Source organism: Aptenodytes patagonicus, chromosome 15, assembly GCF_965638725.1.
Source record: "Aptenodytes patagonicus chromosome 15, bAptPat1.pri.cur, whole genome shotgun sequence".
NCBI classification, from domain to species: domain Eukaryota; kingdom Metazoa; phylum Chordata; class Aves; order Sphenisciformes; family Spheniscidae; genus Aptenodytes; species Aptenodytes patagonicus.
Genome location: NC_134963.1, coordinates 9,774,056 through 10,350,771, shown reverse-complemented (window position 1 = coordinate 10,350,771; position 576,716 = coordinate 9,774,056). Strand labels below are relative to the sequence as shown.

At 42.5% G+C, this 576,716-nt stretch overlaps 11 protein-coding genes and 2 long non-coding RNA genes across 29 annotated transcripts; 8 read left to right on the top strand and 5 right to left on the bottom strand.

The window, feature by feature from the left end:
* Positions 1-13,908: 13,908 nt before the first annotated feature.
* Positions 13,909-49,592, top strand: MAPK1 (mitogen-activated protein kinase 1). Its single transcript, XM_076353232.1, has 9 exons — positions 13,909-14,248; positions 31,470-31,652; positions 33,377-33,566; positions 39,487-39,603; positions 41,417-41,531; positions 42,123-42,254; positions 44,444-44,553; positions 45,275-45,402; positions 47,866-49,592. The coding sequence occupies exons 1-8, from the start codon at positions 14,106-14,108 to the stop codon at positions 45,389-45,391; spliced, it is 1,107 nt and encodes a 368-aa protein (XP_076209347.1). The 5' UTR covers positions 13,909-14,105; the 3' UTR covers positions 45,392-45,402; positions 47,866-49,592.
* A 3,735-nt stretch (positions 49,593-53,327) lies between these two features.
* Positions 53,328-71,649, bottom strand: LOC143167617 (uncharacterized). The gene is made up of 5 exons (XR_012996569.1): positions 71,002-71,649; positions 70,059-70,251; positions 65,424-65,712; positions 56,962-57,040; positions 53,328-54,144 (listed from the first exon to the last, which is right to left on the bottom strand). It is a non-coding gene; the product is annotated as an uncharacterized LOC143167617 (long non-coding RNA).
* Positions 71,650-76,465: 4,816 nt separating this feature from the next.
* LOC143167618 (uncharacterized) lies at positions 76,466-79,599 on the bottom strand. The gene is made up of 2 exons (XR_012996570.1): positions 79,138-79,599; positions 76,466-76,913 (listed from the first exon to the last, which is right to left on the bottom strand). It is a non-coding gene; the product is annotated as an uncharacterized LOC143167618 (long non-coding RNA).
* A 3,769-nt stretch (positions 79,600-83,368) lies between these two features.
* SUSD2 (sushi domain containing 2) lies at positions 83,369-110,920 on the top strand. Of its 2 annotated transcripts, none has more exons than XM_076353228.1 (15): positions 83,369-83,460; positions 85,850-86,054; positions 87,426-87,577; positions 88,079-88,246; positions 88,489-88,663; positions 90,539-90,740; positions 92,069-92,154; positions 92,773-93,041; positions 95,653-95,796; positions 97,294-97,449; positions 99,191-99,439; positions 100,550-100,822; positions 101,260-101,442; positions 107,280-107,370; positions 109,960-110,920. In XM_076353228.1, the coding sequence occupies exons 1-15, from the start codon at positions 83,394-83,396 to the stop codon at positions 109,976-109,978; spliced, it is 2,439 nt and encodes an 812-aa protein (XP_076209343.1). In that variant the 5' UTR covers positions 83,369-83,393; the 3' UTR covers positions 109,979-110,920. The 2 variants fall into 2 exon arrangements, with proteins under 2 accessions (XP_076209343.1, XP_076209344.1); XM_076353229.1 differs by lacking the exon at positions 109,960-110,920 and adding an exon at positions 109,596-109,662.
* A 4,404-nt stretch (positions 110,921-115,324) lies between these two features.
* On the top strand, positions 115,325-150,866 carry KREMEN1 (kringle containing transmembrane protein 1). Of its 2 annotated transcripts, XM_076353231.1 has the most exons (9): positions 115,479-115,616; positions 127,683-127,845; positions 131,855-131,946; positions 139,067-139,191; positions 139,662-139,815; positions 143,162-143,494; positions 144,111-144,269; positions 146,136-146,220; positions 147,219-150,866. In XM_076353231.1, exons 1-9 carry the CDS (start codon positions 115,538-115,540, stop codon positions 147,379-147,381), a joined length of 1,353 nt encoding a protein of 450 aa, XP_076209346.1. In that variant the 5' UTR covers positions 115,479-115,537; the 3' UTR covers positions 147,382-150,866. The 2 variants fall into 2 exon arrangements, with proteins under 2 accessions (XP_076209345.1, XP_076209346.1); XM_076353230.1 differs by lacking the exon at positions 127,683-127,845 and having other exon boundaries at positions 115,325-115,616.
* Positions 150,867-155,628: 4,762 nt separating this feature from the next.
* On the bottom strand, positions 155,629-273,213 carry ZNRF3 (zinc and ring finger 3). Of its 4 annotated transcripts, none has more exons than XM_076352799.1 (9): positions 273,005-273,213; positions 193,626-193,751; positions 170,467-170,541; positions 166,853-166,984; positions 165,796-165,906; positions 164,410-164,577; positions 162,289-162,391; positions 159,738-161,483; positions 155,629-158,638 (listed from the first exon to the last, which is right to left on the bottom strand). In XM_076352799.1, exons 2-9 carry the CDS (start codon positions 193,749-193,751, stop codon positions 158,595-158,597), a joined length of 2,505 nt encoding a protein of 834 aa, XP_076208914.1. In that variant the 5' UTR covers positions 273,005-273,213; the 3' UTR covers positions 155,629-158,594. The 4 variants fall into 4 exon arrangements, with proteins under 4 accessions (XP_076208914.1, XP_076208913.1, XP_076208915.1 ...); XM_076352798.1 differs by lacking the exon at positions 273,005-273,213 and adding an exon at positions 253,401-253,582; XM_076352800.1 differs by lacking the exon at positions 273,005-273,213 and adding an exon at positions 217,871-217,908.
* Positions 273,214-273,603: 390 nt separating this feature from the next.
* Positions 273,604-278,771, top strand: XBP1 (X-box binding protein 1). Its single transcript, XM_076352636.1, is given in 6 exon segments — positions 273,604-273,856; positions 273,924-274,020; positions 274,101-274,229; positions 274,839-274,916; positions 274,919-275,002; positions 275,835-278,771. Coding segments are annotated over 6 exon segments (1,146 nt in total). The 5' UTR covers positions 273,604-273,656; the 3' UTR covers positions 276,393-278,771.
* Positions 278,772-282,515: 3,744 nt separating this feature from the next.
* Positions 282,516-289,916, bottom strand: CCDC117 (coiled-coil domain containing 117). Of its 3 annotated transcripts, none has more exons than XM_076352789.1 (6): positions 289,834-289,916; positions 289,129-289,490; positions 288,349-288,399; positions 287,745-287,978; positions 286,155-286,292; positions 282,516-285,607 (listed from the first exon to the last, which is right to left on the bottom strand). In XM_076352789.1, exons 2-6 carry the CDS (start codon positions 289,482-289,484, stop codon positions 285,355-285,357), a joined length of 1,032 nt encoding a protein of 343 aa, XP_076208904.1. In that variant the 5' UTR covers positions 289,485-289,490; positions 289,834-289,916; the 3' UTR covers positions 282,516-285,354. The 3 variants fall into 3 exon arrangements, with proteins under 3 accessions (XP_076208904.1, XP_076208905.1, XP_076208906.1); XM_076352790.1 differs by having other exon boundaries at positions 289,129-289,487; positions 289,834-289,913; XM_076352791.1 differs by lacking the exon at positions 286,155-286,292.
* A 180-nt stretch (positions 289,917-290,096) lies between these two features.
* On the top strand, positions 290,097-303,374 carry LOC143167515 (solute carrier family 2, facilitated glucose transporter member 11-like). The gene is made up of 12 exons (XM_076353003.1): positions 290,097-290,395; positions 292,743-292,841; positions 294,489-294,649; positions 295,262-295,386; positions 295,652-295,781; positions 297,033-297,181; positions 299,225-299,412; positions 299,889-299,999; positions 300,113-300,214; positions 301,739-301,814; positions 302,088-302,215; positions 303,171-303,374. The coding sequence occupies exons 1-12, from the start codon at positions 290,378-290,380 to the stop codon at positions 303,372-303,374; spliced, it is 1,491 nt and encodes a 496-aa protein (XP_076209118.1). The 5' UTR covers positions 290,097-290,377.
* On the bottom strand, positions 303,038-308,687 carry HSCB (HscB mitochondrial iron-sulfur cluster cochaperone). 4 transcript variants are annotated; one of them, XM_076353006.1, is made up of 7 exons: positions 308,461-308,687; positions 308,295-308,391; positions 307,636-307,725; positions 306,960-307,104; positions 306,036-306,083; positions 305,513-305,595; positions 304,586-304,743 (listed from the first exon to the last, which is right to left on the bottom strand). In XM_076353006.1, exons 1-6 carry the CDS (start codon positions 308,685-308,687, stop codon positions 305,531-305,533), a joined length of 672 nt encoding a protein of 223 aa, XP_076209121.1. In that variant the 3' UTR covers positions 304,586-304,743; positions 305,513-305,530. The 4 variants fall into 4 exon arrangements, with proteins under 4 accessions (XP_076209120.1, XP_076209121.1, XP_076209119.1 ...); XM_076353005.1 differs by lacking the exon at positions 305,513-305,595 and having other exon boundaries at positions 303,038-304,743; XM_076353004.1 differs by lacking the exon at positions 304,586-304,743 and having other exon boundaries at positions 305,513-305,726.
* Positions 308,688-308,747: 60 nt separating this feature from the next.
* Positions 308,748-329,970, top strand: CHEK2 (checkpoint kinase 2). Of its 4 annotated transcripts, XR_012996557.1 has the most exons (16): positions 308,748-308,833; positions 310,673-310,927; positions 311,466-311,590; positions 311,871-312,018; positions 312,797-312,887; positions 313,846-313,954; positions 315,785-315,838; positions 316,630-316,691; positions 317,197-317,296; positions 318,965-319,051; positions 319,805-319,968; positions 320,186-320,301; positions 321,682-321,767; positions 325,318-325,472; positions 329,065-329,145; positions 329,748-329,760. XR_012996557.1 is itself a non-coding variant. In XM_076352999.1 (15 exons), exons 2-15 carry the CDS (start codon positions 310,678-310,680, stop codon positions 329,841-329,843), a joined length of 1,569 nt encoding a protein of 522 aa, XP_076209114.1. In that variant the 5' UTR covers positions 308,748-308,833; positions 310,673-310,677; the 3' UTR covers positions 329,844-329,970. The 4 variants fall into 4 exon arrangements, 3 of the variants coding, with proteins under 3 accessions (XP_076209114.1, XP_076209116.1, XP_076209115.1); XM_076352999.1 differs by lacking the exon at positions 325,318-325,472 and having other exon boundaries at positions 329,748-329,970; XM_076353000.1 differs by lacking the exons at positions 308,748-308,833; positions 325,318-325,472 and adding an exon at positions 309,640-309,805 and having other exon boundaries at positions 329,748-329,970.
* Positions 329,971-345,722: 15,752 nt separating this feature from the next.
* On the top strand, positions 345,723-529,063 carry TTC28 (tetratricopeptide repeat domain 28). 3 transcript variants are annotated; one of them, XM_076352750.1, is made up of 22 exons: positions 345,723-345,988; positions 450,313-450,460; positions 453,254-453,526; positions 454,569-454,699; positions 476,216-476,723; positions 486,335-487,676; positions 488,060-488,583; positions 490,216-490,325; positions 490,653-490,782; positions 491,215-491,433; positions 493,478-493,643; positions 501,243-501,383; positions 509,504-509,648; positions 514,128-514,307; positions 515,418-516,138; positions 518,022-518,146; positions 519,207-519,438; positions 519,879-519,955; positions 522,089-522,112; positions 522,923-523,052; positions 524,166-524,273; positions 524,806-529,063. In XM_076352750.1, the coding sequence occupies exons 1-22, from the start codon at positions 345,761-345,763 to the stop codon at positions 526,428-526,430; spliced, it is 7,287 nt and encodes a 2,428-aa protein (XP_076208865.1). In that variant the 5' UTR covers positions 345,723-345,760; the 3' UTR covers positions 526,431-529,063. The 3 variants fall into 3 exon arrangements, with proteins under 3 accessions (XP_076208865.1, XP_076208866.1, XP_076208867.1); XM_076352752.1 differs by lacking the exon at positions 345,723-345,988 and adding an exon at positions 399,741-399,827; XM_076352751.1 differs by lacking the exon at positions 522,089-522,112.
* Positions 529,064-536,729: 7,666 nt separating this feature from the next.
* Positions 536,730-572,475, top strand: PITPNB (phosphatidylinositol transfer protein beta). 2 transcript variants are annotated; one of them, XM_076352544.1, is made up of 12 exons: positions 536,730-536,809; positions 539,682-539,712; positions 540,617-540,762; positions 542,003-542,094; positions 542,692-542,699; positions 543,941-544,015; positions 545,209-545,292; positions 559,304-559,381; positions 563,865-563,975; positions 566,196-566,318; positions 569,510-569,594; positions 570,513-572,475. In XM_076352544.1, exons 1-11 carry the CDS (start codon positions 536,790-536,792, stop codon positions 569,555-569,557), a joined length of 816 nt encoding a protein of 271 aa, XP_076208659.1. In that variant the 5' UTR covers positions 536,730-536,789; the 3' UTR covers positions 569,558-569,594; positions 570,513-572,475. The 2 variants fall into 2 exon arrangements, with proteins under 2 accessions (XP_076208659.1, XP_076208657.1); XM_076352542.1 differs by lacking the exon at positions 569,510-569,594.
* The last annotated feature ends 4,241 nt before the right edge of the window (positions 572,476-576,716 follow it).

Sequence of the window (576,716 nt, the reverse complement as noted above, 5' to 3'; positions counted from 1 at the left end):
GCTGAGCTCTGTGGCACTCTAAAGCTTGTGTATAAGAAATTCTACAAATCAATAAGGAAAATAACCTGGAAAGGAGGATGGGTCTCTTATTACAGCACTAAGTGTCGATACTGTAGATGTCTTAAAGCTAGTTAATGACTGTCCCTAATGGTACTCAAACAACGTACATTAGCTTTTTTCCAAAGTCCAGATGAGCTGCTCAGAGCTCTCTTAATGATGCGAATTATTTAATGCTCATTTGTATGCAGTATGCTCCTGCTTTGAAAGTACTTCACAGAATTCAAGCCAAATTCAGCCTTGCAGCTCCACTGAAGTCAGTGCTTCTCTGTGCATTTGTTGGTCGCTTTTCATTTTGTTTCTGCTTGAAGAGTTAACTTCTTGTTGTGTTGATTTTATTTTTTTAAAGGTAATATCTGCAAAGGTTTTTAGTTGCCATTCTCTCCTCCCAGTGAAGTAGCTGTAAGTACAAATGCAGTTCTGTTGATTCTCACATCTCCCTCTTAATCCCTGTGAAAGGAGGACAGGCTAAGCAGAATATAATTTTTTTGTGTTCTTTTCTTTCCACTACTTTGCACCTCCTAAGCACAGTTTTGGTGATATCTGGCACTTCTCCTAAAAATCATCCTGCAAAGAATCTCTGCCGTCTGATGTATGCAAGTTACTGAGTTCCTCTCTGTGGCCCATTTCTGGATTAACACAACATGAACTGATGGAGGCCCAAGCTGTGTGCACTTCTGCAGGTTAGTTATGCTCAGTATAATGATGTCAGGATGCACTTTCTTACGGCTGAGAGCAATATGGCATGGGGGCCTGACCTGATATTTTGAATTCAAGTAGCTGCTGAAAGGTGGAACAGACATTCTTAGTTCAGGCATATACTACTTTTTTAGTGTTGGACTTCATAACCGCAGTATTCTTGTAATGTAATTTTTAACTCCATCCCAACTATGTTTTTAACACACACATTAAAAGAAAATAAAAAATCATCCGCTATCATATCATTCACTCCCCCTGGGTAGTGGGTAGGGGCGTGATTTTCAGCTTAGGGCATAGACTCACAACCATCTACTGCCTGCAGGGAGTAAGTGGGAGTAATGGAAAAGCATCCTTTCTAGATGTGCATGTCACTAGAATGGGAAGAGACGTTTCTTGTCAGCTGTTAGATGTTTGCTGGCAGCACAGGGATGAGTAGTGAGACGTTCATTTCCAAGCTCCACAGCAGATGAATCTAGATGCCCTGTTGCCCTATTTTATGTAATATTGTTATAGTATATGACTGCTTCCCGTCTCCCTTTCCTGCAGTACTGTCCTCTGGCTCCTGCCTATGTTCATCTTGATGTTCTCTACAGCATAGCTCCTTCCTCTCCCTCCCCCCAGCTCCTCCCTCCCCACTGCTTGCCAGTCCTTTGGGCCTGCATCTCTTCCCTCTCTCCTGCTGGGGATGGATGTAATCCCCAGAGGAATGTGGCCCACAGGCCTCTGCAGGACTTGGGCGTGTGACTCTGGAGAGCCTCTGATGGTGAATGCAAAGCAGGAAAAAGCAATCTCACGTCACCTGGCAGCACAGGGAGGGAAGAGCTGGGGGTTTGTGGGCTGTTCAGTGTGCCTGGCTGTCCAGCCAGCTTATGAGACGAAAAATAGAGGATAGACTTTTTGGCTGCATGTGCTATTTCCATATTCATTGTGTCTGGGTGATGTATTTCTCTGCCTGTGGTTTTAATAAATATCTTTCATAGCTACTTTCTGCTTCAGTCCCCCTTGGGATAGCTCTTTCCAACTCAGCTGCATCAGTGTGCTGAAGATGTTAAGTCCGAGCGTGTGGAACAAAGAGGAGAGAGAACTTCATGTAGAGCATCTAAGAAAGCTTTAACTTTAACCATATCTCTGTGAAGCTGCTGTATATTACACAAGCCTCACCTGCAGTTTAAGTTGCACAAAGCGCTCTCACTTAATCATACCAACCCTACTTCCCTTTCCCTTTCCTCTTTGTATTTATATGTCCACAGAGCACTCAAAAGTTTTGCAAGGAGAATCCCAAGCTACTGCTAGGACCCAGACTTGTGTTGGTTTTTAATAAGGCTTTGCATGTAGGATGTTGCTGTGTTTTAGAGAGTATCCTGGAAACTTCAACAGGGAAAAAAAAAAGATAAAGATCACAATTCTGTGTTTGGAAACTGAGTTTTGTCCTATGTAGTAAGTACCCATCTTAACCCTGCTAGAGCAGAACAAACCCCCTTTTCTAGCAGAAACCAGAGTTGTTGTTAACTAATGTCTTGCTGAAAACTAAGTCTTTGCCATCTGTTCCGCCCCCTCACTACGAATGCCACTCTCATTATGTTGATTATGTAATAAAAAATGAAAATATATTTTGGTAGAGTGCTGCATAGGCATCTGTGCTGATTCTTCTCCTGTTCCTATTTACCGTCCCCTGCCCCCCATCCCATAAGAAAAGGAAAAGGCGACAATTGTTTGACTGCTCAGTAGCTTTATCCTGGAGCTGCGGTACGGGCTGCCAAGCTGGTGCCATGTCGTGGGAGCAGCCACTTCAACTCTGCTGCGTTTGAGCCGCGAGTCCTTTGGAAACCCTGGCTATTAGGTTCATGAGAAATCCGTGGCAGGAAGCTGCCCCTTAAACTGAAGTTGCTTTAAGTTCTTGTGGGGGGTTAACTTGAATCCAGAAGAAGAAAAGTGAAAAGAAAGAGGCCTGGTTACTTCATAAGTGATAGCATGACCTCAGAGATCAGCCAGGCTGCTCCTGTTACAAACATGGCCTCTGTCTATCTAAGGGTGGAGGAAGAGAGAAAGAGGAGGGGTAGCTTTCCTGTAAGTGGGTTAGAGCAATTACTGAGGTCTTTTACAGCAAATGAAGCTGTCAGTGTGAGTCACATTCCCTTTTTTTTTCCTCACTGCCAAGTTTTAGGCAGTAACCAGACAGAGGGAGGGGAAAAAAGGGAAAAGCAACAATGGAGAAAAGTTGAACTGAAACAACCCTTCATTCGGGGTATTGTTTGACATTTTAGTTCTGATTGTACGTAGAGATAAAGGGTCTATAAATATCCTGTCTGCTGAAATTCCTTATCACAACATCGCCTGTCAGCTGAACAAATAGGTTAGGTTCTCCAAATAATACATAATTACGTATGTAAATACAAAATCACTGATTATATCCCTGCACCGCATGGAATGAAGGCCTGATCACTGGAAAGGACATTAACCTTTTCTGTTTTACTGAGAGGTGCCCCAGTCTCAGGAACGCAAATGGCACATACAGCTGTTACTGCTGAATCAGTGCGAGCTCCAAGACTGGGCTGAAATAAGCAAGGAGATATTTATCTGACTGACTAGACTAGATGAAAGCATCTTCTGACACTTTTTGAAAGTATCTTAGCATTTAGTTCTGTTTAACAAATGGCTGGAAGGTTTTCTGCTCTGCTTTAGAGCTTTTAATGAAGCATTGTGATTCCCATTGTGGTCAATTGTTTGACACTTTTATTATTACTGGTATGCATAGCGTTTTTTAATGTTTGACAGCTGGAGAAAGAAGTATTTTGTGCATTCAAACTTTTAGCACAAAGCTGCTGTCTTCCATTCTGCCTTTGTCTTTTATTCTTGCTGATGCAAATCAATGAAAGACAGAACTGATTAAATTACATTTGTTTACTTTTTCCTTGAAGATAATAAGACACAGCCTGCCTTTTATAAAAGACAGAGGATGTGAATGTTTGTACAGTATTTCTAGAAAGGTTTTTTTTTTCTTCCAATATAAAGGCATTTATTTGTTTCTTATATCTTGATTTAGCAGATAATGCGCACTTCCTAATGTATATGGATTAAGAATAGAGCAATGAACAACAGTTAGCAATGGATTCCATTTGGAAAGCTTCTATCTTGTTATTTTTATTAATTCAACAGTATAAATGATCAGACCACGTCACAAAACAAACACAGCAAGACGCTTCCATCCTTCACAGTAGGACTGCCTCTGATCATTACTATAGCTGTACAAAAAATTCCCCTCCAATGCAGGCTTTAGGTTTATACATACGCAGTTGTTATTGGGTCCTGGCTTCAGTACGATGGTACGATACTGGAAAGAAACAAGCACTGAGAGGCAGGGCTGCAGAAATAGGATACCCATGATTGTTTTGGTGAGTAATGCGCATGTCTTGTGGATTGTGTAATACTTTTTTTTTTGAACACTTGTCCTGAGAAAGGAGGCCTGCGTTTGTCTGTCTTTCTTGTGCAGTGTGCTTGCAAGGAAAAAGATCCTGGATCAGGAGTGCCTTTCTAGAGGTCAACAGCTGCTTGTGAGATGGTAGGACAAGGTCACCAGGAGCATGGAGGATTACAGCAGAAAGATTTTGGGAGGGGTAAATGGCAGAAACAGGAGAGGAAGAGGATGAGCAGAAAGGAGGTGGTAAGGAAGTAACTATAACACTGCCCTCATGATTGTTTTTTCCTGCATTTTTCCAGAAGAGAGAAAAGTGTGGGAAAGGATGGCAAAGGCAAAAGAACTGTCTGAAGACTTCTCAGCAGTGTAGTCAAACCTCCCTGTTTCACAGACGAAACTAGACTTAGGGAGCAATATCACATGGCAGCTGAGCCAAATCTAATGGACTGCTGGTATCAAAAAGGACACTTCTGCTCCCAGCCCTGCTGCTTTCTTTGTACAGGTCAGGTGCTTGTCAGGCCCTTGGATGAGCTCATGCAGCTCAATAAACTGTAAGAAAATGAATTCACCAAAAAATATACCAGCCCAGGAAAGGAGGAGAGTTGGACAATGTGAGAATGGAGACTAGAACTGCAATGAGTGGGAGAAGTACAGACGTCAGATTTTTGCTGCAGATTTGGGGTGTGCTGGGGGACGCCTCGCTGCTATTCTATGCCTAACCTCTCACTTCACCTCCTAGGTGATGCTTCCTTCAAAAGGCATGAGATGAACACAGCCTGATCAGGGAGGCCGACTGGATAGGTGAAGGGGGGCAATCCACACGGCAGAGAAGGGAATGAATGGGGACTGCAGGAGCCCAGGAGGATGTTGTCATGGGTAAGCGTAGTGGAAGAGGAACCAAGGAGGAAAGAGGACATGTTCAGAGTGACTACAGAAGGTTGCTGCAGCAAGCACCAGAAAAATGCTTGAATACAGAGCAATGATCCCATCTTCCTAATCTTAAAGGGTTTATTCTTGTGTATCCATGTAGATGTCCCTGAAGGAGGCGTCCTGCTATTGAAATTGAAAAAATGAAAAGCTGGACATGAGCCGACAATGTGCGCTCGCAGCCTAGGCGGCCAACCGTATCCTGGGCTGCATCACAAGCAGCGTGGCCAGCAGGGCGAGGGAGGTGATTCTCCCCCTCTACTCTACTCTGGTGAGACCCCACCTGGAGCCCTGCGTCCAGCTCTGGAGTCCTCAGCACAGGAAAGACACGGACCTGTTGGAGCGGGTCCAGAGGAGGGTCACGAAAATGATCAGGGGGATGGAACACTTCTCCTATGAAGAAAGGCTGAGGGAGTTGGGGTTATTCAGCCTGGAGAGAAGTCTTCGGGGAGACCTTATTGCAGCCTTTCAATACTTAAAGGGGGCTCATAAGAAAGATGGAGACAAACTTTTTAGCAGGGCCTGTTGTGACAGGACAAGGGGGAATCGTTTTAAACTAAAAGAGGGTGAATTCAGACTAGATATAAGGAAGAAATTTTTTACGCCAAGAGTGGTGAAACACTGGCACAGGTTGCCCAGAGAGGTGGTGGATGCCCCATCCCTGGAAACATTCAAGGTCAGGTTGGACGGGGCTCTGAGCCACCTGATCTAGTGGACGATGTCCCTGCTCATTGCAGGGGGGTTGGACTAGATGCCCTTTAAAGGTCCCTTCCAACCCAAACCATTCTATGATTCTATGAAATTGGGATTTGATAAGAGGACAGCTGCTGCATTTTTATTATCTGTGACAAGCAGCAGTAAAAGCTGTTCAGAGTTCATGATGGAAATGTATCTGTATATTGGCATTTATCCAGCTGCACTTCACAAAGGTAAATGGGACATGAGAGTGGTACGCTGCCCCCTTTCAAGCCATTTTCTATAGACGGAGGTACTTTGCCTCTCTGTGGGAAAGGCTGGCACAGCTACTGTGCTAATAAACACTAATTTCTCACTGCAGCATATGCACTTCCCAGACTCATAAATCCAGGCAACTTGTAGTTGAATAACAATTAAATATCCACATACATTTCCATACCACGGTCTGGTGCACAAAGCATAGGCCTAAGTGGCTGGACATCTGCTGTCTGCTCTCCCACACTTACTGTTTGGCAGAGCATAATCACTTCATCTTACCCTACCGTCATTAATGGCACCTGTAAAATTGGATGCAGAGCATCATCCTACAGATATTTTGCCATATCCTTTAAAAAGAGCAGTGTTCTCTCTCGGTCATCTTTTTTTGTTTGTGTTTGGTTTTTTTTTTTTAGCAGCCTTTATTGTAACAGTCAAGAATTCTTTTCACTGCTGTTGGTCTTTCTCTCGGGGATTTCCAGGGCAGGGATTCAGTTTGGCTCTGTTAACATCAGTGGGAAATGAGACATCATATTGAAAGGTTAGTTGAGACGCAGGACGCTGATAGATCCTCACAACAATTTTGTGTCACTTGTACAAAACCCAGAGACTCAGTAATGCAGTAAGATAAATGTAGCGCTTGATTACAATGGATGTATTGCAGTTAAAAAAGGCATTTCTTATCATTGGGCTCTGCACATCTGGAGTAGTAACCACCATGTGCCAGGTAAGACAACGATAATGTGAGCCGGGTAATTTTCACATTGTTAAAATTTTCAAAATCCAAAAAGCTACAAATGTCTTAATTACTAATTTAGCTAGATCTAGTGCTGATGGCTGGAGGGAACATCTTTCTGAAGTTCAGTCTTTCCCCTGGTCTAACTGATAACAGTCTATGTGGCAGAGTTTAAAATGTTATAGCCGTTTAAAGAAGTAAGAATTGTATACAGTCGTTTCCCATCTTGATATTCTGTGCAGCAGGGTTACCACACGGAACTGCGGTTCAGATCTTCCCATTTGTCCCTGAAAGCTTGAACAAACAGATAAGCCTTATAGTTTGCTCTGAACTTAGCGAGCCTCCCTCAGTGGTGAAGCTCTATGAAACTCAAGGCCGGTCTTTGCATTGCTGTTGTATAGTTACCTATCAAAATGCTTATTCCTGACAGAATTGGCAGAAACCTTGAATTTCCTCCCTGATCCCCACCCTGCGCGCCTGTCAGCTGCAGACCAAGTCCTAGCCATGATCACAAGAACATCCTGAATCAGTCTCAATAATTTGCATTTCCTTGCCAAAGATCTTACCTGCTGTGGGTGCAAATCGCACTATCAAGGTTGCTGGTGTTGAAAAATCTGCATCCTTCTGCTCCCCAGCTCTATGTTTTCAGGCTAGGTTAATTTATCCAGAATTAATTGAGACAACAAAGCTGTCAAGTGAGAAAGGCCACACAGCGAGACAGCACTGCTCTGAACATCTGCACAATTTGTGTATTTGATTAGGTACCTCAACACTTGCAGATTATTGTTGTTAGAAGCAAATCTTACTTTTGCCATTTTCATATAAGGCTCTGTGCTGTAATTCTGCAGATGTTTGTTCTCTGTATACCCACATTGTTTACAAAAATGACAAATGCTGATAGTAAAAATTACATTTGCTCATTCAAACATCTTGAATATTTACATATAAGAAAAATCTTATGCCAGGGGTCCAATGACCTAATGAGAGATGCAACATGGACTTCAGCAGGAGTTGGATGGGGCCCTCAAAACCTGCTTCTCTCACACAAATAGTCCCCTGATATATATATAATGAAAACCTTCTTCTGTTTATAATGATAGATGCCACAGGGGGTTGTATATTTGGATATTATTTTTTCTCTAGGAGTGTTTATTAACAAATGCTTGAAAGTTTTATGATGTGGTGAAAACTGTATCTCGCATGATAAACAGGAAGCGCTCAGAGGTATTGCATTACCCCTGTAACGCAACACAGATTCCAACTGCTTGGCTCTTTTTTTCAAAATACTGTGACACCACTTCCTTCAGGAAATCTCTCTCGTCTGCACAGCTCTTATCTACTATAGATATACAAAATTGCAGAAGAAATGGTTGTTTTAAAAATGAATGATGATTCATCAATTTCGGACCGTAGAAACAGATGTCTGTAATTTATATAACATCGATTAAAAAAATGCAGTACAGACTCTTTGGGCTCTCAGGTCAGTGGATTGAACAATGTGTGAGGAGAAGAGACTGATAACCTTCCTTCCCTCCCACAGCACAGGTGCAGCTTAGAGAGCAAAGATGAAGATTTCCCTGCAGGTGCTTGAAGTGTCTCAGCCATAAATCTGGCGGTGCCTCTTCTGCGATTCTGTCATTCAGTGTCAGCGTATATATATATATATATATATATATATGTAAAATAACAGGAGACAACTAGGAATTATACCTGTGCCATCACAAAATCATTAGTTACATGTTTATTTGTGATGAACATCACCCCAGCTGACAATGTCATATGAAAGCAAGTCCGGGTAAGCTCTTTTTAGAAGGTCTGGCACCATTCCCCAAACTGGTTCCCCACGAAGGGACTCACGTGTCTGCCAAGTGCTTCACTTGCACAAAGCCAGATGCAGGGGGTCTGGATACCACCCCTCCAACTATAACACTTCTATTCCCATAGCTCATTCCCACTACCTGTTCGTCTTACTTTTATTTTACGTTCTCCTCCCCCATATTCTATTTCTTTCCTTCATCATCCTTTCTCCTCTGCCCTCACATCAGCCAACCTCTTCATCACAAATGCTCCCTAAATTTTTAGCTATGAGAAGTATTAAAAACGGAGTTACTGCAATTTCTGGAAAACATAAACCCCTAATAATCCTGTTTCTACATTCTTTGACTTCTGCCTCTGTTGGAGGCATCACTTGTCCTGTCTACAGCTGAACCAAGAACAAGTGGAAACAGACTGCATATTTTAGTATTTGTAAATCATTAGACTTGTGAGGTTTTCTAATAATCTTACCTGCTTTTTGTATTTTCTTGTCTTTTCCTAGCAATCAATGATATCAGAAATACAGTGATCAAGAGACTGATACTATACACTAGCTAAATCTTTTTGTAAAAACTTAATAGCCTTCCAGTGCATAAAGCTTTGGCACAAGAAAACAATGGTCATATACTGGGACTTCAGAGGCATCCTCACGAGTCACTGTAACATTCTGTATAAATATTGACTATACATATGGGTTTTTTATCAGTCCTGTAAAATAACTTTTTATCTGGTAGTTCAATTCTCTTATCATCCATAGCTTGTTTACTGAATTTTAAGTCTTGGGTAAGATGAAGCAAGCTGATGAGGAGTAGCTGGTTTTCAAAAGATACAAGCTCCAGATAACTGAGGACAAGTAAAGCACACAACAATATTGAAATCACTCAGTTTTATTGCAGCTGACTGAGACAGAGTGTGCTTTGAGGCTGGGAAATTTCCATTACTGAAGTGCAGGACAGTGCCTGGATACTGCTGCTACTGCAGTTGAAAAATAAAAGCAACTTAATTTTATATAGACAGCAACAAAATGTCAGTGTATTAATTAAAATTGCTAGAATTATATAATAAGCTTTTAAGGTTGCTGTAAAATGGATCCCTTTTAAAATATTTAATTGTAAACTAGTTGTACAAAACTAAGGAACATAAAAATGACTTGAAATTGCAACTGTGTTTTCAAATCATATTTGTGAACAGCAAGCCTAACAAGAACATGATCGATAACACAAGACATCTCCTACAACAGTGACAGATTCTGAGAGTGACAGAATGATAACCCAGTGCAAGATCAAGGTTGTTACTGACAGTATAGTTCTGCAATTAATAATCTTTTGTGCTCCCCTTGGCATGCACAAAACAAACATAGCAATCTGTTTACTAGTTTTAACTCCATGGTGTATAAGCCACCATAAGCTTCATGCAAAGTCAGTCAGAACTCTGAATGGTGGAAAAAAGGAAATACTGGGGGGGGGGGAAGTAAATTTGGGCATCAGTTGCCCAGCAATTTGGGTGAAAGACTGTTTTTAACTTCCCAACAGCGTAAGATTACAGCGAGATCCTCATTTTCGCTGAGGTCACTTTACACTGTCAAAGCAGTGGTCGACATTTAAATGAAAATTAGTCTCAAGTGATTTCAGCTATATGTCACCAGTTAAATCAAACCCAGGTAGGTACTGACTAGAAGTTATTAGCATCTGATGCTCTTTATGAATCTTAGGATAGTTCCCTGTGGATCAGAGCTCATATCTAAGCAATTTAAGTTTGTGTCACATTCATCACCATGGTTCCTGAGTGCCTTAGAAGTTAAAATATATCTTTATAAAACATCTTACACGTCTTATTTCTCCCTCTCGTCACCCCCGCACAGAGGCTTGAGGTCTTTTTAAATAATGCTGGGAAAATTGTGTTATATACTTAATGCCTGCATTTTGGTGGGATGATGGGGAGGTTCAGGGTCATGCTGAGGTAACTCTGAAAGCAAATGCCGTACTCCTACAGCAGCTACCGAGAAAGCTGTGTCTTCAAAGTCCCCATGCAAATAATACAACTAATACGATGATGATGATTTGGGGAGATGTAGCTTTAGTTTTAAATTAGCACAAAAATTTGAAATCCCTCCCACCCCCAATACAGAGTGGCACTGTAGGGCAGCTACAGTGCGTTTGTCCTTTGCCTAAACCTGATCATGCTGTTTCCAGGACTCGTAGGGCCTTTCGTAGTACGACATTTACTTTTCAAGAGACCTATTTACAGAACACGAAATTAACAGTTAAAGTAGATACGTATAACAGTACAGAGAATTTCTAGACCCTGATTGTAGGATGAACTCATCCATGTGACTCCCGAACTTGATATGAAGATGGAGATAGTCCAAACCATGGCATATTTAAACTGACTGATTGTGTGGCTTAGCTGTTTCCTAATATAGCTTCCAAACTGAAGATACTGCGTTTCTGTTTGGACAAACTCTTCTTAGCAGTGCTTTTATTTCTGTTTGAAATAAAAGGGTGTTTTTTCCTCCCGCTTTGCATTATCTGCTATCATTTTTTAGTAAGTATCACCTCTTCTCCCCCAACATAACCCTTTATTTTGATCATGGAACTAATAATTTTCTTAAAACACATGTTCGTTCTTTCGAGAATTGAGGCTTTAATGTCACCTTGTTAAGGTAAAAGGCCCAACATTAAGTGCACATAATGGTAGTGTATTTAAATAGGCTGAAAAGCAATTGATAACACTTCCATCTGGTCTGCCTATCTCAGTAACTGTAGTGCTTCATTGAAATACACGCACCAAGTTCTGTCACAGGAGAAACTGTTGGGAAAGCATGCCATAGCCTTTTGACCGCTAATTTGGGTTTAACTGGTTTAGACATATATTTGAACACAGCACTCAAAGGAGCTGACAGTCTTTCCACAATTTTGTTGTCTGCCTGGTTGGTTTCCTTTTTGATCAGACACATCCCGGTGAAGGTAGAAAACAATCTAGATACACACCAGTTTTTAATTAAATTTGCTATGACAGGTTGTGTTTAAGCTAGATTCTCTGTAATCATTTATTTTGCATTTGCTGATAACAGATTTATTTATGTATGTAATCAGAACTGTAAGCGTAATTTCATTTTTAGAGTTAAGAGAACCTTTTAACTAATATTTTACTTGGTTTCAGAAAATTTAAACATTTACTCACATTTACTGTTGTCTAAAATTTCTGAGAAAAATAATGCTGTGTTTTTAAAGTGCAGAAGTGGAAAGGAAAGCAATATACAAGTAAAACTAAATACATCAGAAGCATTATCCCACTCAAATACATAAAAAACCAAGCTGTACAGTTGAGTGTCTGTTAAATACAGAGAGGAGTTTATTAGGTTATGTTGGTCATCCATGACAGCTTTCACTCCATCAAACTAGGCTGGGGCTGCATTTGAAGCCCAGACCCTGCTGGGTAGGTCTGCATCAAAGGGGAGTCCTCATGCTGCAGTTTGGCTAACCGGCTGCGCAACTGAAACCAGAAACTCTTGACTTCTGGTCAAACAGCAAGCCCAATGCTTTGGGGATGTTAAGTTGTAATCAGGAGATTGTACAGCATTTGGAAGCAGCTACGGAAAACTGCAATTGTTTGGTCGATGGCAAAGGAAGCTGGTTTGCAGCAAGTAGCGACAGAAGAAGATGGGATGCCAGAAATGACCCTGTGGCAGCTGGGAGAAGGAGGACAGAGAGTACGTTGGCAGGGACGCCTTCAAGGCAAAGACAGACATGAAGCAGCAGGATTGTCAGCAGAGACGTCAATAGTAAAAATGTCAATAGAAAGAGAGCAGAGCCGAGAGAGAAATGTTGAAAAAAGAGAGCAAAGTACAACCAGTGAGAACCTGAGAGCAACGGATTGTCATGTAACAGCTTCTGGCTGAGCGCTGTTAAACAGGAATGCAAATTTAATAACTACTTAGAAGAAAAAAGCTTTATAGTCAAGGGGTGATTGGATGATTCCACACTGGGGTCTTCTGACAGGCTGGGATGGGTATAAACGTGGAGACACAGGCATGCTAAGATGTATAAAGATATGTATTTGGATGAATTTTCAAAGGAACAGAAGATACAGCACATCTCAAGCAGCTGCGGCAACAGTAGTTAAAGCAAGCAGCAGTAGGATTTCAGATTGGGGTTAATACTTTTTGTCAAGATCATTAGAGAACTGCAGAAAAAAAATCAGAATTGGTGTTAAGATCCTTGTGCATAACTTTTGCAAACTTCCAGATCAAGCAAAAGCTCTTTTAGGAAAACTGAGCCTTGCAGGACAACAGAAAAGGCAAGACACTGTTGCAAGCAGCAACCATGGCATGATACAAACCATCATCAGCTCCATTTTCACCTCCTATTCAAAGCCTTGAGTTTATTTACATTTATATGGGAAACAACTAACAGGAAAATGTAATTCTATGTAAAAACAGTATGCTAACTCGAGGTTGCAAAACTACGCACTGAAGTTAGGAAATGTCAGAAATAAACTTGCCCTTATGACAGTAATTCAGCTTTTGCGGATAGTAACCTTGTGCCGCATGACATCAGAAGGTTGCAGCGCAGCCAAGGATGGCGCGCAGCCCTTCTGGGTCTCAGACCAACGCCTCAAACGCCAGAGCGGCCCTTTCTTTTCCTGCGGCTGACTCGCTGCCGGCCACCCTGCGCTCTGCATCCAGCGCAGCTCCTCGTAACGCGCAGCCAGCCGCACGCAGTCAGCGTGTGCCGTGGCAGGCACCGACAAGAGACCCGAGGCGGGCTGCAGGGGCCTGCGGGACGCCAGGCCTGCCGGCCCTGCTCTCGAGGCTTCCTTCGGGCTGGCGCCCGTCGGCCAGGAGTCGGAGCCTCGCACGGCACCACGCAGGCACCCCGAGCCGCCCGATGCCGGCAGGCAGCGGCGGCAGGGCCCGTCCTGCGGCCTCCCAGCGGGAGGGCGGCGACCGCAGAGGCCGCAGCGAGCGGGAGGCGGAGGCCTGGGCGCGGCGGCCAGACGCCGGGCCCTGCCCCGGCCCCGCCGCCGCGCGCGGGCTCCATTTCCTGCCTCCGGCCCGCCGTCACCTGACGCCTCTAATGGCGCCGGGCGGCCGCGCGCCCGCAGAGCCGGCACGCCCACCACGTGACCGGCCCGCCGCGCCCCCTCCCCAGCGGCTGCGGTTACCGCAGTCCCCGGCCCCGCCTCTGACCCCGCCCCCCGCCCCGCCCGACCCCGCCTCGCCGCCGCTCCCTCCGCGCGAGCCCCCACCCCCTCCTCCCCTCCCCCCGGCCCGGGTCGATGCGCGCGCGCGCGGCCGGCAGCGTCTCCTCACAGCGGCCGCGGCGGTGACGGCGCTGACGGGGCCTCGGAGCCGGCGGCAGCGGCCGGTGCTCAGGAGCGCGGCGGAGCGGGCGGCGCCTCTTTTCCTCCCTCCTGCATCCTTCTCCTCGTCCCCCTCCTTCCTCCTCCCCCCGCATCCGCCCCCCCCCGCACGCAGTCACCGCGGTTCCCGGCACGGACAACATGGCGGCGGTGTCGGGGGCCGGGGCTGCGGGCGGCTCTGCCAACGCCGGGGGCCCGGAGATGGTGCGGGGCCAAGTGTTCGACGTGGGGCCCCGCTACACCAACCTCTCCTACATCGGCGAGGGGGCCTACGGCATGGTGTGGTGAGTGCCGGCTGCCGAGCCCGGCTGGGGCAGCGCCCTTGCCCTGAACAACTCCCTCCTTTCCTCCCCGCCGCCCTGCCTGGCCGCAGATTCCCCGGGGCCCGGCCCTGGGCTCCGGCCCGCCCTTGCAGGGGGGAGAGGCCCGTGCCTTGCCCTCGGGGGAGGGGAAGCTGGGGCTCAAGCATCTCTGCCTCGCTCTCCTCAGCTCTGCTTTTCCCTTCGTGTTCCCGAGGTTGTCCCTCCGGCATCACCCCTCCCCTCCCTCGCTGCTCCCCCCCCCCCCCCCTCCAAAATTCCTCCATCGATGGGTGCAGCTGAACGTCTCGTTTCCTTTCAGTCGTGCGTTTATTTTCTTGAATATTTTTTGTCCCTGCCTCTAGAGTCGGTTGCTCTCTATTTTCTCCGCCTCTGTAGTGTGATTGCAGACGTTCAAAAAGGGGAAAAGGTCGTAAAAACCTGCTAGCAGCTCCGCGTTTCTCTTTGTGCCCGTGCGAAGGCTCACCTGGCTGCATGTCCCCGAGGTCACAGTTGATAAAAAAAGTGAATCTCTGCATACGAATTGCTGCCCCTACCTGGCTTTTCTTAGGACGTGCTGTCTGTGCTGCATAGCCTGCCAGATTGGGGTCTAAATTAACATGTATACAGGTGAAAGTTCTCAGCCGTTCTAGCTCTTGGTTATTTTGTATCATGAAGACTTGTACTAAGTCTCACTAAAAAGCGATCGTGTGTGTTTGCTTTGGTTAATATCGGCCTTAAAGAGGGAGGTGAATGAACTACAAAATACTGAAAATGTAAACTAACCGGGTTGAGAGCATGAGATGGGTTTTTTTAGCGATCTAAATGGGTTGGGATGATGCTCTCTGATGGTATATCTAGTGACTGTGTTCTAAATCTGGCATGCTCAGTGACCTTACTTAGGATTTCTTATTCTGTCTTATATTAGTAAAACAGGTTAAAAAAAAAATTACTTCTGAAATAATTTAAGGGGTGCAGATGCAAAACTTTTTTTGTTATCATTTTGTCATCATTTTGTCAACTTTCTTCCAACACTGGTTCTGTTTCTTCAGCATGTTTTTTGACCAGAGGTACTAAATGAGGTTTACAGGCTATGACTTCATGAAAGCTTTATCGGCATTAATTTCTCTCTCCGATGCTTAATCTTTTGTAAACTAGTGTATTTCTCAGTGAAGGCTCTTCACAGCCTTCAGCTGTATGTTACAGATTTTTATAGCTACAGGTTTTTGCGTATAGTAATTGAATTGTGCTGGCCTGTTAAGATGAAGTCATCCTGTATTTCAGGGTGGAAGCTTTCATCTAGGCCTGAACTTAGCTGGGAGATGAGCCTCTCTCACAAAGTTTTGAGTTGCAGCCTTCACTTCTTTTGCTGTGGGAAGAAGCTTCAAAATGTAAATCAGAAATCCTGTTTACGGTGTAAAAATATCCTTGTTATTGCTGTGATTTCTAACACTAAAACAATATATCCAGTCCAAAACTTGTTAATGTAGCTTATGGTACAAGCTGTATTTTATTATGGTGTACTTTATCACCTGAGCGAGGGCAAGTAAACCAGTGCAGATAATCTCGGTACTAACTGCACTGGTTTACGCTTGCAGTCTGACTTAGGAAGGTACTTGGGAATAGTACTTCCAAGATGTATGCTGTGTATAGTCCGGTTCATATCAGCGGGGTGTTAAAAGTGTGTTTAACAGACAACGTGTTAAAGCTAAAATATTTCACCACAGATCAGAGATTACAAGAAGCAGTATGATGGCAGTTGATGCCCTTTTTTGGCATCACTGTGCTAGTGAGCAGACATGGGGGAAACGAGGCCACTTTCTGCCCCTACAAATGTTATGTTATGGTTCAGTTCTGTACTGAAACTGTTTCCCCTTCCAAACTGTATAAGGTTATCTTTTATTTAAAAACTTATTCTAATACATTGTGTCTGCTATGATTGCTATGCAAAATTACTAACAAAAAAATCCAAATCTCTGGTTCAGTTGAAATATGTACTTGGCTCCTGTGTTTTCTACTCTAAAATTATTAATGTCAAATACTAAATTCGGTATGTTGTGCTCTTAATTATTGCTTTTCTGCCTTGGGTGTGAAATGACGGGGAACAAAGTCTCAGTTTATATTGTATTCTTGATAAGGAAAGTGTTGGATGCACTTCTTGTAGTTAAATGCCATAGCAACTGTAATGTTTTGTAGTGCCTAACATACAAGCTCTTATGATTAAATAAGATTACTTATCAATCAACGGAGGTATAGGTTATGCAGTTTAATACTACGTGTTTCTTGTCTTGCTTTGATTGCTAATGCAGTGAGGATCTGCAGAAGCTTCTCCCTTGGGGGGCGGGGTAGAGGGCAAGCTATGAGTGTGCAGATGGAGACGTTTCCCGCAACTGCAAAATCCATTTAAATTTGTACCCTTTAATGAAGCAAAGCAGAGCAGGCTCTGATGGTTTTGTTTTAGACCCACAGCTAATGTGTATGACTTGGGAGATACTAGTTACTTTGCAAGTGCATTGTACCATAAATCTTCTTATATGGAGAACAAGTGACTTACCTCTTAAAATCCTTCACTCTTTTCCTTGTTTTTCCTAATTCTTATATTTCTGGATTAGGGAGTTGAAAACAATAAAATTCTTTTAATTATATTACTGAATAAAAGGGCAAATGAAGTATTCTTAGGATAGTGCTGTTATGGTCAGTCTTCCATTTTAATTTTGCAGCAGAGGGAATAATGTTTGAGAAGTATTGATCACAACATAAAATAACAGCACAGGAAATAGAGGAAGATGTTGACTGAATAGACTGTACGCGAATGTTCTCTCATCTGGATTTGAAAACCCTTAAAGGCATTTAACTATTTTCCCTAGTGCAGTCATTTTTAACATAATTGGGTTTTGAGTAAAAATAAACTTAACAGAGCAGTATATTTGCTGCTGTGTTGTGGTTGCACTTTCTCAGCTTCGTAAGCAGAAAAGGCATGTTATCAGGCAAACTCCCGTCTTAACATCCTCCAGTTAAACTCCACCAAAAATGTTCATCCTTTGATACAGGCTTGCATCTTACTCAGAAATTTTGTTGCTGGGGGTGAAGTGGTTAATAAGTGAATATCCATGTCAGCATCCCTTTCTAACCTATTTTTTGTTTTCAGCATTTCTGCATGTAAAACTAGGGGATGACCACAGTGCAAACAAAGTTTTAGCCAAAATCCTCAGCACTTCCTAGGACTGCAGGACATTCTTTGAGCAATTTAGTCATACAGTCATGTTTGTTACTCTGAATTAATTTATCCAAATACATGCAAATGGTGTGTGTGTGTGTATGTGTTGGGTGGGGTTTTTTTTCCTTCCCCTTCTCTTTTGCTTAAGAGTTGTTTTGAGGGGTTTTGGTGTGAAGTTCTTTATGTGACTTTCCCTTTCTTTCAGTAATAGGGGATTATCAACCTCAGAGTCAGCTGGGACTGACTTTGAGACCAAGTCTGAAGTTTCAGAACTACCTTTCAGACACAATAAAGTGTGAAAGGTTTTTGAGATGGTCTCCTCCTTCCCAAATGTGTGGGTTAGTTGTTTTTTTTTTCCCCTTCTTTTGCAAAAAAACTCAAATCAACCTGTTAACAGGCCGTACTTTAAACACAGTGAAACAGCGATAAAAATATGATTGTGTTGAGCTTTAAATTTCCAGTGTGAATTGTTCTTCATCCAGTTGGTCAGTGGTAATTTGGCAAGGATGATCATTTGACAGTTTAAAATAAGTAATCTTTTTGGAAAGAAATGGTGAATGGGAATGTGATAGGGATGTTCTGGTTTATATTCTGTTTTTTGGAAGTCCTTTTTGTCATCAGGCTTATGTGAATGTGAAGTATTATCACTGCTGCAAATAACTGCATATAAATAATAAACATGAATGCAGTTGGAAGAAAACAGTCTTGAAGCTCAAATCTTGCATTTCTTGGCCCGAATTTGACTGGGTTGTTACAAAGATGTCTTTGTGTTACTGATGTGCTGTAGAAGAGTGATATTAGAAGTTAAGGTAGTCAATAGATGAATGTTAAAGTAATACTGAAAAGAACATTTGAAACATTTGGCAGTAGTTTTTTCAAAGTTCTGCTCCTTTCTACTGTCTCAAGGAAGAGCCCTACTTTTAGAGGTTGGATGATTTAAAATGAAATCTGAGAAGTATATGCATGAAGAGGCTTGAAACACACAAAAAGTCCAGGAATAGAGTGATCTGCAAGGTGTAGATATTTATATTAAAAGATGAAAATAGAAAACTTGATAGGATTGATGGCCATGTAATATTTTCTTTCAAGACAGTCCAACGTTACACAAAAAGGTAGCGTTTGCATCCCACGGTGAGGGTCAGATTGGTGATCTGGGGTGGACTGCTTGCTGGCAAGGATCAGAAACAGCCCATAATTTTTTTTTCTGTTAACTATTGTATTGATCTGGAGAGAGTAGCCGTTAATGATAAAGCAAGTATAGAGATTCATGTCCCTGTTTCTATGTGCTTTTAGGGAGCACAGGTTGGATATGGGTGTCGATACCTGGTAATTAACATGTTCTGGTCTGTGTGATAAGGAAAAGAGGGAGCTGATACAAGTTAGCCAACCCTACTTAGTGCAAGGATCAGCGTAGAGAATTAGGGAATGTAATTGGTGGCTAGTTATCAGCTGCTTCTCTCTGGGGAGAAGGCCGAGGTAAGCATTTCCCTTCAGTCACTCAGACTTCTAGCACTTGCTTAATGTGACATGGAAGCACGAAAGGAGCAATTAGAGCTGCTTTTCCTGCTCTCCCCTGTGATGAGACAGGTGGTCAGCAAGCTGTGCAGCAGGCGCCAGGGACAGGACAGCAGCTACTCGCTCTCTGTATCAGAGTTGTCTTTAAGATTTATGGAAGATGAGAGGTAGCAACTTCTCCTGTCTGCCCAAAGTAATGGGATACTGGCTTAACAGTAGAAGAGTGCAGCTCAGGGACACTTGCATTTTATAAATAAATACATATTTTCTTAACATAGCATGGTCCAGCCCATGGATAGAGATGGGATGGACATGGAAACAGATAGAGATAACTTGTGTTATTTTTTTTAAGCATGATTTATTAAGGAAATAAGGCTTATACGTTCACAGTATCTGTATGTGGTTGCATCAGTCCATCTCCTGTACCCCTGCATATGATTCTTGAACCTGTTGCCTGCCTTCCATCAAATTTGACAGATGGTAGAAGACTTAAAGATGGAAAGTTTCTGCAAGTTTCTTAAAAATAGGTATTTTGCTAGAGCGAAGAGATCCTATATGCTGCTCCACTGAGGAGGAGACTGCATCAGGAGGTCACGTATGAGAAGTCAGACTCCCCAAAGAGACATGACAGATGTCCCAGTTTCACGGATAGATTTATTGGTACTCTCGAGACCAGAAATGTGTATTTGTAGGACACCAGGATCTGTTAGTTCAGTGAGCTCCTTGTTTAGGAGTGGGGAACTACAGCCCACAGAAGAGTTAATACTTACCGAGTAGGTGTACATCTCAACTTGAGTTGAAAAGTAATACTTCGCCAACGTAGTAATTTTTTTAATGCTTTTTATGTTGATGCTTTGTCATAGCTTTCAACTGTGGTCTAGAAATGAAATTAACTGATCAATTTGGTATTTAATAAAAATATTTTATGACATCTTGCTGTGGAATATTTCACAGCATAATGTAGGTTGAAAGGGACTTCCTGAGGTCATGTAGTCCAACCTCCTACTCAAAGCAGGGCTGATGTCAAAATTAGATCAAGTTGCTCAACTTGTCCACTCAGTATTTCCCAAATCTCCAGGGATGGAGATTCCACAACATCTCTGGGCAGCTTCTGGTTCTAGTGTTAAAACAATTGTCCAGTGAAACTTTTGCCCTTAAAAACATGAGAGCTTCCATTGCCACAACTTGCGATCATTGCCTCTTGTCCTTTGTACTTTTTACCTCTGAGAAGAGTCTGGATCAGTTTTCTCTGTAATCCCCCTTTATGTAACTTCAAAGAGCAATTAGATGCTTCCCTCCCCCCCCCTTTTTTTTTTCCCCTCCTAGCCTATACAAATCCAGTTTCCTCAATTTTTTTCTTTTATGTTATGTCCTCCAGCCCCTTGTACATCCTGATGGCTTTCTGCTGGACTTGCTCCAGTACTGGGAGAGAGGAAAACTGGACGCAGTATTCCAGATGTGGCCTCACAACAGTAATCACTTTCCTTGACCTGCTGGCTACACACTTAATAACGCAGCCCAGTCCATGGTTAGCCTTCATCGCTGTGAGCAGGCGTTGCTAATGCATGAAGTTGGATGTTGTTCTGGTAATCTAGAAAATACTTTTACTTGCACTTAAAGTGAGGTGTTTTTAGAACTTTTCAAATAATGTCTGAAAAAAACCCCAAACCCCACAACATTTTATTAAGTGATTTCAATTGTATTTGATTTTGATTTCCAGATCACTCAAATGAAGTGTATGGAGCCATAAACGTATTTTAGAATATAACTTTTCTTTTACTGTGTTGTAAGGTAAATTAATAGTGTATGTGAAATGCAGCAAAGCGTAGTTTGCTTCAGGTGATTTATCTGTGTCAAACCTAGATTCTATTAATCGTTAGGTCAGTTATTAAAGAGAGTTGTTTGGTTGTGAATGAATCCCCTTTTCAGAAGGGAGCTTATTTTCCTTTGCTTTATTACAACTTTTGGACATACAAAGAAGCTATTCTCAAACTCATCTTTTTGCAAGGTACGTTAAAAGCCAAACATGCATTACTTCATTATCAGCTTTGACCAGGCAGATTAGTAAGATCCAAGTAGTAATAAATGTCTTTAATTCAGATGGGGTTATTTGATGAGATATTGGTAGATACTTTGGCAAGACGAGTTTTCTCGTACTCCATCAGCATGCAGTAGGTTGGTTTCTGTTTCAGAGAGCATTCCTGTCTCCACCCCTTTCTGCTGGGTTTCTGGTGGCTGGGTGAGAGCTAGAGCAGAGGCAGCCTCGCGTCCCCTGCAGAAGGGACTGCACCCCGGCTTCCACCCGGGCAGGCTTCTAGTGCCCTGGCTGCCTGCACGCTGGCTGGAGGAGGAGCTGTCTAAAGGTTGCTGTGTGCCTTCCCGGGCCTGGCTGCCTTTCAGTGGTGGATGAAATACTGATTTGTGTGTGTGTATATATACACATGGCTTGTAGAAAGGCTTTACTGGAAATATTGTTCTATTAGATTTGGGCAGAATCTTCCATGACAGTCCAGTTTTTAGCATAGTTGTGCACGTGTTTTTACTATCTATCTTGTTTAGCAATACCTAAGATCACAACAACCTAAGTTCTATTAAGGGAAAATCTCTTCTCTTGGAAGCTCTTCTTTTGTATTTTAAGAGAATTTTCATAAAATACTGAAATACTCTGTGGTGATTAGAATGCAAATGAGAGTTTTTGTTACATGGTAGAAAGTAATTTGTCTGTGTTGTGGGTATGTTTTAAGTACCAGCAACTTGCAATTAGACTTACAGTTTATAATATGCAATTACTTCATTTTACAGTTTTCCTTAAAATTAGCAGCTGTCACTGCAGTCAGTACCTTACTTCTCGCTTGTTTGTAGGGAAGGCTCTTTGCTCCACCAAATATTGCTGATGAGTCCTGAGTAAAACTTGAAGTCATTTGAGCACTGCAAATCAATACTCCCCAAACTGCTTCAGTCTGGAATTTGCCCAATGTTACTGGGATTTGGATGGTGCAGAGAACCTCAAATGATATTCAGGCTGACTTTTATATTGGATTTTTCTGAGTGTTTCATAATTGTGAAATGTCTTCCTTTTAGTTACAGTAGCCAACATGTCTTAATGCTGATACCCTGTCTGAACAAAACACAAAACTGTTAGTATATTGAGGGGCTAGGGTTTACTGTTGGCATGTCTTTTTAAAAAGATGGAAAAAACATGCAAAAAATGCCGTGTAAGCTGATACTGAAGGGAAGTAACTTCTGATAGTGGTGAGATGCACACTGGGTGCTAGCGGTTTGGTGGTTTTGTTTTGTTTTGTTTTGCAAGTGGAATACTGAACTAACCATGGCAGAGTGGACAGTAGCAATGAGCTTGCTGTCTCTAGTGCTTTGTGATAGTTTTCATTTTGCACTGATGTTTCTACAGGTTTAGGAAAACCTCTGCTTCTAAGTATGCATGAATGATTTTGTTCAGTGATTTCTTTCTTTATTTTCTGTTGGAGAGAAATTCTGTGAACTATCTCTTCTGAAGATTTATATTGTGTGGAATCAAATAAGCCAATTACTGAAAAATATAGTAAATGTCTGGATCTTGTGTGTTTTCCTTTTTCTAAAGCTGATTTTAGGAGGAGTATTTGGGATATAAGTCAAACTAGAACCTTATTAGACAAAAGAGTAAACGACATTGGGGGATTTGTTAATACTGTTATCACTCACAGCTCTCTGGTAGTGCTCTCCCCTCTCTCTAGGAAAGGGGAAGTATTTCCTACAAACGTTTATAGTGCCTGCTTTGCTGCTAGGGTGGCGGCCGTGGTTGTTTCCAGGCTCTGGAGTAACATTGGTTATGTAACTGACCTGCCGTCGCTGTCTCGGTGGCTTTTTGTTGCCTCTTGAGAAGCCATAAGCACAGGAGGAGGAAGTCAGCACTTCATCGGCTCATGTGTGGAGGTTTAGCTTTCATGACAGTCGGGCCTAGACACTTAAGCTGTGGTTTCCACGGCTGACTTGTGCTGATCTCAGGCTGTGCTGCTTCTAAAGGGGCAGCCTTTCCTTCTGTGCCTCAGGTCGCGTCATTCCTTCCTCCGCTCTTTGTGCTGGTGCTTACAGAGCTGTAGAGTTAGCTGTGTTGGAAAACTGATTTAGCTGAAAAGATACTTCATAAAAAATAAAATAAAATTTAAAGGTGGTAAGTTGATGTGACTGACACAAAACCCTGTAAGAGCTAGTGCTGACACAGGAAGGGAATAGGAATACGCAGGTAAAGACTCCTTTACTGTTCCTGTTCGTAAGCTGCTTTGAATTGGAGCTGCTTCAGTTCTCTGAACTGTCACAAAGAAAGCCACCGCTCCAACCAAAAAAGTGAGAAAGGGGAAGGGTTGTCAGGCACAAAAAGGAGAGTGAACCACAAGCACTCCTTTTAATTCACTGAGCCCTTAGGTTGTCTCAGATGTTGTCGAGCTCTTACAATTTTACCCTGAAATGGATTCCCACAGGAATTGTCTTTAAGTTTATATAGAGAGAAGAAAGATAGTGTGTTTAGTTTTATAATATCTTATCAAAAGCAGTGGGTGCTTTTGCCAACTTGAACAGAAGTGGCATAAAGTAGAGTGGGCATATATGATGATTTGAAGTCACAGTGCTTCACAGCTAAAGGTATAGGAAGAAAAATTCATATTAGAAGAGATTGAGAGAAGTGATCATTTTTATCGAACAACTAAGATTGATCAAAACACCATGAAGTTAAATGACATCTTTAGCCAAACAATATAGAACCTTGGGTGAAATAGCTAATATTTTTCTAATGCTAATGTTAAGGTGTAGTTCTAGAACTGCTGCTCTTCATAGTTCTGCTTAGTAGGTGCTAACAAAACACAAATCATCTGTTCTGCCACACCTGGGATTATGAATTGACTGAGCTGGCAAAAGTAATTTATTTAACAGACTCCATTTTGCATGACTAGCTATTTTTTTTCCAAAATACTAGGAGTGATCTAAGGAATTAAACTATTAAGTCATTATTATGTGCATAGTAAATAGTTTAAAACTGTAATGCTTTGGAAGGTTCCATCAGATTTTACTTTTCAAATTCTGAAAAATAAAATTGTGCCTTTGTAACCTGTTAGAATTATTTGAGTAGATATATGAAAACAAATCTCCTATAGGAGGTTACAAAAGTGCCTTAAGAATTTGTGGCATGAAGGGCGATAACCTGTAGTAGAACAGAAACTGCCAAAGAGTAAAATCACTTACGAGTAATTATTCACTTTTGTCATGGGAGGGAAGAGTTGGCATAATTGTGCCAGAAACCTTTAATGTTAGGATTGATTTTGAATGTTATGAGAAAGATGGCTGAAAAAGTAGGTGGTAAAGGTGAAGGTAATGCAGTTACATTTTGACCCCGTAAGCTTCAGAGGTTAACTAAAAGCATGATAGAGCAGTCTGCAGTGATTACTTGGGCATCTTGCTACGGACTTGTGATAAAATAAAGGACGCTGGTTTAGAAATGGTATTTATTTTCCCCCTTGCTGGGAAAGGAAAAAAAATAACTTTATAAGAAATACAAACAAAAATAGTTTGTTTAGGTATCTTCTATAATAAAAACAAAACAAAACCATAGCAGTGATCATTTGGTGATGAGCAACAGGCAAAAAGGGATTAGGAATATGGATAAACTCATGAGGCGTTTGTAAAGTATGACAGTTGCTTTGCAGAGGGCTCATGATAAAGCAATAATCTATCCACTGATACTAGAATCCTGACAAGTGAAAAACTGCTTAAAAAACCCCAAAACGATACCAAAACAAAACCAATATTTTTCAAATAGCATGCAATTAGGAATTTTCAGGTAGGGCCAGATTAATACTACTGCAAATTGGATCACATCTACTATATAGTTATTTTAATGTTCTCTTGTTGCTCAGTCTTCCTCTGCTGCCATTTTTGTAGCATGAGATGCAAGAAAATGGGGAGAAATTGTGAGTGAGTTTCAGTGTCTGCGGGCAGCCATATGTCACAGCAGTGCATATTCTTTTTCTTGACAAAAACAAGACTTAAGATAAATCTGAGGTCATCCTGTAATTTATAACTTGATGTAGTTTTTCAACACACTCGACAAATGGTGGAGAATTCAGCAATCGGATAATGGTAAGGTCCACTTCTTAAACACTCACACTTTTGGCAATTCAGTACGTAATTTTTGTATCTAAGCTTACTCTGAAGTATTCCAATTTTGAATTCAAGTTTTTTGGCCTCTTCTTTCATTATAAGCTATCAGTCCTTATGCATGTTTCCCAAAGACTGAGAAGATAATACAGCTGTCTTTTAATAATCAATGGGGAGTGTCTGTAGCATACCAATAGATAATTTGAGTGCTGAATTACAACTTATTTGACTTTTGTCCCTCAGAGTGGGATGAAAAAGTATGTGGTGCTTGTGTTCTTAAAGTTGTTATAATCTTTTTGTAGCTTGAAAAGCAACTAGAGCCTCAAGGCTGAGTTGGGTTTTGTTTTGGTTTTTTTTAAGAATCTAATATTTAGGTAGCTCTCCATTTTCATGGATCTACTAACTTTCCTACGTGGTAGGAATTAGTCTGTAAAACTAAATCTTTAATGGAGAAAAGTAGAAGCGTATTAAGATGCCCTTGTTTCTATAGTTTATTTCCTTAATTCACAGCTGAGAAGCCTGGGAGATGTTCTGTTATTGAGAACCTCTTCTAGAGAAAGCTAATAAATCAAAACAAAAACTCTGAGCGAGACATGGGTTGTCTTTTCATAAACTGAGGTCTGTTAAAACAAGGCAAATACATCTTAATATGAATAGGCACATATTCCTTTTAAAACCAGGTGCTGATTCTGTAAGTTAGCGCTAATAAAAAAGGTCTAATGAATAATATACTTATCTCCAAAAATATTATGAATAAATGGAACAAAGTAACAAATAAATGGAACAAAGTAACAGATATTTCTAGTAACCGTAGGTGTTTATAGTTGGGGACAAAAAGTATATTCAGTGGTATAAAAATGGCACATTACTGGATGTCCTCAAATCTGAAACTGTCTTTGACTACTTTTATCCTTTTTCCAGTCTTTTCTCTTTGGTAAAAGAGTAATACACTGTAGCTGCTCCCTGTATTGTAATAATCTAGAATCAGAAACTAATTATTCTGAAGAATCTGAAAGGGTTAATATCTGATTATAACCCCCCCCCCCCCCAACCAAACCCAACCAAACAAAAGACCAAATAGTCCCCTCCACAAATTTGCACCCATAACACCACCTTCCCCCACCCCCAAAAGTTGTAGCGAACAGTCTGTTATTGTACTGCTGGTTATTACTATATCATACTACTGCGTTATTTTTCTTACAGCAGTCTTAAAAATAAGTTTAAGCTATTTGCATTGTAACTTGATAAATGTCAGCATGTTGTAGAAATGTCTGTGATTGAGCTAAATGTAGACTGAACGAAAAGATTAAAGATCTTCATAGATCAGCTTGTTTGCTGGGAATTATTTTTGCCTTTCCTCTCCTGGTTGCAAGCAGAATTATTCAATATTTTAGAAAGATTCTTATCCCTGGATATGCCCTTGGAATCTTGTTTCCACAGCAACACAAAGCTACTGATAAAACATCCCTTTTAAACTTCAAATCAGTCTTTTATTTAGAGCTGTAATTAGGTTAGGATGTTTGCCGGTAGCATTGTGTATTTTTATGTGTATGTATGCATATGCTGAGAGCAGCCTGTAAAACAGCCATAAGGTGAATAATCCTAGAAGTGTTGGAAGAATATCCCATGATGGGGTAAGCCTTCAGGCAGCGTGGCAGAGGAGTCTACTGAGGATGGGGGTGCCGACAGAGTAGGCAGTTGTTTTTCAATGGTTGTATGAAGAAACAGCCCTCTGTGGGATGTAACTATTGCCAGGAGCTGGCTCTTTTCCTCCCAGCAGCTGCCGCATGCTCTCACTTGTTCCAGTTCTGCTCCGAAATGAAACATGTGAAGAATAGAAATGGGTGGAAGAACATGCAGCAGCCATTGTGGGTAGAAGGAGCTAAGCTTTGGCACTTGTCCCGATCTGTCTGGTGAAAAGCTTTTCTTCCCTGAGAAGGAATTAATGGGAGAGGGGCTACATGTCAGAGGTTCATCTGAGCAATTAGTATGCTGTTTTCTGTAGGCTGCTCAGATACCGCAGTGCACTTTCTGGTCGTTGCATTTGGAAGCAGCACCACACCGGACTACTTTTTAAAAAGGAAGTTGGTACCGTAGCAGTAGAAGGATAAAATGCTGGGTTTAAAAGTTGTGTGGTGCAACTTCTTGGGTTATAAATGCTCATTTGTTGTGTACAGCTGTGCAAGATTATTTACTTAGTCAAAATCTCATTATATATTTACATGATACTTAATATTAGGAATGATAAACTGTACTGTTAGGGCTTGTGTTGATTTTCACATGATGTCTTAAAAGTATATAAATAATGGTGCTATTGCAGGTTGTCACAGGATAGTAACCACAGCTTGAAATAGGAATAAAGTTGTGTATACTAGAGTTGGGCAGTTGCAAAATTTATATTTAAATTTATCACATTACAGATAAATAGCACTCAGAGCTGAATGGTTCCATCAGCTTGTGAAGCTGCACATCATTGGGGTGGAAATAAATCCTTCCTTCTGAATATTTAAAGTGTCAGTAACTAGATTCAACATAATGTGAATAACACAGACTGTTAAAGGGCAAGTTCTGTGTGCAGTGATTGGTACATGCGGTTAATGATTAGAAACTAAAAGCTATAAATTATTGCTCTAAAAGTTGTTAGTATGTGAACTGTTATTCCCACTTTACAGATTTTTATTTTCTCTGGAAAAAAGTCTAGATAATTGAAGGTTCTTTGCCTTTAGAAGGAGTCCCAGTTAACTGCTTCAGTGAAAATATAAACAGTTGTTGTGAGATTTAGTAGAAGCTGAAAGTCTAGACAACTAGGTTAGACTGTGCACACTGGGACAACACTTCCAGAATGCAAATAATCTAAATTTAGGACGTGCTGGGTGGTGGATGGGATGTATATGTGGAGCTATTCTTTTTTGGACTGTAGGGGGAGCACAGGTGATTATTAGTTGTAAAATTAGATCTCTAATTCTAGCTCAGGCTAAGCAAGATGAATCCTGTGTTAAGCGATAAGTAATCTGTTATTAACTGCAGCGAGTTAATGCATCAAGGGTTTGGATTTGCACTTTTTATAGTTGTTTCATTTGCAAACACTACAAATGGACACTGTGTGAGCAGCTATTTCTTCAGCAGTGTTCTGGAGAGTAGTGGGTAAATCTGGTGCTGATGGCAGGTAGCGGTTGGATGGAGATTGTGAGGAACAGGGAAAGCTATGGGAAATGGTTCAGTCTCACCTATAAAGGACTCAATTTTGTTAGTTTACGGTGTTTCCTAGGTTGTGAAATAGATATTGCTATATGGTTTCATAGGCCAAATAGGTGTCTGATTGTAGCATATGTGCATGAGAGAACACAAGACTCTTCAGTTCTGCTGAAGTTCAGTCTAATATGTAGCTTTTATAGTTTTCTATAGCACGTGTCAAATTGAAAAAGCACTGTTTTTTAAAGGGTCACAGAGTTTACTCAAGACCGTATTTACTTTGAGGGCTATGACTGAGAATGTGAAATGGTGTTAACTTTATAATACAGATTCCCTGTGTACCTGTGTTATGCATGATATTTAAAATATTATGCATAAGCAAGTGTACCTAATTACTTGTATGATTAGCTTCTTGCTTATAGGAATTGAGATAATCTTTGATACATTTAATCAAGTTACAGAAAAGCTCATATTTCAGGAAGTGTGACAACAGGAATAAATCCAGTGTCCCTTTTAATATTTCAACTAGGTAGTATTTCGGTTTTGCTCTCCTTAGCTGAGGCTTTGCAGTGGTAACAGCAATGCATGCGTAGCTACATTAGTGTGGTGAGATCTTCTGATACAAACAGAAAAATGACTGTATGCAGAATGTACACTGGAGAGGAAATTGATTGCATCTTTACTGCAAATAGTCAGCTTTTTTCCACACTGAATCATCTGTTTTATAGTTGAACCATCTGAAAGCAAAATTACCCATCCTTTTTTAAATTACAGCATAAATCTTTTGCTAAGAAAATGCTTCAAGAACTATAAGTGAAACAGCTACAAGAGAGGAAATCTTGGTATATTTAATTGATGGATTCAAGTTCATTGAATCTGTACAAGGAAAGATGCATGTTTTTCATCAATAACCAACCTTTGCTTGAGAAGCAATAACTTAGAGATTTATCAAATATTGTAAGAGATTAGGAGCTTTTATTTAAGCAGCATCAATTGGTAAATATTGGCATTTTGCCTTTTTCTGCTCTGCATAGTTGCTGCTGTCCAGTACTTTGAAAGGAAGTAAGATTCTGCATTGTGGGAGAAAAAAATATGCTTAAGTCAATACAAAGAAGGAGGTAGGAGGTTTGTTTATAGCGATAAAATGGTCCACAGGATTCTTTCATTTCTTTCCCAAATACAGGTTATTTATGCTTCAGAAATATTTCTAGTTTTGTTTTCTGCTTGTGACTTACCTTACTGGTACATTGTAAACACCGCAGGTGATTAACTGATTAACTAAGAAAATTACTGTAGATGAACTGCTTTTGAAGGGTATGCCAAGTTCCACTTATGGCACTTTGTTATTATCTATTTTGGGACTTATGAACTGCTAATGTGTTATCTATACATATGTAATAGCAACAGCTGTAATGAATACTTGCTTAGCATGTGGAATTTCAAAGCACCCTGTGGAGCATTTGAGTTCAGTGTTTCTAGAGGCAAATAAATTGTGCAGTCTGTCTGTGGTTATACACCAGAGCTATGGATGCAAACAGGTCAAAGTGATTCTGTGGAAAAATCATGCAAAAAAGATGTCACTACATGTACATGAGCTGTATGAAGATCCTACTGGCGTCACAAATTCTATGTCATTTTTAATAATGAAAGTGAGAAATGTTAAACACTTTTGCATAGAGCGGTAACAGTACTGTCTCAAAAACACCTTGTTGCACCATAAATCTGCTTAGTGGTAGAACCACCTTGACGTGGCCAGGCATTTGAGTTCCTTTTAGGTCTCCTTTTCCAATTGGATTTTCATATTTCATTCTGCTTTACCTGATCACCAGATACCTGGACATCTCAGCAGAGTAAGGCCAATTAAGAGAGTTTCAAAGAATGTTTTGGGACTCGATTATAGAAAATTGGTGGAATGTAAAGCCTGTTTAGCTAGTATGTTTATATTTTTATATGAATTAATTGAGGCTAACAGAAATGTTTATATGTAGGCTTGATTATTTTTCAATTTCCAAACAATGCAGTAGTGAGCAAGAAGAAATTTGAAAGGAACAAGAATCATTTTGGGACTTATGAACTGCTAATGTGTTGTCTGTACATATGTATAGATACACACATTTAAATTCTAATTAACTAAATTACCATATGCTTTTAATACAAAGAGAAGTTATTATAATGAGATGCTCTGTCATTCATATAAGCAAGACCATAGAAAACATCCTAAAATTTACAAGGATTCATAACATTTTTACTAAATAATAACCTGAGTCCAAATTTTAGAGAGTTATATATGTTTTACTGAGCCTTTTTACTAGGCTCAGGCTGTGACATTCTTCATAAATGCGTAGGCATTTTGAACAGAAATACCGAGACTGCTTTGTTGGTATAGCTAGGAATGCTGTTCTGAACTTCTGAAATCACAGTACTGTAAATGTAGCAGCCAGTGTGTTTGTTGATATGGGTCACAATCACTGTATTACCTCGTTGTACTGCTGCTTGGTTTTCTTCATGTGTGTAGTCTGATACATTCTTTCTCTTCTCGAACTCTGTCTTTGGAATTGAACTTGGAAAAGTGTTTTCACAAATTCTCCATCCCTTTTGTTCTTCCATGTTTGTTCTTCATGGAGGCGCCAACAGTGTAGCTCGATGGAGGAGTAAAAGGTTGTGGCAATTGGAGTTACTTGCAGGAGTTAGACGTAGGATGTGGAATTCTGCTGCTTGAAAGATGATTTCTGAAGGCTTTTCTGCGCCCCAGAGTGAATGGGTTAACTCAAGATGAACTTTTTCTCTCAAACTTCTTGATTACAGCATATAGAAAAAGACTCGAACTTGTTTGTTCCACAGGCTGATAAAGATGATGAATACTACTTTCTTTGTTCAGGTACCCGAGAATCAGCAGACTCTTAAGTCAGTTGGGAAAGCTAATGACTTGTAGATATCCAAATAGGCTGGTGACAGTACAACAGTATTTTGTCTGTTCATCAAACTAAAAGATACGTGCCGCTGTCGCCTCTCTTCATTTGATAAAAATAAATGTGAAATAATTGCATCGCCCCTATATTCAGTTGAATTTGCATTCTTGATTTCTGAATTGAATGAATTTAATATTCCTTATAACTAATGTTATTGATTGTCTTCTAGTTCTGCCTATGATAATGTCAACAAAGTTCGGGTTGCTATAAAGAAAATCAGTCCTTTTGAGCATCAAACGTACTGCCAGAGAACTCTGAGAGAGATTAAGATCCTACTGCGCTTCAGGCATGAGAATATTATTGGAATAAATGATATTATCAGAGCTCCGACTATTGAACAAATGAAAGATGTGTATCCTTTCAAAGTTTTAAGTTATTCTGCATAGTTAGTGATGGTGGTTGTCTCTGTTTTGATTATTTCTTCCTTTTCATCCTCTTCCTTACTAAGTTTTAATAAAAGTTGGCTTCTGTTATTGTAAATTGAAAGGGAAGTTCATAGTGTTTGATAGATTTGTAGATACATAGATAGATTTGATATGTAGGTGAGTACTAGTTTTGTTTGTTCTTTTTTCAGGAAAAGAAAAAAAAAGTTAATTTCTATTTTCCGAGGCAAAGAACTCAACATTGTAGAGATTTAGTTTAGTCACTTAATCCTAAAACTATATTTGCTCTTAATAGAGCTGCTGTTAGAACTGATTGCTTTGAGGAGAAAATAAAATGGCCACTCTGCTGTAATTGTCTAAAATTTTCTTAAAGAATAGAATGGATACATCTTGGGGGGGGGGGGGGGGGGGAATCAAAGCAAAACACAACCCCCAGTTTTGCAGTGCTTCCTGCATATGTGAAAAGTCTGAAACTGCACATGGGCAGGTAAACATACTTGATTAATATATGCAAATCTGGCCTTTTTGTTATACTAATTGTTCTTTCATGGGGAACTTGGCTTTGTGTAGATATGAATTCACATGGATATCTAACGTATGAAATAGTCTTAGCTGGGAGACTCTCCCTGAGATACAAGGCCTAGTTTAGAGTCAACCAGCTTAATTTCCCCAAGTCCGTGTGCATTGGTTCCTATTGGTTTTGCGGGTCTTTGCAGATGTCTGCCCAATAAAAGGTATAAGTGTATGCAGGCAGAAATTGAATTGAATCTAGGTCAAATGTTTTCACTTCATAAATTACCAATATATTATTTGAGTTCAATCAGTCTTATGTGGGGTTCTAAGGTTGCATTTCTGTGGCCATTTTGACTAATCTAAGTGCATGCTGCTTGTAAAAAGATGTCCTAGTTGTGTGATCTAATCTGAATACCCAGAGGAGAGGATGGGAACGCCTAACTGGAATGGCAATAGTAGTGTGTTTTCATGAAATCCTATTTCGGTGAAAAGTGATCATGGAACTACACCCCAAGGGTTTTGCAGCCAAATTGAATTAAGGGAGAGGAAAGTTTTACTTAACTCATTCCTCCCAAAGCAGGAAAAAAACACCCTTTTCTTTATGTTCATTCCAGTCTTAGAAAAAACATAATCTGACTTAAAATATTAGGATTTAATTTTGGTAAGCAGAGGACAGTTGTGTTCGATGTAACATAATAAATATATAGTAAAGGAGAACAACAGTTGTATTTTTGAAGTGGAGAGGTGGCAGAGAAGACTGATCAGAAATGATCAGATCTTCTACCTTCATGCTTTTATGCAACTGGAAGCAAGTATCTCAGAAGTTTATTACTCATTAAACTAAAAAACAGTCTTTATTTCTTGGCAAGCAGGATAGGAATCTGATCATATTAAGATTCCAATAAAAATCAGGCTGTAATATAAAGAAATAGAGGTTTATGATGATTAATTTGAGAGGATCACGTGCTGATGCCTCTTAATTCTGTAAAGGGCTGCATCATGTAACAGGATTGATTTAATTCAAAACTTGTAAAGCAAGAAGCAACTACATAGTTTCATAATTGTCATGAAACAGACAAATAAGAGAGAAAAATTGTTATGGAAGTTTCATCTGTTACTGTATGTTGATATCTAACATGACACCTGTTTGTTTTGCTGCCTTACATCTGATGCCTGACAGATACATTGTGCAAGATCTTATGGAGACAGATCTTTACAAGCTCTTAAAGACTCAACACCTCAGCAACGACCACATTTGTTATTTCCTTTACCAGATTCTGAGAGGGTTAAAATATATCCATTCAGCCAATGTGCTTCATCGTGACCTCAAACCTTCGAATTTGCTGCTTAACACCACTTGTGATCTCAAGGTTAGTCAAAATTTCTTATAAATTTTGCTCCCATGGTCTTCATAAACTACCTGCTATAACCATGAATTGGTTTTGTTACTAGGGATTAATGTGATTTTTATCCTGGAAAGATTGCTAAAACACTATTGGTTTTGATAAAATAATTATTAAGATTTGAGTGACTAAGAACTCACTGTTACCCTATTTTAATGAGTGCATCACTGTTTCCATCTGGAGGCTGACTTTGAAACAGCCTCTTTGAAAGCTAGGTGAAAATACTGAAGCAGAATTGTGTTTACCTAGAAAGTAAACTCAAGCTGTGTATATTTCAAGTCTTGGTTTCTCTGTGTTTAAACTGTTAATTGTTCAGTGTTGGAAAAGGACTTCGTATTAATGGCCAACTAAAATGGCATGTGAAATTCAGTGCTGATTAAATGCACAGCAATTACTTGGAGAGAGAATGTTCCTAATTTACATTTCCAGTGATGGGCTCTGTACTAGTTAATACTACAGAAGGCTGATCTTAGAGCTGTTACGATTCTTGGAAAATGTCAGCTCAATGCTTAGTGGCATTCAGTAAAGCAAACCAAGTGTGAAGAATTAGAACAGAAATAGAGAATAAAACAGAAAACATACCATTCTATAACTTTCTGTTGTTTTTGAGTCTTCAGTTCTGTGTAATCATAGTTATCACACTTCTCCCCAAGATATCCTTTTAAAATGAGGAGACTAGGACTTCAGAGTACTTCTCTCCATAGCAGGAAGAACTATTTAGCCTAGGTCTCCTCTGCTGGAAGATACTGCTTGAGGAAAAGAAAGAATACAATAGAATTTGATAAAATTGTTAGTGGCATAGGGAGGGTGAATAGAGAACAGTTGTTCACTGTCTTTACCTATTAAAAAGGCGGGGGGGGGCGGGAATGAAAGGAGCAGGTGGCATGCTCAGAGTGAAAGGACATAGTAGTTAACTTGCAGCATTGTTAAGCTGTGGAATTTGGTACCACAGAGCACTATAGATATTACAGATAATGTGATTTAAAAAAACACCAAGGAAGTTCGTAGAAGAAAAAGCTATTGGATGCTACCTCTGGTTTAGAGTCCCATGGTGGTAAACCCATGGAAGATGAGAGAGACTACTAGAGAAGCACTGGAGCATGTTCCCTTTTACACTTTATGTTATGTATTTGCTGTTGGCCGCTGATGGAGCGAGATTATGGAGTTTACATTACTTTGATCTGACGCGGTACAACTGTGTTTGTTGCTTACTGTGTTGCACCTAATTACACTTTGTTTTTTATAGTAGCTCTAGCTTTCTCATTTAAAAACAAACAAACAAAAATACCCTCTTCAAAATGTAAACCAGTTGCTGGCCATACAAGTTTGTCTCAATTCCAAGAAAAGTCCTTGCTGTTCATATGCTGGTCCATTCTAAATACTGGCTATACCATCAGTTTGCTGTACATTCCCCCTGCTGCTTGTCAGCTTTTGCTAATGCACGGTACTGCTGGACTGGTCACCTCTGACTCTTGCTATGGGATTTCAGCAGCTGTTACTACATCAGATCCCTTCAAGGCATTAACCCTTTCATGAAAGAAATGGAGTAAAATCTACGATGACTGTGCAATAGAAGCAGGAAAGAACAGTTTGAGTGTAGCTCTGTTATGTGCAATTAAAGGCAATAAAATAATAAAAGGCAATGTTTTAACACAAGATGGTCATGAAAAAGAAGGTAAGCTCACTGTATGGCAAAATAATACAATATGACCGTAGTGAGTACTGTTCCAGTTTCTTGATAAGATTTTAAAAACAGCATGCCACTGCAATATGCACTTCCTAGTGCAGACTATGGTAGTCTATATGGCAGAGCATATGCTTTTTCATAACCTAAAGGGAACTCTGGTGTTGTATTAATGCTGCATCTAAAGTTTAAACAACAATATTGGAGAGAAAACTAGTACGTGTTAGGCCTTGTCTGATGAATGCTGAACTTGTACTAACTTGTTTCTTTTAGGGCCGTTCTGCAAGTCTGCGTGTCAGCTGTGTACATGTGCATGCTTATAAAGTTGATTATTGTACATAAACTCAAAACACAGCATACTGTGAAAATGAACAACTTAAAACCACACTTTTGGAAGAAAGTTTGTTCATCTTTACTGGTAATGCTGTTAGCTTCTTTCTTTAATGGTGTTATGTGAGAGAGCTGTTGATCTCTTCTGGAGCTCAGAGTCCTACAGGTTGTAACAAGAGCTCCTTCTTTCTTCTCCCTCAAACATGATCTTGACTTCTGGATCATAGATTCCATTTCCAGGAAAGAAATATATGAGTCTCTATTGACACAATTTGTCTGTGAACCCTATAGCTTGTCCTAAGCAGCTGAAAGGCTCAGGCCAGAAGTGCAGAACCTAAAGCTGTTTCTGTTTCCTTGGGCTATGCTACAGGCTTAAATGAGACCATAAATATGACTTAACCACATAGCGAATGAAAGTTTGTGAAAGTACATAATTTGACTTAACTACAGTGTCTTGTTATATATTTTCAGTGAAAGATTAGATTTGAGAGTCCATGAAACCTGCTGCCTTGGAATCTCTCTCCAGTGAGAGTCCTGGGTAATAAAGATACTGGTCTTCTCTTTTGCAGCCTGGCATCTTTCCCATGAATGAGGTTAATGTATACTGACATGCTACAGGCTGGAATATACTCTAAAATAGTATCTAACATTTTTAGAAATGTTTTGACATGCTTTCATGATTATCTGCATCCAACAAGTTGACCTGTTCTGCAGTTTTGTAAAAGAAAGAAGTTACATAAAACCTGTCATGACCATATAATTTTCCTACGCCAGTGGCATTAATATTTCAGAAAATGAGGTCAAAGTTATTTTAAACAGATGCTCAACTAGTAAGTTGCAGTGTCTTCAGTGTACCAGTTTACTCTAGCTGAGAATCTACTTCTTTGACTTGGTTAAAACATTAACTCAATATTATTATAAGTTGTGCTTTTCTATGTACGTGGTGAATACTCTCAATTATTAAACATCCAAGAGGTGTTAGATACTTTGATAGGCTTGAAAGGAAGGTGATGAGAGGGAGTTTTTCTGAGGAAAACTGCAAGTTATTGTTTGTTTCAGGATTTTGCCAATTACTTTAGAGGTGCAACTGTTTCAACTACCATCTTATCATTAACTACTAAACTTTAATGGAAGCCTCTCCTTTTCCTTTTATACAAATATATACATATACACGCGCAGACTACTCGATACAACTTCAGATATTTCAGTGTATTAGTAGCACTTTTGGGTGTCATTTCATTTGCATAGTAAACGGTCATACGTACATGATCCTCATAAATCTTCCCATCTGCTTGATAGCTTCATCCAATTTTAAGCCATCTCTATTTATATAATAAGAAAAAAGAAAAGCATACCTGATACTGATTACAAGAACATTGTTTTCAAGAAGTGGAAGCTAAATATATAAATAGGATGCTGGCATTTTATTTATTTATTTCGTGGGGAAGCATTTTATTTATTTATTTAGTGGGGAAGTTATTCCTTCTCTCTTAGTAGCATCTCTCTGTCTCTCCAAGGCATGAAGCACTGACTGACATACCTGGGTCTTTCATTATGCAGCTTTTTATTCTCTGCTATGACTTAGTCAAAATGCCAAGAAAATTTTGCCTGTCATTATGTTGCTCTCACAGATTCGTTCTTCTTTTGTTTTAGTTCTGATTGAGAAGCCTACCTTCTGGTGCTTTGACTTTTACCAATTATTTGTTGAACAGGCATAGTGGACTTGGATTCCACCCCCACCCCACCCAAAATAGGATAGCTGCTTTGCTAAATGTGTTCTCTTGCCACAGGGCAAGAACTGTCTGCCCTCACCAGGGTACAGTCAGGCACTTTGCTTCGTCCCTTGCACCCGGGACTTCAGGCAGAATGCTGGCCTCTCCAGCTTCTCCTTTATTCTGCCCTGATAATGCTCCTGGTCAGCTCTGCAGCTGGTGAAAACACTACTAACAGCCAAAAGCCTCTTTCTTGCAGCTTCAACCTTGATGCCTTTCTCACTAATGGTGTTTCTTCTTTTCTGCTTAACCTGTTTCTGCTCTAGTCAGCAGGGGCTTTTTGTCATTTTAATGAGCTCTCTTTTGTCATTAATCTTCCGTTCCATCCCATGTGCATTTTTCTACTTGAGTTGAGAGATTCACAGACACCTTCTTTAATTCAGTTCTTTCTCCTCGCTGTGGACCAGAGAGTGTCTTTCTTCTTTTGTCTTAATAATAACAACAAATCATAGCACTTTGCTTATGTGTAATACTATAATTCTCCACAGGTCTCCTTGCCTATAGTCTTATCTAGCTTTTTTCTCAGGTTAGGAGGAAGAGGTTGCAATAATTTTGCCTGCCTGCATAATTATTTTCTGAAGTCCATAAAGCTGTCCTCTACAGTTTCTTCGCCTCTGTCTTTACAGGAGACTCTTTTGATTATTTGTACTGATTCTCTTTATGTAAGCTGCTAATTACACACAAGGCAGCTGCTCTGTTTCCATAGCCTGGGAAAACCTTGACGTGCTTAAAAGGGTTCTTTTTGGTTTTGTTTTCTAAGGATTCAGGGTTTTGGGGTTTTTTTAAGTACGTAGCTAAAGTCAGAGGAGTCATCCCATGCAGCCTGGCTTACGAATTTCATCATTGCCTTTTCTTCAGTCCCTCTGTTTAACAGTCAGCTGCTGAATCTTGTCTTTCAGATGTAGCTTTTAGTCGGCTGAATCACTTCTTCCTTAACTGATCTATCAATTGTTTCACAGGTTATCCCTCCAGGAAAATAAAGGAGTAGGTTGCCAGGGTACAATGAGGTTTTTGGTAGGATTATCCATTACAGTCTTTATTGACTACAACATATTATTACTTCACACTTTTAATATAATCAGTGTACACAATTAACTATCAAAGACTATTATAAAATGTATGCATCAGAGGAACCTCTGGTTTGCTACTCCTACATTTGATGCCTTGTTTTTCTGAGAGTACATATTCTTTCATGCAAATACACTTCGTGTGGAAATTGATCATTATCATAAACTGGTATTTGTTTGGTGGTAGCAAAAACATATGAATATGTTTAATGTGCCACTCAACAAGCTTGCCACTTACCTTTTGGAAGGTAAGAAAGGAACAGCTGCTGTACTCCAGAACAGTGTCTGTCTTCACATTTTCAATTTTCTTAATTTCTCTCTGGAGAGAGGACACCAAATAGCTCTGAACGCCATGGAGCCTCCTTACCAGAGTATAGATAAAAACACTTTTTCCTTTTTGCTGAACTCACTAGTCTAGATCAGAGTTTATTTTTCTTTTCATGGTTAGATAAAACTATTTTCCTGACACAGGGTTGAGAAATATTTTCTTGTGGGGTTTTTTTTAAGCTCATGTTTCCTTCAGCAACCTGTAACCTCTCCAGTCTACCATTATCTCATGATTGGATAGGATGTTTCTCGTGCAAAGATGCAGTTATGATGATAGCTTTTGTAAAAAAGGGTATTGAACTTTGTTACAAATGTGTTGGTTGGTAATTTTGTTTTCTGAAAATCTTAATCTCTTTTTGTTTTCTGGTAAATTTCTAATAAGAGGTTGGAGCAGTATATCTTGCCACCTGTCTGGCAGAGAAGGTGTTAAGTAAGTGCAACACAAATTGTGCACCAGGAACATCTCTTTTTCCCAAACTGTTTATTCTTACTGGCCCCTGCATGGCCTAATCGGATACTCTTTGTACTTACATCCAAAACATTTTTCTTTAACCTTTGTGCAATAATTTGTTTCTAAAAATACAGGTTACCATCCCTGTATTTGTAGGTGTTATATCATGGGTTGGGGAATGGTGAATTAGTAATGTTGTAGTATTGGTAGCTGTATGTCTAATAGGCTTTTTTTAATTTTATTTCTTTAAAACCAGATTTGTGACTTCGGACTGGCTCGTGTTGCAGATCCAGATCATGATCACACAGGATTCTTGACAGAATACGTGGCCACACGTTGGTACAGGGCTCCTGAAATCATGCTAAATTCTAAGGTAAGAACCATGGTGGACTGCTATGGTGCTTCTGTTGCTGGTTATTCACTTGTGAGTACCAGTTTTGCTCCCTCCCCCCTTCTGTGTTTTTAGGATCAGAATGCATGCATAGTCTTGAGGAAATGTGGTAATGGATTTGCAGTATAGCTACTGGCTTGCAATAAATTTGTGATTCCATATGCAATTATTGGATACTATAACTGAGTAAACATGTCCATGAGCTCCCATGTGTCCAGTTCCTTGCCAATCATGAAACTTCTTTCCATCAAATGCTTTTCCACAGAGCAGGACAGAAGTGCTAGCAATGACAGCATTTTACTACTGTCTTCATCAAGGCTTGCAAATGTTGCCTTAATATTATCTTGACGTTTTGATTTAGGTTTAGAATGTATAATGAGGGTGAATATGATTCTGAAGGCATGTGATCTTTGTTGTGTGTCAATCTTAATTGCATTCCCATAGTCTTAATGAAATCATCCCTTAGGTTTTTTTTATACTTGGAATTATTCTTATGTTCTTCTGTGGCTGTTTTAAGGTGTATCCAGTCCCTGTATGGTGTGAGTAATGGGTATCCTTCATAACCTTTGCATTAGTTTCTACAGCCATATGCTTGTTCGCAAAATACCTATGTGACATCTGTGTCTGTATTTTATATTCCTCAAAGACTTTGTTGTTTCTGTAGGATTATTGCTTCATTGGTTGTTGGGTTTGATTTGTTGTGGCAATAGTGTGTCTAACGCGCTTCTAGAAAATAGTCATCTGACCAATCGAGGTTTGTTGTTGGTTTTTTTTTTTTTTTCCTCCAGCTTCTTGTATTTTAAACTCACATTGAGGCTATAAACATAGGACGACTTAACCTTATTTCTGGATATCCACATACATTTATCAGCAGCTTTTACAAGAAAATATTTTGTGTGTTTCTTAAGAGGTGGTCAACTTACAATTTTCCTGGCCTACAGCCTGATTCTTTTTAGAATTACAGTGCCTTGAAAACTGTGTTGAGTGATCACATCCTGAGAAGCGGGTGCTGAGGTGGCTGTGGATTCAGTGAAGTTACTAGCTTTTGTTGGAAGCTCCCAGCTGATGGGAGAAGGAGTAGTGGGCAGCAGGCTATGGGAGAATAAGGCAAGGGAGCTTATGGGGCCAGAGGTTCTTGAGGTAAACTTGCCTCTGTGTTACCCAGGCACTAGTGTAGCTAGTGTGCTTCTGAATAAAAGCCTTTTCTTATGGATAACACAGGAAAATATGGCCATTTGTTCCATTCTTCTTATATCCCATTTACTGTTGTTGGCCTTCTCACATCATCTTTACTACTTACCTGTTGTGTTTTACAAATCAGCTAACCAACAATCTATTTTGCCCTCTCACCCTTTGATGCTAAAGGCTCCTTACTTGCATGGTATTTAGATCCTATTAGGAAGAAGGATGGCTTTTTCTCGCATGTGTTTAGCATAGTTAGGAGCTATAGAATTAAGAAGAATGGCTTGTTTCCAAAATTTGTTAGTGTAAATTTGCTATAAAATTAGGGAGTCTCAAAAATTTGCAGTTGGTAATTTGTTTAGCTAAACTTAGAGAATCCTTTTGGAAAACCCGTGTCTTGCATACTTCAGTTCTTGCTACCCCTTCTAAGTAGTGTTTTGATAGATAATTCTTAATTATTTCATTCTGTATAGAAAAATCAAACAGCATGAACAAGCATGACTTATCTAAAAAAAGATTTATTTGCGTGCACTTTCAAAATTTACTGAAGTAACATGTTCTGCAAATATGCAAAAATTTCTTTGACAAAAATGTGTTTTCGCTTTACTTGCAGGGTTACACCAAGTCTATTGACATCTGGTCAGTAGGCTGTATTCTGGCAGAGATGCTCTCCAACAGACCTATCTTTCCAGGAAAACACTACCTTGACCAACTTAACCATATCCTTGGTAAGCTTTATATAAAAGTAGCATTTCTACATCTGTCTGTCTCTCTCCACCTTTTCTACCGACTAAACTGGTCTCGATCACGCATTTCTTTCTCTTATTGGTCAGCGTATAACGTATGGATCCGTAGGTGTATCTTCTGTTCCCTGTAGTTATTTCTGCAGTGATTTCTACAAAAAATCATTGATTTGGGGGGCAACTAGAGGATACTTACCAATTTATTTACTACATCAGCAGAGATGTTTTTAAAATAAAAAAATTTAAAAAAAAACCCCAAAACCTCAAATATACTATTAGGTCCATGTCAAATTTTTTTAAAATTTCTATAGATACGCCACTTAATTGGCTCTTTTAAACAGATTACTCATCATTAGAAAGCTAAACTGCATTTGTTTGTTTACAAGAAAAAATAACTTAAACCTTTTTAGTAAAGGTTTCTAAAAAAATACTAACGTATTCTGTACTCTTAAAACATTTAGCCTGAAACCTTCTTCCCAGCAGTTTTAATATTGATTTTTAACAAATGTGATATAACCATTTTAATGTGCTTTTCATAGAATGCAGTACTGTTTGTATTTATTCTTTTTTTTTTAGGTATACTTGGATCCCCTTCCCAAGAAGATTTGAATTGTATAATAAATTTAAAGGCCAGAAACTACTTGCTTTCCCTACCACACAAAAATAAGGTACCATGGAACAGGCTGTTTCCAAATGCTGACCCCAAAGGTATTTTATGCTCTCTTACATTTTATCAGATCATAAAAAATGGAAATGAGCATCAAAAGTAACGGCAGGACAGGATTTTTAAAACCACCCTAAGAATTTATCTTTGTCTATATTGGAAATAGAACATGCAGGTCCCTTAAAACGGCAGTATAAATCTAATATAAAATCATAAACCAGCATGAAACCCTCATACTAGCTTATCTTTTTAAAGCAATTTTTTAGTATGTCTAAGATTATGCGTTGTGGTGTTTGATCTTTAACTTACATGTAAAATGTAAATCCTAACTCTTGTTATTGTCTTTGAAAGCATGATACATTACTCAAGTACTGAACATAGGCATTGGATTTTGACATAGGCATCAAACAAATCTTGAACTTTGTTTCTAAAATCAAATAGGAGGTAGCTGCTTATTGCTGAACTCAGTATAGTTTGTGCAGACTGCATGTCAGTTCTAGATCAAACAGGATAATTTCAATCAAAGTATGGGTCCTTTGGCAGTATGAAAGGTTAAAATTTAATGGGTTAAAGAATTCCAGTTATGATAAGTGGAGCAAGTTATAAAAGCAAGGAACTGTTGCCTTTCTTAACAAGGCTTTAGTAAAGGGTAATTATGATTTTGTTTTGCTAGATAGCTATTAACTTGCCCTTTAAATTCTACTTCATACAGTTTAAGGGTGGTTGTATTCACAGTACAGTGCTCTTTTACCTGCTCTGACACAATTAATAAGTCACTTTTTTTTTTTTTAAACAGATATGATAATTTACTCTTAGTGAATACGATCAGGTACTGAACTACCATGTAAAAGCTGATTTCTGCAGATGGAACTGTGTAGAGCTGATTACCCGTATCATTGAGAGAAACAGCAGTTGATTTATTCTGCTTTTATAATAGTGCTCATCAACGTGAGAATTTTTACCGTGGGCTTCTGACAGCTCAAATTGTAGCAATGCTGATATGCTTAGCTGCTAGGGGAACACGCAGTTTGCATGATTTCTGCAACACCTTTTCATCTAAATCTTCAGAGTAGCTTTGACAGAGCAGTTTTTCAAAAAGCTGTTTGTCAATCATTTCAGTAAAAAGCATTGTGCACGACATGCTTTAGCATGGAGTGAGCACGTGAGTTTCCAGTGTTGAGAAAACCGCATCAAAATATTTGATGTTAATTGCTGTGCAAGTTTGCAGCTTTTTCAAGCTGCCATTGAATGCACTGGTAAAGTTCTGTCTCTTGTGCAATGCTTGATATGCGTCTTATCCTGATGCAAAGCTACAACTACTTTGTTGCAGTAAGAAGCCTCTGTTTAAGTTCTGTGTCATAAATGATGTGATGAGGAGAAGAAATGGAATTTAGGATGCTGCAGATATCTTCGGGCTTCTTGCTACCATAACCATTCTGTTTTCTTTTCTTGGAGAAGGAAAATGTGTTACAATCAAAGTAGCTGAACAATTGCAGTAACTCTGACTTGTAACGTTTGTCCAGAATTTCATCAGACCTCACTCTCTGTCTTACTGGATCTTCAAGTTCTCTATGGATTCTTTACGAGTTGCCTTCAACAGATTTTACCTGAATCTCATGAATATGAATATATTTGCATCTTAGCTGGAAAGTAGCTTCTGGGCTCCTAGTTATGCTGAAATAGTTCACTGTGATGATCTAGAACTCCTAATGACTTCTGGATGACGTTTTCGTCATTAAACAGCCAAGTCTTCTTTCCAGAATAAGAACATATTCTTGATTACTTATTCATTCCAGAAAAACTCTCTCTTGGTTTGGATTTTTGGCACAAAAATCTAAGGCATCTTTTTGAGTGAAGAAAAAGCCTGATGTATTCAATTTCTGCTGTAGTTATAAACAGATTGTACCATAAGGTTCTATGCATTTCTTCCCTTGACATTCATTCTGACGCTGAAGAGCATTTGAAAGGGTATACCTCCATTAGACCAGATCGTGCCAAAGGCAACTGTAACCAGGGAATGCCGATAAGATGGGCAGACGAAGATACTCTGCCCAAGTCACAGGAAGCAATCAGCTGCTTCTGTTACTGCTACTACAGCTGGGAAATTCCAGCTGTAAATTGAAATTAGCACAAAACTTAGGGTAGCATGTATTTTCTATGTAATATCAGTGTTTATAACACTTCTGTACTTTGGAGTGTGTATTAAACTCTTGCTCACTTTTTTTCCTCTTAGCACTTGATTTGTTGGATAAAATGTTGACCTTTAATCCTCATAAGCGGATTGAAGTGGAGCAAGCTTTAGCCCATCCATATCTGGAGCAGTATTATGATCCAAGTGATGAGGTAAAGACATTGTTAAAATGTAAATGTTGATTAAATGATGCAACAGGTTATTTTCATTAGTTTAAGGACAGTGTTTCTACTGCTCTAATGGAGTTGAAGAATGAATTGCATCAATTTACCAAAACTTTGTATTTCTTGTTCTAGTATACATTTTGGAGGCGCAACACAATAGATGCTAAGGTGTACTCTTCTGAAAATGGAACTTCTCAGCTCGCTATTGGTCTTGTTTCATAATGTCTGAGATAATGGAGGAGAATAACTGAGTTTGCCACAAGATTGTGCACTTACAACCCCTGAATCTGAACTCGCTGTAGTTTAGTCCACAATTCTGATGAGATTTCACGTTAATTCTGGTGAAGAAGTAGGGGAGGAGGAAATAAGCTAGTTTTCCTTAAAGGACAGATATGTTTATTCCGAGAAATACAAATGTTTCAGATAATTTTTCTTCAGGTAGATACTAAGTTATGAGCCTTTAACAGATATTTTAACTTGTGGTCTAGATTTGAGTAGCTACTTACTATGGTTTGATTTAAAATTTGGTAAACTAATATATAAAGCGCACAAAGGACTAATAGAATGAGTTCTTCCTTGAAGACTGCACAGTATTAGATATTTTTGTGAAGCGCATTTTCAGATTTTTTTCCCCCCATACAGGGACTACATGAAATGCAACAGAACAGTAATACTAAAAAAAGTAATAATGTTTCTTTATATTATTAAGCCTGTAGCTGAAGCACCCTTCAAGTTTGATATGGAGTTGGATGACTTGCCGAAGGAAAAGCTGAAAGAATTGATTTTTGAGGAAACTGCTAGATTCCAGCCAGGATATCGATCTTAAATTGTGCATAGGTAAAGTCACAGCAATACGAAACCACTTGGGCAGGGGGAAGAATTTTGGAACTTTGTTACCACTAGTGAAATATAGAACTTAACTTTTCTGTTGATACGATAACTATCTGTTAAAGGATATCTTTATGCTTATTCATTTGACCTCAGTCCTGTTCTGTTGTTGAAGAAACAGTTTAGTTTTGCCTACAACATTCAAGTGTCTACAGGGAATCCAGGCAATTGCCTGAGATGTTTACCTAGTTTTTAGGTTACATTTAAGGAATAAGAACTACATTTAAATAGTGCTTCTCAGAATAAAAGCTATGGTAACACTTTGAAATGCAAATTTTATTCAAAAAACATTTTCAGGGGGCAATGTTCTTCATATATTGCAGACTATTTTGTCATATGGCTTCAAATGCTTTTAAAAAAAATTCTTCCTTAAATGTAACATACAGAGGAGAAATCCCTTAAATTATTTTAAAGGGAAAAAAAAACCCATGAAGCTTCAGTATGACTTAACTTCAGTTTTAAGTACCTCTGAAACAGTGTGAGTAAATAAGAATAGGTATCTACTTATTTATAAATTAGTTATGATTAATCTTCCTAATCTTTTGAAGATTACATTTTAAATTAAAATTTTAAATGTACTGATTATTCACTGTCTCTGACTTTTTTTTTCTTTAAAATCAATGAACTTAACTGGTCTTCATATACCATGAGGCTTGCAAGTCTCAGTCGGTGAAATTGGTCAAATACTGACTTGAATAATTTTTGTAATACTTAGAATCATAGAATCACAGAATGGTTTGGGTTGGAAGGGACCTTTAAAGGTCATCTAGTCCAACCCCCCTGCAATGAGCAAGGACATCGTCCACTAGATCAGGTTGCTCAGAGCCCCGTCCAACCTGACCTTGAACGTTTCCAGGGATGGGGCATCCACCACCTCTCTGGGCAACCTGTGCCAGTGTTTCACCACCCTCAGTGTAAAAAATTTCTTCCTTATATCTAGTCTTGTGAAACTTCTGTGATACTAATAGTTTAAAGTATCAAAGTTTTGTGACTGGAAAAGAAAAACAAAACAAAGATGACAGCCCTAATCTAGGTTGCCTGTTTCATGGTCTTAAAAGTAGTTTCTGTGCTATTCTCTGTCAACAGCAGCGTTCTCCAGTCACCATTTTTTGTTGGCAGTTCCAGCAGAAAGGTTACGTTTTGAGCCAGTGAACTTCCTTGCTGCAAGAAATCTATGAAAGAAAGAAGAAAAAAAAAAAAAAGAAAAAAGTGGAGGAAACTTTTGAAAATACAGTTTTTACTTAGAGTAACTTCTGTTGCCACTGGCTTCAATATTCAAATGTAAAGAAGTTCACAAACGAAGTAGTTTTGATCTTTAGAAATACTGTATTTTGTTAATTTAAGCTTACTAGCTAACACTTGAAACTATTTTAATAATTAAAAGCTAGGTAAATCTGAGGTTCACACATCTGGCTCTTATTATTAGCTGGGCATTGCCAATAGAATTAGACCTGGGACACAGTAACATGCGTGGTGCTTATTTCCCCGTCTGTGTTTTCTAAAGCTAATTCTGTATAAGAGGCACTAGCAGTACACGTACACATTCTGGAAGAAAATGACATAAATTTTTAGAAGTAAGATGAAACCTGTTACTAAGAGGCCGTAGTATGAAAGAAGGGAGAGCAAATAGCTAACATGTGGTAAATCATAGTTTATGATCTCTCCTGCTTGCCTCTTTGCCCAGACCATACTTACCTAGGTTGTATTAGGGATTAAGGGATAAAGGGATTAGGGATAAAGATATATCAGTGATCTGGTGCTAACGGAAATTTCTGGTTTGCTAAAAATGTTACCTTTAAATGCTATGATGAAGAGTTGATTTGGCTGACGTGATACTGCAATTTAAATACTGTACTCAGCTTGATAGTGATATACTGGTAATTTGTCCTAGTAATTTGTGGTTAGAATTCTTAGCTATTCCACATCACAACAGTGCAAACATAAGTAGTTGACATCCTAGTGAAGGCCAGTCCCCAGGAGCTGGCTTAAAATGGACAGTTAACGGTCTCATCCTGTGCATTTCTACTCTCCTTACACACCCTCTGTACTTTATCAGCTAGCTCTTCTCAGTGTGTTATTTCTTGAGATTCAAAATTTCCCCCGTGTCTGTAGTTTCTGGAATTGAGCAGCAGTGTGAAAATAACAGATTCTTCAGATGACCAAATAATGTACTTCATTCATTAGTTATGATTAATCTTCCTAATCTTTTGAAGATTTATAATTTTAACTTAAAATGTAATGTACTGATACTCACTGTCTCTGGCTTTTTTTTTTTAACATATATTGGTACTGCTGTCTCTGACTCATGGTAAACATAGTGTACATAAAGCATAGAAATAGGAAAGTATGCTTGTTTTAAAAGGCAATGTTAAAACTTTCTTCACTGAAATATGTCTCTGCTCTTTTTTGTAGGACAAGGACTTAAAGGACTGGGCATGCTCAAACGTTGCTGTTCCTCTTCCCAGTTCTTTATTGTTGGTCATGTCTTGTGGCCTCTCTCAGCTTATCCACTAACTCCTTTGAGCCATTCAGGAGGGCAGTTCCTGGTAGTTTTGGCTTTTCATGCTTTCAATGAATCTTTTAAGCCTGAAGAATTGTAATTGACACTCCTATGCGTAATGCCCATTGTTGACCTGTTGCAGTACTGTACTGTAAGTGCACCTACTGCTGGCCGTATTTTAACTGCTTGCTTTCTGGTTTGAAAGATGCAGTGGTTCCTTTCACTCCTGGATCAATATCCAAGAAGATAATTCATTAACCTGTAAGAAGTTTACACCATGAACTATGTTTTTCTGACTTTACTGAAGTCGCTGGCATTTTTTTTTTTTTTTTAGAAAAGCTACTATTCAGGGCACTTTAAGTCAGTGACATCCCAGATTTTTTTTTGCACTTCCTTTTTAAATAGAAATGGTTAGCATCCAATGGAGTTTATACCATTATGCTATAGATTACAGCATAAGTCATGTTCATGTTAATCTTGCTTATGCACTTGTTTGGGTGTCCTGTGCTGTACATACAGGTATTCTATACAGCGTAAGAGCCACATAGGAACCCAACTTAATTGAATTCATCTAAGAAACATTTTTTCCAGGTATTGACAAAATTTGTACCTTTTTCCCCCTGCCTTTTCTAAAAGAGATCATTTAAAGTTTAACCATGTCGGAGGCGTAGTACTTCCAAAGTTCATACCATGTAGTAATGTTTATAAGTCTTGTGCAAAGAGAATGAGTGGCAGCTCGCCAACTTAGTCACTCACCGTGTGGTGGAAGATTAACAAAGAACATAATGGCATGATGATCTAATGGTGAATGCTTTTCTCTGTGGAAGGCATCCATACGTGGTGGCAAGCGAGAAACCAAAATACGATGTTAATAAACTCAGTCTACATACTGCATACCAATGAAATGCTTCAAATGAGGATTGATATTTTTTACATTTGAATCTAATCACTGACATTCAGAATTTTTGCAGAGAGGAACACTGCATCTTTAAACGAGAAAGTTTGATTTTACTTTTGCTCCTACAGCATGTCAGCATCTCAAGTTCATTTCTTGCAACCTACACTATGGTGATTTGTAATCAAGCCTCCATGAGCTCGTGACATGAAGTACTGTTCTGTTGTCAAGTACTATCAAACTTTTCTGATAATGCTGAGTTAGGACAACCAAACAAAGCTAGCACTAAATAATGTTTAAAATTGTATACCTTTTAATGATCTTTTCAAGTATTTGTTACTGAAATTGTATAATGTGGAGTTTACTAGGTGTTATGTTCCAGTGCAGTGCCTCCTTTTCTTTCCCCACTGCTCTCTGTGGTGAGAAATTTGCCTTGTTTAAAATAATTACTGTGCCCTCGCATGACTGTTAAAGCTTTCTGTGCAAAGATGATTGTCTAAGTGCCACATGCCTATGATTGAGAAAAAAAATAATCTATTGTTACCTCCGAGTTGTGTTCAACTGAAATGCTATTCAACAAATAATTTAGGAAAAATAGTTCTATTTTTAGCTTTTCATATCTCTGCTGTCTTTTTCTCATTTTATTTTGGCAGCAGTGAAGAATGGATTGTATAAAGACTGCTTGCTAATATGAACAAAATGCACTTGTAATTCCTGGAAATAAATTTAAATCTTGTATCTTCACATTAACATTAAGAATTAGTTTTTGGTTTCCTCTTGGGTAATGTGTTTGAATGGAAATCATGTTCAATTGCTACTGTAGTATATAAGGATGCTTGCTGGTTAATAACTCCAGGCTTCCTCATACCATTTAGTCTGCTTTTCAAAGAAATCTAGAAAGCCATTAACTTAGACTTCAATAGATAAGGGTGCTTACAAGATTCCATTTCAAAATTTTCTTTTTCCTATAGTTTAAGTGTTAGTCTGCCAAAACTGTTTTTTAATAAGCAAGGGTTCATCATTAAAGGGCATTTTCTATTAGGAAGTTTCTGTGGTACATAAATCTCTGTTGCGGGGAACATATTAGGAGCATTGTCAGGACACTGCACAAGTGATCATTGAATTGTGGTATGGAACCTATGCTAAAAACATTTCTATAGAAATATGCACTTGACTGTTGATACTAGTGTAGAAATTTCTCTTGACATTTCTACACATCTTTACCAAAATGCTTTTCTCAGTTTTGAAAAGTTGAAATATTTCTAGAATCTCTGCTACTTGTACGATCATCATTACTACAAGAATCACTTTTGGCATGGTTGGAAAGAGACTGTTACTGAAATTAGTTTGTAACACCTCAGTTTTAATTTATTAAGGAAGAACTTTGGCAGCTTACTTCATCCTTCTCTTTCCCAATTCATTTTTTTAATACTTTAATTTTGGATTTTTGGGGAGGTGTAGACTTACCCTTGCATTCTGTCTCTCAGAATGAGAAGCCGAGGGTTTGCTTTACCTAACATCTGGTGCTTTCGGGCTTTCTTCCTTAGCTATTCTTGCTGAATCCAATTGGCATCCATTGGTATCAGTAACCACATTCATCAATCTTTTACTGAATTCAGTAAACATTGTTGGGTTGAATTTGTTGATGCGTCAAATGCAGAAGCATGATTTTTTTTTTTGTCAGATTTTGAAAATAGTTTAAAAGACGGTGCCTATAACAACACTGTGTTAGGTCAGTTATTTCATCATTTTACATTTTTTTTTCTTTATGTAGTTTTTGTATTTTAGAGCGGAGAACAGCAACTCTTAATCGAAGTAACATGCATATTTCATGGTAAAGATGTTTTGGGAATAAGGAATGTAAACAGTTCACTGTCAACAACATTCCAACCTTACAGCGGAAGAAAAATATGCAAACATAAAATTCTCATGGATGCTTTAGCAAATAAGCGTCTTGCTCTGCTGTCCTGACTGTCGCCAGACTCTTCCTCATCAGTATCACATGTTATATCAAATCTGAAGTGTACAACACACTACATGGGCTGAGCAGTGTGGTGCACTATGAGCTTTCAGGAGTAGCAGTGGTGACATAACTCAGCACTGGCCAAATGAAACCCAAGGAGTTGAGCATGGTTTTCCTTACAAAATGAGAAAAAGAAAAACCTGTTGTTGCTGCCCACTGTAATATGCTACGATATATTTATACCATGTCGAAGTTGTTTGCTGAGCAACTGTACTATAGATTTAAACTTTATTAATATATATTTGCTTATGTTAGTGTAGTTTATATAGTCCTTGGTTATTGATAAATTTATTGTGTTGTTACAGCACAGTGATATGGTATAAATATAGGTCTATACATAACACACCATATACTCATGAATTTGGTCCCTTGCATAGTACTTTTATATTTGTACAGCAATGTCTTCAAGCAATCCCAGATTTTAGGGGACATATTTTTGTAAATGCAGTGGTTTAAACAAAAAAGTCCAAACAATCCTTTTACTAAGTTTTAAATACATTTGTGGTTCAAAATGGTTTAGTTAACAATTGAAATCAAGACACTAAATTAGTGAAAGGTGCACATTAGTAAAGTGAAGCTTACAATGGTTTTTGTAGCATGTGCTGTGATCAAACTAAGTGAAACATTGGAGGAAATGTAAAAGTTGGACTACCTTTGTAAATCTAGAACAAATTTCTAAAGGTTGCAGCTGGTTTACTTACTATTGTTGCCTTTTCTTGTGTTGTATCAGTGTAGAGCACTCTTAAAATACTCAAACTGCTTTGTCTTTGCTTTGTACTGTTGGTGCCTTCTTAGTCATGTACCCCACAAGTCCTGCATAGCTAATTTAGTTAATGGTAAGTTTAAAATAAAAAGCAAAGGAAGATTTTATAAAAAAAAAAAAAAAAAAAATCATTTTCTGTATGTTCTTATTCATTGTAACAATTAAACGTTTATATTGTGACAGATTTGTGATTTGGTTAATCTGTATAGATTAATTGTAAGTAGCAAAGGTTTATATTTCGTCTTATTCTTTTGATGTTGTAAACGTATGTGATTTTTCTTTTTTAAATCAGGTAACTTAATGTTCTGTTTTGTTTTTGGCATCTGAATCTTGTAAAAACAAATGCAAAGAAAATCATTAAATTGTGTCCCTGTATTACCAAATCAGCATAGTACTGTGCATATATAGAATGATTGGAATTTTGCTTTAAAATGAACTGCTGTTTTATAAACCATAAATACACTGCTGTGTATATGTTAGCTTATCTAAAAAATTACTGTCACTTGAACACTGCAGTAGTGAGTAGCCTACATTTAATATTTGTAAATACTCATTCCACTATATGATTATACCAGCTTGAAATTAAATTAGGGAAGCCATCCAAAAAAACACAGGTGAAGTTTCTTTAAAGACAGGCAGAAATGTTTTATCTTTGGTGTAAGAAAGTTATGAAATCATCAGTATTTTGAACTGTTGAGCACAGAGTAATGCAAATAGATTCCAGTGCATCTGATGATTCACAGACTTTTTTTTGACACTTTTTATATTGATATTCATATAGCTATCACCCTGTTCCCATGAAATCTTGAAAATAATTACTTGAGAGATCCTTAGAGACCAGATGTTTTCATTTTATTGCAAAAACGTTTTTCTCAGGCCAAGGGTTTGAAACGTGATTTCTGGGAGCAATGCAAGTAAGCTTACATCACTGTAATGGGCTTTTAATGAATTTTTTTAGCCTAAAATCAGAGTGTGCCAAAGAACTGAACAGTCTGATTCTACACAGAAAAGGTGTAGTTGGATAATGGCAGCTAGAAACTTCTCTAATTAATATGAAAACATAGAAAATGTGACCTGAAACTAAAGAGAGCTTAGCTGTAACTGACAGGTCTGTAACAATGCTGAGAATTGGCTTGTTGAAACTCAGCTCTCCATCCCCTCTTTGGCTTTCACAGCAAAGTATGTAATTTTTTTTCCCCAGAATATTACAAACTTTGTTTTTGCCATAGATAGGTTTATGTGTGTGCTTACTTTTTCGTTGACTGTAGTTGGCTCTCGCTTTCTTTGTTCCCTCTGGCAGAACGCTGTATTTGCAATAGCATGTACTTCAGCGAGTTACTTCAAGGTATATAACTACACTGCATCTTGTCTCAGTGGAGGTTTTGACAAGCTACTGATTGACCTAACACTCTTGTAATCCTTGTTGAAGTAGGGTTAGTTCAAAATATCGTGCATATTTCCTGTATTTCACCAGAATTGGACGCTGATCTGCTCCATCTGTAAGCATCAAGTGTAATGGGCACTCTTTAAACTTGGAGTCAAAGACTGTAGAGATGGGCGCTTGGGTGTAAGCTTGTGGTTTGTGTGGGCTGGCCTGTTTCAGTAAGAGCCCCTGGATGCTCTGGAAGCTGAACTGCCTGCACTGGGGGAGGTGGTACACTCAAAGAAAGACTCATGAAGGCTTGTGAGGAACTACTGAGTACAAGCTCTGTTTATTTGAAGAAATACTAGTGTAGGTTTGATGACATCAAGCTTTGCAGCCCAGGACTTTCTCTGCAGACCAAATATGCCAGTTTGTGTTGTGTACGTTTCATTTTCTGATATTCTTTCTACTAAATTGCATATATGTAACACTTGACAAGCTTAAAAAATAAGAAAAACATTTGAGGCATGTAGAAGACTTATGAACTTCATTGCATCAATACATGCCATGTCTGTTGATGGTTATCTTGTTCTGATGTGTCTTTTCACCATGCATGAAACTCCAGCTAGCTTCAGAAGCGTGCTAGAGCTTAAACTCTGGTTCCAAAGGCGGCTTTGGTGAGTCTGCAAAACAACATCTGTGCTCTGGCAGGTGCTAGAGGTGGCCAGTGTTCACGTCCCCTGTCAGAAATGTGGCCCCACTCATGCAGTGTTTGTGTGAAGGCTAATCTTGGAAGTCAGATATGAGAATCATTCTGTAACCTCTCTGTCTTTCTCCTTTATAAACTGCTGATTACTTTCCATCAGGTGTTTTCCAGATGTCTGCCTGTTTTTTCAGTACATCTTGCTATTGACAATTTACATTTCTGTTTGTCTTCCTATTCAAAGTGAGTGTAAACAAGTCCCAGTTGTTCCAAAAAATCTTTCTTCTATAGGATTTGTGAACTTTGTGATGGAAAACAACAGCTTATTGGTTGTGTTAGTTAAACCGTAAATCCACTGAAGAGGTAAGCAAGAGAGCTGGAAGGTTTCCTGAGACTCTTCCTGTTGGAAGCACAGCATCGGATCTGGTAACTCTATGTGGATTTCTGGGAAGGCAATATGAAAACAGACATAAGGAACAGAAAGGAACAATGCATTTGGCTAAGATGCAGCATGCAACCCAGTTCCAGTGGGTTTCTTTGCTGCTGTTGGAAAGTTCTGCCTGAACTGGTCCCTGGTTCAAACTCTTTCCTTTTGGACTCTAAATCTTTAAATACCTTGTGAATAGCAAAAGCTTCCTGCTACTTCCCTAAAATTGCCTCATCTTCCTCTCAACACACACACAGAGCCCATTTTCCTTAAAGTTCCTTCCCTTTCCATCTAATTAATGTGTGGCAGAGATGCGTGTGTGATCCTTCTAGCTTTTCATTTTACTTGGTACAGAGGTAGCTTATGTTCGTACATGAAGGCTGAAAAAAGAAGCCCTAAAGTATTCTGTTTCTGATTTCCCAGAAAAGAGCAAGAAATACCTTGACAGCATGTTGGGTTTGCAGCATTTTCTCATGTAAAAATACAGAGTTAAAAAATACTTTCATTTATCTTGTGAGTCTTTCATCTTGTGAGTCTTTCCATGAGTTTGTGTGGCACTCAACTGTATTAGCTGTCAACTGAAATACTTCTGCTCCATGTCTCCTTCCATTGCTGCTGGGACTGGGCTGACCTTTGATCTTGCTGTCTTACTGTCTTCCAGCAAGGCTTCTTTTCCTCAGGGTTTTACACTTAACGTTGGTATTTTTCTCCAAAGTCCTTTGACTACTATGACTGGGTTGATGGCTTCACTTCTTTGTTCTTTCTTTACTTTATCTTGCATGGCTGTACATTACCTACAGTCTCACAGCTCAACTTTTGTTTGCTTTTTAAATTTTTTTTCTTCTGTAAAGCTGAGCCAAGGACAGAGCTGGGCCCTGGTTACAGGCAGCTGACTCCTGGGCCACCGGTTACAGCTGCTGGCTTTGGGGAAAAAACTTGCACAGCGCAGAGCAGCTCCTCGCCTGCAATCAGTCATTGCAGTGCCCGGGATGGTACTGACTAAGGCGTTGCACAGTATAGTAAGGTGGAATTAACAGATCATGATTTTAATGCTGACCTTGAATATATAACCAACCCAGAAATAACAATGGTATATTTTAGTCTCTCTAGCCATAATGTATGCTTCAGCACATCTGAAAACTATTTTAAAATTCAGGCTTTTCTAGCAAAAAAAATAATAAAACCCAAAGCTGTAAAAGAATACCATAGAAATTTTAAAAATTTGCTATTGTTAAAAGACTTGAGATGTACCTTTTAGGGTTTGGGGTTTTTTGTTACATCCAAGACTAAATGGCTTGTTCTGAAGATGTTTTTCTGCCTTAAAACCGCAAATGCAAAATGATGAATATTAAGAATTTTAGCTTGAGAGTCACTGAACTAATTATATCACAAGTGAGCCGAACAATTCAGGGGAAGTTTTTTTAGTCAAGCCTTTCTCCTAGTTCACCTTTAATTTCAATAGCTAGTACTTAAAAGGAAATTTTGACTAAAAACCCTTTCTATATTCCTGGAAGTGTTAAAACTCAAATATTCTAACTTGTAGTTAGTGTCATGTTTCTACGTGACAGGGGCTGGGGGCACAAACAGGACCTGGATGGAGAAACTCAAAGACCTGAGTAACATACAGTATAGTACACAGAGAACAAAACAAATGACACAGACTACCTGCTTACCTATAAAGCCCCTTAGGGAATTACAGCAGCAGTCGGCCGATGGAAAAACCACACTGGCATGACATGGTGACAAAGATCCAAAATGGACACCTTATGACTACAGAAACTGGTGCTAAAACCACAAAAGATGAACACAACTGCTATGACTGATACTAGAACAAACCTCACTGGACACTTACTTAAGGAAAGAGGCAAAACTGGAATAACAGAAAAAGCTTGCATGCCCGGGACTGCAATAAAAGACAGACCCCTGGCTGGAGATTGTTACGAGCGCAAGTAATACACACCCTCTTCTCCAAGGAATTTCAAGAAAGACAGTGACAAACCTGCACTGGAAATAAGTGCCTAGTCAATGCCTCTAAGTAACAATGGCTGTGACAGCTGGATGGATGGAAAAATTAAGTCTGAAATGAAGTAAGTAAAAGGCACAGAGAAGCAGAGACCTCAGAGTTCTGGAGGGTATATTTTAATGTACCTAATGCTTTCCAAGATGAGACTTGTTTGACATTCAGCCCTGCATATTGTGATACGGAGACCCGGATGGTTTATGCTGTGTCTCTGGTGACTTTGTCATACCTCCCATCAGCTGCAGAGAGACTACAACAGAACAGGCCTCATCGACACCCAAATGCAAAACCAATCTGAGAAAGGCTGGTGAACTCTCTTCCCTTTCCCAACCATCCCCCAGTCCCAAAACTTTAGAAACCCCTTCTCTTCTCCTGAACTGTCAGGGAAGGAACCCCACTCCTTCCCGACAGCTCCTGCCCTGTATTTGCAGCCCTGAATCCCCTGTGTCAGCCGCTCCTCAGGAGCTGCTCTTCCAAGCCGTGCCCTGCATTCTGTGGGCACCTCCTATCTTCTGTCTTCCCATGGACTCCAGGCTCTACTACAGACCCTCAAAACAAGTGAGGTCCTGATGCTTATAATCTGCGAGGGGCCTGCTGCAAGCTGCAAAGGTTCTAGGGACAACATGGTACTCTGTGGGTGATCAGGAAAGGCGATGAGCCGTCCCGTACCCCGAAAGATCATTATGTCTTATGTCCTCGCTACTTTCTTCAGAAATACTAAAACTCCATATACAGGTGCATACAAGATGCTCACCCTAACCCATGCTAGATAATCTCACCATCAGCCCTATTAAGAGAGATATCAGCAACTTACACAGTATACAGCAAAACTGGTGAAAAAGACAAGGTTCCATTGTCAATAACATCAGGAATTCCAGGAAAATGCAATGCACCTAGGGAAAAAAAAAACCAAAACACCATACTATCAAACCATCTTGCCACCCCTGAACAGTCGATACAAAATTACTGACCTGATTAAAAAAAAGCTGCGTACAAGTGTACTTTCTACTACGTATGCTGTTTAACCTTGGCTGGTCCTGAAGCCCTTACCCCAAACAGACACCTCCGCTTCTCTAAAAGCCAAACCACATCTGCCCAAACAGCTGAGCCGGCTCCAAAGCTGCCATCACCTGCAGGGACAGCAGGGCGCCGACCCCAGAGGAGCCCAGGAGCAGAGCCAGCTCCCTCAGGAGAGGCTGTGGCCAGGACAGCCCGGGCCCCGCCCACCGCCCTTCCCACAATCCCCTGGGAAAGGGGCGGGGCCAACCACCAGAAGGCATAAGGCCCAGCCAGGAGTTCTCGCATCACCTTCATTTACAGCGTGCGAAGCGCTGAACGGAGCGAGCGACCCGTACTGGAAACGGCGATATCGCCTCTTTTCCTACAACCGCATCTACTGCATCAGCAACGTGACCGGGTAGGGAATTAAACTTAATTTTTCTGGGGCGTACCTAGAAAAAGATACACGTCATACTAAGCTATGTAGGAAAGTAGTTCATGAAGTGGAGTAACAATATTATTATCAAAAATTATGTGCTTTAGTTTCCTATTAAAAAAACAAAATACTATGGGGTTACACTTCATTTCTAGCAAGTCCACCCATACTACTTCTACCAGAACTACGTGCTGGGTAGGACTGAACGACAAAGCAGAATTGGATCCCGTAAAAATCCCTCCTCAAAAATATCTCCGGTTGCAAAGTAAATTATTTACTGTAAATCACCAACCGTTCAGAGGCACCTCGATGGCTTCTCTGACTGACTCCCTTAACAGAACTAGATGAGTCCCAAAGGACAGAAAACACAAAAAAACCATGGAAATACAAGAAATGTATCAGAAGCTGTATGAAGCAGCCTAGTTAACACTTAAGTAGCTAGAACAGAAATGAATTGTAAAACACAACAAAAAACACGCCAGGAGCTGTGTCGATAAAAATAGATGAAGGCTATCACCTTCTCTGAAAAACTCAAGGGAAGATCTGAGCTGATGACAGACATCTTTGGGTACCAAATACCAAATAGAAACATACTCTAAGACAGATAACAAACAGACTGCTGTGGAGCACGAAGACGGCTTTGGAAATGGTTCTGACAGAACAAGAGGCATCGTCACATGGATTAGAGAGATCCCGAAGGGGCCAGAGAGACCAAAGAAGTCTCAAGGATGCAATGAGCTCAGAAGGGAATTGAACAAAGTACAGATGTCCTCAGGGGACCAGGGACCGAATGGAGGTGCACCGAATGGGTGAGAGGGCAGAAAGACCGACTGGGGTAACAGATGTGGACTCAGGAAGGATTCAGAGGGGAAAAGAGGCATGCAAAGTGCCCCCCCCAAGCTAGAACGGGGCTCTGGGGTATAGGGGATGTCTCATGAGAGCAAAGGGAGCAGAGGAGTCCCAGGGGGGCCTGAGAGACCAAAGAAGCCTCAGAGATAACAATGAGGAACTCTGAAGGGGATTTCAACAAAGTACAGATGTCGTCAGGGGGCCAGGGGCTGAATGGAGCCATCCTAAACAGCAAAGAGTAAGATAAGAATGCTCTGAAGAGCACAAAAAAAACCCCAAATTGAAAGGGCGCTAAAGCGCTACAAGAGTGCTGTGGAGTACAAGAAAGGACTCAGAAGACATTGTTATAGAGAGTAGAGAAATTATGAGGGGGCAGGGTAAGAAAAGAAGGCTTGGAGACACAGTGAGGGCCTTGGAGTCTCAGGAAGGCATCTAGGCAAACTACGGATGACAGAGAGGAACCAAAGGGAGACACCCTTGAAGTCAGAAAGAAAGATAAAGACCGCTGCGTAGCAAAGGAAGACAGGAGGCTCTAACAGAACAAGAAAGATGGAAAGGGAGATAAAGTGCTACAAGGTGCTGTGGAGAACGAGGAAGGTCTCGGGAGGCATTGTGACTGTGAGGAGAGGGGCTTTGGGGCGGGCTGACAGACAAGGCTTGGGGACAACAAGGAGGAACTCAGGTGATCATCTGAGCAGAGTACAGATGGTCCCAGGTGGCCGGGGACTGGACACAGGAATCCTAGATAGCATAGAGGAACAAATGAGTGCTCTATGGCTCAAAGTGCTACAAGATGGATGTGGAACACAAGGAAGGTCTCGGGATGTATTGTGACTGGGAGAAAAAAAATGTCCCGAGGGAGCCAGAGAGACAGCAAAAGGATTGGGGACATGACAATTAAATCCAGAGGGAATCTGAACTGAGCAAATGTGTCATCAGAGGGCTGGGGAACGAATAGAGGCACGGGTAGAGGGAAGAGAGGACAGAATGACTGGGCTGGATCACAGATACGGACTCAGGAAGTCTTCTGAGGGAACAAGAGGGGTGCAAGGTCAGCTACAAAGCTAAAAGTGTGCTAAGGGCAACCTCGAAGGCATCGTGACACCATTAGAGGGGTCCTGAATGGGCCAGAGAGACCAAAGGCGGCTCAGGGACACAAGGAGGAAGTCTGGAGGGGATTTGAACAGAGTACAGATGTCCTCAGGTGGCCAGGGACCAAATGGAGGCACCCTAGTCGGCAGAGAGGATAAGGGCACTCCAAGGCACAAACAAACCCAAGGATGGGGTTCAGAGGTAATGAGAGAGGATCGAAGTCTGCTACAGAGCTAAAACAGGGCTGTAGGATACAAAGAAGGTCTCAGGAGGCACGGTGACTGAGAGCAGAGGGGTCATGAAAGGCTCGGAGGGGTAAGAGAGACTGAAAGGGAGGTAAAGTGCTACCAAAATGCTGTGGAGCACAAGGAAGGTCTCAGGAAGCACCCTAGATGGCATAGAAAAGAATGCTCTTTTTTGGGAATGGAGATCTTAAGAGAGGTGTGATTGCAACAATACGAGTCCAAAGGCAGCTTACAGAACTAAAAGTGTGCTGCAGGGAACATCTAAGACCTCAGGAGGCATTGTGATGGTAGCCGAGGGGTTCTAAGAGGGATAGACAAATGAAGGCTCGAGGACATGATGAAGTCCAGAGGGGATTTGAACAGACTACAGATGTCCTCAGGGGACCAGGGACTGAACAGAGATATCCTAGCTAACACAGAGGACAACATGAGTGTTCTGGAGATGAAAGATGGCATCAGGAAAGGTTCTCAGGGAGCAAGAAGGGTGCGAAGTGCGCTACAGAGCCAAAAGAGGGCTGGGGGGCACAAGGATGGCCTCAGGAGGCATGATGACGGGAGAAGGGTGCTGAGAGTCAGAGACAAAAGAAAGCTCTTGGATACAATGCAAAACTCAAGAAGGTGTCCCAACAATGTACAGATGTCCTCAGCGGATGAGCGACTGAATGGAGACATCCTAGATGGCAGTGAATAAGGTAAGAGAGCTCTGGGGCATAGAGAAAGCCTGAGGAAGGGTTCTCTCTGAATAAGAGAGACACAAAGAGGGCTGCAGGCCTCGAAGGGTGCCGTGGGGCACAAGGACAGTCTCGGGAGGCATCGTGACAGGAGTGAGAGGGCTCCAGGGGGGCAGTGGGAATGTGGACATAGAGACAAACAAAGGATTGCTGACACAATGAGGTACTCAGCAGCAGATCTGAGCAGAGTACAGATGTCCTCAGGGGACCGGGGACCAAACGGAGGCGTCCGACATGGCGGAGGGAAGGTAAGAGTGCTCTGGGGCAAAATGAAAGCCTGAGGAAGAGTTGTCTCTGAATAAGAAAGATACGAAGCATGCTGCAGAGCTAAAGGATGCCCACAGAACACAAGGACGCTGGCAGGAAGCATCGTGACAGAAATAGAGGGGTGCTGAGGTTGCCAGCGAGATAGAAGAAGGCTCGAGGGCACAAAGGTACTCGGGAGGGGATTTGAACGGTGTACAGATGTCGTGAGGGAGACGCTGACCTATTGGAGGCAAGCGAGATGGAGGAGAGGACAAAAAAGACTGCTCTGAGGAAGAGGGATGACCTGAGGAGATGTTCTGACAAATCGAGAGGGGTACAAATTACGCTCCAGAGATAAAAGCATGCTGAGGAGACCCTCTAAAGCCTCGGGATGAACCGAGAGAAGAGAAGAGAAAAAAAAGACACAAAATATAAAAAGCAACAGGGTATGAGACAAACAAGAAAGAAATAAAAAATAAAAAAATCAAGACAGCTTGATAAAAGTAGACATAGAAAGAAAATTTAAAAAGCAAAAGGCTACAAGGCAGTGGAGAAAAAAAATTAAAAATAGGGACAGAAAACTAGATAAAAGTAGACATAGAAAAAAACCTGAAAAACGAAGGCATTAAAGGAGGAAAAAAATTAAAAAATAGGGACAGCAAACTAAATAAACAGAGTCATAGAAAGAAAATTGAAAAATTGAGAGAGTACCCAACAGACAAGAAAGAATTAAAAAATAGGGACAGGAACTAGACAAAAGTGGACATGGGGGGAAATAAATTAAAGAACGACAAGATTAAGGAAATAAAGGAAAAAATTAAAAAACAGGAACAGCAAACTAAATAAACAGACATAGAAACAAAATTTAAAAAGGGACAGGGTACGGCACAGACTAGAATGAAATAAAAAATAAAGACAGTGAACTGGATAAAAGTAGATATAGAAAAAAATTACAAGCAACGTGACACAGGAAAGAGGAAATAATAAAAAAATAGGGTTAGACATCTGGATAAAAGTAGACGGAAAGAAAATTTTTAAAGTGGCAATGTAGAGGACAGATAGGAAAAAAGGAAATAATAGAGACAGAAAAAATACATAAAAGTGAATATAGAAACAAAAATTCAAAAATGAAGACATTAAGAGAGGAAAAAGTTAAAAAATAGCGAAAAAAACTAAATAGACGGAGACATAGAAAGAAAATTTTAAAGGTGACTGGGTACAGGACAGACTAGAATGAATTAAAAAATAAAGATGGCAAACGATAAAAATAAACGAGGAAAGAAAATTTAAAAGCGACGGGGTACAGGACAGACAGGAAACAATTGAAAAACAAGGAGAGACATCTTGATAAAAGTAGACATAGAATGAAAATTTTAAAAGGTACAGGAAACAGGAAAAAATTAAAAAATAGAGACAGAAAATGAGATAAAAGTACACCTAGAAACAAAATTTCAAAATGAAAAGAATTATGAGAGTAAAATATTGAAAAATAGGGACAGTTAGCTAGATAAAAGTAGACGTAGAAAGAAAATTTAAAAAGCAATATGCTTCATGACAGACAGGAAAGAATTAAGAAATAGAAACAGGAACTGGATAAAAGTAGACATAGAACATTTTAAAAGTGACAGGATTAAGGAAGCAAAGGAAAAAATTAAAAAATAGGGACAGCGAACTAAAAGAGACTTAGAAAATTTTAAAAGCACCTGCACTAAGGAAAGACAAATAATTAAAAGAAAAGACAGCGAAAAAGACAGCAAACGAGATAAAAATAGAAAATTTAAAAAGTGACAGGGATTACAGAAATAAAGGAAAAAATTACGAAAATAGGGATAGCAAACTAAAAGAGATGGAGAAAGAAAATTTAAAAAGCGATGGCACTAAGGAAAGACAAGAAATAATTGAAAAATAAAGACAGCGAAATAAAGATAGTGAACGGGATAAAAGGAGAGAGAAAATTGTAAAAGCAATGGGAATTAAGGAAATAAGGAAAAATTTAAAAATAGCAACGGCAAACTAAAACAGAGACCTATAAAGAAAATGTAAAAGGAAAAATTATGGAATAGGGAGAGCGAACTAGAACAGATGTAGAAAGAAAATTTAAAAAGCGAGGGCACTAAGGAAAGAGAAGAAATAATTAAAAAATAAAGACATTAAAGGGAAGAAAGTAGACATAGAAAGAACATTTAAAAAGTGAGGGGGGTTAGAGAAATAAAGGGAAAAATTGAAAAATAGGGACAGCAAACTAAGACATAGAAAGAAAATTTAAAAAGCAACAGCACTTCAGAAAGACAAGAAATAATTTTAAAAACCAGCAAAGGGAATAAAAGTAGGCATAGAAAGAACACTTAAAAAGCAACTGGGATTAGGGAAATAAAGGGAAAAATTATGAAATAGGGACAGCAAACTAAAACGGAGACATAGAAACAATATCTAAAAAGCAAGGGCACTAAGGAAAGAGAAATAATTTAAAAATAAAGACAGTGACATAAAGACAGCAAATGGGATAAAAGGTGACAGAAAATTTTAAAAGCAATGGGGATTAAGGAAATAAGGAAAAATTTAAAAATAGCAACGGCAAACTAAAACAGAGACCTATAAAGAAAATGTAAAAAGCGAGGGCACAGAAGACAGACAAGAAATGATTTTTTAAAAACAGCAAAGGGAATAAAAGTAGGCATAGAAAGAACATTTTAAAAGTGAGGGGGATTTGGGAAATAAAGGGAAAAATTATGAAATAGGGACAGCAAACTAAGATGTAGGAAAATTTAAAAAGTGACCGTGCTAAGACAATTAAAAGAAAATACAGCGAAATAAAGACAGCGAATGAGATAAGAGTAGAACATTTGAAAAGCCAAAGTATTGAGAGGAATGAACTAACATTCGCAACAGCGAATTAAAATGCAGACATAGACAGAAATAATTAATTTAGAAGACAAGAAATAATTAAGACGACAAGAAATAATTAAAAAATTAAGACAGGGAATGGGATAAAAGTAGACAGAAAATTTTAAAAGCAATGGGGATTAAGGAAATAAGGAAAAATTTAAAAATAGCGACGGCAAACTAAAACAGAGGTGTAGAAAGAAAATTTAAAAAGCAAGGGCACTAAGGAAAGACAGTGAAATAAAGACAGCGAATGGGATAAAAGTAGACAGAAAATCTTAAAAGCATGGGTGATTAAGGAAATAAAAAATACCGACAGCAAACTAAAACGGAGACGTATAAAGAAAATTTAAAAAGTGAAGGCACAGAAGAAAGAGAAGAAATTATTTAGAAAAGACAGCGAAGGGAATAAAAGTGGGCATAGAAAGAACATTTAAAAAGTGAGGGGGGTTAGGGAAATAAAAGAAATATTAAAAAAATAGGAACAGAGAACTAAAACAGATATGGAAAGAAAATTTAAAATGTGTCAGCTTCAAGGAAAGAAGAATAAATTAAAAAGAATAGGGGAAAAAATAGAGACACAAAAGTAAATTTAAAAAGCAACGGGGTATATGACACAGGAAAGAATTAAAAAATGCGGGTAGGGAGCTTGATAAAAGTAGACATAGAAAGCAAATTGAAGAAGTGACAGCGTACAGGGCAGACAGGAGAGAATTAGAAAATAAAGACAGTGAACTGAATAAAAGCAGCCATAGAAACAAAATTTAAAATTGACTGAGTATAGTATAGGCAGGAAAAAATCAAAAAAGAAGGACGGGAAACTAAATAAATGGAGACATAGAAAGAAAATTTTTAAAGCAACTGGGTACAGGACAGAAAGGGAGGAATTAAAAAATAGGGACAGGGAATCGGATAGAGGGAGACATAGAAAGACATTTTAAAAAGTGACAGGCTACAAGCAGCACAGGAAAGAATTAAAAAAATAGGAACAGGGATGAGAATAGAAGGAAACATTGAAAGAAAATTTAAAAAGTGACAGGGAATACGGAAGAAAGGGAGGAATTAAGATTTAGGGAAAGGGAGCCAGATAAAGGGAATTGTTGAAAGAGAAATTAAATAGCGATGGGGTACAAGAAATATAGGGAAGAATTAAAAAGATTAAGAAAGGGAGCCAGATAGAGGGAGATGTAGAAGGAATTTTTAAAAGCAACTGAGTACAAGAAACATAGACAAAAATTAAAACATAGGGAGGTGGATAGGGGACAACGTAGAAAGAAAACTTAAACAGCGATCGGGTACAAGAAACACAGGAATATTAAAAAAAACAGGGACAGGGAGATGGATAGAAGGAACCATAATAAGAAAATTTTATAAGCAACAGGGTACAAGAAACACAGGAAATAATTAAAAAATAGGGACAGGGAGATTGATAGAAGGAAGCATAGAAAGAAAATTTTAAAAGCGATGGGGTACAGGACAGAGGGAGGAAATAAAAAATAGGGACAGAGCGCCAGAGATGGAAATGTAGAAAGAGAAATCAAAATGCAATGGGGTACAAGAAACACAGGAAAGCATTAAAAAATAGGGAGAGGGAGCCGCAGAGAGGGAACCTTAGAAAAACATTAATAGGTGCAGTGGTACAGGGCAGAGCTGGCGGAAGAGTAACAGGTTTTGGGGAGCCAGACAGGTAGGTGGGCCAGCGGAGAGGGAGACAGAAGCCGGGACAGGCAGGGAGGCAGGCAGAGATCTGGGGAAGGGCAGCAGAGATGGACATGTGAGAGAATGCGCAACTCACCACAGCTCCTGGCACCAGCAGGAGACCTTCACCGCCCCAACGCTTTTCTCTCCACTGCAAGGCTTCCCGGCGGCTCACACGTGCAGCCGATGGAGGCACCGAGCTCCCAGCACCGCGAGCTGGTGGTGCGCTCTGCCAGGGACGGCTCGGAGGGATCCTTCCTCGCCGCAGGGACTGGCCATTCCTTGCTGGAGGCAGCTGCCTGTGGGACCCCCGTGGATTCCCTCCTCAGGCAGTTCCCCTTCGTCAGCTCCCTCAGGCAGGCGTGCCTGGGCAGGCCCTTCCCCAGCTAAAGGGAGGAATTAAAAAATAGGGACAGTGAGCTGGATAGAGGGAGACATAGAAATAAAATGTAAAAAGTGATGGGGTACAGGACAGATAGGAAAACATTAAGAAATAAAGACAGGGAGACGAATAGGGGGATACATAGAAAGAGAGACTAGAAAGTGGCAGGGTACAGGAAACACAAGAAAGATAGAGGGAGAAGTAGAAAGAAAATTCAAAAAGCGGCAGAGTACAATTCGCACAGGCACGAATTAAAAAATAAGGCCAGGGAGCTGGAGAGAGACACGTATAAAGAAAATTTTAAAACCGACAGGGTAAAGGAAAGAGCGAGAAGAAATAAAAAATAGGAAAAGGGAACCAGAAAGAGGGAGGCATAGAAAGAAAGTTTGAAAAGTGATGGGGTACAGAGCAGAGGGAGGTATTAAAAAATAGGGTCAGGGAGCCAGATAGGGGGAGACACAGAAATGAAATTTCAAAAGTAATGGGGTACAAGGCCGTGCAGAAAAACTAGAAAAATAGGGAGAGGGAGCCGGTTAGAGAGAGACATAGAAAAAATTTGAAAGGCAACAGGGTACTGGGCAGAGGTGGCAGAAGAATAAATTTTTGGGAGCCATACAGGTAGGTGGGCGGGCAGAGAGGGAGATGGAGGAAGGGAGGCAGGCAGACATCTGGAGAAGGGTGGCAGAGATGGGCCAGGACGCAGAGGAGAGGACATGCGACTCACTGCTGCTCCTGGCGCCAGCAGGAGACCTTCACCACCTCAACGCTTCTCTCTCTGCCTCTGCCCCTTCCTCCTCCGCAGTGCTGCCTGCCCGACCCTCACCTGCATGCAGTGGACACCTCAATACTCCTCATCCACAAGGCTTCCTCAATACATGGCGGCTCACACACATAGCCAATGGAGGCACTGAGCTCCCAGCACCACACGCTGGTGGTCTGCTCTGTTGGGGACGGCTTCCTCGCCGCAGGGACTGGCCATTCCTTGCTGGAGGCAGCCACCTGTGGGACCCCCTTGGATTCACTCCTCAGGCAGTTTGCCTTCGTCAGCTCCCCCAGGCAGGCATGCCCAGGCAGCGCCCTTTACAGCTAGAGCCCCTTCACACAGCAGGGCCAGCCCCATCCTCAGCCTCACTGGCCACACCTGGGGCTGCCCCAGCCCCAGCTGGAGCCCATCAGGAACAGGGGCCATTGCCAAAGCCCCCCAGCACATCACCCCCTCCCCTGCACCTGTCCACAGGCAAGAGCTCTGCACCCAGGGGCTGCAAACACACCCAGGGGCACAGAGGAGGCAGGAAAAGTTTATTCATTAATGCACATAATAAACCCCGGCAGTGAGTTGGCTACAAGGCTCAGTGCCCAAATGCAGCAGGACAGAGGGAGAAAGGGGAGAGAAAAGCAAGAGGAAGGACAGAGGGACGTAGAGAAGAGGTGTGGGACAGGGAGCCAGAAAACGGGACGCTGTGAACAAGAGAGGGACGGGGAGCAGGACAACAGTGTAGAGAGAGTGGAGAGATTGAACCAAGAAAACAGGGACAGGGAAGTGGAGGAATAAATTAGAGACAGGGAACAGGAGAGAGAGGTGGAAGGGACCAGCAGGACAAGATAGGGACGGGACAAGACAAGGTACAGGGAAAAATTCTAAAGTGATAGGGGAGAAGAAACATAGGCAAGAAATAGAAACAGGGAGACAGACAGAGGTAGACGTAAAAAGAAAATTTCGAAAAGTGACAGGGTACAAGAAACATAGGCAAGAACTAACAAATAGGGACAGGGAGATAGAGGGAGATGTAGCAAGAAAATGTAAAAAGTGACGGGGTACAGGACAGAGAGGGAAGAATTAAGAATTAAAGACAGGGAGATGGATAGAGGGAGACGAAAGAAAATTTTGAAAGACAGAATATAAGAATCATAGACAAGAATTAAAAAATAGGTACATGGAACTGCATAGAGGGAGACGTAGGAAAAAAATTTGAAAAGCGACAGTACAAGGAACAGGCAAGAAATTAAAATTAGGTCAGGGAGACAGAGGGAAAGATAGCAAGAAAATTTAAAAAGCAACTGGGTTCAAGAAACGTACGCAAGAACTAAAAAAAATAGGGATGGAGAGGTAGAAAGCAAGCTTCAAAAGTGATGGGGTACAAGAAACAATAAGCAAGAATTAAAAAAATAGAGACAGGGAGCCTGATAGAAGGAAACTGTGGTGGGTTGACCTTGGCTGGCTGCTGGGTGCCCACCAAGCCGCTCTGTCACTCCCCACAAAAAAGCCTGTGGGTCAAGATAAGAACAAAGAGATCACTCACCAATTACTGTCACAGGCAAAACAGGCTTGACTTGGGGACATTAATTTAATTTATTGTCAATCAAAATCAGAGTAGGATAATGAGAAATAAGAACAAATCTAAAAAACACTTCCCCCCCACCCCTCTGTTTTCTCCTGGGCTCATCTTCGCTCCTGACTTCTCCACCTCCTCGCCCTGAGCAGCGCAGGGGACAGGGAGTGAGGGTTGCAGTCAGTTCATCACGTTGTCTCTGCTGCTCCTTCCTCCTCACGCTCTTCTTCTGCTCCAGTGTGGGGTCACTCCAACGGGGCCACAGGTCCTGCACAGCGCAGGCTCTCTACCAGGTCACAGCTTCCTTCAGGCACATCCACCTGCTCCGGCGTGGGGTCCTCCATGGGCTGCAAGTGTATGTCTGCTCCACCATGGACCTCCAGGGCAGGGGGGGACAGGGGGAATCTCTGCTCCGGCGCCTGGAGCACCTCCTCCCCCTCCTTCTTCACTGACCTGGGTATCTGCAGGCCTGTTTCACACTCACATGTTCTCTGTCACAGCTTCTGCGCAGCATTTTTTAGCCCTTCTTAAACAGGTCATCACAGAGGCACTACCAGTGTTGCTGACGGGCTCAGCTTTGACCAGCAGGAGATCCGTCTTGGAGCTGGAACTGGCTGTGCCCAACACAGGGGCAACTCCTGGTGTCTTCTCACAGAACCCACCCCTGCAGCCCCTGCCCCAGCTAACAAAACCTTGCCGTGTAAACCCAATACAACAGCAATCGGCTACAGGGCAGAGGAGGGGGATTGAAAAATAGGGAAAGGGAACCACGGGGAGAGAGGCAGAGGGGGGAAAAAAAATAGCGATGGGCTACAGGCCAGAGAGGAGGGACAGGGCACCAGACTGAGAGAGATGGAGAAAAACAAAGAATAGTGATGAGCCACGGGGCAGAGAGGGAGGAATTAAAAAAGGAGACAGTGAGGTGGAGAGAGAGAGACAGAAATACCAAAAAACCTCGATGAGCTAAAGGGGAGAGACAGAGGAATTAAAGAATAGGGACAGGGAGCCAGACAGAGAGAGAGGACGATAAAGACAAAAATGGGCTATGGAACAGAGAGGGAAGAAATTAAAACATAGGGACAGGGACCTGGAAGGAGAGAATATAAGAAAGAAGAAGTGTAACTAGAATACAGGGCAGAAGAGAGAGGAATTTAAAAATAGGGACATGGAGACAGACAGAGAGAGGTGGGGGGGTGGGAACTGCGAAGGGCTAAAGGGCAGATGGGGAGGAATTAAAAAAAAATTGGGATAGGAAGACAGATAGATGGAGAAAGACAAAAATAGTGATGGGCTGCAGGACAGAGAATGAAAAAAAGAGGGACAGGGAACAGGACAGAAGCACAGAAAGAAAAAGAAAACAGAGAGGTAGAACAACAGATAAAGAGGGGGACTTGAGAACAGGAGAGGGAGAGGTACAGGAAAGCAAAAAAATGACAGAAGTGAGAGAAAGAGAAGGGGGGGCAGGGAGAGACCAGGATGCAGAAGAGGGGTGTCACACCCTCAGGGGTCCAGGACTCACTGCAGCTCCTGCTCTTGGAGCTGCTGGGAGAATTTGACAGTTCGGACACATCTTTCTCTGTCTCTCTACCCCCCTCCCTTCCTCCTCTGTAGCTCAGGTCACTTGATTGTCATCCACCTAAAAGAACAGATTGGTGTCTTACAGCTCTTACAATATGAGGCTTCCCAGATACATAGCCTCACACGCGCACACACTACATGGCTGTACTGTGCTTTTGGTTACGCATGCAGACCCTGCCGTGCACATCGGTGATCGGATCTGCTGAGGACTGCACTAAGAAGGATCCTTCCTCACCCGGAGAGGCAGGCTGTCTCCTGTCTGCAGCTAGAGGCAGCTGCTGGCTGGATCCACTTTATTTTATTCTTCAGCTGCTTCACCTTTTTCTGGCCTCTGCAGCTTCAGCTGTGGCAGCTCCTGTCCATGCACAGCCCGTAAGTGCTCCAGCTATCCCTTTTCACCCATGCCACTAGGAGAATGAGGCCAAAGGCAACCTACACAAACCTGAGCCAGATGCAGTCAACAACATCCCTGGAGAGGAACCGACAACTGAGTCCTCAGTGCTGCCTCTGGGAGAGGGAAAGAACGAGCAACTGTTATCCACAGTCATTACTGGAGCTCTCCTCGGGCAGGAACCCCTCAATCTGCAGGTGCTTCTGGAGACGCCACTCTTTCCCCGAACTGATGCTAATGGTACCTGCATTTATGGAGAATAAAGCATATTCAAGGGCCAGCTTGCTGCCATGAGGACAGGGCTTGGGGGTAGTCTGTGGCTACAGGACAGGCTTCAGGGGAGGTGCTGGGGCTGGGGGCAGCTGCATAGGGTGAGCAGAGCTGGAAGAGTTCTGTTGAGTTGGGGAGGCACCCAGCACCTTTTTAAGGGGGTGGGAAGGCCTCCAGGTACCCAGAGGGGTGGGGGCAGCCATCTCCTGCACCTCTTCCTGCTTCCTCTCTGCCAGCTCTCAGAAAATCCCTGGGAGCTGCCCTGATGGGGCCTGACTCCAACTGTCAGTTGGAAACATCCTTGCAGCTTGTCAGTGCTCTCAGGCATGCCCCAGCAGCACCATCCCCTGGGGCTGCAGCCCTTTTACACAATCACCATCAGCCTCGTTGGCCCCTCCTTTTGGAGGGGCTGGCTCCTCCAGCCCCAGCCCACAGCTGCAGCCATGGCTCCTTACACCCACTATGTAAGCTGTTCCCCTGGACTCTCTGACAGCCACTCACCAAGTACAAAGGACTACAAACACATCTGTGAGTGCAAAGGAGACAGCAAGTGTTTATTTGTCAATGTATCTAAGTCCCAGGAGCGAGTCTGCTCTGGGGCTTGGTGCCTGTACACTCACCCTTCCCGGGACAACTCGGCAGTCGTTATTGGAGCAGCAGATACAGAGAACGAAAATACAGCTTCCTAGACACATAGCCTCGCTCGCGCACTACACGGCCGTACCTCGCTGTTGGTGACGCATACAGTCCCTGCGGTGCACATTGTCGGCCTGGCCTGCTGCGGACTACGAAGAGGGATCCTTCCTCACCCGGAGAGGCAGGCGCTCTCTTGCCTGCAGCGGGAGGCTGCTGCCAGCCCGATGGCCTTCGATTTCTTCTTTACCTTCCTCTGGCCTCTCCAGCTTCAGCTGCGGCAGCTCCTGTCGGCAGCCAGTAAGCGCTCCGCCTGTCCCTTTTCGCCGCCACGCTGTGAGGAGAGCGAGGCCGGGCACAGACAACCCAAGCCTGAGGCGGCTGCAGTCAACGGCATCCCCGACAACCGCGTCCTCAGCGCGGCCTCTGGGAGAGGGAAAGGAGCAGCGACCGCTATTGGCGTAGCTCGCCCCTGGCCGAATCCCCTCCTTCCGCAGGGGCTTCTGGAAACGCATCGAGGCCAGAGCTTGCCGCCGCCGCCGCGACAGGGCTTGGGGGTGACCTGGGGCTACAGGACTCCAGCGGACCGGGAGCCTGCCGCAGCGGACGGTTTGAAGCTTCCCGTCCCGCCACCCCCGGGTGGCCAGCCGGCAGGAGACACCCCCGCATCCGCCGAAGGGGCTCGCTCACCTCACCGGTGGCCCCGACCCTCACCCGCCGCCGCCGGGACCCGCGCCCGGCGCGTCGCCATGCTGCTCCTGGGCACCGCGCATGCGCCGGCCGCCGACGGCTCGCCTGAGGGGCCAGGGCCGGCGCGCGAACGCCGCGCTGCAGTACCGCATTTCGGCCACGAGGCGGCGGCAGCGGCGCTGCTGCGCACCTGTGCGGTGCCGGCCCTGCAGTACCGCGCTTCGGCCACCAGGCGGCGGCAGCAGCGAGCACCCGCCGGGCGGCGCGTGCCCGGGGGCGGCACCGGCGCCGCGCTTCTGCTCTTCGCGCCCGCCGACACCGCGCACGTGGGGCGGCAGCGGCGTTCCCTTACCGGGAGGCAGCAACGAGCGCGGCGGCACCGCCCCGCAGGCACCCCCAGCATCGCATCGCCGTTACCGGCAGACGGCGGCGTGGAGCGCGGGGGCGCCACCGCGCGCGCGCGGCGCCCGAGCTGCGCTACCGCATTTTGGTCGCCGGGCGGCAGCAGCGAGAGCGGCACCGCGCGCCACCGCGCATGCGCGGCTCCCGGGCTGCAGCACCGGCTGTTGGTCGGCGGGCGGCAGCGCCACCCGAAGGGCCCTTTTCTGCGGGCTGAGGGGCGAGTGGCAGCTCGGCCGCGTTTGCACCATCCACAGGCGGTAACGACCTACGGGGGTACAGGCCCTAAATTCCTCTGCCCTCTTCCCACAGGCGGCCCCGGCAGTAATATTCGTTGCCTCTGTACCAAAAAGCATCCACGTGGCTCGGGCTTTCCAGTCCTTTGCGTTTGGCTGCTTTAAAAGCCTGGCGGTTTTCTCTGGCCGTGCCCCCCACCCCATTACCTGGGGAGGAGACGCAGCACGGGGAACCTGCGGAACAGGTTTTCCCCACCACCACGGAGTAAGCCCCAGGGATTGCTGTATCGGTCTGCATGTGGCATCAGGGGTGTGGGAGTGACAGCAGCGAGTCAACAGATGCTGGAGATTTAAAAAAAATAAGGTGACACAGATGGCATCCTGCAGGCAGGAGAGAAGAGACTGAAAGCTGCTTTGTGTGAGAGGGGCAGCTCTGTTTAGCAGGGAACAGCACGCCCGAGCAGACCAGATGCAAGTGGCTGATCTGCGAATGAGCAATACGCTGGTGATCCTTGGGCTTCGGTGTGTTGTTTGCAACTTTCCTCACCTCCCTGCTGTCAGTACTCCGCCCTCCTAATCCTGCATACACACAAGGCTTCCTGTGCAGGGCTTGCCGCTCAGATAAGAGACGCTGCACGATGTTACTTACCACCCTGCCCTCCAGCGTGCAAAGTAATTAGACATGAAGCAGGGAAAGCGAAGAGGCTCATTGGTATATTAGATGTCCTCAGCAGATGACCGCAGCGCCCTGGAGGTTCCATCTTCGCTCTGTACAGGAGTGCAGCTCTGCACTCCTCGCCGCTCCTGCCAGCGAGTGTCGCAGTTGCACTCTGCTGCCTGCAACACACAGTACTTGGTAGGATGGCTGGGCTGTTCTGCCACTGCGTCGGGTGAGCAGCTCAGTTCCGTTGGCTGCCTAATTTGCCTCCTTAAAACAATCACTTCAACACTTGGTTTCTTTAATTCAGACCCCTCTAAATAGCTCCTTGCCTGCAAGCCATTTTCAGCTAGCAACACAGCTGAAATACCGTGCTGGTGGAAATCTAGGTGTCATCTTGCTTTGATGTCAAAAGGCTTTTGTAACTTGAACCCCTGATTGTTTTGGCATCAAGACTGCAAGGCAAGAAATATGCCTCTACTTGAACAAGCAAGACACCTGCCAAATAGCTGTGCACAGTGATACATGGCTGCCTGTGACTGACACCTTTTTCTGCTAAAACCAGAGCATGGTTCCCTTGCAAAGAGCCATTGGCAGTGCAGAATGTTCCTCAGCTTTCCCTGCACCAGGTCCCCAGAGAACAGCATCTTTGTCTGACTGGAGTGTGCAGCAGCCAGTTGTCATCCCGGCCCCTTGCCCTTGAGAAAGTGGCCGCCTGTAGCCGCAGCAGAACCGCTGCTGCCCAAAGGAGAAAGGAATGACTTGGTATAAAGCTCTCCAGGCTGCCTGCGTCCCGTGCAGAGTTGATGACCTTGGCAGCCTATGCATGTGGCAACACTAACAACCTGAGAAGGAGTCCCAGGGTGTAGCAGTTTCTGCAACAACCGTGCTTTCCAGCCTAGCTGGACAGAGTAAGAGGTGAGAGAAAGGGGCCTGCTGGGTGCCTTGAGAGGCAGAATTGCTGTAGATTGTGCCATGGCTGTTTTGCTCTTTGTCTTTGGCACAGTTACTTCCCAGAGGTTCGGAGACAGGTATGTTTGCACGACCTGAGTACTGCTGCTTACGGAGCAAACGGCTCTATAAAGCAGCAAGGAAGAACAAGGATGGCCTATCAAGATGGTAGGAATAACATGGAGAGCCTAAAGCATTAGCCAGGCAGAGCTTGCAACTAACCTTGTGTTGTGGTCTAACCCCAGCCAGCAACTAAGCACCACACAACCGCTCTCTCCCCCCCCCCCGGTGGGATGGGGGAGAGATTCAGAAGGGTGAAAGTGAGAAAACTCGTGGGTTGAGATAAACCCTCCAACCACCCCCTCCAACCACCACTCGTAAGGAAAAGAGGAAAACAAAAATAACAAAGAGAGAAAAATAAAACCCAAGACAGACAAGTGATACAAATGGAAACAATTGCTCACCACCAACCGACCGATACCCAGCCAGTCCCCGAGCAACAGCCCCCCCGCCAACCTCCCCCCTAGTTTTATTACTGAACATGACATCATATGGTATGGAGTATCCCTTTAGTCAGTTGGGGTCAGCTGTCCCGGCTGCGTCCCCTCCCAACTTTCTGTGCCCCCCCCAAGCCTGCTCGTTGGCAGGGCAGCGTGAGGAGCAGACCAGCCCTTGACGCTCTGCAAGCACTGCTCAGCAGCAACTAGCACATCCCTGTGTTATCAGCACTGTTCCCAGCACAAATCCAAAACGGAGGAGGGGGAGTGGGGTGGGAGTGGGGTGGAGGGAAGCAGGTGGGGGGCAATGGGCAGGTGGGGGGGTGCAGGCAGCACCCCGGGGGTCCTGAAGCAGAGTTGTTATGGGGGGTGGAGCAGGGAGGGAGGAGTGGGGGCACGAGATAGGAGGGCAGGGGATGCGGGGTGCATGTCACGGGAAAAAACTCACATGGGGGAAAACCTTGCTTAGGGGGATGTTTCGGCGGAAAGCATTTGGGAGGGCAGAGAGACACACAGAGGGGGACAGGGGGGAGGAGACGGACACGAGGTGGGGGACAAACGGACATGGGGGACGGAGATGGACGGAGGGTATGTGTGGGTAGAAATGTGCATGGGGTGACGTGTGGGGATGACCCACTCCAGCTAACTGCCCCACTCCAGCTAACTGCCAGCAATGCCCCTCAAACTGCCAGCGTTTCACCCCAAATGTGGTTTGTTGGTTTGTTTTTTTTTTTCCTTTCTCCATAATATAAAAATTGGGGTTTTTTGCTTTTCCAAAATATTAAATTCTGGTGTTTTTCAGCGCTTTTCTACAACATAAAAATTGGTGATTTTTGCCTTTGTGCATGAAAATGAGTTGTGGCTTTGGGGTTTTTTTGCTTTCCGGCTGCACAAATCCAGGTGGATGTGGCTTTCCCAGGAGCTCCAAATTGGTTCCCCCCCCAAATTGGGGTTTTCCCCATTGCAAACCCAGAAGCAGGGGGTTTGGGGTATTTTTGTGCTGTGGCAGCGGCTCCTGCTCTGCGTGCGCAGCCCCGCAGAGGAAAGTCCTTGTTTGGGGGAATTGGCCCCAAATGGGGATGGGAAAAGGGGGAAGGGGCAGCTTTTGAAAGCGCTTTTATATCTTCAATAGAGATTAGAGGGGGGGGTCAAGTTTTTAAATCCTTTCTATAAACAAGGTTTCTTTGCATTTTAAAAACCTTATATAGCATAGACTTTTACACTTATGTATCTATTTACACATATATATATTTAGGGAATATGTTTTATATATATATTATCTATTTACACTTATAATATCTGTTTAGACTTATAGTTACACTTTTATATATTTACACTTATATATTATATCTATTTAGACTAGATCTATTTACACTTATATATCTATTTACACTTATATCTAGACTTATATATTAACACTTATATAGAACATCTATTTAGACTAGCTATCTGTTTAGACTTCTCTATTTTGACACGAATATCTTTTTAGACTTTTCTATTTAGACTTAGATATCTACTTACAATTACAGCTATTTAGACTTAGCTATCTATTTACACTTATATATAATCTCCATTTAGATTACATATAATATCTACTTAGACCTACTATGTAACACACAGTAAGCGTAGCTAGCTCTATCTATTCAGACATTTTTCTATTTTAAATTCCTTCATATATTTTTTTATTTTAAAGTCCTTCATTTTTAATTTATATATATATACACGAGTTATTTTTGTATTTTAAAACCCTATATATGTCTATTTAGAATTTTTTTATATTTGAAAATCCTTTATATAATACAGTAGATATAGGTTTTTATTTTTAAATCCTTCTACATATATGAATATTATTTTTCTATATATATAAAAATGAGAGATTTTTCTCTATTTCAACACCTCACACCCATATTTACAGTTTTTAATTTTTTTTTTTAACCCCCCCATGAATTTTTAGGCATTTTGGGGCTGTGACCCCCCATCCCCCACTCACCTGTTCCTCTGCTGCATCATCGCCACCCCGGTGACATTGGGGTGCCCCAAATGACATCACCACCCCCACTCCCCCCCTCCTTTTTATTCATCCCCCAAAAAGGCACAAAATGAGGAAAACAGCCACGACCAGCAGCTCGTTACATTAATAATGCCATTTACATATGTACATCCCCCCCCCAAAAGGAGGGCTCTGCTAGAAAAAGAAAGGGGGGCAGTCCCCAAAAGGTTGCAGCCCCCCAGGCCCTGTCCCGCAGGCTGGTGGCTGCCCCACGACATAGGGGGAGTGTGCCAGAGGATGTGCCACGTCTCTTGCTCAGGCTCTGCTCTGCGATGTTCCCCCTCCGTTCCCGCGCTGGGACAGGCTTCCCCAGGGCCACACACGTCCCCGGTCCCCGTTGGCCCCGAATTCTCCCCACCAGACAGCCCTCGCCGCCGCACCTGCGGGGCACCCACTGGAGACAGAGCCAGGAGCCTCCAGACACAGGGCTTACCCCTTACCGTCAGTACGCTTCACAACCGGCAGGCAAAGCTGGGCTGGGGGGTATCTATTGCGCACCACGAGACGCTTACAACAAGACATCTGAAAAACAAAAATCCCAAATTATATTTCAGCATATTAAAAAAAAAGCACAGAAGAAAGTAGAGGAATTCAGCATAAGGGATAGGATAGTAGTTGAGCTAAAGGAAGATTCTAGGTAAACAGGTCAGCTTGAAATACAACACATACTTTAAAAGCTAGAGTGATTTGAACACTTAAAATCAGTATTAAGACTAACTGATATGATTTGGAACACATTCTTAGCATAAAAGTACCCACTCTTTGGTGTTAGAAAATGTCTCATCCCTTCCTTACAGCATCGCTGTAAGGGAGATAACCCTGTGAGGCTGCAGGACAAGGTTGTACCGTAATCAGAATCTACGCTTACAGATCCACCACAACAGCTACAGCCCTCGCGCTGCTGCTGCACATCTTGCTTGCTTGGTCAATAAAGCCGAAAGTCAAGTGTAAAACTTTAAAGAGTAACATGAAAAATAAAGAACAAATCTCAGTAATTCACTTTATGCTAAAAAGGTGTGCATATGTTTATATATATCCAATAAAAACACTATAAAAGTATTTGATTTTCCTTTTGCATTAATTTAACTTGCATAGCTGTGAATTGATACCATTAAATCATCTATCTCCAAAATACACAGTTATAATTTGACTAGGGGTTTTTGTGTGTTACATAATTAGGAGGGACATCTGGCCAGCTGCACTGCCAAAGAGAGATGCTACTGAACTGCCAGGGAAACGCGCCATTGAAAGCGAGACAGAAGTAAAGTTCTTCAGAGCACTCCGTCAAAATATTGGAAAAAAAACCCGTAACATTCAGTTGCCTCTCTTTTTAAAGATTTAGAACAAATACTTAACTGCTTAAATACACCTAATAAATTATATGCTACAGCCAGGTGGCAGTTACAGTTTAAACAATGCAAGTCAATTTGTAAATTATACAATTTTAAATTTTAAAGAGTTTCATTTATGATAGAAAAATCAGTGAGATAAAAGATCCCCCATATGGTTTTACTTTAAAAAAAAAAAAATCAAATCCCCAGTGCTTGAATACATAAGGCTACCAGAAAGGACCGGCAGATTTGCTAATGCTTTTGGCTGCACTGAAGCATGCAGAGGAACATGTTTTTATGATGTGTTGCCTGTTAGATACGTTAGATACATGTCCATGGCACTACAAGAGAAATCCCCTGCAGCCCTGTGAACAGCAGTGGGGTTGTCCTGGAACGCTCAGGAATCCTAAAGGGGTGCAAGAGCCCTTGGGACTGGTCCCCACCCCCTCAGACACAATGCGTAACCTCCTCCCTCCTGGAGCACTGTCTTGAGGCACATTTTACTGAGCATGAAGGGACATGAACATGAGTTGAAAGAATAAAGCAATTGTTTATTAATTAGTGCACATAAATAACACCTGGGAATGAGTGTACATGGTTCGGCGCCAGTATGCTCCCCCTTCCTGTGACACCTGCGGGGCCATTACTGGATCACCGTTTGTCAGTGCAGTAGGGAAGGGTCACCTCCTGCCCTTGACGTGGCAAGAAATTTAAGTAGCTGCCAGCTTCTCCCCTGCTTTTTCTCTCAGGGATAGGATTTGGCTCGGGTATTTGAGAGGAAAATCCCAGATTTCACCTGTCTGTACTTTTGCCCTACCTCTAGAATAGAGCCCCGCCAATTTTCACAGCTCTTAGCTGACTCATCACCTTAGCAGTCTGACGTAGCGGGAGGTGGCTGCACCATATCAAACCCAGACCTTAGATCAGAGCACAGAGCCAAACGCTGGTTGGCACAGGAGAAGGTTACATACCCCACAGAAGGGTTCACAGCCTAGCATTTAGGGTTCAGGACTTACAGTTGATTATCTTAGGATTTAGACATTACCATTTCTGTAAGTCGTCAATCCCGAATCTAAGTTACAAACTGGAAATCTTGCAACCAAAATGGTTGTTGGGGATTTAAAGTTTACAGACGATGTTACATTTTAAATCCTGACAAATAATGACCCCCACAAATAAAGTAATGAACTATAACGCCTGAGTAAGAAACCCTCAGCAACAAATTCTCAACAATAAACCGTAAGTGGAAGACTCTGAACCCTCAGTTTTAAGTAAGAAATACCAAAGCATGTATGAGCAGGAAAGCAGTAGAGAACCAGAGGAATTTTTGCCCACAGCTTTAAAAGTTGACCCTTCATTTGGAAGCGAGGCAGAACAGGACGACACACACCAGAATGCACATCCGCTGAACCTACCTTCAGCGCCATAAGCACGAATTTATCTGCATCAGGGCCAATCACCTTTTTCTGTTTGTTTGTTTCCTCAGCTCCACAAGCAAACATCCAGAGCCAGTGACACTTATTATCACCAACCAGCCTTTCCTTAAGGAAAGCGAAACCTCCCGAGAGAGAGAAGCATTTGTGATAATTGGTAATATTCCTCCTGCAGTCACTAACAGCACCTCAAAAACTTTTTCCTCTGGCCAGTAAATGCCACCCTGAAGACTAACCAGAAAATGCCTCACAGAACAAAGGTAAAATACTGCAGCTGGGGAAATGTTTCTTACGATGTAAAATAGACATTATTTTAGCCTGTTACTCACATAATGAACATTTGTAGTTCAAGCTGCTTAACCACTAGGCACACCACTCACATTCCCACTGCCTAGCAAATACACGTCCTGCCCAGTGCCCACAGTCATCTTCAGTCTCACAGAAACAAACTCCAGCTCCCTCCACCCAGCAGCACGCGGACTGCCACTCAAGTCTTCCCCATCCCCAACTAGGGCACAACCACCCTCCACCCGCCCAGCCTCCCCGGCGCGCAACGCTGCCCCAGGACTTAGCTACGCCCAAGGTGCAAGCCAGAGATCGTCCTCTGTGGCCGGCCTGAGGTCTCTGCAGGGTTCCCAACTGCGACGCTCCTCCAACTGCCAGGCTACACCTCAGCACCTGCAAGAGGCTGGAACAGTTACCGAGCGGCCGGGCAACTGCTCAGCCCTCCCAGAACTATCCCCTAGTTCAAAGACCGTAATTTTTCCTACAGTGAAGGCTGTCTCTACACTGCTTTGGTCCCCTTCCCTGGCTCTGTTTCATACCCCTAAACCTTGCCCTAACCCAACGCTAACCCCTAACCCAGTGCGGAAAGACCACTACTCCCATCGTGCCCCGCAGGCCAACATGGCCGACCGGAAGCCCGGTGCCAGAAGACTACCGCTCCCGGCATGCCGCGCAGACGCGGCCGGCAGCCTGGCGCCTCGGGGCAGAGCGGCATTTTACGCTTCTCGCCGTCGCACGCCGGGGCGCTTCGTTCCCCCGTGCGCCGCCGCAGAGCGGAGCTGCCGGATCCCGGCCGCTGCCCGGGGCTCCCCGGGACAGCCGCAACCTGATCCCGATTCAGCCGCTGCCCGCAAGCCGCCTCAGCTGCCCCTTCGGCTCCGTTTCTCGTGGCTCGCCCACGGCACCCCCGCTGCCTCTCTCAGGACGGTCCCGGGCACGCAGGGACCCTTCTCCTACGCGGGACACGCGGCCCCAGGCACAGACACACCCCCCCCCCCAAACTCCTCCACCCCCCCTCCCCTTACCTCCAGCTCACCTCCCCCACCTGCGGTCCCAACAGGTAGGGCTTGGCAGAAGCTCCGTCCTCCCTGCCTGACCTCAGCTCGCAGCAGCTGCAGGCGGCACAACGCCCCGCCCGCGGCTTTTACCCAGCCCTGCAGCGGAGCAACGCCCTGCAGCCGCAGCCCCTTGGAGAAAAGGGGGCCGTTAGTACCGACGGAGCACTCGTGCCTGTCGGCTGCGCCCAGCCGCCCTCAGCCTCCTTACCCACAGCTGCAGGCCGCGCCCGCGGGACTGGGGCGGGGTGGGCACGGCCGTCAGACCGTACCAGCGTGCCGGGGTCTGCAAGGGCAGCAGAGGTGCACCCAAGTACTTGAGAGCAGCTTGCTGAAAGCTAACTGCAGAGCCCTGGGCTGCCCAAAAAGGAGAGTCGTCGTGAGGGGACCAGAGAGCAAATGGAGGGCTCAGGGGCACCAAAAAAAGCAATTTGTGCGCCCTGGGGCAAAAGGAACAAAAAGGGGACAAATGAAGGGCCTTGGGGCACTGTTACTACTGAGGTTTGACGCTCACACTTTTAGATGGGAGACTTAGGAAGTAACTGATATAAACCGATTATGGTATTTATTGACTAGCGAACACATTATGAGGAATTTGGGAAAGCAAAAAAGAAAATAATAATTAGCTAGATAAATAATATTAATTCATAATTATATGATTATGCAAACTATTCCATGCAGCTATAAAGCTCTTAATTATTGGCCTTAAATCTAACAAATCACATATATTGCCTGTGGGTTGTCCCAGGGGTCTTCCTCTGCTGTCCCGGTGGACTTGGGATTCGCTGATCACCTTTACTATCACCTGTAGGCACCTTGCGTTCCTACCATCACAGGGGTCTCCTCTGTTGTTGTTTAGACCTAGACAGGCTGCAGGAATGGGCTAACAGGAACCTTAAGAAATTCAACAAGGACAAATGCATCCAGGAAGGAAAAAACCCTTGTGACAACACAGACTGGGAACTGACTGAGGGACTGGGGAGCAGCTCTGCAGAAAAGGACCCGAAGGTCATGGCAGACAACCTCCTGAAGTCCCTTCTGACCTGAATTATTCTGTGATCCTATACCCTATACTCCATTTTTTCTGAAGTTGGGCCCACTGCTGCCATTGCACATCCTTTTCTTTACCTGAATGCCTTTCAAATAAACTTCTAAGTTTAGCATTGTTTTCAGTATCCCCTAAAACCCCTCCATCATAAAGTTCCCGTTCTGCTATTGGAACAAATAGTTACACTGTGACTGTTACCGCCTCAGCTCTGCTCTACTTCCTTGCCAGAATGTCTTTGCGCTTCTGTCGAAAGCTTCTGTAGTCTGTTTCATTGCTCTAACATCATGTCACTGTTTTCATAGAACCATAGAATCATTAAGGTTGGAAAAGACCTCTAAGATCATTGAGTCCAACCATCAACCCAACACCACCATGCCCACTAAACCACGTCCCTAAGCGCCTCATCTACTCGTCTTTTAAATACCTCCAGGGATGGTGACTCAACCACCTCCCTGGGCAGCCTGGTCCAATGTTTAACCACTCTTTCAGTAAAGAAATTTTTCCTCATGTCCAATCTAAACCTCCCCTGGCGCAACTTGAGGCCATTTCCTCTCATCCTATCGCTTGTTACCTGGGAGAAGAGACCGACCCCCACCTCGCTACAACCTCCTTTCAGGTGGTTGTAGAGAGCGATGAGGTCTCCCCTCAGCCTCCTTTTCTCCAGGCTAAACAACCCCAGTTCCCTCAGCCGCTCCTCAGAGGACTTGTTCTCCAGACCCCTCACCAGCCTCGTTGCCCTTCTCTGGACACGCTCCAGCACCTCGACGTCCTTCTTGTAGTGAGGGGCCCAAAACTGAACACAGTATTCGAGGTGCGGCCTCACCAGTGCTGAGTACAGGGGCACGATCACTTCCCTACTCCTGCTGGCCACACTATTTCTGATACAGGCCAGGATGCCATTGGCCTTCTTGGCCGCCTGGGCACACTGCCGGCTCATGTTCAGCCGGCTGTCGACCAACACCCCCAGGTCCTTCTCTGCTGGGCAGCTTTCCAGCCACTCTTCCCCAAGCCTGTAGCGCTGCATGGGGTTGTTGTGGCCGAAGTGCAGGACCCGGCACTTGGCCTTGTTGAACCTCATACAGTTGGCCTCGGCCCATCGATCCAGCCTGTCCAGGTCCCTCTGCAGAGCCTTCCTACCCTCGAGCAGATCAACGCTCCCGCCCAACTTGGTGTCGTCTGCAAACTTACTGAGGGTGCACTCGATCCCCTCATCCAGATCATCGATAAAGATATTGAACAAGACCGGTCCCAAAACTGAGCCCTGGGGAACACCACTCGTGACCGGCCGCCGGCTGGATTTAGCTCCATTCACCGCAACTCTGGGCCCGGCCGTCCAATTATACCTTGGTCAGAATCTTTTTACCTCTCTCATTTACAACCCTCATGCCGGCACATACTGTGCAGTAAATGTGCTTTCTCAACATCTCATTATCTCCTGAACAAAACTGTACTGTCAGCATCTATTCTTTATTGTTGTTCTTACTGATAACTGTTTTTAGTTCCTTCAATAAAATTAAAACGTACACCTTGTGCCAATCACCCCATGGTCTTGAACTTTGGAGCAGAAATGCTTGTAAAAAAACCACACATCTTCCATTTCAGAAAAACTATTAAAATGATGTGTAGGAGTTCTACTGACTACCTCCCCCACCCCCTCCATCTTTTCCTGAATCGGAAATGACCTCTGAAGAGGAGCATCTCCTTCGATTTGTTTTGCTTCAGTAATTTACAACAAACCTTTGGACAGTGAAAATCTCGTTTATTTCTGGACACGTGTTTCTATAAAAGGCTTTTCCGGGACAGGCACAAAGGCTATCACAATCAGCCATCCTGAACCATCTGGGCAAAACATGAAATTCGTTGGCATAGATGTTTCTCTCTTCATTCTCTTCACCCTCACTGCTCTTTGGAATGCAGGTGAGTGACTTTCAAAAATTTTGCTGCTTTTAACTACAAACTTTTTTGACTTCTGAACTTCAGAATACACACCTCGGTAAGAAATTACTGATACCATTTGTACAAGCTAAAGCAAAGGCACACGAGCTGGCTTTTACCGGCACGGTGTCATTTTCAACCCCTTCCTCTGTAATTTCCAGTAGGACAGTGGATCTTTTCTGTAAGTAAACAGACAATCTGGAGAATGCAGTAAATATTTTTAAAGACACAGAACAACTTTCTAGCTCCCTATATTGAACAAGCATTTCTACCTCCATCACAGGCAGGTTTTCTGGTATAGAATGAAGGCTGACTTTTATTTCTGACTCGCTACCATTCCTGTTCTTTCCTGCCACACACCCACATATTATCCCAGGATAAAGGAGGACAGCCAGCAGAGAGAGAGAAAGAGAGAGAGAGATTTTACTACCTTTTCCTTTTTTTGATCTCTCCACCCTACAAAAAACCAAACAGCCCTCCCTGTCCCCCCACCCCATACACAAAACAACACTCAGTGACATTTTCTCCTCATTTTGACAGAAGCTGACATACCTGGAACTGCAAGCAATTGCTCCTAAGCTCCATGAGGGGCGACCGTAAATTCTTTCTTCCTCTCATAGTCTTGTTCATACATTGTTAACGACCTTGGAGGAGTAGGTGAATCCAGCAGCTTTTGGGATGCAGTAGATTTCTCCTTCCCAATCCACTAGAATCAGATCTGCTGTACTCTCAGATTCAGAAAATTCTTCCTGTCTCAGTCCCACAGATGTGGATACTGCTGATCCTGTTTGTAGGTCCAGCCAGTATGGAGGCTGAGCCTCTATTGCAAAGAGGCAGATACACATACTACACCCACCACATGAACACAGCCAGCCACGCAGGCGAACACAGAGCAGTGCTTTTACTGGCACCCAAATAAACACAGACAGCACTCCCACAGACCCGCACACCACCCAGTTCTGTTCCTCCTCTCCAGCTGATCACACTGGAAGGTCACTAGCAAAAACACAAACACACCCTTTCTCTCCAGATTCACAGACCCACCACATTCACAGGTATCTTGCATGCTAGCATAGGCTTTAAATTTGCCTATTAGCTAAGCCCAGATCCCAAGTCCCTTACATGGTCAACAGCTCAGACCTTGGGTCTTTCCAGGTGCAGGTCTTCTTCTGACTGGCTAGTTCATCCTGAAGTTCACTTACCACTACAACATGTGTGTGTGCACGCACACACGAGAGCAAGGTGATACAGAAAATAGCAACAGGATTTAATAAAATGGCTATGGTGATGAGGTGCAGGGCTCAGTCAGAGAAACGTACTGACCAGCAGCTTGTTTATGTGTGACTGGTTCCTTTTATGTTCCCTTCTCTCCATTTTCTCATGCTTGTTCTTCACCATCCACCTTGACCCCTCCCTTTCTTTTTGTTTGTGTCCTCCCGAATAAGCAACCCTCCCCTGATTACTTTTTCATCATTGGTCCCAATTTTGCTACATCCGTGTCCAAATTTAGAATTTCTGATACTTACCCAGGTCATCTCAGCTTTGCATGGTATTACTGATATAGTTACCCAAGCAGTGTTGCCCTTGCAAGATTCCACTCCCCAAAAGGTCCTCAGTGCTCCCAGTTGTCTGTGCAGCTTGTCCATCTCACTTAACTCCCCCTTAACTGTTTGTGAAATCCAGCTGTTCCTCACAGTGTTACTGTAACGTCTGTCAACTTCTCAGTGTTTTATTTGTGTTGAGCAATTTTTCATCTCATGTCCAGTAATTACTCATGGTCTGTTCAGCTAGACCTCAGCCAGACCTAAGCCAAGGGCCTAGTCATCTGACTGTGTGCCTAGTCATCTTACCAGCTACCTTGTTAAGGTTAGACTCAAATAAAATGCACAGAAGAAAGATATTTCAGTAGCTTTTCATAATCTCATATTGGAGCATGCTTTGTCGCTAACATTAGCTTTCCATTCATCCAAAAGCGCTAGCCTTCCGTCCTCATTGATTCCCGTACAGGGTTGACAGTGACGGGACCCCATTCTGGTTTGCTTAAGACCTACTCTCAGAAATAAACACAATTAGTGACACTCGCCGAGGGGCTTCTCTGGGGATTTATCTTTTTATTAGATGTAAAAATACCCATGGAGTTGGTGAAATTATGTACTGGCTGGGGGGTAAATAAGTATATTTTTCTATTCAAAATGGAGCAACCTTAACAGGCAGGTAATTACAGCCTTCACCTAAATACACTCCTAAACTAACACAACCAGCCTACTTCATTTATTTACAGTAGTCCTTTAGATGATGTACTTCTGTTTCAGAGAACATCTAGAAGAGTTCAATAACATTCCTGACTATGTTTTTTTCTTCCTTTAACAAGGAGCTCAAGACTCTTGCTCACACCGATGTGGGGAGCTGCTTGGTACCTGTTCTTGCCAGGTGACGTGCCAGTCCTTGGGGATTTGCTGTCCTGATTATAAAGAATTTTGTCTTCAAATTTCTCCATACTCAGGATCTCTGATGGGAGGCAAAGACTTTTTGATTGAAAATACAGCTTTTAATGCCTCTTCTGTGCTAACGTGCAGGTGGGCCATGATTTTATATTCTTCTGCCAAAGGGAGGTGAATCTTTCTAATCTCACTTTCCGACAACAGGTAATTACCACAAAACAAGACTTGTCTATACAGGAGTGAAAACTTACTTTGTAAAGTTGTCAGAATCCTGAAACACAGAAAGGTTCTGCTAACCCTCACCCTCAAGGATACATGTTGTCTGTATTTCTACACAAGATCATTTCATTTAGGTCGAGTTATTGTGCGATACAATCATTACTCTGCTAGTTCTTCCCTTAACATATCAAACCAGTGACTTTTCTAAAAGAGCTTCCTTTCAGGGCTCTTTGTTGTCAATATTTTTTTAGCATTTCCATTTTGTGAAAAAGTATTCATTTCTTAATCTGAATGAGAAAGCAACAAGAAAGAAACGTAGGTAGGACACCTTATCTTTTTCCTGTAAGACAAAGCTGTGATCCTAAGCGCGTCAGCCTGTGTCACACTTAGGTACATGTGTCACACGTGCAATACATACGGTACACTGAATTTTACTGACCCCGATGTCCTGACATTCTTTCCACAAAAGGCTCTGAGTGAGATTTTGGAGTCCTTCCCATCTGGGTAGCAGCACCTGAAAAGGTTTTTAGTTCTTCATCGGAAAAACCTTTGACCAAGGCATTCATTCTGTAGAACCCAACTGTGTACTTGAAATTACCTGCACAGTTGCATTATCATAGCCAATACAAACGTCAGTGCAGACAAGCAAAGGTACTGCTTCCTGGCAGGCCCCAGCTCCCTGTGGTACTCGGAGTAGCTATGCAGTCACCATGCATCAATCCTGAAGAGTCATGGGTGTGATTACACTTTAGCGCACCGGGCAAGAGCCCTAACTAGAAGCAGATAGTTAAATCATGAGCAATGAGTTCTGAGTTAATCTTTGCAACAGAAATTTGAGAACAGCATGAAATTACTTTTGTTGTATTCACAGGACTTACCAGCAAAAAAACCCCCACAAAACCAGAAATTTGCAATGCCTGCATGTCATGGTCAATGCTAGCCACCCTGTAATCCTATTAATCCTATAACATCACCTTTGTCTTCCTGCTGTCCCTTTGCTATTTGTTGCTAATTTAACATGCCCCTCTCCCCCAGTAATTAAACAGTGAATCTAAGGCTTGCAGGTTGCTGTGTATTTGTGCAGTGCACAGCAGAATCCACACTGGTGTAATAAGCACAAAGTACACATGAATTTTTCCAGTTTATATTCACTGCTACAAGCAAAACAGCCACGGGACTTGGAATGATCTACACATGACACAAGGTTGCTTAATGAAACACAACTGAGACATTCAGAATTTTCCTTCTCTCAATGGTGACACTGAAAAGTGTTTTCAACATCAACAGGTTCAAGAAGAAAATCAATACCAGTGGCTATGTTGCTACGGATGGAAAAGCCCACTGCATCTCCCCATTGCTGTATGAGACTGGTTTCATCCCTTTTGAAGTTTCTACAGATGCTGGGCTGACATTTCCATACTCTGGAACTTGGTTATCAGGTTACTTACCTAAATCTACAGTATCCCTCTTCTTTCTATATTCTTGCTCCAGGGATGCAAGATTATATAAGCCTTTCCCTTTTGATCATTTCTTCTTCCTTAACAGGCTGTTTGACCTCAGAAAAGTCATTCTTGCTGCCCTCGTGTTAATTCATATTTTGAGAGATGAACTTTCCAGCAATTGAGTTCTGCTGCTATACAGCAGCAGCAGCATTAACTCATAAAAAGTCCTGCTTAAAAATTAGGTTGACCAAAACAGTTCCCTTCTCGTAGCTACTCCTATCGGAAAATAACTGCATCATGGTGTTGTAATCTAAGGACTACAGACATTAGTAAGGGTTGCGTTGTCTCAGCTTCAGCTTACTCTTTTCATATCACGCATCCTGTTAGAAAACATACACAGGGGAAATACTGCTAAATCTTCAGTAATATAGTGGCACCTGTTCAGGGCTATGCAAAGCAGAAATGTCATTAATCTTTTTTTTCTGTTCTGTAATGCAGTACATCACAGCAAAGTTTCGGATGGAGAAAAATGCACGTTGGTAAATGAGACAAAATGGCAATACTATGGCACCCCCAACACTGATGGAAACTTAACCCTTACCTGGGCACACCAGGCACTTGCAGTAACCAGCATCAACATAGAAGTCTGGGGATACCAGGAAACAGGTAAAGTGACACTTTTCCTACCTGTGCACAAGCAGTCATCACGTGTAACAGGCGCAGAGCTCTGCACATCATGCGATCACTTTCACTGAGCCCTCAAGAAGAGATCTGCAAGTATAAATAAATCATTACAATAATGTCAGCTTTTCCTCTTCATTTACGTATGGGTGGAGACATCTAATGTCAGTCTTGTGGTAACGGTCCTTTTCCAGCGTCCGAAATGATTTTCTTCCTCTATGTGACAGGTGATAGTTACTCGGAAAACTGGTTGGCCCAATGGAAATATCTTTATACTTTGGCAAAAGAAATCCCCAATACTGGGAATTTTTCTTTCATTCCTGTACCTGCTAAAGGAAATTACAGTACGTGGGACTTTGGAATTTTGAGAATTACACCCAGCAACTATTGTGACGGGCAGAGGCAAGTACATCACAACATTCATTTATCATAGGTACCTTATTATTGCTTCCTGTATTAAAGCTGCTGTCTCCTTTGATGTTTAAAACTGGGACTCAGGCTATATTTCACATGAAAAAATGGGGAGAGAATTGGAACGGCAAAAGTGAGAAAAACTCATGGGTCGAGATAAAGACAGTTTACTAAGTAAAGAGGGGCATGGGCACGGAGGAAGTAATGCAAAGGCAATGGTTCACCACCTCCCACAAGCAGACCGATGCCCAGTCAGTCACCCAGTAAGGGCTGCTTTGGAAAAATTCCCCCGCGGTTTTATCGCTGAGCACAATGGTCTATGGCATGGAATATACCTTTGGTCAATTTGGGTCGGGTGTCACAGCTGGGTTCCCTCCTAGCTTCTTGCCAACCCCTATCCTACTCCCTGGGGGCCAGTGTGAGAAACAGAGAAGGCCTCGATGCTGTGCAAGCACTGTTTGGGAATAGCTAAAACGTTGGTGTGTTATCAGCACTGTTTTGGTCACAAATCTAAAACATGGCACCATGGGCTGCTATGGAGAAAATTACCCCACCCCAGGCAAACCCAGTACCCTTGGCAAGCTAGGACCTGCTGATTTCTTTTGTCACAACTGTGGAGGAGGCCTTAATTGTGGACCTTTTGTCACTGCAGCCACAAGCCTTCCTCTGCATTTAATTTTTTTTCTATTTTGTATGCAGGTCTTTGCATTCCTACAGATTTTATGCCCACTTCCTTTTATTTCATTGTATATTTCCCCATGATTTTTGGTGATTTACCTCTGTAAGTGCTCCATACATATTCTGAGCTTGGGTAGATGTTCCTTCATTATTCTCCCACACGTCTGCAGTTTTTGATGTAGATGGCATAACCCCTGTGAATGTATAAATGCCACCTCTTCAGTGTTAGAACATATTACTAATACATCAGAACCTTTTTTAGCATTTAGGAGTGGCTACCCATAGAAGGGTAACCTTTTATCTTTCTAGAGGGGTTTTTTATTACACTTCGTGTATGGTATTTTTTCACGGGTGGAAAGCAGAGTAGCCTTGGAACACTTCAAGGATTCTGAATGCTTTCTCCCTATCTATTACCATCAGGCCTGATACTACTGGGGCACAGGGTTAGGTTTTTGTTAGAGAATCCAGACATTCTTCATTCTGGCCTAAATGTTTTGGGGTTTAAGCAGCATGGACTCTGGCAAGCATCAGCCAAAGACCTTAATTGCTCTTTGATCGCATCTTTCATGGCAAGCAGAAGTGTACACGCGCTATCTGCAGCTTGCAGATCAGTTATAGCCTTGCATTCAGGTGCATCTATGCTCTAGCAGCTTGGCCCATTCTTCCTTCTCCTTCATTAGTTGCAAAATGCCTTCATGGCCTTTATCTTGTTTTCTCCTTCCAGCTGCAGCACGTTCCTTTTCCTCCTTTCAGCTGCAGCATATTGCTTCCTCCGTTGTTTATGTGCCTTCTCATGCCAGGTGGTACAATGTTTGCTCATTAAAATCAAACTCAGGAGATGTCCGTTAGTGAGATTCCCATCCCCACATAAATGGAACTACGATGTGAAAAGGCATGAATAGAAAACCTGTCTCTAAAAAGATCCATGTAAGCTAGAATCACAAGTGCTAAAATGTATTCTGATTATTGCATACTCGCTGCATGCTGTCATGTCACCATCTAAATTAGGAAAATTTTGTTTTACTGTAACTTTTTGCAGGAAAAAGAAAGCAGTGGCCTTTGTAATGAAATAACAACTCGCAAGTTGAAAGATTCTTTGTAGTTATAGTTAGTGATTAAGATACAGTGTTACTGTCTAAACAGTGCTTGTTCAGCTATCAGATCTATTTTTTGACTCTTTTTTTCCAGCAACGTTCCATCAATCTGGAGCTCAGAGCATGCATTGGCTTGGCACCTTGGGAAAGACTTCAGAAATGACCCAAATGCATGGGCAACTGCGAAGTGTATAGAATGGGACAGAAAGGAGGAGAAGCTTCCAAGCTTCATGGAAGAAATTATAGATTGCCCTTGCACCTTGGCACAGGCAAGAGCTGACACTGGCAGGTTCCATGTAAGTTATTAATCGATCCTCTGGCTTATTAAGGTTCCAAGTAGAAGCTTAGGGAATGCCATACTCCCCTCACACCCCTGTTCCCTCTCTAAAAGTCATTACAAGGAAATGAAATTATATTTAAATTTGCACAAGCAGCGTGTCAAATGGCAGAGGCAGATACAGCTTATCCAGGTAGTATGAATAAAAAAAGTGCCTGTAGGATAGCAGATGGAAATCACCTTCAACAGGGAATTAAGACGGTAGTTCCAGTGGTAGACAGAAAACACTCAGGGAGGGCAGTGAGCTCTGTGGCGCTGGGAGCAGGGATGACTTCTTCGAGATCCTACAAGACGGCAGTCTGTGTTTGTAGGCAATATCCCATGCCGGAAGAAGCAGGCCACATTTCTGCCTAGTATATCATAATTTGCTGCAAACCCTTCCACCTTGTACTTCAGAGCTCAAGTCCACAGCTGTAATCCAGTATTTTCTGTCTCCTGCTTCCTTCCCAGCTTCACTGTTAACAAGGAACTGACAAAAGCTAAGAAATCAATTGCCATTTAGCCTACGCTTTCACTTACAGTGCTGATCTGAGGACTAGATAGGGTAACTTCCTCTCCTATTTATGATACCAAATGATAGCAGTGTGTTTATGCATATTAAAAAAAAAAAAAAGTTATGCAGTTTTGTTACTATCCTTTCCTGGTTATGAAGCTCCAAACATGATATGAGGAAATGAGGACATGAGGAAAAATTTCTTTACTGAAAGAGTGGTTAAACGTTGGAACAGGCTGCCCAGGGAAGTGGTGGAGTCCCCATCCCTGGAAGTATTTAAAAGACGAGTAGATGAGGTGCTTAGGGACACGGTTTAGTGGGCATGGTGGTGTTGGGTCGACGGTTGGACTCGATGATCTTAGAGGTCTTTTCCAACCTTAATGATTCTATGATTCTATATGTATTTTAAATGATAGTTAAAAGCACATGAAGAAAAAAAATTAGATCTACTGCACTGCCTCTGTCTAAGAACATAGGACAAAAGTTAAGTTTAGCCTGGCATGATCTGTATTTGTTATGCACTTACAGTTGAATTCCGCATCTAGCTGCATCCGTTCTTCAAGGTCTGTTGTGATAGACTGCAAAATGCTCAGGTTAGACTAACATGTTGCTCCAATCACTTCAGTATTAAATTCACTGTTTTTCCTATCATCCCTTGCTACTCAACACACAGCCGCAGCCAGTTCATTTAGACTTTACACATATGTCGGAGACAAAGGGTGGGGAGAGGACATGAAAATAGAAAGGACAATGGGGAAAGAACCCCATTAGGCATGAGCATTGATCTTTTTCAGACAGATTATGGCTGTGACATTGAAAAGGGGAGTGTGTGTACTTACCACCCTGGCGCTGTGCATTGTGTGAGAGCCGTTCAAGCCAGGTAAAAAAAATTTTTAAAACTGCATTTTTTTTTTATGACTTGTTCTACCTCAGAGATGGCAGTGTCACAGAAGTCACAGAGGTCTCTGGACTGTCAACTCTCAGGTTCATAGCAACCATTGTTTCCCTCTTATTCATGTATTGGCCTTCATTGCTGAGATGAAGTTAAGGCCTTAGATTTAGTAAACAATTAATTGCACTGTGCTAAACCTTAGGATACCTAAACAAGCGCTAATGTCTAAAAGAGATTTGATTAGGCCTAATTAAGCCTTTCCTGTATTGGTCTACTTAAGTTCAACAAGTTATTTTTTGCACTCTTTCTGTCAGAACAATTTTAAAGAGTGCTGTGTTCGCGTAGCTATAAGGCCTACAGAACTTCCTTACTGCCCTGGTTAAAAACCCCTCCCGCCCTATCCCTAATCTGGTCTAATTTATAAGAACAGAGGGGAGGCGGGGGGGGGGGAAGTCTAACTGGGAGGTATCATCTCTGGACATCATATAAAGCTTGGCAACCAAAACATTTAGCTATATCCATAAAAAGGCAATAGGTAACCTCTAAATATGAATGGACTTCACGGAGCTGAACGATGACTTTCTTCTCACTGCCTTTCTCAACCAGTCCCCGGTACGCGGCAGGACAGCAGTGTTGCTATGACTCCACAGGGACCCAAATCCTCACGCGTGACTCCACAGGAGGCAGCACACCTGATCGAGGCCATGACTGGGGTTCACCACCTTTCATGAAGCCTCCCCGGATACCTGGCTTTTCCCATTGGCTTTACGACGTCATCAGCTTCTATTACTGCTGCCTGTGGTCTGATAATTGTCACTTCTATATGAAAAAGCGGCCCTCCAGCGACTGCAGGACGTATCGCCCACCTCGAGCTGGTAAGGGCTTTGGAATTCCATTATGGAGTATAACTTTTTGATACAGTGTTGGCTTTTAGAATATTTGCGTATGTATGTATGTATGTCAGTTGACAATGGTGAGGGTACAATGTCCTGTGGAAAATTTCCATGGAAGGTTTCTATTGGTCTATCCATGGCAAAATCTGTATGTGGTTTTTAATTGTCCTGCAAGGTTTTCTGCTGTTGAGTATCTCATTAACCTCTGGAACCTAAATAACCGAAGTTTAGTAGTCAATGTCCATGACTTCCTATCATCAGTGGGCACTTTCTCAGAAAGAAGAGGTTTAGGGATGGTTAATGACAGCTTGGCAGTAGCTAGAAAAGCTGTTGTGCTGAAAAATGCTACTTTTATAAAATATGGAAGTTTTACCATTTACAAGTATGTCTATTGTTCTTGCCCCTTGCTTTTAAGTAGTCCTCAAGTCTTGCCATATCTCTATTGCTGCCACGTGTCTTGCCTTCTCCTATGCTGCCGGGGTACTGAGGTGTCCAGCAGGATTGTGGCCTCCTGTAAAGAAGGAAAGTGCAAAGATGCAGCAGTTTGCTTCAGGCAAAAAGGAGAAAACTGCAGAGGGCACTGAAGGAGGTAGCTAGGATGTGATGTGACACAACATGAGACTCTCCCAGGACTAGCAATAGCAGAGAGTGAAAGTCTTTCCTGATTTCCCCCATGAAATTTTCCTGTCTGGAAGCAACAAAGGAATAGGGAGCTGGGAGCCGAGTGTGATAATGAGGTTGGAAGGGCAAGGTCCTCGCCAGCCCATGGTCCAGTCCTGAGCAAGGCGAGCAGGGCGGACACGGTGATGACAGCAGCAGTCAGCCGAGAGTCCAGATCTCCAGATGAGTTTGTGGTAACGAGGCAGGTCCGAAGGAAAGCTGAGAAGTCAGTCTGCTGGACAGGGTCAAAGATCTGGTCCAGTAATGGTAACCAGGGTGAGACACAGTCCAGCAATTGTTGGGCAAGTCCACAGTGACAAGGCATGTCCAAGGACAAGCCAGAAGGTCAGTTGCAGGTCTGTGTGCAGATCAGCAGGGTTCATGGCCAGGCGCAGGCATGGCTGTGTTGGAGATGGAGCCAGGTGCACCTATGACATAGCTCAGGCAGGGACTGAAGGCCTGGGCCTGAGCTTAGATAGAGCCCCTGGGCAGAGGGTATAGGTAGAGGGCCCGGTGGGACTGGTCAGTGCAATTAAGGCCTATGAGTGTGCCCAGGGCCCTGACAGTTCCACTACAGGAAAGAAAGGCTACAACATGCCTCTCTTAAGCAAAGACATATTGATGAGGGATGTGAAGCACATGGTCTTGCAAAAAGATTCCCAAATGTGCTTATGCCATTACATCCATCTCTCAAACATGACAAAAGTCCATCATGCAGCTCTCACTAAACACTGCAGATGCTCGTCTTTCTCCTAGAAAGTATATGCCAAACCGCCTGTGCTACCGCAGAGCCAGGAGAGTGTTCGTTAACCTTGTGCAAGCCTAAGCGTCTGAGAAAACTAACCCTCAAACGCCACAGAACCTTCTGCAAAGATCTCAATGCTAAAAGCTTCTCAAAGTATGCCAAGGATGGATGGGGTGCAAAATCAGCTCAAACAAAAAAAGTCATCTACCTTGGTACTTACAGAACTCGCCTGGAACACGGGATGCTGGGCTTAAACACCTCATCTGCCCGATGTGAAGAAATTACTTGAACCTATCACTCAGGGGCAGGCCTTCTTTACTGTGATTTTCTGTTGTGAGTGTTCGTTTGCTACGTGCATTTTGGTCTGAAAATCCCAAGTGAATGCACTAACTGCTGAGGAGGAAAAAAAAAGGCCCTTCCCTTGGTCTAATGAACCTGATTTATGGAGGGGACTCTTGCTCTAGGGAAAGATTGAGAGAGACAACGATCCCAAAATACTAATACTTAACAATCAAGCAGTTAAGGACCTACCTGTTACATGGATGTCCTTAGTTGTTGAGAGTCATACCTCAGATAAGATGACACAACTTCAATTTTTTTTTTGCTGGAGGGGAGAGGGGCCTTCTGACCTCTTACTGATATAAAAGGCAAAACCAAGGATATCTGCTGAACTCCAGAGAGGCTTTGGGGCTGGGGATCACATCTATCTCTGTTCAGGCCAGATGAGCCTTCAAAGCCCCATCCCATTTCTCTGACTGTCACTTCCAGCTACATTTGGAAGCTCCATGGTGAGCTGCTTCTGGAATAGCCCTTGTGTTCATGTTCATATCTCCCCATACATTGCATGCAAATCAGGCTTCTAGCCTGACAGCGAGTATTCTGGTAGGGGGTCTACCAGGTAAGCATTGCTGCCCATAACAGCCTTTTAAAGTGCAGCCCTAAATGTTGGCCAATGAAGATGAGAGTAACTGGAATGACATTTCTCACTGTTCCCACAGTGCTGTTCAAGGTTGTAATGGCTGTTCCTCATGTCACATTTACCATGGATCAGCCTCGCATTTTTTCCTTTGTTTAAATGCCATTCTTTGGATCGCCACAATGAGATTTTTTTTCTCGTCAACCTAAGGAGAGGAGTAATGAGTTGTGGTTTTTGCTTGTTTTTATTTCTCTTTTTGCTTTTAAAAACAGCATCTGCTTTTGGGGATCCTCACTTCGTCACATTTGATGGTCTGAACTTCACCTTCAAAGGCCAAGGAGAATACACGTTGGTAGAATCTGATCTCACATCCCTAAGAGTGCAAGGGAGGACACAGCAAGTACACTTTCCCAATGGTAAGTTGTTAAGAGAGAAAGCAGTGATGACAAGGAATAGCTTCTGATGTTGCTTGATTTGCACTTTACAGCAGTCCTCCTATCTTCTCTAGTCTTCTCCTTTTTTGGCCATTTGTGAAAGGTCAACGTTTTGAAGCTAATCAGAAGGCAGACAAATGTTCAGGAAAAAAATAACTTCCTAATCAAAGATTATTTTCTAGTTTTATTGGGTATGAGTAATGGAAGTGTAAGGTTTTCTGTTGTGTTTAAGAGTTCAAGAAAACAATTCTCATTTCTCTCCATGCCCATTCCCATCTGTAAGGAAACATAAGGTCAGTTCTAGGAACCAGTCAACAGCCGTAGCTCCCAGCTGATGCATTGTGATAGTATTGTAGCTGAAAATTAATAGAAAGCAGGTAAGCGTATGCCCCGCTTTATTTTCTTTCTGTGTTATGTGTATATGCATGCATGTGTTGACAGAGCAAAAATGTCCCAGAAGGAGCTGAGAAAACATAGATGGGGAAAAAACTCTTTCTGAGCACCTCAAGCTAGCAGAAAAGTACAGAATGTCTGGTGAGAAGCTGGTTAAGGGGGTCATTTTTTTATTCAAAGGGCCTGATTGTCCTGGTCTCTTGGCTTGTTTGTAAAATGAAACCTAGGGCAGAATAAGCTTTCTGGAGGTACCTGTGGCCTTCATCATTTGAATGGGAAGACTGCAAACCAGCCTGTAAGAAGGAGATTGCCATATACCTGCATTTTAAAATGAGGGAAAAATAGAGTATGAAACAGCAGAATGGGATCATGCTTCTCATGACAACCTGAAAAGCCTTATGTCAGATACTTCTGTTTATGCTTTTCCTGTATCTAGTGCTTGCCTCAGGAAAGAATATTTCAGCTGGCCTCAGGGATGTACTTCAAGGATTTGGTACTTCTGGTAGAATTATAAGGATGGATTAAAAATTGTCTGTGTGTTTTGGCACCCACGTAGACATGAATGCTTGTACTGAATATCACATTGGATAGGATGGAGATTATCAAGGAAATATTTTGCCCTTGATAGATTTTACTGTGTTTGTGGTTGAAGTAGCATGAGTCACTGAGCAGTTCACTCTGAAGATCAGTTTCTTAAATTTTTGTTCACTCTGTTTCCTTTTTCTGTCATGCCCTCCCTGAAACTATCTTCGATTTTCCCAGGCCTTACTCACAGGACTGAATGTGCAAGAAGGAGATCAACCGGTCTTCTTACATAGTTCAGCCGCTGCCATTGGGATGAAGAATTTAGAATTTCCAGACTTTTTTAACATTAAACATTCTGCTTTCAATATACTATACTGGTAGGAGACTTATACTGTGGGGTTTTATGTGACTTACATGCTTAGCAATTCCCTCAAATATAAATAATGATATTTAATTATTTTTAGGAGATGTCTGAGGGTTTTTTGCCTGTATCATTATGACCTTCCATATTTACTTTATATCATGTTGGGTGTTTTGTGGTGGTGTTCTTTTATTTGGAAGGAACTGGGGCTCAGGTGACAGGCTTGTCTGCAGTGGCCATGCGGGAGAACAACTCTGATGTGATCGAAGTACGCTATTCGGAGGATTTGAATCTGGAGGTCCTGTTGAACCAGAAGGTAGTCAACTTCTCTGAGCAAAGTTGGATGGACCTGAAAGGTTAGTTACAAATATCAGCCTTGTAAGCTATTGTATTCCAATGGAGCCCATGTATAGTTAAAAATATCTCTAGATGCATGCGTTTCGACTCTCTTTTCAGTGTTCATTTGTGAAACAGGCTGCAGGACACTCCAAAAATTATGTAAGGAGTGAAACAAAGGACAGGCAATGTCCCAGCTCATTAGAATTTATTTCATTATTATATGACTTCTTCAGTTCAGTTGCTGCCAGTCTGAGGCAGAATCAGTGGTAGTGCACAGTTGGCATGGGCCTTGGTGAAAGAACTAAAACTGAGAACACGGGGGAGAATGCCCTTTCCATCCAATTTGCCTACCTGGCCCTGTCTTTATACTAGCCCAGTGCATGGATTCCTCTGGCCTTTGAGACTGATGACAGCTACAATATGGGCAGGAATATAGCCACCAGAATTATGGGCTACACATCTCCTTCCAAATAGCCACAGATCAAGCGTGCTACAGAGAAGCACACCGTGGCTATCTGTGTTCCCGTGGAGAAGTGTAGCAGGGAGTCATGGTTAGGGTGAGCACCTCAGAACCTGCAACCTTCCTACTACTACTCAGCATTACTGGCAGTTAGCCTAGCTGTAACTGGAAGCACCTATGCTGTGTCCAGGAAGAGCCAGAGTCATCTGATTTGCCAGTAGGCTGGACTGTGGCACGTTCTCCTCTCCCAGAATGTCCAAATAACATAAATGACAACCTTTACCAACACCTGGTGCTTGCCTGAACTTTCTGGGATGTGAGAGGAGTATGAAGGGATGGCATGCAGTCCTGGCAATGACAGTGAAGTGTTTTAACAGGTGGCTTCAATGCCCATGTCTTCTATGTCCTCTTTCAGTGGCTTGTAGAGCAATGGTTTTCCTTCTCATCCCGTGGAGGGTGAATGGAATTAAAAACTCCTTACTCTACATTCTGCTTTGAGCTTACTGCATTTAATGCAATGAAACCTACAAGCAAAATGAAATATAGTAAAATATAACCAAAATATATACTAAAATATAACTGAATTTCACATTCACCTATCAGGAGCTCGCTTGATTGGTCAGATGTTATTCCTCTATTCTTCTGCTGAAAAGACTATGAAAAGTTGACTTTTTTCCTCCAGGGGTGTGATCATTTGATTAGTCTTCACAATAATTTGACAAATACTCTAAACTTTACTAGAATTTAAACAGTAAGCCTCCTATCCAGCAGAGGAAGTTTTCTGTGGCTAGCAATTAGTATTCCTCAAATGGCTGGAAAATATAATGAAAAGCAGAGGGAAGGCTACATTGACAAGGAGCTGCAGAAGCAGAGAGATGCAGGAAGGAAAAAAAAATGGAAGGGACAGTGGTGGGGCTTGGAGAAGAAGCCATATTAGGGAGGTCTTGACAAGACAATCAAGAAGCAGAGGAAACCTGTGACCACTGAGAGCGGTGCTTCCAGCTCACAGCCGCTCTCTGATGTAATCATCTCATATCTTAAAGCTTCTGCCCTGAGACACCGTCAGAAGGCAGTGCAGCTTATATCAACCATGGGCCTTTTTTTGCTACTACTCTGTAGAGCCATCTTACCACAGTTGTAGGTATGAAGGTGTGGCCTCCCTTTAAATGCTTCTCAGAATGTATCCCAGAGTGGAAGGGAGGAAAAGCTTTATAAAAAAAATGGTTAAAACTGATGACACAACAATCTGTTCACTATGGTTGATTAGCTATTTTGTCCTCTTCCTCTCCTTGTTATAGGTCTCTTTCTCCATTCTACAGCTGATCAGAACATCACAGTGATGTTCTCTTCTGGGTCTGGAGTAGAAATAAGGGGAAGCGGAGGATTTCTGACCCTGACAGTTCTGCTCCCAGAGAATTTTATGAATCACACACAGGGTCTCTTTGGGGTAATGAATGGCAATATAGAGGATGAGTATACCTTCAGGAATAAAACCACCATGTCAGTTCATGCAAGTCCCCAGCAGCTGTTTGAGTTTGGAGCTAACTGTAAGTCATTTCTCTGGTCTATTATTGCATTTTCTTCACAAATTCAAAACAGCTTGTGATTTACAGACTAGCAAATGAAGTCTGTGCTAAGCAACCTATACTGGGGAAAGAGAAGGGATTAAGAGAAGTATGCCCTCCTCTACCCAAGTGGGTAACATACCTAGTGGAATGATTGAAGACAGAACCACGATGGAGTGTCCTGCACTTTGTTCCATCAAGAGTCAGAGCTCATATTTCACAGCTTATACTTTCAGAATTCCATCTACTATGGTCAGCTAAACACAGCATCACCAGACTAAAGTGTTACAGAAGTATAGCAATAGCCAGGGTCAGCTATCTTTTTCCAGAATATTAGCAATGTTTTCGTCAAGTACCATGCTGACAATTTAAAAATCATTTATTAAATCACAATTTAATAATTGTCCCTTTAAAAAAGAGGGGGGGGGGTGTATGTGTGTAAAAGAATGGCTGCTTTCAGTTAATGAAAGTGATTAAGCTGCTATATCTAGCCTGAAGCATTAGACTGGTCAGCATTCCTCCTGACATCAGGTTAGGAGATGGGCCAGAAACATGATGCAAAATACCCTCTGGCTACCAGTTGATCTCTGTATCAAGCACAGTGTAGCCGTACTCCAAGATTCAGATGATACAGAAAAGTCTCACTGCTCCTACTTCAGGAAGTTTCTGATTCAGCAGAGTGAAAGCAAAAAGCAGGGCCATGGCAGACATGATAAATTTAGGGACATGCAGGGTTAGGATTTGTGTTGCTTGTAATGTTTGGTTTAGCTAGCTCTGTCTGAAGTAATTCTTTATCACCATTTTGCCAGCAGGCATCTAAAACCATCTTTATGTAAAATCATAGCTACACAGTTATTTGGATCTAGTTTTAAGTAATTGATCAAACACTAGGTTAATCAAACACTAACTTTAGTGCTAAGTTAAGATGCTGCATATGAAAAGCATATGAGTGGAAGGAAGCTGTAGCGCTTTGTAGATCTCTTCCAGCTCTAGCTACATTTGCATAAATAAGCACTTGGATTAGTAGCAGAAGGTGGTATAGGTCTGTAGGCAATGTTACATATGAATCTCTCTCTCTTTTTGTCTCCCAAGGGGCTGTTGAAAATGGAACTTCTCTCTTTACTTATGACACAGAGTTTTTACTGAACAATTTCTTTTATGGGGAAAAGCACAATGCTTCCTTTCTGCCCGTGTTCTTTCCTTATGAAGACCCAGCTGATCCCCTGATCAAAGAGATGGTCTTGCTCTGTGACTCTGACCCGTTCTGCAGATTCGATGTCCTGACAACAAGCAGCCTTCATGTGGGAATTTCCACAAGACAATCTCATCAGAGTCACAAGCTGCTGGTAGAAAATCTAAAGCCAGGTGATACAACATTTCACAAAGCATCCATCACTACAGTTCTTTCTGCAGGGCATCTAAATAGGTAACACTGTTTGAGGAGGCTTTGCTCAACTGTAGGTTCACACACCTGTAAACACTCTCATCGGGAGGAATTATCCTTGTACCAGGAAAACTTGGCACTGGTAGGATACTTAGACAAACACAAAATAAATTTCTTTCCATTTCTTCCACTACTACCCCACTGTGTAGACCCTTATCTTCATTTTCTATGCCTTCACCTGTCTTCCTCGGACTTAAAAATAAAAAATTTAAACAAAGTCAGAAAGTATTGTCTTTCAGTTAGCCTAAAAATCTTCGTCTTTCCATGATTTGCCACTAAAATGCCATTTGAAGCATTGTGATGAAGATTAGCTGGTCCAAATCCAAAATACTTTAACCAGATATGTCTCTTTTACTAGTGATCTCTTGTGGCTGGCTGGATCATCCAACCAACGGAAGAAAGAATGGAACTGCCTACCTGCTGGGCTCAACCATCCATTTCATCTGCAATCAGGGCTATGAACTCATTGGGTCGAAGGAAAGAATTTGCCAAGTGACGGGGGCCTGGTCTGGAGACACGCCCAGTTGCATCCCGGGAACAGGTCTGTTTCCTTTTAAATGTTACAAATTGACATTAAAAAATCATTATCACAAACAAGACAATCTCAGTATATGATGATGGCACTTGACAAAAGCAACTTCTCTTACTTGGGAAGACATTGCACATGAGATCCCTGGGTTTCTAGAAAGACTAATATTCAAATCTAAATAACAGGTGGTTTATGGTGGGTTTTTATTTATTTATTTATTTAATGTATCTACTGTTTCTAAGGGTTTAGGGCTACATGCTTCCCTTTCTTTAGGTTTGGCTGAAAGGCACTGGTAGGCATGCTTCTTGAGTGGACAACCTAAAATAAATTTCAAACTCAGTCTTAGAAAAACAGGAAAGCATAGTACTTAGTTAAAAATGATTCCGTAACACAAAAATACAAAGGCTACAAAAAGAATCCTTATTTACAGCACTGTTTTCATGTAATTTTCTTACGTAAATTTAATGTTCTTTTAGCAGCTTTATAAATATATAATCTATGCATACATGCATACACAGAGAACTGGAGATTACTGAAATCCTTTAGTATCCACATAATTTGAGCTATTTTTCAAGTATAAATGATGGCAGGACCCCCAACCATTTGTTGTCATGCTTCGTTCTGTCATCACTAATACAGTTTTAACTTTCTTTGCAACTGACTGGGGCAAACGTATATCCAGTCTGAGCCATCTGAGGGGTGGGTTATGAAGTTACATATTATAAAATGAGTGCCTTAAGAGTAACTTTGCAGAAAAGGACCTGGGGGCCCTGTGGACACCTAGTTGAACACGAGCCAGCAGTGTGCCCTTGCAGCAAAGAAGGTTCATGGTGTCCCAGGTTGCATTAGGCAAAGTATTGCCAGCAGGTTGAGGGAGGTGATCCTTCCCCTCTGCTCAGCACTGGTGAGGCTACACCTGCAGCACTGTGACCAGTGCTGTGTTCCTCAGCACAAGAGAGATGTGGACATGCTGGAGAGAGTCCAACGAAGGGCCAGGAAGGTGATTAGGGGACTGGTGCATCTCTCCTATGAGGAAAGGCTGAGAGAGCTGGAAGCTGTTCAGCCTGGAGAAGAGAAGGCTGGGGCGGCGAGGGGATCTTATCAATGTGTACAAATACCTGAAGGGAGGGTGCAAAGAGGACGGAGCCAGGCTCTTTTCAGTGGTGCCCAGGGACGGGACCAGAGGCAATGGGCACAAACTGAAACACAGGAGGTTCCCTCTGAACATCAGGAAACACTTTTTCACTGTGAAGTGTGACTGAGCACTGGGACAGGTTGCCCAGGGTGGTGGTGCAGTCTCCCTCCCTGGAGATATTCAAAAGCCATCAGGACATGGTCCTGGGCAACTGACTCTGGGTGGCCCTGCTTGAACAGGGGAGTTGGACAAGATGATCTCCAGAGGTCCTTCCCACCTCAACCATTCTGCGACTCTGTGATTCGAGAGCAGACGCAGCCCACGCTTGTTGAAGGCTTCCACTCTTTTGTTCTAAAGGCTTATGTTATCTCAAAACATAATGTATTATTCTACAGCGGTAAAATTATTGTGAATGATGTAATAGTATTTAGTATAAATAACATAAATTTATTACCCCTCTTGTGTCACTACTATTAGATTATCAATTAGCCTGGGATTGTTGGATTTATTAGCAGTTAGGCTGTCTCTACGATTTACAGGAAACTGCCCAATATTTTCTAGCAGTTTTAACTTTGTTTTATTCATATGCCACATACACTCCAAATGTCCTCAAGATGGCGATGCTTCAAAGCACCAGGGTGATGTAAGGCCACATGGCATGTTGAAGCAGTTTTAATGCTGAGTTAATTGTTCCCGAAAGTACTCATCAAATAATTCATATCAACAGATTCTCCATTCTGAGCACCTTCTAAAGAAATGTGGAAAGTGCACTACACATCAGCAATGAATTCTTGGCCAGCTGACACGTTTCATCAGCCTCTGCAGGCCTGCACTAATTGCTTGTTCATTTCCAACACAGTTCTGCACTTTTAGTGATATTTGTGAGATGAACTGCAATGAGTTTGGGCAGCAGCCTGTGGACTTTAGCATAAGAAATAATTATTGAACATTTGCACATAGAAAACAGGGAATGTTGCTTAATTTTAAATGGATGAGTGAACTTCTACGGAATGTTTTCTTGAACCAGCCATTGTTAGTAATCAATATGCAACTGATTGTGTTCACAGGGGCCAATCTCAGTAATGATACTATTTTGGAAGGAGTGAAACTAGAGGTATTTCAAAACATTTCTGTTTAATATGATAGGCCAGAGCATATGGAGTACTTTAGTTAAACTGTTGAAAATATGAGAGATTCAGATGTTTAGCAGATAATTTAGTATGCTTCACAGTTCACAGTAATAATAGATCGTCTGTCAAAAGTCTGAGAAGAATGAAATCTTTACAGAGTAAGGCCAGATCTTAAAAGTCAGTGGCAAAACATTTTGCCAAGCTGAAAGCTAAGAACATTTTTCCATTGCTGCCATCAACCGCATACATACTGGATAGGAGCCAGCCCGCCTCAATAAGCAAACTGGTTGCTGACATTTACACTAGAGAAAGGGGGGCAAAAAGCCAGCCCTGAGAGATTGGAGGGAAAGAATTGGAAGATACGCAGAGATTAACTGCATTCAGAATGATGGAGACTTGCCGCGGCTTTATGGATAAGCAAACAAAAACTCCAATGTTTTCCAGCACATGGTTTCCTGAAAGATGACAAAGAACAACAAGGTGTGAAAGAATTTTATTGATCCAATTGTAACAAAGACCTTCCTTATTATTTGATATTTGGGGTTATAGTTCATTTGTAATGTGAGCCAAAAATGATGATTTTTATCAGCCTCAGGAAGTTGGAGTATGGCAATGCTGCCCATAGCAGCAGGATACTGACAATACTGACAACTGATCGAGACAATATAAAATACAAATTGCATACAAGTTCTTAAATCTTTTTTTTTTTTTACTGCTGTGCCCTAATAATGGCATTCAAATCTAGGCTTGTTCCTCCTTTTGCATCATAAGATATGCTGCTGGATGTAAGTCTCTGTCTGAGAAGGTTATTTTATTGACAGGTCCAAGTCTCTCCAGAGAAGACAGGCAAACCAGTCCAAAGTTCCTCTCACTTATGTCTAAACATCTAGTGTTTTTATAGCATGGACAGCTAGTACTTGCTTTCCACTAAATACATTTTTGCCTCTGGTCTAAGACACAGCTGAAATCCAGTGCCAGTTTTCCTTGCGTTGATTCTGAATTCAACAGAAATACAGAAAAAGTCTTCATGTTGTCAAAATCTGTTGTTACCGAGACCAGTTTTCTTCACTGTTTTCCTCTTTACACAGCAACATGCTGCTGTTTCACCAGCATCCTTTTTATCAAGCCCTGTGACAGAGGGCCTTCGTGATGCCAGGAAAATGCTGACAAAATGAACGGACAGCACTTCCACATTTCTGGGCGCCTGAATGGGTGACCACTGACCTAGCCACTGTGATTAGTGGTCACATTTTTACTTCCAGCATGAACTATTAAAACACACTTTTTCAAATTATTTCTTTCATGCTGGTCAAGAACACAGGGCCCAGCCCTCTATTATTCTCAGCTTCCAGGGGTACTTCACAGTGCTGTGCCCATTACACTTGCTGCAGTTTTGTGGCACATCAAATTCAAGCTCTGTATTGCAAATCACCAAGGTTTTTTAGTTGTTATATGCTTCTGTTTTTCAAAAGCTAGAACAGTTAAAATAAAGGCATGAGGACTATGAAAACTGCATAGGAAGAGAGACAGAAACAAGAAAATTGAACGCCAGTTATTTTGCAAAATCCATTTCTGTGTTTGAAATTTCAAATACAAATTATGCTCTTGAGCCTGCATGTTGTTGCTTTTGAGTTTTGCTTCCTTGAATTAAAGTTTCCATGGAAATCCTCTGCTAATAATTATTTTGCTATGCTTCTAATTACAATCCCACTGCAAGTCTTGCCAGTACCACAGCAACCTCCCTTCACAGAATATCACATAGAGGAAGAAAAAGAAACCATTCAGCAAATGCAAAAAGGAGAATCTAGTAAAATCAGAAGTAAAATGCAGCTAAAAATTATGAAATCTTAGCAATATATATACATCCAGTCTGTTTGTGACAGACAATAATTTGGTGTTGTTAAGGGCAATCTGGTTTTGTCTGTCTTTTTTTTTTCTTTTTTTTTTTCCCCCCTCCTCTTCTCACTTTTAGGTTTCATTTTCCAGGCTCAGGCTCTGTGTAAATACAGTTCTCTTTGGAAAGTTGTCAGAAGTCTCATTAGTCTTCTGCGCTTTTTTTCAGATGAGGATGCCAAAAAACATTAGGTCTTCTTATTATGGAATTGTCTGTCTATCGTTTCCAGGAGACTGGCTGCAAAACATATTAAAATAAAGAAATATAACCTGAGATTATAAATTAAATACAAAGATTTCACAATAGAGGCAAATCACCACTGGACCAAACTACCGAGGGCAATGGTGGGTTCTCATCCCTTGGCAGAGACAGGGTACCTGCCGGTAAGGCGTGTGTAAGCCAAACAGGTTTTGAGCCTTGTACAGAAGTTACTGGATGAAGGACCAATGCCTGTGAAACAGTTTCTGTATCCCACTTCTTTCTTTAAACTTCAATATAAACCAAATTAGAAACCAAATTATCTATTCTAGGATCACGGCAGCGTCTGTTACATCACTCTGCCATCACTGTATGCCAGGCTGTGCTTTGGGCAGTTCTTCCTGCAGGCGTGGAAGGAAGGGCTGGCAAAAACACAGCCCAGATGTGTTAAAGCTCAGACGCACCACTGCTCACCTATCTCTAAATAGGCTACGTGCTCCCTGGTACATGCATATAGTGCTATCACTAGGTGCAGAAAAAGGGCAGAGCATTGAATCTACTTCGACCTTAGGACACCACAGTGTCTCAGAGCCAAGGAACTACACCTCAGTTTGACTCTCTGACACTGAACCTCGGACAAAGATTGCTCACACTGGGACTTGCAGTTTTTCAACGGTGGTACTCCAGCAGGTATTTTCCTTAAAGGATACAAAATTCAGGAAGCATTGTTTCTCCCAGACAGTTCACTCCAGATGCTGCATCTCCTAAATTTTTACCAGTCTTCTTATGCGTCATGAAAAATTTACCTGCCTGATATCTTTAGCTTCCGTTGCTCACCGCAGCCATACAGCATCCTGCTGGCCCTGTCCCACATCAGTAGGAAAGTGACAGAACTGGTAACCTGCAACTCTTGTAGAATAAGAAAACAAGAGGAGATTCGTTATTCAAAATTTGTGTCATATCTGGTTTCTTTCTATCTTTCACATGTCCTTATTACGCAGTCGCAGAATTAAATTGACACTTTTAGCGTGTTCATACTGTCTGACGCTGTTCACCATACCCACATCAGAACAGTCACTTTTGCTCTCTTTTACGTAGAGCATTAAGCAGCAGAGGCAGTTTCAAAATTTTAATGCCAAAATAGGGGCAATTTTTAAAGCAATCAAACGGTATGGAAAAAGGATTGAAAAATTGTCAGTTGTTGGGATTGGCAGTTCTACAAAAATATTGTACATTCATGATGTTGACTACATACTAACCACTAGCCATCCTTTCTTTGTGTTAGAACAGCTTTTGCAGCCACCTGCCCTAACTGTCAAATGTAGGAATTACGTGAGTTCCTAGTCTTTACCAGTTCCATAAATACAAAGAACAGTAAAATTAACACTGTATGTACGATTTAAGATATTGTCACATGTGACTACATTCAAACAGATATGAAGAAATGTATCAATGTCTTCCTGTTTTCTTGTGGTTGGTCTCTGTTTTTCAGATATCAAACAAGTAATTCTTCTTGGCTGTGTATTTGGAATAGTCGGTCTTGCAGTCCTGGCACGTCTGACTTTCTTATGTAGAAAGGAGAGGTAAGACTCAATTGAACTGAAAACACAAATGAACCTGCTAAAGAAATAGCAAGTGTTATGACCTTTTTAATCATTTTTCTCAATGACAAAGAAAGCAAACATGGTATTTTCCTGCTACTATCTTTTATGAAAAACGTCAAGTCTGAATAGTCCTTGTGTCCTGCTGGAAGACTATGAAGCAAAGCTGGAATTGTATTATCAGGACACGCAAACATGTGATTGACTGATTGTTTGATTGAGAAGGAACAGGACTTTTTGGTCAAAATAATTTATTTGTTAAGTGATAAGGCTACCTGATTAAAAGTGTTCTGTTTCAGAACAGGTGTGCTCATGATACCAATAGCTAAATTTGATGTATCATCTAAGGAATGCATTGCATGATACTGTAACTTTCCAGATATCTTGGAACATATTCCCACTTTTAGGTATGCATGAATTTGCCTAGAGAATGCTTATATGTCTCTTGTGCCAAAGAGGTGAATAGAATTTTAAAGATATATCAGTTTGCTGTCCATTCTTGGAACCTTTCTACCACACAGAAATAAACTCGCTACAAAAACTATTACATTTTTTAAAGAAATCTCTACAAAATGTCATGTGACTAGTAAATTACTTCTTTGAGGTTTTAGCCCTTTGTTTTAAAAGGTTGTTATGATTTCATATATTCTGTATATAATTCATTCTCTTAGCCAGTGCTAACAACACACTTAAAAAAATATTTTTGGCTCCGTGCCTTTCTAACAGGTTCATCGTTGCAGAGACTCTTGAAACAGAACCCAGTATGATAGCCGTGTCCATCACTGAAAATACAGCCCACTGATTCTGAGCTCAGTCATCAATTAACCGTGTCTATCAGAGGGCCGGAGAGACTGCTAAATCTTGCCCCTTCCCTTTAAATCACATAAGCATTGTTTTCTACACTTCACAGAGAACACTCACACCCAAAACACTTTTTCTTCCTCCCCTGTACAAAAAAAAAAAAAGGATGCTCAACACAGGGCAGATAACTGCAGCAATTAATGTTTTTGCATACGTAAAAAAGCATGGGCAAAGGACACCTCCTGTATTTGCCAAATTTTACACACACCAGATTCCCACATATAAAACCAACTGGTTTAAAACATTACTATTACAGCTGCATAGACTTCTCACATTTGGGAGCAGCTACTAGAACTGCTACTCTAAACTCATCAAAAACTAATACAAAAAAATAGAATGAAGCCATCAACCCTTCTGAGCTCTTGTATATTTTGCAAATCTGTAGGTAATTTTCATATGCTACCAAAAGCTTATAGTTTATGAAAAAAATTTTGAGAGAGTTTAATAAAGTCCGTAGCACTCAGCGGGCTGTATATTTGGATAGCAATGGAGGATGCAGCCCTTTGTATAGCAGTAACAAATTTTGAATGGATAAATTTTAACTAGGGAAGGCTTGTTAGACAATTATTGAATCGTGAAAGTCTGTCATCTACTGTATACTCTTCTGGATCTCAGAGTAAATATAACTCTATGACAAGTCATATGTTTTATATAGGAAGGGAAAGAAGTAGTCCTACATACTGTAGGTCTTTGAAAACTTCTGCCTCTGCACCCAACGCTGACAATCATCCAGAAAAGGAGCTGCTCTTGGTGTTCACAGCTAGGACCATACTTACATAGTAAGATAGAGTCAAGTATCTTAAAAAGCAGCAAGGCCAATAGAAATATGCAAAAATCCTAATCATTGAATGCTATGTGCTTTTAGATTTCTTTCTCCTTTAACAAACAAACAGAAAAACAAGTAGGGGCTGTATTTTCAAGCTTTCCCCAGCCACCTTTCTATCCTAAAAGCGGAAGATAAGTTTCTCAGACAATCACATGATTCTATGAGCAGAGACTGAGGGGGGGGGGGGGCGGAATCACAGTATTTAGAATAAAAAGTGCAGGAAATCAAAATACCAAGGTGCTCAGTAAATTGGTTTATGCTTTTCCCTCTCAGTTAGTTGTGAGGGTTGCTAGGTAGTTGCAAATGTATCTATTAATATTTTGGTGATATGTTTCTCTTAGCAAAAAAAAAAAAAGCCAATGTAAGGTCCAGAATTTACCGCTGAATCCCAAGTTCCCTGCTCACTCAGACTTTTTTTCCTCTGTCTTTTTTGTACTCAAAACACAACCTTCTTTCCAGACCCTTCATTATCAGTGTTTTCAAACCAGTGACAGTTTCTCCTTTTGCTCCTATAATTTAGACCATTGTACTAGAAAACAGAAATTGAGCGTTGCACAGGGATAACAGCAAACCTTCAGTATTCTCTGACTTCATCAAATGTTGCTCAAATAGAAGGAGTGCTACAAATCCTTCAGTCACTACTTTTGGCAATTTAAATATTTTGAATCTTCAGTAGTGTATGACAGGGGAGGGATGTTGTTCCTTGGGGGAGGTATGTACTAGGATTACACAGAACTGGTACTTTAAAAATCGGTGCAACATTACTATTCCACCTAACCCAATATTCTCACCTTGATCTAAGCAATGACATTATGGTAACTACTTTAACAGTCACCTCTAGCCTTTTTTTTTGTTTAACTTTTTCTTTGTCTTTTCTTCCAAAGACGCAAAAGCAACCAGTAACTTGTTTCAGAGGTTCCAGTTGTATCTGAACAAGAAACAATGAAATTCCAGAGGAGCTTTTAATGAAATACAGAAGCAGCATAGCAGAGGATTAAATCGTCCACAGCAACAAAGATAGACTTTCCAAACACAAACAATGGTTTTATATAGTATGCTATCATTTGATTTCTGCTTTCAATATAATGAGTATTGAATTGTACGGGAAATGCTGACCAACTTCCTGGGATTATATCATGGCAGGCTCAGCCTACTGTGTATCACGAGCAAAGGATAATGCTTCTGAAAGCATCAGTCTCAAAGTTGCGGGCATTAGTTTCTTCTAACAGTCACATCTCTGCCAGCAGAACCAGAGTTCTGACAAAATCAAGAGTTCATCATATCTCTGCACTTTTCTTCTTTTACTTGAAAGCTGGTAAAATGAAAAGAATCCTAGCGTACTATGCTAGCCATTATCAGAGAAACATTTGCCTTCTCTGGGGCCATGTAAGGCTGATTTAGGTAGATGTGAAAGTGGATGCATAGTCAGATGGACTACTGGCAAGTTGAGTTGAATTTGCAGATTGTTGGGGTTTTTTTAGTAGGGAGAGAGAGATATCAAAGATATGTAGACGTTGCATTCTTACCTTTTGGCAAGTCTCTCATTTTTGTTTCAGTTCTGACCTAATTTTAAAAGGATACAATTGGGGGGGAGGAGGGGAATTACTCAGAAAATAACCTTTCCTTCCAGGTTAACTTATAATGATTTTTTTTTATATCCATCTTTATTCAACTGTCCAGTTAGAGTCCATCTTCAAAACAAAAAATGTGTTACCTGCACTGGAAATGTTTTGCAAAACTTGCAATATTTTCCTTGAATAATTGCAACATGCATACTGTTTCTTTAATATCTAGCTGTATTACAGTGTGTTTCATTATCTTCATTAAAAAGTGATTTCTGAACTACTACCTTGTACAGAATCCTTTTACCAAAAAAAATCACTGTTTGCTTTTGCCTACATCCCAAAGGGTTTGTGAAGTCAGCTCTGTATTGTGCAACTCTTTTCAATAGTGAAAGAATTACTAACTTTTGCAGGTCGTTGGGTCTGGTTTTCTAAGGTCTTTAATTCATAAACTACTGGAAAATCATGGTGGTTTCAAAAAACAAGGACAAACTATGTACCAAATATACAGGAAAACTAAATGAGTGAAACAGTACAGATTTTACATTATAATAGGAACGAGACAAATTGAAAGAAATGCCTCAGACCATGTATTATGAAGTATAAAATTATTCATTACTTATTAGCTGCCGTTGCTGTTGCCATTGTTGTTGATTGTACACGGAGACCACAAACCACAAGCAGAAAATTACAAAACGAGAATGAGTGATCTTGAATACAGTAAGTTGAAATACAAACAATTCTGTACAACAGAAAGAAAAAATCTTGTAAAAAATGAACTTTGAAAGAAGACTGGGCAATGATCATTAGCAACAAACTGGCTGTCCATTGCCAGTGTGCTACAGTTTAATAAAAAAAAAGTGCAACTGATGTATACAGACATATCAACTGTGTGTGCAGCTGATTAGTGGAGAAAGTGGGCAGCAGAATGAACAAAGGTGATTTTGCCTAGGAGTGCTGGAAGACTGAACTGGCCTTTTGGAGACATATAAGGTTGATTTTGTGAACTTCGTTATCAATACAGTCTTAAAAATTTGTAAGCCTTCTCTCTTCCAGTGTCCTTAAGGAACAGAATGCCAGGTAAAACGGAATCGAAATTGGGTGAATGGGTAACACAGTGGGGTCCCAGTCCTTGGAGAGGAGAATTTTGTGGGTCATTAAATCACAAAGTAGTAATGTCTCATATGCTGTTAGACAGCACGTACCACAAGGAAGTGCTGCGTGCACACACAATGACTTGTAAAGGAATGCTAGCAGCACTTGATGTCAGTAGCTGTATTGGATTTGCATGGCAAGGTTTTGGTAGCCAAGCGGCTACAGGGGTGGCTTCTGTGAGAAGCTGCTAGAAGCTTCCCCCATGTCCGATAGAGCCAATGCCAGCCGGCTCCGAGACGGACCCGCCGCTGGCCAAGGCCGAGCCCATCAGCAACAGTGGTAGCGCCTCTGTGATAATGTATTTAAGACGGGGAAAAAAAACCCCGCGCAATTGCAGCCGGAGAGAGGAGTGAGAATATGTGGGAGAAACAACTCTGCAGACACCCAGGTCAGTGAAGAAGGAGGGGGAGGAGGTGCTCCAGGCGCCGGAGCAGAGATTCCCCTGCAGCCCGTGGTGAAGACCATGGTGAGGCAGGCTGTCCCCCTGCAGCCCATGGAGGTCCACGGTGGAGCAGATATCCACCTGCAGCCCATGGAGGACCCCACGCCGGAGCGGGTGGATGTGCCCAAAGGAGGCTGTGACCCCGTGGGAAGCCCACGCTGGAGCAGGCTCCTGGCAGGACTTGTGACCCCATGGAGAGAGGAGCCCACGCTGGAGCAGGTTTGCTGGCAGGACTTGTGACCCCGTGGGGGACCCACGCTGGAGCAGTCTGTTCCTGAAGGTCTGCACCCTGTGGAAAGGACCCACGCTGGAGCAGTTCGTGAAGAACTGCAGCCCGTGGGAAGGACTCACGTTGGAGAAGTTCATGGAGAACTGTCCCCTGTGGGAGGGACCCCACGCTGGAGCAGGGGAAGAGCGGGAGGAGTCCTCCCCCTGAGGAGGAAGGAGTGGCAGAGACAATGTGTGATGAACTGACCACAACCCCATTCCTCGTCCCCCTGCGCCACAGGGGGGGAGGAGGCAGAGAAAATCGGAAGTAAAGTTGAGCCCGGGAAGAAGGGAGGGGTGGGAGGGAAGGCATTTTTAAGATTTAGGTTTATTTCTCATTATCCTACTCTGATTTGATCGGTAATAAATTAAACTAATTTCCCCAAGTCGAGTCTGTTTTGCCCGTGATGGTAACTGGTGAGTGATCTCCCTCTCCTTATCTTGACCCATGAGCCTTTCGTTATATTTTCTCTCCCCTGTCCCGCTGAGGAGGGGAGTGACAGAGCAGCTTTGGTGGGCACCTGGCGTCCAGCCAGGGTCAACCCACCACAGTAGCTCAGACTGGGAAGGGAATATGTGGAATGAATTAGAACTCCGGTCCTCCTAAAAAATGTGTACGTTAACCTGAGAACGCAGTCGATTTCTATGAATCACAATTATTCGGCTTAGCCCATCGTAAACAAAGCAGTGGTAAAAACGAGCACCCACCACCACCGCAAGCTGTTCCTTCTGGTCGGTCTTGGTAACTCTCCCATCACAGCGATCTCTAACTCCCTAGTTTATACATATACACACACATACATACCCACACACATATATTCAGTGGCAACAAAATCACGTCTGCTCGCAGTCTCTTGTGCAATCAAAGTTCAGGATCAGGAACTTTAGCAGAATTTGTGAGCCAAATAACTGAACATACTTATATGTGTTAGGAGGAACTAAATATTTCCGCATTTACCATTTAAAAAAAACCCCAAAACACATGACACCAAGCTAACAGAACACTGCTATTGTTTTTCAATATTTAATCAGCTTAAAAATTCTACATTCACTAGGAATTCAGTTCAAAGAAATAAGAATGTAGCACATTATTACGCTGTGATACTAAAATAGACACGTAAAGCCACACTAATATGTAATCCTTTTTCTGCTTTTTATATATATCGTAAAGGCCAAAAGAAATTTAAGCACATTTTTCACCTCAAAATCAACCTTACAGCTTTGTATGATAGGTTTCTGCATGCTAAAAGTGCGACGTACCATAGTGCGTATTGACACAATAGTTAAAGCCTACAAACTGTATTTTGTTGCTTCCTCTTTCAGAGCAGCAAAATTGCTCTCTCCCTTTTAGATGTTTGAAGGTGCCACCCCATCACACAGCGGTGGTGTAAGGTGCTACAGGAACGTTTGCCCTCCTCCTCCTCCTCCTCCTCCTGACAAAGCAAGTGCAACTTTCTGTATGTTTTTTGCTGTTGGTAGCTTGGGGTTTTTTTCTGTTGTTTTTTTTTTTTTAAGCAAAGAAGCCCCGCCACTGCTAAAACGTCTCGCAGGTCAGCTAATAAGCCTTTGTAGAAGTTTAGACAATAGCTTTATCATGGACCACCTTTTTTTTGTCCTTCGCTGTCTGCATGTAGACGGGGGGGGGGGAGGCAGCTATCGTTCTGCACGTGCATTCCCCGTTCCCAGAAGCAAGGCTGCTCTTCTGCTTTCGGCCCCGCGCTCCGTTAGCCGCGGCGCGTTTCTCTGCTCGTCTCGTTGCACGTTCGTATCGCTGGGGGGGGGAGCGGGGGGGGGGGGGCGCGCGTCTCCTCGTGGCCACGTGCGGGCCCGCACGCTCGGGTGTGTGCGCGCGCGCGCGTCCTTGTGTCCCTGTGTGTCCGTGTCCGCCCGCGAACGCCTTCTGCGTGGGCGTGGGCGCCCGCGTGCCCGCCTCTGCGTGTCCGGGCGTTACCCGTGCGAGACCCTCTGCCGCTCCCCGTGCCCGCGCCAGGCGCCTCCGCCCGGCCGCCGGCTCCGCCCCCCGTCGGGACGCGGCCCGCGCTGCTGGGGGCGAGGGGCGGGCGGGGGCTCTGCAGCGCGGCGGCCGAGCGGCTGCGCCCGCGGTGCTCTCTCCCGGCGCGCTCTCTGCCCGGGCCGCGCCGACGCGGCTCCGCCGTCCAGTCGTTTCCGTTGGGCGGGTGGTGCCTTTCCACCGTTTCAGAACGACGCCCTAAGTCGCAGCGCGCGGAGCCGGCACCTCGCCGCCCGCGGAGCCGCTCACGGCCGCGTCCCTCAGAACGGCGCAGCCCTCTGGCGCGCACCCGCCGCCCCACCGCGCCCGCGCAGGGCGGCCGTGCGCGGGCGGCAGCTGCTCGGCTCCAGTACGAAGTTTGTGGCGTTCTTTCCCTCTCCCCCGTCCCGTCCCCCCCCGCTTCAAGGGATGAGAGACGTGCTGCACCTGCGCGCTCCCATCTGCTGGCAGACAACCCCCGTGGGACCCCGGCCCGGCGGAGGGCGAGCGCGGGGCCGGGGCAGCGGCTGGCCGCGGGCTCTAGGCCGCGGGGCTGACGGGCTCCTGCCCGGCCTCTTCCGCGGCCACAGCGGGGGACCGGGTGCGAGAGGGCAGAGGGGAGTGACGAGAGCGAGCCGTGGGTCGCTGCTGGGGCGGAGGAGTGGGGGTGGAGGGTCGCCGGGCCGCTGCCTCGCTGACGGCGGGGCGGCCCTGCCCGCGAGGAGGGCTCCGCGGAGCCGCGGTGCCGGCCCCGGAGCGAGCACCGGCAGCCCAAACCTGTCGGTGTCAAACGTAAAAGCAGCAGTTGTAGAGTCCCGCGCTGCAGCAGGTTGGGATGTTGGTCTCTATCCTTTCCTGTCACATGGCTGGTAATAGGATCCCTCATCTGCCACTCGGCACCTCGCCGGGGCGCAGTTACAGGACACATGCTGTAGGGCCTCCGCTTCCCGCACTTTGCGCTCTTCCCGGCCGTCCGCGACCACCTCTGTCCGCGGAGCGCTGGGGCTGCCGCCCGCGAGCGCGGTGCGGCCCGGCGGCCGCTGCCCATGGAGCCCCCCGCCCTCGCCGCCGTCCTGGCCTTCTCGGGGCTGGCGCTGAGCTGCTGCCGCGAGCCCGTTCTCTCCGGTGAGTGACGCGTCGCGGGGAGCCGGGAGGGGGGCGCGTTGGGGGCCGCTCCCCGATCTCCTCCTCGCAGGGCTGAGCGGCGAGGGAGCCGGGCAGTCTCTCCTCGAACTCCGCAGAGTTGCGGCTGGCGCGCAGCCTCCCGCGGAAGGGCTCTGCCGCCCGGCAGCACCTCTTCGAGGTCGCGACGACGTCCCTTCCTGCTCGCCAGGTCGGTCGCAGCTACGAAGCTGCTCGTGCGAACATGCAGGGGGTATTTTCGTGCGCAGTTTGCAGCGTGTGGGTATTTGAGGATCTCCCTGTGCTCGCTGAGCTGGGAGCTCGGAAAACTGTACGAAAGCGTGAGGTGAGAGGACGAAGAGCGGCACGTTTCTCTATCAAAGTGGTTTGGTAGCTAGATCTACAGAACGGAGGCATCTGCAGGGAGAGGGGAGTGTGGGGTGTGGGTACACTTACTCACTGGGAAATGAAATAACCAGTGGCAGCAGGGCAGAATCGGGGCTGCGGAGCCAGAGCTTGGAGGGTGGCCATCTCGCCTGTCTGCAGCGTGCTGCCCCAGCTCCCTGTCGAGCATGGGCTCCTCAGGCCATTCAGGTTCTCGTTCAGCCAAGGAGTCTGGGAAGCTTGAAGCTTTGCTACCTGTTAGTGGGATTTTTCACTTAAATTTTCTCTGCACCCTTTTGTCCTCATCTCAGTTGTTACTGATGATTTCAAGTACCACGGTTCTCCTCTGATAAACGTTGACCCTGCTTCGCAAGATCTGAAGTGGCTGTTCCAGATGATCACAGTGTCACAGCCATCAGATGCATGGCCCTCCTGGATACATTTTGCATATCCTAACTGTTGTTATTCTTTATAACATAGAATTTGCTCAACTTCCTTTTGCCATGAACAGATACTTGCTCATCAAGTTTTTGTAGATGCACTTAATTAGATTTGGAAAATACTTACATAGACTTTCTTGGGGGAAAAAAAGCCGTTTACCAGAAAGAGAACTCAGGCGGTAAACTTTACAACTTCTCAGAAGTTACCTGAAGTGAGTAAAGCATGAGAGTATTTTCAGATAAGCATGTAGAGAGCTGCCTAGACAGGGACGTATCTAGACCATGTCTAACAGTCTGTTCCCAGTACGTGCCATTAGGGCATGTTTGGTGCACACTGTAGGTACTCCTTGCTTTGCTTAAGTTGAAGAATGTCTTGTAAGGTTTCTGAGCAGCACTGCGGACCGAACACTCCATATGTGACCATGTCCCTCACAGCAGGCTGCATGACAGAAAGTGGAGGATATATCCCAGTGTGAATGTTTGGTTCATAGGCTATTGAGAGGATTCTATCCGTTTCCGCACCTGCACTTCCATCCTCTAGCCAACTTCTAACTGCATGCACTGGCAGCCACTAAAGGGGACAGAGATGCCTGAGCACAAGCAGCTGGGGCGGGGGGAGGGGGGAAGAATATATAATGCCTCTGAGTGAGGGGGTAGCAAAGGAGAATGGATCTAGAAAGCACTGCTACCTATGTGTCTTCTGCTGAAGAACCTGGAACCAGTGCAAATCTACATTTAACAAAGACCTGTAATTTGTATGGCATGTACAGAATCTGCAGAGTCGCTGATCTGCACAAAGCATACCTCAGGATCTTCTTCTTGACCCTTAATCCCACAGGACCAAAACGGGATCAGCTGGGTCAGGTTGCACTTGAAGCTAGCAGAATTCTGAAATGACAAACACTAATATTTCTTTTGCAAGACAGTTTGTCATATGGTATGTTTTTAATGCCTATTCATTTTTTATCAAATGCATGTCTTAATAAGTTTATTGTAAAATGCAGTCAAAATACAGACTGTGTCACACCATCATTTGCTAAGACAGGAGAGAAACTTTAACTTCTGGAATTGCCTTATGAAAAATGGCTCGAATTGTCAGAAATTAGACTGAGTTAACAATTGTTTTTGCACATAGTACCGTGCTACTTTTCACAGAATGTTTGTGCTTCGCTGTGTGATGTCCACCAGTTTCTATTAATCCAAACACGGACATTTGCAGCATTCAAACTTCAGTCATACCACATTTCTCAAGTGAATCAGAAATAAGAGATGGGTGAATAGATTGCCTAACATTAAAGGACTGTCTGAATTTGGTGAGTTTTGTATTACAAGGCCAAAGAGATGGAAATGCCTTCGGCAAATGTTAGTTTCAGTGAACAAATGTTATTTTATATACTCAGTGCAAGAAGTTCTCACTTCTAGTTCCTGTATTTATAGTGTTCATTTAATTTCCCAATCAGAAATGTGTATGATTGTCAGTCTCTTCTTCCTTTCTCTGTTTTCTTTCCATTTAGCAATACTGGGTCACAATGTCCTCGGTTTTCTTCCCAGCTGAGTCTTTCCTTTGAGCTGCTATTTCAGCCTTCTCTCACAAACCTTGTATCTCATCATCTTTTTCTGCCCATGTCTTGCTGATTCAGAGAAGCAGTTCTACTTGAGATGCCTTAAGCAATCATCATGGAAATACTTGAAAAAGCATTTCTAACCAGACAGATAGAAAACGAAATAGTCAGACTCTTCAGCATATCATGCTTGTACATGCATAGAGCGTAACTCAAAATCCAGAGTTATGTGAATGGATTTAGGCAGGATGGAGCCAAAGAAGTGGGAGGGAGGCAGGGATTACATGCTGCCAGCTGCAAAATTTGCATTCTTTGTCATATCACACCATAATGGTTGTGCAATTGACCAGTCCCTCCATGCACACAGTGGCTATGGCCCATCCTGATAAAATTTCCAAAGGGATTCAGTCTGCCACGCTTGACAATGGAACAACAGTTTTAAAACTTCACAAAGAAAAAAAACAAATGGGTGTATTAAGGAACAGAAATTCTTACGGGACCACATCATGCATTCTTACTTCCAGTGATAAAGAATCACAAGACAAGCAAGTGTGTTTGTGTCTTGTGGCTGAGGACCAGCCAGCAGCTGCAAAGCTGTGGCTAATATAGCATGTTTGTATTGTATGAATAAAAAGAAAAAAGGTACAAAATACATACTTTTAAGTGTTAGAAATAATGGTAACTACCTCTCATGCTCATACGCTAATTTGCCTGCTTCCAACATATTCTGGAAAGGGTCTGGCCAGTCAGATAGCATTTACCTTTTTTTTTTCCTAAAAACAAAAAAGGAAAAGTGGTGAAAAAGTTATTAGATTGAAGGTTAGTAATCCAAGTTTCACAAGAATAGCAAGTTCACATATATAACAACTCACACACTGCCAGGGAGCACAAGTATGGAACTCCACATGTCTGTACATTCCCAGGAATGTACATTCTTACAGGACAGACAGATGCTTAAGTCAAGGTTTGATCAAATGTCATTCACTGTGACTACTCTCTGGTTTGGACCAACGCTAAATAAGACTCTAGTTCTGACCAGCAAAAATGATTGCATTTGAGGACTATAAAAATTATATGTATATGTCTGTGTGTGTGTTTGTGTGTCTGCGCGGATACATAGAATGAGAGAGAGGTGATTTTTAAACTACACGCAGAGTGCCCCTATGCTGCAAGGGAGAAATGATCAGCTAACCAAGCGCCCTCATAGCGTCACATCAGAATTCAACTGGCTGATTTACCAAACGGGGAGTTATTTTCTAGCAATTTTGAGAATTGCGATTTTAAACAAAGATCATTCTTTCCTGAGTTTTTTTCTGTAGTTCGTATCAACTGTTGTGTTGTGGGGTTTTTTACTGTTACAGTATAGGCACCCAAGCCTGATAGTTTTGATAAGGGCTTTTGTTATATTAGTATTAATTGGAATAGTAAAGTTTCGAAATGTAAAAATGCTACACTAGTTTTTCACTTGGGGAGGTCTCAAACAGCCTTGTACTTCCCAAAAGCATTTATTTTGCATCATAACATAATATGGAATGAGATTATTTTTTCCTGACCAATCATATGACAGTATGCAAATGAACTTTTGGTTCCATCGATAAAACTGCATCTTCAAAGAAAACCATTGCACTGCTAAAAATATTTTTAATAATGACCACAGAAGCCATATTTGTCTCTTTGATCTCCTGAAGCTTCTTCTGGTTTTAATCAGTGTTCCCACATGAAGAACTGTGGCAACCTATGATAATAGAATCCCTATTCGCATCCATAGGGAAACAAAAATGTTCTCATCTGAAGAAGGTAATTTGGTGTTCTGCCCCTTCCATCCGTGGGCCCCTGCCTCTGTTGCTGCTGGGGTATCTTGGCATCAGTTAAGTGGTTTCTGTCCTTTCCTCTGTGCATTACTCTCTCATTGAAGTGTTTCTGCTGTCTAATTATACCCTTTCAATCAAATTAGAGACTGCAGCATCTGGTTAGTGCCTGTAACTGTTGCCATCTGCACCTAGATACAGTGCTTTCATTTAAGGAGGAGTGCTTAAATTGCAACCTCTAGCAAGAACTAGGAGAACAGTTTAGGTAGAATGGAAATGACTTAAAACTCTTCTTAGAACACTATGCGAGCACATGCATCAAGCAACTGACACCTAGTCATTGTCGGACCCGGCACCTTTGGTTCCATATTCTTATATTCTGCTTAAGCATTTTTCTCACTCTTCTGAAAGGCTGTAAGAAAAACAAGTGAGAACTGAGCAGGCAGTTGCAGCATGTGAATTCAAGGAACCTTTATTTCTTGCTCCAGCCTTACAGAACATTAAATGTTCTGGCTATCACACCACTGTAATGAAACCCAAGATTTAAATAGCAGCCACTTTCATTTACCTTCCATTAATCTGCAGATTTTTAAAAGAAAATCTTGCTTCTTGTTTGGCAGTAGCTGCCAGGATAATTTCTGGCCTGGGTAGGCTAGTTTCTGGTTGATAATTGTTGTCAACCTTTAATCTCTCTGACCACTAGTCAGCACTCCAAGTAGCTTCCAGAACTCAAAGCAAACAAATAAAGCAAGTAACTTTATTTTTTTCAGTGAAATAGTAACAAGTTTGTCATTTTGAATTTGCAGTCTCAAAAGCTACGTACATGCCCCAAACTTAGAAGAGTACTCTAAGAAGTCATTTAAACCATTCTGAAACCTCCATCTCTTCAGTCTGCAATTTGTATTGTCAGTAAATATGTCTTCGAGGAAATACGGACTTTGAAGAATGCTCAGAAGATTTATAAGATTTCCCACTTGTCAGCCAGAAAAGGAAGAGTGTTTGAGAAGTAGATAGCTGTTTGCTTTGCTTTTCATTTCATTTGTACAGAAAAGACTGCAGATGAAATTCAAATGTATTATTTCTGTCTGTGGTAATGTGGCACAAAGTCAGAGTTTCTCAGGTAACCGGGCCTCTTGCCATTAAGGACTTCAGAGATTAAAACCAGTATTTGGAAGTCCATCTTAGAAAATCATTGGAAGCCAATGCAGACTCTGAAATGTTGGTGTTTTATCATCAGTGCTTCATTCAGTAAAAAAGTCAGTCTGTTATATTCTGCACTACCTTAATTTTTCAAATGATCCTAAAGTGGCGTCCATGTGGAGTGCAGGCAGCCATACAGTCCCAAAGTAACAAAGGCATAAATGATCATTGTAAGGTCCCTACATCGAAGAAGAAACCGAGACAGATGGAAAAAATTTCTACTACAGCTGCTGTTTGATCTTCCAAATGTTGATCTGGCTCTAATAAAACTAATTGTGAACCTGTATCACACACTGAGCATTCACTCATAGTGGACAACCATCCCCAGGCTTATTTTCTGCTTTTTCTTTCTAGCAGTTGCTACTCAATATGTACTTATCTAGTCTCAGTATTAATTTAAAAAAAAGAGTTATTTTTCTGTCAACCATGGCACCTGATGTGTTGAAAACAAAACAGCCCTGACAACACACTGCTGTCCGTGTTTTCTCACGAAGGCTCATAGGCATTATGCTGAACAGGACCTGTTGGAACCTTCCAGCTTTTCATGACTATAACCACTGCAATGGTTCTCTCTCTGATTAATTCTGTTTGCAAACATCCCCACGAAACAGTAGGAGCAACAGGGTCATTAGGCAGTTAATAGAGTGAAATCATCACAGGCATTGATTTAAATCATGGATTTGACACAAGCCTCTACTTCAGACTATGTCTGAAACCCAGCTGACTGAGATCTTAGAAATATGAGGAGGTCGGAGACTTCGAGATTTGAATGGTCACAGCTTTCTCCGTGTACTGTCTAAAACCCCAGTGATTTAATGTAGGTTTATGGCTGACGGGACAGTTTAAACTGACCCTTCGTTGCATGAACAGAAACCACGTGACAAATCTATCAAGCACAGTGGCGCTCTGATGCCTTCTAGGAAGCTGTCAGCTTTAGCCTCCACAAAGTGCCTGTTCTTCCCTTGCTGTCTTTGCCACCCGGAGAGGACTTGGATACAGCGCAAGTTCTGTCATAGTATACCATAGTCTTACAAAACTTTAAGGAATAAGGCTTGCTGAAATTCATAGAACTGGTATTAATTTCCTTGAGTCACTGTTCTGATGTTAGATTCCAAGCGAAGGGCTTCGTAGCCTAAGTAACATGGAAGCATCAACCAACATAAGGCAGTTGGATCCAGTGGGTGCCAGAACAGTAAAGGAGAGGTGGTTGTTGTTGATTGTTATATTTTTTTTCCCCTCCCTTCTACATGACCATAATCTACCAAAGAGAAATCAGGTAATTTGAGTAAGCCCAAGAGTTTTACCAATAGTGTTCAGTCCACTCTTTTCTGACTATTTAGATGACCTCTTCTGAATTAGTTTTGTGCAGACAAATCTGGCTGACCTTTTTTAAGCTCATCTTTTCACAGAATTATTGTACCAGTGATGCAAGACGAAAAGAAAGACGGAGGTTCTAACCTCCTCATCTCCAGAATCTCTTAGGACTTTTGTCTTTAAAGTGCAGCCTACGGATTTGAAATGGAGAGGACAGTGGTCTGTCTGCAGATGAAACAGTCACTTTGCACCTTCAACACATTGGGAATATTAATTTCATAGTGAGGTTGCTAAGGTAGTGTCTTGGCTGTCATGCAGCAAAATATGGCGAAATCACTATGTGTGATAAATAGAAGAATTCAGCTGTTTACTGCCAAGATATTGAATATGCTGAGAGATCTGTATCCATGTTACTAGGAATTTTATAGGAAACTGTACAAAACATATCTCAGCAGATCTCAAAGCTGATTGTTCAAGGTAAAAGAATGTAGGACTGAGGACCTGATTTTTAAATGCCAATATTTACTTGAAAAGATTGCACTCCAATGCTATGGCAAAATTATTATTAATCATTAACAAAATGAAAATTTCCTAGCAAATTCCCTGTAACACAAAAAGGTATGTATTTCATTTGATAACAGCAGCTGCTAAATTCCATAACTTAAAGTTTTCATTTCAGTTTTTCTGGGATAATCAATGATTTTATGTGGTATCTCACTGCCTCCCCCTTCCACATCTAGATGCTAACAAAGCCAGGGGAGCTTCACTACAACTCAGCTGGCACATTTTTCCCAAATCTCTTGGTAGTGCAAAAGAACACAGGAGGCACTGTTACAGCTACCTATTGTCTTGGGAACAAAAAACTGCAGCTAAGAGGAATGAAGAGAGCCCTGACTCTTCCTTTTGTGCAGTGTCCTTAAAGTACTAGTGCAATGAAGTTTGAAGAAAATCTATTAAAAAAAAAAAGCTGACATGAAAATGAAAGGCAGTCGCTACTGCAAATTAAAGCATGGGCCAGTCTTAGCAGATCCTAAAATGGGCTGATGTTAACTTCAGTTTAGTCTGTGCGCCAGATTACATTCAGGTATTGTAGCATTCCTTGCATTTCTGAGTAGATGTTAGTACATATTGCTTCTCATTTAGAAGTGAGAAGCAAAAAAAGTAATAGCACTAAGCTGAAGTAGACTTCTTTTTGGATGTGTTTGTCACTGCTCACAACTGCTTCTTTATACTGTACGTTATTTTGTTTACCCAGTTTGATTATGTTTTCCTCTCTTTTCTGCCAAATTCATCAGCTTATATTTTTCAGCTATGACATAGAAAAACTTTTACATTAATTGCAAAGCAAGAGAGGTATTGAAGAAAGTTGCAACACTGGTGACTTTAAAGTGGGGTTTTTTCATATGTTTATGCAAATATCTGTGGTGGCCTGAATACTGGAAACTCAGATTGGCATTTTCAAGTAAATGTATGTAGCTCACCTGCATGGCAAAGGCAGTCAGGTAAATTACAGTAAGGAGGAGTATTGACTTGAAGCTTGTTTTTGTTAAATTAGACAGCTTTCTGTCCATAGATGATAGCCGTATACATTAATGGCTATGCAGACACCTCTTCTGTGTGCCTTCAGCAACAAAATTCCATTTAATAGAAATCCTAACTTGCCTAGGCATGAAAATGCGCAGTGAAGGCACAAAAACATCAGCTTTCATCTGCTGTGTAATAAAAACTGTGAAATAATCATTATAATTGCACCGTTCTGATATTTGTGGGCCTAGACTAAACTAATTTCAAAGGCATGGTTTTCATAACACGTTTTCCCTTCTCCCACAGTATTTCTAAATACAAAAAAAGGTGGACTGTTAATATCAGGATTAAGCTGGGAGTGGGTTTTTTTGCCTCTTCCAACTGCAGCCACACAGGTCTTTCTAGCCTTGTTTTGTAAAGTACATCTTATGAGGGACACCTGAGCTCAGCATACTCCACTTCAGAGCACTCTCCCTTTCCCTCAGGGCAGTAGAACATCTCTGCAGCTGTTACATGGCTTCTACAGAGAATACTATCAGATAAAACAGAAGGTTGCACAGCCTGCAGTTAGTAGGAAGCATTTGTGACTTTCCCCAGCTATGCTACTCAGTACAAAGAAATGTTTGCAGCAGTTTTAATTCTGTTAGGGACTGTTGTATTTTAATACTATTTTTAAATAAATGCGTGGATGATAAATGTTACCAAGTATTAATAATAAACAGGATGGACTTATTTATGGTACACTAATGATAATGACTATTTCTGGAAGATGATCACAGAATCACAGAATGTTTGAGGCTGGAAGTGACCTCTGGAGGTCATCTTGTTCAAGCCCTCTGCTCAAGCACAGTCACCTAAAGCAGGTTGCCCAGACGGCTTTTGAATGTCTCCAAGGATGGAGATTCCACAACCTCTCTGGGCAAACTGTTCCCATGCTCTGTCACCCTCACAGTGCATAATTTAATCAAAAATGTTTTGCATTTTTAGTAAAGGTAAAATTGTTCATGCATATGAATATTTATTTGATCAGAAGATGTCATTAATGGCCTGGCTGAACAGAGAGCTTTGGCTGGAACTCAGGAAAAAAAGGAGAGTTTATGACCATTGGAAGATGGGGCAGGCAACTCAGGCGGACTACAAGGATGTCCTGAGGTTATGCAGGGAGAAAATTAGAAGGGCCAAAGCCCAACTAGAACTTAATATGGCTACTGCCGTAAAAGCAATAAAAAATGTCTCTATAAATACATTAGCAACAACAGGAGGGCTAAGGAGAATTTCCATCCTACATTGGTTGCGGGGGGAAACATAGTGACAAAGGCTGAGGAAAAGGCTGAGGTACTTAACACCTTCTTTGCCTCAGTCTTTAATAGTAAGACCAGTTGTTCTCAGGGTACCCAGCCCCCTGAGCTGGAAGACAGGGACAGGGAGCAGAATGAAGCCCCCATAATCCAAGCAGAAATGGTTAGCGACCTGCTACACCACTTGGACACACACAAGTCTATGGGGCCGGATGGGTTCCACCCAAGGGTGCTGGGGGAGCTGGCGGAAGTGCTCACCAAGCCACTTCCAATCATTTATCAGCAGTCCTGGCTAACTGGGGAGGTCCCAGTTGACTGGAAGTTAGCAAATGTGACGCCCATCTACAAGAAGGGCCAGAAGGAGGATCCGGGGAACTACAGACCTGTCAGTCTGACCTCGGTGCCGGGGAAGGGTATGGAGCAGATCATCTTGAGTGCCATCATGCGACGAGCAGGTGATCAGGCCCAGTCAACATGGGTTTATGAAAGGCAGGTCCTGCTTGACTAACCTGGTCTCCTTCTATGACAAGGTGACCTGCTTGGTCATCACCTTGGATGAGGGAAAGGATATGGATTTTGTCTACCTAGACTTTAGTAAAGCCTTTGACACCATTTCCCACAGCATACCTCTGGAGAAACTGGCTGCTCATGGCTTGGACGGGCGTACGCTTCGCTGGGTAAAAAACTGGCTGGATGGCCGGGCCCAAAGAGTTGTGGTGAATGGAATTAAATCCAGTTGGCGGCCGGTCACAAGTGGTGTTCCCCAGGGCTCAGTATTGGGGCCAGTTCTGTTTAATATCTTTATCAGATAATGATCTGGATGAGGGCGTCGAGAGCACCCTCAGTAAGTTTGCAGATGACACCAAGTTGGGCAGGAGTGTTGATCTGCTCGAGGGTAGGAAGGCTCTACAGAGGGATCCGGACAGGCTGGATCAATGGGCTGAGGCCAACTGTATGAGGTTCAACAAGGACAAGTGCCGGGTCCTGCACTTGGCTCACAACAACCCCATGCAATGCTACAGGCTTGGGGAAGAGGGGCTGGAAAGCTGCCTGTCGGAAAAGGACCTGGGGGTGCTGGTCGATAACTGGCTGAATATGAGCCAGCAGTGTGCCCAGGTGGCCAAGAAGGCCAATGGCATCCTGGCCTGTATCAGAAATGGTGTGGCCAGCAGGAGCAGGGAAGTGATTGCCCCCCTGTACTCGGCACTGGTGAGGCCGCACCTTGAATACTGTGTTCAGTTTTGGGCTCCTTACTACAAGAAAGACATTGAGGTGCTGGAGCGTGTCCAGAGAAGGGCAACGAAGCTGCTGAAGGCTCTAGAGCACAAGTCCTCTGAGGAGCGGCTGAGGGAACTGGGGTTGTTTAGCCTGGAGAAAAGGAGGCTGAGGGGAGACCTTATTGCTCTCTGCAACCACCTGAAAGGAGGTTGTAGCGAGGTGGGGGTCGGTCTCTTCTCCCAGGTAACAAGCGATAGGACGAGAGGAAATGGCCTCAAGTTGCGCCAGGGGAGGTTTAGATTGGACATGAGGAAAAATTTATTCACTGAAAGGGTTGTCAAGCATTGAAACAGGCTGCCCAGGGAAGTGGTTGAGTCACCATCCCTGGAAGTATTTAAAGACATGTAGATGTGGTGCTTAGGGACATGGTTTAGTGGTGGACTTGGCAGTGCTAGGTTAACGGTTGGACTCAATGATCTTAAAGGTCTTTTCCAACCTAAATGATTCCATGATTCTAATAAGACACAGCAAAGCCAGGCAGCATGAGATTTGTAGTTCAGCTGAGAAGGGGATAGTGTATTTAATGACTAGAGAAATCATTCTCTGCTTTGATTTCTAAGTTGCTGAGTATTAGGAAGCTAGGAAAACAAACATAAATGGGAGAAAATATGAGCGAGGCAGAAGAATACTGACCTGTAAGTTTTAATCTGAAAGTATAAATGCTTTAGTAGCAAATCGCAGTATCATGATTATACTCTACCAAAGGAGGTACCTTTCTAAGGCAATTCAGGCCAGAGAAAAAAATGCCTAAGAATTTTTCTAAATCAGGATGTAAATGTTTGCAAGATCCATGCCTACAAAATCTTTCACTTTATAAAGTGCAGATATTCACAACTTTAGTTAAACTGGCATGAGATTTTGGGCGGTATGCTGATAAGTGGCAGACTGATAACATAATCTAATTTCATTTTTGCAAAATTAACAAGTTACAGATTCATCCTAATGAGTAAAACATGGGGAAAACAGTAAAAAATATAGTATGCTTATTCAGAAAATGCATGTTAATTGTATTAACCACTATTTAGACCTGTCTTATACATTGTTTAGTAAAGTAATGAAATCATAATCTCTTCAATAGATGTTTGACTCTGAGAGAAAACTTAAATCCCAGACAGCATCTTTAGTTGCCTAAACAGTGCAGGAAACACGTTAGTGAAAGGAAACATGGTCTCTTGGGGATGGGGTGGAGGGCGAGGGAAGAACAACCAAACACTAAACCTACATACATTCTTTCTCTTTTTCCATTTCCATTTCTTCCCAGAATGTTATACAGCAAATGGGGCTGACTATCGTGGCACTCAGAACCAGACCTCCCAATATGCAGGGAAACCTTGTCTTTTTTGGAATGAGACCTTTGAGCATCCTTATAATACTTTGAAATATCCCAATGGGGAGGGAGGGCTTGGAGAGCATAACTACTGCAGGTAAGAAATATCTCATTGCTACTAACATTGCCTGTATACCCAGTGTTACTTTAAACAGTTGACACAAAATTAGGAAACTTCCTGTCATACAGTGAAGAATGTCAGAACCGTGGATATCAACAGGTTTTGTTTCATCCTGTAATCAGTACCCTGGATCTACAAGCACCATTACTAGAATAACTTTTTTAACCCAGCTCTCACCCAAAGTCCATATCATATATCCAATCTATAATTTGGCATGACGGAGAAAGACTAGAGATTACTTAATGAAAAGGTGGAGATAATAAAAAAATTGATCCAGGTCAGAAGTACAGAAGCACTAGTGAATGTCTGTAGGAGTCTCCGGAATGTTATGGTTTTTATCCTCACCCACAAGCCTGGTTCTGTTGTACGCTATGTTTCCGAGTTTTGTGCTAATGAAAGTTATGTAGTCAGTAAAAATTCTCAGTGAGCATAAGCTGTTCAGTGACTTAGAGTTGTTATTTGAATTCAGAAGCTCAACTGCCAGTGGTTACAATACCAGCTCAAACCATGGCAGATCCACTTTCATTTCCTTGCCTTCTAGAGAAGTCCTCCATAACTATGGATAGAACTTGGAACGAAACCTAAATAAGAACTTCAGAACTTAGGAGCCAAATAAGAACCTCAGTTCAGAGATGTTTAGGCTCTGCAGGCTCTTTCAGCCTGCAACATTTAACTTCCTGATGTTGTGCATCAGAAAGTTACACGCACTTCTGCCTTTGCAGGACTGACCAGCTAAGTTTTTATGCCCATCTATACTTGCTATGGAAATAAGTGGGGAATAACCTGATAGATACATTCCTTAAACAGTGATAATCATCAGCTCATCTAGGATGCATATAAAGTCTCTTACTCACTGGATAATGGGGACAGGGATGTTTAAACCAACAGTTTAAGAATTTCGTTACCTGGGGCATAGCAAGACAAGCTCTAATGTCTCCTTCATGAGAAGGTTCAAACCATATCTCAATTCTCCTGGAAGATGCCTTTACTTAGCAGGTTATAGGCTTTCTAGGGTAGAGCCTATACACTTGCCACCTTCATGTTGAAATCATTTCACTGTAAGCAATATAAGTCAGGATAAATGAGGCAAAATTAGTATGCAGGAGTTCAGCACAATTGCTGTGTCACGAACATAGGGTCCTGGTTCTTGATCCAAGAACTTTTTCATCTTAATCAGAAATAGACATTCAAGAAAATATGACGGAGACAAAGCCAGCCAGTTAATGGAGAGTAAGTAAGAACGTACATAAAAGAGGTCTTGTGACATGCAGCAGACAGATGAGCACATTGATGAAAGGAGTCAATCACATTTCTAGAGTATTTGATGACTCAGGAGGCTATTTCTCATTGAAGAACATTGGTGAAGGACAAGGGAAGAAAAAGACTTACTCGGGATCTTTTCCAGTGGCTGCAGCAGTGCTTCAAAATAACACTGTTCAATGTGTTGCACCAGTGGACTCTGTTCTCAGCCGTAGAAGGAGAAAGCATTATTGCCAAGTGCTGAATTGACTCTTTTTTGAATCAGTTCAGCATCTTACAGGAGCAAAGAAAAGTACACCACCTACAAGAGCAACTCCATAGAAGTTGGGCATTCTCTTTAGAAAATGGCCTGGAAACCAAATAAACCCATCAAGCTGTCTAGTATCAGATCGGCATGTGAGCACTGGAAGGACTGTCTTCCCATCAAAAACATTTCACACCAACTTCACAGCCTCGCTCAGCCGAACACCACCAAATGCATAACAATTCTCATGACATGTAGAGAGCTGTGTCTCTCAGTGTGCATGCTAATACGGAGCTATAAAAAGGCTAGTGGCCACTGGATTATCTCTGATACAAATAGCAGAATCAAGAACGTAATTTTGATTGTTGCTGTGTGGCAATATGCTAGATAGACCGTATCTACAGGGTCTTACTTTTGGCAGTCAGCTCTGGCTAATACTTAGGTTAGTACAAAACAAAACATGTACAAGCTATGCAAAAATTTGCATAACGAACTGAATGTTTATCCAGGTATTCAAGTAATCCTTACTACAGTCTCACTTTACTTAGCAAATGAGAATTTGGTGTTAGAAGGAGCAAGAAGCCTATAATCTGGTATGTAAGCCTGAGAAATGACTTGATTACCAAACAGAGCTTTTTAACCTCAGTCTGCTGGGTGTTAGGTTATCCTCTTTGAGATGGAGTTTGACTGGAAGGTTAGTCATTTCCTTCCTATGTATCACTCGGCCCAGGAGTATTCTCACAGGTGTATGGAATGATGATTGTAACTAACAGATGCTTTTTAACTTCACGTTCTGTTGAAAACAAGCCTGGAAAGTCACTGTTTTAAGTGTCAGAGCATATCTTTAGCATTCAAATCTTGTCGAGGCCTTGTGAGTGAAGATACTGCTGTTTTAGCTCTTTCTCTGCCATTCATTTGCTTGGTGACAATGGACAAGCTGATCTTCCCTTCTCTGAGGCAACACATATCTCACAAGGCTTTTTTAAGGCATAATACATTGCTTTGAGGCTCAATTTTAGGGACAACATTTGAATAATCTAATTTTACACTTAAAGCATTAATCAGAAGCATGTTATCTCTCCATGGGTGGTCCACTGCAAGACACCCTGTTAAGATGGAACTGCCTCATAATGTTCCACTGAACCTCATTTCAGCCATAACAAAATTATGCAGACTGAAGTTTTTGGAGATTTTGAAAGACACTCAATTGTTTTCTAACAGTATGCACTTTTGAGGTTCAAGGCAAAGATTTCTAAAGACATTAATCACATTTCTCTGCAATTTCCTTGCATTTTAAGGCATTTATATGTGGAGTGCCATTACCATGATTCAATTACAGACATCTGATTTCTGTCATGCAGGTGTAAACCCAAAATTTCCTGTAACTGAAAAAAAGGAAAATTGTGTTATTTCAAGTACAAGCTTTCCTTGATTTTAGTCTTCTACTTTCTTTAGCCACTGGAAGCTCTGCCATTACACCTAAATTCCTAGCACACTAGTCTTAGGCTTTCCTCATCCACTACTTTTACTAGTCTGTTTGAAAGCCTAGCTAGCAGCATTTTAGTCAGTTAAATTGAACTCAACTCACCAATTGTCTTCAGCATTCTGTTATTTGACCAAAAAACATCCCCAGCAGTTCTAAAATTGGATCTCCCACAAAGACTTGTTAATATGTCCAAATGACAATGCGCAGCTGAACTGACACTTCAGTGTAGGGGCATCTCATTAATAGAATTCATGCCAAAGTACATGATAAAAAGATTGCAGTTGGCCCTAGTTACAAGAAAAGGTCATACTTCAACCTGGCTGTCCAAAATAACAATTTATTCTCTTAAATTGATCTTTTCAATGTGAATAGTTTTTCAAAGTGTACATAGAAAAAACTTTAAATAACCTAATGACTAATTAGTTATGCATTTGTAAATGATGCTATGCAACAGCAAAGAATAATCATGGACACATAAGGAATTATCTCATCCATCAATATATCAGATCACTGGAACAGATTTACTCAGCTTTACTGAAGGGGAAGAAAAGACCTCAGTCTTTCTCAGAAGACTTTATTGGATAAATGTTTTTGTCATCATACATACAGAAGGTTGGAGTCTGGACTATTTTGTACCAAGGCAAAAATCAAGTTTAGGAGTCTAAGGAACCCGTACGCAGGATGTGGGGCTGAAAATCTTCCTCTCTCTCAGTACTGTCCAGAAATAGCTCTGCACTTTTTAGACTTAAAGAAAAAAGTTATTTTTTAGACATTACTAGCATTTTATGCTTGCTGTGTACTGTAATAACCAAAGTTATCTGAACTTCCTGACCACTTTAGCATTTTCCTTGGTATGTAAGTCCAATGCGTTAAATATTCAATAGGTATTAGAGCAAAAATAGTGATGACACTGAAGCTTAATAAGATTTATTTTTATGTGGTTTTTGAAAATATTTGATGACTTTTCACTCACTGTCTTTATTTTTCTCTTTCAGGAACCCTGATGGAGATGTCAGCCCATGGTGCTACATTGCAGAGCATGAGGATGGAATATATTGGAAATACTGTGAGATTCCATCCTGCCGAAGTAAGAGCACCATGCAATTTTTTTTAGGCCTGCATCCCTGTTGAACAGAGATTGGCAGTTATACAACAGTGGGTAGTGATTTTCAAACAGAAACTAGGATAAGGCCGATCAGCTTATTTTCATTTGCAGACTAAGCAATATTTTAAACGGGTCTCTAGAGTTAATGACAAGCTTACTGAATCGTTCCTCCATTGCTATCCTTTTCATCTCATCTCATCTCAGAATTACTGGATTATATTATTTACAAATAATACCAGACAGAGAATCACTCAAAACTTATGAAGTACTGCTAGTTTTTTGAATCCACAGAAATACGTCATTCATTTATTAAAATCTTGGAGACAAAAATGAATAGGAAATTATTAATTAATTTTTTTACAAGGTATGTATGTGTCCATGATTTGCAATTAGCTTGTAAAATGGATGGCATTAGTTTAATGTGTATAACACATCATACACAGAATTGTTTGGAAGAAATAAAGACAGTGTGAGAGGACATAGGGAAAAGGTGGCTATTTGTTAGGTATGTGGGAGCTCTGGGCTAGAATTCTATTCCTTGCAGGTGCATATACCTGCATTGGCGCATTTCACACCTTCATTGGTGTGAAACCACAAACTGGACTTTGTTCAATTTTTTTTAACAGATAATTCACAAGCTATTCACCTGAAGCTTCCTTGCAGTATTTAATATTTTTAATGTATTATATTATTTACCTTGTCCAAAATGTGGAGATTTTGTCATGATTCGTGTCAATATGTTCCAAGATTTTCATTCCTGAATGCTCCAGGATAAACTCCTAAGAATCACATTCTTTAAAATATGCCTAGGTATTAAAAAGAGATTCCAGTTTTGCATGGTAACAAGCAACCATAACTACACACTTTCTGAAGTCTAATCATTAATGCCTTTACTTGCTTACCTAACTTCTTCTATGCAAGTACTCTATTTCGAAGGGATAACTTATGTGAATACTGTTAAGCATCAGAGCAGTTGTCCTTACGTAGGCATACTTTCGATCAGAAGAAGTACATTTCTTACTTGAAGTTCAGAAAACAAAACCAAATGAAAAATGGATCTAAAGTGATTTTTTACTTTGTCCACAGTTTTCTTTTTTTATGAATGTGAACGAGTGATTCACATCTTCAAGCTAGGCAAACAAATACGTAAGTGTGGCCTTAAGTCGGGTGACTTTTACCTAGGCTTAAATACAGATTAAGGAGTCTAATTTAAATAACACAAAATCATTCAACGCTGCGATACTCATTGTTCAGAGGACATCTTACTCTTATTTTTCTAATATACGAGGTCCTATTTAGGAAACATGACCCTCCTAATTAAGGAATTTATCTTGGTCTAAAATGAAAGAATTTGCATTTTCTTTAAAGACCACAGATGTTAACAAATTCTCTGGATACGGCACCAGTAAAAAAGCTGAAAGGCAAATTCTCTCCACTCCATTTGTTCTACACAAAGGATCCTTTTAAAACCAGCCTCACTCATTTTCTCTGTGGTGGGGAGCAGAGGATTTAAACTTGGACACTTACTTGCACAGATAATCCAGACTTACATTTACAAAATGTCCTTTTGACCAGTAGCAGCTGCTTCAAGCATTGCACTGAAACTGGATACTAGAAAAAGGAATTGCAGCAATTTAGAACAAACTGTACATTGCAAGCCCATCCAAGTCTTAATACAAACCTCATGGTTTATGAAGCTGTGTAAGTAAAAAAAACTATTCTTTACCAGATTTTCTGTTTTCAGTAAGCATGATGCTAAATCATAGGACCATGAAAACTGACTTGTGAAGTGCATAATACAAAACTGAGTTTTGTGATGGAGCAAGAAAGCAATTGTGTAAAGAAATCCTATTTGAAATTTTTAGAGAATTAAAAAAATTGTCTTTTATAAACTTCCATAATTATATTTACTACTAGAAAAGACAAGTATCTGGAGCATAATTTACCTATAAACTATATCCACATAATACTACTACAATGCTAACAGCATGAAGCGTCTTGATTGCCTAGAGAGATTTGCATGCAATCATTCACTGTAACAGTAATTAATAATTAATAATTAAGAATCTACAGTTAAGAATTTTTCATTATGATGATGATTTCACATGATAGTATCATGTGTCTCTCATGTTCACTAATATTTATACGTAACACTAAATGTTTCATTCAGAAATGTGTTCTGGCATTCTGCGTGTGTAAACACACTATACAGAATTTAGCAATGTTAGACGAGGATGGATGGGCATAATCACAGAAGACAGTGGTAGTTACCCCAGTAGAAGCTTAGTCTTTCCTTTTCTTCCTCTCCTCTTCTTAATGACTTGTCTGCTAAGCAGAAAGGAATGGACGTAAACAAAATAAAAGGCAAGAAGGCAGCACTGTGTCCTGAGAGAACATGTGCATCTCACATGGAGAATTCGGAACTGAATGCTTTAGATGGTTTGTTTGCAATGTTGCAGCTATTCCTTACTTTTTCGATCTCTTTGTTAATGAGGTTAGGTTGAAATTCAAAGGAAATAACAACTTACGTTCCCAAAAGGTAAAAGAAAGAAAGGCTTGCTGCCCCACTTAATTGCATCTCCATGTTTACGGCCCACATGAGTCTCTTACCGTAAACAGATTTCATTACTGGAATCATATTTCCCGTGTGCATGTATGTCATGTAATAAATCTATTTATTACTGAAATATTGATGAAGTGTTAAATGGCAGAGCCAGGTAAGTTACACAGAGCTGTATTGATCACTCTGTAAGATTGACCTGTATACATTTTAACACAAGAACAAAGAGTAGCTTGCACAATTTGAGACAGTATACTCATGCATACTACTACTGCAAAAAGCTAGGAAGCTCCTGAAAGACAGCTAGATGAGCATAGCTGGAACATGGTTTTGAGCTCAAAAGGATTAATTCCATGTTTTAATACATGTGCCTTAACGTGTAATATGCAGAAGCTCTGGTGTTTGCCAGGACTGCACTATGTCAGATGCTGCTTAAAAGAAAAATAGCGTGCTTGCACAAAAGAGGTGACCTTTTAAGCACAAGAGAATAAATAGATACAAATGGGTGAAGACAGTGTAACAGTAAGACATCACTGAGAAGCATGAACAGTAATTGCAGAACATTGACTACCTAATTTTTGCCAAGCTTCTTTAGTAAGCTAAACATTAAGAGCAAATTAAGGCAAAAGATTATGCTGGAAATTTTTAAAGGTCAGAGTAACTAAACACTACCTATCTAGAAATACTTTTGATTCTTCATTGCTTTATATATATATATATATATATATATATATAGTTTTATACCTACACATAGGGTTGTAGGATACCCTAGGTTGGAAGGGACCTCAGGCCGTCATCTAGTCCAACCCCCTGCTCAAAGCAGGGCCAGCTCTGAGATCAGACCAAGTTACGCAGTTTGTCAGGTTAGCCAAGTTTATCCAGTCAGGCCATGACAACCTCCAGGGACGCGGAGTGCACTCCCTTGTTCTCTGGGCCCTTGTTCCTGCGCTTGACTGCCAGCGTGGTGAAAAGATTTTCCTTATATCCAGTCTGAACGTCTCACGTTTCAACTTAAGCTCCTCGCCTCTTGTCCAAAAGGCATCACTGTGAAGACCCTGGCTCCACTGTTGTGACAACCTCCATGTAGGTATAGCAAAGCTGCTAGGGGGTGCCCCCGAAGCCTTCTCTTCTGCAGGCTGAACAAGCTCCAATCCCCCAGCCTCTTCTCACAGGGCAAGTGCTCCAGCCCTCTGAGCATCTTGGCTCTCTGCTGAACTTGCTTCAGACAATTAATGTTTTTCTTGGACTGGTGGTCCCAAAACTGGACATAGTAGTCTCGGTGTGGTCCAAACAAGTGCTGAGTAGAGGAACAATCAATTCCCTTGATCTCTGGCTGTGCCAGATCTTAATACAGGCCTGTTGGCTGCCTTTGCTGCCTGGCACACTCCTGGCTCATATTCAGCTCCCTGTCTATCAGGACCTTCAGGGCCTTTTCTGCAGAGCTGCTCCACATCCATAAATGTGCACTGTCTTGTTTTAGATTTATGTTGAGTGGCTTCCTATGCATACGTCCTGATTCAGTTTAATATGGTATGAATGAGGAGCATGTTATCCTAATATACTAAAAATATTGTTGAAAAAGCAATAATTTGTGATCATAGAATCATAGAATGGTTTGGGTTGGAAGGGACCTTAAAGATCATCTAGTTCCAACCCCCCTGCCATGGGCAGGGATACCTTCCACTAGATCAGGTTGCTCAAAGCCCCGTCCAACCCGGCCTTGAATGCTTCCAGGGAGGGGGCATCCACAACCTGTTCCAGTGTCTCACCACCTTCACAGTAAAGAATTTCTAATCTAAATCTACCCTCTTTCAGTTTAAAACCATTACCCCTTGCCCTGTCAGTACACTCCCCTCTACTATTATGCTTATACTATGTACTCTGATTACCCTTCAATAGCAACTCAGTGGTGTCTCAGGTTTAGGACCAGCCCATCAGTAGCCATAGGAAGAACTGGCATATCAAAATCAAATATGCATGTACAGGAGTCATTTTTTGTGTGTGTTGTCCCAGTTCAGAAGAGTGTTTAATCATATATTTGATGTGGGACTACTAAAGTGCTTTTAGCTGAGCATATATCCTTGGGCTCATGTAGTTTGTTGATTTGATATCAAAGTAATTTGAAGAGGTGGGCACTGGCATGGAAATTACCGTTCACTATTGGGCTAGATTGATGCTTCTCCTGTGTATTCCCACTCACATGACACTAATTTTGTTTGCTAGATACAAGAATGTTAAAATACTGCTGGGACACCAAAGAGACTAATTAGCTTTAGGAGGTACCCAAATGGTATGCTTGATTTAGTTACAAAACGTAAGAAGTTTTCAAATTACTCAGTCTGGTTTCTTAGCATGGAACATATTGAAGTACTAATCCTCTGGAGACAAGGTTGAAGGGTCTCACCAATAAAGCTACTTAGAAAAAATATATAAAATATGTGTTTTTAGGAAATCCCAGGTCTCCTAGGAAAATCAGCTAGGTTGGTTAACTAGGAAGCTTTTTCAGGGCAATGAAATCATGCACGGTACAAAAAACTGAGCTCTCTGAAAGTTATCTGCCCAGCTGTACTCAGCTGGGGTGGGGCCGCAAATGGGGATTTCCAAGGGTATGTTAAATCAGGCTGTAACTTGAAGTCTCAGTGCTTAATATGCATGTTGCTGCAGGGCATAGCAAAGCCATAACTCCATGCAAGCATTTGTAATTGAAATTGTATCATTCTTAGAAAACGAAATTATTTTATGAACAATATTTAAAGCAACATTATCTAATTATTCAAAAAATATGCATACTTGAATTTTCTTCCCAACTTCATTCATTCTTCTTTATAATACTATAATCATCCACCTGAAGAGTATAATTATATACACACCAGTGTATTTGCTGGTCACTAATAGATATGCTAACCCTCTTCCTCAAAATAAGGAAGCTGCCTTAGGCAACATAGCCTAAGTCTGGGAGCAAGTTCTCAGACAGACCTGTTAACTGTTCCAGATGTCAGGATGATTCAGATTTTAACGGTAAGCTGACATCAGTTAGATGTCATCCAAAAGAATAGGGACAAGACCATCTTTGTTAGAATTAGACAAATAGAAGTTCTGAATTCAAGGCATTATTTCAATGGCTGCTGCACATGGACATGTATAAGAAATCCCAGAAATGGGCCTTCCAGAATCCAATGAAGAGATACTTTCAGGACTACTGTACAAGACTGCTCAGTACAAAAAGCATTATTGCATTCCTATTGTAATTACGTGTAAGTACAATAATACAAAAACAGTTTACTAACACACAGGTTATCTGATAGAGAAAAGGGCCACCTGTACAAGAGATGGCTAGTTCAAAAGGAGCACCAAAACAGCTAATCCACATGCTATCAGGCATCTGAGGCTGCAAACCCCAAAGCCAGGATTTTCCCCCCAAAAAACCCTATTGGTAAGTCAAAAACCTGAAACAGTGCTGTGGCACAAGATGTTAGCAAGAGAGAGTTCAGAGTTTACTGGGTACTGAAATAACAAATGACTGAGTAAGTAAAACTCTCATACAGTTCTCTGACCGCACCACATGTTATACAGAGCTGTGGAGGTTCAGTGGACAAAAAATAATCCTTGTCAATCTGGCACAGGGATAAAAATTACCTGACAACAGAGCTGGTAATAGATTTAATTCCAAGTATGTGAGCAGGTATGACAAGTAGGCAAGGGATAATTTTATGCCATTAGCACAGCACTATATTGTGCCCCACATCCTCTCTCGTAGTCATGGCTAAATTCCAGTGCTTTGATGAAAAGTGCAAAACCAAACCAAAACAAAACCAGGACAAATTATGCACTGAAGGGGGAAAACTCTTTCTGACCTCCCATAGTGACCAAGGAGCCTTGAAATGTTGTATTAATACAGGATAAATAGATGTTTCTTTAAAAAAGTAATATTGCTCGCTCTTTGTACATACCATAAAATATGATACTTTGAATTCATACCAGAATTTGAGTTTTAAATATTAGGAAATTCCCCTATATAAGTATATAGTCCCTCCCATAAAACTTGCCAAACTCCATCCTAAACAGTTTAGGTTCCCTTCCTCAAATATCCTGTTTAGAAAACTTCCAGAACTTCATTGTTTTGAAGATCAGACATAAATCACATTGTTTAATTTACATTGTTAGAATGTGCATGATCATAGCCAAAAAAACCCACAAAACCTCTGAATCCACTTAATGCCTTTTTTTTTAAATTGTCTCTATCAGGAGAAATGAACCAGGGATTTATCTTGTCTATATTACTGCAGCTTACAGAAATCAACTACAGAGTATTGCAGGTATATTGCTAAGAAGTTACAATGCTATTTCACCACCTGTCATTTATCCCTGGGCATGTTTGGAAAATATGACAAGCATCTAGCATAGAGTAACATTTCCCATACTGCGAAATCAAGACAAGAACATATAGAGAGCTGCTTAGTAACCAGCTAGTGCATAAAGTGGTCTGTCTTGGGTGTTTCCAGGCACACCTTTAGAATGACACTTGTCTCTTATTCTTGCCAGTGCCGGGGAATCTAGGGTGTTACAAGGACCATGGAGAGCCACCACCTTTGACTGGCACCAGCGAGACCTCCAATAAACTTACTATCCAAACATGCATCAGTTCCTGCCGAAGTCAACAATTTAAGGTGATTTCTTTGACATACATTTACAAAATGTTTTCAAAGACAAAAGATGGCAGTAGGCCTAGAGCTCTCTATTGTATTTCTCCCCCCCTGCATTTTTTTTTACCTGTAAGAGGTCTAAGGTCTCACTCCCACTCCAGGGGACCTAGCCCTCTCTCTGCATCCAGAGCAATCTGGGCAAAAGACCGATTAATAACGCCAGGATGCCAGGAGAAAGTATGCTCGCTTACTGCAGTTATGAGTGATAGGGTGCCCTAACTTCCCTCCGCTCCATCTTTCTCGCTAGTCTTAAGTAGCATCCTGACAAAAGTAGCTCAAACAAAAACAGTTTGTGGTGGGGCCTCTGACCTCTGACTAATCATACTTCTCCAAAACACACATATTCTGCTGCCAGCTTTCTTGCTCATACAACCTCCTGCTGTCACTCCCTTAAATATTATCCCTCCCTTCCTTATGCATCTTTGTTGTCAAAGTTTGCAGGCATGGAATCAGGTTATGCTTGTTTCTGTGGAAATAATCCTGACTACTGGAGATATGGGGAGGCAGCCAGTACGGAATGCAACAGTGTTTGCTTTGGAGACCATACTCAGCCTTGCGGTGGGGATGGCAGAGTCATTCTTTTTGACAGTAAGTATTGAAACAGGCTCAGTTTTTCCCAAAGGAGAGGCCTCAAATGTTCAGCAAATTAGGGAAAAGGGTTTAAATGCAATGAGAACTGTTGCACACAAAATGGCAAAACACCTAAATTCAGTATAAAATAAAGCTGCTTTCCATTTCTGCATAAAATTCACATCCACTAATAATGTGAAATAGCTCTTCCAAGAAACGATGCCTGCTCAGGCAACTGACTCATGCTCCGGGGATTGTCTCTTACTTCCCCACAAGTGGTACAACTCAGCTATCACAAACAGCATGTCACGGAAAGACTCCTTCAGAATTGATCTTACCACAGAGCAGATACATGATTAAGTGAGGCACCTCAAATAAAATTTCAATCTACACCAACTTGGGTTTTTTATTAAACCAGACGAGACTTGCTATAACCCAGTTAACACAACACAAAGCAGTGTAGTAGAATTGGGGCAGGGAAGGAGTGTACTGCAAAAGTACAAACAAGTTAGGTGGCTATTATGACCATTGCTGATTTCATAATTTCTTATACATAGAAATGCTCCTTTCTACTCTTCAGTATACATACCAGTGCCAGCTGTGTAACTTCACAGGTTGACGGTATGAGTACCCAGTTGTCTGGCTGCAGTACAGGCTCCCAGTATAGCCGGGAGTACTGGAAAAGTTCACAGTATGCACCAAAACATCGTTGCTTCTCAGATCTCAACTGCCTCTGATGTAGAAGCTGCCTTTTAAGTCGAGTTATAAACTTTCTGGAACTAAAAGCAGCATTGTTTTCCACTTTCTGAACACACAACCAAACTTCCCATCTCCTTACTCTAAAACTCTGGTTCCCAGCTAGCGAGACAGAAAGACATTTCAGTTGAGACAGGAATCAGTCACTCTGCTCACTTCCAAATTCTCCCCAAGATACAAAAAGAAGCACTGGAGTTGCATGTTGCTTTCAATGTTGAGATAGCATGTAGCTTCACACTGCAGCATCCTCTGTTTCCTTCTGCTCTTGGCCTCCAAAATCCTCGATGGGTAAAGACTTCCTTTGTAGCTTTCCTTTTCTGGAATGACCGAGGGCTCAGCAAGATGTTACCCTGAGGACCTGCACTGTCTTTTCTGGTAAACGGCAAGGGAGAGAGCTATGGCCAGGTAAGAGAAGTCATCCTAGTAACTGCCACCTATTTTCTTTTGCCGATGAGGAAAATTTGCTCCCCTCATTCCTCTTTTCCTGATTAAGTCATATCCCCAGAGCCTTCACCCCGATCCCTGTACACCCGCGCACACGCACAACCCCCCCATTAACCTTATGTGTTTATGTGCTACTATCATGGCCTAAAGCTGTAACGTTCAGACCCACAACACAGAACTCTGCCAGCTCTAGAAGGAAATGAGAGAGGGACAGCATTTCCATTCCATACGGGGCAATGCTGTACTTTTTGTTAGGCATCTGTGGAGCACTAGTCATTGGCATTTTTAGTTAACATTGCTGGTTTGAAGAACATCTTGTGATTCAGTAATTACAAACAACACAGCCAAATGTAACAATACCCACGAGCCATTTGCAAAGAGGAAATTTGATATCTCAATGACAAATGTCAATTCTATCAATTCAATCTATTCTATTGAAACAATTCTATCTATTCGATTAAATCACCAGCTCTGTTAGCATGGAGTGAGTGCCAAACACAAATTCCTCTATTGGGGAGGATACCTCTGTGGGGTCTTTCACATTCTTTCTATTCTTCTTCTTTCATATTCTTTCAGTTCCTCTACGAGGTCTTTCGTAGTGCGGCACTGAAGTGAGAGGTTTGCTCAGGCCGTGATCAGGCCTTGCTCCAGAAAAAGAGATGATTTTTCTGGCAGAGATACGCTACTTCTTGTTCTCGTTTCCCCAGCTCCCATTTAATTTGTATCTATTAAAGCTCTTTTTCAGAGGCCTGTGAAAACTGAGACACTTCAAAACACTTCCTTTATTTGCATTCTCACAGGCCTCTATTACAGGACTTTAATTAAGCTTTCAGAGAAAATAATTCTACTTTGATTCTTCAGTCCTTCAGCTTATGATATGGGGGAGTGATAACTCTGATCCAAACAGTTTTGTCATGAAATACATTATTATATAATACATATTAAATGTGTATTTAGGGGATATATAAAAATACACATATATGCATTTATACCTATATACAATACATTTTAAAAATTATATATTCATATATATAGATATGCATCAAGTCAGTTGGCTGGCATTTGAGTTTCTCTCTGGATTCATTGGTAAATAAGCTTGCGCTGGGAATCTGGATAGTTGTCAAGGAATATAAAGATTTACTGGTTGTGTACTTGTTTTGAATGTAAAAGGTAGCAACAAATCTAAAAGATTTTCTTTAGACTTCATAACAGGATCTTTTTCAAGTTACTTCGTGAAGGTAAGGTCAAACATTAATTGGACAAGATCAAAAGACGGGATGCTTAAAAAGCACATATAAACGGCCACAAAGGCGATTAAGGGATTTCAGCATCATTCATACAAGGAGAGGCTGAGAGATCTTGGATTGTTTAGCCTTGAGAAAAGAAGGCTCAGGGAGGAATCTTTTCAATTTGTATAAATAACTGATGGGAGGGTATAAAGATGAAGCCAGACTCTCCTCAGTCTTATCTAGTCTTGTCTAAGAGGCAACAGGCACAAATTGAAATACAGGAAAATCCATTTAAACGTAAGGAAAACCTTTTTTTATGGTGAGGGTGACACTGGAACAGGTTGCCCAGAGAGGCTGTGGAGTCTCCATCCTTGGAGACTCAAAACACAACTAGACCATGTCTCCTGCTTTGAGCAGGGGATTGGACTAGACAATCTGCAGGGGTCCCCTCCAACCTCAGCTATCCTGTGAAGATTTGTTTTTTCAGTTTGATAAGGCTGTGAAGGAATTTCAATAATTCAACAGTGAGAGTTACAGTCACTGATCCACTTGCCTGCCTGCCTGATAGGGATGGAGTAGAAGTCCCGGAATCACTGATTTAGCTTTCATCCTGTTCCTGCAGGGATGCGGGAGGGGGTAACATGGTTACATACAAGGACAAAGGATAGCTGCAGTGTTCAAGATTGGTACGTAGGTCTCAGAGTAATGAGACAGAATGAGTGTATCCCAAGCAAATGCAACATAATAGCTGTGCTCCAGTGCTGTGGAAGGTAAAGACGACCAATCTGAGAGACAGTGCATCCTGCTGGGGTAGCAAGTCTGTACCTTCAAGTCACATTTGAGTATTAGAATCTACAGAGTGCTAAAGCTGTGCATAATGGATGTATAACCTCTTTTTTTTTTTTCATTTTTCTCCCTCTCCTCTTCTTTCACAGCCCTTATTGGTGCCTGTGGAGGGAATTACACTTCTGCTACAGCTGTGATCTATTCCCCCGATTTTCCCGACACATACGGCACAGGCAAAGTCTGTTACTGGACCATACAAGTTCCAGGAGCATCTCGAATCCACTTCAGCTTTGCCCTTTTTGAAATCAAAGATGCTACAGATATGGTGGAATTGCTGGATGGCTATACCTATCATGTTCTAGCTCGTTTTAATGGCAAGAACCGGCCTCCCCACACCTTTAACATCTCTCTGGATTTTGTCATTTTGTACTTTTTCTCAGATGAAATCAATCAAGCCCAGGGATTTGCTATCAGATATAGAGGTAAGAGGCTAACTTCGCTGTTTCTACCTTTCAATGAGCCGTTAAAGCATTTAATTCACACAGGAGATTTCTGAAGTGGCAAAAAAAGAGCAAATATTTTAACTCTCATGTCTACAGGTGTTTCATCTATCTTGTTGCCACTGCTCAGTGGGTAAAAGCTTCACTAAAATTTCTCTCAATTTGGAACAGTCCAGTCAGCTTTGTCATAAATAGCAAAATTTAAATTTTCAACGTTTCAATCCTATACATACCTGCCTTTCAAAACAGATTGGAAAATGACAAAGCTGAAACAAAACAAAAAAACCCAGTAGTCCATCTGCATCTTGGTTCATCTTGGCTCTTCCCAACAGTCTATTCCACTCAGATCGAAAGTCATCAGGAGAAAACGTTTTAGTCCGTGACTTGTACCTACTGTTATGATGAACAGTTAGCTTCCAGAAAAATTCTGAGAACCCCAACTTGGTGAAGTACAGGCTTTTTCTGGTATCAGACATAATTTGATTATTGGAGTTCTCTAAGTAAACCAGAGAGCAGCACGTCTGTTTACGAGCACAAAATAAAGTCCAATTACACCTGTTAAGAAATTGTTACTGTAATCATACTCTTGTGTTTTCAGCTGTGAAGGACAATGTGCATCAAAACAAGATTCCAATGAATCAGACCCTTTCAGAGAAGATAAATGAACAAGCAAATCTCAGCATCAATGCAGCCCGGTCATCAAAGATACTTTATGTCATCACAACCAGCCCAAGTCATCCTAGTAGTTCCATGCCTGGTAATATTACAAGAAAAAGTGGAAACAGGAAAAACGTTTTGCCAAGGCACAATCTAGAGTCACTATTTCCTTTCCCTCCGCCTCCACGTTATCTGATCCACTGTGCTTCTTACTAATAGATGAATTTTCATTTAGTCTAATTACCACTAACTGTGCTGCTCTCTACTTTTCAAAACTCACTTCTCAGCATAAATCAGTTAGAAATAGTGTGAAGATGGTGAGTCCTTGAGGATGAAAGCACATCAGAATAAGATGTGAGTCAGAGCAGCCTCCTTACTAGAATCAGCTTCAGTGACCAGTGCATACCATAGAGGTGGCAAAAGGTGCTGAAAAAAGAGCAAGCTTTTGTAGTCTGGAAGGGCCTGGATGCTGGATGCACCCCAGTTATCCCAGTTCACAAAAGCCACAGCAGTAATACACAGAGGGCTAGACAAGGATGAAGCAAGTTAATAGGTGCAGGGGAGATGCCACTGAGAACTGTCATGTGTCTAGAACTCCCCTTCAAGACATCACTTCATTGAGGAAATTGTTGAGTTGTAAATAATTGAAGACTGGAAATGCACTCTTGGTGAATATCACTATTGGTCTCTCCTATCTTTAAACTTCCCTGGGCATCTGCTTTTACGTGTCGTTGAAGCTGAGCCTCGGTCACACTATGGACACTCTAATAGTTCTGCAGTCCTGAAGCTGTCTGCATTCCAAACCTGAAGCGCGAGGACATGACTGCACATGAGCTGCATATACCCAAACTAGCCAGGCTGCAGAACACGCCCGGGATTCTGGGCAGATATTCTGGCACCAGGCCCAGGCTGGTACCTGACTTACCACGGCTACATTTTACCTTGCCTAGTGTTAAACTAGCTTGGGCATACCGACCTAAGATGAAACTGCACCCTTGGATTTTATGCAGTTATGAAAATACTGTTAAAATCATCATGAACAGTCAATGCTTTGAGGAAGGGACATTGGGTGGGAGGGAACTTACGGTTCCTTTTTTTGCTGCTTTGAGCTTCAGGAGTTCTGAAGGTGACGGCCTTTATTCAGTTATTCTAATAATTCAGGGTCCTTGCAAGGCTGTTCAGTGTGCTAAATATGTCAGAGTTACATTCTAGTGCCATCCCTTCTCCCATCTCGACATGCTGTAGCCTCCCACTGCAAGATTATGGAAATCCAAATGAAAAGGCGATCTAATAATTTAGAAATCAGCTCCCCTCGAGCCCCAATCTCTTAAGTAGTTCGAATGTTACAGTGTCTCAAGCTGTTCTTTAAGTCCTGCTTGATTTGCTGGTACAACCAGAACTAAATTGAAATGTAAAATATAGTGACCAAGAGCCTTCAGTGTAAGGTAATAAAATAGCAGACCACAAATACTGATCAGCTGTCTCAGTAGACTCTAGGAAGGAAAAAAACCCCATACTTAGTGATTACTTACATAATTACTGATATAAAACTAGGCCATCTCCTTGCAAACATAGAGTTACTACTGGTAGCATATGTTCTAGTATGTTGTTTAGTCTGCTTTTAAATTTTCCTCTGAGTGAGTTTTGATTCCTTTCCTAGATATTAGTTAGACAATTTTATCGGTATATGATTTGGATTTTCCCAACTCTCAATTTTATAGGGAGCAGTCCTGAATGGGGAAAAACAGTTCCGACTGAGAGTTACACAGTTTCTGCCAGTCTTTGCAGAAAATACTTAAAGGTTTAAGGCATCTTCAAATTACAGTTTTGAATAAAGCATCAGAAGGCTATGTGTTTCTTCTGTGCAATATTCTTACTTTAAAAATTGTAAGTAAATGAATGTACTAAGAGCCTCTCCTCTCCTCTCCTCTCCCTCTCTCCCTCTCTCTCCTCTTCTCTTTTACAGAGTGGACAATATATAGTCTCACAGCGCTGCTCATCCTAAGTGTTACAGCCATAATAGCAAAGATATTTCTCCACATAACCATGAGGTGAGTATGGAGCAAAACTGTCCCTGGAGAACTGACGTCTCAGCTCTGTACCAAACCTGGTACACTTCATTTCTCTGCCTTCTGATACTGTCAGACTGGTCATATTCAAAACCAAGTTATATATTACATATTTGTATCCTCATAAAAGATACTAAATAAGCACATTTTTTAACTTTCCAGTCTGTTAGGATAGCATTTGCTGCTAGAATATCCCTTTTGGTCTTGTTTTGACAAGATTTGTATTTTAAGGAATAAAAAGGATTCTCGTACTGAGTGATGTTATATAGCAAAGAGGAAAACGTTATCAGACATCTAGCATTGGTGGGAAGGGGTGAAATTATGATAATACTTTGCGGGAAAAAAATTAAAACCTCATCCCAGATGGGGGAACTGGGAAAAAAAGTTAGATATAGGCTAGTTAATACTTACTTTCTTCTACTGAAATATTGAAAATGGTTCAAAAAAGAATCACAAAAATGAACATCTGTATTTTGGTGTGACACTTAACCGGTATAATTTTTTTTTGCCTATTAAAACCAGCATAATTTTATTACTATATTTCTCTACACTTATACCAAGTAATTTTTGTGTCCTCTAGATGGACACTGATTGAATGAAATGATGGGTGAGTTATCAACAAATCATAAATGTTGAATATTGTATTTACGTACCACAAACAGGCTTAAATATACAAGGAAATTAATTTATATTAATAGCAATTAGTAATAGAATATGTACAGACTTCTTAGCTTAATGTCACCGCTTTCATTAGGGGAGCAACTATTCTAGCAACAGAATGGCTAACTTTTCATTTGGTCAAGAAACAACCAACAAACACTCCAAAACCCTCCATAACTGTGCAGCAGGTAGAAAGAAAAGGCGTCACAGAGGTAGTGGAAGCCGCTAGCATTACCAGGGTAGCAGTAATGCAGACATACTAACAGCAGCAGCTTCCCAAGCACCTTAACACTTGCAGTGAATTAACGCTTGTTTCCTAGGTCCCATCAGATACCATCTGCAACTGAAACAGAAGATTCCAGTGAGGTTACTACTGCTGGCGAGATCTGGAGTATATTTTACCAGCCATCCACATCGATATCCATCTTCAAGAAAAAGCTTCGAAGTCAACAAGATGATTGCAACCCACTAGTGGGAAACTGAAGTGTCGTCTATTTTACAAGAATCAATCATCTTCTTAAAATCCAGGTGACTTGGGAATAATCCTTTTTTTTTCTCCCAATCTCGTACTTGTTTTCCAAAAAGTCCATTTCAAAGGCCTTTGAGTGACTTTGCCGCTCTGCTGTTCTCTTGGGTATACTAATGACAACAGATTTAATTGCGGCAATAATTTTGAAATATTTGGTGCTCATCAAATCTGTAGTGCTGTTAATTACTGCCTTTAAACCAACGCACTTAAAATACATGTAAAAACCTGTAAAATTCAAAATGTCCTGTACCCCTGCCAAAAGTAATTGAATGAGTATCTGCAGGTTGAGGACTCAGGTTGAGGACTTCTTGTGTCCTACTCTCCTGTACCACTGTATTATATCAGGCTACTGTAGTTCCTTTATTCTCAAGGCTGAAGACAGAGGTAGATACCGATAACCCGTTCAGCTGCCACAGCAACCAGAGTTTATTGGCCTTAATGTAAACATGTCTAAATGGTACTGTACAGCGAAATGGGAGTCAAAGACTTTGAGAAACTATCAGCCTGGTTGCCCAGTGCTCTGCTGTTTCTACATTTTCTGCTTCTACAAGCAGAGATGAACAAATAAAAATCAAATTCAGGAGGCAAACACTCTGTGGAGTTTCAGCTGCAAATGTGAGTTTCGATGGAGTAATGCTCACCAGGTCAAGGTCCGCACGAGCAATGAAGACTTTAAACAACTATGTCTGACCCATCATTCACCGATGACGATGATAATTTTGTTTATATTCACAGCGATCCTTTAAAAAACTATTGTACTCCAGTCTGAAGTCCTGCACTCATTCTGGATGTAAGCTTAGGGCTTCTTAAAGGATTGTCCAAAGACATTGTAAATCCACTGAATGTTTAAACAGTGAGGCTGACTAACACAAATTCTTACTCTGAAGTTCAAGATACTGATCTCAGCAGCCTAAACTATTTACAAAGTTGTAGCCTGCTATCAACAACTCACCTACGCCAGGCTGTGCATCTGAACACATACGTAACAGTTGCCTTGATACTTACCTGTGAGAAGAAAAAGTGTCTCCTTGCCTGCAAAATTAAAACTGAACTGCGTTTTTAAGATTAATGCCCTTAAACGTCAAAGAACTAAAACATCAGTGGGGATCTGATCTGCGAAATAATTTCTGTTTGATTGCAACAGACAGCATTAACTGTTTTTTCTCTTTGGTAGAGTATCTGTCCACCCACAGTGCTCAGACTTCTCATCCCACCACTGGGGATCAACAGTAAGTCTTTTAGCCTCAGCAAGTCCAGATCTCCAAGATATTTAGGAAAAACTGACAATACAGAAGTCAGAAAAATTGACTGGAAAAGTTTACTGAGTGAGAAGCTCCTCAAACTAAGTTAGAGGAAATTCAGTGACAGCCATTAAAGTACAGTAATTCTGGTTAAGGCAAAAGGAATAAATATCAGTTTAAACATATCGCAATGGTCTGTGTATACCAGACCTGCAGTCAGAGAACAACCATTAAATGCATCCGCGAAAGATAACTAAGAAAAGTAAGAAAATTGTCAGAGTTTAAATTCCTTATAGTATCTGCCCTTCTGTTTTTAACAGATAACTCCCTCCCCTTTATGAGGTCTATAGATTTCCTTGAAAAAATAGGGTATCTAAGAATTAAACAATGAAATACTGTGCCTTACTTGCTGTTGTAGGTCTAGTCTTTTACCTGAATTGAACTCATTCCAGCTCCCTTTATGTACCACAGATGAGTGCCAGAGACGGCTGAACAATGCCACAATAAATGCTTAATAGAAACAAGACTTTACTAAGCCAGCAATTATGGAATTGTTTATATAAAAAAATGGAATATCATGGGAACATCTAGTACTTTCTTGCATGAGCTGCTGGAAAGAATACAGGAAAATATAATTACAGTATCGCCTAAAATCAAGACAGGACGAGTTGTAAAATACGCTGGTTATCTCTTACGTGTCATCAGGTTGGACCAAAAAAATTACAAGTTTCAGACCCAACAAAAATTTTTAAATTGCCCTTTTAGCAGTCAGGTTTTGCATCATGCTGTGTAGGGAAAGAGTCTACCTCACAGATTTGTAGCAAAACAAATCAGTTTGTTTCCTAAGCACGCTTAATATGGTTCACTAATGGAAAACCAGGAGGAGAGAGTGAGAGTGTAAAGCTAGATCCTTAAGAGTTAAGCTATGAGCACATTGTGATGAAGCTTTGTTTGCTTGCCTTATCAAATGTTCTTCAGCAGTTAAACATATACAGTCAAAGGGACGTTCATAAAATAGTTAGCTAATGCTGGTAAACTGAAAAAGCAGCAGGAGCACCCCATGACTGATTTCTACCTACTGGAGAAGGAAAAAATACAGAACTGTTAAGCTTCTCTTCTTCAGTTAAGAATTTAATTTCACTATAAAATTAGAGAAAGCCTATTACAAACAACAACAAAGACGACTGATGCTACTAATGCAATAGTAGCATTATTGTGCTACTAATCTATGCAAAATCTAGAGAATTTAGAACTGAGATTCTGCATCAGTCCCTTAGCTCCTCAACTGTTTTTTAAATAATAAAACCATATTTCATGGGCCTTTCTTAGGAAATGTTTATCCATGTTCTTTATGGAAGAGCCATAAACACAGCAGTTATAGCAGATTAACTGCTGTATGACTGCCATGGCAACAATGAACATGACTAAGCATAAGGTACTGGACAGTGCACAGGTAAACACACTGATAAAAGCGTAGAGGAAATGGTTACGCTCCCCTCAGATCTTTCCGATTGTCTGATTCTAGATACCTCTAATACTAGGAAACAGAGCAACAGATAGAAATGCGTGGGCAGGGTCCCTTAAATAGCACTTCGTACTATACAGGCCTGAGACCATACAGAGCAGGCAGGGCTCTGCTGTGGATTTTTTCAAAATGTGGTATGGTCACTCGCACTCCTAGTACAAACACTTCAGTGGTACGGTGGTGTATGGCCAACATATAAGGTATCCGTTAACATAGCACTTTATGATCTTTGCTGTAAGGGTTTGGGGAGAGAAAGAAGAAAAGTCTGACATGCACAACTGTTGTAATCCCCCATGATTCAGCATACAGAAACGCCCCGACGACACTAGCAGCTGAGTGCTGACAGCTGGAGGGCAGGGACACCTCAGGATGTTAGTGTTCACAGCATTTTCTTCAACAACTTGAAAATAACTGCAGAAGAAGAATTTGTTTGGAATCGTATCTGAATGGCCTTCTGACCTCCTGCCTAGCAGTTCCCTCAACAGGCTGGACAGGCTGCAAACGCGACATTGGCCACAATTTCAAAAGCAACTGTTTTGACAACAAAACCACCATGAGGAGCTGCCTCCTCATATACACGCATTCCAGCCCCTGCCTTGGCCCCCTCCTCGCTCTGTTGTGTTGGTATGACCGGCTGTGTGGTGGTGCAATAAACTGATCGGGTTAAAAATTACCATCGCTTTTTCTTCCCTGAGTTACTTTTAGCAGAGATGAGTTCTCTGATCTTGTTTGTTGGGTGGTTGCACAGAGAGGTGAGCGAACACACCTAAGTGGACAATAAGACCTAGGAAAAAGACAGCTGGCTGCCCCAGAAGCGGGGGCAGTAAGTACTTAGGCTGGCACTGCCACCGCAGCAATTTGTGAGACTGCCTCCTTACTTTACGCAGCGTCAGTTACAGCAGCCTACGGTGTGCGTGGGCCTCGGGTAGAAGGGGGCCAGCTGGACAAGTGGCCTCCCCAGTTCAAAGTCTTCGTTTCAAACTAGTTTAGTTTGTTGACTAAATGGTTTTATATGTACTTTTGTCTTAATATTGTTATGTCGGGGGGGGAATAGAGACTGTGTTATTTAAAAATGTGTGATATGTTATCATAGTAATATATATATTTATATATGTATAGGAAATGCATTATTTAATACAGCATATTATGCTTGTATCTTGCTAACATTTTATAGGAAGAAAAGATGTTAGTTTACACTCTGGGAAAAATAAATTTTCTATACACTGTAACCATAGAAAAAAATCAAAGATAATTCATTGGTATATATGATAGAACAACACTGAGAAGAGGGTAACTCAGACGCAGTTTTGTGGCAGAATAGCTGGTGATGAAACAATTGCTTTAAGACACGCTTTCCTGCTTTGAATCTCATTTCTAGCTTGTAATTATATTAGGCTGTTCATCAGATTCTGCAAATTCATGTGCCTATACTCTCAGGACCATTTTAACATCAAACATGTCATCTGCTTTTTCAATCAAGCATTACCATCATCTTTTTTAGGGCTTGTTTCTGCCAGATTTTCTACAGCCAGTACAATGTTGAGGAGGTTTATCACATTGCTCATGCAGACAACCCAGTGGTATTGCAGAATTACAGTCTCTGTATTCCAAGCTCCCCTGGCAATAGTATAAATGGGAGATTTTTACTGATAGCCCTGGAAACTGTACTGAATCTGCAGCCGGTATGACTGCAGGCCAAACACGTCAGCAGACACTTGGCTGCCACTGAATGAGCATGACTAGCTATTCCAGTTTCATCTTCTGCTTAATAAGCCTTCTCAGGCAGTGGGAAGCGCTGCCAACAGATTTTTCTAGTGCACCACTTTGCCTAAAGGAAGGGTGAACTACAAAAACAACTCCTGACAAATACTTGTCCAGCTAGTTCTTAATACCTCGCAGCAGTATTTCACAACCTTCCAATGAAATGTAGTCCAGTGATGGTTTCACCTGAATATTCTTCTAGACATTTATGAACAACCTTATCATTCTGCTACCTTGAGATCTTGAGAGCGAAAAATAGAATTGCTTTCAGACCATACCATTTTTTCTGTAACAACACACCCCCGACACACATACATTTCATGCAGCTCATACTTTCTCAACTTCACTGAGCACCTGTGCTTTGGGATGAAGTTTGGCATTCTGAATTTCAGTTTCAAGACAACTTACTGTAAATCCAAAGGCTATCACATGAACCAAATAAGACTGACAAGAAAACAGAATAAATCAAACTTGAAATGACTCACCACTGAAATACGTGCTGCGTTTATACGTGGTCATCCTGCATTCAGCAAATGGCTGTAAGTAATAATTACAAAAAAATAAATACAGTGAATTTCTGCAGGAGTTCAGTTAGTATCGCTAAAGTGTAGACAAGCGTTGAATAAAGGAGGCAGAAACTGCTGCGGTTCGCCAGCAGATTACAGCAGGATTGTCCGCTGGGGAGGTTAGAAGAGAGTGTTTGAGCTGAAAATGCTGACAATGATTACATACGGAAAATATGTTATCGCTCCGAGAAGCCATTTCTGAGGTAACAGCAAATTGAAGTTTTCAGTTTACATGTTTTCAAACTGTTAGAAGTAACTGTAACAATTCTTTCAGTGTTTTCTCTACAAATTGCAGCAACCTGTAATGCTGTTTCCACTTTTCTTGCAAGATTCATCTTTTCTTTCATGAATTCCTCCTTCTGACCAAAACAACGCTACATTCTCTCAAAGAAGTCTTCAGCTACATTTATGTAAACGTCTGAGTGCCAGTGTCGGGTACCAAAACTGTCTCCAGCTTTTCATGTCAGGGCTCAAACTCTCATTTTCTTGTAGAAACACTACTGTCACAGGGGAGGGAGGGTACTCTGCTCTCCTTTCTTGCCATTCAGGTTACGAGACTCCTCTTACACTTCTGTTTATTCTGGGAACTGCTGCCTTTTTTTTGTTGCTCCCTAAGCAACAGTTTCATTCCCCATGAGGGAAATGGATTCTTTATTCTGAAAGAGATGCTTTTCTATGAAGCGTCTAAGTCACAGGAGCACAGCGCTTCCATTGCAAGATAAAATATCTGGTTTCAGGTATGCTGTTTTCTCCCTGGCCAAAGACTTAGGCCAGGCTGGCTCCACACAGTATGAGCACGGCCATCCTTTTAAGGACACTTTCCTCTTCACACCACACAAGTAACAACCAATGTTACCTAACAGCTGTCATAGGATTTGACAGATGCACCCAATATTGCTACAGCAAAAATGAGATAGTGTTACAGAAACACCAAGTGTTACCATAATGTACAATCTCATTAAGAATAGTTGGCTCCTGCTTTTCTTCTTTTACCATATGGAGGTTCCATGCTGGTTTATGGTGCCCACGGGACTCTAATTTTGCCACAAATTTGTTCCTTAAATATTGAACCTCAACAGTGAAAAGAACCTCCCCTTGCCAAATATCAAAATACTCATTTTTGATAGAAAATGTTTACATTTAGTTACTAAAAAAAAAGCCACAACAAAGAAGAGACAGAATAACACACACACACAACTAAGCACCACGTTCAAGTTCAGTCAACAGCCCACAACTGTCGTTCTCAAAGAGACAGAGTATGGGCTCACTGATTATTTTGTGGGACAGCAAGGGTAAAGGTATGTCCTGTCCTTAAAAGCACAATCACCTCACGGTTTTCTTCAGAACAAGAAATGAGACAACAAAACACTAGTCAGCAATAGCAAACTGGGGGGGTGGAGGGTGGGAAGAGGAAGGAGACTTCAGATGTGACCCGTCAACGCAGGCGTATCAGCCAAACACATATGGCAAACTTTATGCTATTTTTAAGAACAATTGTTTAATGAACTAATTTGCAAATAAAATGCGTATCTGTAATCATTGGCAATTGCCAAGGTTCTGTTCACCAAGCAAAAAAAGGGCACGTACTTTGATTGGGAAGCACCTGCTGGTGCTGCTTAACTCCCTTCTGCCTGTTGCTCTTCCATTATTGTGCCTGTCTTCTCATACAGACCAGGCTTTCCCATGGTACCGGAGATGAGGACGGTAACTGACCCTCATGCTAGAACGAGTCCCATGTAAAATGATACTCTTCAGCTCACGGCTGTCATCCCAAACATGGAGTTTTCATATACGAAACAGGGGGTTGGCAATGAGTAAGGCTCATTTCTTGGCAGAATTCTGAGGTGACTGAATTACAATGCACTTGAACATGGATGAGAGGGGGGGAAAGTCCAGGGGATTTCCAGGTGAAAATCTTTGGGAGAAGGAAGAAACTGGAGGAGAAGACTGGAAAGGATTATTTTGTGTCTGTGTGTGTATCACTGGATGGGAAATAAATAATGTACGGAGGCAAACTGTTTACACAATAACATATAAACATGTATTACATAAATACATACGTGTACACACACACACGCAGGTTGCTACCCACATACCGCCAAGCCGCTCTCTTTTTGATGTCTGCATAAATATATTTGGTCAAGTTATGCCCTCTGCCGACAAAAAGAGAGTAGGCACAGCACTGATTTTCACTGCAGCGGGACCAGTGATTTCATGGTCCGGGGTAAGGACTTGGATCTAGCTTGACTACTCAAGCTACCATTTATCCAGTTGCATCCACTTGCATCATGCTGGCTCAGGTCTCGAAAACAGTTTTATTTCAGGACGATAAATTATTTTACCTGAAATTAAACCAGAATTAAGTTCCCCTGCCACAAGGAACAGGCAGGTTCCAAACATAAATGAGGATGCCTTCCAGCAGATGAGTCACTCCTCATGTGCCTGAAGGATTCAGGGGCTTGTAAGACACCCCGTCGCCCCTCAAATAACCTGAGTACTGTGCAGATGCCCAAGTGCTGTCCTGCTAGTTATGGACTGCCACACTGCAGTCTCAGCTTCACTGCGCTTCCTCCCGTTTCCCCTGGCAGAGCTCTTCACCCCACCTCTTCCACTGCATACTCTGGTGCGCTATTTCCCTAACCCTTCACTTTTCCTTCTGCGCCCTACACCTTCTTCGCCTTCCTTCCTACGTAGTCTTTGTTTTCCCGCGATGAATATATCTAGCTTCCCCCCTCCTCAACAGCAACATCAGCCAGCTGTGACCAGGGACGCTGAAGCAACAGGCAGCTCTCATACAACACAGATCCTGGGCGAAACTAAAGCAACAGGCAGCCCTCATGCAACACAGATCCTGGACGAAACTACCTGGGGACGGTATTAGGAAGGCAGCTAAAACTGCCAAGTACTGGACTTACACCGCGCACACCACCAGCTAATGTCTGGTGGGTATTCAACTGTGGCACTTGCTGAAAGTGGAATGGTCCCGAGACAGAACGTTATGGGTTGCCTCCAGAAAAACACACTTCTGAACTTTTTATCATGATCATTTTTGTTAGGATCTGTATGTGTGTGTGTGTGTATACACATATCCACCGATCTATTATTTAGAAAAAGGAAAAAATATTGTTGTTTATTACAGTTCATCTCAGTATATCTAGGACTATACTTTGAGAAGCACAGCTATCCATGTCCTTTCCCCCAAAACAAGAAGGACAACTTCCACATGTATATGCAATAAAACTGTATTTTTGTGTGGTTTTGCCTTTTTTTTTTTTTTTAATACAGACATTTGTACACTTTCTTACAAAACTGCAGGTAACTACAACTTTTCTTAAATCATTTTTGGTCGGCAAGTACTGTAAAATCTTTGTGTGCAATTATCATGTATTTACAGGGCCTCATGTTAGTGATTTTCAATGATTATTACAATAATGTCACACACTCTCAACATAAGACATGGCTTAAGATAAATATATTAGTAAATAAATATTCTGAGAACATATTTCCATAAATGAAATGTGCTGCTATACATATACAGAATATATACAAGATGTTTTCTAGCTTTTAAAACATTTTAAAAAATGGTAATGAAGGAGAAAGAGCCCTTTGACCATATTACAAATCTTTACAGCAAATTTTATACAAAACAATTTTAAGTGCTATAACTTTAATTAAAAACATTTTAAATAGTGCCTCATGAGCCAAACACAATGACAACTGTTCATGTAAGTAGTAGAAAGGCATTTTGTTATAAAACCCATCTATCGCGGCCAGCTAGCCTGCAAGTCTGTATGGACATACAGGTAGCAGGGAATTAACTAAACGTTGAATATAAAACCAAACACAGAAAGCGAGCGTAGGGTACCTCTGTGGTAAGGCCTGCAGAGACTGTTGTACTGGCAGACATTTCCACACCGTGTGAATGAGACCAGTACATCCAGGAACACCATGAGCCAGAATATTCAAATTTCTTTTTTACAACCACATTTTACCACAACGTATGTCATAGAGTACAAAGCATCTTAGGTGGCCTTAGACAGTGCCTCACAAAACACCAAGCAGAATAACCAAGGCAGTATACCATAGCTTCTACAATGCATTTCTTTTGAGTGGAGGAAGGAGAACGGTAAGACTTAAAAAACCAACCAAACAAAAACCCCAAACCTTTAGAGTTTATTCTCCCAACACATACCACTTACTTCAGTCATTCAGAGAATGAGTAAGTTTTCAATAAGCTTTATACACAGAAAACGTGTTTATTGGAATTTTTCTTTTAATCTTATACCCAGATATTGCCTCGTATTAATTCTCTGAACAGCTGGATTTTGGTGTTTGTTCATTCATAGAGATTTAATGTGAATTCCTTTAAAAAGAATTATTTTTTCCTAACTTACTGAGTACAGAAAGTAAAAGTAAACAGATGAATGTATTTGTTATTTCTTAGATGTTTGCTTCTTTTAAAATATTTCATTTGGGACTATAAAGCAAACAAGTTAACTTTGCTGGTTCTCACAATTAGCCCAGTGCTGTCAAGGACATTACTTTGGCAGAAAATGTAACATGAAGTGTACATCTCTTTTTCATGTCTTTTAAGTATCTCCAAAGTGTACTGAACTTTGGACAAATCTTTTCAGAAGACTGGCACCCTGGGCATTAAATAATTAGTTTCCCTTTAGGAGAATTCCTGCTGTGAATACACCAGACAGGATGACACTGTGTCCTCAGGCACATGCAGCATGACAGGCAATTTAAACCATGCTATGGTAGCCTCTTACTCAGAAGCCGCTGTTTCCACAGGAAACAATTGCTATCAGAAGTGACGACATATATTATCTCATGATAACAAACATCCCCACTAGTACAAGAACAAGAACAAAAGTATGTGCCCAGGCTAATGGGGTACAGAGAGCACTCTGTACACAAGACAAAAATGAAGCACAACTGGCTGGGCCCAAGAAACCTTTAAAACAGATCGATCTATGGAAGCTACATCAACCACAGCAAAGAAGAAAACAATGATTAAACCAAGTCCCTCACTTTCCCACATGCACAAAAGGTGACAAGCACTGCTTCCCTTAGGCATGCTTGCAGTCTGTAAGGAAACGAGACACCTTCTGACCTGTTTCCAAAAGGAGCCAGCCAAGCTGCAAGCACCCTGCAAGCTCTGTTTTCCTGCATATGCCGGCATTCCTCACAGCCGTAACAGGGGCTACAGGTGCCTGAAAAACTTCCTATGGAAGGCAAGGTTCATTACCTACAAAGGTATTACCCTTTCTAAGCACTTTCTTCTAGCATCTGTTTGAGGGGGGGGTCCCCAGCATTCTTCACCAGTCAGAAGATACAATGAGGTCCATGGTTTAGCAGGAAGTGAGGATGAGAACATTCTGAGCTACCAGTTTCCTTACCCCCACTCTGTTAAAACTAGTCATGATGGCAGGAGACCCTTCCTAGCCAAATCATCCAAGCAGCATGAAAGGGGGAGGAGGGGAGAGGAGAAAGGAGACAGTCCAATGCTTCACCTCCCTCAAAATCGCTCATATAACTTGCTGGCTACTAGGATTTGCTACTAGGATTAGTCGGTATCTGAGAATCCATTCAGCAGCTGTATCCCTCTGGACTACTATATTTCAAGGTGCTATCTGGTTTCTAAGGCAGGTGTAGCCCTGAGCTTATCGAAGGCTGGACTCCTTTAAGTAGGAGATAACAGCATCTACACATAGCCTGGCTTATTTAACACACCGTGTTACCTCTCAGCAAGAGCTGACACGGTCACTTCTAAGAAGAAAATATAAATAACACTTTGTCATTAATATAGAAATGGCACTAGAGCTCAGAAATGCTCCACACCATGTCCCACATGGGCTTTGCACACAAATGGAGGCCTGAAGGCTTCAGGCAAGAGGGAGAAAGGAGACAATCAAGCTGATGTGGACACAGAGGAAGAGGAAGTGGGGGAGGGACTTCTCCACATTACCACTTTTGTGTGTTTGTCAAAGCTTAAAAAAAATTAAGTCCATGAGAATTTGGAGTCTCTGATAAGCTCCGCTTCTCCATCCGGGATCATCTGGACAGGTCTAGTCACCGATTTGGCTTCTCTCCAAGGGATGAGATCCAGCACCTGAAGGATAAAGAAAACTAAGGAACATTGCATCTAGAATATTGCATCCAGGTTTGGGGTCCCCAGAACAAGACATTGACTGACTGGAGCAAGTTCAGCAGAGAGCCAAGATGCTCAGAGGGCTGGAGCACTTGCCCTGTGAGAAGAGGCTGGGGGATTGGAGCTTGTTCAGCCTGCAGAAGAGAAGGCTTCGGGGGCACCCCCTAGCAGCTTTGCTATACCTACATGGAGGTTGTCACAACAGTGGAGCCAGGGTCTTCACAGTGATGCCTTTTGGACAAGAGGCGAGGAGCTTAAGTTGAAACGTGAGACGTTCAGACTGGATATAAGGAAAATCTTTTCACCACGCTGGCAGTCAAGCGCAGGAACAAGGGCCCAGAGAACAAGGGAGTGCACTCCGCGTCCCTGGAGGTTGTCATGGCCTGACTGGATAAACTTGGCTAACCTGACAAACTGCGTAACTTGGTCTGATCTCAGAGCTGGCCCTGCTTTGAGCAGGGGGTTGGACTAGATGATGGCCTGAGGTCCCTTCCAACCTAGGGTATCCTATGATTCTATGAACACCCTTAAAAACAGCCCTGGCAAGGCAGGTAAGGAATACCCCCTTCATTCTGCGAGTGGTTCTTTTTTCTGCTTGTGTATGTCCACAGCAGAGACTTTCCCACATATTCTTCTACAGCAATTCCAAGTCTTTCACTCATTTTTTTTAACCTTCAGCTTGTCTGTCCCCTCCCAGCACTCTGGCCCTGCCTACTTAGGTGGCTCGCCACAGCTGCCATGACTGGCACAGTGTCCCTGGCTGCGGGGGCTCTAATGGGGGCCTGGTACTAGCAGTCACTTTTTCCCCTCCCCACAAAGGATGGGTATGAAAGCTTTTATATGGGTAGATAGTAAGCTATCACCTTCTATTCCTCTAGCTACGACCAAATGAGCACAGGTAACAAGAGAGTAACACTTTCGGGCGAAGGATTCGTCAATAACCTGCTCTTATGCAAAGGACGGCAGTAACCTTTAGGGCTGCAGGTACCTAGGAAGCTGGCAGCATTTCATACGCTAGGACAGAAAGGTAGCGAGTAATCAGAAAAAGCACACGTATTACCTGTGGCCTTTGTGGTTGTCATCAGCTTCTGGGAGTTCAGAGTGGGACTGGGAAAGAGCATTCTGGCTTCCTCCTCCTGAGAGTAGTTCTGCCGCAGGAATGATGTTGCCTCATAGCACACCTCCCTCTCGTCCTGTACCTCTCCTATACCTTGGCAGTGCAGGTAAGTATCTAGCTCAGGTGTTCCATCCCAGGAACTACAGCCTCCTGCGTGGGTCCCTTGGCACTCTGTAGGTAGGATCAGCTCACAGTCTCTGTCTTCAGGAATTATGGGAATGCGTTGACCCAGATCACATACACCCTTACAGCAGCTTGGCAAGGTGTCATCAGGAAGCGTGTACTGCACATTCACTGCATAGTCTTCTGTATAGCAGCCACCACCTCCACTGCCACTGTTGCTACTACAGGCTACCTGCTTCTCTTCATAGAAGCAGCAGGGCAACCCCTCATATTTTACCCCATCTGTCCTATGCAAGTGGTCTGAGTTAATACTGTACAAGCCTGGGGTGTTCCCTGACTGTGGTTCTATTCCTGGGCCACACGTCCCCCACAGCGGAGAGCTAAGGAAGAGTGCACTACAGTCAGCTGTCCCATTGCTAGGCTCCAGGGCAGAGTGCTGGAGTTCAAAGCAGCATGCGCATGCTTGCTCCATAAGTGGCCCTGCTATCTCTGGATTCTTCCAGTTCCTTTTAACATCCAAGGCAGCACCAGGAGTGGCCTCATGTCCTCCCTCTGAGGTAGTGCCATTTGGATCCCTGTGCTCTAGTGAGGAATTACTGCTATAGTTCATATCCATGCTGCAATTAGACAGTTGGTCCCCTGAGGAAGAAACTGGCACAGGCCGGCAGTCAGCACCCACCAGACTGTGACCATGAGCTGGAAGCTCGTCCTGGTGGGGGCCCTCCAAGAGAACAATTGCACCCCTGTTTGCACCACCAACCTCACCCACTCGGCAAGGGCTCTTACTGCGGTAAACGTATGGGTCATAGTCACTGCTCAAAGAGCTGCGAAAGGTAGAGCAGCTCCCATAAACCCCTTGGTTGCTGACCTCAGTGCAGTCAACCATGGAATCACTAGAGGAGCAGTGGCACTGACCAGAACTGCTGCTGCTGCTGTCACTCCCAGGGCAGTCAGCCAAATATCCACTGCACACTGAACGATGACCATGATAGCAGCTAAAGCTGGAGGTACTGCCACTCTCCAAGCGGGATGAGGGCACTACATGTACCACAGGAGGGAAAAGCATGCTGCTACCAGGCTGAAAGGCACGGGAAGGACCCTTTGAGGAAATGCCAGCTGGAGGCTGTCCATCTTGCTCAGGGTAACTAAGGCCTTGGAAGTAGTAGTGCTGATACATGGTCTCATATTGGGAAAAGCACGCTGCTTTGGAAAAGTTGCGTCCACCAAACTTGGGTCTTCGGAAGTTGTGAGCTGGAGAGTAAGCCCTGTGTTCCAGGCTGCAGTGATGCGTGTTTAAAGCATGGTCCAAATGAATAGGCTGATAGCTTCGGATATAGGCTGGGGACTGGGCTTGGTAGAGGCTCTGTTCACCATGTCGCTCAACTGTAAGTACTGTGATAGGGTTTCCGTGAGGGTCCATGCTTGTCCGAGTGGGATATGCTGTTATCTGGTTTGCTCTGTGCACTCGGCCTGGGTAATGGACAGGCAGAATCACCCTCTGCTGCCGGCTGCGTGCTGGGTTGATGGATTCCAGACAGACTGGACCTGCATTTCCCTTCTTCTGTTCTGAATGAGAGAAATAAGAGTGGAGAAGTAGGAGGGAATAAAAAAGAATATACTTTATGCAAGAAAGAAGGATATTTTGTTCTGAATTTAGTTACATTACACACAAAACAGAGTTTTAAAAAAAAGCAGCATCAACTTTTTACACAGAAGGAAAAATAACAAAACAAACAAAATAAGTCAAGAGCATCTGCCTGGAAGCCTTTGAAACACTCAATTATATTTGCTTAAAAAGGAGAAGAAGTGAAGTGATTTCAGATACCGTTCTCATATATGCAAAACCTTCTGCTTACACAGCATTCCTGGTCTTGCAGGTTAAGAGCAAGGCTAGCAGTCATTGCTCGAGTCTTCGCTTTACACATTATTTTACAAAAATGCATATTAATAGCAAACTTTTTCAAGACAGAGGAAATGGAAGGGGGAGAGGGCAAGTAAGGGAAACCACATTCCAAGTTACACAACCACGGAAAAATAAAAAACAATACATTGTCTTTTCTTTATAATTACCAAGAGAAAGCACACCCATCTATCACATCTCTTTGTCCTCCTTGCATTCAGAAGCTGACCAACGCTGCCCTCTGCTGGGCATCGCACCCGGAACGAGGGAAAACCAGAAATGTGACCTGTTATTCCAGGGCACGCAATCATTTTCAAAGAACTTAGTCCTAACTGTATTTCTAGGGCTGCGTTACAATAAAGACTATGGGCTCTGTGGAGATTTACAAACAGGCACAATTTCTGTTTCATCTTGTAAGCTCTAAAGTCCGAAATAGATGACACAACAGAGCATCCATACTGCAGCACTTACCTATGATGTTATGGCGGCAGTGAGGGCAGGTATGATGCTGCAGTAGCCAAGGATCCACACATTTCTTGTGAAATCGGTGAGTGCAGGGAATGACACGCAGTTCCTACAGGAACAGATGAAGGAACATGAAAAAGTGCTCCTTCCTAATGAGTGAATTTTTCACAGCTTATTCCTAGTTTTTTCAACCTAGCTACTAAATGGATCAATTCCTAGTCTCGAAGTGGTAAGAAGGAAAAAAATGCCATCTGTTCCAACACAGCCAAAAGCACAACAGCTAGTGATCAGCTGTCACTAAAATAATAGTCTGCAGGCATGTTAGAACTCCATGCAGATATACTACATTTCTTTAGGACACTTTTTGCAGTGTGTCCCCATGACCTAACACCCTGAAGGAACCCATCATTGACGTTTTCCTTAATATAGTAAATGAACTTTAAAAAAAATAAATCAATAGACTCCATTTAATGATGCATCTTGCCTACAACTACTAGCAATGGAAAACACTCAGGGAAAAGCAAAACCAACACAGCGTATATGATACTTTTTCCCTTGCCCAGCACTCTCATCCTTCAGCTATTATCTGTTTACAGGATTTCCTGAGCCTGCTGGATCTACCAGTTCAGAAACCCGCGACAGATCTTTCTTCAAGTACTGCTGAAGTCTCCCCACGAGCTCAGGTTCTGAATTTGTAGCATGCTTTGGCAAGTTCCACAGGGCTACTACCTGCTGGTGGAGAAACACCACATTTTGATTCAGATTGGGTCCCAGCAGTTTCATTTAATACCCAATCTTGTATTGGAAAAAAATGAACGTCTGATTCCTGTTCATGCTCTCCATTCACGATTTTGTACTCCCTCCGCCCCCAAGTAATCTAGGACTAAACAGTCCTAGCCCACTCAGTCATTTTTTTGTACAGAAACCATTCCAAGTCTTTGATCACTTTGTGACCGCCCTTTTCTGAAGCACCTTCATTTCCAACATATCTTTTGTGAAATAAGATCAGAAGTGCACACAGTACTCAATGTGAGAGCATGACTGAACTTACACAGTGGTGTAATTATGTTTTCTGTTCAGTTCTCTAGACTCCCCCTTCTCGTTTCTAGTATCTGATTTGCCTTTTTGACTGCCACAAAGCACCTATCTGCTTTCACAAAGCTATCTAAACCAGCTTCAAGATCTTGCTCCTGGAACAGTAATGCTCACCTCACAACCCATCACTAATACATGTGAAGCTTGTCCCTATGTATATCACTTCATGCTGAAGTTCATGCATGAATTTCCTGTCCAGTCAGTTTTGTACAGCCCTTCTGAAGTTCTTGTCTGCCTTCATCCTTGCTACTCTGAATAATTTCCCATCAGCTAACTTCATTAACTTTCTATTTGTAGCTTGTAGCACTCAAATACTGCAGCTGGTATTTTCTATTGCCTTAAAAATGATGAACCTTTTATGAATAATTTCAAAATAAAATGTCCTCAATTTTTTATATGAAAGTTTAAAGCTGTGATTATTGACTGCCTGTATTCTAAGGAGCCTATTTTCTATTTCATCCTTTCATTGTTTCCCCTGGGTAGAACTGTGTCACAGAAGGCAAGCACTGCCATCAATGTAGCGATGGTAACTGAGGAGTCAAAAAACGGCTCCTGAAGCTTTTGGCATCTCCTCCTTCTCCTCCTCTGGTTTCCCACCAGTGCTGTGTACCTGACATTTTAAAGACAAGGTGCCATCAAAGGTTGAGAAGCAAAACACAAAATGTATCCCTCCAACAGAGCTTGCATGCATCATCACCTTAGCACACAATTTGTTAAAAATACCCAGAGAACTAAATGCTGAGGTAACCCTGACTTCTTTAAGAGTTCTTCCTCAGAAAAGCAACTTGGTGGAGGTAGCAACTTGCAGAATGAGATCCCTCACCTCTCACTTTGTCGTATGGGGAAAAGCCCTTGAGATTTCTTTGGGAGCCGCAGAATGCAGTTGAGGCTGAGTTGGCTACTCAATGCAATCAGTCTGGCAAGCAGCATAACCTCAGTACATAACGTACCCAACAGCCAGCCGCGTACCACAGTGCTAAAATAAACCAGCTACATTCTCAGCCCATGCTGAAGAAACCATTTGTCCTTTACCTCCCCATCAATGTACTTCTCCAAGCAGATGGCACAGTCAGAGGTGGAGCTGCTACTGAGTGTGTCCAGTGCTCCACAGCTACCTTCCCGGTGTCCCTTACTTTTGGACTTAAACTTCCTGGTCTCCATTTTTTCCAGTGCTTGCACTGCAAGCCTGTTCATGGAATTCTACAACAGAAGAAAGAAAAAAAAAAAGAAAAAAGAAAAAAAAAAGGCAACGCTGCTGCATAAGAGACTATAGTATAGTAGCAGAGAAACGCCACCATATCAAATTAATGTATCTTATCAAATCACGTCAGGCCCAGGCTAATGTACAATTTCATAAATTAAGCAGAGAGAAGGCTAATTAGAATTTAGATCAGAAGCCTCATGAAAAGAATGTATGCCACATGCAGTAGCGAAAATGAGAAGCTACTTTGAATTGAAACAGGGTGAAGGTGCTGACAATTGGGATACACTGCAACTGCTCAATTAATAGGCTGCAACTATTCAAGGCAACATGTAAGACTTGGTCAGGAACTTTTTTTGAACTGTCAATATTGACTGTAATGCCCCATTATGCTGTTACCACCATATTACCAGAAGCAATACTTGAGAGAGGGATTAGAATGAAACGTTACTGAATTAGCTGTATCATTTCTCCCTCCCCCCGAATTTAACCAACAGTAGAAGTTTAGGAAGGCAGTGGGTTGTTTTCGTATTACTGTAGAGTCTATCATCCCCCTTTTTAACACTGTTTTTTAACACTGCTGTTGGCCCGTAACAACTTTGGATTCCTACTCAATATGTCCAAAGCAGGAACCCTAAGCACCTACAGTTCTTTGCATTCCTTTTACATGTATATACTGGACAGTTTACAACTACAAACTTCAGAGTCCATTAGCTTCCATTTGCTTTTCCTTTCATGTTTGACAGGACAAACTTGAAGTATCTCACCTAGAATTTCTCCTAACCAAACTTTTTACGTTGCAAACCTCTCCCATTAAGAATCAATAGATGTTATTCTATTGAAAAGAGTTGCAATTTATTTTTAATCCTGAAATTCTCTCCACAATACAGCAACAAGAGCTTGGACTTCTTTAGTGCTACTGATAATCAACCTCTGAACAACCATAAATGTTCTTCCTTCCCAATGGCTAAATGGACTGCTTCCATACTCTTTTCATTTCAGGATTTAACTGAATGAACATCACAGGTCAATGTAGATCTCCTTTAAAGACACGTCCAAATTTTTCCAAAGCTCTACCTCCATGGATAAAACCCTTTCCACAAAGATGGCTATTCTAAGTCAGTGTCCGGCATTTCCAAAAGTAGTGAGCAAGTTCTAGGACAAAGTAAGAGAAGCTAACTTTCAGCATCCAGTGAATATCCCATTACTGCTCTTACCTGACTACGTCGCTGTTTCAGTTTGATCTTGACAAGAAGAATGAGGCAAACAAGAGACACAACCACAAAGAAGGCCAGGAAAATTCCCATATCAAAGTACTCGGTGGGTTGCTTAAAAATTAAAACAAAAATATTATTTTTCCTTTCTTTAGATCATACTCAAATCTGTTGTTCCTTTCTCTTCTCTATTTTCTCAGTGGTCATTGTCAAATGTACACAGTCACAATGGCAAAAGTCAAAGTACACACTGTTCTGTTCATTAACGAGGATTCTATGAGACAAAACCTGGGTTTCATATGTCACTGCAAGTGAATTAAATACATAGAATGCCAGTCACGAGATGTCAGATTTACAGCGTCCTTCAACCGATCGCACAAACCCCAGTTTTTTTAACTGGGTGAATCACACTAATACAAATTTTCATGATTTATTGGTTTGCTTGTATACTTAAGAGAGTGAAAATCAGTATTTGAATTTTCAGTGAATGGCCCACTTCTCAAATACATTTCTTAACAGAAGAATTCCACAAAAACACAACAAAACCAAAGTGGTAACTGGGACATGGACAACCTCTAGCTTTGTTCTTCTTCTGTAAACTACATGCAGAGAGTGTTCAAAAAAACCTCTAGAAAACTATTTCATATTACAATTACAAATATCAGATATCAAATAATTAACTCATGTTTAAAATATCACACAGAATTAGTAGTTAACACTGGGCAGACTACCTTACAAATCTGAACTACCAGGAGTGTGCAATAAATAAGTTATTTAATTAAGTAAAAGGAAAACTTCTATTATATAAAATTTTTAGCCATTTATATATTCAAAAGAATCCTTATGAAAGACAGCAGATGCCACATTGCGGATTCTATACTTACATCAAGTGTAGCTGCTTGTCCACAGTGCAGTTGCTCAATTTATTTAGGTGAACAGAATTTCACATGTATTAACACTCATGGGGAGCATCAAAACATCTTCACACTCAGTGCAGTTAGCAAGCACTGCATGAAGTAACAGCAGTGTAATACCTAGATAAAGTTTCTTAAAGTCTCACCCGTGGGGGGCGATGCTGAATCCTTGCTCGTGCCACTTTCTGCTTGTTAACTATGTTCATTAGCTTGACAGCATCAGCACCCTTCACATACACCACTGGTCTCTTCAGGGGGTCCTCTGAGCCCTGGTTCAGCTAGAACAAAAAAATAACCTGCTCAAAAGGCACATTTCAGGAAAACTACCTCTCTTTTGGACAATGGAGAGAAAAGTAAAGGAATATGAATGTGGAATTGATTAAAGCACCAATTGTTCTCTTCTAGCATAGACCTTCACTTAAGTATTCACAGAGTTAAACCTCAGTTAAACTTTTGACTTAAGCTGCCTTTTTTTTTACTGACCAAAACTAAGATTAAGGATAAGCAAACATTATTTCTGAACAGCAGCTTTAACTTAACTGCATTATGTGCCAGTGCCTATATTAATAAGTGTCAGTTAACATTCAATAAGTTAAACCTCATAATGAAGAAGAATAAAAATCTGAACATTCAAAAAAAACCTGGCCTTGCTACATTTTCTGAACCTTTTGTTATTTCAACTTTGTAGTTATATTATTCACATACAAATTTCTTTCACTTTCTGAACAATCTCATGTCAGAGTCCTGTCTTTCAGGCTCTTTGTACCTAGCCAATTTATTAAAGTCTGTAATTTCTGCTGTTTAACTCGGCAAACTCATTCAAACAGTTATTTGGGTTCTAGCAACCACTAGAGCTATTGATTGCAGGATGGGGGCCTCGAAGACTAAAGCATATGGGTAGATAGCTTAATTTACCCTTAAACTTCCTTCCAGGTCCAGCTAAGTTTTTTGAAAGGCCAAATCATAGATTCAAAAAATAATGTGGATGGGAAGGCACCCCACAAGTCCAACCTCCTGGTCAAGGCAGGGTCAACTATGACATCAGACCAGGCTGCTCAGGGCTTTATCCAGTCAGATGTTGAAAACCTTCAAGTGTGGAGACTGCATCACTTCTCTGGCCAACAAATCCAGAAAAACAATCTGCTAAACTATATACCACAGAGGGGAATAACAAGACAAGAGAATTGTTCTGTTACAAAATGGCACCAACATGATAAATTCATATAGCTTATCCTGACCCACAAGAAAAATCCTAGTATAGAGGCTGGTTGATACAAAATAAGCAACGCACTGACAAGCGGATGGAAATGGTACAGGGGAAAGGAATGAGATGACAGGAGTGTGAGCAAATTGAACAAGAGTAGCGTATAGAAGAGAGACCATTATCTACGTTGTTGATATCCTCCTGTTGTTTCTAGCTAAAACATGTAGAAATTACCAACTGACTGGTCTATCATCCTGCTTACAAAGTACTCTACTTAACCTGTCCAGATGATGGTGACAGATTTCATTCAGACTTTAAAACAGATTCTTCCTAGTATTTGACTGGGCTTCTGAGAACACTGATCAAACTATTTTTAAGACAGATGTCTTCTGAAGAGCTAAAAACTAGCTGAAGTACTGGAATCCAGCCCAGGGATTCTATGTGTCTACAAGGCTTGCTGGCCTAAGGCCAAATTCAATCACTGTCCCTATGTTCCCAGATACATATTCTCTCTTAAGCTTTCTTGTCTAAGAAAGAATTCACCTGATTCCTCAGTAGCTTTTACACGCTGCCAGACTTTTGCTAAACATGATGCTCTGGGTGCTGTTACTCCTCTTCAAACTATGCAAAACTAAGAAACAAATCAGACTTCACAGAGCATTTCTAAAAATAAAAGTTTCATTCTTAGTCTACAGCAAAAGACAGATCAATGGGAATAAACCCCACAAAATCTCTACGTAAAGCCCTTTCATTTGGTAGCAATTCTGCTACCGAATTGTCTGAGGACGATTCTTCTCCTGGTCAGGCCTGCTTCCTATTTCTGTTCATTAACTGGCAGGAAGGACTGCCTTTCATAATACTCCACTCCTCCCTTTCGAAGCACTCTCCCTTAGTTGTTCTATTGCTTGGTAACAAGCATACCTGAGAAAGCTTCCTCAACAGCTCCCCTCAGTGTCTTAGGATACTTCCATTTGAATCAAAGAGACTCCATATTAACCCATGTCAGTTTTTCCTCCGTTGTTATCCATCTGTCATTGTTTTCCACAATTCCATTGTGAGTGCCAAAATGGTATTTATTTTAAAGACAAATTAATTAGTATCCCCTGATGTCAAGGGTTCTGAAGATTTTGGCTGAGAATCAAAATGCATGAAACACAAGTGTCCAGAGCAGCATGAGAAGGGAGCCAATCGAGTAACTCTTATGCTTAGAGTATGAAAGCTAGGTCTAGTCATTCCTCTCCTGTTTGTGAGTGTTTGCACAGGCTGCTGCTCTGTCCTTTAACAGAGCCTACTTTGTCAGCTACTGCACTAAGCCGCTAACCTCCTTCCATTCTATTGGTACTCCCAAAATATTCAATCATCCACTAGACTAGTTTCCCAGCTACTGGGGACAGTTGCACCCAGTTTATTATCAAGAATCAAGGAAGGACAGCTGTTGCTGGTAGAGGGAAGAGAGCAAGAGGCAGTAACTCAGCTTCGCAAGTTCAGAGCAGGGTGGCTGAAAGTAACTGGAAGCTGTAATACAGAGAAAAAATTGGAAAAAGACAGATTACATCTTTGTGCAGATAATTTTTCTGTGCATAAAAAGGGGAAAAAATATCCCTGAGAATGTTTGCAAGATCAAGGCTATAGCCTTAATGCAATGCAGAGCACAGTTCTCAAAGCATCCATTGCACAGGGTCTGCATTCCTTTGTCCAACAGATGCTCATTTCAGAATTAAAGCCAGCTTTTTTAATGTAAACATTGACGGTCTCTCTTTTCCCCAAGAAATTCAGGCTGCACGTAAAAACATTCAGCTTCACTTGTTTCTGCTGTAGCAGAAACATCAGTTTTGTTTCAAGACAAAACAAAACTAAACCAAATACAGACTATTTTTGTGCTTGTCATGTTTCTTCTCTCTACTCAAATAACTTGGAATTGGCTGGAAGGATCTTGTCAAAGCATTTCACAGAGCTATTACCTCACCCACTTCAAATGAAAAGATAGAAGTTGTACCGAGACCCCCAAAAAAAGAAAACCCCTGCTTGTCCACAAAATATATAGGCCAGAAATCATCAGCTGCGAACAAGAAAGAAATGTTTATAAGTTTTGTAAGAAGCTTGTTTAGAACCAGGTTTGAAAGCCATTTTGCAACCTCAAAAATAGCAGCTGCTCAACAATGCTATCAATCACAAGCTGGGTAGGGCCAAACACTCTGTGTTTTGTACTCAGAGCTGGGCGAAGAAAACCTCCTTGACTAGATAATGGGCCACAAAAAATTTGCCTCCATCCTTTCTCAAAACCTCAATCCCAGATCTGGATTCTGGATTCTAGCAAAGGCTAGAAGAAAAATATAACTCCCCAAACTTCTCTTTCTACCACATTCTCAACACCTCCATTGTTTCTTGCCTGCCAGAAGATGAGCAGAAAAACCACAGCACCATGTTACCCAGGGTCAGTAGCCGCATGTCTTAAGGTGGGTGTGCTCCGAGACCTGTATGCTCTCAAGTCTTGCCTCAGCAACCCTAAAAGAACCCCACAGAGGCTGTAATAAAACTAGGCTCCCTTCTTCGTACCTGATCAATGGCATCTGGGTTTTCAGAAACATCAAAGATGACCGCTGTGGCTCCTCGCTGTACTGCTCGTTTTGCCTGCAATAAGAAAGACAGCATCCTCAGTCCTACCCCAAAAGATGACTTCTTACCTCAAAAATTACTCCCTCTCCTCATCTCCAGATAGCAAACTTAACATTTTGTGTTTCTGTGTAGTTAAAACAAATGACAGAGTGATTACAAACACAGGAGTTCCTGCACCAGCATGGAATGTAGTTAAACTTCACTATAGCTTCTACAATCTCTCTGCCCCTTCCTTCTCAAACTCGCCCTTCAACAAGCTTTGAAAGGAATTCAAATGTGATTTAGACCCTCTAAAGACTTAAAATACAAGAATTTTTTTTAAATTAAATTACGCTCTTTTTCTCCATGTTACTTGGAAGCACCATTAAAAAGAATCTTCCCTGTGATTTGGGGTGGAGAGACAAGCTCACTAGTGTAGAAAATAAAGGTGGACCAGGTTCTTTACACCTTTTCAGTGTCATTCTCACAGTCATGACAAACTCTAGCACATCACAATCCTTGCAGAAAGTGCCTCAGAGAATACTGCTCTTTCTGACCATTAGAGGTCAGAACTGTTGCATCCAACACTTCTTACGCAGATAAGGTCAGACCTATTTAAGTGCACAGCTTTTCATCAAATACGCGGTCCAAACCTGGAGTTACCAACAGCACAGAGGAGATATTAGAACATATTAAAATCCTCTGGGATAGAGAAAACAGTATTTTAACCACCGAGGCTAAGACAGGGTATTTTTACCAGCTTCTGCCACTGTGCCTCTGTACGTTCTGTTCAAATGTTGCTCAATGGCTCCACAGAGCAAACATTCCCAGTAACTTTTCAAAGCTGTTACTGCCTTTGTTGGATGCAGAGTGCAAGTAACTATTTCTCCAAGCAATGACAGCTATCACCATCACAGTACCGAATGAGAGGACACTGGCTCTTCATAGAGACTAGCAGAACCTGAACTTAAATTGAGATATAAAAGAAACATATGAAAGTGATAAATCGTGAAATATCACTCAGTGTTTCCCAAGAAGAATGCTGGCCAGTACAGAGGTGTTAGTTTGAACACCTACAGGTCACTGACTGCTCTATTTCTCTATTTTATTTTAAATCAGCCAAGCCCATCAGACAGCACATGAGGGAAACCAACTCCCAAATGGGGTCTCTTTCTCAGCCCAGCAGGTAGGTATTTGTCCCCTTTGAAGTCAGCACACCTGGCTAATCACTAATAGCTGTCGGGGAGGAAAAGTTAAAAGGAATCTACTGCACATTCTCCACTGCAGCGGCCCTGAGGTGAAAGCTCATCCGGGTTTCCCTCGGAGGCACCGTTTACAGACATGCAGTGCTTGTAGAACTGTTCAGGACATTTAGATTGTTCTTTCAGGATGGTCAGTCAACGAGCAAGGCACTTTGATCTCTGAAGATATTTTTAAAGAGGTTTTGCAGGTCGGTTCAGAAAAAAAAGCCCTTAATATTGTGAACACACTGAATGAGCAGTATACAGCGCAGCAATTCGTTAAGTTTCCACCACCAAGATGTAATCCGTATTCCTTACTTCGTGCTGCAAAATCAGATGTTAAGAGATGAGAGGTACCAACTGACTTCAAAAACGGTGCTGGAGAAGACAACGGCAAGCGGGGCGAACCGTCTGCCACCGCCCCCCTTCTGCAAACTTGCTGAGCTCGTTTAACTCCGGCCAGCTGCAGCCAGCAGCTCGTGCCAGGCCCCCAGCCAAGGCAGGCTCCGGCCGCCTGTCACCAGCAGCTACTCGCCGCTCGTGGCCGTTCTGCACCCTCGCCGTTCCCCTTCCCGTGCTACCGGTCACCCCAGCACCAGGCTCGCGGGGCTCACAAGCGCCCGGCCCGGCCCGGAGGCAGGAGCCGAAGCGCGGCCAAGCGCGAACCGCCCCGGCGGGGCACGCAGGCCCTGCCCGAAAACAGCCCCCTCGCCCCCGCCCCGTCCCCGGAAGTGACGTCCTGCGCGGGGGGCGAGGGGTGCTCGGCAGCCATTGGGAGAACTGGGACACGCGGATTATTTTTCCTTGCCGGGGTCCGAATCCTGACCCCAAAGCAGGAGGTGCTGTGCTCGCTCGCGGAACGCGCGCCCCAGCCTCTCACCGCAGTCGCTAGGGAGCCCGGCCCTGGGCAAGGCCCCGGGTGCCAAAGATACTTGTTCGCACCACGGGACCCCGGCAGCGGAGGCCGGTTACGAGGCGACCCCGCTCCCGAGCACCCTGCGCGGGAACCACCAGGCAGCCCGCGGCGGCACGGGAGCGACGGGCGGCGGGGAAGGTGGGTGCCGGGGCGGCGCGCTGCGCGGAGCCCGCTCCGGCGCTCCGGCTCCGCGGCTTGGCCACAGCCCGCCTGACCTTCCAGGTTTCGCTGGCGAGAGATCAGAGAGCAGCCGCGAACACAACACAGCCCGCCGCCGCCCCCCCCCCCCCCGCCTCCCCCCCCCGGGCTCGTTTTAAAAACCGCTGCACTTTGTTGAGGAGCAAACCGGCGCGAGCAGGCCGGGGCCTGAGCGCAGACGCTTCTTTCTTCGCCTGGTATTCACCTCCTTCCCTCCGGTTCAAGATGGCAGCCGGGGGGCGCGGGGCGCACCTGGGGCGGGCGGCCCCGCTGCCCGCCTCAGAAAGCCGGTCGCCTCTCGGGAGGCACCCCGGAGAGCCTGGCCGCCGCCGCGCCCCCTTCCTCGCCCCCCGAAAACTGTAGGATAACTGAAGCCGAAACGTCTTTGAAAGTACCCTGTCCGCTCCTGGGTAATCGGGACAGCTCAAAATAACACAGCAGTGTAAGTCCCACTTAAAATAATGCCAGTCTTTAACAGGCACGTGACTTCTTCATCTCGGGCTATTCAGCATTTAAAGACTGCCCCTACATCGTTTTTCTACGCAAAGTGGCCAAAACCTAGGTCAAAAATAAAGACACGCGTTGGATGAGGGGGGAGGAAAAAAAAGTTGTACTGGTACATGCTTTACCTTTACTATACCCACGGCAAAGAAACAGGCATTCCCTCAATTCACTTCCCCTGCAATTGACAGAAAGCAGTAAAGGTGCCAGGCATATCCCTTTCTGAGACTATGTCTTCTGCGGTTTAAAATAAATGACTATCACTACATAGCGGTATTCTTCCTTTTTTGTAGAGAGTAATAAAAACCAAACCAAAACAAATCGATAACTGCACTTTTAGTAATTCAAATGATCGCTCTTTGTTCATAGTGACAACAACCTCCCAGTCTTTCTTTGCATTCGGAGTCTGAAAGCCTACACTACTGCAGAGCCATGGACTCTGACCTGTTCGCTCTGCACGGACACTGTATGCAAGCGCCAGCATCATAACTTTTACTTGTTCTGTGAAGTGCTCCCACATCCCGATTGGAGCTCCAGGGAAGTTATACATGTTCTGTGTCGATCAGCAGCTAACTAAACGCCTGACATGCAGAAACATAGGGCCCAGTTGTGCAAAAACACTGATGTAGAGAGTACTCAGCACACCTTGGTCCTAGAAGCAGGACTGGAAATGACAACAATCTTCAGCAAGCCCTGTATTGGCAATTCAAAAATTCTTTTAAGTACCAACATAATAAAACACAAAATATAGGTTCGCTCTAAGTAGGTCTTTATAGGATAGAGGCAGGTCACCTGGATTCTTATTTGACAAGCACAACCTTAACTCATTGCCTGAAATTATTGTACTTTTTGTGGAAAGGAGATAACGTTTTTATTCAGGGAGCAACTGACTGTTATTGGCATTTCCCCCTTGTGTTATATGTAATGGTGGTATAAAAATAATGATGGTTTGCACTTGCAACCTATGCTACTATGTCTAAGTGCTGTGGTTGCGAACTGCCTTACTTAAAAAAAAAAACCTCTCAAACTATTTCTGGTAGAACACAGCTGGTCAGCAAGGGAGACCTAACAAAAATCTGGGAGTATACAGCTGAAAAAAAAAAGAGAAATCTCCTCAGTTTCTTCTTTCCTTTTTAGGAATGAAGTTCCAAATGTGGAAATTTGTTACAAAACCAAGGAGTCCTCCTGTATGCATCTCGTGGCATGATCATATGTGGTAATCCCTGCAATATGAAGAAGGTTCATGCCGTTCACACGGCAGCCCTCTTTTCCTATATGAGCTCTAACTAACTCCCTGACTGCGTGCTCCCCAGATGAGGAAACTGTGTAAGACAATCACAGCCTGAATCTCATATTGCTCATTGTATGAATTCAGAGATAGCTCTGATTGTTAAGTTTCTTTTTCCATGTATTAGCCCCACCTTTAGGGCCTGCCAATACTGATTACAGTGCAGTGGGAAGGCCCTCACAGGTCTGGACACTTACAGAAGGAGGAAAAAAATCTCCAGTTCTGGTCTTCAGATCTTCTGAGCAGTGGTAACTTTTGCAAATTCCTTTCACAGACCGGTTTCAGAGTGCCCCAATAAATGCAGCTACCATATTGCCAGAATCACAGGGGCCAAAGAGAAGACAGAGCAACAACAAGTGTTTTCAGTGGATGTAGGTAACAGACTGGCCATGCAGAAGTAGCCTATACTGCACTTAGAGGGGAAGAACAAATCTTCAGAATTGCTGAAAGGGCAAATAAACAGGAAGAGGTCCATTTACAGCATGGTAACATTATGGAGTGGTGATACAGGCAGAGCAAACCACCTGATGAGGAATAATATTTGTATTTAAAATTTATCCTAGCAATCTGGAGTAACAAAAGCAGTAAATGAAGCGCAGAGAATTTCAGTCCGTAACTGCACTGAACATTTTGCAGCACCGTATTGCAACTATCACAGCAGCAAATGCTAGAAGCTGTATTCCAGTATCCATTCTAACCTTTTCTTGTGTACTGATTTTACTTGTATACAGACTCAGACTCCATTTGAACAATGTTTTTGTGCATTGGTTTCAAGTTCTGTGATTTTTTTTTACCCCCTGAAAGTACATGCAAAATCAGCTTAGCTCAGAACTGCATATAAATCCCTATTCTTGTTGGTAACAGAATAAAGAGTAACTACCAGATTTTTTTTTTTTAATATTAGTGCCATTTAAAATTATTATTTTCAAATCTTTACAGCAGTTTCTATTGGATTTTTTCTTCTTTGTCTCTGACGTAGTATACAACAGCTTAAAAGCGGTTCAAAGACATTTCGGTTAATCATAAGCCAGGCATGGAACAATCAAGCAAGTTAGTAGCATTTCCCCCTAGAAAGCAAAAAAAAACCAAGCTTCAAAAATCTACTGTCTTGTGCATTAATGATACTACAAAACTAAACATAATAGCTAGTGTGAATAGGCTGAAAATAAAAAGGACAAGAAAGACAAGTGTCTAGGGGTTCTATTTAAACCTATTAGACCTCATATCGCAGCATGTCCAGAAGAATAAAAATCATTGTCTTGTCAACCTCACAGTCCATGTTCAATCTACAGATTTGATCAAAACAAGTAGACCAGAATAAAACGCAATAAAGCAATGAATGATTCTGACCTAAATGCACCAAGTCCAGGGCTGTATAATGGAACTGAATCTCTTAGGATGAAATAGTACCATCAAAGGATGGACAAAAGGTATCCTTGGTGCAGAGAGAAAGGAATATGTAACCTGAAACATACCCCCAGCTTCCTAGGTACGTGCAAGTTGGGCCTGGGGGGAGTCTAGTAGTGCTTACTGACACCAGTCATGACTAAGGGACTGCAGAGAAAACGCAAAAAGGTCTGTTTCTTTTGAATTGTTTATTTTGCTAACCCTTTACAGTAAACTTTATTATTTAAAATTATCATTTGGATTGTCATCTGTTCAGTAGGGGAGAAGATGACAACAGCAAATGAAGGCAATCAAGCTCATGAATAATGCTGTTAAAATAACCAGCAAACATTTGTACTTGTCTATATCATAAAATGTAGAGAATATGCACCTTGACTGTAACTATTGTTAAGAGTTTCGGCCACTTTAGGAATCTTTTCAAAGGAGACCTTAAGTTTTTCTTTGAAAATGAGCATTGAAAAGCAATCCACCATTTGCTAGACTTCATTCAAACACCTGGTAGACATTTGACTATATCTTCTCTAGTTGAATGTTGGATGTAGGCACCTCTAAAGTAACTAAAATGATCAGGGATACAAAACCCACCTTTCAATTTGACCTTCCTCTATTCCTTAAACATCACCAGCCTAGGACTTTATCAGAAGCCCTCTGCTGAAGAATACATTTGGCTACTTTATACTCAAAGAAAAATGTAAACAGAAGGATACGGTGTGTTTATTACACATTTTAAAAGGACTTTTATTACAAATACGTAATATTGGCTTCATCTATGTGTTTTGATTTGCACAGAGATTGTCATAGCTCACAGAGACGCTGATAAGTTATTTTAGAGTGTATTTTAGACACCTACTTGTTATGAACTCACTCTGTTGATAACCATTACCAATAAGATGCACCTTAAATACTGTCTCAGATTAAAATGTGGAAGAATTTACTAGACCCTGTAATGTAGAGAGGATGAGAAGAAACGCATATGACAGAAGTGTGAGGAAAGTATCTCTTCACAGCTCCAGGCCTGAGGAAATTTTAGTTATTACCTCAAAGAACACCAGAAAGATTTGAAAAGCTCTGCACTCCCTTCCTGTGGGCCAGACTAATACAATAAGGAAGCAACAACTTCCTTGATGAGACAAACTTTCAACCCGAGGGACCAGATGATTATTAAGCAGGTGCATTGCTTCCTCTCATTCATTCAAATCAGGTAGGACAGCAACAATCGAAACAGGAAGAAGGTCAGCCACTTGCTGACATCCAGAAGGACCTTACATGCCTGCAGATACGAACATTGCAAGCATCTCCCCCTCTGCTTTCTAGTATGGCCGCATTCCAATTAATATGTCAGTTATTATGCAACAGCGGAGAAACCAACATAAGAAGAAAAGCTGCTTAACGAGGTCCCCGTTCAAAAGAAAAATCATACCAACAACATTAGCCTTTATTCATTACATTTACTTCTTTGCCAGAGTTAGAATTCCCTCACAATATACAGCTGTATTTACATACGAGGACATGACACTAACCTAATGGGTTGCAGAGAGTGAATAAATTACAGACGAGAGAAGGACTGAGGCTTAGAACCATCGGTGGGGAAATCACAGTTCATTAATCACTTTTAGCTCTGCCATTTACATCAACATAGTAATGCATTACACATTTATTAAGATCGTAACTCAGTATCTTCTGTTGAAAATGGCTATTGGTAGAGCCAGATTACTATTTATAAATACACTTTTTTTTTTTTTAAAGTCAACATCCTAGATAAAACTGACCTACTAAAGGGAGAAGAAGATGCTTTAAACGTATTGCCTGCCTGTGTAAACCCACAGATATATCCTACTGTTCTAACACTATGTTCTCACAAATGCTTTTACATTAAGAACTACGTATCTGTCTTCCTGGATTAGCCTCCTGGATTAGTTGGATCGTTCATCCAACTCTAGGAATTCTCTTCTTGGAATTTAGTACACTGTAAATAACAAATATTAATTACAACTATGGTATGTGGTACTTGAGGGAGTTGATTTATTCTCTGGGTTAAGAAAATGATAAAGACGGGGAGGGGGAGATTGGGCAACGGTTTAGGTGGTAACCAGTACAGATGCCAGTAAACTGCTTTTAGCAAACTATCCCAACTCCATTCCATCAGGTGCCAGCACGTACTATTAGCTGGTCCTCCAAAATGAACAAGACAGGAAGCAGAAGAGTAAGGATACAGTAAGCAGAAGACAGTCCTATAGATCCCAAAAGCAAAACACTGCTTTCAGTCAGAACTGAGGGAAACAGCACAGCTCCAACAGGTATAACCGTGGCTTCTTCCTCTTCCCTTTCCTTCTCCTTTTCCTTTTTCCTTTTTTCAATACATCTCACGCTTTTTGGGGCAGAAAATATGATAACTGGGTTGCTCTAACTCTGTGCAGAGATTGTTGAACAGAGTAGTCAAGAAAATTGTTTTATACGTCCTTATTTAGCTGAGAGCTGAGCCAGCCTGACCAAACTTGCATTCCCTCTGTCAGTTTTTGAGGTTTTCCCCCTCAATTTCTCTATGAACTAAAAATCATTGAACTTGAGGCATATTTTCTGTTTAACCTAGCCCATCAGATCCAATATTCCATGTCAGAACTCTCCACATTGTGGAGTTAGTGGTCATTAATCTGCCAAAAGACTAGGATTATGCAAGCAGCGTGAAGTGGAATCTTTTTTATAGCTAATTCTTTCATCAACTGTCTTTGGTCCTCTGAAATAAGCGGTCAGCCTCTCACATAGCGTATTGGTAACATGTAAGCAACACTCGGTAGCAAGCAACTTGCATACTCTGTGACTCCAAGGAACATGATTTTCAATGAAAAGGTCCAGTGTCTTGCTTTATTGCTCTGGAAAGGCAGGTCAAGGATTTCAACAATCTTGACTAGTAGGGAATACAGCTGAAGGGATGAGGTTTCCATCTGCAATATTTCACCAAAATAAATGATGAATATAGCAATTCAGTGGTCACGGTCTTCTCTTGAGCAGACTCAAAGTAGCAAAATCTGTTCCAGTAATTTTTAGTGCTCACAAACCAACTGATTTGCACCTGTTTTCTCCATATCAAGATCAAGTGAGACCACAAAGATGTAGACAATATTACCAGAGCTATGATACAGAAAATGCAGTACCAGGTTCTAGACTATCGGCTTTTCTAGTTGCCTTCTGCAGACTTGCCCACATTTGATTTTGTTCTATTAGCAGAGGACAACTTTAGTGCTGAAATAAGCATCAGGAGCCTACATCATCAGGGTTTAACTTCTGCAGAGACTCTTGATTTTAAGGAGTCTTCAGTTAAGTATGGACAAACCCAGGAAGTTCTATAGATGAGAAAGAGACCACCGGTTCTTACATAAAATGCATGATGAATCTGCAGGTCTGGACAAGCAGATGTTGCTACAGCCAGTTTGCCATTTCAGTCAGCTGAACGGTGTTCTGACCCTGATGCTCTCAAAGCCTTCTTCAGAACAGAGGTATACCTTAAAGAACCCTATTAAACTGAGCAGTGGGTATGAACTGCACCCCCATTCTATGGATGGCAGCATTAGATTTTCAATATTACAGAAATGGCATCACATGAAGCTAGGCAATAAAATCCAAACCTGTTTTTTGATATGATTGTGACTTCTGCTTGGGATAAAGGTTCTCTCTTCAAGCCAAGTGTAATCTCCTATCAGGACCAAGACACACATGGATTTCACAAAGTTCTTTCCACCTTGATTCCGTATCACAGCACAACAGGCTTTACAGCACTATACTTACTACTCCAAAAAGGAAAGTACTCTTCACTGGAATTCTTTAGATGCTCCTCCCCATAATTGGGCACAAAAGAGACATCCCATTAAGGAAGAGGAAAAAAAAAACAAAAAACAGCTCAGCAAAATCTGTCAGTATGTTTAAGAACACCACTATATTGGCTGCTAAAACGTCAATGACAGTGGATATTGCTATTCAGATGATTTTGAAAATACATCTGGAACACTATCTGTGAAAGCAAGCAAGGATGTGTGTTTCCTATTGACATTTGACTATCCATAATATTCAGTTAGCAGCAGCTACTGTTGGGGAAAAGAAAATATAATGTTATCTCATTAGCAGAATAGAACCCATTTCTAGCGCAGACTCACAACTGTACTTGCAAAAGCATAGAACATCAGCCACAGGCAAAGACACTCCAGCGAAACTCTGCTGCACTCTGCTTACCATTGAGAATCTTGCACAAACCCCACAGCATCATGTCAAATACACATTTTCATTACAATTGTCAAACTGCAAAACCTCTTTTTCTCTCAGAGCTACAGAGACTACAGACAACAACATCTGAACAATACAGGCATCCCCTATCTCTCTCCTACACCGCTATCAGGCCCAGTCAATCACCAAAAATGCCTTGCCCCTTGAACCACCACTGGAGCTAGAAAGCCAGGCCACAGGCCAATTCTGCAGGGCAGGGGAGGAAGGAGAAAAGGACATCATCTACTTTGCAAACAGCAGAAGTTACAAATTAACCAACTGATGCCTCAGTCCTGTTAATGTACAATTCCCCAGTAATTCCAGAAACGAAGTTAAGCCAAGCATAAGCAGGATGCCGTATCAAACCTTTTCTGAGATAACGAAAAAGGAACTTTCAGATTTCTGTCTGAAAGCAAAGGCAGAGTATCACAAGAAGATAGTCAAATCCCCTGCGTATCACACCAGCATAAACCCCCTTCCTGACTGGAATACTCAACTCAACTTCTCTGGCACTTTGGGATATGTTTTATACATGTGCCCTATAGACACTGCATTATATGGCATTACGACAGTTGCTTTATCAATTAGGAAGTATAGAAAGTGCAAAGCAGTATTTTTAAATTTAAAAATATAATCACAATTAAAAACCAATGTACTTCTCTGTAAAAAAATTTAAAAACTTAAAAAACTATGTACTTCTAGTTTAAGAAAAATATCACCTCATGCAGTATGTAATCACATCAACAACACATACCAAGGTGATCCATACCACTCAGTACCGAGAGGCTCTCAGACAGTTAAAATGAGGAAGAAAAAACCAAGAGTATCTCTCTTTTCTGGGGTTAGGGAGAAACACTGTGATCAGTTCTGAGTCCAGACCAAGTAAAAACAACATGAAAAAGACATTTATTTAATCCTGAACACAGCGAAGCCTGCTGGTTACACATCTCCCGTGACACATTTCAGATTCATGGGACTCCATTCCCCAAAACCTGCCGCCTGCTGTCACAGACCATTCTGCAGGCCAGCAGTCTTGTTGCTATGAGAAGACACAGTCACAGAGAGAAGGGTGGGCACTGGAAGAGAACACAGGAGGGGACTGAGGTCTTGAACGTGATAACATATTCACAGAGAACCTAGCACACCCAGCAAGAAGTGGGTAGATGTATTCATGGCAATTGATGGTGTTACACAGAAATGCTGCTACGTTTTATAACCCTTCAAGCTTTTTCAGGGTTCCTATATACAGTTACCTCCAAAATATAATGGTCACAAGAAATTATGTACTAAAGAATCATATACTATAAAATATCACTACAGCCAACCCAGATAATTCTTAACTTTATCTTTGCATTGAAGGTGTACTGAAAGTAGATTAACTAGAAACAGCAAACTAGACTTAATTATGTAAACATACATACAAGCATGCTGTGGTGCTGAGAGAAGTCATTAAAAAATTGAGATATGGGAAAGTTTTGGAGGAGTTGTAAGTTAAAGGAACTATTAACCTAGACCACTGTAAGAAGCCATCCCTATAGTACCCAAACTGTGTAAATAGTTCCTCCTATCTCAGATACACAGGGCGTGTGCTCTAATAGAAAAATACCTTAAAATTATAAATTGGTATGTATATACATCAAAAGGGAAAACAAAGAATTATAAGAATTACATCTTGCATTTAGAATGGGAGATGGCAAAACTTTCAAAAATTTTAAGTCCTGCAGGAATTCCATCCAATCTCAGTCAATTCAACGGGGAAGTTCAATCCTCCTGAGAAACAAGCTTCACCTTATTGCAGAAAGTTCTTTACAACAGAACAACAGTTTTGGGCCATGGTTCCCAACTCACAGCTTTAGGTCAATATTTAAATATTTTAGGAAAGAGGAGAAATTTCAAACAGATTCAGCCTGTGTGAAATTATGTAAAGAGTATAGAACAGGTCTGAGGCATTTACAGTAGTCTATCCAAGATATACTGACACATCTAAATTAACCAAAAATTATTCAAAAGGCTGAAGAGCTTTGTGCTTATTAATAACATACTGCTATCCTCTATCTGGAAGGTAAGACAAAATATGAATATGATCACAGCCCACCAAAAGTGCTGAGAAGAAATGAAAGCAAGCATAACTAAACATGAAAAATTAGGAGTGATTCAGGCCAATTTTGGGTATGTACGTATTTTCAAATGTAAAAAACTGATAGGAAAGAAAATTCAGAGTGTCTTCTGCTTAGTATCATCTGTCTTGCTTAGCCTCATCCTCAAGCAGCTGGCCTTCATCCATAGGTTGAAATCTACTGTAAACAAGGACATTTTAGAGATAACACAATCATCATCTGAGGTGATGAAACAGCAGATCCAGGTCTCAGTAGTGACAGAAAGTGCAGTGCTCTTTGCAGGGCTATTAAGTGCCTGCATGCAGTCTGTGAGAGTATGTTCAGACAGACATATATACCAAGGTGAGTTGTCAAGCAGCAAATGTATTTTCACTTCTACACATATTGGAGTTAAAATGCTGTAGCACATTCCCCTGGAGGTTCTGTCCTCTCTGTCGGGGATGAGCATCTGCATCCAAGACTACAGAATATGCATGTTATCCCCGGTCAGGGACTTCAACCTTTCTGAATGAACAAAGGTGTGTAACATTCCCTTGGTATCTAGTAGAATACTACTGATTCAGTGAGAACCTCCCTCTCCCTCTCCCGCTCTCTTTCCCTCTCCCTCTCTACTAGAAGAATCAGCTTGGGTAATAAGTTCAGTAGTAGAAAGATGCATGGTGGGCCAGTACTCCAGTTTATCTAGCAACTTTCCATGGGCTGGCTAATACAAGATGACATGGACTTTCTTTCAAACAGTGATCCTTGCTTTTGGATTAGATTAGTTTCAAGGTCCCAAACTGTGGTGGGCCCTTGTTCTTAGTTTGTTGATCTTTTAAAAAAAAAAAAAAAAACCAACAGAAAAAAAAGGGGAAAAAAGACTAAAAAAGGTGGAGGATTTTTGTTACAAAGGGAAACTGGAAACTTCTCTGCACACAAGCAGAGACATGGCTGTATTGCAGAGGCCTCAGGGTAAGGATTAAAGAAAAACAAAATAGAAACCCTTCCATCTCTAATTAGGGTCTTCATTTGCCAAAGAGCCATTCCACAGCGGGAGGAATTACATTCAGGCCGTTGCTTGGATAACGTCTCCCAGCAGGTTGGCTCCTCAGAGCAGGCTACTCCGAGCCAACAATTTCTGGTTACTTGGAGGCAAGCAGCCTGCATATTGTTTTAACTGGCCTGGCTTTTGCAGCCAGTTTTGCTGAAGAACAATCTTCTATTCAGAATGCAGAGATAAAAGCTTCACTTGGTTTGAATTTGTCCCCAGTTTCTTTCTCCCTTTCTTTTTTTAAACATGGGAATTATAGGTTCTGGAGTTTGCATTATTTCTCTTGTAGACATCAATGTTTTTCCCCCTCTAGCCACTTGATTCTTTGCCAGTGAAGGCTGCTGTCTGGAGTCCAGCCATTCATCAGCCCCTACCTCATCATTAACACTGTGGTGCTGGCGGTCACAGCTCATTGCTGGCGACAGGAAATCCTAACTTGCAAGAGGTTAACCACAGCCCATAAACAGCCAGGCTGGCTCATTAGTCCCTTAGAGTCAGCTGAAGGGACCCTCTGGGAGTTTCAACACTGTTCATGGACTCAAGAGTCTATGCATTCTGTGCTCTTTGCAAATGCCTTCCCCCCCACCTCTTAAAAGCTCACTCTTTGGCTCCTCGGGGCTAAGGTCCATCTTTTTTCCTATCCAAAGGTGACCAAGTTCTTTAAGCATTTTGAAAACTCAAATGTCTGTGATGTATTCTCTTGGCTTACCAACTGAACAAAACACCAATGGGCCAACCACTGAGACATTAATGCACTAGAATACATACATGCTTTTGATATTTTTAATGGTTTTGGTGAGAGTTTCATATCCATATTGAGCAATTCTAAGGCAACAGCTATGCAAATGTTGATACCATATACCTAATCTGTCTAGAGAATTCATACCATAAATACGTCCAGCTCTAATCTGCAAGAAATAACCTGCTAGAATTGGTCATGTGCCCAAATGACTTGGTCAGTGCTCCCTACATTGACCAAAAAGTCCACTTCATACTCATTTTGAGTTCACAGTATGATCACTTGACTCATTTGGAGTTGATTCCTTGAACTTAGTACAAACATTAAATCATCATAGCATCCGAACAGGCACCTCTAGATAATATCCACCTGGCCACCATGAAGACAAAATGTTTAGAGCAGAAAAACAGCTTCTGGCAAATTATCTCAAAGGAGTAAGATATGAAGCACAATTTGTGTTATGTTTTCTCTTTCCTCCCTTTCAATCCCGTGAAAATCATTGCAAAACATTCCCACTTCATGTCTACAATTTCTTACGATCCACTATTTTCTACCACTGCTGATTGTATCTGCCCATCTTTTACTCTGAATATCGGAGTCCCTCTGATGCAGCTCTGGTTACATTCCCCAGTTCTCCAATTTCTTTCAAAGCCTTCTGTCTCTTAGTGCACCAAAATTAGGCGTGTCACTCATCTGTGAAGTCCTAAATAATTCCATTCCCTGCCTCCCTATCTGCTCTTTATTTTCTTCACTTTCTGATCCGTTTATCTGATTCTGCTTGCCAGCCTTCTTTTGTGCTCATTTCTATACTCCAACATAGCTGCACTTGCCCACTCACTTTTCTGCTTCAAACTCTATTTCTGTAGTTCTTCCAACGTCTGCCATTGTGCATTTCTCCTATTAGAGAAATAGGTAGATTCTGCATGTAAAATAAAAATCTCTCTCAATGTTTGAGAGGCTTACAAGGGACATAGAATCATGAGGGTCCAAAAACTTAAGAGACATAAATCATTTACATATGCAGCATATGTGTATATTTACATATTATTATTATTATTATTATTTGTCTGTGGGGCATATCTTAAAAAATTGTTCCTTAGTCTTTACTCAGTCTGGACTTCCACTAATTTCACTGGGAGTTCTGACCGAGCAAAGACTCCAGTAACACATGTTGTGCAACAACAGCTGCTTCTTCAGCTTAAGGGAGAAGCAGCTGTGTTCCACAGTTGGTTGGAAAGGAGTGAAGATGGTGGTGGGGACTGCTAAGGACTCAACTCTAAAAGTGGACATTTATTTAAAGTAATCAATCCAACAATAGCAAATCTAAGGAGTGCCTAGAGAGAGAAACATAAGAGACAGCCTTTCTTCATGAATAGCTGTTGCTTTTCATAACTGTGCAGTGAACACAAAAAGGAAGTTAGTAAAATAATACAATAACAGATTGCTGGCACTAGTTGCCAATGGAAAGGGCCCACCACCACCCATGAATTAAAACCTGATAGATCTACTTCTTCTGAACTGCATAACCTGATTCAGCCCTCGTTTGTCCATTCCTTCGAGCACTCCCCTCTTTGGCTTTGATCCAGCTCTGTTCTTTCCTTTTACATCTTTCACCATATGATCCGTACACAACACAAACCTTTCCTCTGTCTCCAGAATTTAACTGGCTTGCTTGTCAGTTCTCTTACCTGTGCTCAACCTTTCCCTTCTCTCCTCAAAGGAACTGCTGAAATTAAGGTGGAAAGTAGTCATGGAATGAGAGGATTTAAAGAGGAAAGACGGGAGAAGGGTACCTATGAACGCAAGACTTCAACTATAGTGACGAGACATGCCGCATCCCCATGTTCTGCAGCCAAACACTCTAACATGCAACATTTCTTCCTTTTTGTTTCCCATTCAAATCCCTTTTTTAATCTGTTAAAATAGCCTTGTTGTTAGAGTATGGTCTGTGGGGGATGGAAGAAGAGGCAAGGAGATGGGAAGCAGAAATACACTGAGCTTGTGGCAAAAGCATTTTGCCTTATGTGATTTATTATTTTTGTTCAAAAATACACACGTGTGTAAAATGCACAGACATCAGGAAGATTACGAGGACTGACTATTTCTGTCTGTCATTATGAAAATCCAGCTTCTTCCTGAAAAACCATATATTATCCCCTCTTCTCACCTCATCTATGCAATTTTGTTAGAACTCCAGAAATCATTATGTCTATATGCTGTAGAGGTCTGATCACACTGCTAGCACTGGGGAACTAACAAACGAGAATGTCAAAAGACGAATTACACCAAATATATTTGAATAAGTAACAGTATCACTTAAAATATCATTTTTTAAAGATGTTTTGTGGTTGTTTAAAATGGATGTTAACATTTCAGGTGTCCTGGACATTACAAATTATAGTGAAGTGGGGAATAACAAGAAACAATCAGTACGTTATTACAGCACTTATGTTCTTCTTTGGTGCTTCAGGAAAATGGCAGTTCTCTCTCTTGGTTTCTCAATATATTCTTTAGAACAAATACAGTAAGAAAAACACATGCATGGCAGGGACAATTATATATACTACTTCTTTTCACAGTTAACTCTAATTTTAGGCAGTGCTAAGACAACAGACCATGGAAATGAATAATTTAAATGCAAAGTTAATGGAGACTCTTAAAGAACATGACTGATTCAGAGTCTTTAACACTAGCCAGGATGCTATTTTTCCCCCTCAAAACACATACTCTTTTTTCATTACAAAACAATGGGATTGATAAACAACGTGGTTTGTGTTTTGATCAGAGTTTTGGCATGTTTGGCACGTGCAATGTAGATCTATCAACTAGTCCACAGCCAAAGCAGTCTAGTCTCATTCAAGAAACTTCTCTTCTGCTTCATAACAACTTCCGTCTTAACACAGAATGTCTGAGAGTTCAAAACAACCAATATTAAGTTTCTACTGCTGAATAACTTTTCTCAGTCTGTAGTGTGACGTGCATTTAGCCCAGCACTGCCATCAGAAAGAGCTGTCCCTTTACTGTCCTCCTCTTACTTGTTCCTACCTCCACCGGACACTACACTGCCAACACAAACCTTCATGTATCCACACAGTGAAACAAACAAACCAACCAACCAGCTTAAAAGTCACCCATACTATTACTTTTCAGCCAGACCAATTAAATTTTGCTGTAAATTTTGAGACTACTGCCTCAAAATGAATTCCAAATGCTTTTTAGATGCTGTTTACAGCATCTAAAGAAGAAACATGGGCTGACAAACAGAATGCAGCAAAGGTCCCCAAATTGTGGAATAGATACCACAAGTGGAACATCAACTACTTCAGTGGATGTAAGAAGCTCTCCTATAGTGACAGTATCTTCTGCATGTGGCACAGGACCCATCATAGGGTGGGTTGCTGCAGCTGTCACTACCAGTTGAAAGTATCTGAACAAGCAAAGTTTTGGAAACATTGATCAATGGTTTTAGACATGTCTCTCATTAATTTTAGATCTTAATCTACTGCATAGCTCAGTCCTAATTTCTGAAAAAGTTTAGCATGGAAGAGCATTTGCCTAAATTCCATATGCATTTCTACAACTGAACTGAATCAACTTCTACAGGAATTATCCAAACTGTATCTAAAACTATTAATGTTATACAGAAACAAAAGGTATGCTTATATAGTCACTGCAATTCTAATTTGTACATATAACTATGCTTAATTTAGGCTATTAATATAAAGGTGTAAGTTGATTTTGTTTAATTTGCCTTTCTTTTTTTATTACTTTCAGTAACTCCAAAAGAAAAGGATTAAAATTGACTCCCCACAGGCCATCTTGTTCCTAAAGTCTTAGAACAGATCACTCTTTATTCAGGAACTAAACTACCAACATAGCCTCATGATTTGTCATTTGACTACCTTGTAAGAATCTTTACTTTTAAACTAAATTGTTAGACAAAAGGTTAGGAATCCCAGTTAGACTATTTAATGGAGACTCAAGTTATGATGATTTTGGCCCCAACCTAAGTAGTATAATCACAATGATGACATGGCAAAACAAGAGATTCTTCTGGTTAGTATTTGTGTAAATGTTTTTGTAAATAAACTCTTAAAAGAGAGAAAAGAAGTGAATGGATACTGGAAGAACTGTTAGGAATTTCCTCATATTACAGATTCCTTTGATCTGAAGAAAACAGGAAGCTGTAGTAGCAGAGACATCCCCTTTGTTATGTTCTACTCAGATGCACATCCTCAAATACACACATCCTATTAATACAGAAGAGTCCCTTCAGCCGTCCCTGGAAGAGAAACAAGAACAAAATCCTTCCCCGTGGACTTTCAAGCCTGCAGAAAGGGAAGAAGTGCTACTTTAAAGCAAATCTTCAGCATTTTCTCACTATCTATCCTGTACTGAAAAAAACCCCCAATGGCATTGCTGGGTTGTATTTCACTGTCTTGACAGATGTCATTTGCTTCAAAAATGACTGGCGCAGGGGAAGAACAGGGGGCTGCATATTGGAATGTGCAGGACACGTGCAGGTACTGCCATCACAATACAGTGGATGCAGGCATGCAACAGGTGTTGCAGGCAGCACTGCTCTTCCCTTCCTCCAGAGCAAAGTTACACTGCTGGAGCACGTGCGCTGGCAGGCGAAGGAGTCTCATTGTGCTGTACGCAGAGAAGGCAGGAATTCCAGGAGGGGAAAGGTTCCCTTTGAAGCACATGGCACGAAGAGCTTCCCAGTGACCATGGCAACAGCTCAGTGGGTTCCCAGCCTGAGAACCAAGTTACTACAGCCATGCCTCAAAAACAAAAAAAGTCTGAAAGAAGGAAAGAGAGAGGGGGAGGTGGGGTCGGGGGTGTGGGGGAGAGAAGTTGGAGCAGAATTAGCCTGGCAGAAACTGAGCGGCTCCCTGGTAGGCAAATCCAGCCAATAATGCTGGTCGGGTTCACGGGGTTTCCTTTTCATTTCCAAAGCTTTCTTCTTCCTCTGTCATTCCCCTTCTAGCCCTATTCAGGAGCTCATGAGATCAGTAAAACCCAGGCCTTTGCTTTGCCTGCATGCAGCATTGCCTCAAACAGGGCTGCACTGTGATCAAAGGCAATGTTAAATCACAGCTGCCACACAGACCCCTTTCCCAATCAGGGTCCAGTTTTCACGGGCACTCTAACAGGAGATACATTTTTTTAAACTCTTTCATTTCCATTACACCATATAAATCTGACTAAGAAGGATGAGCAATTAAAAAATCTATATGGAAATGGACACATTAAGTTCTGTACAGCTACCAATCCCATTTAGCACATGGATAAACAAGTGGAGTGAAGCTTCTGAAAACACAGAGCAGGGTTTTACTAAAAACAAAACAAAAAAACCCAAACCAAAACAAAACAAAAACCCCAAACCCCAAAACACCCCAAATCAAAAAAGACCACAACAACTAAAAACAACAATAAGAATAAAACCATACATCTTTGTACCAGATTTGTGTGTCATGGAATTTAGCTCTACGAACAGCTTTTAAGTAGTCTCTACATTCTACTTCGCAATATTCCGAGCTTTCCACAATATCATCTCTATTTTCTTTCTTTTCCTTTACTATTAAACTAAACAAAACCTCATAATTTATTCCTTCTTATATGCATGCATTCCACCATACAGACACAAGCAATAACCTTTCTGCTTCTACTACTATTATTACTCAACACAAATGTTCACCAGTTCTAGTGAAACGAGTTTAAATTGGCTCCCTTAAAAGAGGACTTACAAATCCTTTTGTGGTTTGAGTTAGTCTGAGCTTTTAAACACATTCGTTTATGATAGGCTGAAGCTGACAAGGTTATCCATTCCTTATGTACGTAAGAAAGATGGACAAAGTAATTGTCAGCTGAGCCAGGATAACTCTCCATGTGCATCCTCTTAGTTCATAGCATAGACGAGGATATCCAAACTAGCTTTCTCAGTGAAAAGTGTCCAAATGAAACAGAATTGCCCACACGTGCCATAGGCTGGAAAGGGAATTGCATACACAGACAAATGCCCTGGCAGAGGCTTTTTATTTCCCCCTAAATTGTTGAGGCAGACTTTCAATTATGCCCATGACAGTTTTGAAAGAAAGCAAGTCCTTAACTTCTCTCACTTTCCTGGCACCAACTTTATTCCTACTATCAAATCAATAGGTCAAATTGATCCAACCACATCACTTTCCCAACATACAAGATTTGGCTTTCATTTCACAGAATGGCTTCTAATGGAATTAAGATCTCAGAATAGATACTAGAAGATCCCAATGGCAATTCCAGCATTAGGGAATAAACGGGAACTGAAAAGGGAAGATGTATCTGCTTCCAGCAGGAGGTATAATTGATCACACAGTGAGACTTCACTAGACAAAGCAGAACTCCTGTGGTCTAGAAGTGCAAATGCCCTATATACTCAATTTTATGCACTCTACTACATCTTTTAAGGAGGTAAGAATATTCGCATTCAGTGAAGTCTTACTGTTACCCACCTGAGTCATTCATGCAGATGTGTGTGTAACAAGGGGTTGCTTCACCATTTATCTCACTTGCATAATATCTGGATATCAGCAACACCAGTAAAGCTGACATGCAACATTTCATATGTCCAAGAGGCCAGTATGTTTCTGAAGTGTTGCACCAGCCCTGCATCTTGTAACATCCACATTATCTCCGCAATAGATGTTGCAGTTGGGCAGGCCTACTTTACAGAATTTTGGAAAAGCAAGAGCTTACCACAACTCGATGGAAAGGCAAACACACTATTTGATCAAATAGTGCAGGACAAGCCACCTTGGGGGCAGGATAAATCAAACTAAATGAGGAACAAACAGTAGGCTTGCACTCCTTGATTTCTTCCTCCTTTTCTAAATGGAAGAAGTTCCATTTCCCGTCCCTGTTCAAGGCCACCCCTCCCCCATTTTATTTTCTTTTCCTTTTTCTTTTCCTTTCCTTTTTCCTTTCCTTTCTCTTTTCCTTTCCCCTTTCCTTGCCTTGCCTTTTCTTTTTCCTTTTCATTCCATTTTTCCTCTCCTCTGCCCTCCCCTCCCTCCCTCCCTCGTCCTCTCTCCTCCCCTCCCTCCCCCTCTCCCCTCCCTTGTCCTCTCCTCCTCTCCTCTCCTCTCCTCTCCCTCTCTTCCCCCTCCCTTTCCCTTTCTCTTTCCCTTTCATGTTTTATTTTAAGTCAAACAGCTGCCAAATCCTAAAAACAACCAGAAGAAGACACATATACACATGCAGCATGTTTGATACTTACCCAGGCAAAACAGTTTACAGGCCAAACTGAACACTCGTGTAGCCATTTGCACCAAATTGCATGGAAACTGAACTTTTCAGAGACCCAGACAATCGCAATGCAATTTGTTCGCACTGGTAAGATAACCAGGCTGACTTAATTGACAGACCTGCAAGAAACTCATGGCTGATGCTCCTGCTGCTATCTGCACTCAGCAATATTTCAAGAATTCTGAGAAGTCCTTCTAAATCAGGACATAACTTGAGCATAGGGAGGACTGAGCAGAATGGTTGCAGAGAAAAGATGGAGAGGAGAAACTACAACAGCAAGCATGAAACAGGGAAGAAATATTTCAGGAAGAGAAGGATAAATGGCGACATGAAAACACAGAACGAGGAGCTGCGTTACATTTACTGAGAAGCAAGTATTGCCTAGAACCGTGGCCAGTCTTTTTTCACCGGTTAAAATTACTGCACATAAACTGACACACAGGAAACACTGTGCCCAAACTCTCTGGGCATACCCTATGCAGGATGCAGGAGTCACAGCACCGTCATTATGCATCAGAGTAGATGCTACAGAGCTCCTGAAGCAAAGCCAGGGTCTGCTGTTCAGCAGGCCAAGCTTCAGGAAGCTAGGATCAGCAGAGACTGAAGTGTACTCATTCTAGAGATCGATGAGGCTTCAGGGACATGGGGAGTATAGAGGACATGGCGGCATTTGGGTACACAGCAGTGGGTCAGGCAAGCAATGTCACTATGTCAGAAAATATTTATAACATTGTTTGTGCAGGGTATCTATGGTTTCCACTTTCTTCATCCATTTCGCAAACCTACTTCCTTACATGCTTTTCAAGAGCCTGACAGATGGGACTGAACAGATTCCTTCCTTAAATGGCTTTCCCCAAGACTCAACTTACTCCTGGAGTTTACTTATGGATTACTATGCATCTTTCAGTACCCAATCTTCTCTAATTCCCATCCTCATGAGACCTTATCCTCCTAAGAGCAAAGAAGCATCAGCTGGAATTTCTGTGAAACAAAAACAGTACTCCAAGTTAGAAAAAAAAAATGTATTATGCTGAAATTCAATAGAAAGGGCAGCCACTTCTTAGAGAGATGTTTCTCACCATGTACCACAAGCTAAACCTGCAGCAAATTTTAGACAAGCAGACCATTTCCCATTTCCTTTGAAATATGGGGTTTTTAGAAGTTTTGTTTATAAATATACAGAGACAAGTGTTACCTACAAAATGTCAAACTAGGATTTTATTTTCTGCCCGATATACTACATTTTCCCTGCTCACCTGAAGTCACCAACACTATCCTACCAAAGTCTCAGCAACTTGAGCCAGCTGGATTTTAGGATGAACCCCTCAGATTTTATGCATTTTCAACTACTCAGTTACTGGTAGAACTTGTGGCCTATGCTCTTTCACACACTTCCAACTACTCTAGACTTCAAATGTCAACATATAATAACCTCAATCCTCAAAAATTCTAAGCTGAGAACAAAAAAAAGGCTTTCCTTTTTAACATATCTGGCAGCAGTAATGATATCTTACTGACTTCACCCCACAAAACAAAGGGAAATGTTTTGCAAGGAATTTAGATTCCAGAGGCTGTATTCCACAGGGAAATTCCAGCAAGATGAAAATTTTTATTTCTTTGACCAGTACAGTAAAATTCACTTGTTATTAGAGATATCTATCCTGCAATTAAAGCAAAGAAATCTCTTCCAGGGTTGAAGACTCCTCTTCCCCCAAAAAAGGAAATTAATGTATGTCTTCTGAGGAAATTGTACCTAAGGAAAACCAGTAAAATGCTTTCATTTTGACTACTTTTGATAAGAAGCTTCCTTTGATCAAGTTAGCATCACACTTGCAGTTCACCCTATTTCTACTCCAATACTGATTCTGCTAAACAGCCATTTTTGCAGAAGTCTTTGTTAGGTTCCTACAGAGCTCAAAAAGGGAATGTGTGCACTCAGCTCCCCATCACCATCTCTACCAACTGAATTGTGACATTATCTTTCCCTGAAGCATCTTGTATGAAAACAGGCAAAACGGAGTATTTCGTGGAGTAAAGGGAGTTTTCTCTTGTTTTATTTCTTGCTGATTTTTCTCAGAAAGGAACTAACCCTTCCAAGAAACAGTTACATGCAGCATTTACCCCAAACTACCCCCTTACCTTTCCTAAGACAGTGAGGCATGGCTTAGGCTCCAACTCTGGCTGTTCCAGTTTCACCACTCCTACCCAGCCATATTCATATAGGTCTTCCTCATCATTGCTATTACACAGTCCGAGTGGATGCATCTGAAATAGAATCAGAAACAAACCTTGAGCCAATCAGTAGAATTCAAAAAACATACAGATTGCTTTTGAATACCTTAGTTTGTAACAAATACACTTTTATTTATTAAGGTACACCAGAAAAACTGAAACATTAGGCTGCATATATGAAGAATTCAGTACATTTCTGAAGCATGCTGTGAGTACAAAACCTTGGAACGATATGTGAGCTCACTGTCATCTTGCTTATGAAAAATCATTTAAGGCTCACAATTAAATGTGATTATAAGTCCTTTTCTCAGACATAAAATAATTAAATACAAAGCTCCATTTTGTATCACAAACCACCTTTCCTTGCAAACTCACAGAAATAATTTTGCGGAGCGACTCATAAAAGCTTTACATGTCATAAGATCCAGAACAAATGTTTGAGTGGCATTATCACTTTTTTTTTTTTTAAATATTTGCACAATATTAACTGTCTGTCATCCTTTGGAACATACCTATCATGTAGTTCAAAGTAAGGTACAAGAAACTTTCTAACTACTGTGGAACAGTCTCTAGTTTTTTCTGAACCTAAATGAGGGGGAGGTATCATGAAGTGAGAAACTTCAGTCTCCTTTTAGATATTTGTGTTTCTTACACAAGGCAAGAATACATATTTGCTTTAATTTCAGATATTCAATCTCTTCCTCTTTCCAACACTACGTAGTTACTCTAACTTTATTATGGCAAGGCGCTTCCTATGCAGCGATTTTATTAACTTTCTTTGTCTTTTCCAAGTTTGGTGTCCTTCATTAGGATAGTATCTTTGTGTATAAGCTAGGGTGTGAAACATTTAACTTCTTACACTATTTCCTATGTTCTCCTTGTTCCTCTCAACTAAAAATCTCAGATTTTTCACAGACCCTTGCCCAGGCTTTAACATATATGCAGAAAAAGTTCTTTCCAAAAGTGTCTGTACTTTATCCATCTTCATGCCTTTCCTTAAATCTTACCTTTGCCAAACTAGCTGAAGAAAACCACAAACCGGTATCAACACTATGACAATTCTGTTTTCTGGTAGCTGATTATAATAGGAGAAGATTATACTGCTCAATAATTTACATATATATCTATCTCACTAATCCATGCAAAGTAGCACCACGTAATGGTCACTAATCCTGCCATCTCTTCTGCATCACCAGCTTGTCGTTTTGTCCTTTTCTCCCATGTCTTGTACCTTGACTTTATTTTGCAAGTGATTCAATACAAGGAGAGCTATTTATATTATATTGTGGGGCCCTGACTGTCTGAATAACTTGAATGATTACTGCGAAATATGGGAAACGTGATGGTGATCTGACACAATACAGAGGTTTTCCTACCACTCATTATTTTTCAAGATTCATCACCAATCCAACCTGTATTTTGAGAAAAAAACAGGCCACCGCAATACTAGGCAGACAGAGTAGAATCCTCTGCCCAACTCTTAATTCATCCTTTCTCTTTTTTTTGTTATGAGTTACTATTACACACTACTGAGTTGTCTACAGTCTTACATGGATGAGCAGTGCAATAACTCTGTTTAAAAGCTTGGGACAGGTACTATCCCTGGAAGATGAACCACTCCTTAAACTCAGCATCTGATGGATAAACTATTCGGCACAGACATAAAAACAGGGAAGGGAGTCAAGCAGAGAGTGCTCTCTCCAAAATTGCCAGGGCATATATTCCAACATAATTAACCCAAAAGGAGTCTACGGGATCCTTTAAGTAAACACAAAGCTTTAATCTATATTAAATATCTAAAGAAACAGAGAACCATTCCCTTGATGTAATTCCCTTGACGTACACTGTATCAATTGAGCTTTGAAACCATAACCCATATCTAAGAAGTTTCTAGTTCAAAATCCTTAAAATGTGCTGGGGCACTTCCCACATGCCTGAAAGGGCAAAACTGAAACCACGACTCAGGTGCTTTTATCCAAGGTTACAAAATCTGTATACATTGCTGAGGGTTTAAAATAACTTCAAAAAGAGCCGCACAAATTGTAAGTGGATTAGTGTTACAGAGCAGACAAACAGTAAACCAACAGAGGAGGAACATTTTACTCTGTAAGTCGATCACCTCAAAAAAGTCCTGATGATTAAGAGAAAACTTCCACCCTTTTGTTCTTTTTTTTCTGTCTGCCAGGATAAGGCACTATAGTGTTACAAACCACCATATGAACAGCTCAGGATCTTTCTATACACTGTCTCGAAATGAAAAGTCTCGGTCTTTTTATCCCAACCGTACAAAAAATACCATCTCTACCCACTTTAGTCCAGAAAACATCTTGGAATAAGGCCAAGAGGAACAGAAAATTCTTTCCGCAGCCACTTTCCTCCAGAATACTGTTATTCCGTAACAGCTTCCAAGTGTGAATAGCCCTTTAGATCATAGTAACCAAGCACCTTCTGCAGTTATGTCCCTGGAAATCAGGATAAGTCCAAAGTTGAAAGAGCCTCCTCTCCTCCTTTTACAAAGCCTGTGCTTCCTTACCTTTAAAAACAAATTGGTAATTTTGTCCCCTTCTCAGTGACAATACTGGCTGACACCCTGTCTCCAACAACAATGCCACAAAGCTTGAGAAGACAGCCTTCCTATTTAGAGGCAAAAAAGCTGCAAATTACACACAATTCTAAAGACAGTTAAATATTTGCAGTGTAGAATATTAAAGGCCTCTGAATAGGGTTTTCAAGACAGTCAGGAATTTGCAACAGCCAAGCACTCCACATACCCTAGCTCAAACATCTCACCTTCATACATGCCACATGTATTCTATGTGGCACAGAGCTCCCAGGCATTTAGCAAAATCAAAGCTGCATTTCTGAACACTCCTGTCTTCTTCAAAAAGCTAGGTGGCCTGGAAAAGGACCTATGCACAGTTTAGTAGACAAAAATCATAGGCCTGGAAGCAGCAGAGCCCTCAAAACTCAAATAACCTCCATACTTCGTTCAAGAACTGACAAATCACTTGAACAAAAAGCTTTGCTAGACCTTTGGGGTGCCATAGCTAACAATTCCTTATGATTTTAGATTTTACTAAATAGAAAAAAAAAAAAAAAAAAGCTTTTCAACCATGATACCAATATTAACTCGATGCATTTTGGGAGGGGAAGGGCAAGACACAGGATTTAGCACTCCAAAGTTATCAGCAAACTAATGTTTATAGGGCTCAGGTGAGCTTCATGGTTAGACCCCCATGGAAAGAGTGTAACTGTCCAGAATAAATTCTCTTTCCTGTAATAAGAAGCATGACCAGAAGAAACTAACGTGAGAACTAGTCAGAGAGGAAGATGGGGAAACATAACATGGGGGAAACATAACATCCATTTTTAAAAAGGGAATAAAGGAAGACCCGGGGAACTACAGGCCAGTCAGTCTCACCTCTGTGCCCAGCAAGATCATGGAGGAGATCCTCCTGGAAACTACGATAAGGCACATGGAAAAGAGAGAGGTGATTGGTGACAGCCAGCAAGGCTTCACTAAGGGCAAATCGTGCCTGACAAACTTAGTGGCCTTCTACGATGGGGTTACAGCGCTGGTGGATAAGGGAAGAGTGACTGACATCATCTACCTGGAATTGTGCAAAGCATTTGATACTGCCCCGCACAACATCCTTGTCTCTAAAATGGAGACACATGGACTGGATGGGTGGACCACTCGGTGGACAAGGAATTGGCTAGATGGTCGCACTCAAAGAGTTGCGGTCAACAGCTCGATGTCCGGGTGGAGACCAGTGACGAGTGGTGTCCCTCAGGGGTCCGTATTGGGACCAGTATTATTTAACATCTTTGCTGGGGACATGGACGCTGGGATTGAGTGCGTCCTCAGCAAGTTTCCGGATGACACCAAGCTGAGTGGGGTGGCTGATACTCTAGAGGGAAGGGATGCCATCCAGAGGGGCCTTGGCAGGCTTAGAGAGGTGGGCCTGTGCGAACCTCATGAAGTTCAACAAGGCCAAGTGCAAGGTCCTGCACCTGGGTCACGGCAATCCCAAACATGGATACAGGCTGGGTGACAAGCGGATTGAGAGCAGCCCCGCAGAGAAAGACTTGGGGGTACTGGTGGATGAAAAATTGAGTATCAGCCGGCAATGTGCGCTTGCAGCCCACAAAGCCAACCGCGTCCTGGGCTGCATCAAAAGAAGTGTGGCCAGCAGGTCGAGGGAGGTGATTCTGCCCCTCTACTCCGCTCTCGTGAGACCACACCTGGAGTACTGCGTTCAGCTCTGGGGCCCCCAGCGTAAGAAAGACATGGACCTGCGCAAGCAGGTCCAGAGGAGGGCCAACAAGATGATCAGGGGGCTGGAGCCCCTCCCGTATGAGGACAGGCTGAGAGAATTGGGGTTGTTTAGCCCGAAGAAGAGAAGGCTCTGGGGAGACCTTCTAGCGGCCTTCCAGTACTTAAAGGGGGCCTACAGGAAAGATGGGGAGGGACTCTTTATCAGGGAGTGTGGTGACAGGACGAGGGGTAACAGTTTTAAACTGAAAGAGGGTAGATTTAGATTAGAAATTCTTTACTGTGAAGGTGGTGAGACACTGGGACAGGTTGTGGATGCCCCCTCCCTGGAAGTGTTCAAGGCCAGGTTGGACGGGGCTTTGAGCAACCTGATCTAGTGGAAGGTATCCCTGCCCATGGCAGGGGGGCTGGAACTAGATGATCTTTAAGGTCCCTTCCAACCCAAACCATTCTATGATTCTATATATGGCAGCAAAAATACAGGGCAATCAGGGACACAACAAGATACCAACTGGCCTATGGCTCCTGTAAGTCTCATTCCAGGTTCATATCATACACCAACAGCAGTGTTTTGCTGAAATAGAGACTGCCACATCATTTGATTCCTGCCTCCAGCAGACCATAAGCCAGCAGAAGCTGCCGAGGCTGAAATTACCGGATCATTTTGACTCTAGCTTCAACCCAAATGGAATAATGAGACCCCTAAAAAGGCACTCATCTCTTTCTGACGAACCGCTAACCACATTCATTGTCCCTATGGTTCTCCATGATAGAACTGCAGGACTCTGTCTCCTGTTGTATGAAAAAATTGATATGCAGCTTCCAGGATCACAAAGCATGGCCGCTCCTGCAGTGTAGCTTTGCAGAGCTCCTATCTTCCAGTCAGAAGAAGGCAGGAACAGACAGCATTTCCAGTACGTTCTCCCTTCCAGCAGAGGTATATGTTGTCCAAAGACTACAGGAAAATCTTAGAGGAAAACCCTCTCATCTCACTTCACCCCATCAGCCAAGAAATAAGACTGAGAAACTACATGCATTAAGAAGGATTTAGAGAGCGTCATGTGTTTACAGCTGCCTTGGACAAAATACGCAGGACAGTATTAGCTACTATCATCTGAGGCATATGTCTCATGCAGTAGGTACCAGGCACTAAGTTTGAAATCCAGAGACTGACTTTTGGAACACACACTAAAACCAAGACCAGTATGTGTAACTAAATGAGCTGTCTCTTTGAAAAGCTGCACGAGACTTCAAATTGAACATGGAATAGGAAGCCAGACTGGAGAACAGGTAAGAATGAAGAACTGTATGAGATCTGAGAAATATCAATTATTCTTCTGGCAAGAGGTGACTTCTCAGCATTTACTGACCACTATACGGCATTCTGAAACTCCTTTTCCAAATGCCAACAGCCCCTGCTTCTTGAACCAATCCAAAGAACTATGTTTCCTTGGAAGTTTCTGAACTCCATCCTGATGCAAGAACCTAAAAAAGGAATCCCTGGGAAGTTTGTCAATAAAGGGAAAAAAGTTAAGCAGGAACTCATCTCCTCAGTACAGGACTCATGCCATTCACACAGTTGTATTCACCCTGAGGGAAAGAAATTTTCAAATTCTTGTCCAAACCCATGAATTGAACCCACTTAGAACACACATTTTTACTCACAAAATATAGCAAGGTTGTACTATGAACTAGTTACTAGAAGAAAGCTGTGCTCTGGCTAGCAAACAAAAACAAACAGCTGTCACAGAAGAATTCTCCTCCAACATGGCCTTGCTGGCTACTACAATTGCTGTGCAAGGATAAACGTGACCACAGCAACTGGATTCCATTTTGTAGTTCAACAACCCAGGCACAGAATGTCTACCTTATATTTCCTACCAGTGCACAGAAGACTGAAGCAGGGAGAAGACCGAAATTTATTAAACCACCAAACAATGGCAAAACGATCTTGCACATGAGAAACCTCAAACCCAAATGCAAAACCCAGTGTAAGCAGTAAGCAAAACTAATAGGGTGCCGCAGGCTCTGTGCTGGCAAATGTAGAGAACTTACTAGGTACATCTGCAGGCTACAAACTCCCGAGGATTTTGTTGCATCACACTGGAATCTCACCAGAGTAATTAACAAAACAAATTATATTATGCCAGCAGTACTCCCTCAAAGTCTGTATGTTTCTGGAAGGGACAATTGACAAAAACATTGCACTGTTCAATTAAAAACATGTGCATTGCAAAGCTGAACTGTTCCTAGACTATTTGTTCCAGTGAATCTGAAGATCTACAGGACCAACACAAATACTCAACTAAGGGATAAGTCAGACACATTAGTCATCAGCTCTGTGTAACCATTAACACATCGAGGGAACTCATATTCAAGTACCCAGTGTCGGCTCTTTTAATAAAATGGCATTATGAAGTCAATGACAGGTTGTACAATCTACCAATTTACTAATCGTATCATGACCAGAACTTGGGTGCATGACCTCTGTCCCCACCCTCCAGCATCGCTTCCTCTGGGCTCCTCGTGGATTTCTCTGACAGTGCTCTTCTCATCTTCTCTTTGGGTGCTCTCATCTGTTCACATTGTGCAGATTTCAGGTTTTTAATGCAGATCATTTAAACCTCCACTCAAACCAGCTTCTCCATCAACCTCATCCTGATCTCATGCCTCATGGATAAATTACCAATGGCGATCTGATCACCTTCCTCAAAATTCTGTCCCTACCACAGCTGCCAAGAGAAGGCATTCAATTCCCCCACCTCAAAAAAACATTTGGGTATTTGCATAACATTTTTACAACACTTCCAAAAATCCCTTATTGTGTTTGTTTCCGCAGGGAATGCACATCTCTTCTTTATACATCAACTCATCAGTTTCCATCTTACCTACTGCAACTTTCTTCTCCCTGAACACACCAAGCCCTATAGTAACCTTTCTGACCAGCATTGTTAGAATCATGTTCGTAGTGCATCACTCTGAGCATGCAGTTTCCACCCACGAATCTCTTCTCTGCATAAATTTCTCTCTGGCTTCCCATCCCAGCCAACAGTATTTCATTCACACTTCATATTGAGACTCCAATAGCTAACAGGAAAGCCAGCTTCAGTGGTCCATTCATGGGGTTGGGTTTTTTTTTCAATTCACACTACAATTAAGGATCCCAAAGGGCCTAAACAAAAAAAAAAAAAAGACAAAGGGTACATTCACACCATGTGAAGATCACAAGTGAGCTTCAACCTCCAAGCCTTTAAATCCACATGGTATATCATGCCACCAAATATTTATTGGCTTGGGTGTGGAAGCAGCACAGTCACGTCCACACACATCAGGGTGATCCCATCATATTGCTTTGAGGCCTGTGCTAGCTTGGATAAAACCAGGCTGGCATTTCTGTATCTTACATAGTTCCAGTAGTTTGCAGAGAGGCAGAGCATGTCAACACTGTAAACAGATTCCCTAATTTCAGTTCCACTGAAAACAAAACAACACAACCCTAACAGATCCCAACTCTTCCCCTTTCCTGCGAAGACATCAGTTCTAATAAATACTAGCCAGGTCTGGATAACAAGACCTGGACAGTCTTAGAAAACTTCAATAACATGCCTTTGAGACTCAGCATTACCTTCCCAAACTTTCTTCTGGTTGAATTCTTTATTATAAATTCAATTCTTTAAACCCCACAAGCCACAAAACATCGTTCTTTCTCCTCCACCCTTTGGGCAAAAAACGGCTAAAAGATTGCCCATGTTATATGCATGCCTTCGCTGAGCCGCTGAGTAGCTTTAGTGGCATGACCTCTGCTCCCCTCTTGAAAGGCTTCCTGCGTATGGCAGTACAGAAACGTAGCAAGGCACATACAAAGTTTAGAATGTGTGCCCCGGTCACAGCATCAGGAGATCAGTAACAATCAAATTAAACAAGAACCTCTTCACTAAAATTACCTATTTATTCTTCGCATTCTTTTCTTAGTTAAATTTTAATCTTCCTCCCAGTCAAGGTGCCAATGTCTCCCTCTGTGCTTAATCCCCTATAACTAATCAGGTGTTTTATCGCCTGACAAATAATAAGGGAAGAGATACAAGGCATAGATATTTTTCATTCCTTTTTGGGTTTTGACCCCATATTTGAGGTTGACCTGATATTTTTTTTTTTAAAACAAAGCATCTCAGATTTAGTAAGTCTCCTAGATACCTATTCACCTTTTGCTTATTCTCATTGTTCCACTGAGCGTATCACAAGAGGTAGTCATATCTACTCACACGCAATGTGCACCACCAGAATCTGTGGCTGATTTTTATGGGTAATCCAGCATACAATGAATAAATGTACCTCTATGAAGCCAGGTAAAGATTTACCTATATGTCAGAGGGCCCTAAGTAACTCTCTGCATCGATCTGGAACTTCAGTTGGTAACATTGCTGTAAGGACACTCGTACTTTCTGTGGCAGAGGATTAATGTGCAGAGAAGCATTACATATAGTTCCCAGTTTATGAAACAAAGACCAGGGTACCAAGGCATCCTTTTCCAAAAAACTGAAGTATGACTTCCTCGTGGCCATGAAGGAGTCTGTGCTATAAAATTCTGAAGTATATGCTAGCAGAACCAGACTCAATATTGCCTGTCCAAACTAAAGTTACATCCCACCCTGGTAGGCATCTCTATTCTTTTAAGGTTCTCTCTTGCCTCTGACATACCAGCACATTTTGAAATACAAAATTGAAGTATTTTCCCTTTTGTTTAGCTATGTATTTGACAGAAAGATTTGGATAACCCAGGTATAACAAAATCTCATGGTTTTGCAACAGTAACCAGAAATGACACTGCTGCAGGGGCAGGGATTGGGTGAGGGACTGACGTTACTCTGAGCACCCACGTCCCATCCTCTGGGCAATTACCATCCCTCCAAGCATACAGAATTGATTTACTCACAGAAGTGAAAATGTACCAGGCAGGAGAAGAAAGGGCAAAAGTAACAAAAGAGAGATTTAAAAATGGCTCACAGATCCATGCCGGGAGCAGAGTGAAATATACTTTTGTAATGGCAAAGTTAGTACAAATTCTAGACCACCTAAGACCACAAAATAACACAGAAGGGCTCTGGGGACCTACCCCTGTACTAAAGACAGTAAAAGAGAGAATGAGAAGGCAGGCATGGCAGGTTTTTGTCTGTGTTCTCAAATAAAAAACAGTGTTATGTTTAAGGTACATATCAGAAGTATCAACCCAGTAGCACAATTCTGAAAAACATGTATTTAAGGTACAGAAAAATCCAGAAAGTCAACACCAAGGCCAGGAAGACATGGGCTGCATCGACAGAAAACGTTCTGTCCCCAGAAGCACTCCACCACAGGTAGGTGGTGGATTCCGCTCAGATTCCACATGCTTACATTGTAGTAGTCTCAGTAGATCATGACAGACAGAATATATTGTAATTTTCCAAAGCAGGGATATCAACTAAAAGTGCAACATGAGCTAGTGAATTTAAGAATTCAAGCTTAAAACACTGGTGTTACTTCTACTGATTAGGTGCCTAGATGCGGCAGAACACCACCCACTGGGGCAGATGGTGCTTACATAGGACTCATGCAGTACAAGTGCCTGTCACGTTTGTGACAGATGTAAACCATCTCTGGTTTACAAGTGAATTAACCCTGATTCTCAGACAAAGCAGTGATTTTCTTACTCTCCATCTTGGGGAGATGTTTGCACAATAAACACCAATAGGATCAGCTGTCTGACCAGACTTCACTGCATGGCTAGAAAAGTGTTAGGAAAGAAGATGGTGCTGTGGCATGAGGACTTAGACCACTGAAATGAACAGAAAATCAAAAATAAAACCAATGCTGAAATAGTAAGGATTTTTTCCAGCATGAACTTCCAGAAAACATCATCTAGAACTGGAACAACAGTGTGGAATTTTAATGTTTGAAAGGAGTTTTTCAGCTTGATAGAAAGTGGTGGTTTTGTTTGGTTTAACATGAAAAAAAATGCAGCCCTAGCACTTAATTGCACCTTAAACATTGGACACAATTCTGTAGCAGGTTCTCCAGTAGGCAGAAGACACACGCAGTGCATTAGTGTGCTAGAAAAAAAGGAAATTGAGATCTTGCTCAAGGGTCTGTATGGGCTATGCTTAAGCACTCCCTGAAATATGTATCAAAGTTACAAGTCAAAATTTACAATTTTCAAATAGAAACAGCAGCTCTGACCCCTCCTCTACCAACATCATTCGACTACCGAAGCTCACTTTCATCCTCACCAACCTACACACGCAATCCATTTGTTTGCTTATTCTGTTTTAAAGCCAAAGAAATTCTATGGAGATCAACATATTACTTTAATAAAAGATTAGAAAGGAGCTGAGTAGAGAAGAGAGTCGTTTCCCAGGGGGCCCTTCCATATCCCAGGAGACTGAAAAAAGGTTATAAGGACCCCTGACTCCTATCTTGCCAATAGCCTATTTCCTTGGTTAGCTTACTTGAAAAGTCAAGCTCTGCCAAGCTCACTAGTAAGTAACTTCCCTCCAGTTGGGAAGTCGAGCTCTGCAAATGCCACCTTTAGTGCCAGTTCCAAGTGTCAGTCTTGCTGTAAGAAATTATTAAAAATCCCTCCCTTCCAGTTTAAACGCTTCCCTGTCCTCTCACATACAAGACATCAGAGAATCCCCTCCCTGCACCGTCCATAGGTGGCTATGGTGTGACAGATAGGGACAGCATGGCAACACAGGTAACACGCTCCTTCTCATCGAGGGAGAAATTGCTACAGAGAAAGGGGACAGTGCCTTCTCTGAACTCCTGCAGCAGACACGTGCTGGAGGCACCACTTTATAAATGAAGACAAAGTTGAAAGAAAAGGCACCGACTTTCTTTTCTCTTGTGGAAGACAAACAAAGTGAAGGTATGCTGACTTCTTCAAAAAAGCTGGGTAAGCACCTCTCCATCCCACCTTCATGTCGAGCCCCTGACACGTCTTTTCTGAAGCACCTCAGCTGCAGACATCTTGCTTTGCCCTTTAGAAGAGAAAGCCAAGGGTCTGGGGCGTGGGGGCCAGGGTGTGACACAGGTTAAGGCCTCTTTCCACTTTAAAGCCTAAGTAGATCACAGGACGCAAAAGGGTAAGGCTGAATGAAAATATCTGGACAAAAATTCAGGCCCAGGGAGGATCCAGGTTGTTTCTGGATCACAGACATGTTTCACTTTAGACACATGAAACAAAAGATATCATGGACAAACTACAAAGGCGACAATAAAACTAATTATTTTCTATGAGGGGTGAAATTATCAGTAGTTTCAAATAGCTGCAGTAAAAAGCAAATTCAAAAAACTACACTGCACAAGCCTCTAAAATAGAGCAGAACTACTGAGTCTTTTTGTGAAGACTTGAATTCCTTATTGCTCTAGGGCCTGAAACAACAGATACATCATATAGCTTTCCCATCCAGAATGCACTTGGCGTGGATTCGTCTCCCTCCACATGAATTCACATTCCTTCACCAGACAGGCTTTTGAAATAAAATTTATGAGGTTTTGCAGTGTTAAAAAAAAAAAAACCACAACCAACCAAAACCAACCTGAATGGGAAGTCTATCATCAGGGAAATGTAGTTTTTTCTCAAAGCTTTCCCCCAAACCAGGTGTATGCGGAAGCAGCATCTGGTAGCTGAAGAGAAGTGAGCTCCCTTCCTAGCTTCCCCCAGGTGTACAGAAGCAGAGCCAGGTAACTTAGTGCAGACTTCAGATGCTTTTAGTTACCCAACCCCTCGGTGTCCAGCCACCACTTCCAAGCTCTAGGTCTCATTTCCTTCCTCCAACTCCATCCCGCATGGAAGCTTCTTCTAAGGGACCGATCCAAAGTCTGGAGCGTATCATGGCTCAAGTGAAATAAGGCAACCAAACAATGTGTTTTACAGCGAGGAGAAAAAAAAACATTAGTACGCTTCTTCTGGGGCTTCTGCAGTAAATATCTCCCCTGTCAAACCAGTCTTATTAAACACAAAAAATGGACTGAGTGTCCATGTTTTCTTCAAAATGCAATAAATATAAGCCACCAAACAGATTTCGAACAAACAACAACTTCTTCATTCACCATTGAAGTACTAGAGGACGCAGAGTGTCTTATTCAGAGACAATCCACTGTTTTGTTGCTAGAATTTCCACAAGGTGGATGGAAAGGAGAGATGGAAAAAGGGACACACTCCCAAAGACAAATATAGAAATATTGCTCGGAAATGCAGAGATTTAGTTAGGAAAGCATTAAGTTCAGTTGGAGCTCAAACTGGCAACAGATGTCAAGACTAATAAGTATATTAACAGCAAGAAGAATTACAAGCAATATATGTCTGCTACTGAATTGGGTTGACACAAAGCAATAATAAAGCAAGCAACAAACAGCTGATAGTAAAGGACGGTCGAGTTAGGGATCATCAATGCAAACCAGACATATAGGCGTCTATGGGATCTGAGAGGATGCATCCAAGTGTCCTATGAGAGTTGGCTGTCATAACTGCAGAGCCATTCTCTATTATCTTTCCAAGGTCATGGAGATCAGGGGACGGCCCCTGATGACTGGAAAGGGGCAAATACTACACTTATTTTTGCAAAAATGCAAAAAGACAGATCTAGGAAACCCCAGAGCAGTCAGCCTTACTTCAGTGCCTGAGAAAATTATGGAACAGATCCTTACAGAAGCTATTTCCAGGTACATGAAGGACAAGATGGTGACTGAAAAAGCCAGTTTGGATTTGCCAAGGATAAATCATGCTTGACCAATCTCAATACCTTTTCTGATGAAGCAACTTGCTCTGTGGATGAGAGGAGAGCCGTGGATGTCATCTACCTTTATTTTAGCGAAGCGTTTGACATCAGTCTCCTTCAACATCCTTGCTGACAAGCTGCTAAGATATGGACTAGACAGCTGGATCACAGGATCGTGGAAAACTGGTTAAACTGGCTCAAAGTCTTCAGTTACTGCAAAGAGGGGTGGTTAATGGCTCAAATTTGAAGTGGCGGCTGGTCACAAGTGGAGTTCCTCCAGAGTCGATACTTGGTCTGATACTATTCAATATCATTATAAACAACCCAGATGAGAGGACTGAATGCACTCTCATTGAAGTCTGCAGATGACAACAAAGTGGAAGGAGTGATAGATAGGCCAGGAGGAAGGGCCACAAGACACAGTCACTGTGGCAGGCTGGAAGACTAGGCCACCAAGAATTGCATTAGGTTTAATGAAGATAAATTTGAAGTCCTACATGTGGGATAGAGTAATACTGAGCAGCAGTACAGGCTGCAATATGGTCTGACTGGCTGCAGCGTAGCTCTGCTGAAAAAGACATGGGGCTTCTGATGGACAGCAAACTGAATGTGAGTCAATAGCTGAGGCTGCACGTGGAGCACGTGTATAGCCAGCAGATCCAGGAATGTGATTATTCCACTGTGCTTGGCACTTGTTAGACCACACCTGGAGTAATGTGTCCAGTTTTGGTTGGAGAAGGCCCAGCAAAAGGCAACCAAGATGATAAAAGGGTTGAAGAACTTGACATACGAAAAAGGTTGAAAGAATTCCATTCATTCAGCCTAGGGAAGTGAAGGCTCGGGGAGATCTAATCAGTCTTACAGGTAGCTATAGAGAAGACAGAGGTAGTCTTTTCGTGAGGGCGCATGATGACCAGACAAGAGGCAACAGGCACGAGGATACTTCAGGAAAATTCTGTTTGGATATATAGAAACAATTCTTCACCATAAGAACAATTAAACAGTGGAACAGGTTGCCCTGAGAAGTGGTGGAACATCCCCCACTGGAAATATTCAAGATTCAGCTTGACAAGGCCCTGGATAACAAGGATGCTAAGGACGTGCTTTCAGTGGAAAGCTGGATCAGATGATCTCCAGAAATCCCTTTGAGCCAGACTTTTCTATCGTTCTTTGATTCTAAGTTCCATCCTCCAAATCAAGGTAAAAATAGTTTGCAAAAGCTACAGACTTTCCATGCTGCAACTTCAGCAAGCTACTGTCCGGTACCTAAAAATGGTTCAATATACATATCCTATTAGACATGCAACTGTTTTATGAATAAGCATCCCATTAAAAAAAATTTATTTGTATTAAAGTTGGACTTGTTGGACTACCAGACTAAACAGCATATAGAAGGAAAACTCGGTAGGGTAAAAACTTCCAGTTCTCTGCAGAACTTCAATGCTCATCCACTGTCAATGGGAAGGAGTAAATAAAGAATCATAAAAGTGACAGGGGCAGGAGTGAGACTGAGTAAGAAAGTTTTAAATATTAAATTCAGCTTCAACAATAACCAAATTGTAAAGGCAGGGAAAAGAAAACCTCAGAGAACAGAATCGCCACTATCTGGTGTCTGCACCTTCCTCCAAGCTGGCTGATGCCAGCCAATTTCAGACCACCTACTGGACTGCAAACCAACTGTCCAATTCTGTACAGCTGTTCGCGTGTATTGCAGGTGGGGGTGGGAGAACAATAGGGTTGGTTCATTCACACTATTGATACAGCTGTCACAATGAACTGAAATAACATACACTCAGATTTGGAAAGTTATCTGCAAAGTCTACTTCCACAGGACACATACAAGAACTCTGGAATGAAAGTGATGGATTTCAAGTTTCCCTGGAAGATTCTGATCTAGATTTTACCTTTCGCTGGAATGATAATCTTTTCTTAGCATCAACAGCAAATTACCGTATTGGGTATAATACTGCTAAGACAGCTTCTTCCTACACCTAACAGAAGAGCTAATCTCTGCTCTAATTTTCCTCATCTATAGTCTTGGATGTACAAGATGTATGTTTAAGATTGCCAGCAATTATCATCAGTGTCAAAAATGTTTCTGATAGCCCAAAAGCAAGGTCTAAGGACAGAACCAGACACGTCAGTAAAGGCAAATATATACACATTCTGGAACACCAGCTTGCCAAAAATGCAGACTTTATGAAACTGTATGAAAAACAATTGCCTGAGCAAACAAAGTTAGGACAATGCATTCATTTTGTCCTTGTTCCTATTCCTACAGAACTAGACCTTTTCTGAAGAAGACCTTTCTTCCGATTCAGGTTGCCCCAAATTACTTGGGATTACATAACATTTTTTGTTTAGTACTTGGCTCTAGTCTGAATCTTTCAGTGCCCTCAGATGAGGAATCTGTGGGATATCATGCATGTAGTGATGCTTGAAGTAAGAAATGAAGTACGAACTTGTGGCAAGTTACCAGTTTCCCACTCAAAAAACATTAGGAAACAAGTGAAGGATGTTAAGTGAGATGTATTTTCACTATAGTGGTACAAGTCAGAACAAAGCTATTGATTCTTCCACTCATAAAGGGAAAAAAAAACCCAAAACACAGAGTACTAGCTCATATTCAGTGAGAAACATGGAAAATTCCTGTCAGAGCAATGATGAGAGCTCAGCTCATCACATACACTGCCTTGCACCAAGACAGCCTAGAAACTGGCCCAGTCCTGTGCAATAAAGCCAGCGCTTTGTCCCAGCAGGAACTACAGATTTGATAGCTCTATGACATGGAACAATTACCCATGCATTCATTAACTCCACTGAAAGACACCTAACTTGTCCGTTATCTCTCAAGCCTACTTTCCACCAGCATCAGAATACAGAAAGAATGTAGGAATTTGGAATTTACCCAACGGAGCCCAAATCACATAAGATGAGCACCTAAAGGAAGAAAACCTAGAGCTCACTAGCAGAATTGCTTCTGTCTTCAACCTACTTCAGTGACAAGATCAGACTTAACCGAACCTTTGCTACATACTGCCATAACTTTAAAAAAAAAAAAGTCTCCACTTTATTCATGTGAGAAGAAATTCAACTGTGACAAGGAACAGAGCACAGGGCCAAAAAGTGGCACTGGGTAGAGAGGAAAAAAGTAGTAATACAGAGGGGTTTCCATCAGGGCACAAAGTAAGCCTTTTTAGAGCAAAGGCAAGACACCTGGCTAACAGTCTCTAGTGAGAACAGTGAGTGTAAAAATAAAGTATAAATACTTGTATAAAGTATTCCAGTAGAGCTTTTATATTAAAATAATCAATATGAGACCCAGAAGGCTGTAAAACAGTCAAGTTAGTGTTAGCAACACTCATCTTTTGCATTTCCTCTGAAATTTTACCTTCTTACCTATTAAAAGAGAAACTGCTTCTTAACGACTACAAAAATTACTTTGCACTCATTCTCCAGGATAGACTTGAGTCATCTCAGCTGACAGAGACTTCCCACTGATTTTTGCCACTGCTGTGATTTTGATCTTCAACATAATGCAGCTACTAATACAACTGCATCACCACGAGACTGTATTTGTTCCTACTACTTACAAATACAGTGGAATGAAGAACTTAACTTTTCCATCTCCATTTACTCTTCTGTATTGGCAGAGCAACCTGTTGCCAAAAAAGTGATTTAAGGTTCTTGACTGCAAGATTCCAACCCAGCATTACTATAACCCCACCAGAAAGAAAAGGCTCAGGCTGCAGCTTCTCTGTATCAGTGCTTTTTGAAAAAGGCATCAGTAGAATGTGCCATTACAGATGAGCAATCCAAAACCATACAAATGGAAAAAAAAAATCTTTCAAGAACTAAAGAGTAGTTTTTTAAAAAAAAGTTAGGAGTTGCTATTGTCTCTGAAGCCTGATAAAACATGAGGTTTTTATGCTGGCTGCAGCTGGAACACAGCAGCCTTTTTAAAAAAGGTGAAAGCTGGAAGCATTTCCTCATCACCCTGTGCTCCTCTAGACCATGCAGCTTTGCTGTGCAGAGAGGAACGTTCGGCCTCCAGCGCAAGTACAAAACTCCATTAAAACACAGTTTCTTTTCGCTTTCAGACTTTTTTTTTCCATTTTGAAGAAGAACATCCTGCCAAAAACCAAATCACCACAAAATGTAACATTATAGGACCTGAGCATTTCAGCAGTGCACTTTTCTTGGCTATCAGTTGTGACCGTGCGGTTCAACCCAGCGGTTAGCATTGAACCCACAAGTGGCTTCCACCAAACTTTCTCTATAGCAAGAGCATCAAGCATTCCTGAAATCCTCTCACAGTCCACTTTACTCCAGGAAGTACGCCAAAAGGAATGATGAGAAATCCAGTCTATGCTGCAATTAAATGTAAAAACAGAGATATGCAGTTGAACACATCCACCATGCAGAAAAGACCAGTAAAATTCTACAACGCAGACAGGCCAGTACTATACACAGTCCACCAGATCCTGTGGAAAGGAGCAGTAAACTTTGAAGAGCAGCCAGAGTAGGTTTTGTTAACTAGGGAACCAGACCTTGGCACTGATCTAGTTGATCAGCACACTCATCACCTGAAGCAAGAAGCAGCATCATTCCCCTTACTCCTTTGACACAGGGATACCCAACCTGTGACTCACAGAGTATGGGAAGTGCTTGTGAGCAATTCACCTGTGCCATGGCCCAGCTTCAAATCCCTCAGGAGAGGAAGAAAACTGCCAGCTGAAAGACATAGCTGGCAGTAGCAGTGTGCTCTCAGACATCCTCCTGCTAGGACTGCCCCAAGTCAGAGAGACGCTGCAGATACCCACAGCACATGCACAGCAACAGATGTATACAAAACTGTAAATTCAGCACATCTGCATCAGATTTACTGCACAGGCAGAGATCAAGTGTACTGCCCACGCTATGCAGCTGAGCGATCTACTGCAACAAAGCAGCTGGACACTAATTATTCCAAACACTTTGCAAGGGAAGCTCCCAGCCCATTCAAACAGAAAGCTGGCCTCTCCTTCCTTCAAAGGGTTTCAAATGCAAAACTCCAAGAAAAGATGTGCATACCCCAGATAATTTGAGGGAAGATTTCTTCTCTCAAGAATTTAAGAGCTTTGATTACACTGAATTCTCCTACCACAGTATTGACAGAGCAAAGGGGAACAAAGTCATGTTTATAGTTGTGTTTTTTTTCCTCTTTAAATGGGTGGAAAGATGCTGGCAAAAGATACAGGCACAACGCCACTAAGGATGGGGGGAAACTGGAGGGAAAATGAGGAGTAAAATGATACCTTCGTAGATTACTTTGGCAGAAGGCGGCTGCCTGTAGCTATATAGTAAAACAAAAGGGTTCTGGCCCTATATAGAGCAAGACAGGCCCCAAAAATGCACTAATGGCCAGAACTTTAGACATAATCATAACTGGCTGGGAAAAACGGGATTACCTTACATCTCATGAACAACTACATTTGTCCCATAGCACTCAACTGGGGACTTAAAACTGGAAGTGTCAGGTCAGTGCCATATAATCTCCTCGGCTTAAGTAAAAGGCCTCATATGGAGTTACAAATACTTTGCAAGTAAGTTTTCTAGCAGAAAATGGAGTAGGAAGTATGAAGAGACCCTGACAAACATTGTACAACATAATGGGGTCTATTTGTTCAACCCCAGGGAATGTTTGGGGCCCAGAAAGAATGAATGTAACTATTCAACAGCCAAAAAAACCCCAGTCGATTGAAACTGTTCATATAAGGAACCCTAAAAGAAATTTCCATTTGCATTCCCTTGCCAAAAGCACACACGATGCACACTTAGAAAAGGAATGAATTTGGCTGGGTTGAAAATTCCAAGAGTGTTAGGAGGGAATTAAAAGACAACACACACATGTGCGCGCACCAGAGAAGGTAGTATTTTATTTTACAAAAGCACACAGCTCTGTGAAAAATCTCTGAGCTACTCGTTTGCAGATTGTATTTTAGCAAGAAAGTTTAGCAAGCAGACTGACAGATCTCATGCTGACCCAAAATTTCACAGTACTGTAAGTCTCCAGACTGATAGTGACTGTTCTTTACATGTGTAGACTGATTTGTGACTGATTTCCAAAGTCAGTACAGTCCATTTTTCTGACACGTAATCTGGTCTAGACCCTGGCTTTCCAGGAAGTTCTTGATGTTACATAGAGTTTAAGAGCTGACTTGCTTCTCCAGAGTCCTCTAGGGCCCTTGGCAAGAGAAGATACTATTCTGTGTGTTTTGGAATAAGCTGCTAACAAGCATAGCTGGTTTGCTTGCATTCAGAGTTGTGGGGAACTGTGCTAGATGAATGGAGAAGGGTAGGGAAGAAGAGAAAGATGAGTTAAAAATAACGCAAATTATTTCTGAGGCATCCTTTAAGTTTTAAAGAAAGAAACAAAGTAACCTCAATAGATGACATGCATCAAAAGAACATGCACACAACAGGACTTGCAGAACTACACCACCACTACCTGAACTTGTGCAAAGCATTTGATACTGCCCCGCACAACATCCTTGTCTCTAAAATGGAGACACATGGACTGGATGGGTGGACCACTCGGTGGACAAGGAATTGGCTAGATGGTCGCACTCAAAGAGTTGCAGTCAACAGCTCGATGTCCGGGTGGAGACCAGTGACGAGTGGTGTCCCTCAGGGGTCCGTATTGGGACCAGTATTATTTAACATCTTTGCCGGGGACATGGACAGTGGGATTGAGTGCGTCCTCAGCAAGTTTCCGGATGACACCAAGCTGAGTGGGGTGGCTGATACTCGAGGGAAGGGATGCCATCCAGAGGGGCCTTGGCAGGCTTAGAGAGGTGGGCCTGTGCGAACCTCATGAAGTTCAACAAGGCCAAGTGCAAGGTCCTGCACCTGGGTCACGGCAATCCCAAACATGGATACAGGCTGGGTGACAAGCGGATTGAGAGCAGCCCCGCAGAGAAAGACTTGGGGGTACTGGTGGATGAAAAATTGAGTATCAGCCGGCAATGTGCGCTCGCAGCCCACAAAGCCAACCGCGTCCTGGGCTGCATCAAAAGAAGTGTGGCCAGCAGGTCGAGGGAGGTGATTCTGCCCCTCTACTCCGCTCTCGTGAGACCACACCTGGAGTACTGCGTTCAGCTCTGGGGCCCCCAGCGTAAGAAAGACATGGACCTGCGCAAGCAGGTCCAGAGGAGGGCCAACAAGATGATCAGGGGGCTGGAGCCCCTCCCGTATGAGGACAGGCTGAGAGAATTGGGGTTGTTTAGCCCGAAGAAGAGAAGGCTCTGGGGAGACCTTCTAGCGGCCTTCCAGTACTTAAAGGGGGCCTACAGGAAAGATGGGGAGGGACTCCTTATCAGGGAGTGTGGTGACAGGACGAGGGGTAACGGTTTTAAACTGAAAGAGGGTAGATTTAGATTAGAAATTCTTTACTGTGAAGGTGGTGAGACACTGGGACAGGTTGTGGATGCCCCCTCCCTGGAAGTGTTCAAGGCCAGGTTGGACGGGGCTTTGAGCAACCTGATCTAGTGGAAGGTATCCCTGCCCATGGCAGGGGGGCTGGAACTAGATGATCTTTAAGGTCCCTTCCAACCCAAACCATTCTATGATTCTATGCCTAGACAAAAATCACCTCACTTAAAATAAACAAGTTATACTAGGAAATGAAGGAAGGGGGAGGGAAATGTTCTCGCACGGGCTGAAGGAAGACTACAAAATGAAATCCAGTAAATATCATACTTGTATTTCAGAGGAAAACTTAGGTATACAGCAATTGCCAAAATGGATTAGACTACAGCACCCACATTAGTAGCTCCTAGAATACAAAGTGCAGTTATAATCTGCATGGCCTACTTTTCCTTAGGTTGTATAAGAATAAACAAATTACATGAAGAAGGTAGGTACTGAAAAGTCATATCAATGTTGGATTTCCTTTAGAGATGTAGCAGAGGGAACACAAACTTATCCCTGCCTTGTCCCATGAAGTCTCTTATTTCCAAGGGAATAATATATTACTTTTACTAGCTTACATCTTTGTTTACTGTTTCTAGCTGGGGTGAAAGGAGAGAGGCTGGGTTTGCTGGTTGTTTTCCAAAGAGAAGATAATACTAGAAGATCCAATTGAAAAGCAATATTCCAGATAAGGTTGAACTAGTTACATGCAGAGATCACAGATACCTCCCACATCCTATTCTTCTAATTTTGGGCGGTATGCTGCACTGAGGCATTCCAACTGCATAAACAGGCACATCCAAGTTATTTTCTTCATATTTGCTGTAAAATACCCTGTAACATGTGTAACTCCTGACTTTATTCATCAATATTCAATGGTAATGTCAACTACCATTCTGCTCTCCACGCCCAGACTTCAATAAAGCCTGAAGAAACCTCAGACAGATTGAGTGCTGACACAGGTGGATTAAAGTGACTTCATCATTGAGAAAAAAAGTGAGAAAAGAGATGGTAAAATTTGTAAAAGTGTGTAAACACCGTTAGTTACAGTGCTCTTGTACTAAAACACCTCACCTGTTCACCTTTCACTGTAGTGAAAATTGGACGTTTATTCCTATGCTTTGTTTGATCCCTGATAATACCTTACTTCTTACCCTACAGCTACTGTTTCACTAGAAGTCTCTCATGAAGGATTTTGCCAGTATTTAGCAAAGCCTGGTTGTTTGGATTTCCAAAAGTAGTCAGTGTCTGCGCAAAATGCAACCCAGCCACAGGGCTCTAGTGCTTCCCTTTCCATTTCACACCATAGCCTTCGTTAACAAGGTGATATATTTTGTGCTGTCTCTGAGAGGGTGCATTCACTGGGGCCAGAGGGAGGGAAGAGGAGCACAGAACATGCACACAGAGAAAGGCTGCCCTATAACTAAGAACAATATTGTCCTTAAAAAGAGGGATGGGGGAAGGGAACTAATGCATGTAGATTGTTACAGGAAGAATGCAATGTCCTCACCACAAAGCTAATCAAACTTTCTTTGTCCTATATACAAATGCCAAGCAGAAACTGTGCATTTCTGCCAGAAACCATTTTCCATATGCAAGAAAACATTTTATCCATATAGAGAGGTAAAAGCCACAGAGAAAAAAAAAGTTGAGAATGCAGAAAGAAATGAGGCTTAAAACGCACAACACTCCATCCCATCCCCCTCCCCTCATGCCAACCTCTCATCTATAATCCAACACAAGAGAGACAACAGGCAAACAGCAAGAGGTCATCTTCAAAGGGCTGGTTGCCAAGGGAGGCCAGTGGAAAGAGCGCAGGCATGTCCCCATCAAAGTCCAGCAGCTGTGAGAGAGCCACAGAGGTGCAGCTTCCCCTGGGGCTGCAATGAAATTCAGAGATGGAGGATAGTGCTGGAGCTGCTCTAGCCAGCAATATAAAATGGGTAGCTTTGCACTTTGCAACAGGGAAAGCACATGAGAGATGGGTTATGATATTTTAATCCTTCTCTCCATCCATTTTTGCACTTCAGATACTTGAACTACTGTTTAAACTGATCAGGATACATCCTGTAGAATCACTGCAGCGGTAGGCAGAAGGCAGCACCAAGGATCAACTTTCTGCTCAGTTCAAAATTAAAACTTTGGCTCAGTGACTACACGCAGAACAGAGATGGAAAAGGTACAGCAGATAATGCGCAGCCAGCTGTAGTTTCATTATTTCTCACAGAAAATACAAATACATCTTCACAGTTGGAGCCTGGGAGACTGTCCCACAACAAAAACTGCCTGCAAATATTACCGAACAAAGCATGTATCATTTTTCTTGGAGAAAGTATGAGATAATAACACAGACTCCTAGCTACCTGCAACATTTGCAGAAAAAAATTAGAAGCCAATGTATGAACATCCACAGATTCTGGTTCTTGTAATTCTCAGAACTTTAGCTCTGTGTATTAAATGAACACATGATGATCGCATGTAAAAATTGAAGTCCTAGTCCTCAAATGCAGGAAAACAAGCTGCAAATGCAAGCAGTGAAATCTAACAGATTAAGTAAAATCAGAAAGGAAAGAGGAATCAAAATTGCTGTATTATGAACAAAAAATTAAAAATTAAAATTCCAACTTTTTTAGTTCCCAGAAGCTAAGGGCTACTCTGTTTTAGAAAAATGATTGTCAACCTCCCCTGACAAGTGGCTTAATTAGCCAACAGAACTTCAAAATACAGTTGTTGAATTATCAGGTAACAGTAGGATAGAAATAATTTCATTGTATTTACCTCCCACCTCATGCCTAGAATCTTCTCCAAAACACACAAAGAAAGGAAGCAGCTGGCATTTGCTATGGATGAGCAGCCACACTTCTTTACCATGTATTTTGGAGCATGAAGTTTCAGTTGATGTCAGCAGACAACGGTAGCTTGCGTGAAAATTCAAATGGCACAGAGTTACATGGTCTGAACAAATCTTCTGGGTTGCAATACAAAGGTCAACAGGAAGGAAGGTTTTAATATTTAGAAAGTTCTTGATTACCACCTCGACCGAAAGTCAGTCTGGAAGCACCACCAAGGAAGCAAAAGACACATCAGTGATACAGTATTAGACCTGCATTCCTGTTACTCAGCACAAAAAAAGTTTTTCAAGGCTGAAACATAATAGTTCATACCCTAAAGATGTACCCTATTTCTTAGGTCAGCATATGAACTAGTCTTTGAATATTTACATAAAGACTCCTTCAAGATTCTATAAACCATACAATCTCCGGCTAACAGAAGTTCCTTCAGCCTGTGCCTCAGAAGATGCTCTCAAAAGTTTTTGAATATGACGAAAATACTCATGCCCTCCACTACAGCCAGGCACATTAAACAGCCTAAAACAGAATACTAATTTTGTGTCTTTCAAAGTGATGTGCTAAAGTTGATTAAAAAAAGAAAGCCTGTTGTCAGCAGACTTAAATTCAGTACATAAGTGTCTGCATCACCACCAGAGCTTTTTAAGAGACTGAAACCAAGGACACGTTGAAAACCCTACATACTGGACATTTATTCAGAGTTTTATATCTCTTAAAAGCAGAGAAGAGAGTAAGGAGTTTGTGTGTGCACACACAGCAGAACTGACCTCCACCTATCCCACGCAATGCGATGACCAAATGCGGAGTTGCAGTGCTTACCTGGATATTTGTCACCTTGTCTTCAACATACTGAGTACCCCAGAGAAGAGCTTCCTTGAGAACTGAAGCACTGTATACCAGCTTTGTTTCCTTCTGTGAGCACTCCTAGCATGGCTTACTCTCTGGAAAAAAAAAAATCACCATCTCTTTGAGACTGTGCTTCAGAGATATGCTCTCAGCTTGGTGGTGGGAGTAACGATTTCTTAGTTCCCAGAGCAAGCAGCACGTCCCTGAAGCACAGGCCCAACAGAGGTCAGATTCTTGTATCTGCTCCACTCACCACCCAGACTAGACTTTCCAGCACCCAATCTTCTCCTCCACATTCTCTCTCAGTTGCTCCCCCTACGTTGCATTATTTCTAAGGAATCTTATTTATTCCTCTGTCTTGATATGAAACTACCTGTGCTGCATACTCTGTCCAGTCTTTCCTCATGCCTCGGCCACAAATCACTCCCTAGTCCCCTGTTCAGACGCAGTCTACTGCAAATCCCTTCACACATCTCTCCTATGACATAAGAGGAAGGCACATATTGAAATCAGCTATGGGTATTACGGGTCTTAACTACACGTTTTCCTTCATTATGCTGCTACAGAGTTAACTATTTTGGACACCTCCCTTTACTTCTTACCTTTGCATGCATTTCTCTGAAGCTTGACCTTTAAGTTGTCTAGATTTACAAATAGGTGACTCTCAAGTCACCTGTGATAACTATCATATCCTTGTATCGCATTTTATCATAAATTACAAAGCACTCTCCCTCCCTCTACATTTAACTTCAGGTTACATTGCAGCAACCAAAAAATGCTCAAGAAAATACCTGTGACAATTTTTACCATCTGAAGATAGAGAGTTCCATCTTAAATAATTTTTTGAAGTTTACCTTTTGGTCAGATTTGTGTTTACGTTTTATAAGCCACCCTGGAGCAATACACAAACAGGTAAAGTTTACAGAAGTTCCGTTTCAAACTCCAGCTGCCACATGCCTTCTCATATCCCAGTTTCCCCACTTTGTGCTCCAAATTTTCCTTAGCCCTCCTCTCCGAGACCTATCACTTGACCTCTTTTTCAGAGGCATTATGCCATGGTGGAGAGAACAGAATAGCCTGCTCGCCAAATCTCACCCTAACAGAGGATGGAGGTGGCTGCATTTCTGTTCCAGCGAAGTCATTTCCCTTTATGACTGTATGCAAATCATTCCTTTCTCCCTCTGCTTAAATCCCTCATACACAGTATAGGGAAAAGATGCCCCTGCCCAGAGAGGAACTGAGTACTTTAAAACAAAAGTAGTGGCCAGTATTATGGCATATAAATCAGGTGCAAAGAGTTGTTCCTGAACACAGATTAAGGTTTAATGGTTTTTTTTTCTGTAAAAGAAAATATCTGGTGTACTGGGTTCTCCATTTCAGATAAAGTAATGAGTAACTGCACTGTTTTCAAAGTCTTCTATTACAAGAATTCAGTGAATATTGAGACCTTCTATGTTATCAGATGGAAGAAACACTCAAATCCATTGGGGAAAAAATGCCCTTCTTAAGAACAGCCACCTGATGGCAGCCTGTGGCTTCAGTCCTATTGTTCCAAGTGGCAACTGGCAACCATTTTGAGTGAGATTAGCTCTACACTGAGTCACCACTGAAGAATGTTCTGTAGTAGGGAGAATGACTTCAAAATAAAAAGCTATTCTCAATTCTAATGTAGCCCATTGCTGAAATAGTCACTGCAAATATTCCCATTTCACACACTGTGAAATTCTTCTTCCCTCTTTCAGCCTCAATGTGTTTTATTTTGCACAGCAAGTAACCAACTTAGATGTAAACTGGTCTGCACAACTCAGTCCAGTGCACTACTCAAAACACTTTGTCAGCATACAAGGCTGACTGATGTACAGTTTCACTCACTGCTCACTCAGCATGTCTATGCTTTGACATCTTGAACCAGAACGCTATTCTGCACTCAAGAAATTATCAGTCCTTCGTTCTTTTCCATCTTTCAAAGGCATTTGTAGAAACTTAGCACTTGGTGCCTGAAGGATTCGTTTTCTATTATTTAAAGTCAAACTAACAATAATGAAAGCTTCTGAAATTCTGGAGAGCTCATGCACTCCCCTTTCATTACAAAGAGGTTAATTCCCTGATCTAAGAGCAAAATTCAACTTCATTGTGAGTACAGAACTGCAAAACTGAACTGTTTTGCAGAACTGTAAAACCAAACAGCTTTCCTCAGCTTCTTCTCTGACACCATATTAATGTACATGCTTATCATACTACAGCACCCTATATATGGGGGGGAAAAATCAAGGTACAGAAGTTTCTAAAATTTACCTAAGCTTTTTTGTCCAAATAATTTTCTCTGACATTGCTGTTATACATGTTCAGTTTTATCTGAATTGTATAGGAATGCTAAGGCTGGACTAGCAAGTGTTTCATACTTTAAGTGCGAGATTTAAGGTAGCCCAATTCAGCCTTAATTTTAGATACTTGTGCTGTATTTCAGGATACAACAACAGTTGTATCTTTTTTCCTCCTTCTTTCCCCATCTCTTTCTGGATTCCTCCTTCCTATGGCCACTAATCTATTGCCTCATCTCTCTCCTCTTCCAGACTACCCCTTCACTTCTTCCCTTCCACCCCACCCCCCTTTTTTCCCTTTTTTTTTTAAACCAACTCCTGTAGCACTGGCATACAGCCCATGCTAATAAGTCCAGCAAAGCTTATTGGCTTTGGTTTAGTGCTGTGTATCTACTGTTGGCACACCTCACCACTGAGGTATGCCTCACTGATTGGGAAATCAATGGTGTAAACTGTACTCCAAGAATGCAGCAGTGTGGGGCGAATGAGTGCTGTCTGCAGGACATTTCCCTCACGTGTCAGAAAATTGGACAGTGCAGTGAATGAGGTAAGATACTATGAGAAAAGAAAATATAGCATTGTGGTTAAAGCAGCTGAATGCTTCCCAAGAGACTGGATTGCTTCCTCTGCCACGGAGTTCCTATGCAATGTTGGGCAAGTCATAAAAACAGCCATACAGGGTGTGACCAAAAATCCAACCAGCACAGTATCCTATCTCCAACAGTGGCCAACTGCAGAAGTTTGGAGATTAGGAAAAGCAGAACAGATACAGAATGATTCTTCTTTTGATACAGCCTCTTAATTAAGGCTATCAGTGATTAAAAGAATTCCAGAGCTGAGACTTCACCCAGAACATTGTGTTCAATAGTAAGCAATGCCATCTACATTCCATGATTTTGCCTAACCCCTTTTGGATGACACCCATACTTTCGGCTTTTACACTATCCTACAGCAAGTAACACAACCTACTGTTTTAAAAATATACATTCTTTTGCTAACTTTAAAGCTGTTATGCGAATTTCACTGAGTACGCTCTGATAGTCCTCGTATTGCAAGGAACAGCCAACAATTGTTCCTTAGTCACTGTCTCCACATCAGACTTTACTCAAAAGTCTCTTGTCCACAGCCTCTTTTCCAAGCTGATAAAATTCAGCCTTTTCCAGTGAGCATCACTCCACTACATGACGAGGCTGATCCACAGCTTGTGGTCTACCCGTTCCTTTTTCTAGTCTCCCTTTCCAGTTTTACGATGCACTGACTTGAACTGCACACAACATTCAAGCTCTTGAAGCCCAATGGTGCCCATGAGGTCTTCCGCTTTGCTCTCTGGTCCTTTCCTAGTAATTGCAACACTCTCATGAAATATTCAGTGTTACTTCTACCAGGGTAAGGTTTTCAGAATACACTTTATTCTTAAGAAGGAAAAGAAATCTTAGCCACAACTTTGAGAAGCTTTTTATGATCCCTCTTTGTTCTTCCTGGTGCATGCCTCCAGCTTGCATCACAATTAACCACGATCCTTCCCAAGACCAGCACTGATACATAACCCGCTGTATATACAGCTGTGACTTGTTGGGGAGAATCGCTATAACCAAGGTCCTTACAGCCAGAGATAAACACAGAACAGGGTCTGCAGAAAATGTGACATATGCAAAAATAAAAACAAGGTCAATGGAATCTGTGCCCGATCACAAAAATAAACAGAAAAGGCTAGGCATTGTGAAAAGAACAACCGCACTCACAAACACATCTCTGCTAGGGAACTGCTAATTTCGTCCGTAATATTTAAATAATTTTTGGTGCTCATTTTTAAAAATACATCTAAAAGTCCCTTCATTTCATCAGGCATTTTGAAACTAGATTAGTTATATATCTGTAGAAAGCTAATATATATTGCAAGCACCAAAGGCCACATGAAAAAACTGCTGTGTTGGAAGAGCTGTGGTTAGGATGCTTCGGTGACCGTCATACCGTGTACGGCCTCTGCCAGGTAGCTGATAGTAGACAAAAGTATTTCTCATCAGTCTTCAGACAGACAATCTGGCTCAAACATCCTCTACCATATTTTGGCTTCATTCTAGTACCTAATATCACAAGATAGCATTGCCTTTTTTTTCAGAGCGCCTCAAACCATCATAGCTACGATAGTACTAAAATAATGTATTATTGACTTCAAATCTGCCTCTTACTGCCAGAACAGAGTAATTTCAGGCCCAGGAGCCTCAAGTGAGTTAAGTTTTCTTCACATTAAGGAGTCAGCCCCTTAACCCTGCCATTCTTCTTGGAGGGACGTCAGCCCAGTACTAGCATTCAACTCCCTGTTTAATACATTCACCCAGATTAACAAGTTTTCTGTGCAAGATCACATCACTCTTCAGTAACTAACTTTATAAACTAGTTTGCTATGCTGGAAATTAATACTGTGCACTGTGGACACATGTTTGCTGGTACTTCAGCTGATAAGTTCCTCTTGCTATCCTCTCCCAGTCCAGAAGAAAAAGGCCAAGACCTCCACCACATCTAATGCTGTTCACGTTAGGCTTTAAGGATGCATTTTGTCATCAGCCTAAAGTAGTACGCTTTAAAACATGTGTGTGGAGGAAGAGTTGGGGGGAAGAAGTTCTCCCTCTCTTCCTCCCCACCAATCACTGTCACCTGAGGCGCTGTAAGTTATCTTCCCCAGCATCTTTAGGACGAGTTTGAGTCTGGTTTGTCACAAACAGGACAACAAATGAGAGATCATCACCTCTAATCAAACATGACAGAACTCACGGTCCCAAAAATAAAAATACAGCCATTCAAGTAAACTTCTCTTCGCATGAAGAGGTGACAGACAGAATTCCTGGATTTGTATCTGCAATATTGTTGTTCAATAAAAAAAAGTTAGCACATTTTCTCCTAGATTAATATTCTTTTCCAGTTTACTTAAACAAAAGAAAATTTGAATGAACAAATCAGACATTATAGTTGACAGTGGTACAGCTCAGTTCCTACATAACTCCCTCAAGCTGGAGTATGAGTAAAACCTGTTCAGGATCAAACTCATCTGCTCACTGTCATCATCAGCTTCCTGTTCATTCATCAGTATATGAATGGTTACAATAGGGCCATCGAGACAAAAGATGGCTTCAGAGGGAATGTCTGACAGAGGAAGAAGTTACATCAGCCTAACGCTCCTTTGTTCAAAGAGCTCTGAACATTAATAGCAGCTAAAGACCAGGCAGCTGCTGCACAGAATTAGAAAGAGACAGAAAGAACAATTACTTCCTGGCAACGTTTTTCCCCCTGCAGCTCAAAAAAAAACCTCTACAGAACTTATGCTGAACAGTAAGAGAATGAGAAAAATTCTGGAGATTTAGTCGTCTTCCCTCCATTCCTGTTAGTGAGCAATTTAACTAGGTACCTACCAGTCATGCCAACGAAACAGTTGTTCTAGACCTCCTGCACCACACGCACCAACTCTGACTCCTTTGCTATCCAAAAATAAGGATAAGTACAATGTCACAGTATGCAGCAACCCTCACAAGGTCCTCAAAACCAAAACAGATCTTCCCTGTGCTCTCTCAAATTCAGACAAGCAAGCTATAGGTGAAGTAACGGACTGGAAAAAAATGTGGAAGAAAAAGCCATCAAGGGCTCTCATGTATCAGTTGATGCTAATAGGAGGTCCTAAGCCACAAGCTGGTAGAGGCTGGAAGCATGTACTGCAGAATTCTCACCATGTGCTTGCTCTAATCTTACATTCCTTCACAAGTATCTGCTACTGGCTTCTGCCAGAGAGAGTCACTGGAACAGAGGAATTTTTTGGTTAACTTGGCATGGCAGTTGTGTTAATTCACTTGGCTGCATGAATCAAAAGGCCATGGATACTGCCGACAGAAGTGGCCGCACAAACTCAGTAGAGCATACAGGAAATCAGTTAAAACCTCTTTTTTCATACTATTGCTCACTAGAAGCAAAAGCATGGGAATGCCATACTGATGGCAGAACCCTCCGATTCATCTTCTTCTATGGGTAGAGAAACCTCTGCTTTATTAACTGCTGTCTACTACAACAGACTGGAACAGCCTGTCCCGCACATATCTGGGTGGGATTCCCAAAAAGGAAATATTTTAAAGCGGATGCCTAAGTTCCCAGAAAGTCGTGGTAACTGCTAGGATTCCCACCCCAGAATTTTTCTCTAGCCTCTCTGTATCATGAGGGGAAAGTGCCTGCAGCAGTAACAAAAGTACATGTCAGAGCCCATCTCAGAGCTCTGTAAGATGTGCAAATTTCCTGGTGCCTGAAGGTTTGGTAACTAGAAACCAAAATCGGAGTATTTCAAGTGTATTGAAGCTCTTTCTACTAGTGTCAAGTATCAAATCAGACACATCTGTGGAAGGAGCATGGCAGAAGAGAGATTCAGGGGGGTGGAGGGAAGACGTTTTGATGCCGACCAGCAAAATGGAGAGATTTCCACATGAGACAACATAGGAATGCCAGTATCATCCCACATACTCCACAATAAAGAGGATGCATCCCTTTTTGAGCAGGGACCTCTTATTAAAGTAATAAACTGATTTAGCTACTATAAATGTAGCTTCAACCCCAGAATGAAGCATGAAAGTCAACAATATATGCAGTCACCTTTCCCTCATGACAGATTTTCAGACTTCAGAGTGCCACAATTTTGGGTACTAATCTGAACTGCACTGCAAATAGTCTCAGGGCTATGGGGGAAGGAAAGCTGGAGATTTTGCCAGATAGAAATAACCACTGTGGTTTCTGGCATCCTGGAATACATTTTGGGACTGAGATAATCCCATTAGATCTTTCTTCTAAAACAATCAGTAAGTGAAACAATGCAGAATGGTGAAGTCGTTTTGCTGTTTCGGAGTTAACAGCTTCCCAGAGACTAAGGGGCACAGCTCTCCCTCCCGCAGGGATTGGTTCAGGCCCCCTGTCACATAGACATACCAGTCTATACCAAGAGCAGATGCATGCAGACTTTGCTCACCATCCAAGCAGAAGAGCTTGTTCTGCCTGAGCTCCAAACATGTACAAAATCAGTGCAACTACATTAACTAATATATGTTGCCTCTCTGGTAACACTTATTCATTCAGGCTTTGCGTCATGCCCACAAGGTCACACAGTTTTTGGATATCAGACTGTACTAGCTCAGGTCATCTGCAATACACTGTACAGATACACCTTTGGGTGGAAAAGCTGCACTACCATGCTCTAGCTCACAATTTCACAAGGTTGCCTTTGACAAGCTGTTTTCTATCCCTCACCTTTATAATAAAAATGGAGGTTCAGAAACACACTTCTGCAGCTGCAGCATATAAAGAGAAGTGAGGTTTGTAAAGGAGAAGATTGGAAACTCTTTCCATCCCCTGCACATCTGTTCCAGAAAAGTCACACCTCTCCTTCCTCCTTTCCACATACACAAAGGGGGAGAACAACTGTTTCTTTCCCATTCACAGTTTGTGCCTGAACAAGCCTGCGCTTCTTGACAATGGATAAGGCTTATCACTTCCCCTCTAACTCCACCTTGCCTGTGCTCAACTTCTTTTCATACAAATCCCAGAAATTTTTAACTGGAGTTCTCAAGAGAAAACAAAATAGTTTCCATTTTAATAAGGAAGGCAGCCTGAAAACAAGCATTCCTTCCTTTGCCATTTTCCTACTTCATCCCACATGGACACCACAAGTGAGAGAATACCACATGCGGAAGTTGTGCAAAGTAAAATAAGGAAAACTGCAAGTTTGCAGTTACTTCAAAATGCTTGAGCTCCATGCTGTCCATGAAAACCTTCTATATACTCAGGTATCCCTGCTCTATCTCTGCGGCACACGCTTCACCTCTCTAAACAAACAAGGACTGTCTTTGTGTCTTTGTTTAAATTAAGAAAAAGAAAAAAAAAAAACCAACCTGTCTCACAGGCTGTGATTACATCAGCAAGAGCTTCTCCTTTTCTCTATCAATCCTGCCTTACTCAGGCTTTGAAGAGCCTCTGTGTGCTGCTGCCATGTGCTTTGATCTTTCTATTTTATGCCCCAGGGCCAGCGCTGATAATATCTGCTTTGCCTGCACAGTTTTGGGAAAGGCAGTAGCACCCATTCCTGTCCAAGAGCAGCTTTGTTAACACACTGAAACAGCATGTGCGCCCCTGTGACCCCAGAGAGGCAGACACATAAAAACACACAGTCAATGCACATATGCCACTATAACAACATTTGGACAGACTACATTTTCCCTCCTGTTAAGAAGTAGTTGAGTGTGATAACTTATTGTTAGTCTTTCAGCTATGCAAAGCAAAGTCACTGTATGCCAGCCACACAACCTAGACACTCAGAGTTCTGCGTTCTTGTTTCTCTAGACTCCATTTTGTTAAGGATATTTAATAATAATATGAAGGCCCATCAGCTTATGCCTCTTGTAACACAGAAGTGGGAAACATCCTCGGAATCAAACTGAAGTCTGTCAATTATCACAAATCATCCAACATGGCAAATGGACTGGAGGTTTTCTTTAACTCCTGCACTTGCAAAGCCATGCACAGCCAACACGTAAGGAGCCAGGCAACTCCCCTTTGAAACCAGAGATCTAACACGGGTAGCAGCTTCTTGAAAAAATAAAACAAAATACAATAGCCCAAAAATCCTGTTGTGGGGCCTTTTACTTTCACTTCTGTCATGGCACTAACCCTCACTTTCTAGAAAATGAATGTGTTGGGTGTAGATTATAAGCGAAGATTTTCAACAACAGCTCTGAGATGAAAGCAGATCATCTTTTCTGAGATTCTTAGGCCTACATTACTATACATTTTCCCTGGTACTTGAATTGTTAAATGGGAAAGCAACGTACTTCAGGTATTAATAAGCAAGCATTTCAAGGACAGAACCCTCTATATAACTCATACGACAGCAGAAACCCTAGAGGAAAATTCTGCTTATTTTAGCAACTTGACACTTTTTGTGTTCAGAAAAAAGACAGAGGTAGAAAGCTAAAGAGTGAGTGGCAGAGCAGCAGGGAAATAAACCTGGAGACCCTACCAACAGCTAAGTGTCGGACCCTTAAATGAGTAAAGATGAAGGGGAAGGATTATTAAGGGCAGTTAAGATAAATTTAACTTGAAATTTGGAGATCTGACATACAGCACTATCATCATCTGTTCAACAGATACAGCCAGGCATTTTAATGTTACCCCTCATTAGCTGGTGGTTAAACTGCTTTTGATTGTCCCTTCAGTGGCACTGATTGCTAAAAGGGAATTTCTTTTCCTCAGTTTCATATAATGGCAACAACAGTATCTCTCAGATTCAGACCTTCCCAAACATGCATACGAATATTGTCAAGAAATTATTACCAAGAGGCAAAGTATTACGCTAGAAAACCAGAGAGCAACTTCAGTTAGTCTAGATCCACTGCTGGTGGTGGCGGGAAACAGCAAGTGCACTGGAGCCCAGCTCGCATCAGGTTTCGTCTATGAAAAGATTTGCTTTTAAGAAGCCGTATCAAGCAATGTCATTCATAGTTATGTAGCGTGCTGTATACAATAGAGGAGAAGGCTTCCTGCTGTACAGCACTATAAACCTAGCGGCTTTTCTTACAAACATGATGTCTTCCAATTTGGTTTCAGCCATCCAGGGCAAGTGCCAGAACTGCCATCCTCCCATCAGCTGTTTTATTGCTAAACTGAGAGTTCAACATGTCTAAGGTATGGCATCAGGTCTGAGATTTCGCAGGTTCTAGCAAACTGGGAAAAAAAGGACTTCTGAAAGCTCTTTCTAGAAAATACATTGTTCAAAAGAGTTTGACCTCCTTCCTACGACTCAGTGGAGGTGAATCTTTCTCACCCCAGACAGCAGCAGCGTGTACTTCACTACCAGATCAAATCAGAAGCAGCCAAGGAACTTCCAGTAGGACCCCTATATTTGGCCTGCCTTTATGGGAAAGGATATTTTTAATCTATATTTCTTGCAACCTGTCCCAATCCAAGAATTTTCCAAGAACTAAATAGCATTTGAAGAATTTCAAAAAGAAAGCCTTCACCCTGAGACAGTGAAGGCGAGAGTGAAAGAAACCCTGACCTTCTCTGCCATCTCATACTGCAGTTGCAGGCAGCTGCCTGTTCCAAGCTAAGCCCACTACAAACTGTTAGCTGCAACCCCATTCCAGGTTTTACCCTTAGCCGCTCCTCCCAGTACTTCAAAGGAAAAGTATTTTTGTACAGCCCAGCAAGGAGTGTAAACTGCCCAGCTGCTTCCAAAGCAAGATGATTTAACCCTTAAGTACCCAATATGCTATACCCTCAGCAGGGGATGTGTGTGTAAAGAAAAAGAAAATTCACTAGGAGCCTAAAAATTGTTGTGTTAATGACTTAACTGAAAAGTGACATACCAATAGTCATCTTCCCACTTCCCCTCCCTCTTTTTTTGGAGGGGAGGAAGAGGGTAGAGAAACTAGAACTTCTAAAACAAATTTGAGGGTCACACGGATACCTTCCACAACACATCAGAATTTTGCTTAAATGGCTAGAAGACCCCATTTCTCTCAATAATGTAGAGACAGCTATAAATATCTAAATACCTTCTCAAGCTGGGCCCTCAAGGGATCCCACAAATTCAGCACTTTGCTGCAAACTTCAGTAAGTTAACTGCCCCCCTTGGCCTCCCACTCATTCTCACAGTAGCGGCAAGTTGGAGGTCAGGCTTCCTCACAAAAGAAACCTCAAATTACTCTTTGCAGAAGATATTAAAATGGCTTGGATGTCTTTATGCTAGGAGACAACTGGAAAGGTAGAGGAAGACACTAAATGATGCTCTTCTTACTGGAAAATGGGATCAATAAAACGTCTTTTATTCTGGGGTTCCTCCAGAAGTTTGAGTTTCTATGCTCTGCAGTTACTTTCCCACCACTTGGAGCACACAAGTGGATCACTGCCCACCACTTCGTGTGTCCCCCCCGCTCTCAATTTTGTTTCAGGCCAAGATGGTTCACAGCCAATTGTATACAAACACTTATAACTAGCCTTCCATCAAGACAGAGACCCAGGGAAAGGCACTCATCTTTATGTTAACTGGTGATGGGTAAACTTTGATGTCAAACAGGCCACTTCATTTTGTCTGACATCAGCATATACACTCAGGTATTTCAATTACAGAATCTGCAAAACCCATTAGGATTTACTGGATCCAAGCTTCTTTTTGCTTGGTTATTAAACAACAGAGGTTGTCTATTACTTACACACAAAACTCTTGCTTACAGTGAGGCTGTCCATGCCATTTTTCTAGTTATGCTTTTATTCCACACTTTATTTTTTGTACTGGAGCTTGTTTGACTTTTGTATTTGTACAATGTTACACTCAAACTAAAGCAGCATCTTCTTTACTAAGGCACATCTGTACCCAAAACATTCAAAACCTGGGTAGATATGCTGCCAAAGCCTTCATCCAGGTTACAACACAGTGTAGGATATCTCTGCATTTTTAGTTTGGGCATTTTACTTCTGAAATCAGTTTTTTCTCTCATAAACCTAGCTGATACTTCAAATAACTGCATCTCTGTTAACACCACATAGAATTAGAGCTCAGATACATTTAACTCCTCCTTGCTTTGTCAGTTGTTCCCCCATACCTGCAGCATGACAAAGGGGTTCATTTGGAGAATGCTGCAGGTACATAAAGCAGGTAAGTCCCTTCCTCCAAAGGATGAAATGAACACCCTGTGCTGCAGCACGAGCCCTGGTGGTGCATCGCCGTGGCTGCACCATTGCCAGGGAAGGGATGGATAAGTGGTTAGAGCACAGCGTTCATTTCTTATCATCCTCCAGACTGAATGCTACTTATTCAGAATGTATTATGAATAGTTTTAATAATAAGGACGCAGAATTTGCCACGGTAAATAACTGCACGCCAGTCAGCTTCCCACATTGCCTTTTGTCTGGTGGCATCAAAATTTCTCCTTTCCTCCCCCTCCTTTTCAGCAGCCTCACCTACTTGAAGTATAGTCCCAAAGTGAGAGCAGGACAGAACAATCATTAGGGAAGTTGGGGTGCACGTGTGGAAAGCACAAGCAATAAAACACCAAGGGGTGTGTGCATGTTAAATGCACACACTTTGGGTGTGCTAAGGAATGAAGTATAGCCGAGTGCTTTTGCCCCAGACCTGCATTTGCTGAATGGAGGCACAGTTTGGAGTTCTGCTCCTAAAACTATTAGAATCTTTAACATTCAGTCCACGAGCTGCCTCTTCCGATTTCTCTGGGTACGGAGTTAGTCTCCAATAACACTTCAGTAGCTAGTTCAGGCAATTGCTGTAGGGAGACTGATGTTCTGGCACTGTTCTCTGTGGGGGTCCTTGTGTCTGACGAGTTCAGAGGATGTCTTTAGACTCCCCAGGTTATCACTCTCTTTCCCACACTCCAGAGGTACAAGCAGCAATACATGTGGGGGAGCACTGAACTCTGAGCAACATCCCCATCTCTCCTGCTTCCCAAGCAGAATGTTGAGCACAGACAGCTCTCAAACTCAGTAATTTACAACTGAACAGATGAACTAGGCAGTGTAAGAAGCTTGTTCAGGAATCACGATCAGTAGTAAAAGGTTTTTTTTGTTTGGTTGGTTTTTTTCTTCTAGTTGTCCATAGATTTAGCACACAGTCTACTGAGATGCAAAAGACTTCATGACAGGATAGTTGCTAGATCCGTATCAAAATGGATTTTACTGTAAGGAAAAAAAACATGGTTTCAAAGTTAATAACAGTCAGAACTGAAGATAACCTGTAAAATTCTGACCTTCTGTGAATGTTTAATGTAATAAAGTCATGAATTTCATTACAATATTTTTCTACAAGACCTATCTCAGTACACAAGATGGATAGACAAAAGAAATGTGTTACAAATTTACAGAGGTTTCTGCCTAGAAGAACTTCTTCTTATTTGACTGCAAGTTGGAAAGTTACGTGTCAAACAATCCCATGCAAACCTGAAATTGGCTAAAGAGTATCCCTAATATATCTGAATCACAAGACTGTCAATAGCTCCTTCATCGATCTTCTCTACAAAAGATGGGCAAGCAATTCACACCAGAACATACAGAGATAACAGCCAGTTCTACGTTATTCATGTTTTTGAATCCCAACTCAAAATATTCAGTACTCCAGGTGCTGGATTACTTCACAACTACTGGCTAAAATTTGCAACAGCTGCACCACTCACTCACTGGCAGAGTCTGAAGAGCCAGCACAAACTCGACAGTTAGAAGACCCTAAAATTTTACTTCTTTCTACCAAAGACTACCGGAACAGCTTTGGGCAAATCACTACAGCAGGTTTCCCGTACAGATAAACCAGAGAGAACTCAGTTGAGCCGTACCGTGAAAACACAGTTGTGGCTGTTTGCGAAACTTTGGTGCTAAGACTGAGAGCTACAAGAGAAAGTAAGTCACAGGGAATTTGGATGTCATGCAGTAACGCCTGTGGCTGAATGTCCAACATGGTGCTGAAGACGGATTCTCATGCTCCCAGCCTTACCAGTGGTGAATTGGCAGACAGGACAGAATCCAAAATATTTGATAACAGGAGATCACCATTACCTGGAAGCAGGTTTACACAGGCAGTCTTTATGAACAGAATAATTATTACAGGTGTAAAAAAAAAAAAAAAGCAATACAGATTAACAGTTTTGCATGGGTGACTGAAGCAAGGGGATGAGTCAGGCCCAAAAAAGCCATTAAGTCATATTTTGAAAGTTAAAAGATTGTTTTAATATTTAATTGTGGGAAAATGAAGCTCTGGCTCTGTCAGTTTCGTTCTAGAAATGCCTTCAATCCAAGCAGCACCTTAAAATCTCATACTGCATTTTCAGAAACTTGGTTTGGGCAAATAGGCTGGGGGAAGGGAGCAGGCAAACCCTTCATATTACAAAATTTGCAATAAAATGAAAGTTGATGACAAAATTTCAGCACAGGATTCTATGATATGGACTACAAAAGTCGTATATTAACCTAACAGAATAGCACACTGATGCAACTATTTATGCATAAGACCCTGCCTTTGTGCAATACTAAAGCAAAAACGTAAATCCTGCTGTAACTTTGAGGCATGCATGCCTGAGTGGCTAATTTTTAGATCTGCTTTATTTGAACTTTAATTCTCTCTGTCAAATCCCTAATTTTGACTTTATGAAGGGCACACAACTGATTTCCAAAGCACTACTAATTAGCTTTAATAAAGAAAGGTAAGGTCTCTTGATAAGAGAAATACCAACCCTAGTTTCTCTGCCTGCAACCCATCTGGAAGTAACTTCATCATGAAATATCAAAACGTGACAGAAATAGTCCCACCTATAAAATCATCATTAAGGATAACCATGACACAGGCACCAGTGATTATTCTAACAGGCCCCGCAGGGCTGGACTGAGAATGCCAAGATTCTACGACACCTTGGCATTTCCCTTCAATGTCCTTTTAGACCTGGTCCATGTCAAAGGACCAGAGATAAGACGTTATACTAAAAATGCCACTTAAGGAGTATCACATATAAGAAATTCTCTCTCTTCTTAATTCTCTTTCACTGCACATCTGTGCCTAGATATAACAAAGGCAACTAGCTTTTATCAGGTACCTCCAACTGCATAGGACTAAAAGCATCACATTTCAAAACAAACCAAAGCTTCCTTCTCTACCCTCAAAGACAAAGGGGAAGAGAAACTCAACTACGCGAAGGTTAACTCTGAATTAGTTAGAGGTTATTATCATTTTTTCCTGTCTTCTACTCCACTGTTCAAGGGAAACACTTGCAAATATTGTTCTACAGAACCACAAATTTAAATGAAGAGTATAAGGTATCTGACTCCTTGATACTCTTCCTCGCTCTAGAACTATTGCCTGCTCTAGTACACCTTTGTATCAAGAATTTAAGTTAAGCGATTTACAGCTTAGATTCTTTCAAGTAAACAGAATCTTCTATATAAAAATATCCACATGTATATGGAAGATTGTCAGCACTGAAGAAATAAGACATTTATGCTGCCTGCTTACTCTCTCACACAAGTGAAGCCTAGAAAAACTGTCATCTTACATCAGAAACGAATCTTATCTCAGATCTTTTACAAAAATTTGATGCACTATTTCAGTGCTATGGCTCCAAGGGAAGACAAAAGACAGGACACCCAGTACTTATTCACCCTCTGGAAAGCTGGGCACCGGACCATTCCTTCAGAACATTCCCCTACATAGCATAGCACCTACTAATCTGTAATGACAGATACTGAAACCATAGAGTCCTCTTTAAATTAGGGCAAAGACCTCCACCACAGACCTGTTCAAGAAAGACCTCTGACATGGACTTTCTCCTTTGTATAGTTCATTTTAAAGTGTATTTTTAGAAGCAGATTGCTTGAAAACTCCAAGTTTGCATCTTCTCCAGCTTTCCACACCAGTGCAGATGGTAAGACAAATCACTTGGAAGGGTTTTGTTTTGTTTTATTAATATAAGCTTTATTTTCACACCATGTCACAATCACAAGAAGCCTAAGGTTAGAGTACTCCCACAATCTAAACAAACAATGCACCACGTACATATGAGCAGAAGCTTTATTTAGGAAGTTATGTTCTTCACTCATATAACAGGATTTAGTTCTGCATACTGCTGTCATACCAAGCTTGCTGTTTTTCACTTAGACACACTCTAACAACCCCTTGAAAAGGGGAAAAATTAAGATAGGTTTGAGGACATACCAACAGTGTTTGCTGCCCTGTGGAGAAGCTGCTTCAGAAACAGTGCATCCAAGTTTAGATAGTTCTTCAAGAGCAGCAACAGTCCCATCTCTTATCTGAGCATGACTGACAGAAGACCAAACATGGCTCAGAACAAACCACAGCATAGTTCTAGTACAGAAGACCACATCACTCTCACTTCTTCACCATATACTAATCACTATTACAAGCTTCCCATCTCCCTTTTCTCAGCATCCTGTACAATTTTCAGTTTTATCAGTTTTCCTTTCTTTTCAAACCTCTCTCACCTCTTGTCCACTTCATGTTGCATACCCACTCACTGCTTTGTTCCATGCTCTGTCACATCCCTTTTCAATCTCACCTATTTCAAGTCCACCTTGCTAACTTTCACTACAGGCCCATCCCACTATCAGAAGCACAGAAGGCAAGCCTTTATGTGGACCTTTCCCACTCCATGCCCGTCCCTTCTCCTAAAAGTCTACCATCATCTCTTGATGGCACCTACAGCTCTAGGACTCCACAGGAGATAGCATCATTTGCCTTCTCAACCTTTAGCATCTCTTCAAAAAAAATTTGTTCCGGTCCAACAATCCTGGCACTGCACTCCCTGCCAAATACTTCAAAGCACTGCTTACCAGCAAAGCTTGCCTCAACCTTTTCTCTAGCTTTTCTCTATGCTCCAGTCCTCTCCAAGCAAACATGGCACCATTATAATCTCTTGCTAGTCTCTCTCCACATGTGTAAAATCTGCAAGATGCAAGAGTACTTCCCCAGATTAAAGCTAGAAGAGCTTTAGATAGCTAGACAAACCTTTCTTTACACGCTACCCAGCCATCAAATCCTAGAGTCCTTCTGTTCATTCTTCATCATCCTTCAGTTTCCCAGTATTCCGTATTTTTCCCCAGTTCCCTTCAAGCTGCTAATCATGCATGTATAGTTCACAGAACACAGCGCAAGGACCCATTAAGTCACGTTATCACCTTAAGGCCCATCCTTGCCAGGACATCTACCTCACACATGTAACAAGAACCGTGGCTGAAAGGAGGTAACTCAGGGCACAATTCTTGTACTTACCCCACATCTTCAGCTAAGGTAACACTCTTCCTCATATCCAGTGGTCTACTGACATCCAGCAGTTGCCATGTCAGTCAGTCTTGCATACCTTTCCAACATGTAAGCTAAGAGAAAACTTTGGTCTTAACACTTTCACCTCAGATACAGAAAGTCATACCTCCTCCTTTGTTCCTCAACCATTCTCAACTGTTCCGCATTCAGTATCATCATCCTTTCTGGACAGCAAGAAAAGATCCCCATTTAGTCTAAGAACTACTGGATTTCTCAGCCTGTTTTCACTGCACAGTGGTGCCAATTTCCACTCCTTAACTTACACGGTTGAAGAGCTTTTGTTATTTGTTCCTAGTTTTTCAGCAATGTCCAAATCAGACACAGGATGAAAAACTCTAGGAGTCATGCTACGGCAGAGCTCATCCTATATACACCGTTGCTTATCCTCCTCCTCCCCTTTACCACATTCCTTGTAAGGGCAGTCTTGGCTTTTAATATCTTCGCTTAGTTAGTTATTCAACTAACTGAGACTAGTGCAAAGGCAGAATAGCAATCTGTATCATAGCAGTGCGGGGTCAAAATGTTGGGATCATGAACTTTTAATTAATTTTCTACCTTGCAAATCAGTTTCACCGCGGAGTTCAAAGACAGTAGTGTGTGTCCATGGTAATGCACTGAGAATTCATGCAGGAACGAGAAGGAATCACAAAGTGAGAAATCAAAGGCAAGAAAAACACCAGGAAAGAAATTGGAGGTCAAGCCTAGATTTTTTTTATCCCTTGCCCACACATCCTCATTTAACACCATTCACTCCTTATCCATCAGAGCTCTTGTAACCATGCTGCCAGCCCTGGAAACAACACATCCCAGCCTTTAACCAGCAACAGAGCCCCTCTTCGGAAAGCTGCTCTGCCCTCCCCCTCCGCAGGCAGTGCCAGCCACTTCCACCCCGGAGAGCAGGAACGTGGGCTTGGAAAAGCAATCTGGATCTCTGGAGGACAGCAGGGGAGCACCGCTGCTTTGCCAGGATTAGCTGCCAAGTTTTAAACAGCGTGAATGAAGTTTATTCACCCACTACCTGCCTCAGTAATAGAAATACGATCCTAGAATCTTAACATCAGAGATGCAATTCCCTACCAGCTAATGAGAGACAGGAACAGGCCAACATCAGAAGACGTATTACAAATATTTTCCTAAAACATGCATGATTTAAAAGCTATCCTTTCTAGCACTTCAGATAGACAGCATATGCTCACCTGTAGCAAAGCAGAGCATATGTTTTGTCCTAACCCATTTTGTTCATCCTTCCAATAATTCACCTCGTTTCACTGTTAACAGTCATCCCCCAGCATCCGCAAGGACATTTCACTGACAAGTTTCTAAATGGACAGTAAAAAAACCAAAACAAAACCACGGGTACCCATAAAGTCCAGTCAAACGGCACATTCTCAGTTGCCTTCCAAATTACTATACACTTATAAAGGTAGTCTGTATTCTTAAGAAGTAAGAAGCTGAAGGAGAAGCAGTGAAAATACCTGCAATTATTCTGAAAAATAACTATATTTTTAATGCAAATGTAAGTTACTTTATTTCTAAAGAGTTGTGGGTTTTTTTTTTAAAATTACTATATTCTTCTAGCAGCAGTCTCAGTTTGAAAAGGTAAATAAAACCAAGTCCTCCTCCCGGAGGCACAGTTTGTGGTGTTAATTACATATAACACGAAAATCTGTGAATTCACTTGCAGATTCTCTTCCAGACTAAGAAATGCTACTCTGCAGTGAGAAACGGAGCACTACAGTTGGGCATGGAAATGCCACATAACTGTACTGATACAAAGATTAAATTCCTCTATCATACAGTTCATGAACCATTCCTTAAAGCAGGGTAGCCATAACTACCACGCCTCTGAAGGCAGAAAAAGTGCTAAAGGGTATTCTCCAGCTGTTCAGTTTTTACAGTTTGTTATACGCCCAGCGACTGCTTTAGGATGGCTCTCTTCTACGGCTTGTTCAATTTCTCTCTATTCTTCTGAGCATCTTTTATTATTTTCTTTCTCACAAGAATGCTATAAAAAAGTGAAGTTCCCTGCCCCACAACCTTCCCTTGACAGATACTCAGGACTCCTACTACTTTTCTCAGCCTTTCCTAACTGAACTAGTCCTAACCTAGGTCAGAATTCTGCCGCCTTAAGAATATGTTTGGCATTAATCTCCAGAACAGATGCATCAGTTTGTGTATTCTGTTTTGAAGACTGCAGTGTCCATTTTATCTGGAATATGTTTATAAAGGTGAGATTTCAAAATTCAGCAGCACTTGGATAGTACAACTGCTAAAAAATATAATTCGGCTTCCTAGGCAGTGCAACCTAGTCTGACAAAGATCTTTATCTAGTAGGTTATTTGCTAGCAATATCCTTACCTGCAACACTATGTTATATCACTTACACAAGGAGCAAATACTTTCCTAGCTTCACCAATTCCAATTCAAAGACACCAACTGTAAGTTAAGGATTGAAAATAATTTGTATTTGATTTGCAACAATTCTCTTTGCAATAGGACTGAATTAAATGTATGCTGTCTGCTACTTCCTCCTGACACAAAAGCATGACGAGAGATGGAAATAGTGTTTGCAGAGCCTACTTAAAACTGTTTGAGAATACTAGGATCTACACCATCAGTCCTGACCCAAACATCCCAAAATATTCTAGTTTTGGGTCCCCACAGGGCCGCAACAACACACCTCAGTGCTGGCATAAGCATTTTTAAAATCCTAGCCAGACCCAGAAATAGGTATCAGTGTTGTCCCCCCTCATAGAGGTGGCACAGAACATCCTCATGGGAAGGCATGAACCTGCAGCTTGTGGATTACTTAAAAAGGATATATAAAAATTAATTAATAAAAGGAGGCCTATTGTAGATAAGCTTAAGATTGACACACTGGAGCCCGTGCCCTCGCTGGAAAAAATGTTAGAGAATCTGTAAATTTAAAAAAAAAAAAAAGTTTTAAATCTCTAATCTAAGGTAACAAGTTAGAAAACACCAAGGCAGCAAGTTTTTGATACCTTTTTGACCTATGCATGACAATGACACGGCAGGGAAAAAGGTGGAAGGAGATCATGTTATGTGAAAATAAGATCACACTAAATATGAAGAGAATAGTCTAAGCAGAGCTGACCAAATGCATTGGGTCAGAAAACACACAATTCTATCACTTAAGTCAAAAGCCCCATACAATCATACTTTAAAACAGTTTAAAGTTTAATAAGTTTAAAGCCCAGCAAAAAAAAAATCTCAAAAAACATCCTTTACACATGTAAACATTATGCTTTCCAAACTAACTTTTCTCTAGTCATAGGAGGTGCTCCATAGCCTTCATCAGATGGAAGTAACCTCTTCCAAAGTGGAAAAATTTTCTAAAGTCCATTCTTTCTCTAAACATAAGGCAGAACAACATTCGTCAAGCACAGCACACGCCATTTAGTTCACTTAAAGGGTACAACCATGCAAGTAACCTGAGAGGAAGAAGACTACAAAGCTGTACACTCAACCACTGTGGCTCCAGCTACTGCTTGCATATGTGTTTATCAATGACTTCAGACCACCAAATGTCACTGAAAAATATATTCGCCAGAGAAACAGATTTGGAAACTGTAAGAACAATTAAACGGCAAGAACACAAAGTTCTCATTTGTGCCAGCAGCTAAATATGAATGCTGAGAGGACCAAGGTCTCTGCTACTAGCACAAAAATGATTCTTCCCCAGCGTAACTCTGGACAATGAAAGCTGCACCTCGAGACAATATGGGCACAATCACAACACTCCTCTACAGAACATCCTGTTAGTGCATGACTTCGTTTAAGCCCATCCAACACTTGAACACTTGATACTGTTTCAAACCACTTTCAAAAAGGGCAGTTAAGGAGCAAGGAAAAACAGATTTTCTACACACAGAAACCCATTCCTTCTCCCCTCCTTTGTATCGTGGGATATCACCTGCCAGAAGCATTTGGGCCCTTTCAGCAACTTTCCCTTTGGTTTTGATGACTTCAGGCAAGATTGCTCAGCAGCAAGGAGGGACCAGCACGCACCTGAACAAGGATGAGGAGACATCCATCTCAGTTACAGAGCATTAACAACGATGCTGCTGTGACACCTGACCACAGGCAGTGGAAGCAACCTCTGAGAAGGGGCTCACTCATTTGCAAAAGAGGTGTCAGTGCAATCAGAGTTACTGCCACAAAACCACATTTTACACTCCCAAAGCCCTTTCTAGAGATGTGAGCTCAAGTAACCAAGTAAATACCAGGGGAAAAAAATGCGGTGGCTTCAAGATGACATTTTACTTTGCAGCTGGGGAAGGGGAAGAGTGAACATGTGACATGCTAACTTCCCAGCTCATGGATGGCAACTTAGTGCACAGTAGCTCACACTCTTTCATTTAGGTGGTCGTAATGCAACCGTTTATCCATGGGAAAGCCTGCAAAGTAGAAGCAGCTGTTAAGTGCACGGACACGTCAACAGCAGCCACCAGCCCTGTAAAACTGATCTTAAACCAGCAACAGTAAAGAAATTATAGAAATTAAAAACCTTGCTTTACACAGCTAAATAATCAGTAAGTTTTTGGGTTTTTATTTAATTTGACTTGCAGTTTCATCTTAGTATTGGATACTGACTGTTATTAACTTTGATGTTAAGCAGTGATAAGGAGCAAAATGACCCTCTCCTTTCTGTCTACTATGCTTTTAACTGAAATTTCAGTACTGGGCAATTTGGAATGGGAAGGGGCATACTTCAAAAGTTCTCGAGGACCTTATTTCAAAGGAAGCTCTACTCACAGCCTTGAAGAGGTATACCAGTTTTCAAATTACAACACACTTTCTGTTGACTAAGATATTCGAAAGTTAAACTTCAGATTGCGATGACGTTCCTGTTTGAGCCACAACCTTGGAACTACTTACTGCTCACTCCTAAGTGACAAGTTTAGAGCTGGTTCTTTAATCTTAATAAGTGGTTTTGCTGATATACTTTCTATCTAGGTTGTGCAAACATCCCCAAATGTTTCCAGAAGTTACTGAATCTAAACTCAAAGTAAGATGTGAATTCTACATGAACGGTAAAGCCTCAAAAAAACCCACACACTTGGGGGAATTCCACCCCCCCGAGGAAATGGTTGCAGAGCTGGTTAAAAATCTCACGCATGTACCACACACTGCTTGTATTTTGTTTCTTTTTGGTTTCCATAACTCTTTTGGACTAGCAATAGTACCACATGTCAGAGGCGGGACAGAGGGAAATTTAGTAAAGCACCGCCTTAGATCATTAGGACCAGCTTTCTACTACAGCTCTACCAAAGCTCTACCAAAACCGAACAAAAACTAAACTGTGATTCTTGGATAAATCCCTCCCAGAGACAGAAGCACTGAGTATTTCCATACTTCATAAATTTTCCTGTCTCACAAGGATATTGCAGGGTATGTAGGGAGAAGGAAAACTACCTTTGTCAACAACAATTTGGAGGAGGGAACTAAGGAAAAATGAAGTCACAATCACATCCACCCATCCCTAGATGCAAGCACTGAAACTGCACTCCAGCAGCCACACAGTTCAGACGACGACTTCACATCAGCATTAGCAGAACGCGTAAGAACACCGAATTCCTCAAGATACCACACAGCTGCTTCACTTTCTAAATAGGTCCCTTAAAATTAACTGTGAAACAGTGATGTTTAGATGCCACAGGCAGATTTTTTTTTCCTTCTGGAAGAAGCAGTATCAAGATCTTTCCCTACTTCTGTATGTTAGTAAAGTTCTGTTTACTGGCATATTTTAGAAACCCCCACTGCTACATTAGTAAGTTACAGGTCTCTATTTCCCTGCTGAATTTCCATAGCAAGAGAAGCCTTGCTCTTTGAGCAAACTATTTACATCAAATAGACAATCAAGCACTTTCCTCCTGTGGTTGCTTCCCAGCACTATTTAGCTATGTAGGCAGTGACATAATTGATTTCACTTGCTGAACTAGAAAAGGCTGTACCAACAAAGAAGTGCATCTATAGCAGGAATGTCTAAACCCACAAACCTTTTCCACTGTAGGCCATGCATTAAAACAAATTATCATCACTGAAAGACAAAATTTTTTACAAAGTAAAACCATTCAAATTAATACACCAAAAATCTGCTATTTCGATAACGGAGTTCCAAATAAGCCTAGGAGAAGACAATTCTACTTAGGAGATCATCATGTAACACGAAGCGTACAGAACTCCACAACAAAAACTAAGCACAGCAGAGCAGGATACGGAAATCTGCCTGAACTATCGGCATCCACACGGAAAAGTTCTAGGAAAAAATACCATAGCTTTGCTGTCCCAGTTGGCCATGACAAGGCTTCTCTGGGATGGAGCATCAGAGATAAGGTAGTCCACGCAAGATCCACAACAGAAAGCTGAGAGGATAAAGCAGAAGAGAAACATGGAAGAGAAAGGAGGAAAAGAGAAGTCTACCACAAAAGCTAGTCTGAGGAAACACTTTCATACGACATATACACTTCCTCCTGTGGCACAATCAAGGCAAAGATTCAAACCACAACCAGGCCTTTCTAAGACACCAAAACTAGTGAATTTAAAGCGGCAAACCCCCCCACATCTCTGTTTTTGAAAGGACATACAGTGCCAGCTCTGAGAGAGCCCACCTCCCGGGCTGCAGGCGCCCTAGGAGGCCTGGAGTCAGCGATGGTGTGTCTGACAAGCTGCTGAGGCAAAGCAAGATGAGATGACGTTAAAAACTTAGCTGAGAGCTGACCCATCAGGTATCTTTTTTAAGATTCCTGCCCAAGTTTGGTCAGAGTTTCATGTAAGTCAAACCATCCGAGTGGAACAATTTGTTTTAATAAACTGGCAAATTCCAACTAAAACTTTTTTCCATAATTTCTGATCAGCTCCCACTGAGAGCCTAACCTCAAGTTTTCAGTTCCTCTTTAAACCACAAACCATGACTATAACCTGCTCTTCCTCTAGGGTGTCTGTGAGATACTTCTGTGTCTTCCTGAGGGGGCCCATGACAGCTCCGACCCAAGTGGACCTCAGGTCTGATCCGCTGCGGGCACACCTGAGCTCCCGGAGACAGCGGGAGAAGGCTTCACCATAACTGCATTTTGCTCAAATTCTATTTCACTGCATCTGTCTCTTCTACAACCTAAGTGTCTGTAGTGAGGCTCAAACAAGGAGCAAAGATGCAGTAACTGGACTACCCCCAAGCTGCAGAAGCTAGAAAGGAAATCAAGTGGTTCCTCCCGCAAGTAAGTATTTCAGCAGTATTTTTGTAACATAAAACCACTCTGATGACTGCAAATCCAAAAGGGACCCAAGAGTAAACAGAGGGAAAGAAATTTTGTTGTGTGAGGAGGAAATTCTGCTCCAGTTAAAAAGAATACATACTGGAGTGATCTGAAGCTGCCTATAAATATTCGAGAACATCAAAGCCGGTCCTGTTAAATTAAAAATGCTGTCACACAGATAGGAACTAGCCTCTAGCACTGCCAGCTTCAACATGTGAGCCTCTGATCTGAGAGGCAGAGGCTCAGCTCTTCAAGAAATTTTATTCACCATAAGAAGGAAAAAAAAAGGCGAACCAGCAGTTGAGTTTAATAAGGATATTAAATACCTTATGAGTGAGCTAATTAGAGCTTAACTCTTTCAGGACACTTCAGCCCTTTTACTGACAAGGACAGTAGTTTCTTCCCATACTGCTTCCACAGCTGGGATGTGTCCAGGCTCCAGGAACGTTCCTATCCAAGCCCCTGAAACAAACGCTTACGCAGTCTTCAGAAACAGGGAAGATTTTGTTGGTTTCATCTTGGTGTAACTTTAATTTAATCATACTGCATACATCACACATACACACGTGTGCATACATTTTGGCTGACTATTCCACATCAGGGATCTACGTTTAATATTAAAGCTGTCCCAAGAGATTTCAAATCTTCTTCATCTTCACAGTTGCCTGAAGATAACAAGAGGGGTAGACAAAAGGAGACCAGACCACTTTGTTTAACTTCTGTTATTTGAGGAGATTCAGCTCCTGGTGACAACTGAATATAAACAAAATATGCACAGTTGAGAAATTTACCCCAATCTGCAACTGCAACCCTGTTATTTTACTACAGAAAAATCTCTGTAAATTCACAGTATCAAAATCTACAAAGATTATCACTGAACGTTACAAATGTGGTGGTGGAGGAGGAACTCTGGCAGTGCAGCTTTCTCAAGTAAAATAGCGAAAAACCCAAATAAGATCACACCTTGGGAGTTCTTTTGCATTAACTACTCCGCAATGTCTTTTCCTCAGACACATTTTTGGGATGCAAAAGATAATATCTTTTAAACAGGCAAAATACTGCCAGCTAGCAGACTGGGGATACCTTGCCTCTGAGCAAAAAGAGGTCTCCAGCCCTTGGCTCTTATTAAATACTGAACTCAGTAGCATCTCCTGGCTCTGTTTCATGGGCTCATTTCTCGCTCCCAGCCTTGCTACACATCATTCAGGACATCTGCCAGCTTGGCATCCAGACCATAAAGTGTTCATCTCCCTGTGCAAGGAGTCTCGTGTGCAAGACAGTATCTGCTCTAAAGGGCTTCTAAATAAATACAAAACAGGTATGAGAAAGTATGCTGGACCCTTGTAAAATACAACACTGCAATGGGAACCAATGCATTTTCCTGTTATAGCATACACACCCTTTAGAGACTGCCTTAGCAGAAATCCCAATCTGCCTAAGAAAAGGGCAGCAACTGCTACACTGCATATCTTCACCTCTATCCTCATCTCCAAAGCCAGCAAGGACAGGTAAAACTTCAGTGCAGCAAGAACAGGCAGCATTAGTGTGCACAACTGGCACACGGTATATATAATATTGATGTTTTATCTATGAGATACGGATATGATTATTATTGTTGTTGTTGTTAGTAAGGTAAAACCTACCAAGGCTCAACTGCGAGTGCCACCATTTAGCCAGGCCCAAACAAGAAGTCAAGTCTATAAATCTTCAAGGGCAGCCTCTGCGGGGGGGGGGGGGGAATAAAAAAAACCCACAGCCTTTAAAAGAGGTTCTTCTCCATGAACTACAGGGTTTCAGAACTGACCCATCCGTGTATAAAAATGAACAGAATACCTTCTACAATTCCAAGTCAGTCCTCCAAATCCACTTTTCTTAATCTGTCATCAAAGTGGACTGTTTAAGGCTGGAAACTTTCAGTTCCAAAGGTGAACTCAATGGAAAGTTTGGTTAGAGTCTCTTCTGTTTGGCAGCCGGGGGGGGAATGGATAAAGAGAGCAATAGAGGAGAAGGATTTTTCCCACCCACACTTAATACACTTTTTATTGTCTTTTTTTTAAAGCAGGCAAGCATCAAAAGCCTCAAAGTAGGAAAACAGATCTTGGCACAAACTAGGGTCTTTCCTGAATTAAAAGCAATTTTTCAAACACTACAATCAGAAGCATTTGAAAGTTGCTTACCAAGCACATGCAATAAATTCACAGTAGGAGGCACGTACTTGCAACATGCATGCCTGTACAGCTAATTAAACAGTTGTCCTCAAACCATGACTGCAGACTCTAAAATATGCCCCTTAGTTCTTTGTCAGGCCAGTCACCTCCTCACTGATTCTTCAGTTTGCTTTACTACTGAAAATGATGCAAAATAATAAAACAGCTTAAGCTCAAGAAAACCAACAGAAAGCTTAAGTTGGCCAGCAGCTTTAGAAAACAACTAAAATCCTTACATTAATGCACAGAATAACACGGGTCTGGGAAGCCTAGAGAGTCTGCATATATTAAGCTACATATTTAAGGGTGTACTTGTGTCTGGAACATAACAGGCACCTAATCAACCTTTGTAAACTGGCTTTTCATCTTAAAGCCAAGTGCAACAACAAAAGTCTTTTAAAGCAGCATGAAAAGGAAATTAAAAAAAATGAATGAAAGCAATTCGTCACTGTGAAGAGGACACCCTAAGCCACCAGAACCCTATTTTCCCGAGCACTACTACTCCATCCTAACATAAGCATAGCTCCACCAATGGGATAAGTGCAGTGAAGTGCAATTTTTGGCAGTCTCTACTGGGTATCCGCAAGATCACACTCCCCTGGTCACCTCTGGTTCAAGTGTCAAGCACTCAAGAAAAATGCAGAAAAAAATATTTTTTTTTTTTACATGAATCTTCTGTTGCTGTTGTAACAATTTCAAAACATGTCTTTGTTTAAAAACAATCTCTTTTCCTTTGCCAATCTCCTTTAATGTGAAGGGCTCTCCCTTCAAGCCAGGAAACATGAGAAATAAGGCCAAGCATTCAACTTGCATTCATTCTGTTTTCATATGTAGGCACCACAAGCTCTGGTCTGACCACATTTGAATACTGAAGTGCAGATGCCCAAAAGAAGAGATAGTATGTGCAAATTAATATTTAACACTTCCTAAATTGAGCACTTCTAATGTACTAAGTGTACTAATGCAAATACATGTACCACTTACATAACTGGGTAGAACATACAGCGGATTACTGCCTCCAGATCTTACCTTTCCTTAACCAGTAAGATGCTGGCCTCTTGAAAGCATTCACACTTTGAAAAACTATGTTTATGAAAGTTATTTTGGTCCAGAAGGGCCTCACTTTGAAATTCCAAAACAAGGACTAGAAGACTGTAATAAAAAAAAGGGAGCATTTCTAAATACACGCTCCACCACAAGATGGTATAAACTGGAAGAAAATTACTATGTATGCTAATCAATGGTTTTATACAACTACTCAAGATTTTCCTATAAGATCTGCTTGCAGCAAAGCTGCCTGCATTTCTTTCTCACCGAGTTGTGCCGCACCAAATCATGACCTCTACATGCTTCACCTGGAGTCATTTCAGAAGCCCTTCACTAGGCAAAGCAATTAAAATGAAGTTACCCTGTCCCATAATCACATCCACCAGTGGAGTGCTCAGGGACAGCAAGTGCCAATTCTATCCGTGGGGCACGGCTGGCCACAAGTGCTGGTAACACTACGAAGCAGGCTGTAATTATATCTAAACCATTATAGTCACATAGATCCAGTCTCAACATAAATATATATAAATGAAAAAAAGTTCTCCAAAGGGCTCCATGTTTAACAATTTTTGAGCACCACTCCTCTCTGGGATTTTTTCCTAGTTCCACCTCCCGAAGAAGCAATAGGAGTACATGGAAGAGGAAGTGGTCAGCATCCTGCCAAGCAAGGGCAAAGTTTTCAACAGTACAGACCTTAAACGTCTGTACGGAGGTTTAACTAAACTTATAGACTATGCGGAAAAGTTACCTGAACTCCCACAAACTATTTTTCCCCACTTGATTCCCCACCTTTATTTGAAACTGAACAGAAATTGCACTGGTTGGCCTGAGAACAAGACCCAGTGCTGCAAGCTTTCTGCTTCTATTTACTTTCTTAACCTACTTTATTCTTATTCCTCTAAATAGGTCACATTAGCGTTTTTTGCTCTTTCCATTGTACCTTCTCCTCCATACTTAGATATCTTTTACCTCATTTTCTTATACTGTGCCTCCCACCTTGTCCTCAAGGGACTGTCTCAGTCTTGCGTGCTGACGAGGCTCTGGTGGAAGGATTCTGCTATTGCTGCAACTGTGTGCAAATACCACAGACATTGGAGCTTCCTCCAAAACCAGTAACTCATCACTGAATTTGGTACCTTATCTTTTGAACAGCCCTCTCCCCTGTAGTAATGCCTAGAAACATTTATTATTGCCTTGGACTCATTTAGAAACAGTTTGCACAGGTGCCCTTAACTCTCCATTAATACATTATAATGTATTGTAATAGTCTAAAGCTTGAAAGTCCAAAGTTTTTAGCTAGGGAAATATGATTTACTAGCCCTTAAAATTCCATGATAATTTTGGGTTTATATTAACTATTTTCATAAGGTGTTTCTTTTTCCAGAAGATATGAAAGAAGACATGAAACTGTCCAATGGGAGGAGAAAGAAGGATGTTCTCGCAAAAGGTTTAAGCAGCCAAGTGCCCCTTCTCACCATGATCTCTGACCCCCTCCTCTTAAATTCTCTTACAGTGTTGCAGTGTACCTTAAGAGGATGGCACAAATACAGGATTCTCAAAGCAGAGCACTACAGCTGCAAGTAGACATCACACAACAGCCAGTAGCTAGCACAGAAGGAGTTACCAAGTCCTTTCACCACCATTCTAAGAGACATCTTGGATTTTGCAATATTGAAGAATTAATAAAGAATAAGGATCCTTATTTATGACACTGCATTTGGAAGCCAGTGAGAACAGGCAACTTCTTGTGAACCAAAGCAGCAATGATGCGACCGGGCTGGAGCTCACAGTGTGAAGACAGTGCCAGTGTCAAGACAAAACAGTACAAGAGGATGAACGACCTATGCAAAACACTTTGATGGGCTGTCTTCAACTCTCCCCGTGTACTACCCCACGCCACAGTACACGACGGACTAAAGCATGACTGAAACTTAAAAAAAAAGGAGGGGAGGAACAGAGGGAGGGATGGAAACTGGGAAACAGCTAGATTAATCTAATCTGAGATCAAGCCCAGGACAATACTTCTGCTGCAAGCAAGCTGCTTATGCATTACACGCTCTACAAAGGCTGTCCAGGTACAATAACTGTGCAAGTCTTTACCTTAACAACCTCTTATTTTAAATGTGAATTATGCTTCCTTTATCATCTTGGCCTTCCCCTGTAGAGGACCCAGACCTGTAGTCACCTGCTGCACTCCCATGAAAAACGCCTTCCTTTCACAGCACGAAAAGCTCAAGCAGTAGCCACAGAGTAGGGGACCCCAGCCCTGAAAGAAGCCAGGCAACTCTGGGCATGGGCAGTCTTCATTCTTCTGGCAGAAACTACTGAAGAATAAGCACCGATCAAGCTCAGATCAGGCACAGCACACTGCAGAAACTATAGAAGAGGTGCCTGCTGTCCACAAGACAAAACCTGCATTTTTCATCTTTTTTTCACCTATCTACTCTCTCCCGTAACAGAGAGGATTGACAACCCCTGCCAACTCATGGAACAAATTGAAACCTCCAGTTCAGGTTTCAAAACCTGCACACATGCTTTAAGGAACTGAGATTTCCGAAAATGCACAAGCAAAACTTGTAAAATATTTTGCTATTCCATGCATATATCAAGGCTGTAGTATAGAAGAGTCTTGTTCCCACCAGCTGGATAGTCAAGTCTTAATACAATGATAACCAGAAAACAAAAGAAAAACTGAAGCTTAGATTAGACAAGGTTTCTGATCCACAAAGCAGCAAAGCAACAGGTATAGAAATTACTCACTGCTCTGACTACATAACAACAGACACATACCTGATACTGTTATAACCAAAAAGGAGCTGTCGGTGACTTGCCGTTATTAATTTTAATAAACAAATAAATAAAATTAAAACAGGAAATAAGCACTGTGAAAGCTCAGAATGTTTTTTTTTAAAAGACAGCAGCAATTAAGTCTCTTCCATTCATGATTCAGCCTTGTTATCTGTTTAACACAAACTCCTTAACTTTTGGCAGGCCTTCAGAACGGTGATGGGACTCACGGTCCTGTCTGACGCAAGTTCAGATGAGAAGCTCAAGCAGTGCTTAGATTCAACAGCTGAAGATGGACATCTCAAAGATGACTATTCCCACTTGCCTCACAACATTTGCCAGTTGTGAGCCTCTGTTCATAACATCAAAGACTGAAGATCAGAGAGGACAAAACCTATAACCTAGTCCCACTTCTCATACAAGACAGAACAGATACATTCCAGGTCTCCTGTCTTAGTACCAAAACAGAGAAACATAGTAAATGCTGAACAGCCCTTCTCCTGATCCCATTCTCAGCATCCACAGGCTGTCAGCTCTTTGTTTTCCATCAGAATGAAAGTGCCACGTTCCAATGGCGGCTCAACTCCAAGATACTTCACTCCAAGGACACGATGACAAAGCAAACCTGAAGCCCCAAAAACTGGTACTAGGAACTCAGTTTTATCAGAGAAATGTATTATCCCTGATGTCCTCAGGATCATTACTGTAAGCCACAGCTTTACAGTTAAGGTATGGAAACTAACACAAACCCAATCACAGGTGTCTTCATATTCTAAGAGGATAACTAGCAAAGAAAACATCCAACAAGACAGTGACTCAAAGCCACAAATAATTCCACTTCCTCAATTTGAATGGCCTTCAGGCACTCAACTCAAACAAGAAGAAACTTAACCTGCCTGCTCACGAAACAACAACAAAAAAAACCCCAAAATACACATTTTTGTTTTCCATTCTCAAAGGACACAAACATTCCCTTGACTCAGCCTCCCCTGATCATTGCCAGACATCTATATATCTGCACAGTTGTTTCAAGTCACTGCTTTCAACGCCGTTAAAAACTCTGCCAATGCTTCAGAGTGCGAAACCTGCCTGACAGAAGGTGAGAGTCTTTAGCAACTTTTGCATTTTGAGAAAACAGAGGAAAGGTTCAAAACTATTCAAGTAATGGGAGGGAGACAGAAGGAAAGAACACACAGGCACATGGTCTTGCACTCCAGCTCTAAGCCTCCCCATCTTCTGCAAGAGAAAGAAGATGGGCAATAGCATTGCTACAAGGAACTGCCGTGCAAGAAGTTGGGAAGTGTCCCACTTCTGTTTTCTTCCTGGAGCTTAAAGCACTGACTTATGCTTGTTCTCCCCAAACCGTTACCTTTTGAGCACAAAAAATATCTGCAACTGGAGATTATTATGTAATCTACACATCACTCCAGTTCAATGGCTGCATAAAGTTCATTATTCCCCTGCTGAGGCTTCCAAGCAGAAATAAACCAACCGACACCCAAACTTTTATCGCACAAGAAAAACCAGGCATACTATTCCTAAATCTCTCCTCCATGCTGCTTCTCTTCAAGATTGTATATATTGGCAACCCACCTACATTACTGTATTCAGCAGTGCATCTAAGGCAGGAGTAGCAAAAAGAAAGACTAAGAGAGAGAATTAACAATGAGGAGTGTGTATCACTTAAAGTTTTTGATATGTCAGAGTTTTTAATGCAATCTAAAACAAACGCTAAATTCGATCCTCTTTTCCCAGCACCTCACCTGAGCAGTACTGTCACCACCACAACTTTGTAAGAAACACAGCATTGCTCCACACCTTAGCTATCAAGCAGAATAAGAAACTGGAACAGAATCTTGCCAAGTGCAAGTAGAATTAAGATACGTAGTCCCACTCTGAGCAAAAAAGCCACCGCTAATCAAATCAGTGATGCTCATTGTCCTAGCACTGTAAGTCTGTGGCCACGTAGCATCTAGTTTGACACAAAACTACATCTGAGCTTTTGGTCTGAATGCTACAAGAAGTTTCAACCATAAGGAGTTCACCATTCATAATTTGTTTTAAAGCAAAATATAATTTTAGAGGTTTCAACAAAGTCTTGTTTTCACAATCACTCTCTAATCAGACGTTTTCAATTTCCAATCTCAACCATACTAATGGCCAGGATATTGCCCCAAGAAACACATAATATTCCAGTATGCCAGATACCACCGAGACGGTTAGACCTTCGAGCAGTTTACGGACCAGCTGACACAGCAACCTAAGGATGAGTTTGCTGAATACAAACTGCGGCCACATGAAAGAAAACGTATGAACATTTCATCTCTCTGAAGAGTTATTCTGGTAGACGCTTGACCCTAATAAGACTTGTTCACAATAACATGAGAAACAATATAACAGCATACCACTGCTGGATAGGATCTGACCAATAACCAGTTTAGGAGTGAATGTATGACCTATCAAAAGCTGAAAGCGCATTGTTTCTTAAGGTGTTTTTTTTTTTTGTTCAGACTTTCAAGACCAATGAGTAATTGATGCTATTAACATAAACAAAAGTAAGTCTTTGTGTAGTCCCAAAACCACAATTCCTTTGATCCATTCTTTAATGTGTGCCTGATTTTCAAGAATTTCTAATATTTCATTTTAAAGAAAAATGCATCTTAATCTTGAAAGAGCTGTGTGCACTGACAAAGTGGTTGGAGCCAAGAAGAGCTTGCTTCCCTGACTGATGTACCACTAGCTACTGTTGAACGGGTTCTTAGTGGCACTAGCTTCATGATCCTTTTCTAAACCTCACCGTGAGCTTTAAATGATGATCCAGAACAGCAGATTCATATAGTTCCATAAATATATAGCCTAGCTGAAAAAGGGAGGCAAGACAATGCTGTGCAAATCTTTATAAATCTTGGCTCTGAAAAACTCACTTTCAGGAGGCGATGAAGGAAGCATGACACTGACGGGAGATGCTGTATGTAATCTAAAATCTCAACAGTGAAAATATGACTGATAGCATTCAGTCTAGCTGCTCTGGAGCAACGTCTGCCATATTCTCTTCTCTGAAAAAAAAACAGCACACACGGCGGCTCGGGAAAAAAAAATAGCCTGTTCCTGATGCATGTTATCTAGTATATGTACAGATGGATAAGCAAAAAAGCTTTTGAGTGATAAATGACTGTAAAAGATTTGCCACATGATTTGGCTTTCACGGTAGTCTTTCCTATTTGGGGGGCTGCCTATTCAGGTATTAGGAGGAAGCAGGCAGTTGATGTCATACATAATACGGCCTACAAAAGTCCCTTTAATACATTCGTTTCAAGTTATGCAAATCTGAGTCTTAACAAAACAGTATGCTTTTTCTCCACTTTCACTTACAATCTCAAGGAAAGTATGACCTCAGTAAATGGCCTCCATTCTGTTCTTAACACTAACACCTGACACAAAAGGAAACTTTAGAGTCTCCTGTTATCCCCAAAGACCCAGTGTTAAGTCTGACACGTATTGTTTGATAATGCACCAAAAGGTTGGAAAACGTCAATGTCTGCTTCAGCCCCTACCAGCACCACCTTTTTCAAAAATGTCAGAAGTATAAATTTATTGGTCCCTCCCTCTTTTCTCTGGAAGAGTAAATAAAAGCCCTTATATCAGCAGCTTGTCCTCACAACTCTTCTGCCTGCAAGAGAACTTTTCTAAGAAATCCTCCCGGTTGAAACTGTTTTGAAATAACAAGCACTCAAAAGCAGTACTCTTTACTTTAAAAGAAGGGAAGGAAAAAAAAAAAAAGGTTATTGTGATAGTAATGCATGTGTGCCTGTAGAGCTTTACCAGTTGTTTTTAGGGCTTACTCGCCACCAGTTGGCTTTTTAAAAATTTTATATATATGTTTACGTGTGTGTATGTATGTGCACATATATGGAACTCAAGCAAACAAACTCCGCAGCTGTTAATGAGAAATAAGGGTTGCTATTGGCAATTGCTTAAGAGTCAAACTTATTAAAACACCATTTAAGTCATTTTTCTTTACTTAGCCAAAGGGGGAAAAAAATAAAGTCAACAATTACAAGCGACTACAAAGGAACTAGATAAGCACTTCAGGAGTTTCAAACAGAGCAAAGAGTAGCCGCGTTCAGACAAATACAAAAATCATTTCTCCGGTGAGGAAGTCGAGAGCAGCTTTACGAGGAATTTTACGTTGTGAAGGAATCTCACTGAAAATGAGCTCCACGCGCAGGAGCAACAGGTATGCGATCGCAGCGGTCCACGTAAAACCAGGTGCCCCAACGGACGCGAGGATGACAAGCAAGGGCCCGCAGCGGCCCACGCGCGTGTCGCGGCGAACGCTTTCTGCCGCGTTCTCACACCGGGCTCCCCCGCGGGCGCGCCGCGGTGACGGCCGTCCCGGGGAGCGGGGAGGACCCGAGGCGAAGGAGGCGGCGCCCCGCACCTCCGCCGGCCGCCCCGGCCCGCCCCCCGCGCAGCCCCGCACAGCGCACCGCACCGCGCGGCCCCGCCCCCGCGGAGCGCGCGGCGGGCAGGCTCCCCGCCCCCGCCGCCGCCCCGCCGCGCGGGCACCGCGCCGCCCCGCGCCCGGCAGCCGCGGGAGGTGCGAGGGCGCGTGCGGAGCGGCGCGCAGCCCGCCGGGGCCCGCCGCGCGCGGAAGGCGGCCCTCGGCTCCGCGCTGCTCCGCGGCTCGGCCCGCTCCCGCTGCGCGCCCGGCTGTCAAACGGGGCGAGCGCGGCGGCGCCGCCGCCCGCCGTCCGCGGGGCTCCGCGCCGGCGCCGGCCCGGCAAGGTGAGGCCGGGGCTCGGCGGCCGCGCCGCCGGCGCGGGGCGCGTCGGGGCCTTTGTGCGCGGGCGCGCATCTGTCACCGCGGCCGCGGCGCCCCGCGCCCCCGGGCCGCGCGGCGCACGTGGGGCGGCGGGCCCGGCCCGGCGCGGGCTTTGTGCCGCCAGGTGACGGGCGGCCGGGCCCGCGGAGCCATCTTGGGGCAGGCGGCGCCCCCCGGCCGGCGCTCACCTGCACGATCTCGCCCTCGGCGCTCAGCGTGGCCCCCGCGCGGGAGAAGCGGCCCTGCAGCCCCGTGGTGTAGGTGGTGTAGTCGCCGCTGGGGCTGGACTCGAAGAGCACCACCTCCACGAACGCCGTCTCCTTGCCCAGCGCCGCGCCCGGCGCCGCGGCCAGCAGCAGCCCGAGCAGCAGCGGCGGCGGCACGGCCAGCCCCGCGCCGGCCCCGCAGCCCCTCATCGCGCGGCGGGGGGGAGCGGCGCCCCGCCGCCGCACATCGCTCCCGAGCGGCTCCAGCTCCGGGGCCGGGGTCCCGGGCGGGTCAGCGCCCCATGGCAGCAGCCCTCCCGCCGCGCTGCGCCCCGCTCCTCGCCGCCGCCTGCCCCGCGCTCCCCGTCCCTCGCCCCGGCTCCTCTCCGCCCTGCCAAGCCGCTTCCCTTTCATCTGCTCCACGTGACGGCCACCACGGGGTTATCCCCGCCCTCCGCGCGGCTCTGACCCGCTCCGTCCCTCCCTCGGCGCACACACGGCCCGCAGCCCCGCCGAGCCCGGCCGAGCGGAGCGGCGCCCGGCTCCGCGGCCGCGGGCCGCCCGCCCCGGCTCCGCGCGGGGCCCGAACGCCGCCGGAGACCCGAGAGCGGGCGGGGGAGACCCGCGCGGCGCGGCGCTCGGGCAGGCCCTGCCGGCAGTCGGCCTCCCACGCGGCCGGGCCTGCAGGGCCGGGCCGGGCGCGCCCGGGACGCGAGCGGCGGCCCCGGCGGCCTGTGGCGCGCGCCCGGGCCCGCGTCCGTCGGGGCCCTTCCCGCCGGTGGCGGGGCTGGCGGCCTGCCTGGCCCGCGGCCTGGCAGCCGTCGCGGAGCGGCGGCGGTCTGCGGCCCGGGGGGCTGGAGCGGGCCGGCCGGGGCCGCCTCCCGGCGCTGCCGCGGCTCGCAGCCGCCAGCCGCCCCTCGCCGGCGCCGGGGAATGGCCGAGTGCGTTAGGCGCGAAGCCCCGGGCGTGACCGCTGCACGGCCGCAGCCCCGCCGGTGGTACACGACCCCGGGTGGACGCGCCCCGAGCGGGCGGGAGCTGTGCCTCTATAACCACATGTACCAAAGTCACCGATTCTCTGGAGAGACGCTGCTCCGCTGTGGCATGTGCGTGGCGTTCCGCTAACGCCTGCCATTTCCAGCAGACTGCCAGCATCCAACAGGCTCCTCGTTTGTGTGTAGGGCAGGAATGGCTGATCCGGCTCCTTGAACTCAGTACTCTGCAATTGCGTCCGTTAGAGGAGACTAGGTAACCCGGGATCTTTGGCTTGTCTGTTAATGCAAGTCTATGAAACCTCCATGAATGGTGTGGAAAAGGTGTATGGGTGATTTTTATTTCAGTCTCGCACTACAAGAACTGGATGGCAGCCAATGGTACAGTTTTCCTTTAAAAGTATGTACAACTAAGTTGTGGAACTCGGTAACACAAGATGTTACAGAGCCTAAAAGTATAAATCAGTTACAAGGGGGATCAGACAAACTGATGCGAGATCCCTTGCTGGTTATGAAGCACAATGTTTTCCAGCTCTGGGGTGAGTCCCTAGCCCACTGGCAGAAGGAATAACACCACGCTCTACAAATTGCCAGCTCTTTTCCTAAATATACTTTGTTACAACTGAAGACAAGATAGTGGCATCCTTAGCGTGACACAGTGAGCAACATTAGCTTAACAAATCGTTGAAGATTTCCTCAGTGAAGAAGGGTCAAGAAGGGATCACAGGAACATACGCTCTGGGCTTCTGCCACAAGCCACAAAATACCCCCAGAAACCCAAGACTTCAGTGCAACGGATGAAAGGCTGCACAACTACGGCATGCATAGAAAGGGAGCTGGAAGGGGCATCGCTGTGGTGCTCTAGCCTGGTAACAACAGCGAATGCACTATGCAAACTCGGATGTGGTCAACACATGCGAATTTTAGATTATAGGTATGTTTCAGTACGATTTCAGAAATGCATAGCATCTAGTGTACTAAATAGAAGCATTTTAATCCCTTAGTGCAAACTACCTCTACTTGATTTTCCTTCACCTGTGAAGCAAATGGCTGATGCTTAGACAACACAGGGTTTCCTACATCATAATCAACACAGAACAGGTTAAACACTGACAACTCTAGGACATTTTTTCCCCGCTGAGTCAGCTAAATCATTTCACAATCTGTAGCAAAAGCAGAGATGTATGCAGGGGTTGCTGTTACGATGATGAGAGGTTCACTGTTAACCAGGACTCTGCATGTGTCATGAGGAGAAAGTCTCTTGACATTCAGCTAATTCTCTCTTCACTAACTTCAGTGGCTTAGGCAAATGTTATCCAGACTTTTTAACCCGCTGTCTTCTCATCCCTTCCAGAAGAGGCCACAGCAAGTCACTTCCAGTCATTGGCAGGTTTTTATGCCCTGCATGTCAGATTCAGGATGTCTTTTTTCACCGAGTATTTTTCTTCTTGCAAAGGTCCTTATGCCACTGTAATCAAGTTTTTTCAATGTTCTATTAATAAAGGTCAACAGCTTATGTCATAAGTTGCTGTAGGTCAAGGCCTCCCAACTGTCCTACACTCAATGGGTATGTCACCAGGGTATCGGCAGTAAGAAGAGTTGGAATTTCAGTGTCGGAGGACAATGGGGTGTGCGCAGGTTGTCACATGAAAGGTAGTGAAGGAATAGTGCCCCTTACAGAATGTCTTCCAGCAGGACACCATTGCGCAGCTTGGAGGAACCACCCAGCATCACGGTGTTTGTCCCCCTCTGTCCCAGGCACAGTCAGAGCCCGAGGACAGCCATAGCACTGGATGTGCCAACTGATGAGGTTTTTGCTGAGTATGACTTGCCATATTTGGCAGAAGTTTGCCTGTTTCGGGAGAAGTATTTAAAAACAGCTTTTCCCTTGCCACTTGTTTCATTTCTATGATTTCTCCATAATCATGCCAATGTAACTTTTGTGGAGCTGTGTGGCAAACTGGATCAGGGAAGAGACCAGGGCTAAAGGCAGCCCGGGGGGGGGGGGGGGGGGGGGCATGCAGGGACAGAGTGGAGAAGGTTATTTTTAAACTGAATCAGCAAGCTGAAATAGTATTGGGAAGAGCAGCTTTAGGAGTGGAGATGGGAATTGGGAATCTAGGAGTTCTAAGAGACCACGACAAGAGCTCAGCGTGTGTGGAACACACAAGTTTTAGTCCTAAAAAACTGGGAAGAACCTGAGATTCCGGATTCTTAGCTGTGAAACTGAAAAGTTAAGAATGCTGTGTCCTTCCCTGCTGGTCAACAAAGTGGATGTCAATTTACTTCAGCAGTGTAGGGGCTCAGATGTCTAGGCAACCGTCTAAGATTAATTGCATCAGACTTAAATGCCCCTCACGAGGCATCCGTGAACACTGCGTATTTAATTTTTCCTCTTTTTTCTATTTAATCTTTAAAAATTACATAAACATCATACCTTGAGATATTATTAGATTTCAAATTTAAATATCAAGAAAATAGGGATTATCTAGATTAGACAATTCAATTTTGTCCCCTGTCCACATGTACTGTGAAATTCTTCTGTTACATGGGTACTTTTTTCCCACAGGGTCTTGCTTCACAGGAGAATCCCACTTTAGATAAAAATCAATGAAGTATAGTGAAAAAATGTTCTAGATAAGACCCCTCTGTTAATGAAATAGAATCATCAGTACTTTTGAGATATTTCCTAGGAAATGGCCTAGAAGTAGGGCCTCTCCAGGTTAGGTTGAGAGTTAGGAATGCAGAAATGGCAGGCCAAATAAATCTGGAAACTAACTAGTGAAAAATATGGGAATGGGGCTCTACGTAACAAGTGGACAGCATCCTACCCCTAAAATAAAAGTTGCTGAAGATCTGATCCACCCCACTAAACTGTCCATGTCAGTGGGCTCCAGACACAGCAAAACTGCCTTTGCAGTAGCCTCATAGTCGAATACTGAGGAGTGACATGAGGCACTAGGTCTCAGGTCACCAAGTTCCCTCTACTTGGGCAGAAATCCAAGCAGGAGGTTGCAGGAAGAGAATGGGCTGTCTATCATTAAAGCAATCAAATATTTCTAATTGGCTTCCTTCCCAGCTGGCAGCATACAGTTCACAATTCAGTTATGCCATAATACTTCAGATATGTTTTCTTTTTTTCCCCTGCATAACAAACTGAGGCCCAGGGTCTGAAATACAGAAGTCTCAAGCATTTGTAACTGCAGCTGAGGACAGCAAGAGCTGTGATTTGAACATAATGAAATGATGTATAATGCCAAATGGTCTGAGAAAGCATGCCCTAGGCATCTCAGAAGAGGACAATCAACACTAGAGGATGCTTTTGACACAAAACTTCCTACATCTCATTTCCCTTGCAAACAAATGGATATTATAGAACCCTCCTCCCCCCACACTGCTCTTGAGAGAAAACAATGTTAGTGAAGTACCCACATACTACTGCGATGAATGTTCTAGAAAAAGGCCAAAACAAAATTAATTATTTTGTGCTGAGAGCAGAGCTGGAATATTGCGCAGGAAGTATAGCTCTGCACATCAGGCAAGAAGAAAACAACATTGAGTAGCCACTCAGCCATTCTCACCATTAAATGAGGCAGGAACCCAGCTTCCCTGGTCCTGCCATCCCTGTAATTGAAAATACATTTGGCTGAAGGCGTCTGAAAGCTGCTTTCTGTCACATCTGTGCAGTCAACCACAAATACAGCACACTGGAGAATCCCTTCTAGAGCCTCTTTTAGCCTCATTTCATAATGAAATTAAACATATGCTATCCGCCTGTCTGCCTTGCTGCTCTTCTGAACCTATTAGCTAATTTTAACCAAGCTTAAGGGCAGAACAGAGGTCTTAAGACAGTACATACTTGCAAATTTTGTGAAAATCGGAGGCTCTGGACTCTGGGTACTGCAGCAGTATCCAAAAAGGACATGGGGGAAGCTAGGGCAGCAGGAAAACATCTAACAAACTGAGCTTTTTCAATTCTACTGTCCAAAGAACAGTGTGTGGACTTCACATTTTTAAAATAAAAGAATCCATTCTAATTGTATCCCGTTTAATTAACATGAAGCTTTTGTAACTATATTTGCATTTTAAGGGGTTACTGCTACTGCAATGAAGTAAATGTGTGTGCATGTAAATGTTTGGTACAGAATAGTGTCCCTCAGTGGGCGGGGGGCAGAGGTTGGTGGAGTTCAGCTGTTACGCATTCTGCATGGCAGTAGACAGAAAAAAAACGTACGTGCACAGCAGCAGATTAGTCACAGCATATGTTGTCTTTTGCTTGATGAGGATGCTTAAGGAATGCGAAAGGAAGGGAAGAAGAACTCAGGTTATTGAAGGGAGGTGATAAGGGCAGGGGCCCAGAGATATTAAGAACAAATATCTTGGAAACAAAGCATCTTTAGCTCTGCTGTTTTGGCCCTAACTTGTTTGTCTTACAGTACTGAGGGGCCCACCCCGAAACCTAGTATCAGTTATTAGTATAGCAAAGAGCAGATGACATTTTCAATTGAGTGTTTTCTTAAGACGCATTACCAAAACCCAGCCTCCTGACAATCTACAATGCTGTGAGTCTCTGATGATCCATTTTGCGGTAAGTACAGCAATATCAGAACTCAAAAGACTTACCGAACTTTCAGCCCGTAATAATGTGAATTTTTAAATAAACTGTTTTTCCTCATATATTGTCTTAGATTCTAGCATAACAGAGGAAAACATGACCCTTTTTCAAAGAAATAAAGAAACTAACCAATGAGCATGGATTAAAAGTATTTCAGTTACTGTGAATTTCGAATTTCAATTCAATTGAGATTGTCTCCAGTATCAGCCAGACCTTGCTTAGAGCATAGTTTCATCCACTTTGTAAAGAAAAAAGAAAATCTCTTAAAAGGGGCTGCTCAGATATGTTAAATAGTAAGAAAAGGTGGTTCTTACTCCTATGATTTATTACAAGAAGTGATCTGATAACACTAGATAACCCAGCGTGGCTACATTTCAATGGGAAACCCATTTACAAGGTGAGGGCAACCTGTTGCTGCAGAGTCCAGTGACTAACTCCCCCCGCTGGTGAGCAATGACCTTTTCAGATTTAGGCTGTGAGTATTTGCAGGTAGTACTGTACCCACATAGAGAGGTCTGAGATTGTTTTTCCCTTTAACTACCAGGTATTCAATGTAAGTTTCACAAGCTGCCACTTAAAAAAACAAAACAAAACAACAAACACCCCCTCCAAAAAAAAAACCCAAAACCAAAAAAACCCCAACAAACCACCACTGCTGTCTCCAATTAACACAAGTGTTCTGAACATACAGGGACAAATGGGAACTGTGGCTGAGAATAAGCACTATGTGAAAAAATGGATTATATTTTGGTAGAACAACCTGGTCCTCATTTCCTTCTTTTCTTCACAATGACAACAGATGATCAGAAATTTTATTCCTGGAAAAACTGGTTTCCATCAATTCTCACCACTGTAGAAGTGCTGATGGAAAGGACGGCAGTTTAGCCTGCCAGTGCTTCACAGATTAATTCAGATCATACACAATTGCTTCTTATCCTCCTACCTATCTATTCTATAAAGGCAATTAAAGAATCAGTGATGACTACAAAACACCTCGTATCTTCCTCTCATCTTTGATAGTCACAAAAGCATCATCAGGCTTTTATATGCAGTAGAAAGGTTATGATCAGATCCAGTATGGATGGTAGGCAGATGAACAGGCGTAATGTCCTGGGAGAACTGTCAGCCGACACAGAGGACCAAGTGACAAGTCACCAAGGGAATTCCAGCTAAAGTGTTGAGCTATCAATGGTACTAAATAAGATGCTGAAAGAGCTGAGCATCGACATAATGAACATAAAAAGGATTATATACAAGTGGATACATCTTCAAGTTGTTAGACAACAATCAGGGTTCCAGGCTGCTGCTATAACTATGACAAAGTAAACAACTTGCAAAGGCAGCCCAGTTATCTCATTTAAAACAATAGTTAATCTTACAGTGTTGACAGCATTTCCTGAAAGCTGGGGCATATTACTAGTTTTCATGGCAATGCTGTGATGATACAGGAGAGATGCACTTCTGTAAGGAAATTCAGTGATTCCAAAATAGAAGACTTGAAGTTTCTCCAGGATAGTGGGCTGGAGTGAGATGGTATTTTGACCCAACTCTGAATAATTAAAATTGACTATGTTTGATAAATAACTGGTTTCATGATTTAAGAAAATTTATTCTTGATGCAATTTTATGAAGTACCCACATACTCTGTCGAGTCAATAAGATCAATTATTCCCTCAGTCACACCAAGGAACACAAGGTGCAATCTGAAAGAAGTCAGTGTAGTGGCAGCACAAATAAGAAAAACAAAACTAAAACAAAGTCCAGACATTTGATTCATACCAGGAACTACTTTAGTCTTGACTTATTACTAAGTAATCAAATCCATGATATTACAGTGCCAGTCAATACTGCATAAAAATAACCATGATTAGAAATGCAAATCTCATTAAATCTAATCATCACACTTGTCACCATATTCATTTAAACAATAAAAAGACTTACTTTGCAAAATTGCAAGGTAAGCAAAAGATCCCTAGAAAAGAGCATGTAGTCAAGCCATTCAAGGGATACTGAACTAGTCGTATTTAACAGAACACCAAGGCGCATTTTAGTTCCGTGGCCCGAGGAGCAGCCAAGTCCAGGAAGCTCAACCTACTCAGCTTATTCAAGTAAAACTAAAGTAGTAATCTGACCATGGTCCCATGGATTGTCTGTCCAGACAGGAAAAGCAGCCAAATGAATTTGGCTGAAAACTAAAGCTTTATAAATTCAAGCTGCAGATAGGGTCCATTTTAAACAAGGCAACAGGTTACTATTGCAGCTTAGCGAGCAATTATGGTAATTTTTTTATCATTTGAGTTATTAATAAACAAGTAAGACCATACTTTCTTTTAGTTCAAGACATGACATTTAGGCTTGATGAAAGAATCTTTTTTTGAAACTATATGTACCTGTATTATAAGAAACTTAGATAGCCACAGGAAATTCTTTCTGGCCTCATTCTGTGAGCAAAAGCCTTGCTCCACTAACTTTGAAACAATCAGAATTTCATCCCATTATTTCTATTAACCTTCTATTGTCCTATTTACTGCACTTCCTCGTTAAACAGACACACATCACTGAAGCACTTTATGGTATTTGAGACTAGGCAAGGAATTAGAGAAAGAACAAGTGTATAGAAATCTTAGTTCCTTATGTTAATACAGTTACTTTTAATCAACCAAACTAAAAGACTCATTAAAACACAGTCTGACTACGACGTATTTTCCATAAAAGTGCTTAACATATCCCTATGAAGCAGGAGAACATGAGCAGTGAAAAACAGTTTCAGTTTTTCTGTGCTTGAGTGTGCAATCTCACAGAGTAGTGGAATAAAATGAAAACTTTGTTTACATATGAACAGATTACAACCAGTAGCCGAAAGAAGGCCGGAAAGGCTACACCACTAAATATTTTATACTGCAGTCAATAATCTTTTGCAACCCGTGAAAAACTGCTTTTAAGCACACAATTCCGAGTCGCTCTGGGGTTAAAGAGCCCAGGCGTGACCATCCCACAGGCAGGTCTGCAGGTGGGTGGGAGTGCTATCCGGCTCATTGCAGCGCTGCCCGCCCTGGCCCTCCTGACAGAGTCGGGGGGAGATCTTCCCTTTGCTCTTTACACTTACCACAGAATTTGAGGGCTTCCTCTAACGGAGATATGCTGCTCTGTGTTCACGTAATCCCTGTGTTACAATGCGCTGTTTGAGTGCTGGGGAGAAAGTCTGTGGGAAGGAGGCTTAGGCCTGGTAAGAACCTGGGTCAACAAACCCAGATTTCTGTTATTATGGACACAAAATTTCAATCCTGGTTCTAAAGTAATCAAATTCCCCCTTAAAAGGGATCACCTTCACTACTGTGATTATTGAGGAACTTTACTGCTCTGACAGTTAGAAACAGTTGTGTAAGTAAGTGCCAGCTTGCACCTATCAGTAACCCATGTAATGCATTCGTTTTATACTAACGAGGTCCGTTAAGGAATCATCTCCTTCCTCCCTCAGTTAAGAACAATAATATCTCACTTCTGCGTTAGATTTCAAATACTAATTCTGAAACACATTTAATTGGAAAAATCAGGCTGTGCATGATGCCTGCAGACAGGCGTGCTAATTCCTAAGTGACGCCTATTGCTCCAAAGCACTTGGGGAAGGATTGAGAATGTGGGCACATGAGCAACTTACCATGAAATAACTGTGGGCATGAGATTACCTCACATTAACTAGAGAATAGAAACATACACACAGTTACCTCAAACACTTCTAGGTTATAAATTCACATGCCAGCTTGATCATAGTGATTCATTTGTTCACCCATGCTTAAGACACTGTCTTTCCTTTCAAAGTCCAGATGAGACACAAGAGAAACTGAGAAAAACATCACTGACTAATCAAGAAGAAACATGCGAATACACCTGGATTAAAATGGAAGAATTATGATAAACCATTATGTTTTAAACACCACCCAAATAAGAAAGTCTGGGTAGTACCAGTGGATTTGTTGATAACTCCTGTTTAAAAATTAGTCAAAGTATTCTAAGTATTCTTTATAATGGTTTATGAGTGTTATAAACGTTTGTTTTAACTGAGACTAGCAATTTCCCTTTGAAGCCAATTTGTGTTGAGATACAGTTCTATTTATATCTGTTCCACCTAAAGGTAGAAGTGTCTGCCTTTTGCTTCAATCAAACTGGTACACTGAAGTGAAGGAAAAAGGTCCCATTGTATAACTGTAAACTACTTCACTCAACATCTTCCTCCTACATTACAGATATTTATTTAGCATTTACCCTGGAATTCTGGGCTGTTATGACACTCGAGTTTAAGAAGCAGGTGCTGTGTCAGAGGTCCCTTTTTGTAGATTAAAGAACGTCATAGAGGGATTCAGGACATACCTTCATTGCACGGTGCAGTGTGGTGACATCTACGCTAGTTTTAAATGGGAATCAGAAGCAACCTCATACCAGAGAGTTCTGCACAACGAGAATGAGGTTTTGATGAACAGAGAGTTTTCATTAAAGCATTTCTTAAATCAAACTTGAGATCCTTCTTTTCACAGCAGGCTGTATCTGAGAAGTCCTCATAGCAGACCAAGTGTCCGCAGGAAGGATAAGGAGAGCTGTGTGTCTCATTCACACTCCCACATCTGCCTTTCCAGATGATTTCTGTAACTGGTAACTCTGACTACTGTCCACGTTCCCTACATGTTTTAACATCATGCTCTGCAGAGGCCTATACTACTACAGCTTACTTCATAAGCAAATGAAATTGCTGTACCTCCTAATAAGCAACAGAAACAAGAGATGTCCTTTTTCCAGTAAATTCAAGGCCTTGTACCTGCCTGCCCTTTTTCATCACCAAGTAAAATTGTTATTCTACGCCTCTGGAGACATGACTGCACAGCACAAACAAAGGCTTAGGACTGACTGAAAGCTTTACTCAAACGTATCTTGAGTGCTTGATGAGTTTCCATTCCTGAAGCAGCATCAACCGTTTCATCTTTTGATACGCGGAGATCCATCTCCAGCACTCCTTAGGTCATTTCTGATGTTGCACCTCAGGAGGAGATGTCGGGATGCACTGAGGCAGAGCAACCAGTAGGTGACCTCCTAGACTCAAAAAGCCAGGCGAGTTCCTTTGCCCTTCGGCAAAACACACCAAGTATGTGTAAAATGCCAAAATATCTCCCGAAACATTAGTTTGAATTAAAGATGTCTCCCATAGCTTTTCATTTTCATGCAGTCGAACTTTACTATTGCAATTGGGAACAGAAAGCCAACTGTAATGGACAAAATGTTTTTTTATTTATGAAACTATGTTTTCATCATTATCATCAATTATTCTAAATTTATGTAACAAACTATTGTAACTTGTCAGTTCAATTAAAGACTGAAAAAGAAAAGTCAGTGGAGATTTATGTTAAGAAAAAGTACCATGCAGCTGTGGCTTTGCCTCTTGCTATTTAAAGTTTGGAAACACAATTTAGCCAAGTAAACCAGCATTGAAGCAATCCAAATTAACCAACAGACTAGCCATGACAACTTTAATTATAAAAATTACTTGTGAACAAAATTCCCTGTTAATGTTTGAAAATTTAAGGTTTCCAGTGTCCTAAACAATGTGTAGTCTTTTAAATCTGTATGAAGGGGAAACATTCTGATTTGGGAACCCTTCACTCTCTCTGTACATGTAATTGTCTACTAGAAGGGAAAAGATAATAATGAATCAGGCCTGTAAAACTGAAATATGTTAAATTGCACTAAAAATACCTTTATTTAGATAACTGCAGCCTTTTCTTTTTGCAAACTATTGTCCAATATGCAGTACAAGTTTACATGAGAGTTGGAACACAGTACAGACATGCATGATGCACTCCTTCAGGGTCCTCACCAAGCATGCAGGCACAGCAGATCATGTTACCAAAGAAAGAAAAAAGAATACTAAGAAATAACCTTAGGAAATTGTTGCTATATGCTGTTTGATCATCCCCTCTGCAAGGACAGATGGGAACGGAATTAATCTAGAAAAAATTTGGAGCTATATTTTCCAAGATTCTCAATATCCATTCATTCTGCCAGAAGTACCCTCAAATGCATCTATGCAAATGTCTTTCACTGTGCTCTTGCCCCCCTGGTTGCTCTGTATCATCTCTACTCACTTCCAGTTACAACCCCACTAAATCCTAGATTACTGTTAATTTTACATGTTCATTATGTCAGTGCTTAGCAGTTCCTTCGCTCATAATATTGAAGAAGCATCCAATGTAAATAACGTGTAAATAACATACCCTACATATTTCTGGAAATCATATTTACATACAAGCTAAATATTGACACTTATGTATTTAATTCAACACTGTTATTAGTGTTTCTGGAGTAAATATATGGTACAAGTTGCTGTTCATGTGGCTCTACTTCAAGCATTACACTATTTAAAGTGAACGATAGGTAAACAACACAAAATAAATTTGAAGCACATGATTAAAGTGTATAATCTATCAGCTACTAATACGAATTGCAATGGATAAATCCTGCAATATGAAGTACTCCTATGATTAAAGCCAACAAACAGATTTCACCACTTCTGACTACCAAAAGCAAAAAACATTCTTAAAATGTGACTGGCTAAAATGAAGGAATTACTACAGTAACAACTGATTCATTCATGCAAAGGTGAGTTAAGCAACTATATACTCCATTTCATCTTAGGTTATCTATTGTATTAAAGACTCGGTTACAAGATCTGACTGGCACTTTTAATTAATCACCTTAAAGCACTGCATTTTCCACATTCAAGTACTAGCATATGATCTATTTAATTAGTATATAAAGGGCTTCAACTGTCCCTGACCATTTACATAAGAGTTATCATTGAAGTCAAGTGCTAACAGAGGAAATAAATGAGGCTACCAGAAAGGAAACATAATGGACTCGTCCTTCTGTGAACAGCAGCTGTTACCCTGTGCCCTCAGAGCATTCAGCAAATCAAAAATGTATGAGGCAGGAGACAGACGATTCTGACAACACCCCTCACATTTTGGGTCATGCTGAACCTATGTTGAGACAGAACTGATTCCTAACTTGACATTTCCCAGTAACTTTCCTCTGCCTCTTTTCACACCGCGTCTCTTACGACAGCTGGAGGCAGGCTTCTGCGTACAAAATGCAGAACTAGGTGAAGGCACCCAAACGGAAGAATATAAGGAAATCGTTTCAAAATTACAAAACAAGAAAGCTGCCAGGACTCGCAGGGGCTCGGAACTTCTAAAGGAATTTCAAAGCCTAGGGAATGACTAAGAAATAAGAGAAGGTATTTCCTTCCAAAAGCTGGCACTGCTCCAAAGAAGAGCTAGCTTCTGCCAATAGGAAGCAGACATCAAGTTTTCCTAAGCACAGTTGTTTACCTCCCAGAGTATCTTCCAAGAAGAGGTTCCAGTTCTGAACCAGGATGTGCAAACAAAGAAGAACTTACCGGAACAGGAGCTTTTAGGCATGTGAGATTTCAACAGTTGGCTGTTTTCCTCAGAGAGCTTGCTCAACATGTGAAATACTTACACAGAATCCAGGACGCAGGCTGTCAGTTCACTAGGACAGCACAACAGCAAGCTCAGCCTCTCTTGTATTGCCCAAGCACATTCTGCAACATCACCCCCAATGACACACTTGCTGCATTGTCTCAACTAAGTGTAGTACCTTTACCTTTCTTCTTTCACTTGTGACTACCACCACCGATGTATCACCATGCATCAATGTACAAAGGTGGACACAATACCTCTCAAGTTACACCACATCTAAAGACAGAACTCACAGTGTACAACTCTATCTTCTAGTTTAGCCAAGACCTTAATCACATTTGGAAATGATGTTACAATATGGCATCTTCCAGAACCTCCAAATCCTGCATAATCTGCACAACTCTCTGGTGCACATTTTCCCACCAGCACTATGAAGAGAACTTTGCAGGGGAACACTGCTTGGGACCAAGCTAGAAAGAAAATAGCCAGAGCTGAAGTAGGACTACGGCACGGAAATAGGTATTACAGTCAGACAAACCACAGCCAAGCACCAGAGATGCCAACAGCTAGACCTTTTAAAGGGAAAGGGAATCCATGCAATGAAGTAGAGTCAAGGATAGAGGAATGGTGTGGGAAGGGGATGGGCTCAACGTCAACCAAGTTGGTTGGAAACAGAAGCCAGAACAACAAAGCAAAGGGCCCAAAGTAAGACACTGAACAACCACAGCCTCCCCTTGACCTGTGGGATTTCTTCACGTATCAGCAAGCTGGGGCACACACCAAACAGATTCCCTGACCTGAGCCTGCTTCCCTGGCCAGCTGATCCAATGCTGCTTGATTCCCAGGTGGCATCTCTCAGGGACTGGCAGATGACATAAATCCTCCCAAGGGCATCCAGTCGCTATGTATAAAGATCTGTTTACATGACCAATGTTTGTAAAGCTTTCCAGTAATGTTTCATTTTTACAGAACTAGTAGCACAGGGTTGCCGGGAAGCAAGCCTTTCCATTTACTGTGGTGTGGATATCTTGTCTTCTTTTAAATTCCCATGAGTGGTGTGCTCCAGTCTCTGAATGTGCAAGAGAAATTTAGTTCTCAGTCTGACAGAACAAATCAAATCAAGAGATCGTTATCTCAAAATACTGGAATGTCCTTGTAGGCTTTCCCTTTATAATCAGCATTCTGTGACAGTGGGAGATCAACTTTCAGATGAGAGTGGGGATTAGCAGGCTGCCTCTACACTGAGACCTCTGCTGTTTAATAAGCATGTCAGTTTTCTGGAAAAAGTAGTAATTTGGCAAAAAATTGCAACTGCTACAGAATTATATATGTTAGTTAATTTCTGGTCTTGCCTGATACCAGAGAATTCTTGAGTTTCAGAGGAATCTAACAAAATTAAGCAAATGGGAATTAAAACGCAAGTGAAATTCAGGGAAAAGAAGATACTATGTAGATTCAAGGAACATTCTGAGCTCTTTATATAGGTTGCTTAATCTTAAATTTACTGCTACCACTCCAAAAAGAGATGACATATCATTAGACCTTGTTAAGAAAAATCTGACATCTTGTATTCTGTAACATTAAAAAAAGGAATTGCACACACAAAATGTTAGAACCCATGAAGCATGAGATGATTTTGCTGCCAAAAAATCTGTGATTCAGAAAGGTTACCACAGGAGAGGGCAACAACGGAGGTTCATATTTTTTAAAAATTAAGTTAATCGGTTGCTATACTTGCATCTACAACTGGTCTTTGGGAAGTGTGCTTCCCACGTGCCTTTTCTATGAGGTACTGCATGAAATTTACTGCTACTAAGCTACCACTAAACCTGGAATAGGGCACAACCTCTTTGAATGTAGGCAAAGCTAGTAAACTGCCTAGAGGAGCTCCAAGGTGAGCTTCAGTGCCTGTGGCTGCTGGGAACTCCAATGGCTGTGAAGGGAGACCCTCTTTTCCTGAAGAAAGGCCTTGTAAAAGGCCCAACCTCTAGCCAACTTTCAGAATATCTTTGTTCCAGAAACACTAACAGCATCGTCGGAGTTAACTCAGACTTCTCTTGTGAATCAGAAGCAAGGCTTCCTTGACTGTGGTGATGGGAGAACTAGTTCTGTTGGGCTGGGGAGACAGAGAAGCCTACTATGAGGGCACGTGATCTCTGTCACAAGATATATGCTGCCTGAGACAACTGATGCTGCCTGTAGTGGCTACACCACCACTGTGGGGAAAACACAGACAGAACTCCAGCATGAAGTTCTGAAGGTATTGGAAGAAGAGTTGTAACAGGAGGTATTCGAGGTACAAGTGTGATGAGATCTCTCCCTCACCACAAAAGCAGCTAGGTCAGAGGACTGAGTCACATCAAAGAATCACCAGTCTATGCCTGTTGCCCACTACACAGATCTAAGATGGACCTGAGGCAGACCTACCCACTGTTCCTTGTAATTCTGGGTAGTAACAGGTACCAGGAGTGCATGTGGGTGGAACACGACAACAAGGAACTGGAATGCAAGGTACATGTTTGTAAGATGCTTGCAGGAGAGTCAGGGTTTAAAGTTGGACTCACTGGGTCTTTTCCACACTTTCCTGGTGGTACACTGGAAACAATCATAGAGGCCAATGAGGCAGAGTCTCAATAATAAGTATTAAGGGAGAAGGGATGATAGCTGAGCAAAAAATCACCTTTCTGCAGGACTTGCTTGTGGCAGTGTTAAGAGAAGGCAAAGCCAACGTCACGTCCTACAGCATGCGGATAGGTTAGCAGCTCCATGCGGTAGGCAAAGGATACAGATTCTGCATAATTCCTCGTACTATAGGAGTATCACCTTTTTGCTGAAGAAAAGGTATGTCGTTGTTCCTACTAGGCTTGCCAGACTGCTGAAAAGTGCTATATCCTTTATCATCATGTTGCCTGTAAATTGTCCCCACCCACTACAGCAAGCAAGAGTGACCCTTCCACTCAGAGCAAGAGGAGCAGCATGAACCCCATGTATGTTTCCAAAAAGCCTGAACTGTTAAGACTAGAAGGAAGTGTTGCCAGTACCCCAGGCAACTGAACAAAGTGGCTGAAGTGAAACTCTTCCCCTGCTCCAACTGACAATGAACTCAGCAACTAGGTTAGCAGTCTCTTATAGAAAGGTAATGGTTACTTTCCACCTTAAGACTGAGAGCATCAGAATTTTGAGATGTGCTCTGGAATCCCAATGTGCAATGATGAAATTTAAGAATAAGTAAAATGAATACAAAGTTCATTACAAACATTACAGGTTTGGAATAACCTCATTTTAGGCTGCAGAACAGTTCCCTTTCTCATTTAATCAGCTATTGATACAGATCTGGGAATATTCCAGCTGTTGACACAAGCTTGGGGCCCTGGGCCACCTCCCAAGTGTTTTCAGACGCACATTGTGCAAACAAGCTCTTTCTCAGACTATGCTTGTTAGTTAAACTATCTTTTCTCTACACCTTCTTCTTCCATTTTCTTTCCCTCTATTCCCCCTTTTTTCATATGTAGATAACATTCAACTCATATTTCTTTCTCTGTATCTGATATTACACAAGGGCAAAGCCTCTCCACCTTCGTTAAACAAAACGATTTCCTTTGGTGGGTTTGCCACCTGGAACATACAACATAAAACTATGTTAGCAGGAACTAATGTTTCTGGCAGGACAGCCAACAGTATCCTCATCGGCACGTCCTTTAGATCGATGGTGGTGCTGAACTAAAAGGCAGGGTGAGAAGCATTCCTGAGTAACTAGAGCACTGTCATGTGGATCACAGGCTTGAATCCAATGACTGAAAAAAAGAAAAATACAAAAACCAGAATGTGTAACAGTGAGTTTGAAAAAAAAAAAAGGTGGAAATCAGAATTAAACTTGAAGTCTTTTAATTAAAGCTTTCTGAAAGGGTGTCTCAGTGCAAGACCAGCTTTATTGAACTTTTCTTTGCCACTCTTTTACCCAGTGACTTAACCATATATTTCATAGAAGACTTTATGTATCATAATGGTAGTAACATAATATTTGTGAGCCTAAATGTATTCTCAGTAACTACTTCACAGCTAGTTTTAGCAATGCTACTAAAATTATTCAACAGGACTAGACTGCAGGGTGTCATGCCCTTCTTTTGCCAGCTATTACTGCCAACGCTAGACATGTTAATGGATGCCCTTATTATATTCAGTAAGAGTGGACACCACCAGTGTCAAGGGCAGCTTCCAGTTTTGTGCCTGGTCACATATCACTGAGAAGTCGCTCATGTACCACTACTAGTATATATGTCTCCGCACTTCTGAAGTTTATTCACAATCACAATTGTTTGTTGCAAAAGGAAAAAGATAGTTTTGCTCTGGTACCATATAAAATTAAATAGGAAAATTAAATCACATACAGACAGAAAGTTAGGATTTTTCTTCTGCCATAATGCTAAGAAATCTGGATATCTATATGATAAATCACATCATGGCTAGTCTCAGCAGTACAGCTATAAATATCACAAAGCAGCACAAGCAGGGGCAGCCTGTTCAACATTTTTGTTTGTTGTAAAAAAGGGCAACTTACTTGAAATGAATGTCTGAAATCAGAAAAAGATATTAATACTGGATCTGCATTTTGTTAGAAAACAGTAAAGTTTTTAATTGGGAATTAGAATTATAGAAGAAACATGAGCCCAAACCCAGAAGCGACATACAAAGGAGAAGCAGGTAGTTTTCAATGACGGGTATCTGAGGGGCTTAGCAGGACCAGAACAAACAACTTTTTTGCACTCAAACTAAAAGGCTTATCAAAAAGTCGCCATATTTTTCACACAGGTGTCAAAGTAGAAAGGTGAACTCTCAGCCTTAACTAAATGTCATGCTGCAGCGAGTAAGGAAAGAACAAACACAAACTTATAAATGTGGAGTTTGTTCTTTGTATCATGAAGGCCTGGCAGAACTCCAATATTGGAGTAATGCCAAACCAGCACACCAGTGCCTTTGAACTTTTAAAGCTCATTTTTTCCCTTTACTGTTTAACATCTTAACTACTTTAAAGTCAATGGACAAATGGATTTCAGAAAGAAACGTTAAGTAGCCGAAGTTTCAACATTTCATAACTACTCAGGTCGTGGGCAACTGCCACGAGCACAGCATGGAAAGCTTTGGGCACCGAGCTAAGGTCGACATTTCAAAACAAACCCAGTGCCCTCGGTGGTTGTGTATCGCTGCTTGCACGTTGCTGAACAGCTGCATTCCCATGTGCATAGTATTTCTAGGCTTTCTACCTACAAAACTTCTACTTGTCTGCGCCCAAGATATCTCAGATCTGACACTAACCCATGACAGTACAGTGATGTCCTTCATCAGACAACGTGGAAAGCGCATGATTCACTTATCACACAGGACTGCTACTTCTAAGAAATAGGCTGGATTCATAGAATAGAATCATAGAATCATTAAGGTTGGAAAAGACCTCTAAGATCATCGAACCCAACACCACCATGCCCACTAAACCATGTCCCTAAGCACCTCATCTACACGTCTTTTAAATACTTCCAGGGATGGGGACTCCACCACTTCCCTGGGCAGCCTGTTCCAATGTTTCACCACTCTTTCAGTAAAGAAATTTTTCCTCATGTCCAATCTAAACCTCCCCTGGCGCAACTTGAGGCCATTTCCTCTCATCCTATCGCTTGTTACTTGGAAGAAGAGACCGACCCCCACCTCGCTACAACCTCCTTTCAGGTGGTTGTAGAGAGCGATGAGGTCTCCTCTCAGCCTCCTTTCCTCCAGGCTAAACAACCCCAGTTCCCTCAGCCGCTCCTCATCAGACTTGTTCTCCAGACCCCTCACCAGCCTCGTTGCCCTTCTCTGGACACGCTCCAGCACCTCGACGTCCTTCTTGGAGTGAGGGGCCCAAAACTGAACACAGTATTCGAGGTGCGGCCTCACCAGGGCCGAGTACAGGGGCACGATCACTTCCCTACTCCTACTGGCCACACTAGTTCTGATACAGGCCAGGATGCCATTGGCCTTCTTGGCCGCCTGGGCACACTGCCGGCTCATGTTCAGCCGGCTGTCGATCAGCACCCCCAGGTCCTTTTCCGACAGGCAGCTTTCCAGCCACTCTTCCCCAAGCCTGTAGCGCTGCATGGGGTTGTTGTGGCCGAAGTGCAGGATCCGGCACTTGGCCTTGTTGAACCTCATACAGTTGGCCTCGACCCATCGATCCAGCCTGTCCAGGTCCCTCTGCAGAGCCTTCCTACCCTCGAGCAGATCAACACTCCTGCCCAACTTGGTGTCATCTGCAAATTTACTGAGGGTGCACTCAATCCCCTCATCCAGATCATCGATAAAGATATTGAACAAGACCGGCCCCAGTACTGAGCCCTGGGGAACACCGCTCGTGACCGGCCGCCAACTGGATTTAACTCCGTTCACCAAACTGTATTCAAAGGATAAACCCTGAGGTCTCTCTGCATGCTCTCTTGCAACTTCTACTCATCAATCACTAACCTTTTATCTGCTTTCTTGTTCTTTTTAGCCCATTTTTAGCCCATTCTCATGGCATCTGTTATAGCTCCACTCTTGGCACTTGTGTTCCCACGGGAAGTTGTCCCTTTCCCTCGGATTCTGCTCGTGACTGCTTTGGGACAGGTCGCCTCTGGGAAGGTGGCCACAGAACAGCTTTAACTGCATCGCCACCCCTGACCGCGCTCGGTCCCTCCTCGAGACACTCCTCAACTGGGGCGACACCGCCCCCCCCTCGCCCCAGCGACGCCATCGCGCCGCAGCAGCAGCACGGCGAGGCCCGGGCGGGCACAACCCAGGAGCCGGGCCGGGCAGCGAGAGGCCCCGCGCCCCCGCACGGGCCGGGCCGGGCCGGGCCGCCCGCGCTCCCAGGCGCCCCGCGAGCTCCGGTGACCCCGCCCCTCCGCCACGCACTGACATCTCACCAACCCCAACCCCCTCGTCTGATGCAATTCATTTCCCCCCTTGCTTTCAGCCGCAGGCCAATCACGGGCTAGTCTGGGCGTATCGTCGTGCCGTCCCGGCCAATGAGGAAGAGCCACGATAGTAGAAATCCGGGCGGGGCCGCAGGCAGCGTAGCCGGTCGCGAGTCCTGGCGCCGGGCAGCGCGTCGCCTCCCGTCCCGTCCGCGCCGGCCATGGCAGCGCTGCCCGGTGCCGCGGCCCCCCGGCTGCTCCTCATCCCCAGCAAAGCGGCCGAGCCCCCCGGCCCCGCAGCCGGCCGGCACCTTTCCGTTGTCCTGCCGGCAGGAGCCGCCCCGGGCCTGGAGGCCCCGCAGCCGGCCCGCAAGCGGCAGCGGCTCACCCATCTGAGCCCGGAGGAGAAGGCGCTGCGCAGGTGAGTGGGGGCTGGCCGCGGTGCCGCGGGGGGGGCCCGCGGCGCTGACGGCCGCCCTGCCCCGCAGGAAGCTGAAGAACCGCGTGGCGGCCCAGAGCGCCCGGGACAGGAAGAAGGCGCGGATGACGGAGCTGGAGCAGCAGGTGGTGGAGCTGGAGGAGGAGGTAAGGGGCTGGGTGGGCCCGCGGGGCGGGGGGCGGCCGCGGCCGGCTCCGCGGCCGCCCTGCTTCACGGCTCTCTGCAGAACCAGAAGCTGCTGCTGGAAAACCAGCTCCTGCGGGAAAAGACGTGTGGCCTTGCTCTGGAGAACCAGGAGCTTCGCCGCCGCCTGGGCCTGGATGCTCTGAAGACAGAGGAGGAGAGCGAGTCCAAGGTGAGCCTTCTGCCGCGCTGGTGGCTCGTCTCCCTCTTTCTCGGCAGAACCTGCCAAGAGCTGCCGTGCTCCGAGAGGTGACTGCGTGGCGGTGGGTGGGGAGGAGTAACCCCGTCCTGAGAGCTCTTGGGCTGGAACTGCCATGCTGTGAAGAGGGATACTTCATGTGCCAGAAACACTCTTGTCCTCCAAATGGAGGCTTTCCCACAGACTAAACAGATACCGAGTCTGAAGCGGGCGCCGCTGGTAGCGTGGGAGATAGCGAGCCGACTAGTTCCAAGCTGTCTTTAAGATTATTTCATCTGCTCTTCTACATCATGTTCTAGAAATGAAGTAGTAACTGTTAGTCATGTATGCCTGTCTCAAAAGAATGGGGGTATAGTGGGGAGGGTCAGGCTGTCATTTAAAAGTGGCGAACAAAACAAACCTGCAAATGTGCTGAAGTTTGAGCCAACTTTGGAAGTGGTCTTACCTTCAGGTTCCTACTGGACAAGCAAGTGGAGAATCTAATGCTGGAAGCCTTTGCAGGAAGAGCATAATCCTCAGGATTATGTACTGTACTGTCTGCCAGGACATCTGTGGTGACTGATGATTTTTTCCTTGGTACAGGTTGTGAAGGAATCGCAGGTGGATGAGATTAGGTTGGTGACCGGGTCCGCTGAGTCCGCAGCACTCAGACTACGTGTTCCTCTGCAGCAGGTGCAGGCCCAGCAGTCACCATTTCTGATAACTTCCACATGGATTCTGATGGCAGTGACTCTTCAGACTCAGAGGTGAGCATCCACTCCTACCCAAAATGCCCATGAAATTCAGAACCACTGTGGATTTAAGACTAGTGTTGTAACTTCTTGATGACTTTCCATAGTTGGCTTGTTTTCCAAGTCTTGGAATGCCATACCTGTTGCTCAGAACAGCTGTGTTAGGCTGTATCCAGTGAATACAGGAGTTCATGCAACTTGAACTCAAGTCCTGTTTCCATAAAATATTAGAGGATATTGCCTGAAACAGTCTCTTAGCTCTTACAGCAAAAGTGTACAAATACCGAAAGCATACTGTGCTTTTACTGTTGTTAAAAACAAATGATCATTTTGCTGATGTGCTGGCACTCAGCGAAGCTGTTTGAACTTAAAGCCTGTCCCTTAGGAACGACCTCCAGAAATGTAAGGACAGGCATCTTTCACCTAAAAAAAAACCCCAAAACCAAACACTGCAAAAAAACCCAAAACAACCCCCCCCAACTTTGGTCATGGGCAGGTCTACCGAAGCCAGGTTCTGGTACTTGCTCTGTGAAGCCAGCAGGTAGTGTGGTGTTTGTACCTGGTGGGTCCAAGATCTTGAGTTTCTAATAGAGGCTGTGAATATCAAACGCATGTAGAATTCTATGGGGATTGCCAGTACCCTTACAAAAAGTTAATGGACAAAGAATTTCTGAAAGATAAGTAATTGCCTTAACTGTCTGTTCTGATAGTGGTGGTGGTAAAACTCCTAGTTCTGTGATCACATTAGTGTATTTTAACTTCTGGATGAGGATTAATAGATGCCATGACTGATGTCTTGCTGTAACAGTAGTAGGCTGTCTTTCTAAAACAGTATTTCATTCTGCAGTCTGATCTCCTATTGGGCTTTCTGGACAGTCTGGACCCAGAGATGTTTCTCAAATATGCTGATTCAGAGTCAACATGCCTGGAAAAACTGGAGGAAGAGATCTGTGGAGAAACAAATTCCATACCAACCTCCCCCTCTCCCTCTTTGGGGTCCCCATCAGCTAAGCTGGAGGCCATTAATGAACTGATAAGGTTTGATCACGTGTACACAAAGCCCCTAATACTGGAGATTCCTGTTAAAATGGGCAACCAAACCAATACGCTAGTGAAAATTGAGGAATTATCTCTCTCTCCATCTGAAGACAAAGCTATCCCTGAGGTCCCAGTATCTGTGAAAGAAGAACCTGTAGACAGCTTCATGCCTGAACTGGGCATCTCTCATCTGCTTTCCTCTCATCATAGCCTTGCAGCCTCAAGCTATCTGTTGGATGCCTGTAGTGACTCTGGATATGAAGGATCCCTGTCGCCCTTCAGTGACATGTCCTCTCCGCTTGACATTGACCATGCTTGGGAGGATAGCTTTGCCAATGAACTCTTTCCCCAACTGATCAGTGTCTAACTCGGTAGTGTTAGCTATCCTGGCAGGATAACAGGATATGCCCCTTGGGGTGTGTGGGGGGAAATCAAGTGTATTCAGAAAGTGTTGCTCATTTCTACCCATGCTAGTAGAGGGAGGGATTGCCAATGTGTTTCTCCTGGTATGAAAAAGCCTAGGGTGTCCTGCCCTCCCCCCCCCCCCCCATCAGTGTTGGCTTATGAGGGAGGAAAGTTTGTTTCTCAATAACTTCCCAATTCTACGTGAACCTGAAAATGTTCATTTTGTTTTTAACACCAAAAACTGCAGTGGGATATTCATGTATAGACAACTGGGTTAAAACTAAATAGTCTGTACATCTTACAGATTTACTATGTAAATGCTTGTTTTTCATTTGCTGTGTAGAGTTGCTTTCTCCATTTAATATTTAACTGTATTGGTGCAATTAAAATGCAGTGCAGCTCACTGACCCTTTTTTACCTTGGATCTCGGTGGGGAGGGGAGAGTATCTGGGCCTCGCAGAATTTGAAGCTATAGTTAGGTCTCTCAGTGTCTCGTCCTTATACCACCTTCGTGCACCAGTCCAGCAGCACTGCTGTGGCGTAGGTAGCTGGATGCTTCAGCAGCTTCTTTCGGGGAGCACTTGATGTTGCAAACTCTGTTCAAGGCGGATGGCTTTGTATGATGGCCAGAGCTGCTAGAGCAAAATCTGCAGCCTGAGTAGGGAATGCAGGTGGCAGTAGCTTGATGGCTGAGTAAAATTACAGTAATCTCTTCCTGTTGGCAAGTAACGCCATTCAAAATGCTCAGTCTGAGTGGAGGTGGGTGCATTTCAAGTGGCGTGTCTAGTGTTTGTGAAGCAGTGTGAGACACATGGGGTGAAAAAGGTGTGTTACCACAGGAATTCCTGAAGCATAAAATTAACTTTGCAGAAGCTAATTTCAAATACCACAGTAGGACTCTTCTTGTCCTTGTCCATTTGTTCCAACATCACAGTATTAAAAGCACTTCAATTTGAGTGACGGAGAAGAAACTGAAATTTTGTACTGAAAGTGTGAGAGCTGTTCCAGGTGTTCGCACAACTGTTCTGTTTTAAGTGCTATTTCATGTTTTGCATTAAATTTCAACAAAAATAACTTGAGGCGGGGGAGGAAAGGAAATGGGGGATGGGACAGGAGGGTATTGGTCACTAACGTTCAAGGTGACAGGACTGCTTTGGATTACAAACTTGGGTAACCTAGCTGCTTGTAATAAAGCATTCTATCTGAATATTGGATAGCAGTAAAAACCAGCTGTGCAATATAGCAGAAACCTTAAATTAGATTAAAAAACCTAAACTTTAAGTAGTCTGAGAATAAGTTGCTTTACTTTCAAGCTGGAAAATAGGTATGACTGCAAGAGGACCCTTAGTACCTAATATATGTTGTTGCGAGTCCAAAAAGCAAATGGACAAGTGGGAATTTGATCCATAGTTTTGCATTACTTTTGTCAGTATTACTGGAACTTCATATGAAATTAAAAAATGAATTTAAGTACAGCAGAAATAATGTAAGGAAGAACTCTTTATTTTTTTAAAAACTCAGCTCTACATTTTCTAGCCTAGAAGTCAAAGACAAACTTTACAGGGATAGGCATGTAGTAGTTGAAAGTAGCACCTGTAAAAGGACTGATATTTCACATACTGTCCTCAGGGCTATAGGAAGGTTGGGACTAGCACACCGAAGATGTGCAGCCCATCCCACTGCTCTTGTGGCGGTCTTTCCTGTTCTCGCACAGACAACATCTGGCCTCTTAAAAGGTGGTGCAAGAGAAGACTAAACGTAGTAATTGGTGGAACTGTGTCTCTGTTCGGTGCGGCAGTACCTCTAGGCGATGTGTGTGTTCTTGTGAATTCGATGTTCGAGACTGCGTCACTGCAGACGTAGCCTGCTCCTGTATGAGGCGCTTGCTTATTTTTGCTTCTTCAGGAGCTGATCCCAATTGTAGATGAAGTGGACTTTTTGGTGATAATATGCTATCTCCCTTGAGATATCTCAGGTTATCAAGGATGTTTCTCAGTCCAATTTCACTCGTGTGATGTTTAGCATTAGAATTGCATTTTCTGTGCACGTAGGCAAGCTACTGTGACTAAAGCAAGCACTTTTTAAGTGTGACAACTGATAACCGACCCTTTTAATAGCTACTGAAAGTAAAGCCTTTGCCAAAAGAAATGAAAATCAACTAATTGATGAAATCAACTATATAAAGTTAATACTTTTGCTCCCTGAACATATTTTTTTAATCTTTCTTCCCTTACTAAGGTATTTGAGAAGAGCGTGAACAGAGGTCAGAGGGCTTGTCATCTATTATGCGTTGATTTTAATACAGTTTCTGCTATTAAAAATACCAAAAAAGGCAAGTCTTTCTGTTGTTTTGGGTTATTTGTGTTTTAGCTTAACTAATGCAGTAAGAAATGGTGGCACAGCAAAAAGGCTTCGTTGAGCATTCAAGAACCTGCCTGGAAAACCTTAACGTCCATCTGTGTCTGTTCCCCCCAACCCTCCTTGGTTGCTGTTTCTCTCTTCACCAAAGAACGTGTCTCCCACCTTTTATGTTTAAAGGTGTAGAAATCCTGTCACTTCCTTAAGAAATTTGAGGGGAAAAAGAAGGCCAAAATCAAAGGAAGTAAAGAGTAGCTTAAAGCTCACGGACTAACAGCTCATACCTGCACAATTGTGCTTTTTTTTTCCCCCAGCAATGCTTAAGGCAGTTCTTTTTTCCGTGCTAGCTCAGGCTAAGATATAGCAACATCAACTGCCAGGACGAGGAAGAGTGGAGGTGAAGAGTTAATGTGAACTCTTGGCACACTGCTTAAGAGATAAACTTCTTATACTGGTTGCAACAGATTTCCTGGGGAAAGTGTGACCTTTGTTTTCAATGAATAAGGAAGAAGTTTACAATTCTTATATTCAGCTTTTGATGCAACATTACGAAGGCACTGCCCAGTATCATATACATGTCATAATAACTAAATCCAAGGACTCAACAAGCTCAAACCAAGACCAAAGTAGGGCAATCTTTTACCAAATTAGAGAGGGTCACAGAAAAACCTAGCTGCCTTAAAAAAAAAAACCCACCCTAAAGCAACTGGAAAAGCTGTCTGGGCAGGAAATGGCTGTAGGCAACTCTCTAAGCTGTTGTGTTTTGCTTTAAGACAAAAGTTGGTGGAAAAACTGAAGGACCTGCTACCACTGACGCGTCCGACAGACATTGAAGTCCAACAGCTGCACATGAATGGTACACTGAAATATGAATACATGCAAGACATGGCCATCCTAAGCTAAGCAAAAAATCCTATACCAATTATCAGCCTTGCCTGTGCTTAAGCCTTAAGCAAGATAACCACCAGAAAATCCAACATTGTAAAGGACTCCTTCAGACAACGTTCAGAATAAAAAAAAAAAATTATACCTCTACTGCATTTTACTTTACTTTCTTCTTAAGCCAGCCAAACGACAGTTCTCGGCTGCTGGGCAAGCTTCTGCTCCAGTAATTATTCTGAGCCAGTGGTGTAAGAAAGATCAGTGCTCACAACTTTGAGATTTTAAATTGCTTTGATTCATTAGTTAGTGGTGGTTTGAACCAGCATCTTGAGTAAAGTATAGTTTGATAGCTGCACATGTAAGCTTTTTGGGACTCCTCTAAACTGAATTCAACTTAAGAGCCTGCCCTAGAGCAGCCAAGTGCTTGGAAGCAAAGGCTGCTACCGCGGCAGGGGCAGGAAGCAGTTGTGACGTACATCCCCTTTTCTCCATCGTAATCGTAGCAGCTGCCAATTGTCACTTTGAAGTAGAGCACTGCAATCCTCAGAATCATCCTTGAGCTACCACAGATAGAATGAGGCAAAAGGATAAGAGCGGATGGGGTGTGTGGTATGGAGCAGAAAGCTACTGTCTTCTGCTCGAGGAGTAACTCCACTGCAGCACGTCCTGCTGCTGCCCTAGCAGGCAGGAAAAGCACTTCTGTGGCCCGAAACACCTCGATGTGGGGACTGAAGCACTTCACCGGTGCAGCACCTCTGTCCCTCTCTTCTCTCCTGCAACAGGCTGCTCTGAAAGGCTGGAAGACCCGTCATTCTGTCACCCCTCTGCCTTCCTCCAAAGCTGCCTGCATGACACGGCTCTTCTGCCCAAGCAGCTCGTACTGGTGCCTGCAGCCACCACCCAGCCCCGTCCGTCCGGAGGGCTGGACCCGTGCTCTTCGGACGTTGCAGCGCCATTTGTGAACGTGTATTGGATGAACTGCGAAGGTGATGCAAGATGAGGTGAAATAGATAATCCTCAACGCTGCCTACGGAAAATCCCTTCCATTCTCCCCCGAGTAACTTCCCAGCTGTGCTTTACCCATTAAAATGCCGGCAACACCGCCACCCCCTGACCTCGGGTAGCACTGCATGCTTGGGGGGCACGGACAGCTACTGCCCGCTTTCGATAGCGCATCATTTAACTTACCGCCCAACGCATTTTGTGTCTCGATGAGCAATAAATTTTTAACTTCTAAAAAAATTCAAGGAAAATTCTGTTACGGTCACATTTCCATCATATTTGGAAAAGGCCTGTGTTTAGTAGGTTCACACCCAAACCTTCTGAAGCGCAGTAGACAAAAAAATGTTCAATGAAGTAGTATTTACACTGTTTTCCTTCCCTTTTTCAACCGTACAGCTACAAGTATTTCCTGCCACGCTTTATCCTGACTTACTGGCAGCATTAGGTTCCAAGACAAGCTGCTAATATTTATTGAGATCTCTTCCACTAGAAGCACACAAATAGTTCTTGTTGGGCATCTGGAAGCCTAATAGCATTCAGAATTTCTATTAGCATTAATATTTTTTACTAGAATCAAGTCCACTTAGTGCTACCAAGGCAGGATGAGGGTTTTTTTTTTTAAATCTATATATTTATATAGTATATCAACATCCAGATTAAAGTGTGAGAATTTAAGCTGTCTCCAGAGGATCTTTATCTGAGACCTTCCTGTAGATGAGAGATGCTAAGTTAAACTAAACCCAGGCAAAGCTGGGGCAGCAGAGGGAAGAGTAACACACGCGTAGAGCGGCAGATTTCACCTTTGCAGTATGCTTCCTTAAGATGACCGCTTTCTGATTGCTCTAACTTCTGTTTTGGAGTCCTACTTGCCTCACAAGGAGCATGGATCCAGACCCAGTGGTTCACATGTACGTTATATCTGCATTTGATTAAATAAATCATCTGTGATGGAAGCCACACATCTGCCCTAGCTAACTGATACAAGACACAGGCTCTGGAACAACTACAAGTCCAGTTCCAACTCCACGCCAAAATAAATTCTGTCCCTCTCCGCAGGGTTGGCTCTGTAACCGAGATACTCCTCCCACCTCTACAGTTTCCCAGCCACATCCCCAAGGAGACTCTCAGCCAGCCAAGAGAGCCTTACACAATCCTAAGTGGGTTGGGTTTTACACTATTCTTTTCCTCTCTCTGACTCTGCATTGGAGAAGTATTTTGTCTTGTCTAAATCCACAGTACAATTTAAGCAAGTCAATGTTTGACTCGGCCTAGAAACCTCAGGGTTTTTTATTTTTTAATATAAACCTGAAGTGCTATTTTTCTCTCATTTTGAAAGCAAAGGTAATACTGATCTAGCACACCCATCTTTGTCCTTCAGCTGCTTGAAAAACTCTTGAACAGATGATGTTAAACAAAAGAGCAAAGTGTTACATTCCAGTAAAATAATTATTAAAATTTGAATTTGTTTTAAAACTCTCCTCAACCATTTCTTGATTTTATCCTGAACTAAGCAAGCTAGGCATTCTTAATTTTAGTCTGAAGTAAAATGAAACATCTAAAGACACAAGCAACACCTTTTGGTACGCCTTTGCTTTGTTAGAGGCCTTTGGATACATGACAGATTTACAGATCTTCCTTTCCGGCAGCTTCAGGTTTATTCCACCCTGCTGTTGTCCCCCCCCGTCCTGTTGTACACCGTGGAGGAAAGAAGTGACATGCCCTTGGGACTCTGCAGTTAAATTAAAAATCTTCTTAGGCCAGAAGAGTGTTTTACCCTCCAGTTGAAGGACTGGACATACACTCTCAAGATTTTCACTTTTATTAGGAATGAAACACAGCCATCTAAAAAATATTTTAGAAAATTTATTGAAAACTGACATACAAAGGGTGATTTGGTCCCAAGAGAAGACAGACCAGAATCAGATCTTCCATATCTCAAAATAAAGTTTTTCCTAATACTGCATCACATTTGCCATCCCGCTTGTAAACAGCATTAATAAAAAGTCTTTTAAGGAAGCCAACAACAAATGAAACTGTTACAAATACAGAAGTTTGAAAACACCCAGTAGCTTGTTCTCTCTCACCCTCTCCAAAGGATTGCTATAGCAAGAATCGTGCTCAGTCCTCCTAGATACTTGATTCCTGCTCTGCCCCACTCTTCTCCTCCCCCATCAATTTAAGTGATTCAACCCTGCTCTCTCCTACCACAAGGGCAGAAATGAATTATGAAAAAAATAAAATAAATGTTTTCTACCAAAGCAAGTTTCTTGGACACAGTTTTTTCCCCATCTCATGGTCTTTGTCAATAGTCCACCACTATATTCTTGTCTCAGATGGCAGAGTAACAGGGGTCAGTGATGCTGAATTAGCATCAAACAATTAAGAGGAAATACACCTCTGAAAGTCAACCTTTGGTACAAACATAACAGGAAAAAAGTATGCTTAAAAGCCACCTACAAACATTTCTTCTTCTGCAAATTTGATATGCAATTTGTCATTTTTAAAAGAAAAAAACCTGCATCTAGATTTGACGTATTTAAGCCTCCAACAGTTTTCTACACCCTTTGTCACAATTTTAGTGTTGCCGAGATGGTTTAATCAAATTTTTGATTTATCATTTCTTTTGCGTTTATTTAGGATTCAGAGCTATCAGCTAGAACAGTTCCAACCTTGAACTTTCACTATAATCCCACAAGCTTAAAAACAGGTAATTATTTGGAGGCACCACATTTTCTATCTGCAGTGACTGCAGCCTGCTCCAAACTGCATTGCTTTACTTTATACTCAAGCAATGTAGCATGTCAAAGGTTGTAGATTTTAAGCACGTTCAGCAGCCTAACAATACATAAGAAATTTTACACAGTACATGCAAGAGGTTTATAGCAGACCCTGAAATGAAATTAGATATAATAGCAAGATAAAGCTGCACATGTTCTCCAATTTAATAAAAGTTCCAGAATGGTAAAGTTATACACCAGTTTCCAGAGTAATACCTATTCGAATGTTGGAATGGTTTTAGTGAAGCTCTGAAATGTTTTAGCAAGAGTCAGCAAATTTCAAACAACCTTCGACAAGAGCAGCAAGATAGACAGGATTTAACAAATAGGGGTATCTTTTGAACAAAGCTTCTGCTGTCAGCCAAAAGAAAAGAAAGGATGACTGCAAAAAGAGAAGCTTAATTTTAAACTATCAACTATGGGTTATTCAACAGTAAAAAATACCATCACAAAGGTTATCAATTAGCTGTGCAAAGGAAGAGTAGATTTTCTTATGCAAACAGCTGCATTACTGTGTACTTGCTCCTTTATGTTAGCTAGATGTCAAAACCAGACTGGGATGCTAAGACTCTGAAAAGAACCTATTAGTTGGAAAGGAATTTCTTACGAAAAGCCTCAATTCAGGTATCTCTGAGAAAGCTCAAGGACTTAAGAACAGAAGATAAGGTTCTCTGCCTCGTTTAAGGGTTTTAAGCATAATGGAGCTGTTGTGCATTGAGGAAAGGTACAAGCAATAACTCACCGAGGATTCCTTTTCTTAACACCCTAAGCAGGGCACAAAATTCTTTTGGCATACATCTGTATTAACTATGTGACATTATGTTAATGGCACGTGTTCTGGCTTAAATTTTAAGTCTAGATTCCCTCAGGAAGAATACAAGCATCTTTTTTACTTCACCACCAATGCCAGCAGTCTCAAAGTCTGGGACTTGGTTACAGACAATAATCAGCATTTGACCCTCTTTACGCCAGTAAATCAGCTCCCTGTTATCTGATTTATTTACCATGTTTATCAAAATTAAAGGATGACATTTATTTAATCAAAACTTACACTATCTTGAACTGACTTTCCAACTTGATGCATACAAAGGATCAGAGCACAATGTAAAATGTGAATCAATTGGCCGAGAACCACTTTTCTCCAGACTTTGCATCATTTGGGGAGCAGGGCATCAAAAATCCACAAACACAATTTAGGAGCCAGTGAACCAAAGATGACTAAAGTTAGGAGATATCTTGCAAGTTAGTAGCTGGTTTTACTTTCTACAAAGCAAGAGGCTTATGCTCAGCTATAACATTCCTTCCCTACCACGCTGCAGAATGTATAATTTCTATATTTGAGTTTACATCAGGTACAAACCAGCCACAGATGAAACAGCCATAGATGAAATAGTGTGAAAAGCTGTATTTCCATAGGGATTGCTTTTCTATCTGTGACTAGACTCAGAAGTATTTCTTCCTTTCCATACCTTTTTGTAATTCAAATTAAACTAACTGACCAAGCATAGTATGTGCACCAAAGTCTTCATGGCTCAGTAAGTGAAAGATGTGGCTTAAGCCACAGTTACATTCAATATTTGGCTTTTATACTTTACCAAGGACAATTAAGAGGATAATTCACCATTAAGCAAGATGGAAAGCTACTTCCTTGTTCCAAAGGCCTCTGGATTACCTTCTCAGTAAAAACAAGAATATTTAACAGACTGGAGTACAGAAATCTTGGGGTTTTTTTCAGTTTCCTTAAGTTGTGTCTGGCCAATCCACCTTCTTATGATTGTTAGTAGGAAAAACAAAAACAAGTAATAAAACTTCAGATTCACACATCAAACCAGAAAGAAAGAAGGAATCAGAAAACAGCAACAAAAAACATCAGAAGCTCACCACTTCCAGTCTAAAATCTGGCATCTACAATTCCATTTCTTCTTCTGCACACCCAGAGATTCCCAAACTAGCATATGGATCTGGAGACATGGCAGTCTGTTGTGATTCAGGGAATGTTTCAGTCTGTGGGTCAAAAGCAGCTCTTGGTGTTGACTGCTTAGCCTGACATCCGTCTGTACTCTGCTGCTTGAAGTTCTTAACAGAAACAGACTTCAGTTTATCTGTGAGAAATTCAGGAAGAGGTTTCCAAAGCACCAGCTCCATAGAAGGACGGCTCCTAGAAGGGATGGAGTCTTAGTTAAATTTAAGTTCTCCAATCACGACTATTAAATGCAGAAGACCAGTGAGTATCTTCATCCTTTGTGCTAGCCTGGAACTATATTCCAGAATCCATATACCTTTTTTTTTTTCCCCCTATTAAATTGCCTCTTCCTTAACTAGTTCCATTACTTCTAGTTCTAACCCTGTATTTTCTTTCTATTCTTTTGCACCAAACTTGATGACCACTGTCGGTCACGCTTCAGGACCTCCTTCTTTTGGAAACTCACATACATAAGAATCAAGATATAATGGTTTATTCAACAAATTTCACTCTGTACAAAATGAGGAGTACAAAACAGACAGCTTGATGACCACTACAGTTACACTTACTTCTCTTTTACATTAGGATAGTTTTTCCTATTTTTGACCAGATGAATGGTCTGTTATACAACGTTGGCTGCATCATGCAGTAATTAAGGACATCTCCACAAACATGAGACTGGGTCTCTCTTTTCATTTGCATGTGTTAGCTACATAGCACCATGATTTCCTCCAGAACTTACATAGATTCTATTATTTTCTTTGTCAGGACTTCACCAAAATCCCTCTTCATCCCTTTTTTAAGGGTATCTGACAGGATAAGAGTGGGCAGATTGCTAACATTTCCATCAGCATGAACTTCCTCATCTTCATCAATTATCCTAGGAATGGAGGGGGAAGAGGGAGATAAACACTATTGAGCATACTGTTAACAGGCACATCCACTGCAGACTACAGTTATACCTACGTGCACTGCATTGTACAGTGTAGATATCTGACCTAGGCTGGGTACCAGAAGCAGCGGGGCCATGTTAACATGAGTCCCTCTTGGGCCAATATACCCTAAGAATGACTGTTACCATAGAAGCCACTTGAGCAGCTATGCCACTTCTGGTACCTGAGCTAGCTTTTGTTATCCCTGCATCGTCCAGCAGTGCGCAATGCAGACATACGCTAAGAGAAAATAAATAAATTCACTTCAGGGGAAAGCGTATGATTCAGTCACATTACAAGAGTGAGTCTCAGTTATGCAGTAGCTTCGCCTGCTCAATTCCCCATATCTTAACTTTGAGAATTATTGAAAAGCTACTGAATACAGCTCTTAACCTTTAAGGACGCTGCACCAATTTCTCAGAGATTAAAACGGCACAAAAAGTTGAAGCATTTAGAACAAACTGGAGGCATCTCCTTTGTTTTTGGTAAACCTTTTAAAGAAAATTTAGCAGAGTATCTGGGAAGGATGGGGAACAATCCTTTGAGAGGTCCAAAACAGACTTTGTAATGCAGATATAGCCAGATAATAAAGACATATAGCACTACTCTGATTGACTCATGAAAAAATAAAATAGTCTAACAGTACCTTGCTTCCCTTCACGCATCATCTATGGAGTAATCATCTAAAAAAAAATCTTGTTTTATAATTTATATAACTTTTGGCTTTTCTAACAACTGTCTGCAGTGGTCATTTTAGATATTTCGGAATACTAGCTCAACTGCAATCAACTGATGTATACACGTGACATTCCCAGAAATCTTTCAAAGGCAAGAATGCACAGGACATTTATTAAATGATTGCAATAGACTGCCCGTAGCCACCCCATTACCCCAACATCAAGCCATCTGGTATTTAAGAGCAAGATGAACCTCAGTCTCATAGCATATGTGCAGAGAGATCTCTCTGGTTCCTGCTATTCTCTACACTGACAAATTCACATCTATCTTGAGCATTTAGAAGTGTTAATCACAGAACAAGCTGCAATTGGTTGAAAAAAGCTGAGCTCAATTCTGACCAGATAACATCAGTTAAAATTTGAGCTCTGGATACTCACAAAAGAGCATAAAACCCCATTATGGTATACATATGCTGCATAATGATTGTGAAAAGGCAGTTATTCATTCAGCATCTCTGGCTCTAGCACCCTCAATTTCAGACCACAGTATCAGCCCCAAGACTCGTACGACCACAGGTAGCCGAAAAAGAAATCACTTGAACAGAAGGTTCATCTCAGACTTACAGTAGTGTTATCACACTGCTAAGTGCTAGATTTAACCCTTAATGCCCACCAAAAAAGGGAAAGCTCAGCAAAGCCAGTCTACTCAATCCCTGCATTTACCTGTCCTCAATTTCCTGAAGCTTCCTGCGAGCAACCTCGCATTGCTGTTCCCCCATTGTCTGATCCATTTCTTCACAGGGAATTTCTAACATGGCAGTTTCAGGACCGCTGCCACCATACTGACTTGCTACCTCCCCAGCTGCCTGCTGACCTGCACAGAGAATCCATTCTTCAGTGTTGGGATTCAAAGGGCAATTTTTGGCTCCTGTCAGTCTCTTCTTCCTCACAGGACAACTAGGAAACAAAATAAGTTTACAATTGTCAAAAGAGAAATGTGTCATTCTACAGGAAAAAGTGTTATAGAAAGTCATGTGCATTTCAACAGATTTGACATACTATGGAAACACAACCTCCACAAAGAAAATAAATCCACATTGCTCTAATTAAAATGTGGGTACCCATGCAAGAAAATCAGTGCTACACAATTAATTAGGTAACTGAAAAGGATTTGGGCTTATGTGCAACTCAGGAGAAGAGTTCCAAATGGAAACAATGATAGAATTTCCCTTCCTGCATATGTTGTAGGTGAGATGTGCTCAAATCTTTATAGAAAACAAAAAGCAAATTAAGATTTTTCAGGTTATAAAAGACAAATTTAATTTACCCTTCCGCCTCTTCTTCTAGCTTATGCTTCTTTCCACAGCGAACAGAGACACTGCAAAAGAAAAAAACAAATGGTTATTTAGCTTCTAATTATATCTTCCAGTGACATTGAGATTTTCAAACAATATTTTCCTCCCTTTTAAAATTTCACTTGCAGCTAAGAGCAACAGTTGCAGTACGTCACCAGCTGTGAAGGGAATGGAAGTTTGGGACAATAAATGACCACTTTGTTCCAAAGAAAGTCAAAGGAGGCTGTAATTACTCAGTTCTCTGAGCAGAATTCTGTGCTAATTTCTCCTCCTTTACGTTATTTATTTTTTCCACAAGGAGCAAGACCATTTTTGCTAAAATTCAAACGCTTCAAGAAGCAACACGTGATCCAACTTCAGTCTCTTAATACATTGTCTCACAGTGACACACTCAAATTAAATATGACCAAAGAACAACATTTTGTGGAATAATTTAAGTTTTTTGTGCTCACATATGAGAAAGCGCAAGTGAAAAAAAAAAAAAGTAAAAAAAGTACACGAGCTTAAAAGCATGTCAAGATATTGGTAAACTTAATCCCATTTCTTTCCTTTTAGAAGGCGCTCTCATCCCCTACCAACAAACTTCAAGGCCGTAAGACGAGCGCAACACAATTCTAACATTGCACAAGCGAAACACTACTAGAAGAAAACAAATTATAACCCGTCTTGAAAAGAAAACTTATTTCACACGGCCAGTGCAGCTGGGAAATGCGTTCCTTCCCCGTTCCAGCGGTAACTGGTTTTGCACTTACTGGCTGTGGCCCTGCTGCTGGTGCAGGCCTTGCGGGTGCGCCGCACTCGTGAAGGAGCCCACCGGGGCGACCGTCAAGCCCTCGTTGTAACTTCCAAGCGCAGCCAGAGAGGCAACGTCGAAGCTGCTTCGCAGATACAGGCCGGAGGAACCGCCGCCATCGGCACCGTCGCTTCCGTTCCCTGCCATTATCATCATGGGTGGCTGGAGACGGCCGTGGCCGAGGGCTCCAGGCTGCGGGTCGTCCCGCGCGGCTGCCGGCGGGCCGTGGCGGTCAGGGGCAGCGGCCGGAGCCTGGGGGAACTCCACGGCAGGACCCGCAGGGATGCCCCGACAGGATCTGCCCAGCGCTGCCATTTCCTGCTGCCGGGGAGAAAGAGGACATCAACGCCGCCCGTCCGCACCACCGTGCGGGGCGGCCCCCTCAGGGGGGCCCGGGGCCGGCGCCCGCCGTGCTGCGGGACGCCCCGGGACCCCGGCCCGAGGCCGCCCTCCCGCTGCCGGCGCCGGCCCGGCCCAGCCCGAGGCGCTCCCGCAGGAGACCCGCGCTGAACAGCGCTGGCGAGCGCCGCGGCGGCGCAGGTGAGCCGGCCCAGCGGCACCGCCGGCCGCCCCGGGCACCACCGGGGCCCGGCCCGCCCCGGCGCAACACCAGGCGACAGCTGCTCGCCCGCCCGCCCGCCCGCTCGCGCCGCGGAGCGCTCACCGCCGGGCCGGGCCGGGCCCGGAGCTGGACGACACCGCCAGAGCCCAGGTCCTTTCCAGGCCTTTCGCCGCGCTTGGAGAAGGCGGGCGCGGGCACTATGGGTGTTGTAGTCCCGGGCGGCGGCGGCCCGCGGGGCGCGGCGGGAGCTGTAGTCCCGGGCGGTGGCGGCTCGCGGGGCGTGAAGCCCTCGCCAGCGCCGCGGCTGCGGTGGTGCCGTGGCGGCCATGGGGCAGCACGGACCCCCGGGGCGGGGCGGGGCAGGGCAGGGCAGGGCTGTCCCCGCCGGGAGCGAGAGGCCCCTGCCCTCCCCGGCCGCGGCCGAGCCCCGGCTCCCAAGGGAGCATGGAGACAGATCAGCTTTTGTCTGCGGCCTGGCGTAATCGCCGTGGACGGCAGCCAGAACCGCCGGGCTGGGGCGGGCCGCCCGCGGAGCAGCCAAATCCCAGTCAGATGAGGAGCTCGGTCCGCAGCTTTCCCCCGCTCCGCCGTCTGTAGCCGTGTGGAAGCAGCGAGCGAGCGCTGCAGTCGTGAGCTGTCGGGAGGTATGACACCGACGCGCAAGGTAATCGCCCTGTCGTTTTCTTTGGTAGCCGAGAGCTGCAGCTAGCGGGTGGCTAACGGGTGTGTTTTCTGCTCCGACTTAAATGAAGAAAGTGCGTGTGCTGTGGTATTAAACACGGGAAAGCTCTCTGTAGCTGCCGTAAGGCTTTATGAAAGTTGAACATCTCTGTCATAAAAAAATCGTGAACCATTGAGAAGAATCCCAATGGCTGGAGACGGAAGGCAAAAATCTGTGTTTTAATACAATAATAACTTCATTTCTTTGGCACCTTTTATTCCTGTAGTGTAGTTTACTAAATTTTGCAAAGGAAATCAAATTCAGCCCATACTAAGAATGGAGTACCAGCCCCTGCTGAGAGGGTCTAGCACGCACAGCAAGGTAAGCAGAACTGTCTTGGTCTCTGAAGATGGATCCTGCAGAGAGTTTGAGCTTTAACCATGATGCACAAATGTGAAACTCTCTGTTTCATGTTTACTTTTAAATAAAAATACAGTAGATGATCAGGCTTGTAGAGTTTTGTATTTTCCTTAGACGCCTAGCTGTGTTATAAAATGGAAGCTGTAAACGCACGTTTTCTGATTCTTATGTTTTACATTGAATGTAAATTGAATTTTGTTTGTGGCATGTTTCTGAAATGAGGTGAAAGTTCTTATAAACTGTCAGGCGTTAAGTAGCTTACAGAACGGATAAGGCTGTTGCCCGTGCTCTGAGCAATCGTGGCCCAAACTCCAATGTGACACAACGTGTTAGTGTAATGAGCAGACTGATTGGGCAGGAAGAACGGAGCTGTCATAACAAAACGTAAGTTATGTGATGTACGTTAACGATTCTGGGGTTTTTTGTTAGTTTGTTTGTTTTCTGTCTCTTCTAGATTCCAGATTGTACCCATGAGACACACAAAATACCTTGACAGTATTTGGTTAATGGAAAGGTCAGAGTGTGCAGTGCCTATATTTACCACCTCTAGTTTTATTTTTCTACCGTACTCGCTGCAGCCCTTATTTATTACTCCTAATTCATTGCTTTGGTTGTCATTCAGAGAAACACTTTTTATTCTCGGGAAACCATAAGGAAATATTAATTGGGTTTTACTTTAATAAGATCAATTTCAACTTTTTCTGAATTTCAGTCCTGAATGAAGGAAATTTTGATGAATTATCTTCAGGAAAGACACAGCTCTTTCAGAATACAGTATAGCATCTGGAATAACTCAACATTTCTGGGAACTGGACCAAGAATGAGAATGATGAAGAACTAGTCTATATACCTTACAATGAGAAATTCAGGGAGTACAAGCTTATAAAAAAAAATTACGTACAGTCTTTATCTATGAAGGAAGAGGAAATTTGATCACAGAATTGCCTTTAATATGGGAGACATTGTTGTGTCCAGCTGAAGTTAGACAGAAAGACACTATGAGATAAAATTAGGACCTAATTTTTAATGAAAGGGTTGTTAAATATTTGAACTGGATGTTATTTTTAGTACTATCATATTCAATAAAAAGTAGAGTCAAGAAGCATCACATCAGAAAGCCAGACACTGTATAAACCTCTAGAGATCTTCTCTGACCCAGAGGCCTCATCCAAAGTATAATATTTTATGACCAATTAGACTCTCTTGAGATTCGAATGTATCATAATAGTGGTTTCTATTGACCTTAAAACCTATGAATCTGTGAATCTATTAATTTTAATTCCTAAATATTGATTTAGGAATGTAACTAGGTAATCAGTATTGAAAAATTAAAAAATACGTGCTAATAAACTTTAGATTAAATACTATTATCAGTGAACAATATTTTGTGATTTAAGATACTAAGGTTTAGCACCTGCTAACTTGCAGACATCTAGTAATCAACTTAGGGACTTGCTGAGGGAAATAAAATATTGTTATTTCTCACATCTCAGATGAAATGTGAGTCGTAGGAATTGGGATTTGGTTAATTCTTATACTGAGTCGTTGTGCCTCTAACACCAAACATAAACAGTCCTAACATTCTTTCATTAAAAATAGACACTGTGAGCAGCGTGGTTCATGCAAAAAGTATTTACACAGTTCAGTAAATACGCCGTCAGCAGTGCAATGGTTGTGTTGCCTACAGTTAATCTGGATACTTGTAATTGTTGCATCTCTGAAAGACGTTAGTGATCATGGCCAAAGTCAGCGTGAAATGTTTCTCGGGCTGCAGGTGTTTCAGAGTTTATGTAGTTTTCTAAACAAATACTTTCACTGTTCAAAACTAAATACATGACATATTTCACCGTGATTTTCTCCTAGATATTATATGCATGTGGGTTCAAGGCCCTAACTCTTTTCATGCCCGTTACTCTCCTCTGTTCTCTAGCTCCCCAGCTGGACCTTGTTTCTGGCTGTTTGTGCTGTTGGAATTGGAGGGACCTTTCAGTATGGGTATAATGTGTCCATTATCAATGCACCCACCCAGGTAAAATATCGTCTCTTGTTCACAGCGTTGTTTTACAGTAATGGAGGTATCCTGTCGAACTGGCCGAGAGGCCACATGCACTTTTACTGCGATCGCAGTGGGAACCAAGGCAGGCTTCCTCTCATGTCAAGAATTCTTGTTGATTTCCAAAATGGTTTCGTGTGGATCTGTTTGTGAGTACCTCCCATCAGAGGTATTCCGTGTCAGATAAAAGTGCCAAATATGCCACATAAATACCTCTGTTAAAGTCTGTTTTAGAAGGATTAACTGAATGAATAAGTAACGTCTTCCAAAAGTTACACTTTTGACTAAAAGAGCCCAGAGCATTAAGAATAGAATGGAATAGAACAGAACATTTTCAGTTGGAAGGGACTTACAATGATCATCTAGTCCAACTGCCTGACCACTTCAGGGCTGACCAAAAGTTAAAGCATGTTATTAAGGGCACTGTCCAAATGCCTGTTAAACACTGACAGGCTTGGGGCATCGACCACCTCTCCAGGAAGCCTGTTGCAGTATTTGACCACCCTTTCTGTAAAATGTCACCACCATTTCTCCTAATGTCATGTTTAAACCTCCCCTGATGCAGCTTTGAACCATTCCCACGCGTCCTGTCACTGGGTAACAGGGAGAAAGGATAGTTACAGTTGTCCATCACAAGGCAACTTACTGAGAAAGATCTTCTTAGAGAGCCAAAAAGTTGCATCTGTAGTGTCTGAGTATCTCGTAGGTATTTTCACTTGTTACTTTTGCGTCCATTGCCATGGCCTTGAGGATTCTGCATATTTTGTGGATGACTCGAGGATCTGAGCAAATGGTCTTGTGAAAGTGATGGGTATCATTTTCTGCTGTCAGCTGATTTTTTTCTTGTGAAACTGTGAAGTCTGAATTTGCTACAACATGGTATGCTTTTTACAAAGGTTAAAATAAGCTGTTTGTGAAAGAACATATAACATGCTGGAAACAGAGGGAGAGTCCAGGAAGTTTGTTCTTCTGTTAAGTCTTTGTTTGCTGGCTAAGAACAGGAGCCTCTGATTACAGATACCTATCAGTTCAAGAGTTTCTAAAGACAACTTTGAGGAAACCAAGCATGTGGAATAACAGTTTAAAAGTTCTGACACATGAATACTGTAAGAAAGGCGGAGGAATATTAGAGTTGCAGAAAGGGATTTTACTATGAATTGTTGGATGTCACTAAGGCAGGGAGATTAAAACCAAGTGTCAGAATGAGTCTCCTGACAGTGAAATTTGTTATGTGAGACCTCTGTGCTCTGAGATGTTCCTAAAAAACAGTAGGACCTGCGTCCTAAAGTGCACAAACATCCACCCTGTCCCCCTTCTGAGGTTCAGAAGGACCTCAAAGCTCTTTTGTAGCAGTTATATATTCTCCTCTAGTGCAATACAGCCTCTCCTGAGGTAGGGTACGAAAGCAAAGCTGCTCAGCAGCTTTGAGATGTATGGGGAGTAGGAAACGGTATTGTGGTCAAGATTCTGCTAGTCATCAGTGTTTTTAATATAATACAACTAAGATGATCTCTTCTGTTAGCTCCCAGAATTGGTTTTCAGGATTGAGGTGCAAGTTATTTATAGTGCTATGCTGTAGGGCTACACATAATGCTACACATTCATTGTTCTTTTCTACTGCAGCATATACACAGGTTCTTAAATGAAACCTGGACTAGTCGTTACCACAAGGAACTACATCCAGGTTTGCTGACTTTTCTTTGGTCTGTCATTGCTTCTATATTTTCACTTGGAGGCCTGTGTGGAGCTCTTACTGGAGGCAGCATGGCGATTCGGCTAGGCAGGTGAGTTACAGCAGCAGGCACATAGCAGCATGTTTTCCTTTCCTACTTTCTCACTGGAATATAAAGTAAATAAATGGAAAAAGAGTGGGAGAAAATGTACCTTAGGTGACTATAAATGTTTTTTACTTCAAAGCAGAGTTTTCTAGTAGAATTTTACAGTGTGTTCCAATGTGACTTTAAAAGATGAGCCCTGAATTATAGCATTCCAGTCTAGTCTTTCCATTACATTTATTGAAATCTAAGTAGGAGTATGCACATATGGTATGGTGGGAAACACAGGTCCCCTATCAACATTTGCAGCTGTCATGCCAGTAAGGACATGCTGCGCAATCTGTAACATTTCATGCACGTTCTGTATAGATATAGCATAAATGAACAAAACCCCACTCCTACCTTGTCAGGCATTTCTGTCATATTTATGCAGTATCCTTATGTTTAGACATTTTTTAAAAATATGAGTAAATAGTTGTGTCAGATATCTGGATTTCCAGTGAATAGCACTTTTCTTCAGTATAAAGCCCATTTTTTCCATATTACCAGAGTGGAAAACTTTTTAAAAAACGTTATTGCAGATTTCCTTAATTTTTTTTTTCTTTTTTTTCTCCTTTTTAGGAAAGGAGCTCTTTTGATGAATAATATTATAGCAATACTGGCCTCCATTTTAATGGGGATCAGTTTTCCTACAGGATTGTTTGAGTTACTGATTGCTGGAAGGTTTTTGATTGGCATAAATTCAGGTGAATGATTTCCTATTCCTACTTTCAATAAACTACGGTGAATGATAAATGATTGTTACTGCCGATTCTTTAGGTATTATGATATCTGTTTGTACGCTGCTTTGTAGATATGATGACAAAAATGTTCTGTAGTCTAACTTGGAATCTGACGGCAGCTAAATTAATAGAGAGATTAACTAAGTCCAATTTCCTACATGTTTTGGTTCAGTAACTCTTTTCAAAGCAAAATCTATTAATAGGAGAATGTTTTTCCATTTACTTGCAGGTATTGGGCTCTGTGTGCAGCCTCTGTATATCGGGGAGGTTGCCCCAAAACATCTTAGAGGTGGCATGGCCATGGGGAGTTCCATCTTTCTGACTGGGGGGATTCTGACAGGACAAATAATTGGTTTGAGGTTAGAAATGCATTTTTTTTCCTGCCTTGCGTTACTCGCATGTAAAGAATTCCAATTCCCTGCAGCTCCCTGCAAAACACTCATTGTGGCCATTGTAGCATTAGTGAATCAACTTCACACATAAGGTCTGACTGTAAGAAGAAAAGCCTGCTTTTGTCACCTTATTCCTGCCGCTGCAAACCATCTGTACTATCTCCCCAGGGAAGTATTCTCAGTTTAGATGGGTCAGCCAGAATAGCATCAGTAAAACAGGTACATTTATGCTGAGTTCATATTTTCTGCCACTTTCTTGCTGGAGATGGTGGACGTTCATAAGACAGGACTTGAGAGCAAAGGACTCATAATTTCTGTATTGTAGCACTACTGCTGGTTTTGTCCCTTGTGAGATCAGATTAAGTTGAAAGGGACTTCACTGAGTTGGATCTTAAAAAGTACCAAGAACAGAGACTGCACAAACTGAAGATGAAAAGCTGTTTTCATGAAGTCTGCTAGAAGCTTTCCACTGCCCTAAGAGCAACTGCTAGTTCCCTGAGTAACAGCACATTATGTTTTTTCTCTGTCCCTCTACCAAAAGCACTTAGACTGCTCTTTTTTTCCTTATTACTAGCTTCTGAATTAACTGATTTTGCTAGATACTTTAGGTGTGAAGTGCTACAAAATAAAGTAGAATATAAACTTCAGACTGCATAATCTAGGGTCAGTATTTAAAATGCAATGCAGTTTCTATTTTAACAAGTTTACGTTGCCCACAACACATCATCCTGCTGATTCTAACTGTACCAATTTTAATGATTCCTTTCTATGTAATACACCTTCTCATTAGATCAACTTTGAATGGGAGATGGGATCAGATGACTTTCTGAGTTCCTTTCTATCCTAAGTTATTGAATGATTCTCAAAAGCAGATGGAAATGCTGCTGCTGACCTTAAGGTGAAGTCCGTATGCTACTACTTTCCTGCATCGCTAGAAAACGCTGCTTTGGCAAACCTGAAAATAATGGTTAGGACCAACACGGCAATAAGCAGCCGTAAAGTAGTGTTGCTCATCTCTTCCTGAGTGAAACCTGGTTTCAGAGTGGCTGGAAAATATTTTCCCAGCCTCTTCTGCTGAGGTTCACAAGACGTAGGTAACTGGTTACAAGGGAACTTTTCTTGAAGGATGAACATCTTTCTCCCAAAAGTCTTCTGAATAGTCACCAATAGCTAATTACTTCCTTTTTTTTTTTCCTTCTTTTTACACATCTCTCCCAGGGAATTATTAGGTGGAGAAACGTATTGGCCTCTGTTGCTATCCAGCAGCTGTTTCCCAGCATTTGCCCAACTTTTATTCCTGCCATGGTTTCCTGAAAGTCCCAGATATCTTCTTATTGACAGAGGTGATGAGCTGAGCTGTGCCAAAGGTGACTTACAATGTTTATACTTTCTCTGTGTCTTCAGAAGGGTACAATGAGTATATTGGGTTCCAGATTCTCCTTTTCTCTTTATCAACACAGCACAGTTTTATCGCCTAGTGCTTTTTGGCCCATGTTTTTCCTCAGGTGAGCTTACATGGAAAAAGGGATTGTGGAACTCAGGAGTCTATAGAGGATTGTGAACAAAACTTCATTATCTCATTTCAAATACATGTTCATGTTTTGTAACTCTCTGATGAAATCTCTAAAGGTGTTTTACTTCCTAGAGAGAACCGGTGGAATACTCCTCCGAAGAGTAAAGTATTAGTCACTGTAAGTAAGCAGGTCTGATTAATTAATTCAGTTTGAAGGTCTGCTAAATAAATATGAAAAGACCCTCTCTAAAATAATAACTAAGTCATAAAATTGAGAGGACAGAAGAACTTAGAAGAGATCCCAGTGTACAAATCTGGACAATAAAATAGTCAATCACATATTTTTCAGAAATGTGTTCAGTGTTTCTACTTCTGCCTGGTATGATAATTCTGATGTAGTTCACAGTGACATAAAATGACACGTGATCCCTGGATATTCCATTTAAAATGCTAAATAAATGAGAAAAACAAACAAAGGAAGTTTACCTTGTTAGCATTTGATAGGGTTGTAGTTAGTTCAATTTTCATTGTATGCATAAATAAAGGAAAAACATTTCTTCTTTTGCTTTTCTTCTGTTAATTCTTTTGAAGTGCTGTTGATGAGCGTATGAATTTTTAATTGTCTGGAAAAGGTATTCATAGATAGAACAGTGTATCTTGTGGAAAGATCTTCAACAAAGGAAGTTAAAGAGGCTTAATTCATGGAAGCCTTTAGGCCAAGGTAAAATTTGTTAGGAATTACAGAAGAGGCGGGGTTCACAGAGAGAGGTGAAATCTTGTATTATACCAGATAATTAAAAAACAAACAGACAAAAAAGTTATGTTTTTAGATAAAGCCATCTGTGCCTGCAGGCCTGTCTCCTTCCCTGCCCCCAAGTTTGTCAGTTGATCTAATAAAAATGGTGCTCTCTCTGCTTACCTTGCCCAAAAATATTCGTAGACCATCACAACTGCAAAAGCAGAGTAACTACAAATGACCTATAGAGTTAATTCTGTCTGATTTGGAAGCCATGGGCAAGATGACCATGAAGTCCCTTTCGGATTATGACTTGGTTTGGGCTTCATTAAATGTAATTTTTTAAATGTAAGTGAAGCTTGCAATGTCCGTATCATATTCAAGTCTTTCCCTCTCGTTTTTTTTTTAAATAATATAATCATGGATTTTTTTTTTCCCCAAGAATTGTGGTTTCTCCTGAACCGATACTGAAGAGTGGCTAGAGCTTCAAGCTAGTTATGTGGTTAGTGATAACAATAGCATTGGAGTGTTTGCTTTCAGGATCATCAGAAGTTCTGCTGTTGCCCTTAAGCAGACAAATTGTCACTTATGATATATTTAATCTTGAAAATTTTAGAGGAACTGATGTTATATACTGCTAGGTTTTAGGACCATTAGTAAAGATTTTAGTCTTGCATGCAAATGACTTCTGATAATACTTGCCTTAGAGGAATTACTTACCATCTTTACTCCAGTTCACTAAATGCGTTCCACTGGCAAAATCAAAGACAGGGACATAGCAGAAGACTTGATATCTGCCTAGGATTTAAGCAAAAGACTTCAAACTGGTTAGAATGTCCTTTAATGAAAAGACTATTTGGAGGTCTGTGGTTCAGATATAAAACACTTAAAAATATTTTGCTTGGTGAGTATTTCAAAGTCAGATATTCCTCTAAAAAAAGCGAAGTAGTGCCACTGAAATCTCCACATCCACCACAGCAAAAATGTTGGAAAACCGTGAAGCAAAAAACAAGTCACAAAGCAAGTGACTTTTTTCCCACCTTCCTAAAGCAGAAAGTTTTCATATCCTAGCAAAAGCCAGGTCATTATGGAAAGAGATGATTTTCCAGAAGTTGTGGTCAATAGGTAAACATAAGAGAATTTATTTTCTTCTTTTTTTAGCTTTGAAGCGATTTCATGGTTCTTCAGAGTATGGAAGGGAGATGGAAGACATACAGCAGGAATGTTTTGCCTTAGATGGGGAGAAACCCAAGAAGCCCTGGCAATTATTCACTGATCGTGGTGTGAGATGGCAGCTCATTACGGTGATTGTGATGACTATGGGCCAACAGCTCAGTGGGATAAATGCTGTAAGATTTCATACATACAAACAGCTTAAATAATTATTTTTCATCTGTTTTTCAACCTTTTATTAACACGAAGGATCCAGATAGAGCAGCTCAGAGAAATGGGATAAGTGGGAAAGAATGTCTTTGTATTATTTCTGTGTTTCTCTTTTTTCATTTCTGTGTTTCTGGTATGTAAATTTCTTTAAAGAATGACTTAATACTTGTGTTTACATCTGAAAAAGTAAATAAAAGTGGATCAGCTTATCCCATTGTGTCTGGTTTAAGAATGTGAAGTATTGTATTCAGTAAGTATTTGCTTTTATGATAGCAGTCTATTTACCTAGACATGAATTTAACAGATTCTTCTTGCTGTTTACATCAAATTAATAACTCACAATATAAAATACATTGAGCTATATCTAGTATGAACTTGACTTTGTTTCCAGCTGACGATTTAACTACTGGGAACGCCCCATTTTTTTTTTTTTCTGTTGTAGATTTATTTTTATGCAACTTACGTTTTTGAACAAGCTGGGATCTCGGCAGAAAAAATCCCGTATGTGACACTCGGCACTGGAGCTTGTGAATGCCTCACAGCCCTCACCTGTGTAAGTAACAATTTATTCTACCTCCTAGCATAAAGTGTAATGATTCTTCTTGAAGAACAACATTGGTAAATATCAGATCAATATAGTAACAGAAAATTATGTCTTGTCCACAGGGTTTACTGATAGACTACGTGGGAAGAAGATATCTCATCATTGGGGGTTATCTCCTTATGACCCTTTGGAGCATTGTTTTAACGTTCTCTCTGACCTACCAGGTGTAAAGAAGGACTCATTTATATTACATGATGACTATAGTGAGTGAAAATCTGTGACACTCAGAAGAAGCTGGAAGATGAGAGCTGCATAGGTTTTAACAGCAGCATAAAAAATGACAGCAGTTGAAAGATTTGATCAATTCTGCAGCCGTATTTCCCTAAAATGAGAGAATGTTCTCAGCTAAGATTTGATCATGTATTTGTCTTAAAGCTGCAGCTGCGTTTAATGCTGACAAAACTAAGTGATGACAAAACAGCGTTTATTCTAGCTTTTAAAATAATTTTAGGATGAAGTACTACATAGTGATGATATTAAGCATCAGGGTCCACTTCAGTCACTTAATTGTAAAGCAAACAATCAAACAAAAAGTATTGTAAAGATGCTGAAATTCAAAAGACACTTAAATCCATTAAGTGTAAATTCACAAATACTATTGGAAACTCACTAGATGTGTTCACAGTGCCTTAGATTTATCATGCGAAGGCAACATCCTGCCTCGCTTTTTGATGTAGAATAGAGAGATGTAAATTGTTCTGTATACCCTATCAGCTCAAATAAGGCAGCCCCACAAACCTCCTGAAATGAACGTTTAGAGCAAATCTATCTCTACATTTGTAGAGTGTACTGTACTAAATATTTACTGTTACCTTCAGGTAATCCAAGCAAGATGATGTAGGTGTAGCTCCAACAGCGAGCAACTCGATTTAGTCAGTATTTGGTTGCCTGATAAATCCTTATCTGACAAAGGTAGGATTAAAGAGCTGCAAGTCTTTCCCTACCCACACCGTCAGTGTTTGGAGCTGGCTTTAAACAGGTGGATCACGTGCAGTCACGTTGCAGGTCTGATGTTTGGAGGGACAGTAGGGCTAGGGGCTGCACAGATTGGCAAGCAGGCCACAGAAGAGGCACCTACAGTAATTTCTGTGTGGTTGGAGTAAAGTAAGCTGCTAGGCCAGGCAAAAAGTAGAATGAGCCAGCCGTTAGGCAGAGGCCTAGGTTTAATTATTTTATTGGAGCTTTTGTAAATTTCTTGGTTTGCTTTTGGATTTCAAGCTTAGGTTTGGTCTTTCCAATGCACCTAGTTTCATATGTATATAGTAATCCTAATGTTTCTTTACTGCACTATTGAAATTTATCTATACATAAATAATGTGGTAAGTCTTTTCATGCTACGAAAGTGCTCAATGACAGCTAACTCATGGGATCAGTATAAAATACCAAAGTAAACACTCACAAAATGTTAAACACATAATTGTTATATTCAATATTGATGTAAATTTTTAGCCTTGGAGGACCGATCATAAATCTCGACAGAAGTACTACTCCATTTAGTGGAAGTTATTTAATGAACAATATTTAATTTCTCTGAAGCAGTACTGTTAAATAAATTGGCTGTAGACAGCCATGACTGACTGTTGGTCTTAGTTGCATAAAATAGCAAAAGGAAATGTAACTGTTAACCCAAACTTTAAAACTGGATTATCAAAATCCGAACTAAACCTTCTCATTCTCTTCTGTTCCAGGAACTGTACTCATGGGTGCCTTATGTGAGCATGACATCTGTATTTGCCTTCATCTTGAGCTTTGGGTTGGGACCAGGTATTACACAGTAATGAATGTTTTAAAGTGGCGAAATGTGCGTCTGGGGCCGGGGGGGGAATGTCAGCAGCTCTGCTGTGTAAGCCAGGCAGTAAGTATTTACTGTAAGGCTGCTGATGCTCTGGCTAAGGAACACAAGTGAGCCCGTCTCATCAGAACAGCTTAGTCTCCCATAGCCTGAAACTGAGCAACTCAGTTTTTCCAGCATTGGAAATACCGCAAATGGACATTTAGAATAATAACCTGTTCTGTTTCTGGAACTCATTCCCTCAGGTGGCATAACAAATACCCTGACAGCTGAATTATTTATACAGTCTTCACGTCCTGCTGCTTACATGATAGGAGGGACTGTTAGTTGGATTAGTTTCTTCACAATTGGAATGCTCTTTCCCTTCATAGTGGTAAGTAAGCAGAACACATTTTCCTAATTGCCTCACCTCCCATTCATCTTCTCTCAGGTTCCATCAAATTGCTTTTTCTTATACAGTAACACTTAAACATAGGATGCACCCCACCCCTCGACTGAGTATAACTAGATTCAGTCCCTCTTCAAATATTTTTTAGATATTAACAAAAAATAATAAAACACAATAAATGAAAAATAAAAGGAATGCATGGGGGTAATTTTCATGTTCAGATTAAAAAAATGGAGAAGGTATCAAAACTAGAAAAACTTAATCAGATATTGAGATTCAAATAACACATTTCTTAATAGTGCCTTGTGCTTTTATGTCAAAGTAAAGTAGAAGTAGTACCTGGGGCTAGTGGTTCACATCTTCTCTGAGAGCTCACACTAACATACAGAGGGTTCCGTGATCAGGAAGATTATTAGGAAAAACAATGTAGGCTTTCATTTCTAGCTTTGTATTTTCAGTTTTAGCACTTATTCTTGAGAGGAAAACGTGCAGGAACAGCATGCAGCAGGGTATCTTGATTTGACAGTGCTTTCTTCTTGGTTGAACTCTGCTTCTCAGTAAGATAGTTGGGGTTTTTTAATGTATAGCATTGAAAAATATTAATAAACATTCAGAAAAAGATAAATCATATAATCTTAAAATATGAGATGGCTAAGTAGCAAATGCTGACTTGTCATTACATTGTGAATTGTTTAGTTTGTGTTTAAACGATTTATCTTTTTTTTTTAAATAAGACTACCAAGTGTATTGCACAGCACCTCGTAGTCTTTTATCTAAAAAAAAAAAAAGTCACATGTAAAGTAAGGATAGGTTCAACGTCTTTTTATTAAAAATACCTGAGCAGCAATGTTAGGTGTGAGTGGGAATAAAAAACTTTTTATTTCCCCAAATCCACTGTTATACTTGAAATATGTTGCAATCAAATACATTTTATTTTCAGAATGGACTGAAGCAGTATTGTTTTCTGGTGTTCTTACTGGAGTGCTCCTTAGTTGCTGCTTTCATCTTCCTCGTAATTCCTGAGACAAAAAACAAATCTTTTCTAGAAATCAAAAAGGAATTTCACAAGCTTAATTTTGGAAGAAATACCAAAAAAAAGGAAACAGAGCTTTATGAAAGAGGACAACTCCATGATGAATTTTAAAAAAATTCTGTGTAATTTCACAGCTGTAACAGAACTTAAATGAGAATTATGAACAGTGTCTTCTAAATTAGCAGTGTAATACCACGAACAAGTAGCTTATTAAATCCTCCTGTATATTTAGAGGAAGTTTAATTAAAGGCAAGTTAATCTTTCTGAAATGCTATTAAAACCGTATTATATTATACATAGAAGACTCAATGTTTAGTTACAACTTGATGTTGTAGGGATGCAGGAATGCCAGGAGAGGGTGTTCAATGAATTCCTCCCCCCGGCAGATTTCTTCTAATAATTCAGTAGCTCTTCTTTTATTTCTAAGCCCCTTCAGGTTCGGGTAATCAAGCATATGTTACTGCTTTACTGAATAAAATATTCTGAGGCGTTAAAACCCAAACAAGAACTGACCTACTGAGAAATCAATACTTGAAATATTCTAGTTTATATATAAATTGGGGTATTTAGTTGCTGTTTTTCACTTAAATAACTTCTTTGAAAGATTTAAGGACATTCCTCATCTACTCCTACTACTGTAACTGTACAAAGCCAGTACAGCCCCTATCTGAATTACTGTTATTTGTAATAAAGTTTATTAGAAAGACTTGTTTCCTAAAAGGGTACTAATAAAAACAGTTTCTGGGTTTTGAGTTTGGGTTTATTTGTTTGCCCTAACCTAGCATCTTAACATTTTAAACTGTGCAACAGGGTAGAACCTCTTCTAGTTTTGAAGGTCAGTTCCCGGCAGACTGAGATCAACATCACAAAAAGCACTAAGTAGCAGAGAGGACAGATGATAGGAATTAAATACATTTCACCTTTAAAGGTTTTTCAAGGTGGTCTGATAGAACACACACAAGGAGACTACAGAGAGCTTGAAGGACCTTTTGAATGAGCTTTCTGCGTAATCACCAGCATTTTGTCCAGGACCCTTTCTCAACTTAAAATAAATTCTTCGTATTTTAGTAGTCAAAAAGTAAGAAATCTTAATTGCATACGGTGTTTGTGTGCCTCTCTGATACTCCTCTCCATACCTGTAACTGCTAGGAGAGTAGTCCTACCTTACTTATTACAACTTTTTCTGGTTGTAAGCACTTCCCGATTCCAGCTGTTACTTAGTAAGTGCTACAGTAAGCACTGGATCTCTTTTATGTTTATCTTCCTTCTCTCAGAATTAAAGCTTTTAATGAAAACGTAGGAAGCAAACACCATTTTTCTGATTTTAGTAACTAAATCAGCTGTTTAATTGAAAATAACATTAACTCTTAATGGTGAAGGAGGCAGTATCAGGAAGGGATCTTCTTGTTCTTTAGTTTATCCTCTAAGTTTGCAAAATATTTCATTTTGGCTAGAAGTTTCTTAGCTTCTTGAAGATCATCTGAAATGAAATAAAACATTACTAGTTTACAGAGGGAGGGCTGAATTTTCATTTTCAAAACGAATCTCAAGATTTCAATGACAGCACCCGTTTCAGTACCCAAGCTGTAAGGACCCATACACTATTAAAACCATGTTGCCTGTTATTTTCATTGTGGATGGTTTTGGAACACCTCAATTGAGATGTTCCACAAAACATGTAAAAATGTACAATCTAGAAAAGAAATGTGGCATGAATACCCTTTAATGACTTTTCTGTGAAGTGGCTATAGTATTGATGTAGCCACTGGGGAATTTCAAGTACATAGACAAAACAAACTTTTTTTTTTTTAATGTATGTAATTAGACCAACGGCCATCACTGAAAAATGCAAAAGGTTTGTAGGACTCCGGTACGGATAGTGTCAATTCCACAACTGATATTGAAACAGTTTCTCCGTAATTAAACAATTGGAGAAGAAAGGTGGTTTATTACCTACTGACAAGGACAGATGCAACACAATCCTTAACTCTCCTAGTACGAAGAGCGACGGATTATGAGGATATAATTCTTCACATGCAGGCCTAGCCAGCGCTACTTTGGGTTTGATATTTTACAATTACAACACACTACGACACAAACCTAACAATAAAAGCATTCCAAGACCCAGGAGAGAAATGTAAAGGTTTCTTCCCAGACTAAGAAGCTAGTCTGGAATGGTTCAAGCTCCTGCCTGTCAACTGGTTGTGGAATAAAGTTATGTTGATTATTGCACAGGAAGTCCCTCAAACCTGAGGCTAAATGGGGCATCAGGTCTTTTCTTGCCATACAGCTTCAGTGGTAAGCAGCAGAATTGTTCCTGTCTTGACGTTCACTGCAAAGAACGGCACCCGCTACTCTGTTGACGGCGTCAGGTCTGCAGAGCAAGATCTCCCAAATTCAAGTTTGAAACCTCAGAACAGGTGGTAAGTTTGATTAAGAAAAGAGTCTGTCCTTCCCAGTATTCTGGGAAACAAACATATAAAAAATTCTTAGCATCTGCATTCCCACTTGAAGTGATCATTTTGATGCAAATTGAATTAACTGGAACTTTTGTGTTTTTTTTTTTTTAATTTAATGTGAGGTCCTGAATTTCCTGCATCAGCAGAAAGCTCAGCTTAGAAGTATTTATTCTACATACCAAACAAAGAACAGTTATTTTTGCAGTATTTCTGTTCTGTAGTTCAGGAAATATTTGCCAATAAGAGAATGTGGGGGTTTTAAGCATTTATAACTGCTATCTATGGCAGCTAAATACTTCACAGAAATAGCTACCTCTTTCAAAAGCTGCAGTCACCTCTTTGGTCAGTTCTTCTTGTTTAACTGTAAAACAAATTATTTCATTCACATTTTGTTACATACTTAGTACATTTAATATCACTGCATTCTGATTGTGGTGGGAAACTTAATTACTAGTCTCATAGTCTTTTGGGAGCTAAGAGAGCTTTCCCTAATATTGCTGTCAATTTTTTTTTATATTATAATTTCAAACATATATTTCTTTGTTTAGGTTTAGGTTTACAGACAGCAATTCCAATGCAAATCAATGGTCACTAACTTCCCAGAAATCTAACTTACTTTTGGTGTATCAGTTTACCCTGTTACAGTTAATTTTCTTCTATTCTACTTAGTTTTTATTCTAGTTACTCTAACTGCTTTTGGCACGCTACTCTTATTGCAAAGAATTAAATACACGAATAAACAATGTTTTGGGTATCACCAACAATATAAACAAGAAAGTTGCTTGTTAATAACCACTTAATATAATGGTTGCTAAGTTGAAGAAGGTGAAAGAAATGCAATGTCTGTATAAATGAAGAAATTATTTAATGTGGTCAGTCAAGCATTTCAGTAAACTTTATTTTGAGTCGTTCTTTCTTTTAGAACAGTCTACTTGCCCTGATCTGCTGAAGGTTGAATAAGAAGTTCCTTTTTATAGTCAATATATATACACCTATTTTGCCGTTAGAACAGGTACTGTTATACAGATTTTTCTCAAGCCAATTTGATGTTCAGGTGGTATAAATTGGTAAAGACAACATTGGTTTTGGGGGGGAAGCTCTTGCAGTGAGTCAATTCAAGACTAACGCAAGTTAGAAATACTAAAAGAAATAGACTGAAAAAGCCTTCAGAGAGACTCTCCTGTCATACAAGATACAGTAAATTAGTTCTGTACAAACCCCTCAAATCATAACCTACCTTTAATTAAAGTTTCAATTTCTTCAAGGATATCCGCATTTTTAGGCTCTGCTAATTTCTCATTAATTTCCATGATTTCCGTGAGAAACACTGAGTCTCCATCACAGTCTGTCTCTTGTGCCGGCTTTACTCCATTCAGCTCCAGCTGGTGAAGAAAATAGGAATTTGGAAATACACATCTTGCATCTATTTCAATGTGAATTATTTTCTTGAATGTTAAATCTTTTAGTAGGGCTCACTCAGATCCGTATCTGATAAACTTCCGGTTTATTCCATGAAATGTGCATAAACAGAGTCAGTCTGAAAACTAACTCCGTAGGTAGAGCATAAAAATCAGCAGTTAACCAAAGCAAAAAAAGGTAACAAAGGCTGCCAAGGGCCAGACTGAAATTTCAAAGGAACAGCCATGGCCAAACACAATGTGTGATGCAGGAAACAAATTAGCATAACAGGCAGTGAACGAGATGGCAATAATCGGTAAAAGGTTAAAGAAAATAGTGGAAAAGCTGATTAATTTTCAGAGAAGCTTGTTTTCGGTCTCCCTTCAATCCCTCGTGATCCTCTTCAGAGGAACACAAATTAGCATGTTGATGATGGAGTCAAAGGTCTGATTCATTACATTACCACCTGTGATTAGTTATAGGAGTATTGGTAAGATACGTAACGGACACCTTACTAGATAGAGGCCACGGCTCAAAGGGTTCAGGAGTGTTTGGTAGGCCTTGTTAATCAAGGAAGAGTGTTGCTCAGAGTAGTACTGTTCTTTCTGCGAATGGACGAGAAATAATAGTAGCAAGGTAATAACAAGCGGCAAAATACATTACACTTTGTTACCTGCAGAGAAATAGTGTTCCCACGACAATACGTGTGCGTAACACTGAAAGTTGAGTTTTAACTGCGATACGAGGAACAGGGAGGCGGCTATCTGGACTTGTAAACTGTGTCCTCTCACACGACTAAGATCTCGAGAACCACAGCAGCCCCTCAGCCCCTCATCGTCATCCTCCGCCGCAAATCTGTGAGTAGAAGCCTCCTCCAAGCATCAGGGAACAAAACATGGGGAGTCCCTATAATCCCAGAACGGGAGGGCGGCGGGCTCCCGGCGCTCTCCTTCGCAGGGCCGCCGCCGCCGCCTGGCCCCGCGACGGACGGCACAGCCTAACGCGAAAGGCGGCTTCTTCCCGCGCGGAGCCCTGCGAGCCCCGCCGCCGGCCTCGGCGCCGCGGGCCGGGGCGCCGGGACGGGGGAGGCGGCGAGGCCCGTCCAACCCGCCCGGGAAACCGCGCAAGCCGCGCCGGGGGGAGACCGGGCGCCCCCGCCCGCCCCGGCGCTCACCGGCGGCCTCTGGCCGAAGCGATCGGGGTGAACGGCGCGCTGCAGGCTCCGGAACCGCCGCTGCAGCTGCTGCGCGTCGACGCGGAAGGAGCGGTCACTGCGGGCGACAGAAGGCGGCGTGAGACCCGCGGCCGGCCGAGTCCGCGGCCGCCCCGCCGGCACTCACCAGTCCATCAGGCGGAAGAGGTCAGGCCGAGGCGCCGGCGGCTGCAGGGCCCGGCAGCCGGGGCAGAAGTGAGGCAGCCCTTCAGCGCCGGGGAGGGGGCTGCCGCAGCTCCAGCATCGCAGGGCCGGCGGAGAGCCCGGCCCGACGCAGCGAGGCCGCGGGGCCGCCTCGGAAACGCGGAGCGCCCATCGCGCCCTGCCGAGACCCTGCCGCAGCGCCGCCTGCATCCTCCCGGACTACAGCTCCCAGCAGCCCCCGCGCGGGCGGGCGGGCCCTGATTGGCTCGGTTCGTAGCGAGGAGTGGCGGGGCGCGTGCGCACTGAGTAACGCGGCACGGGGGTCCGCGCGGCGAGCGGCGTGGGCTCCACCACCTGTGAGTTCGGGCCCCCCCCTCCGGCTGCCGGGCGCGGCCGGGCTCTCGGGCGCCTCCGCCCCGCCCCGCCCCGCCCCGCGGGTGCCGGCCGCCACCGGCCGGCCTCCGCTGCTTTTCCCGGGAGGGTCGTGCAGCCCGCTCGGCCGCGCGGCGCCGCCGGGGACAGGGCTGCGGTGCTCGGGCGGGGCGGCAGGGGGCGCTGCGCGGAGGGGGGGCGGCGCTGGCGCTGAGGCTGAGGCTGAGGCTGAGGCTGAGGCTGAGGCTGAGGCTGAGGGCGGCGCTCGCCCCTTCGCGCCGGGCTCCTTCGGGCCCCGCGGCGCCCGTCGCAGCCGCTCGGGGCCGAGGTCGGTTGCAGCCCCCCCTGCCCCCGGCGCCCGTCCCGGTGGGGCGGGGAGGGCGCTGACAGAAAGGGCGTCCGGCGGTTCTGCGCCCCGGGATTCCCCGCCGCGGCGGGGTCCCGCCCGCGCTCGGCTCCGCTCCCGCCTCGGCCGCGCCGAGATGCGGAGCGTCCGCCGTCGGCCCGGCGTCGCCTCCTGAGCGTGCCGGGGCCGGCCCGGAGGGCGGCTCCCCGCCTTCCCGCTGCCGGCGGGGCGGCACGGTGGGCGGCGGGCCGCGCCGGGCGCCGCTCCTGCTGAAACGGGCGCTGTTTTTAGCGAGCGCGGTCCCGCGGGCGGCCGTCCCTCCGCGGGCGGCTGCGCCTCAGCGCCGCGGCGAAGCGGCCGCCGTGACGGCCGCCGCGCTGTCGGGGCTGCCTCCCTGGCAGCTTGCGGGCCTTGCCCGCGTTTCTGAACGCCTCTGGGGGAAAATAAGCGACACAGAAAGTAGCTAGGGCGCTGTTGCTTTTTTATGGCTAATAACGAAAAGCAGCAAACTGGTAGGGAGATTTGAATTAGTCTGGATTATACACTGAGCTGGATGGCAACCAGCTTAAAAAGCAAGATACACCGGCAAACCAAGACGGCAAGCAGACAGGTGAGCGCAGGTGGTCCCAAAGGATGGCAGCGACCCTGGGAAGGCTCACGGATGCTATAGTAGCCCCTGGGCACGATGAACACAGATGCTGTTGGAGAAAGACAGCTAAAGATGAGGTGGCCAGTGGATTGTTTCCTCCTTAAGTGGGGAGGACAGCACGATACCGCTGTAAACTCCCCTGTCTTAACAGGGCAGGTAGATGCCGTTTGTTGCCTTTTCTTGCTGCTGTCTTTGATAGCAGGTGCTAGGGGTGTGGTGCGTATCTTTGGGTTTGGCAGAGTTTTGTACATTAATTATGTATAAGTGTGGCGATTTTGTAAATAAAATTGCTGAATAGAAGCTGCGTGGAAGAGATATGTGAAAATCCGTGAGTTATAACCTATATTAAAGGAATATTCAGCCAAAACACCAAATTGGCTTGCTGCGTGATAAATCTGTTGGGTGCTTTCAGCGTCAAGAAAACGTACTTCATTTTATAGTTCTTATTTTTCCTTTTTCAGTTTTTCCCTTTGTGTTTGGGGAGCTGCAACAGTTACTGCTTTGTGTGGGGATGCTTTGTCAGAGAGGGCTGCACGCACGTTTGTGAAATAAAGTGTGAGCCCTGAAGAGCGCAAGTAAAAATCCGGGAATAAGGTGTAACTGTTGTTTTAGAACCAGTAGGGGGAGCACCACATCCTTTTATTAAAAGGAAAAACATCACGGTTTGCAAAATTCTTAGGGATTTACACATAATCCACACATGCACACTTTGGTTGAAAGTTTGACTTACTTGAAGACTGAGAATAGACTTGGATATTAATAGTATGGTGTGTGTTTGTCAGTTTTACTTTGCTGAGGTAACTGGTTTTTTTAACACTCTCTTTGAAGCCAACATGTCTCGAGAGACTGGAAGTCAAGCGCAGCAGTCTCAAGGTGCCCAACAGTCACAGGGTGGTACCAGTTCCTCTTCCAGTGGGTCACAGAGTACTAGTCAGTCTTCCTCAAGTTCTGGGACCCTCAGTTCTTTGGACACTGTTCCCACTCAGGAGCTTCCATCGATCCCCGAGGACCAGGAATCTGAAGAGCTTGTTTCTCAGCCTTGGGGTCGACTCTTTGCACTTGGAAAAGGTTTCAGCAATTGTGGTATGTGCATATTGTAATAAGCCTCATGGTTCATTTGTAGTACCTCAGAACAGATTTGAGCAGCTTGGTAAAAAGCAGTGTCTTCATTTTCAAATTGAGTACAAGCAAATTTAAGTACAAACTTGCAACTCTTGCAATAATCTATTCCGTACTACATCCCAGCATTTACGCTGAGTACCCAGATACACAGCTTCCACAGACTTAGAGGAATTCTGGGGTATTCATGTTCTTTGTTACTTGCTTCATTTTTCCATTTCATAATTTATTTTGTTTATGTATCATATGAGTCTCTGTATTGCTGAAAGTGAACTGAAAACTCTACTATTACTAAAAGGGTAAAATTATTAAAATATTGTAGAAGGTGTTGACAGTGCATGGTGCTTTGTCTGAATTAAGACACATAAACTCGATTGTGTAGGAAGAATCTTGTCTTTGTTGTCCTACTCGCTACCATCTGGCATCATTCCGTAGTGCCATAGTTAATAACTTCCTGCAATTTTTGTGTTCTCTCTCTGCTTTACTTCCCCCTCCTCTACAGACTGCGTGAATGATGAATATTGGTTTGGAAGAGACAAAAGCTGTGATTATAGTTTTTCTAAGCTAGGATTGTCTGAGACTGGCTTCTACCAAAACTATAGCAAGAAGCATTTCCGAATTTTCAGGGTAGGTGCTAAAAAGGTTAACTGTCTTTTTCTGTTTTGGCATAACTGAAAAAGATTGACTTTGGCGGGGGCGGATCCTAAAGAAATCAAAGTTTAAGTACCTTCAGTGTTGACTCCTTTAACAAGACTCTTGGCAACGCTCCATTAACCCGGTTTATCAAATAACCTCAGTAATCTGATTTCCTGAGCCAACAATAGTAAATTTCTATAGTCTGTCATGCCTTTACAGTAAAGTCATTTTTTCCCTACTGTTATCTTTCCCATTTTTTTTTCTCTTTAAGGAAATGGGTCCAAAAAATTCCTACGTTGCCTACATTGAAGACCACAGTGCAAATGGAACTTTTGTTAATAGAGAGCTCATTGGAAAAGGAAAGAGACTTCCACTGACTCACAACTCTGAAATTGCACTGTCTATACAGGCTAATAAGGGTAAAATGTACTGTACCATAAATAGGTTCTTCATGTGTTGACCAAGAGGTTGTTTCTGCAGTCATTTGAGTATGTTTCTTGCAAGCTGAGCTTCCTCACGAGTGCTGTTAAAATACAGCTATGAATTGATGTTTTAGTACTCACATAAAAATTATCCGTATCTACCTCAACTGTAGAAAAAAAAACGAAAAAAGAAAATTTAAATGAAGCTGCATCAGGAACCACCTTACTAGAGTATAAAGTTTTATAGTTGTTTCCCTATTTTTGAAACACTTTTGTGCTTCAGTAGCTGTGCATGTGGTGGTGGGAACCGGGGAAACAGTCTATTCAAGGAAAGTTGACGAAGACCCAGGTACTTACCAGGATGCTGCATAAATAATTAAAAAACCCTCGTAAAATTAGCAGGGCTGGGGGGTTTTTTCTTTGTCTTTGCTTTTCCACTAAGATGCTGTCTTCCTGCTTGTCATTTCTCTTTGTTCCCTGCTGTGACATTGAAATTCTTGCCTATTTTGTCCTTATGCGTAGTGTTAATTGATTAAGCACTGTTGTGAAGTTAATACCAAAGATGTCAGTGTTCAGTAATAAGATCACCTTGCTGACCCATAGCTGATGTCATTTATAGCATCAATTAACTTTTTTATATATTTATGTTTTTCTTCTAGCAGGCAGCATTTTCTCAGTTATGTTGTTGACTATAAAAGCTCAGGAAACATAGTTGTTCGTTATAACAAAATTTTAAAATTAATAACAGGAAAATGATCTCCACTCATCTTCCTAGTGTTTGTATTTTCTGATCTTATGGTGGATGATCAGCTGGTGTTTCCTAGAGAATTCAGAGAGAAATATATCATGTCAAAGACTTTGGGAAGGTAAGCATCCTTCTTTCCACAGTATTAAGCATTAATTTCGTTACCGTTTTCAGTACCTTGTGCTGGAATTATTACCAGTGTTACTTGAGCTGCTGTTTTAAAAAAAAAAAAAAGAGAAAAAGAAAAAAATGAATGATAACACCTGAGTAAACCTGTTCTTTACAACAGCTTAAACAGGAATTTTGGCTTTATTCCTATCATTGGCTTGGGTTTGTAACCTACCGTTAATTGTGAAACTCAGTTTTTTTTTTTCTCTAGAAGAGAATAACAAGTTTTTAAATTTTGTATATTAATTTACTCAGTTACTGGAAGCAGAAGGAGGAGCTTTATGTCAGAATATAGCTTTCTACAACATCACTGTTGAGGCCTACAGACAGAAGGGGAAAGAACTGTTTTCAGGAAAAAGGAGAGAGGCTATCTGAAGTGGAGGCTATTTTTGTATCGTTTGGAAAAAGATGGTCAGTGAAGAATTTGGAGGAGAATGGTTAAGTGGAAAAAAATCCGAGTGCAAAATACAAAGATTTCTTTCGGTGGTATAATTGCTACTTAGTAAAAATAGAAGTATTGTCATACCTATTCTTCAGATTTGTGCAGTCCAGTGTTGAGAGAACTCTTCACTAGGTTCTCTTCTCTTAAATGCATTTGTGTGATGGAAATGCTGACAGGGCTTGTCCTTGATATTCACTGGTACCCCTTGTACAAACAGATTAGTTGCTCTACATATTTACTCCTGCATTTTTGAACGCGTGGCCCTTGACATCACTCGCTATTTAGATAGACTTCCTAACTATTGAATGCTTTCTGAGAAAGTTTTGACAACATGCCATATTCAGAAAGTTAGAACGCAGCAGCCTCAAATAGCGTGTAATCCAGTGCTTTCATTTCATTTGTCTGTACTTGCTATGCAGATTTTGGAAAACCATTTGTAAGCATTAACATAGCTGTGCTTTTATGTTAGTGGTGCCTGTGGAGAAGTGAAACTGGCATTTGAGAAGAGCACTTGTAACAAAGTTGCGGTAAAGATAATCAATAAACGGAAGTTTATGGCAAGTGGTATTAGAGAGGCAGTAAGTATTTTTGTTTGTTTGTCTGTCTTTTGGCCATCTTGCAGTGGTCCTGCAATATTTGGTAACCTCCCTGACTCCCCAGCTCTCTTCAACTAAAGAGGATTTTCTCACTTAATGTCTTCTGTATGTAATTTCAAAATGCCTTTTGATCTTACAGGATCTACAGAGTTCTGTAGAAAATGCTTGCTTTTATTCTTTGACCAATTTCATTATGTTCATAATTTAGGACTGTTTGTTAATGTGGTATATACAAAGGGTGGTGGGGAGTCTTGGGGGGTTTATCTCCTAAAATGCATCAGATGGGCACATCTTAACCAACCGAGTTTGACCAAAAACTTACAAACTCTGCTAATTTTGTTGTATTCTCCATCATAATACTTTTTAACAAAATCGTATGAAGCCTTTTGGGAAGGGCTTTTCATGTGGCTAGTCTTGTAGCAGAAGCCTGAATTTGAAGGAGAAGAACAGGCCAAGTGGCTTTACTCCAACATGAGAAAGAGATCCAAGCAACTTCCTATCTATGACTGTAACTTTAATTTTATATAAGGGTATAAGATAAACTTGGAAGAAAAATGCAGTTAGAGGCAAAAGTGCATGGAAGGAGGAGTTATGTAAGTTGTGCTGCTGTGGATTTACTAACAATAGATCAAGTTGGATTAACCTTAATTTCTTTGATGAGAAAATGGACTTCAGAGCACAGATACAACATACAGAATCTGTTCAAACTGACACAGTATTTCATCGGGTACTGTATAGGAAACTATTACTTGTTTTGTAAAGAAAAAAATTCTAAGGTGGAAAGGTAGCTGGCTGAGGAAAGGATGCCAAGAGGCTTCAGTGGGAGCAGAATTAGTTACTAGTGGAAATTTTCAGTATTTGTCTTGAGATTAGTCTTCCGTACTATTACATTTAGAGATCATGGCACAAAAAGTGGGAATATACTAATTCAACTCTTTGGCACTGACCCAAAGTCTCTGTTGTCAGGAAAGGAAGATTTGCAGTATCATGTATGAAGAACTGATACTTTTGTATGCTGGAGTAATAGAAATCAGATAATGTTTAATAGTGCAAGATCGTGTACTTCAAGATCAGTGACAATTTCTGCTATAATCTATGCTTTTCCTAGTTCAGAGGAGGGGGTAGATATAGTTATTTGCAGATGAATATGTGACATCAATGGGATTGAAAATTGCAAAATGCAATTTTGGAACATTTCTAATAAAGATTAAGAAATGCTGTTATGAATTATAACTATTAAGAAATGCCATTGTACAAAACAGAGAGGACTGCATCTGGAATGTTGTATATGGATTTGATTGTGTGTTCAAAGATGATTGATTTGGATTGGAAGAAGAGCAATAAAAAAAACCTGCTGGGTTGATTTCATTAGTTGAGCCTAAGCCACAGATTAAAAGAATCTGTTTATGTTATCGTGCAAAATAAGGCTAGGAGAGAATAGCATTTAATTTTAGGGTTAGCCCATATGGAAATCATCTTGGAGGGAGGAAAGCTGTTTAAGGGACAATACTGATATATACTCGCCAAGATTTTTTTTTTTTTTTTTGTAGTTTGGAAATGAGGTGGAGATTTCTAACCTGCAGTGAAATGACATGTCTGGAGCAATATCTTGCTACAGCTAGTGAAAGCAGACTGTTCATTTAATTCATTGAAGGTGCCTGATCAGTTTATGGAAAAAGATTATATGTTATGGTCACTTAAAGTAGCAAGGGACGTGAAACGATGGCTTTTCTGGTACTGTCTCTTGTTTCTGATGTGTCTTATTCCAGAACAGCACTGTCTTACCCAATATGTATTTGATTCTTTTAATAGAACCCGGCTTTTAATATCAATACAGAAATTGAAATTTTGAAGAAAATAGATCATGTGAGTGTTACTGTACATTTTTATTCCTTTTTGCTGCCTACTACTTCTGTAGTTCACTGACCTTAGTGTAGTAACTAAAGATCAATTTTATCTGTTTAGAAAATATGTTAAAGGATGCATATAATTTTTCTTGTAAATAAGTCTATCGAACACTTCTTTTTTCTTCTTTTAAGTATACTACGTCTTTACAGATTTGAGGCTTTAAAACCTTGAATAACTGAGATGTAAATTTGAGAAGAAACTTCACAGGAGAAGTTTCAACCCGAACCGCTGTTGTAGAAATCTTTCCTTGATGTGTGTTTTTGTAAATACTGCCAGATAACCAAATATAAAGATTAGATTCCACTGGCAATTTTTTGAATTTGTATCCCCTCTTCCCCTTGCATCCCCCCTGCCCCACAAAAGGCATTTCTTTTGCTTTCATTAAGCAGAAAGTTTGCATAGCTTAATGAACTTTCCCTTGCTTCCCAATGTACTATTGCATATAAAGAAAACATTGAGGATATGGTAATTCACAACTGGAAAAAATAAGGATGCTTGTTGAGCTGTAGTCACCGCAAGAGTTGAATGTTTTTGTGTGTGGAGGTACGGGGGAGAAGACAACACACTTGAATATTAAGTGTTTGCCAAAGCCTGGGGCGCTAGTCAGTTGTGTTAAGTGTTAGTTTAACTGGCATGGTTGAAATCATACTGAAATAGGAACTTTAGGATGATAAACTGTTGATAATGTTAATTTTTACAAATGATTCTACTTTTTTGTGTGTGTCCATTTGTGTTGCCTTTTTTATTAGCCTTGCTTAATCAAGATCAAAAACTTCTTTGAAGCAGAGGATTACTACATTGTTTTGGAACTGTAAGTAACTTATTTGAAACTAAATGCATAAAATGAGATGTTTTTCATAGCCACAAAGAGTGTGTATAGTTCTGAACTCGGGTTTTGTTTGTTTGTTGTGGTTTTTGGTTGTTTTTTTTTTCTTTTGCTGGCCTCCACTGTTCTCTGAAACCTCTGTAAAATTAGGAACTAGGATAGCCAGGAGAGTAATCCCTCAACGCTTTGAAGGCACTTAGTGCCTGGATAGTTCCCCACTATGCTGCTGTTGAGGATTGCTGCTATTTTTTTGATTTTGAGCTTGTAAGAGGAGGCTGATCAAAAAACTTGTAACAACTCCCAGTGAAGGCTCAGGAGATTAGGCCTAATTCAGCAGTGTGTGTGCTGTGTTTAGGACATTGCTTACTCATTTTCAGAAATATATTCCTTCTCTATAGCCAAAATAGCCAAATGTTTTGGTCTCAGTCTTGTCTAATGAGATGAATCTTTTGGAAGTAATATATTGACTTGTTACCTGCATTTGTTTTAGGATGGAAGGAGGAGAATTGTATGACAGAGTGTCAAGGCCAATCAAGATGAAAGAAGCTACCTGCAAGTTGTATTTTTATCAGATGCTACTGGCTGTAAAGGTACATAATCATGAATTCTACCACGAAAAATATGGTTATGCATATGAATGTCAGTCAGATGAATTTTTCTGTCATTTGTCACTTCTGAAACCTGTGCAAGCAATCAGCACAGCGCTTTTAACAAGTTGGTTTAATAAGATTCTTTACCTCAGTGCAGCCAAAGAACATTCAAACACTCTTACTTATTAAAAGCAAGGATTAAAGTAATAATACAGGCTGTGCTCATTGCTGGCAGGATTATCCTGTGAGACTTTTAGTAGTGTGTGGGCAAAGAGTCATCAGTGTAGTAGCCTTCGAAAAAATTAGTGATCAGATGCTTTACTATGCACTCCTGAATAAGCATTTCAGTTCAGCAGACAACAGGTTAAGACTACTATAATAGATCTCAGATACTGAATATTGAGTTCTTACATAAATTTCTTCTAAATTCATGAAGTGGTAAGCATTAGTAAGTTCTGCAAGATTGTTTTCTACATCAAACTTAATTGTCTAGACCTGAATATGCTTTCAGATCAATCTTTTCCTTTTTTCTTTTGACTTAATTTTAATATCTTGCAACTGCCAAAAAAAGAAACTTAATGGTTGTTCTGTGGTAGGTATTAATAAATAATAAACTTAGAATTATTTTCCTCATTAGTGAGTAAACTATTGTATTTTTCCCCAATTCTCATTTTTGGGACACCTGCTCATATAATAAAAGTGGTGTCATTACTTTCTACTTCGTAATGATACTATGTCTTCAGATATAATAAAGAAAAGCTTCCCTTCAGTGTAAATGTGAAGACATCTCTAGTACATATTTTGTACTACTAGTTAGAATCAACGTTGTTCCTAGTTTTAACACAGACTTCATCGTATCTTAATATATCAGTCATTTATGACTGAACTTTGATTCTTGCTTGCTGTCAAACGTTCTCCTAGTGAAGCTAGAAGTCTCTTCTCAGATTTGGAGCCAGTAGAAAACTGGATAGTAGCCTTGCATGTAGACTTCAGAACTACAGATAAGGGAACAATTCTACACTTGCCTCAAGGAAGTAACTTTTTTCAAAATCCTTTGTATATTTAACCTGATGTTGATCTTGTATCTCCTCCTTACTCAGTTTTCCTAGTTATATCACCAGGTTTTTGAACCCTTTTTCAGCCTCCAGCTCTTTGACGACTGAGATGTTTTTCAAATCTGTCTACTAGTACTTACCAGTGTGGGGACTGTTGTGGCATGGTGAACTTAACTGTCTTTGCAAACTGAAACGTGGACTTGTATTTAAGAGGGTATGATCATACAATAATAATGACTAAAAGAAAGGAGAGAGAGATGGAAAACCAGAATTCCTACAAAGGCAACATAGAAGTTTGGTCTTCCTTAGTTCTGTTGCTTTTGCTGAGATGAAGAAAGAAGTATAGCTTTCTAGTGAATGGGAAGAATGGAACACCTTGCCAGGTCTACGTACTGTGCTTGCATTGAGATTTGACATTTGAAGCAGAATGGTGGTTTGTTTTTGTTTGGTTTTTTTTTTTGAGAGTCATAAGCTGTGTAGCTTTAAATGCTTGCATGCCTCTTACACAACCATTTCAGTTATCCTGCCATTGCTATATGAAAAATTGGAAAGCTTATGTTTAAAAAAAGTTAATAGTCTGGTTTTCTTTGATTGTATATCTGTATATATCTAGTATCTTCATGACAATGGAATTATACACCGAGATCTAAAGCCAGAGAATGTGCTACTTTCATCTTCTGAAGAGACATGTCTTATAAAGGTAAGGAAACTTACATTTCTTCTTGTTCATTTAGAAATTTGGGGGTATTCCTTCCCATTCTTCTCAATAATTAGTTAAACATAGCAAAAAAAAAAAAAATTATGGAATTAGTCATACAAACTATGAAGTAACTTAGAACATTGAGGTGTTTTTTCATAATTTTTATTTTACTTTTGTGGATATTTCAACATGTACACTTACTAAGAACAATTGAGAAATGTTGTGCTTGTATAGCACTTAATTGAGTACACAACTTCAAATGTCGATACCTTTTTTTTTCCCCAATAAAATCTAACTTCTTGAATTACAGACAGCATTTCCACAAATATCCAGGCTGTATGGTGACAGGTTTTTTGTTGTTTTGGGGGGGTTAGGGTTGGGCGTCCCCCTCCCGCCCCCGATAAAGCGTTGAATAGATTTGCATGCTTAACTGCTTATTTTTCAAGTAATCTCTTCTAATAAGCTACAATTCCTTTACTCTGTGGTTGTCCATTTACATCCAAATCTGAGAGTACTTTTTGCTAGTGTAAAGTATGATCCTCTGTCATATTTCTCCCTACTCCTCTCCTGTTCTCAGTTGTTGTTTACTGAATATTTAATAATGTTTGGGGTAAATTTTGTTCATAGTCATGTACTGGAACTGACTTGGAAGGAAGAAACTTAATGTCACCTCCTGTTGTATGTTGACAATATGATATATTCTAGTACAGTCAATCTAATATGTAATGTGGTGTTACCATTTTTAAATACAAGATTACAGATTTTGGACAATCCAAGATTCTTGGAGAAACTTCTCTTATGAAAACATTATGTGGTACTCCCACATATCTTGCTCCTGAGGTTCTAAATTCACTTGGGACTGCTGGATACAGCCGAGCTGTGGACTGCTGGAGTTTAGGAGTTATTCTTTTTGTATGGTAAGATACCGTGTAGATGCTGCCTTCGTTGGGCAGTCATTGACATACATGGCTCAAGACCTGGCAACTTCATTATCTTTATTAGGAAGTGAAAGTGTGTTTAAAACTATATACGTGTAAAAGACGCTATGATAGCAGATGCTTTAAAATGTGTGATTTTAGTGTTTCATTTGCTATGACAAAATCTGTGTTGTTTAACCTGTTTTCTTTTATATAGCTTGTGTGGATATCCACCATTTAATGAGCAAAATACTCAGCTATCTCTGAAAGATCAAATCACTCGTGGAGAATACACGTTCATTTCAAAAGAATGGAAGCATGTATCAGACATGGGTATGACTCCATTACAGTGGGTAGCAGAATATCTAGCTCTTTTCTTGTTGTTTTTGTTTTCCTTTAACTTCCTTTCAGCTGTATGACACACTGCATGTTGATATGTTTAGTTTTTAAAGTAGTCTCTTAAAAATGTGTTGTGGGTTTTTTTTTAAGTTCGAAGTTGAAGCATTAGAAAGAGTAGATACATTTTCACTGAAGAGGTTTCTTAGTAATATTTAGCTTTATTAACTACAGAAGTATAGAGTTTGTGGGCACACACATCCATTTTTCCTCTTTTCACTTTTTCTTCTGACTTTATCAAGCTGGTCTACAAACTTTGCCTTGCTCAAAGATTCTTCAAGTGTTGAACCAAAAATGCCAGGAATTTAAGGGATACGAGTTAGGAATTCCAAGAGAGAAATGTTAAGAGTAATTTCATAGTGCTAGTCTTTGAGCTTAAAATACCAGCCACATTTGTGGAATCAACTATCAAGTTTGGCCGACTGTAAGCTAAGTAGTCTGCAAAACTAATTGAGTTTTTGCATAGCAAACTAAAATGATAGCTACTGTCTGCATGCTTTTCTTCAGGACATTTTATATACACAAAATAATTGTAGTATTTGCCTTGGATATTCCTTTGTCAGTGCAGAGGAGTTTCCAATAAATTATGTGATCATTCTTTTTCTAATAAACTTACCAAATATAACTCCTTCCTGAATTATTTGAAGCTTATTCAATAGTAAGTCAGACATATATGGGAATGGAAATTATGTTAAGGTCATACATAGTCCTAATGGTATGTATAACAGGATAATCAGATACAATGAAAAGTAAATCTTGCCAAAATTCCTTTATGGGAGATTTGGAGTCATAAAATATGACATAAATGCCATATTTTTCACAGTGGCTATGAAGCAGTTTCCTAAGAAAATGAAGTTTATGTGATTATGTTGAGCATACATGTGTATGTCTTGTCTCTTCTTTCCCATCTTCCCAGCTGGATAATCTGCTTTCCAAGACACTGTAAACGAGGAAACTAAATTAAGCTGTCTTTGCTTGTCCACACTAATACTGAAGCTTTTAGGAAAGTGCTGAACTTCCTGTGCATTATGTTCCTCAGAACATAAATTGTGGACATGCTCAGTATATCTACTGGTAATTTTGGTATACTGAAAAGTGTTGTATCATGTGCATGTGAAGGAAAAATGGTTACAGTCTGCAGACCTCCCTATGCATAGGAAAAAGAAGAGTGATCTGCCTCGCCGGTATTTTTGGGCATTGTTCTGAAGTGTTGTAAGATGCGTTGTCGCACATAGCTTTAGTGTATGCATATTGCAGAACTTATCTTTGGGTAATGAATTTATTGATCATATGCCAACCAACTCTTTATTATCTTAGCTCTGGATCTTGTGAAGAAGCTGTTAGTAGTGGATCCAAGCAAACGTCTTACAACAGAGGAAGCCTTAGAGCATCCTTGGCTTCAGGTAGGAATTGAGTCTTAACTGAAGTACAGCAAAGCTGGGTTGTTCTGGGGATAACTTCTTGATGTAAATTCAAAGGCAGTTCAATAGCCTGAACATTACGAGGTTTTGTTGATACAGCGTAATTTGCTTCTGCAAGGAAGCAGGGGAACACTGACTACTCTGGTCACCAGAGATGTAACGCGTGCCTGATCCTGCTTCTGTGGAGAATACTATAAAAGGGATACAATGATGGGCAATGAGAGCTTCAATTCTTTAGCTTCATGGGAATAACAACTGTTATCTTAAGTCAGAGCTTAAGTCTGCCTGTCTATAGGTTGTCTCTGACAGTAGCCAGCAGAAGAGCAACTGTAATTTGGTGCTTCTCATGGGCATGCGCTGCCGCCTGCCTGCCAGCTGGATATACAGTTTCTGCTGGCTGCTGTAAGACTGGAGAGATCCTGATGCCTACTTACAGAAAGAGAAGAGAAAGAAAAGGCCATATGTTTAGGAATTATTTGTTTGTTTTACTGGCATTTTCAATGACGTGTAGGAAGAGGAGCCATCAGATCCCAACCTGTAGGATGACGTTAGCCCAGATACTGTAGCCACCACTTTCCTGTTGGACAACTCTAAACCAAACAGAGTGAGCATCTTGAACAGACTGCTTCCATGTCTCTCTGTTGGAAGCAAGATGATCTCGCAGCACGTTGTTGTGTGTCAAAGCCTTTGTGGGATGGAGCCTTCTCTTTCTTGCAGCATACAGAACAGAGTTGCTTCTTTGCTCTCCCAACAAGCAAATGCTGACTCTGCAGCACGCAGATTTTCTTCTTTTCCTGTTCTCCTTGTCTTTTCCTCTTGCAATGGCAACTAGACCCCCTGTTGTTTTTCAGTGTGTTTATTTTCTTGGCCCCTGTCCCTGGCAAAGCCTTCACTAGCTCTTACCCCTTCCTATTGCTGCTTTTACAGCATGGTATGCTTTCTCGGTCCTTCAGTTCCATGGTCCTTTTCCACTGTTGTTGCTGCTATTTGTAGTCTTGTAGCCTTGCCTGATGCTGTTCAGTGCCTTTTCCCACCCTAAAGACATCTTTGCTTGATTTCCCTTTTAATTTGACTTCTCCTTTGCCCTCCATCTTGTCATGAGGTCTCCATATGTAGGTTTTACCTTGCCACATCACACTCTCTTCTGCCAGAGAGAAAAAGGAATCAGTAACTTCTTCCTCTCTTCTTCAAAGCAGCCACACTATGCTTAGTTTTATGTCTGTTGCCTTTTCTCTTTATTATCTGAATAATGCATCATCTTTGTGGCTTAACTATCGAACAGCACTGCAGCTCACATGACTTCGTATACTCTCTGCACAGGCTGAGGGCATTTCTCAGCTTTGACCAATTTGATTACCTCCTGATGCAGCCTAACCCATGCTAGAATGTGTCTTATTGCTAACTATTGGGACCCTTGGCAACAGCCATAAGAACTTGTGTAGGAGAGCTTTTTGTTCTCTTGGTCTCATGATCTTTATCACATCGTCATATAATAAAGGTGGCTCAAAGCAGCTTGGGTCCTTGCCAAGTAACGTAATTCTCTCAGACTAAATCCGCAATATCTCATGGTTGATGCATCTCCAGTAACCTGTATTCAGGTAAGGGAGAAGGACTCAGATTCTATAATTTGTCCACCTGTCCAGCTGGAAGAAGGCGTTTCACAGTTCATATATTCACTATTCTGTAGCTATCCCATGGATGTTTGACTCTGGATCATGTTTTATAGGCATTGTAGAGTACTGAAGAGTTCTGTCAAGCTAAACTAGGTCCTGTTCCAGCCTATCACCTTTAGCTAAGTGGTGTGTCAGAAATCCTGCAGTCCTGTCATCTCTGGCCTTTCCGTCAAAACAGCTGTGTTTTCTTTGTGAGAGGAGGATAAAACTGATTTTGATGTTAAGAGAATCAGAATTCAGTGGTCCTAATGGTAAATACCAACAATGAGCTCCTTGTGGTCTCTCCTCAGGAAGACTGGGAATAGGTAGAGCTTGCAAATATCTGCCTGGGTCAACACTGTAGATTAGTGGTTGAGCACAAGTGATAGGTACAGTTCTTTCTGCTTCTGTGCCATGCCATCCAGCAAGTTGCAAGTCTGTTGCTCTATTTAATGCCAGCTTTTCTGTCACTAATTCTTTCCCACCAGCCAGCTGGCTTCTTCTGGAAGGTGTGGTGCCAGCTCAACAGCAGAGGTTGACAGGCCTCTCTGTCTCTATTTTTGTTGAAGGATACTGGTATTAAGCTGCTCCTCTCCATACTCTGGTGCTACTTCAACACCCTTTGTATGCCTCCATGACCTGCTCTGAATTTAATGGAAAATCCTGGGTCTCTGGAATTTTTTCTCAGAAAACAAAGCCCAGTCTGCATCTGTAGGTAGTCTGTGCTTTCAAATTTTTAGTCCCTGCAGAGAGGACTGCAAAAGACCCATGGAGTATTCTGCTGAATACCTTCTTTCAGTACAGCCAGCAGCTTCTGCATCCTGTCTGAGACACCTCTTCTCAGAACTCTTTAACATCTGAGAATCAAGATGCGTTTTTTAGAGACCAAGTCTGACTGTGGTTCTGATAGGATGGACCTCCTCCTTTGAGCATTGTAACAGAGTCCCACTTCCTCATCTTGTTTGTGTGGGCAGGCAGTGCAGAATCCTGCAGAGTTTGTTTCTGGCAAGTGTCCAGGACTACTGTGCTCTTACTATGATGAGTATGAATAAATGTCACTGGTTTGGGAATCCTCTGAGTAGGAGGTGATGGTTTCCCTGTGTCCTGTTACAGTCTAGTTAAGTTTGTGAGAGGTAGTCTTTAGGTGGTCTTTTATCAATTTTGGCACTCCAGAGGTGACCACTGGGCCTATGAGCTTTCCTGGATGTTTTTGCTTGAGGAGGCTGAAGAAAGTCACCCAGCCTACCTCTGAGCCACACAACGGGTTCTATTTACTCATGCTGAGCATAATGCTATTCATGTTCCCGCACTGGGAACAGTGTCTGGTTTCAGATGCTTAGGTAAAGAGCATAAGAAACAGGGTGAAAGCAAAGGAGTATCACTCTGAGACAGAAAATGCATTTGGATGGCTGTTTTTAGGTCATTAACTTGTCCTAATTATACTGCTGGACATCAGAAAATTCTTCCTGGCATTCCTGGCTTTTACTACTGTAGTTTTGCATGTAACTTCTACAGTGAGTTAATTGGATGTAAATTCTTACATTTAGATTATAATTCTGAGCAGGAAACGTTATTGATAAACCATGGTACACTGATTTTAAGAATCGCTGGTATGCGTAATGGGAAAGGGGAAATATATGACAGTGATTTAGACAAGCTGAGGATTTGAGATATTTCAGTATGTAAACTCAAGCTGTTAGCTTCTTGATTATATATTCCCTTTAGGGACACCTCTTACTGTTACGTTTTATTTTGAAGACAGGACAAAAAGTTTCCAAAAACATCATATCCGCAAATCCAAATGTCCTCTAGCATTCAGATGCCATTCTTTAAACTGTTTCCCTTCATAGGCTGTTACTAAGAGTATCAGTTGTTTATAGGTGATGTACACTGCCTACTTGGAAGGCCAACATCCAGTATGTTCAGTTCTAGATATCACACACGTTGAATACTACCACCAAAAGAGCTCCTTGAGTCCTGTTACTGTGAGTAGTGAGAAGGAGTTACTGGCTCCCCACTCCCTCTTGTGTTGTCTGTAAGTATTGTCTTTAAAAGTTAGTATGGAAAAAACACAACAGACGCATACTTTTTGCGTACAGCTAATGCCTGTTAGCCTTCTCTAATGATTTTGGGTCCACTAGGGAATTTTTCAGACATTAAAAGTAAGCATGTTCTCCAAACAAAACTTAATTTCTACAGCTTTATTTAAACCAGTAGTGCTTTCAAACTAGTCTTTTAAATACCTGTGCTGTTTATGCCATTCTTTGCTTAAATCTAAAACTCTAAAACTTAGTGGGCTGCTTAAACCTAAGTACCACTCAGTGGAGATGCCTTACCTGTATTTACCAGGTACTTAATAAAACATTTTTCAAAGGCATATAAACAATTACTTGCTGTTTCTGCCTCTGAAAACTTCACTGGGTTCTTTTGAATGGGACAAGATTATTTTGGTTGCATGCTGAAGAAAAACTCAGGTGTTTGTTATATAAATGGAAAAATATTTATCTTATCTTACCCATCAACTCAAATGTAGCCACAGTCAAAGCAGGTGACACTGGAAAAGAAAGACAAGTCCCAATTCTATATAAAATAATCTGGATGTTCACATTAAAGCCTTTTTGTAGCACTTAAGAACATATTTAAACCAAAAAAGGAGATACTGCAATACTCCATAACTTAGAAAAAGAACCCTCTCCCCTGCCTTCACCCAAAAACCCCAGTTAAAACACTTGAAATCCTTAGGAGTTCAGTGATCCTTATTTCTAATCGTCTCTAGCAGTGAATGTCCCATTCACTTCTCTTTGAGTTTCCCAATGTTTGCTGTGATAATGGAACAAAATTATACAACCTGTTAGCTTCAGTCATTTAGAATAAATGTCTGGTTTTGGTTCTAGATCAGTTGTTCAGTTGGTGAACACAGTCACTGTTCAAAGCTCAGCCAAAGGAAATGACCTGTATTAAATCACTTTGAGCAGCATACTTCATTTAGTCCTGGGAAAGGTTTAAAGACCTGATTTCAGGTTTGGAAGTCTGATTTAGGGTTTGCAGGTAATCCATAGCAACCCATTCTAATAAAATTCCTGCAGGAGAAATTGAGAACGAGATTTTGTTTTTAAAACAGGGAGTATACTATGTCAACTAAATGTCTTGTTCGCACTGATTTCCTGGTCCCTGAGGTTGCCCAGCATATACCAAGAGCACCCCGGTAGCTGGCAGCTGCACCGGAATGAGGTTACATGCTAGCTTTGTCTCTTGAAACATGCCTGACTTTCTGCTAAACTAGCTTCTCTTAACAAAGGATCTCTGCTGCCCTTCCCTCCTCTTAATGCTTCTGCAGCCAGGCCTGTTTATGCACAACTGAGACTAATAAGTCCACTTCTTTCGCAGTGCATGTCTCCCAGACACTTTCCTTCCACTAATGGCAGCTTCTGGCTTACCACTTCGGGTAAATAGAGAATGAACTGTACTATCCAGTGAACTTCTGTAGAGATATGCATGCTCTATGAATAATACAATATTTGTTGATAATCATTTGGGTTTTCAAAAGGGGAAACTTCACTTCAGTGAAATGCTTGCCCAAATTCTGAATATTTGCTTTCCAAATGTTTTAATTTACAACCTTTAATATGTTCTATGGACTTACTTATGTTAAGGATAACTGTGGGATGCTTTTTAAGGTAATGTTTTGTTTGAAAGTTTGATGTGTGGGTTTGTTTTTTTTGGTGATTTTTTTTTTTAGGGTATGGGTGTTTTAGCTGGTTCTTCTCTACCTACTGTGTACAATAGGTTTGCTTTTGGGGGGGGGGCGGTAGTGAAAACTACCCAAACTTGGGATACTGATGAAGCTGAGCTAGTGGAAATGAAAATACGCCGTTAGAAAGGGAAGTCATTCTGAGAACTGAATGTAAGACTATAAGGAAAATACTTGTTTTTCAAGAGTGATTAACTCTGTTTTGGTGAAAGCAGGACACAAGTCCTGATAAGGCCTCTTCTGATAAGGCTGACTAATGAATTACCTGCACAAACTCCTAGCCTGTATGTTCTGTTCTTTCAATGTTGTTATACTTTGTTGAATGACACTGCAAGTTCAGTTTTAGCTTGACTAGTATTGGCTAAGTAGTTATTGAGGGGAAACTGTTTCTTTGTAGAATGAAATAGAACTATTTTTTCTTACCAGCACTGTACATAAACCACCTGCTCAAAATTCTACTGTGGGGCATATCGGAAGCATAGAATCACAGAATGGTTTGGGTTGGAAGTGACCTTTAAAGGTCATCTAGTCCACCCCCCCGTGCAATGAGCAGGGACATCTTTCACTAGATCAGGTTGCTCAGAGCCCTGTCCAACCTGACCTTGAACACTTCCAGGGATGGGGCATCTACCACCAATCTGGGCAACCTGTTCCAGTGTTTCACCACCCTCAGCGTAAAAAATTTCTTCCTTATCTAGTCTGAATCTACCCTCTTTTAGTTTAAAACCATTACTCCTTATCCTATCGCTACAGGCCCTATTAAAAAGTCTGTCCACATCTTTCTTATAAGCTCCCTTTAAGTATTGAAAGGATGCAATAAGATCTCCCTGGAGTCTTCTCTTCTCCAGGCTGAACAACCCCAACTCTCTCAGCCTGTCTTCATAGCAGAGGTGTTCGATGTCCCTGATCATTTTTGCAACCCTCCTCTGGACCCACTCCAATAGGTCCATGTCTTTCCTGTGCTGAGGACTCCACTGCTGGACGCAGTGCTCCAGGTGGGGTCTCACCAGAGCGGAGTAGAGGGGCAGAATCACCTCCCTCGACCTGCTGGCCGTGCTTCTTTTGATGCAGCCCAGGATACGGTTGGCCTTCTGGGCTGCGAGCACACATTGCCAGCTGACAGTCAGTTTTTCATCCACCAGTACCCCCAAGTCCTTCTCGGCAGGGCTGCTCTCAAATCCCTTCATTCCCCAGCCTGTATTGATACCAGGGATTGCTGTGACCCAGGTGCAGGACCTTGCACTTGGCATTGCTGAACATCATAAGGTTCACATGGGCCCACTTGAGCTTGTCCAGGCCCCTCTGAATGGCATCCCATCCCTCAGGCATGTCAGCTGCACCACTCAGCTTGGTGTCATCTGCAAACTTGGTGTGGGTGCACTCGAGCCCACTGCCTATGTCGTTGATGAAGATAGTAAACAGTACTGGTCCCAATTCAGACCCCTGAGGGACGCCCCTCGTCACTGATCTCCATCCAGACATTGAGCCATTGACCACTACTCTCTGGATGTGACCATCTAACCAATTCCTCACCCATCAAATAGTCCATCCATCAAATCCATACCTCTCCAATTTAGAGAGAAGGATGTTGTGGTGGACCGTGTCAAAGGCCTTAAGAAGTCCAGATGACATCCGTAGCTCTTCCCTTGTCCACTGATGTAGTCACTCCATCATAGAAGGCCACTAGGTTGATCAGGCAAGACTTGCCCTTGGTGAAGCCATATTAGGAAGGTGTTTATTTGGGGGGAAGTGGGGGAACCGCCTTTTCTCCTTTATTCATTCATTCTTTAATTGCTGATCCATTTCATTAGCCAAAATGTAGGCTTTTCCCTTAAATATTCCATATACTACTTAGAGTTACTGCTTTTTTTCACAGGATGAGTGTATGAAGAATACATTTCAACAGCTACTTGCTCAGACACGTGCCAATATGAATCCACCACAAACATCAAAAATGGTATGTGTAACAGATTATTTGAAGATTAATACTTGATGCATAGAGAAACTAGATTTTGAAGTAATCCATAATAAGAAAATCAATTAATTTTGAGAACTTACAGCCAAAATGCCCATTTCTCTATGTAGCAGTCTGCTAATTATCTCTGCCTTCTGAATAGAAGCAATGGACTTTTGTGCTTTGGCAAGACACTGTTTAAATGTATAGAAAGTGTCTCCTACGCTTTAAAGGATTATTCATATATTTAAAATTAAATTGTTGAACATGTATGTTTTGATGGATTCAAGTCACAAATGTTCAGTAGTCAAGGAAAAATTCTCATGTTAGTGAAAGTTTAGAATGCTATTGTGACATTCATTACCAGATGCTCATTAGGAGAATTTTAAACAGTAGTGGAAGATAAAGCTGGGGGCAGTGTCTTACATGAGAAGGATCAAATATCATTAGATAGATCTTGGTAGAGAAACATTTGTTAGTCATGCTGCTTTTTTTGCTCACAGAAAGGAGACTTTATCCAACATCTGTAATTCTGTAGCAAGCAAAACAGTTAGGCTCTGTCTTACCTGATTTCATGTAGCCATCCTGCTGTATCTTTCTTTTAGCCAACCACAACAAGAAAGCGTCTCCATGAAAATGAGGAAGAATCTGGCTCTTCTAAGCGTGCTGTTCCTTCTACGTCATTTCAGAAAATGAGGTGAAGAAAAAGAGAAAGTGACTTTTGTTAATTATAGCTTTTTTTATGGAAAGCAGAATTTTTATTTAAGAAGAATCTTAATAATGGAATAACTGTTGAAGATGCAATTGCTAAATAAAAATAACTTTGTAAGACTGAAGTGACTGCTGTGTATGCATCAGAATCTACACAAATAGTCATGTTCCATTTCATCCAGCTGTCTGACTCAAGTAGAGTATCAGAAAAACTCATGAACTAAGTTACTAAATTTTTTAGGCTAGCTTCATCACCACTTACACTTTTTGTTTCTTCTGGTTCCAGTTTCTAGGTTAGTCATGGAAATAATGCTTAGTCCTCACAGATGAAAAAGGAATACTAAGTTTGCTGAGCTTTTGCCTGAGACATAGTATTACCTGACACAAAATGCTGCCCACAGACTTCTGAGGACACTTCATAGAATACCAGGTTGGAAGGGACCTCAAGGATCATCTGGTCCAACCTTTCTTAGCAGAAGCACAGTCTAGACAAGACGGCCCAGCACCCTGTCCAGCTGCATCTTAAAAGTGTCCAATGTTGGGGAATCCACCACTTCCCTGGGGAGATTATTCCGATGGCTGATTGTTCTCATTGTGAAAAACTTTCCTCATGTCTAATTGGAATCTTCCCAGGAGTAACTTGTACCCATTACCCCTCGTCTTTTCCATGTGACTCCTTGTAAAAAGGGAGTCTCCATCTTCTTTGTATCCACCTTTTAAATACTGGAACATGGTGATACTTGCAATACGCAGTTTTGAAGTAAAACTACCGATGGAGCTTGAGGAGCTCTGGACTTCAGATAAAGCTAAATACTAAATACTGGGCTGGCAGACTCAACAGTGTTGTCATCTGTGAAGTGGTTGATGGGCTTTCAAAGCAAAAGTTATCATCTGCATGTAGTTTCTAACCGGTCTCTTCTTGAAAAGTGTGTACTATGTTTATTTCCCTTAGGATGGACTGAGTAAGAGGAAACAGGACAACAAGTGATGTAAGGAAGATGTGTAAGTTCCTGCCAGAGAAGAACTAGGAAATGAACTGAGAGAGAAACCAATTTTTAATTTGCTTGTCTGTTAAGTGAAAATTTTGGACTGTGTGCCTCTTACTAAAGGATATTAATTTCATTATTGACTAAGAGGGATCAATTTAGTAACTTTGTTCTAAAACGTGCATCTGGTTGAAGGCATTTGCTGTAGATTTGGAAAGAATAAAGCCTAATGCGTTATGAAATAAACCAATTTCAAGTAGGAATTAAGGTAAGACATTAATGAGTCAGGTTTTCCCATATGTGCCTATTGCAGAGATCTTGTGTGTTTTGAGATATTCGATATTAACCATCGTTAATGATAAAATGGCAATTCTTGTACATTCTTATTTTTCTTAATGAACTGGATGGAGGAACATCTATGGGCATCTGGGTGAAAAAAATACCACTGGTTCAAATCCACTCCAGATACACAGGGGTGATAAAACAGAAGAAATGCATGTCTATCCTCTAATGCCATTCCCTTTCTGGTGCACGCGTGTGGTTGATTGGCACATCCTCAGAGAGTTCTGGTACTTACTGTAGCTCATCTGAAGTAAAAGGGAATATGCAGCTGCCCTTTGCTAGATAAAAGAATCATAAAGGACTCGGTGTGGTTGGGCTAGGTTTGTGATCTGGTGTACTGCAAAAGCCAATACCTTTGGGATTTGGTTACCAGTGATTTTAAAAAGACCTGCATCGTTACAGACAATTCACCTAATTCTGCAAATTAACTGTAATTGGTCTTTAGATAGAAATAGAAAACTTATATAATTTATTCTTCTGTCTTTTTTACATTCCACTATTGTTAGATAATTTTTTTTTTAACTGCTTTGCTTGAATCCTTTCCCTGGGTCCTGACTAAGACCTGCTTTCTAATGAAATCTTAATTTTGATCTCACTCGTTTGAAGTCAAACCTTTGAGCCGATGGCCGTGTGTCCATCATTTTATTGCAGAAAGCTTTCTGAGGTTTCAGACCCTTACATTTTCCCCATGAAATAGTAAGTTTGGGAGGCGTTATTAAATTCCACTAAGGTAAAGTGGCATCCAATTTTCACTTAATAAAGAAACGATAATTTCTTGTCTATGTATTATTCACAGCACGAGAGTCTTCAGCATAATCTGCTTGCCTGTTCATTTCAACAGGCATGGGTCTACAGCATTTGGAAGGCTTCAGTTCGGGTGTCAGAACTGTGATCAGAAGGCAAAGGATGAGCCTAGCTGTGCCCGGTAAGAGCGATGCCATCAGTGACCAATGCCACTGCCTGGAGTCTGCAGAGGGTACGATGTGGAACCCTGCTTACCCTCAAGCAGCTGTTGCTACGGCTGCTGCTGCCTTTGGGAGATGGTCTTCCACCTTTATGGCGGTACAACGATTTTGGAGCTGTGTTCTCCGTGAAGATGGGGCTTGGAAGTGTTCGCGGCGAGTCAGCTGAAGAGGCAGGCTGCTTACTTCTTTTGTGTGGCCCGTGTGGAGGCCGGGCTCGCCCTCAGCCCCGCCAGGCCACCGAGTGTCCGGACCTCCGGCAGAGGAGAGGCGCGGGCTGCCTTGGCGGGAGCGGAGCACAGCAGAACGACCTGCCTCGGGCGGGGGGCCACCGCCGGCTCGGGGAGGCCGGGCTCCAGCCGCAGGACGTCCGGCGCAGGGCCGCGTCGAGCGGGCCTGGCGCCGTCGGGCGGGGGGCGTCCGGGGTCGGACCGGAGCCCAGCCCCGGGGGCGGGGCCGGGGGCAGTGCGGTTCCCTCAGAGCCGGGCCCGGAACGTGGCGCCGTGGGCCGGGCGGCCGGAGCGGGATCGGCCCGGCGGGGGGCGGTGGCGGCCCCCTGAGGAGGAGGAGCCGGAGCGCGATGGAGCAACAGGCGCCGCCGCCCGCCCCGCCGGGGGCCGTAGCGGGGGGCCGGGCTCGGCGGCGGCGGGAGCGGGGCGCGGAGCCTCCCCGGGTGAGTTGACGCCGGACGGGCGGCGTGCTGTAGCGGTGGCGGGAGCGGCCCTTCGGCCCGGCCCGCCGCCAGGCGGCCGAGGAGGCGGGAAGGAGCCGCCGGGCCGGGCCGGGCGCGATCCCTGCCCGCGGGCGGGCCGCTGTCCCAGCCCGGAGGGGGAGCCTGCGAGGCGCGGGGAGGGCGCAGGCCCCGCGGCCAGCGGGACGGCGGGCTGGAGCCCGGCCGGCGGCGAGGCGAGGTGAGGTGAGGGGCAGGGCGGCGGCGGGGCAGTTCCCCCCCGGCGGGCCGCGGGCATGCTGGGGGAAGCGGCGGCGGTCGGCGGGCGGTCGGCGGGCGCCCGGCGGGGCTCCGGGGCCGCCAGGCCTCGGGTACAGCCGCGGGCGCCTGGCCGAGCGCTCGCCTCCCTTCGCCCTCGACTTCTTGACGGGCTGAGAGCGGCGCCGCCTTCCTGAGAGCCTCTGCCTCGGCCGGCGGGCCCGGGCCAGCCGCCCGCCCAGCCCCGCCGCCGGCGGGCCCGGCGGAGCGCAGCGCTGCGGGCGGGGAGCTCGGCCGGCCGTCGGTCCAGCCCGAGCGCCGGCGCTTGGCGGTCGCCGAGGGATCTGTGCGCGGTCAGCGGCAGTGGGGGAAGGCGTGACCGCGGCTGTGGGGTGAGCTGCCGGGACCTGTTGTCGCCTGTGGAGAAGTATTTCCATGTACGTGTTTTAGCCTGCAGTTCGCTGGAGTGGGCACCCTTATGCGAGAGAGCACGGGTATCGACGTGAAAATTAAGTTCTCTCTGGGCTCCCGGATAAGCAAAAACTAAGTTTATCCGGTTAAAATCTCGAAACTTTTTAGGTAAGTGTGTCAGATGTACTTTGCAGCACTGCAGAGTTTATTACCCTGTTGGAACTAATGGTACAGACACACATTCTCAAGCAGACTGTACCTCAACTGGGCATGCCGGCCATTGAAAAAGTTGTCAGTAACTTGATTATAAGACCTTTGTTACTGACGGAATTTGGAATCTGGAGACTGGATGCAGTCAGTGCATCTTGAACAACAGCAAATGTCATTAACGCGGTTCTGTTCATTCACTGGAATACGGATTGGCAATTAAGGTTGAGATGTGTTATCCCTGTCAGCAGCCCATGCTCCTGTAGTTTGATGTTGCGCCATAGGGATATCCCTGGTTGTCCCCAGTAAATGGAGAAGTGAAATGACTGGGTTTCTGTGCCTTCTTGTCCTTCCTCTCGGAGTTGTTCATATTTATTTTTGGATGTCTTTCATTTTTCTTGGAGGCTTGCACAATCTCAGACAATGTCATCCCTCTTGTGCTTTCTTCTGGTGTTGAACAAGAGCTCTTCAGGTGCTAATGAAACCCTTTATAGGTTCTTTGAAAAGAGTTTTTGATAAATGGATGAATGGGTGTGCCTTGAATATTGAAAGATTTTTGTCAGCAGTAGGGTTGGAAATCTTCCCTTTTTTGCAGGGGGGTGTGGGGGATTATCCGATATAAACACGCAGACGTGTTTTTTGAAGTCCTAGGTCATACTAGTGTATAAGACTACTGATTATTATTAGTAATAACATCATTAATAATTATTATTGCTGATACGCTGTACTATCCAAATCTTAATTTTCAAGAGGTGAAATCCACTGCTGCAACAGCATCACTCTGTGTATATATTTCTGCTGGATATTGATCAAGTCTTGTTTTCTGGCTGCTTCACTGTATCACATTATCCCCCTCTTGACTGAATTTGAAAACCTCTTCCTTGTCCATTGCGTATCCTTTCCTCCTTGCCTGGATACCGGTTACTTCCATTCCTACTGGGCAGGTCACTTGAGATGGGAATGTTGTAATGAGAGATTGCAGGTGAAGTACCTACCTACCTGTGTATCAGTGAATGCTGTTACTGCCATTGTGCTGATAGACCTGCACTCCTAGATGGCACACATCTCTTCAGAGAAGACAACAGTTGTACTACAAAAATTGAATGGTTTGTTGCAGACAACAAAATCCAGGGAGCGTGCTCACCTGCTGCCCTAACAAGTCTTCATTAAGTGACTTTCCTGTTCAGACCTGGCTTTTGCTGTATTACTGATTCGTCAGTCCGTCATTATTGTGTCTGTCTGCCTGTGGCTAGCTGACAGTTCAGAGGAAAAGGTCGGATTCCTCACTGATAATTTATAATTTAATTATTATTCTCAGTAATAATAATAATTCACTAAATTCCAGATTTTATGCTCCCTTTAGCTAGCAGAGATCTTTCTTTTACATTAATGATAGATCTGTTGGATGGCAGTGGGAGCAAACGACTCTTTAGGCTTAGGAGGTCAACCTTTATTTCTTTTCTATGTCTCAGTGTCATACTGATTATCTCTTAATGAGAAAATGAGCTGCTTTCCACTTTAATTTCTTGTTCTTCTCCATCTCAATTTTTGTATTAGTTTCCACTTCTTCTGTACTGTGTTTTTACTCTTTCTCCCATTCTTTAAGAATTTTGACTCTTTCATATTCTTCCTTTGAAATGATTGACAGTAACATACTGCATGTTGATGCTGAGGGACTGTTCGTGATCTATAAGGGCACTCTCTAATGAGATTAGCAAGGACCTGGAAAATTTGAACGTTTGGGTTTGTTTTAGGCTTTCAGCATGCTCAGACGCAAACTTGAATTTGCTTTCATTAATTTACTTTTGAAGGTTATCTCTGAGACCAGTGAAGCTAGATTTTTGTTTTTCTGAGAAAAGGAAAAAGCTGTGTCCCCCGTTCAGTTTGAGTCTGTTTTGCAGGCTACATAAAAGCATCATGCAAGGCATATGTGGCCTATGGCCTGTGTGTTTGACATCATTGTGCTAAGTTTCAGTAAGTATATGCTGACTTCCAGCTGCTCTTACAATGGAAGCATTCTGAATACACAAACCTAAATAATCTATTTATATATATTAAAATATATTATACAATATATATTACATACATTTTTTTCTAACTTCCAACTAACTGACTGTCAGTGTTGTATGACGATTGGTCTGTTTTAGGCATCTGTAACATGTCTGTTACTGTGGATCTAGCCATCTATGCTACAAACATAACTTTTAGACAGAATCTTGTCTCTGTCTTTATTTAAAAATTAAAATCTTAAGAATTGAGGAGTATGTTATGTTTGCTTTCATTTGCTGTTAATGATGAAAGCACTGTTCTTTATTTCAGAGTGAGTTTTTTTCTAAAATTTAAATGTTCTTTACAGTACTTGCAAATTCAGTTAGAACTTACTGAACATTCAAGATGTATGTGTAATTTCACTTTTATGTTCAATAGACTTCTGTGAATTTCTTTCATGTTTTTAATTACTTTTTTGAATCCATTATTACTATTGTCATTTGTAACACCTGGGATAATTCTGCATTTTAACTATACTGCATGTGTAAGGTCACTTCAGTTGGTTTTCTTTTACCTTCTGCCTGTTTGATGCCTCTCTGTTTCTGTGAAATAGTGAATAATTGTTCCCTTTATCTTCCCTGTGCTTTTCTCGATTTTTATAGACCTTTGACTTACTCCCTTCAATTCTTTTCCAGCTTTAATAGTCTATCTTAGTTTCTCTTTGGATACGGAGATTGATCCATATCTGGTTATCTGTTATCTATCTCTTAACATTTTCTACTTATGTATCTTTATGTGCTTGTGTGGTGGTGGTGGGAACAAAACCGAACATGGTATTTAAAATCTGCCTCCTATTGTAGATTTTTAGAATGGCATAATTGTTTCCTATTTCTCCTTTCCCAAAGACTCTCATTCTGTTACTTGTCTCTTTGACTGTTCATGAGCATGGAGACCATGTTTCCAGGAGAATTTCTCCAAGGACTCTAAAATGTCTTTTGTGAGGGGTAAAGGTATGTTTGGGGCCAGTTATTGTGATAACAACTAAGGATCTTTTTTTTTTTTTTTTTTTTCCCCCAATCACTTTGCATTTACTGACATTGGGTGTCATCTGCTATTTATTTCCCAGAATACGCTGAAGATTCTTCTGTGCTCTGGGCAGTTAGTTTTACATTTGACTATCACTTTGCTTCATTAGTGTACCGTTTCAGTAGCTCACCTGCGTACTGCCCAAAGCAGTTTGGGTTAGATCTCTGAGAAGCCCAGAAAGTTGTATGCCACAGTCAGAAAATGAGAAAGACAAATGTGTTGCCAATATCTTGAATTCATTAGGCAAATTTGCCTGGAAATTCGTGAGTGACGCCCACACTCATGCAGTCCCCTGTCTTCTCTCTTGCTAATGTCCTTGCCAATATAACTTTGTAGACATTTCCTAGTCCGACGATTGATATGCCTGGGATCAAGAAACACCAGCAGACGCCTGAGAGAGAGGCTGCAGGATACCATTTTAGAGTTTAGATAAATTGTCTCCAGCTATTTGGTGGTTAATCCTTTAGAATAAGGTAAAACCCATCCTTTACCCTGAACGTGTCTGACCAGTTGTGCGTTGGGGAAAATCCCTCTTAATAAGCCATACATGTAACTGACTGAAGCTTTGAAATATTAACCTGCTTCCAGTTTTCTCAGAAGTTCACAAAAGAAGGGTTTAATTATATATAATAAATAGTATATATAACGGAAAATAAAATAATCCTGTGTTGGGAGACTGCTCTCCTTATAGAAAGGACCACAGTTTTTATTATCTTTTAGTACAGTGTAGTCCAGAAGGATCAAGGACCTCATGGACCCAGGTGCTCACAGGAGGAGTCACCTAGTCTCAGTGACCTTCCAGTTTGATTTGAGATGCAGTGTAACCAACAGGTATAATAATCAGAAAACCAGGAGAGGGAGAGCAATAATAACCCAGGCTGACTTATGCATGACTGAAGAGCTTTTATAAAAAGTTATATATAGCCAAGAGAGACCATGACATTCTTTCTATCTCCTTATTCATCACTAGTTGGTGTAATATCGTTACTTGAGACGTTCCTTAAGGAAGGGCTGAGAAGAGGTTTGAGGTCACCAATTTGAGGAAAGTGTGAATAAAGAACTTGCAATAACTTGATGCATATTGCTCATAGCTTTTCAATTATTGTAAATAATTGCTCATAGCTTTTCAATTATTGTAAATAATTGTATTTGGCACTAGATATATGAAAAGATTGCATTACATACGTGATCCAAATACTATTTTGCGGTGTGTTTGCAGTGAAATCAGGTTAGTTTCTCAATAGGATTTAAAAATAACATCTGTACAACTTAGTTCTTTCTTGGTTTTGGAGTATTTTCTTGAAAGTAGAATTTTGTTTCTTAACTGAAGTATTTTGCAAACGTGTAAGTGAGGGCATAATTTGGTCTGCATAACCTTTAGTTTTTAAAATTATGTATGAACCAAAAAGTACTGTTTAAATTTAGCTATGGGTTGCCAAGTTCTTGTTACAATTTTTAGCAACGTGTAGCATAGCTCAAATTAGGGTGGATCTGATGTTACAATTGCAGATCTCCAAGTTCAGTGTTGGAAGCTCACAGTTGCTTCTCATTTTTAGAAAATTCTTTAGAAAAGACATCTCTTTCATTAGAAAATTTTATATAAGCTCCAGTTTAAAAAAAACAACAAAAACCCCAAATCAGTTTCCTTCCTGTTGATAAGTTCATATTTTAAATATTTTTGTCTGTAATTACAATGAAAAACCAAAGTAGTAAAATATTTTCAAAACAGTATACTCCAGAAGCTTAGACATATATTCCATTAGGAAATTTACTAAACTGTGGTTGTCTTTTTATAGAATAGTGCTGTAAGTTATGGTTTTATGTTCAAGGTATTTATTTCTTTTGAAGTATTTATGCTTTTAGATAAGTTAGAGCTTTTTTTTATGATATAAAAATAGATTTCCATGAACATCTAAAAAGCCCTTCTAGAATTTTATTTAAAAATTTGGAAGTTTGACTAATATTTTACCTATTACTTTGTGAAAATCTAACTTGGTTGGGTTTTTTCCCCTATAATATAGATTTATCAGAGGAAATTAAAACCCTATCTGTCAGAATAGTATTTACTGACACTTGTAGGAGTACTTTAGACTAAAGTAGATGTCAGGCTAGATACCCTCATAATTAACACAGAGTAAATGCTAGACTTCAAAAACTGCAGGATGTTGAAAATGACAGAAGCAACAAAAGTTTGTAGGATTTCCTGTGTATTGCTTCTGCTAGATGGAGGGTAACTTTAGCAGTGTGTCTGTTGGGTGGTGGCAGTGTTTTTGTTTTCATTGAGGCATCAAAATTGCATAGGCATATTTTAGCCGGCAGTCCCCCGAGTGAGCGTGTGTTTCCATGGACCATTCTGTAACTGACGATCAAGTAGTGTTTCTCTCATTTACCTGCAGGTTTAAGGGGGGGAATAGTCTGAGTCATTGTCTGGTTTACTGATGTCCCGCTTATGCGGTGTATATATTATGTTGCTGAGATTTAAGGCAATGTTTTCTTGTATCTGTGAAGATGTACTCCCAGTAATACTTCATAACAATTTATGAAGACAAAATCCGGCTTAACAAAATCTAGTGGCCTGGATAGCTGTTGTGCACAGCCTATGGTGGCTTAAACTTTCAGTTTTGGTGGCCTTTCATTTCTTTCCACACTATTTCTTTTAAAATTCAGTTCCGATTGGGTGAAGGTTGTGTATGGCTTGGCAAGGTTTCATGTCTACTCAGAAGTGTAGTGCAGACTAGCTGAAGTGCTAGCTGCTAGGAGCATGGAGGTTACGGGGAGAAACTTCATATTCTTTATCTGTTCTTGGACTCCTGTCGAAGACAGTTTCTATTACAGAAAAACAATAATACCCCAGAATATGGAGTGAAAAAAACATAAAGCCATTTTACAGATAAGAATACAAGATGTTGTACAGATGTTTTCATAGAAAGGGAAGCTCAGTTACAGATTTAAGCTGATTTTGGAAACCTGTATTTAGAATAAGTAACTGTCACTTTGATTCAGAATCCATTTGGAATGCCAATTTTTCTGCTTGCCTTTTTTTTTTTTTTTTCCTTCTCTCTTTCTGATGCTTCATTGAGTATCTTGAGCTATTTAGATAATTTAAAATATAAAAATGCTGCATATCACACAAAGTATTTTTTTGAAAGTTATAAAGATTTTTCTTAAAAAGGTGTCTTAATTATGGACTTGCCACTCAAGACATCATCTATATAAGGCATATTTATTTGAATTGTGTAGCATTAAATAAGATAGATTACATACAAACTGACAAGCTCTGTGGTGTAAGATTCATTGTTCTTTGATCAAGCATTTTCTTCATGCTGTTGTACCACATTGTTTTCCCTTGTTCTCTTGCCCTGGAGCAGAATTTGGATTTGCTGTTATCTCTTCTCACTCATCTTATTGGAACTCAATGGGAATCTACTTCCTACCGTTTTCTGGATAGTGATGTGCTGTTCAGACAGTCAGATCTTTCAGCGTGTATGGGCACTTATTTTATTTGCTAAATGTTCTGGCTCTGCAGAGGACTAAGTTTAGCAAGCTTGATCTTGGAAGATAAACATTCTTGCAATGTAGTTTTTTCTGTGTGTTCAACTTACTGTTTACTTTGGGGGGTTGGGAGTTCATTTGTTCTTGAAAAGAAAAAGACCGAACAAAATTGTGTGTGTTTTTAACGCTCACCTTGAATGGTCAGTAAGGTTGAATCTTGAGCACCTTCTGCAAGAGGAGGAGGCGGCTTTTTCACTAGTGAAGGCAATTAATTGCTGAGTCAAATCTGAAGCAGATATTGTGGGACCTTCTGTCTAATGTGACCTCTGTAGTAGGAGCTGGTTTCTGGTGCCCTATGCTGGTTTGGAGAAGTGATGCTGAGAAGCTTGTGCCACCTTTTTCTTTATTAGAACTACATGAGCTCCCACCTTAAATTGTCTCTGCTAGATCCTTTTCTGCACTTCATTAGAACCTTTTTTGTTCCACTGCACTAAGGAACTTCTGCTTCTTCTTTAGCATTGGTTTAGTATGTATGAGTACCATCTAAACCGAAGTGTTAGGCAGCCTAAATATGTGCATTGCCATCACCTTCCACTATATTAGTAGGAGAAGAGCAGTCATGATTGGAAAGTGGGGATGGCTTTTTAATGAGTACTTTTTGTGTGTTGGTATCATCATAATAATCTTTTTTTATCTGTGGTTTGAGTGCCAGAGTGACTCAGTTTTGTTCTGTGGTTCTTTCTCTTACCTAATGATGTTTTACTGCCTTATGTAGTTCTCATGATAGCAGGAATTAAATAATAACGTACTCCAGAAATTACCATCATAGTTTCCTTTAAAATAATTTCATTTTTTTCATGAGGTTATTTAGCTTCACAGGATATTATAGGCAGAAACCACTTTAGTTGGACTGAGAGGATGTCTCGTCATGGATTCTCCTCGTTGTTACAGACTCTCAGTATCATTCTGGGAAGATCATTAACAGCTTTGTGTTTCCATTTTTTCATGCATAATAAATGGACAGAAAAGACAGCTATTGTTTGACTTGCGCATTCTTTAGTCTTGCTAATGCTCCTTGAGATTGTGCCTGATGAGACATGCCCTCACAGAGGCCTCTCTACCTAGTGCTCGGTAACTCGGTGAGCTTGTGAAGGCTGCTTCCAGGCAAGTAGCTTCTGTGGTTGTACCAGCATTTGTACAACCTGCGGTTAGGTGGAGGTGATGGGAAAGATGCCACCCGCCGCTGAGCCAGAGGTGGGTTCTTCAAGGTGATGCTGGTGGTGCTGTCACTGCCAGGCTGAGTCTCCAACTGGAGGCAGTTATAGCCGTAGCTGTTAAGGAATCTGTTTCTTGAAGTATTTCTCTTCTAAATAACATAAGTTCATGACTAGTTCTGGTACTCCTGCATCTGGAAGCTGCAGTCATTTGCTCTGAATATGATAAAAGAATGGAAACTACACAACGTTTGGTATTTTTCATTGTCTCTGATGCAAGCCAGTCACCAGGAAATACAATGAGAGAGAGACAAAGGACACTTTTAAAAATACATCTGAGAAACTGGAGTAGTTTATTTGATACATTGTACCCTTAAACTTGGCATTGTTTAACAAAAGAACTGTTTTGTTGTATGAACAACATGAGCAGTGTTTAAACTACAGATCACCTTGGCTGAATCTGTTGTGTACTGTTACTTATAGGTTGAGCTCAACGGTTCAAAATAGTAAGTTTTGGAAGCAAAATTGTTTCCTTCGCAGTCTGCACTAGACACTGTGATAAAGGAGGAACCTGAAGAAAATACTCGGGCTTTCTGCTGAGAGATTCATGTTTTCTAATCTGGTTATGTTTGTGAGTAACTGATCAGATTAATTAATTCCAGTCTGTGCCCTGCTTCTTTCACTCTTAATGGTGATGGGAATTGGCTGTATTTAACACATTACAGTGAATTAAGTCACTTAGTGGTCAATGCAGACAGTTTTGATAAGGGAAGTTACAGTTTAAATTAAGGTAGCTTTATAGTTTTTAAGAATTTGAAACATGTTGTTCTCTGCCAAGATATCGTCACCTATCTGTCTTAATACCAGTTCTTATGGAGTTCAGATATTCTCAGTGGAGCCCTTTCACCTTTAAAGTTGACAAAAATTTCTATGATGACTATGAAAAAACATTTTTTCATGACCAATGTACTTACAAATGAATGCTATATGGTATGGCCATCTAGGAGGAAGTCGCAGTGACAATGTAGGTCTCATGACCAGACAGGAGAACAAAAGAAATACTTTTTTTGATCCTATAATTGTGGCGCAAACAAAATATCATGTAGTTTAGAAACCAGGGAGAGAATCTTGCTTCAGTTCTAACAGTGGAAGATGTCAAAAGATAAGATACCTGTATCTTTTTCTTAGTGTGCTGTTCTGTTCCTTCTGACAGACTGACTTGGTCCTTGTGATCAGCATCATACAAATATTATCCGTATTAGCTGTGCCAGCAATTTGAATTGTGCTGCCTGACTTACCTGTACTTAAATAAGTTGAATTTGCACCGCAGAAGTTTATTTTGCTCATGAAAAATCTCAGGTTTTGTCAGAATTGTAGCAGGAAGCTATTGATGCTAAGAACATAGCAGGATTCCAAAAAGTTCCTGTAAAAGTATATAGATTAAAGCAACATCTATTGCTATTATAGCTGACAGCTTTGAAGAGGGTGGCGTTTTAAATTGTGTGTGGGTGAGTGTGTGTTTGTGGGGTTGTTTGTTTGTTAACACAGTTTCCAGGGATCAAGGGTCAGGATGATCTCTGACATCATAAGCAGAACAAGGACTGGAGTCCTTGCACTGGGTCTGTTGTTCACCCTCTGACGTTTACCCTGAGTTTGCCCTCTAATACTTCTCTTAATCTATGATTGTTCATTTCCTCAGATCCTTCTGAAAAATGATGTATGAGAGTTCTTTAGACTGTTAGCCCTGCATTTCCTTGAGTATTGCATGAAAGTTCAGCTGGTTTCAGAAATTTTGGACATGTTTGAACTCCTTTTAGGCCCCAGGTAAAGGTTATAGTTGTTTGGGGTTTTTTTAGCAGAATATGGCTCAGGTTAAAGTATTTCACACTCCTTATATACCATGAGCATTTCTGTAAGACTGTATTGGATTTTCTTGCCTGTAGTGACTCTGAAGTGTTGGTTCTAAGTTGTATAAAATCAAGTTTTTCACTCTTCTGGTAATTTCCAGGAACAAAGGCTAGTATGGAAATAAGAACAGTGTGAAAATTCATTAGTTGCTCTGACTTTAATGGTTGGAAAAATTACACCGTAGTTTTTAGGCTTGTCCACTGAGAAGAATCTTGCACAATGGCAGTGCGTAACTTCAGCAGCCTTCAGGAGTAGGCAGAAATATAAGTTCTTGGAATTAAAGAAGCTGCTGAAACTACAGAGGAAAAAAGTAGGTGAAGATGAAAGGAAATGTGAGAAGAATGGTATTTTCTTTGGCTTCTTTTATTTTCCTACAGCGAGTCAACTGTGTATGTGAATCATGGTATCTCTGGGTAGTTACCTGTGCTGTCCATGGCACTTGGGTACTCACCAACCCCATTTCCCTACGGTACCTCCAGCCATCTATGGCCTTCCGGCAACTAATTAGCTTTCTCAGGATTTCCTGATCTTTGTGTTGGAACATCTACTCATGAAGTAGCTGCTAAATCTTCATATTCTGTTCTTGAAACTTCTCAGGTCATGGCAAATTGACCACATGGTGAAGTTTATGGTCAAATACGTGCACATGTGTGAGTTACCGCACAGCTTGGCATAAAGCAACGTGTTCAGCTTTAACGTTTGGGCTGTTGCTCAAAGCAGAGCAATTTTTCTGCCAGTACTTGAGAATATATGAAGTTGCTGTTTGTAAACTTGACTGAAGTAGCAAAGTAGTATGCCAGTGCATTTACAGATGTACTGCATATGGAATGAATTTTCAAGGATGCAGAAATTTGCTTTTTATAGTGCTGCTGTTTACATATTAGCAGGAGTACTACATAAAGGTGTCCTGGCAACTACACAGATGAAAGGAACAAAGTTTTTGTTTTGGTCTACTGTAGACAGGACAAGAAATAGTACATTTACTGATACAAAGGAGATTTGGGGTGCATATTAGGAAAAATATTTTAATGCTGAAAATCATGGAGCAGTGTAATGAGATTGCCCGAGTAAAACATGAAGTCTCCTTCAGTAGAGAAGTTTAGAAACAGTTTATTTAAATTCAGAAAAAAATCGTAATCGGGTATAATCGTAAGGAAAAGAAGAGATCAGTAGTTTCTAATTTGATGCTTTTCTATTGTTGTTGTTTGACTTAAGAGGAAAAAAAAAAGTCTATAGACTATTTTGATGCTTGAGACAGGATGTCAATTTGCAGCTTGCTTCCCTTTCCACCTAAAAATATGCCTCAGCTTGCTCTGGTAATGTATTTAAGCCCTGCAGTTGTGTTGTGGTAACAATATGTGATATTCTTAACCTTTTTTGGTCTGCAGGACTAAAAATGGATGACACCAGCCTCAATTACAGTAGACTAAACCTTTAATGAATATTTCCAAGTACTTTGTATGTTACCATATGTACATGTTGCCTGTTACCACATACGATTACTGCAGAATTCACAAGTATCTTGTAATCAGAGTTGTACAAAGATATTCTTGCTGAGTTTTTGAGGGTCCTTGGGAGAGAGTAGGGTGTACATGATAAAAACAGCTACTGACTGCAAATGACTGGCTGAGGAAAATAAGGAATGTAGAAAGTTAAATGAGGAGAAAGGGTGTACTAGAATCAGTGGAACTGGGACTTTCTACAGCTCACTTCAAATAATGATCTTTATAATTAAAAGGCTTAAACCTGTTTTTCTTTGTTACTTTGTATTGCCTGAAGTTGGCAATCCAGGAAGGTGGCTCTGCCAATGATGACTGTTCTGTTGCTAAAATAAATGTGTGCCCCAATAATTTCTGTGAGTATATCCAGTTCCAAAGACTCATCTTTCCATTCCCATTTATGGGGAATTTGCAGCCTGCAGGTGGCTGGATATAGAGGTTTGTGAGCAGATGGTGACTGTGCTTCGTGTTGTAGAATCAAATAGTATGGCCGAGGAGGAAAAACTTTTGAATATGTGGAGCGCAGCATACTAAAACAGACTACAGTTAGTCTTATGCCTGAAGAAGGCAGTATGTCTTCTAGAAGACATCCTTCATAGGGAATGTTTTCATAAGGCTCTTTTCTGTTACTTCTGTACCCCCCAAAAAGTCAATAGAAAAACAATTTACTTTTTTAAGAATCTGATTCTGAATTCATAATCTGTTCTGCAGTAATGCTGGTGGCTTTGATTTCTGCTATACAGTTTCTAATATTTTGATTTTTTTTTTTTTTTCCTTTTTTGAGTAGCATTTCTTAACACTAACATATAATTCCTTCCTCCCTCCCCCACAGATTTCTTTCTTTGGATCAAAATCTTTTGGAAGAAGAAGTCCTGACAGTCCCATGTTGAGCAAAGCTGAATTTGTTGAGAAAGTTCGCCAGAGCAACCAGGCTTGCCATGATGGCGATTTTCATACAGCAATCGTGTTGTACAATGAGGCTTTGGGAGTTGATCCTCAGAACTGCATTCTCTACAGTAACCGTTCTGCAGCCTACATGAAAATCCAACAGTATGACAAGGCCCTGGATGATGCAATCAAAGCACGACTTCTAAATCCCAAATGGCCAAAGGTAAGAAACTGTATTTGTCTTCTGGGGAAGGAGTAACTCCTTTGGGATTATTATTCACATACGCAACACCTAATGTAAACAAGTGCATATGTTTCTGTACTAAAGTCTGGTTTTGCTAAAAGCTCCAGATAATAATATCTTTTGTGTTTAAAACTTGTTTGATTTGAATTTCCTGTTGGGTATTAAACTGTTTTCTGTGTAAACATACTTTTCCCCAATGGGGGTATGATACTATTTTACTATTTTAAACCAGCATGGTTTCTGGGTTGTGAAGACCAGACATCTCTCTTAATGTTAAATGTAGTCAGCATTCAATAGCATCCAGGAACATTTTGTTGCAAAACTTCTTGAGAGGTAGCATGAAGATTCTTATTAATAATGGAGCAATAAGGCCTTTCAAAATAGTGTTCAAAGAGTGTTTATGTGTAGTATATTTTGGATAAACATTTTAAGAAATGTGTATCTTAGCATTCTTAGTAAGATCTGAATATGCAAGGAAACATTTTGTAAAGACTAAATGGTGTGGTTGCCTGTTCCTTCTGGGGTTGCTTCCCACTAGCTGCAATCAATTGCTTCAGTAACTGACTCACCCTTGGCTAGTTCAGGGCCAGCCCTTTACATGCTAATCAATTTTAATAAGATCTGCTCCAGACTCCATTTCTCCTGTCAATCCCTCACACAGTCTTACTAGCCGCTTTAGCTAAAGATGCAATTTAAGAGCGGATTCATCACCCAGGTTCCTCTCCTCAGAAATTATGGCAGGAGCAAGCATAATGCTCTCCATCAGCTGGACTCCAAACTATTGAAGTTAAGTTTCCTTTTATTTCAAAGCAGATCACTGTAAGTCTTGTATTCTGTTTTTCAGTTGTTTGTTAGCTTCTAGAAAAGCCTTATCATATGCTTCTTTAAGACTTTGTTAATTACTTTACCCATACTCTTAAGCACAAATCCAAACTCTGCTCATTATCAGCTCCATGTGCTGAGATTGTGTTGTATACCTTCAAATCAACATTACCGGTGCTCCCTTTTCTCATCGGTCATTGCCTGTATCTTGTCTGGATATTTAGTAGTCTGTTAACTAAAAACATGAGTATTAGTCTAGTGGCCAACTGCTTAGCAATTACATTTCCAAACGCCCCATCATTTCATTTGCTCTGGTGCAGTAAGTAGATGCACTGTTTTTTCATGCCTGTGTGGTATATTTCCGTATGGAAAGTGGAAGCTGTTGTATAAAAATATATATATAGCTAAAATAGTGTTCTTTCCACTCAGAACACAGGTTGTTTTTCCTAGATACATGTATATGGTTTGAGGATTCAGTGCTGTGAAAACTTCTGCTGTTTCTGTAGCTCCTGAGATGACATCTTGCTAACTGAGGCATGTGTCTGCTCATTCCACCTCAGAAGGGATGACAGAGATTGCAACATCTGAGTATGTTTGAAGGCAAAAGACTGGTGGTATCTTTTCATCAGTACAATCTGTGTGCACAATGTCACTTTTGTCTCAGCCTTCAATCATGTGCAAGCTGTGACAGCTTGTCTACTGGGCTGCTAGGCATGTCTTCCTTTGGTAATTCTCTCATTCTCTCATCGGGAGAGAGAGCATCCTGCAGGTATTTTAATTTGATCCTTTCTGAAGGAAAAGAGCCTGACTTCTCCCCCTCCCACCCCCGGTCAAAATTTGGTATCTTAACTCTGGAATTTCTGGAGTCAAGAAACTGCAATTTTACACAAACTTTCTCCCTCTAAGTTTCTCTCTTTAGTGAGACCAGAAAACTGCTTTCGAAAAATGTTATTGGAAGTGTTTTCTAAAGCTCTGCCCACTCATAATCACAAGAGGAAGGCCGTGGGCCAAGGAAGATTCTTCCCTTCTGTTGATCCTATTTTTTGGAGTTACCATCTTGAATTGCAGCACTTTAATTTGTGTTTTTCTTTCACATTTTATTTTCATACTGAAGTTTTGTACTTTCTTTGCACTTTTATACTGCTGTTTAATCTTTCTTAAAGAGCTTTAATGCGTTCTCCCTGTTATTTTTACTAAGCCTGTCTGCAATTTACGGTTTGTATCAGTCCACATTAGAAAGAAACTCCTGCTTTGGCAGGGAGATGATTTATAAGCTTGTAAGTTTTTGTTTGTTTTTTCTTTTTTTTTTTTGTCATTAACTTCTGCCTTGTATTACTGAATGTCATAAAAGATTTTGCATAGATTTGTATGAAGGCCTGTGTTTAAAAAAAGAAAATTGCATTACTGTCATTAAACTCTAGATTTCCAGGTCAGTTGTCTGAATGCAGGGAGTTTAAGAGTATAAAAGCAAGGGTGCTTTTGCTTAGTTTTGTATCCTGTTTCTAAGAGGTCTGGTAGTGATTTACTATAGAACTCACTTAGATGAAAAGTTATGAAAAGGCTTCATAAAAGAATACTTTCAAAATGCCAGTCACAGATAGAAGTATAACAAGACCTTTGAAATGAATCATTGGAATAGATTTGTGGATCAAAATAGAAAATAAGATGGAATAGAAGATTTACTAGCTAAAAGGCTAGCTGTGTTAAATGAAGGCATTTAACAGTCTGTTAAATACAGAAATAATAGACTATGTATTGATGCAGTACTAAGGTGGAATAGTTTAAAAAAAAAAACCAAAACATTTTTAGTAATGAAAAAATGAGACTTTTTTCAGGTAGACGATATTATTGAGTTAAAAACATGAAATAACTCTGTTTTGATTCTAGTTGTGCTATTAAATGTCCACCTGACCTTGAGCAAACTTTATTTCTTTGTTTATTCTTTTTTTACAAAACAGTAAGGAGTCATTTTTATGGAACATTTTGAGTCTTATTGGTGGAAAAAGTAGCGGAAGACCTAAATGATGTTGTTATGATGACATAGCATCTGTTCTTGCTTTATTGGATCAATGTGTAAAGGATATCTTGCTCCGTGATACAAAATGTTTATATACTTAGAAAGTTACTATCAGTTAGAAATAGAAGAGTCAAAGTAGCTTTTACAGGCTTTCTGTCCTGTATAAAGCTTATCCTCAGTCCCTGTTTGTATCTTTCCTTTTATCTTTTCACAGTGGTATCTTTAGTTTGTCAGATTTTCTTCCAGTGCTTCACACACTCTCCTCTTTTCTCCCAAAGTCTCCCAAACCACCAGAATCCCATTTGGAACCCTATCTTCTGGTTTTTAATTTTAATGACTCAGTGTTTTTTTGTTATTCTAGATGTGTGCCTACCATATATACTTTTTTAAAATAAGTGAGTACCAATAAAAAAAGAGGTTTTGTTTTTCTTCAGCTATATGTGGTACATCAGTGGGCATTATGCTTTTATAAAAACACAATTCTAATTGACATGAGAAACAAAGCCAAAATTGAGCTCCTTTAGAACATTCCTATTTATATGTTCTTGAATGGCACCCTAATAAGAGAATATGTAGATGAATCAAAGCTGCTGTATTGCAGCAGAACTACTGTATGTCTATGATTGATATTCAAGAAAAACATGCTTCTTCCCCCTCCCCCCCCCCCAATAATCTGAATTTTGGACATTTTCTAAAAAATTCCAAATGTTAAAGCATGTCTTTCTGGCATCTATTTGACCTGAAGTGAAAAACATTATTTATAATAACTGCTGTTATTATAAACTTGTGCTGTAAAATAGTATAGACTTGGTTCATGATCCATGCTGGTCCTGAGGCCGTTTGTTAGATGACTTGTGTATTGATTCCTTCTCCCTTCTGTGCCAGCCCAGAGCTGGCTGATTGTATCTGTTTAGCCTTTTCCACGGCCATCGGCCAATAAATCTCCCACAGGTCCACTGCCAGCAGAACTTGAAACTGGGGCCTCATGACAGAGCTGTGCAATGGACTTGCCTCTCGCCACCTGACCGTTGGAATGCGAGCATTCCCACACTGCAGCACCAGCGAGTTGCCTTCTGTCTTGGAGACCCCAGTTCACTGCTTTGAAGCCAAGCTCTTAGCAGAGTTGAGGAATAAATCATATGAATACAAGTATTTAGAATTGTTGGGTTTAAGGCTAATGAGTTTTGCAAGGGTTATATAATCACGTACATGAGAGAAGCAGCTAGTCTAACTTTCAGAGACCGTAATGAGATTTAATGTGAATCATCAGATCATCCTGCATCATTTTACTGTAGAGGCTGTGTCTCAGTCATGTCCTCTGTGACAGTAGGTGTATTTCAAGTCTGATCTGCAATAAGATCTGATCTTTTATTGTCATGGTTCTTTTAAGCTTTTGCATGTAGAAACAGATTTTTGATGTCACTTGGGCCAAAGGTACAGTAATGGCATAAATATGAAATGAATTTCCCTTCAAGGCCTTTCATTAGCTGGATTGAAGGTCAATAAAGTTTTGAACAGGAAATGATTTGTAGAGGTCAGAGTTTGACTGCACTGTCTGCCTTCTTTTATACAGTTATGATAGAAGTCTCATAAAAATGGCTTGGCAGGGGATGCATCTTGGCTTTTAAAAAGGAGCCATCATGCTACTACAGTAATTGAGATAATGAAAACCCACAGCTGAATGAATTTTTTTTTTGTTATCCTCTGTGTGTTGTTTCCATCTGGAATTGTGATTTTCACACTCTTCTACGTAGTACTTCCCTTTTGCTTTGAATTGTTGTTTCCACAGAAATCATCTGCAATGACTTAGGTTTTAGAAGAAAATGAAAAATTTTGCCAAGTTCTGTTTGTCATTAATTTGGCTGCTCCTCAGTGAGGGTGACTGTTGGCTTAAGACATCTGTATCTACAAACTGAGGCCAGTAGCTGCCACTACATCTTCATTCCATCTCATGATTTTGTGTTAGTTTAGTGAGGACTAGTTGCTTTAGTTGCTAAATCTGGCTGTGCAAGTCTTGTCCCAGGAGGAGTTCTCTGTTAAATGTTCCTTTTCAAGCCTTCAGCCCTCTCCGTCCTTTCCTCTATTGTGGATTTGTTAATTTCTCTTCGTGTGCCCTTTCTTGTTCTTGGTGAGTGTCCATTTTTTCCCAGTTTCCCTGATTCTCCAAATAATTTATTTAATAAATCAGCTTTTTTCTCTTAGACACCTAAATAATATTTCCTTTCGTTCATATATCTATGACGAGCAAGGGCATACGGGGAACCAAAGTTAGTGAAAGTATCTGTCTTAAGATAGAATTGGAATTTAGTCTTATTTTTAGGATTTTTTGGTATAGTTTTTATCCTGAATGTTATTAGAAAGTTTACCTTTTATTCCTGAAAATGCCATGATACTTTTCAGCAGCATGTTTTTGTAAGAGGACAACATCATTGTACAGCTATGCCAATGAGAACCACTTCAGTGATAAAAAGCTAGGTGAACAGCTTAAAATTCCTATCGGTGACAGAACAGAGTTTACTGCTAGAATAAATTCTATCTCCACATTTGCAATTATTTAACAGTGTAACTAAATTGACAATTTCAATTAAAATATTAACTAGGATGAATGGAACTGAAATACTGAAGTCTGTTGGTGATATTTTTCCTGTTTAAAAATAATTCATGTTAATTCTGTTTCCATAAAATATCAGCAAGGGCAAAGAAAGGGATCAGTATCTAGAAGGCTGATTTGAATGTCCAGTTGAAAGTGCAAGCCTATTAACTTTGAAAGCCACACCTATTTAGCTAAGCTCTACTAATTTCTGGAGCTGTTAACAGAGATAGAGTGAAATTCTTTCTGCTTTCAACATACCAGCTATAGCAACTGTCCTGGTGTGATTAACCTAAGTCAGTGCATATGATAAACGCTAATTACTTGTAATTATTTTACCACAATGAGATGGCTATTTGTCTACTTGTAGGGGATGATGAATTCTGCATCTCTCTAGACTGAACTGTATTTTACAAATTTTTTTGGCATTTCCATGGAATGGTGACGGAAAACAGCAGTGCAGCAGAGGGATTTTGGTGCTTGCAGTAGCTGGAGCTCTTGGGTTACTCTCCTTCCTTTATGGAAAAAGCACAGAGAAGTCTTTGTTTCTTTTTTTATTTAGTTGAAGGACACAAATATAAATGAGTTTTCTGACTGAACTGGAAAACAACTTTTGGTCGGATGAGTCAGAGGCAAAGTTAGACACTATCCTGGATATTTTTTTTGTCCCTGTTCCCATTTTACTGACAGATAAATAGGGTGGTTACACCCCCCCCCCCGCCCCGATTACTTTGTGAAATGCCAGTCCTCTGTTTGGGTGGTAACAACGGGAATGCTAGGTAGCATTAGTGTGCTCCTCAACTGTTTCTGATTATTGGGAGCAGTGCTTATCCAACAGAAACGGTTTGGAAATCACAGCAGAGATGGGAAATCCTGGAACGTGGGCAGCTTAAGTTTGTGTGGTATGTTTTCCTCATTTTCAACATTTACGTTTTCTAAAACGTGTATTTGTATTTTTATTACACAATCAGTTCTAATTTTAGCTAGAACAAGGAAAGGTGTACTTTGGGGACTAATTAACTAGTCTGATATGTTTTGAACACAAATTTCAGGTTGGATTGGATATCTGGTATCAGAAAATATGCAGTGGTGTTTATAAACTTACTGCAGGTCTAGATGTTTGGTTGTTAGTCAAGCTCAGTTTGCAGCGCTATCCCTACATAGTACATGGATTATATTTTTTGTGTGTGTGCAACTTGTCAGTGTGAGGCAACAGGAGGGCACTGTCTAAAGTTGAACACTTATGTTGCATATTTCAGTGTCAAAGCTGCTTTATAGATTTTTTTTTTAAGCAATTACTTGATTTTTATTGATGGAACATAACTGTGAAAATTGAAACTTATGCATACAAAATCTAAGCAATTTTATTAATTAGCCAGAAGAGGGAGCTTAACAGGTATAGCTGGTATTTTGTTTGAAAGGCCTGAGTTTTAAATACAGAACCCAGTTTCCTTTTACTTAGGAAGTTGAAAAATTAATTTGAATCCAAGTTTTCTGAGATTTAAGCTACTAAATGTAAACGTCTGTTTCTTTTCTTCCTCTATTTTGGGTATGCAATTTGTTAATTCTTACTTTTTTTTTTTTTATCATCAGCAGTTACAGTGCTAATGGAGAATATAAAAATCTTACATGTGTTTGAAATAAATGTATTTTCACTCTCTAACCAGGCCAATGCATTAAGCTGATCCTTTCTTCAGAGAATGGCAAACAAAAACAAACCAAAAAATATTGTGAAATAAAGCTATGAAATGAGACAGTGTAGAAAGTGAGAAAGTGGTTGTTCTTGCTTTCAAACACAATTGTCTATCACTTTGAATTTTCATACAGCTTATATTTTCATACATCTTACATTAATTTTCATACAGCTTATATTTCCAGTTAGGGTCTTGAGTTAATTTAAGTTCCGATTCCCCCATCCTCCCTCCTCCAGCCCAGTTCTCCCAAGATACTTTTTTCTTCTTCTTTTTTTTTTTTTTTTTACTTCTTTTGAATACTGCAAAATCTGAGCAATGTTCCTTTAAAGTAACATAGCTTTGTTTCCCTTCTTTCTGCACTGGGGCACACTAGTGTATACTGTATCCTTAAATGAGCTCCTCTTAGAGGTGTGTGCTCCCGCTGCAGTTATCCTCTTGTGAACTTAATTAAAAAAAAAAAAAAGATTATGAAAATCTGTTGCTGAAAGTCATCCTCTTACCGTGGATCCCCTCCCCATCCCAAGATCTGTCTTTAAAGCATTAATTAGTGTTGAGTAATAAGCAAGTATATTTATACAAATATATCTGCTTATCTACTGCAACTGTAAACCAAAAGTGAACAATGGGAAAGCGATTGAAGTAAGAAATGTTCTGATTTGTTACAGATCAGAATAACTTACTGTGGGTGTTGTGTGACTAGCGTGTTTATTACAACAGCAGGTAAAACTGTTTGTAGTGTTTGTCTGAGAGGGTTGGCTTGTAAGTCCTTCTATTTTAAAAATATTTTGTGTACATATCACTGAGAAATGCAAAGATAACTGAATATTTCAGGAATTAAATTGCGTTTTGGGAATACCCTACAGGCAAATTGGATCAGGCTCATTTTGTTCTTTGATTTCCCCCCAGACAGTTTTCTTTGTTTTGCTGTTGATCAGGCTCTAGAAAATTTTTATTCAGTTTCTCTTCACAGCTGTGCAGCCTGAGCATCCTAGGCATGGTAAATGAAAATGGAGGGATATATATTCTGTGACTCTGACACCTAAACAGTGTCTTCTTAGTTCTGGCTGATTTTGAGATACAGGTTTTTTAATCCTCACATTGTAGAAAAAATATGCTGGGGATTAAATGGTTTAAATTTGGGCCTAATTCTGTGCTAAAATGTAGATTTCACTAACAGTTGCAGATGTATACTAATTCGGGCCTCAATTATAGATAGAGAGCTGGTCTCAGTGCTGTGATAGCTAACACAAAGGTATGAAAGGCCTATTGCTAGTAAGAAAACACAAATACTTCCGTATGTTTTTTTCACTAATCCCAAATAAAACCATTCCACTACAAGTTGTAGGGTTAGCTTTGGAGAGTCTCTTAAGACTTGCGGCATGCTTATCGTTTGCCCTGTGCCTAACCAGACTTTTTTGTTGGATTTTGACTACTTGTTACTAATGGATGCTATAGACAAACAAGCAAGTTGAAAAGTACAACACGATACATTTTTGTATTTTTGGGATGATTTTATTTAGATTCTGCAAGACACTTATTTAAAACTGTTTATGCTTACTTGCCAAATTGTTCCAAGTGTAATGCAACTATAAATGGAAGTATTTTGCTCTCTTGAACCTGCGTAGCCTTTCTTGATCTGGGTAGCCCTAGATTTAGCTGGGGGGATTTCCTTTCAAAGATCACGAAAACATTAATTTCACAATCTAACTACAAATCTTTAATTGCCATCAATGTTTTTATCACTGATAAAATATTTTTATCACTGATAGCCCCGTTCTGTGGTGGCAGTTTTCCAGAGCCTCTGGGGCAGTATTTTCCCTTGTTCTCATGCTGCTGTTCTCACTATCTTGCTCCTGAAATTGCTGACATGCACACACGCGTGCCTACACTGGTTGAATCTCTCTCTTTCTCTCTTTGCTCTTTTGTTTTCCCCCAAAAGTCACAAGCTCCTTTGTGTCAGACAGTCACTTATTGGCCGATTGATTGTTACAGAATTAGCTAATGTTTTGGAGATATCTCCCGTTTGGCTTTTATGCAACTGGTGTCGGAACATTCACCTGCAGTTTTCATATTTGTTGTCAAACTAAACTGAAGTCGGTGGGAGGCCTTGGCTATATACGGCATGCAGATCTTGGCCTTCGATAACCTTTTGTGGTAGTGAAATTGTCAGAAACACAGCAGCCTGACTGCACCTCTAAAAATATATGAAGCATGGCCTGAGTGATCCAGCATGCCTCTTTGAAAGTATCACGCTGTTTAGACCAGTGCTGTTTTGAATCTTCTGTAAATGCTGAAGAAACATGGGGCACATGCGAAGGTAATACTTAAAATATGTTTCCAAAATATTCAAAGAAAAGCTTGAATGACAAAATTTTTTTCTGATATTCAAAGTGGCAATATTCTGCATGGTAAAAAGACCCATTATCATCAAAGATCTGTGTTCTGGCCTTCGAATGGACATAAAGTTTTGGAAATCCTCTTCTTCAATTCAGTTACATTCCCAATGTCTGGGTCTGCACCTGTCAAAAAATTCTTCAGATCCGACAGTTGCTTGGGTATATTTGTTATATTTTATTGACTGGGCTTGACTCTGTCAGTCCAAGTATACAAAGTACTTCAAAGTGTACATAGTTGACCTGTGTCCTGCATTCATTGTTTTTGCTCTGCTAGACCCAGCTACATAAAATAGTGTTTATCATATCTGTGGTCTCTGTTTAAATGAAAGATGCAGTCCTGTGCAGTATGTTCTGCTGTACTTCTCAGATATTTTTACTTGAATCTTTATAATATAAAATAGATATATTAAATACTATACTTTTTGTTTGGTAGAGCAACACTTTGATGTTTATGTCTTCATATTAAAAAAAGGAAAAAGGAATATTTCATTAACACCCCCCCCCCCCCCCCCCGAATCTTCCTTTCCCTAGCTGCTGTTTCTAATAACCCCTGTGGGAGGCTGGTTCCAATCTTCACATTCTCTGAGATTTTATGAAGCATTTTCTGAGCTCAGAGTTTCTTTGGGGGATGGGGAATGACAATGTCTTAGAGGACAAAATTTACTAGTATTACAGAATCCCAGCATTGCTGAGGCTGGAAGGGGCCTCTGGACATCAGCTAGTCCAGCACCCCCTGCTCAAGGCAGGGTCGGCTAGAGCAGGTTGTCCAGGATGTTGTAGCAAGATACCTAAAAACAGCTCGTTCTTAAAGTACAATAATAAAGAGGTGTCTGAACAAATTGAAAGGTGACATATTTAAAATGGATGCAAAGAAATATTATTTTCAAATAATCTATTCTTCATCCGTGGGAGTTGATTATCACAGTATATTATTGAAACCATTAGTGTAGCCATACTTCAGAAGGACTGGAAACTTCCAGGTAATGAGAGTATTGGAATTACAAAAAAGTTCAGGATGGAGTAGATGGATGAGAAATAAGTTCTCATTTTTGGGGACGAGTAACTCATTAGTGCAAAATTTTGGAGGAGGGAGAAGGCTAACTTGTATCTTCAAATTTCTCTTTCCTGTGTCATCCTCAGAAGCATCCATTGCAGACAGCTATTGGCAGGGACTAGCCTGGGTGGAGCACTGGTCTTACCTGTGACTTGAGTTCCTAATTGTGTGTTTCAGTCTGTGCTAGGATGAAAACATTAAATATTTGTAAGGTGAGGAGCAAACACTTCATTTGTTATATTAAGATGTGATGGCTGAGATGCTCTTGGTCCGAATTACATAGACATTTCCTCAGGCTTTGGGTGTTGTACTTTTTTTTTTTTTTTTTTTTTGTTAAAACTTGTCTTTTATTCTTTTGCACTGAAATCTGAATTTGGTCGTCTTGACGAGCGGCTAGATGGTTTGTTATTACATCAGCCAAACGTGCAGAAGGAAGCTGAGACCGAGTACCTCTGGAGCCCAAGGACTGGTCGGCGCTCACCTCACCGGCTGGGGTGTCTGCCCATTCGGCGCTCAGCAGCCTCGCGTCCTGGGGTGCCCGCTCTGGCTGCCCGGCCCCGCGGCTCTGGTTGTGGGCGGCTGCGCTGCACCCATCTGTGCGATCGGGAGTTTCGCTCTGTGTTTTGAGACCGCATCTGAGATATACTTAAGTATAATTGCTCAGGAATTTGCTGCAAGTTTAAATACTGTGACTGCTGCTGTAGCAATCAATACAGGGATTTCCTGACCCTCTACTTGGACAGTGCTTGATTTCCACAGTCTGAGTCACACAGAAATTGTCAGGGATGGTTTTGTCTTTAGAATTTGTCATGTTTAACTTTCTGCTTGCTTTTTTTGTTGGCGACATTAAGCCAAACTTACCAAATAAACCAAGCAAACTTTTTTGTCTAGTATGCACTTTGCAAGCTCCCAGATGTACACAGTCTAGAAGATACTCATCCCAAAAGAATAATTCTGTAAAATAACTTTAAAACAAAAACATCAACAGCAACAAAACTATGGCATGCACAGAGTTTAATAGTAAATGCTATCGTAGCATTGTCTAAGTATTGTGGAGTTTTCTAACTGCAGAAGTGTTTTCTGCCTTTGACTAGCTGGGAAAAGAGATGTTCAAAAACCTTTCTATAATAGGAAAGTAGCAGTCTTGGAGGCATATGTGGGGACTTGATTAAGATAACCTGTGTCCAGGTGCCAGCACAGGAGGTAATACAACATAGTGGTGAGAGTTTTTTTTCTTTTGGTTTTCAAAGTGCCTAACAGGAAAAAAAGCTGGCTTTATTTAAAATAAATGTCTGATCATTTGCATCATTCCAGTGTCAGGCTACTGGAAAAAAATTACGAACGTGTGGCAGAATAATAAATTTGAATGCGTTTTTATACCTAATTGTGGAGAACAGAAGGAGGTTTTAATGATACCATTGCATGTAATACTGGGGAAAGATTACGTTCCTAACTTCTGCTACCAATTTATTTGCCGCTGTGACTTAAAAGTTCTTCAGAAGCACAGAAAAGTTTTAGGTTTCCAATACTTTACACAGGGCAAGAAAGTAATTTAAGATACTTATTCTATCCTTACCATGTTAATGTGCAAAGTTTTTAGTGCTGAAAAACTTGAATCATTAATAATTGAGCTTATTATGATAACTTATTTTCTTGTTTGTCTTATTTCTGGGGAGAAATCGCTTCGACTAATTCACAGAAATAACTATAAGCCTTGTTTTGGCTTCAAGATGCTACAGGTGGCCACTTATAATTTTATGTAACAGCTGTTGCCTATCCTGTGCATTTTTTTATGACACGCACAGGTTTATCACTGCTGCTTCCTGTTGGCACAGGCCAGCACAGCATATTTGGTTTTTGATATTAGGATGTTGCCCCAGCTTTGCAGGCTCTCTCCTCTCCATGAGGCTCGAGGGACTAGAGATATCTGATATGGCTTATTGATGTGTTTTTTCTTTATAGCTTTCACCAGGAGGTATGAAGACTCTCTGGTCAAGTTTCTGCAGAGTAGTTAGTAGCAATATTGAGCAGACAGCTTGCCAGAAGTCAAAACAATACTTCGCATGCTGTTCCTTTTCTTGCTCCAGATCTTCAGCTAGCTCTGCTAGTGTCAGTGGATACATGGTTTTTTTTTCCAAGTATTAGGCTTATTTCTGTTGCTATACTGCCTTTCATCACTTTCCTACTAGCATAAATCGGAGCATGAGCTCTACCACCAAATGTGTGCTGTTCACTGGAGCTTGCATGAAAGCTCCTTTTTGTAACCTTTCTTACAGGGGAGGCTCAAAGCCTTTAAGCAACTTCATGTGTTTAATAAGAAATAATTCTGACTAAATCCGATTGTTAGACTTATTTTATTTGAGGAATGCTAGCTACTTCATAAGAACCTTTGAGAAGTAGTATTATGCAAAGTGATTCATAGGTAAATATTGAAGAGCTGTGTCCAGCCATGTGCGGTTAGCTGTGAAATGTATATGATGTAGAAACTCCTATTTGTATTTCATGGCAGTTCTTAGGTATGTGATGTCAGAGGTGTTTCCACCCATCACTATAGTTTTCATCATCTTGCAATGTGTCTTTAGGTTTTTTTAGGGTTTTTTTTGAGTATTCAGTCTTCAAACATGCAATATTCTCTGAATTTATTTTTCTCCTGTTCCAGCTGATGCTATTACAACTTCGGCAATGATGACTTTGTCACCCTGAAGTCTTTATTGATTTCAGTTTTCCAAATCAGCACTTTGAACTACTTGGAATAAAGAGGTAAAGAAAGAGGGAAAGAATTAAGGCTAGACCTGATACAAAAAGTAAATTGAGGCAGGTTATAAAACTGTTACCCGATAGAAATTATAACCTAAATCCAGCAAGAACATGGATCTTGTTTACTGTTTTGGGTCATCAGTACAGTTATAAAAGGATAATTTGTGAACTTATACAGAAGAATTAAAAAAGATACCTGATAATCTTTTGGAAACTGTACTTTCACTGCTCTTTTGATTGGAATTTTCTTTTCAGCCTGCTGTCTCTCCTTGAATCAGAAGGAAAATCCCAGTGATAGAACACTTTCTGCTGTTTGATATCAAGAGACATTCTCATGTTAGTTGCTAGTAAAATCCTGCCAAGTTTTAAAAACTCTCTTGAAATGTGTCTGTGCACTTGAACAGATGAAGGACTCTACTGGTAGAGGGCACATTAGTTCTGGATTATCAACAAGTCACTGTTTGTGAGAGATGAGTAGGCTGATTTGGTCCACTGGGTCCTGGTACAGAAAAGGAGATTGAGGGAACGTCTTCAGTAATGATTCTGTTTTGACATATGAAGGATGCTGAGCTTTTAAGTTTGTGGGTTTTATTTTCTTTAGAAACAGGGATTATTCTGTTTAGCCCAAAGAAAGAGAAGCCACCAAATAGGTAGCTGTCATAACTGAAGAACTGGTTTTGGAGCTTGGTTTCTGAATACTGAGTAACAAAGGTGGTATGGGACTGAAAAGCAGCACATCAAATAATTTAATCCAGTCCCATTTAGACAATTGTCATACAGTTCCTTTCATAAATTGATCAAGCTCTATTCTAAAACAAGGTGGGTTTTTTAATTCCTATTCTTTGAATTGGAGGTTGTTTTAGTATTTCAGTACTGTAATGGAAGTAGGTTGTCAGACAGCTATAAATGGTATACAGACATTTATTTTGTAGGGTTTTAAGTGTAGTCTATGTACAAGTTAATTAGAAATCCCTCATTATGGAGCTTGTAAAATCAGAATTTCTGTTAAACAGGTGATGTTTAATTTATTTTAAGTTTACCTGAGAGATTGCATAGTGAAAAGCAGGTGATGCAGATGTTAAGCAGTCTCCTCTGGTTAATATAAAATCTTTTTACATACAAAAGGAAAGTTAAATGTGATCTGAGCAAACTCTATCACATTCAAATACTTTCATAGCAAGGTAAATTGTTTAGCAGGAACTAGATAATAGTTTTGATTGCATGGGAAAACAGTCCCCTTCACAAGTGGAAACAGTTTGACCAGGCCCTTGACAAGAGGTCTAGTGATTTTAAAAAACAAGCAAAGCATACAAAACAAACAAACAAACCAAAGCAAAACAACCCCCCCCCAAGTTCTTTCTGAGCATTGTACAAGAAACAGGACTTAATCGAACCTTGACCAAATTAAGAAATGTGTTGGATTTCCTTAATTCTAATAAGTAACCGTGCCATTTTGCTTCTTTATGTAGCTTGTAGTGGCTGTGTTTGCCTTGTTACTTATGCATGGTTAACTTCTATACTGCTCTGAGGTGTTTGGCAAACATTTTGTACTGTCTGAGCTCAAAAATATTGAGACTATGCTTCCCAGCCCACCCTCAGATACTGTGAGGAGAAAAATCTCTGGTCTTGAGTGATAAACCACAAGTATGAATGTAAATGTGGATTATGCCTAGTGGAATTTTATTTAAGAACTAAGTAACCTCTTTTATAAGATTTGGTCTTTGGGAAAGAGCAGGCAGTATTTGGGTGAGAATAATTAACTGGTTTTTGGCATTGATTTATGGTCTTAATCTCCTGACAGAGAAGCTGTTCATTAAGAGGAGATGAAATGACTTTCAGACTTGAATGCATTTGGCTAATAGGACTTTCACAACCAAAGTCTAACATGGAAGCAAGAACCACAAAGACGAATGTTTTCAGCACTCTGAGGGATACCTTTATTTTATTTCTTTGTTCTATGTGAGTAGAAGGATGTTGACTGAACAATTCAGTAACACTATGCTATTTGAATTCCCAGGTACTGGTGTTTGAGTAGCAGTGTTCCCTGAAGAGCACAATAGGTTACTGAATGAGGGAGCCAAGATGGCTAACAGATTTGAAGATCAGGGTTCAACAGTGGTCTGATATTATGTGCAACTGTTTAAGCTGCAGAGCAGGTAAAAATGTTATTTCTTAAAACAGGGACACTTTTTCATATCAAACTGGTTTTGAGTTGCAACGCCTCTTAGAGAAAAGGTGAACAGTCTGGAGAATTTAGCTGATGCAAAAGGAATGCCCTGTGCATATGTAATCTAAAAGTAACTAGAATTAATTACTACCAGTTTTCATCAAGTGCAAACATCTCTTATGATCTTTGTCTATCTCTTCCACTTAATTTAAAAATGTGGCTTTGTATATGTAGATGGAGAAGAAATCTGAAAGAACAGAAAGAAGGGGGGATTTTGAGCTGTAAGGCCTTTGGGTATTTGAAATGCAGGAGGGTTTTAGATGTTGTCATGTAACTGTGGGGGAATTCAACAAAATAGCTTGCACTGGTATTTTGTTAAGTGACTCCAGCTGTTAGTCATGTGACCAGTCCTTTTAAAAGGAAAAGGGACATTTGCTCGTCCTCTTGTACTTCTACTGACTGCTTGCATATCTTTATAAATGTACCCTCATGTGCTGTAGCAACCCGTAACAACCTAAAAGTTTCTCAATGAATGGCAAGTAGAGTGCCCACCCTCAGCTGCACGTAAAACTTTTGAGCAAAGAATGTGACTTGACCACGTAACTTTTTTCATGAATAGGCCTCTTGTTTTTAATTTGATGAGCAAGGAACTTTCCAGTCCTGTCCTCCGGCTTACAATCTGTCTTTAATTTGCAGAAAGATGCATTCCAGTTTTTCAGGCATAAAACTGTTTAACGGATTTTTTTGGCTTTGCTAGAACTTGCTGTGTTACGTTATCCTGAGATTCGTGCATTTGTTTCTATCTTTTCATCTCACAGAATCACAGCCTAGTTGAAGTTGGATGGGACTTCTGGAGATCATGTAGTGCAGCCCCCACTGCTGAAAGCAGGGTCAGCTAGAGCAGGTTGTCCAGGACATAGTCTAGTCAGGTTTTGAGTATCTCCAAGGATGGAGACTCCACGACCTCTCTGGGCAACCTGTTCCAGTGTTGGACCACCCTCACCAAAAAGTTTTTTCTTACGTTTAAATGGAATTTCTTGTATTGCAATTTGTGCCCATTGCCTCTTATCCATTCACTGGATACCACTGAGAAAAGCCTGGTTCCATTCTTTTATTGTCCCCCATCAGGCGTTCATATGCATTAGTAAGACCCCACTCCACCAAAACCCTCCCTTCTCCAGGTTAAACAACTGAAGGCGTCTCAGCCTCTGCCTGTGTGACTGATGCTCCAATCCCTTAATCATCTTTGCGACCTTTTCCTTGACTTGGTCCAGTCTGTCCCTCTCTCTCTTGTATTGGGGAGCCCAGAACTGGTCACAGCACTCCAGACGTATTTTTATCTTATATTCTCATTATATATAGATTTACTTGTTAGGGTTTTTTGTTGCTGTTGTTTTCAGTGCCTTCTTCCCACCCCTTCCCTTTTCTCTTCTTCGAGTAATTTTTTTTTTTTTTTTTTCTGGTAGAGTCAAGCTGGACCGTGTACCAAAGTGAGCATCACTAATCTAGTGGTGGAAGAATGCTCTGTATCTTTGTCTGTTTACTTATATTAAGACACTTTTACTTACTTTTTTTTTTCCCCCTTTCTTTCTTTTTGGTCCATGTTGGGGTGGATCTCCAAATTAATAGTGTGTTGTTTATTGTGATTAAGGGACTGCAGTTGTCTCAACTTTCTGCACCCTTCCTCTTTCTTAGTGCTGCTTTCTGATAATACTGTTGAATGTAATGGCAAGTTTGTGTACCCTTTGTAGTAGGATGTGTACATAATTTTTTCCCCTGCATTTCATATAACACATTCTTACTGTCTGTAAAGTGGGTGGGGTAGTTCTGTTCTCATTTTACCAGTTGGGAATAGAGAGAGAGAGAATTTGTTCTGTTGTTTAGTGATAACTTGTGTTAGTGCCAAGCCATGTTGTTGCATCCATGTAACATGGTCTTACTAGCATGGATCTGAAAGCAGCACAGCTGCGTGACTGCAGTGCTGTAACCTGAGCTAATATATCTGGCCTTGAGCATTACATCACATGGACGTGGCTATATTGCTCTTGGTTCTGGACCTAGGATAGCTGGACACACTTTAAGCAATTTTTCAAAGGTCAGGCAGAGAGCCTGTGAAATATAAAGTTTAACCCAGGTCCTGGTCACAGGATCATCCTTTTCTCTGTGTCAGGTGTTTTTCTAATTAGATGTTTAAATAGTGAGCATCGTGTAGTATTTTGACAGCTTTACAGAGTTAATGTTTTTCCTAACACTTAAGTTCATTGGAGAAGCATTCCATTACCTTCTCTGCACCAGAAGTGATGGTTATGGTATTGCTAGGGGAAAGCTGTTGTGCAGATAAGCTGTATAGGTGCTCCTTTCCCTAAATTCTTGAAATCACAGAGTAGCAGCAGTACATGGGAGCGGCAGGGGGAGGGACACGGACAGTTATGCCATCCTAAAAAAAAATCTTTTTGCATGTAATGGTTGTCTTTCTGAGATGAATATACAGGAAAAACTGCTCCTTTCTAAGAAATCAGCTTACTGCCTTAGAATTTGAAAACGTTACAGAGGTACTTGAGTCTCAGCATGCAACAAATCAACACAAAATTTCCAAGCATTTACTGTAGGGTTTCATTATTCCTTTCTGCATTTTCTGAAACCCATTTGTATATGGAAGAAAACAACTTAAAACCCATTTTCTTTTATGGAATTGAACTGCAATTTTTCTACTTAGTCAAAATGCTGTAATGTAAATTCCTCTTCTGGAAGGCGATAGTTTTTTACTCCACAGTTTTCTTCCCACTGGAACTAGTTATACTACTGTGTAGGAATGATATAGTGCTTTTTATTCCTCATATATCTGAATACCCAATGCACAAATACAGATTTTTTCTTTTTTTTTTTTTCCCAGGGATCAGCTGTGAGAAAAATAATTCTGAATTTCAGAAATGAAGCTTGATCTGCAAGGGTGCTAGTTAAGAAAAAGTATCTTGTTACATGCTCATTGAGAGTCAAGCACGTAGCCACTGGATATCATTTTAAGAAATTAGGATTGTCTTCATCTACTTACACAATACTGGATTTCGTACCCAGTAGTTTTAGACTAAAACCTTAGCATGTGTTGTTACCTCTTTTTCTCACCTCCCCAAACCCTGAGGAGTTAGTTGCCAGATGACTTTTCTGATCAGCTTTCAGCTCTTCAGTGGTTTCTTTTTTCAGTTTGGTTATTCTTAAAAATGAGATATTTATTCCTCATTTTTTCTCAGCATACAAGGATTGAGTTGCCTCATCTCAGAGATTAATTTCTTTCTTAATATTATCATAATGGTGACTCACAGTCTGAAGTTGAGGAATTGTGAAAAATTATAATGAACAAAGCACACATGAGAGGGCGCTCTGTGCTTAGGTATTTCAGAAGTAGGGACTAGGATCTAATTTAAGTTGTATATAGAAATATCTAAAAGATGTGAATATCTAAGAGGTATTTTTTTTTTTCTTCAAAGTCATACTGTTTATACTGCCTTTTCTTTTTCTTTGACATCAAACTGGATATGGCTGGCAAGCAAGTGCTAATAAATCAGGCTCCCTGAGATTGTAAAGTGTATCACTGATGCAGAGCAATGGAAGGAGAGCAGCTATGTCTTATACATGCTTTCTCTAATGGTTTGCTTTAAAACTTACTTACATATACTCATTTGTTTTTCTTTGCATTTTTATTGTTACCTCTATTTTTTGTTAACATAGTGTCTGTAAGCCCCTTATTCCCATTTATTGTTCCTTTTGCTACATTTATGTTACTTGCTGCTTTGATTAATCAAATCGCAAACAACTGTGCCTCAGATTTTTTTGGTTTTGTTCTGCAGCAAATAGTCCTATTTTTGTTAGGTGTTTAGCATCCTGGATTTATACCATGTTTCCAAATTTGTGATGTAGTTCTGGCTGCCCAAGGATTAGAATTTGAGCAGCACAAGGGAGAGTGTCTTAGACATTGTGGATTAAAAGGACTGCAGTGAGACTTCTTATTTTTTGAGAGCTACCAATAGGTGGCTGTATGGCAATAAAGAACAGGAGGGGATTCTAGGATACTGGACCTGGATTCTTCTGTAATAGACAAAAATGCCCTTGGAAACCTGCACTTCTTGTTTGGGTATACAGTCTGATACATCATGGCATGCCTGGATATCATCACAGACCTGCAACCTCAACCAGTCTCTGAGGAAATTAAATGAAATGGAGAGTTTGGGAGAACAAGTAGATGAGAGAAAATACTAAAAATGGAGAAAGCAGAAAATCGCCTTGACTAACAAGTCAGTAGCAAACAAGTATACCATTTACACAGTGTACTGCACTGTGCCAAGATCAAGAAGACCCAACTAATTAGTGATAGGGATTGCTGAGAGCTACGTAACAACTGAAGGTATGTGTGTGGCCTAACAGTTTTGCCTTACTGGCCTTTCGGCACACACCAGGGGTTTATTCAGGTAACATTATTCCTACCATCTCGCTTCCCTGTGGCCAAGTAGGATGTGAAGTGTACGTGATGATGTAAAGGTAAGAAGTGCAGCACAGGAATAACTGCCGCATTAAGCATAGACGTTTCCTGAGTCAAAAGCATGATGACAGTTCAAACTAATGAAAACAGGGAAGAAATTTGTAGCAATTCTTATTATTTCTATAAATCCATTGTTCTCTCAAAGTCACTGCTCTCCGTTTGTGTCTGAGAGTGCTAAGGTCTCAGACCCTTGTCTGAACTTTTAGACAAAGCAGGTGACATATCCCTTTTGCCGCAAGCGTCTTTGTACATGATTTCTCCTTTGCTCCAAAGGGCAAATTATAAAGCCCTTTCTGTTATATGGAACAACAGAAATAGTTTGGCTATTATGCACTAATAGAGAATTTACCCCTGAAGTTAAAAAAAAAAAAAAAAAAAAAGTTGAACAATACTGTTGTTTCTGTCATGTAGTGAATAGACACTCTAGTTTTGATTTTGTTTTCTGGATTTAAGTTAGATTTGAACTCTTTCCTTCTTCACTTTGGAATGCCAAGTTTGCCTCCTGGAAGTCGATTAACTGAATTTCTCTAGAAGTTATAAGAAGTCTATCATAAGATCCCAAACATGAAATACAAGATTTGTAAGCTCTTCAGTGCAGTTATTTTTATAATTTCTGATGACTTTTCCAGAAGTTGGCAGTGGTATGCAAATTCCTGTATTGCTTTTTCGTTCTAAAGCTGTTGAGGAGCCAGCTCATAGAAATAATAGATCATATGAATATGGATGTATATAAAAAAAAGTATAATAAAGGCATCCTTTTTGTTAGTGTTCCAAACTGGGTATCTGATGGATTTTCTTAGTCTTGCATTGGGCATTGGTAAGTAAGAGTCCTGTTCAATGTGCTCGATAGGCCTGTAACTGAAAACTATTCCTTTAGTTTTTCTTGTGTTAGAACTAATACGGTGCAGTCATGTGTTAGACCTCTGCTCACTTCCCCTAGTGGAAAACCTATTTTTTATTTGGACAAATGTTAAATTTATGGTTTTATGATGCATTTTTAATGGACTTCTTAAAAAATGTATACCAAGCCCTAGTTATTCTGGATGCTAACAGGGAGAGAATGTACTTTGAAACCTTTGTTAATAGAACCTCATCTCATATGTGAAGTGGAAAGGAATCTTCTTGAAATGTTACATTAAATACATACTTTGGGCATAATTTTCCATCCTTTTTCAGAGTGAAAAAGGAGATTTAATTTTTGCCATGGGTTATGTAGTCTGTATTTTACTCATTGTGGCTATCTGCTTGCAGGCTTTTGTCCTTCACAAGCAAACCACAAAAAACAGCGCAAGATCTAGCAGAAAGGGAAATGTAAGTTATTATACAAAATATTTAAGCAAGATGATTTTATAAACCCACATACTCACAAGCACTAAAACACATGTATCCAAGTAGTCTGTCCAGCATCACTTTTGTGCGACAGGGAGGACAAAGGATGCTGGCTGTCTAGTCCTTACTACGTCTCTTGGGTCCCTCTCAGTTGGCAGTAATGAACAAGTCTTTGGACAGATCTTTTATATGCCTTAGAAGGCAACAGTTGTTATGGTGTGGTCCTTTGCTTCAAACTCTTGCTTAATTTTCCATAAATCTTAGGCAAAATTGCTTTTCATTGTCTGCTTTCCATGTTCGTCTGAAATACACGTCCGATTTCCTGGTGGGCTAATAGGAGAAGGAATGGCATATGTGATGCGCTGCAAAATTGTTGTTATCCTCATGTTGTTAAAGTACAGAGTCTTGGGCTGATAAGTCATCTGTGCTGTGGTCTGGTTAGAGTATAGACCTTGTGGTCATAACATAATACAACACGTTCCTCAGTGTTACTGCTAGGAGAAGTAACAGAAAATGGTGTTCTTCCTTATTAATCTATGCTGTTCTTTTACCCCTTGGTCTGCTGTTTCTTCCAAAGCTTTTGTGTATGCGCATTTCTATTCATATCAGATTTCTGCTAATCTTAATATTTTTGTTACGAACCTCTGCAATGAGTGGTTATGGCCATGTCTCTATGTAAAATTGTCGTATAGCGTGAAATGCCCAGTATGTCTCAGGTTACTGAATATTCTTAACTTGTCTATACCATGCTTCTGCCAAGACAGGTTGGACCAGATGACCCTTGAGGTCCCTTCCAACCTGGTATGCTGTGAGTCTATGAACTTCTTTGTTGACCTTGCTTGTGCTGCTGTTTGATGTTTAGCTAAAGTTATGCTGTGTCTTTCAGGTGCTAGAGACAGATCCAAAATGCGGGTCATAAAACAAAGTAGAAGACAAACAGGACAATTTACTTTTATAGCACACACAGAGCATGTCTGTTGCAAAAGCAGTCCTTCATGATTATTCTGACTGCAAGACAGTAGGCCTTTGTATGATTGTAGCAAGACTAGGCACATCTAGCAGAGAGGTATGTTTAAAATCCTGCTGAGAACACAGGAAGCATGACTGTCAATACTGTTATCAGTTCAATCTAAACTCCTCTTTATAGGATTTATTTTGTCATCTTCAATTTTTATTCTGTTTAAAAAAGAACAAATAATGTTAATAACATGAACAATTTTTACAGTATAGTATAGGGTGGTCAATGAAGAGTGGAAAAAGCCTTCTGCCTCTTTGAATGCTCTGTTCCCTTCAGCTAACAGATGGTGAATATCAACCCTTCTTCCATAAGAACTGCCGTGTGGGATCAGACTTAAGGTCCACATAATGGAGTTTAAACACTGGTGGATATGAGATGTTTAAGGAAACAGGATGTGCGGGGTGAACGTTTTCCTAGCAAACACTTCTACCTGATAGCTGTAAAAGAGATTCAGGGGCTTTCTGACCTAGAGGTTGCATCTGAGCTGTTGTATTTTCATTACTGCTGATGGACTTCTCCTCAAGAATTTAATAATTTCTGAGCCCATTTGTCCTATAGAACCACAACGCTTAGTAGAATTTAGTTTTATCATTTTGTCTAAGTGTTGTGTGAAAAAACTAATAAAACATGGTTTTATTTCTGTTATCATGGTAACTTTCAGGTTGTGTTTTGCTGGACAGCTCCCCTGTGAATTGGGCAGAGCATCCGTGGGTCCTGCCTGTGTCACTCAGTTGGACTTTTGGAATAATTCAGGACAGGAATTGTGGACAGATTCTTCTATTTTTATTTTCTTGTTCTTGTTTCTTGGATCATTACTCAGTCTTCATTGGTCCAAAATAAAACATAATGTTCCTCCTTTGCTTTTCTTTTACCAGATGGGTAGGAACTAGAAAACAAACAATCTAATATTAGATTCCATTGTAAATGTAACCTTTAGCCTCCCTCAGTTATCACACAGGAATACATGTAAGCTTCTTGATTATCTTTTGTTTTTCATTGCTTGGGCATCTTGTTTTTGCCTCTCATAGTTCTCCTGCAGTGAGCCATAGTGTTGTCGGAGGTTTGTAGTCACTAATAGCAATTTATTTTAATGACAGTTTCCCTGAATCCTCTCCTATGCCTTCAGAGATGTGTGACAAGCTTCAAGGCCTCTTACTCATTTAAATCTTTGCTAGGAACACGGACTAGTAGTTTCACTCTGATGTGCTACGCGCTCATGTTTATTTTATGTTGATACATTTCGTTAAGTTACCATTGTTATCAGTGTGTTCAAGGAAATTACTTTTTATCATGAGTATGGTGGATATGAAATGCATGCAACTGTATTTCAGGGAGTAAATTTTTCATGATTATAGCTCACGGGTACTAAATAAAAAATGTCAGCTTCTTGGATTTGGTTGCACTATAAAAGTGTGCCTAGAAATAATGGATTCTGTGACTGTTTGGGAAAGGACAGCTATAGCACTGAACCCTCCTAGGTTTAAAAGCAGAAAATATGTGCACTTAACTGCAGAGGGAAATGTTTGGTATTCCAATGTACAATCATTAAGGCTTTGGAAAGCTGTAACAGAATAGGGAATGCAGCAGAAAAGGAATGCGAATAAGAGGAGTGTGTATAGTAAACATAGCTTTTTAAAGAACCTAAATTAATATTCCAGAGAATAAAAAAGAAATCAGTTGCCTGTATGATTTCATGCCCTCCCACATTTGTTCTGCTGTGTCTCACACTTGGGCTACACTGAAGAACGATAATGATGCTCAAGTCTGTATAGAGAAGAGTAGTAAGCATTGGAGCTATTAGTTAATGATCCAAAACAGCAACTCAGTTCTGGCTGAGAAACATCCATTGTCTCTTGTGCTCTTACACAATTTCTCTTCCTAAATACTTCTGCTTTTTTTTTTCTTTTCCCTCCTGTCTCCCCACACAAAATTGTGCTTAAACTAGACCAAAAAATCACTGAAAAGTAATTTTTATTGTTGGTAATTTAGAGTGCTCAGTACTATTAAGTACAGTGATAAATCATTTCTGGAGCTATAAATATTTTTATGCATTTGTAAATATGTTGCGCATTGTGTTGGTTTTGGTGCTTAATAAAATAGGGAAATGTAAAATTTGTATGAAAATAACCATCTGTATTTCACTAATTAAAAATTTACTGTAGCTTCTGTGAATTCATGTTTTATAAAAATCACACTGTAGAACAGAAAGAAGCAACTTGAATGTAGGAGGTCTATAAATCTTCATTCTGTTAATCTGAGAAATGAAGACAGTTTTTCCAGTACGGTAAGTGTTGTGAGCTAGCTGGTCTCTCAAATACTGAGGCCTCTGAAGGGGCTTTTATGTTCATTTAGCTTAATGTTTTGCATTTTATCACACTAAAGATAAAGAAGATGGTGTTTATGTTTTACTTTAGGTGCCTCTAAGACTGTCTACATATTGCCACAACCCCCCAAAATCCTAACAGTACAACATACAGAAAGTTTGTTACCTAATTATTTCCCTTACTTTCGTGAACACTCCAGTCCCTCAATGTCTTAATGAAACCCTAGCTTCTTCAGCTGAATTGAGAAGAATTATAATTGGGAACCAGTACACTTGTTAGGTCTAGTTTTTTCTTTCAGAAGAAACTACAGGAGTGAACAGCAGCATTGTTCAAATATTCACACTTCAAATATTGTGTAGCTTTCAGGTTCAGTCTAAGACTGTGTTTGAGAAACTCGCTCCAAGGATGAGATACTTACAGTTGTATGGGAACTTCATCTACTGTCTTTTAATGAGGTGGCAATAATAAAGATGGAAAAACACATACCCTTTGTGATCAAGAGGTACAAGGACTTTATTGCTGGTAGTACACAGGAACCAGGCACAAGAAAATTTTGTTAGTCTTGGAATATTTCCCAACTGCTAAATATCTAAAAACACTTGAACAATATCTAACAGGTTTTTATTTTACTTGCAAACAAATACAGGATATGAATTTTTCTCTAGTAATGTAGAGAAAGCTAAATTTGCAGGCAAGAATTTGAGCAGATATCCAAAACAACTGGCTTTTAAAAAGTAAAGCACCCCCAATCACTTGCACCAACAAAAGTTGTTTTGTTTTTTATTCCCCCCTCACAAAAATTAACCATCTGCTCATTAGATGTGTTACAAATGGAAGAATCGAAATGGAGCTGCTGTGGCTTGCAGCTTTTTGGCAGATGCTGAGAGACGTAAGTAGGGTTTAGTAGTACTTTTCAGTAATAATAAATGGTATAGACAGGCCTATATCAGAAATAACATAACCATGTGAGAACTATTTACATTCCAACAATGCCTATACTGCATGCACAGCAAGTTTAATAGCCAGCGAGGAGGCCTCTACCACATGTTGCAGGCATGTTAAATACTGAAGACCATTGGAAGACTATTATGAGATTTCTATCGTTCACACCAATACAAAACTCAATCCTCTGCGAACTTCAAGTCTATATTCCATGCTTATTGTAACATAGAATCACAGAATCATAGAATAGTTTGGGTTGGAAGGGACCTTTAAAGACCATCTAGTCCAAACGTATACTACCAAAAGCAAATGTGTAGTGTAGATGCTTTGCATCTGCATGAGGTGTACAATCTTTGGAACAAGCTAGTCCGCCTGAGATATGGAGGAGATTTTATAACTGAAAATTTTTCATTTCAGTGCCTGACTGGGAAGTGGGCCGAGACCTATGCATTCAGTACGCAATTTGCTGGCTGTAATGATTGAGGAGCATATGGGTGGTGCATTCTGGTGCCTAACGTTTCGTGGCTAAATCCTCATTAGGGGCATCTTAAAACTACAGAAAGTGACAGCTTTCAAGATACTGCCAATAAACTTTAGGCAGCTGTAGGTTAACCTGCAGTCTGCTTGCCAAATATGCTTCAGATATTTTTTTATTGTCAAATATCTCTTCAAGATGTTCTGAAAAGTAAAAATCAAGGAACTACATTTTCAACTCTAGATTTTTGTTATTGTTATAACTGTGAGTGAGCTGAGGGAACCGGCTGATATATTTTAAAGGATTAACTGAGATAATTTTTGATTTAGTTTGATTGGACATGATTATAGACTTAGCTGGGAAACAAGAATATTTGAGATATTCTGGATATAAGGAAGAAATTTTTTACGCTGAGGGTGGTGAAACACTGGCACAGATTGTCCAGAGAGGTGGTGGATGCCCCATCCCTGGAAACATTCAAGGTCAGGTTGGACGGGGCTCTGAGCAACCTGATCTAGTTGAAGATGTCCCTGCCCAGGGCAGGGGGGTTGGACTAGATGCCCTTTAGAGGTCCCTTCCAACCCAAACTATTCTATGATTCTAAGAATCCTGTGAAGATTCCAGTTTTTATGTAAATAAATAGTAGCTGATGCTGAATAACTAGTAGTACTCAGAACATTGACGCTATTCTGAAAGATAAATATGCTAAATAAAACTGACCTTGATTTTGAAACGAACAAGGGTAATTGCTAAAAGAGAAGATGATGAATTAAGATTAACTTCTATTGAGCTGGTACCTACACCGTCCACAGCTGTCACAGTGATAGTCAAGCATATGGTGAAGGAGAATACCTCTTCAGGCATGTGGAGAAAAGTGGGTGGACACAGCTATTAAATGACGGCCTTGTTAGCCCCCTCTATTTTGCTGTAGCCATTCCAACAGGGAAATTAATCATGTTGGGCGATGTCTCAATCTGGGGTTGTTGCATTGCATTCTAATTAAACACTTTAGTGCTCCATCTCTAAGATCACAGGATAACTTTTCTTTAAACCTTCTATAAAGACTCTGTCAGGAGTAACTTGCCATGAAAACAGATACAGAACTGCAATTCAGGAAGACAAGTTCTGTTCCTCTGACATGTACTGCTTTTTTCCTTGAATTGCTGGTACAACTGAGGAAGGACCAGAAATATTCAGAACTGCCTGAAGTGTTGTTAAAACAAACCAACCCTGTAATAGTAAGTCTAGGAGTGCAAGGTTGACCCTTAGGATCTCTTCCTTGTTTCAGTCTTTTAAATCTGGTATTTCTAAGGTCTTTTAATTTATCTGCAATTGGGATTCTCTTTGTATAATGTGTTTGTTTCCCCACCAAAAGTGAAATAGAACAGACACAATCGCTGGAGTATCATATGTGACAATTAATTAATCTGAGATTTTTCTGATTGGAGAGGTAGTATAAACAAAACATCTATATTTCAATGTGGAAAGCACTACATAGTTATAAATAAATAGCATATCTTAATCTTTATGAATATAAAGCAAATGATTTAGTTTAAACACTGGTCATCACTGGAAAAAATACTAAAATAATCATCCATTATGTGGCATAATACTGGGTGAAAAGGAACTTTGCAAGGTGAATCAGTACAGTCAGAATAAATTGTAAGCTGATCAGTGGATAGTGGATCTGTTTAAAGTAGTTATTACGAGTGCGTGTAAATCTGTTTCATCTGAATGTTTTGTCATTTTCCAAACAATCCAAAGAAACCATTTACTCTTTCATAATGTTACTGTGGATATTCATCAGTTGTCGTGGTTTAACCCCAGTCGGCAACTAAGCCCCACACAGCCGCTCGCTCACCCTCCCCCAGCCTCCCCGGTGGGATGGGAGAGAGAATCGGAAGAGCAAAGGTAAGAAAACTTGTGGGTTGAGATAAGAACAGTTTAATGATCTAAATAAAATAACAATAATAATAATAACAAACAACTGTAATGAAAAGTAAAACAATGAGAGAGAGGAACAAAACCCAGGGGAAAAAAAAAAAACAAGTGATGCAACCGCTCACTGCCCACCAACTGATGCCCAGCCAGTCCCCGAACAGCAATTGCTGCCCCCCCCAGCCAACTCCCCCCAGCTTATATACTGAGCGTGATGTCATATGGTATGGAATATCCCTTTGGCCAATTGGGGTCAGCTGTTCTGGCTACACTCCCTCCCAGCTTCTTGTGCACCTCCTCGCTGGCAGAGTATGGGGACCTGAAAAGTCCTTGACTTAATATAAACACTGCTTAGCAACAACTAAAACATCGGTGTGTTATCACATTATTCTCATCCTAAATCCAAAACACAGCACTGTACCAGCTACTAGGAGGAAAATTAACTCTATCCCAGCCGAAACCAGGACATCAATACATGGCATGATTTGGCACCTAGGGATATCCTATATGGAGTGCAGCAGTTGGTAGAAGAGCTTCTGCATAGTGCGTTTTCCAATCAAAAAGAAACTTCAGAAGAAGCAGAAGTGATTGCTTCTTCCAATTTTTAATGTCTTAAACAACAACCAAGCAAGGTGTTTAAGAAGAGGTTGAACAAACTTCTGTTAAATATACAGTTCAGGCCTTGGTGATGATACCTTTGTACCACAGGATTAGATAGATGGCCTCCTGAAGTCAATTTCAGAAATATTTTTCTGTCACTTTTATTTTTTCTACCTGTTCTTTATTCTAATTGACAATCTTTCTATGTTAGGCTTCTTAAAATGATGTATTTTTAATCTTCTCTCAGGTTTGTTTCAATTGCACAAAACTTGATTGACTACTGTAGCCAGTAGGCTCTCCACTGCTTGGTGGAATGGAATAATTACTCTGTCTTGAATTTATGCTTATGTAAATGCATCCTATGAAGAGATTTGCCCTTTTTTGCTATAATATCACAGTTAATAATCAATCTGCTATATTTTCTTGTTTTAAATTTTCAGTTAGTACTGCTGCATAGTCAGTTTGTTTTATTTTTATTTACATATTTTTTTCTTCATGGAAATGTAATATTTTATCTTTTAACTTTTGTTGATTGTTTTTAATAGCAATTTATAATTTTATTAAAAATATCCTCTATTCTGACCTTGTCTCTGGTAGTGCTTTTAGTTTCACCTAGCTTGTCATAATTTACAAATCAATAAAAATACCCTCCATTTTATCATGTAAGCTCTTTGAGTATGTATTGATTAATTACCGATCAAGTGTAAACCTCTTCACTTCTCACTGGTACTTATTTCTAGTTTGATAGTGAACTGTTTCTGGAAAACTGTCTGCCTGCAGTTTACCGAGCTTCTTTGCATTGTGCTGTTTGGCCACGTTTCTCTTATGTTTGACGCATCTACAATATTGTCAAAAAGCCCTACTACAGTGAAAGTGCAACGCCTACTGTAGTTTTCTTATCCATAATGCAGTTACCATGTTAAAGGAAGAAATTAGTTTAGATTGAGATTTGTTCTGGGTGAAAAAAACAAACGCTCGTTGGTATTGGTTAAGCTTGTCATGGTGTTTTCCGTATCCTTACAGATAATTTGTAAGATTTCTTGTTCTAGTGTTTTTCCAGGAATTAATGTTAATCCCACCGTCTTTCAGGAATACTTAAAGCTATCTGCAGATTGCTCTTAGGCTGTTTGTCTGTTCTCTCAACATTGCTAACTTGGATTTCGTCAGGCCCAACTAATCTGGAAACACTAGACTTAACTAATTGCTCTTAAACCTGTTTTTTGCCTATTTTAGCCAGGGTTGTTGGCATTAACTGTGTTTCTATAGTTGACCTTTTAAAAAGTAGTCTGAAGCAACTGTCAGTAGCTACAGTTAATAAGTACAATTGACTGCTGCCAAATGCAGCAGTTGAAGCTTGGAAGCCTCTTAGTTAGGGTAGGAAATAGGAAAAAATTGCTTTTTCATTCAGAAGCGGGGTGACTTGAAATCATGCAATCATGCCCTCATTTTTCTGTTCTGGAACATTAGACTGATATCGGGAAACACTTTGGTGGCTAGCAAAGGAGATGTCAACAGAATCGCTGTTCTAGAAATGCAAGTAGTATCTTGGGAAAAATGGATTTATGGGCTGCTGTTGCCTTGAGCCAACATGCTTGTTAATTTGTGATAGATCTAGCTTCTAGCTTTTGTCATATTTCTGTGAGTAACCTTTGAGTGACCCTTGACTGATGAGTGAGTTGGCTCTGTTGCACATGAAACTGTTTTGCATGAGAGGAAAACTGAATTTTCATTTTGAAACCTCAATCTGTTGCAGTTTTTCTTCACCTTTTGAACTGCTTTAGAGTTGACAATTAAGCCTATTTGAGTGGAATCAGACCTGGAAACTGTGTTTTTCACCTCTGTTAGAGAAATTATTGCAGGGAAGTCTTACAACTTTGCTTATATCTCATCATTATTTTGTTACCAGTTGCAGTATCTATATATGTATTTCCTTCTGACTGACTTTTTGGGGATTGATAAAAGGAGATGAAGCAGAGAGCCAGTTTTGGTAAATTCCAGCATTTCTGTGGTAGCGGGAGATAGTATGTGTATACAGAGATAGACATAGATCATTCATGATCTGAAAGTGGTATAATTCCTTAATTGCTAAAAAGTTTTAATGTGAGAGATACAGCTAGTAAAACGGTTAGAGGTGGTCCATATTGCCTCTGTTGCTATCCTGGCAACTCAGCGTCCCACAAGGAGTGGTAAGTCCCTGCTAGTTTCTTCCACTTACCAGAGAGGAAAACAAGAAAAGCAGAGTGACATCCCATGCCTGAGCATTGAAAACTGCACAATGTTCTGCATTTACAGCACTCGAGAGCTTGTCATTCAAGCAAGTGGTTTCCAGCTTCTTTTTGTCCTTCGGTCTCAAAGTCATCTTAGCTTTGCTCAGATGCTGATATTAAACACTGACTGCTCTTTTCAAAAATTTCTGGCTCATATCAAACTTTCCTCAATTACCTAGAGCTGCTGTCTTCATTTCATGACAGTCTAGACTATGATGACTATCGACTTCTCTCTGTCAGCCTGAGAGCTCTAGCAGATTTGAAAGACCAAACTCCTTTCCTGGGTCTAGCGATGGGATTTATCCTCCTCCTTGTTTGACTGAGGTCAAGGCTCGTGCATAGTGTTTCTGCTATAGGAAATGAGCACCTTACAAAAAAGGCAGCATCCAAATGACATATGCTAGTGCATGTATGCACTCTTACTTAAAGTTTTCAGGCAGCTTTATAAAATGGCATGATAAATAAAACTGTCTTTTGATATGTGCTTTTCCTCTTTCTTTTGCAATGAGAAAAGCTTCAAAAAAATGCATGTTTATGTGTCTCTGTGTGTGAATACATACGTATATATGTGGTATCCCTCAATGTATGCAAAAATGTATGAAGTAAAACAGAGGAAATGTAAGTGATAAATAGCTATGAATTACTGGCTTTAGAAGTCTTTCAAGTGATCTTGATCTCATGGATAATAAGCAAAAAGTACAAACTTCCCAAATAATACATTGCACGCAGTTTATGTATAGTGGAATATGTACACTTTAGGGAGTAACTCATATGCTAACTTGTACTGCAGGTCCTTAGGATATATTATTGTTCAGGGAACTCTTCAAACACAATGGAAATGCTAAAGTAGGAAAACATTTTCCAATGTAAGGTGTTGCTAACATCATCTTCCTTCTAGCAAAGTAATTACCAGTTGCCTCTTTGCTTTTGGCTGTGGTAGACTGTTTTCTAAACTTTAAGCTATGTTTCAGTGTGTCCCAAGGCCTTTAAACTCGATCAATCCTCATATTATGTTGTAGCTTAAAAATAAAGAAGGAATAAATGACAATTAGTTTGCTTTTGTTTCTGTACTGTACTCGCTGATGGTGTCAGATTAAAAAGCAGAAATAAATATTTGTTTGCATTCAGTGTCTCTTGCCCATCTTCCCCAACTACCCCAAACAAAAAAACTCCAAAAGCTCAGCCAGAGGTCTATAATGACTTGGGGTACAATTTGGAGGGGCAAGGGGTTTGGTGCAGAATATGGAATAAGAGGAAGGAATTGTCACTTTTTGAGATAAAGCAGCAAATTTGAAGATTGCTCAAGTTTCTCAAATCTGTTGGCTGGTACCATTATTCTTGTGAGCTACAGGTGATAAGAAGAAAAGTGGGCAGTAGCCAGCTTAAATTTCTGTGACCCTGAATTGGATCCTCCTTGGAACTTGTGCAGATTCATAGTGGTGACTCCATCTGACACTTTGCTAAAAGGGAAAGTAGAAGAAGATATAAGAAGGAAACTTGAGAAAGACTGTCTCTAAAAACCAGCAGCAGTTAGGGTACACACCACTGATTATAAATATGTATTTATTGAGAGATAGACTGAATCTTATAGCCTTCTGATTAAGACCTTCACCAGAGATGTTGGAGATGCATTTTTCAAATTACTTCTCCTCATTTCTTTTCCCAGTTTTCTAGGTGAGTTCTTTAAACATTGGGTTATCCGGATCTCTTGGTACCTTTTTGTCTCCTTTCATCTTCGTGGATGTGAAAAAATTCCTTTATTAATTTTGCATTGAAACAGCAATTCCCACGAAAAACTAAATTTCATAAGGCAGTGTTTCACTCTATAATGACTTCAATGAAAAATGCTTTTGGCTGGCTCTATTACCCATCTATTTCAAGGGTTGAAAGAACAGTATCTTGAACAGTGCACAGGACTATATTCAAGATGTGACTCTGTAATAAAAGGTACTCTGTAATAGCGACAGAATTCAGCATCCTTGTAGCTAGAATAAACAAAAATTGATCACTGTAATGGTGAACTTCAAAGAAGAAAACAACATCAAAATGAGAAAGCTTGTGGACAGACAATTTAATGAATGACTGGGTGGTAAAATTTTAGGGTATTGAGTGCTGGTAAGTGCAAAGTAATGCTCGTGGGGAAAAAAAAAACCAACCCTGACTGTACAAACATTATGACAGGCTTTTAAGTTGCCTGTTGCCACATGTCTCTCAGGTGGGAGATACGCTTGAAGTCCGTATGGATGGTTCCCTGAAAATCCAGCTGATGCCTGACCAGCAGTTATCCCAATTCCCTGCTCTCCTAACCTCTCCGCCCCCAGATGGAATCTCAGGAATAACTGGGAAAAAAAAGAGAGGACAAAACTGGCATTTCTGTCTTCTTCAATGCTTTGAATGCTGCATCTGTCTGTTTCAAAAAAAGAGATATTAGAGCTAGAAGTAATACAGTGGAAAGTATATCGGGGTGTAGAAAGGCTCTAATGTAGGGAGATGCTAAATAGACTTGGACTGTTCAGCTCAGAAAAAAGGCAACTGGGATAATCTGAAAAAGGTCTATAAACTCATCAATGTGTAGAGAATAAAAATAAGAAATGATTATTTAGAGTTTTTCATAATACAAGAAGAATAGGGCACCTAATGAAATGATTAAGCAATAGGTTAAAACAAATTAAATCTAATTCTACCATAGCATTCTAGGTATTTTTCTGATAACCTATTCAAAGTCAGAGACTGGAGGACAGCTAGTTAGAGGAAGCAGGCAGTGAGGGTTCAAAGTCAGGATAGTTCAAGTACCAAATGAAAGAAAATGTCTCTTTCAATTACCCGCATGTGATAAAGGATGTAATGGCTGAATCTCAGTGCTGTAATTAGCTTTCAGGTTGCATGTGTGGAAAATACGGTCTTTTTTCCACACACAACTTAATTGCATGGTGGGATATGCTAACACGGGATGTTGTAGAAGCCTGCCAAAGTATTTGGGTTCCCCTATTAATTAGATAAATTCATAGATGAGAAGACTATTGAAGAGCATGATACATAATTGTCCAAGTGTATCTTAGGAAGTCTCAAAAATACGAGGTTGCCAGGAGCTGGATGAGTGTGTTGCAAGGGGTGGCTTTATACTTGCCTTTATTCATAGGCATCTTCAAGTCACCACTATCAGAGATAAGCTACTGAGATGGATAGACTTCGGTCTAGCACTGCAGCAGTTCTTGAGTTCAGGGCTTTCCACATCACAGGTGAGTATGTAAGTCATGGACCTTTGATCTTGGCATATGTCTGCCTTTCTTTAAAAGGTTTTGAAAGATTTAGTTATGACTGAACGCAAACATTTTTCAGAGAATAGAGTTATTTTTCTTCTGATTTGCCCTACGAGGTAAAACCTATTTTAAGTGCGCTAGAGAGCTTCCTTGCTGCTGAGACAATGATAAGTAATGAGTATCACACAAGATGAGCCATTGATCTCATCTCCAGAGAACAATGAATCTGTACTGCATCACCTACTATTACCCATAGCAAAGAAAAACAGAGGTTTTTTGGGGAAATACAGATTTTTCCAGTTTTCAGGTTGTTAAAGAGTTAAAAACCCACTGTGAATAAAAGGAAAAAGGCATGTTCTGTTCAGAGGAGTTGCGGCCTTGTGCAAAGAGAAAATGTTTACAGGCAGGATAAAATATAAGCAATTTAGGAATGATTTGAAAACTGTTTTCAAGTAGATGGGAAGTAGAATGGGTGTGAGTAGGAGAGAACACAGCACAACAGATGAAGCATTAAATAAGGTTTTGCAAGGGGAAAACCTTTTGGGTTGGAAGTTAGCCCTTTTTCCCCATGGGGATTCTGAGGCTCTGTTTTGGTGGTCTGTACAGTAGAGACTGAGCTTTGGCAAGCTGAAGAGTGCATGATGTCATTGGATGCATAACATATGCACGGAAAGCTAGTAAATGCTGTTCACACTGCAGTGCACTGCCAGATGTGTGTGCTGGAATGCACTTTGAGAAATGGAAAAAACATCTTTATAAAGATACTAAGAAATGATATAAGAATGTCGTGTACTGAGCCTGATCTCAGCCACAGTGTCTGCCGAGTACAAATACGCTCTGTGGGGTTTCTCACTCCTAAACCCCAGGTTTCTGCCCTCAGGAGCAGTCCGTATAGAAGGCCTTATTCAGCATTTTTCTGTTGTTCAGAGGTGAGCTCTGAGAAGCTCCTATTTTATCCAGAAAACATACCTAGAGCTTCTTAGTATGAATTATTTGCAGCAGATGAGAATCAAAGGAATCCATTCACTTCAGTTTCCACTTCTCTTTTACTTGCTATTATGAATGGTCACGCCACCATTACAGCAGAGGCTTCTGGTGCCAGCCACTGTTCTCTTTACTGATGCACAGCACTCTCTACAGATTAACGTGCTTCCAGGGATTTGAATCTCTTACTCAACAGTGTTTCGCATGCAATAAAACCAAAGGTGGGTTTACGTTTTTCTGTACTTCAGGGTGAAAATACAATTTCGTTCTAAATTTTGAGGTCAACTAAGAATATTTGTATTCAGTACAGTATATTTTACCTGGTCATCGGTATACAGAGTGTTAAATTTAGCTTTGCTTCTCCTTCCTTTTGCACAGGCTCTGAGAGATTAAAGGGAGGAGGGGAGCTGCTGGAAGGCAGCAACAGGAGAACGCCTACAGAAAGTCAGGAATTCCTTATCCAAATGGGACAGCATTTCAAGCTTGAGAGATTTTTTCTGTTATGTCTATTTGTGCTATTTTTTATGTTTACTGATGATTTTTCCTGCTAAAAGGATTATTGCTAACGAATGGTATTGTAATCTTGCTGGTCTGTATACAAGACTACAAACAAGTCTCCTATAATAGTTACACAGATAAATTGCCATTCTGGAATCTTTGGAACTGTGCCGTTTTTTAAAAGTCTGTTTAAGATGTACTCTGATCATTGCCTCAGAGGAATATGAAATCTGTGACTTGCTGGGAGATTCATATTTTCTACTCGTTGAGTAGAAATCGTTCTTCTGCTGAGTTTTGAGACCATGCACCACAAAAGGGATCTGCTTCCTTCTGTTCGGGATGCCTGAGCATTTCTGCCTTGCAAATGATAACTAGCGGCAGACAGAGAGACCATGTCAGCAGTATGCGTTGGTGCTTCTCAAGCTCGATAACTAAGGAGGCAAACTATGTTCTGTGCTATTTTAATAAGGAAGAGCACAGTCCTGTAAATACCACTGTGCTTGGATAGACGTGATAAATGCTCCCAGACTTCAGACTCCAAGGCATAAACTTTTAACAGGTGGCATCAGAAAGGAGTTTTCTTCCTCATACACAAGGTACACGATTTGCTATATTCTTCATTCTGTAGAAGGAAGATCTCCAAGAGGTATGTTTCCAGACTGATCGGACTGATTTTGTCTGTTATGTCAGAAGGATCAAGACCAAGCAAACTAAATGACTGATTTAATAGGCCAGGCTATCAGGTTTAGGGAACAACTTGTCTAACCTGGTATGTGGTTCCTGTAGCAGCTCAGTTCAGTCCAGCAACAAGAACTCTTTTTTTTTTTTTTTTTTTAAATTGAGGCTGCAATGATTTGGAATAAACCATTGTAAAACTGTTTTAGTTTTAGGACTTTAAAGTTAATGCTTGTTAGGTCTAAGCCTTTACACAGGCTAATTAGAAGGGATTTTTTAACCAGAAGGATAATAGTAAGCTTCCCTTAAGTGTAAATATGAGCTTATTGGCAGCACTTTACCTAAATTATGATACTTGCAGAACGGCGATCCGGTAGCGATGTGGCAAACTGACAGTCAGTCCATTCCTGAAAGCCTGCTACATTGTCATGTAGAACAGAGTAAAAGTCTGTGACCAGGCAGAGAGAATATATCAAACTAACTTGTCTCTCACATTCAATACCTGCTGTCAGAGCTATTGCATATCAGGTTAAAGAGACTTGCCACAATCTTTTTTCCATATCTAATTCCTTCATTACATTTTCAGTTCTAATTGCATTTTCTGTGCTGCTTCTGGATTATCAGTAACTTTCTGGTGAAGTGCTCGGAAATGAGTGCAATAGGAGGGGAACAGCAAAGCTGCCTTACAACCGGAATAAAATGTTATTATGATCATCCTATCCGAGGTAGAATCTATGTAGTAAAAGCCTAAAATGGTTTGTTTTGCAGCCATGCTGCATTCATACACAGGATTGGTTAACTTTTGGTTGTAATTCTCACCTCTCTTTCAGATTGCAGTTGCTCTGCAGTTGGTTCTGCCATTGAGTATCAAGGTTTAATTGGTTTACATTAGCAGAATTTTTGATGCTAAACTGCTAATCAACTGATTTACACATGGCCAGAAAAGAATTTTTTTCAGAAGTGACCAAGAAGGTCATTATATTATTTTTATTCCTTTATTCTTTTCTCATTTGCTCATACTGACTGTGTTCAGCAATTGTTTGAACTGGATAAAACCTTGGTTTCTGTGCATACTAATGCTTAAGTCATACAAGCCTCGAACTGCCAGTCATTAAAACAGTTACTTCTGTCTAACTGTATGATTATGTGACTTAAAGAAAGGAAACAGTAAAGAATTTTACCATTAATATGCTTGCTCAAAGCTGACTCTGGAGAGGAAATATGACCATGTTTTCCCCACTGATATGCTGTCTTCAAAAGGAAAAAAATTCTTTGCCTTGAGTTAGTTGTAATTTTATGAAGTCCAGGAGCATAAACCAGCTCTTTTTTAATGGCCAGACTTATTTTAAAGGTCAGTCTGTAAACTTAGCGAATATAACAAATTATTGATCCCTTCAAGTCTAATGACTGAGCTTTACTTGTAATGGCACGGTTTGAAAAGACCACTTCCAACTACTGAACTGCATTACAATGTGCTTTGTATTATGGTACGAGCTCAGTGTGATTTGTTTTAACATAAAGATTAAAAAAAAAAGAAGTTTCAGGTTGGTTGGATGTCTGAGGGGATTGGTAATGAATTATATAGATTTAGACTCACAGGTCACTGGTTTGAAACAGTGTAAGTTTGTGAAAAATTGCTTGTTGCTTGGTGGAATGGAGGTGCTGGTCTGTTCAGATAGCATTTGCATGAGAGAAACTACATCTTTAATCGGCATTAAGCAGTTCTGGCTGATAGTCAAAGCAGAGGTCGTACATGAAATGGCTTGTGGAGCCTGGGTGTTGAATTCTGCTGTGGACGCAGGAAGTAGTCCTTATTCTGAGGATTTTAGACATGTCGGTGATGATGTTATGGGGAAGCATACAACGTTACTCACTCTTTTCTGTCTGCTCTGTGCATGTGCAAAGAGCCTCTGTTTCAGGGGTATCCACTGATAATTTCACTTTTTTAAATGGCAAAATCTGTGCTGGAGAAAAAGGAGGGTAAAGTGGGTGCAGGTGACTCTTCAGACTGAGTTTGTGCTTTTGGGTCTGCTGTGGGATCAGCCCTTGTAACAGATCACCCCTTGTAATAAATCTTTAGTAAGAAAAGAGGCTAATGGCCAAAATAGGTTATGGAGTAAACTTCTGTTTACATAATCTTTTAATTGGATGGTTTAATTTTTTTCTTTAAAAAGTATTTAAAATTAATCTTTTATCATCAGTAACCACTTACGTAGATGCAGATTGAATATTTTTGTATTTCTGATTCTTGCAAATAGCTCACCCCTCACCTTTCCTGTCAGGCTTGATGAAAATTGCTGCATGGTTGGCTCCTTCTGTTTCTCCATGTAGAAAAATTTTAGTACCTCTCTAAGCCTTACGTTCTTTCAGTATTGGATGCTTGAACACATAAAGTTAAATGAAGCAGCTATGTTCTTCTGTATTTTTAGGCTGGAGCCATGGCTGGAGCCAACAGCTGTCCTAGTTATTCTTAAATACTCTCACAACTTTATGCTGAAAAATGTCATTGCAAGTCAGGTTCTGAATAAGTGTTTTGTGACGTAGTAGTGTGCCGGCCTCTCCGTTGTAGAACAAAGCTGACCAAGACTTGCCTTGGTCACTGTCAGGTTCTTAAGTTCTCATTTTGATGAGCTCTCCTAAGCTTACTGTCCAAAGTAGTGAAGCTAAATAAAACTGTATCAGAAACTCTTCATCATGGTGGTGAAGTGTACTAGACTACATCTACGTCTACTCCTCTGATAGAGATACCCCCTTTTTGAAAGAATAGGCTCTATGAGGGTTGAGGGTGTGCTGCACCCCATAGGCACGTCTGCGCACTGTGGAGAGATTGTGAAAAGATCTGGGCTGACAGTAGTGTCAGCAATGAGGACAATGTAAGTTAAACCTCCATCTGGATATGCTTCTCCAACAGCATGTTTGACTAGGTGATTGTTGTAGGTCCCTTCCAACTGGAACTATTCTATTCTATTCTAAGAATCTTAGCTATAGCTCCTCAGAGAGTCCAAATTGTCCCTGCTCCAATGATTTCAGTGATGCTGTATAGTTTTACAGCACCTCAAGGTTGTTTCCCACTTTTAAAATGGTTATCTCCGACAGAGCAATAAGTTATTCTTCATATTAACTGTAGCCTAAAGGAAGAAATGCTCTTTGAACACCTTTCTGAAGAAGATTTATCCAATTTTTTTTGAGAGTTCATTGGCTGTGTATTTGTAGACACTTTGTCATTGTTCAGAAGTTCAGTTTATTCCTTTCTTCCGTTCTCTCAATGCTGTAACAGTGAAAAGGGCTGCTGTATAGCTTCAGCGTACTGTGGTTTGGGGAAAAGATGATACTGCATATGGATGAATTGTGTCACATCTCTTATTCATACAGTCCCAACTGAATATGTGAACAGACGCAAATGAAATTCCTGTTCCACATTTTACAAGAAAGTTCAGCAGTAGAACTGTCTATCATTGTAAATCAATAAGAGGAGACTCCTTAGGGAGTTATAAATGCTGCTTCTGACTGTTACAGGATCTTCTGTGGAGTATCTCAGGGCTCAGGAGTAGGATAGCTGGTGTAACATACCTACATTTCCACTGTGTAGAAGAGAAACTTTGAATAGACAAAACAGATCTTCTATAATACAATAGTTTTATTGTGTAGCCCTTTCAGAGGAAACTAAAAAAGAATTTTAAATTAAACCTCGCATTTCTTGAAATTTAGAAAGTATGTTCTGTGTCCTGGAAAGCAGGACGAATTTAACATGTGGAGTATGTCACAAAACTCTGTAACTTCCTCTCCCCGTTTCCTCTTCCAAAGAAACCTGTGAGCTCCAGAACAGGTATTTGTTAAAGCAGTTTGTGTTTTTTCTTTTTTGATAAGTACTGTAGATTTCTGATAGACAGACTCTTAAGGAAGAATCACCATCACTTAGCACCACTTGACTTTGCTTCTTGGGGCTCTTGGCAAAAAATTCATCTCGCTATACAGCTAGTTGCATTCCTTATATGAAATTAATTAACACAGTTTGTCTTTCTCCCCACCTCTATTTTTGTGACTAGTCTCTTTAAATTATCCCTTTACTGTCCTTCCTAGCTTTTCATACTTCATAAACTTTTTTAAAGCTTCCTCTGTTCTGAAATGCTGATAAGTGAACACAATATTTTTCTGTTTTGTAGTGTTGCTTCTTTTTGTATAATTACCTATGTCTTGCTTAGTAACATGCCGAGATTCAATATTCGGGATTACATGCTGGCAGTTTGACTCATTTAATTTATTTTATCTTTCAGTTTCTTCATGTCATTTTCAGGTGTGTCTGGAGTGCACCTCTTTGGGAGCAGTGTCTGTGTGAGAATGTGATTTCAAACCGTAACTGAAAGTTTTCACATTTAGAATGCTACTAAGGCTTGGGAAGTTGTTCTGATTCTTGTAGTATATTGATGGATCTGTTTCCACAGTGCTGGTGTTTCTTTAAAGGTACCACAGCTGTCTACTTTCCTTCTTGGTGTTATTTCATATTCAGACACAGAATTCCTCCATTTCAACACAAACCTTTCTTTGAAATCATTGCCTCTTCCAGCAAATGATCATCTCAGACCTTTGGTCCAAGCAGCACCGTACTGGGAAGAGTAAGATTGTTTTCAATCTCACTACTGTCTGGGTGTAAGAAAATTTAAATTGCAACTGCATTCCTTGGAAAATGTTTAAGGTGTACTACGAGGAGCAGGCAAAGGAGGCTCATCTGGATCTTGGGGAATAAAAGCAGTATTTTGGTGTTTATGAATTGGCACTTACCTGGTAACACCTGGTAAGTGTACCTAGGAAAAGGTTTAATTTATATAGCCTTCTCCACTAAATTACTGGAAGTCTGCCATTCTGGGATAGTAAGAGCTTCTTTGAGACTGCTGTGCCCACTGGAGATTCCATTCTGGCTCCTGAGTAATAATCGGAGCACTGTGGGATAACAATACGTGTATATATATATGTACATACACACAAAAAAAGCGCAGTGCTTCATCCTGGAAAACAACCTGAATACTTTCAGGCATTGAGAATGCTCTGAGCGGAAGGCTGGAAGTTTAATAAATTTGTTTAATATTTTCTGAGTATTTTGCTAAAAACGCAGAGCACTTTTAGAAATATCACTGTGCTGCCATGATTCTCACTGTAGATTTTGAGACCCTGTTGACCAGGTAAGTGGAGCACCACAGGAGCTCTGCAGGCCTGTACATAATTAACTGCTGCCAGAATGTTTCTTACAAACAGTTGCTTGAATGCTGTTTTGAGCAGTGTAATTTAAATAGAACTGCAACTCAGATGATCCAAGTATAAACCTGTGCTTGGAACAACACATTCCATGTGAACATGTTTTGTACAGGTGCACTGAGTTTGTTCTATAACAATGGCACTATCCTGTTAAATTTAACAAGCCATAAACCTGATTTCTTTTTCCAGTGATCAGAAGATAATCATGTTCTGTAAAATTCCTATACATTGCACAAGAATTCTCCTGCAGAGTTGAACAGTAGATTCAGAACAATTAGGTGCCTGCAGTACTCTGGAATAAATCGGCAGCAGTGACGAAGGTGTGTGCCCAAAATCAGGTCTAATCAAGCTTTTCTTGAGGGTTAGACACCTCTAGGGTAGGACAAGAGACCCTAAAGTTTAAACAACTCCCCTCCCCCCAAGAACCCCAAAACCAAGACTCAAAGCCCCAAAAGTCCTAATGGCTCTCTCTTTCTGACACATTACAGAAGCATGTCCCTTTTGTTGATGATCTGTGATCTATTGGGTACCATCCACTTCTGTGCAACAATCATGGAAACAATAAACAGACTATTTCTAATAATTTTGAATCCTTTGTTGCAGTCATCAAATTAAGCGATGTTTCTGTTTTTCCCTTTTGGTATTAAAAAAATTATAGATAATTATGTAGCATTTACGTACTGCCTATATAGTTAGCAATTACTGTTTGTCTTGTGGGTCATGTGTGCTTAGTATGGTACCTGGTCACTATTTCATTACTTAGATGCTAAGAGCATGCTTTTACCTACCTGGTTCAATTGTGTTGTGAACACCTTATAAAGCTTGCTCCAAGAGAAGAAAGGTTAGGTTGCGTGTATCAGAGAAATACAAAACAGACTAAACTGGATTTTGAAAACTGTGCGTGTTCTTTGAGTAGTCTTGCTGACATCTTACAAAAGGCACCGGTGCAAAGCACATCTTATTGATGTTGCTTATGAGTTTATTGGAAATATCAGTGCTCAAAGTGATCCAGAAAATGGGGTTTACCCAGATAATGGAATGCAGATCCAATCTGTGAATGCATTCACAGTGTTTTCTGGAGAAGAAGTAATGGATCAGCTGACGTTCTTCTGAATAACTGATTTTCTCTGTGTTCATTATTGGTGCTGCTGATGGTGTATGGATGGCTCTTCTGCAACGTGCAGCAGTGCCTGAAGCAGACACATTCTTGTTATTTTTAAGGTGCATTTTATTGCTGGGTGCTGCTGTTTGTTAATTTTTTGTTTGATTAGAAGTAGCAGGGGTGACCTACTGAGGTTTTCTAGCACTTTAAAAATCTTTCTTGCAAATTTTTTTGAAGCGCTCTTAACACTTGCTAGTTTTGGTAATATATAAATACCTGAAGGGAGGGTGCAAAGAGGACGGAGCCAGGCTCTTTTCAGTGGTGCCCAGGGACGGGACCAGAGGCAATGGGCACAAACTGAAACACAGGAGGTTCCATCTGAACATCAGGAAACACTTTTTCACTGTGAAGTGTGACTGAGCACTGGGACAGGTTGCCCAGGGTGGTGGTGGAGTCTCCCTCCCCAGAGACAGTCAAAAGCCGCCCAGACACAATCCTGGCAGCCGGCTCGGGGTGGCCCTGCTTGAGCAGGGGGTTGGACGAAGTGACCTTCAGAGGTCCCTTCCCACCTCAACCGTCCTAGGATTCTGTGGTTTATTGCCTACAGCCAAACTGCAACCTCCAAGGTTCCCACAAAATGATCCAAGCGCTAAAGGAAAGTATCCTTTTCTGTTTTAGCCATGTCTGTTTTCATTCTTAAATTTGTTTTTTTCAGTAAACGGTAATAATTTAAGCTGCTGGTGGTTAAAAGGCAGGTCCTGCAGAATGGCTGGAGTTGCTTGGCAACGAGCAGGAGCAGGGAGGGAGGCGAGGAAGAAAGAGCAGCTTCCAAATATATGAACAACAGCATCCCCTCTGGAATCACTGGCATGTGAAATGGGAGAGTTTCCTCAAAGATTTACAGCATTTGGGAAGATTTCTTGGGGACATGAGGGAATATTGTGAATATTGGAACATGGAATGAAATTGTGGTTGCCTTTGAATTCTGCTACTTACAGTCAAAAACATTTATTTCTAAATTCCCCATTCATGAGGTCCCCTTCCCCTCTCCGACTGACAGTACTCTCTGTGTATTCCCTGATCTAATCCTTGTTCATGGCTCCACAGCATTGCTGCCAGTTCTTTGGAGTCCATCAGCGCTGCTGTTTAATTGGGTCGACGAGGTGTTGCGGAGTGCCATGAAGCATGGGTGCAAGAACAGATACCCACATGCGCATGAGCACACACAGACATGCACACAGACACGCACGCAAGCACACACGCCCACGCATGTCCTCTTTTCCCTCCCTCTCCAATGTGTTGCTCCCTTTCGTGTGTGTGTGCTCTTTCTCTCCCGCTCTTTACTCCTCCTCCTGCCCCCCTGCCCTGCAGCCCCTTTGTTTCTTGCAGGAGAAGAAAAAGAACTTCCCTGCAAGTTGAACCTGCTTCCTTTGGGGTTTTTATTGAGTTGTTTAAACTTGTACAGTAGGAAAGGTCCCATGGAACTGAACTATGTAGGGACAGGACACTTCTGCCTTTTCCAGTGAGGGAAATCCCCTGCTGCCTGTGTCTGCTTTGGAATAGCAATGCAGATTTGACCAGAAGCCTCACTTCTGTGTGAGGTCAAGCTGTATTTGTCAAGTTTTTTGATCAAATTAGCAGTGTCACTAAAACAACTCATTTCCTTGACAGCTGGTTCTTACTGCCAGTCTCCTCCTCGCAGGTGTTTATTTGTTCTTTTCTGTGCTAAAAGCCACTTGCCAGTCCTTTTAGCGTAACCAGCTAGAAGTAGACCTATGTAACTTGCGGGTGTTGGGGAAAAAAGAGAAAAGGTATACAGCGAGAGGTATACAGGAACCTCAGTTTTAAGGGCAGAAAGACAAAAGCTCTTAAAGCTGGGTAGCACTTTTCACCTGCAATTTGATCCGATTACCCATGTATCCATAGCATTAGAACATGTGCACTCAGGAAATGTGGGGAAGAAGAACCTAAACTGATTACAAGTCTCAGGGCATCCTAGTAAATGACATGAGGTGAGAAAGTCCAAAGGGTCATGGAAAACCAGTTGTTTTTACTACAATGAATAGTGACAGACATTTCCATCAGTTTATTTTCTCAGGATAAAGATGAGCAAGGAAAAAGATGGAGTGAGATGATCCTGCTGGGATGAATGTACAGTCTGGGCTGCCTGGATTTTCTTCTTGCTTAGAAAGAATCTAAGTGCTACAACCGGCCATGAAATTTCCTCCTTTGATATTAACTGCTTGGCTGGAGTTACAGCAATGACTTAGTGTCACTCCACTTCTGCTATGGGCATGCATAGGGCCATCCTGTACTAGTTATAATCAATTCATGTCTAGTATGCCCAGATAATACTACTTTCCTTCCCTTAATGTCTCTTCTTAGCTTTCTGTGTAGTATTGTGGATTCTTTGGAAAAAGTACTATTCTTAAAGATTTGGAAGGTGCCTGTTGCCCAGTTAGTTCTACCCCTAGTAAACAATAACTAATACGCCCTGAAAAATAAGGCACGGTTTCAGTGCTCTGAGGTAGAAGGACGTTTCCCCCCTCAACCTCAAGCTACGTTCCTTTAGAATCTGCAGAAATATTCTTGCAGAGGAGGTGACTGAACCTGCCCTTTGGAGGATGCCGGTCCCTCTGTGTGCAACAAGTGGCTCCACTGTGGCATGTGCGGATCCCCCCATTGTCACCGGCCTTGCAGGGGGGGCAGATCAGTTGCCTGATTGTCCTAGTGTGATGAATGTGTTAGCTAGTTGCAGATGATTTATTTGGCTCTTTGAATTTCTTACTTGTGACAGCAGATGGTGATGGAAGTCAGCAAGGGAAGACTGGGAGAAGACCCTTCTCCAGGAGAGGACAGATAGCAAAAAGGATACTTTTTGGTAAATCTTTGCCTCCCAAGTATTACTTTGACCCACATCTTGACTGAATTACACTTGTCTCCATAGCAGCAGTAATTGTGCTTCCTACGGAAAAGGGGAGGGGGAAGTCATAATAAGAAGCAGGTCCCAAACATGATGTTTTCTGCTCAGAATCATGTAATGAAAGAGCTGAAGCTTCTTAAGCCAGTAACAGTCACAATCAACAGTTCGAAAGCAAAAAAACTTCCTTGGTAAAACATAGTTAAAATTTAGGATATATTTCCTATCCAATAAACTACAGAAATACACGTTTTGCCATAAGACCATCACATAAATATTTCAAAGGCACAGCATTACATTTAAATAATGCTTCTCTTGATGAAGACAGTCACTAGCCATAAAATTTCTATTTGTGACTGAAACTTTCATCCTTAGGCTTCTTGATCTGGAAGTTCCCCATCTCTGTCTTGCAGGGTGCAGTACATAATTAGCTTTTCCCTTGCCAATAAAGAAGGATTTGGCCCCCCATATTGATTTCTGAATATTTTAGAATATTGACTTACGTGTGTGCCCATGCAGAAACAGAGTGCCATCTCCATGTGAGTTTAATTACTTCTTCCCCGTGTTTAGTCGCTGTTTGTCCCTGCTGCAGATGAGTTTGAATGGTTATTCTGTTAATATTAGACTCACCCTTGTGTGGACAGAATTCTTTCTAGTTCCTTATGTGGAGACCTGGAAATTATTTGTGTGTTCTACAGGCACCTTACTTGTTAAAATGTTGGACATGGAGTGTACTGGGTTTGGCTGGGATGGAGTTGATTTTCTTCACAGCAGACCATACGGTGCTTTGTTTTAGATTTGTGACCAAAACAGTGTTGATAACACACAAATGTTTTAGCTATTGCTGAACTGTGCCTACACAGCATCAAGGCCTTCTCCGTTTCTCACTCTGTGATAGTGCACCTTTTCTATCTGATATGTATAGATAGAATAGAACAGAATAGGATAGAACAGAATAGAATAGGATGAGTACTTAGATGTGCATGCATAAATACTTACAGTCACAATCAAGGTGCCAACAGAGACTCTCTTGCTATGCTGTGAAAGGAAAGATGATGAAACGGGGCAGCATGCTGTTCTCTCTCTCTTTTTTTTTTCTTTTCTTCTACAAGGCATGGAGTAGGGCTCTCATTTGGAATAACAAAGGGTGGCATAGAGAACAATGCAGTGTTTCACCGTTTATTTCCCAAAGGGTGTGAAATGGATGGAGTTTTATCACAAGACTTGGCCCATTAATTAAAAGAGAACTGCCTAATTTTAGGGCAAAAGCCCCAAATGAGGTAGAAAATATGGACATGCATTTGCATGACCTCCAAAATTAGTGTTTTTTGGTGAGTTTATTTTCCATACACATTCCTGGCTTACCCGTCTCTGCACTGTAGGCAACTCTTTGGTGGGAATACTTGCTGCCTCCTATGTTTCTGCTTGTCAATGATATGTTACAGAACCATAGAATCATAGAATGCTCTGAGTTGGAAGGGACCTTTGAAGGTCATCTAGTCCAACCCCCCCTGGTATTAGGCAAATACCACTCCAAGCTAGATCTGCTTTCTGAAGAAAATATTTACAAATGAGCGCCTGGAAGCCAGGGTGATGAATCACAAGGAGAGAAACATGCAATGCACTGTCCTGTGTTCCCTGTGACCACCATGGGAGAGGTATCTGTGCCAGAGTCCATTCCCTAAGTCCTAGCTCAGGTATCAGTACTTGAAAGGGGACTCTGTATCACAACAAGATTAGCCCTAATCTTGTATTAACCTATTCGATCATTTCATGGTACCATTGAATAATTTGTAATTAGTAACAGGCACCTACAGCCCTCAGATAATTTGGCCTGTGTGACCACCTCCCTCCCTTGCCCCTCCAGCTTCATGAACCCAGTTGCCAGTAAGGCTTTTTCCTTATCTTCAGTTCATTTCAGTTCTGCATCTCTTTCTTTGAACTAAAGCATGCTACAACTCTCTAATTAGTGTTAAGCAACCAGTTTCTCTCAGCTGCTTCTCCTGTCAGAAGTGGTATTTTCCAGACAAGTATAGCCTAATTTTTTCAAAGCTCTCTCCTTGGTTTTTCAGCCTGGATTATACCCCTGTGAAAAGAGCTTTTTCTGCTTGACTAAACAAAGTATTTTCTGAAGTCATTTTCAGTATTTTGAAGAGAGTCAGCTGCTGAGATGTGAACCCCAGGTAACCTAATGATAAAAATAATCCGTGCTACTGCTATACAGCATAGAACAATCAGTCTTTATTATCAAGAGAACAGGGCAAAATGCAACAGGAACAAAAGGTAGATGGACCAGAAGACCAGCATAATATGCAAAAACTTTGTAGGACCTTGAATTGTTTTCCTAGCCTACTGTATTCTTGCCCTTTACTGTGCACTCTCTCTGATGCATGTACTATGATAATGCTAAGTGACCCCAGCACCTTTCGTTGAACTTCATACTTCTCTCTTCCTATATAAGAAAGGAATGGTAAATCGTGTGCCCAAAGCACCTTTAGTGCAGAGGTTGGAAGTCAATTTTGATTGTAAGTTGCACGAGAACTTGCCATAAATTAACATCTAGAGATGAGTTAGCATCTGCTGATTTCTGGTAATCTAGAGAAGTGAGATTCTTTTCAGAACTCCAGTACACCAATTACTACACTTCAAGGGAGTTCCCTTCTCCCAGGTTAGGAGAATTTTCTGAAATATTTTCTCCCTTTTGTAGTCCACACTTGCCTAGCAGCTGCAGTAGCTCAGATCAAGTGTGCTGTATCTGATCTTTAAAGAATTGCAAGGTGCCCTATTTGTGTTCAGCATGCTAGTTTGAGGCAGACAAAGCGATAAACACAGAATCATTGTAATGAATTGAAAGCTGCTTTAATAAATTCAGAAATAAAAGCATTTGATTTTATTATGCTTCATGAATTTGCCAAGGGACTTGGCTATTAGAAGCCATGATCTACATCCCTCTTGCTGTGTTGGTGTATTGCTAACTGTTAAAATGCTGGCATCTTCCAGACTACGAGTCCAATGAGTTCACAGGAAAGTGATCGTAAGATCAAGTTGTTACTCTAAATCTTTATGTACCTGCTGAATACTGTCCAATTTAGCTGCTTGCTAAACTGTAGAATGACACAATAAACTGAATTCTCATACACTTTGGATAGCTTAACTTGCAGTCTGATCACCAAGCCATCTCCAACAGGACTTTTTTCTACTTGCAGTATATGTGATTGCTTCTAGGTGATGCAATGGTTGAGTAGAGGGAATTTCAAGGTGTAACAAAGGTGTTAGAACTTAGAAGTTATTAAAAATGAAGGGTTATGTAAGAAAGGAGATAGTACATCAAATAATTCTAGGTTCTTGCCAAAGATTAATTTGAAAAAGACACTTTTTTTCATCAAGTTGTAAGATTGAGATCTAATATCAGATACGTCTTACTAACACAGCTTTCTTCTATGTTAGCCAGTATCTTTAGGAAAAAAGGATCAGGTATTTGGCACAATATACTGGACTGTCAGATCCACAGTCTGAATTTTAAAAATACCAGTAAATCAGGGAAAGGCTAAAAAAAAAAAGGTATTGGTGTAGCCAGTCATTTTGCTGGATGGCTTTGTGCCAACCAGCCAAGATGCTGACCTTTATTCACTCATAAATATTGGAAGGAATAAAATACATTTATTCCTTATTGATGTATGCTTGGAAGAGAAAACTCTGTTCCCTGGGAGCTCCCATCACAGTCTCCAGAAGTCTAGACCATGCGCTCAGAATGGATTCGTAATACTGTTTCCTACGGAGAAGAGGGATCAGTAACCTGTGACAGGCTCTATGAATGGGGCGTAATCCTGCATGGGAAATGACGGCACATGGCTCTCCAGACACAAGCAGTATTTTGAGCCAGGGATGCTGGGGAGGGGAGCCGATTGTTACTTTTCAGCCATTTCACCTTTAATGAACTGAGAGGCATTTAACTTTGATGGACCAACATTACGTTCTACTTCATATTCGTGTTATTACACAACTTGTCCACTGATTCAGACTGAACTTTACAAAGCACTAGCACTTGGATTTTCTTGGCTTTGCTGATTACTTGAGAAAATGAATCTGTTCGCTTTGAAACGGACATGAGGATTGCCTTCTCAAGATGGAGGAGATGGAAGCTGCCAGCATGAGAGGATGGTTTCAGCATTTTCTGGCAACTGAATCACTACATACCAAGTGCCTTCCAATCTGCGAAAAGAAACTGGGACCTTAAAACCAAAACCAAAAATCATACTGCATTTTCTTTAATCTTAAATTCAGATAACTCTCTGAAAGAGTGAATAACATTTGCCATTTCTTTCAGATGCCAGGCACTTATACTGCCTTTATTCTGGATCTTTTCTATGGCTTTGAAAATAGGGCCAACATTATTTCTTTTTTCAACAGCAGAAAAAAAAAGAAGTTTAAATATAGCAGAAATGCCAATCACTGGAGTAGAATTAAGATTAGGAGTGAACCAGCTCACTCCCTTTTGTGACAGGTGTATAGGCACAGCTCCTGCTTTGCTTCCCATTAATGATCTTTACTCAGGAAGAATTTCAAAAACCTCCTGTTGATCATGTCAAAACAACACATTTTGCAATCTGTCTGCAAATTAAACTAAGCTTCTTTCTGACAGCATCAACGGTAAATGGCATTGTCTGATTCTGAGCATTTATTTTCTTTACTCGAGTACCGACTGCCATTTACAGAACTCTTCAGAATTGTCAATGCTGGTTTTTAAACCTATGGAAATCAATGAGTTTCAGGGCACTCTGGCTCTACTCTTAGTATAACAGAAGGGCATAGCTCCATGATACGCTAGCTCTGATGAGTAAAACCAGGTGGAGTTCCTCTTCTGCACTGCCACACCTGTTCTTTTCTGTCTCTACTGCTTTTCAAAGCTTTATTTTTCACTTGCATCTTCTTGGCGATTTAATGTATAGCGTGCCGCCTACAAGTACCGTCAGTAATCCAGATGAAGGTGTGTGAACAGAAACACAGAACTGAGAGCAGGTTTTTCAGGGTAGCGCAGGACAAGATGGGAACTACTTAAGGTGGCTTTGCAACTGAGGCTGATATGTTCTGGAACTGTCACCTGAGCTTTGTCTTCGTTCCAGAATACGTGCAGTCATTGTGGAAGGGATGCAGCCTCTGACCACAGAGGCTCCAAGTTGAAACACCCCGTATGAGTTAGCTGCTCTTGCCTCCGTGTGATCTGAGGCACACTGTCCTTCAGGACTAAGGCACTGCAACGAAAAGAAGCTGACTGTTGTATTTCCAAGGGACCTAGCAGTGAATACTTGTTGATCTATGTTTTGATACTATGTTTTGCCATTAAATGTATCGTTTACCTCTGAGATGCTGCACTGTTGGTCATTCATCATAGCAAGGAAAACTATGACTCTGCACCACTTCAATAATATAAAACCCAGTGCAATTGTGTTGTGTTCATGTATTAAGGATTTTTAACTCTCCTGAGACTCTCTTCATTTGTTAGAGAATTGTCTCAGAACAGTACCAAGAGCTCAGGCTAAAGCTTTGCAATTTTAGCATAATCTGCTCCTCAGAGATGGCCAGAATGCTTAAGCTGCCCAGCTTTACCTTCTACCTGCAGCATTGTTATCAGTGAGAAAAGCACAGCGGAGCAAATACACCATCCACAATATAAAGCTGAAACCATACAGATATTCCAGTAATAAAACTTCTGGTTGAATTTCTTGAACAATCAAATGAGAGAGAAGATCCTGCATCTCTCCGAGGTTCTGCCTTGTGTCTTCTGTCCTTCACGAGAAGCACAGTGTGCACTTACTGCATTTCTCCTGTGACCTCCATGCTGCCATCTCAGGCCAGCTGGAGGCACTGACTGACTGAGAACCTGGAGGAGGGTCAGCCTGTTAGATCAGAGACAAGTCACACTTGACCCACTGAAGCAAAGGAACGGGACAGTGACATGGACCTTCTTCTCTGTGATCCTCTCCCAGGAACGAATCGCTCCCTTTTTTTTGCAGGTCTTGGCCGCTTTCTTGGAAGAATGCTGCTGAGAGAGTAAAACATTGGGTTGCAGATTTCAGCACGTGGGATTTTTTTGGTGACCCACTTCAATAGTAGTTTCTACAAGAAGTTTATTCTGCTTCATTTACTGGGGAAAGAAAAGACAGAGCAGATTTCTCTTTGACTAGAGAAAAATTTACATTTCACTAAAATAAATAATGCTATTATCAGGGAGAAAAGCCAGAGTTTCTTAGAATCAAATCAGATCTCGCATCCTACAGCAGGATGTTGGTAAGAATGCACTTTATGGACCACGTTTTGAATCCTGCATCTTTTTTATCCAGATAAAACAAAGCTCAGTATTGAGAAATTGTCTGGATTGTTTTCAATCTAACAAGTTTTACAGGTCCTGTACAACAGCAGTATACTGTAACAGTGTGTGTGGGAGTTCAAGAACTTAGTTCCTCCATTTGATGGATATAAAAGATTTATTAAGAGTTTTGCTTCAGGCCCCTGTGAATTCTGCACAGGTGCTGTGATTGGTATGTCTCCTTTGGTTTTCTTCTGCTATAACAATCCAAATGCTTCAGTGACATGGAGGGAAAGTTGTGGTTTCCCTCAATGCATGTGAGACAATCCAGGATGAGCAGAAGAAACAGATGCATTGAATAGGAAATTACATGGGAAAATCCAGTTTCATCCTTGTTTGTTTATCCCTTTCCCCTGGATGTGGGCTCGAAGAACAGAACAGGCTGTTCTCCCCAAAATATCCTCTGCTGTCTGCTCTGTAGATCGTATTTTATACCGTGTTGCAAACACCGCGACACAGGGTGACTTTGTCATTGCTTTGTCTGTTCAGGTTTAACACACGGTGGGATTTCTAGCTTTTCCGTTGATTATCTCAGCCTTTCAAGTGTTACCTCAAAGTACTTCCAAGGACCAAAACACTCTTTCCTCTGGTGAACCCCGAGCTTTTTCATTTTGGAGCATCATGAGTAAACCACATTCTGGACTGCTTTAAACCACCGCCTGGGGTTCTACTCTGGGAAGAAAATGTACCCGTGAGGGAGAACAGCGTTATTTTGCTTCTTTTACCTGTATGATACTGGTATGCAGAAGGGTTCGACATCGCACGGGTGCCGCTCATGGAAGAAGCCGAATCTCTTGAGCTAGGTTTTGTTTGCAATTTTTGTTTGTGGCACACAAACAAAAGAGTAGAAGCCCACTGGCTTTGCTGACTAATCCAGCGTTCTGCATTTTAACTCTTCTTTAGAATGTGAAGGCGTACGTGAGCCCACGCTATCAAACCCGAGGCCACAAGCGCACGACATACTGCACGCCCTCTCGGTCTGTTTGAAGCTGGCCGCGCTAGAGCACGGCGGCACCAACCCCTCCGTCCCGCGCCTCTGTTTTTCTAAATTCTGCCAGTTCGCACCTCTGCGGCCCCGCCGCCCCCCGCATCCCACCCGAGCCGGGTCGCAGCCGCGGAGGGGAGGCGCAGCCACGCGCAGGCTACGGGACCCCGCCGGACGGGCCGCGGTGGTGCCCGCGAGGGCGGCGGCGGGGAGAGGCCTTCGCCCCCGGCTGGGCCCCGGCGCTCCCGGCTGGCGGCGGAGCGGGCGCGAAAGGGGGGCGGCACCGACGCCTTTGCGCGCCGCGGCCGCCTGCTGGCCCGGAGGCCCGCGCGCGTCTCGGCCTGCGGCGGCCTCGGCTGCCGGGCCCGGGGCGGGGCGCGCGGGCGGAGGGCGGGGCGGGGGCGGCGGCAGGACCCGGGGGCTCCCGGCGGCGCGGCGGGCTCTGCCGGCGCCCGCGCCCCTCTCTGCCTCCGTGCGCGGCGGAGCGGCGGGCGGCGCCGGGTCTCGCCGCACACTCGGCGCGGGGCGGCCGCGCACCATGTGCCCGGGAGCTGCGGCTCCCCGCGGGCCGCGGGCGTGAGGCGGTGCTGGCGCTGGCGGGGCGCGGCGGAGCGCAGCGCAGCGGCGGAGCTGGCCGCCGCCGGCTGAGGAGAGCCCCGCTCCTATGGCCCGCGCGGCGGGGCCGGCTCCTCTCCCGCGGGCGCGGCGGGGCGCGGCGCGGGCCTCGCGGCGGGACCGGGCAGCATGACTGTGGGCTGCGGCCCCGCTGCGCTCGCCGCCAGCACCCAAGCGCGACCTTGATGCTCCGCGTCCCCGCTCTACAAATATGATGAAATGGCAGCCCCGGAAGAAGGTGGGTGATGAGGCGGGGCAGGGCTCGCGGCCGGCTCCCCCGGGGCGGGCTGCCCCGGCAGCCGCGGGCGGAGCGGCGGGGCCGGACCCCGTCCCGGTCCCTGTCCCGGGGCCGGCCGGGCCGCGCTCCCCCGTCCCTCCCGCCGCGGCGGGTGCCCCTCCCGGACCGTGGCGGGGGGCGTCGCGAACTTTTCCTTCCCCTCCGGCGGTTGTCGCGCCCCGCCCCGCCCGGGACGCCGAGGGGAAGCGGCGGCCGTCCGCGGGGCGCGGCGCCCGGGCCGGGCCGGCTTCGCCGAGGGGCCCGAGCCGGGCCGCGGGGCCGCCGTCCCTCCGCTCGGCCCCGGCGCCCCTCGCGGGGCCCGGGCGGCGGCGGGCAGTCAGTCTGGCTTTCGGGCCGTTTCCTAATATGGCTGCTCGGCTGGAGGAGCGGCGCTTACAGAGCTCGGTCCGCGGCGGTGTCGGCGGTACGTGGCGTGCCTGGAGAGGGGAGGCCGCCCTTTGTCGGACGCTGCCTGGCTTGTGTCCGGCGGCATCCTCAGCTTGCCTGCGCGGCGGGGCGCTTGCTGCGGGCTGCGCCGGGGCGCGATGTCCGTGCGGTGACTCCAGTGGTTCGACGCCGGGCAGGACGTTCTTCTTCCAACGCGCTTGGCAGTGCTTTTTATTGACATTCTTTTAAAGGAAAATCCAGCAAACTGAATGTGCTGTGCCGCCCCTCCTCAGCAGTGACCCCTTGCTCCTGGCAGCTGTGGGCTATTATACTTTTTATCCCCCCCTTTTTTTTTTCTTTTGAAAAAACGTGCTTGAACCAGCAGGGCTCCTTCTTTCTTTGTAGCATGATGTGTGATACTGTGTTTTACATCAGGGAAGAAATAGAAATCATATGTGAAATGCATGAGAGCGTGTCTCGCTTTGAGTGCTAGACATTGAAATAAATGGTGCTTCAGAACGTCCTGATTAGAGTGTGTATACCCACCGCATCTCTGGGTAATCTGTCAGGCTTTGTGTCACAGATACCTCACCTCTTTTCAGCTGTTCTGAAGCTGTTCCTTTAATTTTTTCAAGCAGGCAATTGCTTCTAGTGAGCGGAGTTCTTATTCCAAATCTTTGTGTCTTCAGCAGGATAAACAGATGAAGGGCAAGCTCAGTGGGAGCGTCTGTGCATTTTTCAAGCCCCTTTGTGCCTCCTTTCAAACTGATTTTAAGATGTCTACAAGCTGTAGATTTTTAAATGTCTGTTTTTACTATTTTCAACTGAATGTGCAGTCACTCCTGTGGTTATGGCTATGGAAACCCCTCCAGGCCATGGCTACAGCAGTATCGACTGAACCACTGAAATATTATTCTTGGCTGCTGGCTGGACTCCTCAGCTCTGGAAGATTCCGTTTCGAGTGTCAGGATTCACTCTGCAGTATTGGCTCACCCATTTATGCTTAAATCACGATGTCAGATGGTTATTTTTTTCCTCTGCGTTATCGTCTGTGTCCAGATTGAGTTGATTTTGGGCAACCAAATTTGATTGCATAGAGGGCACAGAGGATAGCTGAATTTGTCTGAACTGTCAAGCATTTATTAGTCTGAGCAAAAAATAATTCCTACTCCTGCTATGATGTGATGGAAACTATGTTCATGTTGGAATAGGTTCTGTTTTCAACTGTAGTACCAGTAAAATCTCAGCAGAGGTTATTTTGTCAGTGTTGCCAGCATACTCACGTGAGCGTAGCCAGCATTTCTGCTGGTCTGGCCTCAGTGCCTTTGTAGTGTTGCAGTCATGTGCTTTACAGAGCAGTTTCAAGAAAATGACTCATGCAAACTGCTCGAGAAGGCACTGCTGCTCCATTTCTTAATAGGACACAAAATGAGAAAGACAGAAAATGAGAAAGACAGTATAGTAGCTAGCATTCCTGTAGCCCTTGGTCCTTTAGTCCTGTAGCTGTTGGTCATTTCTGAAAGTGACTTCTGAGAAGTGATTGCCTGCCTCTTCCCTCTTAAAATATCCAAATGTAAGAGCTGTCAGTACAAAAGCTGAACATGTGTGCTGCTGTACTGAATTAGGAGTCTTGCCTGATTTGTTAGATTTGTACTCATGTTCTTTTGCTTTACCTACCTTTTTTTTTAATTAAATGTTTAAGGTGTTTTATTCATTGAGGGATTTTTGCTTTCACAACTGTTAAACTGTGCAGCGTAGGATTGCAGTTTTAGTCCTGTGTTTAAACCTGGGAGTAAGCTCCTTTGGTGATGCTAAGATACAATTATTGCCTGTAGTGTGTAAGGCATTATCTTGCTTTCAGCTAATGAAAAAAAGAGTTTGCATGTGACTGAAATATTTTTTTTCTGTTGTAAACCACGTATATTTTTCTAAGCTTAGAAAATTACTAGATTTTTCCACAGGCACCAGAACTAATAAAGCCTCTCTGCCTGTGGACTTCTGCGACTTGCCTCTGACTCCATTTCCCTTCAGGTTCCCCCTGCATCTCTCTCTAGCAGGTGGCTGGTTCAGAGCAAGGTTCACGTTGGTGGCCTGGGTGGCCACTGCCACTGGAATATGTTTTTCTGGCAAATGGTCAGTGGGCCCAAAAGCTGTCAGAGCTGGGGTGGGCGGACAGGTGGACTGCCAGTGCATTGTGTAAGCCTGTTTTCTGGGGAAGCCAGGCTAAAATTCAAGCGTAAGATGTCCAGTGCGTTAGCGTGAGCACAACTGCACTGACAAACTCTCAGGAGGCTAGTAATTAAATTATACGTGTTGTGGATACAGATATGGCTGATGCGTTATGTTGATTATGTTCTTTGAGAAGCATAAAATTAGCCATGTTAATACGTTGAGTGGCTCAGGCTGCAGGGATTACATCTTTCTTGCCAGTCTGTCCCTTATCACAACTTCTTTTTGAAGCTTCCTTTGACTTCAGGATATGGTTTGCTGGAAGGATGAGTGTGCCATGTGTACCGTCCTAGGGATGCCAGCTCAGTCGGCTCCCTGGCGAATGAAACAGTCTGCACTGTGGTGCTTTTTGCTGGATCTCATCGCCTCGGGCTGCTCCGACCTGTCATCGACTAGGATTTGCTGCAGCCTCTTGGCTGAGGAAAGAAGAGAATGGCTTGGATGGTGGTGTGTTCTTATTTGCTAATGCAGATTCTTTTATCTGTGAATAATAATAAAAAAACCCCTATATACTTGTGATCGCATAATGGGATACTGGAGTTCAGGTGAGAGAGCACTCCTTTTAAAATTATTAAAGCCAGCAAGTTGAAAAAAGCAGCGTGTCAAGTTTATTGAGTGTAACTTGTTTGTTACGCAGGAGCAGCGTGGTAAATTTTGCATGCTTAAGAAGCCTGATAACAGAAACTGTTTTAGATACTAAAAAAAATTGCATCTAGGAGTCATTTGCTCCTCAGTTTTGATGACTAAATGCTGGACAAAACCTGAAATCACTGTGTCAGGTGCAGATTTCATGAAGGCCTCAATAAATCATTAATAACAATACAGTGATGAACTGCCATATCCCTTTGTTACTGACATGCAAGTTATGTATATTTACCAAGAGCATTTCAGTAAGAGTATTCATTCATATATACTAATTCCTCTATAAACAAATAGCTTTTTCAGTTTTCCTGCAGTACAGAAAAAAATATGCTCTTAGTAAATTCATGCAAATCTCATTGTATTTCTGCCACAACTTATTCTCTTAGACTTCAAAAAAACAATACAGAGCTCAGAATCTATAGTATTATGATATGTCTAAGTGCTCCATTAGGATTTTAAATACGTGCTCAAGAATGTAACAGTGCATTTCATGTTGGTCACTGTCGTTTTTAAAAAGCATGACAGTAGGATCCAAAAGCTCAGACTTTTTTTGTTTTGTTTTGTTTGGGGTTTTTTTGTTTGTTTCCTTTTAGTCTGTGACTGTGCGCCACAATTCATGGCTCCATCTGTCCATGCTGCTACTTAATCTGGGCATACGCATCCACTTCTGCATGGATGGAGAGGAACTGTTTACTCCCTGTGCTGTTTAGAGTTGAAGTGGAGTCTGAATACAAGTTGTTTGGGTTCATGAGACAGTCTCTATTAATTTCATTAGAAACAATGGAATATCTTTTCGCAACCTTATTCTTGTCAGTAATGGCGCTTGCGTGGCCTATTTTGCAGAAGCACTGTTGAGAAAATATGGTGAATGCAATCTGTATTGTATCGCTTGTAAAATGTCATGGGTTTGTAGAGTTCTTTTCCATAGGGAACAGAATGGGCTGATTCCCGGACGGGCTGCGTGTGTAAAAGTAACCTTTTCCCTCTATATTGCGTGGTGAAATGAGTTGTGCTACAGAACAGAAAAGAAGGACTGTGAAATACTAGCAAGACAGTGATAACTTCTGCAAAGGAGCATGAGCTTAGTTGACCCTTAGGTTCCTTTCTCTACATATTAGTAGGTCATGGGCAATAGCGGGATCGGTTTCATCAGGATTTACCGATGTGGCAAGTGCTCTGATTTTCCAGGCTGGAAAATCAAACCTGTTTTGCAGAATTCTGCTCATACTAGGTGAAAACAAGCAGATTTATTTATTTATTTATTTATTACCCCACCCCCCCCTTTTTTTTTCTTCTCCTCCTTCCCCACCCCTGCTTCTTCCCCCCAGTTTTATAACTGGCAGTTATCAGAGGGCACTTAAACATAAGCATTCACAGTAAGCTTTCCTATCTCATGTTTCTTAAGAGGCTTTAAAAATCTAAATCTACCCTCTTATATGCTTAAATAAACAAAAATGGATATTATTCCTGACCTGTTAAATATTGTAGATCTTTTCCATTTAAGGCTATACAGTACTTGGCTCTGGAATGATGTTATGCCTGAATTTATAGCAATCTGAGCTGATAATCCATCTTTCCGCAGAGTGATAGAGCTCTGTCCTGCTTTCCTCTAACAGCGACCTGGAATGAAGAAGCTTCTTCCAAAGCTGTCGAGTCTAAGGAGATGTAGGCTCTGTGGCTGAACTAGCTGCCGATCGCAGGGCTTTGCTTTTACTTCGCAGGGTAAATGTTATCTCCAAACCTTTACAACCTGTGACTGCAGGAGGCCTGCTTGCTAAGGATTTCTGAAGGCTGTGGCCTTGTGGTGGGTTTTTTTGGGTTTGTTTGGTTTTTTGTTTGTTTGTAGTTTCAAAGGAGAAAGCCTTGAAGAAAAGGCTAAGAGGAGATCTTGCTGCTGTATGAGCAGAAGGAGGCACCTAATGAGAGGGTGTAGAGGAAATTGAGGCTCTTCTCGGAGGCGCATGGGGCAGATGAGAGGCAATGGATACAACTGAATGTAGGAGATTCTGGCTAGGTACAAGGAGAAAATGTTTTGCCATGAAGGCTGTCAAATATTGGAACAAGGTTATATCTAACTTCAGTGCATTACTAGCAAAGTTATGGCTGCTTAAGTTTACATTTTTGTTCATTTATACCATTTAGTAGCCTGTGTTGCCTGAATATACCCTTTGTTCAGCAGCGATTAAAATTGCTGTGTGTCCTGGATGCTTCAGTGGAGAAAGGGTGAGAGGGAGAGAGCTCGCCAGTACTGCATTCTGTTTGTGAAGTGTTTTGTGCAGTGGTAAATGAGACTTTTGAAAGAGCACAGAATTTCAAAACAAAAAATTAATATTCAGCTGTTGATTTTGTTGTTTTGCTCTCAATTCACATAAATGAATTCACCACAATTCTTTTGTGGTGTGGTATGTGGATGAGCCATGGAAGGTACTGGCACTCTGTTTTTCACAGAAGGGGAGTGTATGAGGGTGCCTCCCCAAGAAGAAGGCTGCCTAGGCAGGAACAGGGCTTAGTGAGGCGTCTCTGCTGATTTGTGTATTTCCAGACCCAATAGAAAAACCTGTGAAGTCCTGATCAGTCTTGCCCCGTACCCCACGCATTCTGATGGGATGTAATGTGCAATTTGTAACTGCAGTGCATTATCCAAAGTTTTTAACGTATGATAGAGTTTCTACATCTTGACTTTCAGTCTCATAGATGTAATAAAAAGATGTGACACTTGGTGGGTTTGCAAACTCTCTGTACTGTGAATACAGTAACGATCCAGCAATTTTTGAGGGGACAGCCCCCCAAAACATTATCATTTTGTTCTTTGTGATCAGATTGCTGTTGTCTTTTGTTATCTCTAGTACTTGTGTTTCAGGGTCTTCTGCTGTATGGATCACTGACTTCCACCTGTGTGTGAATATTTAGGGTCTTGCAACGTGGTAAAGGTTGGCCCTTTGATAATACTATTTAACTGTTAGGTAGAGCATGAGCTCTAATAAGCTTTGTTTGAAAACCGATGTTCTAAAATGCTCAGAAGATGCTATGCTATGAGCAAACTCAATCCATCACTGATTTTTCAGGTACTGCAGAAGTTTAGTGAACGCTGCGCTACCTCTTGTCATGGGCTTAGGGCAGGCTCCATTTTGCTGTGCTGCTGGAAGCCCAGCCTGTGCCCTAGCAGCATAGGATTAGGAGTAAAGTATAAATGGGGTTATTATACGGCAACAGAGATGTGCAGAGGCAGCAGCAGTCCAGCAGCCTGTGTTCCCGCAGTTGGTGACAAGATATGTGGGATTGTACATGTTTGCTTATGAAAAATAGTGAATAACTGACATTACATTTTCCTGACATGCATTTTCCTTATGCACAAGAAGAACAAATGCAAAGCTTAGTTTCTTGTAACCTCTGGTATTTTGTTTGAGTTTATAGAGTTTTTACAAATACTGCAGCAGCTGTTGCCATACTTGTCCTTACTGCCCAAAAAGAGCGTGCATCAAAATGCTGTCTTGGAGCCCTTGATTTACTCAGCAGAAAAGAACTTCATTGGACAATGCACTATTATAACTTGATCTTGCTTTGACTTAATCTGTGGATGTGGTTTATTCTTCCTCTTCTCTGCACGCACTTTTAAAAGTCTGTATCTTTTAGGTTTTCATAATAACCTAATGATAGGGTCATAAGATAGGGATTGGTGATTCGTGTTGTTGTTAACAAAGATAGATGCATATTCTGGCAGAGCAGAACTGTGGGTTAATCAATGTTATGACAACATACAATTCACCAGGAAACAATTCCTCCTATTTTTCCTAAATAGAGCATTTGATAAGAATACTCTTTGCAGTAAGTGCTGTACTGGAGAATTTCAGAGTAGAAGATAATTACTTGTAATTATGGAAATTTCTGCAAGGGAAATTGTCTTAATTTGTTCCTGTTAAGAAGTGGAATTGCTCTAGTTGCAGCATTTGAATCCTTTTAGGAGATTAATGCAGTCTTCCTTCATTACTGTGAATGGGCTTTGTAACCTTCTGGTAGATCTAAAATCACCCTTTTAATCCTGCTCATCCATCTGAATTTCTACTAAAACTTAGTTTGGTTTAGAAGAAAAATTAATAACATGCACAAAGCTTCTCTTAAACTGGGTCTGTTATTTTAAGAGCTGACAAAAGAGGTTAAATGAGCATACAGAAGCACAAGAAGAAAGTTAGATGTGGGTGAAGGTGAAAGAAGAGGATGTGATACTCAGCAAAGGTAAGAACTTATTCCTTACAGCAAAGGTGCAAGACGTGCACATTGTACATGTGTGTCCTGGTAATCGTGGATGCCAAGTCAAAGCGAAACTTCAAGTGTGGTCTGTGTGCTGTGTGGGTAAGAAGCCTTTTCAGTGCAGGGCAAACTGGAGAAGATCATAACAAAGTAAACAAATGGGGCAAGGAAATGGGTATGACTGGGCAGTCTTTTCTAGGTCAGTGCGACATGTTCTTCCCCTGCTTGGAGAGGACGTGAACCCACTCTGCCTGCATGCAAAATCAGCATTCGGATGTAATCAGCATGGTGCCATGCTCAAGTACATGCAGCCTGCCTCTCAGCGAGGCTTACGTCCTTGCTTGGCACTGCGTTACAGAGCTTCCATTTCCATAAAGGCCGATGTCTCTGTCCTCTTTTGCAGAGTGCCAAACTTGTGTCAAATTGGCTTTTTAGACACTGCTCTGCATGGTTTATTATCTTGCTGTATTTGTATATGTTTATCAGATTTCTGTATTTGAATCGAACACTGGAAAAAGAATTTCATGATTTGGAGTCTTTCTGATAAGTTTGAATGTCACTTCTCAATGTTACGTGGAAAAAATGGAGTCCTCGGCTGCCAAATGAAATTAGTGCTTTTTAGCATATTTGTAGTATTCTTCTCTGTGCTACTTTATTTAAGCAGAAGTTTATCCCCTGCTCTGGTTAATGGACCCTTGTAATAGGGATTCCTGGGTCAATTTGTAAGAACAGCAGCAGCTTGTATTGCGAAGTATTTAACTGGAAACTTGGAATATTGGTTTGACAGGAACAGCTAAGCATACAAATCTGACGATATACAGGCAAAGTGAAGTTGTACGGTTTATTGATATAGGTTGGATGGACTGGTTCAGCCATCGAGTATTTGGGAAGGAGAGCATGTGTGTGGAGGAGTGGGAAAGGATTCCTTTGGTGAGGTGAACAAGGTGGTTCAAAACCAGGCTAGAGAAATGCCTAGCGCGGGATAACAGCAGAAGTCTAGGATGGCGGGGTTTTTTTACTGGGATGCTGGCTTTAAAAGATTTGGAGTGATGAATAGGGAAATGTTCTCTGATTGCTTTCTCCTGTGCTGAGAAAACCAGGACTCTATAAATAATAGAATACCTGACTGTGTCATCAGTTTAACTGGAATAATCTCTGAGGCTATTACTCTTTGGTTAGCCACAGTTAAAAACGGCGGCAGCATTGGTCCTGGAATATTTATTAAAGCTGTACGGGTTGTGGCATCAGTATAGCTCAGATTCGTTTCCCCAAAGGCAAGGCTGTGTGGCTTGAGCTGATCTAGATGAACGCTGCCGTCCTCCTGCCCCCCTGGGCTGCGCAGCACCTCTCGTCCCAGGGCTGGCACTGGTGCTCACGCTGCTGCGCAGGGAGCTGATCCGGCGACTGGGCCACCTGGGAGTGAACCTACAGAGAGTGTGTTTGGTTTCAGGGGGCTCGGCTCCCTCGGCAGCTCACCATGCTCCGAGGGGGGAGCAGAGCGGTGCCACTCGGACGGCCAAGCCTTGGTGTTACTGTTGTGACTTTTTTTTTTTTTTTTTTTTTGGGACTGAGTAGTAAGTCATGTTTTCAAAAAAGTTTTTTTTCCATTATATGGAAATGCGACTCTTCCTATAGAAGTTGCTTATTGTTTCTTTTATTCTTATTTTTATTATTTACTAGCTTGCTGCATTTAATGGAGTAAACGAGGATTGTGAGATGAACCTAAGGGTGACATCTTACTGCAAACTAGGTTTACATGCCTTTCCTGGGAGCATGAACAATTCAGTGACTTCAACCATTTCAATAGCCCAGATAGGCTTGTTTAGTTTCTTGCCCGATGTACTACATTGGAACAAAATTATACAGCTGAGATGGGAATGTTTATGAGACAGCCTAGGCTGAAACTCTGGAATTAGAATTAAGTTTTGTGGCTTTAGTTGCAAATAATTTCTGTCCTTTTAATGGAAAATAGTTTGTAAAAGCACTTCTTGCAGTTAGTGTACGAATTGGTTGAATCTTTCCCGGACACAAACTTGTTTGGCCTGCCATTGCCACGATGGAGCAGTTGGGTATTACACTAGTGAGTCTAGCTGAACTGGAGCTGATGCCTCCTGAAGAGCTAGGTGGGTGGCTCCCACTGTGGCCTGGGGAGGCTGGGTACCTCGGGTTGCAGTGTTGTGCCCAAACGGGCTGTTTACACACCCCCCGTAAGCCGAAGATGTTAATGCAGAGACACCCAGACAAAAACCAGCTTGTGTTTTGCTCAGTACTAGCCAGTGCAGACTTAGGCTGGCTCCCAGCTGGCAGAAGAAGAGTCTTTGCTGCGCTGCCGTAGGGGAAGCTCAAGTGCAGATACTCAGCGTGGCTGAATGCCAGTCTGTCTTGGGTCTTGCTTGGGTAGAGAGGTCCGTATCTGCCACACCTCTGGGCGCATGTCTGGCTTGGAGGAGGCAGGCTTTTCAGCCTGGATTCTGTGGTGTAAAAGTGGCTGAGCCGCCCTGGGGGGTAACCTAGCTGTGTGGGGCTTGTCGGTTGAGGCGCTTCTTTCGGACAGCTCTGCTTGTACAGGACCCAAATAAAATCGTGCAGTTCTGGGAGCTGCTGTCTCCTCAAATTAATTCAGATGCTATGTATTTGTAAAGAAGCATGCCAAAATACATTCTGAACTAAACTGCCATCAGAGTGATAAAACAACTCTCTGATCTCATGGTAAACTATGCTGTTTTTCTTTCAGAATTTTTTGTTTTTCTTTTTACCTTGTCATTATTATTTTGTTTTCTGTTATGATTATCTTGTAACCTGCCAGGTGATGATATCAGCTCATCTACCTTGAAAACCAAGTCTGGAATGGAAGGAAAAGTAATTCCATTGATATTCTGCCAAGTATTGACATTTCCTTGACAAACCTGCTGTTTTGTAACTTCCTTCAGCAAACACCGCTAAGGCAGAGTATCCATACGCCTCCCATATGGATGACTGCAAGGGGCTAGCAATTCTGCCTTCTCTTAAAGTGGAATCACACCTAAGCAGCCATGAATTAACCTCCATAAAACATTCTACTATTTTTACACTTAAGTGTCAGGAAGGAGGGACTTAGAAGGCTGATACATAAAATATCCAGCTGTGTTATTCATGTTAACTAGGACTTTACAGAGACTGTTATGACTTGGCACCATCCCATTTTCCATAGAAATATTAATCTGTTATGGTTGGAGAGCCCTTTCGTGAATTTCTGGGTTCTGAAATCTTAGCTCTTGCTCAGATGCCGACCCATACCTGACATATCTGGGCAGAGAAACCCCACTGCCACTCTGCCACGACGTGGAATGCATACCACAGTGTCTTCTCTCCCCAGACTTGCTAGTTTCTTGGCAAGTCCCTGGTGCCTTCCTGGCAGTGGGAGTTCTGGTTTCCTAATTACACCTGTGAAGTACCAAGGGGCCATAAAGCCATGAGTTTTGGCACAGTGGGGACTTCCTTAGCCACAAGTCCTGTTACCATAAAAGACACTAGAGTTACAGGACTTTGAAATGCAACAGACTTTGGAACACAGCTTCCATCGTTACGATCTTATCACACCGGTGAGCTTTGGTTGGTCGGAGTCTCGCGGACAGCCAGCCAGACCTCTCATAACCAAATCAGTTGTGTTTAGAAAAGCAGTTTTCTTTTAAAACTCTGCCTCTGTTCTTGCTATTATCTTCTAGATAGGAAGTTTTGCAAAATAAATGGCCACTGTTACAGCCAGCTATTGTTGAATTAGATTAGGCTCTTCTTCTGCTGATGGTCCTTTTTGCCCTGTCACGGGCTTCTAGGCCTGCATAAGGTGTCAGGCTCTTGATATAAAATGGATGCTGTAGACAACAGTTGCCATCATGGTTGGCACTCATAGAGTAAAAGGAGATTCATAATTAGGCTCAGACCCCAGAACTGCTTCAGGGACACAAAAGAGCAAATAGCTTTTTGTAGACTTAAAGATGGGTAAAGGATGACTGGTAGGCTTCCAGGCATGTTAACAAGAAGGTTCAGTGCCTTCTTCCCCACCTTGAGAACCCTGATCATGACAGCATGCTCTGTGACCAGAGCAGAGGCTAGCAACAAAACTCAGCCCACGTGGGGCTGACGGAGCTTTGCGTATCAGCCAGTAGAAAAGGAGGGAGAATCTTTTGTACCAGACTTCTCATTTTATGAGATTCTGTTAAAGTTTAACCTATTTCTTCAACAGAATCACTTAAATGTGTTATAGGAAATTCCTTGCTGTCACCAAAAAGAGACATGTCCCAGTTTGCTGGGGATGTCCGTAACGAATTATGTTGTCAGAGAAATTCCTTACTCTCCTAGGGAGGCTTTAAGATTGTTCTGTCCCAATTTGCTTGGGTACTAAAAAAATCTGGCTGGATTTTGAACAGGTTTTTTTTGCTTATAGATTTATATCCTCTGGAAATTGAGAGTAACTCGAACAAAATGGACATATACTGCATCGTGGTATTTTCTGTAATTGCTGGTGTGATAATCAAACTGCTTGTAGTAGAGAGAGTTGCATATACAGCTCCAGTAGGCTCCTAGGTTGTTTACAGAACTTTCTGCATTTTCAAGTGGTTATTTTGTTCTTATGCCACTCCTCCTGCCCCCGTTGCCCCCAGTCATTTTGGCATTGCACCATGGATGTGTCTCAGCTGGACCTGAGTACGTGGATGAAGAAAGAAGTAGCTTGAGGCTACCAAACAGACGAAGGGGAAGTGAATTAGATGACCTCGTTAGGTCTCTTCCAACCTGAGTTGTTCTACAGTTTTATGAAATAGAAAGGTACACAGATGGGGAAGGTGACTTGGAAATTTCCAGAGGAGGTGTGTGGTTGGGACATGCAGGCAGGCTGCAGCATCTACACCTGCATTGTACAGGCCTAGTTCTGAAAGCTGTACTGGGCAGGGTGCACCGTCTGTAGTCCCTGCTTTATACTTCGATTGCAGTAGACTGCGTAAGGCAGATTTGTGCTATCGTCTCTTGCTGCGTTGCCCAACTTTGTCCGGTTGGCCTTGTACGTTCTGTGGACTCTACCTGGCAGCCTAATCTCACAGAAGCTTGGTAGATGGGGTCACACAACCTCTAGCCCACCTGGGGAAAGGGGTGAGCAAAGCAGAGCTTTGTCCTTAGAGATCGTACAGTCTTTTCCTCTCTACTTTTAATCCGTTTTAACTGATACACTTTTATCTAACGCCAGTTCACTTCCTGCCACTGAAGAAAGTCTTACTGGGATGCAGTTCTTGACCATGATGCTGTTCTGCTTCCGTAATCTGTTCTTCCCTATGTCCTGCATGTTTTCTCTCCTTAAGCCACAAGTGATGCATGTCTACTACTGCTTTGTGTGTATGTTCAGTGCCAGGAGTAACAGGGCCCTGTTTTTTGTTGGGCCTTATGCGGTGTTGCACTATTAATAAACTAGTGGGGCACAAAGCAGCTGAAGGGTGTGCAGCAGGAGTTGTATTGGAGGAGCCACAGTCATTCTCCTTTCAACTGAATCTCCATCGTGAGGGTGAGGCTCATCAGCTGTGGGGTTTTGTTGCTGTTGCATTTAAACAAAGAACAGTTTCCTTCATGTGTAAGAATGCAGTCCCACCGCCCTCGGAGGTACTATTTTGGACAGCAGTCCATGCAAATTACCTCTGACACTTGGACCACTAGCTTCTTGTTAGCATAGCTGCTCTTCTTGAAAAGTCTGGGAGTAAGCTTCTATGTAGAAAGAGCTGAGAAATTATTCTGAAGTAATGTTTAACTTCCGTCTGGGATTTTCTGAGATCAGATCAATGCAGCTCAAATTAAAGAAAGGAAGAAAACATTTTCCTTTCAGGAAGTGAAGTAGCTCCCTCAGTAGGTATTCATATCCAGCTCCTGTTTTCTTCAGTATGCCACCAGTTATTTGTAACACAATAAAGAATAGATTTCTCAGGTTGTATGAAAAGCAGGTTGAGCTATAGGGTATTTTGCAGTGAAGAAATGTGCTTGAAAGTGAGCCAAAAGCTGTCATTTCCCTTTTCGTCCATTAAAAAGTGCATTAACACTGTCAATCAGCAGGCTTCGGAGGTTAGGCAAATACAGTCAGCATCTGCCAATAAAATCAAAGATTTAACACATCTCGGTATCAAAGTTACATTAAAGAGAGAAATTTGCCATATGAGCATAAGCCCCAGCTGTGCTTCAGCTCTGATGACTCTGAATGAGTACCCGATACTTTGAAATCTGCAGTGTTCCCACTGTTAAAAACAGTGTGACCTGCTCTGCAGTGCTGGGGAGGAAGTCCAGCACTCCTTTGTGTCGTGCATTTTTCTGTCATAGTGAAGGTTGGTAAGGCCAGCTATTAGAATTAGCAAAATCTTTTGGCGCTAGGTCACAGCGTGTCACACATCTTAATGCAGCTGGTTGTATGATGATGAGTGTTTTTGAGTACAGGTGTCACTTCTATATGTTTTCTTAAACATTTATTCTGTACTTTGTGTAGCTGGCAGAAATGAAAAGCATTTTGTGGGGTCTGTGTGTTGCTTTCCTTGCTAACTGGCATTATCTTCTGAGCAATTAGTAGCAGCAATTTCAGCCCAGCAGTCCAATCTAAAACTCATCTGAGTTAGCAGAGAAATTCTCGTCATCTTCGATAGCTGCTGGATCTGGGTCTGCACTACCATTTTTATGCCAGGACTGCTGAAGACATTAGTGTTGAATAGTATATGTTCCTTTTCTGACAGTGTAGCTTAAGCTTAGGACCTTGTCATACTTTGCCTTTACTGTCTTTTAAGAAAGAAGCAGGGGGTTTTTGTGTGTTTGTTTGTTTTTTTTTTTTTTTTTTTTTTTTTTAATAGACTGGTGTAGAAGTCTTCAGAGTCTATAGAAATGCCTGTTTTCCCTCACCCTGTCCCCTTCCCCCCCCTGCCCCTTGCTTATTAAAAAGCTAGTGTCTTGTGAGACTTTTAGGATAATGGAAATTTTGTACAGTTTAGTGATTCAAAAGAGCTCACTTGATGTTCTGTTATGGGATAATATGTGAACTTGGGGAAGATAACATTCTGACAAATATAAATTAGAGAGGTAAGGCAAGAAGGGATAGACTATACTGTAAATTAATTTCAAGGGTAGTTACTGTTTTGATCGTTGTGTACTGTTTGGTATCTGTTTCAATGCTGAGGAAACAGACAAGATTTCAAACCTTTTTTTAACAATTTAACAACAAGTTGCTTTTCTTTCTCCGCCAGTTGATCGGATATTGCATCAAGACTGCTGAAGCTCCTGCACCCTTGTTTTTATGCGAAAGTGTTTTCTGAACCCAGTGATCTCCATATTGTACATTATTCAAATTTCCTATGAGCTAATCAAGAACTCCTGGGGTAATAGTGATTCTTTAGTGGTTCTGAATTTTCACAGTGACTTTCAGAGTGTGCTGGGGGTTCAGGATGGCAAGTACTTCCACCTAGGTCAGGAAGCTCTGGAGACCTGTGCCTTGTTTTGAGTCTTTTCTCATTTTGGCTTTAAAGCTGGATTGTTTCATTTGTCTTGCTTGGGGGATAAGACATCTAGATCTTATGAAATAAAATTGTAAACATGCTACAGCACTTTGAGTTATAAGCAGTTCAGCTGTTTTAAATGTAAATGGTGTAGGATTATATACTTGATTTGTTATAGCTTCCTAATTCTGCCTGCCTCAGCACTTTTCTTGGCAGTTAATTGCATCATGGCTTAGAGAAGCGTTCCATAAGCTGCTGAAGAGAGCTTTGCTGAAGTCTGACATGCTTTCTTCCTTGGTTACATAGCAAATGGGCACTCTGGGCACTCTGGGATAATTAGTAAGGAGGTGCTCCAGTGGCCCAGTTACTGTCTTCTGCAACCTTTTTCCTATGAAGTCCTCTGTCCCCAAAGTTTGGAGGTCTGTTGTTTTGGATGTGGATGTGTGCAGTGGTTAGAATGAATAATCCTATGTTTTGGCGGGTAAAGAAATGTAGGGAAAGACTTAATATTTTGCACAGGCACTCAGTGAGAGAGACATAAAGTTCCCCAAAGCCACAGTTGTTCCTGGACTTCTGTTTCATCCCAAAGGGGCGGCCTTTGAAGCTTACACTTTGTGGTCTGATGTGCTCAGTAGCATGTAAGTTCACTGCCCATGTTTGACTGTACTTAACTGCACAAATACCAAGTAGTAAGGTTGATGGTAAAGCCGTTCCTGTGCTAAATGATTTACAGAGATTCAAGGCATCATATTGGATTCATTCATAGTTGGCACAAGTAAACTAACTGAGCGTCTGGGTTTTTTGTTTGTTTTTTGATGTGTGTCATGAAAAACACAGCATTCATGCCGTGGTTGTCAGGTGAGCTATGTGCTGAGGAGGATAGTTAGTGTGGTTGTGTCGGTTTGGCGTAGGGCTGTGTGCTGGGTTTGGCTCGGATGGACTATGGTGCTATTTTGGATTTGTGATCAGAACAGTGTTGATAACACACCAATGTTTTGGCTCTTGCTGAACAGTGCTTGTGCAGCATCAAGGCCTTCTCTGTTTCTTACTTTGCCCCTGGGGTGGACTGGGGTCTGGGAAGGGACACAGCTGACCCAAGGGTGTTCCATGCCATATGATGTCATGCTCAGCAATGGAAACCGAGGGAAGGGCTTTTTTGGGAAGGTAGCCATTGCTTGGAGACTGGCTGGGCATTGGTCTACTTAGTGGGAGGTGGTGAGTGATTGCCTTTGCATCACTTGTTTGTTTGGGTGGGTTTTTTTTCCTTTCTCTTTCCTTTGCTTATTAAACTGTTTTTATCTTGCCCTACGAGTCTTCTTGCCTTTGCTCTTCTCTTTCCTGTCCCACTTGCAGGGTGAGTGGGTGAGCATCTGTGTTGTACTTAGCTGCTGGCCAGGGTCAACCCACTGCAGGTTGTCAGTGGTTTCTCAGGGAACATGGGTAGTGCGTAGTCTTTGCAGGTTTCTCAGATGCCTAGTCTAATGCAGCTTGTCATAAGCAGGGAGTTACTCCATTCTTTCCATTCATGTCTTCTCCTGCCATGACATGATAAAACAATCGAGAATTGACAGTTTGGATTCCAAGGTGTGATCCTTGTTGGATATTCACTAGCAGGGGTCTCGCCTACTAGGATGTTTTGGTTGCAGTGTTAGACTATAGCATCATGCATGATTCTTGACCTACAGCTGGGCAGAGCTGACAGGATTATATGGAGTGACCTTGTGAACAGAAGCTATTTTGGGCTGAAGGCAGTGCCATATTTGTGCTTACAACTCTCATCTCAGTGTTTGGCACTTCTGCTGACTCCACAAAAAAGGCTCCAGATGCAAAAGTCCTGCCATACGCTCTGATGCTGAAGAGTTTGTGTTGTGACGTCACTTGCCACCTAACGGTGTTTTCCTGAGATAAGGCAGAACAAGGACTCATGACTGAAAGTTTCATTTCAAATAGAAAAATGTGTGGGTTTAGCCATAAAGTATTTGAACAAGTTCTGTAGGGATGTGGCCTGTTCTTCTGCGCTGGGTGGCTTTACATCAAGGGTATGTTTCTAGAAAGAGTGTGGGAGTTGAGTGAAGTGTCGTGGTGCTTTGGCAGGTGGTTCTGGCCCCCCTTGGATGGGGGTCGGGCTAGATGCCGTAACCAGCCCTTCTGGCTCAGGAGCTGAAATTCACTGGAGCTTTGGTGTCAACCTTTCAGGACAGTGTGAAAGGCTGACAAACGTTACTGTGATTGGCACCCGGGGAACGAGTGTGAACCAGACTGTCATCTGGTCTCCAGCAAAGTGGAAGAGCTCTCCCTGGGAAGTTAATGATGGCAGCTGACATGGGTAGAGGAGCCAGCTGGTGTGGGGAAGCACGTTACTGAGGACAGCCATGTGCTTCATTAGTCTGGTGACTAATAAGCAGTTTTTATAAGAAGAGAATCTAGTATGTGATACTGAAGTAAAGAAGGAAGGCAGGGTAAATTCTTTACAATTCTGCTAAAGAGCAGTCCAATGCTCTTCCTATTACTAATTTCCCCAGAAATTACTTTAGCTTTTCCCTAGTTTTCTTCAACACACAGGAGAAGTCTTGGAAGAGTCGGAATGCTTTTTGGTTCCCACTGTTACGTAACAAGGGTCTTGGCAGCAAAAATACGTATGTTCAGTTTCACCTGAAACAAGGTCTTGATGCCATTGTGATTGTAACTGGCTAGTTACAATCATGCTTAAGTTCGAGACTCCTGGATAAAGGTTGAATCATTGTCATTTTATTCTCCATTTTTCCAGAGTCCAAACCACAAAAGCATTGGCAACTGTTGTGTGTTCTGGATGGTGCTGTCTTCTAAGATGCTTGGCAGCCCTACTGAAAAGTAGGTGCAGAATAAGTTGCAGGGGCTACCTTGTCAGGGCTGACAGCTCTTTAGCTTCCTTTCCTGTTACTTCTTCATATTCTAGTTCTTCTGTTGAGGACAACCATTTGTGATAAGTCTTGAAGTAAATACTTAAAGCTGAGCCTTTTGGACACTTTTTTTTTTTCCTTCCCCCTGCCCCCTCAAAATCCAGCAGGCATAACAATCTCTAGTTACTTGTGAAGAGGCCAAGGCACTATATTACTATTTGATTCCAGTTATCTAACCATATTTGTACATTATAATCTCATAACTGAGCATTCTCATCAGTGCCAGGGTATGGATTATTATGGAATTTAATATATGGGTTGTGAATTGAGCTGCGCTCTCTGTCAAGGTGACAATGTTCCTGATATTCCTAAATCTGCATTTTGAAAGTACTGGACCCCCGGCATCTTCAGTATTCCTTTTCTCATTTCTGTGGGTCAGCATCCCTCTGAATAGGTCATCTTTGGGCTCTCACAATGCTGACTGGCTCTATACATGGCTTTAAAAAGCAGGAAGTGATAAACACCGAACTTCAATAATTAGTGCAGTCTGGAGAGTTGCTCTGCATAGTAGGTTGTCTGATGTGAAATAATGCATTAGAGGGAAATTTTCCTAAGGGAAATTAGACTGAAAGATGCAGGTGGACTGTGTGTGTCTGTCTCCTTGAGAAAGTATGTCTTCTGAGGCATAATTAAAATTCTTTCCAATTATTCTCACAACACACATCGAATGGATAAGTGTGACAGTTGAATGACAAGCATAAACGCAGACCAGAACAGGCAAACTGGGTGAATTTAGTGTTCTGACTAAAACTTTTGTTATGAGCCGAATTCATTGTTGTTATGATATAGACATGAAGTTGAATCTGTCATTCCAGATGCTGATTTGTTTTTTTTCCTGCTTCCCGTTGTATGTAGCAACCTCTTACTAGCTCAGACTTTCCTCCCCAGTCCCACCCCACGCGGTGGTTGTGGTACATCATGTCTGTTGTAGCTGAAGCTAAAGTGATGGTCTATGGCACACCCTGCTTAGTTTAGGGAGAAGGTATATGGCTGTGTGTCGGTCTCCTGTTTGCTTAGAGCATCTAAACCCTTGAGGCTTAAAAGACTGATGACCTGCCAGGTACCACATTTATTTCTTAAATAGGTTAATAGATTTTCTAGTTTTAACCTTAATCTTATCCCGTTAATCATCTCAGCGTTGACTGATTAATGTTTTTCTTCCAATAAGCAGCTAAAACTAGGATTCACCCCATTATAGATGTTCATGTTAGCTACATTAACCTGTACCCTCTTTGTCGACTTGTGTTTCACTGCAGCATAAATGACCCCAGATCTTGCAGGTATCTCCAGAGACATTATTAGCAAGATTCTAATAATCTTTACAGTCCTGCTGGTGGCTGACCTATCCACTTTTCTGTAAAATCTGGGCCTTCTCTAGTAAATCCTAGAAAACCTGGACCCCACTCCAAGACAATCTATGCCATGTACACAGATGTACTAGTTCATCCCTTTGGAGCCAGAATATGTCTAGTGCCATTTGTACCAAGTGTCAAAATGATAATTATCTTAACGTCCAGCCGTATCCCAGGTCTGTCTGGGTCTTTGGTAATCAGCAAAGGTATACAGGGAGGTGTCCCCACTCACCTCTGTATTTGCTGCTGTTTGACTCACCGTGTCCAGTTGAATCCATTTGACAAATGCAGGTTCCAGTGGAACCCAAGCATTTCCTTGCCTGATACTTATTTTCATTGGAAAATAATGTTCTCATTTGAACAGCATTGAATCCTTTGGGGTGTTCAGCCCAGACTTGTTAGGCAGTTTGGATACAGACAGCACTGAAGCTCTTGACTTCTGCAAAAGATAACTTAAAGCTGCATTAAAATCGATTGTCCCTGAGTCACCTGAACCTGTTTAAGGGGTTCTTATCCTAGGGTTTTTACACTACAGCCCTGCGCCTAGTTTTTCTCTGTTGTGCTTCCATCTGAAGGGAAAGGTCTGAGGTGCTGAGGCTCATGAACTGGCTTTGTTATGGACTGAGTTCCAGAAGGGTTTTCATTTCTATTTATCTCAAGTCTCTCATCTAGAAACACAGAAGGGAGAGAGCCAGACTGCTGCAGCTGGAGCATTTGTTGTTTAGTCTCCCAGTCCTCCCATGATCAGCCCCATCCTTTCTCAGGCAGCAGTTTCACTGCAGCCTTTGCTGCCATGGAGACATGTCACCAGTGGCCATTAAACTGGCGCTGAGATGGCGGCTCCTGCTGTTGTGATTCCTATCGTTGTGCTTCCGTCAGCATTTTTCTGGTTTGAATTCTGTTTTCAATTCCATCTCCTCTGTGCTCATAGCACAGTAGCTTCTGCCCTTCCAGGCATATAGCTGTTGGATGTAATGCTTTGTGGCCCAACAGAAGCTGACTCTCTCTTACTCTGATACCTTTTAATCGTTGAAATGCAGCGCTTTGAGCTGTTTCTGCCATCTGTTTTTTGCATAAGGCTTCTAGCTTTCACATGATGTGTGGGAAGGCAGGAGATCTGCATCCTACCCAGAGGAGAAGTGATGGTGTGCACATGGGATCCAGCTGTGAGAGGGTAACCGATCAGATTGGAGTACATGTAATTCCAGTATGATTAGGGACCCGGTGTAATTCCTGTGCATAAAATGAGAAGTTTTCTGCAACAGGCAGAGTCCTGTGGATTCTGATAAAGGTACCTTCCTTTGTCAGAAATTTATTCTCTTAACCGGAGTGAAGAATACGCTAATCAGGCAGCACATCTGTGGAAAGAATTTAAAGGGTATTTACTTACTGGTTGTCAAATTAGAGTCAATTTTTCATAGTTTATTTATGTGCTTACTAGAAAATGCACTAAGAGAAATCGTCTAAAATATTTATTAAGGACTGCTGCTGTGTAGCAAAGAGTACACAAGGAATTAGAGGGAGCAGCAGGGGGGTTGTATAAATGGTTTGACTCGTGTAAAAGCTAGGAGAGGATTGTGATCCTCTGAGCCTCATGAATAGTGAACTATGAAAATGGAAAAATATCCCTGAGAGAGGCTGTTCTGTTGGAAATTCATAAAGTTTTAAGTTGGTTTTGTTCTTCAGTGATCATAGAGTCTCAGGACTTAGTTTACTTTCTTTTGGTCAGACTTAGAGTGTGCAGGGCCTGTGATTAGGCTGTGTTAGTTAACCAGCCACTGGTTACCTAACCACTAGCTGGTTATTGGCTGGGCTGCATGAAGCATGGATGGTTTGTCGTGTCCTTTCTGATGAAGCAGATGGAGTCTCAAAGCTGTCACTGTCTAGTTCTGAAATCTTGGTAACAATGCCATACGCTATTTTATCTGCAATGCCTTTGGGTGCCCAGTCCACAGTCTCCAGTATTGCCTCTGCAGGCACTGATTCGGAGGAATTTCTGAAGGCTGCAGGTAAGCTATATTTCTCATGACTCTGAGACAATTGAACTAATTTGCAAGTCTGATATTTGGGGACACTGAAATGCTTGTGCACCAACTGAACACACTTCCATGTAGACATGAGATATACTGCAAGGGTTAGAATGGTTTGGTGGTGAATTGTCTGGTGGTGGTAAGAATAGGGAGAACTCAGATTTTGCTGTAGTTCAAATGGATATGGGACCAGTGCTGATGGATTTCTAATCAGGGAGGGATTAATGTAGAATAGTTGGAAGAATCCTTAAGTCAAAGCAGAAATACTGAGCAAAGTTAGAGTCCTTCATTTGATGGCTTAGAGTTGCCTTGTGTTTTGTACTGGCATGTAGCGAACAGGCTTTGGTGCTCTTGTGCAATATGGAGACTCGTTCAGTGGTCAGACACAGCATGTTTGGAATAGTCTGCCCAATCAGTACTTAAATAAAGCCATGAAGTGTGCTGTGAAAATGCTGGCTTCCTTGCAGACTATAGTTTCGGAATAAGCAGGTATATTCTGCTAGCACTCTTGTAGGGTATTCATTTCTCAGGGGTGGTTTCCATGCCAGAAGGGCCAGCACAGATGTTTGTGGAGTTGTGCTGTTGACGAAGTCAGTGAACCAGACACAGATTTTGTGCATGTGCTTGTGTGTATTTGCATTCGTGTGACCTGGATCAGTTCCCCGTAAGGCAGGAGAGCAGGAATTACCTCACTGTTGAACTCTTCATTACATTAAAGTGTGCTTTGTGTCACCTGGAAACATGCTTTAATGCCTCTCAATTCATTAGTCATTTGTACATTTGAATTTGACTATGGGAAATTGTTCCTGTCTCTGCTCTGAGTATTGACCTCAGCTAGGCAGCCCGGCACTGAAATGAGGCAAGCTTCGTGCCCTTCTGCCCTTCAGGTGGGCTCAAATGTCTTTGTAGCCTGACTACACCATGTGGTGTCCCTCATATACCCGCTGGTTTCTTCATAAGGTCTTTCCTTACCGTGAGATTCCGTGCGTCAGGATTAACTTCTGATTAGTAGTCTTAGGTCTCTTGGGTACTGGAACTAGTATGATCACCTCTTTGAAACGATCAGTGCTTATATCCTGCTGCTTTGTTCTGCTCTCGAGATGAGTTGTGCTGAAGAGAGACAAAAGGAGCCACGGCTTCATCTGGTTCTGTTGTTTAATGCATTTCATTCCTTTTCCTCCGCATCCCAAATTTGCAGTGCAGCGTGTTCGATGTTACTCCTCCACCTCCTTTGCAACCTGCCTGCTAAAGCTGAGAGGCGACTGTAACAAAACACAAGATTGGCTGGGAAGCTTGTGTCCCTGTTTTTGTCTGCCTCGAGTTGAGAGAAAAGGCAGGAGCTGGAGCCGTTGCAGTGTTGCTGCAGTGTGGTTACAGTGAAAGTGCGTGGAAGTAGCATATGGAACATAAATTTGTTCTTAATTCGTACCAGGAAGTTGTCTCCAGATCCCCTCCGTTTGTCTCATAGGTGGTAGAGGAAGAAACTCATAATAAAAGAAGGAAAACTGCAAAAAATCTGAAGAACTTCTTCCAACATAAAGATGTGCTACTGACTGCAGTCAGCCAGTGAACTACTAATTAAAGCAATATTTTAACAGTATTTACAGTTTAAAAAAAAAAGCTTTTAAAACACAAAAGTCAGAAATAGGCATCAGGAAAATAAATTTTAAAAGTTATGTTGCTGTATTTTTGGGGAAAGATTTAATCTTTTTTTTTTCCAACTTGAGGGCAGTTTCCAAACTGTAACGGGTGAAGTTAGAGCTTGTTACTTAACTGTCTTTTAGATTTTATTGAACTGCCTTTACCAAGTTGTATGTATAGCATCTCTAGTTTCTTTTCTGCATGGTTATGTTATACTTGCTACTTGTGCCTTGTGTTTGTGTTCTGTCTAGCTCAATATACAAGAGGTGTCTTTCGTAAAGGAAGCAGTAGACATCCTTCTTTCTCAGCTATACCAGCTAGTATATGCTAATATATATTTTTTATCAGCTACCCTATTGTAAATATATATATGTATTCTTTTTTAGTGTGGCTTTAACTCAGTTAACAACAAATCTGTAAATCTGGAACCTGCTCAAAACTGGACTTGAATTATGGCACTGATAGGTCATGCCTAGCCTCTGGAGGCCCTGGTGCTGAGGTCTTTGGTGGAAGCGTTAATAGTATCTCCTCCTTTGGTGGGCTGCCAGGCACTTTATCGGTATGAGCAGGGTTCCTATCACTTGCCACTGAAATGCAGCCGCTGTGAGATGGCATGTGGTAATTGTTAAACAACTCAGGCGCTGTGAGCAAAACTCCAGTGCTTACTCTCTACACCGTTTACCTGGTGTATTTATCATGAAGCTGCTACGTGAACTGCAGTTTTTCTAAGATCCTGGGACTGTCACCCTAGCTTCTTCAAAGCATCCAGCAGACAACTGTGCCTGTCTCCTAAATGTGGCTTTTACCCACACAAAGTCCTGATGGCTGTATAAAGTGCTGATCAGTTCATCGTTTTAATTTTCATTGTGTTTTCTTTCAGCTTCTGGCATCTCTAGTGTTCATGAGACAATTCCGTCTTTGTTTCAGTGTCATGGTTTAATGCTTGGCGGCTGGTGACAGTACTATGCACGGAGCTTGTGAAGTCTCTCTGAATTAGTTTGCTCGCATCTGTGCGAAGAACTGAAGCCAAAAGCCTCTCCTTTCAGAGGATTAGAATCACATCGTTACTGGAGGGAGTTCAGAGAAGAGTGAAAAAAGTGATTAGGGGCCTGGAGGGACTAATTGTGTGAGGAGAGATCAAAGGGGCTAAATTTGGGTCGTTTGGATAACTGACAGTGAACGGGGAACATGAAAGTCTGTGATTATTGAACATGTATAAACAGGGAAGGGTCGGGGAGAGATTATTCAGGGTGGGATGATGGAGGGAATGGGATTACATTAACAAGGGGGAAATAGCTGTTAGGATAGGGAAATTTCCCAGCAATAAGATAAGTCAGGGTATTTAATTGTCTCTTGCTATAAATCCAATGACTTAAGCTACTGCTTTTTAATTTACTGATGAACACACATAAAATGTTCCAGATAGAGGTACAAGTATAAAGCCAAGATTGGTGCAAAAATGACTCTACGGTTGTATGTATCTTTGGCCCTGGTGGCCATGTCTACGAAGTGTAGCATCTGATTTAGGTGGAACTTGCTGAACAGAGCAGCAGGTAGGACATTGTGAGAAACAGGCCTTTCCTGGCTTTTTCATTAGGATTAACATAATCAGGCTGATGGAGGTCACCCGTCTGTACCGTTCGTCCTCCTGCAGTCATCTGGGGTTTCAAAAGATAAGTACTGCACAGAGTCAGTTAGTTGTGTCGCTTTGATTCACAAGTTTGGACTACAGCCTAGATACTAAAGTGGGATCTAGAACTTTACTTTCAGAATTAGCAATTGCAGGAATTAGTGATATTTTAGATGATGTTTCCAGGACACTGCTTTAAAAGTATGCCTTTTGCTAAGCATCCCGTGCTTTTGCATCTTGTGGCAGTTACATTCATACCTCTCCTGCTGAATCACTTTGTTAACAACCTTTAAATGAGTCTGGGCTCCTGTGTGAGCTGATTGGTTATCTTTTCTGCTGATGTTAATAATATCTCAATAAATCAAAACACATTTTGGAAATTCCAGACTTAAATTCCAGCTGAAGCTTTGCCTTCAACCTAAAATCTATTTTAACTGAAGTGGTGGCTGTATGGGGTCTTTTGGGCTGGCTTGAAAGTTTTCTTTCCCAGCTGGTTATAGTACCAAAGCCTGGGAGCAGGGTTGTGTGCCATCACTAACTCCGCGTTTTCTATCCCACTTAAAGCAAATCTTTTACATTACTCTAGCATACCTTTGCCAGTATAAACTGTTGTAGCATTCTGAATTTTTTTCCTGTCTAGCTGGGAATAATGAATCTCCAGTTTGAGGAGATTACAACTGCTCTAGACAAGTATGTTTCATGTGACCAGTAAAACAGGATTAAACCTATGAGAAGTTCAGTGAAACAGTGAGCTGATTATTATCAAACTGCAGTTTCAGGTGTGTGAGCCCATGTATGCACATGTTCAGACCCATGTGATGTATCAGTGCCTTCTCAAGTACTAATGCTTACTTCTGTTTGCTGGGGGGAGTGAGCGAGCGGCTGGGTGGGCTGAGCTGCCTTCCAGGGTTAAACCACACCACCAGCCCTGCAAGACAGGGCGTAGCAGATAGAGCCAGAAAACTTGGCTTACAAATGACTCCGCTTTGGTGTTACTTGAAGTTCTGGAATCCCAGAGTTGCTTTAGAATTTTGCCTGCTGCCCGCCTGTGTGGAGAGGGCACTGGGCTTGTTGCCGACATGCCTACGGTATTGCTCTTCTGTGAACTTGTCCAGTCCTTCTTGTGTTGTATAATCCTTTGACTTCTGGACAGTGAGAATAGTGCAGGTCGCTTTCATCTCTGGGCCTCCTAACTTCTCACCCAGCCAATGCCTAAATCTTCCCAGCGGTCATCCTCACCTGCACTGCCCAGATACCCTGTGGCCTCTGCAAGCTGACCGGCAGCCGCAGTTAGGTCTGCTCCGTCACTCGCCCTCAGCAGCCTGCGCTCGGCTCGTACGCAGTCCAGCTCTAGCCAGGAGGAGCTCGGGAATGATGAGGCAAGTCGTGCATGCGTCTGATGTGAAGGGAGCACATAGCAGGCTATGTAAGGAGTGCTTGTGGGTGCAAAAGAGGGGATCGATGTATATGTGTAGGATAGGGACATGTGTATTTAAAAGCAATGGGGATAGCGTATTCCCTTGCTATTGTGTATTTCAGAGCAGAGGCTTATTGATTCAGGTGCCTGAAAGAGTGATGCTTTGAAGCAGAATTTCCTTTGGGAACAGTTGTGTGAAAGGGCAAAGGGGGGATGATTAAAATTTAAACCCTCAGACCCTGCTGAATTACTCTTTCATTTTTTTGAATGAGACTGTATTACTGAAGGAACAAACATTTAGAGCTACCCAAATCTCTATTTAACTACTGCATCCCCATCTAGTTTAGATTAGTGATAAGAGATTGCAGGGTTAAAATGCTGTGTATGGCATGAAAATGCCTGCTGTTGGGAGACTACTGTGTTTGCTGTGTATAAAGCAGATGTTCTTGTTGAGGTTGTGGTGAAGTCTACCTAGTAACTGAATTGGTATTTGCTGATAGTAATGTAGGACAGCAGTCGATGTTTGGCTAGCAAGAAGGCAGTCTTCTCATGGTGAGCAGGTTTTTCCAGACAGTCAATTTTTCAGGTTTTCTGTTAAAAGTTTTTGGTTTGTTGTTTTTTTTTATGGAGTGACTTCTAACACAACATCAGAATGCAAATACCAAGATGGTCCTCAAAATAATTTTGTCCTAGTCAGGCTTGAGAGGCTCCAGGTTCAAAGTAGTTGTCCTGAAAAGATTGTTAGAGGATTTACTGATTTACTAATGTACGTTTGACTTATTTTCTGATTGCAGACTCTGTTGTGTGAAAGCTGTCATAGGGCCCACTTTTCAGAGATTGGCTGTGCATTTGCAATTTTTCTACAGTAGCATAAACGTGCAGAATCTGTGTATTCAGTCCCATTGAGGAATGACTCTAGCACACTTCTTATCAAATGATAATTATAATTTTTGTGTTACATATAAAATTAGAACATCTGATAGTGAATGTCCTATAAGATATTTATAGCAACTCTCTATATTATTTTCAGTCTATGGGGATCTGTGTTCATTCCTCACAGATCCTGTGTCTTCCCCTTATTTTTATGCACAGAGATTGATCAGGAAAAGCTTGCAGAATTGTGCATTCCTGAATATATTGATTGAGAAGTACTTGTGGTAGTGAATAATTTCTAATGCTGCCATGCTGCTGCAGGCCTCGTTGCATGATGTCATTAATAGTTAAAGAACTCCTTTAAAACCAAGCAAAGACTTTACAACGTGCAGTGCTTCTGATCTTTATTACTCTGTTAATCATGTTGTACTTGCTAACAAACTATTGTTTCTGCTTTCCTCTGTGAAGTAAAAGGAAGTGTGATAAAGAAGAGTAGATTGTTATCCTTGCCAGTACCATGAAGATGAGCGTTGTAATATTGACAGCAATGCTTATATCTGAGCACAGAGGAGTTTACTGCAATGACCTTCTGCTACCTGGGTCCCTGGATTGCAGTTCCAGCTGGGGATTCAAATTTGATGGGAGTGTGGCAGATCTGACTTCCAGCAACACACAGGCTCTTCATCTTCTTGACAAGAGGGAGCACGTTTAAGCTGTTTCTCCCACATGACTCAGTGCTGCACATCCAGTACATGTCTTTGCCTGTGCAGAAAAACAGAAAATGGAGGGGAAAAGGAGGCGTCCCAGGCAGACTGCAGTGTCTAGAACTGGCTCTTCATGCTGCAGTGTGCAGGGTGTGAAGCGCTGTTTGCTGTGCTCTCTGGTGGCACTGGTGCTGGTAGGTCCTGCAAGCAGGCACAGGCTCGTCCTGCCTGTGGTCTCTGCTGGAAATAAGCCTAGCAGAAATACGGACTCTTAGTTTGGTCTTGGTGCTTTGCAGTTGTGGTTGTTTAGGTTTTTTCCAGCTTACAGACCAGAAAGAACAAGCGCTTGCTACCTGCAGCATGCAATATAAACACACCTGTGAGTGCACAGCTCATGGGTGAGTGGTTGCGCAACGATAGGGTCCTGACATCTTCCTGAGAGTGGGAAGTTGCTACCGTTTCTCTACCTCTATTCTTTTGTTCATCTGTGTAGTGTACGCGTAATGGACACTGAGGCCTGGAATTTCCCCTGTGAGAGAGGAGGCAGCAAGCAAAAGTTTTTATTTATTATGCTAAAGGAACATCCTGTTTTGTTACTTGTTCAACTCTGATTACATAGTCCATGCTGGATAAGATGTGGAGTGTGATGTGCCTAAAGTCTGACTCTAAAGAGTAAAAGAAAGACTAGCAGGATTGATAGAAGGGAATTGAAAACAAACTGAGGAGTGTGTAAAACCTGAAGGCTGCTGGGTCAGACAGCCCTTCACATAATAGGAAATGCCAGAGTTTATTTGTAGGGGTTTGTTGGGATGTTTTGGGTGGTTTTTTTGTTTTTGTTTTTACAGTTTCCTGGGGGAAGGGGATGTGTTTGATATTACTAGGGAAAGAGACAATGTATACACGGAAGGCCTGAATTCTGGTTGCCTGTACACCTTAATTTTTGCCATTTTTTACAGTTTGAATTTGATTTAAAAAAAAAAAGTATTTTAATATTGTTTCAATTTACTTTGTTAGTGTAACTCAAAAGATTTAAAAAAAAAAAAAAAAAGGCAAAACCCACCCAAACAACATCCCCCCCTCCTCCCTCCTGCCCCAACCGTGTTATGTGGAAGCATGTTTTTTCAGAAATATTAGCAATTCTGAGATCCATAGCAGGGATTGTGGCACGTGGGCTGAAGGAGCAATTGTTGGCTGCAGCTTTTATTTTATCATGCTCTGCGGGTTGGCAGCGGGAGGGACAAAGGCAGGCGTCTTGGGAGGACTTTCCGTGGCTCTTGGCTGATAGCGGATCAGTACGGATCCTCCTTGGTTATTCTGCTTGCGCCGAGTGTCTCGGTGCCTCTGTGCAGAATGAGTCATTGTAGGGGAAGTTCTACGTCTTGCAGCATTGAGGTGAAAAAATACCCATAAGGGACTTGGATGGTTAGGTAACAGCTGAACTGTACCAAGACTCTCCTGAGTATAACATCTGCAGGTTGACCAAATTTATTTCTGACATCCTTGCTTATTTTCAGATTCTGGTTCCAAATTTTGGAGGAGGTAGAGGGAGCAAATAAATAGCTGGGTTTTTTAAATTTTTTTTAAACTCAAAGGAAAAAAAATCCCCACAGTCCTGCTCAGAGAAATGGCTGTACCATTTAGCACTTTTTTTAGGTAGTTAGTCTCATGTGGATAACCAAGATGAGAAATTTCAGCTGTATCAGCTTGGCAAAATTTTGTAAGTGGCAGAAAATGGGGATTATGTAATGGAAAATGTCAGGTAGTCTTCTTAACTCTAGGATGTGCTGTCTGCTCTGGCTACCACAAATAGTTTTGCATTTGCAACTTGCTGGTGTGTTTGGGGTAGGTGTTTTTATCAGATGCTAATTTTTACTTGTGTGTTTTTCCTGGTACCCTCAGGTAGGAGCAGAAGGCTGTGCTTCCCAGTACCCTAGCTGGTAGTTTGGTTTCTCTGGTGTTTTTGTTTCATTTTGTTTCCATTCCAAAATTGCTGTTTCAAGTCGACTTTTAAAGTGGTGGTTCAAGAAGAGAAAACGTGTATGCTCAGGGTCTGGGCTGAGAGATACCAACTGGTCACAGGTCCATCAGCTTCTGCGTAGTCTAGATTCCAACAGGAGCAAAAGCACATATAAAAATACATATTTTTTTTTTTAAGAAATCTTAATGCTTAGTCACCCCATCTCTTGCATGTTTAATTTAGCTTTTCCTTCATCTGGTTTCTGAGTACAGAACAGGAGCCAAAATAGTCCCTTTGAATTGTATAGTCCGATTGTCTTTTTTGCCCATGAGGCTGTTAAACTGGAAGGAGCAGACCATGGCTGAAATTTATAACCTGTGACTCTCTTCACTGGAAACTAATTTTCAAAGCAAATCTCTGCAAGGGGACTGAGTTACTGTGATTTCTCGTGCAGTATAAATAATGTTCCTTTTGGTTTACATCAAACAGAGCTGCCATTGCTTACTGATCTAATGGAAGCTATGGTAATTGCTTTTGTAGGTTCCATTTATAGATCAGACTTCTATGACTAAATTTAATTACTTACAGCTGAATCCAGTCAAAGTAATAAGTTCAAAATAACCTCTGTCATGCTGCAGTGGAAGCAGCATGTTCCCAGAAAAAGGCAGTTCCTAATTGTTTCATTTTTCAATTAAGAGAAGAGTTTAGCTTTCATGTATTTATTGTCTGGTTAAATGAAGAACGTACCTCTGCAGAACTATCCTACCTAATGCCACGAGCCATGATGAGACTCCTGTCTCCCACTTAACAGCACTTAAAGCATTTCCTTCCACGTGGGTCTTGCATTATTTCCAAAGAATGGTAGTTGATCTGCTCAGGTGCAATACAGAGAGAAGTGACTTGGCCAAGATCACATCAAGCCAGTAGTCTGTGAGATCCAACATTACCGTCTGGTAAGCAAATCACATGGTATGTCCTGTGCTTAACACTTGCTTGGTTGTTTGAGTCCCCGATTGTGAAATCTGGTTGCCTAATGGGACAGAGAGATGTCTCCAGTTACTGAGGTAGGGTCTTGCTATGCCTCCGTTTAAAGCAACTCTCATCTCGGAGAAACTCTTGGCTTTCAATCTCCCTTGAGTTTTTGGGTGTCATTGGTACACCCTTAATCTCCAGCAGCTGTTATAGCATACAGGTGTGGACAGCTGTGCCACAGAAGAAACATGCAGCATTAAAACTTCAAAAAGAGGTAAAAATACAAGAAATGATACAGTGTATGTTCTCATTTCCAGGTTGTACTGAGTCACAAATAGGAGTGTGGGGAAGTGCTTTGAGGACAGTCACTGCATGATTGCCCTGGTCCTCCCATGGTATCCACTGCTGGCTGCTGCCAGAAGCACATACAGGTCTGGGCGGACCTTTTGTCAGAGCCAGTATGGTGGTTGCGATCTTGCATAGTGATTTCCTTGTTGACACGTGGCACTCTGATTAGAAGTACATTTGAAGATGTGTGATGAGAAAGAATAGATGCCTTGAAAGATTGCCATATAAAGAGTGAAAAGCTTGGAATTATTTACTGAAGTATTTAACAAAGATCTGTAGAATGATGTTCTTGTTTTTTCACTTCATTACGCAAGAATTAAATGAAAGACTGTTTAACTAATCTGCAGAAAAAGCTGCTGCAGGACGGTACAGGGACATAGTGACCCTGGTACAATTCTGGCAATTACACCTTTCCTTACGTCTCTGTTTCTATACTAGTGTACACGCGCTAACACAAAGCTGAGTTTTCTGATGTTAATATGGTGTTAGCATGATTGATCTGCGGCTGGATGTCTTTCTCTTACATATGCATGAGCACACACACGTGCACACTTAAGTGAATTTTGATTTCTTCATTCCTTGTCTTTTGCCTTTGTCTGACACGTTGTCATTTGAGTGACCAAATCTTTCCAGACTCTTAATTCTCACTTTACGTTTCTTTTAAAAACGTTTCATCTCCCTTTTTAGCACCCAGGCATTGTTTGAATCTTCTCTGTGTTGAGTTACTGAAGATGCTGAAGGTGACCCAGGCACAGTCCCAATTTATCAGTGATGGCATCTAGGAACCTTTGAACTGAGTGCCGATTGCTCCAGGCTGTGGGTCAGGACCGTTCAGAGTGCATGTGGACATTTCCTGTGTACAGCAAGGGTTTTGGCTTCTCTTCACAAACAGTGAATTCTGGTTACTCTCTAGCTGTAGGTATTTGGGCACTTGATGCTTTCCTTGGCATTGCTGTAACTATCTTGATGATCATAAATAAAGTAATTGTTGAGTGTTGTTGGTCAGATCCTGCACGCAGCTTACAGACCTCATACGGTAACTGGGAGCCAGATCTTAAAGCAGTGGTGAGTGCAGAACTTGGTGTGTAACTCACCTTATTGAAGTGAAGCTGCCAAGAATTACTCCAGGATATGAATCGGAATCCTTTGTGGTGTGACTGTGTTCTGCAGTGCGGCCGTGTTCAATTGCTTTGTGTTTAGCAGCAGATAGCAGAGCTGGGCTGCGTGCAAGGTCTGTGAAAACATTCTGAATGTGTCAAGTTTTGAGAAAGGAGTGTCTGCTAAAAGATGGTGCAGAATCGGTGATTATCAGTTAGCATAGCAGACCAAGAGGTCTCGTATGGAATAATTTGTTGTATCTTACAAATGAATGGACCTCACAAAATTTGCTGCAAATCTCTAGATTTTTTCATTTAAATGATGAAGAGACTTTTAAGAGAAACAATAGAAAGCATTTATTATCATCAAAGCCAAAAGAACGTGTGCACAGTGTAGTTGTATTACTTCCCCCCCAATAATCTGATACTTTACAAAACTAATGTAAGCATAGGTGGAAAGGGGAATTCCTTAGTGAGTGCTTGCCTTTTCTGTAGGGAAAGCTACAAGCACACAGCTCTGCTTCTGATAACGCTGCTCTTTCCTCTCAGAGAGATGCTCAGGGGAATAGGTCAGCTGAGAAGAATTCTTCTGTCATTTAAAGGATGAACTAGGAGGTAATTACTTATGCCACCAGGTCAGTTAGTATTGATGGGGGCTGCTTCAGGACTGTTACATGCGGATAAGTCCTTGGCAGTTGAGAATTGACTTAAATCCTGCAAGCTTTGTTGTATGTGTCAGGCACCTATGTATTCATATTATCTAAAGCAGATTTCTAGGAAAGCAGATTTCCAGGACAGATTGAGCTGTGCTCTTTGATCTTCTCACGGGTGGTTGGGTGTGGTAATTGTGGGATTTCCCTTGGAAATACAGGGATTTGTACCTGCTGCCATACAGTTATTGATTAAACAGACCAGCTATGGATTGCTGCACATGTGCCTGCCCATCAGTGAATGCTAAAAACGTGAAAAATTTAAAACTAAACTAATAAAATCAGCTTTTAAAATCTGAGTGCACATAAATACCTGGCAAGTTCCAGATGATGGCCAGACAAAGGCTGTGCAGTGTTCATCGTACTAGAGTTAATATTTCAGTGGGGTCTTTGTCCTCATTCACACTTTCTTCTTCACTTGGTATATTTCCTGTTTTTCACATACAATTACGTACTGAGTTCTGCTGTGCTGGACTCTGCCTATTCTGCTGAGTGAGTAGTATTTAATATCATGGAGCTATAACTGGGGACTTCTAGATACTACAGACAGTAACAGTTTTTCTACTATTGTTCATTTTGGATGCTGGGAAGAACATGTGTAGTTAAATAAAGCGGGCCTCTACGCCAGAGCTGCAAATGCTGTACTTCAGGCAGTTGCAGCAGAACTGGGAAACTGATGTGGAATTCTAATTAAACTGAATACATGACTTTGTTCTCACAATTTTTTGTCCATCAGGCTGCAACGCTTCTGCAGAAATGCAGCATTTCTGTTTGGCAGCACTTGGTGTGTGAATGCAGTGGGTCTGCAAAAGGTTTGTTCCGTTGCCTCACAGAGCAGTTCTGCAGAGACAGCTCGTGTCAGCATGCAGCTGAAGGTTGGGCTCAGATACAGGACAGCAGACGCTGCTTTGTGAAGCCAGGAGCCCACAGGGAGTATTCCAAATTAAAAGAAGCAGATTCGTAGTTCATATTGTCAGTCATGTTTATTTTTCCCCAAATACACTTACCTTCCTATTTAACGCGGCCATTAAGTCAGGTTCCTGGGATGAGTGTCTCTGTTAGCTGTATGAGAGAGTGCTTCAGAGCAGAAGGACAGGGCTGACTCTGTTGGCTTGATTCCTCCCCCCAGCCCCATGCTGTGACTGATGCAACTGGTAGGGTGCCATAAGCTAGGGTGAGCCTCTGGGTTCAAATTGGACGAGCACAGGTCTGGGTGATGGGGTGGTAAATGCCAGCCTGGAGCCAGCCCAGCCTAGGTTAGCTTCCTGCTCTCTTGCTGCTGAGGACCAGGACCGAGACGAGGTGGTATTGGGAGGCACTAAAGCAGGTTCAGAACCTGTGCACACGGCATGACTGCTGGGTCTATGCTTTTTTATCTCAGCGTAGTGTTTGGAAGAGTGAATGAGTTGAGTTTTCATCATCTCTTCCCTCTGGACCCTGTTCGTTAATCTGTTCAGACCCATTCAAGTGTCTTGAAGCGTGTTGGACCATCGTTAGCTATGAGTGAACAGCTGCTGACCCAGTATTGACACAGGGATAAATTATTCAGTGTGTCTTACTTGGTAATTCAAAGGCTTTGTGATGAAACCTACAAAACTATATTATATCTCTGACATTCTGAGGTTTCATTATTGTGTCTTCAATTATTCACTAAGCCTGCTTGTTCACCTCCTGGCACTCCGATGGAGTTGCAGGCTGGTGGCAAGCAGCAGACAGTGCTTTCTGCTCTTTGTTCTTGTGGCTTTTTCTTGGTACCTTGTGGAGGAGATTTTCTTGTTGCTTGCTGTCTTAAACCTCTTGCCCAAGGTTATTCGAATTTTTATAGCTCACATAAAATGAAGAGGCCACAGCCATCCCTGTTGTCTGGAGATTTCCTCAGCAAACTGTAATTGTTATTAACTTTCTCCTTCCCTAGAGATACATTTTAGTTTTCACCATGGCTGCATTTATCCTGCAAGAATGCCACAGTGAAACAGCAACGTACTGTTTTTCAGAAAATCTCCTGTGGAAATGCCAAAATAGAGGCTGGTGGAAGAGGAAGTTGTGAGAAGTAGTTAATGAAGCGTTTATCCTCGGGAGCACTGCTGACGAGGTCTCCGCAGGTGGTGTGTGCCTTGCACTTGAGGGCCTGCTTAGTTTCTACCTGTCCTGAGGGACTCCTGGTTGAAGCAAGAGCCGGTTGTGCAGTGGCCGTTACTGTGAGGTGTTTAGTTGCTGAATGCCGAACGGATCCTTGGTACTGAAAACCTCATGCTGTTGGTTTTGTAGGGGCAGTTGCTGTGTCTGTTAGTTGGGAGAGAATTAACACTTGAGATCATTCTGCTGTTGAGCAGCTTCAGTGAACTTAGACTTACCATCCTCTGGCCCGGCTTTGGCCCTGGGGAAGGCGGCGCTTGGCTTTCTCCTTCAGCGTTCCCGAGTCTGTGCCTCTGGAGGTGCGTGACCTGTCTTTGCTGGGCACGTCCCGCTGTATTCGTACATAGGGAAGCTTTTCTACTACCTGGCACCTGCCTGCATCAGAGTCCAAATGTAATGAATTCCTGTTAGCTGGAAGTAACTGCGATACATGAATGTTCCTCTTTGGTTTTGGTGTATTTGTAGCTGCATTTGCATGATTTACATTTTCTGTACAGTCCTAACATTATGAGCAACTATTAGAAGATGGTCCCTTCCTTCACCCTCTGCAACGTTTGGACTTCTCTCACTTGACCTAAGTTTTGCTCCTTCCTCCACCTGCCATGAGGCCCCTCATTTTGGGAAGAGCCCGTTTGTTAATAGAAAGAACCAAGCATGCACTTTGTCTCTTCTCTCTAAGAAACTTCCAGCCACACGCCCTGCACTCGAGCCTGTCCCTTGCACTGTTGCATGTTTCAGGGGTTAGCTGATGATGTTTGTTGCATACTGGGAGTGACATGGTGCCAGTCGCAGAAGAGAAAAGATGTGCGTAGGGCACACCTCATGCCCTTGAGCTGTGCAGGCAACTTACTGTCTTCAAGGGACAGAGCAGTTGTGAGACTCCTCTTAAACGTTGAAGTTGTTAGTCTTCATTGGGTAGAGAGGTTTTTTTAAAGAATGTCACACAAGTCACTGGGGGATCTGCTTTCCAAAGAGACTCCAGACTGTGATTGCAAATCTTAAATAAGAGTATGATAAGGCAAAAATTTGAGTGTGCGCACTTAGGGATAGAGGCTTGATCTGAACGGACTTATACACTGATAATTTTCTCAGGAGTCCAGACTTACGCTCTGCGAGCAGGAAAGCCCCAGCATCGTGAGAGGCACTAGTCCTTACCAGTCCTACTTGAGGCCGCAGCAGTGGCGGTTGCAAAGAGCTCATTCCAGCTCTTCTTTCTCTGAGTGTGTCCCAACAGAGCAGTGCTAAGGATGTGCTGTGCTGTGTTGTGGTGTGTGGAAGTTCTAGTGCGTGGTGGATAATTTTAGAAAAGAGAACATTAATATTATGAACTCACCACCTGACGAAGGGGAAATTTTTCCTGTGGATGCAAAGAGAAATGTCTTCATTTCTCCTGGGGTTCCTTGGGATGGAAAGTCTGAATAAGGGCTGGAGTCTCCATACCAAGGCATGCCAAATGCCTCAGAGTTTAGACTATTTTCTTCCAAGCCAGGACTTTACAGAAGTAATGGAGTTCACAGAATATGTGAGAAAGACCAGAACTTGTCTACACAGACGTAGCTTTTGCTTTCTTCGTCATCACTTGCATGTTTTCAGCCAAATGAAGAATGGAGAGAACGTGTGGGGAAGGAACAGAGCCTGCCCTTTAGTGGCTTGCCCTGGGCAAAGAGCTTGGGCATGGTTGTCATTAGAGAGCATGCAGCCTCTTAAATTCAGGAGTGCTCTGTAATAAAATGTTCTCTCCTGCCCACCCAAGTTATTTGAATTAAGTACAGTGGTAGCTTGAAGGTACAAGATGTTGGAATAAGGATTTCCAGGTGATGCTGCCTAGGGCAGCTCTCTATCTGTGGAAAAGAAGCAGGGAGTGCCTCTGCGCTGAAAAGCTGCTTGCGTCCTCCACAGAACAAACCTTGCTCCTACACTCTTGTTACTTTTTGCTCATGCTTTCAGGTTTACAACAGACACACATTCAAGAAATGGGGATAATAAGGAATTTGGGAAGCAAGGCACTTTTGTGGGACTGAAACAAATCTGGTGAGTTCAATAGCAAAGTTGGAAATGCAGCCAGTACTCTTGCTGTTCTCCTTGCCTGTAGGAATAGATGCTGCTAACTGGTGTTTGTAATTTCAGGTGTTAATTTCTGTGTGATGAATAAAGGCAGGTAGATTACATTGTTTTCTGGTAGTACAGTGCAGGCAAGGTGATGTTTTGTGTTCCTAGAGCACAGACCTTTGCTAGCAAGGGAGACGATCCCGTCTCAGGGTTACGAAGCTGAGCGCTGGGATGGGCACTCCTACTGCTCTGGTTCATCCCTTCTCTGAAGGCACGAGTGGATCAGTCTGGTAGGTTACTCATTTCATGGCTGTTGTAAGCAGCAATGTGAAACCTCTGGGGATCACAGTGAAAACTAACTCTTCATGCTAGTTCCCACTGTCTCAGGTCAGTGCTGATGTGTGGGAGAAGGAATAGTCCACAGTCCCTTAGCCATTCGGCCCTCAGTATGGCTCTCTGTATGAAGAATTTTGCAGTATATTAGAGTACAAAAATTGCTATTTTTGGACTTACCTGTTGCAGCCCCACTGAAGAATGACACTTACTCTGGAGTCAGTCCAAATACTGCTCTAACAACAAAACAGAAGTGATAGGGCAACTAAAATGAAGCAGATGTTCAGAAGGGAAATAATTTACAATTGGCCAGTTTGATGGTACCTCTTGACCCTTGCAGGGCTGTTCAATAAAACTAGCAGTTTCCATAGCGACTACTAAATTACTTGGTGCTTCAGAGATCTGTGATAAAGGAGGCGAGTTGTTGTAAGGAAACATGGTGTTGCTGTTTCTCCCCTTTGCATTACAAGAGTAATGATCTGGCAAAACTTGCTAAATGTGACGCCCCTCCTGAAGAATTTTTCCCACGTTCACCTTGGCCAAAGAGATTTATATATTTAGTACTTTTGCAAATTTGATTTTTCCCCTTTCCCCCATCATCAGCTTTGTCCTTCTTGGCAGGCGGTGCAGACTGAGCGCAGACGGGGGGGGTGGGACAGGACGGGGGACTGTGAGCCAAGAGGCAGGAGCCCGTGTCTGCAGCAGATGAGTGCTGGGCTTCTCTGTCACAGCCCTCCTGAGCACGAGGTACTTCTCTAAGGGGTATGGACCAGCTCCATCCTGCGGGGTACACTGCAGCCACCTGGGTGTGAATACATTACAAGTCACCGTTATCCTGCGCCTTTATTACTATGTGTTTCATCTTACTTTTGTCTTCTATTTTGACAGCTCTTGGAGATTGTACTGTTCTGATTTTTTTTTTTTTTTTTTCTTTTTCACTTGTTTCTATTCTGAGATAGGGATGTAGCTCAAGATCAGGGCAGTCTTTAGAATGGACCCATGGAGATGTATGCTAAGGAAATAGCTTCAGGGCTTGTTTACCACAAAGCCCAGCATAATTCTGGAGGCTCTCACGGTGCGTTCCAGCACGTTTGCACCTCTATGAATATTTGGTTGTATGCAGAGCTGTTGTTTCAGTGGAATGTGTCTTGTATGTTGGGAAGACCATCTGTGTTAAAATCCTGAAATGCCTGTTTAAAAAACTATAACGTACTGGTTCTTTTGACATTCAAATTGCTGTTTACATTTAACGCTGGTCAAAGTTTATCTGACTTTCAGCAGTTATAGAGGTTTGAGTCATTTGGATAAAATACACTGGTAAGGTAAGAGACGTGATTCTCTAAACCTCCCCCTCCTGCTCTTTTTATACAAACTTAGAACTGTGGCAGCTTTAATGAAATCTCAGAGGATTTCTGCTGGATCTTTTCACTCTACTGTTGAGTACTACACCTAATATCCATCCACCTCTCTCCTAACAATCCTGAAGCAAATACTTCCAGGTGAAAATAAGAAGTGAACTTGCTGGATGACCCCAGAAGTTCCCCGTGCTCCTGCAGTGATAGCTTGGAGGCTGTAACTTGGCAGGAGGTCGGAAGGAGTCTGCATAAGACGCTTTGGGGATGTCAGTGAACGCATACTTCACAGAAATGCTGAGCTGTCACTTCTCCTTCGCATCTGATTCAGATTTCCAGATGGGATGCTTCAGGAAGATGACATTTGATTTCCCAGTGTTCATTTAAGCCACACAGTTGTGGTGTTGAAACCATAAGCTGATGGCAGCATACATAATTAGTAATCTTAATTTTCTTATTAGCCTACTTTGAACAGATCATCTTTTATGTGTCTGAGTTAAGTTCGTAAGATGGTTGATAGATAACGGTTTGCTAGCTGATGTGGCCAGACTCAGTCATGCAGTTGAAAGGAAGGAAGGCTGGGCTGCTGCTGTGTTAGTTTGTGCAGGTGGTTCAGTATCCTGAACTAATTTTGAGCCCTATCCTTTTGCCATAGACAAAGGAAAACTACAAAGCTGTGGAGATCCGTTATGCTGCTTTTCCACAGCCCATCTAGTCAGTCTTCTGTTTTGTAACACTTTGGTATAAACCAAAGTGTCTTACCGACATTTTTAATCTACTTCCTATTGTTTGTATCTGTCTCATTGTCTGACCTTTGCCATACACAGTGCTATAGTACTTCTGGAAAGTTTGCTCTTCTAGTCTAAAGGTACTTTCACAAAGTTGCACTGATTTCATTGCTTATGTGGAAACAAAACTTCATGATCTTGAACAACTCTGTTGGTGGAAGAGACGCCTGGAGAAGAAGCTCAGTGCAGAAATTACCTCCATTTAGGAGAAGTCCTTTCGAGTGCTGCAGAGAGACCCGGCAGAGCTGAAGCTGTGCGTGGGCTGTTGCTTCCCTCCACAGCCTTCCTGCCTCCTGAGCACGTAACCGCGCCGTTTCCATGTGCTCATCAGCTTAGCTGATTCAGCACCGTACGTGTTCGGTGGATAACAGTAACTTCCACTGTTGACTAGGAGACAAATCATGAGTGTTGCATGGATCCAGGTACACACCCACCCTGGTGGTGTTCTTGAGCAGATGTTGTTAGTTGAGTCACTAATTGTCCTGTCACTCAGAAGTGATTATTTTCAGTAGTGCTGGATGGACTCAAGAAAATGAAGGCTTTTTTGGAGCCAAAGTTTCTAGTTTTGCTCAGAGCCTTTTAAGAGCTGCCCATTGCAGAAAGGACCCAAGAGTCTGGACTCAGCGCTGCTCGTTCGCTTTGTGCAGTCTGGCTGTGTCGCTTCCTCTGGCCAAAAGTTGCTCGTTCTTTCTTTGAATTGAAATAAAAATACCTGAAATGACTTTGTGATTGGGCTTGAATCTAGATGGTGGAGCATGTAAGAAAGAAGGTAAGGGACACCTGGCTGATCTTCCTTTGAAAGGTATATTCCCAGGGAACCTTGTCTGTGCTGTGTCTTGTGATTGTTTCTAGTACTTGTTTCTCCTAATTTTCACCTGCTAAATAGTTTAGACCTGACTGCAGACATTAAAACAAGCAAGGGCAGAATCAGATCTTACTCTCCCTAAGTTAAGGCAAATAGGCATTGTCTTAAGATTGTGCTTATCCTCTTCCTAACCTCATCATTAATGATAACTGAAATATAAGTAAAACATATTATGCTGAGACTTGGCTGTTCCTGGGCATTTCCTGCAGAATCTGTTTATCTTCTCTTTCTTCTGGGGAGATTGAACTTTTGTGTGCCCTAGCTGGAGCTAACCAGTTGGACTTGCTACCCAAATTCACTAATAACTGTCATGCATCTTCGTTCAGAGTTCTGATATCTTGTATCAGAGTGACTCAGCAAGAGAAACAAGAATCCTCAGATACTAAGTTTGAGATTCAGAGAAAAGCCAAGGGTCTGCTAGAAACATAAAAAAAAAAAAAAGTCAAGCAACTGTCTTCCCTGCCTGTGGCTTTTAATTGCCATTAAATGGAGTGAAAGACTATCCACAGCATCAGCTTTATGGCCAGCGTAAGATTTCTACGGAGGGATTCCATTAAACATCTGTGTTTTGTTTTCTTTGTCAGAAGTATTTGTAATTAAAACCAGTCCAGGTGAGCAGCCCTGGTTTTTAAAGGGACTTTAGTTACCTCTGCTGTAATGCTTGAAAAGGAAATAGAAAGAAATTTCACTGTAACTGGAGCTTCTCTCTCTAAGATTTTCTTCCTAGCTAAGAACAAAGTCACTTGTCTTTTTATCATGGATGAGTCTTGCAAGACTTGCTAGTCTTTGCAACGACTTCAGTACTTTCCCTTCGTAATTACTGGATTTTAGCCATCTGAAATCTGGCAAGATTCAGTACTCAACTTGGTTAAGTGCCTCTGTAAAAGGGCAAAGTCCTCAAATACCTGCTGATGTGACTAAGCAATCAGTACCCGAGGAGACCTTCACTTTCCATCCTTCTTGGAATGGCCAGCTAGTACGGCTGTTAGATGTAAGCATGCTCGGGTTCAGAGATTACAGCTGAAATCACGAAGCAGTAGAAGGCTGACAGAAAACAAATGTTTTATTGGTTATTGGACTGAAAATTGGAGATGGCACTTTCTAGCTCCAAATTGCTGGTATGCAAGTCACTGTCTCTGCCTTCCAGCTGTCTTGATTTTGGCAAATCCCATTTTATCTCAGTTTACTTCAGTGAGGACAAGTGCATGCATTTCCAAAACAACCCTAAATCATTTTCAGAATGGCAGCAATTAAACAGCAGCTGAAAACAGCCGATGTACCACGGATAATAAAGAAGTGCGAGGCACAGAGGGATTTTACAGACAGAGTGAAGCCAAGAGGGCCCAGTCTTCTGGGCAGAGGAGGAGTGCCTGGATTTGGAGAAAACTAAAAGTGTGGAGGTAGTTTTGAAAGACCAAACTGCCAGGACCCACCTGCTGTGCAGAAGAGGAGCTGGGTGTAGCAGGACATGTCCTGCTGGCGAGTGGGGATGCGGATGGCAGCCGGTGGCAAAGCAGTTGGCTGTGTTTTTGGATAAGATGGTCTGTCGATGGCTTCCATCTAGGCAGCCTGAGCACTGCCTCAGGGGTGACAGGGATTGTAATAAATTTGTCTCTCTTCTGGTAATTTAGGTACCATTGCATAGGAAACACTCACCTGCAGAGTGTCTGGTGTCTGCATACTGTGAGACTGAAAGGAGGCTTTGCTGCCAGATGCTTGCCAGTATTTTTCGCATGAGAGTGCCACTCGAGTGTGTTGTCCTGTGGTTTGTGTGCTGCTGGAGCCGAGTGCTCCCTTGGCCGGAGAGCTAGCTGGTAACTGTGTACTGCACCTTGGCTGGATGTGCAGATATGCCATTAATGTTGTCTGCTGGAGTTGCTGGCCTAGAAAGAACAGAGTAATGCTGACAACAGCCACCACAGTATTATTTTTTCTTATGTCCAGATGTCAGGATTTTGGTCATCTTCAGTAGTCTCACTGCAAGATGGCAATTAGAAATCATTGCACAATGTTACTTTAATCAGTAGTTGCGCAGCTGGGGAAAGACCTGTTGTCTTAACTGTGAATCCAGATCACCTACGTTGGGACTGTCTGTCCGGTCTGAGAGTGCTGCATTAGCTAACATGGATCTTTGAAATATCCCCTGCTGGATTTGTTGTGAGTGCCAAGCCTCATGACTGTGGGCTGACCAGATGCTTTAATGTCTCATTTCTGGATTTTATTGTGGGTTTTCAGTGTGATCCACCTAAATTTGCACAGCGTGCCAGCGTGCAAAATGGAGAAATGCTGAAGAGGGGGGGCAGTCATTTGAGCTGCTACTCAGATGAGTAATTCGAAGTGAGACAATGAAACTCTGTGCTGGAACACTCAAGTTGAATAGCAAAGAGAGTTCTTGTGGTGGATGCCTTCCAGTTTAGGACATGATTTTTATTATTCCCTCTCTTCCCTTTGTACTGCTTTTTCATTTGTTTTTGCTTTTAAGGGTATAAGAACAAATAGTAGCATATGTTTGTATATTCTTGAGCTCTGCAAAGGTTCTCAACACTTTCAGCGTGTTAGAATTGGGAGAATTGTATGCAGATGTACACTGGCAGTTAAATGGTAATACAATTTAAATCATGGTACAAACTAAACAAAGCACTAGGTAATACGGTGCTAAAAACAGTCCTGCCACTGTGCCAAACTTCACTGAGAAGCAGCCTACAGGTGTCATCTAATCCATTTATATTAAGTTTTGTGTAATTCTGTAGCTATTAAATCTCCAATAATATCTTACCAAGATTGGTGTTATTTCTGAGCAGGGTGAAAGGTGGCTTATTTTCTTCTGCAATTTCTAAAACAAGTTGTTTAGCCAGAAATTGGGCAAATCTTTGTCCCTGTTGACTTGCGGAGGAATTCTAGAAGATGCTGTGCTTGCATCTGTGCCTGTCAGCCTTAAACACAAGAGATGGCTGTGCTTCCCTGTGCTGTATTTGGGCATCAACAGATTGGTTGTTACTTGTCTAGAACACTTCTCTCCACTCATGGCTAGTTCTTCCTATTAAATAAGGCTTAATAGTTGTAGTTGATAAAGATAGGAATATTGTCTGTTACGACACGCTGTTATGAAAGGTGGGGGATGCTGTCTGAAGAGAGGATCTAAATTGTAGCTGCTGTTCCTAAAGCGAGCCTGGAGTGGTCAAGAATGCAGCAGCAACAATAAGCTATGTGAAAATCTGGGCTGTTAACTTCTGTGCTAGCCAATATAACTAAGCAAGGATTTGACTCTTTATTACTGATGATTACATTTAATTCAGGTGGGCAAGTGATCTGTGCAGTCTCCAACTGGAGATAGTGGAAGCACAATTAATAAGAATAATTAAATGCTCTTTGGATAAAACAAGGCATGGTATTTTACACCCCCCCATCCTGTTTTCCTGTATAGGCTCAATGGGGCTTAGAGGAAATTTCCGTTTCCAAGTAATGTAGTTCCCGTAAGAGACACCTTGAAAATGGGTAGAAGATAAAGAAGCTATGCTGCAGAGACAATAAATTTGTCAGATCTCTGCTTGTTCTTTAGGGCAGGCTAACAGTAGTGGTTCAGGTGCCAGTCAAGCATACGGACCGTGAAGGAAAATTGTTATCTAGGGTGCAGCCTTAACTTTGTGAAAGCTGGAGTTCAATTCATGTGGACGGCAAGCAGTATTTATGCATGTGCTGCATGTGTTCTGAATTAAAGCGCATTCTTCCCTCTCCTCACATTCCTGAAATCCCACAGCAGAGATTTGTCCTGTATTTTTCTCTAAAATTTGGCTGTAAAGCAGTTACAAGGGGAGAGGAAAGATTCAACCTGGTGCTTGGCCCCAGGAAGCCGTTCCTGCATTTTCCTCCTTTTCGTTTGTCACACGTGTCGTATTCGTCAGCTGCTGGCCTGGCTCGCGTGGGCGGCAGTGAGGGAGCTGGCTGGTGGATGCCGAGCAGTCGCGCGTGGGGCAGTGGGTCCGTCTGTCCAGGAGGCGTTCTGCAGACTCAGGACAGGCCGATTAAATGCATCATAGATTATTCGTGCTATTTTTGGCATCATCTCCTGATCTGGCAAACCAAGGGAGCATTGTGGAAAAAGCGTTTTCTATGTGTTTGCCTTTTCTGTCCAGATAGCTGGTTGTCCAGGGTCTGAAGCCGACGTGAATATAAAGGTGTTTTGAATTTCCTCCCCTGTGTACAATGGCAGCCTTTGTCTAAGGCCGAGGCATTTTTTTTCAAGTTTTCCACGTTTGACAGTAATTTTCTGCTCCAAGTTCTTCTGATGCCGTTCCAGTTTCGTTCTTCTGTCTCCATTATCCAGTTACAAATCGGCCAGAAATTCATTATGTAAATGAGTCTCTGAGCGTGAAGTTTGATGACAAAATTATCAGATGAGCCCTAGGAAGGCGGCATGGGCACAGAAAGGCAGCGTGGTGTTGCTGTGTACAATGGCAGAGGGACCACCTGCAGAAAGGGGGTTGTGCAGAGAAGGGAGGAGGCGCAGGAGCCCCTGGGCATCGTGGGAGGCAGAGGTGTGCCTGCCCCTTGGCAGATGGAGATCCCGAAGCCGGGATAGTCTTTGTCGCTGCGCTCCTTGTGGGCAGCCTGCGGCCAGCAGGATCTCTGCTGGAGTGCTCGGAGGGGATTGGCTGTGCATGTGTTGTCTGCTGCAGATAAAACTCTCGAAACGGTTACCCTACTTCAGAGAGAAAGGTGGAGCTCCCAGTTTTCTACCTGGCTATCTTGATGTGTCCTAAGGCAGCCAGGTGACAGCATGCTTTCACAGGTCTCCTATATGCCAGTTAATCCCCCAGTTCTAGCTGTTTTAAAATATTTACAAACAGTATACCATCCTGCCCAATAAAGAGTATAATACAGACTACTGTTAGAAAAATGCTTGTATCCCGGTACTAAATCATATTCCAGAAACATGAGCTCATGCTTCAGACTTACAAGAGATCGTGGTGAGACAGGACTGAACTCCTGCGGCTGCTGCTTCCCTCTAACTCTTGCAAGCATTGCATATGAGACGCGCTAAGGATCTGAACAATTTATTACCATGGATTCTACAGGGAAAAATGGTACGAGCCCAAAGAGTTGTACCAGAGCCTGCTACAGATGCCAGTACAGCATGAGTATTTGCCTAGATCCCTGGTCCAAAAAAATTAAAATATATTTTGATACTTAACGGTAAGAAAAGCATTGAGTTGTCTTGGGCTTCCTTTACTGGGTTTGTTTTTATTTAGCAGAATCCTGGGAAATGTAGGAGTCCCATTCTTATTCATAAATGCTGTTTCTTTGTACTGTATTTTTATCTTCATTGCATGTTTTGTATTGATTATAAACCAATTACTATTGCTCTGCCTAAAACAGTTCTTGCATATTGATATTAGAAGGGTTAATAAAAATTTCAGAACCCCTCAATATCAGCCATTTCAATGATGGCATTTGCATTCTAATCCTGTTTCAGACTGCACATGAAAATCTAATATTCAGGGTCTAGACAGTTATCTAGATGGGGTCTCAGATGATGAGGATCAAAAAACTAACAAGTGTGTTTGTATTTGCATTGCCTGGACACTGCAGCAGACAGTCCAGTGGCAGCTCCTAGTAGGACAGATAGAAATTCTCCTTGTGCATTAAACGGGCTGTAATAAACACAGATGAAAAATACTGGCCTGTACAGAAACTACACTGGTCAATAAATTGAGCAGAACAAATAGGACTCGTGCTTAGAATTGTAGAGAGAGATTATGCCTGATCAGGCAGACTCTGCTGCAGCCCAGCCATCAGCCGCCTCCATAAAACTGGAGTGTCTGGTTAGTCGTCTTTCACATTCTCTTGTTCATGCAATTTTTCTAAAATTCAGTTGAGGGTAGAGAAAAGTACTAAAAATTATATTCTTGCCGTGAAAACATGGCACGTCCTGAAAAGCATGGGGCAAACAGGCAAGTCTGAAAAAAATGGGGGGGGGGGGACACACGCAAAACCTGAATGAGGCGGGAGAACCTGTTACCTGTGCAATACAACTTCAGATCGCTGGCATTCTGTACTTGGACTCGCTATATGAGCAGCCTCTGTTACAGGGCCAATTTTCTGCATGGCTTTGAAGTCTAAAGTGCCAAATATATTTTGCAAGTTAATTAATTAGAATAATTTATTTTTGCTTCCAGAATATCAACAGTGCTTTCAATGGTATTATGGATAAAAAGCACTATTCCCTCTCCTCCTTCCCAGGCCATCTCCACTTGGCTATATGAAATCTGTAAACTGGCTGAAGGGAGGCTAGTTGTCCAGTGGACTAAAAAATGACTGTATGAGACTGCAGTGTGGTCTGGTTCCCCAGAACTCAGGTCCATAGGTGCGTGGGATTACTCACTAACAAACAGTGACTTGATAAGATCTGCTGTTTGGTAGAGCTGCCTTTTACCTTTTAATCCTCTTCCCTTCCCGAAAGGCTCCTGCTGGTAGTGCTGTACCCCCGCTCTCCCTGTTCTTCCTCCAGGGGCTGGCAGTGGAGATGTCAATAGATGCACTGTGCAGAACCCGAGTTGGTTCTGGCTGGAGCGTTGGGTGCAGGTGCTGTTAACCCGTGGCACGCTAGTGAATCTGGAGACGGGAACGGCAGAGCACGTGCTCGATCATGCTAACGCAAGGAGAGGAGAAAACAGTTCCCACTGAGGGAGATGCATCTAGTGCCAAATTTCAGCTGAGAGTGGAGACTTTCTTTTTGCACAGTGCCTTGTTTCTGGAAAGTATTGATGAAGAGATTGAAAAAAAGGAAAAAGATTATTCCAGCTCTTTGTATTACCTTGAGGATGCAAAGAGCTGCAGGTTAGAAAGCACCTGCTGTCCATTTGTCCTGTCTTTAGCAAAACACCATGCCTTAATCTTCTTAAAAGGAATCAATAGTTTTTTCTTACCTGGGATCACTGGAAAATTAACGTAACTTTTACTGTAGAGTGAGTACTCTTCTATCTTCACATAGGGTGATTAAAAACGTAAAGTTCACTGAAGCGTGGGAAGACTCTGTCTGTGTCGGGCCTGGAAAGCTGCTCCTTGTCTCATTTCTTCAGCTGCAGCTGCTGGCTCCCTGCCTTTCCTTTTCCTCTCCTCTTCCAAAGGGTGATTCTCACCATTTCCTCTTTGCAGATTTTTTCTCTTGATACGGTGTCTTCATTCCAATGCTAAACTAACTTGTGAATGCCTCTTGGGGAGGAAATAGGTGATGTGAATGCTTTTTATTTATTTTGTTAAAGGTCTCTGGGGAACACAATGTGTGGAATACGTTCTGTATACACTGGAAACTGGAGGAGAAAGGAAGGAAGGGGTTTTTGCAGGAGAAAAATTGGCCAAAATCTTCCTTTCAGTTACGATTAATAGGTTTTTCTTTTGGGCTCTGAATGCTGTGTTTGTATTCAAATTAAGTGGTTTCCAGGGGGGATTTCCAGGAATAGATGTGGGGAGGGGATAAAAACACTTTCCGGAAAGGACTTTGGAAATGCATGGTACTGAATTGCATGCTGTTTGTGAATCTCATCCCTGTCTTGTTTTCTTCTGTCACCTGGAGCTTGTGGTGTCTCTGTATGCAGAGCTCGGGGGATGAGGATACTGTTTTCTCAGCATTTGAGATGTGCTCAGTGCTCCACAGAAGTGACAGGGTCGGATGGGCAGGTGCTAGAAACCAGTGTCCCCGCTGCAGCCAGCGGTGCATCCCAGCTAGGCAGGGCCCTTCTCTTGCAGTGAGGGTGGTAGAGTTCTTGGGCAGGCAATGGTGAGCAAAACAGGCCTGTTACTCCTCTGCAAAGTGCTCTGAGACTTGTGGCCAGGCTTCCCCCCCCCCCTTTTTGTGATGTTGCACCTGTGGTGTGTTTTCTCCTGCTGGGAACTGATGTTCACTTGGATTTCTGTACAAGAACTGGAAGTAGGGCAGAGGCTTCAGCTGTGTTTTGTTTAGCTTGCTTTTTCTCCGTTTTCCTCACAGGGGCCATTTTCCTTCGTGGGAGACGTGAGAGCTAGTTGTTTCTGCATCTGTAGTTGAAGAGTATGTTACCTCTTGTCCTACAGCCTTTGTGTGTATAGGATGGGATGCGAGACAGGAATGCGCTACTGTGGTCCCTTCTGAACCTTGGAAACAGAAGCCATAGTATTCCTGTCTTCTGTAGGCTGTGGGAGGCTTGTCTGCATTGCCTGTAGCATCCGTCTCCCTCCTGCCTTTTCCTTGAAACCCTGTATACAAGTGAATTTTGGGTTTCTGGGCTTAGCTGACTGTCTGCAGTGGTGAGGAAGCTGCGTGTTCCCTTGATGTGCCATCTGTCCTGGTAGTATGCATTCTGAGGGTGGAGATGGCAGGCTCCTACCTTCCTGTAAAGCGTGAGATGTTGGAGACGCCTACACACAATATGAAGTTCCCTTGCTGGCTGCTGTGTATTTGTGCCCTCATCCTTGATAACCGATTCAGGCAGACACATTTGTCCTGGACCAGCCTCGTTAGCTGGAAAGGTTCCCATCAGAGACACGCTGCGTCAAACCGCCTCTGTCATCAGGTGGTAAAGAAAGTAATTAAATGATAATTCTGGGGGAAAAAACGACTTAAAAGTGTACACCATGATTTAGGTGACAGCTCACTCACTGCTGGGAGGACTCATGCTTGATGGCCACTGCTTAGTTCTTTGTATTTTCTTTGATTTAAAGCTTCATGCTAGTAATCTTATTAACATTGAATTGGGTTTCCAGTACAGTAGCTTGTTTGGTTCAACAAGAACACATTTATACTAAAGGTTAATGAAAAGAATTTTGCTTTCATTGAATTCATTAAAAGTGGTTCTACAATCAAGGCTTACTAATGGAAAAGAGATTAAATATTCATGTCTATAAATTTCTCATGTCACTTCTGATTTTCCTTAATCTCTGCCTCCCTAGATTGGATTCCAAAAGTGTCTGAAAGCTCTAATGAAATACCAGTTCAGATATTAATTGGAGATTTATCCTGTTTATGTAAGAAGACTTCCACAGATGTATGCTTAATGTATCTTGAGCGCAGGTTTCTATTACAGATGGAGAGAAAAAGTGATGAGGTCTTATCCATGAAAGCAATACTAGGAGCCAATCTCAAGGGGCACTATTATGTTCTTAAAGCACTTTTAAAGAAATGCAAATAATGTTTTATTTTCTGTTCTGACAGCTTTATTTGTGCTATTGAAACAGCTTTGAATGAACCAAAAGTGCAGCAAAGCTTGCATCAGAAAGGTATTAGCTGGACATGAAGATAAAGCCCGAACAATGGGCATCGAAGGTGCTCAAAGATTCGAGACCTTTTTATAACATAGTGTCCAGGTGTATGTGCTACAAATATACCTGAGTACTTTGAGTAAATATTGGATTGTGGTTTCTGTGATCTCTTACCCAGTAACTCTCAAGGACGTTCTGGATACCCTTTGAGCCAGGGCTTTGCCATTGCTTTATGTGTGAGCAGAATATGTTTCTGCAGTTCTTGCTTTGTGTGTAGGTTCCTGGTATCCCAATTTAGGGAGATGCGGAAGCTCTGTTTGGGAATGCTTTGCAGCTGCATATTGACGTTGTTGCTGATGCAGAAATGGAAATACATGGTGACAAGAGATTTAAGTTACTTTGAGAGTATTGCACGTTCCCATGAATGGTTTCCTTGGAAAGGAAGAAACAAAAATGCTTTTGTAAACATGTTCAAAATTATGAGTGTCTTGCCTCAATCTAAGTAGTGCATATATACACGGCTCCTGTCTGGATCTTTGCATCGTGTTTCATTGCAACTTGAGCTTTCAGTACATTTTGGTCCCTTACTAGTACTAGATGTAAGTTGTACTCATTGGCAAGAACTGATGAGAAAGGAAGCAAATTATTTGTATGCTGTGTGAGCCAAGCGAACAGAAATGGAGGTCTCGAGAATGAGCATTTGGTTATAAGTAGATATGAATAAGTAACTGGCCAAGTCCAAGGGGAAAGCTTTGCCTTAATAGTAGTTACCATCCCTGGTCTCCAGAACAGTTCAGAGGCCTCGCAGAGGGTTGAGAGAGTCATCACACTGTGGGGATAAGCGACTGGGTGGCAGTCACAAACCAGACTGTGGTGTTGGATTTTTCTGATTATAGCCAGTGTGACCAAAGAAGCCAGAATGTGATTGTGTAGCTCAATGTCCACCAGCACGAGGTCACGGGCAGCTTTGTTATTTGTGACTTCTACCAATTAAGTAATTTCTTCTTCTTCCCTTTGGCTTTTCAGGCATACTTCCGACAGGGTGTGGCCCTTCAGTATCTTGGACGTCATGCAGATGCACTGGCAGCGTTTGCGTCGGGACTGGCTCAAGACCCCAAGAGTCTTCAGCTTCTGGTTGGCATGGTCGAGGCCGCCATGAAATCTCCCATGCGAGGTAAGCACCAGGAGATTTTTCTCAAGGATGGTGATCTGCTGCTGAGGTACTTAGAGGCGGTAGTTTCAGTCTATGGGTGACTCTGCCAGCATCTGAGGGAGGAGAACCTGGAGGCCTCAAGGGATTTGACTTCTCTGCTGAGGCAGCAGGTGCTGACAAAGGAGCCCGAAGTAGGAGGAGGAACAAAAAAAAATTCTTCTGATTCAGTGGGACAGCGAGGTGGTGATACCCAGCTCGAGAGGCACTGGAGATGAATCAGGCTGGTGTTGTGCAGCAGTTCCAATGAAGTCCTTGCTCATTTGCCTTTTGTCTGGTATCAGTGCAGACAGAGAGGTGTGTACTACTGTGGCCCTGGCTTTATTATTACTTGGTACAACTTCCCACAGTGCCATTGGGAACAGGGAGTCTTAAATGCTCCAGGCCAGTGTTTGCCCAGAAGAGCACGTCCGCAGCTTTTCTATGGTACTAATGTCTCTCAAAATACAGCATCCCAGAAGGCAAAAGGCTGCTCTGCTAATTCACTTATATTCAGGAAGACTGTTGAAATAGCATGGACCTTGAAGCCATATTAGCTGTACAGCGTTTTGCCTATCTTTCATAATGTCCCCATTTCCAGGATTTTCCTCTCTAGAGGAAGGAGGTAGTCTGCTCTTTGCTCTGTTTCTCTGTTGCTCTGTTTCTCTTGCAAGCTTTGTGTTGCAATGTCCTAGTGGTATTTCACGGGAGGGAACATGGCAATTCTCATCCTCAGCAGATGCAGCTGGGGACCCCAGGGCTTAGGGGCCAAGAAGCACTGAAATGAAAAAACATCCCCGTTGGTGTTTCCTTTTTTACAGTGTCTTTTTTACTCTGTCCTCTAAAATGAATTCATCTGGAAGTTTCTGTACTGTATAGCAGCTACCTTGTGAAGTTAATTTCATTTGGTACCCAAAGGTGCTGTGGCTGCTGCTTAGAATGCAGGTGATGCGGTATTTCTCTGTAAGCATCCCCAGATTTGGCCAGATTAGGCCGCTGTCCTATTGCACTGCAGCTGTATGTTTACACTGCTGCTCCCTATTGTGCTTCTCAGTGTTGCTGCCTTCCAGTTGTTAGCCTCCCACTGACTGGTTTGGCAGATTTTAGATTAGCCCTGCTTATAAAGTACTAGTTTTACTTGGAGAGTGTGTATATACTGTACTACTGTAATGAATATTCAGGGTCTCCGTCCCACTGTGCTAGGCACTCTCCAAGCACTTAAGCAGTTATGTGTTGTTCTGGTCCCCTTCCCAAGAGCTCGCTATCTAGGGGAGACATAGAAGATCTCTCCGGGTATTGTCTGTGGTGTAAAGCCAGTCCCTTGTAACTTGATTCCACCGGGATAACAGGTTGTTTGAAGCCATGGATAGACTGATGTGAGTGGTAGCTTCCAGGATACTTGCATTCAGAAAAAGAGGAGGAGCAACCGGAAAGGCAAAAGGGCTGTAAGTGTCAGTGGCGTGCTAAAGATTATTACATGCAGGCACTGAGGGATTCGGGGAGCATGGGTCTGCAGTACGTAGAGATGAAGGTGAAACTCCCTTCCCCAATAACTGAATCACTGTTGCTGCATCTCTCACCTGGTTGTGGCTATGTCTCTTCCCTTACCGTTTGCTGTTGTACAAGAGCAGTAGTGAACTCCATGTCTACCCTTCTATTACCATGCTGGTTCTCCCTTTCCTACTGGACTTCAGGGTTACCAGGAGCACTTCCCTTGTGTTTTCCTTTTTCTTCCTTTCTCCTTGTCTGTACCCTTCTCTCTCCCTATGTTTGCCTGGCTTACCTGGCTGGGATCGTAAGTAAGCTCCTGAAGACAGGACTGAGTTTGTACCTGCTCTTGCAGTGATAATCATGATTAAGTGGTGGCATGTTACAGCAACTATTTTTGTCCTCTTACGTCTGCATTTAATCCCAGGATCTAACTGGATGTTGGCAACTGGCATCGCGTTCACACAGTATGCATCTTCAGGGAAGTGTTAAAATCCGCTTTTGTTGTTGTTTATACACTTGGTGATTGTAGAGAGGCAGAAATGATGAAAACAGGGAGCAAGTGGCTTTCTGAGGTTGTTGTGGTAGTGTTGATTCAGGTGAGAGCACCTAATCAAGAAATGCCACTTGGTCAGCAAATTCTGGAGTCCTGTTATATTGATGTCTGTATTGAAACATGCAGCCAAGATGTTTTATCATCTGAATGATGGAAGCAATTAGACCAATTTTAAGTAGTCTGGCAGGTCCAGTGCTGTCATTCTGCAGGAATACCTTCTCCTGCAGAAGGAGGAGCAGCTTCTTTCTGCAGTTTTTGTCACCTCTCTTGGTGCATATTGTGTGCTGTGGTATCTGGACAGGCATAGATTTTTGCCAGACGTTCAGCTGAAAGTTTGTGCTGAAGGAGCAGAAACTGCAGTGCTCTTGTACACTGCTGGTGGCCCATTTCCAGTTTCCTACAAAACTCTACAGGTGTTTTCTGTATTCCTTCTGCCATTAGGCCAGTCTTCAGAGCTCAGTATGAGACTGCTCTGCATGCTTGTGCTGTCTTCCTGAAGTGCTTTCTGTAAGAAAAACATCAGCTTGCTAGTCGATCTGTCTTGGTGTACTAGATATCAGATGTTGCATTTGAGCCCTGAGTTCCCATAATAAATCTTGGTTTGATTTGGGCAGTCTGGCCGTTAACTCACATGTCATTTGGTTACCAGAAAATGAAGATGAGTTGTGAAGGTGATCTCTAGATGCAAATAACTTGCTTTGTTGAGTAACTCTGCCTTTGTTTTTGTATTTCAGAGTCCTTGGAGCCCACCTATCAACAACTGCAGAAGATGAAGCTGGACAAGAGCCCCTTTGTTGTGGTGTCTGTGATTGGCCAGGAACTTCTGACGGCGGGCCACCATGGGGCCTCTGTGGTCGTGCTAGAGGCTGCCCTGAAGATCGGCACTTGCAGCCTAAAGCTGCGGGGATCAGTGTTCTCTGCACTGAGCAGTGCGTACTGGTCCCTCGGGAATACGGAGAAAAGCACTGGATACATGCAGCAGGACTTGGACGTAGCCAAGACTTTAGGTAAGAGTTCTCATTTCACTTGCTTGAGTGCTGGATTGGTACAGATGGAACAAGTTAATAACTGTGTTAATGGTCAGCATCTCTCTATAATGCTCAGGTTTCTGTGGGATTTCACAGGCTGCTAAATCAAATCTGAAATTTCTGAAATGTGCCAACTATAGGCTTGTGCAGCCCTTTTACCTATATGTGTGAGGGGGCAGATGTTTTACATGGGTAAGTTTTTACAGGGTCCTCTAATTTTCTGGTGTCATGTATGTGGGAACTGGTCTTATCCCCTGTGTAGACTTGGGCTCAAAACCTTAAATGAGTCTTAAATGAAGCAATCTGTTTTTTCAAGAATTAGATGGAAAAAGGTACTCAGTCTGAGCTTCTGAGGCAGTTGCCAGGGAAGGAACAAATCAGGAGTGAGACAATGGATGAACCAGAGGGTTTAAAAAATAACCAAATTGGAAAATCCCTCTCGCGTACGATATATCCTGCACGACACTGAGAGCTTTCAAGCTTTCAGGGTGCTGTAGGAGAGGAGACAATATGTGAGACAGAAAGGCATAATCTTGCAGAGGTGGAGAAGATAGTGACTGAGGGCTCTAGCTAGGAGAGTTCGCTGAAAGTGTAGGGACTACTGTCTTGAAGACGATAGTAGATGTGCTTTGTGTCTGAGCTGAGCTGTGCTGCAGAATTGCTTTCTGGAGAAAGCTGACATGCTCTTTGCTTGTTTTAAGCCTGGGCCAGTGACTTACTTTCACGAATAAACTGCTAATGTCAAGCAAGGAATAAACATGGAAGAATGGGAAATTGCCAAGTGTTAGGCTAAAGAAGAAGCTAAAACAATTCTAAAAATAAGGTTGATGGCTATTGTAGAAGTTTTGGAAGGCCAGCAAAGAGGAGAGTTTTGGCTGTGTATTAAACATAAGGATGAGTTTGTTCCGATGCTGGTTCTCACACTGAAGCATCACTTGTACAGTGTGTTCCAGTCTTTCTGCTGGATGCTTCCAGTGACGCCTTTGTTAGCTAACCTTTGTTTTGTTTGCATGTGACTCAGGTGACCAGACGGGAGAATGCCGAGCTCATGGAAATCTGGGCTCCGCATTCTTCTCCAAAGGAAATTACCGGGAGGCCCTTACTAACCACAGACATCAGCTGGTGCTCGCCATGAAACTCAAGGACAGAGAGGTAGGAAGCTTATTAAATAGACCGAATTGGGAGTCAGCACTGCGTGGTTTTCTAGAGAGATACAAACATGTCAAGAAGCTGTCTGTCTGCCCCGTTACTCTGAAAATTTGGAAGCTACGTGACTTCTCTTCCCAGCCGGTCACTTGCCTTTTGTTAAGGAAATTGTTTGTACCAGTAGATACAGTATGTGAGTGAGGGTGGCAGGATGCTTGGTTTGTCCTTTTGCCTCCCCCTGCCTCTAGTCTCCATGTGGCTCTGAATAAGTCATTCTGCCTCCCTCTCCCTTCCCGTCCATTTTGCGCACAGTGCATAGGCTCTAGGGTCTGAGGGTAGAAGCTGTTGCTGAGTAGGTGTCAATACAACATCTCTGCAGTTGAGCCCTGGTTGTCATCAGCTCTTGTTTTCCCTGTGATATGGATGCTACCGATTTGAACTCTGTTAGGGTGCATCCTATGTTGTGCCTTTTCCAGACAAGTAGTGAGCTAGCTCCCTGTCCCGAACGTTCATGTAAAATATGCTTTGTTTAAAAAGTAGTGAAAAGAAAAAGAATCCATGCAAACCTGAAAATACGACGTTGTGTAAAGTGTAGGGGTTGCTTGGACTGGATCTGATTTGCCTTGACGATTTACCAGTCAGCTCTCGAGGTGTTATGCTGGGCTCCCTGCCAAGCCAGGGAAGCGTGCTGCATGGACTGAAGAGTCTGTCCCAAGAGACTTTCTACTGAAAGTTCACTGTAAGGACAGAATCGTAATTTTAGTGCAAGTTACAGATACAAAAGCTATTCCCACCCCCCTCCAGTGGATTCCCCTCTACTGTGAATGGGAAAACGGAGGGCTTGTGGGTTGCATGGCAGGTGAAGGGAGTGGGTAGAGGCAGCAGGGCAGGTGTGAATTCATGTAAATGCAAGTAGTTTTGGGGAAATCTAAAAACTGGGGCAGATCTGTTTCCCGCTGATAAGTCATTGAAAAGATCCATTTGAATTAGCTAAGTGCTTAGTGAAGTTAAATATCGAGTAAGCCTTGGAGAGATGCATCTTTCAGTAGTTTGTGGAAGGACTGTGACTGGGGGAGGGACCTGCTAGACATTTTCATGATTATTTTACCAGCTGGAAAACCTCCTGAATCACTCCTGATTTCCTTGTTTCTGTTCATGCAGAACAGAAAAGCTGTTACTCATAATTGTTTTTATAGTTTTCTTGATTAGGGGTCCCTGTTCCTGCCAAGAGTCTTATCTGTGTAGCTGCTCCTCCTCCATGGTGTTTCTCTAAGCAGCAGATCCCCCTGTTGTGGGGAGGGGGCTGAAGGAAATAGCAGGAAACTCGCTGTGCTGGCGCGTGGCACGAGTGCAGCAGCCTGTGCGCCCCAGAGCCCCTGGGCTGGCCCGGGGACGCAAGTGCTGGTGCATTTCACTGACTGCAGGCCACTGATCTAAACGGATCCCAACGGTCGATCTGGGAGGAATCCAGGGAATGAAGGCTAATCGTGATAGTTCTTAGTTTATGACACATCTGGGCACATAATTAACAGTTATTGACAACAAATGACTACTTGGTTTAGCAAGAAAGCTGAGCTGCTTGGATTTCCTGTAGGATGTAACCACAGGAAATTAATTTGGCGCTTTCTGATGACATCATCTTGACCACAGAGCTTCCTCTGAACAAAAAGCTGTTTTTCTTGGCCTCCTTTGCAGACATTTTTATAATGCAAATGTTATAAAGTTGCAGTAGTGCTGATGTGAATTCCACCAGAAGGGAATTTGGTGTGTGACTGTAATGAGGTAATTGTTTTACCTCCAACTGTACAGAGAATTGGCTTAGAAGGTAAAAAGTGCTCCTTTGTATGAGAGACTGCTACCCTCGGAGGGAGCATTGGGTTCTGAGGCTGCTGAAGCAAATGTTTGTACCAGGGGCTTCTGCTGGATTGCGTCGCCCGTAAACCCAGGAGGAAGTTGCAGAGGGTCTGGCTGTAGCATTCGGATCTGTCCTCCTCCACGCAAGCCTTGAGAAGGGAGACTTTGTCAGCTGAGTGGTGAATCATATAAGCTGCTCAGATGGACTGAAGACTTTAAACGTTTTTCTCTCCCTGGCACAGCGAGTCTGTGTAGCTCCTGTTACAAGCACCGTATCATACCGAGCACAGTCCGTCTGTCCAGATAGGTCATCCACTCTTTGCAGTCACAATGTGGGGAAAAGTTCAGGCTGTTTTGTGTCACTTGTGCCCAGAGAGAGAATGGATCAGAAGTAGCTGGGATTTGGCATACCTCTAGCATCTCCAAGAGAGACCTTGGGGTATTGAACATACATGTGGTTTTGGTCTACGCAGACGAGTAAGAAGACTGGTTCTTAGCAAGATGCTGTAACGGGCACCATGAAGTAGCCATCTCCAGGGACATTTCAGTGCTTTCCATGATAGTTAAGTGATGGGTTGGATTTTTTGACCAGCTGCAGTGGCTGGTCAAGAAATTCAGATGAGCTAATTCTGTGAGATTGTTTCTGAAAGAATTAGCAGACTTAAAAGTACAGTTGACTCAGGAAACTAGAAATCATAAGGGACTCGATCTTTCTTTCCGTGCATTCTTTGGTTCCTGTGGAGCTTTGCAGATGGTCACTGTGGTCAGTAGGACACCATCCTAAAAAGGATGACAACAGAAGGGAGGTGCAGTAGTAGAGGGGAAGGTAGGCAGGACCATCTAGAAGGACAGTCGTCTCTCTTCTGATGGAGGTGAGTGCGGGAGTTCAGCTCTGAGATTGTTTAGATGCAGTTAAAGAGGAAATAACAGTGCAGCTTGGTAGTCTGTCATTTCTCTGTGAAGATGCTGCAGAGCAGATTTCAGCGTGGGCTGTCTTGGCCTGCTGCAGACCCTGGGAATGTACTCAAGTTGAGAATCCCGATGAAGTCTATGCTGCTGCTCTTACAACAATGTCTCCTGTATTAGCTGAAGTGAAGCTGATGTGGATATATCTATCCATGCTTCATCCATGCCACTGGTGGCAGTGTGGGTGTCACTGAACTGTGTCTTTACGGCCCCTAGGTAGACAGCACAAAGTTTGACCATACCTTCCTAAGTGAGTGGGATGCTGCGCAGCTCATTTGAACACGGAGTGACCACAGGGACTGGTGGCTGGCAGGACCGTAGCTCTGTGCGTGTGTGCGCATTAGGGAGCTCATCTTTGGGCAGCTCCCTTAGCAGTGACTCCAACTAAGACCCACTTAATTTGTGCACAGAGGTGGAAATAAAACACTTAGGCTGGTGGGGCCCCTAGGTACAGGCTTGTCTTTTCCTTCCTTGTTCAGAGCCAGCTGCAGGCTGTTAGTTTAACCACTCCTGTCCTGAAATAATGGCAAGCTGTCCAGCACAGGGTTTAGTGCTTCTGAACAGGGATGAGAGGATCTGCTCCCTAAGCCAACCTGACTACGGTGGAGTGAAATGTTGACTTTGTTTCCTTGCTGCTTGAAGATGCACGGATAAAGAGTTACAGCCCTGTCCTACACCAGCAGTAGCCTCACGTTCTTTGACGTATTCCATACTTTCTGTTACTAAAATGTCAGTGCACGTTGTCTTTTGGTTAATGTGCTGAGGAAAATACGTACTGGTAGCTTGGACTGTTGCTCTTTTTTCCAGTTTTTACATAGTGCCCATGAAAGGTCTGAGAGTTTTACCAAGAGAGGTTCCCTAAACCAGCAGCCAAGGTACTCGTGATGTGCAGAAGGAAGAGTGATAGTGTTAAGAGGGAAGACTGGGGTTATATTATTTTACCTCATTGTCTTTTGCCTGTCACAGAATCTGGCTCTGATGAGCATCAAAAGCTTGCAGTCTGTGAGCTTTTCCTCAGAGAGGACTAAGGCCTGCAGTTATGCTAGTACAGGATTTCTGATAGAAGAGTTGTTTTTATGCCAGCCAACGGAGTTACCATAGGGAGGTCACCTCTGTCAGGTCAAAAACCACTCAAGATTAAATACGCAGGACAGGGCTCACCTGTGGCAATGTGGCTAAGTACTAATGACTGAAGGTATCTCCACTCAAAACAGGGAATAAATCAAACTGATGCTTTGTAGAGAGAGATGTTGGGGCAGAAGATCAGATTCAGTAATTATTTAAAGTCCAGATAGAAGATAAACTAATGAATTCCTATGTCTTCATATAAAAGTCTTTGTATGTGTGAGTAGGATGGAGCAGGGTTGCAAGGCAAGGTTTCACTTAAAGGATCAAGTTAACCTTTAGTATAACTTGCTGAGTTGAACTTGACACTGAACTTAAAAATCTGTGTCCTGTGATCACCTTCCAGGAAGAATAGGTGGTGAATTTAATCTCCTAGACTGCCTGTTACCTGATCAATGCAAGACATTTTTGGGCCCCTCACTACAAGAAGGACATTGAGGTGCTGGAGCGTGTCCAGAGAAGGGCAACGAGGCTGGTGAGGGGTCTGGAGAACAAGTCTGATGAGGAGCGGCTGAGGGAACTGGGACTGTTTAGCCTGGAGAAAAGGAGGCTGAGGGGAGACCTCACCGCTCTCTACAACTACCTGACAGGAGGTTGTAGCGAGGTGGGTGTTGGTCTCTTCTCCCAAGTAACAAGCGATAGGACGAGAGGAAACGGCCTCAAGTTGCGGCAGGGGAGGTTTAGATTGGATGTAAGGAAAAATTTCTTTACTGAAAGAGTGGTTAAACATTGGAAGAGGCTGCCCAGGGCAGTGGTTGAGTCCCCATCCCTGGAGGTATTTAAAAGACGAGTAGATGAGGCGCTTAGGGACATGGTTTAGTGGGCATGGTGGTGTTGGGTTGACGGTTGGACTCGATGATCTTAGAGGTCTTTTCCAACCTCAATGATTCTATTCTATGATTCTATGATTATTACATCTTAAGAGTGGTACTACAAGGTCATTCGTCTTTCAAGAACCTAAGGATGCCAGAGAAGCCATGCCCTTCAAATCATAAATTGCAGAAGTTACAAGTTCCTTTTTCAAATTTGTTGGCCTGGTTCCTTAACGGTAGGCTTCAAGGTGTGATGGCTAAATACTTGGTCTGACCCTCTCTTTGCTGCAAGAAACCAGCTGGGTGATCTCAAGGATAGAGTCAGGTGTTGGCTGTCATGCAGAGTTTTGGTTCATACGGGTCTGTGCCACTGCAGAGCAGAAGGAAGACCAGGAGCTCACTTCACTGCCTCAGGGCAAAAGCAGTTCATGTGTTGCCTCTGTTGGGGTTTATAAGGTAGCTAGTGCATGTTAGTTGTCTTGCAGTACAAATCTCTCCGTTTTTAATAAAGGAGATGCAGAATGTTATGTCTGTGCTATATTTTTGAAGTAATTACTTCATTTTTAACATCAGGTAACCTGATCTTGTGAAGGCCATCAGGTAACCCATGCAGTGTGTGTTGATGCCACATCGCGAGCTGTGATTTAGACAAGGGTAATGCAACTGATGAGCTATTCCAGGGTCAGAGGAAAGATTGGAGTAAAAAGTAAATGTGAAAGCTTCCGATGCCTGTAACGCTAGTCTCCTGTGTCCCTACTCCTCTTTGTCTCTAGCTGCTCCGTGGGTGTGCAGAACTGTATTACGAATTCTGTAAGGCCATAGTGCCAAGGTAGAGCTAACGGTGGGTGATCTCTCAGGATGGGTTGGAGTGGCCCTTTTTGATGACCATTTGGAAGGACCTGTGTTCCTTCCAAAGCATTTCATTTGGAAAAGTACTACTTGAGGGAGTGTTTTGAAGTTGTGAGGACTGACAAACAGAAATGGAAAGGGAAAGGAAAGCTGTGGAGCCCCTCCTCGGGTTCAATGTCCAAGCCCTCACATAGGCTGTGCTTGAATCCTGTCTTGCAGAGGCCACGGATACCGCAGGGACTCCGCAATGTAATAGCTCCCCTCTCTCCTGGGCCGTCAGACGCCTTCTATTACAGCCCCACATTCAAAAATAGCAGGGCAGTAAGGCAAAATCATAAACTAACCATAATAAAATTAATGCTTGTGTGAAAGTGCATTGCCAGCGCTGAGCTTTTGGGAAGGATGATGTTGCCAGAAAGCCACTGGGTGCTGGCAGCTCCTGTGTGTTGGCTGGCCAGCACGTTTGGAGCTGAACTGGGCCTTTCGTTGAAGATGCAGCATCCCTCTTCGCTAGGCGGGAATGAACAGAAAGCGTTGGGTGAGGAAGAGGATTGTTTGAGCCCCTGAACTCTCCCTGGAGCTGCGATGAAGATGCAGCTGAACGACTGGAGTCTGTTTCCTGCTGCCCTTTCCTCAGGGACTGTGACTGCGGGAAGCGTGGTGGGGCGCAGAGGAGAGCAGAGGACAGACTGATGGACTTTGTCAGTGCCAGCTTACCCCTCTGTTGACTCAGGATGCCCAACAGCTTGCAGCAATCATTCCTGGCCTGGTTTTGAAGGGATTTCCCCATACCTCCCCTGCAGAAGCAGCTATTTCTGGAATGAATAGGTGCAGAACTGGCTGGGGCTCAGTGCCCTCTTGTTACTGTCCATTTGTTTCTATGGCCACTGGCTGCTGCACTTGGATATCTCCACAACCATATGTGGCTCTGGGAATCATCTGCAGCAGGTGGATATGCTCAGTAACCAGACTGATGAACTAGATTTTACTTTCTCAAGATGGTTTTTTAAAATGATTGAATGTGTAAGGCAGAGTTCATGTTCGGTGCAGCTTCAGCAGATTTTTTTCAGAAAGGTTGACTATTTGCAGGAAAAGGGGATGATGAAGGTGATAATTAGAACTGGGTGGTTAAGTGGCATAGAAGAAGTTAAGCAGGCTTCCGTGGGTTTTCTGTGTCACATTGCTCTTGCATATCTATTAATGTTCTTGTGTGCTAGGGGAAACATCAGAATGCAGAAATTCCCATTATATAGAGAAACCATGGGCTTTTGAAGCACAGGAGAATCAAGAAGCCAGTTAGGTGCTATACTTTCTACTGCAGAGAGAGCACTGCCATGGAGCTGACTGCGATGAGAGGCCTCTGCTGGCATCAGAGGACTGTCACGATGGAAGGTTGTCAGGGATAACTGGCTGCTGTGCATCTCTGGAGGAGGGGTGTTAGTGAAATATGATTGCTGTGACAGACATAATCATTGCCTGGATTCAGTTGGTAATTTGCAGATTCTGCAACTGTCGGAACATACTTTGTGTGCAGCTCAGCCACTGGTGGTTACTTAGGTTTGCAATTCTAGTAGTTTTTCCCAGTCCCCTTTAAAGCATGCCTGAGCCAGCAGTGAAACACAGCATAAAGCTCCTACATTTTGTAAACTACAGCTACTTACTGTCAGGCTGTGCAAGTCAAAGATCAAATTTCACTTTCTTATTTCCAGAAGGAGATGCAGAAGGAAAGATAGATCATTCCTTTCTACTGAAATCTGTAAATTCTGTAAAGCCAAGGTTTTCTGCCCCTTCCTGAAGGGAAGGGGAAATGCTTTCCAGGTGTCTTTCCTGCCGTGCTTTGTCTGTACAAGCCACATCTTCAGTAAATAGCAAAGCTGTAAGTATTTAGCCTTTTGCCTGAACTCCTTGTGTGCATTATAGTACAGGGCAAAAGAATTTTTTTTTCTTCATGTTCATTGCCATTCATTTTAGAAATATCTGTTCTGCTGAGTTAGATAAGGAAAAAGACTGGAACACAGTCTGAGTTAGAAGTGGCATAACTGTCCTTCAGGAGCAACTCTGTCCTCATTCTTCATAAAATATGACCTGTGGGGCCCTCCGGTGTGCTCTGAACCTTGCCTGCAGTGCTCTAAGCTGCCCTGCTCTGGGATGGTTCTGCAAAGGCTGGGGTGCTGCCAATGCCGTAAACTGGTCACCCTTGGCACTGCAAGCCAAACGGCTCCAAGCAAATGTGTCGGGGTGGTATCAGTTCTGGCTCATGCTTGAGCAAGGTGTGTGTGCCCCTAGCTGAACTTCTTTCTGAATGAATGGTACAAGAGCTTGTCTGAAATGTGGAGTGCCTCCCTGGCTGCCGGCCCACATCCATTCCTGGCCCAGAATGATTTCTGTGTTTGGACTGTGCTGGCAGCCACAGGGCTCCTGCCAGAGGTGAAATTACAACTGTGTGCGCTTCAATTGCGAGGGTCCCTGTGCTTGCAGTTGTGCTGCAGATTTGGCTGAAAGCATGAATCTGTGCAACCCTTCCTCTCTGGAGAAACCATCATAGGGCATGTCAGCGTGGAGTGAGCTCATCAGAACATGTGCAGCTGATTAGTTGTGGGCAGATTCCCCTCCTGGTTACCTCGTCAGGCATCCAGAGTCCTTCCGTAGCTGTGTAGACTTCCCCCAGGTTCACACCGCTGCAGCCTGTCACTGAGGTGAAGCTGGAGTAGAGCTCACGCTCAATAGCAAGCACAGCTTTTGCTCACCTCAGTGCTAGTGCCTGACCTCGCAGCCGGGATGCGAGCAGCCTGCACGTTCCGGCACGTGGCTGCGCTGTGCCACGTCCTTGCAGTTAGTGGTGCTGCTCTGCTGTTGCGCAACTGTCATTGCAGTTCTCCCTGGAGCAAGCCAAGAGGTTTCATGGAGAGTTGCTCTTCCAGCTGTGATCAGCTTCCTTAGTCCCATTGCAGCTGCTTGGCCCCTGAGAGAGAGGAGCCTATGCATTGGATTTTTGGAGCATGCAGGGGTCTGTCTTTTCCCTTCAGGGCAGGTACAGCTGGCATCCTGGTATGTGCCAGGCCCCAGGAGACATCTGTGGCTGCTAAGGGTACATGTGTTGAGCAGGAACTGTTCAGACTGTGTGATGAGGTTCTGGAAAAAATATTTTTCTGACTTGATATTGGTAACAGCGTCCATGGCTGTACCAAAAACCTGGACTAACTAGCACAGAGCAAACAGAAGTGCACTCATCTCTGTACTGCCATGTACGTTCAGGAAGCAAAGAATGATATTTCTGTGGTACGGAATGTTTTCTCAATTAATTTGTTGTTCTTCAGTGTCCATATTGCTTGTGATCAGTCCAGTGCATTTTTAACATAAATGTTCAGTTATGTGATGAACAGCTCTTAAGTATGAGTTGGGGCTGATTCAGACTCCGCTAATGAGTTACGTGGCACTTCTGTCTGTATAGCTATGTGATGTAGTGAACTGTTGACAAAAGTGTCTTGCTACATGTGGTACATCCTATATTTGTGTGGAGAAGGCCAGGAGAACAACTGGAAAAGAGCATAATCCACTAAAAAGGGGGTGTGGGGACAATAAAGCAGCCAGAAACATTGGCCCTTTGCTTCCAGAGAGGGTGGTGGACCTCCCTGTCCCTTACCTGTACAGGCTGGAGAGGTGTTGTGTAGAAGGTGGTGGAAGGCTGTTTGTCATTACTGATTTAGTCCCTGCAGTCACATCTGAGCTGTCTGGCTTCTGTGCTGTGGCAGTACACCGTGCTGTGCCTTCTCTTGGCTTGGCATGGTTCTGGCCATCCTGGGAGACTTCATGAGATACCAGCTCATTGAAGACCGGCTAGAGTCCTATAGCCCGTCTTTCTTGCATGTCTTGTGGGATGGGCTGGTCTGTTACTACCCCATTCCACTTCCCAGTCACAGCCCAAGCATAATGTGAATGAAACTTTGTATGTGGGATATTTTTTTTTTCTTCTTCTTACAACTGTTGATAGTTTTTAAGAGAATTTGAGAAATGTATGCAGTGAGTTAAAGACTATTCTGGTTAGCTAACATGTGCTTGCAAAACCTCATTTAAATTAGGGTCTGATTTCTGTAGCACATCTTTGGGAAAATAGAAAGCACACCCAGACTTTCCATACTGCATAGTGAAACAGGCTCTTTCTGTGTCTGCCTGTTCTTTCTGAGCTGTATCTTAACCGCTGCCAAGAAACCCCTTCTGTTTACCCTTCTGCTCATGTATTGTTAGTTACTTGGGTGCACAGCAGTGGGCTGGGTGCAGCTCCTATTCTATGCAGAATTTAGCTTTGCATGGTATCATTCATAGCAGTGATCCTTTTCCATTGCATTCAAGTGGCTTTCAGGTGTTTTAAAATACAATTTCTCATAGGGCCAGCTTTGTCTCTTTCTCACTGGAAATCATGAAGTGATCATCACCTGGTCACTTGCTTCCTCGTTTGTGCTTCATTATCATCAGTCTCAGATGGAGTGCTAAGAATCAAATTCATTCATTAACTGCAGCTTGAGGGACCCCACAGCAGTTTCTCTGCCCGTGGTATTTGTGTGGGACAGCCATATGAAGAGATGATCTGTCCCTGGAGCTGCCAAATTTTTCGGAAAGGAAAAATCTGAAAATCTTATAACTGCAGTTATCTTGTCAGGTTTGCAAACAGTCTGGAAAATGAGGACAGGATATAAATACCTCACAAATGAGAACTGGAAAGAGTCTTCAGGCTAAAGCAATTTGTCATGCATGAAAACATTGACTAAGATGTCAGAAACAGGCTGTGGAGGTGAAAGTAGGAAAGTAGTACTTGCTGCAGTAAGCGACAGCTTTGCAGCAAAGGAGCAGAGAAGGTATTTGTTTCTCTGCTTTTCTATTTTCTGTCCCTTTTCCTCTTCTGTAGTGAAGCCACTGCTTCAAAATAATTTATTACGTAGTCCTCTGCCAGATGTAGATTATCTGCTGCCTGTAGCAACATGAACAGGAAGGACTAAGAAGAGAATATACCTTATTCCTTAGCTTTATCACATCTGACTGGAGTTCCAGAAGTAAGGAACAGGCCGAGGAGGCTTTGCTAATTGATAATCTATATTAGTGGCTAATGCAGCCACTGCTAATAGAAGTGCAGGAATGACAGGCTTAGGGTGTGACCACTGCTACTATATTAAACAGCAAATAGCGTTCACTTCTTGAGCTTTTTCAAGAGGAGAGATTGGAAATGACGCGAGAGCTTTTGTTAAGAAATAAGTGTCTCTGTTACTGATACCACAGGAACATCAAGAGACTACAGCCTGTTGCATAAGCACTGTGCATACATATTGCACAGATGGTAACTTTGCAGGAGTGTTCTCCTATTCTTGTGTTAAAAAAACCCAGTATCTTATCAAAAAGGTCAAGCGGCGAGAAGATAAATGGGTGACTGTGGTGCATCTATATTCATAAACATTTTTAGTGCATGGGATTACCTCTTCACTCTTGTTTCTCCATTATGCCTTCTGTTTTTCTCTGGGGTTCTTTTAGGGGATCTTTTGAGTCCTGGAGGTACTTTCAAGAAATTGAAACAAGCTGGTTTTTGATTCAGCCTCTGCGTGAGAAACAGCTTTCCAAATCCCATGACACTTTACACAGGATTTACAAACAACAGAATGGTTGATCAGGCTGCTAACCACTCAAGCAAAAGACTGCTCCCAATCCCTGCTCTCCAAAGAGATGAGAAACCAGCATCAGTTTCTAGGAACTCAGTGGAAAATTAACCGCAGAAACCAGAAACTGGTAAAAAGATCAGGCCCTTGCAGTTCATGGACTGGATACTTGCAGAAAGAAAGGGTCACTTTTTCTTTGAAAGTTGTTGTCTAATCTGAGCCCTTGCACGAAGCCTAGCATCACAGAGCCTTCTTGCTGATCTCAAGCTGGTTTTAATATGTATTTTCATTATTACTGGGGGGGAAGCTGCCAAGAGTCACTCACTGCCCAGTGTGCAGCTTCAGCCCTCCATCTCCCAGTACTGTGCTGTCAGAAACGGGTAAGGTCCAGATGCACCGTTGGCTGGGCTGGCAGAAGTTTCCCGACTGGTGGCTGAGGTGGTGGAGGGGCCCAGCAGGATTTCCAGGGATCAGACAGGAGGCTGAGCTGAAGGAGGAGGGGGCTCCACAGGACATCCCAGCACGGGTGCCCGATTGTTACTATGTTGAGACTAACTGTGGTTTGAGTGTTTTTGTTTGTTTTATAAGACATACGCCCTTTGCACTGAAAGCAATGTTGTCATCTTCAGGTCTGTGTAGGACCGAAGAGTTTGCGTGCTTTACCAGGAGACCGGTGCTAATACTTTCCCGGCTTTTTGAGGAGGCGTTTGCAGATCCTGGTCCGTGTCTTCCAGAATCATTGCTGATTTTGTACTAGACTTGAGGGTGATCTGATTTATAGAACTGAAACCTGAATACTGGCCGCTTGCTAGGAGGACCTGGCTGAGCAGATCAGGGTAGCACAGGTGTGCTGAATCCCTCTGTGGAGGGCTGCTGAAGAAGGGATGTGAAGCAGCCAGTACAGAGTTAGGCGAGAGTGGGGCAGATTGGTTTTCGAGATTTCCTAATAAGACAGAAGCTTTATTTTTACCCCTACTGCCCTTGAAGTCTCAGGTTCTGCAGGTGTTGTGATTTCAGCTTAATGAGAACTTGTGAGAGATTTGACTCAGTCTGCAGAATGTCTTCCTGGACACTTTTTGCAGTGTTGTTCAATTCACTAAAGTTCAGTCTTTGTCTGGCCCAGATGTTTGGCTCTGTTGGGCGTACAAAGTTACAGACATACACTTTCCAGTTCATACTGTTCCCATGTATGCTTATACTTCAAACAGCTGGTCTTTGAGGGGTCTCTGATTAACCACTGGGACTCAAAAATCTGACCTGTGATGTAGGTATACGTTGAAACCCTCATTAAAAAGTGCGGTGCTGTCCTTAGCCTCATTGATTTCAGCCTCTTGTTGCAGACGGTAGCCTTGCTTCATTAGGGATCTGGGGCAAACTCCCTCATATCCTGGAGGAAGGCTTGCTTTCTTGGAGGAAGGCCGAGTACCAGCTGCTAGGAAAACACTCGCCATGTGAGTTCATTTGAGAATTCTGGGTCTTCTAGGGCACTAGTGCTGCATTACGTCTTAGACTGAATTACCTGCGTGGCTGAGAGAGTGAGTTCAGTGATGTGAGCAACCGTAGTGCTTGAGCATCAAGTAGTTGGATTTGTATAAGAGAGCATAAATTCTTTGCCTTTCTCTTCTGTCTTTAGCAGCTCTTTTTAGAGAAAGTTAGCTTGACTGGATTCATACAGGTTTGTCCAGTTCAAATGTGATAGGATTAAGCAGAATGAAGGGAAATCTGACCAGTGCAGGAAATTTGGGAATGCGCTAAAAGGCCATATGCTTTGTTTTGTTTGGACTTGTGACTCAAAAGGGAAATGTAATACTTCCTGAGGATCTCCTTTAAATGTCCCCACTTGACCTCCACAGCACACGGATTTTAGCTGAAAGAAATGCAGTCTTCTGGTTTTACTTACCTCTCACAGTATCTGCAAAACCTAGCACTCTACTGAGGCCTGTACCCGATTGCAGTAAAAGAAATGAAGCAGAAAACTTGTGTAAGAGCCACGACTCGGGGAGCAGCGCTCTTTGGGTTTTCAGAAGGCCCACCTCAGCCAAGGCTTTCCTGTATTGAGTTTCCAATGAAGTGGTATCCAGCTTTATGAGCAAGAGTAGTGTTAGGATTGGCACAGGTCAGCACGCCACTGTAGGAGTCGGAGATTTCTTTGCCTGCACAAAGAGCTTCTCTGGGTTCTGTGAGATCCAAGTTTGTAACGTGCTGACTTACTCTTCCAGGACTGACTTTGATCAGGGCATGAATCACTCCTCAGTGTTACCATCTCAGAGAAGCTTGTGGTTTTAAATGAGGGCTTCTTTTCTTACATCATCACTAAAAATGTCAAGTCAGCCATCCTCCTTAAAGTGATTTCACACAGGAGGCTTTTAGACTATGTCCAGAAAGCTACCAAATTTTGGCTAATTGGGATAAAGATATGCGAGCCCCAGGTGATGCTTAGACTTGACACTGAGGTCTACTTTGTAGTGTTCCTCGGCTGGTGTATTTTGTGTGACTTCCTTTTCTTTGTGGAATGAGAATTCAGTGCTGCAGAGCCTGCCCCAGAAAAGAAGCACGCTCCTCCTGGGTGCCCAGCCTTCACACAGTGAGTGGTGGTGCGCCAGCTCGCACAGTGAACCTGAACAGCAAGTAGTTACAAAGTTCCTTCCAGATATTCAGATACTAGTGCTTCTGTTCTATGGCTTTGGCTTCTTTGGGGTCTACTTTTTGGTAGTTTCTATGTAAAAGGCTGAGACCTACAAATAAGTTGGATTTGACAGGGATATTGATTCCAGTGTATTTTTTTTTTTCCCCAGGAAATAATTACCTAAAAGCAAATTCGTTCCTTCTTTCTGTGTACAGGTAATGTACAGGAGGAGAATATTGCCTGCTGCTTCCTTTCTTATTTTCAGAAGCATGCCACACAAAGGAAAAAGCTGGATGTGGTACTGGCACATCAGCCTTGCCTTTGAGGGAGGAGGGAAGGGCAACTTTGAATGTTGATGGGGCATCTACTGTACTTGGGTGTGAAACTTTCATTAGTACATAAATCAGTAGATCTCCAAGGTTAGTTGTGGAATACCAGTGGATTCTGAGGAAATGATAAAGGGGCTTAATAGAAGATAAAGTGCAATTTGCAGCCACTGGATCATTTTGGTAGGTCCTGAAAGTACTCATCCCCTGCTATGCTACTGTCCTGCCTGTGTGCACAGCAGTTACGTAGTCCATACCTATAAAACAAACAGAGCTTACATACAGAAAGAGCTTAAATGCTTACACGGTGTTGCATTACTGTAAGCTAACCTCTGTACTTCCTACACAGAAAAGTTACACTGATGTAAGATATGGTGAGATTTTACTTTTTATGGTGAAGCCAGCAGAACTCATCCTCTTAATGCTTTCAGACGTATTCAGTATTTCTTTGCGTGTGTGTGTGCAGAAACAATCTGTTGAAGCTGCCTTCCCCTCACCTCCCCCAAAATAAACTCAATGAACCAGGAAACCTTTGCTTGCATTCAAGAGCAATAGTGTGCATATGAGGAGGTATGCTGGTTCTTGAAAAGAGGTACTGCTGACTGTCCCGAGTACAGATGTTATGAGTATGCATGGCTGATCTTTTGGATACAGCTTCACTGCATCGTGTAGGATCAGGCACTGCTGTTACCTCACACCCAGAGGGAGAATGGAAGTGGAGAGTAACAGCATGCAAGAGCATGCTGCAGTCAGGCCTTTGAATTTCACAAATGCTTAGTCCATGCCGGTTATTTCCCCACCTTGGCTGTGAAAGCTCAATCTCTGACCAATCCTAATTGGTGTCTGTGTTTGGGGATTAAGGCTACCTTATAGTGAGATACCAGGTATAGTGAGATACCAGGCAGAGCATTTTGACCTTGCCCATTGTAGAATTATTATACAGTGTTTTCATTTAAGGAGGCTGTGCAATCAGTTAAAGAATTGTTTAAATGTAACATAATTGGGAAATGACCATTCTCTGGCAAGGGTGAAGTATCTAAGAAACCCATCTCTCCAAGTCACCAGGTCCCTATTAGTTGTCATTCTGTGATACACATCTGCTTAACATCAGCCTCTACCTTATTCAGCTGAAAAACCTTGCTGTTGCTCCCAAGAAAAAGATAGCAATTAGAAACCTTTTTCAGAACTCCCTTCTGTGCCTCAGCTCAGTGGCAGAAGAATCTGCTTTCTATTAAAGTGATAAATTGCATAATTGGAGGTGTAAGCAATCTCGACTGTAAAATTTGTCTTTGTCAGATATATAAAGCATTGATTTTCTTTGTTTGCTGACGCAAAACCTGACCAGTATGAAGCTGTAGTCTCCCATCACCCTGCTACCAAGCAGAGGTTTGTGCTAGCACAGCTGGAGTCTGTTTCACATGTGCAGCTAGTGTCAACCTTGTACTTTCACTGCAACATTTTGACTCTTACGCCCGTGCATATGGGACTACCCCTACCCTGCTGGCCCAATGTATGAGCCACTTAGAGTTCCCGGTGGATCCTATTATGCGGAGGATTTTATTAAGTATACAGTGATTAATTTATCTTCTGGAATCCTATTACTAACCCCCTGAAGTGAGTCATTGGTGTCCCCCAGCAGATGTAATCACCAAATTGTTCCTAAACACTGCTTTAATGTCAAGCTCCACAGTCTTTCCACTGATTGCCCCCACGAGCACATAGAGAGTACTGATATTTATCTTGCTGGAGAAGAGATGCTGCAGGCAACCAGCCCCGGGGAGGCCAGAAGTGCCATAGGCTCTGCTCATGCAGACTCCAAGATGATTGAGAAGTACTTCTCTTGGAGCACTCGGATCAGTTAAATGTAGAAGCTGCTGCAGAATAAAACACATGGGGAGTGTTGGTGTGAAAGCCATGGCAGAGGGTTAGAGGTGGCCCTCCTGCCTTTGTTTAGCTGTCTGTATGAGCAACAGCCTAGCCTCTGGAAACAGCCCGATCTTTCTAACCAAGTCAGCCCTTTACCCTTCATTTTCCAGTTCTCTTTTTGTCTCCTCCTACTTATTTTTCTTTTCTGCTTCTCCTATCCTCCTCCCACATCCTGCTTTGGACGATCCGGCCCTGGGCACTCAGACGTGTAAGACAAGTCTTTTTGCATGCCCTGAGAACGGTTGCCAAGCTTGTACCCTTCATTCTAGGTCTTTCCTGTGAGCCTGGAAATGTTGGTTGGGCAAAGAGATTAGGAGCCCTGAGAACAAACATTTCCAGCCACACAAATTTCACTTCCTGTGATCCGCTTCCCAGTCTAGGAGACCTCCTAAAGATTTCTTCCCATGTACAGTATGAGCAGTCTCTGCATCTGGCAAGTTTCTCTTGTGCACAGAGAGTCTGAGATCTGCTGCTTTCCATTTATGCCTCTTTTCCCTAGCCATAGCCCATTAACATCATATGAGTCTCTGTCTAGATGGCTCTTTGCCATAGCTCATCTTATTCAGCAATCTGCATGCATAAATGTCCACTTTTTTTTTTTTTTTTTAGCAGCCCCAGGAGACACCGGTTTTCACTGACTCCTTGTTTTCCAGAAAGACATTTCCATTCTCTTCCTGGTTATATCAGAAGTGCTGCTGGTGGTGGTGGCCTGTCTTGCAGAATTAATTGAGGCTGCTGAATCAGTTCTGCTGATTGCGTTGTGCTGGGTTTTAACTTTGCCCAAAATGGCCTACTGGTTTGTTCCGTGCAGCAGTGAGTGTGTTGTTCATCAGCAAAACAAAGGGAGCTCCGATGCACCCTGAAGCCTGTAATGGGCCCCACGCAGTGTTTTGGTCTGGGCTTGTGCAAGATGTCTGCGTGTATCTCTTTTTTTCCTTTTTTCCCTAGTGAGATTGCAAATGACTCAATACTATGTATATATTAATCTTCATGAAGATCTGTGTAAAATGGATTAAAATTCAGAGCAAAAATTTTCACGTTGGTTTTGTAGCAGCCCCAAAACAGGCCCCCTCAGACCCTCTTTTAGATAAGAGCGTTTCCTCACTGGTGTCAGCCAAAAAGTTACTTCACTGCACTGCTCGAGAGCCCATCGAGCACCAAACTGCCCTGACGCCACAGCAAATCTGACCAAGATGGAGCAGGGCCTCCTCCCAGCTCTACCTGCTGCCACATGCGCGGAGGCAGCTGGTCCTGCCTGTGCAGCCTTGGCCGGTTGCGGCAGCACCGAGGAGGGGCTGGGACCTCTGCCAGTGCCAGCCCTCCAGGAGCAAGGAGCTGCGGCCCTCTTGGCCAGCAGCTGCGCTTGGTAGGTTCAGGTCCCTTCCCGAGGCGTCACTGTCCTGTTGGGCGGCCGGCTGGATGCCAGGTCTAGCTGGTGATGTGGAGTTTTCTAACGGGAGGAGGAGTTGCGGGAGGTAGGAGTGAAGGTGGCAGTGCTCTGCAGGGTGTCCTGCAGAGGCAATTTTTGGAGTGAATGTGGCTTTGGTTCCTGATACTCTTGAGCCAAGTGCCTGAGCCTGAAGAAGAGCCCATCCTTTCCGCCTTGCCATCCTGCAGGAAGCATGTCTGTCTAGCCTGCCTCCAGCTGGACACCCCGCGTCTCTGGTGCTACCAGTATGAACTAGTGTTGGCTTCTTCATCCCAACAGGGGTGACTTGTCCTTTCATGAGTGCCTGTGCTTCTGCAGAGGCTGTAAAGGCTGTAAATCATTTATTTCTGGAGGGTTTAGCTGGTTTTCACACCACCTGTGGTGCTTGCTATTGGAGAAACACCTCCCAAGCCCAAGAAACCATTTGACCATGTGGTAGTGTGTTCAGTAGCTTTGTCCCCAGCCTGTCACTAGGGTCTGTGTCACTGAAGAGTAGCTGCTAGCTGCTCCCCTCTCTAGTCTGCGGTAATTACAGCAGCAAAGCAACTTATTTCTAGTTCATTATAGCATGTATTGGCAGCATGAAATCCAGTGCTGCTCTCACCATCTGTGGGACTGAGCCCAAGGCTTTCCCATCCTGCTGTCATGTGGAGTGGCACCGTGGCCTTGCAGGGATGCTACAGGGCTTCCAAACTGTGGCTGCTGCTCTGCCACTGCTGTTCTTGCATTGTCCCTTGCATTGAATGAAGTTCATCTGCAGCACTAAGTGAAAAAATTTAAGACATTTTGAATTCTGTCAGTTCTTCCGTTATAATTAAGCTGCCTGAAAGGATGCCTCAGGGAGAACAGATGCAGCTTGGCTATTTAGAGCTGGCCAGGAGAGAGCTTCCTTATAACTTCTCTATCTTATGACCTATAAATTGTGTTTAATAGCTAATCTGTCACCTCAGGTTCTTGTATCAGAAAAGATAATTTCCCTATTAATTTGAATCAACACAGCGTGTTTACAGTTCCTCAGTGTGGAAATATTACTCTGTTAATACTGCTGATCACAAAAATAATTTAACACCTGTGCTCTCTGCCTCTTGCTCTGGCCCATAGATCTTCCTGACTTAGCATTACTCTTCCAATTGTGATGCAATTTTAGTAAAAATAATCTTTAGGAAGGTTTCTTCTGCCACCGTTTTTGAAAGTCATGAAAGGCTCATTTCTTCAGGGATGCAATTTCAATAGCAAAATGTGTTTCCAGTTGAGAGGTGCTGAGCCAGCTCTCCTGTAGAAGAGATTTTCTGATCTTTCTTTTTATATCTGATCTCTAGATAGTGTGGCCAGGAAGAGGTTAATCATTTGCCTTGGAGAAAGGAATTAAAATCCTGCATCTGTGGGGCATAGCCAGTCTGCAGGTGGGAGCCAAGCAGGAACATACCAGTTTATCAAGGCGAGGCGAGTGTCCAGAGGGAATGCCCAGGGTGAGGGAAAGCTCTCTAACTCATCGCTCCTGGGAGCAGATGTATGACTTCGCAGGGAAAACATGGCAGGACTTCCTGGTCTGATGCTGGGTGTGTTGGAGAGGTTCATCATGGCCACTTTGGGCACTGATGGGGAGCCACCACCATCCCTTAGCTACCCCAGCTGCTTAATTTAAGTAAGTGTTTTCCTTCCAACCTTGATGTCAGTGTGCGTTTCTATGCACTTGTAGTGTGGAAGAGGCAGCTGCTTAGAACAGTTAAAAGAAGTGGGCTTGAATCTACAAAGTCTTCGGTGAGTTTAACCCTGGAGGTCCTCTTGCTGTCTGAACCTTGCTGCAGAGTTGTGGTCTGAGTCACGTCTCATGCGTGCAGAGCAAGAAGCTCACTTTTTACAGCTTGTCTTGCATTCCCCGGGGGTTAGGCTGGTGTATTTATCAGTAGTATCGCACTGAAGCCTTTCTCCAGCTCCGTGGTGTTCAAATTGGAGATAGCTGGTTGGCATGACCTGTGAGGTGCTTTCAGTTGCACCCCTTGCACTTACCATATGGAATCCCGTTTCATCGGAGAGCTTCTGGTGTTGCGCCTAGGGATATTACGCCCGGAAAGGTAAAGTGTGCTTGCTCCTTAAACAAACAGCACCAGTATCAGCTGCATTGGAGGGCCATCCAAGTCATAGCAAGAGGGGAGTAGCAAAATAAAATAGAAGTATGCCACACAGGTCGCTCCAGTGGCTGAGCTCAGAAGGCAAGAATAGAGGGAGTGTGCCTTTCTTCCCGATACTGGAACAGCTGAAGGGGCCTCACCTGCTTGCAGCCTGGTGTTGTGGTCGAGCTGTTCTTCCCCCCCCGTCACACACTCAGTGTGTGATCTTGTCTGTTAGGAAATAGGAAATTTGAACAAGTGATGGGGGAGCTCAGAATCCGCTGCATGAACAGGAACACTAGCCTAAGGATGCACTGGGAGCGCACAGCCAAGGATCAGAAAAGGGTGAGGCTGCCTTTTGTTGGTAGCACGGGGTTATGCCATTTCAAATAGCAAGGACAAGTGTTCTGAGACGCTGTGTCACCATCTTGGGCGGAAGGGTGGACTGGATCGTTCCTGAGCTGGGGTGCTAGGGAGGGGTGAGACCAATCTCTGTGCAGTCATTCACCCTGACTGCTCCTTTCTGGAGGTTTGGAAAAGATGGCTGTTGTGGAATTGGGTCGCAGCAGCAGCTGGGTAGCAAAGGAAATGCACATGCAGGGACCATGGAGGACTCAGGGTCAGGGCTTTGGAGTGAACAGCCATGCTGAGGCAGCAGATAGGCGTTAGGCAGAAGGAACACATCCCTGCTCTTGGCTCCTTGCCCTGCTGTCCGGCTGTGTGTGCTCTGGCTCTGCCAGGTGGAAGGAAGGCTTGCGTCCTGGTAGATGCAGTGGGCAAAAGAATCTGGTTCTCAGATAATTTGTCTTGTTAAATACAGCTGTTTCTCGGTGGTAAGAACTTGGGTTTTCAAATAGCTATATTTATTTAAGATGTCCCCAGGGGACAGAGGCTCCAGCTGCTGAAACACTGTTGTCTTTGCTGCAGTCCCAAGGTTGTTTGGGGCTCAATAACAAATGATGTTGTGCTAGAAGGACCCTGATGCTGCATAGTAAGAACTGCGCTGTTCAGAGCGTGGTGTGACTGGCCAAGCAGAAGTATGTGAGGATGTTGGTGACTGCACACTAGCCTACTGGTATTGCAAGATAAGCAGCAGAGGCATCTCCCTTCTCCCAGCTGAGTGCTGGCTGCAAGTGTGTAAGTCTTCCAGCAGCAGGTATTCAACGGCTGTTTAGCCTGGAAAGAAGAGACTGCAGAGTCCTTGTGGTGGCTCAGCCTGCAGCATGGACACATTCTGCTGCTGGTCTCTGACAGTGCTTTGGCATCAGCCTGCAGGGTCTCAGGAGTCTGTTGCTTTGACATGAGCTTACTGGGTAGAGGGTAGAACAGGGCAAGCATTTGTTTGCAATGGTCTCTGCAGGTGACTATCATTATTTGTCTGCTTTCTTAAGAGCTGCTATACACAGGATTGTTTGCTGTGTTAGCAGGACTTGGTGTAGATGTTAAAGTAGTCATAAGAGGTGACCTGAGGTGTGGCTGCCTACAGGGGAAGCACTGCTCTGTGAGACAGCTCAGGCTGGTCCTGGAGTGCAGTTTTCTGCAGCGATCACCTTCTCTGTTTCCTCAGTGGTCTTTGCATCTTTGCAGTGCTGTCCTTCTCCTCTACCAGTTACACAGACACCCTGTACAGTTCAGAGAAAGAGGTAATCCTAGCCCTGTTCTCCTGAGTCAACTCCATTCTTGCTGCCTCTGCCTGAGCTGCCCTGAGGGGTGTAGAAAAACTGCAGAGAGCAGGTTTTCTAGCTGTCACATTCTTTCTCCAGAATGGCCTTTTGTGGCTTTGATTTCTAGGACTGGGGCCATCTGACTTGTTTCCATGAATACTTGTACTTACTTCTTCTCTCTTATCCCTGCAGGCAGCATCCTCAGCACTGAGCAGTCTGGGCCATGTGTACACAGCCATTGGAGACTACCCAAACGCACTGGCTAGCCACAAGCAGTGTGTCCTCCTTGCAAAGCAGTCCAAAGATGAGCTCTCAGAGGCGCGGGAGCTGGGCAACATGGGAGCAGTGTACATTGCAATGGGGGATTTTGAAAATGCGGTGCAGTGCCATGAACAACATCTTAAGATCGCCAAGGAGCTGGGGAACAAGCGGGAGGAAGCTCGAGCCTACAGCAACCTAGGCAGTGCTTACCACTACCGGAGAAATTTCGACAAAGCCATGTCCTACCACAACTATGTGTTGGAGTTGGCCCAGGAGCTGGCTGAGAAGGCCATTGAGATGCGCGCTTACGCTGGCTTGGGCCATGCAGCTAGATGTATGCAGGACCTGGAGAGGGCTAAGCAGTACCATGAAGAACAGTTGCACATCGCTGAGAGCCTGCAGGACCGAGCTGCTGAAGGCAGAGCCTCCTCCAATCTAGGTAAGACCCTGACATGGAGCAGAATTTGTCAGGGAATGTGTGACTTTGGCAGCAAGCTGCTGCCAGAATGCAGGAGGTTTGCTGTGTGCTATCTTCTTAGTTACCCCAGTTTCATCAGACTGTCTTCATAAATTAAACAGGCACTTGGCAGATTGTGTGCTGATGTAATGTATCCCATGTTCAACTATTAACCTGCTCAGAAAGGCACCAGAAAGCACAAGCTCATGGCAGAAGGGAAATTGAAAGGTAAAGTGCATTTGAAGAGCTATTCAGGTGTCAGAAATAAACTTAAGTCTTGCACTAAGGCAAGAAGTGACATGGTTTATTATCTGGCCATTTCTTTGGGAGCTTGTCAGCTGGTTATGTCAATATATTGCTGCCTTGTAAGTTAGGAGACACATGGGTCAAATCCTAACTAAGTTTGTTTTCAGAATGTACACATTAAAATAATAGAGTGTAGAGTCTCATGTTCTTCTAAGGAGACACATTGGCGTCCTGCTGGCAGGCTGGGAAGGACTGAATTACATCAAAGTGAAGTCCATTCCTGCTGCTTCTTCACAGCGCCAGATGTGGAAGCGACCAAAGATGCGTTTCTGTCTCTGCCATGGGATGTGGTGTTTGCGCTGCTGATGTTCCAGCTGTCGTTAAGGATGTGTTCTCAGCTGGCTGGGAGTGGCAGAACAGGGCTGTTGCTGGTATAACAAAATATGTGTTTGCTGGCAGCCCCTGAATCTCAGCTCTTGCAGGCTGCCCCACGCTGTAAATTAGCTTCTGTTTCTGCTTGGCAGTTGGCACTTGGTTCATTTGTAGATGCTAATTGTACTCTGATGTTATCAACAGCAGGTAATTGAAAAGGGCTTGATGAATTACTTAATTTCTCTTAATAGCTGAGTCTTCAGGAGCTGAATGAAGAAGATAAGGTGAACTGGAGAAAACAAAACAGTCCTAGCTTTCTAATTAGTGTTGCGAATCTCCTCCTTTACACAAATTAGGGCAAATATGTGAGGCAAAATAGGTTTGTGAGGCAAAAGTGCCTGTGGCGTGCTTAGCATTAGAGAGCAGTGAGCATGGATAACATTTCTGTTAGTGTGACAGAGCACCCAATGGGCAAGAGGGCTGGCAGGATGAAGCTTTGCATCTGGCTTCCTCTAACATTTATGTAAGGGCTTTTGCAGAGAACAACAGCAGATGCACCTAGCAAAGCACAAACTACATCCCCGTCTCTGCTGCCAGTGCGGGGCTGGTCTTGGGGAGATGCAGAGAGGTGAGGGATCCACTGGTCTGTGACAGAGACAGAGGGGCCCATGTGGAGGAATGGACCTTGGATTGTCCAGGCAGGGAGCAGGAGGAGGTGTAAACTCTGGGTCCTTGGTGGGGGGAGATGGAGACGTTGTCCTTGGCTATGCTTGGAGAATGCACTGGCTCCCCAGCTCGTGGTCAGGACTGAGGGAAAGTTCCTCTTGCTGTGAAGCCTAACTTAGCGTGTTTTGTTTCCAGTGGAAGCTGACCAGAGGGTGTGCAGGCTGTTCTGCTGGCGTAGTTACTGGGAGATGGCAAGGCTGTGTTCAGCTGTGAACACCTATAAAATGGGGGTGGACGTGCTCTGAGCAGCACTGGCAAACCTTCAGAGATCAGAAGCACTTTCATTCACCTCCCCTCTGAAGCACTTGCTGCTTTCTGGAGAATTGCCCCAATTCTTTCTGAGCAAATCCGGGAAACTACAGAAATCCAGTCTGGGGAAATGGAAGCTGTCACTTGGTTTTGTTTTTCTTCCCTGCATCAGTGTGGTGATGAGCCATCTTGGGTTTTCCGTATTGTCTCCTCCTGTTTTTGTGAGCCCTTTGCCATTGGGCAGACCACAGCTCTTTTGCTAGAAGAAAGAGCTTTAATTTAAAGTTCTGTAGCATTTCTTCTAACTGCCTGTATGTTCAATGTAGTCTGTCTCTTGGCTACCCAGCATCATAAAAAAACCCCAACAAAATGGTACAGAAATGTTGAGACGAGATGGGCTTAGCAATTCGGTGCAAGTGCTGATACTCACTGTAGTTGCTTTGTCTCATCCCAGAATGAAACAAGCGCTGCTGCAAAAGTGTTCCTCAACCTTTCACAGTACTCACTTGTGGTTTAAATCTCTCACTGTTTTGCTGGCTCAAAATCAGTCAAGTTGGGACTAGAAAATTCATCTTACTATCATTATTAATCTTGCAGCAGCTTTGGATTTAATGATGCTTTCAGCATGTAATTCCAGAAATTTTTGTAAAAAAAAAAAAAAAAAAAAAGGAAAGTTTTGGTGCAGCAGAGAATGTTTTTCTTGTGTTGGATTTAAGCCTAAATATAACTTTCAGTTGGTATGCTGACTCAGTCACTCTACACTTTGTATTAGAATAGTTTTCCTAGCTTCTGAGTGCAGGATCTCACGTTTCAGCTGTTATTTGGCTATATTTTTATGTCTTCTCTGTAAGAGTTAAGTTATACTGGAGAAAGAGAACATGCAGTTCTTGTTGAGAAAGTGTATTACTGTTGTTTAAAATGCATCCAGTACCAATTAAAAAGTCAAGTCTTAATTGTCTCTTTCATCTAATCCACATGCAAAACAAAACCTCATCAAAATAACCATGCTGACAGGCAAAAAAATGTATCTAAATGTGTGTTTCCAAGCCAGAATGTTAGAGTTGGCCTCTTTGCTGAAGCAACAGAAATTTTCTGTTTGCATTTCACTGATTTAGATGGAAAGCTCTCTTAAGTGTACTATCTAATGCTGAGCAAGGCAGACACAGAATATAACATAGCCCAGCTGCTGTAGTGCTCTGCAGGGAGATATAATGCGCTCTGTGACTCGGTAAGCAGAAGGTAATGGACTGAGGGTAAGTCACAAGTTATCAAGCCCTTCACAACAAGGAGATGTGGAGTTTAACCAGAAGTCTCAGATTGTCAACCTTTGTAAAGCAGATGGTGTTTCCAAATGCCAAGGCTCCATGTAGAGAGCTGGCTTTTCAGCCTCTGCAGCTCTTAAGGGTTCCCACTGCGATGGAGAGAGGACACCAGATTATTAATAAAACACAGTATAAAGTCTCTCCCTTGGTGCTTAGCATCTCTTTGCAGTTACAAGAGAACTTCTATGCCTGTCTTCATGTGCTTGGTGTGTTGTCCAAAGGTGCCAGATATTTTCTTTTGGAGCGTTTTTGCAATTAGGGTCAAAAAATGGTGGCTACATTTGGCCATCTCTTTCCCGATTGCTGAAGGACTAGCTAACTCAGCCAAGACCCCTTTCCCTCATCTCTGACTGCTCACAGGCACGCTCATCCAGCCAGCTACATTGCAGCAGAGTCATGCGTCAGGCGGTGGATGCTGTTAGGCTCTCCTGTCTGCACCGAGGAGGGGGCCGGGACGTGGTTCTCCCACCACATGGGTGAAGTTCAGAACCACTTCTGCTCCGTCTCAACTTTCAGCATGTTCGTATTTCATTCTGAAAGAGCAGGTTCAGTCAAGAGCGATGTTACCTCAGTCTAAGCTGGAGGCCGTGGTGCAGCTGTGACCCCATCACGACACACAGGTTTGTTCTGCGCTGGCTAATGCTAGTGGGAGACTGGAGGCCCCTTTGACTTCTGCTCCAACTGCCTGCCGGGCTCCAGCACAGGAGCTGCAAAGACTGTTCCAAAGTTAGCCTGACGCTTTCTCACCTTACCAATTTGTTGCCTGAATTGGAAAAATCAGTGATTTGCATAGGCAGAATGTAACTCTTATGATTATTTTGCTGCTACCTTATACAGGTTTCTACCCAGTTCTAACTGTATTCATCATTAAGGAAAGAAAGCTTGTGAATTAATGTAATTTGTGCCATTTTTGGTGCTTTACACTATGTAAGGCAGTAAAGGCTATTTCTGACTGTCTCCCCTCGTGTCTGCTGGGTTCTTGTCTTGGGTCTGTTCTGCTGTATCCTTCATGTGCTATTCCAGAACGTAGTCCAGCTGCCTGACCAGAAGGCTATCTTTTACTTTGAAGACAATGATTATAGTTGTAAGAATGAGTCAGAATGCTGATGTTTTGAAGTGACAGTGGGTTTCTGGATCCTTCTTCCTTAAGTAGCCACAACAGATGGGTGACAGCTCGAGCAGACTAATGCAGTAGCAGGCTCCATGGGTGAGGAGAGCACAGCTTTGTTCTCTGTTATGCTACTTGGTTTTGTCCTGGGTATCTCCTGGTAAACATTTGCTCACTGTTTTTCTCCTTTCTTGGCAGTAAAGAGGCTGACTAAAACATTTAGAACTGTGAAGGCTTCATCTCCCACCCATCTACGAACCTCATTTTTGTCTGTTGAGGAATGCACAAAGAGAGAATATATTTGGTAGGTGATGATTTTGGAGTGTGAGTCAGAACCTTTCCTTCCTGGGCCGTCCTTTGTAATTACCCCTGGCAAATAATGGAAACGTACCAGGAGGTGCTGCGTGGGGTCTCTTACCAGGTTCCTCTTTTCCCAAGAGCAACCTTAATTTCTTAGATGAAATTCTGGGAATTTGCTTGAGCAGGGCTTGTGACAGAGAGCAGCCTTTTTGGTGCACATAGTATCCAGGGTGAAACTCCATCCATAGCCTCTCCAGAGAGTGGCAGCACTGGCTGTTTCAGTAACCTGTTGCCCTAACCTCTAGTATGAATTTTACTTCTCTGGCTGCCGTTTGCCTTTTGAAGCCATGCTCTGTGTCTGACTTGCCATCTTCCTCTCCCACTTTCCTTCTCCTTGATGCGGGACAGGAGAGGTTGGTGTCCTGGGGCAGGAATTCCTATTATCTCCAGCCCCAGATACTCCTTTTCTTATCTATCCTTAAGTATAGTATGAAGTGGCAGTGGGAGAGAGCCTGGGTTGGGTCAGCATCCCTGACACTCCTCCTCTATTGTGAGTTCCTCCATGTTGAGAGAGAGGTAATTATAGTGAGCATAGGACTTCTCACTAGCATCCTTGTCTTTCATCCACCGCTCCTGTTGTCACAGCTCCTGAGTTATCAATGGCATTTTAATGGAGACCACTGTGCACTGACTTTTCTTATTCCTCACAGTGAAGTGGAGTCTCTTCAGGGTGCTTAAGCTTTGGGGCTGAGCTGTGGCATCCTGTCTGCTCACTAGGGCCTCCTAAATGACCTTGGGGTACCAAAGATTTTTCCTTCTCTGTCAAGTCAGCTGAGTATTTGTCGAAATAATCTCCAGTGCTGCCAGAGATGTTGATCCAAGGAGGGTAAGAGGGCTGAGATGGAAAAATAAGGAGAGGAACTTTGTGACAGGAATAGGATTTGCATCTTAAGGCTGGTGATCCGTGGGTGGCCAGAGGAACCTCAGCCTGATCGAGCGTCTTGTACTCTGCACACTGCAGTGGTCTGGCCTGAGGACTGTAATGGCTAATAGATACACTCGTACAAGAGCTACTTAGAAGGATTTTTAGGGCACAAGAGAAATTATAAGCCAAAGTATGGATTTCAAACCAAGCTCCTGACGTTATCTCTTAATATATTTTTTTAATGTACTAGGTGCTAAAAGCAGGAACTTACATTCCACGCTGCTTCAACACCTCCAGCAGGCAGGCAGCTTCGCAGATATTTTTCTCAGCCCAAATACTCCCATCTCAGTGCCATGTGGACAACAGAAGCACCAAATCACAGGCCAGACCTGCTGGGGTGTCATCTTAGTTTCTAAGATATCAACTTGGAAACTGATCTACATTTGGGGAGATGGATATTAAATAAAGTAATTATTGCATGTTGCAGATAAGCAGAACCCCTTGCAACCCAAAATGAGCCTCTCTCTTTCCTAAGAGGCATCTGCTCTGTTTCTTGCAGTTGTTTTGTTGCCAAAGATTGCAGCTAAGGAGCTTGCATCGTGCAGGACATGGGAAAGAATGTGAAACAGCTCATGCTTGGCATGGCTCGCAGATAAAACATACACAAAACTAGTAGCCAGGTGTAGAGTCAGCATCCCCTCAGAGCAAGCCACATGTTTGCAGTCCAGGGCCAAGGTTGTCTCTGGCTTTGACAAGAATTTTGTTTAAGTGTATAGCTGAGGATAGACTGAGGATGGGAAAACACAGTTGCCGTTTGATGGGAGGGAGACAGAGCAGGATGCTTGGAAATCCCCACAAGGGCAGGGATGGCAGCTTGTACAGAAAGGATGATGGGAACCCACTGAGTAGCAACAACACAGCAAGGGAGTGAACTAGGTGATTGCTCTTGTTTCCAGCGCTAGGGCAGCAACGCTCAGTAGATATTAGCAGCCAGTCTGTGGAGCCCGTGCATCTCTGGCAGACTGTGTCCCTGTAATGTCTGTAAGATCAGGGTGGGTGGGTGTTTCCAGCCATGCGGTGGGAAAGATCTGCATGCTATTCTGAGTTCCTCCAGGTGTCCGACCTTCCAGCCAGCCCTCCTTCTGCCTGTCCTGTTACTCTGTATTTCAGCCTGTTGACATCTGCAAACCTCAGCAAGTTGTGGCTGGTAGCTCCTGGCAGTGTCCTGGTGACATTTTTCCTACTCTGTTCCTTGAGAAGTAAGGCTATGTTTTATGTCTCAGCATGACGCACTTGGGATTAATGAAGCATAAGGAAATGATCTGTGAATGTGCTTTTAAAGAGAGTCTTGCTGATGAGTTCATTCCCGTCCTGCAGCAGCCACTTCTGCCTGGGATATTATTGGTGATGTAATGACTTGGTGGCGTAAGCATTTTTGGGAGGGTGGCCTAAGAGCAAATGGTCTGTGTGCTGTGCAGCACCATGGCAGCGCAAGCTGCAACTCATGGAGGCCATGTGTTTTTGAGGCAGTGTGTGCCCCAACAATAAGGGATATTCACGTTCCCGCTGTAATTCCTTGGCCCATAGATGGTTGTTGCTGGCCTCAGATACTCTCCCAGAAAAGTTATCAGGGGAATCTATGATTAAACTAAGAGAAGTGGAAGATGCCTCCTGAGGCGTTGAATCCAGTCTCCTGTTATTGCACATGCCATGTAATGCTAATACCATGATTTATAAACTAACCACATGCCATTTTAACAGTAATGTTTTGTTTGCTTCACTATCCTACTGTGTAGGGCTGTTCTGGAGCCTTGGCACTCTGATGGTGAAAATAATTTCTAGGGTTGATGCCCCTCTGTGGTTACACCAGCATTGGTCTGTAAATTGATTAACTCTTCTGTGTCCAACGGGAATCGCATTTGTCTTTCTTTACTGGAAATGCACCAATTCACTGGATAGCTCCTTCTCTCGTTTCCAGATGGTGACTCCCTGCCCTTATAGTCTAAGTGCATGTCTTCGCATAGTTTACTGCTGATTTTCATCACCCCATTCTTGTTGCCCAGGTACACAAGGTTGTCCAATCCTTCCTCCATAACAGTCCCATCCTTCCATGTGTCAGCAGTGCTTCTTAACTGCATTTCATCAGTATGTCTCGAGTAGCACTCGCTTCCTTTGTGCCAAAGTCACCACTAAAAATCTTTAATAAGGTTTGTCCTCTTTTCTGCTTTCTGACTCTTGAGAGGTATCTTAGCAAAGAACAAGTTATCTAGGCAGTCAGCTGAACTCAGATTTTCTTTTAACCTGTTCTCTGTCCTCTCTCTGCCTTTTACGGTCACTTCAAGCTGAGTGCTTTCCCACACCTGATTCCTCGGAGGAGGTGGAGAGTGGTGCTGGTGGAGAGCAACAGCATGTCAAGACATGCTGACTCCTTGAGGAGTCTGTCCGTTTAGCAGTAAGAGATTAGGAAGAGCTTGCTCGTCCCCTTATTCTGGAAACCCTGGGTTTTCAGAGGTGGTTTTCAATGAGCCGTGTGTTTAGCTTTCTCACAGGTGAGGCCCGCTGTATTACATCTTGCTGAGCAGGGCCTGGCTGCCTGTGCTGGAGCTGAGGCACCCGGAGGTGCTGGCTGGGAGGGACACAGCATTTGGGAGACAGGGCTGGGAGCGCGGGCTCCTTGGGGTAGTGCTGGTTGTGCCTGCTTCCAGCTCAGACACCTCTTGCTGTTTCCAGGAGAGAGGTTTATCCAATTCCATCTTTTTTAGTTTCTGGAGCAATGGGATGCTTTTACAGTGACTGTCTGTTGCAATTTCTAAGTTACTTAGCTTTGTATCCAGTCCGATTCCACCCCTCGTAATTTGTGTTTTTTCTGCAGAAATCGGTGGTCTTTCCTGTGAGCGTTCTGCTGTGTGCGCCCGTGTGGCTGTCCACTGAGCCCCAGCACTGGACATGTCTCCAGATAAGAGATGGAGGGCCAAAATAGTCACGTGGGATCACTTAGCATAGCTCATCCCATCCTTCCTGCCACCACCTTCCCTCGTCATACCGGAGGGAATGCATCAGCCAGAGATGCAATAGCTAACGCTGATCAATTAGAGCCGCAGGCTCATTGGAGCTTGGGAAGGATTTGGCCAGGAGCTGGATACCAGGGATCCAGTCCCTCCTGCCATGAGCTGTAGCTTTGATCACGATTGCAGTGTGGGGGGAAAGAAATGAACTGTCATCAGCAGCCAAGCATTTGCTATTTTGGTCCTGTTTTGTTCTGCCCACGTTTTCTCAATTGCCTTCTCATGAAGCCTCACGTTAGTAGGAAAGTGAGTAGAATTTTTGAATGACTTGCTTTGATAGAAATACAGGTAATCCAGCCAGAATGCTTCATGCTGACATAATGGAACTTGGGTTTTCAATCCTACATGAGTTTAAAAAAAATGAATCTGCAAGGTCCAAATTGCCTCGAGAAAGCAAGTTTCGGCCGTCATGTTCCAGGCTCACTTGAAAAGCCTCTGTCTTCAAATTTCTCTTTAAAAGTACAAACCAAGAGGAGGCTGATGCACAGGGCCCGATCACAGCATGCTGCGTTTGCTGGTGACTGGGGAAGGCAGCTGCCTCCTGACCCTCCACATCTCTTTTCCCTCAACACGTTGGTTGTGATACGGAGATGGAAGTTGGAAGGTGTTTTCTTTTAGGGGCAGGGAAAGACCTGAAGTTGTCTTCAGGTATCAAGTAACTGTGACAAATCTGCAGGATCAGGTAACTGTGTTTACAGGGCCTCCTTCAGTGGCTCCTGGATCTCCAGGCCTGTTCACGAGTGTGGAGCCACATGTATTATTAGCACAGAGTTTAACTGAAGCGTAAGTTTTAACATTAGCTCCTGTTCCCATGTCTCGTAACAAGTACAAGATGATTTGACTGAAATTGAAAAGCAAATGCAAATGCTTTCTCGCTCAGTGTGTTGAGTATGAGCTCAGGAGTCACCAGGTATCACTGATGGAAAAAAAAGAAGTAGCATAATTAAAAAAGAAAATGGGCATTTTATAAGGCCAAACTGTCCAGTTGTTGTGGTGAATGTGTGCTTCATGTGTAATATAAAACCTTCTCTGGGATTTGCCTGTTAGGAGTGAGAAAGCAGTCCACCTGAGAAGGGCTGTGCCACGTCAGCTGTGCCGGGGACGCATCAGGGTGCTGTGGGGAAGGGATGTGGGGTTGCCTGGTGTAGGGAGCCCGCGGAAAGGGCCAGGCCATGAGCTGCCGAGGGCCGGGCTGCAGGACAGTCCTGGCATGGCAAGGTGTTGCAGTAGGGTTAGCACAGAGGAATGTTTTTGTTGAGCCCGTTTCTGTTATTTTTCAGGAATCATTCACCAGATGAAAGGCGACTATGACACTGCGCTGCGGCTGCATAAGACACATCTGTCCATAGCTCAGGAGCTAAGCGATTACGCAGCCCAGGGCCGGGCCTATGGCAACATGGGCAACGCTTACAACGCTCTTGGCATGTATGACCAAGCTGTCAAGTACCATCGGCAGGAGCTGCAGATTTCTATGGAAGTAAATGACCGTGCCTCTCAGGCATCTACACACGGGAACTTAGCAGTTGCCTATCAAGCGCTGGGTGCCCATGACCGTGCTCTGCAGCACTACCAAAATCATCTAAACATTGCCCGGGAGCTGCGAGACATCCAGAGTGAAGCACGGGCCCTCAGCAATTTGGGCAATTTCCACTGTTCACGAGGAGAGTATGTGCAGGCAGCCCCTTATTACGAGCAGTACCTGCGCTTGTCCCCAGAGCTGCAGGACATGGAAGGGGAGGGGAAAGTTTGCCATAACCTTGGCTATGCCCATTACTGCCTTGGGAACTACGAGGAAGCTGTTAAGTACTATGAACAGGATCTTGCCTTAGCAAAGGACCTTCATGACAAGTTGAGCCAAGCCAAAGCCTATTGCAACCTGGGCCTGGCCTTCAAAGCCTTGATGGACTTCAGCAAAGCAGAAGAGTGTCAAAAGTACCTGTTGTCCCTGGCCCAGTCTCTGAACAATTCCCAGGCCAAATTCCGAGCTCTGGGGAACTTAGGGGATATTTTTGTCTGTAAAAAAGACGTAAATGGTGCAATAAAATTTTATGAGCAGCAATTGAGCTTAGCCCATCATGTTAAAGACAGGAGACTGGAAGCCAGTGCCTATGCAGCCTTGGGCTCTGCATACAGAATGATACAGAAGTGTGACAAGGCTTTAGGTTACCACACGCAGGAGCTGGAGGTGTACCAGGAGCTGGGAGATATGCCAGGCGAATGCAGAGCACATGGTCACCTTGCTGCAGTGTATATGTCACTTGGGAAGTACACCATGGCCTTCAAGTGTTACGAAGAACAGCTGGAGCTTGGACAGAAGCTGAAGGACCCCAGCATAGAAGCCCAAGTCTATGGTAACATGGGCATTACCAAGATGAACATGAATGTCATGGAGGAAGCTATTGGCTACTTTGAACAGCAGCTGGCCATGCTGCAGCAGCTCAGTGGAAATGAATCTGTGTTAGATCGTGGCCGAGCATATGGGAACCTGGGAGATTGTTATGAGGCTCTGGGAGATTTTGAGGAAGCTATAAAGTACTATGAACAATACCTGTCTGTGGCTCAGAGCTTGAACCGTATGCAAGATCAGGCAAAGGCCTACCGGGGCTTGGGCAATGGGCACAGGTAAGGAGCACTGCATATGTATTCTAATGACAGAGAGTGAAGTACAAGTACAAATGGATGCATTGTGTTACTGATGGGGTGTGTTTGTGTGGCCATTGTACACATGCACGGGGATGTGGCGTAGGAGCAAGTAACAGAGTCCTCTGGGTACTGAGGGCTGTGCTACTGGCTCAAATAATGAAGCTGATGTTGCTCTGCCCGGAGAGGAAAAGTTTATAGGGTGGCAGAAGAAGGAGGTTGATTCAAAGGTGTCAGGGATGTCTCCTGGGAGGAGCGTTTGTCTCTGCCTGAAAGGTTTGAGCTGGCCTCTAGAGGAAATGACAAAACATCTTCTTTCAAGAAAATACTGGCAAAATAAATGCTGTTGTTTTCTTCCCTTGTAGGGCTATGGGAAGTTTGCAGCAGGCTCTGGTGTGCTTTGAGAAGAGGCTTGTGGTGGCACATGAGCTGGGGGAGGCATTTAACAAAGCCCAGGCCTATGGGGAGCTGGGGAGCCTGCACAGCCAGTTGGGGAACTATGAACAAGCCATTTCTTGCCTGGAGCGCCAGCTGAACATTGCTCGAGAGATGAAGGACCGAGCTCTGGAGAGCGATGCTGCCTGTGGCCTTGGTGGGGTCTACCAGCAGATGGGAGAGTACGACACAGCCCTGCAGTATCACCAGCTAGACCTGCAGATTGCGGAGGAGACCAACAACCCCACTTGCCAAGGACGGGCCTACGGGAACCTGGGCCTGACCTACGAGTCCTTGGGCACCTATGAGAGGGCAGTAGTTTATCAGGAGCAGCACCTCAGCATTGCGGCACAAATGAACGACCTTGTAGCCAAAACTGTGTCTTACAGCAGTCTGGGGAGGACTCATCATGCCTTGCAGAACTACTCTCAGGCTGTGATGTACCTGCAGGAAGGTAAGAGGCTGAATTATGCAACACAGCATGTAGTGGTAGGTGTGGGGGGATAGGTGGGAGGCCTGAATACATGGAGAGAAGTGAGGTCCTGTGAGCGTGACACTAAGAGGATGTGTTTGACAGTGGCCTTTGATGCAAAAGCTCTTGCAGACATCCATAGCTACTGTTGAGCATCCGTGTGAGTAGCTGTCCAAGCAGGGTGTTATGGTCAGCGCGCCATGTCAGTCGGAGCCTTCCTGGCGTCCTCCAGACAAAGCACTGCAAAATGGTCTGTGCCTTCCTGGGGGAGTCTCAGCTAGCTCTGAGCTTGAATCCACACTGCACCTGTCAGAGTCTCTTTATAAAGCTCATTTGTGCCTAGGCCTAGAAGGTGTAAACCTTCTCTATAACTAGCATTGCATACCAGGAACTGGCTCTGGGAGAACCACGTCAGGTCATGATGCATCTCTCTGATCCTGAGAGCAGGTCTCAAACTGATGTGTGCCTTGCTGATAGCCACCTGGCTTTTGCTTCTGTATTCAAGGGGGATTGAGACCAGGTGGGTGAGTGTCCTCTAAGCTGTAAGTGAAAACAAGTTGTGTTTGATAGGGAGGTGAGAGAGGTTCAGCCCTCAGTGTCCAGAAGCCATCTGCTGCTGCTGAGTGCTGGGGCCAGTGCTGGCTTGTGAGTTGTTCTGCTGCAAGGGATTCCAGCATGCAAGCAGCATCTGTTCAAGGTGATGGCTCTCTGATGGAGGAGATGAGCAGCATAGCTGGAGTATATGGAGTTGGAAGCCGAAAGATTAATTACACCAGTTAGTCTGGTTTTCCTGAAACTGACCTTGGCAGGATTCCAGTATGCTGAGGGAATTCAATTAAATTGGAGAGGGAGAAATTAAATACAGCTCCTTCTCCTGGTGTGACTCAGAATTCCTGAAAAGCCTGCAAATGCTAGCTGCTGCTGAGCTGCATAGTCGTGGCCAGGGCCCCTGCTCTCCAGTCTGTGGGAAACCTGAGGTGCCTAAGAAGAGGCATCCCTGTTGTCAGCAGGGCTCACGGAGGCGAGAGGTTTGGAGTGTGGTGGAAGGGAGGATGACACAGAAGGTTCTGCTGGAAGTAAAACGAGCTCCAGGTCATTCATGCCAGGACCCTGCCCTCTGCTCTGCATCAGTACATAAACCATGTGGAGCCTGCCAGAAGGCTGGGGAGAGCTGGTGAGAAACGAGCCAGTAATGTGGCAAGAGGTGTCTTTTCTGGCAGTGTTTGACAGCTCAGTGTGATTTTGTTTGTCTGTGTGGCTTTTAAGGTTTAAAAGTCAAACTTCCTGATAGGGGCTTACTGAGTGTGTCTCAGGGGACTGCACCTTAACCTCACTTAGGGAGGTCTTGGTCCATGGAAATGTCTGTCTTGCTGAGGCACCTCTCACGCTGGTGCCGATTCAAGTGTCAGCACCAGCTGCCCGGCACTGGCACTGCCCTGCTCGGCGTCCCACTGCTTGGCAGCTCCGTGGCTGTCTCTGTCTGCCACAGGAGCCCTGGAGGCCCCGGGCCCACCTGAGCCAACAGCCTGCCAGGCTGCTGAGGCAGAAGTATTCCACCCGGCTGCTGAAGCCCTGTCTCTCCTTCGGCCCTCTCTCACTCTGACTCCTTTTCAGGACTGAGGCTGGCAGAGCAGCTGGGACGCAGAGAAGATGAAGCCAAAATCCGCCACGGCCTCGGCCTCTCCCTCTGGGCGAGTGGGAACCTGGAGGAGTCTCAGCACCAGGTATACCGTGGTCTGCCCCATGCTGGCAGGCTTGTGTCCTCTGAGCCTGTTAGGTCATTCCTGTCCTCAGAGGAGGAAATGTGTCTGGTGCATCCTGGGGAGAGTGTGTAATGCACTGAGCCGACTCGGGCCCGCGTGCCTTCGTGCTCCATCCTAAGTCACCTCCCCTCTGCCAGGGATGTCGCCATCCTGAGGGGCTGTCTGAGGCAGACCTCCCCTGCCTGAGGGTATGTTGGCCCTGGATCTTCCTGCTCTCCCAGCCAGTGCTTTGTGCTGTGTCTGTAAGGACTTCTGTAAGGAAGTCACTGTGGCTATTTTCCCTCCCAGCTGTACCGGGCCTCGGCACTGTTTGAAACCATCCGACATGAGGTGCAGCTGAGCACAGATTACAAGCTGTCACTCTTCGACCTGCAGACATCCTCCTATCAGGCCCTGCAGCGAGTACTTGTCAGTCTTGGTAAGAGATGTCATCATATGCTGAGTCTGAACTCCAATCTCATGCCAAGTTTACTCATCTGAAGTTGCAGGGAGGCAGTTCATGATACATCCTTCACTCCTCATCTGTCTGATGCAGCACAGTGTTTCTTTGCCAGGACAGAAATAAGGGTCTCTTGCTTTGGGTTTCAGGCACCTTTGGATCATCTTTCTTGCTTCTTCCATTCATTTGCCTTTCTGTGGCTTGTTTTCCCATACGTCGTGTTATTGCCTGCAGCCAAGATGGTCTATGGGACTGTATTTCAGCACAGAGACTACTCTTTCCAGAAATAAGTGCTGTGACCCTGCTTCCCCAGGTTTTAGTTCGGGTTGAGGTAGCATCTGTCCCTGTTCCCGCACATTGCACTGCAGACCACGTTGGTGTCAGGTCTGAGAGATGGCTTTGTCTTTTCAGGTCACCATGATGAAGCTTTGGCAGTAGCAGAGAGAGGACGAACGAGGGCATTCGCTGACCTGCTCGTGGAACGCCAGACTGGGCAGCAGGACTCTGACCCCTATTCTCCAGTGACCATTGACCAGGTCCTGGAGACAGTGAATGGCCAGAGGGGACTTGTTCTCTACTACTCACTGGCTGCAGGTTATCTGTACAGCTGGCTGCTGGCTCCTGGGGCAGGTGAGGTCCTTTTTGGAGATGAGAGCCTGTGAACAAGCCTTACAAAGGGAGAGTATTACGATTTGTAGCTAGGAATGAATCTGGGACCAGAATGAACATGCGAGGGAATCCTTTCCATCTAGTACCATAGAGCTGAATAGACTAAAAAGTGTGGCATAGCCACAGCAATAATGACATAGAAGTGCTTATTCAGGGCTTTGATGTTCACCTGGAGGTGGAAATGTTTCACGTGTTTAATATTTCCATTTTTCAACCTCCAATCTGTATGTATTTCCCACAGGGCAGAGCAGAGCAGTAATGAGATTCCAAGTATGTTGGCTCTGTGAGAATCTTCTATGCATAAGAATCCCTACTTTAATTACATTTCTGTGCTTTATCCTTCCAAAAGCTTTTGACATTTATTCGCTGAAGTGGATTGCAGAAAACAGAAGGGCGTCCCCACTTCCTGATATGCCATTGAACTGCCTGATCCTCTGAATTCTCCTCATATGAATGTGGAAACACTTATCACAAAGGAGCAAGGAGGATTAATTTGAAGAGGATTGCTTTTTGCAGACAGCTGTTGTTCATTATCTAATAAAGCAATGACTGTAAATTTTCATGAGTTTTTTCTGGATATAATTTAATAATTGCAGCCCTTCACCATGACAAAGCTAAAGAGATAAAAAGCACTATTTAGATTGCAGCAGAAATGCTTCAGGAAGGGAAGCAAACATTCACACATGCCTGACTTCAGATGGGATGACAGTGATTGGAAGATATGCTTTTTGGGGGTGTTTTGCAATGTTGCATGTGTAAGTGTAAGATGGTGGTGTCCTGCTATGCATCCACTCACTAATTTGCTCTTCAGGCCAGTAGTTTGCACAATAAAATGTCAATGATTCTGTAGTATTAATATCAACCTGAACTTACTAAACTTGTATGGATCAGAAGTGTAGGGTTTGCCACTAGGCTTCATGACCAGGCTCCTCCTTGCCCAAACTGGGTCTTGTAGAAAAGCAGTTGCACTCTTCAAGTATATGGGTTTGTGACTGCCTCCTTGAAGGCACTGTCAGATGTTGGGAAGGAGAGGGACTGTGGTGTTTCCACTTGAGCAGCTTTGCTAGGGAGCTCTGTTCAGTAATGATTCCAGCCCAGCCATGGTGACCTCTTCTTGTTTCGTTAGTGCTGACGGAGAGAGTAGCTTCAGTGGCAGCCCAGGATCCTCATTATCCCACTGAGATGGTACCCTTAGAGCCTCTGCACTGATTCTGTATTTGCTGCTGTTGCTGCAGAAGGAGTTGCTTTATTCTTTATTCCTCTACTCTTCTTAACTGGTTTAATAATTTATGCTGTCAAGGCAAGCAGGGCATCCAGAGCAGCCTTTTGCTGTTGATCACAGGCTGTAGAATTAATTATATCAGGAAGGATATGCCAGTCTGAGTGGAGGAAGGTTTTATGTGCAGTAATAGTTGAATTCTTAACAAAACAGTGAATGTCCTTTATCTGGTTTACCCATTGTGAAATGCTATCTTTTAATATTTTACTATGCATTAATCCATCTTTTTCTTTCTTTGTATATAACGTATTTTCATGCATATGAGTGAAATGAAAAATCTTTGCGAGGAGGTTCTGCTGTAGTAATAACACTTTTGTTAAGCATTTGAGCCCTGTGTGTTCAATTTGTGTGATCAGAGGCTATTAATAGGTATTTTTCATGTGTATCTATTGAAATGCGAATTACTCTGGTAGGTGCTTGTATGAAAGGTCTGTTTTATAATTTATATGAGCCTGCTCAATAACAAATGCATTCTGAGCATCTCACAAAAGCACCGCTCTGCCTTCGTACTTTTGAGCCATCATCTGCAAAGTACAAAAGCAGATTTTAAAAGTAAGGCTGTAATACAGAATGCTGGAAAAGCCTTGTGGAGACATGGCACGGAATGCTTCGCCCCAGTTGTACTGGAAATGCCAAATGCTACGGGCTGTGCCACCTTCCTAGGCAGTTGCTGGCAGCACTCTTCCTGCCCTGCAGAAATAACCTTGTGATTCTGGTGCCCTGCAGGAATTCTGAAATTTCATGAGTATTATCTGGGTGACAACCTGACAGAAAATGCTGGGGAATTCCATGAAGCCAACAGCGTGACCCTGCAAACAATAACAAACTCCGCATTGGAACAGTACATCTCAAGTGTGCGGGAGGCTCTGGGTGTGGATTCCTACTATACCCGGTAAGTTGGGGAGGGGGGGTCTAACATCCTGGTTCCCGCTTTCCCACCTGAAAGCAATTTGTAACAGTCAGGGCTGAGCTAATCGGCCGAGAGGTCTGAGAACTGAGAGTTAGAGTAGGGGCAAATTTTCACTGCAGCAACAAAAAAATTGCTTTATTTTTGTATCCGTGGCTATTTTTCTGCCAAGTAACTATACGCACATGCAAATAAGGTTTGAACCCATAGGCTGGGTAATGAATCTGTAGATTGGATGAGGAGGCAGATGCCATGTCTGACTCTGTATGGGCAGATTCCATCCTACTTACAGTTTCCAGTGTAATTAATTCCCTTTCAAAGGTTTACTTATGAAAAACTGCAAATACCGTAGGAATTCCACCCCCACCCCCCCTTTCCAAATATTTTCCCTTGTGGCTATAGCTGAGTAAATAATTTGCAGTGAATTAATCCATCTGATGAATTTCAGCCGAGAGAAACCTTACTCTGATGCATTACTCGGATAGGTCCCACAACTACGTTTCCTCATTTTTTTTTATCCTATGTATTTAGCACTAGTCAGGCTTTTTTGCTTATTTATACTCAACCTCATGATCTCTCCTGGTATTTGGTTTGATTTATTGACTGAATGAGTACGAATATAGTTTCTATGCTGATATTTGCAAGTAGTTTTGTCTGAAAAGTAGAGTTGGGGATGTCCCTATCCTCGTATGTTCTCTGTGAATGAAGTGTACAGGGTAAAGGATGTGGCGACAGTTTCGCTTGCTCTTACAAGCGAGGCTTGCTATGTAGTCATAAATTGCTTTACTTTGGGTGGGTTAGTAACACACTGGCAGTTTGCAGGTCTAGTTTACTACTAGTGCAAAGGGGGCCTACATGTATGTGTTGGCTGATTTGTTAACCGGCCCCCAAAACTGGTGTGAGTGGAGGCACTGGCTCTTCTAGGTTATACCACATTTTAGTCTTTTTTTTTAAACCGTTTTGTGTTTTTCTGCGGCACCAAGATTTATGAGCGAGTCCCCAAGGCCGTGGACAAATGTCCTCTTCCTTGCCCAGCTTTGATGGTGAAAGCACTAACAGTGCTGCCCAGCCCTCACGAGCCGTTAGCAGCCTGCGTTAGAGGCTACCATGCTGCAGATCGCTCTCTGTGCGCGACCCGCAGTCTGCAGGGACAGCGCACACCCGAACCTGGTGTTCCAGGTAATGATGTTGGCCAAGAAGGAGGAAATGATGGCATTGATCCTTGAATCGATTTGAGCTCAGGGTTCTGTGGGCAACTGGGAAGCTGTTCAGCTCTCCTAATTAATCCGTGTTCATCTTTTGTAATAGCTACCGTAGGCAGCAAATGCAGCTGCATAGCTGACACTGCAGTGGCATGTGTTAGAGCGTTGTTGTGCAGAAGGCAGCAGTAAAACCAAGCTGTGCTTTGTAGTCCACTCACCAGCAGTGTCCTCGGCTTCCTGCCCTTGATGCTCACACCTTAATCTGACAGGATGGGAATTTTCCATCAGATCGAAAGAAGAACATAACCCCAGGCCTGAAGTTTCCCATTACGTGTTTCAACTATGCAGAATGGTACCAGATTTCCTAGTTGCTTTCCTCAGGGCTTTCTCCAGTCTCTCACAGACAAATTAATTCTCCCCTTGGGGTAGGGAGAACATGACACTTGGTTGTGTTATGTCCCCAGTACCAGTAACGAAATTGGTTGCAGTCAGCTTGCTGGGTTTGAAGCTCTGAGAGGGCTGCGGACACGTGTGCTCAGCACAGAAGGCGAGTCTCTCTGTGCTTTTTCCTTCATGGGAGCATTGGATGCTGGAAGGGAGCTGGAAGCCATTAGAGGTTCTGGACTCAGGCCTGGTAGATTGCTTTTGTTATTTTCACTGATTTAAAAGTAAATTAAAGAATGTATGTCTATGCTGGGATGCTGAATGTGTCCTGAAAGGTTTGCAAGGCAGGATGGGCTCAGGTTGTGGTGACACATTCTCCTGGTTTTACCTTTCTTTAGGGAACTGAAGAGAAAGGTCTTTCTAAGATTCCCTGCCCCCCCCTTCCCCCCCCGTACCAGAAAAAAATACTGGATTTGTGAAGGTTTGGGAAAAGATGACTGTCTAATAAATCGGTGGTGCACAGTGCCAGGCTTATCTTTGCTTCTTGGTGCTCTGGCATTGCTAGTCCGGGGAATGCACGCGCTGGGCTCCCCAGCCTGGCCTCTTGCTCCTGGAGCCTGATTCTGGGCTCGGGCCAGCTTGAAGAATTGTTTCGAAGAGCCACTGCCAAGCTGCTTAGTATGAGCACTGGGTTGTGAGTCAGGAATCAGCGCTGTGTACTTCGTGTGCGACCTCTGAGGCCTGGCCAAGCCTTGCTGCTGTTGTCCAGCTTCTCCGAGAGAGACAGCAGCTCTCCTGCCTTAGGTTACTGCGAGAGACATGACCTGGGACAATCACAGAAATGAAATGGCATTGCCTCTCTGGCTTACCCTCTGTCAAGAGGACTGCTTCAGCCCTCTGGTGTGGGGCTGTCCACTCTGCTCTTGGGCTGGAAGCGTTTCACTTCTGTGATAACCCGCTTCTCTGGCAGGACTGTGAAGGCTTTGGGACCTCTCTGGTTTGGGTATGGGGATAGGGCTGGTGTTGCCACGACACGGAGCGGCAAATGGCTGTGTGTGTGTATACACCTTTTCTGTGGTTCCTCAGGGAAGAGGCTGAGATGTGTTGTAAGGGGGGAGCTGGGTATGTGCAGGCTGCACTTGGGGAACACGGGCGGCATTTCCGGGCTGTGCTGTGCAAGGGCTTAAATAGCAGAAAGTTTGAGCAGAAATAACGTGTTCCTAGTCAAGCGTACAAAATGCTGAAAAGCAGCCATTATTCCTGCTTGTCCAGGAACATCTGAGATAACAAAATTGTGACACTTTTAAAACTGTCAAGAAAAAAATCTGCAGAATGACACTGGCTGGGCCTAGCATGACTTCAACTCAGAGTCATTAGCCAAGAAAGCTCATTAAAATGAAAAAAAAGACCAAAAAAAATCAAGGGTCTGTATATCGGTGTGCTGTTTGGAAGATTCTTGGCAGCTGGCTAAACATTTATATGCAATTTATGAATGGAATTAATTTCCCAGTAATTGTCTATGGTTACATAATGCCGTCAGGCCTGAGCACTATTACTGGCATTATATCCAACTTCGAGAGAGAAGTTTGTCACTTGCACTACCAGAAAAGAGCTTGTCCAGAGCACTGCCAGCTTGAGAGGAGATCTCAGGATTTTTTGCTGTGTTTTAGGGCGGTTGGATTTTTTGGTGTTTTTGTTTTAAGAGGATGGCTGTTGTGTCTGTCCCCTAAAAAACACAAGACCTTTTAGTGGAAATCTGCCCCAAAAACTGCCGGTTGCCTGCTGCTTAAATTACTTGTGGGTTTCTGCAGTCCCTGGAGATTGTTTTAGACACCCCTGAAACCATTAAAATTAACTTAATCTTGTAAGAGCTAAATAAGTTGTACAGTCCCAGAGTCTTCATGCAGTGACAAACTGAAGACAGATCAAAATCTTTGAGACACTGCTTCAGAGCACTAAAACCTCACAGTCCATAACCCATGGCATTTTCTTAAGAGGTGTGGACAGCAGAATAAAAGCAGATTTGTGGCCATATTTGACCTGGCTAGGTTGCAAAGAAGGAAGAAAGTAAACCTCTCCCCAAACCAGAAAAACCTAAAATGAGCCATGCATTGGTCTTCAAGACAAGAGAGTAAAGTTAATAAGAAAGAGGCAAAAGAGATGTCTGAGTTGAGATGGACAACATGTATCTAGAAGAAGACTCCACTGCCCTAGTCTCCAAGGAGGGAAGCGATGTCAGAGTGATCCATGTGGTTTTGCAGCTAGGAGATAGATAAAGGCATGGGGTCTGAGGTTTAATTTCTCTCCTGAGGGTTTTTGTTCTCTTGGGGTAGCTGCACAATGATTTTCTTTTCCTTTCTGGTTGTTCCGCTGCTATCTATAAACATTTTTGTAACCACAACACCGATTATCCGTAAGTGATGATACAAGACACAAAACGATTTGGAAAAATCTATACTACTATTCTGAAAACTTCTGGTGAACATGGTGTTTGATCCTGTTTATCCAAGCACGACATTGGAGTCTGGAAGTTCCTATGGAGGGTCACTGAGCATTTAGTATTGCCACTGGGGGAGGACGAGCTTTAGTTATCCAGTGAGACAAGGATTTGGGGATGCAGTCTGGCTAATGCAGACCTTCTAAGTGTTACTGAAATAGTGGCAGTATCTGTAACAGATTTTGAGCATGAACAGATGAGTTGTTGCTATTGGTAGCCAAAATGGTGGATCTGGCACAGTGAGCTTACGGTCAGCAATCAGGTTGGACTTACATTAGGATTCACTCTTTGTCCTGAACTCAATCTGAGCTTGCCATTTTGTGAAATTACCCACCAATCTCACAAGGGCATTGGCAGGATTGCGTCTGCTGAGTGCTGTAAACAACATGTGCTGCTGAGATGGGTATGTGCTTAACTCACAATGTTGAGACAGTTGGAAACCAGAAGTAGTGACAGCTGACCCATCTCCAGTGATCCCCACATCTGTGTGTATTGGATTTACAGTTGTGTCTCATTTGGATGCATTTTGGGTTTGTGCTTTCTGAAAAGGTGCACAACCTTTTGTGATTGTAAAGGTGGCTTTCTGAAGGGGAACAAATACTTTATACAGCTGACTGGATTATTCATTTCACTGTGAGCAGTAACAAACTGCTTGTTAGTCTAGGGTTTTTATTAAGTACTCTGAGAAAGAGCAAAGGGTCTTTCAGCCAGCTGAGCACTCAAAACATAAGGGAACAGACATACACAGGGGAGTAGCTTCCTTCATATTAAAGCCCTGAGAAGCTACAAGCATGTAAGCACTGCTATCCAAATGATCATAATCATGAAATTATTGCTAACATATAAATGGTACATTTAAGAGATGGCCTGTCTTTGGTGGTGGTGGTGTCTAGGGTTTTTGGGTTCTTACATAAAATCTGTTCTGAGACTTCTGTTAGCTTCAGTCACACCTTCCGAGTTACGTGTTTCAAGTCTTGCTTGAAAATGAGTTGCGTGATTCCCATTAAAGGAAATGTTAAAAGTTACTCCCTCCAGCCTTCATGATTCCTGGGTTTTGCAGATGTGTTCCGGATGTTGACGCTTCATCCAGTTCTGTCTTGTATGTGCATGTGGACTATGATCTCTCTGTTCTTTCTGGGAGAATAGAGTCGCTCCCTCCAAGGTGTGAATACTGACAGGAAGGACAAGAGGGGGGAAAAAAATCAGACTGAATTGGTTCCACCTACCCTTCTCTTAAAGCATCAGGGTTGCATGATTCAGAAGGTTACATCTATCTCCACATGTTGATGGCTAAGGGTAAGCCCTCTAGATATGCCTATACACAATTGAAATCTGTAGTTACACCTCGTGTAATAGATCTGCAGATACTGTTTTCAGTTCCATTAACCATTTGTCACCACAGATTCTCCTCTTGGCAAAGGGAATCCTTCAGTCTTTAGGTTCTGGGATGAGTTTTTAATTTACTGTGATGTCAGCTTCCTCCTCTCTTTGTGGTGATGGTAGTGGTATGTTTTTGGTTAAGGATTCTGGGTTTAATGCATGTCTCTGAGATCATTGGGCTGGTGTGGTATGATCACAGGCAGAAGCTCTTTCCCCACTTCAAAATTATATGCAGGGAATTAAACAAACAAATCTTGTCTGTTCCGTGTGGGTGAACGTCATGTTCTGCTTTGAAACTCTTTCCCCACATGGATCAAGTGCTTCCCTACAGCATTGCTGACTGCCACCATGCTCCAGCACACCAGACCCCCAGGAGAAGTTGTCATCTGCAGTCCCTGGAACCTGTTCTTTGCCTACCAGCAAAGAACAGAGGGATTTAAATGTGTGTAGCACACATGTGAAAACTTTTGTTTGACTCTGACTTCTCAGTTCATAGCTTGCTTAAGTGCACTGCAGTTGTGTACTTTTGTGTTCAAATTTAAGTGCCATTGCCTTCCATAATGCTGTAAGCATGTATAGGTACTGTTGTGTCTCCAGAGTGGCACATCTTCCCATTTTCTGCTCCTGGAGAGGAAGGGATGCTGTCATGGGATGTGTCATCAGGATTTTGCTGTGGTGGTGTTCAGTTCCACACTGCAGCCTTCGCTTTCTGCTAGAAATGGTTCCTTTCAGCTGGTCTAATTAAGCTGACAAATAACGCATACTTGCAAAAAAAATAAAGTGTGAGAGACTTTAAAGTCTGCTTGAACTTGTGTTGGGACAGACTCTTTTCTCTTTAGGGAGAGCATGTGGCCTGCTCTCTTGGGTTCATGAACTCAAGATTTTTTGCCTCTTTAAGGAGCTCCAAATACTCATTGTGTTACTCAAAACTGTGCCAGGACTCAAAACTGAGCATGCCTGCAGCTGGAGGAAAAACATGCAGGAGGCAGCTGTTGACAACCTTTTCTTTTCCCCCTTTTTTTTTCTTTTTTTTTTTTTTTTTTCCTTTTGTCTTGGCTGTTGTTCAGTAGCCCCATTTCAGTGTTCATAAAGTGATTGGCTTTTGTCAGGACTTACTCTTTCAGGTTGTTAAATTATATTGACCTGGAAGTATGCTTACAAAGATATCCTGTGGTTCATACAGCAACATAGGGGCAGCTCTAGTTACCTGCACAAGTACGTGTTGTGTGTTAATTGAGTTCGTGTGCTCTTTATTGGAAAATGTGCCCTTGAGGAAAGGCTCCAAGTTGTCAGGAACCCAAAAGGAAGCAGAAATGAGATGCAAGGTGGCTTCAGCAGGTAGCATAGCAGGTTTAGCTTAAGTGTACAAATTCAAAGGTTTGTGATGCACCATATAATGTGCAAATTATTTATTAAAGGGAGGGGTTGTTAAAAATGCACATACAATAGTTGTGTTTGCCTTCTGCTTTTAGAAAGAAGAACAAATGCTAACAGCAATTTGACAGAAAGCCTACACTGAGATGATAATTTAGATTAATGTCAGGAGTTGGAAAATATAGAAATTTTGGGCTCTATTTCTCTCTGTATTGCTGCTGTCCTAGTGGCATTGATACAGTAAATTTTTTTTTCTCTGTGCTTTCCCTGTTTGTATAACAGGAGCAGCAACACAGCTCCCTTTTTTTATGTTGCACTTTGCCAGTGAAGGTAGCATACAGAGCTTGGAGTTGTTATTCTTGAAATCTGAAAAGGATGCACTAATACGTGTTCTTAGGCAAATCGAGGGCTGAGTTGGTGTTTCCTGCAGACCTCAGCTTTTCTGTGTTGTGCTACAGCTTCAAAAGTCCATACCTGCAGTGCATGGGAATTTGGGTCCTGTATTTCCATCAGCGTGTGCCACTCTAAACCCTGAAGAATGCCTAGGAGAAGAGGAGGGAATGGGGTTGTTACTCTCTTGTATGCCTAACAGGAGGAGGTGATGCAATCCAGGGAAAATTTGACTTTAACATGTGGTTGAGGTTATGTCTGAAAAACATTTTCTCTCAAACTTGGCTGAGCATTTGTCACAAAGCTGTTGATCTGTCTTCCATCAATGACTCCTTGACCCTGCTGTTCCCCCTGCAGAGCCTGTGCCAGTAGCGAGACTGAGAGTGAAGCTGGGGATATCATGGACCAACAGTTTGAGGAGATGAATAATAAGCTGAACTCAATGACTGATCCGACTGGCTTCCTGAGGATGGTCAGCAGGAACAACCTCTTGAACAGGTGAGAATACAGCACTGCGCTGTGAGGATCAGCAAGCAGAATGAGATGTCTTGGTGACAGGCTTCTCTCTAAATTGCAAGTTTAGGGTGCAGCCAATGCCATTGCTCGTGGTCTCCCTATGGCCCCGAGTTGTGGGGGCACAGAGCAGCAAACTGATACTGTTCTTTACGGTTGCAGTAACCATCCATTCTTTACAGCATGGATGTACGGGGAACATTAAGCATCTCTCTTAGGAATAAGGTCCGTATGTTAGTACTGCGCAGCACTCTCTCTCCATCTAAGCAGAGGAGCCTGTAGGCATTTCCCTTCTGTCGTTTTCTTTTGTGTTCATGTGGTGCAGTGAGAATTTCTCCCTCACTCAGGAGAGCTCTGCATCTTGCTCCTGATGGGATTGAGAATCCATTATCGCCTAGTGCTGCATGTGCATCCAGCCTGGGAGCTTCGAGTGCCTGGTGGCCTTCCACAGATAGGTGGAAGGTGGCCTGTTGGGGGTTGGTTTTGTTCTACAGACTCAAGTGTTGGATGTGAGGGACAAAGAAGCCCTGCCAGGTCCTGGAAGGGCATGGGGTCCTATTGCTTCCTTCTTTAGAAATAGACATTTTCAGTAGGAAGGAGGCAGGACAAGGACTGAAAGTATTGTTGTGCCTCTTGTGGGAGGGAGGACCCCAGGCACAGGCAGAGACCTAGATAAGACTATGTATTTCACTTAAGAACTCAGTAGCTTGGTTTGAGAGATGTAGGGGGTGGCATCTTCATTGCGTTTCAAGGTGAATTTGATAGCTTAAGGTGATAGCCAGCAAGGACTTGTCAGCAATTGTTAACTGATAACTCTGTCCTGAGGGGCAGCCAGGCTTGGCTCTTCTCCTGGCCAAGCACTGTTTTTGATTGTTTGAACAATTGCAGGGGAACTCTGTTCTGTCCCTGCTGTCTGTGAGGTGTGGAGCTTCAAGCTCTCTGCTACACACTTACTATGGAAATACTTGTTTCTGTTGATCTTAACTGTTGTACTAATTAGCTGGGAATATGCTGCATTTCCAGAGTTACAGGACTCTGCGCTAGCAGCACAGTCTCCATTCATTTTCTGCCTCTTACAACTTGATCAGGTCTCAATCGTTCACATTACTGTGCTGATTAGGGCAAGCATTCGAAACAAAAATTGAAGATGAAATTTTTCTAGTGTTACCACTCCCCCAGTGAAGAGGGGCTGCATGACGCAACTCAGGGTTTCTGGCTAGATCTGTGCTCCAGCATGGGTTGTGAGCACAGGATACCCCAGGCCTTTCTCAGCTGGAAAAGAAAATGCGATCAGCATGCAGTGTTGTGAGCCATCACTGGAGCTTGTGAGCTGTAACAGCATCCCCATGAAACTGGGAGCTGCCTATTGGCACCAACAACTGGCCTGTTTCTCTTTCCAGAATCGACATGCGTATCTGTTCAAGCTGCTGCATTGATGATGAACGATGAGTACTTGCTAGTTTGGGATCAAACAGACGGATCCCCAGGATTGCTGAGATTTTTGCTAATTCATCAGGCTTAGAAGGACAGGAGAATGCCCCTCTGATTACAGGGGAAAAATACGATCCGATTCTGCTCCAGGGAATGCTAATCCTCAGGAACACTGCAGAGGCCAACCATGCAGCATCTATGTCTTTCTGCTCCATAGGAGCCAAGTGCATTACCCTGAACCCACATCCAGGAGCTTACTTCAGGTGCCTTGTGAGGTAACTAGTTTGCAGCTTTTAGGAGAAGCTCAGGGATGGGCCAACTTGGACACTTAATTAAAAGCACTCTCACAAGAGTATGAGGAGGAACACTAGAAGCAGCCCTGTCTTTGATGTTCTTTCTGTGAGCACTAGGATGAAGAGAATAAGACACTGCTGTATGGCCGGCCTGCCTGCCTGCCCACCTTCTGCCTGCAGATGGGGGCATACCAAGGGGCTCTAGTGGCAGAGCTAACGCTGCCACATCTGTTTTGCACCTGGCTTGCTGAGCCGTGAATTCAGAGTAGATGCTGTGGTCCTGCCCAAGCCTTTCAATACATCCTGTACTTAACATCTGCTCCAGTCCCATAGATGATCAAACTGGAGGCTACAGAGTCTAGAAGGACACTCTAGAAAGCATTAGCTGGCCTCTTGCTATACTGTGTGGTTCTTTATAATTAAGCTATGCAGAGAGTGGTATGGCTCATGGCATGCAGCATACCGAGCTTGGGACAACAAGGAGACATCCTTGCAAGAGCCATGAAGCTCCAGGAAGGAAGATGATGAAAATCTGCATGGAAGAGAGCAGATTAAGAAATAAAACGGGAGCAGGCAGCATTTCTGTGCACCGGCCTAGAGCTCTAACAAGGAACTGTGAGCTCTTAGACTTTGGTTAAGCAACAGAATTGAATGGTTAGCAAGAGTACAAGCTGTGATCTTGCAGCTCCAGACTCCAGCTCCTCTGTGCAATGGCTTTTCTGCCAGCTAGTACTGGAGTAAGTTCATGTAGCTGTAGGTCAATGCTGAGTGGATTGTTGCTGCTGTAGCGCTTCAGAGGATGGTAAAATTGTGGCAGTGGTTGAAGGTATGGCGTCTGTTTGCTTTGGCTTCTGCACTGCAGGGGACAAAGAGGAGTAGGGCCTGCTTGGAGCTGAGAATAGGAACTTGTCTTCCCTACTGCCAAGGCAGGCCCTGCATTCCTCATGTGGGGCCTGAATGCATGTTCACATCTTGTGCTTGAATGCTGGAGATCCTCAAGGGAGTTTGCATGGCTTGGGGCCAGTGCAAGTTCCCTCACGCACAGGAACTGCACATGCTGTTAAGGTCCCACGTTAGAAAATGAGGCCCTGGAGATGCTGGGACTGTTTGGAGCCATCCAGTCTCCATGTCTGGCAACAAGCGGGTGACTGAAAGGAAGTCCTCGGTTTGGGACGGGTGCTCTCTGGCTGCTGTCATCAGGTAACCTGGCTTTTAAGCAGAGAATAGTATGATTTTTTGGCAGTTCTGCTTAGAAAAGCAAAAATGTGGGGGTTTGGCAGTTAACTTAAGGAACTTTTGAGAAGAAATGGACTTTGGAGGAGAAAGAAGCACTGAAGGGACACTGCAGTGATCTCAGTACTGGGCCAATAGCTGTCTAAGCTGTGGATGCCACTGATACAGCCCCCAAGGTAGTCCCAGTTGCTCATGTCTTATGCACCTTCTGTTTTCTCTGCTTCTTAGGGCTCTTAGACTTTTGTTGGGTTTCCAGAGTAAAATCTGATTTCCTCCCTGCTAGTCGTCTTCGGCTCCAGCAAGGGACTTGATTGCTGCCTGTACCTGAATATAGCTCCCCCACCTTTTCTTTGGCCTCTCCACCATCATGGGGATGCAGTTTGTTCTCCTTCCATGTACCTGCAGAAAACATGAGAATCAGCCCTGACACTGCTCAAAGGGTAAAATATACTTCCTTGAGGGCAATTTTTGCAGTGCAGCATGGTGAGAATTTGTAAAAGGCAAATTGGGAGGTAAGGAGCAATATAACTTGAGATGCGAATTCACTTCTGCCAAGGCCATTGCTATCTCCCAGCTCCCCTTACGGTTGCAAAAAGCTTGGTTTTTTCCAGCAGAGTCAGCACGCTCAGGGTCCATGGCCAGTCCTACAAGCATAGCTGGACATTTCCAGAGCAAGCTCAGTGCCCCGTAAGAGTAAACTCTCTATGAATCCAGCCAGAGGAATCTAGCAGAAGGTGGTTACAATTCACATGGAGCCTCAGCAGCAGTAAAAACGTGGCTTGGCTATCGCCAAGATACTGTTTCATCTCTTTTTGCTCAGGCTTTCATCCTCGAGACCATCATGTGATGTCTGAGCATATCTCCCCTTTCCTCTTGGTGTGGGACCCTGCCTTTGTGTTGATTTTGGCCCTGTTGGCTGTCACCGTCGCACAGCGAGGACCAGCGGCTCCCTAGTGGATGGGGAGCCAGGAGCCAGGTGCAGCAGCAGAGCCGGTGGGGCAGGGGCCACACCAGCAGGACCCTGTCCCACAGTACCCAGTGAAGGGAGCAGGGCAGACCTGGGGATGGCAGCCAGAGTCAGCCAAGAGTCCAGATCATCAGGCAAGTGCCCGGTGAGGAGGCAGGTCTGAAGTCAAGCCAGGTATGCGAGTGTACAAGTCAAGATCAGGTCTGGTGGCAGTAACTGGGGTCAGGCACAGCCCACTGATGGCTGTGCAGGTCCATCAGGAGGGGGCAGGTCTGAGGGGATGTTAGTCAGCAGGTCAGGCTCTGGATTGGGAGGGTTCATGGGCAGGCACAGGCAGGGCTGTGATGGTGCTGGAGACAAGCATACCTGCAGCGTAGCTGAAGCAGAGACTGAAGGCCCAGGCCCCAGCTTAAATGGAGCTCCTGGGCCTGTGGGCAGGGCATGTTGGTGAAGGCCCCAGTTCAGGCTGGTCAGGGTCATTAAAGCCTATTAATGCCCTCAGGGGTCTGACAGCTTGCCCTGGAGAACCGAGCAGCTGACCCCCTCCAGAGCAGAGGGATAGGGGTGTACCAGGGGTGCTGGCTGGCCCAGGATGAAGCAAGGTCTTTGGAAGGCAGATAGGAAAGCAGTGGCTGGAGAGTCTCTTATCTGTTTGGTTCTCTACCATACGGGGTGCAGCACTGTAGCTGCCCAAGTACAGACCACACAAGTAGAGAGTGCTGGGTGGTCTGTGGGGTTTGTGCAACCACTAGTTGGTTCAGGAGATAATTGCGGATTCTTGAAAGCATCCACAGGGCGGTTATATCTGAATGTTTCCTGGAGCTTCCCACAGCTTCGTATTGTGAGTGTGTCAAGGCCCTGAATGTGGATTTGGGGCTGCATCTCTAGGAAGGGTCTTTTTGAGGAAGGTTTGCAGAATGACAGGCATGATGGATATCCATTGTCCTGAGGCTGTCAGACCACTGCAGCAGTAAGTGTGACTCTCAGCCCTCCAGAATGGCTGTGCTTGGTCATGAGTAGTATTTGACTCATCCAGAGTCCTTACAGGTGCCAAGGCAAGAGCAGCTCTGTGCTGATTGCGATATGAACCCCTCCTTCCTGCCTGACCCCAGCCATGTTCATCCTCTGCAAGCAGAGCCAGGCCCTGTGAGGCTGGTGGTAGGCCAAATCAGTCTGAGCTCAAGGCTTGCATGACACGGGCTTTCTCCCCCTTTCTCTGAGGCTGTCATGGGATCATTGCTTTGTTCTTGCATCTCCAAGACAAAGGGCGGAAGCAGAGTTAGTGCTGATATATGCAGGCAGTTCTGAGTCCCAGCTTGTGCTGTTTCCTCTGCTTGCTGCGTGTCAGGCTGCCTTATACAAAGGGTTATAAATAAGCAGCACTGCAGAGTCTTTGCAGAGGCTCCCAAATGAGAGATTTGACTGTTTCAGAAATCAGGGGACCCCTCTACCTTGCAAGAGCAAGGTAGAAGTGATCAGTGCAGCATCCCAGAAGCCAGCACTGGTGCTCTGTAGAAGGGGTGTTTGGCCAAAAAATTCAAAAGTCTCCCTCTTGTCACAGTGAAATCACCTGGACTCAGAGGCCTGACAAGCCACCTGGAGAGCTGTTTGTTTGCACTGGCTTGAGAGGAAAGGGAGTGGGCTGGCCAGGGCTCCAGGTCTGCTCTGCATGCTACAAAAGATCTCTGTCCATCCTCCTGCTATGGATTTTCTCACTCTTTGTGTACACAAACACACAGGCAAGAGATGTGAAAGATTTATGATACTCCCTTGGTTTTGTTCTAATAAAAAGCAATCCGAGTGGTGAAAGAATAAATCTAGAACTGCTTGGCTGTGAAACCAAGATGAAGGAGGCTCTGCTGATTAGAGTAATCAAGCCCCTATTCCCTGCAATAAATTAGTGTGCTAAAATTGCTTAATGCAGAAGGTGAGGCTGGCGAGTGCCACCTGCTGGCAAATAGCTGCTTCTTGGGAAGGTCAGTGCTGTTGTGCTTGGGCTAAAGCTCTACGTGCTCACTGGTTCCTAGATAAGCAGTGGGGTATCCCTGCTCTTCTAGAGTGGTATATCAGGCAGGATGTACTAGAGGGATGTGCTTTGAGCACAGGGTTCAGGGCACAAGAAATGCGTGAGATTGGGAAAGCAGTTTTTATTTCCTGATCTGATTTTAAAATCTGTGCTACATAAAGTATGGAAACAACTGAGCACTGCAAAGTGTGCTTGGCTCAGTCAGCTGCTGCAGTGAAGCTAGGCAGAGGGGTCCAGAGGGGAGCAGACAGTGCTGAGTCCATGCTGATCCTGCAATGAACTTGGTATTGCGCAAGCCACCTAGTCAAGTTTTCAGCAGCTCTGAGTAGCAGCAGCGTACTCGTACCTTCACCAGAATCTCTGCATTGGAGAGCATGGGCAGTTGGACACCAGGCTTCCGTTTGCATTCTTAAATTACTTCTGTTGTCCCATAAGGTGTAAATTTCTTGTTAGTGAGGAGCATGGGTTTTTTCTTTAGAGAATAGGCTTTAGACATGATGTGAGCTGGGTCTGGAGATTGGTTGCAGCAACTGAAGAGAGAAGGAGAGGGGAGAAAGAAATTTTCTGAATCTGTCTGTTGGTATGTGTCAGAAAAGGTCAGGGTATGTCTGAGGCCTGTGGTTTGTCAGTGGTAGAAGGAGTGCACTTGAGAGCAACATTTTTGCTCTCCTTGTCTTTTCCTGCATGTTGGCTTAATCTGGTAGTATGAAGAGACACTGTGCCTATATGTGTGTGTATATATCCGCTATAGGCATATATATATGCACACATACGAATATATATGCCTATATCAAATATGCAGTCAACTAGTAATATATCTCATAGATTAACATATCTTGCTGGATGCTGAGTTTTGTTTTGATTTCCTGGATGTGCAAATATTTTCTGTTTTTATTTCTTTTCTGTGCTGATAGTCAAGAATTGATCCAGGCAAGAGGTAAAAAGAAGGAGCAGACACAAGGCATTTCTTCTGAGTAAACGTTCTTAAAAAAAGGACATTGCAGACTAGTGTCCTGACAAAGTGTGTGAGGTTGGTCATGAATCAGGAAACTATAGCTGCTTTCCTGTTGTGTAAATTGGCAAAGGCACATAGCATTGGAAGGTGTCTGAGAGGCAAAACAGCACTGTGCTTCATAGAGACCAAGAATGGAGGGAGGCTTTCTCTGCGCAGTAGCATCAGAGTATGATCTGCACTGGGATTTCATGGAACCCTCCATCAAATGCATTTGGCACCTTGAGGACAACGGGGCACGTTTTGCCTCATGTGTGGCCTTTTATGCTTGAGATTGTTGTGTTCATTACTGCACAGCCCCAGTGGTGACTCTGGTTACACTTCAGGCTTTGCACTACCATTACTGTTCAATGTCTTATTTCCCTCCCTGCCTTTTCTTTAAGGCCCACCTGTTAAAACTTTCTGGAAAGTTATCCTTTTCACATAAAATGGTTGTTTATGGCACCAAGCCAAGGCTAACCTTTCTGGGGAGCACAGCTGATGGATTAGTGAGACCAGAATGGGGCAACATCATTTCCTCAACAGGGCAATAACTTTCTGTAGCCATGCCATCTCAGTCTCCTCAGAGTGACGGTGTTTTGTGGCTGGTGATGCCAGGAGAACATGTGCAGAGCTCTGCCTCTGGGGATGTCAGAAATGGGCTCCAGGTCACCTCTCACATCTGACTTCATGGAGCCATTCAGAGGAGTGGCAGCAAGTGCAGGCATAATCTTCAGGTCTTGTTGTTTGCCTGTTGTCGTATTTCCTTTTGGTACCATGCTAGATTAGTTGGTGCAAAACCCAAGTGCAAATCTTGCTGTGATTGTAGTCAATTGTTAATGGGTCTCATGTTTGCCTGCACACAACCGCTATACATAGGTATGCAGTAAAAACTGTGAAGAGCACTTCAGGCACTTGAGTTTGTAGAGAAACTCCATAGCAATGTAATATGCTGTCTGCAACTGGTTCACCCTGCCATTAATGTCATTGTTCATTGTGGCGTGAAGCTGAATGGGAGAATAAAGCCCTGCCATAAGGCATCTTACAGAACAGAGTCCTCTGGATGGACAGGGACTGGCTGATCGTCAGTGTTATGAAGTCAGGGCAACCTGTAGTGGACCTCAGATTTCTGCAACTAACCTCTCACTTGCCTTTTGCCCACAGGAGCTGTCAGAGCATGACCAGTCTATTCAGCAGTACCATGTCTCCTGTTAAGGATGGAACATCATCTCTTCCAAGGAGGCAGACTTCCTTCACCAAACCCCCGCTCCGTGCGCTCTACGACTTATTGATAGGACCTATGGAAGGAGTAAGCCTTTGGCGCTGGCAAATGTAGAGATTCACTTACCACAATCCCCTGTCAATGTGGGAAAGCAAGAGTAGGCAGCTTGGGGATTGTATCTGAAGCATGGTGGTTTTCACTTGGTCTTCCAGATGGTGAGACTGGGTGTGTTGGGAGGTGGAAACAAGGGATGTTGTTGTTGATACCACTTCCAGTCAGTGGCCAAAGTATAACGCTTTTGATGAGCCTAATCAGGAAGTGTGTCCTTAATTCACTAATACTAATTGGCAAACTCAGCAGCTCTACGAGGGACAAATAGGTCAGGGAGATAGAAAAAGCAGTACTGGGAGCCCGGCAACACCACTGGCCCACCCTGTGCCTCCTGCTGCTGTGTGGTGCCGTGCTGGCAGCCAGCTGCAGCCAGACAAGCTGGACCTTCCTCTCTCTGCATCCCAGGGGTTGGTGCTTTTGCAAGGAGATAGATGTGCTCCTGGCAGGTGTCAGCAGCAGCGGGTGGGGGCTGCTGCTGGGGCTGGTCAGGCACTCGGCAGCCCACTTGGTTCACTGCCAGTGTCCCAGCGCTCGGCCCGTTCAGGGCCCTGCTCTGCGCATGGCGGTGCTGCACCGGGGTGTACCTGCGCGGGGGTGGAGGGCGCAGGCCCCAGCAGCATCCTGTGCTGGTGGATGATGGGGTGAATGCAGAAGCAAAGGGAAGCTGCGTGGCACAGTGTCCTGCGGCAGCCCTGGCCAGCCCGTGCAGGAGGCCAGGAGTGGCAGCGCAGCCCCCGGTTCCAGTCTTACAGAGCAATGGCAGGATAAATTAAGAAGTCCTCTCTGTTGCACGGTATCTCTAGCTAGAAGAGATAAAGTCACTCAGTCAAGAATTAGTCTTTTCTCAATTTGTATCCAGCTGAACGAACAGATCAAAATGTCACAATTCTGTCATTCCTTTCTGAGAAGGAAAACCAGCTCTGCCTTGGGTTACTTTAAAGGCTGTTTGGATGCTTCAATCTTGTCTGCAGAAGTCACCTCTGTTTGCGGAGGCATAACCTTTGTGAGCCCGAGACTTTGTTAGCTCTGTCAGCCTGCCATCCCGTGGTCATGCTGTGAGTCTTGGAGAGTGGGGCCTTCTGCTCCAGAGGCAGCACCTGCATCCTCTTTGCAGGGCGAGGAGGTCAGCCCTGCTTATGGGTTTTCTCTGTTGTCTTCTACAATGTTCTTGAGAAAGCTTCATCTGGGAGTTTAATGCCTGCCTACACCTAGTGTAAATAGGTAAGACAGGCCAGGAGGAAATCCTCACGGGGAACCCCAGGAGCCTGCCTCTCCTTCCCGCTGAGGACACACTCTGGTTGGGCACTGCTTGGCAGGTTTGGGTGTCTGAGGCCAAAGTTGGCTCCAGTAAGGTACTGTAGGGCTCGGCAGGGCTTTTGGAGAGTGCAGATAACTAGCAGATACAGGGTCCTTACTAGCCACTTTGTAAGAAGATGCGGTTCAGGTCTTGTGTGTGGTTTGGCAGTCCCATTATAATGGAAACTTCCAACTGTAGCGACACTAGCTGCAAGTGAGGGATCTATCCAAGCCAGCAGCTGTCAGCTGGCCTAGCTCTGCACAGCCATGCTTCCCACGAGTGATGGACTTTTCCACCTTTGTAACAAATCACCAGTGCAGCCGGTATCGTTGCTGTGAAGTAGGGCACATCTTCCTGTGCTTGGCAGTTCATGCTTTTCTCCTTTTTCTCACTGAAGAGATTCTTTTTTGTTAGAACTCACCCTAAAATTAATTCTTGGAGACATATGAAACGCTAATGATCCTCATAGTTTTATTTCTGTTTCTGTAATGCACATACAGCCATCGTGAGAAAAAAAAAATTAAACTCTAGGGGTTTTACATACAAATTAAAAATTCTGCTAGGCACATGTCACTATGGCTCAGATGCTCTGATTGCGTTGCTGACAGCTAAAGCTCCTGGAGCAGTAAGTAAAATAGAATATGTATTAAACAAAAAACCCAAAAAAACCTCAAAAACACTTCTGGAAAGCAACAACTGCCCTAGTGGGAAGCTGCTGCTTGTCAACTCGGGCTCTGCAGAAAGAGGCACGGCTGAATGGAGGCTGGTAAATTTAGCTGCAGAGCACGCATGCTGCTTCACCCCGGGCAGTGAGTGCCGGGGAGGCCTCCCTCAGGGCTGCTGAGGTTGTAAACAGCGTGTCAGGTCGGAGTGGAGGTGGTTTGCAGGAAGGCTCCCAAGGCTGCTGTGTGTCAGCGACTGCCCTGCATCTCTGTCTCTAGTCTATGGGGCAGGGTGAGCTCCAGAGCTGTAAGGAGATCAGGAGAAACAGCAAGAGGTCAGCCAACTATTTTTAACTCCTTTTAAATGAAAATTTTCTTACCCTTCAGCAGTTTTGTTCCTACTTCAAATGGCAAGAAGCCTTTAAAAGCACCTCGCTGTCTCTCTTCAACTTTCTACTGTTTGACATTCTCCCTCATAGCTGACCTGTTTCTTGGTATTTCTGACTCGCTCCAGACTCCCTTTGGAGGAGACTGCTGGACTGATTTTTCTATTTCTTTAGTAATGTTCATTCATCTTTGCTTCTGCCTGAGAACTAAAGCTTGAGACTGACTGCAAATTCCTGTTATTCTTTGATTGCTAGTGAGATGGGATTAGTGTATCTCAAATTAATCGTCAGCTGTCAGTGCATCACAGTGCAGTCTGGAAGTCTGTTCCAGACAGACCCTGAGCAAGGTGGAGAGGAAGAATTGTGTGTTAGGACCAGGGTGCATTTGTCTGAGTTCTGTATATAAAACTTCACACAAGTAGTAATGTTCACCCTCAAAATGCACAATATCCCTTTCTTTTCTGTTGCACTATCTGATTATCTGACATGTCCACACTTCAGGATTTTCTGACGTTACTTCTGCACCCCCCTTGTTTCAAAAGTCTGTGTTTCCATTAGACATTTCATAGTAGTAGTTCACTGTTGGCAGCGAAAGAAGGAAGATTCGTCTCTCCCCTCTTAAATGGGAAGAGAAACTGAAATAAGCATGCTCTAAAGCAGGGATGTTAAAGGGAGTAATGTTTGATAAATAACATCAGTATTCTACCTCTCTTCTGTTATTTCTTCCAAAAAGAATGTATCTAGGTAGCACCTCAGAGGTTTTGGTGGTTATTATTTATGAAACATAAGCCATGTGTTTGAAAAATATACTTCCTTTACTGCTGTTCTGTTGAAGCCCCAGAATTTGCATCAGGAAGAGGTAATGTTTGGAGGCATTGGAAGCTAGCTCAGAAATTCACTTGGAATGAGTCAGGCAGTTTTGTCTTCATTTGCTGAGCAGCCTGAGCAGCTGTTTTTCTCCTGTCAAAACAGATGTTTGCTACATCTGATGGCAATTAAAATGGCTTAAAATGAAAATTCTCAAAAGAATTGAGAATCTAGAGACAGGGATCTAGTCCTGCATACTAGATCCTTGCCTCCGTCCTGCAATGAACACTGCAAAGTTAGCTTACCTGTGGGAACATCAAGCAGTCTAGGCAGAACAACACTACTTCAGCTGGTTATCTCCAAAACTATGTCAAGTTGAGGACTTGGTCTCATCCAAGCTTGAGCTAAAAGTTTCGTCTTCAAATGAATGGTTTATTTGCTAGGCCAAGCTATGGCCGGTACTCTAGCTTAAAGGGGTAGAATTGCTTAGAAATTTACTGCTGTTTTGCATGAGAGTCCTTTAGACTTTTTTTTTTTGTGTGCTGCAAGTGGAGCTTGCTGGAGCAAATTTCAGTGCTTTGAAGTTACTCTTTCCTGGTGTGATAACTAATTATTTTTACAATACACTAGATAAATATGAGTGAAATCCCCGCGGTTACATGGGACCAGGAGCAGTTGTCACTTTTTGTGCCCAGCTGCGTGTTTCCTATTTATTAATCTCTCTGCCTCGCTCCTCCATCCATAAGATACTTTCTGTTTAAACCTGTTTGCGACTCTGGGTTGATTACAGTGTCAGGCGTCTTGAAACGCAGGTCATACACACAATCTGCCTGTAGACTGTTTGCTTTTATATAGGAAATTCCTATTTTGAAATTCAATATCAGAATATTCTCTTTCAAAGGATAAGGTGATAATATTGACAAGACATGGGTGGTTGGGGTTAACAAAGATTTTTACGCTGGAGCAGAAGGAGTTGCTGTACTGTGGTGAGGCTGGGCCCCAGCGCGCTTGCTGAGGCTGGGTGTGACGACCGAGATCTGTACAGCGTGTCAGTGTGCTCAAGGCTCATTCATCCCAATGGGATTGTTTGCGCACAGGTGAGCAACAGTCTAGCTCTATAGATCTGTCCAATGCCAATGTGCGTTCACCTGTCACCACATCTGTGTTCACACGGAACGTAATTCTGATGTGCATATTTCCAAACCTGATGTGGGGTCAGACTGGATCCTGATGCTTGGAAAGTGCAGGCTGGGGCACTGATGGGGTGAAAGGGCCAAACTGATTCTCTTTCTTTTCTTTTCAGGGTTTGATGCATTCCAGTGGGCCTGTTGGCCGCCACCGCCAGCTGATACTGGTTCTGGAGGGAGAACTGTACCTCATTCCTTTTGCTCTCCTGAAGGGCAGTTCCTCCAATGAGTACCTCTATGAGCGCTTCAGCCTCATTGCAGTGCCGTCCATCCAGTCGCTGAATCCCAGCTCCAAGGTCTGACGTTGTCTTGTAAAACCTCTCTCTTATAGAACCTCTCCTGTGGGGTGCAGGTTCCTATACATGCTAGAATAGCAGCAGCTCTGTCCTGTTATGCCAGATGCAAGAATAGAAACCACAAATGTACCTCCTTCCCAAGGCACTCCCAGTTCTGTTGAGCATGTTGAGCACCACAGCTCTGAAGTAGATACTGATGTAGTTCCTGCAGCACAAAATCACAGCCCCAGGCATGCCAGGAAGTGCAAGGGGAATGGATCATTTGGATATCCTCATCTAAAGGATAGCATGTCCTGGGGTGTGGAAGTACATGGCAGACTGCAGAAATATGGGTGATTGTGATCAATACTGAGCTTCCTTGGCAAGCTGACTGTCCTATCATGTTCCTGGTATGTTTACCTACATTTTAGTTTTCTGTGTGGAGAAGGCCACCAATGTCTTGTGATGCTGAAGCTATAAGGCAAAGCGAATACCACAGGCCAATCCTGCAGAAGAATCTTCATGCTGATGTTTGGCATCAGCATTTCTAAGGCCCAGGTCTCCAGGGAGAATGCCCTAAGTCACCTGCTCTTGCTGAGCAGTGTTCTGCTGCGTGTCTTGGCTTGCACTGGGTTAAACACAGTCACTGGAACAGCAAAAGGGTCTGAACCTTGTCAACATCACTGATGTGGGGATTAGGCTTTTTGTTCAGTATCAGGCCCCAGTAATCAGTTGCATGCAACACCATGCCGCTGGCAGTGGTGATACTGATCCCTGAAATACAGGTGCGAGAAACCAGTTAGTGAAAGATTTCAAGTAGTCTTCCCATGAGGTGGGAAACTGGGATGCTTTTAGCTCTGCTACAGCCCTCAAAGGGACCTGGGCTAAGTCTGTTGCTTTCTGTTCTTATCTATCTGTTCCCCCAAGCCGTGGGGATAGAAATCCTGACTGGACTCAAGTGGAGATGTTCCTTGGAATAGCTAAGTGGAAGAAACTAAAGAAATGCAAAGTTTTTTTGTAATTATGACAAGCAGACTTCTGTTTAGAGCCAAAGAGACAGGATATTTTATTACCAGCACCGTAACAAATAGATCTTTGAACCCCATTTTCTCTTTCTCTTTCTCTCTGTAGTCCCATGCGAGGAAGAATACTCCTGCTTACTCCAGTTCTACCTCAATGGCAGCTGTCATAGGAAATCCCAAGCTCCCTTCAGCAGTTATGGACAGGTGGCTATGGGGACCTATGCCCTCTGCAGAAGAGGAAGCATATATGGTATCTGAGTTACTTGGCTGCCAGCCCTTAGTTGGTAGTGCAGCAACAAAAGAGAGGGTCATGAGTGCCCTCACTCAGGCAGAATGTGTCCATTTTGCAACCCATGTCTCCTGGAAACTGGCTGCTTTGGTCCTGACACCCAACACTGACAGCAATCCAGCCAGCAGCAAGAGTTCTTTTGGGAACACCTACACAATCCCAGAATCCCTTCGGATGCAGGATGATGCCAGTGATGTGGAGAGCATCTCAGACTGCCCTCCTCTTCAGGAGTTTCTGCTTACAGCGGCTGATGTCCTGGATCTGCGGCTTCCTGTCAAATTAGTGGTTCTTGGCTCATACCAAGAATCCAGCAGCAAAGTCACTGCTGATGGAGTAATTGGCTTGACAAGAGCATTCCTGGCTGCTGGGGCTCAGTGTGTCCTAGTGTCACTCTGGCCTGTTCCTGTGGCTGCTTCCAAAATGTTTGTGCATGCCTTCTATTCCTCCCTCTTAAATGGGATGAAAGCCAGTGCAGCCCTTGGAGAAGCGATGAAAACTGTACAGAGCAGCAAGCAGTTCTCCCATCCATCCAACTGGGCAGGTAGGAAGAATCTGCTTTTTGACAAACAAGACGGGGTTTCTAGGAAGCGCTGTTAGGCCAAATTGTTTGAGTTAAGCAAGGAGCGGTGCTAGCAGGTAGTTGGGAGTAGCACGTGCCCTGTGCTCTCCCAGAATTCAGACCCTGATTCATCCGAGTGTGGTTGAATGCCAGTGTCATGGAAAACATCAGTATTTCACTGTGTAGTGGGTTATGAATTTGATATAATTATAATCAAATATATTACTCCAGTTCTACCTCAATGGCAGCTGTCATAGGAAATCCCAAGCTCCCTTCAGCAGTTATGGACAGGTGGCTATGGGGACCTATGCCTGGTTATATATTTGATATAATTAAATTGTTATTTAATTATAATAATAATTAAAGGAATCGTGAGGTGAAGTGTTTTTCCTCACAGTGGTTTCATGACTGGAAAGAAATAATGTGCAATACAATAACTCATTCCCTATGTTTGAAATCTATAGGGTCAAGTTTCCTGTGTACTTGGGATGGAGTTAGCTGGAGCAAGTTTACAGAACCTTCTCACTGAGAACTGAGTGACACTCTGACATGGAGGCAAGAGTAGTACTTTTGGAAGTTGCAGCAGCAACCAGTAGCTGTAATTTCTGTGACATAAACCTTGTAGGGCTTACTCCTTTGGTCCTTTTAGGAGAAAAGTTTCCCTTGCTTCTACTGGAAATCTCTCAGCAGTGTAAGCTCCGGGGTGGAGTGCTGGTGCTTGCTCCCTCTCAATTACATGAGTGAGTTGAGGTTCAGAAAGACAAAGTCTTGGAGTTCAACAGTGTTGTTACGGGGATATGTACAAATAACCTGCTTTTTTTTTTTCCCGGCACAAGTCCTGGTTTTTGAAAGCTGCAGGCATTCCCCAAATGGATTTTTTTGCACAGGCAGCAGTACCATGTTTTTTAGATCAGGAAGCTGTTGTGAGTATGGCTCTGATGTAAACTGTGGAGCTGGAGGAGCGGGGAAACTCACAAGAGCTTGTTAAAATGAGCACTTTGGAGTTAGTCTGACAGAGTGATTTCAGGCTTGTTGAGTCCAGCGTTAGGACATGATTCAGACAATACCAGATGGGAGCTGAGTTTAGGTTACAGTCCACAGTTCAGTTTGTATTTTATTTTCCTTCCAAGATTTTTCTGTCTCAAAGGAAAGAACATTTTAAAAAAAAAAAAAAAAGTGACCATTTCCTAGACAAAAAAGAATGAGCGTGGACATGGGTGCTTGGCATCACCACCAAGCAGAGGCTTCCAGCTACTCAGTCTGTCTTAGTATTTCCCCTTCCATGGTATGTAAGCAAGTTCATTACACGCAATCCCTGACTTTCACCTTTAACTCTTGACGGTGTCTCGGATAGAGCACCAGAGTGAGGATGGGCAGCTGCATACCTTGCTGCAATGGATGAGAAGGGGCAGGCAGAGCTCCTTGTGCTGACATTTGGAGAATCTAGCATTTAGATGGTGCGTAAGCCAAGACAGGTTTCTGACTGAGACAGGGAAAGCTCTCAGTTTTCCGAGTTCTGTTTCTGCGAGCACTGTTTAGATCTATTGATTTCCGCTGCTGTAAAGGAGACATGGAGCATGCTAGGACAAGTTTAGCTGCAATACAGTGTTTTTCCGCTTGCTTGAACAGGAAAACACTGTTGATTTAATAGAGGAGGACAGTAAGAATCATCTAGAAGCTTTCTGGAGGTTCAGTCTATGGGACCAGGCAGGGAGTGAGCAGCTGCTCTGGGAAAAGAGTATCACTCTGCAGGGCACAGTAAACCATCATTCCATTAGTCCAAGAGGGCAGAGGATATCTGCTTCTGTTTTGAACATTTTCTATAACGAAAGGAGATTGAGCATCTCTTATTCTGAATCCTGCAGGCTTCATGCTTATTGGGAGTGATATGAAGCTGAACAGCCCTTCTTCGCTAGTAGGACAGGCCCTGACTGAGATTCTGCAGCACCCTGAAAGGGCACGAGATGCTCTGCGTGTCCTGCTGCATCTGGTAAGAGAAGGGAAACGCTACCACACCCAGCAGGCACAGGGAGGGGCATTGCAGCCCATGTAGTTGTGAGATAATGTTACCTGTGGGTATGCATTTGGTAAATGATGAATGGGAAGAGAAACACCCTGATGTGTAGCCACTTATGCTTGAATATATACCTTCAGCCCTTCTCCCTTACTGTAAGGGAGTCTCTTGTGAAATCTCTGGGTCAGTGTGAAAAGACTGGGATACCTGATGGAGTGTCCGGAGCAAAAAGAGGCAAAGTAAGCGAAGTCTTACATTGTATTGTGACAAAATCCTCCTTCAAATGTTGAATTGGGTCTCTGCTTCAAAAATGAGATAATCGTTGGGGTTAATTGTTTCTGCAAGAAAATAGCTATGAACATTGCAGTCATGGAGATGCAGAGCACAGTGACTGCTGTCTCTTTGCATACTTGGAAGGCAAGAGGCACTTTTGTCCCCATATGTGCCAGTAGCCTGCTGTGGGGAGCAGCAGGACTGAAGCCAAACTGCCAGATGGCTAGAATAATCTCTCATGACATTTAATACTTTTCTTTCCAATGTGTCTTCTGTGGTCCCACAGGAATGTGGAGTATCCATAGGATGATGGAAACCTGTGAATATTGCTAGTCATCCCAGTTGCTGGGTTTTGTGGACACACATCTCTCTTTACTGTTTACCATATAGCTACAGACTCTTGCCTGGTAATAAGCAGTGTATGTGAGAGACTGGAACCTGAACGTGAGTCATTTTTTGGGGAGAAATGCAGCTGCCAGGCTTATAGGAAACTATCACAATCAAACTGGTACTTAGTTTCCTGTGGCATTACTTTCTCCAGCATCCCAGAGAATATTGACATCACAGTGATTTTACAGTTGTGAGTGCTGAGTTACTGGAGCCTTGTTTTCAAGGGCACTAACATCCTTCTGTGTAAGATGGGCCAGGTTCAACATTGGGTTTGCTGTCTCTCAACCTGCTGTTCTTGCCTCTCCACTGTGTAAAAAGAGGCAGTTAGTAAAAATCTCTTATAAAATAAGCTAATGCTGTATTTTCCCCAAAGGTGGAGAAATCATTGCAGCGAATCCAGAATGGGCAGCACAACTCCATGTATACCTCCCAACAAAGCGTGGAGAACAAAGTCGGTGGCATTCCAGGCTGGCAGGCACTACTCACTGCGGTAGGATTTCGGTTGGACCCTCCAGCCAGTGGCCTCCCGGCAGCAGTGTTCTTCCCAACCTCTGACCCTGGTGACCGGCTACAGCAGTGCAGCACCACCATACAGTCCCTCCTAGGTACGAAGCAGGCCAGCTATGGGCTCTGTCCTCATCTGTCCAAGCAGACATTGACCTTTCCCTGCCTTTCTTTGATGCAAGCCTGTAAAATGGTGATGTTTTACATCAATGAAATAAAAGTATTTAACAGGGTAGAGGTTCTAAAAGTAAGTGTTTATGAAAATGTTGTCATAGATGGGAATCATTTACTACGGGGTCCAGTATCTGAGAAGCATGATGTGACTGTTCCTTTCTCCCAGCTCTCAGTCAGAAAATGCATAACCAGATGCAAAGTGGGAAAACCTTTTGCTTTCTGGAAATTGCTGCTGCTTCCAGTACTGTTCAGTGATGTGGGGGAGAAGTTTTAGAAATTAGCTGAGTTTGTTCTGTTCAGGTTGTTGCATTTCTAGCAGTCAAGAAACAGATACTGAACAATCCCTGTTTCTGCTGATGTTTTTCAGGTTTGCCTAACCCTGCACTTCAGGCACTTTGTAAACTTATCACAGCTTCAGAAACAGGAGAACAGCTTATCAACAGGGTGAGTTGGGAGGTTTTCCTCCAGTACCAGTTTCCAAATGGTTCTTCCCAGGTCAGTAAATTCAGAAATGCACAGAATGGTTTATGCCCTGGTTTATCAACCCAGAGCTTGCTAGGAGATTTCAGGGTTGAGATTCTAAACTTGCCTCTTTGTGTGAATGAAAGTGTGTGTCCAGAAGAGAAAAATGCAGGTATGTTACTGGGCTGCATGGCCTTGGGTCTCCCCGTTCAGTGACAGAAGTGAAAACATGATACCTACTGCAGTGAGGGGGAAGCAAAGTACGGGAAATGAGTGGCAGAACCACTAATTGGTATTTGGCCATCCTGTCTAGGGCCCATGTTGGCTGGTCTTTGTCCACCGTAATTACCAAAGTCCCAAGGTGTAGTTGACTTTGGGCAATGCAAGGCCTGTCAGAAAACTTCCTGAGCCTGTGCTTCTCCTGCTGTGCATGCTCACAGCTCTGCTGAAAGGATTCATGGTCTTTAAGAGAAAAGCAGTGCCACCTGTGGCTATAGGACTCCTCCCTGCTCCCCCCAATCTCCTTCACATTCCTCCTCTCCCCAGTCTTTCTAGCATGCCTGGCCTAACCTAACCTTTCTCTGTGCCACCAGCCTGGCCTGCTTTCCATTACGTGTTTCTTACTGTCCTGATTGCTCCTCTAATGAGGTTTATCTTGATCATTTGCCTGCTTTAGTAAATGAACACACTGCACACAATGAATGGGCATATAGCTCACTTTCTTTTCCCCTTTCCCCATGCAGAGGTGTTCTAGGGAAGTACCGTGGGTGGGTAGCTGGGATTATCTCTGTGTAGCTTCAGAGGGCTCCCATTCATTCTGTCATGTTGAGTCTGCACAAAATGCAGAAAAAAAACCAGCCCCAGCTCTGCTGTCACCCACTAAGCAGCCTGCTTTGTCTATCCATTAGGCTGAGTCTGCTTCAAGGAAAGGCTGTCTTGTTATGAACTACAGTACCACATGAAATACTTCTAATGGCTTGTCCTTTATGGCATTTTGCTTTCTTGCCTTGGCTCTTTTGTCAGTGCCCGAAACTTCTGTGGTTGAATAGCAGGGTTATTTTTTCCTCATTGCCACCAGAGGGAGGCCCAGAGTAGAAGGGATGCGATGAGTAGAAGACAACATTCCGATAGATGGGAATGTGTTACAGTGTCTGTGAGATTACTTCAGGATTGTCTTCTTGCCTCAGATAATTAAATCACCCAAGGAAAAATACTCAGATGGCTGTACACAACTAACAAAAGATACACTCACCATTTCCTCAGCTGCCCCATGCAATAAGTATTGGCAGGGGTATTGCATTGTTTTTGCAAATGTTCTTCTATAGCCCAAACCCCAGGCAAAATTTCCTTTTGCCTAAGAGTCTATCCAGTTACAAGTTAGGGTTTTTCAACTTAGCTCTCCCTTCCTCTGCGGTTACTTGCTTTTTTTCCCCTCCTTCCTCTCAGCAGTCACTTGGTGAGCAGCTAAGGCTCTGCCTGTCCCAAAGGAGAGAAGACTTTGTTCAAAACTGGAGCGTAGTGACTGACAGTTCAGTCAGTGGGTGTTGCTTACTGTCTTTCCCATATGGGTGATAGGCGTCATAAGGGAGCAGGTGCTCTTGGCATTAGTGAAGCAGCAAGGCAGGGAGCCTGATCTTTTGCTCTGGATAGAAAATGCTTATTTTTAGTGCAAAACAGAAGGCGGGAACCACGAAAGAGACAACTTCAGTACTACCACATGTGCAAGGAAAAGTTAGGGATTGCTGACTGCATTAAGTGCCAATAATGTACCCCAGAGAAAACAAGAGAAGGGCTTGTTTTATGTTCAGCCTTCTGCCAGAATGTGGGTTGGCCTGAGTATCTGCCTGCTAAGTGTCTGACTTGATTGTAATGAGCTGGGCACTCCCAGATTCCAGCTGCCTGTTCCCACGCTGTTGGACTCCTGATTCACAGCTCAAGCCGTTTCCATTGCTCCCTTCTTTCCCTGGATAGAGCATCTTGCAGTCAGGATGCTAGTTTGCATGTGGATGTGTCACTGCAGGGTTCCTTATCACAGGCATTTTGTAGCACAAAATAACCTGTGTTCTTTCTTTCTTTTCTCCTCTCTTTTCCTTTCTTGTTATCTGCTGCCCGAAGGCTGTTAAAAATATGGTGGGAATGGTGAGTATTACATGCACTGGGGAATGACACTGCTGTGCAGGATAAAACACCTTGGTCACTGCAGACCCATTTCCCTGTGCTGCGGTGTAGTGTCTTCAAGCCGCTTTCAGGCCTGGAATTTGCTCCATAGTGCTACTGTGGAAAAAAGACTGTGTAAGCTTTTATGGGTTGTAAGAGACGGGTGGTCCTGAGGTTAGCTGGTCCCTGATTAATGCGTTTCCATCCTTCCTGCCCTGGCTGTGTTTTTGAATTACATGGGATCCTGGCACCTTAATTTGTGTCAGATCTTCATAAACACATTTTTTTTCTCTACTTTGCTACGCCTGTCCTTTGGGCACAGTTGAGAAACTTCTTTCCTGGAGGCCATGGAGGTATTAGGAAAGTCTTCCATGTTTTCATATGACTTGTTCTGCCCAGTTAAATGCTGAGAATGAGTTTCTTGGGATTTGCGTAAGGAGTATGGCTCAGTCATGGAATGGGCTTTAGTATATTTCTGTGAGCAGCCCCAAAGTATCTCTTTCCTTTTCTTTCACTTCACAGATTTTCCTGCTGTGCTTCCTTCTTGCTCAATTTCCACTGGTCACCGCCCCCCCCCCAACCCTCACCCCTCTTCTGTCCCTACCTTTGCTGCTGTTCCGTTGTTGCTGTCCCTGGATTGTCCCTGTGCCCAGACCTCTTCATCTCACTGTTCTGTTCAGGAGCAGCAACTGAATATATGGGTGTTTGCAGTGCATTTCCTCGGCCGTGACTGTCAGAAAAGCAGTGATGTGATTTGTAAGGAATGGCTAATGTTTCTATTGTTATCTTCAGCTGCATCAAGTCCTGGTTCAACTTCAGGCAGGCGAGAAGGAGCAAGATTTCTCCTCTGCACCAATCCAGGTTTCCATCAGTGTCCAACTCTGGAGGCTACCTGGCTGTCATGAGTTTCTGGCAGCTCTAGGTAGGAAAACACTTCTTTCCATTGTTGTCCTAAAACTAATGCTAGTGTCTCATATGGTGGCTTGAAGTAGTTACAAGACTCACAGCTTTAGATTTGTTTGTCTGGGTGCTGTTTGGTCTTTGCATCTCTGGATGTGATCCCTGACTGCTCAGTGCGTCTCTGCCAGTTCACATGCACAGAGCTCTTTTGCTCGCTGGTTGGCCAGTGGTAAGGTGAATTTTTCTCTCATGCACCAAAACATCTCCTGAATCAGCAGAACATGGATTTCAGGGTTGACAGCAGCTTGGTGCTATCAAGTTGGTTTAACCCCAGTTTTTATTTCAGCATCCTGTTCCCCTCTTGTTCGTAATAAATACTTTTGAGTTTGCTTCTGGCCTTCTACCTGAAGTGAACCAATAATCATTCCTTTGGCAGGGAAACCTGTGCACTGGGCAAGGACAGGACATACCAGGGTGATAGTATGTACCAGGGTCTACATCCTGCAGAAAAGACAGATGAGAACTAAATATCAAACTAGGTTTTATTGCGGCTTGGACCTTGCTTAGAGTTAGTAAAAGGGCATTGCAGGGAAGAGGCAATGCTGCAAAAAGAAACATCCAAGACGACTGCTTGAGGAGCTCGTAAAAGCCAGGCATCGTTTCTCACTGACAGTCGTGCCTCCTGCAGCCCAGCCTTCATTTGCTAAATTCCAAGGTCTGTGCTCTTCTTCAGACCCATTTCTGTGAGAAAACTTTGGATTAATGATGAATGGTAGGGGCATGTGGGACACTGTCCCCTGAGATGTGCTTAGTATATCATTCCCTGACAATTCCAAATAATTCGCAACTGAAAAAGTACTGACTAGTGCATTTTGTCTGTCAGTTTGGACAACAGTGATTTCTTTATGTGTATGTGTTCACGCTCCATAAAGCTCCTGACGCCTGCTGGAGAAGGTGTGCTAAATAGTAATAAAAAAAACCCAGCAAACTACATTGTCGGTGAAGAGTCATCATTCCAGGACACTGCAGAACCTCCTATCTTTGTGTTCTATTTGTGTTCTAAATGAGATCACGCTTGTTTAAGACATTGGATCTTTCTATGAGGTGTGATTTTCTGCTCCATATTCTGCTACAGGTTTTGACCTTTGTGAAGTTGGCCAAGAGGAGGTGATTCTGAAAACTGGGAAACAAGCTAATAGGAGGACCATGCACTTTGCTCTACAATCCTTGCTGGCACTTTTTGGTAAAGCTATTTACTACTTTACTACTAAAAACTACTACAGTAGTTTTTGCTCCTATATCATCTGATGTTTTGATCAGAATGGCTTCTGTTGAAATCTCACACTCTTACCTTTTGCAGAGATCATACATACATCATCACACACGTGTCATACAGGCCATACATCATACCACAGGTGCAGCAAATGTTATTTTTATATGGGAAACAAACACTAAGACTTGGCTGAGGCCAAAGCTGGGAACAGAGTTCAGCAACTGGAGAATGTATAACTCACCCGTGTTTTTGAGATATAAAAATCGACAAGTTTCATCTAGGATACCTGGACTGAGGTTCCTGCCTGTGCATTTCCTGGGCTGTGCACGTTTTTTTTTTCTCACCTAAGTAGTAGTTGGGTTTTTTGAAGTAGCATAGAGTCTGAGTACATGTTTTGTAGCATCTCCTCTTAATTCTGATAAGAACGTTACCTGGTTTTGTTTGATTTTACTGTGTTATCTAGGGCCATGTTTGTACTTTTTTTTTTTTTTTTCTTTTTTAGATTCTACAGAGCTGCCTAAGCGCCTTAGCCTGGACAGTTCCTCATCACTAGAGTCACTAGCTTCTGCTCAGTCTATTTCAAACCCTGTACCCCAGTATCAAAACCCTCCATTCTCTCCTACTTGTCCAGACAGCATTGCATCAGATGCCATTTCTGTGTATAGCCTGAGCTCCATTGCTTCTTCCATGAGTTTTGTTTCCAAGCCAGAGAGCATGCCAGATGGCGTGGGACACAGAGGACGCCAGGACTATGAGAGGCCTAAGAACATCTATCCGCATAGGTCTGCAGTACAGAGTCAGTTGTCACCACAAACCAGCACTGTAGCCAGCAAAGATGAGGAAGAGTATGAAGGTTTTTCTATAATCAGCAATGAGCCTTTGGCCAGTTACCAAGAAAACATAAAACCAAGATTTTCCCCTGATCACAAACAGCCCCAAACTGGTCAGACTGGAGGTATTAAAGAGTCTGTCAACTCCAAAGGGAGCATAAGTACCCCAAATTCTCCTGTTAAAATGACTCTTATTCCCAGTCCAAATTCACCTTTCCAAAAAGTTGGGAAACTTGCAAGTTCTGATACTGGGGAATCTGACCAGTCTAGCACTGAGACTGACAGCACTGTCAAATCCCAGGAGGACAGTAATCCAAAGCTTGATCCGCAAGAGTTGGCCCAAAAAATTCTGGAGGAAACTCAGAGTCACCTCATTGCTGTTGAACGTCTTCAGAGAAGCAGCAGCCAAATAAGCAAGAGCAACAATTCAGATGATGGGGCTTCCACCCCAGCAGGTGTGTCTGCATTCAGATCTTCAGAGACCAGTGCATTCAGTCGGCCAATCAGCTCTAGCCAGAAGAATCAGTCTTCACCTCTTGCAATTAAACCAAAGCCTCCAACAAGGAGTTCATCCCTTCAGAAAGTGAGTTCTGGCTATAATAGCCCTACGACGTCGGAGATGTCAAACAAAGAAGGCACAGGCCAATACAGTGGGCAGCCATCTCCAAGTTGTGATTCACATGGGTCCTTAGCTGAACAGCCTCACTTTAAACTCAAGTACCCCAGCTCTCCCTACAGTGCTCATATTTCTAAATCACCCAGAAATATCTCTCCAAGCTCAGGGCATCAGTCTCCTGGTGGCAGCACTCCGTCTCCTGCTCTTTCTTATTCCTCAGCTGGTTCTGCTCGCTCAAGTCCAGCTGATGCCCCAGACATAGACAAATTAAAAATGGCTGCCATTGATGAAAAAGTGCAAGCAATTCACAACTTAAAGATGTTCTGGCAAAGCACTCCCCATCACTCCACTGGGCCAATAAAGATTCTCCGAGGAGCTCCTGGAACAATGACTTCTAAGAAAGATGTCCTCAGCTTGCTCAATTTATCTCCGCGGCACAGCAAAGAAGAAAGCGCAGATAAGCTGGAACTAAAGGACCTGTCTATTGAGCAACACCTTGCTTCTCCACAAAAGAACCCTCCAAATGGACACAGGCGCCCTGAAACTACAAATGCAGTGACATCAACTCATTCTCCACCTTCCAGTAGCACTCCAGGAACCGCACGCCCCTTGAGGCTGCCATCTGGGAACGGTTATAAATTTTTGTCACCAGGAAGATTTTTTCCTTCCTCCAAATGCTGAAATGTCTTGACTACCAGCTGATGACTTACAATCTTGTAAAAGTATTTGCTTCTGCCCACTTGCCTTTATCAATACGGAACCATTATCTAAGAAGCCGTGGTCATACCCACAGTTGGCAATGCACAGGAATGTGACAGATTGGCCCTGTCTGTCACTGTGTAGGAACACGGGCCTTACAGAGATGGGTTTTAGTTTCCCTTATCAGGACCTTGGCCAGACTCACGTGATAACAGGTTCTTTGTAGTGTTCAGTATTTGCAGCAACAGGCCAATGAATCTAGTTGTCTGTTCATAAAATACTAGCTTTTAAGGCACCTACTTGTATTTCTTACCTAACAGGAGGTTTTACAGCTGGCTTTTTATACAGAAATTATACATATCAGGGATTGGAGAGGGAAGTGAGAGGAGGCAGAACTTTCATGTATACCACAAAGAAAGTATGCACAAGTTTCTGCCTGGAGAAGTACAAGCCATTTATTTGATTGCTTTCAAAGGCTGACAGAGGACAAGATAACATACCTCTAGATATCTCTGCCAAGTTAGCCAAACACAAGAAATTGCTGGCAATAAAACTCCATAGCAGCATGATACTGGCAGTTCTCTTGCATCATTTAGAGGCTGGTGAAACAAAGACAAGAGGACAGAGGTGCCCCATTCTAAAACCTGCATCTCAGGTAACTCTTTTCTGGAGGGAAACCTTTCAGGTGATATTTTGCTGGTTGGTCTGCTCAAAAAGAATGTTTGGGGCATAACGAGCAAGGTGAGCCTCAGCTTGAGGTAGTGAGCATGTGTCAGAGAGACAAGTTCTGGTTTTATTGAAAGATCTTTCTGGCACACAGCGTTATGATGGTGAAATTTTCATCTTGGCAAGTATTTGGGCAGCGTAGATGTCTTCTGTCTGCTAATGTGCACAGAAAAGGGTTACAGACATTGAAGCTCAGAACATTATTATTCCACGGTAGGCAGGAATGTGACATCAGTGTATGTGATTTAGAAATCACCTGACCAAATAAATCCTTCACTGATCCTGCTAAATCATTCCACATAGCTCATCACGGACAGGTCTGCAAACCTTTCCCCTGCTGCGGAAGCAAGTTTCTTTTGGAGCAAGTATACCAGTCTAAGCAGACGTCAGTGCAGGTAGAGCATGTACATGAGGCAACAAGCAGAGTGGCTCTATGCAGAACCTCTGCGCCCTCTGATATGTGGAGAACAGAGAACCCAGAGCACCCCAGGGGTGATGAGTAAAGTAAGCTTTCCGAGGCTGGATGGTGTTTAGGTGTTACGGAACAAGTTGGAGATTATTTCTTTTAAGCGGCTATTGAATGCAGTGATGTAATCAGAATCAAAATGGTAATTTACATGCACTGAAAACTGTGGGCATGTGGTAGCATTAACTCAGCCACACTGCACACTTAGATCCAAGCGAAGTATTTCACAGGCCATGTGCTATGAAGTCGGAGCACTGGATCACCAAGGCTTTTGGTTTCTATTCTGCACTCCCAAAATTTGCTGAGTGACTGAAGGCTAATCACTTCACCTCTCCGTGCCTCGTCTTCCCTTTCTATCTAAATGGGGATAGTAATACTTACCTACCTACCTCACAGAGGTGTTGTGAGGCTTAATTAATTAGGCCCTGAGTTTTAGCTGGATCTTAAGTCGACTTCCAGTCTTGAAACTGACTACCTGAGAGGTGAGTGCAGTCAGCTTTGTAAACGTATTAGGGGCACATTGCTGATGCAGATAATTGTTGCACTTATCATGTCTGGATGCTCTTCTTGAAAATATGGATCTGATAATTTGTGATTTTCTTAGGGATCTTGGAGGAAAAGCATGCTAGCAGGACAGAGGATTCAATTCTGATACCAGAATATAAAATTACTTAGGCTCAGCTTACTCATGGTGCATATATCAAATGCTTGCTTTGAGTATATTCTAGAATCCACTGGTTTCAGGAGAATGTTTTCCTTTTTGCCATCGCAAGAAATTAACACAAGCACTAAAGGCAAAGAATATAGGGCTGTGTTGTTACAGTCAGCTAACAAGGGATGGATGATCACAAAAGTTTCAGTGCAGAAAGACAAAAAGAGTAGTTATTCATCTACTCATATTATGCAATGTAGCAAAACGGTTGAGTAAATCTGTTCAACTCATATGATGCAAGTTATTTGTCTGTACATTACATCTTTCTGTGATGGTTTGGTGCTAAATATCATCCTCTCATCATTTGGCAGGAAAAATTAGAATAGTGGGCCAAAATGAGTCAGTACAGCGTCTACCCATCATGTAGACGGTGATATTGCTGATCATGCAATTTGCTGTGGTCACAAGACTGCTGAGAGACTTCATGTGACCTAATCTGTTTCTTACCAGCATAACTGTTTTAAAACGACATCCCAGGAACATCCAGGATGGAAGTGGGCAGCTTTTTGTTTATAGCAACAGCAAATACTCCCTGTAGTGCTGCATAACATGCCAGAAATAAGCCTCTTTACTTGTAGTTTACTTCCATAACTAAAGGATCTTTTAATCTGTAGAAATTATATATTGCCATTTTGGTACAACCCATTTTCATGCTGCCAGTAGGTTTCATACTGGCTTAAAGTTTTCAGAAAGAGCTAAATCGGGACAGGGGGGTGGTGGTTCTGTTGTTTGGGGGTTTTTTTGGGGGTGGGGGGTGGGGTGGGGGCATTAGAAACAGGGAAGGGTTCAGATGTAGAGGAAGTTCAGTATTTGGGAAATTGGTGTTGTATAAATATGGAAGGTGAGTGTCACTAGAACAAGTCCTTTGGGAAGTGTGTTTCCATTGACTTGACACAGGGCACTTCCATTGGCTTAATGAGAGCCATGAAGATGCATGCTTGCTCATGGCTGGGAGACATTTCACACACCTTGTGCCTCACTCCTCCACTCCCTGAATGAGAAACAACCCCTTTGTGAGGAAAAAAGAGTTTTATCAGGTTTGCCCAATATGTGGAGAAATTCAGGAAATGAAAATAACATGTTCTCCGTTTGATATTAGAATTCCTTCTGTGGAGTTTAAATGCATTTGTCGTTGTTGTATTTGTGCATGGTACAAGTGACAACACTGCTTAATACAGTGAGCAATAAGAATTAGGTATTATCCACTTTCACATTAAACCTGCCACATGCAACCATTCCCCAAGGCCATAGAATGTATTTTAGTTTGGTTTTGCCCAGTACATTTTATTCTGTGAGATTACAGATTTTTTTATTGACTGTCTTTAGCTCCAACTAAATGGGAACAGTAAACAATCTCTCTGATCAAAATCCAGTTTAATTTGATTTTGTTGGTTAGCCTGTACTCTGGCCTGGTACTGATTTTTGTTCTTTTTAATCATACCTTACTTAAGGAAAAACCATTGAAGGGGTGCTACTCCCACGTATTATCACTCCAGGCCATATTTCCTTTCATTAGGTCAAACTCATTCTGTGAACATGTCTTTCAAGTTGCAGAATAGATCCAGGTGCACAGAAATATCTGTGAATCTGTTAAGAAACACTGGTCGTTTCAGGCTAGATGGTAATAATGGGTTTGAGCAGTTTCAGGTTCATTGCATTGTCGTGCTGTTAGAAAGGCTGCAAATGTGTGTGGAAAACTTGGCCCCTCGGTTGCAGAACTCCTTCAAAAGAGCGCTGAAGATGGTAACTCAGAGAGGACTGTCAGCAAAGACTCTTCCAAGCAGCAGCCCTTTAGCACTTGCTCTCCTTGTATGCAGTGTTAGCCATGTTTGGCCTATATGAACTTTCTTTGTAAATTAAAACTCTGTTTCCAGACAGCATTAAACTTTTTATATTATGAAATTTACCATGTAAAAAGATTTTCATATTTTTATTGAAATTGCTAAGGCATTTGGCCTTCTTTCTTTGTGATTTCAGTGTCTATTAAAGCATGAGTTCTCTCAGTACTTTAGTCTCTTGGTCTAGGATGATGTTGGGAAAGAATTTGTTAGCACACTGCTCTCTGTCCTGACACCCAGCTGGTTGCTACTCTGTTCCTCTAGCCTGCTTCCGAGAAGCAAAGGTGTCATGCATAAATCTGCATTCTGTGGCAAAGCATGACTAACCTACAGCAGCTGTCCTCAGCCTCCCCTGTGGAAGCGAGAGGTCATTGAGAACTTCCTCCTCTCTTTGTGGCAGAACGTAGTGTTCCTGTTACAAATAATGACTAGAAATTGCTTTTCCTTTTCCTAGCAGGTGGTGGGAGCGTCAATATTTGCTCACTGTCTGTCGTCTTGTAGTCGGCAGCAAAAGGACACGTAGGGTTGGAAGGAGCTTCAAGGATCACCCAGTCCCATCCCTCCACTGTGGAAGAACCAAGCGCTGAAGGTATGATACATTTTCCCCATACCAATGCCAGTTGGAACTTGCTGACTTAAATCTTCCTTCTGCACCCTTGTGCTTAGGGGAAGTGTTGGTAACCAGATGAAACTAAACTGAATTTGACTTTTTTTTTTTGTGGTCTCAGAAGTTTCCATTGATGCCTGTCTCCTAGTTGTGTAAATGCAGCCTCTGGCCATGTTGACAGAACATGCAAACCATATCCTCAGTCATGACACAGCAAGCTCTTACTGGCCTACAGTCTCTACCCTCCAAATCTTTGATCTGCTGAGAATGAGGTGGTCTGAACCATGTAAATCACTGCAGTCCTCCTGGCGTTAACTCTTTTGTAAGGGACCTTTCCTGGCATGCGTCTAAAGTAGCTGGTTCTCTGTATTGAAGGCATGGATGCTGCAGCCCCCCAACAAAGGTTTTATAGGTGGCTGCCTCAGCTTAGTCATGCTCTTGCGATTACCTACAACCTGGTGACACGTCCAGTGTAAATTAGTAGGCAGCTGGTGTGGATGCCTTGGCTTCTCCTGTCATTGTTACTAAGATACTGCCACTGTATCGCAGAGATGCAAGAAAGTCCTGTTCGTTTCAGAGACATGCTTCTGGAACAGCAAGTGTGGGAAGAAGTCAGTTCAGCACTGCAAAAACAAGAGGGGAGTTGTCTTAAAGCCTGACCTTGAACATTTTTGTCTTGAATACTTAATATGCAAATATGTATCAGGTACAGACTGGAGCATTTTGTGAGTGTCGATACACACATTCATACTGTGATTGACGTACACTACCAGTAGCGTACACCTGCATATGCCCTTTCCTCATCATTGTGCCAGATGCAGAGCGTGCCGCGCAGCCCTGCTGATCTCAGCTCCCAGCTGGAAGCAGCCTTTGCTTCTCACCGAGAACAGTCGTGGACTTCCTTGCAAACATTCCAGCTCTAGTTCTGTTGTATTACTTTCCCCCGATGACCTCGCTTTCTCATTATATTTCATGTACTCTCCAAAGAGAAGAACTTACTTTTTTTATCCCTGTCAGAAAGAGTACCAGCCTTCTTCTATTACATGATGACATCATTTGCATGTGGTTTTATTGGTAAATGACTGTGGCTGGTATTTCAGTGGATTCCAAGAAAGCCGTTCCACAGGGAACTGCAGCAATTGCCACTTGCACGAACCAGAAACGTACAGGGGATTGCATTCTCCTTAGCAAGTCTCTCCCATGTCCTCTGAGCTCTTGGAGAGCGACGTTTGTTTTGCAGTGGCTGGCAGCAATCTTTGAGAAGTATCCATCACAAACATCTTTTCTCCTCTTGGATAGTCTTCAGACTTCAGTGCTTTGTGGTTGAGAGAGAGCTGGTGGCAGAGCACATGCATTGCTGCTCCTGCATGTGGCCAGAATATGCAGGTTATTACTCCGAGGTGCAAGGGGAAAAAGGCCAGCTCTCAGGGTTAGGCATGTGGGCACCCACTCTGCACAGGAGCTGGCAGATAAGATGGGAGAACTCCAGTTACTTGGAAATGTCAGAGCTGGGGTATACTGACCTCACCTACACACTGTTTTTGAATCACACGGCAATACCACCTGTGTGCCGAAGTGCACAACTTTGATCTTTTAGCATAAAAGAGAGAGTGTTTAAATATTAAAAAACGTTCTCATTTTCAGTTCATTATATGGAAATGTTTCCTGTGGTTACAAATCCCTCTTCTGTCACAGAAGGAGGAATAGGGGCCTGGGAACTCGAAGGAAGGGAGTAGTTTTGTTTCAGAGAACCAGTGACATCTCCCGCATTGGCAGCACAGCACTGCAGCTTCTGCCTTCTCACCCCACTGGCCGGGTGTCGGGTGCACAGACCTGCCCAGGAACCCAGCTCGTGGTGTGATGGACCGTGGCCCAGTGTGCCTCCAGCAGGTCCCCTTGCAGGGTGCCTGAAACAGTGCTCTCGTGTTTTAATGCCACCATCCCACTTCACGTGCACGCAAACCTATGTTCAGGCAGCAGGACGTCTCAGCAGGCTCAACCTCTGACAAAAGCCAGGAGCCACCGATGTGCAACTACACTGACAATGTTAGTTCCCTACGCAGGGCAAGCCTAGGCTGGAGGACTCCTATGAAGAACAGCTTGCTGGGGAAGCATCCCCTCCATGAGCAGAGACCCTGGTGAAACTGGGCTGGTCTGAAGTGGTTTATCTGTATGCGGGGTCTGGAATCGGCAGGATGCAGCTACTCAGATGATACTGTCGTGTGTGGTATAATCTAGATATAAACAAAGAGAATAAGGGTTTTGGGGAGAGCACACATTGCAGCTGGCTGAGTAAACAAAAGACAAATGTTGTCCATATGGGGAAAGAGCAGCAGCAGGGGACTACACTCAGCCAGGATTTTGAAAAACCAAATAAAGGAAAATACTGAATGCTTGAGAACTTGGGGAAGCAGACACTTAAAGCCCCACCACTGTGCCCTGGCACAGCCCTTTGTAATTTCTTTGCCTCGTAGACTAAGCCAGTGCAGGCATAAGTCTGAGCGGTAGTTTCCATAGCATCCGTCTTTCACATTGCAAGAGACTTGAATGAAAATATGTTTTCATAGGCAGAGCCTACTGAGGATTTTCTCTAAAGCCATTTATCTGTGGGAGGGTCGTTTGGCAACATTTAATTTTCCTATCTGTGAATTTCTGCTCTCCTTTAGTGGAGTTGATGTGTAAATCATCATTAGTTCTAGCTACTGGCAAACAGAACTTGGGGAAGATGGCTTCTCAAGTGAAAGGGAAGGCAAGGGTGAGCCTGGAAGTAGGGTCGGTATTCGCTTCTGGGGAAAAGGATGCAAGTCAGAAACGCGCGAACACGGACATTGCGCTGAGACTGATGCTCAAACAGGAGACCGCAATTAACAAGGTGCAAAAATCTGCTTTAGCCAGTTTTGGACACCAACAATTACCCCACAGAAGAATTAAAAATGCAGTAGTTACCCTTAAATTAAAATTGTGCATTTAAGCTTCCTAAGGGTTGAGAGCTGACACGAATATCCATTTAAAATGACACCTTTCTCTTGTCAGCAATACAGCAGCATTATTCACAATGAAAATCTCTGCAAGTGTAAATTCTGTGGACTGTTCCACAGCCAGACATATTTCCATTTTTTGAGGAGGAATCATTTCCCTTCCGCAGTGCCAAACTGCTAAGTTTCACCCTCCCCTTTGTCAGGTCTTGAAATGTTGTGGGTTTTTTTTTCTTTCCAGTTTACCTAGTTTTACCTTTCAAATAGCTGTAAAGCAAAAGTGGCTAGTCTGGATAGCTATGAAGAAAGACCTGGAAAAAAAATGAAAGCTAATGCTCAGAAACTAGAAGCAAATAAATATATTTAGAATGCATTATTTTAAATCTGTAGTTTTACCTGAAGTATGATGTTTGAGCACCCCGTAAATGGAAATATTGTTACCCAAGCTGCTTTGTTCTTAGGGCATCATTTTGCCACAGCATAAACTTTAATCACTATGGAAACAACGATAAAGCCAAATACAACATACAGAAGCAACTTGGGGAAACTTGGCCTGTGTTGTCCTTTCTACACCCTGTGTTGAAGAGCCGGGTATATCCCAGTGGTTTAGCAGCGGCTTTAAGAGTAAGCAGGGCTGGGTCCTCATTCCAGGGATAAGGTCTCTGCAGACATAGTCCTGGGTTCTCTTAAATTCTGCTGAGCTCCAGCTCTGAACAGCCAAGTTATAACCAGTTTTTACCACTTGCTCCTCATTCCAGGTCTCTAAGCTTCACCATTCATGTGTATTTATAAAAACTTCCAGCTGGTTTATCTTCATCACTCACTGGCACCTGTGTTGTCCTCTCCGTCTCCTTCATTTTCCTGTTTTCGCTCTGGAATTCAATCCTGCATGTCTCCACAGTACCTGAGGGACTCTTACATAAAGATTCGTTGCTACTAGAGAAATCCCTATTTGAACTCACGGAAGCTCTCCGTATTTCCCTTTTTGGATTAAATGCCTAGAGTAAAGGTTTAGTTAGCTTGCTTCCCCCCCCCCCCCGTTTTTCTCTTGCCCCCACTCTGCTGTTTGATTTGATAAAAAGGGAGCTGGGAGATTTGATGCTTTTTCACCCTATAGTGAAAGTGTGTCCCACCCCTCTGCCCCCAAACCAGGTACCTCAGTGAAACTCATCTCCTGCCTCAGTGTCATAAATTGAGTAGTGTCAGCTGCCCGACTTACAAGGACTTGGCACCAGCACCCCCCCGAGATGCGAAGGCAATTTCTCTTCTCAAGGACTAGTGTTCTAGGTTCTTTTTTCCAACCTTAATGATTCTATGATTCTTTTCAGGCTTGAGGAGCTTCAGTGGGTATTCTACTCTTCGGACTGATTTCGGCCTTCTTTCAATGCCTCTGAGGTCTAAAACTTGTAAGGTCTTTTCATTTTTTTTGTTTTTAATGAAAGCTGATGGTCACCAGCAGGTCTGTGGGACCAGAGGGTGCAGGTGGGTCTGAGCCCCGTAACAGCCGAGTCTTGTTCTTCGTTGTATGTATGTCAGTTCTTCGACTAATTTCTGGTGTCCTTGTCTGTGAATGTGATAAAGGATAAAAGAAATTCTCTCACAAGAGGGCAGCATTGGACACAGTAATCATGGCTCGTTGTGTTACACCCTTTAATGAAACAGTGAAAGTGTCTTTCCCTTTGTGGAGGCACTAGCAATTCTGATTTATTGTGTTTTGTGTGGCAAAACGGGGGCAGCCTAGAGGTAACGTAACAGCAATCCGCGAGAAAAGGATTTTGCCTGAAACACATTGCATAGGGAAATTTCAGCTTCCCCACCCCCAAAAAAAGAGAGATCTGGTGGCGTTATTGGCAGAGGAGGTGCCAGGCACCAAAAGAACAATAGCGCTGGCGGTGTGAACGTAGACAGTGGTGCCGTCAGGTCAGCCACGGTGTTAAAAATGGAGGAGATGCACACGCTGCTCCGTGTGCGAACAGGGCGTACAGCGTGGTGGGTACGGTACACCTCACCGCCGTCACACCTTGCTGTCGTCACACCTCACCGCCGTCACACCTCGCTGTCGTCACACCTCACCACCATCGGGTCTCCCCGTCTCCCAGTGTTTCTGCTGGGGGAAAAAAGAAACGAGTGAACGCTTCGCGTTCTCGTTTCCCATGCGCCGGGCTGCTTTGCTAGGAGTAACTTCACGTGAACAGCAGTTTCCTTCGGTTACGATTCTACTTGGATAAAATGACGCTTCACTGCAAGGAATTTGGAAAACGAGTGTTTTTTAGCACCGGGAGCCATTTCTGAGCGTTCGCCGGGGCTGCGTGTGACGGCTTTCTCTCGCTGCTGCGAAACGCCAAGTTTATTAAGCGTGACCAAACCGGGACCTCGGCGACGAGCTTCGTTTCTTTCTGGGGCCGCTGAGCGTTCCCGGCGGCGCGGCATCTCGTCAAGCCGCTCCAGCCCGCGCACCGGCGGCCCGGCAGCGCGCAGCCGGCACGGCCCCGCTCCTCGCCTTCGCCAGGGCGGGCGCTCGCGGGGGCGCCCGGCAGGCACGGCGGGTGCCGCGGTCCCGCTCCTCCGAGCGCCGCCGACCCGGTCGGGGCGCCCCTGCCGCGGCGGGGCTGCGCGGGGGAGGCCGGCAGCAGCCCGCTCGGACGGGGGCGGGAGCGTTGCCCGCCCCGTTTCGCCGAGGGACCCGCCCGGCCCCGGCCGCGCCGCAGCGCCTGCGGGCGCCGACGGGCGAGGGCGGTCCCGGGACGGAGCGGGGCTGGCGGCGCGCCCTGATTGGCTGCCTACGGGTGAGGTGGGGCGCTCGCGGGAGCTGCGCGCCCTCGGATTGGTGGCGGCCGGCGCAGGCGCGCCGCGCAGCGTGCCGGGGTGCGCTCGGGTCAGGAGCGGGCGCGGGGCCGCACGGCGCGGCGGGATTGGGCGCGCCGGCCCGTGGGGGCGGGGCCTCCCCGGAAGCGCGCGGTGCAGCATGGGCAGGCGGTGCCGGTCGCGCGTGCGCAGTGCGGGCCTGCGAGGGGAAGATGGTGCTGATCAAGGAATTGTGAGTCGGGGATGGTGGCGGCGGCGGCGGTAGTGGTGGTAGTGGTGGCGGCGGCGGCGCGGCTCCGGGGCACGGCCCGCCGCGGCCCGGCACAGCGGGCGCCTCCCGCGCCCCTCCTTGCCGGGCCCGGTCGCCGCCGTGTGGGGCAGGGCCCGCTCCGGCCCGCGCCCCGCTGGGCCTCCCTCGGCTCCGCCGCGCGGGGCGCCGGCAGCGCCCGGCCCGCCGCCTCGGCCGAGCCGCGGGGCCTCGGCCGCTCCCTTCTTGCGGGCGGGCCCCGGCGCGGGGCCTCAAGGGACCGCGGTGTCCGGCGGCCGAGCGGGGGCGGCGGGCGCGCCCCGGGACGCCGCACCCATCCGGGCCGGGACGCTGCCGCCGCCTCGCCGGCGCGGGGCTCACGGAGCGGCTCGGCGGGGGGCCGGGAGCGGTGCCGGCCCGGGGCGCGGGTCTGCCTTGTGCTTCTCTGCCGTTTCCACCACTTGCACGGCCCGTGCCTTCAGCCTTAAGTCGCTGCTTGACACCGGGTGAACATGCCGTCGACTTCACGCTCACCTGCGTGTGTGCTCGCAGTCGAGGTGATCCTGACTGGTAATCCCAGCCGCGGAGCATGTGAGCTCCACTCACACAATGAGTTTCTCAAACCCATTTACTTGGGGCTAATGTTTTACCAAGGCGGCGATGTCGATCTGTCCCTGCGAAGCTGACAGATGTCGCAGTGAGTGCTGTGTCTCACGTGCTTTTGAATCGGGAGCCCGTTCTGCTTAAAAAGGAACTCGGGCGGCAGTGGTGGTGGTCCTGGAGCGGTGTCAGTGTCCTCCATTGCTCTGCAGTTATCTGTTCTGGTGGTGCTGGGAACTCCGTGTTGTGGGGTAGATCTTTCCTGTAAGGTCTTCTGCCAGCAAACCACTAGCTGGTTTGTTCTCCCACCACCACTACCTTTGGCTTTAAATTACCTCGAAGTCTAGTAACGTGTAGCCTCTGCTGTGGTAGTAAAGGTGACCTGTAGGTTTAAAACAATAGATAGTAGCAAACGTGTTTGTTAGGTTCCAAACAGGCTTCCAAGGATACGTCAAAGACTTACCTAAACTTCAGAGAGTAGGTGCAAATGGACAGGACCGAGGTACCGGTGCTGTATCCGGCAGCGAGGCATGCAGAACCAAGTGTCCTGCTCTTCTTGTGTTTTAGTGAGAGCTTGCACCAGTCCTCATAGCTGTCTGTCTTTCTTGCGTTTCCTACAAGATAATGGTGGGCTGTGTACTTATAAATAAGTTCTCACCAGATTTCTTTGCTACTCAGCTCTTTTGAATTATTGCATCGTTTCTCTGTCATCATTCTTAAGTTCAAAAAATCCTGTTCCTTACAACTCTTTTGTTTAATTCCTCACCTTTCCTTGTACCTGTACATTTGCTGTGTTTTCCTGATTATACTCCTATTTTACATACTATCCTTTTAAAGACTAAAGCTGAAGTTGCCCAAAAATCTCCTATACTGCCTTGCAAACCACAAGTGCGTTCTCTCTAGGTATTGAGTCAGTATTTGGTAATGCCAAGACAGGTGTCTTCTGTCTCTGTTGGTCTTGCTAGCCAGCTTTAAAAACAATTTAAGGACTTTTTTTATCAGGTAAAATGTGATATAATAGGGCTCCTTATAGGAATTTTATTTTGACAGCCATTTGGCCATTCTGTGTTTGGATGCAGGCTTTGCTTTCAGCCTGACAGTTGCCACCATTTGAGGCTGATTATGTTTTTCTCAGTTTCTCTCTGAAGGTTTCACAGTTTAAATAAAACTATTTTAGCGAGGCACATAGTAGACTAAAATAGAAAAATCTTTATCCACTAAGGGATAAAGAAGTTGCATGGAAATTGCAAGACTGAATTTGATCCGCAAGGGGGATCGTTTTTGTCTTCTCAAGGCTGCTGCATTTTCTGCCATGCAGGGGAGGTGCAGGGCACTCAAGCTGCTGAAGTCATTTTCGTAGTAGTACCTAAGCAAAAACATATCAAACTCAGTGTTCACAAAGCGCGGACACAGCAGGAGGTAGCAAGAGTTGAATCAGCTAACTAGAACTTTCTTCCTCTCTAGAACAGTGGACAGGCTTAATTTATATTCATGCTTTCAGGAGGATTGTGTTGCATTGAATCTTAATGGTTATAAGGTTTTCAGTAAAGGAGGTAACATCACTTAAAAGCCCTAGGAACAATGCCGTTGTTCTATGATGTTTTGCAACAATAACTATTTGCATCGTTTTTGCCCATTTTATTATATAAGGTGAAACTGAAAAAGACTGTGCAGTGTACTGTTGCTGTGAAAAATCAACTTCTGCATCCCCTGACGTTGCTGTTAACTGTACCGTGTATTGTGTTAGAACTAAACTGTTTGCCTAAAACACACTTGCTTCTGCCACCTAAATGGGATATGAGCTGTGGTTGCTTTTTAAATGATTCATAACTGCTGTGATTGCCAAAATTCATTTGTAGGCTCTGAGGGCCTGCGCAGTTGTCCTCCTTTAAAATTGTACAGACGGGACTGCTTACTGAGTACATGAAAAAAGCTCATGCCTCAAAGTTTAAACAACTTCAGTACAATACATAAAGTTATGGCAGAGCTGGAAGTAGATCCTAGATTTCCTGGCTCTTCTCTGCAGCTTCTAACATTCTTAACCTTTTTTTTTCCTTTTGTAACATATCTGTCACTGAATTTTACCTGGGTTTGTTGCATTATATCCATGCAGCCTTACTGTCACAGAGCAAAAGAAAACTTGAATTAACTCATTTTGACGCTTCCTTCTTGAATGTCTTTGTTACAGTTTATATCTGTTATCTGCAGATGAAGCCTAATTACTAATTTTGTTGAATTTGCTCTTTTCCTCTTTCAGCCGAGTGGTTTTACCTTGCTCAGTGCAAGAGGTATGTCCTCATCCTACCTGCTTTTGTTTTGGGGTGATGGGTGGGAAGATGTTAGTGTCTTATTTGGATCCAGGCTAGTCAGATTTAAACGCTTCCTGTGCTGTGCGCCCAGTCTGTGACAGGTAAGTTACCACGTGTGTAAGGCAGCAGTCAAGCAGAGTTAACCTCTTGCAGATCAGTGGATTTCAAAGGAGGCAAATGCCTGCGGGCAAAGAACCTTTAGTTGTTTCTGAGCCACTCCATGGTTTACAAGCAAGAAAAGAAAGTTGTGCAATTCTGCACTGCAGCAGAGTTTTCCTGCTGATCAAGGCATTGAGTGACTCCAAGCCTTTTCCTAAAGGCGAAGGTAAGAATCATCTTCCAAGATCTGAAGCCAGCAATTTAAATGGCACTGAGACACATTTAAATGAAAGTCGTAATAGGATATCTAAACATACTTCTGAGGGAAAATGTTACGCTTGCTTTCTTCTACAGTTTGCATTTTATGGGTCCTGTGAGGGCAGTATCTGGTTGGTTAAAAGTATGAATTTGGGAGGCTCAGGGCTGGAAATCAGTCATTTCAAAATCTTGTAAACTAAAAATTATATTTCTTTTCTACAATTAAGAACAACATATATACCTTGCTTTTAGGATAAGAAAATTGAAGAATAACGTATTTGGTATGCTATACCAAAGTGTTGCGTTAATGTGAAACAAGCTGAGTATAGACCTGGTGCTTGTGAACTACAGATAAATTTTGCCAGCAGATTGTCATATTTTACTAAATATTTTTTATATGGTGTATTTTACTATCCTGATAATTTTGTTTGTACTACCAAATTTTCACTGGAAACAGCTAAATTTTTTTATGCATTAAAAGTTTTGGTTAACTTTAGTACTGAAATTTTTCTTCTCTTGACTTCAGTATCAAGTTGGGCAACTTTATTCTGTGGCAGAAGCTAGCAAAAATGAAACAGGAGGTGGTGAAGGAATTCAAGTCTTAAAAAACGAGCCTTATGAAAAGGATGGCGAGAAGGGACAATATACTCACAAAATCTATCATTTAAAGAGGTGAGAAAAACATTGATACATATTATGGTCACTTGGTGTTGAGCGAGAAATGTTTAAGAGTGAGGGCAGCCTTCCATTGTTCACTGTTCTGGGTTACTTACTTGTGTCTTTCTACCACTCTTTAATTTGCCGAATTGTGCATGAATGCTCTGGTCAGTGGGAAGACATGTGAAATACAGTGGATTTTAAATATGTGGGATAGAGTAATGGAGAACCATGCAAAATGTCCGATCTGTGAATAGGCAAATGCATCTCTAGGTAGAAATAATTTGAATTCTTAGTATATAGCCAAAATGATGGGTTGGTATCACAGATGCTTTGTAGGAGAGCCCAAAGGACAGGGGTGTTGATATAGAAGGATAGAGAGAAGGAGAATGGTTATTGTATTATAAAGGAAGAATGTTTTTATGTGATCTGGTATTTAAGAAGGAGTTCTTACTGCCTGAATGCTCTTTAAAAACACCGTAGAAGGCATCACACAAGTTCTTGTGGTGTGGTAGGGTAATGTTGTTCTGAGAGAGAATGAGTAAGGTAAAGAATATTTTCAGAAGTTACATGCATTGCAAAGTGGGTAAAGCCAGAGTTATTTGGAAAACTGACCCAAATGGGGTCTGAACCTCTAGGGATTAACAGTCGATGTTACTTCCAGAGGGCTGCAATACCATGAAGGCAGCCATGTTGTTAGAATTTGTAATATGTTGCCAAGTTGTGAGGATTAGTATGCCAAATGTTTATAATTGGGGAAAAAAAAATCTAAAAAGTTGAAGAACTGAATACGTTTGCAGTTGGCTGCAGTTTTCCTCTTCAGGCATGGCTGAAATCGTTGAATGGCCTTCCATCCAGGCTGCAGGCCCAGGTACAGGCTTGCTTACTGATGAACCTGCAGTTTTGCTAGAGAGTTTGGAGGTGAGATCTCTTGGGCAGTGCCTTCCTTCAATAGTTCTCTGCTGTTCTTGAAGAGAAAAGAAAGCACAGCTTTCATAGTGATCACTGTGCTTCCAAAATTATTTTTAGCTCACTCTCAATTATCTTATTATTACCTTCCCCATTTTTTTTCTTAATTAGTTTGTGATCAGTAACATTGTTGGAGTTCCTGCATATTTAACTGTGGATAACTTGTACATCGTAACTTTTAAAGTGCTTAGGTAGAATGTGTCTTTCTTATTAGAGTGGAAGAAATCAATGAGGAATTTCAGCTGGCAAAAATTTTAAAAATGTTGTCAATGCTTGTTTTTCACAGTAAAGTTCCTGGTTTTGTAAGGATGATTGCTCCAGAAGGCTCCCTAGTGTTCCACGAGAAGGCTTGGAACGCGTATCCCTACTGTAGAACAAGTAGGTCTCCCACTGTGTGTTTTGCTGTCAGTGTTCGGTCAAGTGATGGTCTTAAATGGTTTAGGAGAAAAGAGGGTGCCATCAAGTGGAAAATATATTTGAAATTTTATGTTGCATTTGTGAGATCTCCTCTTCTGAAAAGGAGAGCTGCTTCTGAAGAGCAACCTCAACGGACCAGTTTACTGGTTCCAACAGAGTCTTAGTATCCAGTGTCCGTAGGGTAAGACTGAAGAGGTGATTCTCTTAAGGTCTAGAACAGAGCCTGTTTGAAAAGAATTTAATTCTTCATAGTCAGTTAGAATAAGGTGACTGCTTTAATTTAATAGTTTTAATTATGTAAGTTTTAAGACTAGGCTTTATTTCTTTTGTGTTTCTGTTGAACAGTTTGAAGTATCTTATAACGAACTTCTGAGGTTAAGGCTAGCAAGTCAAAGTCTGCTGAACTCTGCTAACTTGATGCACACAAATGCTTAGACTAATTTTAAATTTCTTGTACTGTGAAGCAGTCATTATATGTGAGACTTTTCAGAAACAATTGTATCTAATAGCACTTTGTGTTTCCTTTTCATTTTCATTGCGTGTGTTTCCAATGACCAGTTGTGACCGTGAGTATTTGAATTACTATCAGTCCTATGTTGGGTTTTTTGAAATATATTTTATCTGTTACTACTGCTACAATTGACTCTGACTCTAGCAAGCTAGCTCCAACCTTTTATATATGCCTTGCCAGGGTTCCTGGCATAGAGCTCCTTGTTACTTTGTCTGTACTTGGCTATAATTAGAAAGAACTGTAATTTGTCGGAGAAATGCTTTCATTTTTTAAATCTTCTTTTACACCTTTACTTACCATTACAGCTGCATAATGTCTGTCCTGGTAAGATAAATGCTAAAAAAGAAAAAAAAAAAAAGCCAAATCAGAGGTTTCTACACTCTTAAATGCAGGAAGAGCAATGAAATAAAATCAGTCCCTAACTGTCTGAAATCCCATTTTGGTAAAGTGAAATCCTGCCTCAGTTAAAATGGGTTAACTGAGGATCGAAATGGATCATCGTAGCTGGTGGTTTGGGGGTTTTTGTTTTTTAAGATGTGATCATTAAGATTTTATTTCCCCATGTATATATTTTGGTGACCTGTTTAAGGAAGCTTATAAGTTTAATGTTAAATTGCTTTATCTGCTCACTTGCAAACTTGATTTAGGTTGTTACTAGTTGGATGCAACATAAGGAGTAACAAATGAGTTTGTAAACTGTTTAGCTTGACTCATTGTGATACGCGTACACGCTGGTGTATGCTTTCTTACTTCTGAAATTAGAAGTGTTCTGTGCTAGTCTTTAGACATACAATTTAGTGGTAGCTGGACCTTTATGATCATAATTGTGCTGTACAGGAACATCCAATGTTTACTGGCTATTACCCCTGCCTCTCAGAACAGTCTCATTTATTAAAAATTTCAAGCAAATGTATTTTAGTTGTTTTGTCTTAACTGCAGTATTAATAATGTGAAAATTACTTGAACATAGAGGTAAAGAATTTCAGGGTTGAGGAAGAAGGATGGTAAGTGACAGTATTATTTCTATTTGTACACACAAAGTTAGAGTTGGATTTCTCAAACATGACTGGGTTTAATTTAGTACTTACTGCTGTAGCTGATACTTAAGATTTAGATACTAGTTATCTCATGGTACCTACTTCTGCGTGTAGGTAAGAGGGCTGTTTCTTTTATAATTTAAATAGAATGTGTTGCTAGTCAAGGCTTAGTAGTGACTTATATGTAAATACCATTTATCTAAAATTTTAAGCAGAGAGGTGTAATCAGACTCATGCTTTTTGATTTTAATTCTTACAGAATGAATACATGAAAGATGACTTCTTCATAAAAATTGAGACCTGGCATAAACCAGATTTGGGGACATCAGAGAACGTGAGTTGGGGTTTGAATACCAAGCATTAGCAACATTTTCAACCCGTAGTCATCCAGATAAAGTATTCTATACCTGGTAATGGTGGATAATTACTGCATAAAGTGAAAGCCCTGCCAGTGATTAATGTAAAACAAGAAAAGCATTATTCAAATCCTTCTAAGGTGGTCAAGCTGTCTCACCTCACGAGATGCAAGAACAAGAAAAGGTTTCCATTTTTTATGTTGAGGTCAATGCAGATGCTTGATTCTCACCCAAATATTTAAACAGGTTTTCAGTAAGTTCTTTTTAATTTCCTGTTCTTTTACCTTAGGCATGTTAGTGCTACTTAGGCTGACAAGTTTGTTTGAAAACAGGTTTCACAAGGCTATTGGAGTTTATCTGTGTACAGTTCTGTAGAGTTATGTATTGAAGCTGCTTCTGTAAATTTTCCAGGCTGGCAATACTCTTGTTTTCCTCCCTAGATAGTTGATTCAGTTCACAGGTCTCTTTCAGGAGATTTTTTTTTTTATCTATGGTGACAAACATATTTATAAACCATCCACAAAGGAATAGCTGTCAGTATATTTTCACTGTTGGATGAACTGTAGGTAGCACTGGATGTGCTACAGAGAAGGAGAGTATTTCTTGGACAGCTCTGCTTGCTCTAATTGTAAGTTTAGGTATGCCTAACAGACTACAGGTGTGAAGCTGACTACATCTTGAGACCTTTATATACCTTCATACCACACACACTTCATCTGGTCCATATTAAAGGCAGCCCTATGATTTAGGGAATCTACTAGATTTAGTCAGGTTATTGAAACCTGCCATATTTGCACTTTGGAATTTGTGCAGCTTCTTTCTAGATCAAAAAGCTCATGCAGATTACTGAATGGGTAATGTTTCTAATTAGAACTTGATTTCATTAGCGCTAATAAGTGTGACAGAAGAATACAGCTTAATCTTAAATTCAAGTTTCCTGAATGCACAAGAAGTGAAGGTGCTGTGCTGGTTTAAAATTGGTTAGTGAATGAATTAAACTGTAACTGTTGAGATGATTCTCTTCTAGAAAGACAGAGGAAGAAAGGATAGGTTTTGAGAACACTGCGTTTATGAAGTCCAGAAAAAATCCATGGCACGCGTATGTACTGCATAAGGTGCACCACTGTGTAAGGTGACAGCATGGAAATCATTCCTTTTTCTCTTTTTGCAGGTGCACAATTTAGATCCAAACACATGGAAGAGTGTTGAAGTTGTCCATATTGACATTGCAGATAGAACTCAAGTAGAACCAGGAGTAAGTAAATGCTCTGCTATTGGGATATGGATGTAGCGTGCAGCTAATTTCATTGATGCTTTGTGTTGATTGTGAATGAATTAAAATGGTATTGATTTTACCCAACAGATAAATGAAAATTGTCTTGAATAGAATCATGCATTCCAAAGTTCCACACTTAGTAAATGCATTTACAACTTCAGAATTCGACTTCTAGTTGCACAACTAAGACATGAAGGGCAACAGACTTCTGGCACAGGTGTAGTTTTTACTTTTAATTGTGGATAAAGTAATTGATTGGATCAAGCAAGCATTTGTGTGCTCATTTTGGTGTGTGAGACCAAGTGCAAGTATCTATCCCAGCTGTCCTGCATGACAGAGCACAGTGTCTCCACCAAGCTACTCCTGTGCTTCTGCTGCTACTTCTTGGTTACAAATTCTTTACATTAAATTCTGTCCCTCCACACATCTGTCACTCTGGGGTTATGGCAATCTCAAGAGGATCAATCAGGTTTTGCCATTGAAATCTAGACCTGGGGGGTTTTTTGTTTTTAATCTTTGTTCATCAGAGTAGTTCTCAAGACATGAACTGCTCATCTCTTCTGAAAGTTGTGATATTACTTTTTCAGTTTTGTCTTCGGTGATTGCTTTGGCAAGTGTAAATGTCCTGGATACACCCAGAAGTCTATCCATAGGAGTCTGTGGTCTTTTCCCTGAGAACTTGAAGCTTAATATCTTGATATAAGAAGCAAACATTTAGAAGGACAGATTTTATTAGTAAGAGCGCATGGTCACTCGGTGAATTTGTACGCAGAGCATAGGTATAAATTTGGAAGGAACGTGTTTACCAGGATTGTGTGGAGTCTGTGTTAGCTTGCTTACATGTGATGGAAGTAGGCGGCTAGATGAAGAAGTGAGTGTGGCAAAGTTTAGTGCTGGGCATGCACACTTTCAACTTGCCTTTTCAATAGCACTTTGCACAGAAAAGACAGTGGTACCCCAAACGTGATTGTATCAAATTCTACTGAAATAAATACATGAAGGGATTTCTAGTTAAGCTTTATCTGCTGTGTTGAGATTTTGCTGACAGGACAACATTTAATATTTGTAATAGTTCCTGTTCTTTTCCCATCTATTGTCAACTTTTTGTTAACCAGCTCATAGTCATATGTTTGGGTTGGAAGGGACCTTCAAAGATCATCTAGTCCACCCTCCCTGCAATGAGCAGGGATGTCTTTCCCTAGATCAGGTTGCTCAAAGCCCCATCCATCCCTTACAGGGATGGGGCACCCACAGCTTCTCTGGGCAACCTGTTCCAGTGTCTCACCACCCTCGTAAAAAATTTCTTCCTTATATCCGATCTAAATCTACCCTCTCTCAGTTTAAAACTGTTGCCTCTTGTCCTGTCATTACAGGCCTTGGTAAAAAGCCATTCTCTGTCTTTCTTATAAGCCTCCTTTATATATTGAAAGGCTGCAGTGAGGTATCCCTGGGGCCTTCACGTTCCAGGCTGAACAACCCCAACTCAGCCTTTCTGCACAGCAGAGGTGTTCCAACCTTCAGATCATTTTCATGGCCCTCCTCTGGACCCTGTCTAACAGGTCCATGTCTGTCTTGTGCTGGGGACCCCAGAGTGGAACGCAGTACTCTAGGTGGGGTCTCAGCAGAGCTGAGTAGAGGAAGAGAATCACCTCCCTCGACCTGCTGGCCATGCTTCTTTTTGATGCAGTCCAGGATGCGATTGGCTTTCTGGGCTGCGAGCGCACGTTGCCGGCTCATGTCCAATTTTTCATAGTGTGTATGATTGATCTGCATAAGAAGGTAGGACATGTTTATTTTAGGTGCTGGTTTATGCAACTTTAGAGGGCAGCTTCACCGTACTTAATTATGTGCTTGTCTTACTTCCTTGTTATTACTGCTGTTGCTTTCTACACATCTTTATCTACTGGGGTGGTTGTCTGGTTTCTTCAGTTGTAACAGCTGGACTCTTCTATGTGTAATCATTTATTTTTGGATAGTAGGAAAATGGTATGCACTAATATTGACACTTAACCAATTTGTGTTTACACAATAAATTTGATTGTCTCTGTTTTGTGCAAGGAGACATTCTTTATACTAATTAATTGTTATTTTCTGAAAATAAATACTTGGATATCCTGCATTGTGGGGAGAGGACTCCTTTGCAGGAAAGTAGAGGAAGGAAGGCAAAGGCTGTGGTGTGTGAAGGGGAAAGGTTTCTGCTTCATAAATTTCTGTCTGATTACCAACATAGGTGTATAACCTGCACTGTTGCTTAATTGATGTTTAACAGATGATCTGTGGATTTACATGTGTGAAAATACATTGTTTGGAGAACCTCCCTGTAAACCAAATTAAATGTGTCTTGCCTATTTTAATGCAGCGAGGAATCATTTTGCTGCCCCTTGTTCTTTCAGACATTCCATATGACCTTAGAGCTGAACTGGCAGGTAATTGTATGTTGTGCATTCCCTATTCCATGCCTGGAATTGTGGCAGACAACTACAGTGCTGTCATCTGTCAGAGTGCTTGCTTGATCACAGTATGTGTAAACAAAGGGTTGTGCTTATTACTGTGTGTTGAACTTAAGTATTTATTCTGTTTGAAGTACTCTTAGCGAACATCGCTGCTTATGCTGTATGCCCTCTTGCACTATTAGATGACATGGCCTGCCTTTGATATTGCCAGTTTCCTTTGTACTGAAGACTGACAGATGGTGGTACGCTAAAAGAAGTTATTTTTGGCTCAGGACAAAGATCCATCTAACCCAGTATCCTGTTAGTGGCCAGTAGCAGATACTTGTGGAAGGATAAGAAACTTGGGGAAGTATAGAATACTGGAAGCTGGGAGATGCATATCTCTGAAAGATCAATCTTTAAATAAAGGACTTCCAGAGCCAGTGGTTATATCTAGCTAATTGTGTTTATTAGCCACTTATTTGCCCATGAACACATCTAATCCATTTTTGAACCCATTTATACTTTTGACCTTTATGGTATCATGAATTCTGTAGAGTGTTAGACGGTATGGAGAAAAAACACTTCTTTTTTGCCTGGCTGATAATTTAATTAATTGGGGGTGGTGGCGGTGTTTCCTATTTATATTTTCTGCACAATTTATCTTACAGATTTTGATCATATCTTCTTTTTCTTCCCCCTCCTCCTCTTTAGCATATCTTTCCAAGCTGAGGGTCCTTATCTTTAAGTCCATCTTCATGTGGAAGCCATTTCGTATGTGGAAGTCCTTGGAACTATTTTCAGTACATTATTGTCTTTTTTTTTTCTTTTTTCTTTTGTGTATTTGACCTGCAGAGTATCAAAACTATGAGTGCAGAGTGGTTTAATCCAGAGTCTTAAGTCTCTTCTGATGTTTCTACATTCTCTTTCTTTTTTTAGTAACTTCTAACACCATTTACTTTTTAAGCAAATATTTTGAGCAAATATTTTCAAATTCAAACTCACGGTATAGCCCATCGTTGTGCAGGAATACCTGGGACTAATTTTCACCATGTGATTCAAATTTTCATTTCCATTTCATCTCCCAGAAATTCAGTTTTGCAAAGTCCTGACTTCATTAAACAAAGACTGACTTTGTATTCAAACTTTTATGCAAACTTTGATAACTCTGAGTTATCTGTAGGCTGACACCCTTTCCACTCCACTTGTTTGCCCCCTTTCCTAGACAGTTGAGGATTAGTTAGCAGAAATTCTCTGGGACCCACAATTGCAGTCTCTTCTGTTATGAAAATTTGCAGTTTCTGGCCTTTGTTTTCTCTCTCTTTACTGCTTGTGACTCCATGAGAAAGATTTTCCATTTATGCTAATGTCTTTATGAAGTTTAGATAATGGAACTTCAGGAATATTTTTTTTTTTTGGAAGTTCAGCTACGTCATAGTAACAAAATTGCCCTCATCTACATGCTTACTTTATGCCTTCAGAGAAGGCTGCTGGTTTTGGAAAGTAAATGTCCCCTATGAAAGCATTAGCTGTTTTCCATGTATTCTATTTGTCCAGAGGTTCTTCTCCGACAGTTTTTTCATCTTTGTTCAGTGATATTAGAGCAGTCACTAGTTCACTCTGTTGGGTAGTTTCTGACATCATGTGCATTGTATGGCCTTTTTTTTTTTTTTTAATGTTTCAATGCTGCTTGTTTGGGAATTATCATTCTAAGTGGCTGGGTGGGTTTTTTGATGTGCTAATAATTTAGGGAAAAGGAATAGTCAGTGTTGCTGAAGGAAAGTTTTATTTGTACATTTATTTTCTCAGTCATAGTTTTGCCTGGAAAAGCAACGCAAATGTACTATCTTGGATAACAGTATGACTGAAAGAATGGAACTACGTTTATAAGATCCAGCAATTTTGATAAAAGTTTTCATATATTCAAGATTTACCCTTGTGTTCAGTGAATGAACCTTGTCCAACCCATTGTAGTGTGGCAGTTACTTTAGTTTCAGAACTACAATCAGCATAAATATAAAAATAGTAAATTTCTTTAAGATACTAATGGCATGCATATGCTAACTCATGCTTGTTTAAGTATGTATAGAAATAATTTGGCCGACATCTGTGGCTTTCTTTAGATATAAATTTAACCCTGCCCTCTCTTAATCATCTCCAGCATACAATCTATGTAGCTTTATATGATTTGTATATAAAAATCACTTCCCAGGAGAGTAGAGCTTTTTAAAGAGTAAGCAGAAGTGAACACTCAATTAACATCACAAGACGATACATTTTTGGAAACAATTTGTAAGAAAGTAGAGTGGAGTGCAAACAAAGAAATTGAAATCAGGTTTATAGCTATTTTTGTACAATGAAGAAATTAAAACTCTTGTTCTAGGTCGTAGTGGAATCTTCATTATATTACTTGAAACAAAGCTCTAAAAATACAATTTTATACAGATCAGTCAAATTAGTTAATGCATGCATTAAGTATTAGAGATACAGGATTTCTATGTGCTGTGTAGTAAGTACTATACCTTGTTCTACAGTTTGAAGAAATATAATGGAATACAGGAAATGCTCTTCTTTTGTAGTCTGTAAAAGAGTGTTAAAAGATTCTTGAGTGAAAGAGCTGTTTTTCTGATAGGTGGATCTCTCCCATTTTGGACTTAATTTATTGTGATAGGCATCTAAAAAGTCCATATTATTAGTCCAGAAGCTTAGTATCATCATGCATTTTATTGCTAACGGTCTTGGGACATCTTATCTAGGTCATAAAGTTGACTCTTGTGTATTAGCAAAAGGATCAGAATATACCTCTTAGTTTCTTTTAAAAAATCAAGAACATTTCTTCTTGAAGAAGCATGAGAAAGCCCTATTGACTTAAACTGGGTTTTTGTTGGACTTCAGTTCTGCAGGGCTCTTTCATTTTGGTGTCCAGGTGAGGCAGGTGTCCAGGTGAGGTGCATGTATGGACCACTACTGGTGCTCAGCTGGTGGATGATAACTAGATGACTTTGGATCATGTGGTCATATCTTTCTTCAGCAGTTGTTTCTCAAGTCTTGTGAAGCTCCACTGTCAAACTGCCTTAGGTGTTCACAGTCTGGCCTACAAAATCACTGTGTATTGAAGAATGCTACAACAGCTGTGGGTATGGAGTGGTCAGTCTTTTTATTATAGCTGCTGCTGAGGAAAGCCCAGTGACTTACAATACTTGAGAGATCAGGGGATTGTGGATCCTGTAATGTCCCTGACTTGTTTAAAAATACATTAGTGATCAGGATTCAGGCATCCAAAATGACAGTGTCTGGTGCTCAGAGCACACCCTGAAAGTGACCCTATGGATGTGTCCCTGGTCACCAGGGCTCTTTGAGGTGCCAGTATCCAGAGATACGTGGAAAACGGACTGACTGCTACAGACCTGACTTTTTGCCCCAGAGTGTGTTTTCCGCTTTGCCTTGGATGTTTGTGTTATCGAAAAAGGCTTGTCTGAATTACTGAGTTTGAGTAGATGAACGGTTCGACCTCCACCAGTACTTCTTTAGAATAAAGATGCAAAGGATTGTTTGCCCAGGTGATTGTTAGATGGCCCTGTTACTTTCTCCCAATCTTCAGCCTGCTTACAGAAACAGCCTTTCTTCATATTCGGATGTTACTTACTGGTTTAGAAAATAGAATAACTTGTACACGCTTTGAATTTTGCTTAATTCCTTCAGTAGTGCCCGTGGCTTGCTGTTTTAAGTATGCATCTTAAACTGCACATCCCGTAGAACGACCTATGTATTCTAGCTTACTAGTGTTTTCCTCCCCTCTTTGTTTTCTGTCCCCTAACTAAGGCTTTTTTCATACTGTCCTGGGTGCTTATAAAACTTCATATCTTCCAGACTTTCTTGTAATACCTTTAACTTCTCGTACATAGCGCAACACTGCAGTGTACGTCTGTGCTAATTTAACAAGGCTGATTTTATTTTTTGTTTGAACCTTGGCATTCTTTCAAAGGTAACTTCAGGGAATAGTTCACCTGATAGCTGTCCTGTAGCTACAGGACTCTTCAGGAGATGGGAATGACTGTAAGACATTTGTTATTAAAAGCCATTTAGCTAAACCTACCCAAAATGAGCGATGCTGTTCTTGCCTATCAGTTAAGTGTACAGTAGTGCTGGTGATTGTTTCAGTTATGAGACTTGAGAGTCATGCAGTGAATTGGGAATATGACATACTTTGATCCACCTGATTTTGGTCTTTTATTGTGCTGTGAACGACTATTCACAGAGCTATGGATCATACTGGAGAAAAGTGCTACTATGTGTTTCCTTCCATAGTCAACTTTATGTGTGTTTTCTGCTAAATAACACTGATAGTAGGTATGTGCTCCTGCTTAAAAAACTAATGCAATATTGAGTTGAAAAGCCAGAAATTGTGTCCACCTGCCTAGTTAGTCTTATGCCACTCGGTGTTCAGGAAGCTTTTTTCATGAATTTGCAGGTAAGACATCAAACTTGTATCATTTTTATGTTAGGTTCCGAAAGTTTTCTTAAAATCATTCTGTCCTGTATATATGCATTCAAGTTTAATACTACTTGGTAGAGTGAACTATGAGCTATCAGCAGTACTGTTACTACTTTTAGCAGGTCTTATAAATGAGAATGAGAATTCTAAAGAAGCACTTGGATTCTGGGTTTGTTGCGATTATTACTTTATTGTATGTGGTTCACAGTCTCTCTAAATAATTCTTTATAATGGTTTGTTGCATTCATGCATATTATATTGAGATTTTGAGCAGAAACTGCCTATGAAATGATATTTGTATATTTCTTTGAAATGGTTTTTAGTTCCTCTATATTGTTATGCTGCTGCATAATGATGTTTTGCCTGTCTAGCTTTCAAGAGGGCTTCAGGATTTTTTAGCTGTAATACTTGTTCCAACAGCCGCCTGTTTTTCTTCCTAAGAAGGACTTGTTGCTGTCAGGAGTTAAGCTCTTGCTGCAGAGATGTTTTCCTTAAACTCTGCAAAGAACTGTTGTTTATTTGTACTTTGGCTCTAGTCCAGTCTTCTTCCTTGCATGCTGGTAGGGTTTGTGTATTGAGAAGAGTTCCTACAATGCTCTCTTGTCCATCTAGACTTTAATCTAGACAGGTTTTTTTTTTTCTGTCCTTAACAGGATTTGGGTTAACTGAGTCCTGAAGGGTCTTGGTTCAAAGCTTCTGTATGTGTTCTCTAGCACAGAAAACATTACCATGACTCATCTATTTTCTTTGAATTTTTGTTTTCACTCCTATATTTTACTCATAGATAACATTTTTTCCCAGTGTTTCCAGCTGTGCTTATATGTGGATCCTAAATGCAAGAGCACAGTTGCTTTTTACCTATGTCCCTGTGCAGTGAGAGGTAGGATGGCAGATAACGTCGTATCATGTGGACTTGGGTGTCCCTAGAGTATCCAGTCAAACAATGCCACAACATAAAACGGGCAGATCAAAGTTGCATATGTAGGTGAGTTTAAATGCCAAAACAAAGTTTGCACATGTAAGCAAAGTTCTTACCTTAGCAAGTTTTCTGATTGTTGTGTATTTGAAAATTTGCATCCTACAGTGCGTTTCTATAAGCTTGTGTGGTATATACCGTAACATACAGGTATGAAGTACTTATGGTACAAGATACCACAGGTTTTGTTAATGAATGCGATTTTTAATATTAAAGTTTCAGAGGATTTTGGATGAACAGTGTTACTTGGAAATAGTGATGTTTGTTGATACTTTTGCTTTGTTTCTTTATTTTATTTTTTCAGGAAGGGAGTTGCAATGCAAATGTAGAAATCGCCAAGTATATTTCACTTTAATCGTGTGGCAAGGCCACTTATACTTCTGCTTTATACTGAATGTGGAAGCTGTCTTTCTGGTGGAGAAAAAGCCTTGTTTTCTGACGTTTGTTTAGCTTTTTTCAAGCAAGGGTGCTGACTTCTTAAGTTTTGGGTTTTTTAATTAATATTTTATGTAGATTTCACATTGTAGTGCTTACAAAGGAAAGTAGATCAGATAAATTTCTATATTTATAAGCATGCTTGGGAACATTTTATTGCAAATTTTTGACAGTGCCTTATGGCAACTTGTAGTGAGTTGAGGCGTTTCATCTTTGGGGTGTGTTTAACCCTGGCTATCTTGCTGGTGCTGAGGCATGTGTTAGTCCCATGTAAGCTTGTCAGAGTATGTTGACTCTTCCTGTCTGTCCCAGTGACTGGATACTAAGGACTGTAAAGAGTGATAGCAATTACTTTGACAAGTTTAGAGTGAAGGAGTTTTGGTCTTTGAAACTGATTTTGTGCTGACTCTTACAAGCTAGTACAAAGGTACAATCTAGTTAAAGTAATGTCACCCAGTCAAAATACATGCACTTTATAACCTCATGCAGAGTGATTCATCCAGTCTCCTGTGGATTTTTCTTACCGGCATTGGCCTTTTCAGATTGGACCAGAACAGCGTGCTTTTTCCAGTAGCGATCAACACTGGATGTTAAGGAAGGTGAAAACCTCCACTCTGCTGCTTACTCCCCCTGTTTCCCAAGCGGCACAGGTGGAGGAAGGGCTAGTTAGGCAGCAATTGCATTCAGTGTTGTCTAACTGGAACCAGAAGGTGTGACATAACATAAACATAACAATTATGATTTCTAAATAATAAATAAATTTATATAATATCATGTGAAATAAGTGTTTAAATGATAAAATATAAGTAGTATAAACATAAATAATATTACAAATTCACCATCTCTGCAATACTGTATTATTATTATTATCTTTCCACTTAAGGAAGAGATGTTCTGCTTTCTATCTTTTTATGCATTTTGGTGCCTCCACATGTTATTGCAGCCCAGATTGTTTCGTGGGTCAGAAAATTGTTCGCAATAGTCTAATTCCCTGTACTGCCTTTCCTAAAGTATAGCATTGACTAACAAATAGAGTTTTATTTTTTTGTTTTAATGATAGGGGTTGCACTTAATTTGAGATGGTTGTTGGTAAAAAGAAGTGGTTTGCTGCATTCTCTAATTGGGGCTTTCCGTGGTAAATCCAGTGCTGATGAGCTGTGTTGTCTGGTGTAATCTTTCTCTGACAGTTATGTAGAGAAATCTCTGCAGAGTGTGCCTTCGTAAAGAAACAGTCCAAATTACATCCCACTCTACATGAGGATGCATACTGTAGCTTTAGTAAGGAGTCCGAACCGCAGCTTATCTGTCCTTCTAGTGAACAGTTTGGAAAAGAAGTTTTATGGCCTAGAAACATGTTGCTGTTGCAGCACAAACACATGGGCTCAGCCAAGCACTGCCTATCATAAGGGAATTAGTTTTCCTTCAGCAAAAGATTTGCAGAAAATCACTCCCTTCTAAAAGATGCCTGTGCCTTCTTTCTTTCTTGATCATTATTGACCACTGATGGAGTTGGCAGTATTCTGCCTATATTTGTGTTGAAAGTTGTTTAAAATTTTTGTTTTGGATTGCTGACAGTTTTATCTGGTTATGGTTTTCAGCTTCTACTAGCTCCAACCCCTAGCTACAGATATTCCCTCTCTGGTTTTACAGATTTCTGTATTTTATCCCTCTCAGTCATGTTTTCTTCAGGCTGAAGATTCATGGTCTACTTTGTTATTTGAATGGAATTGGTTCCATAATTAATCATTCTTGCTGTCTTCTGTATCTCTTCCACTTCTAATGTATTCTAGAGAAAAGGGTACCAAAAATCAATGTAATATTCAAAATACAGATGTACTGCAGAATTTTAGTGTCATAAGATATTTTGTGTTATGTTCTCTCCTCGTTTCCTAATATCCCAGTATATTACATATGTTGGGCTCATTTTGGTATTGGCCTTCTATTGCTTTTAGGTTTGGTCTGTTGTGCTTTGTAGTGATCCATGGAAGCACGACAGCAATCTCTTCATAATTACTGCACTTTCTTCTTTTTCCCTCTAAAGAAAGCATGGAGATACTCTTCAACTATGAGAACATCCTAAACATGATGCCATACAATGCTGCTAGACTGTGCTTACAGCTGGGACAGCAGGCCAGGCAGCATCCTCTGGGTATTGCTAGTGCAAATGAAGTATGTGGTATGGATATCCATATGCCCTACACCACTACGGTATGAGCGTGTGAGCTCTACCTTGGTAGGATAATCAGACAATCGAACTAAGAAATTCAAGGTTGTCTCTAATGCAGTACCTGCTTTTATTTACAAAACTGGCACTGAAATATGGAAGCTCTTGTATTTTGTGGTTCTGTTTAGCACATCGCTACCCCAAAACGGCAGCAATACTCGTGCCAGGAACTAGTTATCTAGAACAAAATGTTTATTGGAAAATTGTTTATCCATTCCTATAGCTTGATCCTTTTCTCAGTGTCTTCCATCCAGTGTTCAAGTGAAATTGTTAAAAGGCAGTCATAATCAGTAATTTAAAACATTAAATATATTTCTACAAAAATATTCTGCTGTAGTATTTACATATATTTCTTAAAGGTGATTTACTTGTAAAGAAAATGCCTTTTTTTTGTTTCCACCCAAGGATTTGGGGGGTGGGTGGAAATGTGTATCGCATTCAACCTCCAGAATATGCAGGACCTGAGGATTCGAGTAGGTTGCAGCTGTCTTCACCCACAGTATTTGGAAATAACTAATGAGATCAGAAGTCTACAGCTGGTGGCAAGCACTGTAAATTGTGCACCCTCTGCTCGCCTCCCCCATTGGTTTCCTGGAGGAGGCAGGCTGCGAACAAAGCCAGCAGGCTGTTTTGCTCAGTGCTATTGCTCACATGCAGCAGTAATTGAGAGTTGGGGCTGTATACTGTGTGCTGAAGCTATCATACATGAAGGAATATATTTGCTCTTTTTGATGTCTGTAAAAAGGACATGTGCTTTCTTCCAGTAAAATCATAAGTAAGTGGGTTTTTACTAAAATTCAGATGATAAATACTGCTGTTAGTCTTTCTGCAATTATAATAATTCGAGTGGACTTAAATGTAAGTGTTGCTGAATTTAAATGTTAATGTACAGTGCTTATGCTGATTCCTCAGATTGTCCCCGTGAGGTAGATAAAGTATTATCTTAGTACCTGTGGGAGCACCCTGCTAAAGTTGGCTAGCTATTATTTGGCTTCTTTAAATAAACATATTGTTTCAGTTTAGAGGGAGAAATAGAGGAAAATACTATTTTGTGAAAGTTCATAAAACGTTGATTAGCAATGTGATTGAATGTCTTTTGACTCACTTAGATGTTTCTAGGAAGTATTTGCTTAATTCTTAAAGTATAAATTTGAATGCTTAATATGGAAGTTTATCTGAATACCTATTAATGCTTTCTAGATATATTAATTACAGAATGGCTGGGGGAAAAAAAATCTATTAAAAGGTTTCTTCAGCCTATTTTAATACGTAGTGTAGGTAGGTACGTTAAAAGAACTGGGAACAATGCGAAAAAATTGTGGAGAAGAAAGTATCAAAGGATAAGAGCTGATTTTCTGTTAATGAAATCGGATTCCTCTGAGAGGACCTCCTGGATTTCCCAGTTCCATCTAGCTTGCAAAAAGTGCATTGTAAATGTCAAAATGGTTATGAAAGCATTAACAACTAATTTGTATAGCCTTGCTCTGTGGATTTGGAATTTCAGTCTAGAAGTAGCCTTCGTTCCTCCGTGCTAATGGAAGAATCTAGATTTGAAAACTGGCATGTTACACATGATGTTCAATCCTTCTGACAGCTGAAACAATGAATTCATATAATAGCTCCTCAATTGTATATGCACTAGTACCATCTGTTAAATTCAAGTTACATGAGTTAAATGTGAAAAATGGGGAAATGGAGCTGTTTTGGGAGGGCTGAGGAAAGTTGGTTGGAATTCTTTCGTGTGCATTGTTTTTCCCAGGTTCGTTTGGGATTTTCCTGGAGAATAAATATGAAATCCCTTCAGAACAATGGGAGAGGGAAATACTTTTGCACAGTTCATAATTCATTAGTCACTAATTACCGCAAGGTGCAACTGAAGCCAAGAATAAAAGTGGAGAAGAATACCCAGTTATATGATCCTCTATAACAGAAGAGTTTATATCCTTTCCAGAAGAAAAGCCCACAGAATAGGGAAGACCAAACTGTTTGCTGCTTGGATTGACAGCTCTGTCTTGGGTTATTTGCATCCTTCCATGAAGCGTCTGTTACTGGCCGCTAAGACAGAATATTAGATTAGAGTGGTCTCCTGTATAACTCCGTCTGACAATTCTTGCCCTATAATGTTACGGTGTTTGGGTTTATTTTACATGTGCTTATGTTCATGCCTTTGTCTGCAAGAACTTTGTTAACTCAGTCGCCTAGGGAAAACCAGTTCTCCAAAACACACTGCTTCTGCAGCAGAGAGGTAGTTAGATGATTTCACTATGCCTCAGAAGAAACTTCGATTTTTCAGTTTTAATACTCAGCCATTTTTTAATTTACATCTATCTTGCTGCTGCTAATATTTAATTTTGAATATAGGAGGATGCATTAGAAAGGTGAAGGTTTAGTTTTAATTCATCTTAGAAGCAGTTTACAAACGTGATCCCTTGTGACAACTCTGATGCAGGAGTGGGGGCGAATGCCAGTAGCTACTTTTCTGGCGGTATTTCTTTCACTCTGTGTTCTGTAAATTTTGTCCTCATTGAAATTTGTTTTTAAAAATGAGACGTTAAATTCTGCTAAACTTTCTTGGGCTTTTCTGTAGCGCCCACCAAGCATTTCTTCTGCTTTAAAGTAACTTAAACTTTCACAGTTCTGCTTGGCTGCATGGGTGTAATGGTATTCTTAGGTTGGTGTTTTTCATACATTGTGTAAACCTTATGTGTTCTCAGCTACCGAGGTCAGAGTTTTTAACCCTTTCCTAATTTCCAAAGTAGCATCTTCATCTAATAATCATTTTCATACCCCTCGTCAGTAAAATTAAGTAAATCCATATGTTGGAAGCATTTGTCATCTTTCAACTCTATTGATATTTGCTTTTTTCCCCACTGTATGTGACTTGGTAACCAGTGATGTCTGTTGTAAAGCAGTGCCACTCAGACTGCTGCCGCGTGCCTTTTCTGTGCTTAGCCTGGTGATGTGTCTCACAGGTTGAGATTTTGCAGTTTCTAATTTTGCAAGTTAGTTCGCTTATGCCTTCTTCCCTTTCTGTTCTGCGTTCTCAGGAGTGGACATATGTTGCAGCTTGGATAATGTTAGCACACTAGTTTCTATATTCTTGCTTTCTCTTCCCCTCAAAAGTTTACAAAACCGATACAATAGTGCTTATGTCGCACAGTGCGTAGCATAAGGAAATTCTGACCTATAAGGCAGCCCTGGCGTGCTGTCGTAGCACAAACAGATAATGGGTGCCACTGGTGATAGGCAGTGAATGAGCAGGTGTGATGGAGTATTCAACACAAACTTAAGTCAGACTAACTCCACCCATCCTGCTCCAGACCACTCAGGAGAATCAATTTGGTAGTCTTGAACAGAAGCTTAATACAGTGGGATATTGAATCTGGGTTGGTTTTTTTTCTGACTCTCGGGGTTTTTTTATATTATAGGACTACAAAGCTGATGAAGACCCTGCGCTATTCCAGTCGGTTAAGACGAAGAGAGGACCTTTGGGGCCAAATTGGAAGGTACTAAGAACTGATGTTACAACCTTATGAAGTCTTTATCAGCAGAAAAAAATAGTTCACGGTTCCTTAGAGACTAGCACTAGCAATGTTAGTCTTAAAACAGAGGGCAGAAATTCAATGCTGCTTTTCTTTTTTGTATTCAGTTGAAATTCCAAATGTGTTAGTAAGCAAAGGTACTGTCTGCTGCTTGTTTAATATCACTACTAAAACCAAAACTATGCAAATCAAATTGGGTGAACGTTATCCTTACTCAAGATTGACACCTGAATATACACTATAATGAATTCCATGGAAGTCATCAGCCTGCTGTGGTAGCCACTGGAGGTGACTTAAAATGCAAAAAAATAGTTGGAAACTTCCTTATATTTAAATGGTTATAACTGTGTGTTTCCTAGAGCAGGGTAAGAGATAGTACATGTGTATGCTTTAATTTAGAATTACCAAAAAACTAGTAGAAGATAGTGGCAACTAAACCTAAGCCTGTCTTCTCCTTGCCATGTTGAATAGCTAGGTATTTTTCACTTGTGTGGAGTGTATACAAAACGCACATGAAAACCTCCAGTATTTCATCATAAATATTTTCCCTCAGTGAGATAATACACCTTGTTTGCATTTGTGCATGTGTGTGCATGTTCTTGAAATTTTCAGTCTGGCATATGTAATCTGAGCTGATTTGGGAAATCAATTTTCCACATTCTTTTGTCATTTACCAATTTTCTAATAAGTATAGTCGTCATGTAAAAAAGAAAGATGACTTGACCAAAGCTTTATTTCAAGTAAAGCCATCTGGCCTTTAACCAGGGCTGCGGTTACCCAAGCCTTTATACTGGATATTTTGTTCGAAGTTCATTATGCAGAATGCTTGCTTAACATCATCTCCTCTTCCACCCTCAAGTCTGACCAAAATTTAGTGTCCTAGATTTCCATGATGGATAAGTCTGTTTTAATGTGAGACGTTACATTCCATGAAAGCTCTTCAGTATTAGTGTTACCTTTCTGCATGAACACATTATTGAGTTATTCTTACGTGGCTGTCAATATGACTGCAGTGTGAAAGCTTAGCACTTAGTCACATCCAGTATGAATTTGTTCTGCTTACATACTCAACTACAGGAAAGTCATGCTTGAGAACTGACTCCTTAGTAGGCAGCATAAGTACTGGTGCAGAATGAAGAAAGTTCTAAATACAGCGTAAGTGTTTCTGCCCAAATACAGTGTGAAGGACTTGCTCTGAGATGTGTGAATTTTCTTCTAGTTCCTTAGTTTAGATGTCACCACTAGTTATCTTACCACTAGTTTTTGCAAAGCAGCAAGATAAGCATCAGATACTAGAGTAGGATGCATTGGACCAGCAAGCTCTTGGTCTCTAATTTCCTATCCTAAAACGTGGTTGTGCAGGCAGAAAGTAGGCAGAAGATACACCACCCTTCTGCTATCAGAAGCTTGACCTGTGTCTTAAGCGTCAAATAACTGACCACTGTGTCTGACAGAGCAGTGTCCCCATTTCCCACTCCATAGTACCACACTTGTTCTCAGCTGGCCTGAGATCATAAATCGAAGCAGCCTGACAGTTGAGGACTTAAGGTGTCTCTTGTCCCACTGTGGAATGAAGCTGTAGTTCCAGGGGCACGTTTGTGCAGCACTGACCATTTACTCCTCTACTTCCATATGTGCTGGTACGGTGGTTTTAATGCTGCGTGGCAATTAACCTAGGGGAAAAAAAAATAGGGAACCAGGTTTTTGTGAAAGGATGGGAAACAATATGGCAACACAGGGAGCCGTAACAGGACCGTTGAAAGTTTCAGTAGAGCTTTATTGGGCTACTGAAGCTGACATTTCACTGCCATTAAGCTGCATTACTAGAAGAAAAGCTTGCGAAGCTACCTCTTGGGTGCTCCACGTGCTTCAGTTTGTCTTAATGAGAGCTGAGGGTGCAGTCGATGTATACCACTGACCTAATTGATGCTGCCATAGCTGTTCCTAATGTCTTTTCAACATGATGAAAGTTCATCCTGTGATAGTCCAATTGTACAGACACAAAAATAACGTGAAATTCCATCTGAACACCAGAAAACACTTTTTTTTACTGTGAGGGTGGTCAAACACTGGAACAGGTTGCCCAGAGAGGTTGTGGAGTCTCCGTCCATGGGGATACTCAAAACCTGACTGGACACAGTCCTGGCAACTTGCTGTAGGTGACCCTTCTTGAGCAGGGCTCCTGCACCCGGTGATCAGAGAAGGTCCCTTCCAACCTCAGCAATGCTGTGATTTTTGCGATCTACACATATGTACGGAGTCTTAAGTCTTCCCTTTGTGTGTCCAAAGACAGAAAATAGTTCTGCTTCAGAAAGTTTCTGAGCTTATAAGTAGCTGGAGATTGATAATTCACTCAAACTCTACCAGTATTTTCTTCCTTGGGTTTTATATTTTTACGTAAGTTTCTGCCATTGGCTGCTGTCAAAATACTGAGCCAGGCAGACCTTTGGTCTGACTTGCGGGTTTGTCCTGGGCCCAAGCATTAGCTGGAATCTCATGGAAAAATGAGTATATTGTGTGTTTTGAGATGATGATGAGGGGAGGTATGTATTCAAACTCCCATTACTGTAATACTCTTTCTACCTAGGCTAAGTATTCTTGCTAGCAGGGTAAAATTGTCACAGGGATTATTTTTGTAAACTGTGTTGAAAATGTGCATCCTGCCTTAGATGTTTGTTGTTCCTTCCTCCTCAGGAAGGAAGCAGGAGGCTGATGCAGGAATGGCTTGTTCGGGCCTGTGTGACCCAAAGAAAGTGGGGAGTTACTGGTTTGTTTTTTAAAAACAGCTGTAAAATGAGGAGGAGAACTTTGAATGCCTGGAACTGGCGGCACTGAATTTGTATGTTCCATTTAGTTCTGTCCTTTTACTAATGTCTGCACATAGACTTGTGCTGTTTGGGAACACCAACAACAGCAGCACTTTGTTTTTTGTTCGTGAATAGAACATCAGTCTTCTGAGGATAATTGGTTTTCATTTAAGTGCTCTCTGGTGATGAGTATTTGTGATAAAAATTCTGTGTTAAAAAAATATGCATTATTCACCAAGATTTTTATATGTTAGATATATCTCGCAGTAAATCTTTTTACTGTGTGCATGACCAACAGGAGTTGTCCATTTCATGGTTAAAAATAATGTAGCTTAAAAATGCCGTAAAGTATTTCTACTTAAAGTTTATTGCAGATAAGAAGCCCACAGATTTTTATTCTTCATATAGTAATTGCTTGTTATTCAAGCCAAGCACACAGAGGTTTTTTGTTTGGTTTTTTTTTTTTTTTTTTTTAAGCAGCTATCAGCTTCCTTTTTTTGGTTTGGGGTTTCTTTTCTTCCGTATTTTTTCTTCCTCTTTTACAAGGCTTGGAGTAACCTAACGTGCTTTGTTAAACTAAAAACATGATATGGTCTCTTGTATTATGTAAATTTGACTGCATGAATTGTGGGACAATCACTGTGTATGATGTTACAGGTACTTCAAAATTCTTTGCATGTAGGAACTATAACAGAAACCTAGGAATTATAGGAAATGGTAGTGGGTGTCTCCTGAATTTCCCTCAGTTCATTCTTCTGGGGATCCTTCTTTTGCATGAAGGCCTTGAGCTGGAGCTGCTTCCAAGCAGCCTTTGAAGTGGAGCTATAGCTGGTCTTAGGGCCACCTGTTGCCATTGATGATAAAGAAGTTCTCTCCCTATTTTTCTCATAGTAGCAGTCAGAAGGTCTGCAATTCATTATGCAGAAATGAATATGTAAATTATGCCCCATAGCCAGAAATTACCTCTACACCTGAGTAAAGACATACCCTTCTGGCATTGTCCGCAGGAGAGGGACGTGAGGGAGAGAGAAAGAGGGGAGAGCAATGCCAGTGTCTGTATGGGCAGAGCAGAACTGCAATAAGCTTAAGTTTTATGCTTTTGTGAGAAGCAAACTTGAGGGGTGGTTATGTGGGTTTTGTTATCTGAATCTTTTCTGGCGCGTGTGTTTTCCACCATTGTACTGAGCAACTCCGATTATAATTGCCTTTGCGCAATAGACCCACAAGTAAAAAATTATTTGATGCTAGTTATTGCAATCAAGCTTCATTGTTCTTTCAAAACGTCAGAAAGTATATTGCGGTGGAAATCACGAAAATGAAATCCATGTTAAGACTAAGATTTGTAGTATATGTTTGCAGCATGGATGGAATTGTCTTACAGATTTAACCTGATTGTTAATTCCTATTACCCTGTGTTCAGAGTACAGTGCTAAGTATTTACTAACACTTAGAATTCTAAATATTATTGTAATTCTTAATAACATTTAGAATTATAATTTATAATTATAATAAAATAATTTGCTATAAATTAATACTATAATTGAAAATTATAATATAATACTTAGAATTTTACTTTCTAATAATTCTGTTAAGTTAATTTGAAAATTAATTAAAAATTCCTTCCCATTATCCATAAACAGAAAGAGCTAGCAACTGATGAAGAGTGTCCTAAAATGTGTGCTTACAAGTTGGTGACTATCAAATTTAAATGGTGGGGACTGCAGAACAAAGTTGAAAACTTTATACAAAAGGTAAGTGCTTCTCCCTTGCTGGGGTGCTGCTGGGGAGGTGGGATTGGAGGTGGGCAGGTAGGTAGGCAGGGTGGTTCTGCGTTGATGTGGGGTTTTTTGAGGAGAAACAGCGATGAAGTTTCCTGTTGCTTACAGTCAAGCAATTTCTGTTTATTTCTTCAGCAAGTACAACCATTTGTGTCTTGATCTACTAGCAGTGGTGTTCCATTGGTGGTACTAGAATAACTTTCTAAGTTAAAAAAGCAAAAGTATAAGCAAAGAGTTTGTGTCATGTAGGTGTAACACTTGATTTTGTAAGCAGCAACACTTGCCAGGAAGAGAGTGCTTTGATTCCTTTTTTTTTCCTCGTGAGTTGAAAGTTGCATAAAACGTGCTGGTGTTTCTCTAGTATTTTATCTTCTAGTTTTCTTATGAAACTGTTCTTGTGTTTCTGCTAATTCTAAAGTATTTGGTTTTTTTTTAATTGAACGCTTGCAAAACCAGATATGACGCAGGTAGAATACAGTGCACTAGGATTTAGTTGGCAATTATGGTGTTTTGTCAAATTATGTTTGCATCTTATTTCATTACTGCTGTATCATCAGAATATGAATTGTAAAATATTTTTTAAAGTATGACTAAATATTTAGAATGTAAACTTATGTGTAGGCAAAGTGTTTAATCTAGACCATCATGCCAGTTCTCTGTAATCCAGAGAAAATGTGCTGTAACAGTGAGTTAACCAAAACATGATATTCTAGTAGCGATTGGGCATGGTATTTCCTCACAGACAACCAGTGCCAGACCTTTTTCATTGTGGTAACCAGGGCTCTGAGCGAACCACACAGCTATCTGCATTAAATGTTAATGAATTTCAATAAATACGATGGCAAAAGAGAAAAGCTTCAAACAATAGTGATTGAAAATGAGATGGAGAGGTAGTTTGTGATGGCCACAGTACAAAGTAAGGGTAAGGAGACATTGGAAACTTTTTAGTGTGGTGGTGGTGGTTTTGGGAAGGAGTTGCCCATCACACATTTCAAACTGAACACTGTTAGGGAATAAGCTGAGCAGAAGAGCCAAGACTGATTCTGTGGTCTAATGAGGAGTATTTGAAGATAGGACTTTTTTTTTTTTTTTTTTTTTTTTTTTTTACCCTGCTTTACCTGAAGCTGATTCTTTAGAGGAATTTACCTCTGTCTGCTAGTTGTCGAGAACCATATGTTAGATTTGATCAGCATTGTTTCTGAGGACAGTCAGGAGCTTGAGCAATGAAAAATCTGGGAGCAGATGAACAAGACGTGAACTTCAGGTGGCAACTTGGGTAACTGAATACATGCAGAAGTCTGAGTTTTAGTAGTAAAATAGATTTCTGTGTTGCATATACATGACTGCTTTTATCGGATCAGTCGGAAGCAATACTGGTAATTTTGCAAATTGAATGGTTTATATGATGCATCTTTCATCATCCAAGTCACTATTATAAAAGTTGAGATTCCAGGGCACTAGAGATGGACTGAGCTGGCAAGTTGCTGTTCTTCAACATAACACAGTGGGGTTCTGGGGCTGGTAGGTATTTTGAAACGTGAAACCTACCAATTTACATAGAAGAGGTACAGTGAAAATATTCTTACTGTGATTGATTCAGAACACAGATATGTGTACTGTAATGAAAGGGCTGTGGAATCCTTAGCTTGAATATTTGTACTCTCAAGGTTTTTGTACCTTTGAAATTGCATGTCAGATATTACTGGAATGCTGATTTGGTACAAATTGCAAGCGTGCCATCTTTGGAGTCAGAAGTACTTCCCTTTTTGCTTCATTCTGGCTTTAGGAATTGGCCATTCTTTTAATAGCAAGCACACAACCTATGACAGTTCTGTTGTAGTTTTTTATACAGTTCATGCTAAATATTCTAGCTGTTGTGATGCTACGTTTACTCTGTCTAGTGCTCTCTTGGAGCTAGAACAGATTTTAAAATGTTACTTCAGCATTTTCAAGTAACATGAATTGCTGAATTTTCTTGAAACTTTTTTTCATAGTGAAATTTGTTAATTTTTTCCATGTTAAAGCATGTGAGAAATGAGATGACTTTAAATTGGATCGAGGAATGTGAGGGGGCTGAACCTGTAGCAATGTGAAACAGCATGCACCTAAAGATTATAACTTTTCAAACTGAACAGCTGCAATCACTTCACCAGTCTTTGGCCTATTATTTAATGTTTGTTTATCTTCTTAAAGCAAGAAAAAAGGATATTTACCAACTTTCATCGCCAGTTGTTCTGTTGGATTGACAAGTGGATTGATCTGACTATGGAAGACATTAGGAGAATGGAGGATGAAACCCAAAAGGAGCTGGAAGCGGTAAGAATGCTTTTTTTAAGGTTGATGTTTGTGTGCTATCTACCTGTAGCTGTACTACTTACCTGTTCGGGAATTGACGCAAGTTACGTTGTGTCCATCCCCTTGTGTGTGTTTGGGCAATTACTGATGAACATTACAGCCCCTTTAGTGATTCTCCTGTGCAGACCCATGCACTTCAAGCTTCTGCATACTGTGTTGCGTCAAGCTGGAAGTGACTGTAAGGTAAATATTTCTGATGTCACTAAATCCAGAATGTCTGCCCTGACCACCTCTTTATTTATGGTACCATACCTGTTGCACAAAGTCCCATTCAGTGCCTTTTTACCACTTGTCAGTTAGAATTCAGAGCTGTCATCTTGCTTTTCCATCATGTGTCTTGCTTTGTTTCGTTTCTAATCATCATTAGATCTGATTACTTTTTCTCTTCAAATATGTCTTCAAGCAAGCTTGAATATGTCACGACAGCTGTTCCGCTCATCCTGATTAGCACACCGAAACGGAGACTTTTACTTGCAAAAAGGAAGTCAGTAAAATTAACAGGCTTGAGATGGTGTCCATTTTCATGCTTTAGTGGCTGCGAGGACCAAATACATACAGCCTGATCTGTCTTTGAACTGATGTCTAGAAGGAAACTCATCCATAGGGCACTTTCTCTACTCTTTCCTTTAAGAGGTAGAGGAAAGTCACAGGCTAGGCAGGAAGCCTTCTTCTGTAGTGTCTTTCCAGAGCATGACCTTTGGCATGAACCTTACTCATTTTAAATCCTGCTGGTTTTTTAAGTTCTTGCAGTCTTTGGATTTGCAGTTCTATTTCCTTCACGTTTTGCCAATTGCTTTATGCCCCAAACCCATTCAGCTTGTCACTTTCCTTCCATTGTCTTGGTTCTTTCAAGACATGATGTGTCTTCAGCTATGACTCACTTTTTTGCATGGTTTAACTCATTTCAGCTGCCAGACATCTTTAAACAGATTGCCTGGTGCTTTAGACCTACTGTCGACAGTGGTTCTGAAGTGCATTTTGTGGTTTGTGCCCAGCACATCTTTTCTTTTAGTATCAAAACTAGCTGCAACTCCTCCATCCCCACTTGTTACGCTCTCCATGTTTGGACTCTATGAACTGTGTGGAGCCATCTTGCATTGTGTAGAGATGTTTTCTGGATTTGAAAGAAGTGTTTCTTCACTGTCCTGTGTTAATAGGTAGATGTTCTGAGCTGGTAAAATCAAACTTTGTTTTCAGATAAGCTGAGGGGATTGTCTGCTTTGGCAGTTCCCAGAACATGCTTTGGAAAAGAACGATGTTCGTTCACTCTTGCAAACATTGTGCTCTCTCATTGGCATTTGGATATTTTTGATTATGGCAGGTGTTCTCTCAAATCACGTGGATTTCTTCTTGAATTCTACTTTATGCCAGAACCTATTCCTAGAGCCACTTATTCCTAGGTATCTGTAAAGGAGGAAGAGTAACCACTTTCTTCTCCATAACTGATTTTTGTCAGAAGGGTTCTCTTTTGCACACCCATAGTTCTTTATTTGGAATGAAATGGACTTCATCCAATTTCTCTGAGAAAGGATAGTGGCAGTGTGAGGAGTGCATACAAGGTATGTGTTGGAGAGAGTAAGCAGCACTTGACACATCTGTGTGCATGAGAATTTCCCTTTTGTGTCTCTGTGGACTGTGGATGTTTGTCTTCTTGTAGAGAAAGTTCTGTTTCACGTTTCTCACTGGTAAGTAACTTCTTTTAAATACTTTTCGCAAAATATTTGCTGCTTTTTAGTTCTTACCTTAAGTAAAAACCAGATCACATGTTTCTGGGTGTAACATTTATCCTCATTCTTAAATATCAAATGTATTTATTTACTAATTTCTTGTTTTGCAAAGCAATGCAAATAGTTTATTTCAAATAGCTTGTTGTGTAAGACGTTAGCATCAGGAACTTAAGTGTATTACTTGTTGAAAAAGTCAGTTTTTCACAAGAGAAGTGTATTGATTAGTAACACTAACACAGCTCTTCTATGTGTATTGTGAAATATGAGAGGAGCGGGGACCTACTGTTAAAATATTTTGGTTTTTCTCAGCTGTTACAATAGGGCTATCTACAAACACCTATAAATGATGCAATTTCAAGGTTTTTGTGGTGAACTGCATTATTGGAGAATAACCTAAAGGCAAAAATGTCACTGCCAAATAAAATATGAATGCTAATTTTATCCCAAATAATTTGTTTTTATGTTTCATAGTTGACTACTTCATCCATTGTGCTAAACAGTAATTTTCATTAAATCCCAAGTATACCACAAAACATTTGTTTTATGGCCAGGACCACTGGGAAGCGAGCGCTTAGTGATAAGGTGCTTAATAAGACAAGGATATCTTCATGTTTCCATCCCTGCAGAGTAGCAGTCTGCTTTTTTGACAGTGTTGCGCTATGCAGTTCTATGATGCTTAAAAACAAACAACTGCAGAAAAGCAAGCCGAATAATATTGGCGGCATTACATGTTCTTACATACATCGCTTTCTGTTGCTGTTCCCTTTCTCATTAACACCCTTTCTTCTTCCTGGTTTGAGATAATCTCTCTCTTCCGATTCTGTGCCCATTTTGGTTCTTTCGTTGGTCCTGTTCTTCATCTTAAGTCGATTTTTATAGTCAGGGTCTCTGCTTTTGTTACTTTTTTGTTACTCTCTGAATACTCATCAGTGTTCTTCCAGAGTCTCTCTATTCCAGCTCATCCTTTTCTCACTGTTTTTCTTTATCTTTCACTTAGTGGTTTATGTGTCTGACTCCTGGAGATGAGGAGCACCTGTGCTTCATTAAATACACATCAGCTAATCAGTGCATAGTAGAAAAGCATCTGACCCTGCCAAAGCACTGTGACTAACCTAGCTCATGTCTTGGCGAGGGTAGAAATGCCACACTGGGTATTTTGAGCAGTGCGGCTCCATGCTGAAGCATCATGGGCTGTTGAAAATCTAAGAAGCATCGTTTACAGCTGCTGTACGGTTCCCAGCCTTCCCCACCGAAAAGAAACTCTGTATACCCCGCCTCCAAAAAAATCTCAGCTGTAGCCAAGGCTGGTTCTGGTCCTGGCCAGGGAAAAGTAGTCCTGGTCACGTAGATCGTTACTTCTCTCTCACTAACCAACAGCGCGATAGGTTCTTTATGTGGTAGCTCACAGTTTTATTTTACGTTTAGATGCGTAAGAAGGGTTCCGTTCGAGGCACTTTGGCTGCTGACGTCTAGAGGAGTTCTCTGTAGGTTCTGAGGCAAATCAAGCTGTGTAAGTCAACTGCTGGATGGAAAAGGAGAAAAAGTGATTCATGTTCTGATGGATGGGAATTGCTGGCAGAAATCATCTAAATGGACATATATCCAGATAACACTCCTGGGCCTTACCTCCCTCCTGTGTGATAACCTTGTGGTGATCAACAGTTGGAGGAGATGACCCTTGGTGTCCAGGGTACATAAGAGACCTTCTCCACAGACGGGCACTGTAACAGGCTGGGCAGGTGCTCGGTCCGGTGGCAGAATGCCTGAGGCGTTGGCCACGTAACCTGGTTCTTTGTGCTTATCTAATACAGAAACCCAAAGTGTGTGACCTGTTGTCATCACTGTGCTGGCCCTGAGCGCTGAAGCCTGCCAGTAGTCTTTTGGGCACAAATCGGAAAAGTCAATGAGCATCATTTTGCTACACGCTCAGTAGCAAAGTGATATGTGGACTTAGTCCACATAATTTAGGGAAACTGTGGACTGTCATCTTCAAAGCGCATTAAGTTCTTGAAATTCATTTCCATGCAGATATTTATAAATACTAAATTGTGTTAAAACTGTTACTGCGGGAAACAGGTTGTCCAAGAGTTGCAAGCTCTTGAGTATTTGCATCCAGTACTTTAACGTTGGTGTTTCCCGCTGTGACTGTTTTAATACTGCAGATGGGGTCCCCAGCCAAAGCAGCGTTAAAATCCTGCTGATTAGTGTGAGGCTCCTCAGAGACTGGAGCTGCTGTCCACCAGCGAGGACAGCACCCAAATTAAGATTCCCTAACAAGTCCTGCATTGCTTTGGTATGATTTGCTCAGTCCTGGTGATGTTTTGACTGCCCTGCCCTGTTTTTCTTGGAGATTAATGAAACTGCCTATTTGGAACTTACTGTTTGAGGAAACTATTAATGCTTAATTGTGTATTTTCTTTCTCCACAGTTACGTAATCAAGGCCAAGTCAGAGGAACAAGTGCTGCCAATGATGAATGATGATGGACTTAACCATCACATGCAGTGTTGATATACAAATGTGTGTGTGGATGCATGATTATTTGTATATAATTATATATACGCACATGCATACTGAAGGAGGTTGTTACAGTGTCTCCAGGGTACTATACCTGTCCTCAGCAAAGATTCAAAGGAAACTGCTTTCATTATGTATACCTGAAGCAAATAAAAATCAACTGAGTAGTGTCATTTAAAGGATGAATTAACTGCAGAATTATGCTAACCGATATGTTTCATGAATGTCAATACTGGACCAATTTATTCCCTACTTGTTTTTTCCTGTCTTGAGTCACTCTGCTATAACTTGCCCATATCTCATTGTAAAGAAACAGATTCAAATAAGTTAATCTCAGTTTTGTGTATTCCCTATGTGATTATTTTTGGAATAGGAACAATGAATGTATTTATAGCTATTTATTTCTGGATTGTCATTATCCTATAGTCAAATCAGAAAAAAATTTCTATTAGTGGAAATTGGAAGACTTTTACTGTTGAATAAGTTTAACCCAAACTTTACCCTTTCACTGATTTAGAAGAAAAAAAAAATCATGTTTTATTGGACTTTTGTACATTGAAATCTTAATGTTTTTTCTTCATTAAAATTGGCAAGATTAAGGAAAAATGGCTTGTGATTTATAAAATAATTGCAACTTGAAATTTTCCAGAAGCTGGCTTTTTAGACAAAGATACTGACAATACTTGTAGACTCTTTCAAATATATCTTAGGCCATGCAGTGAAAGTGAAGGGGGATGATAGCTCTTCCCTAAAGTAATACTTCCTGTTAATGAAATCGCTATTTTCCAGAGTTTCACTTTGGAAGCTATGCAAATGGTATTGATTTCACACACATTACGCAATGGAATATAATTGTGATTTTAGCTCTTTTCATGTTGAAAATACACTTTAAAAGAGATGTATACTTTCAGATATGATGAAAGTTTAAATTGTAGCATCTGACATATTTCTCTGATGCTTGTTAGGAGTAGACACATAAAAGAAAAGATGGTATAATAAAGACCTCCTGTAGATAACTCTCAAATACGGAAAATGTCTTCAGCATTTTTTAAGGAAATATTCAGAGCATATCATAGATATATATTATCAAAATGCTTGCTAGATCAGAAACAAATTATTTTAAAAACACTAGTTAGATAAAGTTCTATTAATGCCTGGTTTCCTCCCAGCATCCCCAGAAACCTCGGTGGGGCCAGCCTTGCTTAAGCTTCCATCTTCATAATCTCACATACGTCCAAGTATTTTGGAATCATTTTGGACCTACTTTGCTTACAAAAGGAGTGATCTGATTTCCATTACGGGCAGTGACAAAAACTTCCTAAGCTGCCAGGGCGGGCCAAGTCTGCCGTACGACTTGCCCTGCCGGGGCGCCTGTCCGCTGCGAGTGCCAGGCACTGACGCGTCTGCCGGGGTGTCGGCATTTGTACCTCTCTCCTGTGTAATTGCACCCTCCTACCCCCTGTGCTGCAAAAATATATTTTTTTTTTTTTTCCTTTCTGGATTAGCAGTTAAATGGTATTTGTCCTCTGTTCCATCAGGAGGTTGGTTTTGTAAGTATACATAGAGACATGCGCGCACATACACACATGCATATGATTTTAAAAGTGTTTACAGCCAGGAGGGCTGCTGCACACCTGGGAACCCAAGGGCTCAGTTCTCTCTTCAGTGCTGGAATACGAGTCCCGCTGTCATTAATGTGAGTCATAATGCAAACTGAGGGAAAGGGACCCTACAACTTTCATGTTTTTGAACTAGTGAAAATTCGAGAGAATCTTGTAGTGAATGTAAAATGTTTAGTTTACTTTGGCAGTCTCTGGTGTGACCTACAGTAAAACAGTCAATGAAATTTAATTAAATAAATTTGATCATAAAATGCTCTGTCTCTTGTCTTAGGTAATAGTATTTGCAGTTTGCTAATGAGCTGGCATTTAGTTTTATTGAGCTGTACGAGAAGGTTGGAAGTCCTCTAAGGCTGCGTTGCAGTGGTTGTGAGCTCAAACCTGTGTTTGAATGTTAGTAGCCGTCGGGGGGAGGGAAGGGCTTGTTTGGATTTTCCTTTAGGATTTCAAGCTGAGCAACGCATACTTAGCTGGAGCCTTGCCACCATCCAGAGCGGGGATGTTGGGTATTATGCCTGCCTGCCTTAATGTACCAAGCTGGCGATTTTGCAGACCCTTGCGTTTGCTCTTGGTCTACAGTGGCTCTCTGGTGTGTGGCTTGTCTTCATGTGTTACAGCTGCTGCTAATTCTGCACCTTGCCTGTGCAAGGAAAGGATCGCCCCGCTGTGCAGAGCAGACGGGGTGGTGTAAGGAGGAGGCCGCAGCACTGCCAGGCTGGCATTAGGGGATGGAGGCGTGGAAGTCACCTTGCCCGGTGCAGAGGCCGATTTCCAAAAGCGTGGCTCCTTCAGACTGAAGTAGTGAACAACTGCTCTTGCAGAACACCTGAGGAAGTGGTGTGTAAATTTGCGGGTCTCTTGGCAAGGGTGTCTGAGAAACCTTTTAAGATGGGGTAAGATCATATGAGTATAGAATATGTATGTATGGGGTGTGGCGGAACAGCTGGGCAATTACAGGCCCGCTTAGTCTGGTGTCGGTGATATGCAAAGCTTCAGAACAGACTTCTGGAGAAATAATTAGAAATGGAGTAGGTAATATAAAATTAACAGAGGCAGCTGCAAGTAGGTTGCACCAGATGATTGTGTTATGTCCCGGAGCACTTGCGGTGGTCCTCAAGAATAAAGAGATGTATTAGGCTGGGAGAGGTGAAGCTGCTCAGACCACCAGAGGTGGAGTTTGGACGGGAGGAGGGGGTTGTGGATGGTGGGTGCCTCCTGAGCAGTGCACGGTGCCGGGGGTGCTGATGAGGGCGGTGGCGTCCCTCCCCAGCTGGTCCCATCCTCCCTGTCCTCGTTGCTCTCACCTGCCTGGCCAGAGCTGCAAAGGGGGCTCGCAGCTGCCTTTGCTTCGCAGACCGGTGGCTTCCAGCCCTGTGCGGGGAGGGCAGCCGAGGGGGCAGAGGCAGCTGCTTGAGTCGAGAGGGGCTTGCGGAGGAGTTCGTGTTTCTGCCCGGCAGTGCTGGCCTTTCCTGGCTGCGTCACTGATCAGGTGCGTCTCCTGGTAAGTTAGCTGGCCTCAAGGGGAGGAGCAGGAGCTCGTTAACGCTGATTAAAACCATTGTCCCACAGGATGAGAAATCTGGAAATGGACTGTGGGCTGCCAATCTGCTGAAGCTGCTGGATTTCAGAAAGCATTTGTGATTTTTAAAAGTTTTTAAAAAAACACATAGTCATTGTTAGGTAGCGTGGGGTCCTCTCGCTCCCTGATCAGGCCCCAGTAAGTGCTGCAAGAGCTGCAGGTGGAACAAGAAGAGACTTTGTGCTCAGTACGTACCCGACAAAAGCTTGCCTCTCCGTGCCCCATTAGAAGCCGGGTCTGGCTTTCCCTCCCTGGCTTCAACTTTCTTACAATGGAGCATCCTGGTAACAACCTAGTCTTTACTTCAAGTATTTAAAAATAACCTAACTGCTGGAGTGAGGAAGAGGTGATCAGAACTGTGGCAGGAAAAATATTCTTTTCAGTCATATAAGTGATAAGTTACAGAAAGGCTTGAGAGTAATGGCTGCTTATTGCAAGGCATCTTTGCAGGTTTTACGACGATAGTGTAACTTTTCCTCTCGGGTCCCAGTTTTCAGCATTTCCTGATGAAAGCTTGAGTTAAACTGGTGTCTGTGTTGCTGCTTGGAATTGTCTGCAACAAGGCTTTACTCTTGTATTCCCCCCCCCCCCTTCTCAGCACTTGTCACGCATGAGCTATTGCTGACGAGGTAGCTGGCACTGGGTTTACTGCCTGCCCCTGCTGACCGGGTACGCTCAGGGTTTGCCCCCTGACGGCAGAGGCTGCCGCATGGCTGGAGAACGGCCGAGGGATGCGGAGCGCAGCGCAGCAGGGGCAGCTGGAGCAGGAGCGGCTGTCGCCCCCGAGCGCTGGGACGTACGGTGGATGTGTGTTACGGGATGCTGGAAGTGATTTCCAGCGATGCTTTAGTCCAGAGAGGTACCGCAGAGACACAGGATTCCTCTGCAGCAGCGGATGTGAGGGGCAGAGAGTCTTGCACTAAGGCCCAGTCCATGCGGGAAGCGGGCTGGCACCTCAGCGGCCGGAGGCTGGCTCCGGGGGAGAGCAGCAGCTGCAGCAAGAAAACAGTTTAGACCGACTAGTTGGTTTTGTGTTTTCAGCAGCGAGTCTGTCAGAGGAAGGATGCTTATTTTACCTGAACAAAAGTCAAAGGGCTGCATATCGAATAGGAAGGAAGATGCACGTGCCTCCGGCCCCGGTCTAGTGTTGGAAACCTGCAGCTGGCACTAGCTAAAGCTCCTTGAGGGTGTTACCATGGCAGGAGAGGGCGCGTGGAGACCCCCCTCGACCTGGGCACCTGGGCAATTCACAGCTGCTACTCGGTGTCTGGGGAGCAGGAACTTGTAAAGGGGGGTGTTGGTGCATGTCTCGGTGGTACCGAGGGCGGCGGGGGGAGCAGGAGGGAGGCTTGGGCCGTGACCTCCACTGGCAGGGGGGCTGCCTTCTGCTGAGGGGGCAGGAGGAGGGTGGCTGCGTGCAGGGCTGCCCTGCTCTCGGAGAGAGGGTTTGGCACTAAGCCCCAGCCTGGCCTGGAAGGGCCCTGCCTGGTTTGGGCTTGGTGACGCCCCGACCGCTGCCTGCAGGATGCCTTTTTTTTGGGCAGACACATGGTGATGGGTAGCGTTGTTCAGATGGGTTTTTTCTTGGTAGAAGGCTCAGAGCAAGGAAACACCACTTCCTTGGGGTGTTTCTGAATATATAACACAAAGCCTGACACAATATAAACTGAGCGGTGCCGCTCCGATCCGTATTCGGCTCTGCGTGCAATCCTCTTAGGGTAAGCGGGAAAAGTTTCCCAGAAACGTGTTTTCAGGCTGGTCTCTGGACCGATGCTACTGTGTGAAATCAGTTCTCTAAGGGGCTGTTCGGCGCGGCTGAGCCCTGGTGGCTGTGTTAACTGCCCTCCCGTGTGAGCACGGCTCTGACTCTCTGTGGGCAGATTTCTGCCTGCTAAGGTTGTGTAATTGCCTGCTGTGAACTGAAACTTCTATGGCTCCTTTTGGTAAATGCAAAATTAAATTCTTTCTTTTTTTTTTTTTAACACAGCTTGTTTAGCTTCCAGATGGCAAACCAACATGAAGTAATGGAAGTGCAACACAGTTTTGTTACAATGGATATGTAAACGTGATATTTATTCACTGCAATAGACTGCTGTGAAGCATATTCCAGCAGTAACCTTTTAAATCCATCACTTGGCTGCACATAAGTGTGGTCTAAAAGGGACTTGTAAGGAATTTGTTTTTTTCTGGAGGATTTTTTTAATCATTGAAAAGAAAGGGGAATGTTTTCCGTCTTTTGCCTTAATGTGTGGACGGGGTAATGTCAGAAAAAAATCTGCTGAGATTCGTGTTTTGGGATTTTGGGTGTGTTGCGTTTTTCCATCCTAACGCCTTTCTAAGTGCTCTCTGAGCAGTCTGAAGATGTCTCTGATAAGACAACTTACTATGAATTTCCCAAAACTCAGTTGATTCAGCCGTATTTAGGAGCTACATCATGTACTTGGAAGTGCTCTTGCTCCTGTGTCGCAGGCTGCTGGCAGGGGTGACCACAGTCAGGTCCTCAGCCGTTCCCACTGTTCTGGGATTCCTGACGCCGGCATCACCCGTTTCGCTGTGTCCGTCACTGCCAAATCTCCGTTTCCAGAGGTGAGCACCCGCGCGTAAAGCGTAGTTGTTCTGCCTCTTCACTCTGTGGAACAACTCTTCCACTGTTTCCGTGAATAAATGGGGCAGGCTTCGCAGCCTGCTTCCCTTTTGTACGAAGGTGCCGAGGGCACCGAGGGGATCTCCCTACAGGACCGAGTCTGCTATGATCTCTGCGAAGACCAGTGGGGCTTAGTGCCAGGTTACTTGGGAGCCCTGTCATTTCTCCCCCTGTTTTTAGCTTCTCTGTAAATAAAAAAAAAAAAAAGAAAAAGGGCAGAAAGGCACATGACACACTTGTTCTTGTTGGCAGCTGCTGCGTCTCCTGCAGTGAC

Bases quoted from the DNA above. Each gene is read 5' to 3' on its own strand.
- CHEK2 (XM_076352999.1), top strand. From the start codon at position 310,678: ATGTCTCGAGAGACTGGAAGTCAAGCGCAGCAGTCTCAAGGTGCCCAA. The intron at 312,888-313,845 runs GTAAGCATCCTT...CTTTTATGTTAG, and splicing joins ATGTCAAAGACTTTGGGAAG to TGGTGCCTGTGGAGAAGTGA. The intron at 315,839-316,629 runs GTGAGTGTTACT...CTTTTTTATTAG, and splicing joins TTTTGAAGAAAATAGATCAT to CCTTGCTTAATCAAGATCAA.
- KREMEN1 (XM_076353230.1), top strand. From the start codon at position 115,327: ATGTTGGTCTCTATCCTTTCCTGTCACATGGCTGGTAATAGGATCCCT. The intron at 143,495-144,110 runs GTAAGAGGCTAA...TTGTGTTTTCAG, and splicing joins ATTTGCTATCAGATATAGAG to CTGTGAAGGACAATGTGCAT. The intron at 146,221-147,218 runs GTGAGTATGGAG...CTTGTTTCCTAG, and splicing joins TTTCTCCACATAACCATGAG to GTCCCATCAGATACCATCTG.
- CCDC117 (XM_076352789.1), bottom strand. From the start codon at position 289,484: ATGGCAGCGCTGGGCAGATCCTGTCGGGGCATCCCTGCGGGTCCTGCC. The intron at 288,400-289,128 runs GTAAGTGCAAAA...TTTCTTTTGCAG, and splicing joins CAGCAGCAGGGCCACAGCCA to TGTCTCTGTTCGCTGTGGAA. The intron at 286,293-287,744 runs GTAAATGCAGGG...CTCCATTCCTAG, and splicing joins CTTCAGGAAATTGAGGACAG to GATAATTGATGAAGATGAGG.
- MAPK1 (XM_076353232.1), top strand. From the start codon at position 14,106: ATGGCGGCGGTGTCGGGGGCCGGGGCTGCGGGCGGCTCTGCCAACGCC. The intron at 33,567-39,486 runs GTTAGTCAAAAT...CTTTAAAACCAG, and splicing joins ACACCACTTGTGATCTCAAG to ATTTGTGACTTCGGACTGGC. The intron at 39,604-41,416 runs GTAAGAACCATG...CTTTACTTGCAG, and splicing joins AAATCATGCTAAATTCTAAG to GGTTACACCAAGTCTATTGA.
- LOC143167515 (XM_076353003.1), top strand. The intron at 292,842-294,488 runs GTAAAATATCGT...TTTCTACTGCAG, and splicing joins TTATCAATGCACCCACCCAG to CATATACACAGGTTCTTAAA. The intron at 297,182-299,224 runs GTGACTTACAAT...TTCTTTTTTTAG, and splicing joins TGAGCTGAGCTGTGCCAAAG to CTTTGAAGCGATTTCATGGT.
- PITPNB (XM_076352542.1), top strand. From the start codon at position 536,790: ATGGTGCTGATCAAGGAATT. The intron at 539,713-540,616 runs GTATGTCCTCAT...TCTTGACTTCAG, and splicing joins TACCTTGCTCAGTGCAAGAG to TATCAAGTTGGGCAACTTTA. The intron at 559,382-563,864 runs GTACTAAGAACT...ATCCATAAACAG, and splicing joins CTTTGGGGCCAAATTGGAAG to AAAGAGCTAGCAACTGATGA.
- ZNRF3 (XM_076352799.1), bottom strand. From the start codon at position 193,751: ATGCATCCACTCGGACTGTGTAATAGCAATGATGAGGAAGACCTATAT. The intron at 165,907-166,852 runs GTGAGACTTTAA...TTAATTTTTAAG, and splicing joins TTCAGCATCGCCCCCCACGG to CAACCCACCGAGTACTTTGA. The intron at 164,578-165,795 runs GTAAGAGCAGTA...CTTCTGTTGTAG, and splicing joins TGAAACAGCGACGTAGTCAG to AATTCCATGAACAGGCTTGC.
- HSCB (XM_076353004.1), bottom strand. From the start codon at position 308,687: ATGCAGGCGGCGCTGCGGCAGGGTCTCGGCAGGGCGCGATGGGCGCTC. The intron at 307,726-308,294 runs GTGAGCGCCGGG...GTCCATTCGCAG, and splicing joins GCTTCGGCCAGAGGCCGCCG to AAAGAACAGTACTACTCTGA. The intron at 306,084-306,959 runs GTAGGTTATGAT...TTTGTTTTACAG, and splicing joins AATTGAAACTTTAATTAAAG to TTAAACAAGAAGAACTGACC.
- SUSD2 (XM_076353228.1), top strand. From the start codon at position 83,394: ATGAAATTCGTTGGCATAGATGTTTCTCTCTTCATTCTCTTCACCCTC. The intron at 88,664-90,538 runs GCAAGTACATCA...CTTTTTTTCCAG, and splicing joins AACTATTGTGACGGGCAGAG to CAACGTTCCATCAATCTGGA. The intron at 92,155-92,772 runs GTAAAAAAAATT...TTTCTCAACCAG, and splicing joins GTGAGAGCCGTTCAAGCCAG to TCCCCGGTACGCGGCAGGAC.
- TTC28 (XM_076352750.1), top strand. From the start codon at position 345,761: ATGTTGAGCAAAGCTGAATTTGTTGAGAAAGTTCGCCAGAGCAACCAG. The intron at 476,724-486,334 runs GTAAGACCCTGA...GTTATTTTTCAG, and splicing joins CAGAGCCTCCTCCAATCTAG to GAATCATTCACCAGATGAAA. The intron at 519,956-522,088 runs GTGAGTTGGGAG...TGCTGCCCGAAG, and splicing joins GAGAACAGCTTATCAACAGG to GCTGTTAAAAATATGGTGGG.